The 548,571-nt window shown below is 48.7% G+C and overlaps 4 protein-coding genes and 2 long non-coding RNA genes across 27 annotated transcripts; 3 read left to right on the top strand and 3 right to left on the bottom strand.

Moving 5' to 3' along the window:
* Positions 1 to 5,408: 5,408 nt before the first annotated feature.
* LOC119953306 (sodium-coupled monocarboxylate transporter 1-like) lies at positions 5,409 to 60,731 on the bottom strand. 2 transcript variants are annotated; one of them, XM_038777440.1, is made up of 5 exons: positions 60,651 to 60,731; positions 36,804 to 37,039; positions 35,148 to 35,209; positions 18,565 to 18,704; positions 5,409 to 5,726 (listed from the first exon to the last, which is right to left on the bottom strand). In XM_038777440.1, exons 2-5 carry the CDS (start codon positions 36,947 to 36,949, stop codon positions 5,610 to 5,612), a joined length of 465 nt encoding a protein of 154 aa, XP_038633368.1. In that variant the 5' UTR covers positions 36,950 to 37,039; positions 60,651 to 60,731; the 3' UTR covers positions 5,409 to 5,609. The 2 variants fall into 2 exon arrangements, with proteins under 2 accessions (XP_038633368.1, XP_038633366.1); XM_038777438.1 differs by lacking the exon at positions 60,651 to 60,731 and adding an exon at positions 56,806 to 56,862.
* Positions 58,013 to 59,695, top strand: LOC119953307. Its single transcript, XR_005457984.1, has 3 exons — positions 58,013 to 58,235; positions 59,309 to 59,392; positions 59,476 to 59,695. It is a non-coding gene; the product is annotated as an uncharacterized LOC119953307 (long non-coding RNA).
* Positions 60,732 to 126,130: 65,399 nt separating the features above from the next.
* LOC119953471 (sodium-coupled monocarboxylate transporter 1-like) lies at positions 126,131 to 369,189 on the bottom strand. Of its 6 annotated transcripts, XM_038777786.1 has the most exons (20): positions 368,980 to 369,125; positions 368,540 to 368,601; positions 332,142 to 332,281; positions 325,601 to 325,666; positions 310,637 to 310,688; positions 306,919 to 306,986; positions 301,312 to 301,466; positions 291,364 to 291,504; positions 277,791 to 277,920; positions 260,031 to 260,119; positions 244,014 to 244,135; positions 236,416 to 236,486; positions 234,023 to 234,109; positions 223,334 to 223,536; positions 204,866 to 204,969; positions 181,056 to 181,139; positions 179,371 to 179,471; positions 152,978 to 153,027; positions 145,446 to 145,543; positions 126,131 to 126,148 (listed from the first exon to the last, which is right to left on the bottom strand). In XM_038777786.1, the coding sequence occupies exons 1-19, from the start codon at positions 369,123 to 369,125 to the stop codon at positions 145,468 to 145,470; spliced, it is 1,947 nt and encodes a 648-aa protein (XP_038633714.1). In that variant the 3' UTR covers positions 126,131 to 126,148; positions 145,446 to 145,467. The 6 variants fall into 6 exon arrangements, 5 of the variants coding, with proteins under 5 accessions (XP_038633714.1, XP_038633717.1, XP_038633713.1 ...); XM_038777785.1 differs by lacking the exon at positions 126,131 to 126,148 and having other exon boundaries at positions 145,349 to 145,543; XM_038777787.1 differs by lacking the exons at positions 126,131 to 126,148; positions 152,978 to 153,027 and having other exon boundaries at positions 145,349 to 145,543.
* A 13,930-nt stretch (positions 369,190 to 383,119) lies between these two features.
* LOC119953473 lies at positions 383,120 to 384,615 on the bottom strand. Its single transcript, XR_005458030.1, has 2 exons — positions 384,147 to 384,615; positions 383,120 to 383,854 (listed from the first exon to the last, which is right to left on the bottom strand). It is a non-coding gene; the product is annotated as an uncharacterized LOC119953473 (long non-coding RNA).
* Positions 384,616 to 384,743: 128 nt separating this feature from the next.
* rhot1a (ras homolog family member T1a) lies at positions 384,744 to 483,933 on the top strand. Of its 11 annotated transcripts, none has more exons than XR_005457898.1 (22): positions 384,744 to 385,085; positions 411,105 to 411,163; positions 413,530 to 413,611; positions 419,095 to 419,138; positions 422,075 to 422,128; positions 422,285 to 422,337; positions 422,565 to 422,673; positions 431,203 to 431,304; positions 431,832 to 431,930; positions 436,538 to 436,646; positions 440,252 to 440,372; positions 443,083 to 443,167; positions 444,279 to 444,424; positions 444,533 to 444,633; positions 447,262 to 447,392; positions 449,087 to 449,170; positions 462,023 to 462,145; positions 463,726 to 463,928; positions 466,692 to 466,814; positions 467,558 to 467,673; positions 471,972 to 472,148; positions 482,713 to 483,933. XR_005457898.1 is itself a non-coding variant. In XM_038776351.1 (22 exons), coding segments are annotated over exons 1-22 (2,037 nt in total). In that variant the 5' UTR covers positions 384,744 to 385,048; the 3' UTR covers positions 482,714 to 483,933. The 11 variants fall into 11 exon arrangements, 10 of the variants coding, with proteins under 10 accessions (XP_038632279.1, XP_038632284.1, XP_038632277.1 ...); XM_038776351.1 differs by lacking the exons at positions 467,558 to 467,673; positions 471,972 to 472,148 and adding exons at positions 480,138 to 480,284; positions 482,172 to 482,195; XM_038776356.1 differs by lacking the exons at positions 467,558 to 467,673; positions 471,972 to 472,148 and adding an exon at positions 482,172 to 482,195.
* A 6,497-nt stretch (positions 483,934 to 490,430) lies between these two features.
* On the top strand, positions 490,431 to 523,720 carry LOC119953344. 6 transcript variants are annotated; one of them, XM_038777524.1, is made up of 11 exons: positions 490,431 to 491,957; positions 492,087 to 492,164; positions 492,261 to 492,293; positions 501,776 to 501,859; positions 515,631 to 515,728; positions 517,265 to 517,452; positions 517,549 to 517,632; positions 517,916 to 517,999; positions 519,901 to 519,963; positions 521,782 to 521,899; positions 522,573 to 523,718. In XM_038777524.1, exons 1-11 carry the CDS (start codon positions 491,886 to 491,888, stop codon positions 522,592 to 522,594), a joined length of 924 nt encoding a protein of 307 aa, XP_038633452.1. In that variant the 5' UTR covers positions 490,431 to 491,885; the 3' UTR covers positions 522,595 to 523,718. The 6 variants fall into 6 exon arrangements, with proteins under 6 accessions (XP_038633452.1, XP_038633451.1, XP_038633454.1 ...); XM_038777523.1 differs by having other exon boundaries at positions 517,916 to 518,005; XM_038777526.1 differs by lacking the exon at positions 521,782 to 521,899 and having other exon boundaries at positions 517,916 to 518,005; positions 522,573 to 523,720.
* Positions 523,721 to 548,571: the final 24,851 nt, after the last annotated feature.

Genomic DNA, 548,571 nt, shown 5'->3' with positions numbered 1-548,571 from the left:
CTGCTGTAAACTACAGTAAATGGCCGACCGCCGGGCGTGCTGGGTATTTAACCTCGCCCTGGAGGCGGGGTTAACTCAGCCTCTCGACCAATCGGGGAGCCGTACATGACTGGTCTCAACCAATCGGTCGAGAGGCACATGACCGACCAGGGCCAATGGTAAGCCGGTGTTCTGCACCAATGGCAGGCAGCTATGTTAATCATACCACCACAATTGCCAACTAATTCTTTCTCATTGCACAACGCCCAGCCCAAGATGGCTTGTTCCCTTGTTGTTTCCTCAACCTATTACTCCAGAAAAGCATCCTGTACGCATTCCAGAAATTTCTATTGCACTGTGACTAATTTGACTCACCCATTCTGTATGCAGATTAAAGTCACCCATAAATACAGATGTTCCTTTTTCGATCCATACAAATCGTCTGTGCTGGTATCGTTCCTCAATATTGTATCAGTATCTCTTTTGATTAACAATGCAACTGCACCACCTTTTCCTTTCTGTCTGCCCTTCCTAAACACGTAATAACCCTCAATGTTTAGTTCCCATCCATGGTCACCTTGGAGCCAGGTCTGCTTATCATATCCGATTCATCCATTTTATTTCTTATGCTCTGAGCGCTCAAGTCAGGCTAGTCCTGTTAACATTCCTTGTCCCATTCCTACTATTCTTTACTGTGTTCCAGGTTAATCCTTATTACTGCAAAGCAAAGCCCACAATAACCTTAAAAGTGACTCGGCAGACCCTCAACTATTATAATTTTGTTCATATTTTCAGCCTAATTAAAGTTCTGTGTTACCATGTGACTATCAAATTTTGAGAGACCTGGGGCTGGATTCTTCCAAACTGAGGCCGTCAGGAAAACCGGGGAGTTTCACGACGGCGTCATCGGGCCCCCAGGTGGAGCTATTCAACGGACCACAAGGGGCTAGCACGGGCATATCGCGCAAACGCACGACGGATCGATCACCGATTCGCCAGTTCCGTCATTGACTCGACATTGCGACTTGAGTTAAATATTCTCCTCCCACACACAGCATCGGAGGCAAGATGGCGACGCGCAGAGCAGAGCCGCGTTCAGGGACAGGGACCCAGAGACCCTCATGGACTCCGTAGAGGAAAGGAGGCAGGTGTTGTAACCCGGGTCTGGACCCAAGACATCAGACGCCATCGTTCGCCGTGCCTGGGCGGAGATGGCCAGCGCTGTCGGGCCGGTGACCCGGACTGCAGACCAGTGCAGAAAAAAGCTGCACGACCTCCTCAGGTCAGCCAGGGGGAGTACCCAGCACTGTGCTCCTGGCACAAACCCCCCCCCCCCCCCCCCCCCCCACACATGTGACCCCCCACCCCCCCAGGGGAGGGTCCCACACCCACCCTGGCCCGCATGGCTGCACCCACTCATGCCAGCCAAAATGGCCGCATGCCCTGTGCACTAATGCCGTCAGAGACCCAACCCCTGGGCTGCATGCATGCGACCGTCTAACACTGTTGCTGTTTGCAGCCCCCCACCCACCCCCCACCACCTCCCCCAGCCAGGACAAGACCGCTCAGAACCGCCGGAGAAGACCAGAGGGGGACCCCAAGACCTGTGTCCCCTCACCGTGACCGAGCAGAGGGCACTCGACATTGTCGGCGGGCCGGAGGAGAGGGAGGTCACCGAGGCGGAGGTCAGAGGCGGCCACCAAGTGAGACCCACTGCCTGTTTGCAGCTCCTGACGACACATGCGTGCACATCCCTCACCCCTCACCCCACACTCTCCCCCTCACACCTCTCCCCCTCATCCTACACATCTCCACCCCTCACCCCACACCCCTCCCTCCCTCACCCCACACCCCTCCCCCCTCACCCACACCCTCCCCCCTCACCTCACCCTACACCCCTCACCACTCCACCCCTCATCCCTCACCCCTCACACCAACAGCCCTCACGCCTCACCCCCGTCTGCCTGTCTAACCATACATGCTGTCTTGAGTCTTACAGGACCAGCCGGTGTTGGGTCCGGCCCATCCGGGGCTCCCCCCCCCCCCCCCCCCCCCCCCCCCCCCCCCCCCCCCCCCCCCCCCCCACACAGCCAGTGCCAGGTCCGGTGCCCCCAAGAAACCAAGAACCATCGGGGAGAGGAGCAGCCGGAACACCAGTCCTCTGCCCGAGACGACCCAGGACACCACAATCCAGGGGACAGAAACACAGGGGACAGACATACAGGAGACAGACACACAGACTTCCACGACCCAGTGGACAAAAACACAGGACACTACGACCCAGGGCACAGACACACGGGACAAACACACATGACACCAAGGCCCAGGAGACCCGGACTTCGGGTCCAATGAGCACATTGATGTTCTGGCACAGCTATCACGTACAGCAGTCACCATCTCAGAGACTATCACCTCGGTTGGGCAATTTAGTGGAGGGGCATCTGGCACACTCATTGGTGCGCACCACACAGCCGGTACAGCAGGTGGAGTTAGGAGCAGCCGAGGGGGCCGGACGGTCGGAGGGCAGCCCAGCCTCAGCAACCAGCTGCCCCGCAGGGTCCCGAGCCCCTGGAATATCCATTCCCACCCATTGTGCAGGTGCAGTCAGAGACCCAGGGAATAGAGACGGCCGGTTTCCAGCACCTGCAGATGCAGGCGGAGGAGTCCATCCGCCTGCAGGAGCAGGGAGTAGTGACAATCATGCATGCCACCCAGGCCGAAATTACATGGGGGGCGTCCATGGTGGAGGCAATAGGGGCGACGGTGTCAGACATGGGTCAGGTTTTGCAAGACCGGGGGCATTCTGTGCAGGCGGGGGCTGTGGCCCAGGGGAAGGCTGCCCACTCACAGGCAGTAATGTGCCAGTGCCAGCTGCAGATTGCAGTGGCGCTCCTCAGCGTTGCCCTGTCACAGCAGGCCATGGCTGAGAACATCGGCGCCATTGCCCAGGTGCTGGCCGGGTCGCACAGACACAGAGGGCGATGGCCCGGTCCCAGACAGGGACTGTCTGTCGCTATGCTCCATGGCCGCAAACATACAGACCCTGGTCGATACGAGAGTGGGTATCCAGGACTGACTGCGCCAGGTGTCGGGGGAGCCTTGGGGTTTGGCTCCACTCGCACCCCCGTCCCATGGAGAAGCCCAGGGGCCACCGGGCACCCCGAGGGAGGAGGAGGTGTTGGGGCCCGTGCCGGTGACTCCTGCAGGGGAGGTCCCGGAACACCACAGCACCTTGGACTTTCCTCCTCCTGTCCCTGATGCATCAGGTAGGCAGCGGGCTGAACAGGGCGGCACCGCCCCAGGAATCGTGCGCCAATGGGGACCCTAGTCGCAGGGCAGGAGTCTCAGCAGTCCACCTCCACTCCTGCTGCACTGTCTGGGGAACAACTTAGGCGTATTGTGAGGGCCCGTAAGGCCAGAAAGCTAGACACCAATTAAGTTGGCATGGGTGCAGGGTACAGTTTAGTTATAGGGGCTGGGGCACAGACTGTATATACCTCTTCATGGTAAACACCTGTTAACACCTTTGAAAGCCACGTCTGTGCTCTGTCTGATGGGTGTGGGGGTGGGGCGTGCAGATAATGATATACAGGCAGACACAGACAGGCAGCAAATGAACACAGAACAGGAACTGTGCTACTGGTTCAATAAATCAGATCAAACTAACTTCAAGGTCGAGATTATCTTTTGGTTAAAGCTGCATCCAGTTATCATAGTTATTAAAGTTATCCCAGAGTACATAACACAACAGGGCAGTTAGTGATGGCCACTGTGGGTGAGGGGTGATGGACGAATGAGGCCCAGTGGGTGGGCCGTGCAGTCCCCCTCACCCGACCGTCCCCATCATCCAGTTCCCAGTTGGTGAAACGTGTGCCGCTAGTGCATCCCGTGCTCGCTGACCCTGCCGATGCTGTAATGAGGCTTCCCGTGCGTGACCAGCCCCCATGTCCTGCCCATTGTCCCCCTTCCCCTCACCCTCCTCGTCAGACGGGGCTTGTGGTTGCCCCTCATCCTCCTCCAGCACATTGCCCCTCTGCTGGGCTATATTGTGGAGGATGCAGCAGACCACAATAATGCGGCGGACCCTCCTTGCCTCGTACTGGAGGGACCCACCAGAGCGGTTTAGGCACCTGAAACGCATCTTCAGCACCCCAAAACACCTCTCCACCACACCCCTGGTCGCACAATGGGCATCATTGTAGCAGTTCTCCACGTCGCTCTGTGGCCTACGTATAGGCGTCATCAGCCACGACTGCAATGGGTAACCCCTGCCGCCCAGCAACCAGCCCTGCAGACGGGGGGGGCATCCCTCGAACATGCCGGGGATCAATGATTGCGCCAACACCAACGACTCATGCACACTGCCCGTGTTCCGGGCGCAGACGTGCAGGATCATCATCTGATGGTCACAGACCACCTGAATGTTCATGGAGTGGTACCCCTTTCGGTTTGAACAGCATCCTATTATCCGCAGGTGGCCGCAGGGTGGCATGCACCCCATTGATTACCTCCTGGACCTGGGGCATCCTGGCGACGGTAGCGAACCCCACTGCCCGGGCATCCTGGTGGGCGCAGTCCATGGGGAACTGGATGTACCTGTCTGCAAGGGCATACAGGGCATCAGTGATGCTGCGGATGCACCTGTGCACTGATGCCTGGGAGATGCCGGAGAGGTCCCAACACCGGCGACTGGAACAGCCCCGTCGCATAGAGCTTGACGGCCACCGGTAGCGGGTGTCCTCCCCACGCCAGGTATGCTGTCATGTGGCAGATATGTCTGACGGTTTCCAGCCTCATCCGCAGCCTCCTCCTGCATGCCCGGTCTGGGAGTTCCTCAAAGGGCATGCGGCGCCAGTACACGCAGGGCCTCATGAGGTGCCTCGTTGACACCACCACCACCTCCTCCACCTCCTTGTCTTGTTCCTCCTCATCTTGTTCCTCCTCCTCCTCGGCCTGTCGGGCAGGTGGCCCTTGATGCGACCATCAATTCACACAAAACAAGGAGTAGAAGTAAACTGTGGCTTTAAGCGACAAGAACAGTACCTGCCTGCGACTGCTCTGCTACTGAGAGCCGCCTACAGGGCTACTGCTCTTTATACCTCCCCTCAAGGGGAGGAGCCAGGGGCAGAGCCCACAAAGGCACCAACATGATACATCACAGGTAATACCTTACAATGGTCCGTAGGTGGAGCCCTCATGGGCAACAGCATGATACAGTTACATGCATGGTAAATGGTTAATGCAATACATTCACCACAGCCCTCCAGCCTCAACGGCTGGCACCTGCCCCTCTGCAGCCCGCTGCTCAGCTGCAGACTCTGCCTCCTCTCTGAGCCGCCTGCGCTGACACTGCCAAAGGGCTGCAAGCAGGGCAGCGGGAAATCCGGGCCACAGGATCGCTGAGGCCCCGGAGAATCGGTCATTGGGGCACTTGAAGCGATTCTCCGGGCCGCGCGGTGGGCGCCGCAATTTTGTTGTGTTGGGAGGTGAAACCGGTGTCAAACCCGATTTCGGCATCGGAGCCGATTCTCCGGCCGATCGCGTTTCGCAATTTCGGCACAATTTCTCGGAGAATCCAGCCCCTGATGTTCTATCTCCTTTTATTGAAAACCGCGTTTTAAGTTATTCTGTCACAAGCACGAATAAATGAAATATATTCTTAAATCTTTCTTTGAACTTACCATGTATGCCATGAAGGAACAAACGATTTGATATCTCACCACCCGTCCAAATCTCCGATTAATATACTGTGTGGGGGAAGGAAAAACAGAAACATGTCAGAATTTGAACCTTCTTAAGAGTTTCTAACTGAACTTTTAAACGACTATAAAATAGTTCTACCTCTGAACGAGCCTGTCTGTTAAGGCCCTATTGAGCTGATTGTTAACAATTCAATAGTCCGAGCACAGCATGAACCTTGAATCTGATGGTGATATTTTTTGAGTTCTAATTGGCCTTAGTTATGCTCCCCTGCCAGTGCCAATCTTTTGGAACAGGAGTAAGATTCATTTTGTGCAATGAATGAATGGGTCATTTTTAAGTAAACTGCTTTTTGATGGGTTAAAACCTGTTGAAACGTCAATTGCCTTCTGTGGAATGTCTCTCTGCCCGTCTTCACCTTTGGTTTCCTCCCTTCTTTCTTCACTTGACTTTCCCATTTCTCCATCACTCAGCTTCTCTTTCTGTCCCTCTTCCTCTCTGCGCATTTATTTTTCTTCCAAATGCTTTTTAAAAGGACTCTTTCGGGTTGCTTCAAGATATGCTTCTTATGTGAAATGGAGCAGGGACCAATACAACCTTTCCCCACCCAGATATGACCCGATAATTTTAAAATCACAGGTGACAAGGATATCGGTCCCAAGCCAGCATGGTCCACTTTAAATATGCAAATGATGTCACAGAGCCTGATCTGCTATTTTAACCTGGGGCCTGAGCAGGGGAACAGAAATGGCTTTCCTGTCATACAGATCTGTAAGAAACAGCAGCCGGGGCCATTAAGGACCGAGTCAGGTAGGTTTAGAAGGTTTATTATGGTCCAGGAGCAGTTTTAACACTTCTCTGACCTTCATGTAGAAACTTTAAATCACCCTTTAAATCCGAAATTGTTAAATTAGCTTGAATTTGTTGTTTGAATCTTGTTGTTTCAACCTTCCATTGTAAGTATTCAGTCTTGGTCATGTGTGTGCATGCGTGTTGTGTGTGTCAAAAGGCCACCCTACACCATAAGAAATGGGATGTGCAAGTCAATTAGACACCTCTCTTCCTTCTTAACTCCAGGCAATATGGGTTTAATTAACCCTCAATCTCTCCTTATTGGGTAATCCCCTGAAGCATAACAAAGATTGGTTGCTTAAGCCTTGACTAATAATAATCGCTTATTGTCACAAGTAGGCTTCAATGAAGTTACTGTGAAAAGCCCCTAGTCACCACATTCCAGCACCTGTTTGGGGAGGTCAATACGAGAATTGAACCCACGCTGCTGCCTTGTTTTGAATTTCAAGCCAGCTGGTTATCCCACTGTGCTAAACCAGCCCTACAACACTACCACTTCTAGTCTGTTTTAGTGAGGCAAATGTTTCTGAGAAAAGCATCCACCACCAGCAAAACAGTAAAGTGATGAAACAAAGGAGAGATTCTCTGACCCCTCTCGCAGCATGGTTCTTGGTGGCAGGAGACAGCCCGCCGGTGGCAGAATCTTCTGCTCCTACAGCTGTCAACGGGATTTTCCCGACGGCAGAGCTGCGCTATTGGCAGGACCAGAAGATTCCACCAGCATGAACAGCCGGAAGATTTCACCCACAGTGTTTGAAATATATCCACCCTGTTCTGCAGCAGCTCTTCAGCAAATCCATTCCGTTTCCCCTTTTTGTGAGGGCCACAAAGAATCCAGCACAAGTTGAAGGATAGAAAGAAATAACATTTATTGACAATACCATATATACGCCACACCAGCAACTCCTTTGCTGCTCACTCTCCTCCAACCAGTTCCAAACTGGCCAGCTTCATTTATGCAGGGAATCTGCTAATGGTTTCTCCGCCCCCCTCATTGGGGAAGCTCATACTCCCAAAGGATTGTGGGATTTCCATTAGTCCCCAGCCAATGGTAAGCAGGCAGGTTATAACACCCCTCTTTACCCCCTTTAAAAATTACCCCTTAAAGAATCTTATGGGTGGGATTCTCCGCGTGCTGACGGCAAAATCGCGAAACGAGATTGGGCGGAGAATAGCTTCCAACAACAAAATAAAGTAGGCGCAGGATTGACGCCAAATCGTGATGCTCTAGCACCCCACAAATGGCGTAAATTAGTGGGCCTGACACCCCATTCTCCAGGGCCTCTGAGATTCACCGCCTCCAATGGGCTGAGTTCCCGACGGCGTGATTCACTTGCGGTTTCAACAATCGTGAAGGTAGGTTCTGGCTGCTGAGCGAGAGTGAGAGAGGAGACAGGAAATGGAGTGGAGTGACGGCGGGCAGCCGGCCCGGACACCGGCCATGCTGGCTGCGCGGGGGGGGGGGGGGGGGAACAGGTCGAGTTCCCCTACCACCCCCACCACCACCTCAGGATTGGGGTGGTGCTCAGGCAACAACCGCCATTACGGCAGCCACCTTGCTGTGCACCCACTGACCACCCACCTCGGCCCCTGGTTCTACACCGTCCGTATGGGTGTGCCCACCCCCGCACTTACCATCCGCACCACAGCGCGCACCCCCCGGCCCCAAACACCCCGCTCAGCCGGCCACCACCCACCAGCGGACCATCCAGGGCCACACCCACGGCATCCCCCAATGAGGGCAGTGCCAGCCAATGGTACCACTGGCAGTAGGGATGGGCGCCAGGACCAGAGGCACCGATGGTGCCGGACACCGATGGGGCAGGGTGTGTGGCTGGGGGAGGGACATGCATGGGTGGAGCCGGTACTGCCCACCGTGTAGACCATCGAACGCAGTTGGGAATATGCGCCTTGCTAACATGTTGGCATTTCACACCCTGCAGAGAAGGGCGTTTGGTGTTCAGCCAGCAATGGTGGCCACCATGAGCAGATGCCGCTCGGAGAGGAGCGGAATGCTGCAGCAGCGGAGTGGGCAGCAGCAGAGAGGCCAGCAGAGGACCGGGCTGCAGAGGACCGGGCTGCAGAGGACCGGGCTGCAGAGGACCGGGCTGCAGAGGACCGGGCTGCAGAGGACCGGGCTGCAGAGGACCGGGTTGCAGAGGGGCAGTTGGCGGCCGCACAGGCTGGTGGGCCGCTGCCCAACAGGCCGAGGAGGAGGGGGTGCCAAGGAAGCGCCGCGTGAGGCCTCGTGTACCGGCCCCGCCTGTCATTCGAGGACCTGCCGGACCGGGCATGCCGTCGGAGACTCAGGATGAGCAGAGGCCGTGTGACATATCTGCCAGATGATAGCCCACCTAGCACCCTGGGGGAATGGGGGGAGGACACCCGCTCCCGGAGACCGTCAGGTGACCACCCTGAATGTCTACACGACGGGGTCCTTCCATTCGCCGAGTGGGAACCAGTGCGGGATCTCACAGACCTTGCACACAGGTGCATCCAAGCCATCACGCAGGTTCTATATGCCCAGGCGGAGCAGTGTATCTATGTCCATGGGGACCGAGCCTACCAGGATGCCGGGCAGCGGGGTTCGCCACCATCACCAGGATGCCCTGCATCCAGGGGATGATATACAGGATGCATGTCGCCCTATGGGCACCGGCGGATAACAGGCCGCTGTACACGAACTGAAAGGGGTACCACTCAATGAACATCCAGCTGGTCTGTGACCATCAGCTGCACAGTGTACACCTCTGTGCCCGATACCCGGACAATGTGTCATCCTGGCAAACTCGGCAGTCCTTGACATGTTCAATGGACACCCCGCCCCCCTACCGTCGGCTGAGGGGTTGGCTCCTGGGCGGCAGGGGTTATCCGCTGCGCCCGTGACATCAATCCATAGGCGACAGACTGACGTGGAGACCCGCTACAACGACGCCCATACAGCGACCAGGAGTGTAATTGAGCAGTGCTTCGGCATCCTGAAAATGCTCTTCAGGTGCCTGTACTGCTCTGGGTGGGCCCTCCAGTACGAGGCTAGGAGGGTCGCCCACATCGTGCTGGCCTGCTGCATCCTCCACAGCATCACGCAGCAGAGGGGCGATGTGCTGGAGGAGGAGAATGAGGAGGAAGGGCAGGCCTCGTCCGATGAGAACGATGTGGGAGAGGGGGGTTAGCAGAACATGAGGCCCGGGCAGTCAGGGGAGTCCGCACTACGTGTGCGCCAGAGCCAGCGCACACGGGACGCTCTGATTGACTCCAGGTTCAACAGCTAGGAGGGAGTAAGGTAGGGGAGGTTGCTGGCCAGGGGCACGGACACCACATCCCGGACCCACATCCCCCTCACTTCCCACACCGCCAGACCACCCATTTGCACACCCCTCCGTTGTAGATACCTGCAGAGCTATGGGCTGGGGGTCCTGGGTTGGTAGTAACAGCAGGTCTGGTCCATGAGATGGAGAATGATGACAACCCGCTTTGCAATGAGCTCTGGTGCTCCGCAAGTTGGGGGTGCACAGTCCTCCCACAGTGCATGCACTGGTCCCCCCCCCCCCCCCCCCACCCACTCCCCCTGGCCAGCCCGGAGTAGCCCACCCCACACCCATCAATCAGAGCACCGAGGCAGGATTTAACAGTGTTCACAGACAGAGCACAGAGGCGGCTTTCAAAGATGTTAACAGGTGTTTAATGTGAAGAAATATATACAGTCTGTGCCCTAACCGCTATAACTGAACTGTGCCTTGTACCCGTGCCAACCTAACTTTCTGGCCTTACGGGCCCTAACACTATGCCAAGGTGGTTCCCCAGACGGTACAGCAGGAGTGGAGGCAGGCTGTTGCGACTACTGCCCTGCGTCAACGGTCCCCACTGGCGCGCGTATCCTGGGGCGACCCGGCCTGGATGGGCCCGGCCGCTGCTCGGGTGTTCCAGATGGCATGGTGCCGCCCTGTCCTGCTCGCTGCCCACCAGATGCCCCAGGGACAGGAGGAGGCCGGAGGAGGGGGGGGGCGGGGGGTCCGACCCCATCATCTCCTCCTTGGGTTGCCCGATGGCCCCCGGGCTACTCCATTGGACGAGGTTACAAGCGGAGCCATCCCCTGAGGCCCCGCCGTTACCTGGTACTGCCAGTCCTGGAGGCCCACTCTGGTTTCGACAAGGGTCTGCACGCTCGCAGCCATGGAGCACAGGGAGTGAACCATCTCTGTCTGGGACAGCACCACATCACGGTGCGCGTGCCGCAGCAGCCAGGGACTGGGCCACCTCCCCCTGGGTCTGGGCCACCACTCTCTGTGTCTGCTCGACACTGGCCAGCGCCTGGGCAATTCCACCGATGTTCTCAGCCATGGCCTGCTGTGACTGGGCCATGCTGAGGAGCGCCGCTGCAAGTCCAGGTGGCTCTGGCACATGACTGCTTGTGAGAGGGTAGCTCTGTCCTGGGCTGCGGCCCTGCCTGCATACAGTGCCCCAGGCTTTGGACACACTGATCCATAGCCAAAACCGACGTCACCAATGCCTCCACCACAGACGCCACCATAACTGGTGGCACACATGGCCGGCGCCACACCCTGCTCCTGCACGCGGATCGACTCCTCCACCTGCGCCTGCAGGTGCTGGAGACTCGCCGACATCCTCTCTTGTGGTCCCTGGCTCTCTGACTACATCAGCACTGTGGCTGGGACTGGATGTTCCAGAAGCCCGGGACCTACCTTTTTTTTAAAAATAATTTTTATTGGAATTTTTTACAGAAAATATAACAAGTATAGCCAAAAGCAGTAATATGCAACTAACAGCTCCATAACACCCACAATTCCCCCCATACCGTAACCTCACATGTATCACATTCCCCCACCCCCCCCCCAAACAAGAAAACTTAACCATAAATTAAAATTAGATAAATCAAATTTAAATAAAATAAGCCAACATAATCAACGTCCCCCCCCCCCCCCCCCCACCGGGTTGCTGCTGCTACTGTCCCAGTACCCTATCGTTGAGCCAGAAAGTCGAGGAAAGGTTGCCACCGTTTAAAGAACCCTTGCACCGATCCTCTCAGGGCGAATTTAACCTTCTCAAGCTTAATGAAGCCCGCCATGTCATTGATCCAGGTCTCCACGCTTGGGGGCCTCGCGTCCTTCCACTGTAGCAAAATCCTTCGCCGGGCTACTAGGGACGCAAAGGCCAGCACACCGGCCTCTTTCGCCTCCTGCACTCCCGGCTCTACCCCAACCCCAAAGATCGCAATTCCCCATCCTGGCTTGACCCTGGATCCCACCACCCTTGACACCGTCCTCGCCACCCCCTTCCAGAACTCCTCCAATGCCGGGCATGCCCAGAACATATGGGCATGGTTCGCTGGACTCCCCGAGCACCTGGCACACCTATCTTCACCCCCAAAGAACCTACTCATCCTCGTCCCAGTCATGTGGGCCCTATGCAGCACCTTGAATTGGATGAGGCTAAGCCGCGCACACGAGGAGGAAGAATTTACCCTCTCCAGGGCATCAGCCCATGTCCCGTCTTCGATCTGTTCCCCCAGTTCCCCCTCCCACTTCGTTTTCAGCTCCTCTACTGACGCCTCTTCCACCTCCTGCATAAGCTTGTAGATATCGGATATCTTCCTCTCCCCGACCCCCGAGAGCACCCTGTCACTCACCCCCTTCGCGGGGAGCGCAGGGAATCCCTCCCCCTGCCGTCTAGCAAATGCCTTTACCTGCAGATATCTAAACATGTTTCCCGGCGGGAGCCCAAATTTCTCCTCCAACTCCCCCAGGCTCGCAAACCTTCCGTCGATAAACAGGTCCTTCAGCCCGGGACCTACCTGAATGACAGCTGGTTCCTGGGGCCGACCTGCCTTCCGACAGTTCGCCCTCAGCTGCTCCGACCTCCACCTGCTGTGCCAGATGTGAATGTGTGGTGCGCATCAGATAGTGCCCCAGGAGCCTCCTCACTAATGTGCCCAACCGAGGTGATGTGTAGGAGACAGCTGTGATGGAATGTCAGTTCCATCCTCCAATCTGAGCTCTGAAAAGGTTGTGCAGTTTCTTCTGACACTGCATGTCAGTCCAGACGACGTTCCCACGGCGCTGACCACCTCTCCCACCTGTGCCCAGGCACAGCGAACAGCGGTGCCTGCCGGCCTTCCTCTCGGGCCGGGGTATTGGGTCATCCTTCTCTCCTCCACGCATCCAGGAAGGTGTCCAGCTCAGCGACCCTGAACCGTGGTGATGAGATTTACCTTGCGGAATTAGTGAGGTCTTGCAACACTAAAACTCAGTTGAAATTTGAGTTAAACTTCTCGGATGCAAACAAGAATCTTTATTGTCTCTATTTGATTACAATTAGGAGAAACTTAAATCTATTCTCAATAAAGTCCGGCTAGCAAAAGGACTTAAAGAGAAGTAACTTGTACACAATTTAACTTTCAAAATGATACAGAAATGGTTTCTTGCTTACGGCAAAACAGCTTGGGCGCGATTCTCCACTGCCCACGACGGGTCGGAGAATAGCGGGAGGGCCTTCCCGACATTTTTCCCGACCTCCCGCTATTCTTCCCCCCCCCCCCCCCCCCACCCCCACGGCCGCCCCACGACACGAATCGCTCCTCCCCGTTTTTTACGGCGAACAGCGATTCTCCCCTGGCCGATGGGCTGAGTTCCCAGGCCTTTACGGCCGTTTTCACGAACGCAAACACACCTGCTCTAACCGTTCGTGAAAACGGCCGCAAAGTGCCGTTCCGGACAACCATGGCACCGATTGGGCCCACCGATCGCGGGCAGCGGGTCCGATACCCGGGCACTCTTTGTTCCTCCGCCGCCCCGCAGGATCAGTCCGCGGGGCGGCTGAGGGGCATGACGGCCCGCGCATATGCGTGATGACGTCATCCGCGCATGCGCGGGTTGGAGCCGTCCAATCCGTGCATGCGCGGCTGACGTCATCGTGCGCGTCAGCCGCCGTGACGCTTGGCGCGCGAGCTTAGCGACGGCCGCTAAGCCCGCGATGCCGTGCTTCGCGTGTCCGCGCTGCTAGCCCCGCCTGGGGGGGCAGAATCGGGTACCAGGAGGGGGCGCGGAGGCTGCCGTGAAACACGGCCAGTTTCACGGCAGCCTTTACAACTCTCCGCATTTGCGGAGAATCGCGCCCCTTGCATTTACTTCAAGCGTGGAAAAGTGAAAGTATGAAAAATAGAGATAGCGAACAGTTTAGATCAAAGTATAGGATGATCCCGGATAAAGATGACCTTACGGACCATCACGTCTATAGGAAATCTTATCTGTCTTGAGCCATGTATCTACACAGTGGCTGGTTTAGCACAGTGGGCTAAACAGCTGGTTTGTAATGCCAAACAAGGCCAGCAGCACGGGTTCAATTCCCGTACCAGCCTCCCCGAACAGGCGCCGGAATGTGGCGACTAGGGACTTTTCACAGTAACTTCATTTGAAGCCTACTTGTGACAATAAATGATTTTCATTTCATTTCATTTCACCTCTATGTCGTCCTAATTGGTTTGGGTTAGAATCAAATGGATTTGATTCGATGGTTAGCTGTCAATCTTTAATGTACAACATAAGTTCTGAATGTTTCATGTTTGAATATTTGTGTATGTTATGGAATGCGATTCTGTGCTATTATCAAGACTAGTTTCTACTGGTTTTCTGTTGACTTCGCTTTATCCACATTATGAACAATAGTGTCTTCATGTTGCTATGGTGCCTGCTTCATTCTTGATCTGATTACATGTACAGCTCATGTTTTAATGTCAAACTGTCTTTGAAAATATGTTTGTTAGAACAATAGCTTTTTCATCTTTTCTAAGTAAAAGTGTTGTTTTTATCTCCAATTAGTGTATGCATATGTCAGGTTTTTTGTGTCTCTGTTGAAGCTATGTTTTATCATGACCTGAGGTTATGTGTGATGAAATCCTCATTTTAAAATGGGTATTAAAACTGGGGCTTAATATTTACACTAAATAGCCTTCTTTTACCTATCAGAAAATAGTCGATTCCTATCACGGGGCACTGCTCTTCGTCCAGCCATCTTGTTGGCTAGGACGATGTGTGTGGGGAGAAGGACCGTTTCAGTGCGGCTGCGGCGTGTGAACCTCGTGAGTGCCAATCGCGGACCCGGCGAATCCAGCACCGTTTTCCATGGAATTGATTGCGTTCCACGTGGCGACGGTGCTAGCCCATTTAAAGTAGCTGATTTGATGCAGCTGTTATGCCATTTTTTCTGTCGTAAAATGCCACACCTCTTCCGCTGGTGTCAACACACAGAAACGGAGAATCCAGCCCTTTAGGTTTTGCAGCCAGAGGTGCAATTAAAGCATTGCAAAAATCTTGAGCTAATGGAATGTTGTTTGGATTAAGGAGATTCCCTGTGGAGTTAATTAGCTTGTATAATTACTGGGAGGATTATCAGGCATTTTTGAGAAATGCAGCATTAGTTGTGTGTTATTGTGAGCAGAAGTCAAGCATCTCAGTTCACGTAAAATATATATCTTGTAGTTAGATAGCAGTGTCTTACCAAACAGTTCAGAGAGTATAATCAGAAGGTGAACTGAAACAAGGGGCGTGATTTAACTAAAAGGGAACAAAGTCCCATAGCGAGCACATTTAGCCGCGAACTGCGCTCACAGCGGCGAGTATCACATGGCAATAAAATACCGCTTGCTTTAGATAAGGAGCCTCAGTGGGGAATGTACATAACCCCATTTTGTGTACTGGGAACTCCGCTCACCGAAACTGCTCCGCGTAGTGAGAGATTGTGGTGTTTCAGAGCCCCCCTTTTTTTTTCAATGTATTTTATTATAAACATGTATCAAAACAGGATCCAGCAAATAAACACCCCGTAAAACATATTTCCCAGCAATCAACTGTACAGTCTGTACAGTTTTTTTCCCTTTTTCACCCACCCCTCCCAATAACAAACAGCTCCACAAATACGGTCACAAAAAGACGTTTTCAGATCTGCTGGGCCCGCTGCTTCTAAGGACCCTGAACGAGGCGAGGGAGGGGGGGGCTCTGCCCCCGACGATGTCTAGGGCAATCATCTCTTTGATCCTGAAGCAGGACAAGGACCCCCTCCAGTGTGGGTCCTATAGGCCGATCTCTCTCCTTAACGTGGACGCAAAGTTGTTGGCAAAGGTACTGTCCAGAAGGGTGGAAAATGTGGTCCCGATGGTCATCCATGAGGACCAAACGGGGTTTGTGAAGGGGAGGCAGCTGAATGTCAACGTACGGCGGCTTCTTAATGTTCTGATGATGGCGCCGGTGGCTGGGGAGGCGCAAATAGTAGCATCGATGGATGTGTAGAAAGCTTTTGACAGGGTGGAGTGGAGTTACCTGTCGGAAGTGCTGAGGAGGTTTGGGTTTGGTGAGGGATTCACCAGCTGGGTGAGGTTGCTGTATTGCTCCCTGGTGGTGACTGTGGTGACGAACGGGAGGAGGTCGGAGGACTTCCGGCTTTCCCGGGGGACGAGGCAGGGGTGCCCCTTGTCTCCCCTGCTCTTCGCGTTGGCGATTGAGCCCTTGGCCATGGCGCTGAGGGATTTGAAGAACTGGAGGGGGATTGTGCAGGGGGGGAGAGGAGCGCCGGTTGTCGCTGTACGCAGACGATTTACTGTTGTACGTCGCGGATCCGGTTGGGGGATGCCAGAGGTGTTGAAGATACTTGGGGAGTTTGGGGACTTTTCGGGCTACAAGCTCAATGTGGGGAAAAGCGAGCTGTTTGTGTTGCACCTGGGGGACCAGGAGAGGGAGATAGGGGAGCTCCCATTGAAGAGGGCGGAGAAGAGCTTTAGATACCTTGGGGTACAGATAGCTAGGAACTGGCGAGCCCTGCACAGGCTTAACTTTTCGAGGCTGGTGGAACATATGGAGGAAGAGTTCAGAAGGTGGGACACGTTGCCGCTTTCGTTGGCGGGCAGGGTCCAGTCGGTTAAAATGACGGTGCTCCCGAGGTTTTTGTTTCTTTTCCAGTGCCTCCCCATATTGATTCCGAAAAGGGTGAATAAGAGTATTCTGGGGTTTGTGTGGGCGCGGAAGGCCCCGAGAGTAAGGAGGGTATTCCTGGAGCGAAGAAGGGAGGCAGGCAGTTTAGCGCTGCCCAATCTGTGTGGGTATTACTGGGCTGCGAATGTGGCAATGATCCGCAGGTGGGTGATGGAGGGGGAGGGTGCTGCATGGAAGAGGCTGGAGGTGGCGTCCTGTGTGGGTACGAGTTTGGGGGCATTGGTGACGGCCCCGCTTCCGCTCCCCCCGGCAAGATATTCCACGAGTCCGGTGGTGGTGGCGTCCCTCAAAATTTGGGGGCAGTGGAGGTGGCACAGGGGGGAAGTGAAGGGCTCAGTGTGGGCCCCGATACAGGGCAATCACTGGTTTGCACCAGGGAGAATGGATGGTGGGTTTATGAGTTGGCATAGGGCAGGGATCAGGCAGATGGGGGACCTTTTCCTCGACGGGAAGTTTGCGACTTTAGAGGAGTTGGAGGGGAAGTGGGGCCTCCCCCCTGGGAATGCTTTCAGGTATATGCAGATTAGACCGTTTGTTAAGCGGCAGGTGGCGGAGTTCCCGCTGCTGCCGCCTAGGGGGGTGCAGGATAGGGTGCTCTCGGGGACGTGGGTCGGTGAGGAGAGGATCTCAGCGATTTATCAGATGATGCAGGAAGAGGAGGAGGCCTCGGTGGAGGAGCTGAAAGCAAAGTGGGAGGAGGAACTAGGGGAAGAGATTGACGACAGGACGTGGGCGGATGCCCCGGGGAGGGTGAACTCGTCCTCTTCTTGCGCACGGCTCAGCTTAATTCAGCTGAAGGTGCTGCATGGGGCGCACATGACTGGGGCCAGGATGAGCCGGTTCTTTGGGGGGAAAGACAGGTGCGGGAGGTGTTCGGGAGGCCCGGCGAACCACACCCATATGTTTTGGGCATGTCCGGCGTTGGACGGGTTTTGGGAGGGGGTGGCGGGGACTTTGTCCAAGGTGGTCGGTTCCAGGGTGGAGCCGGGCTGGGGGCTCCCGATCTTTGGGGTAGCATCGGAGCCCGGTGTGCAGGAGGCGAGACAGGCCGGTACACTGGCCTTTGCGTCTCTAGTAGTCCGGCGTAGGATTCTCTTACAGTGGAGGGACGCGAAGCCCCCGAGCCCGGAGGCCTGGATCAATGACATGGCCGGATTCATCAGGCTGGAAAAGATTAAGTTTGCCCTGAGGGGGTCGGTACAAGGATTCTTCAGGCGGTGGCAGCCTTTTCTCGATTTCCTGGCGGAGAGGTAGAGGGTGGTCAGTCTCAGCAGCAACCCGGGGGGGGGGGGGGGGGGGGGAGGAAGGGCGAGGGGGGGGGGAGGAAGGGCGAGGGGGGGGGGGGAGGAAGGGCGAGGGGGGGGGGAGGAAGGGCGAGGGGGGGGGAAGGAAGGGCGAGGGGGGGGGAAGGAAGGGCGAGGGGGGGGGGGTTCGATTCCCAACTAGGGTCACTGTCTGTGCGGAGCCTGCACGTTCTCCCCATATCTGCGTGGGTTTCCTCCGGGTGCTCTGGTTTCTTCCCACAAGTCCCGAAAGACGTGCTGTTAGGTAATTTGGATATTCTGAATTCTCCCTCTGTGTACCTGAACAGGCGTTGGAATGTGGCGACAAGCGGCTTTTCACAGTAACTTCATTACAGTGTTAATGTAAGCCTACTTGTGACACTTTATGAAGATTACTTTTTTTTAAAAAATAGGTGTTAATTGCAGGTATAAGATGCTGAGATGGAGTCATAATTCGGGATTGCTAAACCAATGGGAGACAAAGGGGTGGTACCAAAACATGAATGTACAATGAAAGCTTGACCCTTTATGCGCGTGGTTCTCTCTTCTTTGTTCTCTTTCTTTTGCCCCTCTGGGCCTTTTGTTTCACTTGTTTATATTTGAAATTGTGCTAACCAAGTTTTGCAATAAATTTCAATCTCAACCTACAACTGAACCCTGACTCTTTTGAGATCCCATATGAGCTAAAGAAAGAGAAAGCACAATGGTGAAAAATTGGTAACCGAAAAAGTAACTAAAAGTAGTTTTACCTCGTAAGTACTAATAATGTTTAGTCTGTAAAAGAGTGGAATATAAATCAGGCAAGTGATTATCGATGTTAATAAAAAAGTAAAGTTGAGCAACAGAACATTCAATCCGGTGTTGTACACTTCAGCTGGATAGCCAATCACTGAAACCATAAGCAGAAATTGAAAGATTAGTCTAAATTGAAGCATCAAAAACATGGGATTTTTAAAAAACATGTCAGAATTCTTGGGTGCAATGTTTTTTAGCGCTGTACATGTGTCCCCAACTGCCCCTAGTCCCCAATGATGCAGTCCCCGCCACCCCCCACCCCCATGTCCTCTTAGTGATCCTCGAACTGCTCAGCTTTCTGTGCTCTACTGCTGCGTCGAGGTGTTTCCCAGGATGCACATCAGGGGTGAAGGCAACCTGCTGCTTAGAGCATCCCTTGGGCTTCGATGTCACTGGCAGGCATCCTCTGAGGCTAGAGCACCTGGCCCACTTGCAGCCAGCACATGCCCCACCTTGCCACCATTGTCTAGGGTCTGATTTCAAGGTGCGGCGGTTGTTGGGGAGTGGGGGGGGGGACCTCTGAAAGTTGATGGCCACAGCCACTTCATAGGGTGGCTCCAGGAGCCCGTTGGGCCCAGGGTGTCATATCGGGACGGAGAGGAAGCTGGATTGAGCTCCGGCTGCCCCCCAATTCATCTGGCAGTGCCAGCCCTGGCAGCTCCCCAATGTCTGCACCATGGTCATCCTCAGCGATGCTCGTCAGTGACTGGTACATGCACGTGGAGTATCCCACCAAAGTCAATCTGTGTCCGGGACATGCACTGGAGTGCCTTGGCAATGCTCACCTGACAGTGTTACATGCTCCGCAGCGCCTCAGAAAGGTCCACCTGGAACTGGGACAAGTCCCCCAGCGAGTCGGACATGCTTACAAGGCCCTCAGCCATGGCCATCACGGACTGAGCCACATTGAACAGCAGGCTCTCCACTGCATCGCCAGCCCAGCAGTGTTCATCTGGGTGCCACGCATTGCTGGCGCCATCTTCAGCGCCCATAGCCTCTGGGACTCCTCCAATTGGCTATGGGCCTGCTGGAATGTGGCTGACATCCCCCTCTGAATATCACAACCACACCCTGTCGACTGCATAGGTTCTGGGTAAACCTGGTGCAGAGGTTCAGCATCTTACTGGAATCCAGCTGGATCCTGAGATACTGCTGACCTCCGACTGCTGATCTCCGACTGATGTACCTGCGCTGCTGGGAGAAACATCTAGTCCAATAAAGCCTTCAATTGTCATCCAATCTCGCTTCTGGAGTTATTGATCGAGCATCAATTTATTGGACTAGATTTTAAAGAATGGAGCTCCGAATCAAGCCGGAGTGTCTGCAACTCAGCCCCCACGTGCGAAACTCAGCGGCAACCTTCAAACACTGGCTGGCATGCTTCAACGGGTACCGCAGGACGGCCACTAGAGAACCAGAAGATGCAAGTTCTTCACTCGAGGGTGAGCCCAGAGATCTACGCCCTCATCGAGGATGCGGATGATTTCGAGGCCGCAATGACACTGCTGAAAGGACACTGTGTTCGGCCAGTAAACCAGTTCTACGCCCAACATCTGCTAGCGACAAGGCGACAGATCCCGGGGGAATCGCTGGAGGAATTCTACCGTGCGCTCCTGGTGTTAGGTAGGAACTGTGACTGCCCACAGGTTTCAGCCAGCGACCACACAGAACCTTTGATCCGAGACGCATTCGTTGCAGGTATGCTGTCCTCCCAAATCCGCCAGCGGCTGCAAGACAGAGAGACACTAGGCCTCAAGGAGGCACATGGCCTTGCTAGCTCCCTGGATGTGGCCTCCTGAAACGTCCGCGCGTACGTCCCCGAACGCGCGGCAGCCCCTTGGGCAGCGTGGAACCCCCCCCCCCGCGGCCGACTCCGATGCATCGCCCATCCCCCCACAAGCCCATGCTGCGCGACCACCAGGCAACACTGGGGGGGGCCCCGCTGCTATTTTTGCGGCCAAGCCAAGCACCCCCGGCATTGCTGCCCGGCCCGCTCCTCCACCTGCAAAGGGTGCGGAGTCTCGGTCTTCCAATGGGAGATGGACCGAATGGTTGACCGGTACGGTTTGCGGGCCATGTTTCCGTACCTCGATAACGTCACCATCTGCGGCCACGACCAGCAGGACCACGACACCAACCTCCGAAATTTCCTCCATATGGCAAAAATCCTTAATCTAACCTACAACAAGGACGTGTTCAGCACTGACCGTCTAGCCATCCTCGGCTACATAGTGCATGATGGAGTTATAGGCCCAGATCCCGAAAGCATGCGCCCTCTCATGGAGTTTCCCCTCCCCCACTGCTCCAAGGCCCTGAAACGCTGCCTGGGATTTTTTTTCATATTATGCCCAGTGGGTCCCCAACTATGCGGACAAGGCCCACCCATTAATTCAATCCACGGTTTTTCCCGTCGGCAAAGGCCCGCCAGGCCTTCAGCCGCATCAAAGCGGACATTGCAAAGGCCACGATGCACGCAATCGATGAATCCCTACCCTTCCAAGTCGAGAGCGATGCGTCCGACGTAGCTCTGGCAGCCACCCTCAACCAAGCGGGCAGACCCGTGGCCTTCTCCATGCTTCAGAAATCCGCCATTCCTCCGTTGAAAAGGAGGCCCAGTCCATAGTAGAAGCTGTGCGGCTCTGGAGGCATTACCTGGCCGGCAGGAGATTCACGCTCCTCACTAACCAACGGTCAGTTGCTTTCATATTCAATAATTCACAGCAGGGCAAGATAAAGAACGATAAGATCTTACGGTGGAGGATCGAGCTCTCCACCTACAACTATGAGATCTTGTATCGTCCCGGGAAGCTAAACGAGCCTCCTGATGCCCTATCCCTCGGCACATGTGCCAACGCACAAGTGGACCGAATCCGGGAGCTCCACGAGGACCTCTGCCACCCGGGGGTCACTCGATTCGTCCATTTCATCAAGACCCGCAACCTGCCCTACTCCATCGAGGAGGTCAGGACCGCCACCAGGAACTGCCAAATCTGCGCGGAGTGCAAGCCGCACTTCTACAGGCCAGAGTAAGCGCACCTGATAAAGGCTTCCCGTCCCTTTGAATGCCTCAGTATGGACTTCAAAGGGTCCTTCCCCTCCACCGACCGCAACACATACTTCCTGAGCATGATTGACGAGTACTCCCGCTTCCCATTCGCCATCCCCTGCCCCGACATGACCGCAGCCATCATCATAAAAGCCCTCCACATTATCTTTACACTGTTCAGTTTCTCCGCCTACATACACAGCGATAGGGGGTCCTCCTTTATGAGCGACGAACTGCGTCAATTCCTGCTCAGCAAGGGCATTGCCTCGAGCAGGACGACCAGTTACAACCCCCGGGGAAACGGGCAGGTAGAGAGGGTGAACGGAACGGTCTGGAAGAACGCCCTACGGTCCAGGAATCTCCCAGTCTCCCGCTGGCAGGAGGTCCTTCCGGATGCTCTCCACTCCATCTGATCACTGCTGTGTACCATGACCAACCAAACACCTCACGACGTCTCCTTGTCTTCCCTAGGAAGTCCTCCTCCGGGACCTCGCTCCCAACCTGGCTGACAGCTCCTGGACCCATCCTGCTCTGCAAACACGTGCGGGCGCACAAATCGGACCCATTGGTCGAGGGGGTCCACCTCCTTCACACTAACCCTCAATATGCCTACGTGGCATACCCCGGCGGCCGACAGGATACGGTCTCCCTATGGGACCTGGCGCCCGCTGGAACCCCGCCCACACCCCCAACCACACCCTCCCTCCCGCACCCCACACTGCCCCCTTCCCAGGTGGATCGGCCCTCCCACCGGTCCCATCTAGAGGTGATGAAGCTGCCGAAGAAGCCGAAGCCAGGGATGCCCAAGCTAGCGCCTGCATCACCGCCGAAACTGCGACACTCGCAGAGGACGACCAGGTCCCCCGATCGACTAATTGCTTAGTTTTGAATGTAAATAAATACTGTAAATAGTTGCGACATGTAACGAGGCAAAACACTGTACTAATGTATACCGGGTACCACCATAACCTCAACCCAGGTTGATGCTGTAAGACCATTGGTGTGGGATGTACCTGAGACAGCAATATCATTGGTGAAGCCTGCCTGCTGGTTCCGCCCAGTAAGGCGGAGTATAAGAGCCTGTGTCTCCCCAGCAGCTACATTCTGTACCTTAGTTGCTGGGGGAAAACATCTAGTCCAATAAAGCCTTCAATTGTCATCCAGTCTCGCTTCTGGAGTTATTGATCAAGCATCAGCCAGCATTTATTGCCTATCTCTAGTTGCCCTCCAGGAGGTGGTAGTGAGTTGGAGTTGCCTTCCTGAAGCACTGCAGTCCTTGAGGTATATGTAGGTACACCCATCGTGCTGTTAGGGAGGGAGTTCCAAGATTTGCACCCATCAATAATGAAGGAGCGGCAATATATTTCCAAGTCAGGGTGGTGAGTGACTTGGGAGGGAAACCTCCAGGCGGTCAGGTTCCCAGATATCTGTTGCTCTTGTCCTTCTAGATGGTAGTGGATTTGGATCCTTCTAGATGGTAGTGGATTTGGAAGAAAGGAGCTGTCGAATGAGCCTTGGTGATCTGCTGCAGTGTATCTTGTAGATGGTACACACGGCTGCCACTGTTTGTCGGCGGTGGAGGGTTTGAATGTTTGTGGAACGAGGAACAATCAAGCGGGTTGCTTTGTCCTGGATGGTGTTGAGCTTCTTGAGTGTTGCTGAAGCTGCACTCATCCAGGCACGTCGATTGTATTCCATTACACTCCTAACTTGTGCCTCGTACATGTTGGACAGGGTTTGGGGGGTCAGGAGGGGAGATACTCGGCATAGGATTCCTAGCCTTTGGCCTGCCCTGTATTAATATGGCTAGTTCAGTTTCTGATCAATGATAACTCCCAGGATCCCAGGATATTGATTGTCGGAGATTCAGAGATGGTAATGCCATTAAACGTCATAGGGCAATGGTTAGATCCTCTCTTGGAAGAGATAGTCATTGCCTGGCACATGTGTGGCACAAATGTAACTTGCCACTTGTCAGCCCAAGCCTGGATATTGCCCAGGTCTTGCGACATTTGGACATGGACTGTTTCATTACCTGAGGAATCACAAATGGTGCTGAACATTGCAGTCATCCGCAAACATCCCCAGAGGACGGTTGGACCTCGGACACTACCCTGAGGAACTCCTGCAGTGATGTCCTGGAGCTGAGATGATTGACTTCCAACCACCACAACCATCTTCCTTTGTGCAGGGTATGACTCCAAACAGAGGAGAGTTTCCCCTCTCATTCCCATTGACTCCAGTTTATCTCGGGCTCCTTGATGCCATCCTCAGTCAAATGCTGCCTTGATGTCAAGGGCAGTCACTCTCACCTCACCTCTGGCATTCAGCTCCTTTATCCATGTTTGAACCAAAGCTGTAATGAGGTTAGGAGCTGATGTCCCTAGTGGAACCCAAACTGAGCGTCCGTGAGCAGGTTCTTGCTGAGCAATTTTCCACATTGCCTGTCCTGCCTGTCCTTGGCCACCCCCACGACCTCAAGGCCCCGTTCCTTGTAGGGGGGGATTATTCTGATATTTGGATCCCCGCCGCCTGTCTGGGCCCTCTCCCATCTACTGTGGACACAGAGGGCATCTTGAGCCACACGCATCATTCGTCGTGCAGGGTGAGGAGGGGGTGTCAGGCATGGGCAACACAGCTGGACATAGGTGGGCCAGGACACGGTGTGGTGCTGGGCCGGGGCAGTGCCAGGTAGCTGGTGCCAACCCACCCGTGTGGCCCGGTGGAGGTCATTGATCATCTTGCATCACTGGTCCTCCCGATGACACTCCCCGAGCTGACGGCCACTGCCACTTTTTCCCAGGCGATAATGGCTGCCCTGTGGCTGACCGTCCAAGCCCATTGGGCGAACACACCATTCCGTCTGGACTCGACCCCGTCCAACAATCTGGCCAGGTCAGCATCCCTAAATTCTAGAGCTGATCTCCTCGGGGGTATGGCTGCGAGCTGTATGTTCTTTCTCTGTTGGATTGGTTTAAGGGCAGCACGGTAACAAAATGGTTAGCACTGGTGCATCACAGCCCCAGGGTCGCAGGTTCGATTCCCGGCTTGGGTGACTGTGTGGAGTCTGCACGTTCTCCCCATGTCTGCGTGGGTTTCCTCCGGGTGCTCTGGTTTCCTCCCACAGTCCAAAGACATGCAGGTTAGCTGGATTGGTCATGCTAAATTGTCCTTAATGTCCAAAAAGGGTAGGTGGGGTTACTGGGATAGGGTGGAGGTGTGGACTTGACAGGCCGAATGGCCTCCTTCTGTAAGTCTATGTAAATCTATGCAAGTACTGCTCCCCCTTGTTGGGTGGGAGCTGGGGCGTGCGGTCCCAGCAAATCAGCCGGCGGGATCATCATTTGCGGAGTGAAGCCCATGGGGCTTCGTTAGCTTCTTTTTCCCACCTCTTAAACCCCTTTTTCAAAAATGTTTTAAAAATATATATTTTTTTTCTTGTTAAAACAAAAAAATTCTCTTTTTTTCTCTTTACAAGTTTCCTCTTCAAAAAAGTTTTTGGGGAAGTTTTTTTCCCCTCTCACTCACCCACACGCCAGGTCAGGAGGGTCGAGAGAGAGAGACAGAGAGAGAGAGGCTTCTGGCTGGGCCAGGTGTCCCCCTTTGTTCCGCTGCCTGCCTCGTGGTCGCCGCCGGGGGCGAGATCGGTCCCCGCAGCTGGCTCGGGGGGGGGGGGGGGGGTCAATCCCTGCCGCTGGCTCGGTCCTCGCTCGGTCTCGTGTTTTTTCTCCTGCCGTGCGCGGGGGGAGGGTGGGGGGCAGTCCAGGTTTGCGCGTTTTGGTTTTTTTTCTCTCCCCCGGGAACGGGATGTGACTGTCGTAGCTCCATTGCCCGCGACCACTCTCCTACCCCCCTTTAAGTTGACCAATTAACATTTGATACCGATAAAGGGTTCACAGGGTGGAGCATTGGGAAGCTCACGGCAGTTCCCATTCGCTACCATACTTGAAGTATCAGTTGAGTGGATCTTGTCAGAACTGCTTCAAACGCATCCTGCCTTAAATAAGGAGACCAATACACTCGTTGAAGTTGGGAACCGTTGGAAATCATGGGGGATCGGTGACCAGCATTTGGTGCAAGTCGGAGTTTTGGAGAGTGGGAGATATTAAGCTGATTGGAGAACATTGAAAAAGTTGTGTGGAAATACCAAAAACTCTGGGTGCAATTCTCTGTCCTCACGCCGGTTCAGAGAATAGCGGGCCGCGCCGATTTGCCGGTCCGACGCCCTCCCGCTATTCTCCGAACCCCGCACAAACTTCACGTCGGCATTCCTGACAAAGGCCTCGACAGACCCCCGACACGACCAGAAGCCCGACTTTTTGGCCCCCCGCTATTCTTCGGCCCGGACGGCCCGAAGTCCCGGCGTCATCACGCAATGTTTTCACGCCGGCCAACACACCTGCTTTTCAAGTTCGTCAACCAGTCGTGCTGACTGACGAGAGCATCGAGGAGGTGAGCGCACCGCTCAGTGCACAGCTCAGCGCACTGCTGGAGTCTGGCCGCAACGGGGAAGGTATCCCCGAGAACGGGAGGGGGGTCCAGAGCGGGGGAGTGGGGGAGACTGAGGGGGGGAGTGGGGGAGACTGAGGGAGACTGAGGGGGGAGTGGGAGACTGAGGGGGGAGTGTGGGAGACGGGGAGTGTGGGAGACGGGGGGGGGGGGAGTGGGGGATACTGAGGGGGGGAGTGGGAGACTGAGGGTGGGAGTGGGGGAGACTGAGGGGGGAGTGGGAGACTGAGGGGGGAGTGTGGGAGACTGAGGGGGGAGTGTGGGAGACTGAGGGGGGAGTGTGGGAGACTGAGGGGGGAGTGTGGGAGACGGAGGGGGGAGTGTGGGAGACTGAGGGGGGAGTGTGGGAGACTGAGGGGGGAGTGTGGGAGACTGAGGGGGGAGTGTGGGAGACTGAGGGGGGAGTGTGGGAGACTGAGGGGGGAGTGTGGGAGACTGAGGGGGAAGTGTGGGAGACTGAGGGGGAGTGTGGGAGACTGAGGGGGGAGTGTGGGAGACTGAGGGGGGAGTGGGGGAGACTGAGGGGGGAGTGGGGGAGACTGAGGGGGTGAATGGGGACGGAGGGGGGAGTGTGGGAGACGGAGGGGGAGTGGGGGAGGCTGAGGGGGGAGTGTGGGAGACGGAGGGGGGAGGGGGGAGTGGGGGAGACTGAGGAGGGGAGTGGGAGACTGAGGGGGGGAGTGTGGGAAACGGAGGGGGGGGAGTGTGGGAAACGGAGGGGGGAGTGGGGAGACTGAGGGGGGCAGTGGGGGAGACTGAGGGGGAAAGTGGGGGAGACTGAGGGGGGAGTGGTGGAGACTGAGGGGGGGAATGGTGGAGACTGAGGGGGGAGTGGGAGACTGAGGGGGATGTGTGGGAGACAGGGCCGGCTCAAGGTACCGGCAACTCGGGCAGTCGCCCGGGGCGCCATGTGCTAGGGGGCGCCATCAGTACTGAGGTTGTAAGATTCTAAGGACGATCTGCGCATTTTCAACATGTTGCCTCCGCTTGATGGCAGCTACGCATGCTCAGTAGCTGCCCACGAGCAGCCCGGAGTCACGTGGGGGGGGGAGTGGGAGTGAGGGGGTAGGGAGAGAGTGAGCGAGTGACTCATCCAACCCCGGTTACAAAATGTCTGCCACCATGCCATGGCGTGCCGGTCACGAGGACACGGCCGCTGTTTGCCCTGTGGCTTACGGCCACAGGCCACTGACGCACGGGTGAGGAGGACGTAGTTAACTGCCCGTTGAATGCAGAAAATGACCAGGGGTTAGGCTGCCCGCGTGTCAGCAGCGCGGCCAGGCCACCGGGACACACAGGTATCCCGTGGCAGGCGGCTGCCGAGGTGTCGTCTAACCTCCGTCTAACATGTCCCGTTTCTCTGCCCCCACCACCCTTCTGTAGGTTAGCACAATGTCTGCAAACAGAACGGCTATGTTCTGCGCAGTGGTTGGGGCCGCTGCACTGCATTTGGCGATGCAGCAGCATCCACACCCACAACCCGCAGTGGCTGCAGGGCCAGCTGCAGCAGCAGAGGGAAGGGCCGAGGATTGCCAGTCGTCGAGCAGCATGGGGGGGGAGGAGTAAGAGGGGGAGGAGGAGAGAGTGAGGGTGCAGCCACGGCGCCAGAGGCGACAACCAATGCTGAGGGTGTACCGTGCCCGGATCTCTTTCCTAACAATGACGGACATCACCTGCAGGAGGAGACTGCGGCTGAGTAGGGGGACGGTGACACATATCTGTCATCTCGTGGCGCACCTCGCCCCACGTGGAACGGGGGGAGGACACGCGATCCCGGTTGCCGTCAGGGTGACGGTCGCTCTTAACTTCTATGCGACCGGCTCCTTCCAGCCTCCGAGCGGGGACCTCCCAGGATCTCCCAGTCATCGGTCCACAGGTGCATCCGTGATATGACCGACGCCCTCTATGTCATCGCCGATCGCTACGTCACCTTTCCCGAGGACCGAGCAAGTCAAAATTCACGAGTTCGAGGATTTGCCAGCGTGGCCGGGATACCGATGGTGCAGGGTGCAATCGATTGTGTTCACATCCCCATGCGCCCGCCTGCAGGGGACAGGGAGGTCTTCACAAACAGGAGGGGGTCATACTCCATGAATATCCAGGTGGTATGCGAGCCCCACATGAGGTTCATGAACGTCTGTGCAAGGTTCCCAGGGAGTGTGCATGACTCCTACATACTGGCGCAGTCGTACATCGCTGCGATGTTTGAGGGACGTCCCCCCCGGCTGAGGGGCTGGTTGCTGGGCGACAGAGGTTATCCGCTGAGGTCTTGGCTGATGACGCCTATACGGAGGCCTCAGACCAATGTGGAAACCCGATACAACGAGGCCCATGCAGCAACCAGGGGTGTGGTGGAGCGCTGCCTTGAGCTCCTGAAGATGAGATTCAGGTGCCTGGACCGCTCCGGAGGGGCCCTGCAGTACCAGCCCGACAAGGTCGCTCGCATTGTTGTGGTCTGCTGTGCGCTGCACAACATCGCGATGCAGAGGGGAGATGACCTGCTACAGGAGGCGGAGGGAGAAGCCAGTGGCAGTGGTGCCAGCACAGAGGAGGAGGAGGAGGAGGAGGAGGAGGAGGCTGGCAGAGTGGCGGGCGCAGCACGCAGACACGACCCAGGTGCTGGTGATGCCCAGGAGGCGGCACGACGGAACCGGCGAGGACGGCGGGCACGCGACGCCTTGGTGGCAGCAGGGTTCACGCGTCGCATGCGACGTCCCCGCTGAACACCAAACCACCACCTGCATCGCCAGTCGCGCAGAGGGTCAACACACAACTGCCACCACCACCACCACCCCCCCACACCCCCTCTCCGTGTACACTGCTCCACTTCGACATCACCCTTACCACTGCGGCACAACGGTATGGCACAACATCGATGGCTGTGTCAGCGGGTGCGATCAGTGCCATGTGGAATGATGACAGCCCGCTCTCCGATGAGCTGTGAGCTCAGAATCGTTATAGAGAGAGTCTGACCCATGGCAATAGCTAAACCATCCACCTTGGTGGCCGCTAAGTTCGTCACGGACACTCCATCACGTGCCCACGTGGGCTAGATGTGGGAGGGGGTGGGGGGAAGGGACTACACACCCGGCACCGAAGTTTCACCGCTCGTCAACCCCAGTGACACTCGGTGACCATCACGATCCCTGTGGCTGTTGAACAATCACACGGTATTACAAGTAAGGTGGAACAGTGCGTTTAATGTTAACAATAATTTACAGATGCCCTAGCCCCTACAACTAAACTGTGCCCTTCACCCCCGTGCAAACTTACTCGGTGTCTCTCTTTGTTGCCTTACGGGCCCTACCACTACGTCTCAGTGATTCCCCAGATGATACAGCAGGAGTGGAGGAGGACTGCTGCGAATCGCCCCCTTCGACTTGTTTCTCCTTCGGCAAGCGTTTCCTGGGGCGACCCGGCCTTGATGGCCCAGGCTGTTCTGCGGGCGTCTCGGGTGACGTTGTGCCACCCTGCTCTGCCCGCTGCCCACCCGATGCACCAGGGATGGGACGGGGGGAGGCCGAGCATTCCGGGACGTCCTGTGATGGAGTTAATGGGACAGGCCCCGAAACCTCCTCCTCCCTCGGGGAGCCCGGTGGCCCCCGGGCCTCACTGTGGGACAGAGGTGCGAGCAGGGAGGTGCCCCGTCGCGCCACCGACACCTGGCGCTGCCAGTCCTGGAGGCCTGCAATGGTCTCCACCAGGATCCGAAGGTTTGCAGAGACGGAGTCCAGGGAGTTAGACATTCCTGCCAGGGACTGTGCGATCTCAACCCGTGAGTGCACGACGCCATCCAGCACGTGTGTCAGGCGGTTGATGCTCTCCGCGACTGACTGCTGGGACTGTGCCATTGACTGCTGTGACTGTGCCATGGCGTGCTGCAAGTGGGCCATGACCTGCTGAGACTCGGCCAAGGCCCGCAGCGCGCCGGCAATGTCGTGTTGGCTCTGGCGCATTGCTGCCTGTGAGAGGGCAACCCTGTCCAGGACCGAGGATGACGCGTGCACATTAAGCCCAACGCCTTGCATAACCTGACCCATTGCCTCCACCGCGGATGCCACCCGTGCGGTGTCGGCCTGGGTTGCTGCCATGAGCGGCACCACTCCCTGTTCCTGGACGCGATTCGACTCCTCTAACTGCCTCTGCAGCTGCTAGAAGACAGCCCTCATCCCGTCATTGTGTCCCTGGGTTTATTGATGCATCGGCTGTGCGGGTGGGTTGAGAAACTCCAGGAACTCGGAAAACGTCTGGGAGCCAGCTGGATGCTGGGCCTGGCCTGCCCTCCGCCAGTCCGGGCCCTCGGCTGCTCCGACCTCCACCTGCTGTACCTGCTCAGCTGTGATGTGCGACCCAGACTGTGACCCAGGAGCCTCATCACTAAATAGCCCAACCGGGGCGAGTGTCTCTGGGATGGTGGATGGTGTGGGAGATAGCTGTGCCGCAAGCTCGAGGTCGTCTTGGGAGCACGCCTCCTCTATTTCATCGGCCCACTGAGAGACCGCTGGGCGTTCGCGGGCCATTTGTCTCTCTCCCTCTATCGCCGCCCTCTGGGCGTCCTGCTCCACAGATTCGGTGGGGAAGGATAGGACTCCCCGCTGATCGGGCACCCTCTGTCGTGTGGCCCTGGGTGCGGTGGGGGCAGATGCCTGTCTCCGCCTGGAGGCAGACGGCCCTGGTCGTACGGCATCACGTCCTCGGGAAGAGAATGAAACGGGTTATTTAGAGATGCTCGGCCGTGCGCTGGACGGTCCCAGTGGGCAGAGTGTGAAGGGACAGAGGATGGGGGAGGTGTCCCAGTGGGAAGGGTGCGAAGGGACAGAGGATGGGGGAGGTGTCCCAGTGGGCAGGGTGTGAAGGGACAGAGGATGGGGGGGTGTCCCAGTGGGCAGAGTGTGAAGAGACAGAGGATGGGGGAGGGGGGGATGTTTGTCATGCAGGGTTGTCTCACTTGGTGCAGCTCCGCCAACCTCGCATTGCGCAACCTCCCGGGTGGCAGATCCCCCAACAAGGTCCAGTGCCCTCTGCTCGAACGTGGTAAGGGGGTGTAGAATGGGCGAACCCCCTCCAGTCTTGTTCCGCTCACGGTTGTTGTGAGCAGTCTTGTCCTGTTGGGGGAGGGGGCATTGGTAGATCATTACAATACGGCAGGTATCAGCAGGCCGTTCAGTTACTGGCACAGGTTGGGGGTCAAGTTGTAACAAGACCATTGCATCTCTCCAGGGGGGCCAGAGCGCTGGATCTGTGACTACTTAGTGACCCACCCTCCACTCACTCTGCCCCGACCCGGGGGCACCCTCTTGGCACTTACCCTGGCAGCCCTGGTGAGGTCGTGCAGCTTTTTGCGGCACTGCCCCCAGAGCGAGGGATCTGCCCCACAGCACTCACGGCAGCAGCCACCTCTCGCCAGGCCTGGCGCACCACGCTTGCAGAGTGGCGATGCCCTCTTCTCGGGCGGATGATGCCCCTCCTCTGCTCAACTTCATCGAGCAGCATCTCGACGTCAGCCTCTGTGAACCTCGGGGCTGTCCTCCGTAGCTCCGACATCTCTGGCCTCCCGTTGCTGTGCTCGCCCGCGCCTTTTTACGACATCGGGCGGCATCACGTGGGCGTGTTCGTGGCGTCGCCGCGTTCCGACGTCATCTGGAACGTAATTGCCGCGGCCCCGTTCCTAGCCCATTTCCTGGGCATGAATACCTCGGGAACGGGGCCGTGTCGGGCCGTCAGCAAAGTCGGCCGTTTTCACGGGACTTCACGATTTTCCGCGGGTGCGGAGAATCGCGCCCAAAGACTAGAACAATCATATTACTGTTAATATTAGAAAGAGGGACAAGTACTCTACTACATGAAGACGCAAAAAATAACTGAAAACAAAGGAGGCAATCGGGGCGGCATCTTCCCAAAATTTGGCTCAGTTTCATTTTTAATGGGAAAACCAGAGCGACTCCCACCAGCCCCTTTGGTGCGATCTAGACCAGAATGGATGGGGAAAAGTGCCACCATAGGTCTGAGTCTCCCGCACCGGGGTCATCTCAGCAGTTCAAACAAGTGGGTGCTGCATTTAAATGGTTCCACAGCACTACTCACAGTCAAGCCAAGAGGATGTCAGCTAAAAAGCCAGCTCCATGGTTCACAGAGCGGGCTCTGACACAAAGGTTGGATGCCGTGGAGGAGCAATGGTCGACCGTCTATCTGCAAGCGGGCAGAAGACCTTCTGGTAAGGTCACCAACTCCGCATGGGTGACTGTGGCCGTGCTGTTGAGTGCCACCACACTTCGCAAGAGAATGGGGTGAAGTGTCAAAAGAAAATGAATGATCTCCTCAGCACTGCCAGGGTGAATGCTTCTGGTCTACTCTCACCACTCTCCCTTTCAGACACCCCTCACCATGTTACATGAATGTCACTTGCTGCCACCTCACTGGGCCCAACCACCCAACCTCCCACATGCTTCATCATTCATCCCTGCTGACACTCATATGCCAGGCAGGCATCATTTCTCTCTGACCCAGCACACGGCCTGTTTACAATTGTCATGCGAGGGTACCTTTAAGGAATAGGTGTTTATAAATGGGTGTGTATATAAATATCTGTAGTGAGTGTACCTTTAAGAAATGGGTGTTTATTACTGCAGTGATGTCAGAGAGTGGGTGTAGCTGGGTTGTCCGTCAGGTTTAACTTTCGTTTTAGGCTGTTTGCTGCAGGGTGTGTTTTAGTTTCGTTTTCAGAGCTGGATAGCTGCAGTCACAGCCAGAAGTACTAGTCTCTCTCTCTGTAATCTAAAGAGTGTAAATCAATCCTTTGGTGATTTAAAACTAATAACTGCTCTCAATTGTGAATTTAAACCTGATCTTTGTGTTTTAAAGGTTTTTTAAAGTCTTATGATGTTAAAAGGACAGCTTAAGGATTACTTAGTGTTGTATTCTTTGGGGGTTGTATTTGAATTAATGGTTGCTAAGATGTTCACTGTATGTTTTAAAAAGGTTAACTTGAGTTCATAGAACAAACATCGTTTTGCTTTAAAAAATACTTTTCCTTTCTGCTGTACCACACCTGTTGAGTGGGCCGTGTGCTATTCCCCATACCACAATCTATTAAAAGTTGTGGGTCAGGTGAACTCCATAACACAATCTTCCCATCTGTCTCCCTGCAGGAAAGCTGGTTCACAACCGCTGCAAAAGAGCAAAGACGGGTGGTGGGATGGTGGAAATCTGGATCCTCACACTTGTTCGAGGAGAGAGAGCACTGAAGTTCGCAGGGGATGAATAGAGCGGGCCTGAATGGATAGCGAGGAGGGCAAAAGAGAAAAGTGGGGAACCTCTGCACTTTCATCCATCTACATAAACTCACGTGAGTTCTGCCTTTCCCAGACCTTTGCCGTTGCCATGCATTAATACCATGCCCCTTCCCTGCAGAAAAATCATCCGAACAGCCTGGCCAGTCCACCAGTAGGGATCTGCAACAAGCCTTGACACCAGTTTGGAGATGGAGGAGGAGGACACCAAAGGTGTCATAGCTGTCACCTGCACTCTCCTGACTGCAGTGGTGAGCCTGGGCTTGATATCCACTTCATGGCGGAACGTGTCCAGTGCACGGCTCAGGTCATGAGCTCCACAGTTCAGGCCATGAACTAGATGTTTGATGGCATCAACTGCATGGTGCTGACACACTGGGCACCCATGAGTTCCAGCATCAGACGAAGGCGGGGCTTCTGGATCTCACTCCAGCTGCCTCTCTGTCCCATCAGGGACACATAAGTGGGTCGGGGCCCTCCAAGTCCCAAACTTCCAGAGGGCGCCTGCCAAGGTCATCTCAGGCAACGGGGCATTGCAGAAAGCAAGCCGCCTCAAGCTCAGATGTGGATCCTGGGGAGACACCGAGATGTAGCTGGAGGGTAGGAGGGTTAAGAAATTGTAGTCGCACAGTGTGGGCACGGGTGACAGGCAGCACTTAGAGATATATAGCACGACGTTGATTTATATTTTACTTCACAATGTATAAAATCGCATGTCTGTTCACCATCTTCAGGCTGATTAGATCTCCACTGATTAGAGTCATAGAGTCAGAGTTTTACAGCACAGAAAGAGGCCCTTCAGCCCATCGTGTCTGTGCTGGCCATCAAGCACCTATCAATTCTAATCCCATTTTCCAGCACTTGGCCCCTAGCCTTGTTTGCTATGGCATTTCAAGTGTTCATCTTTCAGAAACAGGTACTAGAACCAGCATTAACTAAATCAAAACAGAAAATGCTGGAAGTCCTCAGCAGATCAGGCAACATTGGAGAGATAAAAAGAGAGTTAAAGGACACAATCTAAAAGCCTCGCAGAGCTCGACTGTTTCCATGCTGTAAACATCTATGACTCTATGACTCTATCTATGACTTGACATTGCGCTGACTGGGGGGGAAGCACAACATGGTCAAACGTTGCATCGTTACACCTGCCAATAAGATGATAATGCGTGCAAATCAGGCTCGGGCCTCTCCTGCAGGTGAATATTATTGTGTCATTGGAGGGGAGCTGGGAAGATTGCAAACCAAAATCTCTCAGTTCAGATTCGCGTTTTTGACATCTCCTGAGGTTTAGCGGCCATTATGAGAATTGCACCCGCAGCTAATGCGGCCACTAAATCGCAGCCTCAGATTCTAAGCGAAGATCAAATTCACATTTCTTTCTTAGTGAAATAAATAGTGTAAATTGGGGGCAAGGTCACTATTATAATCATAGATGGATTTGGACTTATGAAGTTTTACACATCAAATATTTTTGATACATTTCAATCCAAATATTTGATCTGCATGCAAATTGAGTGGTTGTCCAAACACAAATCGGATGCTATCTCCATGGGGTCATTAAACGGAGAACCATCTATATCCTTCAAAAACGGAAGTAAATCTGTACATTGTATGCTAATAATCAAATAATTGTAGGCAAACATTTTGCTCCTGTACAGATATTCATTTCTGTCGAGAAAGCAAATATACCTACTTGTGATGGCAGACATGAAACTGGCAGCCAATGAAAAAGCAATTGGATAGGCAGATATTTGTCTGTTTTAAACAAAACAAAATAATGCAGTCATAAGAACAAAGAACAATACAGCACAAGAACAGGCCCTTTGGCCCTCAAAGCCTGCACCGGTCATGGTACCACCCTTGGTCAAAACCCTCAGCACTTCCTTGTCCCGTTTCTCTCTATACCCATCCTATCAGTGTATTTGTCAAGATGCCTTTAGAACACCGTTAATGTATCTGCTTCCACAACCTCCCCTGGCAACGCGTTCCAGGCACTCACCACTCTCTGTGTAAATAACCTGCCTTGCACATCTCCTCTAAACATTATCCCACGAACCTTAAACCAATGCCTCCTGGTGACTGACCCTTCCACCCTGGGAAAGAGTGCCTGCCCATCAACTCTATCCATGCCACTCATAATCTTGCAGACCTCTTTATTAAGTCACCCCTCAACCTCCGTCGTTCTAATGTAAACAGTCCGAGTCTATTCAGCCTCTCCACATAGCTAACACCCTCCAGACCAGACAAACCTCATCTGCACACTCTCCAAAGCCTCCACATCCTTCTGGTAGTGTGGCGACCAGAATTGTGCGCAATGTTCCAAGTGCGGCCGTACCAAGGTTCTGTACAACTGTATCATAACTTGCCAAGGCTGTAATGAGGTTAGGAGCTGAGTGTCCCTGGTGGAACCCAAACTGAGCGTCAGTGAGCAGGTTCTTGCTGAGTAAGTGTCGCTTGATAGCTCCTGCCATCATTTTGCTGATGATGGAGAGTAGATGGATAGAGAGGTAATTGGCTGGGTTACATTTGCCCTGTTTATTATGTACAGGACACTCCTGGGCAATTTTCCACATTGCCTGTCCTGCCTGTCCTTGGCCACCCCCACGACCTCAAGGCCCCGTTCCTTGTAGGGGGGGGATTATTCTGATATTTGGATCCCCACCGCCTGTCTGGGCCCTCTCCTATCTACTGTGGACACAGAGGGCATTGTGAGCCACACACATCATTGATCGTGCAGGGTGAGGAGGGGGTGTCAGGCATGGGCAGCACAGCTGGACATAGGTGGGCCAGGACACGGTGTGGTGCTGGGCCGGGGTGGTGCCAGGTAGCTGGTGCCAACCCACCCGTGTGGCCCGGTGGAGGTCATTGATCATCTTGCATCACTGGTCCTCCTGTTGACGCTCCCCGAGCTGATGGCCACTGCCACTTTCTCCCAGGCGATCTCTCTGACTTTCTATATTCCTCTAAGAGTTTTGCCATTTACGGTATATTTCCCCTCCAAGTTAGACCTAGCAAAATGTATTACCTCACATTTGTCTGGATTAAACTCCATTTGCCATTTCTCTGCCCAAGTCTCCAACATATGTTCTGCTGTATTCTCTGACAATTTTCAACATTTTCTGTCACTCCACCAAACCCTCCTACTGCTAGCCTTTGCCTTCTGTGACACAGCCAGTTCCGTAACCATCTTGCCACCTCACCTCTGATCCCGTATGACTTCACTTTTTGTACTAGACTGTCATGAGGCACCTTGTCAAAGGTTTAAGTTTTACAGACTTGCACATTATTTTCTGTAAATGTTCAGTTCTCAAAGTTTATTCACTACTTTTAAGTTTTAAACTTTTCTTACCGGTTGCCTACCAGGAATTCTTCTGTTGTTCTTTGCCCGGTTCTGCCATGTTTTAAAGCAGAAAATATCCCAATTGCAGTAGATATTAACAGCATAGAAGCAAAAACAACATAGTCCCAGACAGTAAAGACACGATTTTCTGCCATGGTAGCTTCTTGTGCAAAAATGAAAGCTCAAAAGTGCACAATGGTTATTCCATCAGTTAGTTCAGGGCCCACGACTAAAGTGTTCCTTCCCTGCAATGAAAAAGTTACTGATTAATAATAATGTGACTTGGGTAAGACAACTGTGACTTCTTCATTGTTCTGATAATCAGACGATGTCACAACATTTCAATATTCAGCCGATTCTAATCGTTACCCTTAATCTCCCTGAATTTTACCCATAATAATGTGTAATAATTCCAGGAGGTGCAGGGTAAATGGCAAAGCGGGTTTAGTCTCCAACTGAAAGCTGGTTCCAGTCTGGAGAGGTCAATACTTTTTAAAAAAAAATAATTTTTATTCAAATTTTCACAAAATATCAATAACAAAAAATACTAAGAAAAGAAAGAACAAAACCACCCCCCCCTCGTGTATACAAAAAAGAAGAAATAAATTAACGCCCGTCATTAGCAATGCACAAATATACACGTCCCTTCAACCCAAAACAAAACAAAAAGACGACCCCCCCCTCCCCCCCCCGGGTTGCTGCTGCTGCTGGCCTTTTTCTACCGTTCCGCCAGGAAATTTAGGAATGGTTGCCACCTCCTGAAGAACCCCTGCACTGATCCCCTTAGGGCAAATTTCACCCTCTCCAATTTAATAAACCCCGCCATATCGTTGATCCAGGCCTCCACGCTTGGGAATCTCGCATCCTTCCACTGAAGAAGAATCCTCCGCCGGGCTCCGCAAAGGCCAGAATGCCGGCCTCTTTCGCCTCCTGCACTCCCGGCTCCTCTGCAACCCCAAATATTGCGAGCCCCCAGCCCGGTTTGACCCTGGATCCTACCACCCTCGACACCGTCCTTGCTACACCCTTCCAAAATTCCCCCAACGCTGGGCATGCCCAGAACATATGGGCATGCTTTGCTGGGCTCCCTGAGCACCTAATACACCTGTCCTCGCTCCCAAAGAACCGGCTGATCCTTGTCCCAGTCATGTGAGCCCTATGCAGCACCTTAAACTGTATGAGGCTAAGCCTCGCACAAGAAGAGGAGGAGTTCACCCTTCCTAGGCCATCCGCCCACGTTCCCTCCTCAATCTCCTCACCCAGCTCCTCCTCCCATTTACCCTTCAGCTCCTCCACCGAGGCCTCGCCTACCTCCTGCATCACTTGGTACGTTGCCGAGATCCTTCCCTCTCCAACCCACACCCCCGAGAGCACCCTGTCCTGGACCCCACACGGCGGCAACAGAGGGAACTCCGCCACCTGCCGCCTGACAAACGCCGTTACCTGCATGTACCTAAAGGTGTTCCCCGGGGGGAGCCCGAACTTCCCTTCCAGCTCACACAGGCCCGCAAACTTCCTGTCTACAAACAGGTCCCCCAACCTCCGAACACCTGCCCTGTGCCAACTCAGGAACCCGACGGCAATTCTCCCCGGAACAAACCGGTGGTTCCCCCGTATCGGGGACCCCATCGAGGTTCCCACGTCCCCCCTGTGCCGTCTCCATTGCCCCCAAATTTTTAGGGTAGCCGCCACCACTGGGCTCGTGGTATACCTCGTTGGGGGGAGCGGCAGCGGCGCCGTTACCAGCGCCTCCAGGCTCGTGCCCACACAGGACGCCATCTCCATCCGCTTCTATGCTGCCCCTTCCCCATCCATCACCCACTTACGCACCATCACTGCGTTGGCAGCCCAATAATACCCACAGAGGTTGGGCAGCGCCAGCCCCCCCATCCCTGCCCCGCTCCAGGAACACCCTTCTTACCCTCGGGGTCCCGTGCGCCCACACAAACCCCGTAATGCTCCTGTTAACCCGCCTGAAAAAGGCCTTCGGGGTAAGGATGCGGAGGCACTGGATCAGGAACAGAAATCTCGGGAGCACCGTCATCTTGACTGATTGCACCCTCCCCGCCAGAGACAGCGGCAACATGTCCCATCTCTTAAACTCCTCCTCCATTTGCTCCACCAGCCTTGTGAGGTTAAGCTTATGCAAGGCCCCCCAGCTCCTGGCCACCTGGACCCCCAAGTACCTGAAGCTCCTCTCCGCCCTTTTTAGTGGGAGCCTACCAATCCCTCCCTCCTGGTCCCCTGGGCATACAACGAACAGCTTGCTCTTCCCCAAGTTGAGCTTGTACACTGAGAAATCCCCAAATTCCCTGAGAACCCTCATTACCTCCGGCATTCCCCCCACCGGGTCTGCCACATACAACAATAGGTCATCCGCATAGAGCGACACTTGGTGTTTCTCCCCACATCGCACCAGCCCCCTCCAGTTCCTCGACTCCCTCAGCGCCATGGCCAGGGGTTCAATTGCCAGCGCAAAAAAGCAGGGGGGACAAGGGACACCCCTGCCTTGTCCCTTGGTATAACTGAAAATACTCCGACCTCCTCCTATTCATGGCCACGCTCGCCATCGGGGCCTCTTATAACAGCCTCACCCAATACTCCGAGGCCCCGACCGTAGAGCTCCTGGCGGAGAGAAAAGAACTACAAAGGAACTTTGACCTTCTCTCCACCAGGAAAGCAGTGCACCAACTCCGCCAGGCGCGCGGGACCCTGTACGAACACGGAGACAAAGCCAGCCGCCTGTTGGCACACCAGCTGAGAAAGCAGGCAGCCACCAGAGAAATTGCGCAAATCAGGGGTACCAGAGGCATGTTGGAAACAGAACCAGAGAGGATTAACAAAACCTTCAAGGCCTTCTACCAAGAGCTGTACACCTCAGAGCCCCCAACGGGGAAGGCTGGGATGAACCGGTTCCTTGATGGACTGGACATACCAGTCGTGGGAGAGGGCAGGAAACGGGACCTGGAAGCACCACTAGCACTGGGAGAGATCATGGACAGTATCAGCTCCATGCAGACGGGGAAGGCGCCGGGACCGGACGGATTCCCGGCGGACTTCTACAAAACTTTTGCGACAGCACTGGCCCCGCACCTGCGGGAGATGTTCACAGACTCGCTAGCTAGGGGCACACTGCCACCCACGTTAGCACAGGCCTCAATCTCGCTGATACCTAAGAAAGACAAAGACCCAACGGAATGTGGGTCATACAGACCCATATCTCTGCTGAACGCAGACGCCAAAATACTGGCCAAAACCCTAGCCAAAAGGCTAGAAGACTGTGTACCTGAGGTGGTCACAGAGGACCAGACGGGCTTCGTCAAAGGTAGACAGCTCACCTCGAACATCAGGCGCCTGCTGAACGTGATAATGACCCCCTCCGGGGAAAGAACACAAGAGGTGATCGTCTCCCTGGACGCAGAAAAGGCCTTCGACAGAGTCGAATGGAAATACCTCATAGAGGTACTGGAGCGGTTCGGGATTGGAACAGGGTTCACCGCTTGGGTAAAGCTCCTATACAACGCCCCCATGGCGAGTGTACGGACCAACAATACCAACTCCCAATACTTCCAGCTGCACAGGGGCACCAGACAAGGATGCTCACTGTCCCCGCTGCTGTCCGCACTAGCAATCGAACCGCTAGCAATCGCGCTCAGGGCAGCAAAAAATTGGAGGGGGATCCGAAGGGGAGGCAGAGAGCACAGAGTCTCAATCTATGCAGATGATCTGCTCCTCTACATCTCGGACCCACAAAGCAGCATGGACGGAATCATCGCGCTCCTGAAAGAGTTTGGAGCCTTCTCGGGCTAATAGCCCATGACTGGAAAGGGATCCACAAATGGAACCTCACCAGCCTGGCGGAGGAAGTAAAAAAGGACCTGCAAAGATGAAACACACTCCCACTCTCCCTCGCGGGGAGAGTCCAGACGATCAAAATGAACGTATTGCCCAGGTTCCTCTTCCTGTTTAGATCCATTCCGATCTACATCCCCAAGGCCTTCTTCAAAGCGCTGGACAAACTTATCATGGCTTTCGTATGGGGGGGTAAAAATGCTAGGATCCCAAAGAAGGTCCTACAAAAAACAAAATCCAGGGGGAATCTACAATTCTACCACTGGGCAGCAACAGCCGAGCGAGTAAGGGGATGGATCCAGGAGCCAGAAGCCGAGTGGGTGCGTGCGGAGGAGGCCTCCTGCATGGGGACCTCCCTCCGGGCCCTCGCCACGGCAGCACTCCCATCCCCACCCAAAAAACACTCCAGCAGCCCAGTGGTGACAGCCACCCTCCAATCCTGGAACCAACTGCGGCAGCAATTTGGCCTGAACAAAATGTCGGACAAGGCTCCCATCTGCAACAACCATAGGTTCACACCAGCACTGACTAACGCCACCTTCAAAAGGTGGAGGCAGGACGGGGGGACACTGACAGTCAGGGACCTATACACGGACGACAGGATCGCAACACTGGACGAACTGACAGAGAAATTTTGGCTAGCTGGGGGTACCTGCTACGGTACCTGCAGCTCAAAAACTTCCTACGAAAGGAGACAAGGACGTACCCACAACCGCCACGACAGACACTACTGGAAGATCTACTGGACGCAAGTATCCTAGAGAAAGGGAACTGTAGCGACATGTATGACCGACTGGTAGAAAGGGACGACACCGTACTGGACGCAACAAGAAGGAAATGGGAGGACGACTTGGGGATGGAGATAGGGTGGGGACTCTGGAGCGAAGCACTGCATAGGGTCAACTCCACCTCCACGTGCGCAAGGCTCAGCCTGACGCAACTAAAAGTGGTACATAGAGCCCACTTAACGAGAAACCGTATGAGTAGGTTCTTCCCGGAGGTGGAGGACAGATGTGAACGGTGCCAAAGAGGCCCGGCCAACCACGCCCACATGTTCTGGTCTTGCCCCAGACTTGTGGAGTACTGGACAGCCTTCTTCGAGGCTATGTCCAAAGTGGTGGGGGTGAGGGTGGAGCCATGCCCGATAGTGGCGGTCTTCGGGGTTTCAGACCAGCCAGATCTATTCCTGGGGAGGAGGGCGGACGCCCTTGCCTTTGCCTCCCTGATCGCCCGCCGTAGAATCCTGTTTGGCTGGCGGTCAGCAGCACCGCCCAGAGCTGCAGACTGGCTGGCCGACCTCTCGGAATCTCTCCAAATGGAGAAAATCAAATTCGCCATCCGAGGGTCGGACAACGGCTTCCACAGAACGTGGGAGCCATTCATGCAACTGTTCCGGGACCTGTTTGTGGCCAACGTACAAGAGGAAGAATAGTCGGGTGGCCAAGAATCAGGGGAAAATGGACGGGAATCGGGGGAAGGTAGCCGGTGGGGTGGGGGGGGTGGGGGGCTACGGGTTCGCTACGGGGGTTTGATGGCTAGCTAAGGCCCAAAACCAAACTAAATAAATGCCAATAAACATGTGCCTCGGCCATATTGGGGAATGTAAAATATGTATGCCGGCTAAAGGGGGGAGGCCACAGTTATTATTACGAAGATGCTTACCTGTAAATATATATGTTATTTTTTGCGTGTTTTTTTTTCTCTCTCCCTAACAATTTGTAATTTGTTCAATATAAAACATGAAAACTGAATAAAAAACATTTATGAAAAAAAAATAACAGCCTCACCCTCCTGACAAACCCCTCCCCAAACCCGAACCTTTCCAGCACTCCCACAAGTACCCCCACTCAACCCTATCAAAGGCCTTCTCCGCGTCCAACGCCACCACTATCTCCGCCTCCCCTTCTACCGCCGGCATCATTATAACATTCAAAAGCCCCCGTATGTTAGTGTTCAGCTGCCTCCCCTTCACGAACCCCGTTTGATCCTCATGGATAACCTGCGGCACACAGTCCTCTATCCTCGTGGCTAAAATCTTCGGCAACAGCTTGGCATCTACATTTAAGAGTTAGATCGGCCTGTATGACCCACACTGCAGGGGTTCCTTGTCCCGCTTAAGGATCAAGGAAATCAGCGCCCGAGACATCGTCGGAGGCAGAGCCCCCCCCCTTCCCTTGCCTCGTTGAAGGTCCTAACCAACAGGGGGCCCAACAGGTCTGCATACATCTTATAGAATTCGACCGGGAACCCATCCGGCCCCGGCACCTTCCCCGACTGCATGCTCCCTATCCCTTTGACCAGCTCCTCCAGCTCAACCGGCATCCCCAGTCCCTCCACCTGTCCCTCCTCCACCCTCGGGAATCTCAGCCGGTCCAAAAAGCGCCCCATCCCCCCTCCTCCGCTGGAGGTTCGGACCGATACAGTTCCTCATAAAAGTCCCTGAAGACCCCATTAATGTCTATCCCCCTTCGCACCACATTCCCTCCCCTATCCTTAACTCCACCGATCTCCCTGGCCACATCCCGCTTACGGAGCTGGTGCGCCAGCATCCTGCTCGCCTTCTCCCCATATTCATACACCGCTCCCTGTGCCTTCCTCCATTGAGCTTCCGCCTTTCTGGTGGTCAACAAGTCGAACTCAGCCTGGAGACTACGCTGCTCCCGCAGCAATCCCTCCTCCGGAGCCTCCGCGTCTCTCCTGTCCACCCTCACCATCTCCCCCACCAGTCTCTCCTTCTCTCTCTGCTCTCTCCTCTCCCTGTGGGCTCGAATGGAGATCAACTCCCCCTAACCACCGCCTAAAGCGCCTCCCAGACCGTCCCCACTCGGACCTCCCCATTGTCATTGGCCTCTCGATACATCCTCGAACCCGCCCGACCACCTCCTCGTCCGCCAGCAACCCCACCTCCAAGCGCCAAAGCGGGCGCTGATCTCTCTCCTCCCCCAACTCGAGGTCCACCCAATGCGGGGCATGGTCAGAAATAGCTATCGCCGAATACTCAGTATCCTCCACCCTCGCAATCAGCGCCCTACTTATAACGAAAAAATCAATCCGGGAATAGGCCTTATGCACATGGGAGAAGTATGAAAATTCCCTGGCCCTCGGCCTCGCAAACCTCCATGGATCCACCCCTCCCATCTGGTCCATAAACCCCTACCCGTCCTGGATCTGGATCGATCCAGTGCCGGATCCATCACTGTGTTAAAATCCCGCCCCCATTATCAGGCCCCCCGCCTCCAAATCTGGAATCCAGCCCAACATGCGCCGCATGAAACCCGCATCGTCCCAATTCTGGGCGTATACATTGACCAGCACCACCCACTACCCCTGCAGCTTGCTGCTTACCATCACATACCTCCCGCCACTGTCTGTCACAACATTCAACGCCTCAAACGACACCCTCTTCCCCACCAGGATCGCCACCCCCCGATTTTTTGCATCCAGCCCCGAATGAAACACCTGGCCTACCCATCCCTTCCTCAATCTGACCTGATCCGCCACCTTCAGGTTCATCTCCTGAAGTATGGCCACATCCGTCTTCAGCACCTTCAGTTGCGCAAACACGCGGGCCCGTTTGACCGGCCCAGTCAGTCCCCTCACATTCCAGGTTATCAGCCGGATCAGGGGGCTACCTGCCCACCGACTAGCCATTACCCTTCCTCAGCCCGCCACGTGCCCGCGCCCCTCGCTCAGCCCGTTCCCCACGGCGGCAGACCCCCATACCGACCCCCTCTACATACTCCAGCTCCTTCTTGGCCATTCCAGGCGCAACCCGGTAACCCCCCCCCCCTCCCCCCAGCTAGGAACCCACCTAGCTGCGTTGCTCCCTCCATTGCACTCCCGCAAGTCAGCTGACTCCTGCTGACCCCAGCCACTCCGGCCACTCCTCCGACCCCTCCCAGCGTGGGGCTTCCCCTCCTCCCCAGTCCACCAGCAGGCTTTCCTCCTCCCCCTCCCGCTCTCAAGCGGGAAAAAGCCCGCGCTTCCCAGCTCCGGCCCCGCCCCCTTCAGCCCTCAGCGCGGGAAAAAGCCCGCGCTTTCCACCTGCCCGACCCCACCTCCTCTAAAGCAGCTCCCTTTACCGGCCCAGTCCCCTCGCGGGCCCCAACCCCCTTCACACCATCAGCCCCCCACAATGCAGGTCCACCCCCCTCCTCAAGCCCATCCAACAAACCCAAGCAGAAAACAGTGCCCCACCCGCCCTGAAAACAACAAAGAACCAACATTAAACAGAGAATCCCCCCCCCTCAAAATATAACACAGTTACATGCAGACCCCCGCACCCAACCCTCAGTTTGAGTCCAACTTCTCGGCCTGCACAAAGGCCCACGCCTCCTCCGGGGACTCAAAGTAAAAGTGCCGGTCCTTGTATGTGACCCACAAATGCGCCGGCTGCAGCATGCCGAACTTCACTCCCTTCCTATGCAGCACCGCCTTTGTCCGATTGTACCCGGCCCTCTTCTTTGCCACCTCCGCACTCCAGTCCTGGTAGATCCGTACCACCGCGTTCTCCCACCTGCTGCTCCGCTCCTTCTTGGCCCACACTCCTGGTCAGCAAACCAGTGGAACCGCACCAGCACCGCCCGTGGCCGCTCATTCGGCTTGGGCCTTCTTGCCAGTATTCTGTGGGCCCCCTCCAGCTCCAGGGGCCCCTGAAAGGAACCAGCTCCCATCAGCGAATTTAGCATGATGACCACATAGGCCCCCATGTCTGACCTCTCCAGCCCTTCCGGCAGGCCCAGGATCCGCAGCTTTTTCCGCCTCGACAGGTTCTCCATCTCCTCGAACCTTTCCTGCCATTTTGTATAGAGCGCCTCGTGCATCTCCACCTTCACTGCGAGGCCTAAGGTCTCATCCTCTCTTTCGGAGGCCTTTTGTCGGATCTCTTGGATCGCCACCCCCTGGGCCGTCTGGGTCTCCAGCAGCTTGTCAATTGAAGCCTTCAACGGCTCCAGCAGCTCCGCTTTAAGCTCCCTGAAGCAGCGCTGGAGAGTCTCCTGCTGCTCCTCCACCCGCCGCCATCTTGTGCTTCTTCCCCTGCTTCTGCTTTGGCGCTGCAACCACTTTCTTACTCGCCCCACTCCTGGTCCAGGCCATATACTGTTGGGGAAATGTTGCTGACTCCTTCCCACGTCAGGAAACGTCAAAAAAGTACCGCTGGGGGCCCTAAAAAGAGCCCAAAAGTCCGTTCCTGGCGGGAGCTGCCGAAAGTGCGGCTTAGCTCCGCATAGCCGCAACCGTAGGTCCGGAGAGGTCAATACTTAAGGCTCCGCTGGTGAGCCCCTTTTGGCTGGCCTCCACTCACTCAATACTGGAACTCGTTTTCTACAAAATCCACAGGGAGATTTCACCCTTGGTCTTCATGAGGGTTATAACATTATCTTTTCAAATTTTTGCAACTGCCTGTTCACAATGACTCCTTAACTTTTTGCAGTTTCAAGGTGAATTGTGGATAACTTGTGATTTTTGTTCTGCCGGTTTTGTATTGGCTACAAGATACATAAATACAGATAAGTAAACTCATAAAACAAGAAGTTACGGTGGCCTTGACTCATCGTGTCTGTCCTAGCTGTGGTGATCACAAGTTAACTAGATGCAATACAACTGAGCAAACACTAGAGGGGGCACGGGAGAGCCATATAAATAGACGGTGACAGGAAGTGAGGACATACTTCACAGAGGGCAGAACTTGGAGCAGGACACACACACACACACGCCAGCTAGGAGCACTGAAGGTAGCCATAGGTAACAGCTCTGAAGAGAGAACGAACTCACAATAAAGCATCTTCTCCACATTTGAGACTACGAGCTTTATTAAGACACAAGGAACAACACACTAGCAGTTAACCAATTAATCTCACTTACATGCTCTCCTCCTCAGCTCTGCAAAAGGTCCCCCCTGCAAATATTGTGAAAGGGAGATTTGCTAATTTTGTAGGCAGGGGAATTAGCCCCCAAGTACAGATTCAGAAGAGAGAGAAACAAAGCTCAGAATTTTATCCATCGGCGATCACTCGCTAACGAATATGACCATCCACCTAAGAAACTCTGCATTACTGGCCATGCATTCTGAGAGTCCTTGCTGATAAGTCCGATCCCAGCATGTTTTGAGAAGGCGGGATCCGTCACGGGACTGATTGCTGATATTCCTTTTTCAGGCTTCTTTTCCGGATCTCCTCAAAGAATTGTTCCTTCAATCAGGAGGTTCCTCCAAGTAGGTCTCTTCTGAGCAAGGGTCTCCTTGGCATTGACAGCTATGTTGCATTTCTTGAGGCAAGCCTTCAGGGTGTCTTTGAAGTGCTTCCTTTGTCCTCTTTCTAACGTTCCTTCCTATTTATTCCCTGTATAAAACCATAAGATCATAAGACATAGGAGTAGAATTAGGCCACTTGGCCCATCAAGTCTGCTCCACCATTCAATCATGGCTGATAGTTTCTCATCCCCATTCGCCTGCCTTTTGCCCATAATCCCTGATCCCCTTATTAATCAAGAACCTATCTATCTCTATCTTAAAGACACTCAGTGATTTCACCTCCACAGACTTCTGCGGCAAAGAGTTCCACAAATTCACCGCTCACTGGCTAAAGAAATTCTCCCTTATTTCCCCTTTTGTTTTTGCCATTACATTTTTGATGCATGGATGATTTATGGACATGTATCTTTCAGGTAGCCTGTACCTTTAATTCAAGCAGAAGAAAGCAGTGGCCTGTACCTTTAATTCAAGCAGAAGATTTCAGCAGCAGGAGAGATCACTGTTAGTCTGTGTTGGACTCACCTGATGAAGGAGCTACGTTCCGAAAGCTAGTGATTCCAAATAAACTTGTTGGACTTTAACCTGGTGTTGTAAAACTTCTTACTGAGTCCAAATATGTGCAGCTTTGACAAAGGGTCATTGAATTCGAAACATTAGCTCTTTCCTCTCCTTACAGAGGCTGCCAGACCTGCTGAGATTTTCAAACATTTTCTCTTTGGTTTCAGATTCCAGCATCCAAAGTAATTTGCTTTTAACAAATATGTGCAGGTTAGGTGGATAGGACAACCCCTTAGTGACCTAGGGATAGGGTGGGGAAGTGGACTTGGGAGAGTGCTCTTTCAGAGGGTTGGTGCAGACTCGAAGGGTCGAATGGCCTCCTTCTGCACTGTAGGGATTCTATAATATTTCTTGGTATAACTAAACAGTAATTGTGTTTAAACTTACAAATCTGGTGACTGTAATTATTGGGCAGCCAAAGGCCAAAGACATAAGAATTATTGGTTTATTCACTTGTGTTGTGACTCGGGGACGAGTGGGATTGACCGTGCGCTTACCCAGGGCGTGTAACATCTTGTTCGGGAGCTTTCCTTGAGCTGGGCGAAGAAAATTTTGCTATGCCAGTCGGGTCTGAGTTGTTGAGGAGTCTAGGAGCTGTGGGGAAGAAGCTGTTCTTATGTCTGGATGTGCGGGTCTTCTGACTTTTGTATCTTCTGCCTGATGGAAGGGTCTGGAAGAAGGCAAAGCCTGGGTGGGAGGGGTCTCTGATAATGCTATCTGCCTTCCTGAGGCAGGTGTAGACAGAATCAATGTGGGGATGGCAAGCTTCTGTGATGCATTGGGCTGAGTTCACCACACTCTGCAGTTTCTTGCAATCTAGGGCCAAGCAGTATGGGAATTGAACCCACGTTGCTGGCCTTGTTCTGCTTTACAAGCCAGCTGTTTAGCCCACTGTGCTAAACCGGCCCCTTTGAATGTCGTTGCAGACATGCTGAATTTCTTTAGCTTCCGTAGGACGTAGAGATGCTGTTGGGCTTTCTTGACTGTTGTATCAATGCGAGTGGACCAGGACAGACTGTTGGTGATGGTGACCCCCAGGAACATAAAGCTATTGACCATCTCCACTTCGGAGCCATTGATGCAGACGGCGGGGGGGGGGGAGGTTGTTTTCGGTACACCATGTGACCAAGTGATTTATCTCCCTCCTGTAGTCTGATTCATTGTTGTTTGAGATACGACCCACCACAGTCGTATCATCCGCAAACTTATAGATTGAGTTGGAGTTAAATCTTGCCACACAGTTGTGTGTGTACAGGGAGTACAGTAGAGGACTGAGCACACATCCGTGCGGGGCCCGGTGTTGAGGACTATTGTGGAGGAGGTGCTGTTGCCTATCCTGACAGATTGCGGTCTGTTGGTGACAAAGTCAAGGATCCAGCTGCACAGGGAGGGGTCAAGTCCAAGATTGCAGAGTTTGGTTATAAGTATTATCGGGTTAATGGTGTTGAAGGCGAAGCTGAGGGGCAGGATTCTCCCGCAATTGGCGGGGCGGCCCGTACCGGCGACAAGAGCAGCGAGAGCCACTCCGGCGTCGGGCCGCCCGAAAGTTGCGGAATCCTCCACACTTCCAGGGGCTAGGTCGGCGCTGGAGGGATTGGCCAACCGGCACCAAAGGGCCCCCGTGGGCCGGCACGAGTTGGTGCATACGCAGGACTCCGGTGTGTTCTGGCACATACGCAGAACCGCCGGCCTGTTTCTTCTCCGCGTCGGCCATGGCGGAGCTTTACAGAGGCCAGCGCGGAGGGAAAGAGTGCCCCCACGGCACAGCCCCCCCCCCCCCCCCCCCCCGGCTGATCGGTGGGCCCCGATCGCGGGCCAGGCCACCGTGGGGACCCCCCTCGGGCCGGATCTCCCCACGCCCCCGAAGACTCCGCTAGCCGCCCTCGAAGCCAGGTCCCACCGGGATGGACCATGTCCAATCCACGCCGGCAGGACTGGCCGAAAACGGGTGGCTCGGCCCATCGGGCCCGGAGAATTGCCGGTGGGGGCCGTTGCCAAGGGCCCCCGACCGGCCCGATGCAATCCCCGCCCCCGCCCGAAAACCAGCGCCGGAGAATTCGGCAGCTGGCATCGGAGCGGCGGGGCAGGATTCATGCCGCCCCCCCGGCGATTCTCCGATCTGGCGGGGGTCGGAGAATCCCGCCTGTAGTCTATGAACAGCACTCTTACATAGGTGTCCTTGTCGATGTGTTCGAGTGTTGATTGCAGAGCCAGTGAGATAGCGTCCGCTGTGGACCGGTTGCAGTGATAGGCAAACTGCAGCGGATCGAGACCGTCTGGGAGGCTGGCAGTGATCAGTCTCATGACTAGTCGCGCGAGGCTGTATTAGTGGGTATGGATGTGTCCAGGCTGTCCAGGCTGTTGGGGCGAGTGGCACCGATACATTGGCTGACTGTTCAAAGTGGGCCTAGAACTTTGCACGGTAGCATTGTGGATAGCTCAATCGCTTCACAGCTCCAGGGTCCCAGGTTCGATTCCGGCTTGGGTCACTGTCTGTGCGGAGTCTGCACATCCTCCCCGTGTGTGCGTGGGTTTCCTCCGGGTGCTCCGGTTTCCTCCCACAGTCCAAAGATGTGCAGGTTAGGTGGATTGGCCATGATAAATAGCCCTTAGTGTCCAAAATTGCCCTTAGTGTTGGGTGGGGTTACTGGGTTATGGGGATAGGGTGGAGGTGTTAACCTTGGGTAGGGTGCTCTTTCCAGGAGCCGGTGCAGACTCGATGGGCCGAATGGCCTCCTTCTGCACTGTAAATTCTATGTAAATTGTTCACTTCATCGGGGAGGGATGCTCCAGCCCCAGATATTCCACCTGGCCTTACTTTGTAGCCTGTGATCTCGTGTAAGCCCTGCAATAGTCGTCGTGGGTTTGTGTCGTTGGCCTGGGACTCTAGTTTGATGCAGTACTGTCTTGGCTTTCCGTACGTCGTACCTGGATTTCTTATATAGGTCAGGGTCATCAGACTTGAACGCCTCCAACCGGAACTTCAGCAGGGAGTGAACCCTTTGGTTGAGCCAGGGTTTCCGATTGGGGAACACCCGTATTGTCTTCTTTGGTACACAGTCCTCGACACACTTACTGATGAAGGTGGTTGCGTACGTCCAGGTTAGCTGCCGTGGCCTTGAATATGGACCATTCCACAGACTCCAAGCACTCGTGGAGGATGTCCTCACATTCCTCGGACCAGCACTGCACGGTTTTCTTGACTGGCTCAGCACGCTGGAGTTGCTGTTTGTAAGCCGGAAGTAGGAATACCAACTTGTGGTCAGGGAATGGAGCGGTAGGCACCTTTGATGCTCATGTAGCAGTGGTCCAGGGTGCTAGCACCTCTGGTGGGGCAGGAGGTATGTTGATGGAGTTTGGGTAAAACCTTCCTGAGGTTTGCCTAGTTGAAGTCTCCAGTCACGATTGTCAGGGCTTTAGGGCGATTTGTTTCTTGGTTGTTGATGGTGGAGCGTAGTTCATCAAATGCTTTCTTCACTTCCGCCTGTGGTGGGATGTAGACTGCTGTGATGAATACCGAGGTGAATTCACGTGGGAGGTAGAAAGGACGACACTTCACGGTCAGGTATTCTAGGTCTGGGGAGCATTGGCACGCTGGGGACACCACATCCGAGCACCAGGAGGTGTTGATGAGGAGGCAAACACCCCGCCCTTCGATTTGCCTGAGGCCATCGTGCGGTCGATCCGGTGGATTGAAAAGCCTTCGGGTTGGATGGCGCAGTCTGGTATGGCTGGAGTTGGACTTTGGGGTTGGACTCGAAGACTACGGAGGTTGCGATCCTGATGAATAAGCGGGTGTCATGTCTCGATAAAGCAGAGCACACAGCTGGGACTGTGGTCAACGGAGCAGCTGGTGAAATTCCTACAGGAGAGCTTCGTCAAGCAAAGACAGGATTATTTAGACCCGAGTAAGATGGGGATTGATCGGGTAGAACACAGATTGGAAGCCCAGGGACTGGCGATTCATAAGGTGAAAGAGACGGTGGCTGAGCAAGAGGACCAGTTAACCGTGATGAAGGTGGAGATGGGGCTGATGAGGGACCATCAGAAAAGGCTGCAGGAGAAAGTAGAGAATCTGGAGAACAGGTCGCGCAGGCAGATTCTGAGGATCGTTGGCCTCCCGGAGGGCATCGAGGGATCGGACACAGGGCATATGTGGTGCGTATGCTTGAGAAGCTGCTGGGCGAAGGGGCAATTGCTTGACCCTTGGAAGTCGACAGGGCGCATAGAGTGCTTGCGAGGAAGCCATGGATGAATGAGCCGCCGAGGGCGATGGTGGTGTGAATGCACCGGGCAGCAGGGTAGCATGGTGGTTAGCATAAATGCTTCACAGCTCCAGGGTCCCAGGTTCGATTCCCGGCTGGGTCACTGTCTGTGTGGAGTCTGCACGTCCTCCCCCTGTGTGCGTGGGTTTCCTCCGGGTGCTCCGGTTTCCTCCCACAGTCCAAAGATGTGCGGGTTAGGTGGATTGGCCATGCTAAATTGCCCGTAGTGTCCTAATAAATGTAAGGTTAAGGGGGGGGGTTGTTTGGGTTACGGGTATAGGGTGGATATGTGGGTTTGAGTAGGGTGATCATGGCTCGGCACAACATGGAGGGCCGAAGGGCCTGTTCTGTGCTGTACTGTTCTATATAAGGAGCAGATTTTGAGGTGGGCCAGGCAGACACGGAGCTACAAATGGAAGGCAACAAGCTGCGCATTTATCAGGACTTTGGTGTGGAACTGGCCAAGAGAAGAGTGAGCTTTAATAAGGTCAAATCAGCCCTCTTCAAGAAGGGGGTGAAGTTCAGCATGTTGCACACAGCTTGTTTGTGGGTCACCTACAAGGGTCAAGAACTTTACTTTGGATCGCCAGATGAGGCGATGGACTTTGTTAAGGACAAGAGACTGGCAGGTGATTGAGGACATTGAACTTGGGGGCGAGTAATGTCGTGCCTGTGTTGCTAAATTTCTTTTCTTTTTGGGCTGTGCTTGGAGTGTTTCTTGTATCAATTTTTTGGGCTGTTGCTCAGTTTTGTTTGCAAGTTAACTTTGTTCTTGTGGGGGAATAGTGGGCAAAGTTTTCTTCTTGGTATTTGTTGGGGATTGTGATGTTTTGCATGTGTATGTTCGAGCGGGAGGGAGAACAATGGGGGTTAGGAATGTTTGCCGCCATGGGCGGGGGCTACCAGTCTAGCTGGGCAGGCTAGCTCACGGAAACGCAGTGGGGGACGAGCAGATGATAAATTGGTTGAGGGGGGTTGGGATTGTTCTTTTGTTAATGGGGGGAGGGGGTGGGAGCAGGGGAATTGTTCTGCTGACAGGGGAGGGACTGCTGTTGTGAGACAACATGGAGGTAGATGACAGTGGGCGCTCGAGGGCAGGCCTGAGGAGCGCGGGACGCAAACTGGAGGCTGGCCTAAGAAGGGTGATGGTTGATCGGCAGGGGCGGAGGGGCAGGGGCGGGGTTTCCCCGACCAGGCTGATCACATGGAATGTTAAGAGGGCTGAATGGGCAAGAGGGCTCGCATGTTCGTCCATTTGCGGAGGTTGAAGGCGGACGTGGCAATGCTACAAGGGACACACCTGAGGGTGATGGATCAGACTAGACTGAGGAAGGAGTGGGTCAGGCAAGTATTTCATTCGGGGCTGGACTCGAAGACTACGGAGGTTGCGATCCTGATGAATAAGCGGGTGTCATTTGAGGTAGGGAATATAGTTGCGGACTCGGGGGTAGGTATATCATGGTGAGCGGAAAGCTGGAGGGGATGCTGGTGGTGTTAGTAAATATTTACACACCAAACTGGGACGACGCGAAGTTTATGAGGTGGGTGTTAGGAATAATTCCAGACCTGGACACACATAAGCTGATCATTGTGGGGGGCTTCAATACGGTCATTGATCTGAGGTTCGATCGGTCGAGTTCAATGACAGGTTGGGTGCCAACCACGGCAAAGGAACTAAAGGGGTTTATGGAGCAGAGGGGGGTGGGGTGGTAGACCCGTGGAGGTTCGGACGGCCAAGAGCGAAGGAGTTTTTTTTTTTTTCCATATTCACAAAGTGTACTCCCGGATTGATTTTTTCATTTTGAACAGGGCTTTACTGGCAGGGGTGGTGGATACTGAGTATTCGGCGATTGTTGTGTTGGACCATGCCCCACAGTGGGTGGATCTACGGGTGAGCAAGGAGGGGGGTCAGTGCGCACAATGAAGATTGGAAGGGGGTGTGCAGACGGGTGGAGGAGGCCATCCAGAATTATTTTGAAATAAATGATACGGGAAAAGTCTCGGCAGCAACGGTGTGGGAAGCGCAGGGATGTCCACTTTCCTCACTATTGTTTGCCTTGGCTATAGAGCCGTTGGCATTGACACGGAGAACATCAAGGGTCTGACAGCGGAAAGCATGATGGGGGGGTGGAACACAGGGTCTCGCTCTACGCGGACGATCTGCTTCTGTACATATCAGACCCACTGGGGGGAATTGGAGGGATTATGGGGATATTAGATGAATTCAGCCGGTTTACGGGATAGAAATTGAATATGAGCAAGAGCGATCCAGGCGAGGGGTCAGAAGAAGGGATTGGTTGAGATGCCGTTCAAGGTGGAGGGAGGGAGCTTTCGATATTTGTGTATCCAAGTGTCGCGGGAGTGGGAGCAGCTACATAAACTGAATTTAGGTCAGTTGGTTGATCAGATGAGGGTGGACTTTCGGAGGTGGGATGCGCTCCCGTTGTCATTGGCGGGGTGGGTACAGACAGTTAAAATGTCCATCCTTCCGAGGTTTCTGTTTGTTTTCCAGGCCCTCCCAATTTTTATTCCCAAGGCGTACTTAAAAGGGTGAATGCAGAGACCTCTGGCGCGATTCTCCGACGGAGCCCCCCCCGGGGACAGAGACCCCCCCACCCGGGACAGAGACCGCCTCCCCCCCCGGGACATGGAGACCCCCCTTCCCGGGACGGAGCCCCCCCCCCCCCGGGGACAGAGACCATCTCCCCCCCCCCCCCCGGGGACAGAGACCATCTCCCCCCCCCCCCCCCCCCGGGACAGAGACCATCTCCCCCCCCCCGCCCCCCCCCCCCGGGACACGGAGACCCCCCCTTCCCGGGACGGAGACCCCCTCCGGGCGAATCGGTGGCCTGGCATCGTAAAGCGGCCCGCGACAGGCGCCGCGCCAACGCAAATGCCGCTGATTCTCCGCACCTCGGAGAATCGCGCGCCGGCGCCGGGGCGGCGTGGCGCAGTAGCGGCAATTCTCCACTGTGGGGCTGGGAGAATGGCGCCCCAGCATCTTACTGACCATACTCTTTGTCACCTCTCCATTTCTACTACTGCTTATTTCAATCACTCATAAGTGTTTTGAGATTACTTTGAAAGTGCTGTACAAAGACAAGTCTGTTTTATTTTAATTGTATTATAACTAACAGGAAAATATTTATCTACAGCATCGATCCATTTTCCCCCTGGACCATTAGCTCATACCCTATTCTGTAATGCACTGAAAACAACACTTATATCATTGGGAACTCCATATCTCTTTTAACAATTTTGTTTCTCCGATCCCACATCCAAGCATTCTTACCTTAAATTACAACTTTTATAGCACAGATCACATTCTATATGCACTGAATACCAATGAGATGTGTTAATGTTTCAGTTCTAAATATCAGATATTTCAATTCAGTTCTTAATTCTAATAAGCATTCCTTGGAATACATGAGATATAATTTTTTTATGCCTTTTGGGCTTTGTGTTTGCACTCGATCATCATAAAAGGGCTTTCATATTTTTCAGTGGCTCTCTGTCCAGATAATGGTCAAAACAGCACTAATGGTGTCAATATTACTGGTAAACAACCAACTCAGTAAAATTTGAGGCTGCCTGGAGGTGATATTTAAAACGCTGTATCTTCAGAAGCCAATTTGATGAAAACAATTACTCATACTGGTTTCAAACAAGGAAATGAATAAAATGTTACAAGTTGGAACATGGTTAATCATAGAATTTACAGTGCAGAAGGAGGCCATTCAGCCCATCGAGTCTGCACCGGCTCTTGGAAAGAGCACCCTACCCAAGGTCAACAACTCCACCCTATCCCCATAACCCAGTAACCCCACCCAACACGAAGGGTTAATAATGGCAGTGCACTTTCATATACAAGCAACCAAACTGTGGTCCCCGGGTCCTGTGGACATGTTTCTGAAAGCCAGGCAACTTGGATTCATTTGTACTTATATTTGATTTTTACTCGTCTGTTCTGACTGAATTTTGTCGATTTGGTGATTGGGAAAGGGCTGTTGTAATACTGTCACTGATGAAGAAATCTGGGGCGAAATTCTCCCACCGGGAGACTAAGTGCTGACGCCCGAGTGAAAACCAGAGTGTTTCACTCTGGCGTCGGAGGCCGCCCCTCGCCCCCTATTCTCCCACCCCCAGGGGGCTAGGAGCGGTGCCGTGTCAATTACGCGCGCCGGGCCTTGGCGCCGCGTGAAAGCGGCGCCGCGTAAATTACGCAGCCTGCGTCACGTAAGTGACGTCACCCAAGCATGTGCAGGTTGGCCGGCGCCAACCCGCGCATGCGCAGTTGCCGTCCTCCCCGCGGGCGCCCCGCAAGACATGGAGGATTGATCTTGCGGGGCAGCGGAGGAAAAGAGTGCGTCCTTTAGAGACGCCGGCCCGCCGATCAGTGGGCACCAATCGCGGGCCAGACCCCTACTGAGCACCCCCCTGATGCTCGATCCTCCCTTCCCCCACCCCCCCCCCCCCACAGGCTGCACATGCAGCGTTCGCGCGTTGTTCACGTCAGCAGCGACCAGCTGTGGTTGGCGCCGGTGTGAACCCATTGGATTGGGCAGGTCGCTCGGCTCATCCTGGCCAGAAAATCGCTGCTCGCCTGCTACAAACGGCGAGCGGCGATTCTCCAAGCGGCCTGTCGTGAAACGCGGCACGGTGTTTTGGGGGGTGGGTGGGAGAATGCCAGGGCAGCGTGGCGGGAACCGCCCGGCACTCCCGCGATTCTCCCACCCGACGTGGGGGTCGGAAAATTGCGCCCCTGAAATCAGAACAGCGACTTGAAATATTTACAACTTGTGGGAGCATGAATGAAATCTGTGCCTCCTGATACTGCAGTCCACGGTACTGGGGATTCGAGGCTTCCCTCAAAGACAGATTTAAGTGAAGAATCAGCACAAAGTTTTAAATCATATGCAGGAAGCAAGTCAAAGAAGCGTTCCTAATTCAACATTATATACATTAAGAATGACAAATGCTTATTGAATGGTTACAAGAGCAGATTCAAATGGGAACACGCAGCAAAAGAGAATCCTAATCATTGGAGATCATTCTCTATTTTTAAAAAGAACAAAAGCCATACCGCCCGTTCTGCAGCTCGTCCTGAACGCGTTGAGTTACTGGGCAGGTCTCCAGGTTGCTGAATGAGTTCTTCCTCTTCCCTCTTGAACATTCTTAATCTCTCATTGGCTCAGCTCACATCAGCACCCCCCCCCCCCCCCCTCCTCCTCCTCTCCTCCCCCCCCCCCCCCCCCCCGAAAAGCCTATTATCCAATGGGTAGGTGGCTTTAACTTTGTTTTTCCAATGTACCACGACATAACGCAACAGCCCATATAAAGCCCCTTCCCTCCCTCAACGCAACACAACCCCAACAAAACTCCACCCCAAACAAAAAAAACTTATAAAACTCCAACCCCATACACAAAACCTTATAAAACTCCAACCCCATACACAATAGATCATAAAACTCCACCCCAACACAAAAACATTATAGAACTTCACCCCAACTCAAAACACTTATACAATTCCAACCCCAAACACAACACAACCCTTATAAAACTCCACCCCATACACAACAAAACCTTATAAAACGCCAGCCCCATATATAGCACAACCCTGATAAAACTCCACCCCATACACAAAACCTTATGAAACTCCAACCCCACACACACGTCATAAAACTCCACCCAACACACAAAAACATTATAGGACTCCATCCCCATACACAAAACCTTACAAAACTCTACCCCATACACATCACCTTTCTAAAACTCCACCCTACTCCCAAAACACAACCTTATAAACCTCCACCCCAAAACTTCCTTCCCCCAAATGCAAGACACCAGTTATAAAACTGTACCCACACCTACAGAATGTCATCCCCAAAACACCGCCCACCCCCCACCCCCGCCCCCGCAATCCCTACCATCATTAAGAGGAGTTAGTGAATTAACAAAGAAAAACAACAGGTCAGACTTTGGATATGATAAAAATCACATGGGGGCGGTATCACTTTTCTATAAACTGCGTTTTGGGATGAACAGCTTCAGCTTGATTTTCATTTTAAAGCTCTGGTAAAAGTAAAACAGACGCTGAAAGCTTCGGTGGGGGTGTTTTATTGAGCTGTGAGGAGGGGGTGTTTTATTGAGCTGTGAGGAGGGGGTGTTTTATTGAGCTGTGAGGAGGGGGTATGTGTGGGGAAGCGCCTGGCAGGTTCCCCCCTGCCCACCCAGCTGCACTGTGCGGCCAACACGTGCCACTTGTCAGGTTGGCAATGTGGCTGCTGTGAAGGACTGTCCTGCTGCAGCCTGAGTCACAGCGGAGGCGGTGTCGGAGACAGTGACACTACACTCGGGGATACTCACGCACTGAAAGATGGCATTAACAGCAAACGCTTCTTCATGACGTGTCGGTGAAATCTTTCATTCATGGCGTTGACCCGCAATCGGTGTATATAATAAGCTCACTCGCTCAGCTTGTCAGCATTCGGAAGTCCCCTAAAGAAAACTAAGGTGATTTATTTGTGTATTTATGATCCAGCACTAGCTTGTCATAGAACCTCGGACTGCTTTTAAACTGTGCTTTTGTCTGCCTTGGAGGATTTTCAGGGATAACCGGGTGTGTTTGCTGCGATTTGTGAAGGTGGACTCCGGTCATTTGGAGATGTAAGCAGCAGCCTCGGGTCTCCATGCTGTTAAATATCCGCGGGCGCTGTGTGTGTGAACTGCCCGCCAAGTGCGCGCTCCCTCAACTTCAAAGCTGTCTCTTTGTACCCCCACAGCCTTGTGGACACTGTCGTGATAGGCACGTTGAGATAACACGGGCTGCAACTGGATGCAGCTAGAACTCAAGTAGACTCCAGACCTTGAGTTTAGTTCAACTTGATTTATTGAACCTGTCACACAGTTAGCACAGTTCTATGTGAGTTCCGCACTCTGCTAACCTCCCTGTAATTTCTCTATCTAGACTGAACCAGACTAGCTCTATGCTACACCACACCTGCTGTATGCGTTACATGATATGTACACTGGGCTCACTCTGTAGATGTCCCTATTGGAAAAAGAGGGAGTGTGCGTGCCTTATGCCTTGATAGTGCCTGGTGCCTTTGATAGTGGGGAATCACCTCCCACGTGTTCTGCCTGCTGATTGGTTATGTCCTGTTCCCTGTGCTCATTAGCTGCCTGTCTGTATCTCATTAAGTGCCTGTCAGCATATCATGACAACCACGACCGTTGAACGACTGCCATGGAGGCCAGATCCGCACCGTGGAGGAAGAGAAACCAGCGGTGGGAGGGGGGGGGGGGGGAGGGGGGGGGAGGGGGGGAGGGGGGGGGGGGGGGAGGGGGGGGGGGGGGAGGGGGGGGGGAGGGGGGGAGGCCCTTCGGTACACATGAAGTGCGATAAATGCACGAAAGATGTGAGGAAAAATTCCTTTATCCTTGATTATTTACCTTCCTCTTTTTTTTCTTGCTCTTTGCCTTCGACTTGTGACAATGCTGAGATGAGCCTGTTTAAGGGATTTTTGTTATTGTCGTACAACACCTGTCTATGACGAGCTGGATGAGTATTTTGTGTTTGAATTTAGAAATGCACCAAAAAGCAGAAAAATAATGAAAACGAAAGTCTGGTCATCGTCACGAAGAAAGCTACCACCAGCGAAATAGACGAGGTGAGGCACCTAGAGAGAGGCTAATATTTTGAATTTTTAAAAAAAGTTATGTCTTGTTCCTGAATTACACTTTATTTTGACAGGAAAGTGAATTTCATCAACTAGCAAATGCCAAAATATTTCTGAGTGATTGCCTGGCTTGTGATAACTGCGTGACCCCAACAGCGAGCCGGCAGAGCCAATTGTGTCAAGAGGAGTTTTTCACGGTTCCAGGCCTCAACCAGTGATGCACTATCAATTACCACAAAGACGAGAATAGTGGAACAATCAAGGCTTTATTGAGCAAAGATGTTGTTCCTCCTGTAGCTGGAACCAGAATGGCTGCAGCATCGGCGAGCGCACACATTTATACGCCACCTACTGGGCGAAGACAGCAGACAGGGATTTACCCATGTACCTCTACTATACGGGACTTACCATAATACATGTAATACTACTTAGTGGTGACTACCACATTCACCCCCTGTTAAAAAAAAAAAAGAGTCCGGCGGGGGTGGTGGAAAACATTACAATTCCAGTCTGTCGGGGACCTTGACCCTCCTCTGCGATCACCTCAGTCCTGGTGGTGATGTGGGCGCTGACTTGGTCACCTGTGACTCCGGGAGCATGTTGTCCTCATCTTCGTCACCCCTGAGTGGAACTAGTAGGAGGACGGAACCCGCTGGGGTGGGGGCTGCGTTGAGGTTCGCTGGGGGGGGAGGGTGAGTGTTGCAGGGGTGAAGGGGCAGCCGGGGGGGGGACGGGGGACGGTGTCAGTTCAGCAGCCGTAGATGGGGATCCAGCAGATGCCAGGTCCCGAAGGGAGACTGTATCCTGGCGCCCATCGGGGTGTGCCACGTAGGCGTACTGCGGGTTCGCGTGTAGTAGGTGGACTCTTTCGACCAAGGGGTCCGACTTATAGATCTGCACATGCTTGCGAAGGAGGACGGGTCCAGGAACTGTCAGCCATGTTGGGAGCGAGACCCTGGAGGTGGACTTCCCGGGGAAGGCAAACACACGTTCGTGAGGGGTCTCGTTCGCCGCGGTGCAGTGGAGCGATCGGATGGAGTGGAGCACGTCGGACAGGACCTCCTGCCAGAAAATGATGGGAGTACTTAACAGATCCAAAAGCATCAATATAGGGAGAATGAATATTTTGGCCATTATCCTAATATTTAACCATCTCATGTTATTCACCAAACCACATTACATCTCACTCCTTACCATGTTCACACAATTTCCTGATCAAACTTCCAAAAATCTGTTGTAGTAATGTTACCTGAAGTTAATACACAGTTGACGCCCTGGATCTGGTGTACACTGCTGTGAAAGTCTTCACCAAGTGCCTCCAATTTTTTATCGTAACAAGGCGTTATAACCACATGGAAGATCTTCTCAGGGGAGATTTGCTGGGGGTGGGCTGGGGGAAGAAAAGAGCCCAAAAAAGGTCAAAACAAGTCGGTGCTTAAATCTGCTAACATATTGAATGCTAAAATGTCCTTACACTTCTTAAATATTTACAAGTCACAGGTGGAATTATTTGTCTCAATACTGTACATAGGCAGAACAGAAAGTTAAAAACGATGAACTTTTCATCACTTCTAATCTGTGATATTTTCTATCCTGTTTACCGTTAAGGATTGTATTAAAAGGAACATTATTCAGAAAAAAAAACAGCATTTGAATAGTGTAGTCACAACATCCGCACATGGAATCTACAACAGTTACAGCATAGGAAGCAGCCATTTATAGCATCGTCTGTGTGCTAGTACCCCTGAAGTAGCAATTAATCCAGTGTCACTCCCTTGCTGTTTGCCTATAATCTTGTGAATGTTTTCTTTTCAGATAATGTTCCAATTCCCTATAAAAAGTCTGAATTGACGCTGCCTCCACCACATTCTCAGGCAGTGCATTCCACACATGCTGCGGGAAAATCTGTTTCCTCAGGGTTGCTTGTGCTTCTTCTGCCAATTCATCTGCGCCCTCGGACTCTCGTTCCTTCCACCAGCAGGAACAGTGTCTCCCCATTTTCTATTCTTTTCTATCACAGATCTATCACAGCCCCTTCTATCACAGGGGCTGGTTTAGCTCACTCAGCTAAATCGCTGGCTTTTAAAGCAGACCAAGCAGGCCAGCAGCACGGTTCGATTCCCGTACCAGCCTCCCCGGACAGGCGCCGGAATGTGGCGACTAGGGGCTTTTCACAATAACTTCATTGAAGCCTACTCGTGACAATAAGCGATTTTCATTTTCATTTCAGATGTAAACCATTTCTTTTGGGTTTTGATTGCATTTAGACTCTTATTTTTAAACAGCCAATCCCAGAATTTATGACCAATGGTCGATGCGAGCCATTTTCAAAGTCGGGATTGTGACCCGCAGGTGGGTGTCGGGGGTTCGCGGAGCCATCTGATCGTGGGAATTAATGCGCAACGGCCGCAGCAGCTGGCTTTTAAAAATGCAGGCTGCAGACAGCACGGTGGCGCAGTGATTAGCATTGCTGCCTGTGATAGTCGAGGAGTATTCTATCTAAGATCTTCCTGATTAGTCGAGGTTGTAAGCTACCAGACAAGGTCATGTGAATATCTAAAGTAAGGCTCACTATTTGGGAGTTCTAGTTATAGTATTCACAATGTGCCTTGCTTTCACTACCTTCAGTGTACAGGATAGACTATGACTTAGATGGCGATCGTTTCCTTAACTTCAACTAAATATTTCTAATTCTTGAGAACTGGGCATGGGTAAAAGACCCTTCCAATAGCCTCAAAGGGTGAGAATATGATGAGCCTTAGTTAAATGTCACTCTTATTTATTAAAATAGACACGGATCTGTATGGTAAAATATATACGCAATTTATTTAAAGAAAAAGGGTAATACAAGTATTTTTGGTAAATGATACAGTTTGACAAATACAGGATATATGATGAGTTAGCCTGTGAGCTTCTTAACTACATATTTGCGTAACCTATAAACATCTCATACTTACATCGACTAGGAGCCTCGGAATTCAATACTCAATCAGTGAGCAGAACTCTACGAGTCGAGATACCAATTTGATCAGATAAACACCCAGCAATCTCTTGAACAGCTCTCCAAGCGAAACTCTAACTTTCACAGCCTGTGCTTAAACACATTTATATAGGGTTTTCTTACTTAGAGAGTTCTCGGGAGTCTTTAGCTGAGCACCTGCTTCTGAAAAATAGAATGACTCCCCAGTTATTTTGAGACAAAGAACAGTCTCTCTTGGTTGGCAAGGCCTTGGTTTCAAGGAGGTCTAGCAGGGCACCTGTTCCTAAAAATACTAGGTTGATCCCTCCAGTACCTATCTCCAGAAAAACACCAGCCTCCTTTCTTGGCAAGGCCCCTTGCCAAGCAGTAGCCTCCCTTAGTGGCAAGGCCACTAGACAAGCAATAGCCTCCCTTAGTTGGCAAAGCTTATTTCCAGACAAGGCCACTGGACTTAATCAGCTCACTGCATCTAGAGTCTTACAAAGATAATGTCTTTAATACTTGTTGAAAAATATTATTGCGATAAGTAATGGTTTACAAGAGATAAATGACTTCATCAGTCATCAATTTTTAATATAGGGTTAATACATGATTTAATATGAAATCAATTCTGATCAGCTTTTAATACGAGTGGAGACCGCCACATGCCTCACGGCACCGAAGTCCCAGGTTCGATCCCGGCTCTGGGTCACTGTCCATGAGGAGTTTGCACATTCTCCCAGTGTTTGCGTGGGTTTCACCCCGACAACCTAAAGGTGTGTAGGGTAGGTGGATTGACCACACTAAATTGCCCCTTAATTGGAAAAAAAATAATTGGATACTCAAATTTATATGAAAACATTTTTTTTTTAAAATGCCGGCTGCGACTGGCTTTCAGAATGCGGGCGCCCTGTGCATGCGTATGAGTTCATAAGTGTGCATGCCCGGAGCCCGGCAAGAAACACCGCTTCCTCCTGATGTTAGCTCGCTGACCCAGCAGAAGATTTTTTAAAAAATTCAATGCAGTCTTCCTGCCTGAAGCGACGGCTGAAAACAGGTCATGCACCCTAAACACTAATGTCACGTGCTCTGGATGCGATTGCGATTCCTCCATTTTGTCGGCAGCAAAGAAGCAACAGGACTGTAACATTTAAAACGGATCATTTTGTACTAAGGAAGAGAGGTCCAGAGACACAAACAGGCCAGGATCTCAGAACCAAACCTGCTGAGAGTGTGGCTCAGGAGAACCCACAATAGGACAAAGCAATGGTGGTGTGAGCTGTTCAGCAGAGTCCACAATAGGACAAAGCTGTGCTGGTGTGAGCTCCAACACCTCTGATGAACAACCCATACAGAAATGCAACATTGAATGCCAAAGCAAGTGAGATAGTGAGGACCAAAGCAGGCTCACCTGTCGCATTAAAGGTTCCCGTACCAGCCTTCCCGAACAGGCGCCGGAATGTGGCGACTAGGGGCTTTTCACAGTAACTTCATTTAAAGCCTTCTTGCGACAATAAGCGATTTTCATTTCCATTTCATTTCATTTCATTTTCAAGCAAAAATGGTGGGTCGCGACGGTCGGTCAGCAGAGGTCGGTCGGCAGTTTTTTCGGTCCTTTTCCCCAGTTGCCGGGCGGATGTTTTGGAGGAAAAGGGTGCAGAGGTGTTGTAGGAAAGTTATACTCCACTGGGGAGGTCGGTAGATGGATTAGTGGAACAGAAGTGGGGTTAGAAGAAAGGAACTGCAAGAGCAAGAAATTCTTCGTGCAACACAGGGAAAGATGGTTGAGAGCAAGAGGCCAAATGGTCAATGGAGCAGTTAGTGGTATTTCTGAACAGAAAGTTCATTCAACAGAGGAGGGGTGCTCAGGAGGACCTGGCAAAGGTGGTACACCTGCTGAAAGCAGGGATTGGCCGGGTGGAGTGGAGGCTGGAGACCCAGAGCCAGGCGATCCAAAAAGTGGAGGAGACGGTGGGGAAGCACGAGAAGCAGCCTACCTCGTTGGTGGATGAAATTGGGGTGTTGAAGGAGACCCAGAAGAGGCTCAAGGAGAAAGTGGAGATTTGAAGAATCACGCCCGAAGATAAAATGAGAATTGTTGGGATGCCAGAGGGCATCGAGGGAGCGGACGCTGGCTTTTATGTAGCCAAGGAAATGTAATGTTTGACCGGCCCCTGAAGTTCGATTGGGGATGTTGAGTCTGGAGAAGGGTGTGTAGATAGCCTGGGTCACATTGAGATCCAAAAAGATGAGGTGTTGGGCGTTTTGAAAAATATTAAGGTAGATAAATCCCCAGGGCCTGATGGGATCTACCCCAGAATACTGAAGGAGGCTAGAGAGGAAATTGCTGAGGCCTTGACAGAAATGTTTGGATCCTCACTGTCTTCAGGTGATGTCCCGGAGGACGGGAGAATAGCCAATGTTGTTCCTTTGTTTAAGAAGGGTAGCAAGGATAATCCAGGGAACTACAGGCCGGTGAGCCTTACGTCAGTGGTAGGGAAATTACTGGAGAGAATTCAAGACAGGATCTACTCCCATTTGGAAGCAAATGGACGTATTAGAGAGGGGCAGCATGGTTTTGTGAAGGGGAGGTCGTGTCTTACTAACTTGATAAGAGTTTTTCGAAGCGGTCACAAAGATGATTGATGCAGGTAGAGCAGTGGATGTTGTCTATATGGACTTCAGTAAGGCCTTTGACAAGGTCCCTCATGGTAGACTGGTACAAAAGGTGAAGTCACACGGGATCAGGGGTGAGCTGGCAAGGTGGATACAGAACTGGCTAGGTCATAGAAGACAGAGAGTAGCAACGGAAGGGTGCTTTTCTAATTGGAGGGCTGTGACTAGTGGTGTTCCGCAGGGATCAGTGCTAGGACCTTTGCTGTTTGTAGTATATATAAATGATTTGGAGGAATGTAACTGGTCTGATTAGTAAGTTTGCAGACGACACAAAGGTTGGTGGAATAGCGGATAGCGATGAGGACTGTCAGAGGATACAGCAGGATTTAGATTGCTTGGAGACTTGGGCGGAGAGATGGCAGATGGAGTTTTATCCGGACATATGTGAGGTGATACATTTTGGAAGGTCTAATGCAGGTAGGGAATATACAGTGAATGGTAGAACCCTCAAGAGTATTGAAAGTCAGAGAGTCTAGGTGTACAGGTCCACAGGTCACTGAAAGGAGCAACACAGGTGGAGAAGGTAGTCAAGAAGGCATACGGCATGCTTGCCTTCATTAACCTTTATTGCCTTCATCAATGCCCCGGCATTGAGTATAAGAATTGGCAAGTCATGTTGCAGCTGTATAGAACCTTAGTTAGGCCACACTTATAGTGTTCAATTCTGGTCGCCACATTACCAGAAGGATGTGGAGGCTTTAGAGAGGGTGCAGAAGAGATTTACCAAGATGTTGCCTGGTATGGAGGGCATTAGCTATGAGGAGCGGTTGAATAAACTCTGTTTGTTCTCACTGGAACGGTGGAGGTTGAGGGGCGACCTGATGGAGGTCTACAAAATTATGAGGGGCATAGACAGAGTGGATACTCAGTGGCTTTTCCCCAGGGTTGAGGGGTCAATTACTAGGGGGCATAGGTGTAAGGTGCGAGGGGCAAGGTTTAGAGGAGATGTACGAGGCAAGTTTTTTTACATGGAGGGTAGTGGGTGCCTGGAACTCGCTGCCAGAGGAGGTGGTCGAAGCAGGGACGATAGTGACATTTAAGGGGCATCTGGACAAATACATGAATAGGATGGGAATAGAGGGATACGGACCCAGAAAGTGTAGAAGATTTTAGTTTAGACGGGCAGCATGGTCGGCACGGGTCTGTTCCTGTGCTGTACTTTTCTTTGTTCTTTGACGAGGGAGGGTGAGTGCACCTTTTTTCTTATTGTTATTTGCACTATGGAAGTACGAGAATGGTGGCTGGGGTAGGTAGGACATTTGGCGTCATGGGTGAGGGCTGCCAGGCTAGCTAGTCCACGGGAGCACAGTGGGGGGTGAGCAGGTGGATAGAGTGTTCGAGGGGGATCGGATTGTTGTTCTGTTTAGGGGAGGGGGGAGACTGCTGATGGGGGTGGGGCTGTTGGAAGTGCAATAAGAAGGGAGTTGGTGACGGTGGACATTTGAGGGCGAGCCTGGGGGTGGGGGGGGGGGGGGGGGGGGGGGGGGGGCTGGTTTGCATGATGCAGGCTTTTCCAAGAAGGGCTATGGTTGATCGGCAGGGGAGGGGGGCAGGGTGCGCCCTGACCAGGCTGGTCACATAGAATGTGAGAGGGGTGAATGGGCCAGTCACAATTGCGCGTGTTCGTGCACTTGAGGAATTTAAAGGCTGATGTGGCATTTTTACTGGAAATGCATTTGAAGATTGGGCACCAGATTAGGCTCAGGAAAGGGTGGGTAGGGCAAGTCTTTCATTCAGGATTAGATATAAAGATGTGGGGGCTGACAGTGTTGATAAATAAGCGGGAAGCATTTGAGGTGGGGAATATAGTGGCATATTCGGTTGGGGAGGTGGAAGGTTTGTGATGATGACCTAATTCAGTGTTAATTGCCAAAATAGCGACCCATTAGCAGTTCTAACATCTGGCTTTTCTCAACAGAGTTCTTCAGATGAAATCATTAATCTGGTAGAAAATACCTTGGGTATGTCCTTCAGCCCACAATGACTGTGTAAATAGATTGCCATAGGTGGGAGCACAGAACAGTGCCATGAGCCTTGCAAATGAAGAAGGCTATTAGTTTTATTCAGAATATTCTTGGCTGTCAGAAGGTGCACAGCAACGAGTAGTTCCATGAGAGAATGATGGAGCACTTTTCATATTCAATGTCATGTTGACCAACACACCAGTAATTCTGTGCCAGCAAAGTTCCGCCAACAGTAGATGCGAGATGATGGAAATCAATTTGTTTTTTTTAAAGCTTTGCTCAAATGCGGGGTGTTAGCCAGGACATCATGAACGCCCATGTTGACAGTCAAAGTCCTTTTGCGGTGGAGGAAGGCGGTGATATTGTGGTAATGACATTGAACTAGTATTCCAGAGGCTTTGACGAATGCTCTGGGACACACGCTGTCAGCATTTAAACTAAATTAATAAATCTAGAACATAAAGTTAGTCTCAGTAATGTGACCATAACAAATATTGTGAATAGACCCATCTGGCTTATTAATATCTGCGGCATTTGTCTGGTCCACATAAGACTCCAGACCCACAATAATTCCATCTTAACTCTTAACTTCCTTCTGAAATGGTCTAGCAAGCCACTCTGTTCAAGGGCATTTAAATAGGGAATCACAACAAATGCTGGCCTTGCCAGGTGTGACCACATCCCATGAAAGAATAAAGAAAAAAAATGGAACCGTGATCGAGGTAAATTAATCACACCTTATTCCCTTCTTTTTGGCAAATTAGTCTTTTTATCAGAGACCCCATGACCTGCTGGAGGGATTTAGCAGTGCAGATGTGGGGAAGGACAAGGCTGCCAAGGGCTTTTTCAGCATACCGAATCTAACCTGCAAAAGATTAACATTGCACTTTTTAAATCAATGGCCACAAGAGTTTGTTGTACCACTTTCCAGGAATACATAACGATCACAATGTCTAGGATATAGAGAATCTGTAGAAGAATCCACAGAAACCCTGCAGTGCAGAAGGAGGTCAATCTGCCCATCAATTCTGCAACGGCCCTCCGAAAGCACATCTTATCGAGGCCCGCTCCCCGACCTATCCTCGTAACCCTGTAATCCCACTTAACCTGCACAACATCCCTGGACATTAAGGGGCAATTTTAGCATGGCCATCCCACCTAACCTCCACATCTTTGGACTGTGGGAGGACTGTGGAAGGAAACCGGAGCACCCAGAGAGAACTCAAGCAGACACGGGGAGAAAGTGCAAACTCCACACAGACAGTGACCCAAGGCCGGAATTGAACCCGGGTCACTGGTGCTGTGAGGCAGCAGTGCTAACCACTGTGTTGCCCCCATATAATAGTGAAGGGCTCTTCTGTTGTTCATTTGACTATTCTTTTAGCCATTGACATAGGGATGTGTCACCACATGCCAAGTATTACATTCCTGTCGTTAAATAACCTACTTAGTTTAATTGGAATAATTTTAGATTGGAATTATTATGAGAGCTGGGAGATGCCTGGAACTATCACTCCACTCCCCTCGCATGTACATTACGTCTCCTCCAGAATGGGATTGCCCAATCCTCCATAAAACCTCAATAAGCGACCAACACCATGTCAGCTTCAGGAGAAAACATAAACCAGTGTAACTCACATTGGCCGAAATTCTCCGACCCCCAGCAGGGTCGGAGAATCGCCTGGGGCCGCCGAAAATCCCGCCCCCGCCGTGGCAGAGATTCTCCTCCACCCGGGAAGTGTCGGCGGCAGGAATCTCGCCACTCCAAACGGAGAGGAACCTGCGGTGATTCTCCAGCCCGGATGGGCCGAAGTCCCGCCGCTGGGAGGCCTCTCCCGCCGCCGAGGTTTAAACCACCTCTGGAACGGCGGGATCTGCGGCGCGAGCGGGCCCCGGGGTCCTGGGGGGGGGGGGCGGGAGCGATCGAACCCCGGGGGGTGCCCCCACGGTGGCCTGGCCCGCGATCGGGGCCCCCCGCTCAGACTCCGGGCCAGTGCCCTGGGTGCACTATTTTCCTCCGCGTCCGCCACGGCCTCCGCCATGGCGGAAGCGGAAGAAAACCCCACATCGCGCATGCGCCAGCAGTGACGTCTGCCGGCGCATGCGCCGACCGGCGAAAGCCTTTCGGCCAGCCCCGCTGCCGGGGGCACCGGTTTTTTGCGCCAGTCTTCTGGTGCAAACCGCTCCGGCGCGGGGCTGGCCCCCAAAGGTGGGGAGAATTCCCCACCTTTGGGGAGGCCCGACCCCTGAGTGGTTGGCGCTACTCCCCTACGCCGGCACCCTCCGTCACGCCGGGTAGGGGAGAATGCCGCCCATTGAATCTAAAAGAAGACAATACCAATGTAATATTTGACAATTTGTACGAAGAACTGAACAATTCAGATCTTGCTTTCTCTCAGTAAAGAGTTCTGACTCCACCAAAACACAATGAGAGTACAAGTGCAAGACATGCAGTTCACATCACAAACAGGTTATTGGTATACCCTTTGGATAGGTTATACGATTAGTTATCGTGCAGTAGAGGTACACTTCTCACCCTGTGATGTTTAGAGCTCTCAGGGAAGCAAGCAGTGATGCTGAACTCCAGAAGAATATTTAAAGCAGAACTGAAATTTGTAATGCCCGCAAACTTATGTACAAGTTGACTGTTATCTCAATCTCAATCTCTTAGGCAGTCCCTTGGGATCAAGGATGGACTTGCTTCCACTTGGGTTCCAAGATGGCTGATCAAGTTCAATGCACAATCTGCAGGCTCTGTGACATACAGGGCAGGTAATGAGGGAAGGATTAGATAGATGAGGGGGGTGATTCTCCAAAATGGAGACAAAGTGTTCGCGCTGTCGTGAAAAGCGACGGCGCGAAACGGGCACGGAGACGACCGAATCTGTCCCCCACAGGGGGCCAGCACGGCGCTGGAGCAGTTCACGCCACTCCAGCCTCCCTTCCCGGTGCCAAATGGGCGCCGCGTCAACCCGCGCATGCGCAGTTGGTCCGCGCCAAACTGCGCATGCGTGGGGACTTTGGAGGTTTCTGTGCCCTATTCAACACCTCAACTTCACATTTGCATGCTCCCAACAAAGTCTCTCGGAGTGTTTGATGCCTTCCCAAATCAACCTTCTCCATTTGGTCGGTCACAAGCCAATGGCTCTAACAAGTTGGCGGGGATATTTGCCCTCATCGGGCATGCTGTAAAGAAAGTGTTTCTATTGTCTTCCTCCGAGTTTCCTGCTGTGATTGTGTTCCGAAAAGAGCAGCTATTTTAGGAGTCTACAGCCAGGCGTGTGAGTAACATGTCCTGTCCATTGGGACTGGTTCTGAGTGATTAGCACTGGAGATCCCGGTACTCAAATCCTCTTTTTCTCAGTCAGCCGAAGGCAGAGCTGGGACATTGGAGGTGATGAAGAACTTCAAAGATTGCAACTGCTTCTAGTCAGAGGTGGCTCCTAAGATATGAAAAACTATCCTCATTTTCCAGGATCTTGTCATGATCTTAACAGATGGGGGTGGGGGCAGGGGCATGGAAATGTTGTGCTTTGGGATCAGATTGAAAGAGGAACTTCATTTTCCATTTTAGGGAATGAATCATTTTCTCATACAATTTTAGAGGAGTCACCCACAATGACCCGGAGCTCATTTTCTCTGAGCAAGTGTACACACGCATCATCTGGATTCTGTTTACTTTGATGCAGTACCCCTTTAAGAAACTGCATTTTAATATTTATCCCACAGTTGGTTGTTTTAGTTTATCTCATTAACGAAAAGAAGAACATGAATCACCTGCATGCTGAGGCTCGATGGCAGAAAAGAGTTATTTTGGTTTTGGACTGAAGACAGGATATGTTTTTTGTGAGGGCCACGGGGTAGGGGCCCCGTGAAAAGCGACGGCGCGAAACGGGCACGGGGATGACCGAATCTGTCCCCCACAGGGGGCCAGCACGGCGCTGGAGCAGTTCACGCCGCTCCAGCCTCCCTTCCCAGTGCCAAATGGGCGCCGCGTCAACCCGCGCATGCGCAGTTGGTCTGCACCAAAATGCGCATGCGCAGGGGACTTCTTCAACGCGCCCCTACACAACATGGCATGGGGGTTCAGGGGCCGGCCACGCAGCAAAGTAGGCCCGTGGCCGTGGAGCAGCACGGTAGCATTGTGGATAGCACAATCGCTTCACAGCTCCAGGGTCCCAAGTTCGATTCCGGCTTGGGTCACTGTCTGTGCGGAGACTGCACATCCTCCCCGTGTGTGCGTGGGTTTCCTCCGGGTGCTCCGGTTTCCTCCCACAGTCCAAAGATGTACAGGTTAGGTGGATTGGCCATGATAAATTGCCCTTAGTGTCCAAAATTGCCCTTAGTGTTGGGTGGGGTTACTGGGTTATGGGGCTAGGGTGGAGGTGTTAACCTTGGGTAGGGTGCTCTTTCCAGGAGCCGGTGCAGACTCGATGGGCCGAATGGCCTCCTTCTGCACTGTAAATTCTTTGTAATCTATGTAATCCAGCACGAGTTGAAAGATAAAAAGAAATAACATTTCTTTACTATAACATATATATGTATATAGTATACACAACAGCAGCAGCAACTTCCCTTGCTGCTGAGTCCTCTCTCTCCCTCTCCGGTTCCAAACTGGCCAGCTTTATTTATGCAGGGAATCTGCTAATGATTTCTCCGCCCCCCCTCATTGGGGAAGCTCATACTCCCAAAGGACTGTGGGAATGCCATTAGTGCCCAGCCAGTGGGAAGTAGGCAGGTTATAGCATCCCTCCCCCACAAAGTCCAAGGAATCCACCGAAGACCCTGGCAAAGGAGGGCGTCGGACTCGTTATGCCGCAGGCCGGACACCATTTGCACGAGGTGCTGGATCAGGCGGCGTGTAACGTGACGGAGAACGGCGCTTCCGTGATGAACAGCGTAATGGTTGTACATCCACGGCTCGTATGCCTGAGGATTCCCCCTCTGAGGCTTCCTATGTCTCCATCTCGGAGTCGGAGTCTGCTGCCTCCGTCATCTCGGCGTCTCTATCTCCACGCAGTTCTGCAACAACCTGCGCAGGCTTTGAGTGCGGCACCAGAGGAAGATTGTGAGAAATACTCTCCACTGTGTCTGGTCTCTGTGGCTGTAGAAATGAGCTCCGGGGCCGGGGAACCTTTGGAAGGGATGGTCTTCTGGACGGAACGTAGTCTACATGCTTGCGCTGGAGACGACCCTGGGCTTGCACCTGGTAAGAGATAGGGCCCATTTGGCGAAAGATTACCCCAGGGACCAACTGGGCACCACCAGCAAAATTCCAAACGAACACCTGGTCACTGGGCGCAAACTGCCGAATCGGCCGATGCCGAGAAAAATCATGTCCCTGCCATTCTTGTGCGTGGCGTACTTTTGTGTCAATGTCCGGGAAGATCATGCTAAGGCGGGTGCAAAGTTTCCGGCCCATTAGGAGTTCGGCAGGAGCTACCCCAGTCACCGCATGTGGGGTGGTCCTATATGAAAACAAAAAACGAGCCAGTCTCGTGTCCATCGACCCGGAAGACTGCTTCTTTCGGCCTCGTTTGAATGTCTGCACCGCGCGCTCTGCCAACCTATTTGAAGCCGGGTGGTATGGGGCAGTGCGGATATGGCGTATGCCGTTCATCTTAATGAACCTCGCAAACTCCTCACTTGTGAATGGAGTGCCGTTGTCCGTGACCAGCACCTCGGGGAGGTCATGCGTACTGAAAGACAAAACGCATCTTCACGATTGTTGCGCAGGATGTTGTGCCTGCCATCTTATGCACCTCTAGCCATTTAGACTGGGCATCGATTAATAGAAGGAACATGGATCCTTGAAAAGGGCCGGCGAAATCCGCATGCAAGCGCGCCCAAGGCCGCCCTGGCCATTCCCAGTGATGTAGGGGCGCGGCCGGCAGAAGTTTCTGATGCTCCTGGCAAATGGAGCAGTTTTGGGCCACCTTCTCAATGTTGGTGTCGAGGTCTGGCCACCAGACATAACTCCGCGCCAACATTTTCATTTTGGTCACACCTGGATGCCCATTGTGCAAGTCTCTTAGTATCAGCTCCCGTCCTTTTTCCGGGACAATCACACGCGTCCCCCACAAGAGGATGCCGTCTTCCACGCTAAATTCTGACAGCTTGGAGGAAAATGCCCGCAACTCGCCTGGGAGCTGTCTATGCTGCCCACCATACAGGACTATGTGCCGAACCTTTGACAGCATTGGCTCCGCCTGGGTCCACTCACGGATCTGTGATGCCGTGACAGGCAGGGTGTCCATAAAATTTAGGGTTACAACCACCTCACCGGTCGTGGGGGTCGACATGGGGCCGGTCGATAAAGGCAATCGGCTCAGTGCACCGGCATTCACTATCTGGGTTCCTGGTTTGTGCTCTAGAGAATACTCATAGGTAACAAGCAACAAAGCCCAGCGCTGGATCCGTGCGGAAGCAATGGGCGGTATTGGCTTATCCTCTCTGAAAAGTCCCAGCAGAGGCTTATGATCAGTCACGATAGTGAAGTGGCGGCCATACACGTACTGGTGGAAGTGTTTCACCGCAATGACCACCGCCAGGTCGTCCTTCTAGATCTGCGCGTACTTTTTTTCTGCTGCAGTCAATGTGCGGGAGGCGAAAGCTATCGGCCGCTCTGCCCCGTTCTCTATCTTGTGGGACAGGACGGTCCCAATACCATACGGAGATGCATCTCGTGATGAGCAAAGGCTTTCCAGGATCATTGTGGGTTAGTAACCCAGATGATGACAATTGTTGTTTTACCCACCGGAAAGCGGTTTCTTGCGGCTGACCCCAAACCCAGGTGTGATTCTTCTTTAGCAGAAGGTGCAACGGGGCCAGCGTAGTTGCCAGATTGGGGAGGAACTTCCCATAATAGTTTATGAGGCCGAGAAAAGAACGAAGATGCAAAGTGTCGGTCCGGGCGGAAACCTTCGCGGTCCACCCGATAACCCAGGTAGACTACTTCCTTCGCCTGAAAGCTGCACTTTGTGCAACATAAACAGACTCCAGCCTCCGTAAAGCATCCAAGGACAGCCTCCAAATTTTCCTGGTCCGACGTCCCTGTAATCAAAACGTCATCTAAGTAGACAGCAACACGCGGTAAAACTCTCAAAATGCTCTCCATGACGCGTTGAAAAATAGCGCAGGCAGAGGATACTCCAAAGGGCAACTGTGTATATTCATACAGGCCCTGGTGCGTATTTATCATTACATATGGCCGGGAGGCAGGGTCCAGCTCCAACTGTAGGTAGGCATGACTCATATCTAATTTCGTGAACGAGAGTCCACCTGCAAGCTTCGCATAGAGATCCTCTATGCAAGGCATTGGATATCGGTCGAGTCGGGTAGCCGTATTCACTGTAAGTTTATAGTCGCCGCACAAGCGAACTGTGGCATCTGGCTTCATTACAGGTACAACTGGTGCTGCCCAGTCAGCGAAACGGACGGGCCTGATAATACCCAAAGTCTCCAAACGAGTGAGCTCCCCTTCTCCTTCTCGGGCAAGGCTTAAGGCATCGGGTGCGCCCGGAAATAGCGCGGCGTGGCTCCTGGTTCGACTTGGATATTGGCTACGGCCCCTTTCATTTTCCCCAAACCGGGCTGGAATACATCTGGGTTTCGTCCTAGCACCTCAGTCAACCCTCCAGAAACTGTCTGGAGGATGTGCTGCCATTGCAGCCGCAAATGGCGCAACCAGTCCCGACCCAACAAGCTGGACCCGTGGCCGCGCACCACGATAAGTGAGAAACACCCCTCCTGGCATCCATAAACAACAGGGGTCATTGGAGTTCCTGCAATGTCCAATGGTTCCCCCGTGTAGGTGGCCAACCTGGCCTGTGTGTCGGTTAATGTAAAGGTCTGTATACCCTGCTTGATACGGTCGAATGTCCTCTGGGCGATCACGGAGACCGCTACGCCAGTGTCCAACTCCATCTCAAGCGGGTGACCATTGACCTGTACTGTCACCTTAATGGGGGCCACATGGGGAGCTGCCACACAATGCAGCTACAAGCAGTCGGCCTCCGTCTCCACGTCCTTGGGAGTAGTTGCCACAGGTTCATCCAAATGGAAGGTACGGCCCCTGGGCTGGCCCCAATTACTATTGGAACGACGGTGCCTTTGGCGCCCCCAGGACCGGCGTCTGCGACAGGGTCGGCGGCCACAAGTCTGACATGGACATGGCTCCTCATCCATTGGGTCTGGAGAAGGCTCCCTTCGAGGAGGAATGTCCGACGGCCACTGGCGTCGATCTGGACGTCGCCTCGTCCAAGGTACCGCAGGGGTGCGGGGGGCGCTTTCGGACGGAAGGGGTTGGCCCCAAGGCATGCACCTCCATTCCCTGTAGCTCCTGCACTCACCGTTCTGCGCTCTCTCGGGACAATACTATTTGAATGGCTTGTTGAAAAGTCAATGTTGGCTCAGCTAACAACTTTCTCTGGGTGGCGGCATTGTTAATACCGCAAACCAGATGGTGGCGTAACATTTCTGACAAGGTCTCACAATAGTCACAGTACTCCGCAATCCTGCGTAGCCTGGATAGAGACTCGGCAAGGGATTCTCCTGGGGTCCTCTCAGCGGTATTAAACCAGTAACGTTGGACTATCGTGGATGGGGTTGGGTTAAAATGTTGCCCCACTAAGTTCACAAGTTCATCAAACATTTTGGTGTCCAGCGCAGCTGGGTACGTAAGGCTCCTAATCACCCCAAACGTATGCGGGCCGCAGGCGGTGAGCAATATGACCACCTGGCGCTCGTTTTCCATGATGTTGTTTGCCCGGAAATAGTAACGCATCCGTTGTGTGTACTGGTTCCAGCTTTCCAGCACAGCGTCAAAAACATCCAAACGTCCATACAGAGGCATGGTGTAATAGAAAACAACTTCCAACCTGTATCCAACAGAAATCCAGGGAGGTGGCTTCAGCAGTGTAGACAGCTATTCACTTTAACCCTCACCGCCACTTTTGTGAGGGCCACGAAGAATCCAGCACGAGTTGAAGGATAGAAAGAAATAACATTTATTTACGATAACATATATATATAAGCAGCAGCAGCAACTTCCCTTGCTGCTCACTCTCCTCTAGCCAGTTCCAAACTGGCCAGCTTTATTTATGCAGGGAGTCTGCTAATGATTCCTCCGCCCCCCTTATTGGGAAGCTCATACTCCCAAAGGATTGTGGGAGTGCCATTAGTCCCCAGCCAGTGGTCAGCAGGCAGGTTATAACAATGTTAAAGAGTTTCCCATCTGGTCTATAGATTATTTCCAGGTCTGTGGGTAATTTGCTGGAGATTTGGTGCAGTACATGGGGGACACTGTTTAGCTGTGTTTGGCCCAGTCTTCTCCGACTGGTAATTCCACTGGTGAGGATCACAGCTCACATTTCATAGGGTAGAAGGAGGATGGTGTCAAATTTCTAAAGGCAGTCAAATTTGAGGAGGATCGTCCATAAACTTCTCAAGATTAACAGAGTCAAAGATTTTTGTGAGATTGAAAAAGGCCATGTACAGGAGTTATGGCTGTGCCTTGCATTTTTCTTGGTTTTGTTGTGCAGTGAAGATTATGTCCACAATGGTTAAAAACTGCACAGTGAATACGGAAGGAGCTTTGGCCAGTGGGAGGCGGTGATGGAGGCGGATAGTTACAAAAGATCTTCCCCATAGTTACCACAATGAGATTTGTCTTCCTTCTTGAATGTAGCCATGTTCACCAGCCTGGAATTCTCCGGCATGCATGCCTCTTCCCAGATGAGGGATACAAGGTTTTGCTGTTGCATCTCTGACATCTTTCAGAATTTTGGCAGGAATTCCAAATGCTTCAGAGGCTTTTTTCACTTTTCAGTTGTCTTAATGGCTTTTACCGCTCGCTCCAGACTAGGTATTCAACTTTAAGAAAGAGTCTCAGTTGAGGAGCTCTTTAAAATGTTCTGTCCAGCAAGCACTGACTGCCTCCCTGATTTTGCTGAGCAGTGTACACGTTTGGCGCTCAGCAAGGTGGGCCCTCGAGTGATTGGGACCTAGATCACCCTGACAGTGCTGAATAAACCATGTATATCATTGGTGTCCACAAGTTGCTGGATGTCCCATTCTTTATATCCACAATGTTTTCTTTATGTTGAAAGGTTTATGCTGTACTGTTGCCTACAGATGCCTGAAGGGCTGCTGATTTTCACTTGGAATGTGACGAAGCTTCCAGTCAATGAAAGCTTTGCATTTACATTCAATTAGATCCTGTATCTCTTGATCGCTTTCATCAAATCACTCACAATGTTTCCTGATAGAGGGGCTGAGGTGTGTGTTCTGGTGAATTATAGGGTTGACCAGGCAATATGGGGCACACTGTCGTCCTGGTGGGTGGAGGTTGAGAGGTTGGCAATGAGGCTCTGACTGAGAAGGGCCACCTTGGTGGAATCTTTGATGGCTTTGATAATCTTCTCGTTATATTGTTTCTGTTGTCTCTGTTGTTTGGGAGTGAGGCTGTTGAGAGTTGGTAGATTCGATAAGGCGATGTCCTCTCCCCTCGGAGGAGAATCAATTTGTTGTCTGCTGAGACTTGGGCCAGGGGTTGCTCAAGGTTTATGTAGAATCCCTCTCTGGTCTCACTTGTTGCCTCAAATGTAGGAGCATATGCGCTGATGACAGGGGCACACTGTTTCCTTGTTAGGGTGTGAACTGGGTAGTGATGAGGCACGTTCTTATCCCACGGGTGGAGTCATTGAGGCACCAAACAAACTCATTTAGGTTTGTGACAGCGTTGTTCCACTGCTGGAAGGCCCTTTCTGAAAAAGGTGCATCTGCTGCCATGCTCCTTTAGTTAGTCTTCTGGTGCACACTATGTTTCACCAAGGGTGGCAATGTCAAGGCAGTCAAATTCTTGAGCTATGACGGCAGTGCAACTCTTGGTCTGTCACAGTTGGGGATGCCCACGACGGTCCTGATGTTCCAAGACCCATGTGTCATTTTGATGTACGTCAATCACCATACAGGCTTGACAGTGACTTTGCCCCAATGCAGGGATGTGCCAAGATAATAGAAGGCTGGGGTTTGCTGCAAAACATTCAAACAGTCTTTGCTTATGTGGTTGCAGGATCATACGTTACTTATGATCCTCCTCCACCTCTGTCCACTACTGTAGTGAGTCCCCACCAGACATCCCCATCACAATGTCCCCTCAGTCTTCCAGGTTCTTGCTGCAATACCCTCTACTTGCATCTGAAAGTGAAACCTCTGAAGGCGACGGGTCCGAACGGGATCCCTGGTCGTGCACTCGGAGCCTGTGTGGACCAGCTGGCAGAGGTATTCACAGACATCTTTAACCTGTCCCTACTCCACTCCAAGATCCCCACCTACTTCAAGAAGACCACCATCATAAGAACCAGGCAATGTGCCTCAATGACTACCATCCGGTGGCCCTGACTTCAGTCGTAATGAAGTGCTTCGAGAGGTTGATGATGAAGCGCATCACCTCCATACTCCCAGAACGCCTTGATCCACTGCAATTCGCATACCGTTGCAACCGGACCACATCAGACGCCATTTCCCTGGCCCTACACTCATCCCTAGAGCATCTCGAAAACAAGGACTCCTACATCAGACTCCTATTTATTGACTACAGCTCCGCCTTCAACACCATAATCCCAGCCAAACTCATATCAAAGCTCCAAAACCTAGGACTTGGCTCTCCACTCTGCAACTGGATCCTCGATTTTCTGACCAACAGACCACAATCAGTAAGAATGAACAACAACACCTCCTCCACAATAGTCCTCAATACCGGGGCCCCGCAAGGCTGCGTACTTAGCCCCCTACTCTACTCCCTGTACACACACGACTGCGTGACAAAACTTGGTTCCAACTCCATCTACACCACTCCACTAGAGAACCTAGTGGAGTGGTGTAGCGACAACAATCTCTCCCTCAATGCCAGCAAATCTAAAGAGCTGGTCATTGACTTCAGGAAGCAAAGTACTGTACACACCCCTGTCAGCATCAATGGGGCCGAGGTGGAGATGGTTAGCAGTTTCAAATTCCTAGGGGTGCACATCTCCATAAATCTGTCCTGGTCCACCCACGTCGACGCTACCACCAAGAAAGCACAACAGCACCTATACTTCCTCAGGAAACTAAGGAAAGAAATTCGGCATGTCCACATTAACCCGTACCAACTTTTACAGATGCACCATATGGCAACTGTTCGGCCCAGGACCGCAAGAAACTTCAGAGAGTCGTGAACACTGCCCAGTCCATCACACAAACCTGCCTCCCATCCATTGACTCCATCTACACCTCCCGCTGCCGGGGGAAAGCAGGCAGCATAATCAAAGATCCCTCCCACCCGGCTTACTCACTCTTCCAACTTCTTCCATCGGCCAGGATATACAGAAGTCTAAGAACACGCACAAACAGACTCAAAAACAGCTTCTTCCCCACTGTATCCAGACTCCTAAATGTCCCTCTTATGGGCTGACCTCATTAACACTACACCCTGTATGCTTCATCCAATGCCAGTGCTTATGTAGTTACACTGCATATCTTGTGTTGCCCTATTTTGTAATTTCTTTTATTCCCTTTGCTTCCCATGTACTTAATGATCTGTTGAGCTGCTCGCAGAAAAATACTTTTCACTGTACCTCGGTACACGTGACAATAAACAAATCCAATCCAATCTAATACATCTAGCGAACTTCACATCCAGCCTCCACCCCTCCACTAAAACTCTCTCCCCCTCGTACAGGATCCCCCCCCCCCACCCCCCCCCCCCCCCCCCCCCCCCCCCCCCCCGATTTCTTTGCACCAGCCCCCTCGAGAGTCTTTCTTCCTTCTTGCCCCAGCCTTTTCCTCTTGGTAGAGTGACCCTGGCTACTGTTCTCCAGCTCACCTCTTCTCACCGCTCCCCCCAGCATAGCCCTATTTCCGCTCCCAGCCTCTCCCCTACACATCTCAATATATGCATCATGAAACATCACTCCTTTATACTAGGGTCACATTAATGATGATTTTGTGCACATTTTGTAAAAGTGGCACAAAGAGGGGCTATTTCAACACTGAATCAACCCTTGGTGATACTTGCTTCACGTTAGTAAGAGATTTTTTAAAAATCCTTTCTTAATTGAAAGCTACTCTGGTTTAACCAGTTTCGCTCAGCTGGCTGCACAACAGGTTTGTGGTGCAGAGCAAAGCTAACAGCATGGGTTCAATCCCCGTACCAGCTGAGGTTTTCCATGAAGGCCCCGCCTCTCAACCTTGCCCCTCACCTGAGGGGTTGTGACCCTCAGGATAAATCACCACCCATCAGCTCTCCCCCTCAAAAGGAGAAAGTAATCTATGGTCATCTGGGACTACAGCAACTTTACTCTCTAATGTCCATAACAAGCTCCATTGGATCCCATGGATCCCATTGGATTCTAGCATGCCAAATGATACCTTGGGGTATCACCTTGGGGTATTCTCTGATATTGAGGCCAAGTGTTCGTGCGTCGTGAACGCCGTCACGTTTCATGATGGCGCGAACAGGGCCCAGGCACGACCTGTGGGGCCAGCACCGTGCTGGAGCGGTTCACGCCGAATGGCGAGAGAGCCAAATGGGCACCGTGCCAACCCGCGAATGCGCAGTTGGGGCAGCTCAGTCCTGCGCAGGCGCAGTTGGGCCACGCCACCCTGCGCATGCACAGGGAACTTCTTACACGGGCCAGCCCCGACCCAACATGGGGTCGGTGTTCAGGGGCCGGCCGCGGCAGGAAGTAGGCCTGGGGGGGAGATGCCGGCCTGCCGATAGATGGGATCCGATTGCGGGCCAGATCCCATCGGAGGCCCTCCCGGTGAAGGAGCCCCCTCCACAGGCCGCCCCCCGAGCATTCCCGCAGAGTTCCCGCCGGCAGCGACCAGGGGAGAATGGTGCAGGCGGGACTCTGTCGTGTCGGAGCGGCCACTCAGCCCATCCGGGCTCGAGAATTGGCGGCCCCGCCGATTCCAGCGGCCTGCCGCTGGCGCCACATCAAACGCGCCAGCGCAAATGGCGCCGATTCGCCGCACCTCGGAAAATTACACGCCGGCGTTGGGGCATTGTGGCGCGGTTGCAGCAATTCTCCAGCCCGGCGTGGGGCTCGGAGAATCGCCCCCGCTCATGTATCTACAAAATGTTGTTTCTGTCAAGAAGAGGGAATTGGAAGAAAGGTAAAAACCTACAAAAGCTACTAGCTGGCAAATATTTTCCTCCAAAGTTGTAGACTGCTTCATCAGAAAGCAATCGAGGATGAACAACTCAAAGAATTTGGTACCATTTAGAACTTCAACAGAGATATATCTAATCTATAATTGGTCTAATGGCTATAGCACTTTACAAATTTGGATTTTTACACAAGCTGCTTACGTTGATCTGCAGACCAATTTAGGGACAATAATATTAGTGATGTAGGATTTCCTGTGTAATCAGAACTTACCAGTTGTACTGCAGTCGTGTTATATTATTTTCAAATTTACTTGTTTTTCTTTCCCTTGTTGAGATTTGCAAACATTTCATGACAGGAAACATAATGATTGCCATTTGACTTGCACAGTTGCATAACAGTTGACTGATGAACATGGTCACTATCATAGTCTAACAAATACAATAATAATTTCTGCTGAGTGACGGTTAGGTGTATGAGCAAGAAAACAAACTCCCTACTGGTCGATTTAAAAATAACACAACAGAATTGACTTCTCCAATTTATGAAGGGAATAAGGCTGTTGCACACAATTAAAAAAAAAACATTCCTTCGCACGTTGGAAAATATTTATTTTTCAGTAAAGGTGTCCTCCATTTGAAGTGTGTTCTAATAATGCATTCTTGTTTTAATGGATTAGGGATGTTCCCCAATAGTGCTGGTGCCATTTTCATTTGGGCATGGTTACTGAGAAGCTCAATTTCTTTAAAGGATCACACTACCACCTGCCGACCCGCTGCTTCCCCCTTCGACCCTCCAGAATCCCTTTCTGACCTCCCGACTCGCCAACCCACCCTGTTTGCAGTATCTCACCGATTCCCCTCCCTCTCAATCACAGCTCCTCTTGCTCCTTCACTTGCTCCCTCCCTTTTGCTGCCCTTCTCATGAGCCCTCACTCACAGCAAGGGGGGAAAATGGCAGGGGGGACGGTCCTGCGAGCGGGAGGGAAGAGGCAAGTCAGGAGAGGCAGCAAGGCGGAGCAGCGAGTCAGTGAAGGCAGTGAGTGGGAGATGCAATGAGCTGGAGCCATGAGGTGGTGAGCAGCAAGCAAGTTGACAGAGTTAATAAGAGTTTGTGAAATATTTTTTTTTTTTTTTTTTTTTATAAATGTTTTTATTCAGTTTTCGTATTTTATATTGAACAAATTACAAATTGTTAGGAGAGAGAAAAAAAAAACAAACAAAAACAAACACGCAAAAATTAACACACATATTTACAGGTAAGCATCTTCGTAGTAGTAACTGCGCCCCCCCCCCCCCTCCCCCCCTCAACATGTTTATTTAGCTTGGTTTTGGGCCTTAGCTAGCCATCGAACCCCCGTAACGAACCTGTAGCCCCCCCCCCCCTCCCGCTACCTTCCCCCGACTATTCTTCCTCTTGTACATTGGCCACAAATAGGTCCCGGAACAGTCGCATGAATGGCTCCCACGTTCTGTGGAAGCCGTCGTCCGACCCTCGGATGGCAAATTTGATTTTCTCCATTTGGAGAGATTCCGAGAGGTCGGACAGCCAGTCCGCAGCTCTGGGCGGTGCTGCTGACCGCCAGCCAAACAGGATTCTACGGCGGGCGATCAGGGAGGCAAAGGCAAGGGCATCCGCCCTCCTCCCCAGGAATAGATCTGGCTGTTCTGAAACCCCGAAGACCGCCACTATCGGGCATGGCTCCACCCTCACTCCCACCACTTTGGACATTACCTCGAAGAAGGCTGTCCAGTACTCCACGAGTCTGGGGCAGGACCAGAACATGTGGGCGTGGTTGGCCGGGCCTCTTTGGCACCGTTCACATCTGTCTTCCACCTCCGGGAAGAACCTACCCATACGGGTTCTTGTTAAGTGGGCTCTATGTACCACTTTTAGTTGCGTCAGGCTGAGCCTTGCGCACGTGGAGGTGGAGTTGACCCTATGCAGTGCTTCGCTCCAGAGTCCCCACCCGATCTCCATCCCCAGGTCGTCCTCCCATTTCCTCCTTGTTGCGTCCAGTACGGTGTCGTCCCTATCTACCAGTCGGTCATACATGTCACTACAGTTCCCTTTCTCTAGGATACTTGCGTCCAGTAGGTCTTCCAGTAGTGTCTGTCGTGGCGGTTGTGGGTACGTCCTTGTCTCCTTTCGTAGGAAGTTTTTGAGCTGCAGGTACCGTAGCTCGTTCCCCCCAGCTAGCTGAAATTTCTCTGTCAGTTCGTCCAGTGTTGCGATCCTGTCGTCCGTGTATAGGTCCCTGACTGTCAGTGTCCCCCCGTCCTGCCTCCACCTTTTGAAGGTGGCGTCGGTCAGTGCTGGTTTGAACCTATGGTTGTTGCAGATGGGAGCCCTGTTCGACATTTTGGTCAGGCCAAGTTGCTGCCGCAGTTGGTTCCAGGATTGGAGGGTGGCTGTCACCACTGGGCTGCTGGAGTGTTTTTTGGGTGGGGATGGGAGTGCTGCCGTGGCGAGGGCCCGGAGGGAGGTTCCCATGCAGGAGGCCTCCTCCGCACGCACCCACTCAGCTTCTGGCTCCTGGATCCATCCCCTTACTCGCTCGGCTGTTGCTGCCCAGTGGTAGAATTGTAGATTCGGGAGGGCTAACCCTCCCCTGGTTGTTGTTTTTTGTAAGACCTTCTTTGGGATCCTAGCATTTTTACCCCCCCATACGAACGCCATGATGAGTTTGTCCAGCGCTTTGAAAAAGGCCTTGGGGATGTAGATCGGAATGGATCTAAACAGGAAGAGGAACCTGGGCAGTACGTTCATTTTGATCGTCTGAACTCTCCCCGCGAGGGAGAGCGGGAGTGTGTTCCATCTTTGCAGGTCCTTTTTAACTTCCTCCGTCAGGCTGGTGAGGTTCCATTTGTGGATCCCTTTCCAGTCATGGGCTATTTGGATCCCCAGGTAGCGGAATTTATGTCGGGCTTGTTTGAACGGCAGCCCCTTTAGTGCTGCCCCCCCCCCCCCTTGCGGGTGTAATGGGAAGATCTCACTTTTGCTCATGTTGAGTTTGTAGCCCGAGAAGGCTCCAAACTCTTTCAGGAGCGCGATGATTCCGTCCATGCTGCTTTGTGGGTCCGAGATATAGAGGAGCAGATCATCCGCATAGAGTGAGACTCTGTGCTCTCTACCTCCCCTTCGGATCCCCCTCCAATTTTTTGCTGCCCTGAGCGCGATTGCTAGCGGTTCGATTGCTAGTGCGAACAGCAGCGGGGACAGTGGGCATCCTTGTCTGGTGCCCCTGTGCAGCTGGAAGTATTGGGAGTTGGTATTGTTGGTCTGTACACTCGCCATGGGAGCGTTGTACAGGAGCTTTACCCAAGCGGTGAACCCTGTTCCAAGCCCGAACCGCTCCAGTACCTCTATGAGGTATTTCCATTCGACTCTGTCGAAGGCCTTTTCTGCGTCCAGGGAGACGATCACCTCTTGTGTTCTCTCCCCGGAGGGGGTCATTATCACGTTCAGCAGGCGCCTGATGTTCGCGGTCAGCTGTCTACCTTTGACAAAGCCCGTCTGGTCCTCTGTGACCACCTCAGGTACACAGTCTTCTAGCCTTTTGGCTAGGATTTTGGCCAGTATTTTGGCGTCTGCATTCAGCAGAGATATGGGTCTGTATGACCCACATTCCGTTGGGTCTTTGTCTTTCTTAGGTATCAGCGAGATTGAGGCCTGTGCTAACGTGGGTGGCAACGTGCCCCTAGCTAGCGAGTCTGTGAACATCTCCCGCATGTGCGGGGCCAGCGCTGTCGCAAATTTTTTGTAGAAGTCCGCCGGGAATCCGTCCGGTCCCGGCGCCTTCCCCGCCTGCATGGAGCTAATGCTGTCCATGATCTCTCCCAGTGCTAGTGGTGCTTCCAGATCCCGTTTTCTGCCCTCTCCCACAACTGGTATGTTCAGTCCGTCAAGAAACCGGTTCATCCCAGCCTTCCCCGTTGGGGGCTCTGAGGTGTACAGCTCTTGGTAGAAGGCCTTGAAGGTTTTGTTAATCTTCTCTGGTTCTGTTTCCAACGTGCCTCTGGTATCTCTGATTTGCGCGATTTCTCTGCTGGCTGCCTGCTTTCTCAGCTGGTGGGCCAACAGGCGGCTGGCTTTGTCTCCGTGTTCGTATAGGGCCCCGCGTGCCTGGCGGAGTTGGTGTACTGCTTTCCTGGTGGAGAGCAGGTCAAAGTTCCTTTGTAATTCTTTTCTCTCCGCCAGGAGTTCTACAGTCGGGGCCTCGGAGTATTTATGGTCTACCTCCAGTATGGAGTCGACCAGCTTCTGCCTAGCCACCCTTTCCTCCCTATCTCTTTGCGCTTTGTAGGCTATGATTTCCCCTCTTAGTACGGCCTTAAGCGCTTCCCAGAACGTGGAGGGTGAGACCTCCCCGTTTTGGTTGATCTCAGTGTACTCCGCTATGGCCTGCGCTATCCTTTCGCTGAAGGCCTTGTCAGCTAGTAAGGCACCGTCCAACCTCCATTTGGGGCGCTGGGCCCTTCCCGTCTCTAGCCGCACATCCATGTAGTGTGGAGCGTGGTCTGATATCACAATTGCGGAGTATTCCACCTTGTCTATCTCTGGAAGCACCGTTTCCCCACCACAAAGAAGTCAATTCTGGTGTACACGTTGTGTACTGGGGAGAAGAAAGAGAATTCTTTCTCCCCCGGGTGGGCGAATCTCCAGGGGTCTACTGCTCCCATCTGCTCCATATAGTGGCTGAGTTCCCTTGCCATGTTTGAGGTTTTCCCCGTTCTGGGGTTTGATCTGTGCGTCGTTGGGTCCTGTACACAGTTGAAGTCCCCCCCATGATTAGTCGGTGCGTCGCTATGTCCGGGATTTCTGCCATGGTCTTTTGGATGAAGCTCGTGTCGTCCCAGTTGGGCGCGTACACGTTAACTAGAACTACCGGCGCCCCATCCAGGGCCCCGCTGACCATGACATACCGTCCCCCTGGGTCCGTAACCGTCTTTGTCGCCCTAAACATTGTCCTCTTGCCAATCAGGATCGCCACCCCCCTGGCCCTTGCCCCATAACAGGAATGATAGGTTTGTCCCACCCAGCCCTTTCTTACCCGCAGTTGGTCCCGCTCCCTCAAGTGCGTCTCTTGGAGGAAGGACTATGTCGGCCCTCATGTTTCTAAGGTGGGTGAGGACTCTAGATCTCTTCACTGGGCCGTTAAGTCCCCTTACGTTCCAGGTGACTATTCTGGTGGGGGGCTTCTGCCCCCTTGCTCCTGTGGGGTTAACCATATTTGTCCGGTGGACGCGCCCCTGCCCTCTGGGGTTTCCCTATGTTAGGGGGCCGTCCAGGATGTCCACTATCACTGCTCTCCCCATGCGGTCGGGTCCCTGCGCTCCGGGGTTCCCCCTTGTCCCGGGGACACCCGCCATGGCCGTCCACTTTGTGTCCGCCACGCGGGTAGTCCCCTGCACTCCGGGGGGCCCCTTCACCCACAGACCGTACTGGGTGGGTGCTTGCAGCAGTTCCCTGTTTCGAGCCCTTGTCTGTGGCACTTTGTGGCCCTATTCCCTTACTGGCCTCTTTTGTCCCTTCGTCCCTGCGTTTCCCCTCCCTGGTCTCTCGCCCCCCGGGTGCCCCCCCCCCCCCGCTCTATCCCTTTCGGGGATACCCCTGTGTACCCCTCCATTGCCCCTCTCTCCCCCATTCCTGTCCCCATTTGCTCTCCCACCTTTGATGGGTGATCCCCCCCCTCCCCTGCCTGGCGCCTTCCCCCCTGTTGGGGGTGCGCTGCGGCCCTGCTCTGTTGCGCGCCCCCTTCGCTAGCTTTCCTGCTAGCACGGTGGCTCCCCTCTCGGAGGTTGCTGTCCCGCTTCCCCTCTCCCCTCTCCAGTACTCCCGTTCCCTCGTGCCGGGGCCTGGCCTCCCACCTGGAGCGGGCCCTAGGGCATTGGGTTGTTTTCCGTTCTGGGTGTTTCTGCCAGGGGGGAGGGGGCTGGCTTTGCCTCGCCCCTCCCCACCCCCCCGTCGGCATGACGTGTCTCCTTGCCATGGGCCCCTCGTCCCTACTTCCATGGCGTTTTTCCAGCCCGTGCTCCTCGACGAATCTATTCGCCTCGGCAGGGGCTGTAAAGAAATATTCCTTGTGTTGGTATGTGACCCAGAGTTTTGCTGGGTACAGCATACCAAAACGTACTTTGTTCTTATAGAGAGCTGCTTTCGCTCTGTTGAACTCCGCCCGTCTCTTAGCTATGTCCGCTCCAAAATCCTCGTAGATTCGGATGGCGTGCCCGTCCCAATTGCAGGCTCTATTCTCCTTGGCCCAGCGCAGGATTGTCTCCCTATCCCGGTACCGGTGCAGTCTGGCTATAACTGCTCTCGGTTTTTCCCCTTCCTTGGGCTTCGGGCGCAGTGACCGATGAGCTCTGTCCATTTCCGGTGGGGTGGGAAAAGTTTCCCGCCCCACTAAGGAGCCCAGCATCGCAGCCACGAATGTTGTGGGATTTCTACCCTCTATCCCCTCTGGCAGGCCCACTATCTTGATATTTTGCCTTCTCGAGCTGATCTCCTGGTCGTCTACCCTGCCCTTCAGGCTCCCCTGTGTTGCACTCAGTTTCACCATTCCCCTCTCCAGGGATATGACCCGGTCGCTCGCGTCAGTCGCTGCCTTCTCCAGCTCTTTAATGGTTGCCCCCTGGGCTTCCAGTATCTTCCCTTGGGCTTCCAGTATCTTCCCTTGGGCATCCACTTTCTTCTCCAATCTGGTCAGAACCTGCTGCACCCCTGACATGGCCCTGGTCGCTGCTGCCTGTGCTGCGGCCTCTGCGTCTGCTTTTAACTCTGCCTTGAATGCCTGCAGCTGCTCCCTCACCACCTCGGCAAAGGCTTCCTTCCAATTCACGCCCCCCTCTAACCCCAGGGGAGAGGTTGCCCGCCCGTCCAGCTCTTCTGGATGCGGCGAAGCATCCTTCCCGCCGCTTCGCGTGTTGACTCGTTCGCCCGAGCTGGCTTTCCCTTTGCCCAGTCTACTTCCGGTGCCCCCTTTCTCTTGGCTCCTTTCTGGCACTTTTTTCTCCCCCTTCCCCTTCATCTTTTCTTCTCTCCTTGTTCTTCTTTTTCCCCCTTTTCCGCACCCTATTTTTATTTTATTTATTATTATATATCTATATATGTATATATATATATATATATATTTTTTTTTTTTTTTTTTTAATTTATTTCCCCTACCCCTTTTCTCTTTACCAGTTTTCTTTTGGGAAGAACAGAAATACAAGTCTCTTTTTTCTTTTTTCCCCACTCAACCAGGAGAGAGAGTCCCTTTGTCTTTGCCACGTGGTGGTCATAGCAGTTGGGGGGGGGGGGGGGAGGGGCGAGTGGGCCGGTGGTCGCTGCTGGTTGGGGGGGGGGGGGGGGGTCCCCGCTGCTGGTTGGGGGGGGGGTCCCCGCTGCTGGCTGGGGGGGGGGGGTTGTGTCCCCGCTGCTGGCTGGGGGGGGGGGGGGGGGTTGTGTCCCCGCTGCTGGCTGGGGGGGGGGGGGGTTGTGTCCCCGCTGCTGGCTGGGGGGGGGGGGGTTGTGTCCCCGCTGCTGGCTGGGGGGGGGGGGTTGTGTCCCCGCTGCTGGCTGGGGGGGGGGGGGGTCCCCGCTGCTGGCTGGGGGGGGGGGGGTCCCCGCTGCTGGCTGGGGGGGGGGGGGGAAAGAGAAGAGGGGCCGCCGCCGCCGCACCGCTCCTGGCCCGCGTGGGGGGGGGGGGGGAGAAGAGGGGCCGCCGCCGCCGCACCGCCCCTGGCCCGCGTGGGGGGGGGGGGGGGGGGGGGAGAGAGAAGAGGGGCCGCCGCCGCCGCACCGCTCCTGGCCCGCGTGGGGGGGGGGGGGGGAAGAGAAGAGGGGCCGCCGCCGCCGCACCGCTCCTGGCCCGCGTGGGGGGGGGGGGGGAGAGAAGAGGGGCCGCCGCCGCCGCACCGCTCCTGGGTCGCGTGGGGGGGGGGGAGAGAAGAGGGGCCGCCGCCGCACCGCTCCTGGCCCGCGTGGGGGGGGGGAGAGAAGAGGGGCCGCCGCCGCACCGCTCCTGGCCCGCGTGGGGGGGGGGGGGGGGAGGGAGAGGGGATGGACCTGCTGCTGTTGGGCCCCCCTGTCGCCGCTCCGGCTCCTCCGCTCCGGCTCCTCCGCTCCCGCTCCGGCTCCTCGGCTCCGGCTCCTCGGCTCCCGCTCCGGCTCCTCGGCTCCTCGGCTCCTCCGCCCCGGCTCCTCGGCTCCTCGGCTCCCCGGCTCCTCGGCTCCTCCGCTCCGGCTCCTCGGCTCCTCGGCTCCTCGGCTCCCCGGCTCCTCGGCTCCTCGGCTCCCCGGCTCCTCGGCTCCCCGGCTCCCCGGCTCCTCGGCTCCTCCGCTCCGGCTCCTCGGCTCCTCGGCTCCTCGGCTCCCCAGCTCCTCGGCTCCTCGGCTCCCCGGCTCCTCGGCTCCCCGGCTCCTCGGCTCCCCGGCTCCCCGGCTCCTCGGCTCCTCCGCTCCGGCTCCTCGGCTCCGTCTCCTCGGCTCCCGCTCCGGCTCCTCCGCCGTCCGGCCTGTCGGGGGGGGGGGGGGGGGGGGGGCTGTTCCTCCTGCTGTCCACCGCTTGCGGGAGCCCCTCTCCCTGCGACCTCCTCGCTCGCCGCCCGGAAGTCAAGTCAAATATTTTTTTTTTTAACAATTTAGGTTCAAAGCAGCCAATGTGTTACAGACCAGGGAAAGTAACGCACACCTATTACATATTTTCTTACGGGAAAGTGACTTTAATTTAGAATGATATTTTTTTGAAACTCTAAGGAATGTTTAATGAGGAATTTCCTCTCCTTCAGGCAAAGTCCATTCTTTTGGTCTATGAGAAGATCAATAACACTCCTTGTTTAATCCAGTATTTATACTGTTTACAAGAGCCCTCAAATTTATCAGGCAAGCGACAACATAAATGTCAAAGCAGACAGGGAACACAAGCAGGTTCTCGTAGGTCAAAAATCAACATAAGCTTTTGGTTTCTCAGTAAATTTAATTCTGTCTTTCCGTAAATACATGTCAAGACCAAGTCTTTCAGCTGCTCTCAAGGCTCAGGCATTCAAACTAAAGGGAGTACAAAACATGGATTCAACTGGAAATTACCTGGGATCAGAGAGTATTATAGAGAAAAGGTTTGTGACAGACACTATTTCCCTGGAGCAGTGAAAGGCAAAATGATTTAATTGAAGGTTTTTTAAAAATGAAGCATTTTAAAAGGGGAAGATTATTTATCTGGAGAATCAGTGACAAGGGGATATCAATTTAAAATACCAATAACAGAGCACAAGGAAGGGGTTTGAATAAATTTACTTATGCAGTGAGTTGTTAAAGTGTAAAATGATTTGCCGCAAGGAAGTCACCGAAGTAGAGACAACTGTACTTTTGAGGAAAATTAATTGGTTTCACATTTGTAGTAGAGAAAAATATAGGCCTATGGGAGGTGAGCAGGACATCAAGATTAGTTTTGGTTTGGAACAAAGGAATTAGGAGCAAAAGTAGACCCTTCGAGCCTGCTCCGCCATTCAATCAGATCATGGTTGGTCTCTTCCTGGTCTCAAATCCACCTGTTCCTAATATTCCCAATCCGTTTTTTAAATCATAAATATATCTTTTTCCTTCTTGAAACATTTAAGATTCAGACTACATCACACTATGGGGCAGCGAGTTCCACAAATTCACTACCCTTTGCGAGAAGTAGTTCCCCCTAATCTCAGTTTTAAATCTACCGCCTCTCAACATATCCGTGACCTCTCGTTCTAAATTGCCCGACAAGTGGAAACATTTGGTCTATGTTTACTTTATTGATCCCTCTTAGTATTTTATATACCATTTTATATACCTCGATCAGACCCCCTCTCATTCTTCTAAACTCCAGCGAGCACATGCCCAAACTGTTCAATCTCTCCTCATACGTTAACCCTTTCATTCCCGGAATCAATCTGGTGAACTTCCTCTGAACTGCCTTCAGTGCCACCACATCCTTCCACAAATAAGGAAACCAAAACTGGACACAATTCTTCAGGTCTCACCAACACCATGTACAATTACAACAACATTTCTCTACTTTTATATTGCCATGGATAAGAACTGACAGACAGACCTTTGGCTTTGATTTTTAGGTCATCATTGGCTACAGGAATAGTGCCAGAGGACTGGAGGATAGCAAATGTGGTCCCTTTGTTCAAGAAGGGGAGTAGAGATAACCCCGGTAACTATAGGCCGGTGAGCCTAACGTCTGTGGTGGGTAAAGTCTTGGAGAGGATTATAAAAGAAACGATTTATAATCATCTAGATAGGAATAATATGATTAGGGACAGTCAGCATGGTTTTGTGAAGGGTAGGTCATGCCTCACAAACCTTATCGAGTTCTTTGAGAAGGTGACTAAACAGGTAGACGAGGGTAGAGCAGTTGATGTGGTGTATATGGATTTCAGTAAAGCGTTTGATAAGGTTCCCCACGGTCGTCTATTGCAGAAAATACGGAGGCTGGGGATTGAGGGTGATTTAGAGATGTGGATCAGAAATTGGCTAATTGAAAGAAGACAGAGAGTGGTAGTTGATGGGAAATGTTCAGAATGGAGTTCAGTTACGAGTGGCGTACCACAAGGATCTGTTCTGGGGCCGTTGCTGTTTGTCATTTTTATAAATGACCTAGAGGAGGGCGCAGAAGGATGGGTGAGTAAATTTGCAGACGACACTAAAGTCGGTGGAGTTGTAGACAGTGCGGAAGGATGTTGCAGGTTACAGAGGGACATAGATAAGCTGCAGAGCTGGGCTGAGAGGTGGCAAATGGAGTTTAATGTGGAGAAGTGTGAGGTGATTCACTTTGGAAAGAATAACAGGAATGCGGAATATTTGGCTAATGGTAAAATTCTTGGTAGTGTGGATGAGCAGAGGGATCTCGGTGTCCATGTACATAGATCCCTGAAAGTTGCCACCCAGGTTGATAGGGTTGTGAAGAAGGCCTATGGTGTGTTGGCCTTTATTGGTAGAGGGATTGAGTTCCGGAGCCATGAGGTCATGTTGCAGTTGTACAAAACTCTAGTACGGCCGCATTTGGAGTATTGCGTACAGTTCTGGTCGCCTCATTATAGGAAGGACGTGGAAGCTTTGGAACGGGTGCAGAGGAGATTTACCAGGATGTTGCCTGGTATGGAGGGAAAATCTTATGAGGAAAGGCTGATGGACTTGAGGTTGTTTTCGTTAGAGAGAAGGTTAAGAGGTGACTTAATAGAGGCATACAAAATGATCAGAGGGTTAGATAGGGTGGACAGCGAGAGCCTTCTCCCGCGGATGGAGGTGGCTAGCACGAGGGGACATAGCCTTAAATTGAGGGGTAATAGATATAGGACAGAGGTCAGAGGTGGGTTTTTTACGCAAAGAGTGGTGAGGCCGTGGAATGCCCTACCTGCAATAGTAGTGAACATGCCAACATTGAGGGCATTTAAAAATTTATTGGATAAGCATATGGATGATAAGGGCATAGTGTAGGTTAGATGGCCTTTAGATTTTTTCCATGTCGGTGCAACATCGAGGGCCGAAGGGCCTGTACTGCGCTGTATCGTTCTATGTTCTATGTTCTAGACGCAAGGGGCTGAATAACCGCCTTGTTTGCTCTTAGTTTAATATTTTGTGGACTACGCTTCAAGAATCATTCAACATACAGGTATTTTCCTAAGGGATTGATTCTGCGTCATCTGATCTTGGTGTGTGTCTGGATCAAAAACAAAGCTCAAAATTAAACCCTTGTCTTTGGGGCAGCAGACTGCCACTCCATCAATAAAAGATGTCAACTTATAAGATGTACTGTCAAATTTTAAAACGTAGCTTGCCTTAAAATGTTCTCAACAAAGTCTTTGGAATTATCTTCCTCGAGGGAACAGTGGAGGCTGGATCATTGAATATATTCAAGGCTGATTTAGACAGATTTTTGATTGACAAGGGAGTCAAGTATTATGAGGCAGGAAGGAAAATGGGAATTAAGGCTGCGATCAGATCAGCCACAATCCTATAGGCTCGAGGGGACGAATGGCATCAGCACAATCCTAGAATGGCAGAGCGGGCTCGAGGGGATGAATGGCATTTTCTTATGTTCTTAAGTATGCTACATCAACTACTGGACCTGTATTTTGTGAGAAAAAAGTACAGAAGTTATGGAGTGTATGTGTGTGTGTGTGTGTGTAGGGTGTGGGGGGGGGGGGGGGGGGGCGAAGCAGAGAATGCTTATATATAGAAATGAGACTGATGACCATTATTTCACGCTGGTGGTGTCAACCGAGAAGATCACTTCAGGAATTACATTTTTATCCTATCCTTGTGACAGTGTATGCTATGGGTCTACTTCTCTTAACTACATAGTTACATACATTATGGGATATGTTGTAGTCCTACTGTAAAACCAAACCTTAGTAACAATATTTATTAGTGTCATAAGTAGGATTACATTAACACTGCAATGAAGTTGCAGCACGGTAGCATAATCATTAGCATTGTGGCTTCACAGCGCCAGAGTTCCCGGTTTGACATTCAAAACAGCGCGGGAGGAGAGACAGCCAGGACATTGAAAGGAGCGCGAGAGGAGAGACAGCCAGGACATTGAAAAGAGCGCGAGAGGAGAGACAGCCAGGACATTGAAAATAGCGCGAGAGGTAAGACAGCCGGGACATTGAAAAGAGCGCGAGAGGTAAGACAGCCGGGACATTGAAAACAGCGCGGGAGGAGAGACAGCCAGGACATTGAAAACAGCGCGAGAGGAGAGACAGCCGGGACATTGAAAAGAGCGCGAGAGGTAAGACAACCGGGACATTGAAAACAGCGCGGGAGGAGAGACAGCCAGGACATTGAAAAGAGCGCGAGAGGTAAGACAGCCGGGACATTGAAAAGAGCGGGAGGGGACACATTGAGAGCGGCGGGGTGCCAGTGGGAGCAAAGATAATATAAGGCGGGAACCGGAAGTACGACCCGCGGACTTCTGGGAAGGATTTTCTCCTAGCCAATAAATTGTGGTGTAGAGGATACCCGAGACACTACACGTATAGTGTCTCCAACCCGCCCTCCTCCTCTAACCTAATAATAAGACCCATTGGGGTGAGCAGGTAAGTGCTATATTATATTATTATTTTTTTATTTGTTTTATAACAGAACTTGGTTGAAATTAAGTGGGATGGCAGGGAAGGTAGTGCAATGTTCCTCCTGCAGGATGTTTGAGGTGAGGGATGCCGTTAGTGTCCCTGCTGATTTTACCTGCAGGAAGTGCAGCCAGCTCCAGCTCCTACAAGACCGAGTTATGGTACTGGAGCTGGAGTTGGATGAACTTCGGATCATTCGGGAGGCAGAGGTGGTCATAGATAGGAGCTTCAGGGAAGTAGTTACACCAAAGACTGGAGATAGATGGGTAACTGTAAGAGGGACTGGGAAGAAGCAGACAGTGCAGGGACCCCCTGCGGTCGTTCCCCTGAGTAACAAGTATACCGTTTTGGATACTTGTGGGGGGGACGACTTACCAGGGGTAAGCCATGGGGTGCGGAACTCTAGCACGGAGTCTGTCCCTGTTGCTCAGAAGGGAAGGGGGGAGAGGAGCAGAGCATTAGTAATTGGGGACTCAATAGTCAGGGGCACAGATAGGAGATTTTGTGGGAGCGAGAGAGACTCACGTTTGGTATGTTGCCTCCCAGGTGCAAGGGTAAGTGATGTCTCGGATCGTGTTTTTCGGGTCCTTAAGGGGGAGGGGGAGCAGCCCCAAGTCGTAGTCCACATTGGCACTAACGACATAGGTAGGAAAGGGGACAAGGATGTCAGGCAGGCCTTTAGGGAGCTAGGATGGAAGCTCAGAGCGAGAACAAACAGAGTTGTTATCTCTGGGTTGTTGCCCGTGCCACGTGATAGTGAGACGAGGAATAGGGAGAGAGAGCAATTAAACACGTGGCTACAGGGATGGTGCAGGCGGGAGGGATTCAGATTTCTGGATAACTGGGGCTCTTTCTGGGGAAGGTGGGACCTCTATAGACAGGATGGTCTACATCTGAACCTAAGGGGCACCAATATCCTGGGGGGGAGATTTGTTAGTACTCTTTGGGGGGGTTTAAACTAATTCAGCAGGGGCATGGGAACCTGGATTGTAGTTTTGGGGTGCGAGAGATTGAGAGTAGAGAGGTCAGGAGCACAGATTTGACTTCGCAGGAAAGCGGCAGTGTTCAGGTAGGTGGTTTGAAGTGTGTCTATTTCAATGCCAGGAGTATACGAAATAAGGTAGGGGAACTGGCAGCATGGGTTGGTACCTGGGACTTCGATGTTGTGGCCATTTCAGAGACATGGATAGAGCAGGGACAGGAATGGTTGTTGCAGGTTCCGGGGTTTAGGTGCTTTAGTAAAGTCAGAGAAGGGGGCAAAAGAGGGGGAGGTGTGGCGCTGCTAGTCAAGGACAGTATTACGGTGGCAGAAAGGGTGCAAGATGGGGACTCTTCTTCCGAGGTAGTATGGGCTGAGGTTAGAAACAGGAAAGGAGAGGTCACCCTGCTGGGAGTTTTCTATAGGCCACCTAATAGTTCTAGAGATGTAGAGGAAAGGATGGCGAAGATGATTCTGGAAAAGAGCGAAAGTAACAGGGTAGTTGTTATGGGAGACTTTAACTTTCCTAATATTGACTGGAAAAGATATAGTTCGAGTACATTGGATGGGTCGTTCTTTGTACAATGTGTGCAGGAGGGTTTTCTGACACAATATGTTGACAGGCCAACAAGAGGTGAGGCCACTTTGGATTTGGTTTTGGGTAATGAACCAGGCCAGGTGTTAGATCTGGAGGTAAGTGAACACTTTGGAGACAGTGACCACAATTCGGTGACCTTTACATTAGTGATGGAAAGGGATAAGTATACCCCCCAGGGCAAGAGTTATAGCTGGGGGAAGGGCAATTATGATGCCATTAGACATGACTTAGGATGTGTAGGTTGGAGAAGTAGGCTGCAAGGGTTGGGCACACTGGATATGTGGAGCTTGTTCAAGGGACAGCTATTGCGTGTTCTTGATCAGTACGTACCAGTCAGGCAGGGAGGAAAGGGTAGAGCGAGGGAACCGTGGTTTACCAAAGAAGTGGAATCTCTTGTTAAGAGGAAAAAGGAGGCCTATGTGAAGATGAGGCGTGAAGTTTCAGTTGGGGCGCTTGATAGTTACAGGGAAGCGAGGAAGGATCTAAAGAGAGAGCTAAGACGAGCAAGGAGGGGACATGAGAAGTCTTTGGCAGGTAGGATCAAGGAAAACCCAAAAGCTTTCTATAGGTATGTCAGGAATAAAAGAATGACTAGGGTAAGAGTAGGGCCAGTCAAGGACAGTGGTGGGAAGTTGTGTGTGGAGGCTGAGGAGATAAGCGAGATACTAAATGAATACTTTTTGTCAGTATTCACTCAGGAAAAAGATAATATTGTGGAGGAGAATGCTGAGACCCAGGCTATTAGAATAGATGGCATTGAGGTGAGTAGGGAAGAAGTGTTGGCAATTCTGGACAAGGTGAAAATAGATAAGTCCCCGGGGCCTGATGGGATTTATCCTAGGATTCTCTGGGAAGCCAGGGAAGAGATTGCTGAGCCTTTGGCTTTGATTTTTAGGTCATCATTGGCTACAGGAATAGTGCCAGAGGACTGGAGGATAGCAAATGTGGTCCCTTTGTTCAAGGAGGGGAGTAGAGATAACCCCGGTAACTATAGGCCGGTGAGCCTAACATCTGTGGTGGGTAAAGTCTTGGAGAGGATTATAAAAGATACGATTTATAATCATCTAGATAGGAATAATATGATTAGGGATAGTCAGCATGGTTTTGTGAAGGGTAGGTCATGCCTCACAAACCTTATCGAGTTCTTTGAGAAGGTGACTGAACAGGTGGACGAGGGTAAAGCAGTTGATGTGGTGTATATGGATTTCAGTAAAGCGTTTGATAAGGTTCCCCACGGTCGGCTATTGCAGAAAATACGGAGGCTGGGGATTGAGGGTGATTTAGAGATGTGGATCAGAAATTGGCTAGTTGAAAGAAGACAGAGAGTGGTGGTTGATGGGAAATGTTCAGAATGGAGTTCAGTTACGAGTGGCGTACCACAAGGATCTGTTCTGGGGCCGTTGCTGTTTGTCATTTTTATAAATGACCTAGAGGAGGGAGCAGAAGGATGGGTAAGTAAATTTGCAGACGACACTAAAGTCGGTGGAGTTGTAGACAGTGCGGAAGGATGTTGCAGGTTACAGAGGGACATAGATAAGCTGCAGAACTGGGCTGAGAGGTGGCAAATGGAGTTTAATGTGGAGAAGTGTGAGGTGATTCACTTTGGAAAGAATAACAGGAATGCGGAATATTTGGCTAATGGTAAAATTCTTGGTAGTGTGGATGAGCAGAGGGATCTCGGTGTCCATGTACATAGATCCCTGAAAGTTGCCACCCAGGTTGATAGGGTTGTGAAGAAGGCCTATGGTGTGATGGCCTTTATTGGTAGAGGGATTGAGTTCCGGAGCCATGAGGTCATGTTGCAGTTGTACAAAACTCTAGTACGGCCGCATTTGGAGTATTGCGTACAGTTCTGGTCGCCCCATTATAGGAAGGGCGTAGAAGCTTTGGAACGGGTGCAGAGGAGATTTACCAGGATGTTGCCTGGTATGGAGGGAAAATCTTATGAGGAAAGGCTGATGGACTTGAGGTTGTTTTCGTTAGAGAGAAGAAGGTTAAGAGGTGACCTAATAGAGGCATACAAAATGATCAGAGGGTTAGATAGGGTGGACAGCGAGAGCCTTCTCCCGCGGATGGAGGTGGCTATCACGAGGGGACATAGCCTTAAATTGAAGGGTAATAGATATAGGACAGAGGTCAGAGGTGGGTTTTTTACGCAAAGAGTGGTGAGGCCGTGGAATGCCCTACCTGCAACAGTAGTGAACTCGCCAACATTGAGGGCATTTAAAAGTTTATTGGATAAGCATATGGATGATAAGGGCATAGTGTAGGTTAGATGGCCTTTAGTTTTTTTTCCATGTCGGTGCAACATTGAGGGCCGAAGGGCCTGTACTGCGCTGTATCGTTCTATGATTCCCTGCTGGGTCACTGTCTGTGTGGAGTCTGCACGTTCTCACCGTGTCTGCGTGGGTTTCCTCCGGGTGCGCCGGTTTCCTCCCACAGTCCAAAGATGTGCAGGTTAGGTGGATTGGCCATGTTAAATTGCCCTTAGTATCCAAAAGGGTTAGGAGGGGTTATTGGGGTAAGTGTTGAAGTGAGGGCTGAAGTCGGTCGATGCAGACTCGATGGGCCGAATGGTCTCCTTCTGCACTGTATGTTCCACGTTCTACTTGTGACAACTTACTGTGAAAATCCCCTGGTCGCCACACTCCGGCACCTGTTCGGGTACACAGAGGGAGAATTCAGAATGTCCAATTCACCCAACAAACACGTCTTTCGGGACTTGTGGGAGGAAACCGGTGCTGCTGGAGGAAACCCATGCAGACACGGGAAGAACGTGCAGAATCCGCATGGACAGTGACCCAGTGGCGTGCAGAGGTCTGGTGATGCCCGGGGCAAATCTTGATTGAATGCCCCAAAGACTCAAGTATAAGGCCTAATATACTGAGAAATATTATGAGAAAGGAAAACATTTTGAATATATAAACACAGATGAAACATGAAATAAACGCTTTATTCGATTTTAATATAAATCAATCAAATTTACATAGATTTACATAGAATTTACAGTGCAGAAGGAGGCCATTCAGCCCATCAAGTCTGCACCGGCTCCTGGCAAGAGCACCCTACCCAAGGTTAACACCTCCACCCTAGCCCCATAACCCAGTAACCCCACCCAACACTAAGGGCAATTTTGGACACTAAGGGCAATTTATCATGGCCAATCCACCTAACCCGCACATCTTTGGACTGTGGGAGGAAACCGGAGCACCCGGAGGAAACCCACGCAGACATGGGGAGACATTGCAGACTCCGCACAGACAGTGACCCAAGCCGGAATCGAACCTGGGACCCTGGAGCTGTGAAGCGATTGTGCTATCCGCAATGCTACCGTGCTGCCCCATTTACTAAGTTATTTTCCCCAAATGATACCTCCTGTCACAAAACACCTGAATTACTTCACTTTTTACATCAGCTGTGAGAAATTCTTTTTCAATGCTTATTAAAGCCAGGTAGGTCAGTCGCTCCTGTGACATAGAAGACCTCAGATATGTTTTTATTAATTTCAGTTTTGAAAATGACCTTTCACAGCTTGCGACTGAAAATGCAATTGTAAGCAGTAATCTGTATGAAACACACAGCGTTGGAAAGACATCCCTCCCATACTGCAGTAAAGACTCCAGAGCATCTTTAGGATCAGGGGGAACTCTATTCCCTCCAGCTCGAAGGAGCATCACAAAATCAATAATTTCGTCATATAACTGAATTGCAACCACATCATTGTCATAATAATTTGCAAAGTCTGAACATTCCTTTTTTAATTTCTCTTTTTCTTGTTCATCTTCAATCACTACTGAATTCAAGTTCAGAAGAAAAGAAAATCGGTCACTGAGTCTTTGAAGACGGACACTGCGGTCTTCAATTTCATTTTTTTATCTGTTCACAATCTCTACCATTACTCTATTCATTTCTTCTTGTGTCGTCAGTCCACTATCTCTTGCTGACTCTCCAGGCATTCTTCTTCTTCTCCTTGTTCATGCAATTGGTATTCCCCAATTTTCACAATATTCATTGGCTAAATCTATTGCATTGTGGATAATTTCATCATTCTTCAAATTCAAGATATGAATAAGTCCTCTCAGATCACAAGAAGCTTCATGGAACCCCATTTTCGGATCCTGCAAACGTTTTGAGACTTTCTCCACTGATGATAAAACTGAGTACCAAAAATTTAATAAAGCTATAAACGGGAACTGTTGAATAGAGTTAAGTAGCGATCCTGCATCAGATTTAGTTTCCCTTGAAAATTCTCCTTCCAGCAGGTGTTGAAGGCTTGCAATAACGTTGTCACACTCTTCGTGGATTACTTTCACAGCATCATGGCTGGAACTCCACCTTGTGTCACACTGTCTTTTCACAGTCCGAGTGACAAATGATTTTAACACTTCCCAACGAGAAGTAGATGAAGAAAAAAAAGTAAAGAGTTTTTCTAGAATGCCAAAAAATGTAACAACAACAGGTTGCACCTCACTTGCATGGACACAGGCCAAATTGAGGCTGTGGTTCTCGCAGTTCACAAACACAGCTTTTGGGTTAACTTCAAGAATTTTTTGTTGAACACCTCCTCTCACTCCAGCCATAACTGCTGCATTATCATATGCTTGACCACGACAGTCATTCATGGAAATTTTGTCTTCTTCCAATTTTTCCTGAATTTTATTTACCAGGCTGACTGCATCTTTCTTGTTGACTTGAAAAAATCCCAGAAATGTCTCCTTTATTTCTACTTTTCTGTTTTCATCAATATGAACGTAACGCAGAATTTCAGAAACCTGATCTTCGTGGGAAATATCTGGAGTTGAATCCAGCATTATGCTAAAATATTTTGCGTCCTTAATTTCGGAAATTATATTTTTCTTGACAGTTTCACCAAGAAGATTGATTATTTCGTTTTGAATTCTGTTGAACAAGTAGGTGACACTTTTTGGTTTCTCTTTCCCTCTCTGCAAGTGTTTTGCTAAGATGTCATCATATTTGGCCAAAAGTCTGATTGTTGCTAGAAAGTTTCCTGTATTTTCACTGACTGTCTCCTCTGGCTCTGATAACCCAGATATTCCTTCTCCTCGATGTCCACGATAGGCCAGATTCTGTTTTGCCAAAAAGGATATAACCTCGACAATCCGTTCAGTTATAGCTTTCCATCTTTTCTTTTCAGCAGACATTTGCTGTTGAAGTTCAGTATCTATCGTAGTTGAATGATGGAGTCGAACTACGAGGTTCAGGTATTCCCTCATGTGAGCTCTATGAGAAGGGCTTTTCTCGTGGTCAGGTATCCTTGGATTTAATTTTCTCCAAGTGGAGAAACCGTCTTCCTTTCCAAAGTTTGACACAGGCGACAAATGCTCCTTTGAAAACAAAAAGCAAACAGAACAGTAGCATGCTTCCCGATATGGAGAGTATAACAACCATTTTCTCTCCACAATTTCTCCGTTTGTGGAAACTTTATCAAACCACTGTTTGGAAAATGATCTCCCATCCTTCTCAGCAAATGGACCACTTTTATTCTGATATCTTTCAGGGCCATGTTGTAATATTGTCATCTTCAAATGATCTGGAATCGGTTTCTTCAAACAGCCAAAATCGCTTCTTTGCAAAAATATGCTAAAATCTTCTTTATTTTCTTCACATGGATCATCATCCTGACAACGAGACTGAGGAGCGAGAGTATTATGTTCTGACCGAGCTGAATCCGTATCAGAAAAATCCTTCTCTGCACCCACATCATCTTTTACTTCTCCAGGTTCTCCCACTTCTTCTTTACTTCTTTTTATCCATGCATCTAATGCCCCTCTTTGATGGGACTCTTCTTCGACTCTGGCCCTCTTTTTTTTCCTGTTCTGTGCTCCACTCGGTTGTACACGAAATGCTCTTAACATTTCATTTTCTATCTCAAAAAAATGGGAAGAAAATGGTAAACAATCGGTCAGTTGCAGACGGATAAACCATATTTCATTTCTTTGTTCCTTCGTATCAAATTATTTCACACTGATTCTCCACTGATAATTTTGTGCAATTTATATCATAGACTTGCAAATTAGTGGTATCTGTATTCGAATATTAGCATGTTAAGGAATAAATGTCTCCTATTCCGAAATTAAATGCCATAGCAGTCCTCTGATCATCCAGGCTTCACTCTTACTACATCCCACGTAAATATTTCATTAAATATCACCAAAAAACCTATAAAAAACGTAGTTGCACCCGTTCTAGAGCTATTCACTGACCTCTTTATTTTTGTCATCTCTAAGGTATAGGACGCCTGCCTGAGGTTAAATTGCGCTGTAAGAGTTAGTCAATTTCCCCTTAGCGCTGGGATTCTAGGGATATTGTTCTCTTCTTCAGTCATTTTGCTTTGCAGCAATGGGTGAGATGTTATGTCTCGAAAGTTGTGCCTCCCTCCTCTGCAACCCCCATGGAGAAGGATAAGAGCAGCAACGTCATGGAAATACTGTTATGACCCTTGTGGAAACAAACTACAAACAACCCAACTAAGACCAATATACAAGACTTCACTTTTATATTAGCAATCACACCAAAATCAACGTAAATTAAACATGAATTAACAGGAAAATTGCAATAATATGACCGATAAATTACACATAGCAGATACAAAGACATATCTCACACATTTCTCAGTCAGCCCATTCAGCACGTATCGCATTCATTTCAGCCACAATATCCTTCAAAACGTTGAACTTCTTCAAATCAAATTCCATCTTCATTTCTCTGAAGCTTTAGCACCAAGTCTCATCAAACACTGGCATTACTTCACCCAATTTCCACAAATATAATTTTCACAGTCGACACATTTCCAGAGAGAGGGTGCAAAGAAGAGTTTTAAAATGCATCAAAAGATAAAGATAAAGAATAAATAAAACGCACCCATGGTGGTATTGCCGTCGATTCGGGAGAATCCGCGCCCTTTCTGTTCCTGCTCCAGCCGGCCAGTGCAAAGCCGCCTCTTCACCAGCGGCGACCGCGGTGCGCAGGCGCGCTCCGGCCGACCGCGGTGCGCAGGCGCGCTCCGGCCGACCGCGATGCGCAGGCGCGCTCCGGCCGACCGCGGTGCGCAGGCGCGATCCATTCTCGGCACGCTGCTGCCCCCATCCAATGGATGCCCCCCCCCTTGCAGTGACCCAAGCTGGGAATCGAACCCAGGTCCCTGGCGCTGTGAAGCAACAGTGCTAACCACTGTGCTACCTACATCTCAACGCTATTTTCTGATTCAAAATGTTTCATGACAGTTTCAGGTGGATGGAAGAATCATAAAAGGCAAAGAAATACATATTTGAATACACAAAACAAGGTAAAACTAAAATAATGCATGGAAATAAATTCATTAAATCTTTTCTTTTTAAAAAATCCCAAGAGGAAATGTGCATCGCCCATCTGCCCCGCAGAAATTGTACTAACGATCAGAACTATACAATTTATAGTTCATTCACATTTATGAAAGAAACACACTTACTGATACCAAAGTCATTGATATATGGAAGATATTGGGTGGCACCAGCAGTTTTAAATGTTACTTCAGCAACTCGCACTTTAAAATTTAGTTTAAAGAAAATTACCAAGTGGATTACCTCGGCAAGCAGAGGCAAACATTGGTAAAGCACGTTGGTCTTGGCTTCTCTGGTGAGAGCCAAATTCCCGTTGGCTCTCAAGAAGGCTGAAATCAGCGGCCAATGTCATATTAAAGACATAATGTACGCCTGAAAAACAAAGCATATAACATTAATTGCGAGCAACATAGAACACTACAGCGCAGTACGGGCCCTTCGGCTCTCGATGTTGCGCCGACCTGTGAAACCATCTGAAGCCTATCTGACCTACACTTAGTTTATTTTACTGCACGAAAGCAGTCTGTAGAATATAACTTTAATTGAACTACTTCTCTATTGTACTGAAACAATTATTATACAGAATCTGATGTAACAGTAATTAAATTTTACGTCTGGATAGCCTCAGACAGGGAGGCCAGTGATTGCACATTTGCTTTCAATGCGAGATTAAAGTACTAATGAAAAAACATTTAACTTTAAAATTGGTTTTAGTACAGAAGCTCAAATTCAGGATGGGTACCAAATAGCACTGCTAGAACATAGAACATAGGAGACTTCCGGTGGCGGCGATGTCCGAGTGAGCCGCACATTCGGTGGGCTCTCACTCCGGCCGGGCTGAACAGCTGATTCCCCGCGATAGCGGGACCACGGGGCCGGCAGAAAGGCTGCTGTGAAAGAAGAGGAGTGCGGGCTGCAGCAGATGGAAGTGTGGGAGGCCAGCAGGTGAGGAAGAAAGAGAGAGAGACGGAGGCAAGGAGGAAACTGACCTGAAGGGTAAGATGGCGGACCCACGGACCTTCCTTCCTCCAGGACAAAGGGAAAAAAAAGTTTGGAGTTGCTGAGGAGGGACAGCTTGGACCCACTTCAGATGCCCAGGAGGTAAAATTTAAGGAGCTGGGCGAAGGAAAGCGGCAGCGAAGGCGCTGAGGAGCGGGCTGCGGCACATGGAACAGCGGGATTCCAGAAGGCAGAAGAAGAAGGAGAAAAAGGGACAGAGACAAGGACCTGAAGAAAATTACCTGGGACCTAAGATGGCGGACACACGGACCCCGGACTCAGCAATCCAGCTGGCGCTGGATAACATGCTCCAGGTAATGAAGTCCAGTTTTGAAGCGCTGAAGCGGGACAGCTTGGACCCAATCCAGAAAGCGGTGGATCAGCTGAACCAGAGGCTGGACGCCCAGGATGTTAAAGTTAAGGAGCTGGGAGAGGCGGTGGAGGAGCAGGCGGATGCGCAAAAGGTTGCAGCGCTAGAAGTGGACGGCCTGAAAGAGCGGCAGAGAAGACTGCTGGACAGAGTGGAGGAGCTGGAGAATAGAGTCCGCAGGAACAATCTGAGGATGGTCGGCCTCCCGGAGGGGGCGGAGGGAGCTGATGCTGCAGCGTTTGTAGCAGACCTGCTGAAGCAGCTGATGGGGGCCGAAGCCTTTCCGCGACCGCTGGAGCTGGAGGGGGCACACAGAGTGCAGGCAAGGCAGGGGCGGCCGGGCGGACCCCCCCCGCCCGATGGTGATTAGGGTCCACAGGTTCGTGGACAAGGAGCGGGTGCTGCAGTGGGCAAAGAGCGCCAGGAGCAGCACGTGGAACAACAGTGTTCTCCGCATTTATCAGGACCTAAGCCAGGAAGTGGCTCGGCGGCGAGCAGCCTTTAAGAATGTCAAGGAGGTGCTGTTCAAGAAGCACGTGAAGGTTGGTCTGCTGTTCCCAGCTCGGCTATGGGTCACGCACCAGGGTCAACACCACTACTTCTCCGAGCCCGAAGAAGCGATGGATTTTGTGAGGGACCTGGGGCTGGTCCCGAAAGGAGGCCCCAAGGACGCGAGTTAGGGCCCGAGGATTTTTGTGGGAAGGAACGCCAAATGTGCCTGGACTGCTGCACAGCGGTTTGCTGGGCCAAAGGGGCCAAGCGGAACATTTGAGACTCTTTCCTTTGTTCATGGACATTTATGTGCTTTTTCTCTTTTTTCTGTGGTTTTTTCTTTTTTTTTTCCTGTTTGGGCTTTTTGTGCAGCTCGCGGAAGACACTGGAGCCGGCTTGCCCCAGTGGGTGGGGAGGAGGACTGGGAAACAAGGGAAATGGGACAGGAAGGCGCCGGAGTGTTGAGTCACCGGGCTAGCAGATTGGCTAGTGAAGGAAGTCAGATGGGGGGGGAAGTTACAGCCAGTAGATGGCAGGGGTGGGGGTATCGGGGGATGGGGTTAGGGGAGGGGGGGGTTGTTCTGCTGACGGGAGAGGGACTTGAAATAGGCACTGGAAAGGAGGTCGAGGGTGGAGGCAGCCAAAGGGCGGGCCAGGAATGGCGCGACGCACGGGTCAGGGGCCGGCCCGAGAAAGGCTATGGCTGACCGGCGGGGTGGGGGGGGGTGGGATGTGCCCCCCGACCAGGCTGATCACCTGGAACGTCAAGGGACTGAATGGGCCGGTTAAGAGGTGTTCGCACACTTGCGGGCCCTGAGGGCGGACGTAATTATGTTGCAGGAGACACATCTGAAAGTGTCAGACCAGACCAGGCTAAGGAAGGGCTGGATTAGCCAGGTCTTCCACTCGGACTTGGACTCGAAGTCCAGAGGGGTGGCAATCATGATCAACAAGCGCGTGCAATTTGAGGCAGAGGGCATATCCGCAGACAGGGGGGGCAGATACCTGATGGTACGGGGCAGACTGGAGGGGAGAAGAGTGGTGCTGGTGAATATATATGCCCCGAACTGGGATGACGTGGACTTCATTAAAAGAGTGCTGGGGAAGATCCCGGACTTGGATTCTTGCAGGCTAATAATGGGAGGGGACTTTAACATGGTCCTTGACCCGACTTTGGATCGGTCGTGTCCCAGAACGGGTAGACTCTCAGCAATGGCAAGGGAGTTGAAAGGGTTTATGGAGCAAATGGGGGCAGTGGACCCCTGGAGAGAGGGACAGCCAACAGGAAGGGCCTACTCGTTTTACTCGCACGTCCATAAAGTATATTCCAGGATAGATTTCTTTGTACTAAGCAGGGACTGTATGGGGGAGGTAAAGAACACGGAATACTCAGCAATTACCATTTCAGACCATGCCCCGCATTGGGTGGACCTGCAGTTCGGGGGAGCGAGTTATCAACGCCCGCAATGGAGGCTAGATGTGGGACTGCTGTCGGAGGAGGGGATCTGCGAGAGGCTTCGGAAATGTATAAAAAATTACCTGCAGGTGAATGATACTGGGGAGGTCTCAGCGGCGACCGTGTGGGAGGCGCTAAAGGCAGTAGTGTGGGGGGAGCTGATTTCAATTGGGGCCCACAGAGCCAAGGCAGACCGGGCAGAGATGGATAGATTGGTCAGGGAAATGGGTCGGATAGATGAAGAGCACGCGGAGTCCCCGGGGGAGGTTTTACTCAGGGAGAGGCAGAGGCTACAGGCGGAACTGGGGGCACTATCCACGAGCAGGGCCGTGGAACAGCTTAGGAAGGCGAGGGGAGTGGTGTACGAGTATGGGGAAAAGGCTAGCAGACTGTTAGCGCAGCAACTCAGGAGGAGGGAGGCGGCCAGGGAAATAGGTAGAGTGAGGGACGAGGGGGGGGGGGCGCAAAGTGGAGGATCCGGCAGAATTGAATAGGGTATTCCGGGACTTCTATCGTAAGCTGTATACTTCGGAGCCGCCGGAAGAACCGGAGGGGATGAAAAGGTTTCTGGACGGGTTAACATTCCCAACAGTTGGGGGGGGGCGAGTGGAAGAGCTGGGGGCCCCGATTAGAGTAGAGGAGGTATTGGGGGGCCTAAAGGACATGCAGTCGGGGAAGTCCCCGGGGCCGGATGGATACCCAGTAGAGTTTTATAGGAAGTTCTCTGAGCTGGTGGGCCCGGTCTTGGCGAGGGTTTTCAATGAGGCAAGGGACAGAGGGACCCTGCCGCCGACAATGTCACAAGCCACCATATCTCTGATATTGAAGCGGGGTAAAGACCCGGAGGTGTGCGGGTCCTACAGGCCAATCTCCCTGATTAATGTAGACGCCAAGCTCCTGGCAAAGGTACTGGCGGATAGAATGGAGGACTGTGTACCGGAGGTGATTGGGGAGGATCAAACGGGGTTCGTGAAAGGTAGGCAGCTGGCGGCCAATCTGAGGAGATTGCTCAATGTGATAATGATGCCCCCAGCAGGTAGAGAGGTGGAGGTAGTGGTGGCAATGGACCTTTGATCGGGTGGAGTGGGACTATCTATGGGAGGTGCTCGGACGGTTTGGGTTCGGGGAGGGATTGGTGGATTGGATCAAATTATTATATCAGGCCCCGAGGGCCAGCGTCAGGACCAACAGAGAAGTGTCGGAGTACTTTAGGTTGTACCGAGGGACCAGGCAGGGCTGCCCGCTCTCCCCGCTGCTGTTTGCGCTGGCCATAGAGCCGCTGGTGATGGCGCTGAGAGCCGCAGAGGGTTGGAAGGGGATGGTGAGGGGCGGGGTTGAACACAGTGTTTCTCTTTATGCAGACGACCTGCTCCTGTACGTGTCGGACCCAGTGGCCGGGATGGGAACTATACTGGGAATGCTGAGGGAGTTCGGCCAGTTCTCAGGATACAAATTAAATACGGTCAAAAGTGAAATGTTTGTGGTCCAGGCAAGGGGCCAGGAGAACAGATTGAGAGGGCTACCGTTTAGGCTAGTTGAGGAAAATTTCCGGTATTTGGGAATCCAGGTGCACGAGACTGGGTATAAGTTAAATTTGGCCAGGGTGGTGGAGCAAATGAAGGGAGAGTTTCGGAGATGGGATGCACTCCCGCTGTCGCTGGCAGGGAGGGTGCAGACTGTAAAGATGACAATCCTCCCTCGATTTTTGTTTATTTTTCAGTGCCTCCCAATCTTTATCCCACAGTCCTTCTTCAAAAGAGTTAACGGGCTGATCATGAGCTTTGTCTGGGTGGGAAAGTCTCCGCGGGTGAAGAAGGCGATGTTGGCCAAACAAGATCTCATGTTGATGGTGAGACTGAGGAAATCTTTGTCGAGGACAGGTGCTAACTGTTTGGAAGTAGTACACTTGCTTGATTTCTTACAAAAGAAATTATTTGCTCAAGAAAAGATTCTTGAAAATAGAAAAATAAATTGATAATTTCCACTTGATAATTGAATATCTTAGGTCTACTGTCGCTTCCATTTAGATGTTGCATATTTCAATCAATCGGATTGATGCCAAAAGGAATATTAAAAACAATATTACTTACCAAGGCCTTTCAAGAATCCAGAAAGTCTTTGGATTACTTCAGTAACGTTTATACCAGGGGTGGGCAAACTACGGCCCGCGGGCCGCCAAAGGTCTTTGTGCGGCCCACCAAGTCATTAAAAAAAAAAATTTTTTTTAAAAATTTTTTTTAAGGTTAATGGGGGGGGTTACTTACTGGTATAGGGTGGATACGTTGACTTGAGTAGGGTGATCATTGCTTGGCACAACGTCGAGGGCCGAAGGGCCTGTTCTGTGCTGTACTGTTCTATGTTCCATATGAGGCGCCCAGAACCATAACCGGGTGAAGTAATTATTTTGCTTAATATACTATGCGGCCCTTTAAAATTGTGAATTTCTGAATGTGGCCCTTGCACGGAAAAGTTTGCCCACCCCTGGTTTATACAATGCTTTGCAGCAAAATAGGGCACAGACTGAGGGGAAATTGAAACTACCAGCACTTTGTGTTTGGATACATCACATATTTACATAAAAAGGAAAGGACACATCCATTAGCCAAACCCATTAATCAATAAGTAGTTACTTTATACTTAAAGAGCTGCTAGAATTGCATCCCACAGGCTTCAAACCTAGATTGGGTGGAGGCCTAGGAACTGCTATGTACAGTATTGAAGCAGAGTCTGAGGAGGAGGAGGAAGACTGCTGGGACAGGATGAGAGAAGAAAAGGTTCAAGAGTGCTCCGAGTTATACAGGCTCATTGAAAGTATAGTTGTGTGATCTGATAATTAGGCTCAACTATGGTATCCTCTATGGACAAACAATAATTGCTGATTCTGTATAACCCCACATATGGATGATGTAAAGGAGTTGGCACACAAAAGTCATCATCTTCTGGAGGGATGGAGAGAAAATTGAATAACAATAACAAGTTGCTACATTTGATGCCTGCACTCAGACGATTTCCATATTTGCAGTTTGAGATATTGCCAATAAACCAACATGACTCTCAAATGGGGGCCTCACGGTAGCATGGTGGTTAGCATCAATGCTTCACAGCTCCAGGGTCCCAGGTTCGATTCCCGGCTGGGTCACTGTCTGTGTGGAGTCTGCACGTCCTCCCCGTGTGTGCGTGGGTTTCCTCCGGGTGCTCCGGTTTCCTCCCACAGTCCAAAGATGTGCGGGTTAGGTGGATTGGCCATGCTAAATTGCCCGTAGTGTAAGGTTAATGGGGGAATTGTTGGTTTATGGGTATACGGGACAACATCGAGGGCCGAAGGGCCTGTTCTGTGCTGTACTGTTCTATGTTCTATGTTCTAAATCACAGATTGAATGCAAAAATAAATGTTGGACAATAATAATCACAAAGCAATCGCAACTCATTCAAGTGTTTAAGAGCTTTACCCCATGGAAACACTTGCACCTATAATAGGCTATACAGTACAATATTCCAGCTTTACCTGTAATTATTGAGTGACACCCACCCAAGAGCAATCCATTTCAATGACAATTTAAAATCATTCCTAGCCACTGAAACAATTCTTATTATAGCTATTCCGTTCATGTCATCACAAGTCAGCCAATTGTACTGCAATGACATTTCATAAATGCAACCATGAATATGCTAGAATACGAATAGCTTGGATCTTTGTATGAATAAATGAATCATTTGAATGTGACTTAGGAAAAAAAAAGGGCATTCTTTAAACCTCTGAATTATAATTGCTACTTTTCACTACTTTTACAAACAATTAAAATTTGTTTGGCAAATGAGGTACAGTAAATGCCCGACTTAAAATTTAAGAACTTATGTATTTCATTCAGATGTATTAAACTTAGTTGACTACTTAGATAGGTTTTTGATTCTTGATGCAAGCACATCATGGCTACGGCCAGCATTTCAGCGTCCATCCGGAGATATCCTCGGCACGGCGATGGCCTTCACTCCATGGACTGAAGTGTTATTAGGTAGTGTGTTCCGGGATTTTCATTAACCAATGAAGGAAGAGAAATATATAATATATAAACAGGAAAGTGCTGGAAATACTCAGCTGTTGTGGCAGCATTGATGGAGAGAAAACAGTTAACGCTTGGAATCAAATGACTCTTCTTCAGAACTGGAGGACAATAGCGACGTTGGGGTGGATAGAAAGAACAAAAGGGAAGCTCTAGGAAAGGGAAAGGAGTGATTACTTGACAAAGCTGCCATGGAACAAAAGGCAAATGGAGTGGCAATGGTTGTAGTAAAGAAACAAAGCATTGGTCTAGATCGAGAGTCAATGGCGGAATGAGTAGCTTGGTCTGCAAGCAAAAACAAATAACAAGATTAGGATGGTTACATGGCAGAAAAAAAATGAATCAAAATTGGGAACTGGGTTCACAGTCCTAAGTTCAGCAATTCTAATCTCAATGTTAAGTACAGAAAAGTGTTTAAATGAAAGATGAAGTGGTGTTCCTATAGTGTATGTTGAGCTTCACTGGAACACTGCAGTAGGCCGAGGACAGAAATGGGAGTGTGAGAGTACGGCGGTGAATGAAATGGTAAACAACCAGAAGCTCGGGATAATGACTACGGCCTGTCTGGAGGTTTTCAGTAAAACGATGCACCCCAATCCCTATTTGGTCTTCTCAATGTAGATTAGAGTCCATTGTGGGCAGTGAATAACGCTTGCTGAATTAAAAGTATATGTAAATCACTGCTACACCTGTAAGAGTGTTGGGGACCCTGAATGGGGAGAAGATGTAAAAGGGCAGGTGTCACAACTCGTGATTGCATGGGAAAGGGACGAGGTATTGGGGGTGATTGAGGAATGGACCAACGTGTCACAGGGAGAACCGTCCCTTTGGAATGCTGACAGGGGAGTGAAGGGAAGATGTGTTTGTTGGTGGCATCATGCCAGAAATGGAGGAAGGTGATACTTTGAATATGCAGCCTGGTGGGGTGGAAAGTGAAGAAAAAGGGAACATTATTGCAGTCCTGGGAGGAAGGGGTAAGAACAGAAGGGCGAGAAATGGATCTGACACGATTGAGGGCCCTGTCAACTACAGTGGGTGGGGAAGAGTGGTATCCTCACATGTATCAGAAGAGCTGTTGTAGATTACATCATAACAGAGATGGTGAAACTGAGAGAATGGGAGTGGAGTCCTGACAGGAGGTAGGGTATGATGAAGTGTTGTTGAGGTAGTCAATGTAGCTGGTGGGCTTACTATGAATATTAGTAGACAGTCTACCCCAGAAATGGAGACAGAGAAGTCAAGGAAGGAAGGGAACTGTCGGAGATGGACCATGTGAAAGGAGAGAAGGGTGAAAATTGGAAGCAAAGTTAATGAAATTTTCCGGTTCTGGAGTAAGAGCGGGATATGGCACCTGTACGGTCGCAATATACCAGTAAAAGAATTGGGGGAGGGCCAGAGTAGCAGAGGAACAATTAATGCTCCACATACCCCACAGAAGGAGGCATAACTAGGACCCATTCAAGTCTATTCCCCACATCATCTGGAAAGCAGACAAATCTGGATGCAACGACAGGAAAATACCTGAGCAAGGGAGCAGATGTGTGGGAACACCACCACATCGAAGTTTCTTTTCAAAGTCACACACCATCTATCTTGAAATTCTATCAGTGTCCTTTCACAGGGTCAAAATCCTGGAACACTCTTCCAAACAGCACTGTGAATGTACCTACACCAAAGGTGGCTCACCACTACCTTCTCAAAGGCAACTAGGAATGGGCAACAGATAGAGGCCTTGACAGCAATGCTCACATCCCGTGAAAGAATAAAAAACATTCAAACTGACATAAATTAAAATACTCATTGCATCAAAAAACCTCAGGGCACATGTTCTGATGTGATATTACTGTACCCAGCAGGTATAGCATAAAATATTACAACATGAGGTTTATTCTGAAGTGATGCACTGCAGCATAAAAGATCTACCTAACTAAAAGAGGCTTTTCATCAGTCACCAACTTGACATGGAACTAAAACTACTCCACTTATTTCATGCTGAAGATTCAGCAAGTTCTAAATAACATCAATGTATTCTGCTTTTCAAATATTACCCTCGATCAGGGTAAAAATTAGTACAATCCAAGTCTTTATAGAATACATTTACCCAAAATGATACAACTGGTTTGTAACCAAGAAAGTGAAATCGCTATAATTACAGGCTATATCTAACATTCAAACTCTCTGTTGTGCACGTTAAGGAGAATCAAATCAATTAATTCAATCCTTGCCCACAAGTGTTATCCTCACAGAGGTTCGGCCCAACTTGTCCATGCCACTCTGATTTTACCACTAAGCTAGTGCCAATTGCCCGCATTTGGCCCATATCCCTCTATACCCATCTTTCCCATATAACTGTCTAAATGCTTTTTAAAAGACCAAATTGTACCCGCCTCTACCACTGCCTCTGGCAGCTCATTCTAGACACTCACCACCCTCTGTGTGAAAAAATTGCCTCTTTGAACCTTTTTGTATCTCTCCCCGTAAACCTACGCCCTCTAGTTTTAGAAATCCCTACCTTTGGGAAAAGATGTTTACTATCTACTTTATCTATCCCCCTCATTATTTTATAGACTGCTATAAGATCACCCCTAAGCCTCCTACGCTCCAGGGAAAAGTCCCAGTCTATCCAGCCTCTTCTTATATCTCAAACCATCAAGTCCTGGCAGCATCTCAGTAAATCTTTTCTGCATTCTTTCTACCTTAATAATATCCTTTCTATAATAGGGTGAGCAGAACTGTACACAGTATTCCAAGTGTGGCCTTACTAATGTCTTGTGCAGTTTCAGCAAGACGTCCCAATTCCTGTATTCAATATTCTGACCAATGAAACCATGCATGCCGAATGCCTTCTTCACCATCCTGTCCACCTGTGACTCCACTTTCAAGGAGCTCTGAACCTGTATTCCAAGATCTCTTTGTTCTATAATTCTACCAACATCCTATCATTAACTGAGTAGATCGTGCCCCTATTTGTACTACCAAAATGCATCACCTCACATTTAGCTAAATTAAACTCCATCTGCCATTCATTGGCCCACTGGCCTAATTAATCAAGATCCCGTTGTAACCCTAGATAACCTTCTTCTCTGTCCACTATGCCACCAATCTTGGTGTCATCTGCAAGCTTACTAACCATGCCTCCTAAATTCTCATTCAAATCATTAATATAAATAACAAACCCAGCACAACAAACCAAAAAATCTCCGTGGCACACAGCTGGTCACAGGTCTCCAGAAAAACAATTCTCTACACCCACCCTTTATCTTCTGTCGTCAAGCCAATTTTGTATCCAATTGGCTACCTCACCCTGAATCTTGAGATTTAACCTTATGCAACAACCTACCATGCGGTACCTTGTCAAAGGCCTTGCTAAAGTCCATGTAGACAATATCAACTGCACTGCCCTCATCTACCTTCTTGGTGACCCCTTCAAAAAACTCAATCAAATTTGTGAGACATGTAAAAATATTTAATCTCAAAAGGGATTTAAGTTCCACTCTGTTAAAACCCCAACTGGATATTATAGCTTGTTAATTTTCTAAATTAAAATTCTCCATGAAACCAGCAACCATAAGCAGAGGAAATTAAATTCCAGTAGAAATTAAAGTTAGAATAGAATAGAATCCTACAGTGCAGAAGGAGGCCATTCAGCCCATTGAGTCTGCACCGACCATTTGAAAGCCCACCCTACACAGACCCAATCCCCACCCTATCCCTGTAATCCCACCTAATGTTTGGACATTTAGGGACAATTTAGCATAGCCAATCCACCAATCCTGCACATTTTTGGACTGTGGGAAGAAACTGAAGCACCCAGAGAAAACCCACGCAGGCAAGGAGAGAATGTGCAAACTCTACAGTCACCCGAGGTTGGAATCGAACCCAGGTCCCGAGTACTGTGAGGCAACAATGCTAACCACCGTGCCGCCTCAAACTCAAACCTTAACTTTTTGATTCAGGTGGTGTCCTGTATAGTTGAGTCCTGCCTTTTGAAGATTTCTGTGTTAATTCCTTCTATCCCTGTTTAAGTAAATAATACAAAGAAACACCCATTTCTATGGGCACAAATAAATCATTTTCAATGTTGCTCCCATTAGCCTTTGAACACATCCCATAATCCATGTACAATACTCACTTGTGAAAGAACCTGAATTGTAATCTGTATCTTTACGCAAGACAAAACTTGCCAGGTTCTTAAATAAAGGTGTGGAGATATGAAATGAGTGATATGTCAATCACCTTTGCCTCAACACTTCTTAAAAGAAAGATTGGGTTAACAGAACATGCTGCAGATGGTGCCAGGCTGTTCCACATATACTTGTGCAGACCTGTGTATATCACACCTACGTCAAGCATTGAAGTCGGAAATAAAACATGCCTAGGAAAAAGAAACTATACTGGCTGTATTTTGTTGCACAGTCACTACATACATAAGTTCACGGGCATTCAAGTGGGCATTCTGTGGTAGACCTGAATTTAGAACTGTACTACTGCCTGCTAATTCAGGCACTTTTGAAACCACCAACTGTTGAAGGATAGACTAACAATGATTCATTTGGACAAAATGGAAACAGGTCACACTGTAGATTCGCTTGTCTTTTCATCATATGGACATTGGTCTCTTTACCGAACGAAAGATCGCCTGCTATTCAAAACGGTGCCAATTTCTCAAACTTGCCAATTAGATTGCAATTAAGGAGTTACCTTTATTATAAACCACCTGAAACCAATCATCACAAATTCTTATTGCAGAAAGTCCACAAAGGTCACTTCTGTCTGACACAGTGTACTTCAATGGTACTTTGATACTTCTTAGTTTTCAGTTGCTATTGACACAAATTTGAAGTTGCTGTGGTCGAGAATCTGTTGGGGAATGGCACCTTTGTTAAACAACATGAGCTGGATTCCCCCATCCCATCCTCGCCTCGCCTCAAGTCAATAAAGTTTGGAAGTGCAAACTGACAATAGCATGACAGGGCAAGAGGGCATCTGGGACCTCGGTGAAGGATTAGAACTAGTCTATCAACCACAGTAGAGGAAAGTGAAACAAAATGAAAACCATAGAGGAAATGGAGGAATTCAAATTAAGCAGAGAGGGTGAGATTGGAAGAAACAACATGAGACAAAGGGAGATTTTGGAAGACATATTAAAAATGTTATAACCTCTCCAGACCATTTACTACCTATGGAGTCAGACTCCGCAGTTCAACTCTTCCTTTTCTGGGTCTCCAGGAACTCTGGCACAGTAGGAACAGAAATCTGGGGCAGGATTCTCCGAACCCCCGCCGGGTCGGAGAATCGCCGGGGGGCAGCGTAAATCCTGTCCCCAGCGGCCGCCGAATTCTCCGGCACCAGTCGGGCCCCCCCTGGTGATTCTCAGTCCCGCGATGGGCCGAAGTCCCGCTGGTTCTATGCCAGTCCCGCCGGCATAAGTTGAACTATCACAGTGAGACTACTGGTGACCCCGGTGACACCACGTTACTTCAATCCTCATCCTCTTGAACCTCTCCACAGGCAAATGCATTCCTGAATGTTTTGACTCTGGACGTGGAGCATCAAGAAACCTCAGCTGACTCAAGTGAACCTGCAATGACTCCGGCTGGGGAGCGTCAAGAAAACAAAGCTGATTCAGAAAGGGCTCCAGACGGGGAGCAAGCACAAGCCAAAACTGACTCAGGGGAGCATCGACAAGCCAAAGCTGATTCAAGTAAGCCGGATATGACTCCAGACGGGGAGCGCCGCATACTCAGTGACGGCACGCTCAAGGAAACAGCAGATGCCACAGAGGATGCTGACACGAGTAACTGTGTGAAGGACTCGTATTATCCACAGAGTGTGGTCCTTGAGCGCAACAAACACGACAACAAAACCAACCAACACAACAACAACATCAAAGACAATAGCAAGAAGCGTACCAAAGGCAACAACATCGACAACAAGCACGACAAAGCAACAACAATGGAACTACGACTGGTACGACATGGTACAACTCTGCAAATGAGGGACACTGTTGCTGCTCAGCTCAGTACAATGACATACCATGTCAGGACGATGCATCTTACCAATTCACGTTTGCTGCACTACCAACAGGCAACCTGGCGTTCAGGACAGATGGCATCAAGAATTGCTACCATAAGCATCGAAAAAAAAAGACACAGACTCCAAATCAGTCAATGAAGTGATTTGAACACCTCCTGATGACCAAACGCCAGGTCACTGATGACGTTCACAAGGGAATGACAACGTCACCATTGACACTTCTATACCAGACCATATAAATTCATGAACTATTGGACTCATAACTTTTATTTTGTTTTGTCTTATCCTCAAAGTCATTGCAACTATTGTTTGGTCTTGTGTACTATTGTATAGTCATCACAGTCATCATAACTTGTACATAGGATCACTTATATACCTGTTTTTGTTCAATTTTCTTTAATACTGTACAGAAAATATACAACACGAATAAAGGAGAGATGAAAGGGGGAATGTGGTGATATGCATCACTGTAAATACACAAAGGGTTAATGTAAATACACGTAGACTAGATAGACACTAGAGGGAGCACCAGAGACATGACACACAGACATTCAACCAATAGGCCAGTAAGATAAGACACGACCAATGGGCATTCAAGACACACACAGAAGTGACACTACCACAGGAGGGCATTACACCAACCCATATAAAAGGACACAGCACACATGCTCAGCCTCTTTCCAGGGGAGACACTCAGTGAGTACACAGGGTTGATTCAACATATCACACCCACCACGTGGATTGTAGCAGACTGGTTAGTCTGAGTAGCTATAGCAGGATTAACAGGAGAGTCGAACCCAAGTAGGAGAATTGTTAACAGTAATAAATGTGTTAAAGCTATCTCCAAGTCTGAACCTTCCTTTGTCAGAGTGCACATCAAGGAAGCAGCTTATGCTACGTCAAGAGCATAACAAAACACCAGCCAGGCTTGATGCCACCTTTAAGAGGTAGACACAGGGACTTCCGGTGGCGGCATGTAGGCGGAAGTCGCAGCTGCTCGAGGCTTGATTTTTTAGAATTTAATGCCCGGTCCCAGGGATAATTTTCCATTTAATAAATGCAGGAAGACATAAGGAAGAAACATGTCCAAAACCCAAAGGAAAGCTGCCGTGAAGAAGGGGGAGAGTGATGGTTCGCCGTTCAGTGGAAGGGTCGGCTCGGCAACTGGAAAGATGACGGAGGTGGGGTCGCTGGGTGGGGCCGCACTGTTCACGCAGAAAGGATGACAGATGTGATGGCTTTGGAACTCGAAAATCTGTTCGTAAAACACATAGAGGTGATGAGCAAGGAGATGGTGGCAGTATTGAAGGTATTGGTGGAGGAGGTGATTGCCCCGGTGAAGGCGGTGGTGTCGAGGACATCGGCCGAGGTGCGGGAGCAGGGTGAGAAATTGAAGGGAGTGGAAGAGGCCTTGTCGCAACACAGTGATCAGCTCACCTCAATGGGTGAGGAGCTGCAGAAGGTGGTGGAGGCCAACAAGGGTCTGTGAGCCAAAGTGGAGGACCTGGAAAACAGATCTAGGAGGCAATATCTGAGGATCGTGGGCCTGCCCGAAGGGGTGGAGGGCCCGAGGCCGACGGAGTATTTTGCCAGGATGTTGGCGACGCTGTTGGGGGAGGGGGAAGATCCCTCCTGGTATCAACTGGATCGGGCTCATAGGGCGTCCAGGCCTAAACCAAAGGCAAATGAACTGCCAGGAGCTGTGAGTACTTGTTTCCGTAGGTACTGCGTAAAGGAGAAGGTCCTGAGTTGGGTGAAGCAAAAGCAGGAGGTGCTGTGTGTTAAGTAATGGGTTAAGAGACATTGCAATTAGTTGTCTCATTTATGTTAAGTGTTCAATGATTGTCTCATTTATGTTAAGTGTTCAATGATTGACACTGATATGTAAAGGGGCTTCAGGTGGCCTCTGGATCTGCTGATGTGTAGAGTTCTGTGCAGAGTCAGTTGCACCAAATAAAAGTGTGTTTGTGAAAAAGGAGCAGAACTTTTGCCTCTTCATACCACAGCATTTAATATGTCTAACAATTGGTAACAGAGGATGGTTGCTGTGTAAATGTGAAGGGTTAAAAGATACGATTTTTCCAGATCAAACTAAGGAGTGAAAAAAACAAAAACAAAAAGGGGAGATATGGCTGAACCCAGGACGAAGATGGCTGGATATGACTCCTCCCTTATTTTCTGAAAGGGAATCATACGACCAATGGAGAAGTGCAGTAGTTATGTGGACTAAGGTGACTGCTTTAGGAAAGAGAAAACAAGGTATGGCATTGGCTCTTTCTTTACCATATGGCAGTAAAATCCGAAACAAAGTGCTTTCTGAGCTGGAGTTGGAAGAATTAGACTCAGAAGAAGGTCTGGCGACTTTATTACTTTATATGGATAAGATTTATAAGAAATGTGACTTGTTAAGTGCGTATGAAGCATGGTCGGATTTTGATAAGTTCCGGAAAATGGAGGATTTATCTATGGAAGACTATATAATGGAATTTGGCAGAGAATACAAAAGGCTGCAGAAACACAGGCTGGAATTTCCAGTCTGTGTTGGCCTTTAAATTACTTGACTGTGCTAGAGTGAGCAACATGGATAGGCTCCTGGTTTTGACAGTAGTTCAGTTTACGGATAACGATACCTTATTCGAACAGATGACAACAGCTTTTTTTAAATTTCTGGGGAAATATTCGATTCCAATGGCTCTGATGACCCAAATAGGTCAGCCTGCAATAAGGCAGAATATGGAAGATACACTACTAACAGGATGGCAAAATCATATGGCTACGAACAGGCCTCAAGACTATAAAAGGAGACCGAGACAAGAAAATTATGAAGACAGAAACCCAGTTAGAACCTACAATAGGAGGATAAACCCCAGAAATGCACGGGGCATGATAAATCGATGTTTTCGATATGACTCTCATTATGCTTTCAACTGTCCAACTCGTTATGATAGAGTATTTGAAGCGACACATGACACGGAAGAGTCAGAAGAGGAAAAAGATAGTGACCAGAAAGAAGGCATTGTCCTATTAACAAGCTGTTTTATGCCAGTAATGAGGGTGTTGGTTGCAGAATCCTTTAACTGTGCTGTATTGGACAGTGGCTGCACATCTACTGTGTGTGGGATTGACTGGTTAAAATGTTATCTGGACTCCTTGGATGCTGAAAATTGTAACAAGATTAAGGAATTTAAAAGTTCCACAAGTTTCAGGTTTGGGGATGATAATACTCTGAAGTCACTGAAAAGAGTGGTGATCCCTTGCAATATTGCTGGAGTGAATCATTTCATTAGCACGGATGTTGTATCAAGTGAGATACCTTTGCTTCTGAGCAGACCGTCGATGAAGAAAGCACACATGAAGCTGGATATGGAACAGGATGTGGGCAGCACGGTAGCATGGTGGTTAGCATAAATGCTTCACAGCTCCAGGGTCCCAGGTTCGATTCCCGGCTGAGTCAATGTCTGTGCGGAGTCTGCACGTCCTCCCCGTGTGTGCGTGGGTTTCCTCCGGGTGCTCCGGTTTCCTCCCACAGTCCAAAGATGTGCGGGTTAGGTGGATTGGCCATGCTAAATTGCCCGTAGTGTCCTAAAAAGTAAGGTTAAGGGGGGGGTTGTTGGGTTACGGGTATAGGGTGGCTACGTGGGTTTGAGTAGGGTGATCATTGCTCGGCACAACATCGAGGGCCGAAGGGCCTGTTCTGTGCTGTACTGTTCTATGTTCTATGTTCTATGTTCTAGGATAAGGCAACAGTTTTTGGAAAGACGGTGGACTTACAATTTACACAGTCGGGACACTATTGTATTCCATTACTGACAAATAATATTTCAAGTAGAGTGGTTAAGGATGTGTTAATGGCAGTTGATAATGCGACTTTAGCTGATAAAAAGCTTGTTGTAGTAAAACTGCATAGGCAATTTGCACATCCGTCTCCTAGGAGGCTGAAAAATGTATTAAAGGATGCAGGGGTAAGGGATGACGACTATACTAAACTGATAGAACAGGTTAGTGATCGCTGTGAAGTTTGCAGGAAGTACAGAAGGACACCAGCACAACCGATAGAATCTCTACCTTTGGCCAGGGATTTTAATGACATTGTGGCCATGGACCTTAAGATCTGGGATAAAGCAAATCATATATTTATTTTGCATTTTGTAGATTTAGCAACCAGATTTAGTCAATCAACGATTGTACGAAGTAAAGAAAAGAGAACAATTTTGGATCAAATCCTGGAAAAATGGATCGGGACAGGAATGGGTCCACCGGCAAAATTCTTTACAGACAATGGGGGAGAATTTGCTAATGATGAGTTTAGGGATATGTGTGAAAACATGAATATCAGAGTTATGAACATGGCTGCAGAAAGCCCATTCAGTAATGGTGTCTGCAAAAGAAATCATGCTGATATAGATGACATGCTTCGGAAAATTTTGGGAGATCGACCAAACTGCATGCTAAATTCAGCTTTAGCATGGGCGGTACATGCGAATAATTCATTGCAGATGGTTGGGGGCTATAGTCCTTATCAGTTAGTGTTTGGTAGAAATCCTAAACTTCCCTCCATTTTGGATGACCAGCCCCCAGCTTGGGAAGGGACTACAATTAGCTCAGGTTTTACTGAACATTTAAACGCATTACATAGCAGTAGAAAAGCTTTTTTGGAAGCAGAAGTCTCTGAAAGAATTCACAGAGCTTAAGACATAATGTACGGCCATCAGATGCCGTTTGTCAGCAAGGAGACATGGTATACTATAAGAGAGACAATTCTAATGAATGGAAAGGCCCAGGGAAGATCATAGGCATAGATGGCAAAACATTTATTTTGCAACATGGTAATCAAACTGTTAGGGTACATTCATCAAGGATAATGGGTACCGATTACAAATTTTCAAGTTTAGACAGAGCAGACAGACATGACGAGGAGCCAGAGTCATCTGGTACGCATGTGTTACAGAACTATGAGGACCAGTTAACTGATATAGACAGGGTTTCTGTAGAGGAACACAACACTTCTGATAAATTAGATCAGGCCATTTTTCCGAAAGGGCAACTGCCAAAGTTTGGTACGAAAGTGACATACTTGCCTGAAGGGTCTAGTCAATGGAAGGATGCAACTGTTATTAGTAGAGCAGGGAAGGCTACTGTAAAGTATAAACATTGGTTGAATGTACAGCATTCAGGGGAGGAAGTTAAGACAATGGATTGGGAAAACGAAGTTCAAAAATGGAGGGCACAAAAACGTAGTGCCAGTTCAGATAGTACATCAGATAGTGAACAGGTTCGCAGGAAAAGGTCGAGAACAATTGAGAGGACATCCCGCTACAGAAGAGAAAGATCAAGCAGTAGCAGTACAGAACGAGATACCAGGCAGGATAGGGGGCGTAGTTTATCAAGATCTCGGAACAGGAGTAAGACTACGAATACTAATAGAAGTAGAAGCCCACATGCACGTGAGATTTTGGTGGCTTCAAATAAATTAGATGAAAAAGTTATCAGAGATGCTAAACAGCAAGAATTGCATAGTTGGAGTGAATTTGGGGTATACACGGAAGTACCGGATAGGGGACAAAAAGCTCTATCCCACAGATGGATTTGTTCTTCCAGATGGAACTTATAAGGCAAAGGCCAGGCTCGTGGCAAGGGGATTTAAAGAAAACTTAGAAGATCAGGACTTAAGGGTAGATTCACGTACAGCAGGAAAGGTTATTTTAAAGATCTTCTTGGCTCTATTAGCCACAAAGGCATGGGAATGCAAATCTATAGATATAAAAGCTGCCTTTTTGCAGGGGCATCAGCTCCAGAGAGACATTTTTCTCCATCCTCCTAAAGAAGCAGCTAACACAGAAGGGGTACTCTGGAAGTTGAACAAATATGTATATGGATTAAATGATGCATCTAGAGTGTGGTACTTTTCGGTAAGGTCAGTCTTGTTAAAGTTAGGCTGTTGCCAGTTGAAAGCAGATCCTACAATGTTTTACTGGCACTATAAATGAAATCTTGCTCGCATCTTTATGATGCATGTCGATGATTTTTTGTGGGGTGGGACTAGTGATTTTGAAGCTATTGTAATCTCTGGTTTGAGGAAAGAATTCAGGGTTGGAAGTCAGGCTTCCGGTGCATTTAAATATATTGGACTGGAAATCGGACAGACTAAGTTAGGGGTAACTTTACGTCAGCAATCTTATTTGGAAAGCATCAGCCCAATAGCAATTAGTCGTGGCCTGGTTTCACAAAAAGACGCAATGGTTTTGAAGATAGAAAAAGAGCAACTGCGGAGTTTAATTGGGCAACTGAACTGGTTGGGTAGACAGACTAGACCGGACGTGAGTTTTGATGTCTTAGAGTTAAGTACAAAAATTAATGAGCCCAAAGTGGAAGACCTAATAAGAGCAAATAAAGTGTTGGCCAAACTAAAAATGCAGGAGTGTGTTTTGAAGTTCCCGGTTTTAAGTGATCTTAAGGCATTTGAAACTCATAGTTTATAGTGATGCGTCCTATGCAAATTTATGTGATGGAGTTTCAAACGCAGGAGGTTTTATAATTTTCCTTTTGGGGAACAATGGTAAATGTTGCCCTCTCGTGTAGGAAACAAAGAAAATAAGGAGTGGTCAAAAGCACTTTGGCTGCTGAGATGTTAAGCTTAGTGGAAGAGCTGGATGTGGCTTTTTATATAACTCAGATATTAACAGAAATTTTGGGATTAGGGGATTATGGGTAATATACCTATTGACTGTCACATTGACAATAAATCCCTGTGGGAAAATGTGCACTCTACAAAAAGTGTAAATGAAAAGAGGTTACGGATAGACATCGCAAGTTTGAAACAGATGTTGGACAGGGTGCTATGTCTTTTCGTCCAACGTCATTTCGTCCAACGACACTTCGTCCACGTCTTTTGGTCCAACGTCTTTTTGTCCGCCCGTCTTTTGGTCCAACGTCACTTCGTCCAATTATCCAATTACAAATAGTTTAATTTAGTTTTTCAATGTTACTGCTCAAGGATCCTCTCCACCTATTTCGCCTCTTGAAGTTGAGTTCTGCATTTGTGCTGCTTGATCTCCAGACATTATTAAGATAAGCTGCAGGATATTCACCCATGTATGCTCCAGCGTGATGAGAGCCATTGTATCTGATGGAATATTTGATCATTTCAGACCTGTAATGTCAGAACCCACTGTCAACCAGAGGTTTTAATCACTCGACGAAAATCGAGTTTAAACCTGCTTCTTTCAGAACTGCACTCATTGTCTAAATCCAATTAGACTCCCACTTATATCTGTGTCTGTCGGAATTGTAGAATATCAAATCATCTTGTCCTCTCCCCATTATTCTCTCTCGGGTACAGTTCTGGAAATCTAACTTTTAGGGAATTTCGGGAATTTACAATTTACATCAATTTTAAGTAATTTCGGGAATTTTAAGTAATTAGTAAACTTTTAGATTTTATAACTGCATTTTTAGATTTTTTAACTTTTTAACTACATTTTTCAACTTGCATTTTACTTGCATTTTATCAATTACTTGCATTTTAGCAATTAAATTCACTTGCTGTATTGTACTTGCATTTTATCAATTAAATGGTTTTATACGGAGTTAATTTGTAATTGGATAATTGGACGAAGTGACGTTGGACCAAAAGACGGGCGGACAAAAAGACGTTGGACCAAAAGACGTGGACGAAGTGTCGTTGGACGAAATGACGTCGGACGAAAAGACGCGACACGGTTGGACAGAGGGGAAATAACAAAAATTAAATGGGTTGACAGTAGCTATCAACTATCAGACTGTTTTACGAAAGAAAGGGCTAGTTCACAGAAACTTTTGGATATTGTGAATGAAGGGCGCCTGTTTCTGTGAATGTTGTTTTTCTTTTACTCAAAAAAAAGGGGGGAATCACATGTGTGTTTTAGTTTCTTGAAATTTTAGTTTCTTGAAATTTTGTTTTCGCCTAATTGTTTTTTTTTCTCCAAGGAAGGGGAGACTGTTAGGTAATGGGTTAAGAGACTTTGCAATTAGATGTCTCATTTATGTTAAGTGTTCAATGATTTTTTTTTTTTTTTTTATAAATTTAGAGTACCCAATTATTTTTTCCAATTAAGGGGCAATTTAGTGTGGCCAATCCACCTAACCTGCACATCTTTGGGTTGTGGGGGTGAAACCCACGCAGACACGGGGAGAATGTGCAAACTCCTCACAGACAGTGACCCAGGGCCAGGATTCGAACCCGGGTCCTCAGCGCCGTAGGCAGCAATGCTAACCACTGTGCCACCGTGCTGCCCCAAGTGTTCAATGATTGACACTGATATGTAAAGGGGCTTCAGGTGGCCTCTGGATCTGGTGATGTGTAGAGTTCTGTGCAGAGTCAGTTGCAACAAATAAAAGTGTGTTGGTGAAAAAGGAGCAGAACTTTTGCCTCTTCATACCACAGCATTTAATACGTCTAACACTGTGGGCTGGAGCTGGTATACATATATACCAGGACTTTACTGTGGAGTTGGCGAGGAGGCGGACTGCCTTCGGCCGAGGGAAGACGGCACTGTGTAACAACAGTGTGCGATTCGGCATAGTGTACTCAGTTAAGTTGAATGTGACGTACAACTCCAAAGACTTTTATTTTGAGATGTTGGAGGTGGCGGAGGCATTTGTGAAGGCAGAAGAACTGGACCAGAAGTGAGAAATGAGACTGAGGGTTTGTCTTGGAATGAGGGGAGGGGAGGGTGGAGGAGTGTATGTAGCTCTATTTTTCACTGCATGTCATTATATGTGCTAAATGAGTTGAGGTTGCCTATTTGGACAAGGTAGGAGTCGGGATTTTCTTTTACAATGATGGTTCTTTGGGATTCGTGTGTTTACACTGGGGTTGTGTTGAAGGGGATTTCTTTGTTTTCCTGGAACCGGGAGGGAGATTGGGGGAGGGGGATTGGGGCCTGGGCAAGGGCCTCCAAACTGGCTAGGTCAATCTGGCCAGTGGACGGGAGTGTGGTGGGGTGGACTGCAGCCATTGGAGCCTGGTAGAACAGGTTTCAATGGGCCTAGGTGTGAAAAGTCAGAGGAGGGGATCAATACTGGGTGAGATGTTTTCGACAGGAAGTGGATGGGAGGGTAGCTTCTGCATCGTGTGACACGGCTTGGTGGAGTGACTGTTATGGGCCAGGTTTTAGAGAACCCCAAAGTGTATCATGGAGTTCACCTGACCCACAACTTTTAATAGATTGTGGTATGGGGGGCACATGGCCCACTCTACAGGTGTGGTACAGCAGAAATTGAAAAGTATGTTTTAAAGCAAAACAATGTTTATTCTATGAACTCAAGTTAACCTTTTTAAAACATACAGTCAACATCTTAGCAACCATCAATTCAAATACAACCCCCAAAGAATACAACACTAAGTAATCCTTAATAACTTCACAAACAACATCCAGAAGACAAAAGAAACACCTTTAACAGAAGCACATTAGGTTTACATTCACTACTGAGAACATTTATAATTCTGAATTCACCAAATGATCAAGAGATAGTCTTTTCATGGCAGAGAGAACAGCAGTACACCTGCTTTGTCTGGCTTCAGCTCCAACCCTGAAAACGAAAACCAAAAACTCACTCTATAACAGCCTGCTCAAAAACAAAAGTAAAAAGCTGACAGACAGCCCAGCTCCACCCACACTCTGACATCACTGATAAACTATCATTTCTTAAAGGTACATTTCTTAAACACCCATTTCTTAAAGGTACTCTCACATGACAGTGACCTACTTGAATTTCTTTGACTCTCGGGAAGGTGAAGTCTCAGCTGAAGGGGATGAAGGAAGGGTTTCACAATTCATGGGGGATGTTTATTATGCACGTGCAAGAATTGGTTGCCATTGAACATTCGGGGCGAGAAGTGGGGTCGGCGGTATTGTTGTCTTTGGTTATACTATTTACGGATTTATTTTTAATTTGTGTTTTTTACCTGGAATGTACGGTTGGATGTTTTGGTCTGTGTATTGAACGGGGTTGTGTGTGGGGGATTGTTATTGTATTTGTTTTGGTTTGTTTTTTCTTTGGTTGTTTATTGATGAAAATATGGAAAATGAGGGGAATAAAAAGATTTTTTTAAAAAGAGCTGATGAATTGGGAGGGCGCCCCGATAGGAGGAGTTAAGCGTAAGTGGGAGGAAGAGCTGGGAAGGGAGTTGGAGGCTGGGCTATGGGAGGAGGCTCTGAGGAGGGTGAATGCATCCATGGGGAAGGAGAGGCCGATGTTTTGGCCTTTGCCTCCCTGGTAGTCCGGAAATGGATATTATTGGAGTGGAGGGACTCAGGGCTGCCGAAACCGGGGGGTATGGGTTAGTGACATAGCAGGATTTCTCAGGCTCGAGAAAATCAAGTTCGCCTTAAGAGGATCAACATTAGGGTTCGTCCGGAGGTGGCAGCCGTTTATTGACTTCTTCGGGGAAAATTAAACTGTTAGCAGATATAATAAAGGGTGGGGGGTTGGGGAATAAGTGGGGTAGGGGGAGATAGTTTAGTTCAGTTTAGTTTAGTTTAGTTTAGGCGAGGTCATCGAGTGGAGGAGGAGGGGCTAGGGAACTGTGTGTGTAAGCCACGTTGGCTGGGTATGGTTGTTGGTTGGGGGAATGTTATTTGCTGAATTATGTATACATTTGTAATTGTTGTTATGGAATCATAAATGCCTATTTGTATTCCTGTTTGCTTTCTTTTTGGTATGGTTGTGTTTGATGTACACATATAATGCTCCAATGAAAATATTTTTTGAAAAAAGAGGTGGAGACAGGGTGGGGGACACTGACAGACCCCGAGAAGCACAATGCTAGAGGAGATACTGTTCGCGGACAGCGGGGGGGGGAGGAGAAGCTGCGGGGACTTGTGCGGACAACTATTAGAAAGGACGCGTTCTCACTGGACGAAACAAAGGAAAAATGGGAGGAAGAGCTAGGGACGGAAATAGGGTGGGGCGCTGGAGCAAAGCACAGCCAACTCCATCACCTCATGCACAAGGCTAAGCCTCATGCAGTTGAAACAGGTGCACAGAGCACACCTGACAAGAAGACATGTTCTCGGCCTGCCCCAGACTTGTCGGGGTCTGACAGCCTTCTTTGAGGCAATGGCCAAGGTGGTGAGGGTGGAGCCATGCCCAACAGTGGCAGTCTTCAGGGTATCGAACCAGTCAGATCTATTCATTAGGATGAAGGCCAACGCCCTTGCCTTTGCTTCTCTAATCGCCCACCGGAGAATCCTGCTCGACTGATGATCAGCAGCACCTCCCACAGCTGCAGACTAGCTGGTAGACCTGTCAGAATTTCTCCACCTGGAGAAGATCAAGTTCGCTATCTGAGGGTCAGAGGAGGGATTCCACAAAATGTGGAGGCCATTCACCAACTTGTTCCAGGACCTGTTCGAGGCCAACAGCCAATACAGAGGGAGAGAGGGGGAGGGGGGAATGCGCAGCAGCAACGGGTCCAACAGACAGGAAAGGGAGGTGGGGGAGCTTAGGCCAAATAAAAAAAAGGATGAAGCTGGAAAACGGCCGATACAGAGATCAGGGGGCCGAGAACAAGGCCACAGGAAACGGAACCCCCAAAGAAACGCCGGAAGCAGGATAGGGGAAGGGGAGGAGAAGGGGGTGAAGCCAATCGACAGAAGGGCGGGAAGGGAAGGAGAAGACACCGAACACATGTAAATCGGAGAAAACTGCCCATTGTACAATAAGCGTCCCAGGAAAGGACCCTGAATCAACAAATGGAGGGGGGTGGGGACCAAGGGGGGAGGGAAGGGGGATCGGTAAAAAGGAAAAAGACTTGTATATTGTAACTGACGCATATACCCTTACCGAATGTACAATGTATAAAATGTAAAACCTCAATAAAAACATTTGGAAAGAAACAATCTTAAAGCAATTCTGTCAACTTTTCAATTTGATTGCTGCCTCGAGGCTCGTTCTCATCTATGCAAACCAGTATTTCAAGCCTGCTAGGTTAGATGTGAAGTTTAGGGAGTGGAAGGAAAAGGGGTTGGAAAAGGTGAGAGATTTGTTTTTAGAGGGTTGGTTCGCTAGCCTGGGGGAACTGAAGGAAAAATATGGTTTCTGAGGTTATGGGTTGACTCGAGCAGAGGATGTGTGCCGTTTTACAACAGAAATATCGGCGCAACAACTGCACCGATTCAGCTACTTTAAATGGGCTAGCACCGTCGCCACGTAGAACGCATTCAAATCCATATAAAACGGTGCCTGATTGGCACTTATGAGGCTCACACACCGCACTCACACTTACACAGTCCTTCACACACACACTGTCCCAGCGAACAAGATTGAAAAGGGATGTCGCCGGAGAGGAGTGCGGAAAAGGCGAGCAAGTGAGACCCCATTGAGTTGCGGTTGCCCATGACACATATGTCAAGACCCCCTCACTCAGCCCCGTGCACCTCCCACCCATGCCCCCTGGCCCACTGTCTAATCATATATGTCGTCTTGCAGGACCTGCCGGAGATGGGGCCAGTCCATCCAGACTCCGCCCCCAGCCACTGCCAGAGCAGCCGATAACTGGCGGGGAAAGCAACTCGGCCACCAGCTCTCCGCCCGAGACTCCGGGAACCCCAGAGCTCGGGTCAGAGGTTGACACTGACTTTCCGCCCACAGCTATCTCCAACACTGTCTACCATCCCAAAGACTATCACCTCGGTTGGGCACTTTAGCGAAGAGGCTCCTGGGACACTATCCGGTGCGCACTACACATCTCAGCCAGTACAGCAGAATAGGGGCAGCCTAAGATCAGAGGGTTAGATAGGGTGGACAGCGAGAGCCTTCTCCCGCGGATGGAGGTGGCTAGCACGAGGGGACATAGCCTTAAATTGAGGGGTAATAGATATAGGACAGAGGTCAGAGGTGGGTTTTTTACGCAAAGAGTGGTGAGGCCGTGGAATGCCCTACCTGCAACAGTAGTGAACACGCCAACATTGAGGGCATTTAAAAATTTATTGGATAAGCATATGGATGATAAGGGCATAGTGTAGGTTAGATGGCCTTTAGATTTTTTCCATGTCGGTGCAACATTGAGGGCCGAAGGGCCTGTACTGCGCTGTATCGTTCTATGTTCTATGTTCTATGTTCTAAGGGCCGGACAATCGGAAGGCAGGCCGGCCCCTGGAACCAGCTGCCGTCCAGATGGGTCCAGGGCTTCTGGAACATCCAATCCCAGCCACAGTGCTGATGCTGTTAGAGAGCCAGGGACTACAAGAGGAGATGACAGCGAGCATCCACATCTGCAAGTGCAGGTGGAGGAGTCCATCCGCGTGAGGAGCAGGGTGTGGTACCGACCATGCATGCCACCCAGGCCGAAACCGCCAGACGTCCATGGTGGAGGCATTGGGAGCAACGGTTTTGGCTATGGATCAGCGAGTCCAAGGCCTGGGGCATTCTGTGGAGGCGCTGGCCGAGGCCCAGGACAGGGCTGTCCTCTCACAGGTAGTTATGTGCCAGAGCCACCTGGACATTGCAGCGGCGCTCCTCAGCATGGCCCAGTCACAGCAGGCCATGGCTGGGAACGTCGGTGGCATTGCCCAAGCGCTGGGCGGCGTGGCGCAGACCCAGAGGGAGATAGCCCAGACCCTGAGGGATGTGGCCCCGTCACTGACTGATGTGGCACAGACCCACAGGGTGGTGGCAGTCGCAGGGTGATGTGGTGCAGTCCCAGATGGAGATGATCCACTCCCTGTGCTCCATGGCGCGAGCGTGCGCACACTGATCGAGACCAGAGCGGGCCTCCAGGACTGGCAGCGCCAGGTGGCAGGGACACCTCAGGAGATGGCTCCGTTCGCACACCCGTCCCATGGGGTAGCCCAGGGGCCATCGGGTGCCCCGAGGGAGGAGGAGGTGAAGGGGCCCATGCCGGTGATTCCCACAGGGGAAGTGCCGGAACACCGCACCTCGGACTCCCCTCCTCTTCTCCCTGGTGGGCAGAACAGTGTGACACCATGCCACCCGGGACACTCGAGCAGTGGCGGGCCCATCCAGGCCGGTTCGCCCCAGGAGACGTGCGCCAACAGGGACCCTGTCGCAGGTAGAGTCACAGCAAGCTGCCTCCACTCCTGCTGTACCGCCTGGGGAACCACCTAGGCGTAGTGTTAGGGCCCGTAAGTCCCGAAAGCTGGACACCAGTTAGGTTGGCAAGGATGCAGGGCACGGTTTAGTTGGAGAGGCTAGGGCACAGACTGTATGTTTTTCTTCACAATAAACGCCTGCCTTCTTCACTGCTAAAACATGCCTCGGTGCTATGTTCAATAAAGATCCCGGAGAGAGAGAGGGCGAGACTTCAATAAAGAGGAAAAAGTCTTTGACTGTCTACTCCATCTATTCCCCTGATCATCTTATAAACCTCTATCAAGTCGCCCCTCATCCTTCTCCGTTCTAATGAGAAAAGGCCTAGCACCTTCAACCTTTCCTCGTAAGACCTACTCTCGATTCCAGGCAACATCCTGGTAAATCTCCTTTGCCCCTTTTCCAAAGCTTCCACATCCTTTCTAAAATGAGGTGACCAGAACTGTACACAGTACTCCAAATGTGGCCTTACCAAGGTTTTTTACAACTGCATCATCACCTCACGGCTCTTAAATTCAATCCCTCTGCGAATGAACGCTAGCACACCATAGGCCTTCTTCACAGCTCTATCCACTTGAGTGGAAACTTTCAAAGATCTATGAACATAGACCCAAAGATCTCTCTGCTCCTCCACATTGCCAAGAACCCTACCGTTAACCCTGTATTCCACCTTCATATTTGTCCTTCCAAAATGGACTTCACACTTTTCAGGGTTAAACTCAATCTGCCACTTCTCAGCCCAGCTCTGCATCCTATCCTAACTCCCTATCTGCATCCTATCTCCTGTAACCTGATTGGCTGAAATTCAGACTGGGCTAAATTTGAATATCTGGAGTTAGTGATTTAAATAATAGTTTTGATTTGATTTAGATAACCATTTTTAAGTTGATTTGAATTACTATTTAAAAAATTTTTAATTTGACTTAAATAACTATTTTGGGTTGATTTAAATTAATATTTTTAATTTGATTTAAATAACTTTTTAAATTTCAATTAAATAATTATTTTTAATTTGTGTCAGATCCAGAGGGATAAATACTCAGTTTTTAAAAAAAAATCTAATTAAATAGTACACAGGGATTGGATTTAATCTGCTACAAAAACTTCTTTCTAAAGTTTAATTTCAAAGGTACAATTGAAATGATTAATTCATGGCAGGACAGCTCCAAGGCGTGCTCTGCTCCTTTTGCTCCATGTGGCAGGCTGGGAACAGTTCCAGTCCCCAGGGTCAGCATGTGTGCAGGAAGTGTCTCCAGTTGCAGCTCCAGGAAGCTCGAGTTTCTGAGCTGGAGCGGCGGCTGGAGACACTGTGGAGCATCCGCGAGTCGGAGAGTATCATGGACAGCACATATAGTGAGGTGGTCACACCACAGGCAGGAAGGGAATGGGTGACCACCAGACAGAGCAAGAGAGCGAGGCAGGTAGTGCAGGAATTTCCTGTGGCCATTCCCCTGCAGAACAGATATACCGTATTGGATACTGTTGAGGGGAATGGCCTCTAAGGGGAAAGCAGCAACAGGCAAACTCGTGGCACCACGGTTGGTTCTGCTGCAGAGTGGAGGCGTGATAAGTGTGACAGTGCAATAGTTATAGGGGATTCAATGGTAAGGGGAATAGACAGGCATTTCTGTAGCCGCAAACGGGACTCCAGGATGGTATGTTGCCGCCCTGGTGCTAGGGTCAAGGATGTCTCGGAGCAGATACAGGACATTCTGGAGGGGGAGGGTGAACAGCCAGTGGTCGTGGTACACATTGGTACAAACGACATAGGTAAAAAAAGGGATGAGGTCCTAAAAGCAGAATACAGGGAGCTGGTTAGGAAGTTAAGAAATCGGACCTCGAAGGTAGTGATCTCAGGATTACTACCGGTGCCACGTGCTAGTCAGAGTATTAATGACAGGATATATAGGATGAATACGTGGCTGAAGGAATGGTGTCAGGGCGAGGGTTTCAGATTCCTGGGGCATTGGGACCGGTTCTTGGGGAGGTGGGACCTGTACAAACTGGACGGGTTACAACTGGGCAGGACTGGAACTGATGTCCTCGGTGGGCTATTTGCTAGAGCGGTTGGGGAGTGTTTAAACTAATGCGGCAGGGGGATGGGAACCGACGCAGGAAGTCGGAAGGTAGTAAAACACGGGCAGAAACAAAACGCAGTAAGGGGGAAAGTGTAAGGCAGAGAGGCCATGGTCAAAAATCAAAAAGGGCGACAATACAAGGTACAGTGACTGAGGGGAGCTGAGTGAAAAGGCCCAGTAATACTAAAAGGAATAAAACAGGAAGTAAAAACATAAATGGAAAGCGACGCGGCAGGTTGTTACATGAAGATATAGGTTCAACGATAAGGAAAATTAGGAGAAACGTTAAGAGGAAAAGTAACTTACGAGACGTTACTGATCAAGGTGTTAAGATTCAAAACAGAGGTATAAAAGCCAACATAAGTGTACTTTACCTGAATGCTCGTAATATTCGTAATAAGGTAAATGAGTTGATGGCGCAAATCATCAACTTGGTGGCCATTACTGAAACATGGTTAAAGGATGGTCACGACTGGGAGTTAAATATCCAAGGGTATCAAACTATACGGAAGGACAGAGTGGATGGTAAGGGAGGTGGTGTAGCTCTGTTATTTAAGGATGACATCCAGGCAATAGTAAGGGATGACATCGGTGCTATGGAGGATAAGGTTGAATCCATTTGGGTGGAAATCAGGAATAGTAAGGCGAAAAAGTCACTGATAGGAGTAGTCTATCGGCCACCAAATAGTAACGTTATGGTGGAACAGGCAATAAACAAAGAAATAACGGATGCATGTAGAAATGGTACAGCAGTTATCATGGGGATTTTAATCTACATGTCTATTGGTTTAACCAGGTCTGTCAAGGCAGCCTTGAGGAAGAGTTTATAGAATGTATCCGCGATAATTTCCTAGAACAGTATGTAATGGAACCTACAAGGGAACAAACGGTCCCAGATCTGGTCCTGTGTAATAAGACAGGATTGATTAATGATCTCATAGTTAGGGATCCTCTCGGAAGGAGCGATCACAATATGGTGGAATTTAAAATACAGATAGAGGGTGAGAAGGTAAATTCAAACATGAGTGTTTTGTGTTTAACAAAGGAGATTACAATGAGATGAGAGAAGAGCTAGCTCAGGTAGACTGGGAGCAAAGACTTTACGGTGAAACAGTTGAGGAACAGTGGAGAACCTTCCAAGTGATTTTTCACAGTGCTCAGCAAAGGTTTATACCAACAAAAAGGAAGGACGGTAGAAAGAGGGAAAATCAACCATGGATATCTATGGAAATAAGGGAGAGTATCAAATTGAAGGAAAGAGCATACAAAGTGGCAAAGATTAGTGGGAGGCTAGAGGACTGGGAAACCTTTAGGGGGCAACAGAAAGCTACTAAAAAAGCTATAAAGAAGAGTAAGATAGATTATGAGAGTAAACTTGCTCAGAATATAAAAACAGATAGTAAAAGTTTCTACAAACATATATAACAAAAAAGAGTAGCTAAGCTAAATATTGGTCCTTTAGAGGATGAGAAGGGAGATTTAATAATGGGAGATGAGGTATTGCTTGAGGAACTGAACAGGTTTTTTGGGTCGGTCTTCACAGTGGAAGACACAAATAACATGCAAGTGACTGATGGAAATGAGGCTATGACAGGTGAGGACCTGATGGGCAAGCTAATGGGGCTAAAGGTAGACAATTCTCCTGGCCCTGATGGAATGCATCCCAGAGTGCTAAAAGAGATGGCTAGGGAAATCGCAAATGCATTAGTGATAATTTACCAAAATTCACTAGACCCGGGGGTGGTCACGACGGATTGGAAATTAGCAAACGTGACACCACTGTTCAAAAAAGGAAGTTGGCAGAAAGTGGGTAATTATAGGCCAGTTAGCTTAACTTCGATAGTCGGTAAGATGCTGGAATCTATCATCAAGGAAGAAATAGCGAGGCATCTGGATGGAAATTGTCCCATTGGGCAGATGCAGCATGGGCTCATAAAGGGCAGGTCGTGCCTAACTAATTTAGTTGAATTTTTTGAGGACATTACCAGTGCGGTAGATAATAGGGAGCCAATGGATGTGGTATATCTGGACTTCCAGAAAACTTTTGACAAGGTGCCACACAAAAGGTTGCTGCATAAGCTAAAGATGCATGGCATTAAAGGTAAAGTAGTAGCATGGATAGAGGATTGGGTAATTATTAGAAAGCAAAGAGTGGGGATTAATGGGTGTTTCTCTGGTTGGCAATCAATAGCTAGTGGTGTCCCTCAGGGATCAGTGTTGGGCCCACAATTGTTCACAATTTACATAGTTGATGTGGAGTTGGGGACCAAGTGCAATGTGTCCAAGTTTGCAGACGACACTAAAATGAGTGTTGAAGCAAAAAGTACAGAGGGATTTGGATAGGTTCAGTGAATGGGCTAGGGTCTGGCAGATGGAATACAATGTTGACAAATGTGTTATTATCCATTTTGGTAGGAATAACAGCAAAAGGGATTATTATTTAAATGATAAAATATTAAAACATGCTGCTGTGCAGAGAGACCTGGGTGTGCTAGTGCAGGAGTCGCAAGAAGTTGGTTTACAGGTGCAACAGGTGATTAAGAAGGCAAATGGAGTTTTGTCCTTCATTGCTAGAGGGATGGAATTTAAGACTAGGGAGGTTATGCTGCAATTGTATAAGGTGTTAGTGAGGCCACGCCTGGAGTATTGTGTTCAGTTTTGGTCTCCTTACCTGAGAAAGGACGTACTGGCGCTGGAGGGTGTGTAGAGGAGATTTATGAGGTTAATCCCAGAGTTGAGGGGGTTGGATTACGAGGATAAATTGAGTAGACTGGGACTGTACTCGTTGGAATTTAGAAAAATGCGGGGGATCTTATAGAAACATATAATGTTATGAAGTGAATGGATAGGATCGATGCGGGCAGGTTGTTTCCACTGGCGGGTGAAAGCAGAACTCGGGGGCATAGCCTCAAAATAAGGAGAAGTAGATTTGGGACTGAGCTTAGGAGGAACTTCTTCACCCAACGGGTTGTGAATCTATGGAATTCCTTGCCCAGTGAAGCAGTTGATGTTCCTTCATTAAATGGTTTTAAGATAAAGATAGGTATGTTTTTGAAGAATAAAGGGATTAAGGGTTATGGTGTTCAGGCCGGAAAGTGGAGCTGAGTCCACAAAAGATCAGCCATGATCTCATTGAATGGCGGAGCAGGCTCGAGGGGCCAAATGGCCTACTCCTGCTCCTAGTTCTTATGTCTGATAGGTGTGGGGCTGGGCTGGTACGGGCTTGCCAGGTGTGGGGGCAGTGAGGAGGGGACCAGTGCATGCACTGTTGGAGGACCATGCTCCCCACATCCCCTCCCCACACCCCACCCCAGCGTCCAGGCCGTCCCCAACACCTCTACCCCAGGGATTCAACGGGACCGTGTGATGGACTGGCTAGCTCGCATGCAGGCATCACCCAGGTGGAAGGAGCTACCGTAGGCATGGATCAGACAATGCCATACGATGTGGAGCACCAGGGCTCATCGCAGAGCAGGTTGTGATCATAGCCCTGCAGGGATGTATAACAGAGGGGTGTGCAAGTGAGCAGATTCCCGGTGTGGGAAGTGTGGGGGTGTGGGTTTGGGATGTGGGATCCATGCCCATGGCCAGCCTTCCCCCTCCACCCCCTCCCTCTTAGTCGGTGAACCGGGCGCACACGTCGTGCGGCCTCCCCTGCCTACCTGGGCCCCATGTCCTCCTCATCATCCCCTTCCCCCACATCCTCCTCGACGGACAAGGCCTGCCCTCTGCCTCCTGGACTCGGGGCGGTGAACCCTGCTGCCCGGGCATCCTGGTGGGCTCCATCCACATGGAAATGGGTGTATTACTCCGACTGTGCATGTCGGGCCGCCGTGACAGCGTGGATGCACCTGTGCACCGAGGTCTGTGAGAACCCGGACAGGTCCCCACTCAGTGACAGGAAGGACCCCGTCACATAGGAGTTCAGGGCGACCATCCCCTTGACAGTCTCCGGCAGCGTGTGTCCTCCCCCATACCCCCGCGGTGCCAGGTGTGTAATCATCTGGCAGATGTGTTGCACTGTCTCTCTGTTGATCCGGAGTCTCTGATGGTATGTCAGGTCCGGCAGGTCCTCAACTGAGAGGCAGTGCCGTTACACACAAGGCCTCATGCGGCGCTTCCTTGGCATCTCCTCCTCCTTGGCCTGTTGGCCGGTCAGCCCTCCAGCCTGTGCGGCTGCCACCTGCACCTCAGCCCGTTCAACTGCAGACCGGTCTGCTGCTGGCCGCTCTACTGCTGGCCACTCCGCTGCTGCAGCTTCCCCCTCCTCTACGAGCAGCTCACGCTCATCAGCCACAGGGCATCTCGCAGAGCTGCGACCATCACCAGGGCGGCCACCATTGCTGGTTGAACTTCAAACGGCGTTGTCTGCAGGGGGTGAAAGGCCAAGATTGGATTGGATTGGATTGGATTTGTTATTGTCACGTGTACCGAGGTACAGTGAAAAGTATTTTTCTGCGAGCAGCTCAACAGATCATTAAGTACATGGGAAGAAAAGGTAATAAAAGAAAATGCATAATAGGGCAACACAAGATATACAATGTACCTACATAAGCACTGGCAGGGTGTAGTGTTAATGAGGTCAGTCCATAAGAGGGTCATTTAGGAGTCTGGTGACAGTGGGGAAGAAGCTGTTTTTGAGTCTGTTCGTAGACTTCTGAATCTCCTGCCCGTTAGCATGTTAGATGCTTGCATGCTAGCCCGTTAGATGTTAGCATGGCGCATTCTCCCGGCCCCAACCAGGTTTCATGGGCTACATGGTGGCCCCAGTTGGCAGTGCAGGCTCCACCCCCGAATGTCCCTCCCCCACCCCCTCATCCCTGCCCCGTCAGTGTCCGGCATCGTCGGTCACACTGGTCCTAGCAACCGTCCCTGCTGCCAGGGGAACCATTGGCAGGCACTGCCCTCACTAGGGGCTACCGTGGTGTGGCCCTGGGTGGTCCCCCGGTGAGTGGCGATCGGTTGGGCGGGGTGGGGCGCTGTGGCAGGGGGCTGGGGTGTGGAGGTGGGCGCATCCATATAGCCAGTGTCACTGTGTCGAACCAGGGGCCGGGGTGGGGGGTCAGTGTGTGCGCCTCAAGATGGCCGTCGTAATGATGGTCGTTGCCTGGGCACTGCCCCAGTCCTGGGGGAGGGGGGCACCCCTGCTGATTGGCCTATTCGCCCCCTCCCCCGGCCCTGGCAAGGCCCCTCCCCAGCCCTGGCAGCCACCCCCCCCCCCTCACCCCGCCAGCCAGCATGGCCAGTGTGCAGGCCGGCAGCCGCAGTCACTGCACTCCCCGTCCTACCTCTGCTGTCTCTCGCTCAGAAGCCACAATGCCTGATTCACGATTTTTGAGACCACAAGCGAACCACGCCATCGGGAACAAGGTCCATCGGAGGCGGTGAATCTTCAAGGCCCTGGAGAATAGGGTGTCAGGGCCACTATGATATGTATTTTACTTGATGATATGTAACCTACTGTATTTTACCACCGCGTGGCGAGCGCTGCATTTCTGCCATTTTTGGGGTGCCGCAGCATCCCAATTTGGCCTCAAACGGCGCCTACTGCGATTTTGGCTTTGGAGGCTATTCTCCGCCTTATTGCGTTTTGCGATTTTGGTGTCGGCAAGCGGAGAATCCTTACATGGGCTTACAGATGCTGATGGATTCAGGTATATCCAGGTCCATAGCTGAGTCAAAAGGCACTTTCCAGCCTTCTACCTTGCTCGAGCAGATTTTATCCTGGTGTGGCCAGTACGTCTGGTATATACCAGCGGATAGTGGGGAGTAGACGTGCTCGGTTGAGGGTGTGGAGGCAAAGTGGGCAGAGGAGCTAGGCTGATCTTAGAAGAGGAGGTTTGGAGCGAGGCATCAAGGAGGGTGAACACGACCTCGTCTTGTGCGAGGCTGAGTCTAATCCAGCTAAAGGTAATGTTTTGAGCACACCTCACGAAGGCTGGAATGAGTCAGTTTCTCGATGGGGTGGAGGATAGATGTGTTCGGTATTCGAGGGAGCCGGCACACCATGCCCTCAGATGGAGGTCCTTTTTTGATACTATGTCAGGAATCCTGGGCTTTGGGTTGGTGCCTTGCCCACTGCTGGGGCTTTAGTTGTGGGGTTTCAGATGTGCTTGAGCTCCAGATGGGGGAGGGGGCAAATGACCTGGCCTTTGCCTTGCTTGTGACAAGGAGGTGGATCCTGACATGGCGGGCATGATTCAGTGATTGCGTTGCACCCAGCTTGGATCGGGGCGCACCATGTGAATAGTGGGAGGAGGCAAAATCGAGATTCACGCCAGGCGCGAATCATTTTGTAATTCATCCGGCCTGCTACCGATGATAATTTCTCGATCACAACCAAAAATGGCGAGCATATCATTAACGCTCATTTGTATTTATTTCAATCCCATGAAATGCAGAGGCATCCCAGAAATTACCCGACTCCCAAGCGGGGCGTCACGCAGGCGTCATTTAGTACTCCTTTTCATAAACGGGAACCTGGCGCAATGGTTACTGGGAAGTGAGGAGGTGAGTAGCCATTTCCATTTGTTCAATGGCATGCAGTTCAAGGGCACTGGAGCTGCTGCCCCCATATTGGAGAGGGAGGGGTGCGGTCACTCCTCAGGGAGGGTGGCTTGGTTGGGAGGCTGAAGCGTTCCAGGTCAGGGGTCGCCACTGGGCAGGAAGGGTGAGGGGCTTTGCATCTGTGAGGCCTACAAGTCATCTTTAAATATTGTGGAGACCCATAACAGGGGCAACCACACCTTAGCTTGTCTATCCCACCAAATTCTTCCAGGACAGAGCACTGCTGCAGCTTCTCTCCTGAAATTCAATTTAATTCCCTTTGACTGTGAGCAGCCTCTTAGCTTCACAGCTGAAGACTATGGTAATTGAGATTTTAGCTTTGTTAGTAGTGAGAGCACTTCACAGCTGCAGGTTGTGTTTGCTGTTTGCTCCTGCTAGTGACTGCAAATGCCTGTAGGCTGCTGTTGCTGTGTCTTCCTTTTCTGTAGCCGGAAAGAAGGAAAATTTTTCTAAGATACCTGGGTCCTGGAACACCGGGCTCAGTGGGACGTTTGAGTCCAGAAGGCAATCCGGTTTGAAGAAAGAAGATGCTGCGGGGCCTTGTGCACGACATTGTTCCAAATGTGCCACCAGATGACGCCGTTGAAGAAATGCTTTCACAGATTGCTCTTGCTTTTCTTGCTGGTGCGGTTAGTGCTGCATGTAACTGGCAAATCACTGCTGGTTAAACATGCTGGAAGTCACAGATGTTCGACTGTACCTTGAGCGCCAGTGGAAGTGGAATATGTGGATGTCAAGATTTGGTTGTGGTGAAATTGGGCCTGGAGAAGAATGGTACTGATTCATGGAACAAGTCACACATTGATGGACAGATCATTTCTATAACAATATTCTGGACATGATACAGGCTTCTCCTCCATTTCTGTTGAGAAACCTGCAAGAGGTGATACCATGTGTTTGTTTTTTTTGTGTGAAAATGAACTGATATAACTTTGTCTTGGTAACAATCTGGAACAGCGACGTTTCCTTGTTTAATGGGAAATGTGATATGTGGAATGTTATGTAGTTGATGTTCAAATCTTTGTTACTGTTGACCGTTTAATAAACAAAATACTCTCAACTCTCAAGTGCCCCTTCGAGGGCACATGTGCCATGTCTCAGAGGATAATTAGTTCATTACAGTCCAGCAACCTTTGATGTATGAACAGTGTACCCGAACTCTAGGAGTGTCAGCACCATGGAGACAGCTGCCAACAATCAAACACTAAAGAGTGGGGCTTCACCACTGTGAATCTTCTCGCGGCTATATTAACTCAGAAGGAAACTTTCATTATTGATGATGAATTTATTTACATATTTACAATAGTCTGCGTAATGCAGCATCTCACTCTCAGTGCAATCCTAGCTGGGAGGATTTGTTTTATCAGGCCCTGAGCTAGGCCTACTTTTGCTCATAACATGCCCCAGCTGGTTAGCCTCCGCCCCCTCCACAAGTTCCGCAGGGAGATCAATGATGTATCCCCATGGCCCTCATGGGGGTGATGACACCCCTCCCCCCCAGAGTCCATCAGCTGTCACTGGCGGAGGCCTTCTGCGCCACTAAGCCCGTGGCTGTTCCACTTGCAGTGGTTCTGAGTGGAGTGGAGTGTAATAGGTTGCTGAACGCTACTTCCTGCAAGACAGCCGAAGAGGAACCGTAGGGACCTCGGTGCCAGACACACTGCTGTCTGTTGGCGCGGATACCCCGGTGTCCATGTCAGAATCCGAGTCGCAGCATTATTGCTGAGCCTGACGTGACAAGCCTGACGGCTGGGCCCTCAATTCAAAGGGTGGCTCATGCTGCGACGACAGGCGTACAACCGCCGGTGGGACATCCTGACAGGCAACCTCATGCCTGGTTAATGGTCCACATGCTTTTTTCTCTGGACTAGGAATCTATATGAGACCGGGCCAAACTGACCCAGTACCACTCCCAGGCCACAACAGCCATCGCCAAAACCCCGTGGATAAATGGCCCCGGCGCTGAACATTTACTCCGCGGTCCTTAACCATGGTGATTCTTCTACGATTCCTGATGCCACTCGACCTTGGCCCCAAGGTTTGGAAGAGTAAGATTCAACCGAGTCCTCAGTCGTCATCCCATCAAATGTTCTGCTAGTGCAATCCCAGTGGTCACGTGCGGCTTAGTATGATAATTGAATAAGAAGCACGCCAACCGCATGTCCATAGACCCAGTCAACTGCTTGTTCAATCCATATTTAAACGTTTGGTCTGTCAGCTCCGCCAGTCCATTAGATGAAGGATGATATGGCACAGTGCGGAGGTGCCGAATGCCAGAATGCTGTATAAAAACGGCAAATTCATCGCTGGTAAAAGCAGTTCCATTATCCGTCACCAGCACTTCCAGAAGTCCATAGGTGAAACCCCCGGATGGCCAGTGTGCAAATTCTGAAACAGGGTTACCTGTCTCAATGGCGGAAATACAACTTGAGTGGCTCACAATATTACGCCATCCTCCAAACTCAGTTTGGTGAACTTCTGAGCAAAGGGTCGCAGAGTCGATGGAAATATTTCCTTTTTACCACCCTTGAGTAACATAAGGTGAAGCTTTGCCAACGCTGGGTCCCTCAGTGCTCATGCATGCACTCAAGCTGCCGTCACCGGTAAGGTGTCCATAACATTCAACGTCGCAATCACTTCATCCGCAACACGTGGGGTTGGGGCGCTCACGGGCAACACCTGACGGCGTCCGCATGGGTAATGCTGATACCCGAATGGTGTTGAAAAGTGTACTCGTAACCGGCAAGCAGGAGCCCCCACTGCTGGATCCTGGCCCACGCAATAGGCAGGATGCTCCTGTCCTCCTGGAATAGGCAGAGCAATGGCTTGTGGTCTGTTATTTTAACAAAATGTCATCTACACACATATTGATGGAATTTCTTAATTCCAAAGATGACAGCAAGACCTTTCTTATTAATTTGTGCATTCTGGCGCTCTGCGCCCACCGGTGATACGATCATCATCTAAGAAGAGGGCCACTTTTGGCAAGCCCTTTTGAATGTTTTCCAACACTCTCTGAAATATCGCGGGTGCCGAAATTCAAATGGATGCGGTATTCGAACAATTCCCGATGTGTATTTATTGTGGCAAATTTTCTGACTCCGGGTCGAACTCCACCTGTCGGTATGCCTGGCTCATGTCTAACTTTGTAAATGAATAGCCCCCTTCCAACCAATCATATAGATCCTCGGCCAGGGCATTGGTTAGCGGTCGAATCGCAAAGCCTTGTTTACGCTAAGCATTTTAAAAATAAATTTACAGTACCTAATTATTTTTTTTCCAATTAAGCGGCTAGTTAGCATGGCCTATCTACCTAACTGCACATCTTTGGGTTGTGGGGGTGAAACCCACGCAGACACGGGGAGAATGTGCAAACTCCACACAGACAGTGACCCAGGGCTGGGATTCAAACCCGGATCCTCAGCGCCGTAGTCCCAGTGCTAACCACTGCATCATGTTTATGCTAAGCTTGAAGTCCCCATACAGCCGGATGGTTTTATCAGGTTTCATCACTGGCACCACAATTGCAGCCCATTCGGCAAACTGATCAGGTCAAATGATGCCCAAGTTTGTAAACTTTGCAGCATAATAATAATCTTTTATTATTGTCACATTAACGTTGCAATGAAATTACTATGAAAATCCCTGGCATCCACTTTAGGAAGTAGCGCATACAGAATCAGCCCCACCCGGAAGTACCAGGCTGAGCAGTAGGATCGACATAGATGTGTGCTCTGGCACCCTTATTTCGGCCCAGACCTACCTGGAAAATCTATGCATATTTATTCAACACATCGTAAAGATTGCCAGAGCCCATTCAGAAGATTTATTGCCAGTCTCTTCCTAGTAAATTTGCACCCGGACCATGTACAACCACCAGGGGCAGGCGGGCTTCCTGCTGTCCATACGTCACCGGCATCACGGTGGTCCCCAGAATTTTCAACAGTTCCCCCGTACAGGTGGCCAATTGGGCTCCTGTGTCCATCTCCATCGATACTGGTTGCCCATTGACCTGCAAAGTAATCCGAATAGGCACGTTCCTTGGAGTTGAAAAACAGTTCAACTGCATCAAGCAGTCGTTGCATACGCCTGGAAGTCAATGCGCAAAACCTCGTCCTGGGCAACCTCAGTTGCTGTCATGGACAGCCCTGACCCTCACGAGCCCCTCGACCACAACGGCGGCATGGTGGCTGGCTCTCACCATCAATCTCGGGTAAAGTATCCCTCCGAGCAATGGTGACACCCAAAAACCGAACTCTGCCACAAACTTGTTGTGACCGATGGAGTCCGAATGGAAAGGTGGCCCAAGCTATGCACACTATAATCAACGGGCCCTTGCAGTTCCTGTAAACCCTTCTCCCCGTGTTCATGAGAGAGGGAAAGTTCAATGGTTCGCTTTAAATCCAGCGTAGTTTCCGCTAACAGCTTCCATTGTGCAGCCAAATTATTGATACCACACACAAATCTGTCCCTTTACATTTCTGAGAGGGACTGCTCAAACTTCAGTGCTCAGCCAAGAGCTACATTTGAGTTAAATCCGACTCATCGTGAGAACGCGTCGCCGTGTTAAAATGGTACCTATGCATAATTGCAGACGGCTTGGGGTCGTAGTGGTCCGAACCCATTGCCATGAGTTCATTGAACGACCTGGAATCTGGTGCAACTGGGTAGATGAAACTTTTGATGATCACAAATGTAGGAGCCAAAGGGTAAGTGTGTGGATGAGTGGATCGTGACTCACGAGAGGTTTCGCATCGGCATGGAGCTCAATTTGGGGCTCTTACGTGATTCACACATTGCGCCCGAATCTGCGCTAGGCGCAACAGAGTGGATGAATCGCCCCCTAAAAGTTTTAGCATTCAGTACTGTACTATAAAGAGAGACATTTTAAACAGTTGGAGAAAATTTCAAAGATAAGACAAATACCTCCATCGACATCCTGATCTGACATCACAACTGACCTCAGCCACTTGTCATTACTACCATTTAGCACAAATTGTTCAACAAATGTAGGTTAACGGAGCGATTCTCCCAAAAAGTAATTGTGTTATTTTGGGCCCGGTTTCACAGGGTGATTCCGGCATGATCCAGACTGGTATTCATCCACATTTAGTCATTTTTTTGGAGCTTGGGACGTTTTTCACTGGAAAATCCCACACTTAGAATTTTTTTCTGCAGTGGGGACTTTAAGACGCAGGAAAGACCGCTCCTCAGAGATCAGGGTGCCATTTTTAAAGGGTGTCCAGATGTAAAAGTGAGGTTGAGTATCCCACACCCGATGCCAATGGATATCGCAACCCCCGCAGACATGGGCAACAACTGGGGGGAGGGCCTTATGGGAGGCCGGGGGACAGATGGGCCGGTCGAATGCAAGGACGTACGGCCGATTGGGGGGGCCTACATTTCGAAGCTGCCTCTGCAGTCCGAGTCCGCCATGGCACTCGGCGCGGCCGCTGGAGGCCGCCAGCGTGCGCATGCGCGGACTCCAGACCGGAAGTGCAGGGGCCCATATCCGCAGTTAAAGCTGTGTGAATCACTCTGGGTTCATGCTAGCCCCCTGCAGGTATGTGAACCGACTGTTCTTTTTTATTGGAAACTCGGGAGTGAAACGCCAGCGTTTTTACGCTGGCGTGGGGACATAGTCCCATTTTGGGAGAACCCAGTCTCCATTTTTGGAGACCAGCGCTAATTCGTGCCGGCGTGAGTCCTGGCCGGTGCTGCTGGTGACTGCCAGGAACCGGGAAAATGCGGCCTCAAATGGGCTGTGCATATTCAAATGAACATTCCGGCTCATTTGAATATGATTATCTGTTTGACGCCCAGCGAGGGCGTGACCCAGATCGCACCGGACGCCACAGATCGGGTGCATCGTGCGCAGCTCGGAAACCGGCGTGAAACCCGTTTTTGGCCTATGTCGCTGTGTACCTGGCAGAACAAAGTGGGAAAAATGCGTCCAAAGAATATAAATGCTGCGGTAATGGGACAGATTAAACAGAACTTGTTTACATAGCAATGAACATAAAGATAATAGCGATCGACTTTCTGGAATCTGATTGCTTTATTCACTCAATTTGTAGGAACGCAGTGGTACTTCAACAAAGAGCTAATTTCCCACAAATTCAATATCTTACATCCGAGTAGATTTCATAGGGTTTAGAGCTCGCATGGTATTGTCACAGCTTTCAGGACTTTTCTTGAGTTGTGGTAATGGATTCTGCAACTTGTTGATCTGTAAAATGAAAAGAAAATGGAATAATTAAACTTGATTAATTCTAAATATGACCTTCAATTTCCTAACAAAGCACTTGATTAGACAAAATAAGCATATTTATATCTGATAAGATTCTCAAACTAGCCAAAATCTTGGGATGCTGGCAGCTCCGCCAAAACTCTCTTGGTTTCAATCCAGAGAGGATGGCTAAGAAAGCCCAAAAAGGTTTACACTTTGGGCCTTTGAAAGTGATGGCAGGAAAGGTTTCACTTTGGATGCAACGGCACCCTGTGCAGAGCCAGTTTAGATATTCCAACTATTCTCCTAACTAATTTAGTGGAATCTTTTGAGGACATTACCAGTGCGGTAGACAACGGGGAGTCAATGGATGTGGTACATCTGGATTTCCAGAAAGCTTTTGACCAGGTGCCACACAAAACGTTGCTGCATAAGATAAAGATGCATGGCATTAAGTGTAAAGTAGTAGCATGGATAGAGGATTGGTTAATTAATAGAAAGCAAAGAGTGGGGATTAATGGGTGTTTCTCTGGTTGGCAATCAGTAGCTCGTGGTGTCCCTCAGAGATCAGTGTTGGGCCCACAATTGTTCACAATTTACAAAGATCATTTGGAGTTGGGGACCAAGTACAATGTGTCCAAGTTTGCAAATGACACTAAGATGAGTGGTAAAGCAAAAAGTGCAGAGGATACTGGAAGTCTGCAAAGGGATTTGGATAATTTAAGTAAATGGGTAGGGTCTGGCAGATGGAATACAATGTTGACAAATGTGAGGTTATCCATTTTGGTCGGAATAACAGCAAAAGGGATTATTACTTAAATGATAAAATTTTAAAACATGCTGCTATGCAGAGAGACCTGGGTGTGCTAGTGCATGAGTTGCAAAACGTTGGTTAACAGGTACAACAGGTGATTAAAAAGACAAATGGAGTTTCGTCCTTCATTGCTAGAGGGATAGAATTTAAGACTAGGGAGGTTGTGCTGCAACTGTATAAGGTGTTAGTGAGGCCACACCTGGAGTATTGTGTTCAGTTTTGGTCTCCTTACCTGAGAAAGGACGTACTGGCTCTGGAGGGTGTGCAGATGAGATTCACTAGGTTAGTCCCAGGGTTGAAGGGGTTGGATTACGAGTAGACTGGGACTGTACTCGTTGGAATTTAGAAGGATGCGGGGGGGATCTTATAGAAACATATAAAATTATGAAGGGAATAGATAGGATAGATGCGGGCAGGTTGTTTCCACTGGCGGGTGAAAGCAGAACTCGGGGGCATAGCCTCAAAATAAGGGGGAGTAGATTTAGGACTGACTTAGGAGGATCTTCTTCACCCAAAGGGTTGTGAATCTATGGCATTCCTTGCCCAGTGAAGCAGTTGAGGCTCCTTCATTGAATGTTTTCAAGATAAAGGGTTATGGGTGTTCCGACGGGAAAGTGGAGCTGAGTCCACAAAAGATCACCCATGATCTCATTAAATGGCGGAGCAGGCTCGAAGGGCCAGATGGCCTACTCCTGCTCCTAGTTCTTATGTTATGTAACATTTGGATATGTCACTGAATTAAATATTATTGTAGCTCAGCACCAGATTTTGAGCAGGCGGCCTGGTAGTGGAATTTGCGAGGGAACCCCTTGCAATCCCCGCCATGCATGAATTTGCAAGGGAAGGGACATGAATCGCCTCTGGGCACCACTCCGAGTGCAAGCACAAATCAGAGGCGATTCATCTCCAACGGGAGTCTGCCAAAGAGAAAATCCATCCCGTAATTTATCTTTTTCTAGCGCATGTGCTATAACGTTCTGTGTTTAGTTAATAACTGTTGGTTTGGGTTAAATTGGGAGTATTAAGGTTAGGTAACCTGTTAATGTATGAAAATTAGAATTTTATTATTGACCATAGTGACATGGCGTACGTGAGAGTGTTTAATTCCAGATCATGAGTCACACACATTTGAAGCTCGGCAGTTTTAAATTTTAAATCTTCAATTGGGAATTTATTGTGTTTTCTAAATTTGCCTAGTTGCACCAGTAAAGTAAATTTGGGTGAGAAACCTCGTGCAGAAGATGTTTGGGATGATTTGGAGTTCAATCGAAAACACTGTCTTCTCCAACCACACATTTTCCCCTCAATATTTCTAATAATCTTCCAATTAGGCACGTTACAGCCTCAACATTGAATTCAACAACTTCCCTTCTTAGCCTTAATCACAGCCATTTACATTCATAGAACATACAGTGCAGAAGGAGGCCATTCGGCCCATCGTGTCTGCACCGACCCACTTAAGCCCTCACTTCCACCCTATCCCCATAACCCAATAGCCCCTCCTCACCTTTTTGGACACTAAGAACAATTTAGCATGGCCAGTCCACCTAACCTGCACGTCTTTGGGCTGTGGGAGGAAACCGGAGCACCCAGAGGAAACCCACGTAGACACAGGGAGAACGTGCAGACTCCGCACAGACAGTGACCCAGCGGGGAATCGAACCTGGGACCCTGGCGCTGTGAAGCCATAGTGTTATCCACTTGTGTTACCATGCTGCCCTTTTGCTTTTGTCTTCTGTCCTCAACATCTTTGTCTAACTCTGCCAATTGCTGGCCCTCTATCCAACCTCACCGCAACCAACCCCCCCCCCCCCCTCCCCCCCCCCCGCCACAATATAAATCTGACCCCATTTTTAGTTCTCTCTAGTTTTGACAAAGTCATCCAGACTCAAAACGTTCACCCCCCTCTCTCACCACAGATACTGTCAGACCTGCTGAGATTGTCCAGCGATTTTTGTTTTTGTTTCAGATTCTAGCATCCGCAGTAATTTGCTTTTACTAATGATTTTAGTTGTTTTAAATCCCTAAGGATAACATTTATAGTATGCTGAAGAAGATAGCAAAGAATAAGAGGGGAAAAAGTTTTAAATGGGGTTTGGGTCGTGTGGTGAATGTATCGCTACTGCAATTCACCACTGTATTGTACTGTATTATGTTTTTGCCCCTGTGGACTCCGCCTGTGGCTCCGCCCCCTCGAGGGTGGTATATAAACCTGCAGCCTGTAGGCGGCACTCAGTACAGAGCAGTCGCAGGCAGGCACAGATCTAGCTTATTAAAACCACTGTTCACTTCTGCTAATCGTCTCGTGTAAATTGATGGTCGCATCAGGTCGAAATAGTGGCGCAGATTGTTCTCCTTTTTGGTTCGAACTACCTCTTGCACTGTTGTGCAGCACTGTCTATGATTTATGAGGTGCATGGATAGAGTGGATGGACAGGCACTCTTTCCCAGGGTGGAGGGGTCAGTCACCAGGGGGCATAGGTGAAGGTCCGTGGGGCAAGGTTTAGAGGAGATGTGCGAGTTAGGTTTTTGACACAGAGGATGGTGAGTGCCAGGAACGCGTTGCCAAGGGAGGTTGTGGAAGCAGATACATTAATGGTGTTCAAAAGGCATCTTGACAAATACACGGATAGGATGGATATAGAGAGAAACGGGACAAGGAAGTGCTGAGGGTTTTGGCTAAGATTGGTGTCATGACCGGCACAGGCTTGGAGGGCCGAAGGGCCTGTACCTGTGCTGTATTGTTCTTTGTTCTATTTTTGGCCCTCTCCCCATCGTGTGTCTAGGTGCACCTATTCCCCGGAGTCCATCGCCACACCCCTCAATGATTATGCCACCCCTGCTGCCCCATTAGGGGCCTTTACCTTCCGGCTCCTTCTTTTGCCTCTGACTTGTCTCACCCACCTCCCCACCGTTAATCCTTTGCTGTCCAGCCTGTTTCTAGACATAGAATTTACAGTGCAGAAGGAGGCCATTCGGCCCATCGAGCCTGCACCGGCTCTTGGAAAGAGCACCCCACCCAAGGTCCACACCTCCATCCTATCCCCATAACCCAGTAACCCCACCCAACACTAAGGGCAATTTTGGACATTAAGGGCAATTTAGCATGGCCAATCCACCTAACCTGCACATCTTTGGACTGGGGTTCCCTTGCCTCTCTCGTCTCCTCCCCATCAAGCACTCAAACGATAGCCCTCCAACACCCCACCTCACCCTCACATCTCCCTGCCTTTCCATTGGTCCCACAGGAGAAGGCTTGGCTCTGACCCCCTTGCCTTTATACTGGTCTTGCCTGACCAGCCTTGGCCTAAGGTGGAGCAGCAGCAACATCACCATAGTGAAAGGTAGGCAAGAACTATGCACACACACCTTGAGATCACGAGAGAAGTGCAGTTCACCAGGTGAATGTCACTTATTTGTGGTGGTGAATCATTAAGTAGCCACTGGCTTGGCGACTTGATCTGTGGTGCGGGCGTAATTACAGCAAGCTGAGATTTTAATGAATTTCCATGATATTCAAATGCAGAGTCCGACATGGTGCGTCAGGCTGCATCACCCACCATGAAAATAGAGTGAAAAATTTGAAACCATTTTCATCTTGGTGGAAAACTGATTTTTGGGGCATCCATATTTTCGCGTCCCACCGCTCATTACACCTGCCGCTGCCGGAACTGGAAATTGCCACCCTAAGGGCAGAACTTTCTTGCCGTGGAAACTATAGAGCTCCAAAGGTGGCTTCCTCCACCGCGTTGTTAGGCACTTATAAACAAAAGATCAAGGGGGTGGTTCCATGATGTCATGTTGGGCCCTAGGTACAGAAAAATAAAAGTACGACCCCCCCCCCCCCCCGCCCAAGGCCTGGGCAGTAACAGATGGCAGTGCCAGGGTGCTACCCAGGCATGACCCGCATCTCCTTGAGGGGAGATGTACTTACCTGCGTGCTTCCGGAGGGTTCTATTCACTTAAGCCTACTCACCCGGGATCTACCAGCCTCCTGGCATCTAACGGGATCCCCAGGGAGACCCCAGCCGGGCGTTGTACAGTACTGATCCACACAAATGTGGAGCATGTGGAACGGCACCCGCAGGGTCCCCGGACCATCGGAGGCTCCTGGAGTCAGGAATAGGGCAGGGTGGCCCACTGGCCCTCTTCTAGAACGTAGGCAGCTTGGCACTGCCAGAATTGTCCCTTGGCACTGCCACCTTGGCATTGCCAGGGTAACCAGGAGGCACCACAACGTCAGCAGAAGCACTGCCATGGTGGCAGTGCCAAGGGTCAGGGCCTTACAGAGGCCTTGCCCATGAAAGGAGGGTGGAGAAGGGTTTGAAGGGTGGGAGGATGCAGGGTATGTATGAAGGGGCCACTGGAATGTTGGGGGAGGGATGGGGTGAAGGTGTGGGGGTCCTGGAAGGGGGGGCCAAAAGGGCGTGTGGGAAGACTTGAAAAGGGGGTCACAGAAACACCTCCTCTGTGTGGGGGCTGACATTGCTCATGGGTGGAGGACCCACAAGCCCACTGAGAGATCGGGGAACCCTCCCAAAATGGCAGCCCGATCTTTGGGGAGCCAAGCTGGCCAGTGAGCTCAGTTCCCCAGTGATGAAAATAATTCTAAGTGGGCTAAACCAGTGAGAAACTCCCCAGGGCCCAAGAAAGTGACTAAAGTGTGGTTAGATAGCAGTGGGAACTTGCTGACAGAGCCAGGACGAAACTCTCAACAAAGCCCCCCACAAATGACACTTAGGGCGCAATCTACCGGCTGTTCAAGTTGATGGGAAATTCCGGTCCCACATTGATGTATGAGTTTCCCAGCAACAAGGGGTGCAGTCACAGCGGGAAATCCCGTTCACAGCGGCAGGGTCGGTAAATCCCGCTGGTGGGCTGCTTCCGCTGTCGAAAAACACGCGGTGGGTTGGTCAGTAAATCCTGCCCTTAGAAACCTTTCCATTAGACGTGCCCTCTGTGTCTTCCAAAGTTGCTGTTCCAACTCCTTCAATCATGGATACATAAAGAGATCATTTTATGTGAGGGCAGGTGTGGTTAGTTGCCTTTTCGTGAGCTCTGGTTCTACCCATCTTTTAATCCGTCTTTTCATCCTTGTGCATAATTCTTTTTTGCCCTTTCTTGGTTAACTTGATTTGAACTACGTCCTGAGGATTGTTGATCGGTATTTCTGCATGATGGAGCCAAGTTAGAATTTTTAAATCCTCGGTCATGGTGGCTGGAAGGAGTTAGCCCTGCCGTTGTGACACAGTTGCTTTTGAGTGAACTCATAGAATCGCTACATTGCAGAAGGAGGCCATTTGGCCCATCAAGACTGCACTGACCCTCTGAAAGAGCACGTTACCTAGGCCCATTCCCCCTGCACTATCGCCGTAGCCCCACCTAACCTATACATCCCTGGACACTAGGGGCAATTTTATCACAGCCAATCCACCTAATAAAGATTATTATTATTAACCTCCATATCTTTGGACTGTGGAGGAAACTGAAGCACCTGGAGAAAACCCACGCAGACACTGGGAGAACGTGCAGACAGGTACCCAAAGCCTGAACTGAATCCAGATCCCTGACGCTGTGACGCAGCAATGCTAACCACTGTGCCACCATGCCACTGCCGCCCTGGTGGTGTGGTATGCATTGACGAATGATGCCTGCCAATGAAGATGCTGTTCTGGCTCAAAGTCATGGGCCCAATTGTCATGGGTCATCGAGGCCCAATTCCAAGAGTTGTGGGTGTTTTTATGGAGGCAATGGCGGCGCATGAGGAGTTTCTTGCAATAGAAAGAGCACCATCCTTGGTGGGAGCCAACAATCAAATTCATGTTACATGGCCTGTCGTCCATCCTGTTCTCAGGGGGAAAGGGGGAACAGGAGATGAATGCTGCTAAGCCTGGTCCCAGTGTTGAGGCGGTGGAGATATTACCAGCTGAGTTTAGAATTGTGTGCCATATTTCGGGAATCTCGATCTGGAGACAAGGCAAATTAAATTCAATGGAGCACATCTTTTTTCTTTCTTTTCTTTTTTTCGGTAGGCGAGATCCAGGCAAGCATGTTTACATGAGCCATTGGGCTCATTTAAATATGCGCTTGCCCAATTCACCCAGGACCCAGAATTCACGAGCCTCACCAGCAAGGTCTCAACCAGGCGCCGGTTGTTACTGGTTCACAAAGTCGTGGCACCTCAGGGGGGGCAGCATGGCACCTTGGCACTGCCAGCTTGCAATGCCCAGGTTGCCAGGTTGCCATATGCGGCAGCAGATTCCCCAGAGCTTGATAATCTTTAAACAATTCCTTAGAGAAGTTTGGCAGGACAATGTCAACAGCCTAGCTTCTGGAGAAAACTTCCTGACTTCCTGCAAGTTTAATATGCAGCAGCGGATTCCCCAGAGTTTGATAATCTTTAAACAATTCATTAGAGAAGTGATCTGGTGCCATACTGATTCACTGGAGGAGTTATGTTCCACTTTAAACGGCTGCTTTTGCAACTTGTTCGAATATCCGGCACCTCCGACTGAAACCGCTGGTGATCCTGCACTCACACACAATTTTATCTCACGATTTGCATTGAACTTTTCACTCCATTCAAGAAGTTGCACTCTTTTAATCTCATTATTTTCTACCTTCCAGCAGTCGGGGTTATCGACAAACACGACACGGAGAATTTTTCCACCTGTAAAATTAATTAAAAATTGAGCTGTTTTGATTCTTTCATAACTCTAGCAACATTAAGCGTGTAGCTAATGTTCTTTGGATGGGTGTGATGGTGCAGTGTTTAGTTTTTGTTCAGTTCTGGATACTAATTCCTCAAAAAGCCCAGGATCTTCAACAAACTGCCCACATCCAACAACTTCTCTTTTGCTGTCTTTGACACCAATGAATAAAACTCCTCCATTTGTGTTTGCAAAGGCAGAGATGTACTTTGGCAGTGCCTCTTTCATCCTTTCTAAGACCTTTCCCCCTGAAAAATCCTTAAATTCGACACACTTAGATTCATTGAAACCCAATATTTCACCGTGCTGAAATCGTGTTCTCTTTAACATACGGTGCACTGATTGACAAGCCTTAGATTTATGAGATAAGCAGCATTTTATCTTTGTTAGATCAGCGCTGTGACTTGTTCCTGCGGCTCTGGTTTTAACTGTAAGAAAATTCTCTGGCTCAAATGGAATTATTTGATTTGTCTGACTTGCTTGTCACTTGTACGTAATGCATGCTATAGTACAAAGTGGTGGCACCCGATTGGTAATTTCACTGGTCCAGGGCCGCACAAAGATTTGCATGTTCCCATCTTTATACTCAAAATCGAAGAACTCAGGGAGGCATGTGGCGCAGTGGTCAGCACTGAGACTGCAGCGCTGAGGACCCGGGTTCGAATCCCGGTCCTGGGTCACTGTCCGTGTGGAATTTGCACATTCTCCCCGTGTCTGCGTAGGTTTCACCCCCACAACCCAAAGATGGATTGGCCACGCTAAATTGCCCCTTAATTGAAAACAAAAAATAATTGGCTACTCTAAATTTATAGAAAAAAAAATCGAAGAATTCTTGATTTACTGATCCTTTAACAAGATCAAACATCTCACTTTCTATGTCTGACCCAATTTCATGTTCATCCCGGTTATAATTTTCGTTGTCCACTGCCACTGTGAAACTCCCACCCCAGAGTTTAACAGGGCACATGTATGTTTAACTATTTTTTTGCATTGGCTCCTTTTTAAATTTTTGTTTTTCATTTTTTTCCTCTGCTGCTTCCCAAGGGTTGCTAGCCTACATCCAGCACCAAGTGAGAGTACATCTCTTGAATGCTTGCTTGTGTAATCCTGTAAGTAGCTGGTCCCTTTAAATAGTGCTGGTGTTTGGGGCCGGCGGTGTCCCTCATTCTGCGTAATAATGTGTTCAGGGGCTTGATGCTGGTAGAATAGAGGATCGCTGTGCTGCATCTTTTGTACATTCCAGGTGCTTTCATCCTGCGTTCTCCACCTTTCTTTATTTGACTTTCCACCTGCACAAACTTCTAAGTTAAACATCATTTGCAAAGCTAAGCCATTTGAGGACTGTTTTCAGTAGTTGAGCATCTACGAACAGCCTTAACAGAGAGCTCGCTTATCTGTAAATCCAATTTACTCAGAGGAACCCAATGGAGCACATCTAATCCTGTCTTCAAGGCCTGGGATTGGTGTGGATTTGTTTTGTCCTGTTCTGGATGTCAGTTGTCAATCGTTGAAATCCTTGGGAGATCCTGAAGAGTACTCATTGATCTTGATCCTTCCTCATCCTGGATTTTGGTTTTTCTCATGCGCCACTGAAGAAAACTTTATCCTGAGGACTGCCTTGGTTATTATCCTGCACTTTGCTTCCAGTTGGTCATGTTTGAGGTTGTCAATTTTTTCCGTTTACAGGGAAGTGAATAATGTGGGTGTGATGGCCTGTACCATTGGTTATCCTGATTTAACAAGTTCATATCACTTTAAGCCGAAAGTTGAATACGGAATTTGTGCAGAGTTCTTTTATTTTGTCTTTATCCAAAATGCATTTGGGCCTTATTTTATCGGACAATCCTTGTGGTGGAGGGAGAAGTGCGCATTTTGTGTCCTTAAGACAGTAGTTTCCATGATTTGTCTGGGTGCCCTTTCTCGGGGGGTCTAGTTCTTTCTGAGTATGGCTGGGTTAGTACTATCTTGATGGGGTGCAAAGGTTGGGGCTGTGCGGCAGTTTCTGGGTTTGAGCTCTCCTGAGTTTCCTTTTGTGATGATGCTGGGCTACGCCAGGCTCACCACTGTGGTCGGTATCCTGTTGCCACCCCAAGGGATAGGGTGCTCTCTCTCAGGACGCTCGTAATGTGAACCCGGTGTGGCTACTTTTGGCACTCAAGTGAGAAATTACTTAAATGTTGGACCCAAGAGTTATCCTTTTAATTTCCCCCAGGGTAGGAGTGAGGTCCCCCTGTGGTTCAGTTAGGAGGCTCTCGAATGTCTTGGGCAGTAGCTCGGGTAGTTCTGCTTTCCGAGTGATTAGTTCTAATAGTTCTTGCTCTTTCTCTTTATCCTTTTTCTTCCCCTGAGAGACCCCAGAAATATGGCTTCCGCTGTGTCTCTCACTTTGTTTTTGGTTTCCTCCTGAACTACTTGTGGTGGTACCAAGTTGATAGGTGCAATGGTTAAATGAGCGGGTCTATTTGCCAAGAGGTCTTATGGTAGCCTTACCCCTTTTTCCTGAGTGGTCCTGGTTGTTGGGGTAGGGTCCCTGGTGCTGGGGAAAGGTGGGCTGGCCCTCCCTCCCACCCCCTTCACCAATCTGACAGCCCCCTCCTCTCTGCTGTAAGGTTCCCGCTTTCCGGCTGAGCTCTGAGGATGTCCTTTGTAAGGGTCCTTCCTGTTTGTTCCTATTTATTCCCATATTTCCCTTTCTTTTATTTTTGCTGTTACATTTTTGATCCATTAGTGCTTTATGGACATGTGCCTTTAAAATGGCCAGAGCCTTTAATTCGAGCAGAAAGCTGTGCTGTTTTAGACTGACATCAGTGATCCTCGGATTGATTGATATGGCTGGTGCCAATGAAGGGCCCAGGCGGCTGTGCCCTGCCCAGTAACAGATGGTGATTCGATATTACCTCACTGAATTGTTTCTCCATTGTAGTTTCAATTTTGGTACTGCAGTCTGGGTGGAGGATTTCAACTAATTGTTTCCCAAAAGACCCAGCTAAACTCTCTTCATAAGGCCACTGCGAGGGCTGATTTTCACTCCAGCAAGACTGGGTATCATTCTCTCATGATTGCAAAGGATTGAAGTCAAACCATGAGCTGGAAGTAAGGTTCGATGTGAGATAAAACGTCTCCATCATCAGCAAAATGATGGAAGGAGTCATCAACAGTGCTATCAAGGCGGCACTTACTCAGCAATAACCTGCTCATGGATGCTCAGTTTGGGTTCTGCCAGGGTCACTCAGCTCCTGACCTCATTACAGCCTTGGTTCAAACATGGACAAAAAAGTTGAATGCCAGAGGTGAGGTGAGAGTGACTGCCCTTGACATCAAGGCAACATTTGGCTGAGTATGGTATTAAGGGTTATGGTAACCCTAACCTTTAGCTAAACTGGAGTCAATGAGAATCAGGGGGAAAACTCTCCATTGGTTGGAATCATACCTGACACAAAGGAAGATGGTTGTGGTGGTTGGAGATCAGTCATCTCAGCTCCAGGACATCACTGCAGGAGTTCCTCAGTGTAGTGTCCGAGGCACAACCATCTTCAACTGCTTCATCGATGACCTCCCTTCCATCATAAGATCAGAAGTGGGAATGTTTGCAGATGACCGCACAATGGTCAGCACCATTCACGACTCCTCAGATAATGAAGCAGTATGTCCAAATGCAGCAAGGCCTGGACAATATCCAGGCATGGGCTGACAAATGGCAAGTTATATTTGCAACACACAAATGCCAGGCAATGACCATCTCCTACAAGAGAGGATCTAACCACCGTCCCTTGACAGTCAATGGCATTACCATCGCTGAATCCCTCACTATCAACATCCTGAGGGTTACCATTGATCAGAAACTGAGCTGGACTAGGCAAATTAATACTGTGGCTACCAGAGCAGGTCAAAGACTAGGAATCCTACGGCGAGTAACTCACATCCTGACCCCCCCACCCCCCCTCCCCCCCCAAAGCCTTTCCACCATCTACAAGGCACAAGTCAGGAGTGTAATGGTATACTCTCCACTTGCCTGGATGAGTATAGCTCTAACAACACTCAAGAAGCTCAACACCATCCCAGGACAAAGCTGCCCACTTGATTGCTTTCCCTTCCACAAATATTCAAATCATCCACCATCGATGAACAGTGGCAGCCGTGTGTACCATCTACAAGATTCACTACAGTAACTCACCAAGGTGAACACCTTCCAAACCCATGACCACAACATCTAGAGGACAAGAGCAGCAGATACCTTGGAACTCCACCACCTGTAGGTTTCCCTCAAAGTCACTCACCACCCTAACGTGCAAATATATCGCTGGGGCAACATCCTGAAACTCCCTCCCTAACAGCACAGTGGGTGCACCTACACCTCAAGGACTGCAGCGGTTCAAGAAGGCAACTCACCGCCACCTTCTGAGGAGCAACTAGGGATGGGCAATAAATGCTGACCAAACCAGCGACGCCCACATCCCATAAATCGTGGGGGTGGTGGTGGCGGAGTGCATGGGAATCATGATCTCGGTTCATGCGCCACACTGGTTGGAGGTTTAAGGGGGTTCTGTGAGAAGGTATGGTCGATGATCAGAGATTATGTGGAGTTGAATCAGAACGCATTACTACTGGCGGACTTGAAGAAGGTGAGATGGTGATGGGAGGAAGAGGGGTTAGGCTGGAGGAGGATTCAGAGGGTTCAGCCTGAGGGCCATGGTGACAGCGTCGGTTCTGCCGGCACCAGGGAGGTACACGGTGAGCCCAGTGGTACAGCACACGATTAGGGTTTGGAACAGTTGAGGAGGCTCTTTAGGATGGAGGGGATGTTTTTGCTAACACCGCTGTGTGGGAATCACGGGATTAAGCCGGGGGAGATGGATGGCATGTATAGGAGTGGGGCTGGTGAGGGCAAGGGATTTATCTCTGGAGGAGAGGTTTGCAAGTTTGGAAGAGCTGCGGGAGAGGGTGGAGCTGCCAAAGGAAAGCAAATTCAGATATATGCAAGTGAGGAACTTGACACAGAAGGAATGTAGAGGGTTTCGCAAGCTGCCAGAATATACCCTGCTGGAGCGGTTGCTGCGCCCATATGTGGAGGGGGAGAGCAGAATTGGTGATATATATGGTTGGCTGGAGGATCAAGGGAAGCGCAGGTGGTGAGGATCAAGAATAAATAGGAGGCGGAGCAGGGTGGGGACGGATATAGGATGGGGAGTGTGGAGTGAGGCGATGCGTAGGGTAAATTCAACCTCCATGTGCGCAAGGATGAGCTTGATTCAGTTTAAGGTGGTGCACATGACTCAGGCGAGGATGAATGGGATCTTCCAGGGTGTGGCAGATGAGTGTGAGAAATGTGGGCGAGGGCCAGCGAATCATGCGCAAATGTTCTGGGGCTGTGAGAGGTTGGAGAGATACTGGGAGGCGGTATTCGCTTCTACGAAGATTATGGGGATAGAGGTCAGGCCGGACCCAATGGTGGCGATCTTTGGGGTATCAGAAATGCCGGAGCTGATGGAGACGAGGAGGGCCAAAGTGTGGCCTTCGCCTCTTTAATCGGCTGGCGAAGGATATTGTTGGATTGGTGATCGGCAACGCCACCAGGGGTGGTGGCCTGGCTGGGGGACCTGTGTTACTTGCTTTGGCTGGAAAAGATTAAGTTCAAGTTGAGGGGATCATTGGAAGGCTTTGAGACACAGTGGGGACTGTTCATGACAATGTTTGTGGAATTTTCTGTCGCGGGGGGAGGAGGGGTTGAAAAGAGGGGAAAATTTCACAAACTGAACTGTGGAGTGTTGACAATGTTACTGATTTGTGTTTTTGTACATTAATGTCATGAGAATGTCACTTTAAGAAATGTTTGGCTGCTCATGTTACTGCAGTGATGTCAGAGTGTGGGTGGAGCTGAGCTCTGGTTCTGCTTTTTAGTTTCACTTTGAGAAAAGCTTGGGTGTGTCTGTGTTTTTTTGGTTTCATTTTAATGTTGTAGCTGAAGCCAGACAAAGCAGGTGTACTGTTGTTCTCTGCCATGAAAAGACTGTGGGCGTGATTCTCCCGAGTTACGAAAAATCGGGAAGCTGGCGTCAAAAACGGGCGCGTTTGGCGCAAGGCCTCCGCCCCCCCAACCAGGAATCGATTCTGCTCCCCGGTCGGGGCTAGAATCGCGCGGCCGTGAACTCCGGCATCGCAGGCTTAACGAATTTCGTTAAGCCCGCTAGCCAAAGTTAGCGACGGCTGACGCGTCAGATGACGTCAGCCGCGCATGCGCGGATTGGACGACTCCATCCCGCGTATGCACGGATGACGTCATCACGCATATGCGTGAAACCCGTGCATGCGCGGGCCGGTATGCCCCTCAGCCGCCCCGCGAATGGATCCAGCGGGACGGCGGAGGGAGAAAGAGTGCGCGGGTTAAATACCCGCTGCCCGCGATCGGTGCCCACGGTGCCCATGGCACCCTTGGCCGTACCACGGCCGTGCCAATCGGTGCCATGGTTCCCCAGATCGGGGCTTTACGGCCGTTTTTACGAACGGTCAGACCAGGTGTGTTTTACGTTCATAAAAACGGCCGTAAAGGCCTTGGAAATCGGCCCATCGGCCAGGGGAGAATCGCAGCTCGCCGTAAAAAAACGGCGAGCAGCAATTCGTGTCGGGGAGCGGGCGTGGGGGGGGGGGAGAATAGCGGGAGGGCGTTGGACCAGCGTGTCCGTAAAAATTTACGCCGCCCTCTATTCTCCGATTTTTCGTAAGTCCGGAGAATTACGTCCTATCTCTTGATCATTTGGTAAATTCAGAATTATAAATGTTCTCAGTAATGAATGTAAACCTGATGTGCTTCTGTTAAAAGGTGTTTCTTTTGTCTTCTGGATGTTTGGGAAGTTATTAAGGATTACTCAGTGTTGTATTCTTTGGGGGTTGTATTTGAATTGATGGTTACTAAGCTGTTCACTGTATGTTTTAAAAAGGCTAACTTGAGTTCATAGAATAAACATCGCTTTGCTTTAAAAAACACTTTTCCATTTCTGCTGTACCACACCTGTAGAGTGGGCCGTGTGCTCCCCATACCACAATCTATTAAAAGTTGTGGGTCAGGTGAACTCCATGATACACTTTGGGGTTCTCTAAACTCTGGCCCACAACATAAAAAAAAAATAATATACACCAAAGTTAAGACACAATGAAAGTTAACGTATTTTTTTTGCTGTGTATTTTTATACTTGAGAGTGAATCTCGTGTCATTTCTTAGTGATGGGCAGCTGTTATAGAAACATTCGGCCCTTTGGGTCTGTTCCGCAATTTAGTATGATTATGGCTGATCATCCAACTCAATAGCCTAATCCCGCTTTGTCCCGTGTCCTTTGTTCCACTTCGCACTAAGTGCTATATCTAACTGCTTCTTGAAAACATTGGGCGGGATTCTCCGCTTTCCGACGCCAAAATCACATAACGCGATTGGGTGGAGAATAGCCTCTGACTCCAAAATCGGGGTAGACGCTGGTTTGACGCCAAATCGGGATGCACCCTGAAAATGGCGTAAATGTGTCTCTCGCTGCGGGGGGTTAAACTACAGTAGGCAAATAATTTGCGGGTCTGATACCCTATTCTCTGAGGCTTCCAAGATTCACCGCCTCCAATGGGCTGAGTTCCCGACGGCGTGGTACACTTGTGGTCTCAGAAATCATGAACCTGGCGTTGTGGCTGCTGAGCAAGAGACGAGGTAGGAAATTGATGGCACAAATCATCGTAAATGACTATGATTTAGTGGCCATTACTGAAACATGGTTAAAGGATGGTCACGACTGGGAGTTAAATATCCGAGGGTATCAAACTATTCGGAAGGACAGAGTGGATGATAAGGGAGGTGGTGTTGCTCTGTTATTTAAGGATGACATCAGGGCAATAGTAAGGGATGACATCGGTGCTATGGAGGATAAGGTTGAATCCATTTGGGTGGAAATCAGGAATAGTAAGGCGAAAAAGTCACTGATAGGAGTAGTCTATCGGCCACCAAATAGTAACGATATGGTGGGGCAGGCAATAAACAAAGAAATAACTGATGCATGTAGAAATGGTACAGCAGTTATCATGGGGGATTTTAATCTACATGTCGATTGGTTTAACCAGGTCGGTCAAGGCAACCTTGAGGAGGAGTTTATAGAATGTATCCGCGATAGTTTCCTAGAACAGTATGTAATGGAACCTACGAGGGAACAAGCGGTCCTAGATCTTGTCCTGTGTAATGAAACAGGATTGATTCATGATCTCATAGTTAGGGATCCTCTCGGAAGGAGCGATCACAATATGGTGGAATTTAAAATACAGATGGAGGGTGAGAAAGTAAAATCAAATACTAGTGTTCTGTGTTTAAACAAAGGAGATTACAAGGGGATGAGAGAAGAACTAGCTAAGGTAGACTGGGAGCTAAGACTTTATGGTGGAACAGTTGAGGAACAGTGGAGAACCTTCCAAGCGATTTTTCACAGTGCTCAGCAAAGGTTTATACCAACAAAAAGGAAGGACGGAAGAAAGAGGGAAAATCGACCGTGGATATCTAAGGAAATAAGGGAGAGTATCAAATTGAAGGAAAAAGCATATAAAGTGGCAAAGATTGTTGGGAGATTAGAGGACTGGGAAATCTTTAGGGGGCAACAGAAAGCTACTAAAAAAGCTATAAAGAAGAGTAAGATAGAGTATGAGAGTAAACTTGCTCAGAATATAAAAACAGACAGTAAAGGTTTTTACAAATATATAAGACAAAAAAGAGTGGCTAAGGTAAATATTGGTCCTTTAGAGGATGAGAAGGGAGTTTTAATAATGGGAAATGAGGAAATGGCTGAGGAACTGAACAGGTTTTTTGGGTCGGTCTTCACAGTGGAAGACACAAATAACATGCCAGCGACTGATAGAAATGAGGCTATGACAGGTGAGGACCTTGAGAGGATTGTTATCACTAAGGAGGGAGTGATGGGCAAGCTAATGGGGCTAAAGGTAGACAAGTCTCCTGGCCCTGATGGAATGCATCCCAGAGTGCTAAAAGAGATGGCTAGGGAAATTGCAGATGCACTAGTGATAATTTACCGAAATTCACTAGACTCTGGGGTGGTCCCGGTGGATTGGAAATTAGCAAACGTGACGCCACTGTTTAAAAAAGGAGGTAGGCAGAAAGCAGGAAATTATAGGCCAGTGAGCTTAACTTCGGTAGTAGGGAAGATGCTGGAATCTATCATCAAGGAAGAAATTGCGAGGCATCTGGATAGAAATTGTCCCATTGGGCAGACGCAGCATGGGTTCGTAAAGGGCAGGTCATGCCTAACTAATTTAGTGGAATTTTTTGAGGACATTACCAGTGCAGTAGATAACGGGGAGCCGATGGATGTGGTATATCTGGATTTCCAGAAAGCCTTTGACAAGGTGCCACACAAAAGGTTGCTGCATAAGATAAAGATGCATGGCATTAAGGGTAAAGTAGTAGCATGGATAGAGGATTGGTTAATTAATAGAAAGCAAAGAGTTGGGATAAATGGGTGTTTCTCTGGTTGGCAATCAGTAGCTAGTGGTGTCCCTCAGGGATCCGTGTTGGGCCCACAATTGTTCACAATTTACATAGATGATTTGGAGTTGGGGACCAAGGGCAATGTGTCCAAGTTTGCAGATGACACTAAGATGAGTGGTAAAGCAAAAAGTGCAGAGGATACTGGAAGTCTGCAGAGGGATTTGGATAGGTTAAGTGAATGGGCTAGGGTCTGGCAGATGGAATACAATGTTGACAAATGTGAGGTTATCCATTTTGGTAGGAATAACAGCAAACGGGATTATTATTTAAACGATAAAATATTAAAGCATGCCGCTGTTCAGAGAGACTTGGGTGTGCTAGTGCATGAGTCACAGAGGTTGGTTTACAAGTGCAACAGGTGATTAAGAAGGCAAATGGAATTTTGTCCTTCATTGCTAGAGGGATGGAGTTTAAGACTAGGGAGGTTATGTTGCAATTGTATAAGGTGTTAGTGCGGCCACACCTGGAGTATTGTGTTCAGTTTTGGTCTCCTTACTTGAGAAAGGACGTACTGGCGCTGGAGGGTGTGCAGAGGAGATTCACTAGGTTAATCCCAGAGCTGAAGGGGTTGGATTATGAGGAGAGGTTGAGTAGACTGGGACTGTACTCGTTGTAATTTAGAAGGATGAGGGGGGATCTTATAGAAACATTTAAATTATGAAGGGAATAGATAGGATAGATGCGGGCAGGTTGTTTCCACTGGCAGGTGACAGCAGAACTAGGGGACATAGCCTCAAAATAAGGGGAAGTAGATTTAGGACTGAGTTTAGGAGGAACTTCTTCACCCAAAGGGTTGTGAATCTATGGAATTCCTTGCCCAGTGAAGCAGTTGAGGCTCCTTCATTACATGTTTTTAAGGTAAAGATAGATAGTTTTTTGAAGAATAAAGGGATTAAGGGTTATGGTGTTCCGGCCGGAAAGTGGAGCTGAGTCCACAAAAGATCAGCCATGACCTAATTGAATGGCGGAGCAGGCTCGAGGGGCCAGATGGCCTACTCCTGCTCCTAGTTCTTATGTTCTTATAAATGGCGTGGAGTGACTGCGGGCTACTGGACCGGACATCGGTCGTGCTGGCTGCGGTGGGGGGCCCCTGCCAGGGGCTGGGAGGGGAGGGGGAGGGCGGGACAAGCCAAGCAGCCAGGGTGCGCCCCCCTCCCCTCAGGACTGGGACGGTGCCTAGGCACGGACCTCCATTCCGGAGGCCACCTTGCTGCACACTAACTGACCACCCACCTCGGCCCCTGGTTCTACACAGTGACACCGGCTCTATGGGTGCGCCCACCCCGCACCCCACCCCCTACACAGCCCCCAAACACCCAATCCAACCTGGATTGACTGGAGGGCCAGCCACCCAACAGGCCAAGGAGGAGGAGGTGCCAAGGAGACGCCATATGAGGCCTGGTGTATACTGGCACCCTCTGTCATTCGAGGACTTGCCGGACCGGGCATGCCATCGGAGACTCCAGCTGAGCAGAGACAGTGCGACACATCTGCCAGATGATGGCACACCTGGCACCGTAGGGGTATGGGGGAGGACACCCGCTCCCGGTGACGGTCAAGGTGATGGTCATCCTGAACTTCTATGCAGCATCCTTCCAGTGAGGAACTGGCAGAGATCTCTCACACCTCGGTGCACATGTGCATCCGCGCCGTCGTGGAGGCCCTATATGCCCAGGCGGATCATTACATCCATTTCCATGTGGACCCAGCCCACCAGGATGCCCGGGCAGTGGGGTTCGCTGCCATCGCCTGGATGCCCCAGGTCCAAGGGGCGAAAGACGGGTTGCATATCGCCCTACAGATAACAGGCCGCTCTACACTAACCGAAGGGGGTATCACTCAATGAACATCCGGCTGATCTTTGACTATCAGCTGCGCATCGTGCACCTCTGCGCCCGATACCCAGGCAGTGTGCACAACTCCTTCATGCTGGCATACTTGGTGATTCCTTTTTTTTTAAATTTAGATTACCCAATTATTTTTTCCAATTAAGGGGCAATTTAGCGTGGCCAATCCACCTACTCTGCACATTTTTGGGTTGTGGGGGCGAAACCCACGCAGACATGGGGAGAATGTGCAAACTCCACACGGACAGTGACCCAGAGCCGGGATCGAACCTGGGACCTCAGCGCCGTGAGGCGGTTGTGCTAACCACTAGTTCCACCGTGCTGCCCTACTTGGTGATTCCTGACATGTTCGAGGGGCACCCCACCCGGCTGAGAAGTTGGCTCCTGGGTGACAGGGGTTACCCGATGCAGTCGTGGCTGATGACACCTATCCAAAGGTCACAGAACGACGCGGAGACCCGCTGCAACGACGCCCATACAGTGATCAGGAGTGTGATCGAGCGGCGCTTCGGTATCCTGAAGATGCGGTTCAGGTGCCTGGACCGCTCTGGAGGGGCCCTCCAGTATGATGCTGAGGGCCGCCCGCATCCTCCACAACATCACGCAGCAGAGGGGCGATGTGCTGGAGGAGGAGGATAAGGAGGATGGACAGGCCTCATCCGCCGAGGAGGGTGTGGGGTGGGGGCGTGGGGGAATGATGAGCAGGACATGGGGCCTTCAGGTTCACCGACTAGGAGGGAGGGGGTGGAGGAGGTGCTGGTCAAGGGCACGGACACCTCATCCCAGCCCGACACACCCTCACCTCCAACACCACCAAACTGCCCACTTGCACACCCCTCCGTTATACATACCTACGGCGCCACGAGCTGGGGGCCTGGGTTGGTCGTGACAGCGGGTCTGGTCCAGGGGATGGAGGATGATGACAACCCGCTCTGTGATGAGCTCTGGTGCTCCACATCGTATGACAAAGTCTGACCCATGGCCATGATAGCACCTTCCACCTGGCAGATCTCTGCATGCGAGCTGGCCAGTCCATCACACTGTGCCGTCGAATCCCCAGGGGTGCTGGGGACGGTCGGGGCAAGCCCCCACAGGGCTTGCATTAGTTTCCCCCCCCCCACCCCGGCAAGCCCGGACCAGCCCACCCCCGCACTCATCAGACAGAACACCGAAACAGAGCACAGGTTTTAACGGTGTTAACAGGTGTTTATTGTACGGAAATATAAACGCAGTCTGTGCCCTAGCCCCTATAACTGAACAGTGTCCTGCACCCGTGCTAACTTAACTGGTGTCTAACTTTTTGGCCTTGCGGGCCCTAACACTATGCCTCGGTGGTTCCCCAGACGGTAGAGCAGGGGTGGAGGCGGCTTGTTGTGACTCCTGCTCTGCGACAAGGGCGACCAGGCCTGAATGGGCCCCGCCGCTGCTCAGGTGTCCCGGGTGGCGTGGTGCTGCCCTGTACATCCCGCTGCCCAACAGATACACCAGAGACAGGAGGTGGTGGTGGTGGTGGGGTGGGGGGGGGGAGTCCGAGATGCTGCAGTGTTCCAGCATTTCCCCTGCAGGAGTCACCAGCTCGGGCCCCTTCACCTCCTCCTCTCTCGGGGTGCCTAATGGCCCCCGGGCTACTCCATTGGATGGGGGTGCGAACAGAGCCATCCTCTGAAGCTCCCCTGCCACCTGGAGGCCCACTCTGGTCTCGACCAGGGTCTACGCGCTCGCGGCCATGAAGCACAGGGAGTGGGACATCGCTGTCAGGTACTGCACCACATCACACTGCGACTGTGCCACATCAGCCAGTGACTGGGCCACCCTGCCCAGTGTCTGCACAACGCCGGCCAGTGCCTGGGCAATGCCGACGATGTACTGAGCCATGGCCTGCTGGGACTGGACCATGCTGAGGAGCGCCATTGCAATGTCCAGGGGCTCTGGCACATGGCTGCCTGTGAGAGGGCAGCCCTGTCCTAGGCTTCGGCCCCGGCCTGCACAGCATGCCCCAGGCCTTAGACACTCTGATCCATAGCCGAAACCGCGGATGCCACCCGTGCGGTGTCGGCTGGGTGGCACGCATAACCGGCATCACCCTCTACTCCTGCACGTGAATGGACTCCTCCATCTGCGCCTGTCATCTCCTTTTGTGGTCCCTGGCTATCTGACTGCATCTGCACTGTGGCTGGGACTGGATGTTCCAGGAACCCGGGACCCGTCTGGACAGCAGCTGGTTCCTGGGGCCGGCCTGCCCTCCGACCATCCGGCCCCTCGACTGCTCCTACCTCCATCTGCTGAACCGGATGCGATGTGTGGCGCACACCAGATGGCGTCCCAGGAGCCTCTTCATTAATGTGACCAACCGAGGTGATAGTCTCTGGGATGGTGGAGGATGCAGGAAACAGCTGTGACGGAAAGTCAGTGTCATCCTCAGACCCGAGCTCCGGGGGTGTCCCGAGTCTCGGGCAGAAGGCTGGTGTTCGGGCTGTTCACCCCGTCAGTGCTCAGCTCTCTGGGGAGCACCAGCTCTAGCACGGGCTAGGGTCGGGAGACTCCGGATAGACCGGCACCATCTCCGCCAGGTCCTGTAAGACACAAGACAAAATGCACGATTAGACAGCAGGCCGGGGGGGGGGGGGGGGCGGTGGAGTGAGGGGTGAGGGGTGTGTGGGCTAAGGGGTGTCAGGTGGATGTACCTTTAAGGAATGGATGTTTATCAAATACTGCAGTGATGTCAATGTGTGGGTGGAGCTGGGCCGTCTTTCTGTCTTTTACTTTCATTTTGAGCTGTAAAGCTGCTTTGTGGCTGTTTTTGATTTTGATTTCAGAGTTGGAGAGCTGTATTCAAAGCAAGCAGATGTGTAATGATCTCTCTCTCTACAAGCGAAAGAATGTCTTCAGCTCACTTGATGATTTCAAAGTAATATCTGTTTCTGTAGACAATTTAAACCTGCTGCCTTTGTTGAAAAAGGGTTTAACTTGGGGCAGCACGGTGGCCTAGTGGTTAGCACAACTGCCTCACGGCGCTGAGGTCCCAGGTTCGATCCCGGCTCTGGGTCACTGTCCGTGTGGAGTTTGTACATTCTCCCCGTGTCTGCGTGGGTTTCGCCCCCACAACCCAAAAATGTGCAGAATAGGTGGATTGGCCACACTAAATTGCCCACTTAATTGGAAAAAATAATTGGGTACTCTAAATTTATTTTTTAAAAAGGGTTTAACTTATGGATGTTGCTGGGAAAGGTATTAAGGGTTACCTGTAGAGTATTGTATCTGTGGGGTATGTGTGTTGGTAGTTGATAAGATGTTTACTGTGTGTTTATAAAATATTAACTGGGTTCATAGAATAAACATTGTTTTGTATTAAAAATACTTAAGGTCTCTGTTGCATAACACATGGAGAGTGGAGCCTTGTGCACCCCATAGCACAAATCTATCAAAAGTTGTGAGTCAGGTGAACTCCATGATATACTTTGGGGTTTTCTAAACCCTAGCCCATAACAGGAGGGTGAGGGGAATATGGGCTGAGGGGGGTGAGGTATGAGGTGGGGGTGGGCGGTCTGTGTGTGTAGGGGGGGGGGGGGGGGTCCACACATGTGTCATGGGGAATGGGGATCCTCAACTAACCAGTATCTCAATTCCTCACCCGCCGCTGAACTCCACCTCGGTGACCTCCCTTTCATCCGAGTTGCCGACCACGTCCAGTACCCTCTGCTCATGCATGGTGAGCAGCTGCAGTTCTGATGGACCCCTCCAGTCTTCTCCTGCTCCCGCCAGTTGTGCGTGGTCGTCTCTTGGGGAGAGAGGGAAACACATACAACAACAACGTTAGACGGTCCGACGCATGCAGCCCAGGGGTTGGGTAGATGGTGGCCTCAGTGGCATGGGCACCCGGCCATGGCAGCTGACATGGATGCTGTCATGTGGGGCAGGGTGGGGATTCGGCTGTCCCCCGGGGGGGAGGGGCCGGGATTTGTACCAGCGGCACGGAGCAGTCAACTCACCTGGTGCCCTGAGGAGGTTGTGGAGTTTCTTCCTGACGAAGTTGCCCACGGCACTGACTGCCTCTGTCATCTGCGCCAAGGCACAGCAAACGGCGGCGCCTGGCAGCCTTCCTCCTGAGCCGGGGTATAGGGTCATTCTTCTCTCCTCCACAGTATCCATGAAGGCGCCCAGCTCAGCGTCCCTGAACCATAGCACTACTCTCTTTCCAACCATCATGTTGACTGGGACGTGTATGTGGGGGGATGGGTCGTTTAAGTGCGGCTTCAGCGTGTGAGCCTCATGTACGCCAATCACAGACCCGGCGAATCAGCACCGTTTTCCATGGAATTGATTGCGTTCCACGTGGCAATTGGTGCTAGCTCATTTAAAGTAGTTGAATCGATGCAGCTGTTGCGCTATTTCTTTCTGTTGTAAAATGCCACGGTTCCCACACCAGCTTTGGCACTTTGTCTCAAAATCAGAGAATCCAGCCCATTATGCTTTGCCGCAAAGATTCCTATGGTAATTCCACTGGCTCACCAGACCCTGGTGAAGAAATCTCTCCTCATCTTCATCCTAAATAGTCTACCTTGTACCCTCAGACTGTGACCCCTGGTTCTGACACACCCACCATCAGGATCATCCTTCCTGCATCTACCCCGTCTTGTCCCATTAGAATTTTATAGGTTTCTGTGAGATCCCCTCTTTCTTCTGAACGCCTGCGAATACAATCCTAACCAATTCAATCTCTCCTCATACGTCAGTACCGCCATCCCAGAAATCAGTCTGGTAAGCCTTCGCTGCACTCCGTCTAGAGCAAGAACATCCTTCCTCAGATAAGGAGACCAAAGCTGCTCACAATATTCCAGGTGTGGCCTCACCAAGGCCCTGTATCATTGCAGCAAGACACCCCTGCTCCTGTACTCTCATTCCCTCGAATGAAGCCCAGCATACCATTTGCCTTTTTTAGCGCCGACTGTACCTGCATGACTGCAGTGACTGGTGTACAAGGACATTCAGGTCTTGTTGCACATTTATGCCCCTTTCCTAATTTATGGCCATTCAGATAATAGTCAGCCTTCTCGTTTTTGCTACCAAAATGTATAACTTTGCATTTATCCCAATTATACTGCATCTGCCATTCATTTGCCAACTTGTCCAAATTACACTGAAGGATCTCTGCTTCCTCCTCATAAATCACCCTCCCACCCAACTTGGTGGCATCTGCAAATTTGGAGATATTACATTTTGTTCCCTCATCTGAATCATTAATGCATATTGTAAATAGCTGGGGTACGAGCACAGATCCCTGCAGTACACCACTAGTCACTGCCTGCCAAGTTGAAAAAGACCCATTAATTCCTACTCTGTTTCCTGTCTGCCATCCAGTTTTCTATCCACCTCAATACGCTTCCCCCAATCCCATGCGGTTTAATCTTGCACAATAATCTCTTATGCCGGACTTTGTCAAAAGCCTTCTGAAAGTCCAAATATACCACATCCACTGACTCCCCTTCATCAACTCTACTAGTTACATTATCGAAGAATTCCAGTAGATTTGCCAAGCATGATTTCTTCTTCATAAATCCATGCTGCTCTGTCCAATCTTACCATTGTTTTCTAAGTGCTCAGCTATAAAATATTTGATAATGGATTCTAGAATTTTCCCCACTGACATCAAGCTGACTGGTGTATAATTCCCTGTTTTTTCTCTACCTCCCTTTTTAAATAGTGGGCGCGATTCTCCCAAAACGGCAGCGCGCCCCTTCCCGACCGGGAACCGATTCTGGTCCCCGGTCGGGGCTAGCAGCCCGACGCCGTAAGCTCCGGCATCACGGGCATAACGAATTTCGTTAAGCCCGCTTGCCGGAGTTAGCGCCGGCTGACGCGTCATATGATGTCAGCCGCGCATGCGCGGATTGGAAGACTCCAACCCGCGCATGCGCGGATGACGTCATCGCGTATTTGCGCGAAACCCACGCATGCGCGGGCCGGGATGCCCCTCAGCCGCCCCGCGAATGGATACTGCGGGGCGGCGGAAGGAGAAATAGTGCGCGGGCATCGGGCCCGCTGCCCGCGATCGGTGCCCACCGATCGCGGGCCCATGGCACCCTTGGCACGGCCGTGGTACTGCCGTGCCAATCGGTGCCATGGTTATAAAAAGCGAGTTGTTCCCGTCGTTTTTACGAACGGCCAGACCAGGTGTGTTTGCCGTTCGTAAAAACAGCGTAAAGGGCTGGGACTTCGGCCCATCTATCAGCTGTGAATCGCTGCCGGCCGTAAAAAAACGGCGGCAGCGATTCGTGTCGGGAGTTGGGCGGGGGGGGGGGGGGGGGAGAATAGTGGGAGGGCGGGAAAAATGTCGGGAAGGCCCTCCCGCTATTCTCCGACCTGTCGTGGGGGGCGGAGAATCGCGCCCAGTGAGTTTACATTAGCTATCCTCCAATCCGTATGTACTGTTCCAGAGTCTATATAGTCTTGGAAGAAGACCACCTAATGCATCCACTATTCCTTGGGCCACTTCTTTAAGTACTCTGGAATGTAGATTATCAGGCCCTGGGGATATATTGACCTTCAATCCCATCAATTTCCCCAACATCATTTCCCTACTAATACTGATTCCTTCAGTTCCTCCCAGCATGGTAGCACAATGGGTCGCACTGTTGCTTCACAGCTCCAGGGTCCCAGTGTCATGGCAGTGTCCCTTTAAGAAATGATTTTGTCTTATCACATGGCTTCAATGATGTCACTGTGAGGGTGGAGCTGGGCTGTGGCTCTGTGAGTTTTTATTTTCGCTTTGAGTTTTGGACTGGTTTTGAACTGAACAGGTTGAAACAAGCGTTTCTCTATCTTGATTTTTAAAAGCTGTTTCCAGACTACTTGGTAACTTAAAAGAGATAATTTCTTTCTGGAAGGAATTCAAACCTGCTGTTTGAAAAGGGGAAAAGCGTATCAATAACAAGTCTTATACCAGTAAGAATGCCGTGTGCTGGGCTACACCTTTGAAAAGGAGTATCTGGTTTTACTCAGATTTTGTTAGCGAATTGGAACAGTTAAGGAGGAATTCATTGAGGGGTATACATAAGATTACAGTATCTGTGTGGGGTCTTTGTGTTTGTAGTTGATAAAAAATTTTAGTGTGTGTATACAAATGTTAACTAAATTTTTAGAATAAAGCTTGTTTTTTGTATTAAAAGTGCCTAAGAACAGGGCGGTATGTGGCACAGTGGTTAACACTGAGACTGCAGCCATGAGGACCTGGGTTCAAATCCTGGTCCTGGATCACTGTCCGTGTGGAATTTACATATTCTCCCCATGCCTGCGTGGGTTTCACCTCCACAACCCAAAGATGTGCTGGTTAAGTGGATTGGCCACGCTAAATTGCCCCATAATTGGAAAATAAAAATAAAATGGCTACTCTAAATTTATATATTTTTTTTAAAAGTGCCTAAGAACTCTGTTGAATAACACCTGAAAGGCAGACTCTTGTGCTCATCCTAGCCAAATTCAATAAACAGTTATAGGTTAGGTGAACTCCACAATATACTTTGGAGTTTTCTAAACCCTGGCCCATAACACCAGGTTTGATTCCCGGCTTGGGTCACTGTCTGTGTGGATTCTACACGTTCTCCTTGTGTCTGTGTGGGTTTCTTCCGGGTGCTCCGGTTTCCTCCCACAAGTCCCAAAAGACCTGCTGTTAGGTAATTTGGACATTCTGAATTCTCCCTCTGTATACCCGAACAGGCGCCGGAACGTGGGACTAGGGGCTTTTTCACAGTAACTTCATTGCAGTGTTAATGTAAGCCTACTTTTGACAATAAAGATGATTGTTATTATTATCCCTGTGTTCCCCAACATTTCTGGTACATTATTTGTGTCCCCCTTTGTGAAGACAGAACCAAAGTATGTATTTAGTTGGGTGAGTCATTTCTTTGCTCCCCATTATAAATTCTCCTGTTTCTGACTGTATTTGAGCTACATTTGTCTTCACCAATCTTTTTATCTTCACGTAATTACAGAAACTTTTACAATCACTTTTTCTATTTCCCGTTCTTAATCAATCCCTTTGTCCTCCTTACAAAAGAAAAAAATGCTAGAAAATCTCAGCAGGTCTAGCAGCATCTATCGGGAGAGAAAAGAGCTAATGTTTTGAGTCCAGATGACCCTCTGTCAAAGCCCCTGGTGCTAGACCTGCTGAGATTTTCCGGCATTTTCTCTTTTGGTTTCAGATTCCAGCGTACACTGGGGCAGCATGGTAGCACAAGTGGATAGCACTGTGGCTTCACAGCGCCAGGTCCCAGGTTCGATTCCCCGCTGGGTCACTGTCTGTGCGGTGTCTGCAGGTTCTCCCCGTGTCTGCGTGGGTTTCCTCCGGGTGCTCCGGTTTCCTCCCACAGTCCAAAGACGTGCAGGTTAGGTGGATTGGCCATGATAAATTACCCTTACTGGCCAAAAAAAGGTTAGGAGGGGTTATTGGGTTATGGGGATAGGGTGGAAGTGAGGGCTTAAGTGGCTTGGTGCACTCGATGGGCCGAATGGCCTCCTTCTGCATTGTATGTTCTATGTTCTACGCAGTAATTTTCTTTTATCCTTTGTCCTCCTTTGCTGAATTCTACTGCTCCCAATTCTCTGGTCTGCTGTTTTTTTCTTGTATGCCTCTTCCTTGGATCTAATACTATCTCTAATTTCCCCTGGAAGCCATAGTTTGGCCACCTTTCCCATTTTATTTTGCGCCAAGCAGGAATGAATTTTTTGCCTTTCACCTGGGTGCTCTTTGAATGTTTGCCTATCCACCGTCATATCTTTAAGTAACGTTCCCCAATCCATCCTAGCCTCAAACAATTGTAGTTACCATTATTTAGATTAAAGACCTTAGTCTCAGAATCCAGACTCCCATTGAAGCTCATAACTGTCGAAGGAAGGAACATCAAAATGCAAAGCGCTGGGTATTGAAATAATGGCTACTGCAGACAGACCCATCAAAACTTCTCATTAATACACAATGGGTGAAGTATTTCAAGGCAAGGCTGCAAGCCACTGGAGAGCTTGCAAGTGACGCAGGCAGTTTCAAGAAAGTTTTCAGCAGAGGAAATAAACTGAGTTATTTGTCTCTCCCTCTCTCTGTTTTGGAATAAACATGTCACCCAGTTTGAGAAGCCAATTCTACCACAAATCTACCAGTGAACCAAGATCTTGTCTTGCAACATATTCTACAAATGACATCGTCCAAGAAACCAGCTTGCCTAAATCAACTGCAACATTTAAAATCTACGCTTCAAGGACAATGAAAGAACATTTAACCATCCATTCTTTTACTCTCTTTTATTGGATTGTAACTCTCTTTATTTCTGATTCCTGTGTGTTTGTGTGGAACCCTAATGACTGCATGAGGGCTGAATGCTTGACATTGCACTTTTGTTATTTTTCTCAGGTTTAGCTGTTAATAGATTTGCTTGTTATTTGACTCGAGCACCTTGTTTGATTTATTCCTTATTGCTCACAGATTAAATCGTAAAATACATTCTGATTTGTAAAAAGCATATCCTCATCAAAATAAATTAAACCTTTGTTGTAACCAACCATGGAGGTTGAAAAGAGGGGAACTAGTTCATCCCTTGTCACCTGGTCATTACATGAATTATCCAACGGCACATTTCTCTCTCTCTCCCAAACTCATATCGAGCACAGGCTTTAGACTGTATAGAATAGGATATTATGAATTTGGCTACTTCAATGTAGTGATGCTTGATGAAATCCCTAGTGCCCTGGGTGGCAGCAGAGCCGAGCTCTGACACAGGTAAATTGGCCGAAGATTAGTAAAAGACACCAAAGGATGGTAACCTTTGTAATCTTAAGATGAAATTCCTCAGGTAGCAGAGGGTGCATATTATACAATTGTTGTAATTACCTGCACCAAGCAAATATAGTAGAAAGAGTTCTGAGCTAGCGATGTTTGAAACATAGAAAATTAATGCTAGAGTAGGCCATTTGGCACTTCGAGCCTGCACCACCATTCAATATGATCATGGCTGATCATACAAATTCAGTACCCCACTCCCGCTTTCTCTCCATGTTTTAGGATAGAATTTTACGGCAAAATGAAGAAACACGCCCAATCGGGAAGTGCACAAAATTGCACAGTAACATGTCGAGTGCGGATCCCGATGCCATCGTGCACTCTTACGATATCTTGATCAGCAGGCGCGAACACACCACCACTCCCATATACCCATATACCCCTGCTCCACCATCACTCCCACCCCCATACCCTCCTCCATCACCACCACCCTACCACCATCACCACACTCCCCCTGCACCATCACAAACCCCCACACCTCCATCACCCCACACCCCCCCCCCCCACCACCACCACCCCACACCTCCCCCTCCACCCCTCCCCCACTCCCCCCACCCCAAGTAGCAATACACAGGGCATGAGGAACCCCAACTCAACGGGATATCACTTTCTCGTCCTATGCTGACCTCCGGCTTGGTGACTGCCCTCTCTCTGGGCCCACTGACCAGGTCCAGTGCCTGCAGCTCTGCTGCTGTGAGGGGCCGCCTTCTCCCAGTGGTTGTGCGCCCAGACCCAGTGCACTGTGGTGGGTGGCAACCTTCGTCCCACCCCGGGGTACAGGGTGGCCCGCCTTTCCACCACAACGTCCATTAGGGTCTCGAGTTCAGCATCAGTGAACCAGGGTGCCGCTCTTTGTGCTGCCATCTTTTTGGCTGGAATGAGTATATGTGGGGAGTGAAGTGCTTATATGCGGCTGCAGCTTGACAGCCTCTCGAGAGTCAATCCCAACCCACGCAGATATGCGGAGAAAGTGCAAACACCACACAGACAGTGACCCAAGGCTGGAATTGAACCCGGATCTCTGGAGCTGTGAGGAAACAGAGCTAAACACTGTGCACCGAGAATGCCTGCTGACCTTCTGCTTTAATGTCTCAAAACATGTTGGCCAGGCAATTATTAATCCAATCACTTCCAACGCCAGTTGGGAGAAAAAACATGTGGGATTCTCCGTTTCAGAAACTAAGTGTTGAAGCTCGGATAAATCAATGGACTCCTATGAAAGCAAAATTGGCACCGCTCCCGGATCAATTCATCAACCTTCAATGGGCTAGCACCATCGCCAGGTGGAAAACAATGGATTCCAATGAAAAACAGTGTCTGATTCGCCGGATAAAAGAGAGCACAGCCATGTGTTCTGTATCTCTTGGATCCGGCCTGTGCCTAACCCAATTGCAGCAGGAACAGCCAGCTGAGTTCAAGACCAACGATCGCTATCTGACGGATGGGCCCAGCAGAGACAGAGCCACTTTCTTCGAACCAGCCAAGTGAAATCCAGATGAAGACCTTTATCCATTTGCACAGTGCCGGTCGCCCTGAAGTTAAGTATCAGTTATTGTAGCTGAGTGTAAGTTAACTCGTAGTAGATATTGTGTTTGCATGTTAAGATAACTATTGTGTAGGTAACTAAACCATCTTTTGAACTAACTAACTGGTTGTGTGGTCATTTGATCAATATAACGTGACGCCACTGTTTAAAAAAGGAGGTAGGCAGAAAGCAGGAAATTATAGGCCAGTGAGTTTAACTTCGGTAATAGGGAAGATGCTGGAATCTATCATCAAGGAAGAAATTGCGAGGCATCTGGATAGAAATTGTCCCATTGGGCAGACGCAGCATGGGTTCGTAAAAGGCAGGTCGTGCCTAACTAATTTAGTGGAATTTTTTGAGGACATTACCAGTGCAGTAGATAACGGGGAGCCGATGGATGTGGTATATCTGGATTTCCAGAAAGCCTTTGACAAGGTGCCACACAAAAGGTTGCTGCATAAGATAAAGATGCATGGCATTAAGGGTAAAGTAGTAGCATGGATAGAGGATTGATTAATTAATAGAAAGCAAAGAGTGGGGATTAATGGGTGTTTCTCTGGTTGGCAATCAGTAGCTAGTGGTGTCCCTCAGGGATCCGTGTTGGGCCCACAATTGTTCACAATTTACATTGATGATTTGGAGTTGGGGACCAAGGGCAATGCGTCCAAGTTTGCAGATGACACTAAGATGAGTGGTAAAGCGAAAAGTGCAGACGATACTGGAAGTCTGCAGAGGGATTTGGATAGGTTAAGTGAATGGGCTCGGGTCTGGCAGATGGAATACAATGTTGACAAATGTGAGGTTATCCATTTTGGTAGGAATAACAGCAAACGGGATTATTATTTAAACGATAAAATATTAAAGCATGCCGCTGTTCAGAGAGACTTGGGTGTGCTAGTGCATGAGTCACAGAAGGTTGGTTTACAAGTGCAACAGGTGATTAAGAAGGCAAATGGAATTTTGTCCTTCATTGCTAGAGGGATGGAGTTTAAGACTAGGGAGGTTATGTTGCAATTGTATAAGGTGTTAGTGCGGCCACACCTGGAGTATTGTGTTCAGTTTTGGTCTCCTTACTTGAGAAAGGACGTACTGGCGCTGGAGGGTGTGCAGAGGAGATTCACTAGGTTAATCCCAGAGCTGAAGGGGTTGGATTATGAGGAGAGGTTGAGTAGACTGGGACTGTACTCGTTGGAATTTAGAAGGATGAGGGGGGATCTTATAGAAACATCTAAAATTATGAAGGGAATAGATAGGATAGATGCGGGCAGGTTGTTTCCACTGGCGGGTGACAGCAGAACTAGGGGGCATAGCCTCAAAATAAGGGGAAGTAGATTTAGAACTGAGTTTAGGAGGAACTTCTTCACCCAAAGGGTTGTGAATCTATGGAATTCCTTGCCCAGTGAAGCAGTTGAGGCTCCTTCATTACATGTTTTTAAGGTAAAGATAGATAGTTTTTTGAAGAATAAAGGGATTAAGGGTTATGGTGTTCGGGCCGGAAAGTGGAGCTGAGTCCACAAAAGATCAGCCATGATCTCATTGAATGGCGGAGCTGGCTCGAGGGGCCAGATGGCCTACTCCTGCTCCTAGTTCTTATGTTCTTATGTTCTTATAAGGGAAAGGCTTGTGGTTCACCGAGATAAAAAAATAGAGCAACAATCCACAAGTTGAAAAATATTACCGAGTCACAACAAAAAAAGTAGAGGGTACACTGATCCAGTCCTCTTCCACTGTTCATCATGTGGGCCATAATTCTACACCTGTTAAGGAATGGGTTAAGAAACATTCCAATTAGATGTCTCATTGATCCAATAATTGGCACTGATACGTAAAGAGGCTACACATGGCCTTTGGAGCATGTGATGTGATGTGATGTGCATTTAAATATGTTGGACTGGAAATCGGACAGACTACGTTAGGGGCCATCTTCTAAAGCATCAGCCCAATAGCAATTAGCCGTGGCCGGGTTTCACAAAAAGACGCAATGGTTTCAAAGATGGAAAAAGAGAAACTGCGAAGTTTAATTGGGCAATTGAATTGGTTAGGTAGGCAGACTAGACCGGATGTTAGTTTTGATGTCTTAGAGTTCAATACAAAAATGTCTTCCTAAAGTGGAAGACATAATGAGAGCAAATAAAGCATTGGTCAAACTAAAAATGCAGGAGTGTGTTTTGAGGTTCCCGGTTTTAGGTGATCTTAGGCACTTGAAGCTCATTGTTTATAATGATGTGTCCTATACAAATTTATGTGATGGGGTTTCAAGCGCAGGAAGTTTCATAATTTTCCTTTTGGGGAACAATGGTAAATGTTGCCCTCTTGGGGAACAAAGAAAATAAGGAGAGTGGTCAAAAGCACTTTGGCTGTTGAGACCTCAAGCCTTGTAGAGGCGGTGGAATGGCCTTTTATTTATCTCAGATATTGACAGGCATTTTGGGATTAGGGGATTTGGGTAACATACCCATTGAGTGTCACATTGACAATAAATCCCTGTGGGAAAATGTGCACTCTACAAAAAGTGTCAATAAAAAAACGTTAAGGATAGACATCACAAGTTTGAAGCAGATATTGGACAGAGGGGAGATAGTAAAAATTAAATGGGTCGACAGTAGCTATCAATTGTCTGGCTGTTTATCGAAAAGAAATGAAATGAAATGAAAATCGCTTATTGTCATGAGTAGGCTTCAATTAAGTTACTGTGAAAAGCCCCTAGTCGCCACATTCCGGCGCCTGTCCGGGGAGGCTGGTACAGGAATCGAACCGTGCTGCTGGCCTGTTTGGTCTGCTTTAAAAGCCAGCGATTTAGCCCAGTGAGCTAAACCACAGAAACTTTTGGATATTGTTAATGAAGGGCGCCTGTTTCTGTGACTTTTTTCTCCTTCAAAAAAAAAGAAGGGGGGAATTGCATGTGTTTTTGAGTTTCTTGAAATTTTGTTTTCACCAAATTATTTTTTTTCTCCAAGGGGAGACTGTTAAGGAATGGGTTAAAAAAAATTCCAATTAGATGTCTCATTAGTCCAATAATTGGCACTGATATGTAAAGAGGCTACAGGTAGCCTTTGGAGCATGTGATATGATGATAAGGTTTTGGTACAGTGTGTGTTAAAGGAAAAATAAAGGTGTTTGGGAAAAGGAGCCGATCTCTTGACTCTACAGCAACCAGAGGCTAACATCCCCTACCTACAGGTTTTTTGAGGGGGAGGGTGAAATTGAAGGGACAGGATTCCCTCCGGGTTCCCGCCCATGCTGGAATTATGCCATGTAAAGGCCTCAGACGGGAAGCCCGCCTTTGCCCCATTTAAGGCCCAATTCAACACACCTCCCTTGGCCATCAAGTCTTGAGGTGGGACTCAAACTGGAGCTTCTGGCCCAGAGACATGACTCGCTGCACTGCAACCCCACCTTGCTAATAGGTACATGCATGAAAAATGTGAATCGAAAATCTCTTACCAATTAGATAGAGAACATCTGTGCTAAATCTCAGCAAGATCCGAATGCTCAGCTTCTCATTAACGTCAACTAATCAATAAAATGAGCTGAGATAATATCACTTTCAGTACATTTATGAGTGAGATATAATTATCTTACTGTTTCTGGTATTGGCCAGGCTTGTTCATTCTTAAACATGAAGTTGTGAATAGTGTGTACTATTGGAGCAATTAGGGTAGGATCCAGATTTTTGGTTCCACCTGTATCAAAGACATCAGAGTTAATAAGACAATACCACAAAGGGTTCATTCCAATATTCCGTGAAAATTAAAACTTAAATCTAAGCTTTGAACCAAGGATTAATCTTTACCAACTACACAAAATAAATATTGGCCCCAAGTGAGTGTCTGGAATTTTGGTATGAGTTTATCAAAAAGTCAAAAACTCTTCTGGAAACGAGATACATGTTCCCTTTAATTTCGCAGCTGCATGCCCAAAGATTCCCATGTAAGTCAAGCACCAATCATCTTCTTTGGTGGAAAACCAGCTAGAGTTAAGTAGCAGGGGATGGAGAGAGGCTGGGTGACAGGAATTTGAAGGTTGTGGAGGATTGTCAGGGATCATGGACAATGGTGCTAGTGGAGATTGTCAGTGTGGGCGAGAGTCAGAGATCACAAATATGGGGAGAGCTGGAATTTTCAGGGGTAACAAATGCACATCTATTTATCTTTTGCGATACAAGGACCATGGACTAATTGGTTGCCATCTCAGGATTCTAACACATGTACATAGAACAGAACTAAGTTAGGGCGGCACGTGGCACAGTGGTTAGCACTGCAGCCTACGGCGCTGAGGACCCGGGTTCAAAACCCGGCCCTGGGTCACTGTCCGTGTGGGGTTTGCACATTCTCCCTGTGCCTGCGTGAGTTTCACCCCCACAACCCAAAGATGTGTAGGTTAGGTGGATTGGTCACGCTAAATTGCTCCTTTATTTGGAAAAAAAAATAATTGGGTAATCTAAATTTATTTTAAGAAATGAAATGAAAATGAAATGAAAATTGCTTATTGTCACAAGTCAGCTTCAAATGAAGTTACTGTAAAAAGCCCCTAGTCGCCATATTCCGGCGCCTGTTCGGGGAGGCTGGTACGGGAATTGAACCGTACTGCTGGCCTGCTTTGGTCTGCTTTCAAAGCCAGCTGTGCTAAACCAGCCCCTGATTGGTAATAATAAAGTTGAATTTATTATGAATCATAAGATGTTAATCGATATTGTATTAGTAGTACCCATTGTACCCAAGTGAACACCTGGCAGGGTTTTCTAAAGAGTAGAGAATGTTGGGATAATTAGAGGAAGTCATTATGTTAAATACGATAACATTCCATTGTATACTGTAGAAATAGAGGGAAATATTATCAGCACAGCTTTAGATGGGTGTAGAGTAGAAGCTATCTCAGTAGTGTGTGCACAGCCGATATCCAAAACTGAAGAGGTAAGGTGTGGGTTTAATGCTACAGTAAATTGTACAATGGAGGCTATGTGGGTGGGCTTCAAAAGAGCAACCCACATTGCATACCTGGGTAAAAGGAGATATTATCTTACACATGGAAGCAGCACCTTTGATATGAAACAATCGGTTTATTAGCCCACAACTAATCATAGTGTGTTTCACCCACAAGTACCTGCAAGGGTAGGGAAAGTGGAGCTAGTGGGAATATACAGGAGAGGAACAGAGGAAGAGTGAAGGACAATCCGGCACAGTAATCAGTACTCCTATGCAATTTCCTTTCTGCTGGGACGTCTGACAATGATTTGAAAAAAGGCTCAGAGAATGTATGGAACGTACAACACACTTCAACAAGTCTGAGCCTTAGCGGACAGTTGATCAGATCGACACTTCCACATGGTGGGAAGACTTGTGGGATTGGGGCTGAAAGATACAAATACACACATTAATTCGTATTATCTCCCAGGTTCCTGGCCTTAATCCAAACGATACTGATTTTGTACCTGACTTGCCCCATTTTCTGTACTAGAAAGACACACAAGAAATGACGATGGGGAATTAGACTGAACAATTGGGGTAATAAGCTAAGGGATCATATGCTTCAATAAAGGGTCGGATAATACAGATTGTCTTACCACATACCTTTACAGACCTAAACTGGATATCTAGTCAATATCAATGTGGCAGATAGTAAAGGAAACATTTGACATCTGAGAGGTGGCTAACTTGGGCTCAGCCAAAGGCCAAAAGGGGGTCTGTAGCAGGGAAATGATGAATATGGTTTATTATAATAACTTATTAGGGCAGATGACTTCCGGGGGCAACCATGCTGCGAGTGGTCGCACATTTGGTGACTCCCACTCATGGTGGACGTTTTGGATCATTTTCCCGATTTACGGTGGATCTGATCGACAAAACAAGGTGTCAGTGAAGTAGACGAGGAGGATTCCCCACCAGTGTATGGATTTGTGGACCAGAAGTGGTCTGAAAAGAAGAGAACGATGGTCGAGGAGTGGAGCCTGCGACAGGGAAATATGGCGGAAGGTCAGGGACCGAAACTGCCTGCCTATTGGTCGACGGAGCAACTTGTGGCCTTTCTCCATTAGAAATCTGCACAGCAGAGAAAGGAATATCTGTCCAAGGTGATGGATCCGATAAAGGCGGGGATTGATCGCATGGAGCAGAGATTAGAAACCCAGAGATGGGCGATCCCGATGGTGGAAGAGGCGGTGGCTGAGCACAAAAATCAGCTAGCCTCGATGGCGATGGAGAAAGTGGAGGACAAAGTGGAGGATCTGGAGAACAGATCATGCAGACAGATTCTGAGGATTATCGGCCTGCCGGAGGGCAGCAAGGGAACGGACGCCGGTGCATATGTGGCGCGTATGATTGAGAAGTTGCTGGGAGAAGGGGCGTTGAAGGGACGTTTGCTCGGCCTTTGGAGGTGGACAGGGCGCACAGGGCACTTATGAGGAAGCCACAGAGGAACAAACCACCGAGAGCGATGGCGGTACGAATGCAACGGTTCCTGGACAAGGAACAGATGTTGAGGTGGGCCAGGCAAACGAGGCACTGCTTATGGGAAGGCAGCGAGCTGCGTGTCTATCAGGACCTGGGTGAGGAACTGGCCAAAAGAAGGGCGAGTTTCAATAAAGCGAAATCGGCCCTTTTTAAGAAGGCCGTGATGTTCAGCATGCTGTACCCAGCGCGTTTGTGGGTCACGTATAAGGGCGAGAAACTTAAGAGGCCAAGAACTTTATCAGGGACAAGGGACTAGCAGGAGAACTTGGGGCATTGAACTTGGGGACGAGTAGTTGTGTTTTAGAACTTCTGTTAAACGTCTTTTCTTGTATGTATTGTTTTGTATGTATTGTTTTGTACTAAGTTTGGGGCCTTTGCTCAGTTTTGTTTGCGGGTCAACTTTGTTCTTAATGGTGGGTGGAATTTTCTTCTTTGTGTTTGTTGTGGATTTTAATATTTGCATATGTAAGTTGGTCAAGTGGTGGGAGGCGAATCAGTGGGGGGTAGGATGCTTGGCGCCATGGGCGGGGCCTACCGGGCTAGCTCACAGAAGTGCAGTGGGGGGCACGCAGGTGAGGAAGTGAACAAACGCAGGGGGTGGACCGCAGGACCCTGAGGGTACTGTGTTCACAGACAGAGAACAAAGGGATGGAGGGGAGCTTTGCCTCGTGGTGAGCATGGTGAAAAGGATGCTGGGGTTACAATGCAAAGTGACCAATTAGGATATAGGGCCAGGTCAGGAGGTGTATAGAATGACCAATGGGAAGCTTATATGTGAATCTTACTGTGATTTTGAATATATCAGCAGAAGTTTCTTTGTATACTCTCTCTTTACTCCTGGCTGCTACAGAAGACAGTGTGTGTGTCCTGTAGCTCTATGGATTGATGCAGCCTTGCAAGTTAGTTATTATTAAATGACATGATACCTGCAAATCCATCTCAGATTTTATTGAATCTAGACTGACAGCAAATTAACCAGGAATCAACATTTGGTGCCGAAATCCGGATTTCTCGACTATCTTGCCTTTCATCTGCGAAATCAGAATTGGAATGCCCGCAGACGGCGAGAGAGGATAATGGGCCCACGGTATTTTTATATCGATTTTCCTCTGTCTCGTATTCTGCTAACAGTCTAATCACTCGCATTTGATCAGGTCCGATTGCCTTGACGAAATCAAAGGTCAGTCTGATGGATTCAAAGATTTTATTTCAGTCATTGCAGGTATGGTTAAGTTTTGGAATGAGGCGAACAGTTCAGTTGGTGTCTGATGGGATGTTGCCTGGTTACTCAGTTGCATGAGGCGAACAGTTCAGTTGGTGTCTGATGGGATGTTGCCTGGTTACTCAGTTGCATGTGAGTAGCAAATTAAAAATTGGCTCTATTAAATTATACTTTAATTCGGTTAAGGTCTTTAACGGATTGATGTGACGTCGCGCAACAGTTCAGTAAGAGACCGCTGATGGAATGTTGGGGCGCAGTTCAATTCCGTTCAATTCTAATTTGATTAAAAATTGGTTAAGGTCCGTACCGGGTTGATGTGATGTCGCGAAACAGTTCAGTGAGGAAGGACCGCTGATGGAATGTTTGCGGACAGTTCAATTCCGTTCAACTATAGCTTCGCGAAGATATGGGTTGTTTGAATGAAACAGAATTGGGTTATAAATGACTTGTGTGTTGATGAATGAACGTATAAGGATGTGAATTCCTTTTGTCTGAATGGAGATCTCTAATGAATGAATGAGTCTGTTTGATAAGAATGTGATAACCTCTGTTCCTAGTTTTGTGAAATGTTGTGTTTTAGGAGGTATTAAAGTGAGAGTTAAAACGGAGTAAGTATTTGAAAGTTCTTCAGAACCTTAGTAATAATGATGTTAATTAAACATAATTCTCAGGAAGAAAACAAAAAGTGAAATCAAACTGTATAAATTGGCTGAAAAATAAAAAAAAATAAATAAATAAATAAAATAGTTTCACATCAATTAGAAGTTATAAATGGCCGGTGGGCAATGTGCTCAGCACTAAATGGACACAAAGAGATTTCCAAGCAGACAGCTTTGTGTAAGCTGTACTGCATGGCTCCGCAGGGTCCTAGTGCCCGATGAGCACGAAAAGTCACTTGCAGAAATAATGATGTTTAGCATGTTATAGACATTGAAGAAGGAGATTTGGAGAATAAAGATATTGGACCAGAAGTTAGATTAAGAGAATTAATTGCAGTATCAGGAAATGAGAATCTGATTGCAGGGAAATATTTAATAAAAAAATTGATGCAGAAAAATTAAGATATTAAAACCAATTGCTAATTTAGAGGAAGTTTGGGTGAAGCTACCAACTAAGACTGCAGGGACCATCATCCGTGAAGCTGTAAAATGTGAAGACAAGATTAGTTCAGATTCTGAGTACACATACAGTTGAATTAGAGCAGCATGGTGTCTGGAGTAAATGAAATTGTATCACAATTAAAACACATGATCCAATGGGGGAGAAGACAGTGAATTAAAACCTGTTAGCAGAATTGATTGGACAGCTGGTGAAGTTCAAATGTCATATTTGGATCTTACTTTCATAAAAATCCGGTCGTCATCAAAATAACATAATTAAAGTAAATGCAGTAGCACTATTAGGAATGTATCAGGGGAAGGTTTTGACCAGATTGGATCACTGGGTGAGCAAAAGAGGAGGAGTTTGAGATTCTTCGCATCTCACTCAGGGGTGCAATAACAGAAGGAGGAGGCTTAACAGGCCTTAATTGTATGATGTACATCAAGGATAAGGAAAATAAAAAGGTTCAAAAAGACGTTATGTCAGAATTTAAATAAAAAGGTTCAAAAAGAAGTTATGTCAGAATTTAGAAATCTGGTCACATTGATCAAATACAGAGGAATTATGACACTCGATCGGCAACCTACGGGCAATGAGCGTAGGAATGTAATCAGTAAAGATGGAATGATAAAACAAGGACGGTGCTTAATGGCCCTCAGTTTAAAATGGTTCACAGTGAGTATTGGGAAACCACAAGTCAGGATTGTGGGGCATTCTGTAGCCGATTGTTTGGACTGGTAGTAGTCATATGAAACCCAGGAGACGGTCAGATACTGAGTATTCAGGAGAATGGATAATGCATTTGCAAAGACAGCGATGGGATGCTGCAGCCCCCAGGGAGATTTGGGGCATTCAGGTTTGTCCTGATTGTTTTGTGGAATATCAGGCAACTTTAATGATTGAGGTTTGTGACCACAGGGGGGATTTTGAATCCAAGAGCATGGAGCAGTGCAGCACAGGGCAGGCCCTTCGGCCCTCGATGTTGTGCCGAGCAATGATCGCCCCACTCAGACCCACGTATCCACCCTATACCCGTAACCCAACAACTTCCCCCCCCCCCCTTAGCCTTGCTATTGGGGCACTACGGGCAGTTTGGCATGGCCAATCCACCTAACCCCGTACATCTTTGGACTGTAGGAGGAAACCCACGCACACACGGGGAGGACGTGCAGACTCCGCACAGACAGTGACCCAGCCGGGAGTCGAGCCTGGGATCCTGGAGCTGTGAAGCATTTATGTTAACCACCATGCTACACAAGTGTCAGTGTAAGTGGGATAGATTAATGACAACGTGCAATTACTGAAAGGATAATTTGGCCGACAACAATGTGACTCTAAAAGGCTGTGCAATCTTGTAGACAAGTGACAGACTTATGGTATCGATTTGTGAGGCAGTACGTGGGCTATGCTAGATGGTATTTCTGGAATATCCAAGCACGGATAGGAAGATACAAATTAAGAAATAGGGCCCTCTCCGCCTTTGACCTGTTCGTTTTAGTTTCAGATGAAGCAACGATCATACAGATGAAGAACCTGAACAACACTCTACAGAAGAATGTTTCAGACAGTATGGGAAAAAACTAATGATACAATTGGCGACATGTTTGAGGGAATTGAATGATAGAGCCCGGAAGAAAAACCTTACGGGTTAGCAACAAATCAAAATATCAAATTATTACTGAATACTGAAACCTCCAGTCAGACATCTCTAACGGGACGTTAGCTGATGGGTGATCTGTGGTCTCCAGGAGGGACGTATTACGCGGAGGAGTTATTAAGGGTCTCGGCAGACAGCAGTGACTGACGAGGAACCCCCGTATTTTAAATGACAGTAGTCTGGAACAGTGCATCTCAAACTATCTGATGTGGCGTACCGGCAGTTTTTTTCCAATGTGCCAGGGATCGGTGAGCGAAACAAGCCAATCCAAGATTACTGTCTCTTTCTTTTCTGGAAACACTCCAAGTACCAGTACGTACGCGTACCACACTTTGAGAGGCACTGGTCTAGAATATTGGCAGCTTGCGGCCGCGAGGGGAAATTTGTAACCAATATAGCATTGGAGAGTATAACAGTTATTACAGACTAAATGTCCTGTAAGTTGTTTGGGAATGTTATGTATAAATTCAATTGGGTTGTAACCACAAGAAGTTAACTGTACTAAGTGCGTGCGTGGTGTTTAAGAAAAACCAAATAATGGCAAGTATACACTCCATGCGGTAAGGAAAATGATAACAGACAACAGGGGGTTGAAGAAAACGGAGCTATTGTCTCAAGTAAGCCAGGGCTGGTGGGCTACATGATTCAGTACAATGTTCGACGTCAGAGTCAGGAAGTCAGAAATAGAAACAGGATTGGTTGACGCTCCTGCAATTAATAAAGCAAGATAATCAGTGCATGATACAAAATATCAATTACCATTCCTATGGGAAACGGAAAGCACTTCCTACAAAAAAAAATCCCAGTGAGGGATAAGGACCTTTTGGTCGCTGATGGACTGAGTTGTGGGCTGCTTCTAAGGGACATGAGGATGCTTTTATGGTGCTACTACCCCGAGGTAGTCAGATGCCTTGGAGGTAGTGGAACAACCGGAATGGCTATTGTGTTACCTTCCTGAGCGGCGCCAGCTATGGTTCACGGTGATTGGACTTGAGGAAAGCACATCACAAAGGGTCTATCGACACTGGTCTGCGAGATGGATGCATTTACCATTGATTCTCCTGCACAGTTTACAAATCATGACATGTAAATACGAATGACAAGGCTGAGGGATAGTTGCTAGTCAGTATAACTATAAGAAGGATATAAATCCTAAGGGCAACACAGTAGCATTGAGGATGGCTATCTATCTAGTCGGATTCAGCTCGGGGTTATCTCTCATAGCTTGGTCATGGGGTTTTACCTGATGCATGGATTGCTAATACTTGTTATTATAATTGTATACTGCATAATCATTGGATGCTTTAATATGTGTTGTACGCTGGCTAGGGCTCGGATGCTGCCGATAGGCTTGGCCCATCATTATTCACCAAAGAGGACATCTCGTTACTGGTGACCATCACACCAGACGGAAGAGGACGGAGAGCCAAAGGCTGTAAAAATGTGATGAGGTGTTTATGTACGGAATAACGGCTCAGTTAAGTTCTGATAACGGGCCTCATTTTATTGGATAGATTAACAAGGAGTTCTGCTCCCAGTTGGGCATACGCCAGCAGTTAGACTGTGCGGACAGACCGCAGTCAGCCGGGTTGGTTGAGAGACATAATCAGACCCTCAAAACTAAATTGGCTAAATTAAGAGCGGACACGGGGCCGACATGGCTTAAGTTGCTCTCCGGTGTCCTCATTCAGCTGTAGGTCACACCTGCAGGATCGGCCTGGCTCTCTCCTGCCGAGTCTTTTCCGGCAGGCCCATTAGAACACCCTGGAACCTGCCTGTTCCCAGATTGGTCCAGGTTCACCATCTGACTAAAGAAAGGACTAACTATGTTCTAGCCCTCACTAACGCCCTCGAGGAGCTCCATGGCCAGGTCCGCGCAGCTCACTCGTCACCGTCCCTATCACATAGCTCGCTCTCAGTGCAGCCTGGTCGTTATGTCATGGTCAAAAATTGGACTCGGAAAGGGTCAGAGCCATGATGGGAGGGGCCTTTCCAAGTTCTCCTTACCACCCCCACTGCAGTTAAAGTGGAGGGGTGGAGTGTTTGGGTCCACCTCCACCACTGTAAAAGGTCGGTCACTAACCTGCCTCCCTTCCCCAGCGCTATTTTACAGGTGTGAAGCATGATGGGGTGGCTACACACCACCTGTGTGATCTTCGGCATCGCCTCGCTTGGAGTGACATCGGCGGCGGAAATGGAACAGGGGAATATCATCTACATCTGTAACCCCAACCGAAGTACCCGGACATTCCACCTCTGCAAAGATGACGTTCTTCGCTGCCCCCATATACGAGGACGTGGTATCGACTCATGGAAGGTCATCCGGTTAACGGACCATGCAGGACTTATGACGCAATGGCACCGGTCCCAACGATTGGAAGGGAAGACTGCATGGACATTGCCTTGTTTTTGGAGCATATGTAAATTTGATTTTGGATGTGTTAACCTTGATGCCTTACAGGTAAAATCAGACTGTGAGGAGGGGGTAGGGAGAGGTTGTGAGAGAGAAAGAGGGACTAGACAGAGGAAGGGCTGTGTAAGAGGGGAGGTACAACCAGACGTAGGTTATCAGGAGATGTACTTAATTTATTTAGGACCCAGAATGAGGGAAACCTGGACGGTATGAATCTCTTCTAGATTTACCACCGCATGTATGGCCAGGGGAGGGTTGTCTGCTACCCAAACCCCACATCTGTGTCTAGGTTATTTTCTGTTTCACCGCTTTGGGGCACTCCCCAAACTGTGGTTCATTGTCAGAGTTCCGAGCCACCGCCCGCGCAAGTTACTCTTCCTTACGATCCAGGTTCGGCCCCACCGGCTATTTGCCTTCCCCTTCCTCGGGATAATTCCCACTCTCACTAGGATAAGCTTCAACGGTGGAGAGCATATATACCTAGCCCCTTCACTCCCAATAGAGACTCCCGGTCATACGAGAATTGTTTCAGCAGTGAGAGGTACGGCTGTTGCTGGTAGAGATGAACTGATCCAAAGTGTTGCATAATTGCATAACCCTGACATCAGGTCAATGTGCCTGTTACAATGCCACTTGTGTCCCGTTGACGCTAGGCATCCAGCTCCTTTGTAGCTGGGCGAATGTCTCTCATATCACTGTTGGGTCTAGGGCGTTCCGCATTGCTATGAGGCCCGAATGGGCGTTCCGAAGCTGGATGAAATGGGCTACTGGGGGTTCCCTGCTCAATCTATATACTGATTGTGATGCTAGCCTGTACACGGAGCAGGGATACTACTTTTTCTTTAATGGTACAGCGACCAATGTTTTGTCACCCCCATTTCCCCGCCAAATTGCTATCGGGACTCTCGTCCCCACCACAGTCCCCTGCCCCACTGAGTGGATACTGCACCATAAATTGGCGCGTCGGTCAGTCTCAGCCGAATTCTGCGAAGGTTGGAAGAAACCTCAGGTTCCAGCACCCAACCGGGGCCACTCAGCCGGATGGGGAATTCTGAGCGCCTAGACACTGGGGGGTATGGGGGGGTTCCTTGGCGGTCAACGAGAGGAAGTATTTTATTTGCGGCCTTACCATCCTGGGAAACGAGACCTTAGGGGCCCTCGGGGCAATAACCAGGGAATTATCTCAACTCAGGTTGTTTGTCATGCAGAACCGTTATGCTCTTGACTATCTCGCCTGCATCTTTGTGGGCACGATCATCCTTAAATGCGTGATGGGTAAAATGCAGGGTGCCGTGGAACAGATAGCCGCCCCTAGAGTCTTGACTGTTAGGATCTACGAGCATGCAGCGGCCGATGAGGTGCTGCAGTAGGATTTAGAAGTGCAGCAACAAGTTTTCTTAGTTGAGGGGCCATAACTACAGGTAGGAATGATGGGTTATCATGAAATGATAAAAGGAGGGAATGAGGAAGTGAACAAACGCAGGGGGTGGACCGCAGGACCCTGAGGGTACTGTGTTCACAGACAGAGAACAAAGGGATGGAGGGGAGCTTTGCCTCGTGGTGAGCATGGTGAAAAGGATGCTGGGGTTACAATGCAAAGTGACCAATTAGGATATAGGGCCAGGTCAGGGGGTGTATAGAATGACCAATGGGAAGCTTATATGTAAATCTTACTGTGATTTTGAATATATCAGCAGAAGTTTCTTTGTATACTCTCTCTTTACTCCTGGCTGCTACAGAAGGCAGTGTGTGTGTCCTGTAGCTCTATGGATTGATGCAGCCTTGCAAGTTAGTTATTATTAAATGATATGATACCTGCAAATCCATCTCAGATTTTATTGAATCTAGACTGACAGCAAATTAACCAGGAATCAACACAGGCGATAAGTTTGTTGTTGGGGGTTGGGATTGTTATTTTGTTATGGGGTGGGGGGAGGGAGAGGGTGGGGGGAGATCTGCTGACAGGGGAAGGATTGACGAATGGCGATAGGGCAGGGGTCGGTGACGGTGGGCGCCTGAAGGCGGGCCTGAAGAGGCGTGGGACACGGGCTGGAGGCTGGCCTAAGAAGGGATGTGGTTGATTGGCCCGGGGAGGGGGGGGGGGGGGGGGGGGGGTGTTCCCCCTGACCAGGCTGATCACATGGTGTGTGAGAGGGCTGAATGGGGCGGTCAAGAGAGCTTACGTGTTCGTGCATGTGAAGAGTTTAAAGGCGGATGTTGCAATGTTACAAGAGACACACCTGAGGGTGGCGGATCAGACTAGGCTGAGGAAGAGATGGGTGGGGCAAGTACTTCATTTGGGGCGAGACTCTAAAACTAGGGGGGTAGCGATTTCAATTAATGAGCGGGTGTCATTTGACGTGGGAAGTATAGTGGAGGACTCGGGGGGGCAGATACATTATGGTGAGTGGGAAGTTGGAGGGGATGCTGGTGTGCTGATGAACATTTATGCACCAAACTGTGACGTCGCGGAGTTTATGAGGCGGGTGTTGGGGAAGATTCCGGATCTGGACTCTCATCAGCTGATCATGGGGGGGGGGGGGGGGGGGGACGACTTTAATACGGTTATAGATCCGAGGCTGGATCGGTCGAGTTCAAGGACGGGGAGGGTGCCAGTGGCTGCGAAGTAACTAAAGGGGTTTATGGAACAGATGGGAGGGGTAATTTCGTGGAGGTTTGGATGGCCGAGATCAAAGAAATTTTCTTTTTTCTCCCATGTACACAAAGTGTACTCCCGGATCGATTTTTTTCGTTTTGGATAGGGGTTTCCTGGCGGGGGTGGTAGACACCTAGTACTCGGTGATTGTAGTGTCGGACCATGCCCCACAATGGGTGGATTTATGTGTGTGCAAGAGGGAGGCCAGTGCCAATACTGGAGATTAGATGTAGGACTATTAGCAGATGAGGAGGTGTGTGGGCGGGTGAGGGAGGCCATGCAGAATTATGTGGAGATAAATGACACCGGGGAGGTTTCGGCAGCAATCGTATGGGAGGCATTGAAGGCAGTAGTGATAATCGGTGCATAGAGAGAATGCGGAGCGGGCGGAAATGGACAGGCTGGTTAGGGAGATTCTCCAGGCGTACAGGAGTCATCGGAGGCCCCAGAGGCAGGGCTGTTGAAGGAACGGCAAAAGCTACAGATTGAGTTTGGTTTGTTATCTACAGGGAAGGCAGTGGGGCAGTGAGGAAGGCGAGAGGGGCGGTGTATGAGTATGGGGAGAAGACTAGCAGGATGTTAGCACACCAGCTCATGAAACGGGAGACAGCTAGGAGATAGGAAGAGTGAAGGATAGAGGGGGGAACACGATCTTGGACCCAGCGGGGGTGAATGGGGTGTTCAAGGAATTTTATAGTAGGCTGTATGAGTCGGAACCCCCAGCTGGGGTGGAGGGAATGAGGTGGTTTTTGGAATGGCTGGGGTTTACGAGGGTGGAGGATCTGAGAGCCCCGATCGGGCTCTTTGAAGTAGTGGAGAGATTGGAGGCTATGCAGTCTGGCAAGGCCCCGGGGCCGAACGGATGTCCAGTGGAATTCTACAAGAGGTTTACTGGGGTGCTGGGGCCCTTGCTGGTTAGGGGTCCTTCCCCCTACAATGTCACAAGCTTCGATCTCTTTGATTCTGAAGCTAAGGGTATTGTGGATAGCACAATCGCTTCACAGCTCCAGAATCCCAGGTTCAATTCCGGCTTGGGTCACTGTCTGTGCGGAGTCTGCACATCCTCCCCGTGTGTGCGTGTGTTTCCTCCGGGTGCTCCGATTTCCTCCCACAGTCCAAAGATGTGCAGGTTAGGTGGATTGGCCATGATAAATTGCCCTTAGTGTCCAAAATTGCCCTTCGTGTTGGGTGGAGTTACTGAGTTATGGGGATAGGGTGGAGGAGTTGACCTTAGGTAGGGTGCTCTTTCCAAGAGCCGGTGCAGACTCAATGGGCCGAATGGCCTCCTTCTGCACTGTAAAATCTATGTAAAAAAAAAAGAAGGACCCGGAACAATGTGGGTCATAGAGGCCAATCTCCCTTTTGAATGTAGACGCCAAATTGCTGGCCAAGATCTTGGCCTCGAGAATAGAAGACTGTGTCCCAGTGTGATAGGGGAGGACCAGACAGGATTTGTCAAAGGAAGGCAGTTAACGGCTAACGTTAGAAGGCTCTTGAATGTTATCATGATGCCCTCTGAGGGTAGGGAGGTGGAGGTATATCATAAAATTTACAGTGCAGAAGGACGCCATTTGGCCCATCAAGTCTGCACCAGCTCTTGGAAAGAGCACCCTACCCAAGGTCAACACCTCCCCCTATCCCAATAACCCAGTAACCCCACCCAACACTAAGGGCAATTTTGGACACTAAGGGCAATTTAGCATGGCCAATCCACCTAACCTGCACATCTTTGGACTGTGGGAGGAAACCGGAGCACCCGGAGGAAACCCACGCACACACGGGGAGGATGTGTGCAGACTCCGCACAGACAGTGACCCAAGCCGGAATTGAACCTGGGACCCTGGAGCTGTGAAGCCATTGTGCTTTCCACAATGCTACCGTGCTGCCCTATGGACACGGAAAAGGCCTTCGACCAGGTGGAGTGGAATTATTTGTGGGAGGTGCTTGGGGCGGTTTGGGTTTGGGCAGGGTTTTGTAGACTGGGTCTGGTTGTTGTACCAGGCACCGGTGGCGAGTGTGCGGACGAACCAAGTGAGCTCCGAGTATTTTAGACTGTACCAGGGGACAAGACACAGATGTCGACTCTCTCCATTGCTGTTTACCTTGGCTATAAAGCCATTGGCAATAGCGCTGAGAGTGTCAAAGGACTGGAAGGGATTAGTCCGGGGGTGGGGAACACGTGGTCTTGGTATATGCAGACAACCTACTCCTGTATATTTCTGACCTGTTCGGGGGGATGGAAGAGATTATGTGGATCCTAGGGGAATTTGGCCGTTTCTCAGGGTATAAATTGAATATGGGTAAGAGTGAAGTCTTTGTGATCCAGGTGAGGGGGTAGGAGAGGAGGTGGGGAAGATGCCGTTTAAAGTAGTTGGAGGGAGTTTTCGATACTTGGGAATTCAGGTGGCACGAGGATGGGAGCAGTTACATAAATTAAATCAGGCCCGGTTGGTTGAGCAAATGAAGGAGGACTTTCGGATGTGGGACATGCTCCCTTTCCCCCGGCAGCGGGAGGTGTAGATGGAGTCCATGGATGGGAGGCAGGTTTACGTGATTGACTGGGCGGTATTCACGACTCTCTGAAGTTCCTTGCGGTCCTGGGCCGAGCAGTTGCCATATCACGCTGTGATGCAGCCAGATAGGATGCTCTCTATAGTGCATCTGTAAAAGTTGGTACGGGTTAATGTGGACATGCCGAATTTCCTTAGTTTCCTGAGGAAGTATAGGCGCTGTTGTGCTTTCTTGGTGATAGCGTCGACGTGAGTGGACCAGGACAGATTTTTGGTGATGTGCACCCCTCGGAATTTGAAACTGCTAACCATCTCCACCTCGGCCCCGTTGATGCTGACAGGGGTGTGTACAGTACTTTGCTTCCTGAAGTTGATGACCAGCTCTTTAGTTTTGCTGGCATTGAGGGAGAGATTGTTGTAGTTACACCACTCCACTAGGTTCTCTATCTCCCTCCTGTATTCGGACTCATCGTTATTCGAGATCCGGCCCACTATGGTCGTATCGTCAGCAAACTTGTAGATGAAGTTGGAACCCAGTTTTGCCACGCGGTCGTGTGTGCACAGGGAGTAGAGTAGGGGGCTAAGTACGCAGCCTTGCGGGGCACCGTTATTGAGGACTATTGTGGAGGAGGTGTTGGTGTTCATTCTTACTGATTGTGGTCTGTTGGTCAGAAAGTCAAGGGTCCTGTTGATGAGGGACTTTGTACGAAGGCAGGTTTCAACCTTTCCGCTTCTACTACCCAGGGGATACAGGACAAGGTGGTTTCAAAAACGGGAGATGGGGAGGGAAGGTCTCGGAAATTTATAAAGAGCTCATTGAGTGGGAGGGAACCCAGAGAGGGGAGATTAAGCATAAGTGGGAGGATGAGCTGGGTAAGGAGCTAGAGGTGGGTCTGTGGGAGGATGCTCTGAGCAGAGTCAACGCATCCTCATCATGTGCCAGGCTCAGCCTGATAACAATTCAAGGTGGTTCACCAGGCACACATGACGGTGGCCCGGATTAGCAGGATTTTTAAAGGGATGGAGGACAGGTGTGGGTGGTGTGCGGGAGGGACCGCAAATCATGTCCATATGTTTTGGGAATGTCTGAAGCTTGGGGGATTTTTGCAGGGATTTGCCGATGTCATGTCCACAGTATTAAAGACAAGGGTGGCACCGAGTCCAGAGGTGGCAATTTTTGGAGTGTCGAAAGACCCGGGATGCCTTGGAGGCGAGAGAGGTTGGCGTTTTGGCCTTTGCCTCCTTGGTAGCCCAGAGACGGATCTGATTAGCGTGGAGGGACTCGGAGCCCCCGAAATCAAGGGGTTCGGTTAGCTACATGGCAGGATTTCTCAGGCTTGAGAAAATCAATTTCGCCTTAAGAGGATCAACGTTAGAGTTCGTCCGGAGGTGGCAGCCGTTTATCGACTTCTTCGGGTAAAATTAAACTGTTAGCAGATACAATAAAGGGTGGAGGCTGTGGTGATAACCACTGTAGATATGCATACTTGCAGTAGGGGGATGTATGGCTGCACCTGTAATACAGGTTCCTCCGATTTACGGATGGGGAGCTGGTGGTAGGCGGATTTCAGGTCAATAGTAGAGAAGACCCGGTACTGTGCAATCTGATTGACCATATCAGAAATGCGGGGGAGGGGGTACGCATCGAGCTGCGTGTACCGGTTGATGGTCTGGCTGTAGTTCATGACCATCCTGTGATTCTCCCCGGTCTTAACCACTACCACCTGGGCTCTCCAAGGGCTGTTGCTGGCCTCGATGATACCCTCCCGAAGCAGCCGCTGGACTTCGGACCTGATGAAGGCCTTGTCCTGGGTGCTGTACCGTCTGCTCCTGGTGGCGACAGGCTTGCAATCTGCGGTCAGATTGGCAAAGAGTGAGGGAGGCTCGACCTTGAGGGTCGTGAGGCCGCAAACGGTGAGGGGAGGTAGGGGTCCGCCGAATTTGAGGGTGAGTCTCTGGAGATTGCACTGGAAATCGCCATCCCATGCCGGGATATGACGTCTGCCACCGTCATCAAGACCCTGGATTTCATTTTTGCCCTGTTCGGTTTCCCCGACTACATCCACAGTGACAGGGGATCCTCGTTCATGAGTGATGAGCTGCGTCATTTCCTGCTCAGCAGGGATATCGCCTCCAGCAGGACGACCAGCTACAACCCCCGGGGAAACGGGCAGGTAGAAAGGGAGAACGGGACACTATGGAGGGCCATCCAGCTGGCCCTACGGTCCAGGAACCTCCCAGCCGCTCGCTGGCAGCAGGTCCTCCCTGACGCGCTCCATTCCATTCGGTCACTACTGTGCACCGCAACTAACAGTACACCCCATGAACGTGTTTTTGCCTTCCCTAGGAAGTCTACATCCGGGGTGTCGCTCCTGATGTGGCTCACGACTCCGGGCCCAGTCCTTCTCCGTAGGCATGTCCGGCACCACAAGGCAGAACCCCTGGTGGACAAATTACGCCTTCTCCACGCCAACCCTCAGTATGCCTACGTGGAATTCCCCGACGGCCGCCACGACACAGTCTCGCTCCGGGACCTGGCTCCCTCAGGTGCCGATCCCATGCCCACGTCCCTTTTCCCCCCCGTGCCACCCTCCTTTTCCCCAGCACCCCCCTATTCGTCCCCACCAGGTCCATCCCTCGTCCCCCTGCCCACACTGGAGGACACGGAAGATTTCGGCTCACTCTCGGAGTCATCCCGCCAGCAGCCAGCACCAACACCGCCAGCACCTGCACCGACGTCGCCACCACAGCTACGCCGATCACAGTGGAACATTCGACAGCCGGTTCGGCTCAACCTGTAATCTGCTGACCGGATGGACTCTTGGTTTTCTTTGTTTGGACCCTTTTGTAAATATTTCATCCTTTGTATCATAGTTATACGTCACCCCCGCCGGACTCATTTTTTTACAGGGGGTGAATGTGGTGATAACCACTGCAGATATGCATACTTGCAGTAGGGAGATGTATGGCTGTACCTGTAATACAGGTTCTTTCGGTAAGCCCGTGCCGGCTAGCCCCGCCCACAGGGAGCTTGTGTATAAATATGCGTGTGAGTCACTCAGACTCTAGTCTTCAGTTGCAGCCAGAGGAATAGCATCACACAGCAATAAAGCCTCGATTGAACTTGTCTCTCGCCTTTGACTGTAATTGTTAGCGCCACAGAGGGGTTAGGGAATGAGGGAGATCAGCGAGTGGAGGAGGAGGGGCTAGGGAACTGTGTGTGTAAGCCACGTTGGCTGGGTATGGTTGTTGGTTGGGGGTGTGTTATTTACTGAGTTATGTTTACATTTGTAATTGTTGTTATAGAATCATAAATGCCGACTTCCGGTTGCAGTGATGCGGAGCTAAGCCGCACGTTCGGCAGTTCCCGCTATCAAAGGACTTTCGGGCCTGTTTTAGGGCCCAAACGGCACTGTTTCGACGATTCCCGGTGGAGGAAGGTGTTTGGAGGAACATTCCCCAAAATTTATGGTGCGCACCCGGAGTGGGGCAAAGAAAAACGCTACAGCAGCCCCCCAGAAAAAGCGGGGAAGGAGGACAAAATGGCGGCCGGCGGAGCACCCGAGAATTGGTGGCAGCGGGCGCAGGAGCAGCAAGTTGCTCTTCTGCGCTGTTTTGCGGAGCTGAAGGCTGAGTTGCTAGACTCCCTGAATGCGACTACCAGCAAGCTGCTTGAGACCCAGGCAGCCCAGGGGGCGGCCATTCAGGAGTTGCAGCAGCAGGCCGCTGATCGGGAGGAGGAGGCCGTGGTCCTCGTGGGGAAGGTGGAGATGCACAAGGCACTTCACAAAAAATGGCAAGACCGCTTGGAGGAGCTGGACTTTCGCACAAGGCGGAAGAATTTGAGGATCCTGGGCCTGGCGGAGGGGTCGGATCTTCCGTCCTATGTGGCCACGATGCTGAATTCGTTGATGGGTGCGGGGTCCTTCCATCTACCCCTGGAGCTTGAGGGAGCCCACAAACTGCTGGCCAGGAGGCCCAAGGCGAATGAACCCCCGCGGGCGGTGCCGGTGCGGTTCCATCGGTTCAGTGACCGGGAGTGTGTGCTGCGCTGGGCCAAGAAGGAGAGGAGCAGCAAGTGGGAGAACTCGGTAGTGCGAATCTACCAGGACTGGAGTGCGGAGGTGGCTAAGCGGCGGGCCGGGTTTAACCGGACGAAGGCGGTGCTGCATAACAAGCAGGTTAAATTTGGAATGCTGCAGCCTGCGCGTCTGTGGGTAACATATAAGGACTGGCATTACTACTTCGAGTCCCCGGAGGAGGCGTGGGCCTTTGTGCAGGCGGAGAAGCTGGACTCGAACTAGGGTTTGGGGGCTGCGGGGTCTTGTGTACTACGGTTGTTGCTGTTTTTGCTGTTGCTGTTTTTGTAATTTTGACATGTGTTTTTTATGCTGGTTCTTGCTCTGTTTCCGGGTGGTACTGTTGGGTATGGTTTTGTGTTATGTGGGGAATGTTGGGGGTTTGTTTTTTTTTCTGTATGGGGCTGGGGGATGGGGTGGAGCTGGAATTTGGGAGCTGCGTCAAAAAGGTGGGGTGGGGCAGTGTGAAAGCGCGGGCTTTCCTCTGGTTTCCCGTGCTGCGGGGCAGGAGGGGTGGAGCTGGCAGTGGGGGCGTGGCCTCTACTGTTTTTTTCCCGCGCTGAAGCGGTGCCAAGGAGGAGTGGCAGGAGGGGGGATGACCCCATGTCGGGAGGGGCCGGGTTTTGGCGGGAGTTGCCGGGGTCAGCAGAAGTCAGCTGACACACGGAAGTACCATGGAGGGTGCGTCGCGGCTAGGAGGGGTCCTAGCCTGGGGGGGGGGGGGGGGATACCGGGTTGCTGCTGGACTGGCCAGGAAGGTTCATGGGGAACGGGTCGGGTGGGTGTGCTGGCCTGGGGCGAGCAGTCGATGAGCTATGGCTAGTCGGCGGGGGAGGGAGGCGGGGTGCCCTCTGATCCGGCTGATCACCTGGAGGGGGCTGAATGGCTAGGGTATTTTCTCATTTGAAGGGGCTGAAAGCGGATGTGGCTATGCTCCAGGAGACCCACTTGAAGGTGGCGGACCAGGTTCGTCTGAGGAAGGGGCGGGTGGGGCAGGTTTTCCACTCAGGATTAGATGCGAAGAACCGGGGGGTGGCGATTCTGGTGGGGAAGAGGGTGGCGTTCGAGGCGTCTGAGGTGGTGGCGGACAAGGAGGGCAGGTTTGTTATGGTGAAGGGTAGGCTGCAGGGAGAGAAGGTGGTGCTGGTAAACGTGTATGCCCCGAATTGGGTTGACGCTGGCTTTATGAGGCGTATGTTGGGCCGCATTCCGGACCTGGAGGCAGGAGGCCTGATCATGGGGGGAGACTTTAATATGGTGCTGGATCCCCCACTAGACCGGTCCAGTTCAAGGACAGGTAGGAGGCCGGTGGTGGCCAAGGTGCTGAGGGGGTTTATGGACCAGATGGGAGGGGTGGATCCCTGGAGGTTTGGGAGGCCGAGGGCGCGGGAGTATTCCTTTTTCTCCCATGTGCATAGGGTTTACTCCCGAATAGATTTTTTTCGTCCTGAGCAGGGGATTGATCCCGAGGGTGGAGGATGCCGAGTATTCGGCCATAGCAATTTCAGACCATGCTCCGCACTGGGTCGATCTGGAGATGGGGGAGGTGTGGGACCAGCGCCCGCTGTGGCGTCTGGACGTGGGGTTGCTGGCTGATGAGGAGGTGTGTAGGAGGGTCCGGGGAAGTATTGAGGGTTACCTTGATGCCAACGATACGGGGGAGGTCCGGGTGGGGATGGTTTGGGAGGCTCTGAAGGCAGTGATCCGGGGGGAGCTGATTTCCATCCGGGCCCAGAGGGAGAGGAGGGAGAGGGAGAGACTGGTGGGGGAGGTCCTAGATGTGGATAGGAGGTACGCGGAAGCCCCGGAGGAGGGATTGTTGGGGGAACAGCGTAGCTTGCAGGTCAAGTTCGACTTGCTGACCACCAGAAAGGCGGAGACACAGTGGAGGAAGGCGCAAGGTGCGGTTTATGAGTATGGGGAGAAGGCGAGCAGAATGCTGGCGCATCAGCTCCGTAGGCGGGATGCAGCTTGGGAAATTGGTGGAGTGGTGGATAAGGGTGGGAATGTGGTGCGGAAGGGGGCAGAGGTGAAAGGGGTCTTTAGGGACTTTTACAAGGAACTGTACCGGTCGGAGCCACCGGTGGGGTGGGGGGGATGGAAAGCTTTATGAACAGGCTACGTTTCCCAAAGATGCAGGAGGAGCTGGTGGAGGGGCTGGGGGCGCCGATTGAGTTGGAGGAGCTAGTCAGGGGGATTGGTCAAATGCAGTCAGGGAAGGCGCCGGGGTCGGTTGGGTTCCCGGTGGAATTTTATAAAAAGTATGCGGACCTGGTGGGCCCCCTGTTGGTGCGGGCCTTCAATGAGGCATGGGAGGGGGGGCTTTGCCCCCGACAATGTCACGGGCACTGATTTCTTTGATCCTGAAGCGGGATAAGGACCCCCTGCAGTGTGGATCATACAGGCCAATCTCGCTCCTCAATGTGGATGCTAAGTTGCTGGCGAAGATCCTGGCCACCAGGATAGAGGACTATGTGCCAGGGGTGATACACGAAGGTCAGACAGGATTTGTCAAGGGAAGACAGCTTAACACGAATGTGCGGAGGTTGTTAAATGTTATTATGATGCCGGTGGTTGAGGGGGAGGCGGAGATAGTGGTGGCGCTAGATGCAGAGAAGGCCTTTGATAGAGTTGAGTGGGGGTACATGTGGGAGGTGCTGGAGAGGTTTGGATTTGGGGAGGGGTTCATCAAATGGGTGAGGTTGCTTTATGAGGCCCCGATGGCGAGTGTAGTTACTAATGGAAGGAGGTCAGAGTACTTCAGGCTCTACCGTGAGACCAGGCAGGGGTGCCCCCTGTCCCCCTTGCTTTTTGCACTGGCAATTGAACCTCTGGCTATGGCGTTGAGGGAGTCGGGGAGGTGGAGGGGTCTGGTGCGGAGTGGGGAGGAACATCGGGTATCGCTGTATGCGGACGACCTGCTGCTGTATGTGGCGGACCCAGTGGGAAGAATGCCGGGGGTGATGGAGCTGTTGGCTGAGTTTGGAGGCTTCTCGGGCTATAAGCTGAATCTGGGCAAGAGCGAGGTATTTGTAGTGCACCCGGGTGATCAGGAGGAGGGAATTGGGAGGCTCCCGTTTAAGAAGGCAGTGAAGAGTTTTAGGTACCTGGGGATGCAGGTGGCCAGGAGTTGGGGGACTCTCCACAAGCTTAATTTTACCAGGCTTGTGGAGCAGATGGAGGAGGAATTTAAAAGGTGGGACATGGTGCCGCTATCGCTGGCGGGTAGAGTGCAGTCCGTCAAAATGACGGTGCTCCCGAGGTTCTTGTTCCTTTTTCAGTGTTTGCCCATCTTTATCCCTCGGGCCTTTTTTAGGAGGGTGACTAGCAGCATCATGAGCTTTGTTTGGGCGCATGGGACCCCGAGGGTGAAGAGGGTCTTCTTGGAGCGGAACAGAGATGGTGGGGGGCTGGCATTACCCAATCTCTTGGGGTATTATTGGGCGGCCAATGTGTCGATGGTGCGCAAGTGGGTGATGGAGGGGCAGCGGGCAACATGGAAAAGGTTGGGGATGGCATCCTGTGGAGGCACAAGCCTGGGGGCCCTGGTAACGGCGCCGTTGCCGCTCCCTCCTACGAGGTATACCACGAGTCCGGTGGTGGTGGCTACCCTCACGATCTGGGGGCAGTGGAGGCGACATAGGGGGAAGTGGGGGGCTCGATGGAGGCCCCGCTAAGGGGGAACCATCGGTTTGTCCCGGGGAACATTGATGGGGGGTTCCAGGGTTGGCACAGAGCGGGCATCAGAAAGTTGAGGGACCTGTTCATTGATGGGAGGTTTGCGAGCCTGGGAGAGTTGGAGGAGAAATTTGATCTCCCCTCGGGGAACATGTTCAGGTACCTGCAGGTAAATGCGTTTGCTAGGCGGCAGGTGGAGGGATTCCCTTTGCTTCCCGCGAGGGGGATGAGGGACAGGGTGCTTTCGGGGGTCTGGGTCGGGGATGGGAAGATATCTGATATCTACAAGGTAATGCAGGAGGTGGAGGAGGCGTCAGTAGAGGAGCTAAAGGCTAAGTGGGAGGGGGAACTGGGGGAGCAGATCGAGGATAGGACATGGGCGGATGCCCTGGAGAGGGTTAACTCTTCCTCCTCATGTGCGCGGTTTAGCCTAATCCAATTCAAGGTGCTGCACCGGGCCCATATGTCCGGGACTAGGATGAGTAGGTTCTTTGGGGGCGAAGGCAGGTGTGTCAGGTGTTCGGGGAGTCCAGCGAACCATGCCCATATGTTCTGGGCATGCCCGGCACTGGAGGAGTTCTGGAAGGGGGTGGCGTTGACTATGTTTATTTAATTTTAATTTATTTTCTCTTGTTGTTTACTGGGTTTGGGGGGGGGGGGGGGGGGGGGGTTCGATATAAGCGTTGCTACGGTCTTGGGGGTGTTATGCTTATTATGTTGTTTTATTGTTGCTTGTTACTGTTTGTTGTTATATATTTTGTAAAAAAATTTCAATAAAAATTATTTTTTTTAAAAATCAGAAATGCCTTTCAAAACTGTTTTTTTTAAAAAACTTATCAGGGCTGAAAACGAGTATGGTTTGTTAAGGGATCTTTCTGGAGATTAAATGATTAAAGGGGCTAGAGAATCTAAGTAATTTACTAAAGGGACTTTTAGAGAGAATTGAAAACTTAATTGTATTAGGAAAGGCAAATTAAAATCCCACTTTCAGGGTAAAAGATACCTGTGCGCCGGGCCTTTCGACAGTTTCGCTTGTGGATGCGTGCAGGCGCCAACCTCGCAGCATCAGGAGACGTACATTGGACCAAGGAGTGGTATTTACGTGATGAGCGTTTGAGCGGCAGTGGCAATGCCACCGTGTCCACGAGTGTTGGTAAGAGGAGCTCCAGCGGTGGTAGAATATCCAGCTCAGTTTCTGAGTCGGAGCTAGGCGGTTGTTTGTCTGGCATCTCGGGCATCCTCAAAAATTACCACTGAATCCTCGGCAACCAATGCAACAGGGGTGGCCAGGCAGCGGTGAAGATGAGACGTCTGAATCAATGGCCAGTATGGTGGGAGTATTTGGCACACAGCTTTGGAGATGGTCCGCTTGGCGACTCGCGGCCCTTTGCCCGTATTTGGTGAGAAACCGGACTCGTTTTTGCCAACACAATACCCGGGATCCAAGTGGCCCCTCCGATGAAAGGCCGGACATGTACAGTGTCTCCCGGTACGGACCCTTGCAGTGGTCTGCGGCGAACTGTGTCTGCCTCAGTTTGGTCCTGAGTGCAATGGACCTTTCCGCCAATATCCGGAAGGACGAGACTCAAAATGCGCGTGGAGGCGACGACTCATCAATATCTCACTGGCACAATGCACATTATCAAACAGCCCCTCTTCACCCATGAGCCCGCATGCAAATCCAACAGGATTTGTCGTGTGGTCTCCAGGAGGCATGGAACTGCCATACAATTTCAAATGAATCCCTGAGCTACTGCTAAATTCTAGTGATTCATTCATGAACTCCATCCTGTGGCCAGCAGACAGGAATCCCACATTGGGTCCTTCCGACCCCCAACTTATTTAAGGACAGTTTTCCTGCTGTAGGGAATCCAAAGCGAGTATGCCCACCCGATTCTCCTGCTCCCCAGACGCCATTATGCCTGCTCCAGTTGGCTCCAATAAATCCAGCCCGTGTTCTTTACAAAGATATCTGCTGTGCTTCAGTAAATACAGTACAGCTTTGCCATCTTGTGGTGAATGAATAGTACAACATAGAGAATTCGGATATAAAGCTCAATACTAAGGGCGGCACGGTGGTGCAGTGGTTAGCACTTCTGCCTTACAGCACCGAGGACCCAGGTTCGATCCCGGCCCCAGGTCACTGTCCATGTGGAGTTTGCACATTCTTCCCATGTCTGCGTGGGTCTCACCCCCACAACTCAAAGATGTGCAGGGTAGGTGGATTGGCCACGCTAAATTGCCCCTCAATTGAAAAAAAAACTCAATATTCATTCACGATCATGTAACTGTGTAAAATTCTTTCCCGAAATGTGGGCATTTATTATCTAGACCAGGGGTGGGCAAACTTTTCCGTGCAAGGGCCACATTCAGAAATTCACAATTTTAAAGGGCCGCATAGTATATTAAGTAAAATAATTAATATTTAAAATAGCCAAAATAAAAGGTTTTTAAAGAAAAAAAAGCAATTAATTATTAATTAATATTTTAAAGTAGAAACTTTACATGAAACACATTTATTTGAAAAACAAAGTAACTCAGTTTAAAGAAAAAAAAGCAATTACTTTTTATTAATTAATATTTTAAAGTAGAAACTTCACATGAAACACGTGTTGTGCCGAGCAATGATCACCCTACTCAAGTCAATGTATCCACCCTATACTAGTAACCCAACAGCCCCCCCCCCCCCCATTAACCTTAAAATTAAAACAAATATATTTTTTTAAATTATAAATTTTTTTTTAATGACTTGATCTTGGTGGGCCGCATAAAGACCTTTGGCGGGCCGCATGCGGCCCGCGGGCCGTAGTTTGCCCACCCCTGATCTAGACTATCATTTATTGTCCATCCCTAATTACCCTTGGTGATGAGCCCCTGCAGTCCAGGTGGTGTAGGTGCACAGGTGTAGCGTCATTATATGTAATGCATCTGGTACCACCTGTAGATGTATTACCTTTAGAAGCCACTTCCATTTTGAATATGATAGGCACCACCTTTATTGCAGTTTGCAGAATGGTTACAACCATAAACATGAATACAAAGGCAGATTTATAGAATATACACTGAGCTGCCAAAAGCAAAGCAGAGAAAAGGGGACAAGCTATGAAATAGGTTTCCTCTCTTTGTTGGTGCCCTGGGTTTCCAAAGGTGTTCAAAGGCTTTAACACAACATCTGTAATAACATTTCCCAAAATAAAAACATTTTTGTAATTAATCTAACCAATGTTTTGTATAAAATGTGTTTTTATGTTGATACCATTTGGCCAGACTTGTGTCCTGACTTGTCACAATTTACATTTTAATTTTACTTACCAGTGAACGTACTAACTATTAATCCAACTAAAACTGTGCTCAGACAAGCAACTGGGCTGTAATAGAGATATGATAAAGAGTAGAAATTTTCTGCAATGCTGGGCCTGAAAGATGTGGGGAAAAAAATTAATCTGAATGAGGAAATAGCATCACATGCAGAATTGCTTTAAATTATTTCAATATTTTAATTAAACAAATGGATTTTGTTTTGTACATTATGTAAAACTGTCAGTCTCAACTCAAAAGTGATGACATCATTTCACAGACAAGCCCTAATTTTTACTGGCCGTAGAATTTGGGCAGAGCAAAGCATCCCACTCTTATTCCCCCCACCATCCCACCTCCAACTCAGAACTGTGAAGCCTAGATGATTTTAACACACTTATAGCCTTGATTCCTCTTCCTACTGACTTCACCTAGTGGGAAATCCACTAATGCTTCATGGATCAGCAAACTCTGATCTGCATATTTAAAGTAGATGCTCTCTGGCTTCAGGCAGATGTGTCTTTGTCAACCACTCAGAAATATAGATAAAACAGAAAACAATGAGAATCAAGAAGGGCATTGGCAGGCAAGTTACTGTAATAAGTCCATGGAGGCAGAAGTCCCGTCACCAGAATTCCTTTTATTTACAAACCCAACAGCTGAACAACCATGACCCATTCAGTCTGTCTGCTGTCTACACCGGGAGTGCAGAGGATCTGACACTCCCTGTTATATACACAGAAAGGGGTTCCCTGATTGGGCCACTAATCAGGGAACTCGTATTCTAATTGGCCAATCTCAAAGGCCTGGCCTAAGTCATTACACCCCTCCCCCCCCCCCCCCCCCCCCAAATTCCGAGGAGCCCCCATGGTCCTCATGGTTGCGCCGGGTCTGGCTCCCCCACTTCGGTCTCCGACGTAGGGGGGGGGGTTTAACAACTAGACACCCGTCTTTTCGGATGTGAGCTCCTGAGGGGTGAATCGCCCCTTTCCTCCGGCAGCAGGGGTCCAGCTGTGGCATCATCCATGGTGTCCATATCCGAGGCCGATGTCCTCACCAGTGGTATCGGAGTGGTATGAATAGTTTGTCAGGGACTCCTCTCCACGATCCTTGGTATGCTGGTCTGAGTCAGCTCCAGAGGAGGATACAAATCTGAGGCCCGCACCTGGTCCAAGTGTTTCTTTATTACATGTTTTCCTACACGTATCTCATACGACACAGGTCCTGTTCTGACCTTGACTGTTCCTGCTACCCATGTGGGGCCATTCGCATAATTTCTGACCCATCCATTTTCACCCATGTTGAACTGTCTTTCTCGGTGAGTGTTGTCGTGGACCCTGCATTGTGCCTCTTGGTGTCGCTCTATTCTGCCACCTAAATTCGGGGATAGTAGACTCAGCCGGGTTCGGAGTCGTCTGCCCATGAGTAGCTCCGCCGGTGCTATTCCCGTTGTGGCGTGTGGGGTTGTTCTGTCATCAAACAGCAGCGTGACAGTTTGGTATCCAATGATGCTGCTGACTGTTTCTTCAACCTGACTTTTAAGGTCTGAGCGGCTCTCCGCCAAACCATTCGATGCCGGGTGGTATGGTGCCGTCCTTATGTGCCGAATGTCATTCAACTTCATAAATTTTGTGAAGCCCTGGCTGGTGAAAACCGATCCAGGATACCATGAGTTGTGAACGATTTTGTAGACGTCCAGCCATTTGGAATGGCGTCTACTATTATAAAAAACATTGAACCCACAAACGGGCCTGCAAAATCGACATGAAGTCGAGACCATGGTCTACCTGACCATTCCCATGCGTGCAGCGGGACGGCACCTTCTGCCCTATTTGGCATTCTTGGCACCGACTTACCAATGCCGCTATGTCTGTGTGCAGGCCCGGCCACCAGACACAGCTTCTGGCCAGCATCTTCATTTTTGAGACTCCATGGTGCCCATGATGTAGTTCAGCCAGTATGGCTCGACGGCCTTGACTTGGAACTATTACTCGGGCCCCCGATAGCAGGATCCCATCCTTCACGATGATCTGCTCTCTTCTGCTCTAGGAAGGGTGGAATTCCGCCTGGACCGGTCGTTCCATTTCCTCAGTCAGGCTGGCGATCTATGTTCAGGGCGGGGATCAGGGTGGCGTTCTATGTTCAGGGCAGAGATCAGGCTGGCGATCTATGTTCAGGGCGGGGATCAGGCTGGCGATCGATGTTCAGGGCGGGGATCAGGCTGGCGATCTATGTTCAGGGCGGGGATCAGGCTGGCGATCTATGTACAGGGCGGGGATCAGGCAGGCGATCTATGTTCAGGGCGGGGATCAGGCAGGCGATCTATGTTCAGGGCGGGGATCAGGATGGCGATCTATGTTCAGGGCGGGGATCAGTCTGGCGATCTATGTTCAGGGCGGGGATCAGGCTGGCGATCTATGTTCAGGGCGGGGATCAGGCTGGCGATCGATGTTCAGGGCGGGGATCAGGCTGGCGATCTATGTTCAGGGCGGGGATCAGGCTGGCGATCTATGTTCAGGGCGGGGATCAGGCTGGCGATCGATGTTCAGGGCGGGGATCAGGCTGGCGATCTATGTTCAGGGCGGGGATCAGGCTGGCGATCTATGTTCAGGGCGGGGATCAGGCTGGCGATCTATGTTCAGGGCGGGGATCAGGCTGGCGATCGATGTTCAGAGCTGGGATCAGGCTGGCGATCTATGTTCAGGGCAGGGATCAGGCTGGCGATCGATGTTCAGGGCAGGGATCAGGCTGGCGATCGATGATCAGGGCAGGGATCAGGCTGGCGATCTATGTTCAGGGCGGGGATCAGGCTGGCGATCTATGTTCAGGGCGGGGATCAGGCTGGCGATCTATGTTCAGGGCGGGAATCAGGCTGGCGATTTATGTTGAGGGCGGGGAGCAACCTGATGATCTATGTTCAAGGCGGGGATCAGGCTGGCGATCGATGTTCAGGGCGGGGATCAGGCTGGCGATCTATGTTCAGGGCGGGGATCAGGCTGGCAATCGATGTTCAGGGCGGGGATCAGGCTGGCGATCTATGTTCAGGGCGGGGATCAGGCTGGCGATCTATGTTCAGGGTGGTGAGCAGGCTGGCGATCTATGTTCAGGGCAGGGATCAGGCTGGCGATCGATGTTCAGAGCTGGGATCAGGCTGGCGATCGATGTTCAGGGCGGGGATCAGGCTGGCGATCTATGTTGAAGGCGGGGATCAGGCTGGCGATCTATGTTGAGGGCGGGGATCAGGCTGGCGATCTATGTTGAGGGCGGGGATCAGGCTGGCGATCTATGTTCAGGGTGGGGAGCAGGCTGGCGATCTATGTTCAGGGTGGGGATCAGGCTGGCGATCTATGTTCAGGGCGGGGATCAGGCTGGCGATCTATGTTCAGGGTGGTGAGCAGGCTGGCGATCTATGTTCAGGGCAGGGATCAGGCTGGCGATCGATGTTGAGGGCAGGGATCAGGCTGGCGATCGATGTTGAGGGCAGGGATCAGGCTGGCGATCTATGTTGAGGGCGGGGATCAGGCTGGCGATCGAAGTTGAGGGCAGGGATCAGGCTGGCGATCTACGTTCAGAGCTGGGATCAGGCTGGCGATCGATGTTCAGGGCGGGGATCAGGCTGGCGATCTATGTTCAGGGCGGGGATCAGGCTGGCGATCTATGTTCAGGGCGGGGATCAGGCTGGCGATCTATGTTCAGGGCGGGGATCAGGCTGGCGATCTATGTTCAGGGCAGGGATCAGGCTGGCGATCGATGTTCAGGGCGGGGATCAGGCTGGCGATCGATGTTCAGAGCTGGGATCAGGCTGGCGATCTATGTTCAGGGCGGGGATCAGGCTGGCGATCTATGTTCAGGGCGGGGATCAGGCTGGCGATCTATGTTCAGGGCGGGGATCAGGCTGGCGATCTATGTTCAGGGCGGGGATCAGGCTGGCGATCTATGTTCAGGGCGGGGATCAGGCTGGCGATCGATGTTCAGGGCGGGGATCAGGCTGGCGATCTATGTTCAGGGCGGGGATCAGGCTGGCGATCTATGTTCAGGGCGGGGATCAGGCTGGCGATCTATGTTCAGGGCGGGGATCAGGCTGGCGATCGATGTTCAGGGCGGGGATCAGGCTGGCGATCGAAGTTGAGGGCAGAGATCAGGCTGGCGATCTATGTTCAGGGCAGGGATCAGGCTGGCGATCGATGTTCAGGGCAGGGATCAGGCTGGCGATCGATGATCAGGGCAGGGATCAGGCTGGCGATCTATGTTCAGGGCGGGGATCAGGCTGGCGATCTATGTTCAGGGCGGGGATCAGGCTGGCGATCTATGTTCAGGGCGGGAATCAGGCTGGCGATTTATGTTGAGGGCGGGGAGCAACCTGATGATCTATGTTCAAGGCGGGGATCAGGCTGGCGATCGATGTTCAGGGCGGGGATCAGGCTGGCGATCTATGTTCAGGGCGGGGATCAGGCTGGCGATCGATGTTCAGGGCGGGGATCAGGCTGGCGATTTATGTTGAGGGCGGGGAGCAACCTGATGATCTTTGTTCAGGGCGGGGATCAGGCTGGCGATCGATGTTCAGGGCGGGGATCAGGCTGGCGATCGATGTTCAGGGCACGGATCAGTCAGGCGATCTATGTTCAGGGCGGGGATCAGGCTGGCGATCTATATTCAGAGCTGGGATCAGGCTGGCGATCGATGTTCAGGGCGGGGATCAGGCTGGCGATCTATGTTGAAGGCGGGGATCAGGCTGGCGATCTATGTTCAGGGCGGGGATCAGGCTGGCGATCTATGTTGAGGGCGGGGATCAGGCTGGCGATCTATGTTCAAGGTGGGGAGCAGGCTGGCGATCTATGTTCAGGGCGGGGATCAGGCTGGCTATCTATGTTGAGGCCGGGGATCAGGCTGGCGATCTATGTTCAGGGTGGGGAGCAGGCTGGCGATCTATGTTCAGGGTGGGGATCAGGCTGGCGATCTATGTTCAGGGCGGGGATCAGGCTGGCGATCTATGTTCAGGGTGGTGAGCAGGCTGGCGATCTATGTTCAGGGCAGGGATCAGGCTGGCGATCGATGTTGAGGGCAGGGATCAGGCTGGCGATCGATGTTGAGGGCAGGGATCAGGCTGGCGATCTATGTTGAGGGCGGGGATCAGGCTGGCGATCGAAGTTGAGGGCAGGAATCAGGCTGGCGATCTATGTTCAGAGCTGGGAACAGACTGGCGATCGATGTTGAGGGCGGGGATCAGGCTGGCGATCTATGTTGAGGGCGGGGATCAGGCTGGCGATCTATGTTGAGGGCGGGGATCAGGCTGGCGATCTATGTTCAGGGCGGGGATCAGGCTGGCGATCTATGTTCAGGGCGGGGATCAGGCTGGCGATCTATGTTCAGGGCGGGGATCAGGCTGGCGATCTATGTTCAGGGCGGGAATCAGGCTGGCGATATATGTTGAGGGCGGGGAGCAACCTGATGATCTATGTTCAGGGCGGGGATCAGGCTGGCGATCGATGTTCAGGGCGGGGATCAGGCTGGCGATCTATGTTCAGGGCGGGGATCAGGCTGGCGATCTATGTTCAGGGCGGGGATCAGGCTGGCGATCTATGTTCAGGGCGGGGATCAGGCTGGCGATCTATGTTGAGGGCGGGGATCAGGCTGGCGATCTATGTTGAGGGCGGGGATCAGGCTGGCGATCTATGTTCAGGGCGGGGATCAGGCTGGCGATCTATGTTCAGGGCGGGGATCAGGCTGGCGATCTATGTTCAGGGCGGGGATCAGGCTGGCGATCTATGTTCAGGGCGGGGGTCAGGCTGGCGATCTATGTTGAGGGCGGGGATCAGGCTGGCGATCTATGTTGAGGGCAGGGATCAGGCTGGCGATCTATGTTGAGGGCGGGGATCAGGCTGGCGATCGATGTTCAGGGCAGGGATCAGGCTGGCGATCTATGTTCAGGGCGGGGATCAGGCTGGCGATCTATGTTCAGGGCGGGGATCAGGCTGGCGATCTATGTTCAGGGCGGGGATCAGGCTGGCGATATATGTTGAGGGCGGGGAGCAACCTGATGATCTATGTTCAGGGCGGGGATCAGGCTGGCGATCGATGTTCAGGGCGGGGATCAGGCTGGCGATCTATGTTCAGGGCGGGAATCAGGCTGGCGATCTATGTTGAGGGCGGGGATCAGGCTGGCGATCTATGTTGAGGGCGGGGATCAGGCTGGCGATCTATGTTCAGGGCGGGGATCAGGCTGGCGATCTATGTTCAGGGCGGGGATCAGGCTGGCGATCTATGTTGAGGGCGGGGATCAGGCTGGCGATCTATGTTGAGGGCGGGGGTCAGGCTGGCGATCTATGTTGAGGGCGGGGATCAGGCTGGCAATCGATGTTCAGGACGGGGATCAGGCTGGCGATCGATGTTCAGGGCAGGGATCAGGCTGGCGATCTATGTTCAGGGCGGGGAGCAGGCTGGCGATCGATGTTCAGAGCGGGGATCAGGCTGGCGATCTATGTTCAGGGCGGGGATCAGGCTGGCGATCTATGTTCAGGGCGGGGATCAGGCTGGCGATCTATGTTCAGGGCGGGGATCAGGCTGGCGATCTATGTTCAGGGCGGGGATTAGGCTGGCGATCTATGTTGAGGGCGGGGATCAGGCTGGCGATCTATGTTCAGGGTGGGGAGCAGGCTGGCGATCTATGTTGAGGGCGGGGATCAGGCTGGCGATCTATGTTCAGGGTGGGGAGCAGGCTGGCGATCTATGTTCAGGGTGGGGATCAGGCTGGCGATCTATGTTCAGGGCGGGGATCAGGCTGGCGATCTATGTTCAGGGTGGGGAGCAGGCTGGCGATCTATGTTCAGGGCAGGGATCAGGCTGGCGATCGATGTTGATCGCAGGGATCAGGCTGGCGATCGATGTTGAGGGCAGGGATCAGGCTGGCGATCTATGTTGAGGGCGGGGATCAGGCTGGTGATCGAAGTTGAGGGCAGGGATCAGGCTGGCGATCTATGTTGAGGGCGGGGATCAGGCTGGCGATCTATGTTGAGGGCAGGGATCAGGCTGGCGATCTTTGTTGAGGGCGGGGATCAGGCTGGCGATCGATGTTCAGGGCGGGGATCAGGCTGGCGATCTAAGTTCAGGGCGGGGATCAGGCTGGCGATCTATGTTGAGGGCAGGGATCAGGCTGGCGATCGATGTTCAGGGCGGGGATCAGGCTGGCGATCTATGTTCAGGGCGGGGATCAGGCTGGCGATCTATGTTCAGAGCTGGGATCAGGCTGGCGATCGATGTTCAGGGCGGGGATCAGGCTGGCGATCCATGTTCAGGGCAGGGATCAGGCTGGCGATCGATGTTCAGGGCGGGGATCAGGCTGGCGATCTATGTTCAGAGCTGGGATCAGGCTGGCGATCGATGTTCAGGGCGGGGATCAGGCTGGCGATCTATGATCAGGGCGGGGATCAGGCTGGCGATCTATGTTCAGGGCGGGGATCAGGCTGGCGATCTATGTTCAGGGCGGGGATCAGGCTGGCGATCTATGTTCAGGGCGGGGATCAAGCTGGCGATCTATGTTGAGGGCGGGGAGCAACCTGATGATCTATGTTCGGGGTAGCAGCCTGATGATCTATGTTCGTGGGGGGGGGGGGATCAGCCTGATGATCTACGTTCGGAACGGGGGAGGGGGCCTGCCTGATGATCTATGTTCGGACGGACGGGCGGAAGGGGGGGGGGTGGTGGTCAGCCTGATGATCTACGTTCGGACCGGGGGAGGGGTGAGGGGGGTCAGCCTGATGATTTATGTTCGGACGGCGGGGGGGGGGGGGGTGTCAGCCTGGTGATCTATGTTTGGCTGCAGGGCAGAATACGCCATCAATGGGGGCGAGGGGGTCTTTAATTTCACTTTGAGTTCAGGGCCCCCTTTAGAAAAGTCACCCCGATCTCTGTGAAGCCGGGCTTACCGGTGTGTTTAGGCCCCACCCCTCATAATTGTGGCACAAAACACACCCCCCATTCAAAAAAATGGCAAAGTGTCTGAAGATCTCACCTGGCTGTTTCCCAGATTTCTGACTAATCTTCACACTTTGCGATTTGCTGAGAAAATTTAGCCCTCTGCTCAATCAATATTGGCATGTTAATCTTCCGCTTTTAAACACAGAGCAAAACTTAACTACATATTAGTGTCCTCAGCTGAAATTTTTAATCCTTTTATCTTTCATAAACAGGAACCAGAACCAGCATTAACTAAATCAAAACAGAAAATGCTGGTAGTCCTCAGCAGATCAGGCAACATTGGAGAGATAAAACGAGAGTTAAAGGACACAATCTAATAGCCTCACAGAGGCCGACGCGGGACGTGACAAGGCTAGTAAATCTCGTGAAAGGTTTCTCACAAGACTTACGGAGCTTGTCACATTGGGGCTGGTTTAGCACAGCTAGTTTATAGTGCAGAACAAGGCAGCAGTGTGGGTTCAATTCCCATACCGGCCTCCCCGAACAGGCGCCAGAATGTGGCGACTAGGGGCTTTTCATAGTAACTTCATTGAAGCCTACTTGTGATAATAAGCTATTATTATCATTATTGTTATTACAATGCGCGAGATCTAATGAGATCTTGCGAGGCATCGCAATCTGGATTCCACCCACAATGGACTTGGACGCTGAGGGACCGTTTAAATACAGCTCCCTCAGAGGTAAGCAGCTGAGGAGCTAGTCGTGCAAATCAGCTGGCTGGGGACTCGGCATGGCGGGTTTCACATGGAGGCTCGGTTTTTACATTAAGTGCGGATTAATACAGATCACAATCATGTCATGACAACCAATGCAAAACACTGCACCAAACACACCCAAAAGACATTCAGCCACTTTTGGGGTGAATCGCACCCACAACATTTTGGCCTCAACTGAAATGAAATGAAATAAAAATCGCTTATTGTCACAAGGGGCTGGTTTAGCACAGGGCTAAAGAGCTGGCTTTTAAAGCAGACCAAGGCAGGCCAGCAGCACGGTTCAATTCCCGTACCAGCCTCCCCAAACAGGCGCCGGAATGTGGCGACTAGGGGCTTTTCGCAGTAACTTCATTTGAAGCCTACTTGTGACAATAAGCGATTTTCATTTTCAAGTAGGCTTCAAATGAAGTTACTGTGAAAAGCCCCTAGTTGTCACATTCCGGCGCCTGTTCGGGGAGGCTGGTACGGGAATTGAACCTTGCTGCTGGCCTGCCTTGGTCTGCTTTAAAAGCCAGTTCTTTAGCCCTGTGCTAAACCAGCCCCTGCGACAGTGAATTCCACAGGCTGACCACTCTCTGGGTGAAGAAATTTCTCATCTCAGTCCTAAATAGTTTAACCCTTATCCTTCGACTGTGATCCCTGGTTCCGGACTCCCCCACCATGGGGAGCATGCTTTCTGCATCTACCCTGTCTAGTCCTGTTACAATTTTATAGGTTTCTATGTGATCTCCCTCATGCTACTAAACTCCGGCAAATATAATCCTAATCGACTCAATCCCTCTTCATACGTCAGTCCTGCCAACCCAGGAATCAGTCTGGTAAGCCTTCACCGCCCTCCCGCTAGAGCAAGAACATCCTTCCTCAGATACGGAGACCAAAACTACACACAATCTTCCAGATGTGAAAGTTTTCCCAAAGGTCAATAACCTTCAAACTGTGTGTGTCGGGCTGGGAAGAGCTGAATAATTAAAGCTTAAAGTGGGAGCAGTTGTGATAAAACCGCCAGTCTGGACAGGAAGCAGGCAACTAAAAACTACTGTACTAACTTCCAGGATCAGAGCTGTACTGTTTCCACAGGGAGGCGAAAGCGCCATCTAGTGGTAGAAAGGCAGAAGTGCATCGATCTGAGCTTCCTGTGTACAGCACCATCTGGTGGCCAGCGAGAAGAACGGCACTGACCTGGAATTCTTAGATGAAACTCCATCTGGTGGTCAAAGGACAGAATTGTGCCAACTTGAGCCTCTCGAGTAAACCTATTTTCCAGAGACTGTAACAACAGACTGAAGACTCATCTCAGACCTACCCCTTTAATCCCTGTTTTATTTTATTCCTTGCCAACTCTTACCTGGTGTTTATCTTGTGTGTGTCTGGGCTGAGGGTGGGACGGGACCTTGGGATTAGGTAGTCTGGTAAACGGTTATCCTGTTATGTCCTAGTACAGGCATTGTCAAACTCGGGGCGGGACCCGCGGGTGGGTCGTGGGCAGGAGTCAGGAGGGTCGCGGAGCCGTCCGTCACGGCACTCCCGATCGCGCAAAACTATGCACATGCGCGCCGATGATCAGGCACGCATGCACAGTGTAGTCCCTGCCCAATGCGTGGAACAGGTCGATGCCCACCTTGGTCCAGGGCGATGTGACTCGCTTATGGGGCATCAGGGTCTCCCTTGGTTGGGCGGGTTGAAAACGCTGGCAGGTGGGGCAGTTGAGTACCGTATTGGCGATGTCATCGTTAATGCCCGGCCAGTAGAAGGCTTCCCTGGCCCTGCGGCAACATTTTTCCACTCCTAGATGGCCTTCATGCAGTTGCTCAAGGACCAGCTGGCGCATGCTGTGCGGGATCACTGTGCGGTCTAACTTTAGGAGCACCCCGTCAACAACCGGCCGGTCGTCACGAACATTGTAAAATTGTGGGCATCGGCCCTTGAGCCACCGTCTGTCATTAAGCGCATTACACGCTGCAGAAGGGGGTCAGCCGCTGTCTCGTGGCGAATTTGTACCAGGCGTGCATCCGATGCTGGCAAGTGGGGGGCTGTGAATTGAACTTGAGCGTCGACTTGGCAGACGAACCCTTCGTGATCGCATGGAGTGGTGACCGACCTAGAGAGGGCGTCAGCAACGACAAGGTCTTTGCCAGGGGTATAAACGAATTGGAAGTCATACCTCCGTAGCTTGAGTAGGATGCGTTGGAGGTGAGGCGTCATATCATTCAAGTCCTTTTGTATTATGTTGACAAGTGGACGATGGTTGGTTTCAACAGTGAACTGCGGAAGTCCATATACATAGTCGTGGAACTTCACGACACCAGTCAGAAGGCCAAGACACTCCGTCTCAATTTGCGCGTAGCGCTGTTCCGTGGGGGTCATTGCCCGTGATGCATACACAACGGGGGCCCATGACGAGGCCTCATCTCATTGCAGGAGCACGGCTCTAACCCCAGACTGACTGGCATCAGTAGAGATTTTAGTCTCTTTGTTCGGGTCGAGAAAAGCCAGCACTGGGGCCGGGAAAGCTTGGCCTTCAGTTCCCTCCACTCGAGCTCGTGGGCAGGGAGCCACTGGAAGTCCGTTGTTTTGCGAACCAGGTTTCTGAGGGCCGTGGTGTGCGAAGCGAGATTCGGAATGAACTTCCCGAGGAAATTCACCATGCCCAGGAACCGGAGGACCGCTTTCTTGTCCTCGGGCGTTTTCATGGACGTGATTGCAGCAATCTTGGCCTCATCCGGACGCACCCCTAGGTGGGAGATGTGATCACCCAGGAATCTGATGTCTGACTGACCAAAAGAGCATTTAGCTCTATTGAGGCGGAGGCCATGCTCGTGTATGCGTTTGAAAACACGCTTGAGGCGACTGATGTGCTCCTGTGGGGTGGTGGACCAGATTATTGTGTCGTCAACGTAGCCACGAACACCTTTGATTCCCTCCATCATCTGTTCCATGATTCTGTGAAATACCTTGGACGCCGAGATGATGCCGAATAGCATTCGGTTGTAGCAGTATCTGCCAAAGGGTGTGTTGAATGTGCACAGCTTTCTGTTCGATTCATCCAGCTGGATTTGCCAGAAACCTTTTGAGGTGTCGGGTTTTGTGAAGAGTTTGGCGTGGGCCATCTCGCACGTAAATTCCTCACGTTTTGGAATCGGGTAGTGCTCCCGCATGATGTTCCGATAAGATCCTTAGCTCGCCAGACGGTTTCTTAACGCAGACCATGGAGCTTACCCAGTCGGTCGGTTCCGTGACTCTGGATATAACCCCTTGGTCCTGGAGGTCCTGGAGCTGTTGCTTGAGGCAGTCCTGAAGGGGCGCTGGGACTCTGCGAGGTGCGTGTACCACAGGCGTGGCGTTGGCCTTGAGTAGAATGTATACAGGAGCGTGCCCATGCCCTCGAAGATGTTGTGGTATTGCTGGATGATGGAGTCGAGTTGCGCCCTGAAGTCTATGTCAGAAGATACAGACACGTCGCTGGGAGAGAGAGAGTGAACCCTCTGCACTAAATGGAGCAGCTTGCATGCCTGCGCACCAAGCAAGGAGGCTTTTGAGGCATCAACGATTTCAAACGAGAGAACAGCTGTGTGAGCACGACGTGTCACCTCGAGTTGGCAAGATCCACTGGCAGCGATGGCATTCCCATTGTAGTCAAGCAGTTGACACACAGAAGGCAGGGTGGCAGGCTGGACACAGAGTTTGCGGAGGTCAGATGACGCAATGAGATTGGCGGAGGCGCCAGTGTCCAGGCGGAACCTCACAGGAGACCGGTTGACCGTAAGGGTGGCGAACCACTCATCATCCGGATCGATGCTGTGAATTTCGATGGGTTTGGTGCCGCGCTTAGGAGACATCCTGTTCGTGGTTATGATGCCAACATGGAAGGGGGCTTGCATGGTCAAGAGAGTTGAAACAATGAAACAAGAGTGGAAAAGCTTAACAGAGGAAAAAAAAACTCCTGCAGAAGTGAAACTTGTCAGCATGGAGGGGTCTCAATTTTTGTTAAGAGTAACTGAAACCCTACTGAATAGAGGTCCAAGATCTCAGTGGATAAGTGAGTGTGTGTTTAATAAGGATTTGTGAAATCCTACAAAGTAGAGATCCAAGATCTGAGTGGATGAATGAGTGTGTGTATGTCTAATAAGGAATTGTGAATTTCTTTTAATGTTTGTATTTTAAAAAAATGTTGTGTTTTACAAAACCAATTTTCACATAAATTGGAAGTTCTAAATGGCAGGTAGAAATGTGATCAGTATTATGGGATAGTGAATCGGTATGTTCAGAACTAAATTGGTCTCAGATTAAACAGATAAAGAGTTTGTGCTGGGCAGCAGTCAGCTGTTCCAGACTTTGAAACTGCTGCGTTGAAATTGACACTGCATGGCTCCGCAGGGTCCTAGTGCCCGCTGGACACAAAAAGTCACTTGCAACAATAATGATGTTTTGAATGTTAAAATACATTGAAGAAGGAGCTTTAGAGAATAAAAATATTGGACCAGAAGTTAGATTAGGAGAATTAATTGCAGTATCAGGAAATGAGTATCTGATTGCAGGAAAAGATTTAATACACATTGATGCAGAAAAATTAAGATATTAAAACCAATTGATAATAGAGACAAAGTTTGGGTGAAGCTACCAACTTAGACTGCAGAGAAAATCATCCGTGAAGCTGTAAAATGTAAAGACAAGGTTGTTCAGATTCTGGGTACACATACAGGTGAATTAGAGAAGCATGGTGTCTGGAGCAAAAGAAATTGTATCACAATTAAAACACATGATCCAATTGGTGGGAAGACAGTGAATTAAAACCTGTTAGCAGCATTGATTGGACAGATGATAAAGTTAAAATATCATGTTCGGATCTTACTTTCATAAAAATCCGGTCGTAATCAAAATAAAGTAATTAAAGTAAATGCAGTAGCAATATCAGGAATGTATCAGGGTGAGGTTTTGACCAGATTGGATCACAGGGTGAGCAAAAGAGGAGGAGTTTGAGATTCTTCGAATCTCACTCAGGGGTGCAATCACAGAGTGAGGCTTAACAGGCTTTAATTGCATGATGTACATCAATGATAAGGAAAATAAACCAGTTCAAAAAGAAATGGTGGCAAAAGAAATCCGGAAGTCCTGGAGAGGGCACTTCTGGGATAATCCAAATGAAAATAGAAAGTACAAATTAAAGAATAGGGCCCTCTCCACCCTTGATCTGTTCATTTGATTTTTCAGATGGAAAAAATAAATAACAAACCAGTTCACAAGAAGGAAGAGAACTACACTCCAGAGAAGAATCTTTTAGACAGGATTGGGGGGAAACTAATGATACAATTGGCTACATATTTGAGGGAATTAAATGACAGAACCCGGAGGAAAACGTTACGGGTTAGAAACAAATCAAAATATCAAATTATTACTGGACAGTGAGACAGTCAGACATCTCTAACTGGACATTAGCTGATGGGTGATCTGTGATCTCCATGGGGTATGTACTACACGGTGGAGTTATTAAGGGTCTCGGCAGACAGCAGCGACTGACGAGGAACCCCAACATGATAAATGACAATCATTTAAGAATTTTTGTAGCTTGATACCACGGCGGGAAAATTGTTACCAATGCAGCAAAACAATATTGCATTGAAGAGCTGTAATCGTTATTAAAGAAAGAAATATCATGTAAATTGGTAGGGACTGATACATATATGTATGTGTGCCGTTAAAGAACTTGATCCGCATTTCTAAACTGTGTGAATGTTTTAATAGAGGGGTAGTTTAGTGTGTTTTCTTGATTTAACTACATAGAACATTACAAATAATATTGATGTTGTTTATATGCCATATTTAGTATGTAATGACTATTGGTCCCAAAGCCACGAAGGGAGTTTTTGATATTGTAATTTATTTCTAGTATTTAAATTGTGATAACAGTTGCAAATATGTAAAGTTGTAGCACACAGTCTATTTGTGTGGTTAGGTAATGAGTAATATGTTAAGATAAGACTTAATTTTTTTTACTATGTATATAACAATAGGGAGAATCTATTTGGAAAAGTGATAGTTCAATGTGGTTTTACAAATGCTGTAATGGAAAATATACACTTTCATGGTGTAAGGGAAATGATGACAGATGAAAGGGATTTGAAGGAAATTTGTCAGAAAGATATTCTCTCATGTAAACCAGGGGTTGGCAGACTTACATGCTTCACGACAATGTTAGACATTAATGGGGAAGTTAGGAATACAAGCAGGATCAATTGAACCTTTTAAATTAATGAAACAAGGGAATCAGTGGGTGGTACATGATATCATAATTTACCATTCCAATCAGCAATGGAAAAGCAATTTGGATGACGGAAAAATGGGACACGTAACAGCCAGTGATGGACAAAAGACCTTTGTGGTTACTGATGGACTGAGTTGTGTGCTGTTTCTAAGGGACATGAGGAAGCTTCTACGGTGCTGCTATCCCAAGGAAGTAAAATGCTTTGGAGGTAGTGGAACACACGGAAAGCGATTATGTTACCTTCCTGAGCAACAACGGCTATGGTTCACGGTAATTGGACTTGAGGGGAAAAAAAGACTCTTATCGACACTGGTCTGAGATATGGATGCATTTACGTGTTGATTTTGGTGCACAATTTGAAATTCCAACACACGCATACAAATGACAAAGATCGGGGATATATGTTAGTTAGTACAATTGGATGGGGGGACAATTAACCAAATTATATAGTTATGTTTCAAATGTCAAGACGGGGTGTTCTTGAAAATACAGAAAATGTGTCATTTGAAACATGGAAGTCTGGCAATATCTGGTTTGAGAGGATACAGGGAAAGATCCCACAAAAGTTTCATAGCAGCTTCAAAGAGCAGGGTTGTAAAATGCAGATTCTTGCTCACAAGCAGGTTTAGCAAACACACATGTTTCATGTGGTAAGCTAAAACAATGGCTCACACCTTCATGGAATGTAACTATCTCAGGAAGCATCTGGAAAAGCATGGATGAGAGTTTCAATTGCATTAAGTGACGAATGTTTAAAACAGGCAAGTCTTTCAAGTCATAACCAAGTTAAATTTTAGCATACAGCTAAAAGCAAAGTTTCACACCTTAATTGAAATAAACTCTCTTAGTAAACAGCTGGAAAGGATGGATGATGCTCAGTCGAATTTGGTGTCAATTCTAAAGTGTAAAATTCTATGAACATCAAGTCAATTAAAAGAAAATTTGGAGACGACCTGTCTACGAGAAACATAATTTAAGTCAAAATCAAAGACAAAGTTATGAGCTGGGGACAATTGGAAAATTAAACGATTCGAAATCACAGAAATAAAAGTAACACCTATTGAAACCAAAGCATTTTTAAATCAGATCTGAGAGGAGACGATATGCCCAAAATGAATAATTAGTTGTAGTAAAATGTTTACATCAAAGATACTTTTAACTATCAAAGTGAAACAAGCTCATTTACAATAAAGTCGTTAAAACTTAATAACTCCCAGAAAGAGAATATAAACCCAGGGAGCAGCAGCAACAAGGACAGAGGACAGGACAGAGGAAACCAGCAACAGGAGAGAAGGGGAGGAGAACTCAGAGAGAGAGAGAGAGAGAGAGCTCGGTCATGGGAAAGACAAGGCAAGCAGCCGAGTTTAAACAGTTATACATCTAAGGAAGACTAGAATTTAAACAGGAGCAGAGCCAGAGCCAGCTCTCACAGCTCGGTGCATGGGAAGGACAGGACACAGCAACCGAGTTCACCAGCGAATACAACTCAAGAAGACCAGATTTTAAGAAGATCGATTGTCAAGGTGGGCCTGAAGGTCTGTACAACCAACCAGCAGCAGCCAGAAGCAAGATCTTTTTTCCTTTCTGTAAAGAAAGTGTTTGCAGCTTTTAAAAGAAAAAATATAATAATAAAAATAACTTAACCTGAAAAAGTGGTTATTAGCTTACTTCACTTCCTCAATAACGCAGGACCCAGGACATCGATGCTATTAAGGGGTAAGTAGGTAAAATTCTTCGGTGAAGGTATGGGTTATACCGGGGGATAACTTGAAAAGATAGTTTGACCTGAATAGCACCCACAGAAGCCTGCATCGGAGTCAGGGAGTGAGAATCCCTGTTCACCATTTAGAATATCGACCTTTTTTTTGGTATAGGGGGAATTCTAAGGATAGTGGTGAGTTTTAACTTCACTGCACAGAACGGTCCTCGACGTCACCACGTTCGTTGCGTGCCAGCACAGGAGTCCGCGAAAAGCACGCGAAATGGCCATTGTCCAGACCCAGGCCCTGGAGAGACTTTATAATTTTGACCCGTTCTGCCTCGTGGGGAGCTTGCCGCTCCGTTTCAGCGGCCTGGATGCGGGAATATCACATGGAGGAGTGTTCATGGAGCACGCAGGTCTCAATGGCCGTGGACAGGGTGAGCTGTTTCACTTTGAGTAGCTGCTGGCGCAGGGGCTCAGACTAGACACCAAAAACTACCTGGTCACGGATCATGGAGTCAGAGGTGGACCTGTAGTTGCAGGACTGCGCAAGGACACGGAGGTGGGTGATAAAGGACTGGAAAGGTTCGTCCTTACCCTGAATTCGCTGTTGAAAAACGTATCGCTCGAAGCTCTCATTTACCTTGACCTCGCAGTGGCTGTCGAACTTTGAGAGGACTGTTTTGAACTTCGATTTATGCTCCCCATCAGCGAAGGTGAGCGAGTTGAAGATGTGGAGGGCATGGTCCCCGGCTGTGGAGAGGAAGAGAGCAATCTTCCATGCGTCCGAGGCAACTTCCAGGTCCATGGCCTCGAGGTACAGCTGGAAGCGCTGTTTAAAAATCTTCCAATTGGAGCCCAGGTTCCCGGCAATGCGGAAGGGCGGCGGCGGGCGAACGGTGTCCATGGTTTAGCTCACTGGGCTAAATCGCTGGCTTTTAAAGCAGACCAAACAGGCCAGCAGCACGGTTCGATTCCCGTACCAGCCTCCCCGGTCAGGCGCCGGAATGTGGCGACTAGGGGCTTTTCACAGTAACTTCATTGAAGCCTACTTGTGACAATAAAGCGATTTTCATTTCTGCAGGATGGCGTGAGACTGGCGGAAGGCTGATCACTTGTAGGTAGGTCTCAGAAGTACTAACATCCCTCAACTACTGGTACCATGAAGTGTTGGACAATGTAGACATGCGAGATTAACATATGCCACCAACACTGAGGAAGGTTCAACTCTATTATATTAACTAACTATTAACTAATCGACATACGAGAACTGTGGGTTTAAACAATGCTAGTTTAACTAGAGACCTAAGCCTGTCCGAACCAGTTGAATCTCTCAGCACGTGGTGTGAGTCTGCTAAACTTGATGAGCTCTTGTTCTACTGAGAGGCAGCATCCAGAATGAGCGGGAACCATGATGCCCTCTGCCTTTATAGTGTGTGTATTCTAACTGGTGATTGGCTGCGGTGTTTGTGCATGTTGATTGGTCCCAGTGTATGTCCATCAGTATGTGTCTGCACCATGATATACTGGTGTATATAATGACACACCCCTCAACCTTCGAACTCTAGGAAATGCAAACCAGCTTTAAGCAGCTTGTATTCATAATTTATGTCTTTGAGCCCTGGAGTTGGTGAATACACACTGTTTACTGAATACATTATTGAGGTTTGTGAAATTTTCTGATTTATATTCCAGCACAGCTTCCAGATGACACGTTTGTAATGTCAGAGGGATAAACTATCCTGAATTAGGTGGCTAGCAAACACATGGGCAACTGCAAAATTACAGGTGTAATTGCAATAACACAGTTCAATGTCAATTTAATGACTTACCTTTCTTCCTGCTTTGCTGATGTTATGATGGTTAGCAGTGATGTTACATTCATGGGGGTTGAGGTGGTGGAATTTAACTCCAGACAACCTGATGTTGATGTTGCAAGTAACCTTGTAAATTTATCACTGGGGGGATAGATTTGAGCAGCAATCCCTACCCACATGGCAAGGGCCAATCCAACAAAGAAACCTACAAATGCACCCTGGCAGAGATTAAATAAGTAAGAAAACAATTAATACTTGTCTGATAAATTGCATAGCAGAGCTGAAACAAGAGAATTTTAACCCATTCAAAACCCATCCACCAACATGGAGTTAAAAATTCCTGGACTTCTAAGTGTGGTAGAATGGGACTGCTCCCATCCTTATTCACAGTTGGAGGTTATATCCCAAATCCTTGGGCCGGGGTTGTCCACTAGGGGTGTTAGAAGCTGCATGCGGGGGGTGGGCGGGAGATCCTCCCATGTTGTGTTTGCGCTGGGGCAAGGTCGGGGTTTTTACTTGTGGGCCTCGGAGATCGGGACGCCATTTCTCTCGCTACAATGGGGAGTTCCGGCAAGCAGAGCTCCTCATTGTAAAAAAAAACGGGGCTATGTGCTGCCTCAGCCGCGCGTTCCCCATTCAGGCCCTTTATTCAACACGAGTAGCGTTGTATAGCAACGTATTTCTCAGCATTGCGAGTACCGGGAAACACTCGGCTAAACACGCTCGCTAGGGAACTTTGTTTCCTTTTGGGAAGATCACACCCATAGTACTTTTTTCAGTAAAGTGTTCAGCTCCCAAAGGAGCCACTTTGAATAGACTAGGCAATCAATAAGGGATAATCATAATATGAGAGTAAACTGAGCAAAATATAAAAACAGATTGTAAGAACTTTAAAATTGAGGCGATGAGCTAAGGAAAAAGGGCCAGGAGAAATTATCATGGGGAACCACAAAATAGTAGACATATTGAACAAATATTTTGGGTCTGTTTCACAATAGAAGACACAAATTACATACCAGAAATAAAAAGTAACCAGAGGCTAATGACAGTGTAGTTGCAAATAAGCGTTGCTCATGTCGAGCGTGTGAACCTCAATCCATCAGCTACCATAGCCTATAGATCCTCTACCCTGGGCAGCAGGTAATGGTCTAATCAAAAAGTTGTGTTCACTGTTAATTTGTAATTGCCACAAAGGCGACTCGTCCGATCTGGCTTCAGCATCAGGACTACGGGCGCCGCCCAGTCGGTGAAGCGCATCAGCCAGATGTATCCCAAACATTCCAACCGCCGAAGCTCAGTCTTGACCTTCCCGATGATGGCTTAAGGGGCTGGGTGAGCCCAAAATATATCGGGGTTGGGCCTCCGGATACCGAGGCCTGGCCAGAAAACTTTGGGGAATTTGAACACCGAACATAAGCCTCGTCCCCACTTAAAGGACAAATTGCCAATCAATCTTCAAATGCGCAGCCAATCACGGCCCAACAAGCTAAAACCATCACCCTGCACCACGATGAGGAGAAGGTGCAGTTATGGACTGTCATAATCCACTGGAGCGAGTGTAGTTGAATATAGCACACTATATTCAAATGTCCACCCATATACGTGGCCAACCAAGCTGCCGTGCTGGGGTGCTCACACCTTGCTTGATCTAGTCAAAGGTTCATTGCGTCACTACCGAAACAGCTGCTCTTGTGTCCAACTCCATCCGGAGTAAATGTCCATTGACCTGCACAGGAATCCGGATCGGGGCTATACGGGCCATCGACACACAATTGAGATGCATCTCGGCCTTATCCTCAGCACTTCTGGGTCACCCAAACGCAAGGTTTTACCACAGGGTCGACGACTACCACAACCAGGACTTTGGATATTTGGATTTGTTTATTGTCACGTGCACCGAGGTACAGTGAAAAGTATTTTTCTGAGAGAGGCTCAAACAGATCATTTAGTATATGAAAAGAAAAGAATACATAATAGGCAACACAAGCACAAGGATACCTGGAGCGCAGGCTCTCTTGTTGCCGGTGGTTACGTCTGGTCCGACATCTGCCCGTTATGCAGGGAGCGGAATCAATGTAAGCAGAGTCCGGGAACGGTGTGTGGCGTGGGGACTGGCCCTTGGACCAAAGGAATCACGTGCGGCACTCCATTCGAGCCATAGAGGAACCGCATGGGGGGCAGTGTCAGACAACTTTCACCTCCATACCCTGTAACTTCTGAAGTCCCTTGCCTCACTCTGTTGGGAAAGGGAGATTTGCAGCGCCTTTTGAAACGTGAAGAAACTTTCGCCCAGAAGTTTTGAGTTTCATTGTTGTTTACACTGCAGACCAGATGGCCACAGAGCATATCTGCTAAACAGTACCATACTCACAGTATTTGGCTGAAAGAAACTCTGCAACAAACACCCCTGTGGGCTTCTCCGCCGTATTGAACCTGTATCGCTGAACGATGATAGACGGGGTTGGGTTGAAATGCTGACCAACCAAGATTTGTGTAGAGCTGATTTGCGAGCTTTGGGGAGATGGTGGTGAAATTTGGGCTTTTGCGAGCGGACACATTTAGATATTTTCAGGTGTGTGACTTTGCAAAGAAGATTTTTCTGTCTTTTCAGGCGATGCCCCCTTCTTCGTTGTTGAAGAGGGTTGTCATTGGCAGGAATGGAGGATGGGCGCACATCAAAGGTTTATGGGAGGCTTATAGCAGAGGAGATGCCATCCTTGGTTGGCGTCAAAACCAAGTGGGAAGTGGAGCTGTGTCCGAGCTAGATGATGGGGCGCGATGTGAGGTTCTGCGAAGGGTGAATGCGAAGTCACCATGTGCAAAAGTGGGGCTGATACAGTGGAAGGTTGTGCACAGACCAAATCCAGGATGAGTAGATTGTTTGTGGGAGTGGAGGATGAGTGTGAGTGGTGTAGGAGGGGCCTAGCCAATCATGTACATATGTTCTGGACATATGTTCTAGACATGTCCTGAGTTTGTGGGGTGTTGGATCTCTTCCTTCAGTACCATGTCAGCAATTCTACAAATTAATCTGAAGCCCTGTACCCTAGTGGCCATATTTGGGGTGTTGGACCAGCTGGAGCTGCAGATGGGAGTGGAAGCCAATATTCTGGCCTTCGTCTCGCTGATTGCTTGTAGGCAGCTGCTCATGGGGTGGAGGTCAGCTTCTCCACTCAGTGCCTCAGTGTGGCTGGTAGATCCTATGAAATTATTGTATCTCAAAAAAGTTAAGTACACTGTTAAGGGCGGAATTGAGGGGTTCTACCGAAGGCGGCGGCCGATCATTTTGTACTTCAAAGAATTGGTCATCGTTTGCTGTTAGCGGGAGGGGAGAGGGGATGGGGGATTGTTGCTGTGTGGTGGTATGCCTAGGAGGTTTACGGTACCTCAGAGTAGTGCTGCCATTGGTGCAGAGGACTCGCTGCCCATTGGCTCAGGCAGGTCATGTGTCTCTCCCATTTGGCTGAGGCTAGTCATGTGACTGCTCGCCGATTGGCCGAGAGGCCGGTAGCCCCTCCTACGAGGCGGGGTATAAGAACCCGTACCATGCGGCAGTCGGCCATTCTCTGTAAGTCGACTGCCAGGCACACAACTAGTTCATGAAAGCCTGTTATTTGGAACTTCTTCACGGCTCGAGTCCAATTGATGGTGCATCAATTTAATGAACTAGAATTTTGAAATGGAGCTACGGATCAAGCCAGACTGCCTCCGCATCAGCCCGCATGCTACAAACGATTCAGCAACTTTTAAACATTGGCTGGCGTGCTTCAACAGCTACCTCACCACTACAGACAATCAACCCACAAAGGAGCAGAAACGCCACATCCTCCACTCGTGCGTGGGCACCGCCGTTTATTCGATGATAGAGGATGAACAGGACTATGACGCAGCCATGGATCTTCTAAAAGGACATTTTCTCAGGCCAGTAAACCAAGTCTACGCGCGGCACCTCCTGGCAACAAGGCAACAATTCCCCGGTGAGTCCCTTGACGAATTCTATCGGGCCCTCATTGTCCTAGGGAGAAATTGCGCCTGCCCGCAAGTTACTGCGGCGGAGCACACTGAACTGCTAATCAGGGATGCCTTTGTCGCGGGGATGCAATCCTCTCAGATACGCCAACGACTCCTAGAAAAGGACACTTTGAGCCTCACTGAGGCATGGACCCTCGCATCCTCCCTGGAGGTTGCCGACTGCAACGCCCGCGCTTATGTCCCTGGCCGCGCGGCGGCCCCTTGGGCAACATGGCACGCGACTCCCCTCACCCCCGCTGATTCCGACCCCCCCCCAGGCCTGCGCTGCGGAACGCCCCGATAAGCCCACGGGGCCCCGCTGTTATTTCTGTGGCCAGGCCAAGCACCCCGGCCCGCGCTGTCCAGACCATTCCGCAGTCTGCAAAAGCTGCGGCAAAAAGGGCCATTACTCCGTGGTCTGCCAGTCAAAGTCGGTCGCTGCCATTCCACGCAGCGACCGCGGATCGCCCCCCCCGTGCTCCCCCAGGGCCCCGTGCAGCCCGCGGACCTCCCTCCCACTGCTCCCAGCCACCACGAGTGACCCCCGGATGCTGCCATTTTGGGGCCTTATCGCCACGTGTGGGCCCCGGGCGCCGCCATTTTGGGGCCCCAACTCCACGTGCGGCCGACGGACGCTGCCATCTTGGGCCGGCATGGAGGACCCCACCAGGGATCACTCCATGGAAGACGACTCAGAACCCCTGCCACGACTCGCTGCAGTGACGCTGGACCAATCGCGGCTCCGCACACTCTCCACGGCGACCACGCAAATCCTCCTCAATGGACACGAGACGAGCTGCCTACTAGACTCCGGGAGCACAGAGAGTTTTGTCCACCCTGACACGGTAAGACGCTGCGCACTCCCTGTTCACCCGGTTAAGCACAAAATCGCTCTGGCTTCAGGTTCGCACTCTGTCCAGATCACCGGGTGCTGCATAGCGGACCTCACGGTCCAGGGGAGGCTTTTTAAAAATTACAAACTCCTCGTCCTTCCCCATCTCTGCGCACCGGCACTTTTAGGACTGGACTTCAAGTGCAACCTGCAGAGCTTAACCTTCAAATTTGGCGGCCCTATCCCCCCCCTTACTGTCTGCAGCCTCACGTCCCTCAAAGTGGACCCCCCTTCCTTGTTTGCGAACCTAACCCCGGATTGCAAACCCGTCGCCACTAGCAGCAGACGATACAGTGCCCAGGACCGGACCTTCATCAGGTCCGAGGTCCAAAGGCCGCTGAAGGAAGAAATCATTGAGGCCAGCAATAGTCCCTGGCGAGCCCAAGTGCTGGTGGTTAGGACTGGGGAGAAAAACCGGATGGTCATTGACTACAGTCAGACCATCAACAGGTTTACGCAGCTGGATGCGTATCCTCTCCCCCGTATCTCCAACCTGGTTAACAGGATCGCGAAGTACAAAGTCTTCTCCACGGTGGACCTTAAGTCCGCCTATCACCAGCTGCCCATCCGCACGAGTGACCGAAAGTACACTGCGTTCGAGGCGGATGGGCGACTCTACCACTTCCTAAGGGTTCCATTCGGTGTCACGAATGGGGTCTCGGTCCTCCAACGGGAGATGGACTGAATGGTTAACCAATATGGTTTACGGGCAACCTTCCCGTATCTCGACAATGTCACCATCTGCGGCCACGACCAGCAGGACCACGACATCAACCTCCAAAAATTCCTCCGTACCGCAAAACTCCTTAACCTCACATACAATAAGGATAAGTGCGTGTTCAGCACCGACCGTCTAGCCATCCTCGGCTACGTTGTGCGTAACGGAGTGATAGGCCCCGATCCCGAACGCATGCGCCCCCTTATGGAACTTCCCCTTCCCAACTCCCTCAAAGCCCTCAAACGCTGTCTGGGCTTCGTTTCCTATTATGCCCAATGGGTCCCGAACTACGCCGTCAAAGCCCGCCCCCTCATCCAATCCACCACGTTCCCCCTGTCGATGGAGGCCTGCTAGGCCTTTAGCCACATCAAAGCGGATATCGCAAAGGCCACCAACAGTCAGACCATCAACAGGTTTACGCAGCTGGACGCGTATCGACGAGTCCCTCCCATTCCAGGTTGAGAGTGACGCATCCGATGTAGCTCTGGCGGCCACCCTGAACCAAGCGGGCAGACCCGTGGCCTTCTTCTCCCGGACACTCCACGCCTCCGAACTCCGCCATTCCTCGGTGGAAAAGGAGACACAGGCAATAGTTGAAGCTGTGCGATACTGGAGGCATTATCTGGCCGGCAGGAGGTTCACCCTCCTCACAGACCAACGGTCAGTGGCCTTTATGTTTGATAATGCACAGAAGGGCAAGATCAAAAACGACAAGATCTTGCGGTGGCGGATCGAGTTGTCCACGTACGACTACGATATCTTGTATCGTCCTGGGAAGCTCAACGAGCCTCCTGATGCCCTGTCCCGCGGTACCTGCGCCAGCATGCAGATTGACCGCCTCCGCACCCTCCACGCGGACCTCTGCCATCCAGGGGTAACCCGCTTCTACCATTTCATCAAGACCCACAACTCCATCGAGGAGGTCAGGGCCGTGACCAGGGACTGCCACATTTGCGTGGAATGCAAGCCGCACTTCTACCGCCCCAAGCAAGCGCATCTGGTAAAGGAGTCCCGCCCCTTTGAACGTCTCAGCATGGACTTCAAGGGTCCCCTCCCCTCCAACAACCGCAACATATACTTTCTAAGTGTGATTGACGAGTACTCCCGCTTCCCTTTTGCCATCCCCTGCCCCGACATGACCACAACAACCATCATCAAGGCCCTCCTCTCCATTTTCTCCCTGTTCGTTTACCCCGCATACATCCACAGCGACCGGGGGTCCTCCTTCATGAGTGACGAGCTGTGTCAATTCCTGCTTAGCAGGGGCATCGCCTCTTGCAAGACGACCAACTATAACCCCCGGGGAACGGTCAGGTCGAGCGGGAGAACGGTACGATCTGGAAGACCGTCCTATTGGCCCTACGGTCCAGAAATCTCCCTGTCTCCCACTGGCAAGAGGTCCTCCCAGACGCCCTACACTCGATTCGGTCTCTCCTCTGTACTGCCACGAACCAAACACCTCATGAACGGCTTCTAGTTTTCCCCAGGAAGTCGTCCTCAGGATCCCCGCTCCCGACCTGGCTGGCCACCCCCTGGCCCATCTTGCTCCGGAAGCATGTGCGGGTGCACAAGTCCGACCCGTTAGTTGAACAAGTCCAGTTACTCCACGCGAACCTGCAGTACGTGTACGTGGGGTATCCCGACGGACGACAGGACACGGTCTCCCTTCGGGACCTGGCACCCGCCGGCGTGCGGCCATAGCCCCCAGCACCCCCCCTCCAGTCCCAACCTCCCCCCGCGCCCCCAGCTCCCCCGCAACCCAGCGCACAGGACCCCCCTCCCCCGGCCAGAGCTTTGTTAGCACCGACCAGGGGTACGGACACAGGACCACGACCGCCACTCCCGGAGTCACGGACAACCACCGATCCTACGTCACCGGCACCGCTGCGACGATCCAGCAGGACATCGAAGGCGCCCGACAGACTGATCGAGTCGATTTGATGTTCGACTGGACCTTATCGGACTCTTTGTGTTGTTCAGTGTTCCCTTGTGCAATGTTGCTTGTTCCTTTTCGGTTTTTTTTGGTTTTGCTTTGTTCCTCGTTGTTCTTAAGTGCATTGTGTGCGGTATTGTTGTTCTCTTTTGCACATTCGTCGCGGGCCAGTGGGTAGCCACCAGATATCTCAGTACACCTCGTTCTCTCTAGTCATACTACCAGTTCGACGGCCCCCCCCCCTTTTTCCTCCTCTCTTCTCTCCCCCCCCCCCCCCCCCCCCCCCCCCCCCCCCCCCGGGCTTCTTTCTCCACAAGGGGTGAATATGGTGGTATGATACCTCAGAGTAGTGCTGCCATTGGTGCAGAGGACTCGCTGCCCATTGGCTCAGGCAGGTCATGTGTCTCTCTGCCAATTGGCTGAGGCTAGTCGTGTGACTGCTCGCCGATTGGCCGAGAGGCCGGTAGCCCCTCCTACGAGGCGGAGTATGAGAACCCGTACCATGCGGCAGTCGGCCATTCTCTGTAAGTCGACTGCCGGGCACACAACTACTTCATTAAAGCCTATTATTTGGAACTTCTTCACAACTCGAGTCCAATTGATGGTGCATCATGCTGTTGTTGTTATTTTTTGTGTTATTTATAAAATTGGAAAAACTGAATGAAAATATATTTTTAAACAGCTCCTATTTGTAGTCAGCTCCACCAGTTTTCCTTTATCCACAGCACGTGACTCCTTCAAGCTGTGATAAATTGGTTAAAGATGATTTTCCTTTCACAAAGCCATGTTAACACTATCTAATTGCCTTGAACTTTTCCGAGTGCTTTGGTATAATATCTTTAATAATGACTCCTGACATTATTTCTATGACAAATGTTAGGCTAATTGGCCTATAGTTTCCTACTTTCTGTCTCCCTCCCTTACAAAATGAGTCACATTTTCTATTTTCCAATCAAATGGAACTTTCCTCGAATCCAGGGAATTATGGAAAATTAAAACCAATGAATTAACTATCTCATTTGCCACTTCTCTCAAGACGTTTGAGCTATGTCCATCCGGAGCAGGAGGTTTGTTAGCCCGGAGCCCCAACAATTTGCTCAATACCACTGCCCTGGTAATTGTAATTTTCCTGAGATTCTCTTTCTGAGATGTTACTGGTGTCCTCTATAGTGAAGACAGGTGCGAAATAGGTGTTTAATTAGCCACCATAGCCCAACCAATTTCCCAGACATTCTTTCAATAGGACCAATGCTCACTTCAAATATCTATAGAAAGTCTTGCTGTCCACCTTCATATTACTGGCTAGCTTTCACTCGTACTCTAGTTTTTCCCTCCTTTTCAATCTTTTGTTATTCTTTGATATTCTTTATATTGTTTCCAATCTTCTGACCTGCCATCAGTCTTTGAGCAAATATATGCTTTTTCTTTACGTTTAATACAGTCTTTAACCTTTTTAGTTAACCACAGATGATGGGCCCTGACCTTACAATTTCTCATTGGAATGTATCTATTCTGAAGTATCCCTTTAAACGGCTGCTCCTGAACATAGAATCCATAGTGTAGCCATCTGAGATGGCCACTTACAACAAGAAACATGGACGTTCGCAAAGCCTAAAGGGAAATGTGGACAATGTAAGATTCAGGCAGGCACAGAGCCTGCATGTATATTCATGAGCAGAGAATCCAGACAGCATCAAAACTCCCAACCGATTAGCATTTTAATGGCCCATCTCTGTGAGACAAAGGATTGATACTCAGGTAACCGATACAAGTCCAGACATTTTGGCGCCACTCCCTTTACTCAGGAAGCATAAACAGCAAGGTCAATGACCGCTTAGGACACGCCCAGCCATCAAGGCACCCGCCCCTTTATTGGCTCAGATCGAAGGCGGTGATCGAGAACTGCCCAATTAATTGGGTCCAAACCTAAGGACCACCCAAAAGAGCCCAAAACCCCCAAGGATAAAGAGAGACACTGCCATGTGTTCGATCTCTTTTGGACCTGGCACTCCGTTAGCGTTCATCTCCAATCGCAGCACCATGGCCAGAAGCAAGTTCAAGTTCAACACTCGCTACCAGACGGATGAGCCGAGCTGAACAGCAGTCACTTGTCCAAACCCAGCAGATCCAGATTCGAACAAAGGCCACTGTTCCTCTGACCTGACCCGGGTGCCTGAAGTTAAGTACAGGTTGTCATAGTTGTTAGGTGTAGTTTAGCACGTAGTATTTATGTTGCATGTGTAAGTTAATCTTGTGTGTAAATAAAGTACCATTGATCTTGAACTAACTGGTTGTTTGGCTCTTTGATCAATATCCGGTTGAACCTTGTGGTGGTATCATTTGATACCTGGCGACTCTGAAAGCAATAATGTATCGATATCTGAAGAAAGAAGGGCAACCTTATTGACTGCCATATTTATAGCAGGCAAAAATGACAACAATAGAATCTCTACAGTACAGAAGGAGGCCATTCAGACCATCTAGTCTGCACTGACCTTCCAAAAGAGCACTCCACCCCAAGCCCACTCCCCGCCCCCATCCCCGCAACACTGTGCATCAATCATGGCTAATCCACCTAACCTGCACACCCTGCACATCAGGGGGCAATTTAGCATGGCCAATCCATCTAACCTGAACATCTTTGGACTATGGAGGAAACCAGAGCACTCGGAGAAAACCCACCCCAACATGGAGAGAATGTGAAAACCCCACACACACAGTCACCCAAGTCATCTGGCGCTGTGAGGCAGCAGTGATAACCACTGTGTGCTAACCACTGTGCCACCATGCCACCTGTCTGCAAATTTGCTCTCTCGAACATCAGGCCAATCAGATTTTGAACTCTACACGTTTTCTTTGCTCACTATTAACATTTGAATAATAGAACTACTTTAAAGACACTTATTAAGGCAATATTAGTTAATATTTCTGAATCATATCCGAGAATCAAAACTTACAAATTCACCTGGCCAAGGCAACCCATTGATTTCTGAGTTCCGATAAAGGGCTAAAAAGAATGCTGACAATAATTGGCACCTATAGCACAGTCTATATTTAACCCTAGTGCTTGCTTCCCAATATGCTTTCAATAGTGAACTAATTTCCTTTTAAAACTTGTTTATACAAGGTTTTCTGAATATATGATCCTACCTTGCCATTGCTCTTTGGAAACAATGCTGCTAAAGTGAATACACCCAGTATTGGTCCTTGAATTATTCCTGCAATACTTAGTGAAGCCTGAGGAGAATGGTAAAAGAAAGTACAATTACATTCAGCATTACACTTGCTATATTCATAGATAAGTTTTTTTATTATTCATTTATAGGGTGTGGGCATCGCTGGTTAGGCCAACATTTATTGCCCATCCCTAGTTGCCCTTCAGAAGGTGGTGGTGAGTTGCCTTCTTAAACAACTGCAATCCTTGAGGTGTAGGTACACCCACTGTGCTGGTAGGGAGGGAGTTCCAGGATGTTGCACCAGGGACAGTGAAGGAACGGCGTTACATTTCCAAGTCAGGGTGGTGAGAGACTTGGGGGGGAACCTCCAAGGGGTGGGGTTCCCAGGAATCTGCTGCTCTTGTCCTTCTAGATGGCAGTGGTCATGGGTTTGGAAGGTGTTGTCTAAGGTACCTTGGTGAATTACTGCAATGCATCTTGTAGATGGTGCACATGGCTGCCACTGTTCGTCAGTGGTGGAGGGTTTGAATGTTTGTGGAAGGGGGAGCAATCAAGCAAGCTTCTTTATCCTGGATGGTGTTGAGCTTCTTGAGTGTTGTTGGAGCTGCACTCATCCAAGCAAGTGGAGAGTACTCCATTACACTCCAGACTTGTGCCTTGTAGACGGTGGACAGGCTTTGGGGGGGTCAGGAAGTGAGGTACTCACCGTGGGACTCCTAGCTTTTGACTTGCCCTCGCAGCCACAGTATTAATGTGGCTAGTCCAGTTCAGTTTCTGATAAATGTTAACCCCCAGGATATTGATTGTGGCGGATTTAGCAATGGTAATGCCATTGAATATCAAGGGGTGGTGTTTAGATCCTCTCTTGTAGGAGGTGGTCATTGCCTGGCACTTGTTTGGTGCGAATGTAACTTGCCACTTGTCAGCCCATGCCTGGATATTATCCAGGTTTTGCTGCATCTGGACATGGACTGCTTCATTATCTGAAGAGTCGCGAATGATGCTGAACATTGTGCAGTTATCCGCAAACATTCCCACTTCTGATCTTATGATGGAAGGCAGGTTATTGATGAAGCAGCTGAAGGTGGTTGGGCCTAGGACCTGAGGAGCACTTGCAGTAATGACCTGGAGTTGAAATGATTGACCACCAACCACCACAATCATCTTCCTTTGTGCCAGGTATGACTCCAACCAGTGGAGAGTTTTCCTCCTGATTCCCATTGACTCCAGCTTAGCTAGGGCTCCTTGATGCCATATTCGGTCAAATGCTGCCTTGAATTTCAGCTCTTTTGTCCATGTTTGAACCAAGGTCAGGAACTGAGTGACCCTGGCGGAACCCAAACTGAGCGTCCGTGAACAGATTACAGATTATTGCTGAGTAAGTGCCGCTTTATAGCACTGTTATTGACTCCTGCCATCACTTTGCTGATGATGGAGAATAGACTAATAGGGCGGTAATTGGCTGGGTTGGATTTGTCCTGTTTCCTGTGTACAGGACCCATCTGGGCAATTTTCCACATTGCCGGGTAAACGCCAGTGTTGTAGCTGTACTGGAACAACTGGTTAGGGGGCGGCAGGTTCTGGAGCACAAGTCTTCAGTACAATTGCCGGGATTTTGTCAGGGCCCAAAGCCTTTGCAGTATCCAGTGCCTTCAGCCGTTTCTTGAATCGTATTGGATGAAGACTGACATCTGTAATGCTGGGGATCTCTGGAGGAGACTGTGATGGATCATCCACTCGGCACTTCTGGCTGAAGGTTGTTGCGAATGCCTCAGCCTTGTCTTTTGCACATATGTCCTGGGCTCCTCCATCATTGAGGATGGGGATATTTGTGGGGCCTCCTCCTTCAGTGAGTTGCTTAATTTTCAACCACCATTCACGATTAGATGTGGCAGGACCTCAGAGCTTAGGTCTGGTGGGTTCATTATGGAATCGCTTAGTTTCATTCCTTTTTAGTGTTTTTGTAGCGGCTGAATACAACTGAATGGCATGCTAGGCTATTTCAGAGGGCCTTTAAGAGTCAACCACATTGCTGTGAGTCTGGAGTCACATGCCGTCCAGACCAGGTAAGGACGGCAGATTTCCTTCCCAAAGGACATTAGTAAACCAGATGGGTTTTTACAACAATCGACAATGGTTTCATGGTCACCTTTAGACTTTTCATTCCAGATATTTTATTGAGTTTAAATTCCATCACCTGCCCTGGTGGGATTCGAACCTGGGTTCACAGATCATTATCCCATCTCTGGATTACTAGTTTAGTGACAATATCACTGCCTCCCCATGAAACAAAACACATTTTCATTGCTAAAATACACTTTCAGAACTCTACAAACATTAATTGAAATAAGTATCAAATACATTTACCTGAATTATATTTCCTTGTAAGAGAGAGGCTACCCCAGCCAGGCCTATTGTAGCAAGTCCAAATATCATAGCTATATATGACCAGAGAATAATAGATTAATCAAAGCAAATATAACTTTTTAAAATTGCATCTATACAACACCTATTTAAAATATTTTAAAGAACATAAGAAATAGAAAAAGGAGTAGGCCATTTGTCTCCTTGAAGCCTGCTGCACCATTCAATAATATTGTGGCTGATCTTCTACTTCTGCTACACATTCCTGCACTATTCCCAGATCCGGATTCCCATAAGTTCCAAAATTCTGTCGCTTTCTGATTTAAGGACAATAAATGATGGAGTTCAACAACTCTCTGGTAGAAAAATCCAAAGGTTCACAAACATTTGAGTGAAGAAATTTCTCCGTAAATTCTTAGACAATGGCACTTAGTTCCAGGATACCTAGCCATCTTCCTAGTATCAAACTGTCATTGCACATAGTGATATTGGCAAGCGCATGTGGGAGTCAGACAATTAAAGGGGCAATTAAGGTCATTAAGAAGTTCTTTCCAAGGATCAGTGGGGGATCTGTGTGGTGTGTCTCACTCAGCTACACACAGTTGCATCAAGCTCATCACTGACACTGTCTTCAGACACGTCCTCACCATTCATCCATTACCGGACAGAGGAGGCCAGCCAGGAGGAGAGAGCCAAAGGCTTTGCAGTGACTGCTGGGTTCCCCTTCAGCCAGGGTGTAATAGACTGCATTCATGTAACCATCAAGAAGCCAAAAGTTAAGTCAGGAGCATTCCTGAAAGGAAAGCACTTTCGCTCAATGAATGTGCAGATCATCTGCAACCACAGGACACATGTTCTGCATATTCTGCAACTCTGTGCCCGTTACTCTGGCAGTTCAGGTGATAATTATATCTTGTGGGTCTGGGGTACCAAGGTTGTTTGTGGCTCCTGAGCAATTACATGAATAGCTCCTGTGTGACAAGGGCTATCCTGAGAAAAGATAGTTCATGACTCCATTTCAGCACCCAAGAACAGAAGAGAGACAACAGGAGCCAGGATCCCACAAGTGTGGTGATTGGGAGGACCACCAAGCTAATCATGATGCGCTTTAGATGCTTGAACCAATCAGGGGGAGCATTACTGTATCATCCAGAGGCTGTCATGGTTATAGTTGTGGCATGCTGCACTATGCACAACCTCGCGCTGGCACCCACTCGATGCTGAGGAGAGTGAGGCAACTCCATAGGATGACTCCAGTGATGGGTCCTATGAGGAGTCTGGGGAGGCTCAGGATGAGGACATGGAGGCAGACAAGTGGAACCTTTTTATAAACCTATATTTTCAGCATTTATTATTTTATTTCAGATTTCCTGAATTCCCTTTTTATGTTAACATAAGGGACGTGATTCTCCCAAAAAAATGACCGAGGGCACGATTTACCGGCCTTGTCCCACCCAAATTGGTGATGTAACGAGGCCGTTGAATCTCACGAAAGGCCACTCGCACGATTTGTGATGCTTGATACGTCTCGTGAATTTCAACCGAACCGCCAGCCATGGCACTGCCAGAGTGCCCTTGTGGCACTGCCAGTCTGGCAGGGGCCTGATGGGGGAGCCATTCCCATGAAGGGGGGATGAGGGTGGTTATGAGGGTTGAGGGAGTTAAGGGTGGGCATTCTGAAAAGGGAAACACCCGGCTAAAAGTGCCCGACAGAGGCCTGTTTCATTTTCAATAAATCGCTCGCTAAGTCATTTTTTGCAGGGAGTTTTCTCCCCGGTCAAGCCCACACTTAAAAATTCTTTCATCAGTAGGGGGCTGAACTCACCAGCCAGGTCGGCTCCACAGAAATCAGGGTGCCCTTTTGAAATGGTGCCCCGATCTCTAAGTGGGTTTGATGGTCCCCCACACTCCCCACCTATGGACAATGCCACCCTTCGCAGACTTGGGCATTACCCCTCAATCCCTCCCCAAGTAAGTACACTCCACTCTGGGGGTTGCTGAAGGCACTTCCCTTTCAGGCCCCCATACCCCCCTTTCAGGACACCCCCAACCTTTATGATGTCCCTTCATACCCCCCCCCCTTCACCCTCCCCAACCCTTCAGTCTTCTCCTTACCCTCCTTACATGGGCATGGCCCCCCTCAGTCCCAGACCCTTGGCAGTGCCAACCTGGCCCCCAGGCAAAGCCCCTGGCACCTAGGCAAACTAGCCAGGGTGCTTGGTTGCACTGCCAGGCTGCCTTGGGCACTGCTCGGGTGCTAGGCTGGCAGTGCCAGGGTGCCCGGGTCAAGTTGCAGTGCCAGGGTACTGCCCTGCCTTGAGCTAGACCACCCGGGGGGTTCCAATGGTCTCCCGAGATCTCTGGAGTAGCCATCACGCCTTGTTTCTGCTTGTGGAGACCAGAACTAATCGGTACCCAGGTGATGCCTCGCCGGTGCGGCTTGTGAATCCTGGGCGCCGGGAGAATGCGGCCTCAAATAGGCCATGCATATATAAAAATGCCTAATGGATCATTTAGATATGATTGTCTGGATCAGGGACTTCCGGTTGCGGCTATGCGGAGCTAAGCCGCATGTTCGGCAGCTCCCGCTTTAAAAGGACTTGTGGGCTCTTTTAAGGGCCCCTAACGGCGCTGATTCGACGATTCCCGGTGGATAAAGGGGTCTGGAGCAAAACCCCCCGGGATTTATGGTTTGGACTCGAAGTGGGGCGAGGAGAAAAACGGCAGGCGGGGGAAGGTGGACAGAATGGCGGCCGGTGGAGCCCCTGAGGAGTGGAGGCAGTGGGCTGAGGAGCAGCAGGCGGCCCTTCGGCGCTATTTCACAGAGCTGAAAGGGGAGTTGTTGGAATCCCTGAAGGTGACGACGAGTAAGCTGCTGGAGACCCAGACAACCCAGGGTGCAGCGATACTTGAGTTGCAGCAGCAGGCCTCTGAGCGCGAGGAGGAGATTTCGGCCCTCGTGGGGAAGGTGGAGATACACGAGGCACTTCATAAAAAGTGGCAAGATCGGTTCGAGGAGATGGAGCTTCGGTCACGGAGGAAGAACCTGCGGATCCTGGGCCTCGAGGAGGGGCTGGATGGGTCGGACCTGCCGGCCTATGTGGCCGTGATGTTGAACTCGCTGGTGGGGGCAGGATCCTTCCATCTGCCCCTAGAGCTGGAGGGGGCCCATAGAGTACTGGCCAGGCGGCCTAAGGCGAATGAACCCCTGCAGTGCTGGTGCGGTTCCATCGGTTCAGTGACCGGGAGTGTGTTCTCCGATGGGCCAAGAAGGTGAGTAGTAAGTGGCAGAATTCGGTAGTGCGTATCTACCAGGACTGGAGTGCGGAGGTGGCCAAGCGGAGAGCCGGGTTTAACCGGACGAAGGCGGTGCTCCATGGAAAGCAAGTGAAGTTCGGCATGTTGCCGCCTGCGCGCCTGTGGGTCACCTACAAGGACCGGCATCACTACTTTGAGGCCCCGGAGGAAGCGTGGGCCTTTGTGCAGGCTGAAAAGCTGGACTCGAACTAGAGATTGGGGGCTGTGGGAGTTTTTCTTTACATGTATCATTGTTTATGCTGTAGCTGGTTATTCTGTTTGTTTTTGTTCTTTCTCTCGCTTTCGGACGATGTGGGTTATGGTTCTGTGTTCTAAGGGGGGTACTGGGGTTTGTGGTTGATCTGTGTCTTTGTTTGTACGGAGTTGGTGGTTGGGTTGGGACTGCGGTTTGGGAGCTGCATTGGTGGGGTGGGGCAGTGTGAAAACGCGGGCTTTACTCTGGTTTCCCGCACTGCGGGACGAGGGGGTGGAGCTGGTGGTGAGGGGCGTGGTTATTAGACCGGGTTTCCCACGCTGAAGCGGTGCCCAGGAGCTGATGCAGGGGAGGAGGGGGGACCTCATATCGGGAGGGGTCGGAGTTAGAGCGGGAGCTGCCGGGGTCAGCAGAAGTCAACTGGCTCACGGGAGTACAGTGGAGGGAGAGTCGCGGCTAGGAGGGGTCCTAGGAGGGGGGGCTGGTTTCATGAGGCGTATGTTGGGCCGTATGTTGGAGGTGGGGGGCTTGATCATGGGGGGGACTTCAATACGGTGCTGGATCCCCTACTGGATCGTTCTAGTTCAAGGACAGGCAGGAGGCCAGCGGCGGCCAAGGTATTGAGGGGTATTTGAGGGCTCGGGAGTACTCTTTTTTCTCCCATGTGCACAGGGTTTATTCCCGCATTGATTTCTTTGTTTTGAGCAGGGGACTGGTCCCGAGGGTGGAGGAGGCCGAATATTCGGCTATCGCGATTTCGGACCATGCTCCGCATTGGGTGGATCTGGAGATGGGGGAGGGGCGGGACCAGCGCCCGCTTTGGCGTCTGGACGTGGGGTTGTTGGCTGATGAGGTGTGTAGGAGGGTTCAGGGATATATCGAGAGGTACCTCGAGGTCAATGATACTGGGGAGGTCCAGGTGGGGATGGTGTGGGAGGCTCTGAAGGCAGTGATTAGGGGGGAGCTGATCTCCATCCGAGCCCATAGGGAGAGGAGGGAGAGGGAGAGACTGGTGGAGGAGCTGTTGAGTGTGGATAGGAGGTACGCGGAGGCCCCGGAAGAGGGATTGCTGGGGGAACGGTGTAGCTTGCAGGCCAAGTTTGATTTATTGACCACCAGAAAGGCGGAGACACAGTGGAGGAAGGCGCAGGGAGCAGTCTATGAGTATGGAGAGAAGGCGAGCAGGATGCTGGTGCACCAGCTGCGTAAGGGGGACGCGGCTAGAGAGATTGGTGGAGTGAAGGATAGAGATGGGAATGTAGTGCGGCAGGGGGCAGAGGTCAATGAGGTCTTATGGGACTTCTATAGGGAACTGTACTGGTCGGAGCCGCCGGCGGTGGGAGGGGGAATGGAGAATTTTTTGGACAGGCTTCGATTTCCAAGGGTGCAGGAGGAGCACGTGGAGGGACTGGGGGCGCCGATCGAGTTGGAGGAGCTGGTCAGTGGGATTGGCCACATGCAGTCAGGGAAGGCGCCGGGACCGGATGGGTTCCCGGTTGAATTTTATAAGAAATATGCGGACCTGCTGGGTCCCCTGTTGGTCAGGACCTTTAATGGGGCATGGGAGGGGGGTGTTCTGCCCACGACGATGTCTCGGGCACTAATCTCCAAGATCCTGAAGCATGATAAGGACCCCTTGCAGTGCGGTTCATACAGGCCGATTTCACTGCTGAATGTAGACGCCAAGTTGCTGGCGAAGATCTTGGCCACTACAATAGAGGACTGTGTGCCGGGGGTGATACATGAAGATCAGACGGGTTTTGTGAAGGGGAGGCAGCTGAACACTAACATGCAAAGGCTGCTAAATGTGATAATGATGCCGGCAGCAGAAGGAGGCGGAGATTGTGGTGGCATTGGATGCGGAGAAGGCCTTTGACAGGGTTGAGTGGGGGTACTTGTGGGAGGTGTTGGAGAGGTTCGGGTTGTATGTAGCAGACCCGGTGGGGGGAATGCCGGAGGTGATGGAGATTCTTGCTGAGTTCGGGAGTTTCTCGGGATATAAATTGAACCTGGGCAAGAGTGAGCTGTTTGTCGTACACCCGGGAGATCAGGAGGAGGGGATTGGTAGGCTCCCGCTAAAGAGGGCAGTGAGGAGTTTTAGGTACCTGGGGGTTCAGGTGGCTAGGAGCTTGGGGACTCTGCACAAGCTCAATTTTACTAGGTTGGTGGAGCAGATGGAGGAGGAATTTAAAAGGTGGGACATGCTGCCGTTGTCGTTGGCGGGTAGAATACAGTCCGTTAAAATGACGGTGCTCCCGAGGTTTTTGTTTTTGTCTCAGTGCCTCCCCATTTTCGTTCCGAGGGCCTTTTTTAGGAGGGTGAACAGCAGCATTCTGGGATTTGTTTGGGCGCACGGGACTCCGAGGGTAAGGAGGGTCTTTTTGGAGCGGGGCAGGGATAGAGGGGGGTTGGCGCTGCCCAACCTCTCTGGGTACTATTGGGCGGCTAATGTCTCAATGGTACGCAAGTGGGTAATGGAAGTGGAGGGGACAGCATGGAAAAGGATGGAGATCCTGTCCTGCGGAGGCACGAGCCTGAAGGCACAGGTAACGGCTCCGTTGCCGCTCCTTCCAACGAGGTACACCACGAGCCCGATGGTGGCGGCCACCCTCAAAATTTGGGGCAGTGGAGGCGACACAGGGGGAAGCGGGGGGCTCGGTGGAGGCCCTGCTGCGGGGGAACCACCGGTTTGTCCCAGGGAACATGGATGGCGGGTTCCTGGGGTGGCACAGGGCGGGCATTAGGAAGTTGGGAGACCTGTTTATTGACGGGAGGTTCGCGAGCCTTGGTGAACTGGAGGAGAAGTTTGAGCTCACCCCGGGGAATATGTTCAGGTACCTTCAGGTCAAGGCGTTTGCTAGGCGACAGGTGGAGGGGTTCCCTTTGCTGCCCCCACGGGGGCTATGGGATAGGGTGCTTTCGGGGGTGTGGGTCGGGGATGGGAAGGTGTCTGACATCTACCAGGTAATGCAGGAGGTGGGGGAGGCATCGGTAGAGGAGCTGAAGGCTAAGTGGGAGGTGGAGCTGGGGGAGCAGATTGAGGAGGGGACATGGGCGGACGCCCTGGAGAGGGTGAACTCCTCCTCTTCATGTGCGAGGCTTAGTCTCATCCAGTTCAAGGTGCTGCACCGGGCCCACATGTCCGGATCTAGGATGAGTAGGTTCTTTGGGGGCGAAGACAGGTGCGTCAGGTGTTCGGGGAGTCCAGCGAACCATGCCCATATGTTCTAGGCATGCCCGGCACTGGAGGAGTTCTGGAAGGGGGTGGCGGGGACGGTGTCGAGGGTGGTGGGATCCAGAGTCAAGCCAGGCTGGGGACTCGCGATATTTGGGGTTGGGGTAGAGCCGGGAGTGCAGGAGGCGAAAGAGGCCAATGTCTTGGCCTTTGCGTCCCTAGTAGCCCGGCGGAGGATCTTGCTGCAGTGAAAAGATGCGAGACCTCCGAGTGTGGAGACCTGGATTAATGACATGGCGGGATTCATTAAGTTGGAGAGGGTCAAGTTCGCCCTGAGGGGGTCGGTACAAGGGTTCTTTAGGAGGTGGCAGCCTTTCCTCGACTTTCTGGCTCAACGATAAGGTACTAGGTCAGCAGCAGCAGCAACCCGGAGGGGAGGGGGGGTTTAGGGGGATAGTGTTTAAGTTAATTTGCTTATTGTTAATTTATTCTGTTGTTTATTGGGGTTGGGGGGTGGGGGGGTTTGTTATATGCGTTGTTACGGGTGCCGGGGGGTGTTTATTATTATTATTGTTATTGTTATTATTGTTTTGTTGATATATATTTTTCAAAAAATTCCAATAAACATTTTTTTTTTTTTAAATGATTGTCTGGATCATACCCAACAAGGGCGTGATCCCGATCGCGGTGATGCAATTGAAGTTTTGCGTCTGATGTGAAGACCAATTTGGGCCAATCCCGCAATGCTCCCGGCGCTCCACGATCAGCGTGGGTGCAACGCGGTGGAAAAATCACACCCTAGATTTTCTTTGGGATTCTCACTAAATCTTCAATTGCAACTGGCTGGATAAAAAATATCTGAACGATTATTTAAGTATGAAAAAGAACTGAAAGGTTTACTCGTCAAAAGACAACCTAGGAGCTTTGAGATCAGAGTCTTCTTTCCATTAGAAAGCTGTCCCCAAGGTTTCCAGATTGGCTTTATAAAATCTTCCACAAGGACTGCAGCCATAGCACTGATGCCAGAAGAGATTGTGCTGAGGAAAATAAAAATAAAAATAAGGGTTGCATATCTTGATGATAACCTTTTAATTTTACATAGTTCCACATAGAATTTAATCAGTTAACTTTGCAAAGGTTGTTACTTGGCATATTTTTACTAAAGTTGTGAGTTTCAGAATGGCAGTCTTAGAGAATTTAAAATATTCATTAGAATACATTGGGCGAGGGCAGCACGGTGACGCAGTGGGTTAGCCCTGTTGTCTCACGGCGCCGAGGTCCCAGGTTCGATCCCGGCTCTGGGTCACTGTCCGTGTGGAGTTTGCACATTCTCCCCGTGTTTGCGTGGGTTTCGCCCCCACAACCCAAAGATGTGCAGGCTAGGTGGATTGGCCACACTAAATTGCCCCTTAATTGGAAAAAAAATGAATTGGGTACTCTAAATTTATTTTTAAAAAAGAATACATTGGGCACGATTCCCGGCAAAATTTCAAAGTCCGGTTTTGGGCGTGTTTCGCGACAGCTGCAATGCCAAGATCGATACCACTATTCAATGTCACTTAGCCATTTTTATAGAGTTTCCCCCAATCGATGTCACACTTTTAAAGTTTCCGGCATTGGGGAACTGAGCTCGCCAGCAAGACAGCCCCTCACAGGTCGGGGCGCCATTTTGAAAGGCTGCCACGATCTCTACAACCCCCCCCTCCCCATTCAGGACCACACCCCACTTTCAAGACCCCTCCTTTCATCCTCCAACCTTTCTGCACCCACTCACATCCCCTTTAATGGGCATGACCCCCCAGGCCCTGAACTTTGGCAGTGCCAACCTGGCACCAAGGCACCTTGAACTGGCAGCCTGGCAGTGTCCCAGGAACTCTGGCAGTGCCAACCAGGCATGTTTGCACTTCCAGGTGCCCGGCTGGCACTGCCAGGGTGCTAGACCGACAGTGCCAATGTGCCCCAGTGTCACGGGACTACTCTGCCCTATCCCCAACCACCCAAGTGGCTATAATGGCCTGTGAGACACACCGAGGTGCAATCATGCCTGGTCCACGATTGTAGAAACCTGCACTAAATAGCGGCAGGGGTATTTAAGTGAACTTAAAGACTCATTTAGGTATCTTCATATGGATCATGCCCAGCGAGGGTGTGATCCAGATTGGGCCAGTCACTGCGAGTCAGGTGACTAGTGTGAGGTTTCCCCCTCGGCGAGAAGCCCAATTTGGGCATCCCCCACGATTCACCCAGGCGCCAGGTGGTGGGAAAATCACACTGATGCACCATCAATGGACACAAGACGAAGATGAGATCCAAACGATAGGCTTTAATGCACATGATGTGTGCCCGGCAGTAGACGTACAGAAGGATGGCCGACTGCCGGGAAGCATGGGTTCTTATATCCCGCCTTGCAGGCGGAGCTACCTACCTCTCAGCCAATCGGCTGAGAGGCACATGACTTACCCGGGCCAATGGGAAGCGAGTCCTCTGCACCAATAGCAGCTCATTTCCAAGGTACCGTAATACCCCTAGTCATACTACCACACACACCAATTAATTCTCTGTCAGTTTTGCCAAGTGTTCTCTGCACTCTTTTCCCTGCAATTATCCGTTTTATCACACTGCTTCCTTGTTTGCTTTCCTCCTCTGGGGCATCCATAAGGATGCCTCTTTATAAGACATGTTTCCTAAATTCCTGACTGAACCATATTGTAGCTTACTGTCTCCTCCCCCCACACCATCACCCCCCCCCCCCCCCCTCCAATCTTCCTTATCACCACAGTTGGCCAACACTGCTGAATTTTGTAAGGGAAATTCCTCCCAAAGCTATGTTAAAGGTATTGACAGATGAGTTACAATTAGGATTACTTGAGGTAAGGAAAGCAGACATAATTGAAGGAAAAGCACAGCAGTTAACATTGGAAGGGATACCTGAGAGACCGAATTCTCAAAAGAGGGTGTCAGTGAAATGGGTTCAAATTCAGCTGCAAATGAAAAAACCTGAATTGGAAGAAAAAGGAAAAGAAAGGGCAAGAGAGGAAAGAGTCAAAGACTGAGAAAGATAAATGAGGAAACAGAGGAAACGGGAAGAGAATTGGTATTTCAAAGGAACAGCAGACGGACAAGAGAGAAGAAAGACAAAAACAAAGGAATTGGAAATGGCACCGTCAGAAAAGGAGGAAAGAGAAATGGATAGAGACAGAGAATTTCAGCTTAGAAAACTGACATGTAAGGAGAAACACCAGAAGGTGAAAAAACTTCTTTCTAGATTAGAAGCCCGTGGGGAGATGCCCATGGGAAGATGTTTAAATGTGTACAAACCCATCCCAGGTTTGGAGAAAAAGATGTTGGAGCATTCTTTAATTCCTTTGAGAAACTAGCTAAACAGATGAAGTGGCTGAAATAATTCTGGACATTACTATTGCAAAGTAGATTAACAGGGAGAACTAATGAGATGTTTGCATCTCTGTCAGAAGAAATATCTGGGAAATATGTAGTGAATATAGCTATCCTCAGTGCATTAGTTAATGAGGCACACAGGCAGAAATTTCAAAACGTGAGATGATTGGGTAAGCATATATTGAATGAAAGAGTCAAACAAAGCAATTTTGACAGGTGGATAGTGTATTAAAATTGAGGGAACCTATGAAGAACTGAAGCAATTGTTTTAGAAGAATTTAAAGATTCACTGCCTTCAATGATAAGAACTCATGTGGAGAAACTAAAGTTTAAAACTAATAAGCAGGCAACAGAGTTAGCAGATGATTATGAGCTGGTCCATACATCAAAATCTTTTTTGTGACACACTTAAATGTGAGAAGGATAGAAATGGAAAGGTGAAAATTCTAAGGAGATTTCATCTCAGACTAGGAAAGAAGATGCACAGAGTGCAAGAGACGTAAAAAAGGCTGAGATGTTGCGATGAATGTGGAATTTCCTATATATATATTGTATTTTATATCTGTCGCAGTAATATTTTTTTTTAAACTACCAAAACAAATCTAATCAGATCAAGGATCCAATTTTATGTCAAAGTAATTCAGGGAAGTTATGGTTAGCTTAGGAGTAAAGCAATTTAAACTCACTGTATATCATCCAGAATTGCAGGGAGTGTTAGAAAGGTGGCATCAAACTTGAAAGACCATGTTGAGGGCCTATAGTCAGGATTACCCAGAGGATTGGGATAAATGAATTCCATTTGTATTATTTACAATTAGGGATGCACCTAATGATTCAACTAAATTCAGTCCATTTGAACTTATTTTTGGTCATGAGATAAGGGGACAACTAAAATAAATTATGGAGAAATTGGTGAGTCAGCATTCGGAGACTACATTGTTGGTCTATGTGTCAAACTTTAGCGAGAGATTAAATAGGGCTGGTGAGTTGGCTAGAAATCATTTACAATTGTTAAATGGAGTTTATTGCTACAACCATTTAACTTGAAGATTATACATGTGGCATGAAGAGAAAACATGATTGTAGATGCTTTATCACAATTTTGAGGTGTGAGAAGGATGGAACATTCAATGTTAGAAACAAAAGATTGAAATGTACAATACCAGTATTTTTCAAACTTTTTTTGCCCGGGAACCATTTTTACCTACTGGCCATCCTTCAGGACCCACGCCGACCAGCGGACCTTCGTGACCTACGCCGGCCGACCTTTGCGACCAATGCCGCCTGAACTTCACGACCACACCGGCCAACCGTCGCAACCCACGCCACCCGAACTTCATTTTTGTTTACTTTTAATGCAAAAGATGAGGCAGCTTTGTCCTCACAATTTCACTTGCTTTGTCATTCACTGATACATTTCTGATAATGACTTCAGCTGATGATTTCAGTTCTCGTGTATTCTTTGAAAAAAATCAAGAGGTTTGTCCTCGAATGCGCCATGGTTAGTCTTCAATTGTCTTTGAAGTTTTGAGGGTTTTAACCTTTCATTTTTCAGGACTTCCCTGCGTATAACACACATGGGCTTTGCATTCGGATTTGCATTGGCACAATTACTGAAGTAATATCTCAAGAAATCATCTTTATACTGCTTTGTTTTTGTTTTCAGCATCTTCTTAATGGGTTGTTCATTAGAGGCCCTGGAGCTCACACCAGCACTGTTTTGTCCTGCCATGGACTCTCTTGTGAAGCTCTCTCCAGCAGAATCAATTGTGAGAACCTGGCCTGTTTCTGTCTCTGGCCCTCTCTTCCATATTACAAACTGATCCATCTTCAGTTCTTCACACACTCCTGTTGCTTGCTTTCTGGCAGCTATAAAATAGAGGAATCTCTCCTCTCTGATTTCGTGGCCAAAACACGGATCGCGTGACATCAGTGTATGTGTGAGCAGCTCTCTGTTGCCACTTCTGGTGGGGACTCTGCCATTTTTAAAAATAAATTTGGTCCTGGACAACGCGCTGACGTCAGGAGAAGACTATACTGGAACAGCGAGCTGACATCAGGAAGTGGCGCTGCCGGAATCGCCTGAGGGGGCATGCATGCGGACGGCATTCTTTTTTCTTTTGAACAGCACTTGGAATCCCATGAGTTTTATTTGTGAAGACTGATAACTTATAATACACCATTATAGTGACAAGATTGCAAAGGTTTCAAACATTCACATCAATTTCACATGGTGGTCCTTAAATTCCACTTGCCCTGCCCAAGAGGAGAACCAAAAGTCATTTATTTTCTGTGATTGCTGTTGGGGCCTTCTTATTGGATCTCAGTTTGAAGAACAAACAATCCCGTTATATGCAACTATCACATAATTCCTCCTCCCTGTGAAGGCATTCAAGCACTTGTGGAAGCCAGTGAACTGGTGCTGACTGCCAGCATCGTGTTCCGCCATTCTCACCCCTCACACAAACCTCACTCGGCTGTTCTCCATGTCCTTCACAGGCCCCGAGTTCCAACAGTCCCTTGCCGGAATTACAACCCCCGCCTCCTCCTATTGGTCAGCCGAACAACGGGGTGCCAGATGTGACGTTAGGAAAGCTAATCACCCATTGAATCATCTAGGCGCCAATCGGATTTTCTTTTTAATTTGTTCATGGGACGTAGGCATCGCAGGCTGGGCCAGCATTTATTGCCCATCCCTAATTGCCCTTGAGGGGATAGTTAAGAATAAACTACGTTGCTGTAGATCTGGAGTCAGATGTAGGCTGACCAGGTACAGATGGTAGATTTCCTTCCCTAAATGACATTAGTGAACCAAATGAGTATTTACGACAATCGACAATGGTTTCATCGTCGTCCTTAGACTTTTAATTCCAGTTTTTTATTGAATTCAAATTTCACCGGCTGCAGTGGTGGGATTTAAAACTGGGTCCCCAAAGCATTACTCTGGATCTCTGGTTTACTTGTCCAGTGACAATACCACTATGCCACCGATTCCTGGAACAAAGCAAAATGCTGGGGTTGCTGGCAGTTGCGGTCAGCATTCTCAACCTAAAAGCCAGTCACGGTTGATAGGCATTTGTCCCACGATTGGGAACGCCACGACCGATCGCTCTGCAACCCTCTCAACACCCGCCTGCGACCCACCCATTTGAAAAATTCTGGACTATACGAATGTTCAAATTTGCATGCCTAAATATAAGATACGTATCTTATCCAATATCAGTAGTGTTTAGTAATGAAAGTTTAAAGTTGTAAAGGCTTTGGAAAAATGAAGCCATCTTTACATATTACTGGTTCATTTTCTTAAGTGGGGCGATGTGGTGAATGTAGGAATTTCTTATGTATTGTCATGAGAATGTCCCTTTAAGAAATGTTTGGCTGCTCATGTTACTGCAGTGATGATAGAATGTGGGTGGAGCTGAGCTCTGGCTCTGCTTTTTAGTTTCACTTTGAGAAAAGCTTGGGTGTGTCTGTGTTTTTACGGGTTTCGTTTTTAGTGTTGGAGCTGAAGCCAAACAAAGCAGGTGTACTGCTGTTCTCTCTGCCATGAAAATACTATCTCTTGATTATTTGGTGAATTCAGAATTATAACAGTTTTCAATAGTGAATTTAAACCGGATGTGCTTCTGTTAAAAGGTGTTTCTTTTGTCTTCTGGATGTTGTTTGTGAATTTATTAAGGATTACTTAGTGTTGTATTCTTTGGGGGTTATATTGGAATTAATGGTTGCTAAGATGTTCACTGCATGCTTTAAAAGGTTAACTTGAGTTCATAGAATAAACATTGTTTTGCTTTAAAAAATACTTTTCCATTTCTGCTGTATCATACCTATAGAGTGGGCCGTGTGCTCCCTTTACCAGTCCAGTAAATGTTGTGGGTCAGGTGAACTCCATGATACACTTTGGGGTTCTCTAAACCCTGGCCCATAACAATCTATTGTATTTTTTTAACTGTTGTAGGAATGTTTTTAAAAGCCTGAGGTGAGCAATATATATATATGTACATATCTGTTGCAGTAATATTATTAAAGAATCTTGGTTCAGATACCCAGACTCTGTGGCTGAAAAACCTGCAATTAAGATGTCATAAAGGTGAGATCCTCATTCATTTCAACTTTATATACTGTTTACCTAATGGGCTAATGGAATTTTGTTTGTAAAAAGATGGTTTCTTGGGGTTTAAATATCTGAGGGGTTGTGTCAGCCTTAGTCATAGCCCAGTTAGTAGGATATATAGAACATAGAACAGTACAGCACAATACAGGCCCTTCGGCCCATTATGTTATGCCGACCAAGATTATGCAATTAATGGGAGGGGCCAGGTCTGTAGTACGCAGTTTAGCTTTTAGGTTTGCTCGGAGCTTGAAACTGAGCAGGGGCTTTTGTTAAAGGCTGTCAGGTTTAACTTTTAGACTTCAAAAAGAAAGCAGCTGGTGTATGAAATGGTTTCTCTCTCTCTCTCTCTCTCTCCTACCAGTCTTTCCAAGAAATCTCTATCCAGAGGAAAGCCCTGTGTTTGCTAATTTTATTTCTAAGTGGCTTTTTTTATCTGTGATGGGCTTTGCTTAATTGGCGATAGAGACGGTGCGAGTTAGAAGTTAAAGTGTTTCCTTTTATTGTTAATAATTGTTTAACTGTTAATTGTAAGTTATTTTCTGTGATGTTAATGTGTTTAATCTTGTGTTAAGAATAGTTTGTTTCAATATAAAAGATACATAATAGTCGGTGGAATCATTCCTGGAGCGAAGTATCCTTTCCTTACATTATTGTAATTTTTTTTTTAACTGTTTGGGATTCTGTCTGTTATCCTAACATATGTTGGGGTCTAGTCCGGGATCTTACCAATGGTTTAATTGCAATAAGATTGGCCAAACAAAGTCAATGCGTGGGAGAATATTTGACAAACCTGTTAGTATAGTATGGACCAAGAGGCATGTTGAGAATTCAGAGACTTTATAACAAGATAAGCTGATAGGATTTATTCAAATAGAAAAGCAAACAACAATATTATTTGGAGGGCAGCACGGTGGCGCAGTGCTGCCTCACGGCTCCACGGTCCCAGGTTCGATCCCGGCTCTGGGTCACTGTCGGTGTGGAGTTAGCACATTCTCCCCATGTTTGCGTGGGTTTCGCCTCCACAATCCAAAGATGTGCAGGGTAGGTGGATTGGCAACTCTAAATTGCCCCTCAATTGTAAAAAATGACTTGGTTACTCTAAATTTAAAAAAAAACGTTATTAGTTGGAGGTGTGAAAATGTGTTCACGACGTATTCACATTAAGGCGCAGTAGCAGGTTATAGTTATATTCAAAGATTATTTATCTGTGAAGGAAAAGTATTTTCATGCGGACAAGATAGAAATTGCAAAGATATTCAAATCTTAAAAGATATCAGAGTGCGTCAATCCATAATGTTATGTGACAACATTTGTTGTCCAAAGAGAATTTTGTAAGAGGTTTTAATAAGTGGAATTCACGGAGAAGCATAGAAAATTGCATATCGTCAGGTAAATTTAAAAGTAGCTTGAAGGGAGATTAAGTAATTAAGGGAGTAGTGGATAAATTGTCCACTGCAAGGGTTCAATTTATCATAGGATATAACATAGCTGGGTCACATATGGTGGTGATGCCTAATGTAGTTGAACAACCTACGGAAAGGCAATCCACAGAAGTGTTGCAGTTAGAACATCCTGGTGTGTTTCCTGACTGTGTTTTAGCAAAAGGAGTATGGAAGACAGGGCAAAGAGATTCAAGTGCAATTAGCTGATACTGGGTAAGATTCTCTGGCCTTCCAGCTGCATATTTATTGGCGTTGGAAGGCAGTGTGCCATTCACTGGCGGCACGATTCTCTGTTCCCGCCGCTGTCAATGGGAATTCCCATTGAAGCCACCCCATGCCACCAGGAAACCCATGGGCGAGGGTGCACTGCCGGCAGGACCAGAGAATCCCTTTGCCAGCGAATCGTAAGAATTCCAGCCACTATCTTTGAGAGAATTGAGGAGAATGAAGCTGAAGTGATTGGCTGAGGGGAATTGATAGAGTTGTAGCAGAGGTATCCAAAATTAAAACAAATGTACCAAACAACTTTCTCAGAATCAGAGGCGCAGTGTATTCCAGAATGCTATTATCTGAAAGATATTGGGCGAAATTCTCCCAAAACGGGAGAAATCGTCAAACCGCCGTAAAACCCGGGCGGGTTTTACGGCATCGCGCCCCTTCCCGACGGGGGACCGATTCTGGTCCCCCGTCGGGGCTAGCAGCCCGACGTCGGAGGCTCCGACAAGTCGGGCTTAACGAAAATCGTTAAGCCCGCTTGTCGGACTTAGCGCCGGCTGACGCGTCATATGACGTCAGCCGCGCATGCGCAGGTGGGAAGACGCCACCCGCGCGTGCGCGGGTGACGTCATCGCGTTTTTGCGCGAAACCCGCGCATGCGCGGTCCGGGTTGCCCCTCAGCCGCCCCGCGTATTGATACTGCGGGGCGGCGGAAGGACAAATAGTGCGCGGGCATCGGGCCCGCTGCCCGCGATCGGTGGGCACCGATCGCGGGCCCATGGCACCCTTGGCACGGCCGTGGTACTGCCGTGCCAATCGGTGCCATGGTTATTTTTTTCCAGGTAGTCACGACGTTTTTACGAACGGCAGGACCAGGTGTGTTTGCCGTTCGTAAAAAGGTTGTAAAGGGCTGGGACTTCGGCCCTTCTAACAGCTGAGAATCGCTGCCGGCCGTAAAAAAACGGCGGCAGCGATTCGTGTCGGGATTTCGGCGGGGGGGTGGGAGAATAGCGGGAGGGCGTCAAAAAAGTCGGGAAGGCCCTCCCGCTATTCTCCCACCCGTCGTGGGGGGCGGAGAATTTCGCCCATTGTTTTAGTGAGGAAATGGAGACCGTCTCATGTTCCGGCGAATGACAGTTGGGCAGAAATGGATCAAGTGGTACCTTCTGGACAAAGGAAGGACATTTTGCAAGTACCTCATGAAGTTCCATTAGGAGGGTATTTAGCAATTCAGAAAATTCAGGCTAAAATACAGACACAGTTTTACTGGTCTGGATTGCATGAAGATGTAGTAAGGTTCTACCAGGCATGCCACACATCAACAAAACTCAGGTCCTAATTGATCGTATAGGACCTCTTTCTGAGACATAAGTAAAAATCAGTACATACTGACAAGCATGGATGTATCTCCCAGATTCCCAGAAGCCATGCCATTGAGAAATATTACAGCAGAAAGGGTTGTAGAGAAATTGAACAAATTATTTACCAGATAAGGTTTACCAAAATAAATACTGTTGGATTCGTGTTCAAATTTCATGTCACAGTTGTTTCAGGAAGTTATAAACAGCCCAGAGATAAAGCAGTTTAAATCATCAGCCTTTCATCCAGAATCACAAGATTTTGGGGAATGGCATCAGTCCGTAAAGACTATGATGAGGGCATATTGTCAGGTTTACCTACAAGACTGGTTTCAGCTTTTGTAATTGCCTTTATCAATAGAACCCCTACAGTACAGAAGGAGGCCATTCAGCCCATTGAGTCTGCACCGGTCCTCCGAAAGAACTTCCTGTCTATGTCCACGCTCCCTGTCCTATCCCCATAACCCCACCTAACCTGCACATCTTTGAAAACTAAAGGGCAATTTTTAGCATGGCCAATCCATTATCAGTTCCATGTCATGTCATTTGGAATGAAAAATTCTCCAGCAACTTTCCAGAGGTTGACAAATAGGACTTTAATGAAACTGAATCACTGCACTGTGTACATCAATATTTTGGTAGTATTAAATCAAAGTTGAGAGGAACACTTAACAGCATCTAAAAGAACTATTTGACTGCCTGCAAGGAGCTAATTTAGTTGTAAACTTGGCTGAAAGAGAATTTGCAAAATCAAATATCTAGGCCATACTGTTGGACACGGTCAGATGGTCCCACGAGATGCAAAAATAAGGGCAATTACAAAATTATCAGTGCCTTCAACAAAAAGGGAAGTTTTATGATTTCTGAGTATGATTGATTCAATTGGAAGTTCGTGTTGAATTTTAACAGTGTGGTTACTCGATTAACTGAACCCTTGGGGCGGAGCGGTGGCTCAGTGGTTAGCAGTGCTGCCTCACAGCGTCTAGGACCCGAGTTCAATCCCGACCCCGGGTCACTGTCCGTGTGGAGTTTGCACATTCTCCCCATGTCTGCGTGGGGCTCACCCCCAAAACCCGAAGAAGTGCAGGGCAGATGGATTGACCACGCTAAATTGTCCCTTAAAATAATTGGGTACTCCAAATTTTCTAAAAAAGTAAAAAACGGAACACCTAAAAAATAACAAGAATTTTAACTGGACATTAGAGTACCAACATGCAGTCATGTGAAATCTAAAATCTGTGATGAGACCAGCTCACGGTTGAGTGACACCTAATTATACCAAACAGTTTAAATTGGCTTTTGATGTAAGTGATCTTGGGCGGGATTCCCCGACCTCCCGCCAGGTCGGAGAACCGCCGGGGCCCGCGTCAATCCCGCCCCCGCCGTATCCTGAAGTCTCCGACGAGGCGAGGCGTCAATCCCGTCGCCCGCCTCGGAGAATGCCGGGGGCCGGCAAGAGGCTATGGGCCCTGGTGCTGCCCATATTCTCCCGGCTGGATGGGCCGAAGTTAAAACACCTATTTAACGGCATCAACCAGTACTGATGGTTGACACCGTTCAGCGTGGAGGTAGGTCACGGCGTGGGGGTGGCCGCAGGAGAAGTGACGGTGTGGCCTCAGCCTGTGGGGGGGGAGGTCGTCAGCCTGGCCATGTGCCATCCTCCCACAGTCGCACCCATGCAGCCCATGGCACCTGGCTGCCTGGGGGGGGGTTACGGGCAATGATGACATGTTGTCGTCCCCCCCCACCACAGGCCATCATGTTTTCTGATCAGCCAGCGATGTTGGCCACCGTGGCGGCAGCTGCTATTCTACATGTTGCCCTGGAGGAGGAGGAGGAGGAGCGTGGCAGAGAGGCGGCGCAGGCTGCCGCAGAGGAGCATGCTGCAGAGGGGCAGTCGGCAGGCGCCCAGGCTGGAGGGCCACCCACCCGACAGGACGAGGAGGAGCACGAGGAGAGGGTGGAGGACGTTGTGGCACCACAACGATGGAGACGCCCGAGGAGGTCCCATGTGTACCGGCCCCGTTCGTCGTACCAGGACCTCACGGACCGGGAATGCAGGAGGAGACTCCGGGAAACCGTGGCACACATCTGCCACCTGCTGACACACCTGGCCCCGCGTGGCACTGGGGGAGGAAACCCTCTCCCCGTGTCCGTCAAGGTCACGGTGGCCCTGACTTTTTATGCCACGGGGTCATTCCAGGTACCGAGTGGGGACCTGTCCGGCATCTCGCAGACATCGGTGCACCGGTGCATCCGGGCAATGACAGATGCCCTTTATGCCATTGCGGACCGCTACATCCGGTTCCCTGTGGACCGGGCAAGCCAGGATGCCCGGGCCGTGGGCTTCTCTGCCGTGGCTGGTTTTCCCATGGTCCAGGGGGCGATCGATGGGATGCACGTCGCCGTGCGGCCACCTGCAGATAACAGGGCTATGTTCACCAATAGGAAGGGGACGTATTCCATGAACATCCAGATGGTCTGCGACCACCGCATGATGATCCTGCATGTCTGCGCCTGGTACCCGGGAAGTGTTCACAACTCATACATGTCGCGGTCTTACATCCCCAGCATGTTCAAGGGAAGCCACCCCCGGCTGAGGGGCTGGTTGCTGGGCGACAGGGGTTACCCGTTGCAGTCGTAACTGATGACGCCTATACGGAGGCCACAGTGTGTCGCGGAGAACAGCTACAATGATGCCCATGCAGCTGTGATAGAGAGGTGCTTTGGGCTGCTGAAGATGCGTTCAAGGTGCCTGGACATCTCTGGGGGGGCCCTCCAGTACCCGCCAGATAGGGTTGGCCACATCATTGTGGTGTGCTGTGTCCTGCACAACATAGTCCAGCAGAGGGGCGATGTGCCGCAGGCAGAGGAGGGGGGAGTGGAGGAGCAGGAGGAAGAGGCACAGACCTCCCCAGATGAGGGAGTTGGGGGCAATGGTCAGGGCAGACGGGTTTGACATGGACGGGTGGCTGCCCACCGTTACCGGCTGGGCCAGCGAGCACGGGACAGGCTGATAGCCGCCCGGTTCACTGACTAGGGGGCGTGCGAATCGGCGAGTATGGCCACATACCGCACACCATGGTAACATCCGACCAGCCTCACACCCCCCCCGACCCACCCAGCACCAACACCCTAACCCCCTCCCCCGACCCACCCAGCAACACCCTGACCCCCCTTGATCCACCCAGCACCAACACCATGACCCCCCCCCCCCCCCCCCCCCCCCCCCACCCACCACCAACCACCCCCACCCCACCCGCATGCACACCACCCCTCCATTGCAGATCCACCTGCGGCATGACGGGCCGGGCTCACACGGTCGCCGGTGGAAGTGTGTCTATTGCAGGCCATGGAGGATGATGACGACCCGCTCTACGATGAGCTCCTCGCTCCACATCGTTGGACAATATCTGACCCATGGCCACAGTACCACCATCCACCCGGACCATTCCTGCATGCGGCCGTGATACTGCAGCTCACGGTCCCATCCTCTGCCCGGGGGGATGGAGATGGCGGCCTAGGTGGAGAGGGACCACCCCCCTCACACACACACACTGGCGCTCAACGTACATGACACCCCCACACGCTTCGGACAGAACACAAAGGCAGCTTCTGTAGGTGTGAAAGTGATTTTAATTACAAACTGTCCATACACGTGCCCTAGCCCCTAAAATTCGTCTGTGCCCTTCACCAGTGCCAACTTACTCCGTGCCTAATTATTTGGCTTTACGGGCCCTTTGACTACGCCTAGGTGGTTCCCCAGATGGTACCGCAGAACTGGAGGTGGACTACTGTGATTCCTGCCCTGTGATTCGGGATCCCTTTGGCGGCCGTTTCCTGGGGCAGCCCGGCCTAGATGGGCAGGCTGCGGCTCGGGCGACTGGGGTGGCAAGCTGCCAGCCTGTCCTGCCCGCTGTCCACCAGAAGCACCTGGGACGGACGGAAGGGAGGGAGTCCCAGGTGCCGCGGTGTTCCGGGACCTCCCCTACAGCACCTTCTCCTACCCAGGGTGTCGTGGGTAGGGGGTGTCACCCAGCACCTTCGCCTCCCCCGGGGTGCCCGATGGCCCACGAATTTTTTTTGGTCATATTTTTAAACTCTTGGGGTATGCAAATGGTAATTAAAGCAAGGGACAGAATGACTTGTGAATTTAAACTATTAATGTGATATGTTAATGAGCCTCATTAGAGTTCAAACAGATGTTTACCCAACGTAATTTAGCAAGGATGGTTCTCAGATACGAATAGATTTGAACGGGTGTTGTGGTTCAAAGGATAACATAAGCAAAGAGGTGAAAGAAAGGTGTTGTAAATAGGGAGTTTACTTTACTTTTAAATTCTAAAAGCTAAAGGAAAGAGATTGAGTTCATAGAATTTACAGTACAGAAGGAGACCATTCGGCCCATCGAGTCTGCACAGGCTCATGGAAAGATTACCCTACCTAAGCCCACACCTCCACTTTATCCCTGTAACCCAGTAACCCCACCTAACCTTTTTGGACATTAAGGGCAAATTAGCATGGCCAATTCACCTTACCTTCACACCTTTGGACTGTGGGAGGAAACCGGAGCACCCGGAGGAAACCCACGCAGACACAGGGAGAATGTGCAGACTCCGCACAGTGACCCAAGCCAGGAATCGAACCTGGGACCCTGGAGCTGTGAAGCAACTTTCTAAGCACTATGCTACTGTGAGTTAATCAATTCTGGAAGAGCAGTTCTGAAGAAACTGGGTGAACATAGAACATACAGTGCAGAAGGAGGCCATTCGGCCTCTCGAGTCTGCACTGACCCACTTAAGCCCTCACTTCCACCCTATCCACGTGCAGACTCTGCACAGACAGTGACCCAGTGAGTAATCGAACCTGGGACCCTGGCGCTGTGAAGCCACAGTGCTAGCCACTTGTGCTACTGTGCTGCCCCTGTGAGATAATGAGAGCTCAAAAGGGGAAGAACTGATTCTACATCTAGATTTTCTGAGCTCATTCTTAACTAACAGCGCCACCCCACTTTCCTTTTCCTCTTTTTTTTTATAAATTTAGATTACCCAATTATTTTTTCTATTAAGGGGCAATTTAGAGTGGCCAATCCACCTACTCTGCACATTTTTGGGTTGTGGGGGCGAAACCCACGCAGACACGGGGAGAATGAGCAAACTCCACACAGACAGTGACCCAGAACCGGGATCGAACCTGGGACCTCAGCGCCGTGAGGCGGTTGTGCTAACCACTAGGCCACCGTGCTGCCCTCTTTCCTTTTCCTCTTTGCCTGTCCATCCTAAATGTTCCCCTTGGATATTCAGTTTCCAGCCTTGTAATTGCAATCATAGATTATCATAGAATTTACAGTGTAGGAGGCCACTAGGCCCATCGAGCCCGCACCGGCTCCCGGAAAGAGCACCCCACCCAAGGTCAACACCTCCACCCTATCCTCATAACCCAGTAACCCCACCCAACACTAAGGGCAATTTTGACACTAAGGGCAATTTATCATGGCCAATCCATCTAACCTGCACATCTTTGGACTGTGGGAGGAAACCGGAGCACCCGGAGGAAACCCACGCACACACGGGGAGGATGTGCAGACTCCGCACAGACAGTGACCCAAGACGGAATTGAACCTGGGACCCTGGAGCCGTGAAGCAATTGTGCTATCCACAATGCTACCGTGCTGCCCACATATCGTACCTCTTCATATCAATTTGCGCTGTTAATTCATCCATCTTATTGTGAATGCTCCATCCATTCAGATACAGTGGTTGGAATCTTCTAATACTTTTTAAGAGTGTCAGTTCGAATAAGAAAACCGCAGTGTAGCTCTCCAGTTGCGCAGCCAAGTTTTCTCTCCAGATTCTCTGGCCCACATTGAATCTTGGGGCGTGGTTTCTGCCACGACTATAGCGGGGCAGGTACTGATAAGAGTCAGCAACGGCGATTCCACAGAGATCAGCGTCCTGATCTACGGTAAGAAGAAACTCTACCCCCCAACTCCCACCCCCCCACCCAGACACAGGGTCCCCTCCACAAGCATCGGGACAACCCTGCCCCAACACGAGCACTGGCACAATCTCCCCTGACGCACACAGGGAGAGCCTCACCAATGGGGCTTCCCAAAAAGCTCACCCCTCACCAGCCCCTGGCACTACCTGGGTAGTTGTTGAGCTACAATTAAATAAATAGCTTAAAAACACAATCGCACAGAAACGAGCATCATTACTTGTACTGGCACTGCAAAGATGAAGTTAAGTGAAACAGCATATGTGACGTATGAGTTCACGGTTTACAGAAGTCCAAGCAAATTTTGTTAAAAAATCCAAAGAAACTTATTTTCTTCTTTGCTCAGCATTGTTATTCTGTCAATGGCCCATGAAATTGATAAATGACTACCTCCTGACATGTTACATACCTCAATGTGCCACTGTATGCACCGGCAACGAAGAGTCCAGCAACTCCAGGCGTCTGATTCAAAATTTCTACTACCAGTAATGGCATCAACTTTGAAAAATGGAAAATTAAAAATGAATTATTTTAAAAGAATCATGACATTTATTTTATAGCTTGTGGTTACTTCTGTGAATCTGTCCAAAATTGGTTAGCATTAATTTATAAAAAACATTATTAAGAAAAAATGGATGGCAGGAGAAAATGTTTACTTCAGCACTCCTGGCACATACTAGGAGCATACATCAATACAGGCTGGATTGTCTGATTTTGAGGCTATGTCCGGAGTAAGTGTCTAGTTTTACAATGAAAAAGTCGGCACCGCCCCCGCACCGATGCTCCGCCTGGTGGGGTCTAACAGCGCGCCACTTAAAGCCTTTATCTGCAGATATGGATAGAGAATTGCCGGGTCCAAGGCTACGTGCGCACTCGGCAGCTGCGCACAAACCCAGCCTGTCAGATAGTGCCCCCCTGTAACCCCCCCAGACCAACCCCCACCAGCCCCCGCTGAAGCCCCCCTCCGGCCCGTGGAACACCCCCCCACCGACTGTGGTGGCGCTGGACACAGTCCACAGCCGCAACGCGAGGTCCCCGAAAACTGTGAAAACACGCGACCGACGCCGTCGGGAAGTCGGCCCATTGGGGGCGGAGCATCGGGGGAGGGCCTCAGGTGACGTGCTGAGGCCGTCCCAACAGCATACGGTGTACTCAGCGATTACGCCGTTTTAGAGGGGGCAAAGAATCCGAAAAAGAGCGCCGCCCCTGACTTCGGCGTAAAAACACATTCTCCGGCCAATCGCTGAACATGATTTTTCCGTCGGCAATCGGAGAATCCCGCCCTACATGTATCAGCTCATGATTTTCTGTTCATTAAATTTAATGAAATTGGGCTATGCATTTTTTCAATCTCTTCTATTTCCATTTCCTAATGCTATTGGAAAAGAGTGCATCAATATCATGTGGTTTTCCAGTTATTCTGGGACTAAAAAAACTCCAATTTTGGAGTGCTGGTTGGCAAAGTTGCAAATAAGAAAAATAATTAGCAGCTGCTGGTGTCCTTGATGCAGACCATTCACCAAATGTTAACTTAATTTTCCCTGATAGCTTTATCAGCAGTAACAGTAAACCCTCCCCATGCAAAACCTTTTGTGCCTGTTTAAGTACCATAACATTCCCCTTAATACCTGAAATAAAAGTAGCTGTACTGTAAACAACCATACACATGAAATGTTTCAGACTACAATGGCAGTTTCTCATACAAATACAGATTGCTGCAATTACAACATTAGTCCTATTTCTGTGGGAGAAATATACAGCTGCAAGCAATGTTCACATGGAGTGCAGATTGGACTCCTATATTGTGTCCTATCGCCAGCCACATACTCCATTTGAAAAGCTCCCCGCTGAAATCATACAATCACTTCAAATAAATAAGGGCTGCTAATTTCAAGGATTGAAATATGTGAGGATGTGGCACAAAATCTGAGGAAGTCTGCTTTGTCCTGAGGTAGACGTCTGGTGAAGCTGAGGCTTAGGCACCTGTATTTGGTGTGAAACTCCACAAAATTTCTGCAAATCCAACAAGATGGGGTGGAAGCAGGTAAAGTTGTCATGCTGGGCCACATGTAGATCCAAGCAAGCATGATATTCATAATAGAATCATTGCAGACCCTCCAAAAGAGCACCCTACCTATGCCAACGCCACCAGGGGCAATTTAGCATGGCCAATCCACCTATCTGCACATCTTTTGGACTGTGGGAGGAAACTGGAGCACCCGGGGGGAACCCACGCAGATACGGGGACAATGTACAAACTCCACACAATCACCCAAGGTCGGAATCCGAACCTCGGTCCCTGACGCTGTGAGGTATTAGTGCTAACCACTGTGCCACCATGCTGATAATAATTAATCTCATTCACTTTTGAACCTGTCAAAGGAGAGAACATCACAAGAAATGTAATTAATTAGAACTTCAGCCTGACCTGGTTTCAAGGGGACAGGATGCTGCTCGAAGTTCTATTTGGATTGGATATGTTTATTGTCACGGGTACCGAGGTACAATGAAAAGTATTTTTCTCCGAGCAGCTCAAACAGATCATTTAGTACATGAAAAGAAGATAAAATTAAAAGAAAATACATAATAGGGCAACACAAGGTACACAATGTAAATACATAAACACCGGCATTGGGTGAAGCATTCAGGAGTGTAGTATTAATCAGGTCAGTCCATAAGAGGGTCGTTTAGGAGTCTGGTAACAGCAGGGAAGAAGCTGTTTTTTAATCTGTTTGTGCGTGTTCTCAGACTTTTGTATCTCCTGATGGAAGAAGTTGGAAGAGTGAGTAAGCCGGGTGGGAGGGGTCTTTGATTATGCTGCCCACTTTCCCAAGGCAGCGGGAGGTGTATATAGAGTCAATGGATGGGAGGCAGGTTCGTGTGATGGACTGGTCTGTGTTCACGATTCTCTGAAGTTTCTTGCGGTCTTGGGCCGAGCAGTTGCCATACAAGGCTGTGATGCAGCCAGATACGATGCTTTCTATGGTGTATCTATAAAAGGTGGTTAGAGTCAGGGTGGACATGCTGAATTTCCTTAGTTTCCTGAGGAAGTACAGGCGCTGTTGTGCTTTCTTGGTGGTAGCATTGATGTGGGTGGACCAGGACAGATTTTTGGTGATGTGCACACCTAGGAATTTGAAGTTGTCAACCATCTCCACCTTGGCCCCATTGATGCAGACAGGGATGTGGACAGTACTTTGGTTCCTGAAGTCAATGACCAGCTCTTTAGTTTTTCTGGCATTGAGGGACAGATTGTTGTCATTGCACCACTCCACTCGGTTCTCTATCTCCCTCCTGTATTCTGACTCGTCGTTGTTCGAGATCCAACCCACTGTGGTCATATTGTCAGCAAACTTGTAGATGGAGTTGCAACCACATTTTGCCACACAGTCGTGTAGTAGGGGGCTAAGTATGCAACATTGAGGGCCCCGGTATTGAGAACTATCATGGAGGAGGTGTTGTTGTTTATTCTTACTGATTGTAGTCTATAGTCAGAAAGTCGAGGATCCAGTTATAGAGTGAGCAGCCAAAAGCTAAGTTTTGGAGCTTTGATATGAGCTTGGCTGGGATTATGATGTTGAAGGCGGAGCTGTAGTCAATAAATAGGAGTCTGATGTAGGAATCCTAGTTGTCGAGATGCTCTAGGGATGAATGGAGATGGCGTCTATTGTGGACCAGTTGCAGCGGTATGTGAATTGCAGTGGGTCTAGGAGCTCTGGGAGTATGGCGTTGATGCGCTTCATGACCAATCTCTCGAAGCACTTCATTATGATTGATGTCAGGGTCACCGGACAGTAGTCATTGAGGTATGTTGCCTGGTTCTTCTTTGGCACCAGTATGATGGTGGTCTTCTTGAAGCAGGTGGGGACCTCAGAGCGGAGCAGGGACAGGTTGAAGATGTCCGCTAACACATCTGCCAGCTGGTACACACAGGCTCTGAGTGCACAACCAGGGATCCTGAACGGACCCGACGCTTTCCGAGGGTTCACTTTCAGGAAGGCCGATCTGACTTTGAAAGATGTGATGGTGGGTATAGGTTCCATCACTGAACAAAGGTAACTATTATGTTGCTATGGGACTGCAAGATGGTACTTCACAACACACTCCTGGCTGCTCTCCCACATTATCTCCTTAAAGATATGATTCTGAATATGACTATGTCGACTAGTCTGTGAGAGAACTCTTCAAATTTTGGCATAAGACCCCAGATATTAGTGAGGGGGATATTACAAGGTCTAACAAGTAGTGTCCGCGGCCTAGGTTGTACCGGATGGTTCATTCAGTTTTAATGTTATTTACCTTTTCTGAAACCTTATCATATAACAACGTTGTTTGCTAAGACACTGCAGAGAATCAACCACATTGCTAGAATACGGAGTCACATAAGGTGAGGCAATGGCATATATTGTCATTGGACTAGTAAGCCAGGGATCCAGTGTAACGCTCCAGATGTTAACTAATGGGTTAAGAGACATTGCAATTAGTTGTCTCATTTCTGTTAAGTATCCAATAATTGACACTGATATGTAAAGGGTCTTCAGGTGGCTTCTGTATCTGGTGATGTGTAGTTAGAGTTTTGTGCAGAGTCTGTTGGAATGAAATAAATGTCTGTTGGTGAAAAAGGAACAGAACTTTTGACACTTCATACCACAGGCTTTTTACCCGTATATAAAAAGCAAGAGGGTAGCCAGGGAAAGGGTTGGCCCGCTGAAGGATAGGCTAGGGAATCTATGTGTGGAGCCAGAGGAAATGGGCGAGGTACTAAATGAATACTTTGCATCAGTATTCACCAAAGAGAAGGAATTGGTGGATGTGGAGTCTGGAGAAGGGTGTGCAGATAGCCTGGGTCACATTGAGATCCAAAAAGACGAGGTGTTGGGTGTCTTGAAAAATATTAAGATAGATAGAGGCAGCACAGTAGCATTGTGAGGCAGCACGGTAGCATTGTGGATAGCACAAATGCTTCACAGCTCCAGGATCCCAGGTTCGAATCCCGGCTTGGGTCACTGTCTGTGTGGAGTCTGCACATCCTCCCCGTGTGTGCGTGGGTTTCCTCCGGGTGCTCCGGTTTCCTCCCACAGTCCAAAGATGTGCAGGTTAGGTGGATTGGCCGTGATAAATTGCCCTTAGGGTCCAAATTGCCTTAGTGTTAGGTGGGGTTACTGGGTTATGGGGATAGGGTGGAGGTATGGGCTTGGGTAGGGTGCTATTTCCAGGAGTCGGTGCAGACTCGATGGGCCAAATGGCCTCCTTCTGCACTGTAAATTCTATGAAATAAGTCCCCAAGGGCTGATGGGATCTACCCCAGAATACTGAAGGAGGCTAGAGAGGAAATTGCTGAGGCCTTGACAAAAATCTTTGGATCCTCACTGTCTTCAGGTGATGTCCCAGAGGACTGGAGAATAGCCAATGTCGTTCCTTTGTTTAAGAAGTGTAGCAAGGATAATACAGGGAACTACAGGCCGGTGAGCCTTACGTCAGTGGTAGGGAAATTACTGGAGAGAATTCTTCGAGACAGGATCGACTCTCATTTGGAAGCAAATGGACGTATTAGTGAGAGGCAGCATGGTTGGGGAGGTCGTGTCTCACTAACTTGATAGAGTTTTTCGAAGAGGTCACAAAGATGATTGATGCAGGTAGGGCAATGGATGTTGTCTATATGGACTTCAGTAAGGCCTTTGACAAGGTCCCTCATGGTAGACTGGTACAAAATGTGAAGTCACACGGGATCAGGGGTGAGCTGGCAAGGTGGATACAGAACTGGCTAGGTCATAGAAGGCAGAGAGTAGCAATGGAAGGGTGCTTTTTGAATTGGAGGGCTGTGTTCCGCAGGGATCAATGCTGGGACCTTTGCTGTTCGTAGTATATATAAATGATTTGGAGGAAAATGTAACTGGTCTGATTAGTAAGTTTGCAGACGACACAAAGGTTGGTGGAACTACGGATAGCGATGAGGACTGTCAGAGGATACAGCAGGATTTAGATCGTTTGGAGACTTGGGCAGAGAGCTGGCAGATGGAGTTTAATCCGGACAAATGTGAGATAATGCATTTTGGAAGGTCTAATGCAGGTAGGGAATATACAGTGAATGGTAGAACCCAGTATTGAAAGTCAGAGAGATCTAGGTGTACAGGTCCACAGGTCACTGAAAGGGGCAACACAGGTGGAGAAGGTAGTCAAGAAGGCATACGGCATGCTTGCCTTCATTGGCCGGGGCATTGAGTATAAGAATTGGCAAGTCATGTTGCAGCTGTATAGAACCTTAGTTCGGCCACAATTGGAGTATAGTGTTCAATTCTGGTCGCCACACTACCAGAAGGATGTGGAGCCTTTAGAGAGGGTGCAGAAGAGATTTACCAGGATGTAGCCTGGTATGGAGGGCATTAGCTATGAGGAGCGGTTGAATAAACTCGGTTTGTTCTCACTGGAACGACGGAGGTTGAGGGGCGACCTGGTAGAGGTCCACCAAATTGAGGGGCATAGACAGAGTGGATACTCAGAGGCTTTTCCCCAGGGTAGAGGGGTTAATTACTAGGGGGCATAGGTTGAAGATGCGAGGGGCAAGATTTAGAGATGTACGAGGCAAGGTTTTTACACAGAGGGTAGTGGGTGCCTGGAACTCGCTGCCGGAGGAGGTGGTGGAAGCAGGGACGATAGTGACATTTAAGGGGCATCTTGACAAATACATGAATAGGATGGGAATAGAGGGATACAGACCCAGGAACTGTAGAAGATTGTAGTTTAGTCGGGCAGCATGGTCGGCACGGGCTTCGAGGGCCGAAGGGCCTGTTCCTGTGCTGTAATTTTCTTTGTTCTTTGTTCTTTTGTATTTGGTAGCAGAGAATGGTTGCTGTGTAAATGTGAAGGGTTGAAAGATACAACTTTTCCAGATCAAACCAAGGAGTGAGTGAGAAAAAGAAAGGAATATATGGCTGGACCTAGGATAAAGATGGCTGGATATGACTATCCCCCATTATCTTCTGAAAGGGAATCATATGACCAATGGAGAAGTGCAGTAGTTATGTGGACTAAGGTAACTGCTTTGGGAAAGAGAAAACAAGGTATGACATTGGCTCTTTCTCTACCATATGGCAATAAAATCCAAAACAAAGTGCTTTCTGAGCTGGAATTGGAAGAGTTAGACTCAGAAGTAGGTCTGGCGACTTTATTACATGATATGGATAAGATTTATAAGAAAGATGACTTGTTAAGTGCGAATGAAGCATGGTCGGATTTTGATAAGTTCCGGAAAATGGAGGATTTCTCCATGGAAGACTATATAATGGAATTTGGCAGACTATATAAAAGGCTTCAGAAACACAACCTGAAATTTCCACAATCTGTGTTGGCATTTAAATTACTTGACTGTGCTAGAGTGAGCAACATGGTTCCTGGTTTTGACAGGAGTTCAGTTTACGGATAAGGATACCTTATTCGAACAGATGACAAAAGCTTTACAAAAGTTTCTGGGGAAACATTCGATTCCGTGGCTCTGATTACCCAAATAGGTCAGCCTGCAATAAGGCAGAATATGGAAGATACACTACTAACAGGATGGCGTCAAGGCCCGGCGCGCCGAGAATGATGCGGCCGGCGCACCTAATGACATCAGCCGCGCATGCGCAGGTTGGCCGGCTCAAACCCGCGCATGCGCAGTTGCCGTCTTACCTCCGCTGCCCCGCAAGACGTGGCAGCTTGATCTTGTGGGGCGACGGAGGGGAAAGAGTGCGTCCCTTTGAGACGCCGGCCCGACGATTGGTGGGCACCGATCGCGGGCCAGTCCCCTCCCGAGCACGGTCGTGGTGCTCACTCCCCTCTCCGCCCCCCACAAGCCACAAACCAGGTATTGGCGCCATGTTCACGCCAGCAGCGACCAGGTGTGGTTGCCGCCGGCGTGAACCGGTCGGGAACGGCAGGCCGCTTGGCCCATTTGGGTCGGAGAATCGCGGGCCGCCGTGAAAAATGGCGGCCCGCGATTCTCCGAGCGACGTGTTGCAAAACGCGACACGCCATTTTGGGGTGGGTGCGAGAATCGCGGGGGGTGCCAGAGCGGCCCTCCCGCGATTCTCCCACCCGGCGTGGGAGCGGAGAATCGCTCCCAGAGTGTAATATACCAAAATTTGCGGATGATACTAAAATAGGTGGGAAGCAGGAGTGAAGAGGAGATAAAAACTTTACAGACGGATATAGATAGGCTAGGAAATTAGGCCAACATTTGGCAGATGGAGTTTAATGTGGATAAGTGTGAGGTTATCCATTTTCGCCGATAAATAGAAAGGCAAATTATTATCTAAATGGAAAGCAGATTCAAATGCGTCTGGGCAGAAGGATTTGGGTGTCTTTGTGCATGAATCGCAGAAAGTCGGTATGCAGGTACAGCATGTAATTAAAAAGGCAAATGGAATGTTCTCATTTATTGCAAACGGATTGAGTATAAAAGTAGAGAATTGATGTTGCAATTGTATAGGGTCTTGGTGAGACCACATTTGGAGTATTGTGTCCAGTTTTGGTCTCCCTATTTGAGGAAGGATGTGGTGGCATTGGAGGAAGTTCAGAGGAGGTTCACCAGATTGATTCCGTGGATGAAAGGGTTGATTTATGAGGGAAGATTAAATTGTTTGGGCTTATACTCGCTGGAGTTTAGAAGGATGAGAGTGGATCTGATTGAGGTGTATAAAATACTAAATGGGATTGATAAACGTGGACCAAATGTTTCCCCTGTATGAAATCTAGAACGAGGGGTCAGGGATATAGGTTGAGAGGCGGTAGATTTAGAACTGAGATGAGGAGGAACTACCTCTCGCAGAGGGTGGTGAATTTATAGAACTAGTTACCCCATAATGCAGTGGAATCTGAGTCATTAAATGTTTTCAAGAAAAGATAGATATATTTTTAATTTTAAAAACGGGTTAAAGGGATTTGGGCAATAGGTGGGGAGGTGGATTTGAGATCAGGAAGACATCAGCCATGATCTGATTGAATGGCGGAGCAAGCTCAAAGGGCTGAATTGACTACTTCTGCTCCTAATTCCTATGTTCCTAGATAGTAGTTAACCAGTTGTATTTGTTGCCTATTAAATTACAGTTACCTTTATTAATAAATCAGCCTAGTGATTGTAATTACTGGTCAGCCAAAGACATAATTTTTAAAAATTAAGAGTTAATTTCAACTGCGTTGCGACTCGGGGTGAAGAGAGGCTGGAATTGACCATGTACTAGCCCATGATGTCTTAACCTAATTTGAGGGCTCGGTACGGTGATCTTTGGAACAGTAGACAGTGACTTTTGGAATACAATATATACTAAAGAGGCACCAGGTTTGTAATAATAATATTGTCACAAGTAGGCTTCAATGAAGTTACTGTGAAAAGCCCCTAGTCGCCACATTCCGGCATATGTTCGGGGAGGCCAGTACGGGAATTGAACCCGCACTGCTGGTCTTGTTCTTCATTACAAGCCAGCTGTTTAGCCCACTGTGCTAAACTGGCCCCTTATAGTATATATATAATAGTATAATATACAATAGTAAAATAGTATAACAGGATGCCTCTGGAAGCTGCTGAGGCTTTCCAGGTGGAGGACCTGCCTTTGGTTTATTTAGAAGGGCTTCAAAATGACAAGCTAATTAAATTGACAAGTGGATTAAAATTAGAGGTGCTAGGAAGGTAGAGATAATTGAAACAATCGCTCAGCATTTAAATTTTAAAGAAATGCCAGAAACACAGCCTGTATCAGTAGATTTAGATAAGATCCAGTTACAAATGAAACAATTAGAAATGTAGCAATATGAAAGAGAATTGGAGATGCAGAAAAAGAGATAGAACTTTTTCAAATGGAAATTGAAATGAGGAACTTGGAATTAGAGAGAGAGGAAAAAGCAAGAGAGAGAGTTCCAGTTTAAAGCATTGGAAATTAAAAGAAAGCTGCCAGGAGCTAGAGTGGAGCTTAACCCTAGAACAGAACCCAGGGGGGATATGCTTAAGTTTATACACGCCCTATCAAAATTTGAAGAAAAGGAAGTAGAGGCATGTTTCATGGCATTTCAAAAACTAACAACCCAAATGGAGTGACCGAAAGAAAAGTGGATATTACCCATGCAAAGTAAATTGGCGGGGAAGGCACAGAAAGATAATGCTTCTGATGCACCATCGATTGCACGCGAGGCGAGTGATTTACCAATGTCAGGCTTTAATTAACTAGAACACAGCCTGGCGATCGTCTACAGTGGAAAGGAACGATCGTCAGGCTTCTGAGCATTTATACCTCGTTGATAGAGGCGTGGTTAACTCAGCCTCTCGGCCAATCGGTCGAGAGGCACATGACCGACCAGGGCCAATGGTAAGCCGGCGTTCTGGCCCAATGGCAGACGAGTATGCAGATCATATCATCACATTCACCCCTTACGGAGAAGGAAGGCGGGGGGGGGGGGGGGGGGGTGTGAACGAGACCCGGGGGGGGGGGGGGGGGGGGGGGGGGGGGGGGGGGGTGGGGAGAACTGATGATATGAGTAGCCGTCGGGAGAATAATTTTCTCTCCGTACCCTTGTCGAATTTGGGGGCTTGCCACTGGCCCAGACATAACAATATTTACAAAAGGAAGTCCATGGGACCGTAGAACTCTAGATGGATTCGATCAGTCGTTTGGTGGTCCTTGACGTCCTGGCCGAGCGCCGTAGTGGAGGAGGTGTTGTCGGATCGGCTGATGGTCCTGCTGATGTCCTGGAGTCCGGGAGCGATAGACCTCGAGTAGTCTCCGTCACCTGAGCTGGCCGCGGGGACGCCATGGATGAGGGATGGGGAAGCTGAGTGGGGTGCTGGGGTGAAAAAGGGGAGGGGGGGTCTGTGGTGGGGGGGGGGCTGCACGCCGGCGGGTGCCAGGTCCCGGAGGAAGACCGTGTCCTGCCGACCGTCGGGGTACTCCACATACGCATACTGCGGGTTAGCGTGGAGTAACTGGACATGCTCCACCAACGGATCGGACTTGTGCACCCGCACATGCTTCCGGAGCAAGATGGGTCCGGGGGTGACCAGCCACGTCGGGAGAGGGGATCCGGAGGACGACTTCCTGGGGAAAACAAGAAGACGCTCATGAGGCGTCTGATTAGTTGCAGTACAGAGGAGTGAGCGGATAGAGTGCAGTGCATCGGGGAGCACCTCTTGCCATCGGGAAATAGGGAGATTTCTAGACCGGAGGGCTAGTAGTATGGTCTTCCAGATGGTACCATTCTCCCGCTCGACCTGTCCGTTACCCCGGGGGTTATAGCTGGTCGTCCTGCTAGAGGCGATGCCCCTGTCGAGCAGGAATTGACGCAGCTCGTCGCTCATAAATGAGGACCCCCGATCGCTGTGAATGTACGCGGGGTAGCCGAACAGTGAGAAGATGGAGAGTAGGGCCTTAATGACGGTCGATGTGGTCATGTCGGGACAGGGAATGGCGAAGGGGAAGCGGGAGTGTTCGTCGATAACCGCCAGGAAGTAAATGTTGCGGTTGTTAGAGGGAAGGGGCCCCTTGAAGTCAATGCTAAGACGTTCGAAGGGGCGGGATGCTTTGATCAGGTGTGCGCGCTCGGGGCGGTAGACGTGCGGTTTGCACTCGGCGCAGATGTGGCAGTCACGGGTTACTGACCTGACTTCCTCGATGGAGTAGGGCAGGTTGCGGGCCTTAATGAAGTGGTGTAGGCGGGTCACCCCTGGATGGCAGAGGTCTGCGTGGAGGGAGCGGAGGCGGTCTATCTGCGCGCTGGCGCAGGTACCGCGGGACAGGGCATCAGGAGGCTCATTGAGCTTCCCAGGACGATACAAGATATCATAGTTGTACGTGGACAACTCGATCCGCCACCGTAAAATCTTGTCATTTTTGATCTTGCCCCTTTGTGCATTATCAAACATGAAGGCTACTGACCGTTGGTCTGTGAGGAGGGTAAACCTCCTGCCGGCCAAATAGTGCCTCCAATGTTGCACGGCTTCGACTATGGCCTGGGCTTCCTTTTCCACAGATGGGTGGCGGAGTTCGGAAGCCTGGAGAGTTCTGGAGAAGAAGGCCACGGGTCTGCCCGCTTGGTTCAGGGTGGCCGCCAGAGCTACTTCTGAAGCGTCGCTCTCGACCTGGAAGGGGAGGGCCTCGTCGATGGCACGCATCGTGGCCTTTGCGATGTCCGCTTTGATGCGGCTAAAGGCCTGGCAGGCCTCCGTCGACGGCGGGAAGGTCGTGGTTTGCATGAGGGGACGGGCCTTGTCCGCGTAGTTGGGAACCCATTGGGCGTAGTATGCGAAAAACCCTAGGCAGCGTCTGAGGGATTTGGGGTATTGGGGAGAGGGAGTTCCATCAGGGGGCGCATGCGTTCGGGGTCGGGGCCTATCACTCCGTTACGCACTACGTAGCCGAGGATGGCTAGGCGGTCGGTGCTAAACACGCATTTATCCTTATTGTACGTGAGGTTAAGGAGTTTTGCGGTTTGGAGGAATTTCTGGAGGTTGGCGTCATGGTCCTGCTGGTCGTGGCCGCAGATGGTGACATTATCAAGGTACGGGAAGGTAGCCTGTAATCCGTACTTGTCGACCATTCGGTCCATCTCCCGTTGGAAGACCGAGACCCCATTCGTGACACCGAATGGAACCCTAAGGAAGTGGTAGAGGCGCCCGTCAGCCTCGAACGCGGTGTACAGTCGGTCACTCGCGCGGATGGGGAGCTGGTGGTAAGCGGACTTAAGGTCCACAGTGGAGAAGACCTTGTATGTCGCGATCTCGTTTACCATTGTAGAGATACGGGGGAGAGGATACGCGTCCAGTTGCGTAAACCGATTGATGGTTTGGCTATAATCGATGACCATCCGGTTTTTCTCCCCCGTCCGGACCACCAGCACTTGGGCTCGCCAGGGACTGTTGCTGGCCTCGATGACCCCTTCCGTCAGCAACCTCTGGACCTCGGACCTGATGAAGGATCGGTCCTGGGCGCTGTACCGTCTGCTCCGTGTGGCGACGGGTTTGCAATCGGGGGTGAGGTTAGCAAACAGGGAGGGAGGGTCCACTTTGAGGGACGCGAGGCTGCAGACAGTGAGGGGGGGTATAGGGCCGCCGAATTGAAAAGTCAAGCTCTGCAGGTTGCACTGGAAGTCCAGTCCGAGGAGTGCCGGTGCGCAAAGGTCAGGGAGGACAAGGAATTTATAATTTTAAAAAACCTTCCCTTGGACCGTGAGGTCCGCGATGCAGCACCCGGTGATGTGGACGGAGTGCGAACCTGAGGCTAAACCGATTTTGCGTGTTACGGGATGGACAGGGAGCGCGCAGCGTCTTACCGTGTCAGGGTGAACGAAGCTTTCCGTGCTCCCGGAGTCCAGCAGGCAGTCCGTCTTGTGGCCGTTGAGGTGGATCAGCGTAGTCGTTTTGGCGAGCGTGCGTGGATGAGACTGGTCGAGTTGAACGGCCGCGAGCCGTGGAGAAAATCCGTCGTCGCTGTCCGATTCCATGCTGGAGGGACCTTGCGTGGCAGATGTGGAAGTCGGTGGCCAGGATCCATATGTGGGGTGAACGGCCGCGAGCCGTGGAGAAAATCCGTCGTCGCTGTCCGATTCCATGCTGGAGGGACCTTGCGTGGCAGATGTGGAAGCCGGTGGCCAGGATCCCCAGGTGAGGTCTGTTCCCCAAGATGGCGGCGCCCAGGACCCGCACGTGGGGTAGGGGCCCCAAGATGGCGGCGCCCAGGACCCGCACGTGGGGTCGGCACCCCAAGATGGCGGCGCCCAGGAAGCCCTCGTGGCCGCTGGAGGCGGAGCTAGCGTTACCGGCGCTGTGAGCGGAGAGGCGCGCAGGCCGGCTCCAAGAGGTGAGTGACCGGCATCAGCTGCGGGGATGCACAAGCCGGCTCCAGGACGCCGGCTAGGTGCATCAGCTGTGGGGATGCGGAAGCCGGCTCCAGGACGCCGGCTAGGTGCATCAGCTGTGGGGATGCGGAAGCCGGCTCCAGGACGCCGGCTAGGTGCATCAGCTGTGGGCGGAGGTAAGGCGCGCGGGCCGGGTGCGGGGGGCCGGGGGCGGGGGGGAGCCGAGTCGCGCTGCGGGCAGGCAGGGACCGGGGGGCCCGGAGAGGCGAGCCGGTCGGGCGCCGGGGCCCGGGGGTGGGGGGAGCCGGGGTCCGGGAGCGAGGGAAGCAGGGCCGCTGCGGGCAGGCAGGGACCAGGGGGGCCCGGAGAGGCGAGCCGGTCGGGCGCCGGGGCCCGGGGGCGGGGGGGAGAAAAGTGCGCGGCGGGCAGGCAGAGGCCTGGAGGGGCCGGGGAGGTGCGCATGTCGGCCGGCGGGGCGCGAGTCGGGAGCAGCTGGGGCGGCCCTGGAGGAGAGAGAGAGGCACACAGGCCGTTTGCAGAGGCCTGGGGGAGGGGGGGAAGAGTGCTGTGCAGCTTCCAGAAGCGCTGCAGCCAGCGATTTGGCCTGGCAGACCGTGGAGTAGTGGCCCTTCTTCCCGCAGCTCTTACAGAGGGCGGAGCGGGCTGGGCAGCGCGAGCGAGGGTGCTTAGCGTACCCACAAAAGTAGCAGCGGGGCCCCGCGGATTTATCGGGGCGCCCCGCAGCACAAGCCTGAGGGAGGCCGGGAGCGGTGGGTAGCTGGTGGGAAGCGTGCCAGGAGGCGGCCTGGCCAGGGTCATAAGTGCGAGCGCTTTGATCTGCGACCTCCAGGGAGGCGGAGAGAGTCAGTGTCTCCGTTAAACTGAGTTCGTCTCTTTCCAGCATCCGCTGGCGGATCACGGGGGACAGCATCCCAGCCACGTAAGCGTCTCTGACGAGTAGCTTCATGTGCTCTGTAGCGGACACCGCTTCACAGGCGCAACCTCTCCCCAGGGCACAGAGGGCCCGGGCGTATTGGTCTAGAGACTCACCGGGGACCTGCTTTCTGGTGGCCAGCAGATGTCGAGCGAATACCCTGTTGATCGGTTTGAGGAATTGTCCTTTTAGCTTCCGTATAGCGTCGTCATAATCTGTTTCGTCTTCGATTATTGAGTAAGCGGCGATACCCACGCTGGAGTGGAGGACGTGCAGCTTCTGTGCCCCGGTGGGGGGGGGGGTGGTTGTAGATGCCAGGAACCCTTCGAGGCAAGTCAGCCAGAGTTTGAAAAGTTCTGTAGAGTTCGGAGTTTGCGGGCTGATGCGGAGGCATTCGGGCTTGATGCGGAACTCCATCTTCAAAGTTGTAGTTAATTAAATTGATGCACCATCGATTGCACGCGAGGCGAGTGATTTACCAATGTCAGGCTTTAATTAACTAGAACACAGCCTGGCGATCGTCTACAGTGGAAAGGAACGATCGTCAGGCTTCTGAGCATTTATACCTCGTTGATAGAGGCGTGGTTAACTCAGCCTCTCGGCCAATCGGTCGAGAGGCACATGACTGACCAGGGCTAATGGTAAGCCGACGTTCTGGCCCAATGGCAGACGAGTATGCAGATCATATCATCACAGCTTCCCTGTCAGAGTATCTAAGGATTATGACGAGGTAAAATACGCTATTCTGGGTTCATATGAATAAGTTCCCAAAGCATATAGGTAAAGTAACTTAAGGAAACAACTGGGACAGATTTATGCTAAATTTGAAAGGGTTAGGTAGAACAGCTTTAATGGGTGGATATGAGCAATGGGAGTTGAAACTACCTGTGAGGCAGGTAGCCAAGGTAGAGAATGGATAGCTGGGAATGCTTTGAGATCTCCTCAGACCTGGAAAGAAGGTCCTGAGGGTGGAGGTGAGATTCGAAGGCCTAGGTGTCACACAAATTCTCTTACTGGAGGTGGATTTGGTTTTCCCTCCAGAGTTCAATGTGTTAGTGAATGGGAAAAGCAGAGATTATATTCCAATTCCATTGTATAAAGTACAATTGGAGTGTTATTGTCAGGTCCAGTGGTTGAGTGGTTAAGAAGTTACCAGTGGACGGAGTAGACTTTTGGAGAATTATTTGGTAGGAGTGAAGGTTGTAGCTGCACCCATAATTACAGAGAGGCTGAAGGAAGATGAGAAGACAACACAGAAACAATTTCCAGATATTTTTGCATCATGTGTGGTGACCAGAGCAATGGCTAAATAAAGTCCAGCACCAGAGATTAAAATTGTGTCGCAATCAGATGGTAGAGTAGCCAAAACTATCCTCAAGACTGAGGATTGGAGTAAGTGTTTGGTCGGACTTCATTATTTGAGGCCCAGGGACCGATCCAGAGTTACATTGATTATTAGTACAGTCAGCTCTCACAGAAGTTGAGGCTGAGGGGGTTCCAGAGTGCTATTGCATTAAGAACGGAGTTCTAATGAAGAACTGGAGACCTCCTCATTGATCTGCGAATGAGGAATGCTGAACTGGACTAGCCATACAAATAGTGTGGCTACAAGAGCAGGTTAGAGGCTAGGAACCTCTGGTGAGTAACTCACCTCCGTGGGCTTAAAGTAGGGTGTTCTGTCCTAGGGCCGGTGCAGACTCGATGGACGAATGGAATGGAACTCGCTGCCGGAGGATGTGGTGGAAGCAGGGACGATAGTGACGTTTAAGGGGCATCTTGACAAATACATGAATAGGATGGGAATAGAGGGATATGGACCCCAGAAATGTAGAAGATTTTAGTTTTGACAGGCAGCATGGGCGGCGCAGGCTTGGAGGGCTGAAGGGCCTGTTCCTGTGCTGTACTTTTCTTTGTTCTTTTCTCTTTGTTCTGCACTGCACTCTATGATTCGATGATAACGCAGCCCGCTTGACTGACACCCCATCCACAAACATTCACTCCCTCCACCACCAATGCACAGTGGCAGCAGTGTGTACCATGTACAAGATGCGCGGCAGGAACTCATCAAGGCTCCTTAAGCAGATAGCATCTTACAAACCCACAAGAAGGACAAGGACAACAGATATCTGGGAACACCACCACTTGGAGGTTCTCCTCTAAGTCACTCACCATCCTGACTTGGAAATGTATCGCCATTCCTTCACTGTTGCGGGTCAAAATCCTGGAACTCCCTCCCCAACAGACTGTGGGTGTACCCCCACCACATGGACTGCAGCTCAACGCCACCTTCTCAAGTGCAATTAGGAATAGGCAACAAATACTGGCCGAGCCAATGAAGCCCACATCACGTAAAAAAAATGTTTTTTTAAGTTGCTAATTATATGCCCATTCAGCAAGTTTATTAAGGACTTTCTACATTTTGTCACTGTCCTACTTTGTAGTAACTGCATCCCCAAATTTGGTGTCATCAGCAAATTTCAAAATTCTAATTCCAGTTCCCAAGTCCAAATCATTTATGTAAATGATGAACAGTTCCAGCACCACTTCCAAGAAGTTGCCATTATGAGAAACCACTGTTGATCCATATTACATGTTTTCTGTCTTGTAGCCATCTTGCTGTCAATTTTGCTACTTGTCCACTGGTTCCATAATGTTCTGGCGATAAGTCAAAAGTTTGCTGTGTAGTACCTCAAAGGTTTTCTTTCAAATCCAAATATATTACATTATCTATGTTATTCATATCTACCATTTTTGTCACTTCTTCAAAGAATTCAACAGGATTGGGGTCAAGCATGTTCTTCCTTATGAATCTGTGCAGAACACTCTGCTTTATATTTTTGGTTTCCAGATGTTTTCCTATTACATATTTTATGAAGAATTTCATTAATCTTTCCAAAGGTGGCATTAAGCTAATTGATCTAGAATTCTCTCAGTTTGTTTTTTCTACCTTTTATGTAAAGGAATCCAGTTGTTTCCTAGTTTTCTGGCACAATTCCCTTTGCTAATTAAATTTTATGTTGGCGTAATAATGCTTCTGCTATCTCTTCCCGAACTTCTTTTAATATGTGCAGGCACAATCAATTCTGACCGGGATTTTATGGTATCTGTGTTTGATTAGTTTATCAATATCTCTCCCCATTACCGATCTTATTGTCTTTATATCCTTTTGGTCTTGTCTTAGAATGTCATATCCAAGTTTTTGTCCTCATAAATCTACATAGTTGATACTTGAACTAAACCTGTCTTAGATGAAGAATGATACATGAGAACGCGCTTTTGGTAATTTAGATTTGAAATGTTATTAATAGGATTGTGTAATTAGAGGTCAATACCAGATACTTATAGAAAGGGAACTAATGCTACAGAGAATGCTACTGCATATTAAGTTCATTTCAAATGGAATGAAATATTGCTTACCTGATTGGAGTTACTAATTTTATTTGTCTTTATTGGATCACAGGTCTCATAAACAGCATACATAACTAAACCACACAGGCAGGCTATTGTGAGCACAATAATCATACCAATCCAGTTCAGAAATACAGCCCTGTGAAATCAGAAACAATTGTTACTATTATGTAATGGAGGACAATTCATTTTTGCAAGGAAATTTATGGAATATAATTGCAAACCTGGCCTTTGCGTCCCTAGTAGCCCGGCGAAGGATTCTGCTACAATGGAAGGATGCGAGGCCCCCAAGCGTGGAGACCTGGATCAATGACATGGCGGGCTTTATTAAGCTAGAGAAGGTCAAATTCGCCCTGAGAGGATCGGTGCAAGGGTTCTTTAAGCGGTGGCAACCTTTCCTCGACTTTCTGGCTCAACGATAGGGTACTGGGACAGTAGCAGCAGCAACCCGGGGGTGGGGGGGGGGGGGGGGGGGGGGGGGGGGGACACGATGACTATGTTTGTTTATTTTACTTAAATTTGATTTATTTAATTTTAATTTATGGTTACGTTTTCTTGTTGGGGTGGGGGGTGGGATACATGTGATGTTACGGTTTGGGGGGAGTTGCGGGGGTTATGGGGCAGTTTGTTGCATATTATTACTTGTTATTTTTTTATATTTTCTGTAAAAAATTCCAAAAAAAAATTTTTTTTTTTTTTAAAAGCCTCTTTCGCCTCCTGCACTCCCGGCTCTACCCCAACCCCAAAGATCGCGAGTCCCCATCCTGGCTTGACCCTGGATCCCACCACCCTTGACACCGTCCTCGCCACCCCCTTCCAGAACATATGGTCATGGTTCACTGGACTCCCCGAGCACCTGACACACCTATCTTCACCCCCAAAGAACCTACTCATCCTCGTCCCAGTCATGTGGGCCCTATGCAGCACCTTGAATTGAATGAGGCTAAACCGCGCCCACGAGGAGGAAGAATTAACCCTCTCCAGGGCATCAGCCCATGTCCCGTCTTCGATCTGTTCCCCCAGTTCCCCCTCCCACTTCGCTTTCAGCTCCTCTACTGACGCCTCTTCCACCTCCTGCATAAGCTTGTAGATATCGGATATCTTCCCCCCCCCCCGACCCAGACCCCCGAAAGCACCCTGTCACTCACACCCCTCGCGGGGAGCACAGGGAATCCCTCCACCTGCCGTCTAGCAAATGCCTTTACCTGCAGATACCTAAACATGTTTCCCGGGGGGAGCCCAAATTTCTCCTCCAACTCCCCCAGGCTCGCAAACCTCCCGTCGATAAACAGGTCCCTCAGCAGTCTAATGCCCGCTCTGTACCATCCCTGAAATCCTCCATCCATGTTCCCCGGGACAAACCTATGGTTTCCTTTAACGGAGCCTCCATCGAGCCCCCCACTTCTCCCCTATGTCGCCTCCACTGCCCCCAAATCTTGAGGGTAGCCGCCACCACCGGACTCGTGGTATACCTCGTGAGAGGGAGCGGCCACGGCGCCGTTACCAGGGCCCCCAGGCTTGTATCCCCACAGGACGCTCTCTCCATCCGTTTCCATGCTGCCCCCTCCCCCTCCATCACCCACTTGCGCACCATCGACACGTTGGCCGCCCAGTAGTACCCCGAGAGGTTGGGCAACGCCAGCACACCCCCATCTCTACCCCGCTCCAAGAAGACCCTCTTCACCCTCGGGGTGCCATGCGCCCAAACAAATCCCATGATGCTGCTGGTTACCCTTTTAAAAAAGGCCCTAGGGATAAAGATGGGCAAGCACTGGAAGAGGAACAAGAACCTCGGGAGAACCGTCATTTTGACGGATTGCACTCTGCCCGCCAGCGATAACGGCACCATGTCCCACCTTTTAAATTCCTCCTCCATCTGTTCCACAAGTCTGGTGAAGTTAAGCTTATGGAGAGTCCTCCAACTCCTGGCCACTTGCACCCCCAGGTACCTGAAACTCTTCACTGCCCTCCTGAAAGGGAGCCTCCCAATTCCCTCCTCTTGATTCCCCCGGGTGCACTACAAATACCTTGCTCTTTCCTAAATTTAGCTTATAGCCCGAAAAGCCCCCAAATTCCGCTAACAGCTCCATCACCCCCGGCATTCCCCCCTCTAGGTCCGCCACATATAACAGAAGGTCGTCCGCATACAGCGATACCCGGTGCTCCTCCCCACCCCGCACCAGACCCCTCCATCTCCCTGACTCCCTCAACGCCATAGCCAGCGGTTCAATCGGCAGTGCAAAGAGCAGGGGGTCAGGGGGCACCCCGCCTGGTCCCACGATAGAGCCTATCGGACTACACTCGCCATCGGAGCCGCGTAAAGCAGCCTCACCCATTTGATGAATCCCTCCCCAAATCCAAACCTCTCCAGCATCTCCCACAGGTACCCCCACTCAACTCTATCAAACGCTTTCTCTGCGTCCAGCGCCACCACTATCTCCGCCTCCCCCTCCACTGCCGGCATCATGATAACATTGAGCAGTCTCCGCACATTCGTGTTGAGCTGCCGCCCCTTGACAAATCCTGTCTGATCTTCGTGAATCACCTCTGGCACACAATCCTCTATCCTGGTAACCAGGATCTTCGCCAGCAACTTAGCGTCTACGTTAAGGAGCGAGATAGGCCTGTATGATCCACACTGCAAGGGGTCCTTATCCCGCTTTAGGATCAAAGAGATCAGTGCCCGCGACATCGTCGGGGGCAAAGCCCCCCCCCCCTCCCATGCCTCATTGAAGGTTCGCACCAGCAGGGGACCCACCAGGTCCGCATACTTTTTGTAAATTCCGCTGGGAACCCGTCCGGCCCCGGGGCCTTACCTGACTGCATTTGTCCGATCCCCCTGACTAGCTCCTCCAACTCTATCGGCGCCCCCAGCCCCTCTACCAGCCTCTCTTGAACCCTTGGGAAACATAGTCTGTTCATGAAGCTCTCCATCCCCTCTCTCCCCCTCGGAGGTTCCGACTGGTACAGTTCCTCGTAAAAGTCCCTAAAGACCCCGTTTACTTCTGTCCCCTTCTGCACTACATTTCCACCCCCATCCTTCACTCCACCAATTTCCCTAGCCGCATCTCGCCTACGGAGCTGATGCGCCAACATCCTGCTCGCCTTCTCTCCATACTCATATACCGCGCCCTGCACCCTCCTCCACTGTGTCTCCGCCTTTCTGGTGGTTAACAAGTCAAATTTGACCTGCAAACTGCGCCGTTCTCCCAGCAACCCTTCCTCCGGTGCCTCCGCATATCTCCTGTCCACATCCAGGAGCTCTCCCACCAGTCTCTCCCTCTCCTTCCTCTCCCTCCTTTCCCTGTGGGCCCGGATGGAGATCAGCTCCCCCTGGATCACTGCTTTCAGAGCCTCCCAGACCATCCCCACCCGGACCTCCCCCGTATCATTGGTATCCAGATACCCCTCAATGCTTCTCCGAACCCTCTTACACACCTCCTCCTCCGCCAGCAAAACCCATGGACATGTTTTGACCTCATAATTGGAACAATAAAATTACAAAAGCAACAGCACAGGGCTGGGCAGCAAGGGGTTGATTCGGACATCTGGCAAAAACAGTGACTCAAAAGGGTTTGGACATAGACTGATTGCTAGCGGAACAATGGTAAAAGGGATATGCCATTACCTGCTACTGACTAATACGATCAAGAGTTTAATTACCCAATACAATGGCACAAAGGACATTTCAACAACATACTACATTCAAGCAATTATGCTTTTTTATCTATTAATTTACAGCACTGTTTTTCAAAGTGTGGGTTGCGACCCATGGGTGGGTCCCAATCGCAGGAGAAGTGCTCAACAGCTGCTACTGCCATTTAAATTGAGAATGGCAGGAGCCACTGGCTTTTAAATGAGAACAAAATGGAACTGTGTGCAGTCTTCTGACCATAAGCGGCAGCAGTGAGCAGGTCACACTTCCTGCACATACACTTAGTGTTAAGCACCCCATACGTATGTGCTTTTGGTGCCAAATCACGGAGGAGAGCTTCTTCCATTTTCTAGCTACTACCAAGCAAGGCACGAGGACTGTGAAGATGAATCATTTTGTTACAAGAAGCCAGAGTCACAAATAGACAGTGTACCTACAGGCCAGGATCTCACATCTGAATCTGCTGGGGAGAACTGCCCAGGAGAATCCACAGCAGGACAGAGCAGTGCTAGTGTTCACTCTGTACAGAACTCCAGAGCCTCCACAGCCTACAAAGAAGAAACTTAACTTGGGAACAAAGCAATATAAAGATGATTTCTTGAGGTATGATGTTCTCAATTGTGCCAATGCAAATCAGGTGCAAAGCCCATGTGTGTTATATGTAGTGAAGTACTGTCAAATGAAAGGAGAAGTTTCAGATTTTGAAAGAGAAGTGGTCGGTGAAAAATTCCTTTCGAAGTTGAGACCCAGAGTCAGTTGTGAACTTACAGCTGACTCCAAATGAAATGACAAACAAGGCAGATGAATTGACGGCACAAATTAAAACATGGGGGTATGATGTCCTTGCTGTAACTGAGACATGGTTGAGAGGGGCAGGATTGGCAGCTCAATATTCCAGGATACATAATCTTCAGGTGGGATAGGGAAGGAGGTAAAAGAGGGGGTGTCACAATTTTGATCAGAGAATCAATTTAAGCAGTAAGGAGGGACGACATCTTAGAAGGTTCTTCAACTGAGGCCATATGGGTAGAACTTAAAAACTAAAAGGAAGCAATCACATTGATGTGACTGTTCTATAGTTGTTTTACAGGTATATTAAGGGTAAAAGGATAACTAGGGAAAGAGGGCCCATTGAGGACCACAGCGGTAATTTGTGTGTGGAGCTGGAGGATGTAGGTAGGGTTCTAAATAAATACTTTGTGTCAGTGTTCACTCGTGAGAGGGACAGTGGGTATAGAAATCAGGGAGAAGGACTGTAATAAAATTAAAAATAGATTAACGTAGACAGAGAGGAGATTCTGAGTTGTCTGGCAGGCTTAAAGGTAGACAAATATTCAGGGCCAGATGAAATGTATCCCAAGCTGCTGAGTGAGGCAAGGGAGGAAATAGCAGGAACGTTGGCAATAATTTTCAATTCCTCTCTGGTCACAGGAGAGGTGCCGGAGGACTGGAGGATAGCCAATGTGGTGCCATTATTCAAGAAGGGAGGAAGAGATAAACCAGGAAACTACAGGCCAATCAGTCTAACCTCAGAGGTGGGGGAACTTTTGGAAGCAATTCTGAGCGTCAGAATAAATCTGCATTTGAAGAGGCAGGGATTAAACAAGAACAGTCAGCATGGTTTTGTGAAGGGTAGGTCATGTCTGACCAACTTGATTGTATTTTTCGAAGAGGTGACCAGGTGTATAGATAAAGGCAATGCATTTGACATAATCTACTTCGACTACAGCAAGGCTTTTGATAAGGTCTCACATGGGAGACTGATAGTGAAGGTAAGAGCCCATGGGATTCAAGGAAATTTAGCAAGTTGGATCCAGAATTGGCTGAGTGGCAGGAAGCAGAAAGTGTTGGTCGAAGATCTTTCTGACTGGAAGCCTGTGTCCAGTGGGGTCCCACAGGGATCAGTGTTGGGGCCCTTGCTGTTTGTAGTTTATATGAATTATTTAAATATTAATGTAGGAGGATTGATCAGTAGGTCTCTGGATGGTATGAAAATTGGTGAGGTGGTAAATAGGGAGGAGGATAGTCTTCGATTACAGGAGGATATAGATGGGCTGGTCAGATAGGCTGATCAGTGGCAAAAGGGTGAGGTAATGCACTTGGGCAGGACAAACAAGACAAGGGAATACATGATAAACAGCAGGTCCCTGGGAAGCACCAAGGATCAGAGGGACCTTGTTGTGCATGTACACTGGTCTTTTAAGGTAGCAGGGCAGGTAGATACAGTGGTGAAGAAGGCAATTAGTATACTTGCCTTTATTAGCCGAGGCACAGAGTTTAAGAGCAGGAAGGTTATGCTGGAACAGTACAAAATGTTGGTTAGGCCACAGCTATAGTATTGTGAGCAGTTCCAGAAACCACATTACAGAAGAGATGTGATAGCACTGGAAAGGATGCAGAGCAGATTTACCAGGATGTTGCCTGGGCTAGAGACTGTTAGTTATGAAGAGAGATTGGATAAACTTGGATTGTTTTCCTTGGAGCAGAGGAGACTGAGCTGGGACATGACTGAGATGTGTAAAATTTTGAGGGACATAGATAGAGTAGACAGGAACAAACTTTTCCCCTTGGCAGAGGGGGTCAATGAAAATGAATATGAAATGAAAATGAAAATTGCTTATTGTCACAAGTAGGCTTCAATGAAGTTACTGTGAAAAGCCCCTAGTCGCCACATTCCGGCACCTGTTCGGGGAGGCTGGTACAGGAATTGAACTGTGCTGCTGGCCTGCCTTGGTCTGCTTTAAAAGCCAGCGATTTAGCCCAGTGTGCTAAACCAGCTCCTGACCAGGGGATATAGATTTAAAGTGAGAGGCAGGAGGTTTAGATTGGATGAGAAGAAAAACATTTTTCCCCAGAGGGTTGTGTGAGTCTGGAACTCATTGCCTGAAAGGGTGGTGGAGGCAGAGACTCTCATAACATTTAAGAAGTATTTAGTTATGCACTTGCGATCCCAAGCATACAAGACTGTGGACTAAGTGCTGGAACATGGGATTAGAACATGGGAATTGACTGGTGCAGAAACCTTGGGCCAAAGGGTCTTTTCTGTGCTGTATGATTCTATGATTGTACGACTATATCTCAGCTCTCTGGTGCAGGTTTTTGGTGCTCACATTGATGAACAACGGAATGCCCTTGAGAAAATAGCCAAAGAGAAACCTGTTAGTTAATGGAGCAATTTATCTGGTGAGGGCTCACCTTCTAAACCCTGCTGCATGGTATATCGCCTATCCTGACCGACTTGGGGAGTAGGGGCCAGACAGAGTTTTAGAACAGAATTCCTGCAGTGCAGAAGGAGGCCATTCGGCCCATTAAGTCTGTACCAAACCTCTGAAAGAGCACCCTAGGTCAGCCCCCACCCTATCCCCGTAGCCCCACCTAGCCTGCACATCTTTGGACACTAAGGGGCAAGTTTTGAATGGACAATCCACCTAACCTGCCCTTTTTCGGACTGTGGGAGGAAACCAGAGCACCAGGAGGAAACCCACGCAGACACAGGAAAAACATGTAAACTTCACACAGCTCCACAAGGCCGGAATTGAACCCGGGTCCCTGGTGTGTGAGGCAGTAGTGCTAGCCACCATGAACCCGGTCTCTTGTGGGGAGTCAGAGGCAAGTTCCAATCTGACTTTGAGAATTGGCTGCCAGACCTTCTCCATCTCAATTTGAAGGCTGGGAGTTTCAGGTTCGATGGAGCACTATCTGGTCTTTGAGGCCTGGGGTTGGTCGGAGGCTCCGACGCAGGTTTTATATTGTTCTGCCATCGATGCTCATCGTGAGGTGGCTGGTCATGTCGAGTTATCCTCCTGGCCAGGGCGGAGGTTCCTTGAAATCTGGATGATGGTGTGGCGGAGGTAATGATGCTTCGTTCGATGGAACATTTGAGAGATCCGACGGGTTTCTTGACAATTCTGTCATGGCCTTGGCCTTTCCATGGATGGTGTTATTATCCTGCAGTTCATCAGTAATGCTGGACTTTATTCCCTTGTGAATGTGTTGCTGATTTCATGTTGTTGTCTTTTCGTCTGACAAGGATGTGCGCTGTTTGACCACGAGGGTTAGAGTCATCTGTTATGCTGTTTTGACAAAATTATATTGAGTTGGTAATATGATATGTGGTTTATGCATAGTCTTATCCCTTTTCTTTTATGTGCTGTAAACCTTGCATTTATGAGAAGGGAGTGTATTTTATGTTGTTTATAGAGAGATGAGTACAGCCACGGCAGGGTGATAGGTGTGGTGACGGGTGGTAGGGTTAGAAACAAACAGAGAAAATAGGAGCAGGAAGCCATTCATCCCTTTAAACCTGCTCCACCATTCAGTATGATCATCCAACTCAGTAACCTGGTTCTCCCCATATCCTTTGATCCCTTGAGCCCCAGAGCTATATCTAACTCCTTCTTGAAAACATAATGTTTTTGCCTCAACTGCTTCTTGTGCCAGTGAATTCCACAGGTCGACCACACTCTGGGTGAAGAAATTTCTCCTCATCTCAGTCCTAAAAGGTTTACCCTGTATCCTTATACTATGACCTCTGGTGGACACATCCACCATCGGGAACATCCTTCCTGCATCTACCCTGTCTAGTCCCATTTGAATTTTATAGGTTTCCATGAGATATCCCCTCATTCCTCACTAGGTCCTCCTCACATGGATTGAGGAAAGCCCCCATTTAGAGCTAATCGTATCGGATTTTTATTTTGGGATTCAGTCGGGCCCTGTACTGTGGTTGATATCCTGTTGCCCCCCACCCCCCCTCCTTATGGCTGGGACGTTCGTTTGTCTGAATGTGCAGCTTTTCTCCTCTTCGTCATATGGTGGTGGATGTACACTGGAGGAATACGGTTCTGTGGCTGTATCCTGGTCTTCTTTCTCCTGAAATCCGCTGCTTCTGATAGTTCCCCTTTTTTTAAATCCTGTCTCAATTAGGAGAAGCTAACCATACTGACTATAATCCGAATCTATAGCTGCTGGTCCTCTCTGTATAAATATGTGGAATGATGATGATCATTCTGTACTGTGCCTGAGGTGGGGGTTATGTTGCGTCTTGTGGTAAATGTAAAATATCCTTTTAGAACTGGGGTTCTCGTAAATTTCCTTTGTATTTTTCTATTTTTGTTATGGTGGTGTTAAAGAATCTTTGATTGGCTCCGCAGGGGTACAGATGGATAGAAGGGTGTAATAGCGTGAGCTATCACTGAGGATGCTTCTTGTATAACGAAGAGGCTTATTGGAAACAACAAAGAGGTTTAACTATTTACAGGCAGAGGTATATCATACAGGTCTTTACTCCTTGACCCCAGGATCCACACTGTCCAGACTTCTGTTCCTATTGGTCGGGGCTCGAGCGTTCCCGCACGATAGGCCCTGAGCAGGTCACGTGGCCTGCGAAGGATCACACCCTTAACAGGACCACATTATCACATAGGGGAGGAGGTTACAGTTTGTAATTGGTGCCTCTGGTGTTGCTGACCCTGAACATGGCACCAAGAACGTGTCGTAAATTCTAGTGGTTGTTGCGCACAATTGCTGCATTGGAAGGTGTGTACCTTTTTACCATGTTTTCGCGGCATTATCCTTTTCTCCCTTGTTTTCTGACAGTGCGTATAGAGGTGTGGTGATATAAGCACTGTAGTTATGCGTACTTGCAGTAGGGGGGATGTATGCCTATACCTGTAATACAGGTTCCTCCGGTAAGCCCCTGCCGGCTAGCTCCGCCCACAGGGAGCTTGTGTATAAATATGCGTGTGAGTCACTCAGACCTTTAGTCTACAGTTGCAGATGGAGGGACAGCATCGTACAACAATAAAGCCTCTATTGTACTAGTCTCTCGGCTTTGGGTATAATTGTTAGCGCTACAAGAGGCACCAAGTTAAGTCTAATGTTTGAACTGAGTCAGCCATATTGTTGCTCTCCTGTTTTTGTATCGATGTATGTGGAGACATTTTGCTGAGCTGTAACATCCCTGTGGTTTTGTTGTTTTATTTGTTCAAATGAAAAACTTCAATGAAAATACTTTTTACAAAAACATCAATTCCATTTGGGTCGTCTGCCTATTGGGCCCATGCTTAATATTGCACAGGCAACAAAGCAAATTGATCAGTTGGGCTTTTAAATACCTCTTTAATTGCTTGCGGGCACACACCGAACCCGCGTGCGTCTGCCGAGCGAAATACTGTATCACCCGCCCGACATCATCACACTCTATTTCACATATTTCACAGAGCATGTTGCAGAATTCCTCTCAGTTCATATGGCAGTAAAACAATACTCCATTAAAACCAAAAGTGTCATACTGATGACTAAAGTGGCAGAGACACTCTTTTGCTGCCCATTCATCAGCTCTTAATTGAGTAATTAGCCATGGGAACAGGGATGGATGGAACTTAGTATCCACGTTCATCCATCAACATGATTTTCTTCCTTGAAGTGAGCAGGGGGGGGTCGAGTTCAAAGTAAGTTTGCACTCTGACAATCTGCAGTTGTTCAAGGTAGTTAGCTCACCACCACCTTCTCAAATGCAATTAGGGATGAGGTCTTGCCAGCAACATTCAATCCCATCAAATAATTTTAAAAGGTGGTTTTGATGTTAAGAAAGCTAAGTGTCACAAAGTAAAATCGGTGTTATCTATTGCACTCTGGGCCCCAGAAAAGCCAGCCACCCTGCAAAAGTTTACAGCTGCAATTTTATTGCTGTCTTGCTGTGATACTAAAATCAATTAGTGTACAATTGTCTTATAAAATGGAATTCATTATCACCTTCAAAGTGCCAGCTCAGCCTTCATTTGAGTGATGAAAAGGGTGTCTGAGGACCAGGATCTCAAACCCAAGACTAAGGTCATGGTTTAGTGGTAGCAGTGATCCTGCATTTTTATACACTTCAGAGGCTTGGAAAACCTACAGCAGGTACTCCAAAACACTAGAAATGTATCGCCTCTGGTGCCTTCATAAGATCCTCTAAATCCGATGGCAGCAAAGGCAGTCCAACAACAGCATCCTCTCCCAAGCCAACATTCACCTCATCAAATCTCTGATCACTTAACCATCTCTGCTCGATGGAACATGTCATTCATATAGCTCATATCAGGGACGGAATTCTCCGACCCCCCGCAGGGTCGGGGAATTGCCCGGGGCCGGCGTAAATCCCGCCCCCGCCGTGGCCGGAATTCTCCGCCACCCGGGAATCGGCGGGAGCGAGAATCATGCCGCGCTGATCGGCGTGCCCCCGCGGCAATTCTCCGGCCCGCGATGGACCGAAGTCCCGCCGCTGACAGGCCTCTCCCGCCGGCGGGAATTGGAGCACCGCCGGTGCCGGCGGGATTGGCCGCGCGAGCGGGCCCCCAGGGTCCTGGGGGGGGCGCGGGCCGATCGGACCCCGGGGGGTGCCCCCACGGTGGCCTGGCCCACGATCGGGGCCCACCGATCGGCGGGCGGGCCAGTGGCATGGGGGCACTCTTTTTCTTCTGCCGCTGCCACGGCCTCCACCATGGCGGAGGCGGAAGAGACCCACCCCTACCGCGCATGCGCCGGTGGTGACGTCAGCGGCCGCTGACGCACCAGCGCATGCGCGAACCGGCGAAAGCCTTTCGGCCAGCCCCGATGCCGGGCGGCGGGTGTCAAAGGCCGTTGGCACCGGTTTTGGCGCCAGTCGGTGTGGCGCCAACCACTCCGGCACGGGCCCAGCCCCTAAAGGTGCGGAGAATTCCGCACCTTTGGGGAGACCCGACGCCGGAGTGGTTGGCGCCACTCCGCTACGCCGGGACCCCCTGCCCTACCGGGTAGGGGAGAATCCCGGCCCAGGTTCCTAAGCAACTGTTCTACTCAGAATGCAATTGCACAAGGAGACTCCCAGAATCGCTCAAATGCTTTAGGGTGTTCTCAAAACATCCTCGAAGAGATAAAACATCCCCGATTGTCCCTGGCTTGTGACCGAACAAAATGAAGACGGTTAATTTGAGAAGCCACTTACCAATGGAAACAACTTAATCAGAAGGTCACACGGTGGCACAGTGGTTAGCATTGCTACCTCACAGGGCCAGGGTCCAGGGTTCAATTCCAGTCGAGTGACTGTGGAGTTTGCACAAACTCCCTGTGTGTACCTGGATTTCCTCCAGGTGCTCTGGTTTCCTCTCACATTCCAAAGATGTGCAGGTTAGGAGAATGGCCATACTAAATTGTTCCTTAGTGTCCAAAGGCTAGTTGGGGTTACAGGGATAGGGTGGGGGAATGGGGCCTGGATGAGTTGCTCTTTCAGAGGGTTGGTGCAGATCAATGGGCCAAATAGCCTTCTTCTGCACTGTGGTAATTCTATGAGAAACAAGCAAAGCTGAAGTTGAGAAACTGCCAAAATCTCAACTATCCAACTGTTCAAGCACCACCTGCCCCGCATATGACAGTCTGCAGACTGCGGAAGAAGACCTGTTAAATGTCCTTGAAGAATCATTCAAAATTTCAAAAACAAAGATGGCCATTCCATGGACGAATGTTTCATGGACTTATACAGATTGCATAAAACGTTGACGTTGATCTCAACTCCACCTTTCCACATGATCCTCATATCCTTAATATCCTTTAATCATTTAATATCCCAAAATTTATCAACCTGTCTTGAATATACTCAACAACTGAGCATCCACAGCTCACTGCCTGGAGAAGAGAAGTACAAATAAGCACGGGGGATGAATGAGGGTGGTTTTTCACTGAGCTAGTAATCCAAAGGGCGGGATTCTCTGACCCCCCAGTAATGGTATTAGTTCGAGATTGCAGTCAGAATTCTCCAGCTGTTCACACCGGTGGGACTCTCTGATCCCACAGGCATCACAACCTCTTTTGCGGGTTTCCCTCAGAGAACAATCCCAGGAACCAGTCTACCGAACCACTTGAAGGCACGCTATATTCGCCCTTAGGAAGGGAAACCAAAACTGCACACAATGTTCTAGGTGTGCCTTGTATACAATTGCAGTAAAATTTCTTTACTCTTATACTCAAGTCGTTTTGTAACAAAAGCTAATATGCCATGTGTCTTCCTAAATGCTTGCTGTACTGGATACTAGCTTTCTGTGAGACAGTTAATACAGACCTCTGTCATGTGAGAGTACCTTTAAGAAATGCGTGTATAAGAAATGTACCTTTAAGAAATGTGTGTTTATCAGTGATGTCAGAGTGTGGGTGGAGCTGGACTGTCTGTCAGCTTTTTACTTTCATTTTAGGCTGTTTGCTGCAGGGTGTGTTTTAGTTTTTTTTTTCAGTGTTGGAACTGAAGCCAGACAAAGCAGGTGTACTGCTGTTCTCTCTGCCATGAAAAGACTATCTCTTGGTCATTTGGTGAATTCAGAATTATAAATATTCTCAGTAGTGAATGTAAACCTAATGTGCTTCTGTTAAAAGGTGTTTTTTTGTCTTCTAGATGTTGTTTGGGAAGTTATTAAGGATTACTTAGTGTTGTATTCTTTGGGGGTTGTATTTTAATTGATGGTTGCTAAGATGTTCACTGTATGTTTTAAAAAGGTTAATGTGAGTTCATAGAATAAATATTGTTGTGCTTTTAAAAATACTTTTCCATTTCTGCTGTACCACACCTGTAGAGTGGGTCATGTGCTCCCCATACCACGATCTACTAAAAGTTGTGGGTCAGATGAACTCCATGATACACTTTAGGCTTCTCTAAACCCTGGCCCATAACACCTAACAGAACAAAGATTCGTGTTCTACAAATGACACTGAAAACAGATGCAATTGTCCCACATAAAAATTTAAGATATAAATTGTTGAAATATAAAAATAAATTTGCAACTGCAGTACAGTCCTTGTCAAACTATAGACCCAAAAGAAAATTGAGGCTAACTTCAAAGAGAATGCCACAGGAAATCTGCAATAGATATGCAGACATTTTGATACACATGTTTGAATTTTAATTACATGAAAACTTACTTTTTTGCTTCATTTTCACTTTTACAGGCCAGGTATCTTTGTACCTGTGCTTGATTACAACTATATGTTGCTGTCCATCCAAATGTGCCTCCTACTAATATAGTCCAAAATGTGTGTCTTCGCCTTGGATCCGGATCAAAACTGGAATAAAAATATTCTCCAATTACTTGATTAATTACAACTCCTTTTCTGGTTTTGATTTTTACCCTATCCAGCTGGGCAGCATGGTGCCGCAGTGATTAGCACTGCTATCTCATGGCGCCGAGGATCCCGGATCATTATCCGTGTGGAGTTTGCACATTCTCCCTGTGTCTGTGCTGCCACAATGACCTTAGTCTTGGGTTCTGCACTGTAAATTCTCACTCCCACAATCAAAATATGTGCATGGACCAGCCAGATCTATTCCTGGGGAGGAGGGCGGACGCCCTTGCCTTTGCCTCCCTGATCGCCCGCCGTAGAATCCTGTTTGGCTGGCGGTCAGCAGCACCGCCCAGAGCTGCAGACTGGCTGTCCGACCTCTCGGATTCTCTCCAAATGGAGAAAATCAAATTCGCCATCCGAGGGTCGGACGACGGCTTCCACAGAACGTGGGAGCCATTCATGCAATTGTTCCGGGACCTGTCTGTGGCCAACGTACAAGAGGAAGAATAGTCGGGGGAAGGTAGCCGGCGGGGAGGGGGGGGGGCTACGGGCTCGTTACGGGGGTTTGATGGCTAGCTAAGGCCCAAAACCAAACTAAATAAATGCCAATAAACATGTTGGGGAATGTAAAATATGTATGCCGGCAAAGAGGGGGAGGCCACAGTTATTACTACGAAGATGCTCACCTGTAAATATATATGTTAATTTTTGCGTGTTTTTTTTTCTCTCTCTAACAATTTGTAATTTGTTCAATATAAAACATGAAAACTGAATAAAAAACATTTATAAAAAAAAAAAATATGTGCATGGTAGGTGGATCAGCCATGCTAAATTGCCTCTTAATTGGAAAAAAAAATAATTGGAAACTCTAAATTTATTTTTTAAATGTTTTTACCCTATCCACGTGATAAATCAATTGGTTTGCAATTAAATAAGAGCAGTTTACTTGCTCAGATTCTAATTCTGATTTTACCTGCAGGATTCTAGGTGGATGAGACTCTTGACCAAGGCAGGTGGGTGTCTCATATATTTATGCAAATTGATGTCCTATTGCATCAATAGAACCATGATATAGATCAAAATCATGACTCCACTCTAGTTGTAGTAATATCAGATTATTGATTAAATTTACAAGATTTTTTTTTGACGAACATTTTATTAAGGTATTTATGGTCTTATAACAGCAAAAGATTCAAATACTAATGTAAACATAATTCAGTGCATAACGCCACCTCTGGATTCGGTGCCACCCTTGTTTTTAATACCATGGACATGACATCCGCAAATTCCCTGCCAAAATCCCCATGACCTTCGGACAAGCCCAAAACATGTGGACATTATTTTCAGGCACTCCTCACACACCTGTCCTCCATCCCAAAACACTGCTCATCCGGGCCACCGTCATGTGTGCCCGGTGAACCACCTTGAATTATATAAGGCTGAGCCTGGCACATGATGAGGACATGTTGACTCTACTCAGAGCATCCTCCGAAAGACCCCCCACTAATTCATTTCCCAACTCATCTTCCCATTTACGCTTTAACACACCTATCTGAGTTTCCTCCCACTCCATAAGTTCTTTATAGATTTCCAATACCTTCCCCTCCCCCACTCCCATTCTAGAGACTACCTTGTCCTGTATCCCCTGTAGCGGTAGAAGCAGAAAGGTCGACACCTGCCTTTGCACAAAATCCCTCACCTGTAGATAACAAAATGCACTCCCCCCCCCCCCCCCCCCCCCCCCCCCCCCCCCCTCCCGGCAATTCAAACCCCTCTTCCAGATCCTCCAAACAGGGAAATCTCCCATCAATAAACAGATCCCCCAGTCGCTCAATCCCTGCTCTCGGCCACTTCCGAATCCCCCCCATCCATCCTCCCCGGGACAAGCCGGTGATTCCCACAAATTGGAGTCCACACCAATGCTCCCTCCACTCCCATATTCTTCCTCCACTGCCCCCAAACTCTCAGGGCTGCTACTACCACTGGGCTTGTGAGTACCGGGCCAATGAGAACGGCAGAGGTGCTGTTACCAGTGCTCCTAAACTTATGCCCCTACATGATGCCACCTCTACCTGCTCCTACACCGACCCCTCCCCACTACCCACTTCCTGATCATGACTATATTTGCCGCCCAGTAGTAGTAGTTCCTAAAGTTCGGCAGTGCCAACCCTCCCCCCACTCTCCTCCACTCCAGCAGTACATTCTTTACTCGCGGGGTTTTACCCGGCCACACAGACCCAGATATCACCGCATTCACCCGCTTAAAAAAGGCCTTAGGTATAAAAATAGGGAGGCACTGGAAAACAAAAAAATATCTCGGGAGAACCGTCATTTTTACAGTCTGTACCCTCCCCACCAGTGACAACGGAAGCATGTCCTAACTCCGGAAGTCCTCCTTCATTTGCTCAACTAACCAGGCCAAATTTAACTGCTCCCATCCCCATGCCACCTGAATACCCAAGTAACAAAAACTCCCTCCCACCACTTTAAACGGCATCTCCCCCAGTTACCTCTCCTGCCCCCTCGCTAAAACCTCGCTCTCACCCATGTTCAATTTCTAACCCGAGAACCAGCCAAATTCCCCTAAAATCCGCATAATCTCTTCCATCCCCCTAACGGGTCAGAAATATACAGGAGCACATCGCTTCTCGGCCTTTTGGCTAAAATAAAGTGTAGTATCTGTTATGGGCCAGGGTGTAGAGAACCACAAAGTGTATCATGGAGTTCACATGACCCACGTTTAATAGATTGTGGTATGGGGAGCACACGGCCCACTCTACAGGTGTGCTACAGCAGAGATCGAAAAGTATTTTTTAAAGCAAAACAATGTTTATTCTATGAACTCAAGTTAACCTTTTTAAAACATATAGTGAACATCTTAGCAACCATCAATTCAAATACAGCCCTCAAAGAATACAACAGTAAGTAATTCTTACTTTCCTTTTAACATCCATAAGACTTAAAAATACCTTTTAACAGAAAGACATCAGGCTTAACTTCACTACTGAGAAGTTACCACGTTGAAATCAGCAAATAGACACTCATAAGCTTGCAGAGATTCACACACATCCTGCTGTGATTGCAGCTTCTCCAAAACTAAAATCAAACCAAACCCACCCTGCAGCAAAAAAGCCTAAAGCAAAAGCAAAAAGCTGACAGACAGCCCAGTTCCACCCACTCTCTGACATCACTGCAGTAATAAACGCCCATTTCTTGAAGACTCTCACTTCAGATATTTATGTACACACCCATTTATAAACACCCATTTCTTAAAGGTACTCTCAGATGACATATCTGCTCTGCCTTTTGGCTCAGATCTGGTATGTCTCTCTTGTGGGGATCATGAAGTGGATTCAATTTGAATTTGAATTGGTTTTTGGAGCAGCCAAGGAGCTGGATTAGGGGTTCGCCCCTGTCCACACTCTGTATCCTGGCTTTGTAACTCAGAAAAAGTAATAAAGAGGAAAAAAAATATATAGGAGTAGGTCGTCTATGTATAACGAGACCTGTGCTCCACTCCCCCCCACCCCCCAACCCCAGACTAGCTCCTTCCAGTCCTTTGACGCTCTCAGCGTTATCGGCAATGACTCTATAGCCAAGTGCAGTCCAAAATAGTCCAAACTCACCCGGTTCGTTCGCACACTCACCACGGTGTCTGATACAGCAACCAAACCCAGTCAATAAAGCCCTGCCCAAATCCAAACCATCCCAGGACCTCCCACAGATACTTCCACTCCACCCCACCTTCTCCGCGTCCATAGTAAGCACCACCTCCGCCTCCCTCCCCTCGCAGGGTATCATGATTACATTCAAGAGCCTTCTCACATTGGCCGTTAGTTGCCTGCCTTTAACAAATCCTGTCTGATCTTCCCCTATCACCCCCAGAACACAGTCCTCTATCCTTGAGGCCAGAATTTTGGCGAGACATTTGGCATCAACATTCAGTAGGGAGATTGGCCTGTATGACCCACATTGCTCTGGGTCCTTCTCCCGCTTCAGGATCAAAGAAATCGAAGCCTGTGACATTGTTGGGGGAAGAATATCCTGCTCCCTTGCCTCGTTAAATGCCCTCACCAGCAGCGGGCCCAACATCCCAGAAAACGTCTTGTAAAATTCCACTGGGTAGCCATCCGGTCCAGGCCCGACTACATGGCCTCCAATCCCTCTATTACTTCTACAATCCCAATCGGGCTCCCAACCACTCCTCCAACCCTTCCTCTACCTTCGGAAACTCCAACCCTTCCAAAAACTGTCTCAACCCCTCCACCCCAGCTGGAGGCTCCGACTCATACAGCCGACTGTAAAACTCCTTGAACACCCCATTCACCCCCGCTGGGTTCAAGACCGTGTTTCGCCCTCTATCCACTCTTCCTATCTCCCTGGTCGCCTCCCTCTTCCTGAGCTGGTGTGCTAGCATCCTAATAGCCTTCTCACCGTCCTCGTATATCGGCCCATCACCTTCCTCGACTGTCCCACTACCTTCCCTGTGGATATCAAACTAAACCCCCATCTGCAGCTTATGCCGTTCCTTCAACAGCCTCGACTCCGGAGCTTCGGAATACCTCCTGTCCACCTGAAGTATCTCTCTATCCATTTCTGCCCGCTCCACCTTCTCCCTATGAGCCCGTAACAAAATCAGCTCCCCCTAACTACTGCATTCAGTGCCTCCCATACCGTTGCTGCCGAAAGCCCCCCCGTGTCATTTATCTACAAATAATTCTGGATGTCCTCCCTCACCCACCCACACAACTCCTCATCCGCTAACAGTCCTACATCCAATCTCCATTGCAGGCGCTGATCCCCCTCCTTGTCCACCCGGAAATCACCCAGTGTGGGGCATGGTCCAACACAACAATCGCCGAATATTCAGTATCTATCACCCCCGCCAACAAAGCCCTGTTCAAAACGAAAAAAATCAATCCAGGAGTACACTTTGTGAACAAGGGACAAAAAAGAAAACCCCTATGCTCTTGGCTGTCCGAACCTCCACGGATCGACTCCTCCCATCAGCTCCATAACCCCTTTTAGTTCCTTTGCAGCGGCTGACACCCTCCCTGTCCTTGAATTCGACCGATCCAACCTCGGATCAATGACCGTATTAAAGTCCCCCCTCCATGATCAACCTATACGAGTCTAGATCCGGAATCTTCCCTAACACCCGCCTCATAAACTCCGCGTTGTCCCAGTTTGGTGCGTAAATATTCACTAATACCACCGGCATCCCCTCCAGCTTCCCACTCACCGTACCATACCTACCCCCGAATCCGCCACTATGTTCCCTACCTCAAGTGACACCAGCTTATTGATCAGGATTGCTACCCCCCTACTTTTAGAGTCTAGCCCCGAATGAAATACCTGCCCAACCCACCCCTTCCTAAGCCTGGACTGATCCACTATCATCAGGTGTGTCTCACTACGTCCGCCTTCAAGCTTTTAAAATGCGCGAACACGCGAACCCTCTTGACCGGCCCATTCAGCCCTCTCATGTTCCATGTGATCAGCCTGGTTGGGGGGCACCCCGCCCCCACCCCCTGCCGATCAGCCATCAGCCGTCTTAGGCCAGCCTCCAGCCCGCACCCCGCCCCTCCTCAGGCCCGCCCTCAAGCGCCCACCGTCAACGACCTCCAATTTGTCTCCAAACGCCAGTCCCTCCCCTGTCAGCAGAACAATTCCCCCCTCCCCCCATAACAAATTAGCAATCCCAATTCCCCCACAACAAACTTATCACGTGCTCGCCTCCCACTGCGCTTCCATGCGCTAGCCCGCCCAGCTAGCCTGGTAGCCCCCTCCCATGGTGCCAAGCATCCTTCCCCCCCCCTCCCACTGATCTCCCTATCCCCCTGCTCGAACATACATATGCAAAACATAACAATCCCCCACAAACACAAAGAAGAAAATTCCACCCACCGTCCCCCATTAAGAACAAAGTTAACCTGCATACAAAGTTGAGAAATTGCCCAAACATTGGTACAAAAATAATACACACAGAACCCAAAGGGAAAAGAAAATTAGCAGCATAGGTACAGAATTACTCGCCCCAAGTTTAACGTTCTCCATCACCTTCCAGTCCCCTGCCTTCAACAAAGTTAATCGCCTCATCCGGCGATCCAAAATAAGGTTATTAATGGTAAGTGACCCACAAATGAGCTGAGTACAACATGCCGAACTGCACCCCCTTCTTGAAGAGGGCCGATTTAACTTTATTAAAGCTCACCCTTCTTTTGGCCAGTTCCGCACCCAAGTCCTGATAAATACGCAGCTTGTTATCTTCCCTGGTTTAGCTCGAGAGGGGCTGGTTTAGCTCACTGAGCTAAATCGCTGGCTTTTAAAGCAGACCAAGCAGGCCAGCAGCACGGTTCGATTCCCGTACCAGCCTCCCCGTACAGGCGCCGGAATGTGGCGACTAGGGGCTTCTCACAGTAACTTCATTGAAGCCTACTCGTGACAATAAGCGATTTTCATTTTTCATTTTTTTCATTTGCAGCTCTCGTCTGCCTGGCCCACCTCAAGATCTGTTCCTTGTCCAGGAACCGGTGCATTCGCATCACCATCGCCCTTGGCGGCTCATTCATCCTCGGCTTCCTCATAAGTGTTCAGTGCACCCTGTCCACCTCCTTGGGCCGAGTAAACGCACCTTCCCCCAGCAGCTTCTTGAACAAATGCACTATATTTGCCCCTGCGTCCGATCCCTCACTGCCCTCAGGGAAGCCAATAATCCTCAGGTTCTGCCTGCGCAACCTGTTCTCGAAGTCTTCACTTTCTCTTGCAGCCTTTTCTGATGGTCCTTCATCATCCCCATTTCTGCTGCCATCGCGGTTAGCTGGTTCTTGTGCTCAGCCACCGCCTCTTCCACCTTCTGGATCGCCTGGCCCTAGGCTTCCAGTGTTTGCTCCGCCCGGTCAATCCTCGTCTTAATTGGGTCCAGGTACTCTTGTCTTTGCTTAGCAAAGCTCTCATGGAGGAATTCCACCAGCTGCTCCGTTAACCACTGTGCAGCAATCCCAGTCCCTGAGCCTCTGCCATATTTTCCTGTGCTGCAGACTCCACTCCCTTCTTTGCCCAACGATCTCTCCTTTTCAGACCACTTCTGGTCCACAAAACCATACACTGGTGGGAATTCTTCTGCTCTACCTCACCAATCTCCTATTTTGCCAATCAAATCCTCTATAAGTCGGGGGGAAAGGGGGAAAAGGTCTCAAAGGTCCACCATGAGCGGGATCTGCCAAATAAGCGACCACTCACTCCATGGCCGTCACCAGAAGTTCCCAAATTTACAAGATTTTAAATGGTCTATTTAGGTGTAAGAAAAACCAAATCCTCATACCAGTATAGCTATATAATACAACTGTACACCGGGTGGTGTTAAGGGGAGAGGAGAAAAGGGTTTGTAGAAAGAGGCGGCAAGATGATGGGTTGGGGGCGGGCGGAAATGTGCAGGTGACACAAGTGACTTTGTGGTTGGGTGCAGGAGAGAATTGGGGGAGGCAAACATTTTGGGTGGGCCCGGACAAGAGTGGAGCCTGGAGGCAGTGAGAGTTTTGACTTAGGTGAGGATGGTGGACCTTAATAGAGAGGGGGGGGGGGGGGGGGTTCAGAAACCCCCAGTGAGGATAGTGACTTGGAACGTGTGGGCTGAATGGTCCGGTCAAGCGGTTTTGGGTTTTCATGCATTTAAAAAGTTTAAGGGAAGATGTGGGGCAGAATTTTCCGCTGGTAGCCAAAATCGTGGAGGCCGTCGTGAACTCGGCCGAGGGTCACGACGGCCTCGGGGCCCGCTCCCCGCACCTAATTCACCCCCACCCGGGGGGGTAGGAGCGACGCTCCGTCTTTCCCGGCCGCGACCTCGTCGCGCCGGGAATGACGCGCAAACGGCGCATTTGTGAGGTCATCCGCGCATGCGCGGGTTGCCGGTTCCAACCCGCGCATGCGCGGATGACTTCATCCGCAGACGGCGCAAACCGCGTATGCGCGGTGGCCGTGTTTCTCCTCAGCCGCCCGGCAAGACGTGGCGGCTTGATCTTGCCGGGCGACGGAGGGGAGAGAGTGCATCCGTTTTGGATGCTGGCCCGATGATCGGTGGGCACCGATCGCGGGCCTGTCCCCTCCCGAGCACAGTCGTGGTGCTCCCGTGCCAATTGGGCCCCTAGATGCCCCAAACGGGCATATGGCGCCCGTTTCACGAATGCAGCGACCAGGTGTGGTTGCTGCCGTGGTGAAACGGGCGTGAAGGGCCGGCCGCTCGGCCCATAGGGCTCGGAGAATTGCTGTTCACCGTGAAAAACGGTGAGCGGCGATTTTTCCGAGCGGCGGGGGGAGAATTGCGGGGGGCGCCAGGGGGGCACAAAAAATGTCGGGAGGCCCTCCCGCGATTCTCCCAGGCCGCATAGGGAGCGGAGAATTCCACCCGTGGTCTTCCTTCAGGAGACACACCTGAGAGCGAATGACCAAACGTGCTCTGGATGGGTGAGGCTGACGTTCCATTCGGGAAAGCAGTTGCAATCCTGTTCAGTAGAAAGATGGTATTTGTGGTGACCAGTGAGACGCAGGACCCGGGAGGGAGGATCTTGATGGTGAGCAGGGGTTTGACGGGTAAATGTCTATGTGCCCAATTGGGACAACACAAATTTTGTTAAGAAGGTGTTAGCGTCCATCCCGGACTTAGATTCACATCAGTTGATAATGGTGGACGATTTCAATTGTGTGTTGGACCCTAGGACAGATAGGTCAAGCCCCAAGTATGTGGCCAGATCGGGTATGGCAAAGGTGTTGGGGGTACCTATGGACCAGATTGGGGTTTGGGGGAGGGGGTTGGATCCGTGGAGATTTAGGCATTCGGAAGAGAGGGAGTATTCCTTCTTCTCCCATGTAACATCGGGTAAGTTCCCTGTTGAACACCAACATGAAGCTGCTGGCGAAGGTACTGGCGAGGTGGCTGGCACTGGGAAGGGGTAAAGCGGGTAAGAGATATGTTCATAGAATGTAGGTTCGTGAGGCTGGAAGAGGTGCAAGGGAAGTTCCAGCTGCCATGGGGCAGTGAATTTAGGTACATGCAAGTGCAGGATTTTGTATGAAAGGAGCACTCCTCATTCCCTCAGCTGGCAAAGAATACTCTACTGGATAAGTTGCTCAGTCAGGATGAGCTGGGGGAAGGGAAGATTGTGAATATTTATGGGTAGTTGTTGGAAACTGAGAAGGCGCCAGCGGAAGAGATAAGATGGAAATGGGAGGACGAACTGGGGATAGAACGGGGTGGGGGGGTGGGGTGGTGCGCTGGGGTGAAATTATGCACCGGGTGAATCTGACATCATCCTGTACCAGGATGAGTCTGATTCAGTTTAAGGTGGTACAGAGGGTCTTATCACTCGGACAAATGCGAGAAGTGCAGAGGGGGGCCTGCGAATTACGTTCACATGTTCTGGGGGATTCTGGGCATCAGTTTTTGAGACACTGTCATAGTTTGTGGGGGTGAAGATGACGCCCTGTCCATTGGTGGTGATGTATCGAAGCTGCCAGAACTGCGAGAGGGGAAGGGGGCCATTGCTGTAGCCTTCGCCGCTTTGATTGCCCAGCGGCGAACCTTACTGGGGTGGAGATTATTTAATGATCCGTTTGTTGCCAGCGGGTGGGGGGTTCTGGAGGAGAGGACTGTTGGGTTAGTTAGAGGGAAAAAAGGGGGGAAAGGACAAACTGTATCTTGGTTGTATTCGCTTTGTTAATTGTTTGTATTATTGATTGTGTTTGGAATAAAATATATTTTAAAAAGTAAAAATGAAACTCTCCATTGCAACCACAAGTCAAAATACTTACTCTAAAAAATTAATCCGGCCACCATTCTGACCAATGTTCCAAATCTTGCCAAGCCCTCCAACATGAATTGATCCCTGAATCAGCACAGTGAGAAGACTAATCGCCATTATACAGAGTTGGAATACATCTGTCCAAACAACAGCTTTGATACCACCCTGGAAGAAATTACAAATAACAATGGACTTCAATCAATGAGCAAATGAGAGATAGATGGTAATGCTGAGTTATCACATAGTACCTCCTGATAAAATATATCAATTCATTCATATCTTATCTTAAATGTCTCCAATATGAATAAAGTATATTTCATCTTTGAACAATTAAAATCGTGAGGCTGTGCAATATACTACCAGAGCTGATTGAAGCCGAGACTGTAGCCAGAGTCTCTTCGGAGCTGATCACAAACAGATGATAAATTGCCCTTAGTGTCCAAAATTGCCCTTAGTGTTGGGTGGGGTTACTGGGTTTTGGGGATAGGGTGGAGGTGTTGACCTTGGGTAGGGTGCTCTTTCCAAGAGCCGGTGCAGACTCGATGGGCCGAATGGCCTCCTTCTGCACTGTAAATTCTATGATAATTCCAATGAAGTTAAGTGGTTTAATCATAGAATTTACAGTGCAGAAGGAGGCCATTCAGCCCATCGGGTCTGCACCGGCCCTTGGAAAGCGCACCCGACCCAAGCCCACACCTCCACCCTATCCCCGTGACCCAATCCCACCTTTTTGGACACTAAGGGCAATTTATCATGGCCAATCCACCTAACCTGCACATCTTCGGACTGTGGGAGGAAACATGAGCTCCCGGAGGAAACCCACGCAGACATGGGGAGAACGTGCAGACTCCGCACAGATTGTGAACAAACCAGGAATCGAACCCGGAACCCTGGAGCTGTGGAGCAACTGTGCTAACCACTGTGCTACCATGCTGCCCTAATGGACAATAAACCTTTTTGTTAAACTCTCTTACCCGACTTCTCTGTAACTACTAAAGGGGAAATAGAGGTGAGTTCTTGTACGGGCTCTAGCCTGGATGTTTTAGTAGCTGCCTCGCTGCCATTCTCTCCTGCAAGATTTTCTTCGAATCTGGCTGTTAGGTCTACCCTGAGAATCTGTAAGCAGTTCAGACAGAGTTTTAAATTTAGCTCCATGTCTTTGTTGACCCCTATATGTTATAATCACCTCATTTTATCAGAAGTGTGTTGGCAGCCATCCCTGACCTGCACTCACGCCAACTGATTATGGTGTAGATTTCAATGGTGTGTTAGGCCCAATGATGGACAGGTCAAGTCCCAGGTCTCTGGTTACTTCTGGGATGGCAATGCTGTTGGTTGTGTTCATGGAACAGATGGGGGGGGGGAGGAGATCCATGGAGATTTAGTCACCCAAGGGAATGGGAGTTTTCCTTCTTCACTCACGTGCACCAGGTCTATTCTAGAATAGATTTCTTCATCGTGGGAAAGGCATTACTCCAGGGATGGTGGGAGCAGGGTACTCGGTGATTGTAATATCAGACCATGCTCCACACTATGTAAATAGGCGATCGGAGACATGTCGAACCCAGCGCCACCCATAGAGGTTGGACACATAATTCCTGGCAGATAAGGGGTTTTGTGAAAGGGTGGCTTTGGCCACAGGGAATTACATAGATTCCAACCAGAATGGGGAGGTCTCACCTTCCACGTTCTGGAAAGCATTGAAGGCGGTGATCCGAGAGAAATAATATCATACAAGGCCCACATATCATGTTTGTAGGGCAGAGGTTGGTAGACTTGATTTTGGAGTTGGATGGGCAGTACTCCACGGCCCCTGCGGTGGAGTTGTTGGCAGAGAGAAAGAGGCTACAAATGATGTACAAATGATTGAATCAATGGGGAATGCAGTGAGCCAGCTTCGTCGTTTGCGAGGGACATTTAATGAGTATGGGGATGGCTCGGAGATGGAGCAATTTTGGATGAATTGGACTTCCCGGTGGTGGAAAGGGCGAAGAGGGAGGGTCTGGAGGCAACATTGGGGTTGGAGGAAGTTATGGACAGTACTGGTTCTGTGTAATCGGGGAAAGCACCGGGGACAGATGGTTTTCTGGCAGAATCTTACAAACAGCTCACGGCTTTGTTGGCGCCACACATACTGGGAATGTTTAATGACTCTCTGCCAGCCAAACTGATGCAGGCCTTGATTTCTCTAATCCTGAAAAAGGACAACGATCTCCTTGAGTGTGGGTCTCATTGGCCTATTTCACTATTAAATATTGATGCAAAAATACTAGCTACGGTTCTGGTGAACTTCTGGTTTGGAGGGGTGCTTGCCAGAAATGATCTCTGAGGACCAGACAGGGTTTATCAGGGGCTGACTGTTGTTGTCCAATGTCAGGAGGCTTTTGAATGTGGTCATGTTGCCCATTGGAGCAGGTGCAGGAGATAATCATCTCCATGGATGCAGGGAAGGCCTTTGCCGCGTGGAGTACTGTATAGCTACCTCTTCGAGGCATTGGGGTGATTTGGGTTTGGTCCTACTTTTATTTCCTGGGTGAAGCTGCTATATAATGTCCCCACGTCCAGTGTCTGGATCAGCTATGAGCTCAGGATATTTACGACTACACAGGGGCATGAGACAGGGATGCTCCCTGTCTCCACTATTGTTCGCCCTCGCGATTGAACTGTTGGCTATTGCGCTTAGATTGTCAAGAGAATGTAAAGGTATTGAGAGAGGGCCTGACGAATATAAGAGTGTCCCTTTACGAGGACAATTTGTTGTTGTACGCTTCTGATCCTCTCACAGGTATGTCAGAAATTATGGTACTGTTGAAACACTTCAGATGCTTCTCGGGGTATGGATTGAATGTGAGCAAGAGCAAAATCTTCCCAGTAAATTCCCTGGGGAAGAGGACAGATCTAGGGTGGCTCTCTTTTGAACTGGTGAAAGCACCTTGCTCACATTCAGTCGAGGAAACCACTTCTTTGGGAAATTCCTCGTGCTTGGAATCTTCTTCTCAAACCGCATTTTCTGCCTCATCAGGCCACAGCGGAGCCACAAGGGAGTCAAGACGCCGACATGGCTGAGATCATTGACTCAGACTCGGAGATGAAACACAGGAAGCCTCTGATGGGAAGCCTTCAGAGCGGCAGCCTCAGGCATTGCAGCCACAACAACATTTGTGTCGGCGTTCATCTTCTAGATACACGCTGCCCGACCCAGCACCTCGGGTGCACGGTGCCCAGCCATGCGCCAAGACAGTCAAGCGCCCTCCTGCACCATGCTCCTTGAAGGATTCTTCGGAATCTGGGGGAGGGATGTTAGAACCCGCACGTGTCCTGTGGGGTGGGAATGATTAACTACCCCGTGGACCTTCCAGAATATGAGCTCCCCCCAGTAAGGGGCCCGGCGACCTCTAACAATGGCAGATGTGAATTCCAGAGATAACAGTTGTCTTGGTATGTTCAATCCAGAGGGAGGCCCCACCCATGGTTATTCAATTTGGAACTTTCTGGAGGCTTGATAGTCTGTACTGAACAAGTAAAGGTCCACTTTAAACAAATAAAAGACTGTTCCAGATGTTTCTATCCGAGATCAGTCCATGCGTAAAGTTATGTATATGAAATGCCTTTAATGGGCATAACAGCACTTTGAAAAAAGGCATGCTCAGCAAATCATATACTCATCTACTTTAGAAGAAACTCTCATTTTGTATACCAACATTTCCAGACTGTAGAGGTGAGAATTAGAAAAAAGATGCAACAGACGTAGAAAGAAAAGGCATGAAAGGAAAACAGAAAGGTAGTGAAAAGAGAGAAAAATTACAGAGTCATAGAAAATATTCCTGTAATATTTTTTGACTGTAACACCATGAGAAAGCAATGGAATTAAATAAACTATGGCAAAATAAAGATTTGCTATTAGGCTCCATTTTCTGAACGTCTATTCTTTACAGCAAACTTAGGTCCGCCAGCCACATGTTTCTCAGCCACGCACCGTTCGCTGGCAGCGGGATCCTGGGCTAGATTCGCCGCCGGCGGGATCCTCCATTTTGTCAGAAGCCCAGGGGTTTCCTGAAGGTGTGGGGTTGTCCCACAATGGGAAACCCCATTGACCTGCCGGCGTAATGGAGCTTCCCTCCGGCGGGGTGAAACAGAAATGTGGCGCAGCTGGGCAGAGAAACCAGCCCTTCCTGCCGATTGTCAAAGGGATTCCCATTGTTACTGCCCCACGCTGCCTCGAAACCCACTGGCGGGGCTGCGCTGCTGGCGGGAAAATTGAATCACAATACCCGCAGAATTACGGCCGTTCTCTATTTGTTTGATTCAAGTGTAAAATAATGCATAGAGCAGTAAATATATCAAAACTTACAATTACAATTTGCATGTTCTTGTAGGTGAAAAGGGAGATCACTTTCAGTGTGTAAAAACAGTAGATTCAAAATTTCATGGAGCACCCAACATACTCCCACCCTAACTTCTGGATTCTCCGCCGGCGGGATGCCCCGTTCTGCCGCCAGCCCGGGGGTTTCCCGACAGCAAAGGGGGGGGGGGGGGGGGGGGGGGGGAAGAGGCCACAATGGGAAACCCCACTGACCGGCCAGCGTAACGGAGCATCCCGCTGGCTGCGTAAAACAGAAATCTGCTGCGGCGGGGCGGAGAATCCAGCCCAAAGTACTGGGACTTGGATATGCCACATCTTGGACATACTCGTAAATTTCTTGTGGCTTAGTTTGAAGGTGAAGCCTTCACCCATCCCTCAATGTGAAATGGACAGAGCCAAGGATGGGTCTTGCCAGTGGGAGTTACCATATTCTCACCCCAACAGTCGTGTGGAAGGTTGGAGGCCTGTGTATCAAAGAGAGGCAAAAGTGGGCTACATTCAAGTATATATATTATATATATTTAGTATACAAGATTGTGAATGGTATTAACAAGGTAGACATGGAAACGATGTTTCCTCTTGCAGGTGATTCCAGAACTAAGGGGCACTATTTTAAAATTAGGAGTCATTCTTTTAGGAGAGAGATGAAGGGAACCTTTTTCACAGATGGCTCTACATCTTTGGAACTCTCTGCCTCAGGTAAGGAAATCAAAGGTTATTGAGGGTTAATGGGAATGTGAAATTCAAAATACAAACAGATCATCCATGATCATATTGAATGCTGGAGCAGGTTTGAGGGGCCAAATGGCCTACTTTTGCACCTATTTCGTATATTGATATGATCACAAGGGGAGATTCAAACTGGAATTCTGGACATGATCCCCCAAAGATTCCAAAATAAGTTTTAAAATGTAATGCGGCCCTATTACAAATTCATGGAAATACATTAAATGTCTGAGAAGACGAGCCACTGGGGATGTTGTGGTTTCACGAAAGGACTAACTATCCATCCCAGAACAGACAATTCATGTCTTTGGAGCAAGGCAAACACCCAGGACGTGCCCTAATGGTGCAGACACTATCCAGCCCCTTGTAAGTTAGATGAGGATCCCACCCCTTATCCCATATACTTCAGCAGGGTCCACAGAGAAAAGCAGCAACAGGTGTTATCACGGCAGAAACACATCGATGGAATCTTGTCTCCTAATGTCATGATTACCAACACCAGTAAATATTCAAATTCAATTTTCTTACAAGTGCTGTATACAGCGTGCACACAAGCGCTGTCATTACAATGGAAATCCACAAGTTTATTCCAGTAACTGAAAAAGAGACAATTGGAATATTAAGTTAGTATTATTTAAATGCTGATTGATTAGCATTTGGTGTAATTGAAAAACTAAAAATAACAGGATACAATCATTTATGTGAATGCCAGGAACTTTCCATTAATGTACTAAAGCTAAGCTTTATTGGCAGTAATTTCTTACATGCAATCAAGACCTTTAAGAAAAATGTTTATTTTGATAACAGATATGGAGCCAACAATTATCAGCTTTTTTGGTATACTCCCACTAGCTTGGTGCCAGCAGTGGAGTGAATAGGGCTAGGATTAGCATTGGTATTAATGTCAGAGTTCCTGATTGGCCTTTTGGGAGTATACAAACTAATTATGGTCAATGGCAAAAATGATGCAGAGGACAGAACCTCTATTCTCCATATTGCTGTATCCAGAATTCTCCATGTCAGTGTTCCTGCTTTCATTGCCTTCAGAGAAACTCTTGCGGCATCAGTGTAGCTGGTACCTGCGAGATCAGGGCAGGATTATCCCTGCAGTGTCAGGAAACAGGGGTCAGACTGTTTCTGGGTCACAAACCAGTCCTCAGGGGGAAACAGTTATTTATTGTGATTTTCACGGGAATGCCCCTTTAATTGGACTGGAGATGGGCTAGACATTCAAATACGAACTGTGGCCTGTGCCTTAAAGGTGTTACAACACCCTGGGCAAGTGCAAGGTCAATTCCATCCCGACTCATCCTGGAGTCATAACACAAGTGAATTAATCAATAATTCTAATTAAAAAATACCCAAAGTCTTTGGCCCTTGCCTCTCATTTACAAATGAGAAGAGCCATATTGTTGAAGAGGACAGTGTGAAACAGACTGGTAAGCTCGAGGAGATACTTGTTAAGAAGGAAGATGTGTTGGGCATTTTGAAAAACTTGAGGATAGACAAGTCCCCCGGGCCTGACGGGATATATCCAAGGATTCTATGGGAAGCATGAGATGAAATTGCAGAGCCGTTGGCAATGATCTTTTCGTCCTCGCTGTCAACAGGGGTGGTACCAGAGGATTGGAGAGTGGCAAATGTCGTGCCCCTGTTCAAAAAAGGGAATAGGGATAACCCTGGGAATTACAGGCCAGTTAGTCTTACTTTGGTGGTCGTCAAAGTAATGGAAAGGGTACTGAGGGATAGGATTTACGAGCATCTGGAAAGACACTGCTTGATTAGGGATAGTCAGCACGGATTTGTGAGGGGTAGGTCTTGCCTTACAAGTCTCATTGAATTCTTTGAGGAGGTGACCAAGCATGTGGATGAAATAAAGCAGTGGATGTAGTGTACATGGATTTTAGTAAGGCATTTGATAAGGTTCCCCATGGTAGGCTTATGCAGAAAGTAAGGAGGCATGGGACAGTGGGAAATTTGGCCAGTTGGATAACGAACTGGCGAACCAATAGCAGTCAGAGAGTGGTGGTGGATGGCAAATATTTAGCCTGGAGCCCAGTTACCAGTGGCGTACCGCAGGAATCAGTTCTGGGTCCTCTGCTGTTTGTGATTTTCATTAATGACTTGGATGAGGGAATTGAAGGGAGGATCAGAAAATTTACAGACGATACAAAGATTGGTGGAGTTGTGGATAGTGAGGAGGGCTGTTGTCGGCTGCAAAGAGACATAGATAGGATGCAGAGCTGGGCTGAGAAGTGGCAGATGGAGTTTAACCCTGACAAGTGTGAGGTTGTCCATTTTGGAAGGACAAATATGAATGCAGAATACAGGGTTAACGGTAGGGTTCTTGGCAATGTGGAGGAGCAGAGAGATTTTGGGGTCTATGTTCATAGACCTTTGAAAGTTGCCACTCAAGTGGATAGAGCTGTGAAGAAGGCCTATGGTGTGCTGGCATTCATTAGCAGAGGGATTGAATTTAAGAACCGTGAGGTGATGATGCAGCTGTACAAAACTTTGGTAAGGCCACATTTGGAGTACTGTGTGCAGTTCTGGTCGCCTCATTTTAGGAAGGATGTGGAAGCTTTGGAAAAGGTGCAAAGGAGATTTTCCAGGATGCTGCCTGGAATGGAGATTAGGTCTTACGAGGAAAGGTTGGAATGGATCTTAAAATGGAGAAGGATGAGGGGCGATTTGATAGAGGTTTATAAGATGATCAGGGGAATAGATAGAGTAGACAGTCAGAGACTTTTTCCCTGGGTGGAACAAACCATTACAAGGGGACATAAATTTAAGGTGAATGGTGGAAGATATAGGGGGATGTCAGAGGTAGGTTTTTTACCCAGAGGGTAGTGGGGGCATGGAATGCGCTGCCTGTGGAAGTAGTTGAGTCGGAAACATTAGGGACCTTCAAGCGGCTATTGGATAGGTACATGGAATACGGTAGAACAATGGAGTGTGGATTAATTTGTTCTTAAGGGCAGCATGGTAGCATTGTAGATAGCGCAATTGCTTCACAGCTCCAGGGTCCCAGGTTCGATTCTGGCTAGGGTCACTGTCTGTGCGGAGTCTGCACGTCCTCCCCGTGAGTGCGTGGGTTTCCTCCGGGTGCTCCGGTTTCCTCCCACAGTCCAAAGATGTGCAGGTTAGGTGGATTGGCCATGATAAATTGCCCTTAGTGTCCAAAATTGCCCTTAGTGTTGGGTGGGGTTACTGGGTTATGGGGATAGGGTAGAGGTGTTGACCATGGCTGGAGTGCTCTTTCCAGGAGCCGGTGCAGACTTGATGGGCTGAATGGCCTCCTTCTGCACTGTAAATTCTATGATAATCTATGATAATAACCTTGGAGGTTGTGATGTTTAATTTACTGCCTAGCTCCTCAAACGCTCTATGTAGAACCTCTTTTTCCTCTTTCTACCTGTGTGGTCGGTACCCAGATGGACATACATTTACACATTTATGAAGTGTAAATTGCCCTGCTGGGTTAATGCAGCAAATGCTCGGAATCCCCATTGTCCCAGAGATTATAATTAGAAAAGGGGGGTATAGAACATAGAACATAGAACAGTACAGCACAGAACAGGCCCTTCGGCCCTCAATGTTGTGCCGAGCCATGATCACCCTACTCAAACCCACGTATTCACCCTATACCCGTAATCCAACAACCCCCCCCCTTTAACCTTACTTTTATTAGGCCACTACGGGCAATTTAGCATGGCCAATCCACCTAACCCGCACATCTTTGGACTGTGGGAGGAAACCGGAGCACCCGGAGGAAACCCACGCACACAGGGGGAGGACGTGCAGACTCCACACAGACAGTGACCCAGCCGGGAATCGAACCTGGGACCCTGGAGCTGTGAAGCATTTATGCTAACCACCATGCTACCCTGCTGCCCCCCATGCTACCCTGCTGCCCCCTCATTAGGGGGTATATTAATACTCTACCCTTCCTTTTGTAACATCCTTGAATAGAAGGAGACAAATTGTTGAAATATATGTTGTTGTTCAATAACGTTTATTAATGTGAAAGTTTTGTCAGTGCCTGAACATAAATACCCAATTGTAATTGAACACTTAGATTGTTAGTTACTGTAAAAACATAAACCACATTAACAATCATTGCAAAATAAAACTACCCAAATAATTATGCATTTATACACATTTTTACATTATATTCAACACAAAATATATTCATAACTGCACTGACTACTTAATAAAAACAGGTACAACAAAATGTAGAATTTACCTTGACTTAGTGCTAATGAGGGTGCGTAAGTTACGATACCAAGATAAAGAAACTGGAAAGTAATAGGAAGACATATTAACTATGATTTGAAGTAAATTATTTAGGTACAATTAATCATGAAATGAGTAGCTATTTCATACACTTGACATAAGCAATTATTTTAGGATTAAAAGCCTGATAAGAATCCATTGCCTAATGTGCTCACTCTTACAAAATCCTAGGAATTATTTGTGATATTAATTGAGCACACTTAATGCACTCATACGACAGCCCCCAGTCAGCTGTTTTCATGCAGATAGAACATAGAACATACAGTGCAGAAGGAGGCCATTCAGCCCATCAAGTCTGCACCGGCCCACTTAAGCCCTCACTTTCACCCTATCCCCATAACCCAATAACCCCTCCTAACCTTTTTTGGTCACTAAGGGCAATTTATCATGGCCAATCCACCTAACCTGCACGTCTTTGGACTGTGGGATGAAACCGGAGAACCCTGAGGAAACCCACACAGACACGGGGAGAACGTGCAGACTCCGCACAGACAGTGACCCAGCAGGGAATCAAACATGGGACCCAGGCGCTGTGAAGCCACAGTGCTAGCCACTTGTGCTACCGTGCTGCCAAAGATGTTATGATGTTTTAAATGGGTTAAGTGAGGGAATTCGTATGTGCACCCCATGATGGAGAATTGGTTAATTGGGGGAATTCTTATGCACACCCCATGACGGAGAATGGGTTAATTGGGGGAATTCTTATGCGCACCCCATGATGTAGAATGGGTTAATTGGGGAATTCTTTTTTTTTTTTTAATAATTTTTATTGAAAAATTTTGAATTTATACAACAATAACGCACCATCGTAAAATACCAAAAATAACAATAATATTAACAATCATAAACATTCGCCCCCACCTCCATGAACAACACAGCATTTTGACATCAACGCAAATTAACACAATATAAAGTTACAGAATAGACACTACAATAAGGAACACCCCCACCCCCCCCCCCCCCCCCACCCCCGCGCGCCCCCGCCCCACCCCCCCGCGCCCCCGCCCCCGCCCCCCCCCACCCCCCGCCCCCCCGGGTTGCTGCTGCTATTGACCAAGTTACCTATCTTTGAGCCAGGAAGTCCAGAAAAGGCTGCCATCATTTATAGAACCCTTGTATTGATCCTCTCAGGGCAAATTTGACCCTTTCCAATTTTATAAATCCCGCCATGTCACTGGTCCAGGTCTCCACAATTGGGGGCCTTGCATCCTTCCACTGTAGCAGAATCCTTCGTCGGGCGACTAGGGACGCAAAGGCCAGGACACCGGCCTCTTTCGCCTCCTGCACTCCCGGCTCTACTGCAACTCCAAAAATCGCGAGTCCCCACCCTGGTTTGACCCTGGATCCAACCACCCTTGACACCGTCCCCGCCACCCCCTTCCAGAATTCTTCCAGTGCTGGGCATGCCCAGAACATATGGGCGTGGTTCGCTGGACTCCCCGAACATCTGGTGCACCTGTCCTCACCCCCAAAGAACCTACTCATCCTAGTCCCGGACATGTGGGCCCGGTGCAGCACCTTAAATTGGATGAGACTAAGCCTCACACATGAGGAGGAAGAGTTGACTCTCTCCAAGGCATCCGCCCAAGTCCCGTCCTCTATCTGCTCCCCGAGTTCCTCCTCCCATTTAGCCTTCAGCTCCTCCACTGACGACTCCTCCACCTCCTGCATTACCTTATAGATGTCAGACACCTTCCCCTCTCCGACCCACACCCCCGAAAGCACTCTGTCCATCGTCCCCCGTGACGGCAGCAGAGGGAATCCCTCTACCTGTCGCCTAGCAAACGCCTTTACCTGCAAGTATCTGAACATGTTCCCTTGGGGAATGCCAAATTTATCTTCCAGTTCCCCCAGGCCCGCAAACCTCCCGCCAATAAATAGGTCCCTCAATTTGCTGATGCCCGCCCTTTGCCACCCCCTAAATCCCCCATCCTTGTTCTCCGGGATGAACCGATGGTTGCCACCCAGTGGAGCCTCCATCGAGCCCCCTGTTTCCCCCCGATGCCGTCTCCACTGTCCCCAGATTCTTAGGGTCGCCGCCACCACCGGGCTCGTGGTAAACCTCTTAGGGGAGAGCGGCAACGGTGCCGTTACCATGGCACCCAGGCTCGTACCTCTACATGACGCCATCTCCATTCTTTTCCACGCCGCTCCTCCCCCCTCCATCACCCATTTACGCACCATTGACACATTGGCTGCCCAATAGTACCCCAGAAGGTTGGGCAGCGCCAGCCCGCCTCTATCCCTCCCTCGCTCCAGGAACACCCTCTTCACTCTCAGAGTCCCATGTGCTCACACAAAGCTCAAAATACTGCTAGTCACTCTCCTAAAGAAGGCCCTGGGGATAAAGATGGGCAGGCACTGAAAGAGGAACAAGAACCTCGGAAGCACCGTCATTTTGACGGACTGTACCCTCCCCGCCAAAGATAATGGCAGCATGTCCCACCTCTTGAACTCCTCCTCCATCTGATCTACAAGTCTGGTGAAGTTATGCTTGTGAAGAGTCCCCCAGTCCCTGGCCACCTGCACCCCCAGGTACCTAAAGCTCTCCCCTGCCCGCCTAAGCGGGAGCCTACCAATTCCTTCCTCCTGGTCTCCAGGGTGCACCACAAACACCTCGCTCTTGCCTAAATTTAATTTATAACCTGAAAAGGTCCCAAACTCAGCTAGCAACTCCATCACTCCCGGCATCCCTCCCACCGGGTCCGCCACATACAGTAACAGGTCATCGGCATACAACGACACCCTATGTTCCTTTCCACCTCGCACCAGGCCTCTCCACCTCTCTGAATCCCTCAACGCCATCGCCAGCGTCTCGATTGCCAGTGCAAACAACAAGGGGGACAGGGGGCAACCCTGCTTGGTCCCTCGGTAAAGCCGGAAGTACTCCGATCTCCTCCTATTCGTGGCCACGCACGCCATTGGGGCCTCATATAGCAGCCTTACCCATCTAATGAACCCTTCACCAAATCCAAACCTCCCCAACACCTCCCATAGGTACCCCCACTCCACTCTATCGAAGGCCTTCTCCGCATCCAGTGCCACCAATATCTCTGCCTCCCCCTCAATCGCCGGCATCATGATGACATTCAACAATCTCCGCACATTCGTGTTCAGCTGCCTTCCCTTCATGAAACCTGTCTGGTCCTCGTGCACAACCCCTGGCACACAGTCCTCTATCCTGGTGGCCAGGATTTTTGCCAGGACCTTAGCATCCACGTTGAGGAGAGATATGGGCCTGTATGAACCACACTGCTGGGTGTCCTTGTCCCTCTTTAAAATTAACGAGATCACCGCCCGCGACATCGTCGGGGGCAAAGTCCCCCCTTCCCACGCTTCATTGAGTGTCTGCACCAGCAAGGGGCCCACTAGGTCCACAAACTTTTATAAAATTCCACCGCGAACCTATCCAGCCCCGGTGCCTTCACTGACTGCATCTGCCCGATCCCCTTAACTAGCTCCTCCAGCTCAATCGGCGCACCCAACCCCTCCACCTTCTCCTCCTGCACCTTCGGGAAAGAAAGCCCGTCAAGGAACCTCTCCGTTCCCCTCCTCTCCCCCGTTGGCTCCGACCGGTACAGTTCCCCGTAAAAGTCCTTGAAGACATCATTCACCTCTACCCCCTTCCGCACCACATTCCCACTCTTGTCTCTCACTCCAGCAATTTCCTTAGCCGCATCCCGCTTGCGGAGCTGATGAGCCAGCATCCTACTCGCCTTTTCACCATGTTCGTACACTGCCCCCTGTGCCTTCCTCCACTGTGCCTCCACCTTTCTCGTGGTCAGCAAATCAAATTCAGCCTGCAGGCTGCGCCTCTCCCCCAACAGTCCCTCCTCTGGTGCCTCTGCATACCTCCTGTCCACCTCCAGCATCTTTCCCACCAGTCTATCCCTCTCACTCCTCTCGCTCCTCTCCCTGTGTGCCCGGATGGATATCAGCTCCCCACGAATCACTGCCTTCAGGGCTTCCCAGACCATCCCCACCTGAACCTCCCCCGTATCATTCACCTCGAGGCACTCCTCAATACTTGCCCGGACCCTCCTACACACCTCCTCCTCCGCCAACAACCCCACATCCAACCGCCACAATGGACGTTGGTCCCGCACCTCCCCCATCTCCAACTCTATCCAATGCGGAGCGTGGTCGGAGATTGCAATGGCCGAATACTCGGCCTCCTCCACTCTCGGAATCAGTCCCCTACTCACCACGAAGAAATCTATCCGAGAGTAGACCCTATGTACGTGGGAGAAGAAAGAGTACTCGCGTGCCCTCGGCCTCACAAACCTCCATGGATCCACCCCACACATCTGATCCATAAACCCTCTCAGTACCTTGGCCGCCGCCGGCCTCCTACCCGTCCTAGAGCTGGACCGATCCAGTGAAGGATCCAACACCGTATTGAAGTCCCCCCCCCATGATCAGACCTCCCGCCTCCAGATCCGGGACCCGTCCCAACATACGCCTCATAAAGCCCGCATCGTCCCAATTTGGGGCATACACACTAGCCAGTACCACCTTCTCTCCTTGTAGCCTGCCCCTTACCATAACATACCTACCCCCCTTATCCGCCACCACCTCCGATGCCTCAAACAACACATTTTTCCCCACCAGAATCGCCACTCCCCGGTTCTTCACATCCAACCCAGAGTGGAAAACCTGCCCCACCCATCCCTTCGTCAGGCGGACCTGGTCCGCCACCTTCAGGTGGGTCTCCTGAAGCATTGCCACATCTGCCTTTAGCCCCTTCAGGTGAGCCAGTACCCTCGATCGCTTCACCGGCCCATTCAACCCTCTCGCATTCCAGGTGACCAACCGGATCAGAGGGCGTCTCGCCCCCCCTCCCCCGTTGACTAGCCATAGCCCGTCGACTGCCCGCCCCAGGCCAGCATCCCCTGCCCGACCCAGTCCCCACAGCGACAACACCTCTCCTCTGTCCCCCCAGCCCCCACCAGCTCCTTCCTGACCCTACCAGCAGAAACCCGGTATTCCCCTTTCCCCCCCTCCCTTCCCCCCCAGGCCAGGAACCCTCCCAGCCGCGAACCGTCCTTCATTGTACTTCCGTGGGTCAGTTAACTTCTGCTGACCCCGGAAACTCCCGCCAATAACCTGACCCCTCCCAAAGTGGGATCATCCCCCAATCTATCCCTCCTCCAGGCACCGCTCCAGCGCGGGGAAGAACCAGTTAAGGCCCCGCCTCCCCCGTCACCATCTCCGCCCCCCAGCCCCGCAGCGCGGGAAACCAAAGGAAAGCCCGCGCTTTCGCACTGCCCCACCACACCCTTCTGACACAGCTCCCAAATAACAGCCCCACTTCATACCCCCAACACGACATAGAATACAACAAACCCCCCCGACCCTCCCCGCAAGATACACAACTCAACCAATGCCCCACAGCAGAAAAAAACATAGCAGAACACCCCCATAAATAACCATATCAAAATTGCAAAAGTACAAAAAAAAAGAACATAGCAACAGCAGAATCCAGCGCTAAGATATTGCAACCGACCCCGCAACCCCAAACCCCTAGTACAAGTCCAGTTTCTCCGTCCGCACGAAGGCCCACGCCTCCTCCGGGGAATCGAAATAATAATGCCGGTCCGAATAAGTTACCCACAGGCGCGCGGGCTGCAACATTCCGAACTTTATCTTTGCCTGTAAAGCACCTCCTTCGTCCGATTAAATCCGGACCGCCGCTTAGCCACCTCCGCACTCCAATCCTGGTAGATCCGTACTACCCCTTTCTCCCACTTGCTGCTCTTCACCTTCTTGGCCCAGCGCAGCACACACTCCCGATCACTGAACCGGTGGAACCTCACCAGCACCGCACGCAGGGGTTCATTGCCCTTAGGCCTCCTGGCCAGTACTCTGTGTGCTCCCTCCAGCTCCAAGGGCAGATGGAAAGACCCGGCCCCCACTAGCGAGTTCAGCATTATAGCCACATAGGTTGTCAGGTCCGACCCCTCCAGCCCCTCCGCAAGGCCCAAGATCCGCAGGTTTTCCGCCTCATGCGGTGATCAAGCTCCTCGAAGCGTTCCTGCCACTTCTTGTGAAGTGCCTCGTGCCCCTCCACCTTACTCACGAGGACCACGGCCTCCTCCTCTCGTTCAGTGGCCTGCGCCTGCAACTCCTTGATGGCAGCACCCTGGGTGGTCTGAATCTCCGACAGCCTTCTGTTTGTTTCCTGCAGAGAGCTCAGTACCTCAGCCTTGAAGTCTGTGAAGCAGCGCAGGAGAGCAGCTAGTTGCTCCTGGGCCCACTGTTTCCACTCCTCTGGAGCTCTGCCGGCGGTCATCTTGGATCCCTTCCCCCGTTTTTTCTGGGGAGCTGCTGCTGCTTTTTCCCCCTTTCCACTCCAAGTTCGAGTCATGGACTGTGGGAAAAGTCGTTCAGCACACCTTCCCCCACCGGGAGACGTCGGAAAATTTCCGTTTTGGGCTCTAAAAAGAGCCGAAAAGTCCGTTTAAAATGGGAACTCCCAATGTGTGGCTTCCTACTTCATCACAGCCACCGGAAGTGATTGGGGGAATTCTTATGTGCACCCTATGATGGAAGATCAGATACTGATACTGCAGCTCAACTGCGCAGCCCAGAGGTTGCGTGAAACACTTTCATAGACCACCGTTAACATTTAATGTTCAGTAGTGATCTGCTGCTCCCGTTACGGGAGCCATGGAGGCCACTTGGTTTCCTTTTGTACTGCGTTTGGTCGATGTTTGTTGGGGGAGGGGGGTTTGTATGATAGATACCATGTATATGCTACCCCTCCTACCTCTGCAACCTGGGAGTTAGAACTGTTCGCTGCCATTGCTGGAGGGAGGGAGATGGTTTTCGCTTTCTCTTCCTCCTCCACTCTGCTCCATGTCAGTGCGAACATTCGGTAGTTGGACCACCAAGCGGCTTTCCACTGATGCAAGTTCACTGTAGGCGCTGTGGGGGGTCGTCTTTGTCTGGCAGCTGTGTGCTTGTCTTCTGCGACCCTTCTCGCTTCTATGGCCTGGTCCCCTGCCAAGGAGTTTTCGTTCCTTCCTCCACTGTGCCCCGTGTCAGCATGACCTTTCTCGGTGGTCTGTGCTGCCCGTTCTCATGCACATGTCCTCTAATAGGCATGCATACCGCATATACTCTGTATGGATGCACATTCTCAACGATATGCACTCACACACATACTTTCCTGTTCACGCAATGGCGCCTTTTCACCGATGTGGGTCTGCCACTGGGGCCGCGGGGGTGCGTTGACTCTCAGTGGGATTGTACTCTTTTTGATTTTTCGTCTCGATTTTGTCTTTGGTGTGCAGCTGGTATCATCATTCTATTCCTACCTGTTTTGTATTTTCCTTCGGTGAACGCTACTGATGCTGGTGGGCGGGAGGTGGGGTGTTCTCTCTCCTTCAGCTGTGTCCTATCTTGGCGTGATGTTTTCCAATGGTCTGTACTGCTCATTCGCACACTCATGTACTCTAACAGGCATGCATGCACAGCGATTCACGCATATGTTCACACACATACTTTCCTGTACACACATTGGCCGCTTTTCCAGCGATGTAGGTCTGCTGCGGGAGAGGGGTGGCTGCAGCTGGTGGCGTTGTTTCTTTGTTTTTAGCTTTGGCTTTTGTCCTTGGTGTACAGCTGGTGACTTTGTTGTCTCCCTGCCTGTGTTGTGTTCTTCTTTGGTGGTTACTCTGTATTTGGTTTGGTTTATAATGTACCAGATCTGTTCTGGACAGAACTCTGCCCCTCTTGGGAGTGGTGGAATGTTTTTTCCTCTCTCTCTTCCGCTGTGCTCCCGTGTTGAGGTGACCATCTCCGCTAGGCTGGACACTTGTTTTGAATTCCAGAGGCAGCAGCCAACATTAGAATACCGAAGAGCTGGGTCTCAGCACTGGGGGCTTTCCCACGACCAGAGGGTGAATGTGTGGAGTGGGGGGGGGGGAACCAGCGCCTGGTCCAGGTAACATTTCCAGCAAGTATCTGGGATACATCGTCTGGGGCCCGGTGCTCAGGGCCCAATGCTGCGGCCAGGGGTGCATGTGCAGGGTGTATTGGATGGCACCCTGAGGGATGGCAGAGGATGTGAGGGTGAGGAACGTTTGTGCGATCCGAGGGTAGGCGCTGTGGAAGTGGAAGTGGATCCGGGGTGGAAGCCATAGCCGATTGTCAGTCTGACACCCACTCCAGTTCCTTACAGATAGTACATTTTACACGCTACCTTGTACCTTGCAAAAGCTGCCCTTGCGGTGGCACTGGCAGACCAAGCGGCCAGACGCCAGAGAAGGCGGTGCCAGAGCGTCAACAGAGGTTCGAGGCAGTGGACCATGTGCAGGGCCTGCCCAACACCAGGACCGACTGGAGGACCCAGTCGCCTATCAGGCCAGGGAAGGGCCCAGAGGGGAAGGCCTGTGGCGGCCCATGGTGTACAAGCTTTGATGGTCCTTCAAATAGATAACGGACAGCATGTGCCACAGGAGTCTTCACCTCAACAAGGAGACAGTGTGGCACCAGTGCCATGTCCTTGTGGACTTGGCACCATCTGGAGGAGGAGAATACCTGCTCCCAGTGGGCATAAAGGTCACCGCAACCCTAAACTTCTATGCCTCAGGATCATTCCAGGACTCAAGCAGGGACTTGTGTGGCATATTCCAACCAACAGCCCACAAACGCATCCGTGAAGCCATGGATATCTTGTTTGCCCAGGCAGCTGACTATATAAACATTGACCTTGATCAAGCCCATCAACATGCCTGGGCAACAGGATTCTCCACCATCGCCAAGATGCCCCAGGTCCAGGGGGTAATAGATGGCTTGCACGTCGCCTTATGCACACCAGGCGGTGCGTGAATTTAGAGGAAGGGGTTCTATTCCCTAAACATCCAACTTAGTTCCGACCACCACCTAAAGATTATGCCCATGTATGCACGCTTCCCCAGGAATGTGCGCAACGCTTACATCCTGGGGCAGTTGGAGATCACTGGCATCTTCGAGAAACGCCCCATCGTGACCAGTTGGCTCTTGAAGGATAATGGGAACCCACTTAGGACCTGGCTAATGATGCCAGTACAGAGGCCGGTGACCGACACAGAGAACCAATATAATGAGGCCCATGAGGCCACCTGGGCTGACATTGGGCGGTGCATCGGACACCCGATGGTGTACTATGTTTTGTGGTGGTCTACTGTGCCCATCTGCCACAGCACCGGGTGACATGTTGGAGGAGAGGATGAACATATGGCCACCTCCGAGGAGGAGCCGGGTCAGAAGGGGCTTGAGGACAAACCAGGGAGGACCCGAGGGGCCAGGAGAGGATGGAGGACAGGCAGTGGCAGCGAGTGTCCGCCATGCCCAGAGAACAGGGAGGCCCTTATTCGCACCCGCTTTACATAGGACATGGCTTCATCAGTCATCTCTCCCCCTCTCCCCTTCCCACCCACCGTCACTGCCCCATCCGTGCCCTCTCCCACGCCTCACACTACCCCCTCCCTCACCCCGACCATCTCCCCAACCCATTACCCCAAAATCACCCGTCCCCCTCAACTGCCTGTTCCACCTTCCCAGGGTCTGAGTTACAACACTCCAGGGTGATGGGCCTGTGTTGGCACTGTCAGCGGGTCAATATTCAAGGCAGGAGGGAGGATGATGATACCCGCTTTGAGGTAAGCTTTGGTGCACCTCAATCTATGCCAAGTCTGACTCCTGTCTGACTGAGTGCACGCTCACACCCATCACCCGTATGAGGTATGACAGAGGCTTCACGTCTCGGCTGTAATGTTCTTTAATGGTGTACTATTGCAACCCCAACTGTCCCTAACCCCAATGGTGATGCCCCCACACACCCCCAGTGCCCTCTCAGTAATCCTCGACCTGCTTCGCCTTCGGTGCTCCAGTGCTATGTGAAAGAGTATCCCCAGGATGCACATCAGGGGTGGGCACAGCTTGCCCCAGTGGGCATCCTCTGGAGGGTTTGGAGTGAAGGGCGCCATCCGACTTGGCGATGGTTCATGTTTTGCCATTACACCCTGTTCTGCACGCTGACCCCGAAACGTGCCTTTGTCAGGGGGGAGAGCTGGTGACCGCCACTGTCACCCTGTGGGAAGGCTCTGGGTCGGCCTTCAGCACTCTCTCCTCCTCATCAGTGTCCAGAAGACCCTGAGGGTCACCTCGGATGAAAGGGCAGCTGTATTGGGCTCCAGATACCTCTGCGTCATATGGCTCTGTCAGCCCTGGCGACTCCCCAAATGTCTGCACCATGTTGTCCTCAGCGATGCCCCTCTGTGAGCAGGCCATGTTCTGGAGTGCCTCGTCAATGTCCACCTGCCTTTGGGTCATGGTCCTCAGTGACCAGGACGTGCTCTGGAATGCCTCAGACTGGGGCTGGGACATGGTCCGCAGCGTCCTGGAAAGGTCCACCTGAAACTGGAACACGTCCCCTAACAACTGGGACAAGCTCCACAGCACTTTGATAATGTCCATTTGAGACTGGGACAAGTTCTGCAGCACCTCAGAAAGGTCCACCTGCATCACGAACACATCCCCCAGCAAGCACTGGAGCTTTTCTACTGTGGCCCTGGATGTTGTCGAGACCATCTTGTGCACCACTCACCACTTCAAGTGGGCATTCACAATGACGGGAACATGGATCCCACAAAAGGCCCTGTGAACTCTGCATGTTGTTGTACCGATGGGCATCCAGGTATTTCCCATGGATGAAGGGAGGCTGCTGGCAGGAGCTTCTGTTGCTCCTGGCATATCAGACAGCTGCACATTACCCTTTCAATGTCCCCATCGAATCCGGGCCACCAGAATAACTGAAGGCCACCATCTTCATCTTAGAGGCACCCAGGTGCCTGTGAAGGTACTTCAGCAGGGGTTTCTGACCCTGCAGCGGGATTATCACGCGAGTTCCCCACAATGTGACACCATCCCCCAAACTGAGTTCCGAGAACATCTGGCCAAAAGGCCGGAGAGCCACCTGCACTCCGCCGCTCAAAAGCACGAGGTGAAGTTTCGCTAGTCCGGGATCCCGCTGCATCCATGAGCGTACCTGAGTAGCCATTATTGGTAAGGAATCCATAAAGTTGAGAGTTGTAACCACTTCATTTGGCACTGGTGGGGATGAGGAACTTACGGGCAATGGTACATAACTGAGAGCATCAACATGGGCAATCTTTGCACCCAGGTGGTGTCGAAATGAATATTCATACACAGCAAATGGAAGTGCCTCATGCTGAATTCTAGCTGAGGCAATGGGTGGATTCCCTTAGCCTCCCTAAAAAAGCCTGAGCAGTGGTTTATAGTCCATCACAATGGAAAAATGTTGCCCATAAACATACTGGTGGAATTTCTTGACTCCAAATATTACTGACAAATCCTCCTTCACGATTTAAGCATAATGTCACTCAGCATCTGCCAGGATCCTCACTGAGAAAGCAAGCTCCGTGCCGTCGTCCCATCCATGGCCAGCACTGCCCCAATGCCGTAGCGGTAGGCATCACATTTCATGATTAACGGCCGAGTCCGATCATAGTGCGTGAGGGGCTGCGCGGACAATAGATGCTTTTCTTCTCCGGCGGATGCTTTGTCCAGTGAAGCACCCTAGAGCCACTCCTGGTCCTTCCTCAACAATGTGTGGAGAGGAGCTAATAAAGTGACTAGGTTTGCAATGAACTTCCCATAGGGGCGGCATGGTAGCACAGTGGGTAGCACTGTTTTGTCACCGCGCTAGGGACCCGGGTTTGATTCCCGGCTTGGGTCATTGTCTGTGCAGAGTCTGCACATTCTCCCTGTGTCTGCGTGGGTTTCCTCCGGGCGCTCCGGTTTCCTCCCACAAATCCTCGAAAGACGTGCTTGTTAGGTGAATTGGGCATACTGAATTCTCCCTCAGTGCACCCGAACAGGCGCTGGAGTGTGGCATTTAGGGGATTTTCACAGTAACTTCATTGCAGTGTTAATGTAAGCCTATTTGTGACACTAAAAAAGATTATTGTCATAGTAGTTCACCAGGTTTAGGAACAATTGGAGGTCAGTGGCTTTCTTTGGGGTCGGGACCCCTTTTATGGCCCGAACCTTATCTTCCACCAGGTGTGGACCATTCCTGTCCACCATGTAACCCAATAGGTCACCGCTCTAGTGCGGAACACACACTTGCTCCTCTTTAGCTAGGTGCCTCCTTGGGAAAACTGCTGGAGTACATCTTGCAGGTTGACCATATGCTCCTTCTCCGTGGTGAGCACTTCGTCCAGATAGACGGCAACCTTCAGCAGACTCTGCAAGATATTCTCGTTTACCTGCTGGACAATCGCCGAGACCGATGAAACCCCAAATAGGAGGCGGGTGTATTCAAATAACCCCCTATGGATGTTTATGGTACCAGATTTCCAGGACTCAGGATCTTGCTCCATCTGTAAATAAGGGTGGCTCATGTCAATCTTCATGAAAGAACATTCTCCAGCCAGTTTTGCATACAAATCCTCCACTTTGGCAAGCAGGGCATAGGTGACAGACCTCGCCCTAAAATACCAGGGCTCAGCATCAGGATCCACGTGGATATGGGCCTTGGCCCCCTTTTCCTGCTCAGACCCGCCTGGAACATTTCAAAATATTTGCTCAGCCCGTCATACAGATTCCCGGTGTCCATCTGAAAAACCCGTTGCCAGTTGAAACAGAGGATTTTCAACCAGTCACGCCCCAACAAATTGGGCCCCGGTCCCTGCACCACAACCAAGGGAAGCGTACCAACTGCTGCCTATCGGTTACTGGAGTAACCATGGTCCCCACGATGTTCAAACACTCGCCAGTACAGTTCGCCAAACTTGCTTTCGTATCACGCAATGTCAGCGCCATGACGGGGTGACCATTGACTTGTAATATGACCCAGATCAGTTCTACCTTCGGGACTGCGGCGCAGTTCAATGCATTCAACAGTCCTCCTCATCCGAGGGAGCCCACGTGCAAGGTTCTGGTTCATAGCGATCTTGGCAGCTGCCATTCTCTGTGCCAAAATTGTTGGTCTGGCCATCACATGTCCTCAAACCACACATTTGGCATTGTGGCCGGCTCTCCCCTTCATCCTTGGAGGAACTATCCCGCCAGTTACCGGTAGCTCCCGAGAGCCTGACCGAGCTGCGGAATTGCCGCTGAGGCTGACCTTTCGGAGGTAATTTAGCCAGACCGGCATTAATCCGTCATGACGCAGGAGTTCTAAATTAAGGTCGGACCAAACTATGGACGCCATAGTTCATGGACCCCTGCAGCCCCTGCACTCCTTTCTCCGCTTGCTCCCAGGAAAGTGAAAGCTCTATGTCAAGTTTCAAATCCAAAGTGGGCTCCATCAAAAGCTTCCTCTGAGTGGCCATGTTGTTTATGCCACACACTAACCTATCCCTCAACATTTTGGAGAGGAACAACCCGAACTCTCAATGCTTGCCTTAGGCGGGACAAGGCGGGAAGGTCTAGAGTTATAATTTTCAGCAACCAAAGCGACCAGCTCATCAAACGATTTGGAGTCTGGTGATCCAGGTAGGTTAGACTTTTTATGACCCCAAACCCAGGGCTCCGCAGGTGGTCAACAGGATGAGTTTCTGACAGTCTTCCCCCAAAATACCATTAGCCTGGAAGGAATACTTCATGTGCTCAGCATAATGGCTCCAGTCTTCCGCACCCGCACCGAAGGCCTCCATCTTCCCAAACAGTGGCATCCAGAACAGCCATGTCCCCATGTTCTGGGATAGTAATCGACCGGGCAGCTAAGTAGTTCCATGAGCGAGTCTGGAGTTTCCTTTTGTCCTCGGCGCCAGTTTAGTAACTTGAGAAAGCCCGTGGTAATAGAACAGAGATTTATTTACTATATCCTGCTCATGGCAGTAACACGCTCCCACTTCAGTCCAAGCTTTGGGCCAGCTTTTATGTATGTTTTTAACGCGCTCCAGCTGGATAGTCTCTGCTCCCTATCTGGGAAGCTCATACTCCAGGAGACCTACAGAGGGATCAACAATGGTTTCCCCAGGATCCACGTGTGGGTTATAACACATATCTTCCTAATCTTTCAGTTCTAGTTTCTAGAAATAAGCCCTGGTGCTGTGTTTGCTTTTTTAATGGCCTTGCCACAACTTTTAATGAACGGCCTATTGGCACCGCAAGATCCCTCCCAAGTAAAACGTAACCTCCCTATTTTTCCTACCAAAATATACCACCTCCTGTTTCTCTCTGTTGGGGGAGGCAGTGGCGTAGTGGTATTGTCACTGGAATAGTAATCCAGCGACCCAGAGTCATGGTCTGGAGACCCAGGTTCGTATCCCGCCATGGCAAATTTTAAAAACCTGGAATTAAAAGTCTAATGATGACCATGAAACTATTGTTTATTAAAATAAAAACTCACCTGGGTCCTTTAGGGAACGAAATTTATCATCCTTACCTGGTCTGGCCTACATGATCTTCAGATCCACAGCAACGTGGTTGGCTCTTAAATGCTCTCAGGGATGGGAAATAAATGCTGACCCAACCAGCGACACCCGCATCCCATGAGCGAATAAAAAAAACTACATTTGCCAATTATTTTCCAAAAAGCAAGCATATTAATGTCCTTCTGTAATTCGTTACAACGCTCCTCAGCATTGCCTACCACTGCCACCCCTCATACCCACCCCCCAATATGGACTCATCCACAAATCTAAATTGTGTTTTTGACTCCAAAGTCCAAATCATTAAAGTAAATTGTGAACAGCACTGGCCCCAGCACTGTCCTTGAGGAATACCACTTCTCACCCTCTGCCACTTTACTCCCACTCTTTAGTTTCTCTCTTGAAATCCACGTCATTTCAAAAGCTCTCCCACGCCACAACAAAATTGGAAGGAAACTCTTAATATTCATCATGACAATCTCGAATAACGTGAAAGGTATTTTCAAGTTTACCTTTGAACTTACCATGTACATCAAGAAGCAACAAACAACTTGATATCTCACTAATTGTCCAAATCTTCTATTAAGATACTGTGGAGAAAACACAAAATTCTAATTTACTTTCAGCTTTATATCTCAATGCGTAAGGTTATTAACATTAATCTCGCCATATTATTAACTAGGCATGAGAATATCAGTCATCTCTTTTACAATGTTTGACACATTTTAATGCCTGCCTGTCATTACAGGGTTAAAGAGAATTTGTATATGCAAAAAAACTATTTATAAACATCGTGGAAGATGCCAGAACATCCATAATGTATGAAATTTAACAAATGAGTGAAGAACTCTATCAAACTGTCAACCGAACAGAAGCAGGAAATGAAATTTCTTATCCCTAAAAAATAAATCTGCCATGCTCATCAGAGAACAACCAAAAAGATTACACAAAATATGTTTCACTGACACTGATGAATCAGTCATTGTGGAAGAAATACAGCCTAAAAAGGTTGCAATATTAATCTATTCCCCTAATTCTTCTTGCCAAAGAGTAACATAGTTGAAAAGACAGAATGCATCTGCTCTCTAACTGTCCATAATCGGTATTTCATAGATTTTATCGAATTTACAGTGCAGAAGGAGGCCATTCGGCCCATCGAGTCTCCACCGGCTCTTGGAAACACCGCCCTACTTAATCCCACTCTCCACCCTATCCCCATAACCCTGCAACCCCATCTAACCTAATGGGCAATTTAGCATGGCCAATCTACCTAACCTGCACATCTTTGGACTGTGGGCGGAAACCAGAGCACCTGGAGAAAACCCACGCAGACACGGGGAGAATGTGCAGACTCCGCACAGACAATGACCCAAGCAGGAATCGAACCTGGAACCCTGGGGTTGTGAAGCCATAGTGCTAACCACTATGCTACCGTGCTGTATGTTTTGCATGGAAAGAGGTGTGCCTTTTCTTATCCTTGGAGATGCTTTCCAATTATATAATTCATCTGCAAGCAAGCTTTCATAAGTTTAAGGCCATAAGAAATAGGAACACGAGTAGCCTTCCAGCCCTTCGTGCCTCCTCTACCATTCAATCGGATCATGGCTGATCTGACATTCCGTACGTGCTCTTTCCCCATAACCCTTGTTTCCCTTGCTGATCAAGAATCTATCTATCTCAGCCTTAAATATACACAAGGACTCTGCCCCTACAGCTCTCCATGGCAAGGAGTTCTAAAGATTCACACTCCTCAGAGAAGAAATTCCTCATCTCGGTCTTAAATCGGCACACCTTTATTCTGAGACTATGCCCTCTGGTCCTAGACTGTCCCATAAGAATCCTGGGTGGGATTCTCCATTTCTGAGACTTTGTGTTGACTTCATCGCAGAATTTGTGGACTTTCATGACAGCAAAACTGGCAACGCACCAGGACCGATTCTGTTACTGTTAAGGGACTAGCACCGGCAGCACGTGGAACACAATTGATTCCAATGAGAAATGTGCGGGATTCGCCATTTCACAATTGATACTCAGGAGGTTGACAAGCTGCAGCTGCGTAAACATACTTCACTCTTCACACACACCATCCCAGCCAACAAGATGGCAATAAGGAGAGCGACACCAAGGTTTGCGGCGCCAAGCTGAAGATAACCCGGTAATTTTACACTGGGTGGTATGGCCTCAGATGGACTGCCCACCCTTGTCCTAATTGAAACCTTTAAGTGGCCAATTATTAATAATAATAATCTTTAATAGTGTCACAAGTAGGCTTACATTAACACTGCAATGAAGTTACTGTGAAAATCCCCTACTCGTCACACTATAGCTCCTGTTCAGGTACACTGAGGGAGAATTCAGAATGTCCAATTCACCTAACAAGCATATCTTTCGGGACTTGTGGGAGGAAACCGGAGCACCCGGAGGAAACCCACGCAGAAACAGGGAGAACATGCAGACTCCGCAGACAGTGAACCAAGCCGGGAATCGAATCGGTGTCCCTGGCACTATGAAGCAACAGTGCTAACCACTGTGCTACCATGTCGATTACTTAAGGGCCGTTTCCCACCCAGCCTCAATTTTTAGGCTGGCAGGAGTTGTTTCTGGGCATGGGGGAAGCCAGAAAATAACCTCAGGCCTCAAGCTGATGGGTAACCATCGGAAACCCAGGGTCAGATTGGCTGGTTTTCCTGGGGCGTGTTTCTCGGCGTCAGGAGATGGCCTGCTGTTGGCCGGCAGCGGGATCTTGAATCCACCTCACGCTGCTAGGAAACCCGCAGCATGGGTGAGTCATTGGCAGGAACAGCCAGAAGATCTCTCCCCTCCCTTTCTACCTGTGTGCACGCCCCATTTAAGGTCCAATTGCCTCAGGACCTGGCTGGGTGGGAATCCCCACCATTCCATAGTCATCGTACAAGGAAGCATAAAAGTAGAGGCAAAGAAATTAACACTGAATAAAAGCAAATTACTGCGGATGTTGGAATCTGAAACCAAAAGAGAAAATGCTGGAAAATCTCAGGTCTGGCAGCATCTGTAGGGAGAGAAAAGAGCTAACGTTTTGAGTCCAAGTGACCTTTTGTCAAAGCAAAAAGACATAGAAGATGGGAGATATTTATACTGTGGGGTGAGGGAATGAAAAATGAATCATAGCCACAGAAATCATGGGAAAAGAGTGCCCGTGACAGTCCCAAGAGAGAATAAAAGATGTGAAAGGCCAAACAGCAGAGAAACTAAAATCAGAGGGTAAACTGTGGCAGATATGGGGGGGGGGGGGGGGGGGGGGGGGGGGGGGGGGGGGGGGGGGGGGGGGGGGGGGGGGGGGGGGGGGGGGGGGGGGGGGGGGGGGGGGGGGGGGGGGGGGGGGGGGGGGGGGGGGGGGGGGGGGGGGGGGGGGGGGGGGGGGGGGGGGGGGTGGGGGGGAAGCCAAGGGGTGAGAAAAGGTAAGGAGAGTGGTAATAAGATAGGAGGGGGAATATATATATAAAGAAAGACAAGAAAGAAAGAAAATGTAAAAGACAGTTAAAGTGAAATGGAATTAAATCAAATGGGTCGAGGTGGGGTAGAACTAATCATCTGAAGTTGTTGAATTCGATGTTGAGACCGGAAGGCTGTAGCATGCCTAACTGAAAGATGAGATGCTGTTCCTCCAGTTTGTGTTGAGCTTCACTGGAACATTGCAGCAGGCCAAAGACAGACTTGTGGTCATGGAGCAGGGTCTTTTGTTGAAATGGCAAGTAACGGGAAGGTCAGGGTCCTGAAAGCGCACAAATAAAGGTACTCAGCAAAGTGATCACCCAGTCTACGTCTCCTTTATCCAAATCAAAGGTGTAGCAATGGGTACCCACATGGGTCCTAGCTACGCTTGCCTTTTTATGAGGTATGTGGAACATTCCTTGTTCCAGGCTACCCGGGTTTCCTGTCACAATACTTTATCAGTACATCGATCACTATTTTGGTGCCGCTTCATGCTCTAGTCCAGACCTGGAAAATTCATCAATTCGCTTCCAGTTTCCACCCCTCCATCACTTTCACCTGGTCCATCTTAGACACTTCCCTTCCCTTCCATTGACCTGCTGTCTCCATTTACAGCAATAGACTATCTACTAATATCCATTACCAAGCCCACTGACTCCCACAGCAATCTGGACTGCAGCTCTTCGCACCCTACACCTGTAGAACTCATCCATTCTCTCAGCTCTTTCACCTCCGTCGCATTTGTTCGATGATGCCACTTTCCAAAGTCGGTGCCTTCGAAATGTGTTCCTTCTTCCTCAACCATGATTTCCACCTACAGTTGTGACAGGTCCCTCAACAGCGTGTGGTCCATCTCCCGCGCCACTACCCTCACCCCCTCCCTCCCAGAACAAGGATAGAGTCCCCCACGTTCTCACATTTCACCCCACCAGCCTCTGTATGCAAAGCATAATCCTTCGCCATTTTCTTCAACTCCAGCGTGATGCCAACACATCTTCCCTTCACTCCCTCTGTCACACATCTTTCCTTCACTCCCTCTGTCAGCATTCCACAGAGATCGTTCCTTCTGAGATAATCTAGTCCACTCCTCCATCATATCCAACACCCTCCCATCACCCATGGCACCTTCCCATGCAATCGCAGAAGGTGTAACACCTGCCCCTTTACCTCTTCCATGCTTAACAATCCCAGGGCCCAAAACACTCATTTCAGATTAAGCTGCGATTCACTTTCAATTTGGTCTATTGCATTCGCAATGGGGCCTCCTCTATACCGGAGAGGACCAAACATAGACTGGGTGATCACTTTGCTGAGCACCTTCGGTCTGTGCGCATTCAGGGACCCTGACCTTCCCACTACTTGCCATTTTAACACAAGACCCTGCTCCCAAGCCCACATGTCTGTTCTTGGCCTTCTGCAATGTTCCAGTGAAGGCTCACAGCAAACTGGAGGAACAGCATCTCATCTTCCGGTTAGGCACGCTACAGCCTTCTGGTCTCAACATCAAATTCAATGACTTCAGATGATTAGCTCTACCCCACCTAGACCCCTTTGTTTTAATTTCCCTTTCATTTTAACTATATTTTACATTTTCGTTCTTTCTTGTCTTTCTTTATATATATATTCCCCTCCTATCTTATTACCCCTCTCCTTACCCTTTTCTCCCCTTTGCTTCCCCCTTCCCCCCCACATCTGTCACAGCTTACCCTCTGATTTTAGTTTCTCTGCTGTTTGGCCTTTCACATCTTTTATTCTCTCTGGGGACTGCCATTAACATATAGCCCCTGGTTTCTGTAGCCTTTTAGCACTCTTTTTCCTTGATTTCTGTGGCTATGACTCATCTTCATTCCCTCACCCCACAGTATAAATATCTCACCCATTTTCTATATCTTTTAGCTTTGACAAAGGGTCACCTGGACTCGAAACATTAGCGCTTTTCTCTTCCTACAGATGCTGCCAGGACCTGCTGAGACTTTCCAGCATTTTCTCTTTTGATTAACATTGACGACAGGCCAAGGGAATTTCACTGTGGATATCAGAGTCTATAAGAAGTCCTTGCCTCAATTTCCTCCATATGCCAGGCATATGACCATCTCCTACAAGAGTGGATCTAATGCCCCTTGCATTCAATGGCATTACCATCGCTGAATCACCCACAATCAACATCCTGGGATTACCATTTGATCAGAAACTGAACTAAAATAGCCACATTAATACGAGGCTTCCAGTGCAGGTCAAAGGACTAACATCCTAAGGCGAGTAACTGACCTCCTGACAACCCCCCAAAAAAACCCTGTGCACCATTTACAAGGCACAAGTCAGGTAGTGTAATGGAATACTCTCCAGCTTGCCTGGATGAGTGCAGTTCCAACAACACTCAAGACGCTCAACAGCACTGTACTTTTCAGTGTACTTTGGTACATGTGGCAATAAACCAAATCAAAGCATCAGGACAAAGCAGCCCACTTGATTACTATCTCCTTCACAAACATTTATTCCCTCCACTACTAAACAAATAGTAGCAGTCGTGTGTACCCATCTACAAGATGCACCACAGTAACCCATCAAGGTTCCTTCGACCACACCTTCCAAACACACGACCACTACCATCTCGAAGGTCAAATAGCAGCAAATACCTGGGAACCCCACCAGCTGGAGTTTCCACTTCAAGTCACTCACCACCCTGACTTGGAAATACATCGCCGCTCCTCACTCCTACAAGACTCCTCAACGACTTCCCCCTCGGACTGATCTGTTCCTTGTAAGAACACTATTCACAACGCCCTATGTTGCTCTTGCTCATGTATTTGCTTTGTTTGGCCCCTTGTTCCGCACTGTAACCAATCACTGTTTTGTCGATGTACCATTTGTCAATATTCCCTGTTGAATATCATAGATTATCATAGAATCTACGGTGCAGAAGGAGGCCATTCGGCCCATCGAGTCTGCATTGGCTCTTGGAAAGAGCACCCTACCCAAGGTCAACACCTCCACCTATCCCCATAACCCAGTAACCCACCCAACACTAAGGGCAATTTTGGGACACTATGGGCAATTTATCATGGCCAATCCACCTACCCTGCACAATCTTTGGACTGTGGGAGGAAACCGGAGCACCCGGAGGAAAACCCACGCACACACGAGGAGGATATGCAGACTCCGCACAGACAGTGACCCAAGCCGGAATCGAACCTGGGACCCTGGAGCTGTGAAGCATTTGTGCTATCCACAATGCTACCGTGGCATGTGTCTACTATGTACGTACTGTGTATGTTCCTCGGCCACAGAAAAATACTTTTCACTGTACTTCGGTACTTACAATAAATCAAATGAAATCACTGTCACTGGGGCAACATCCTGGAATTCCCTCCCTAACAACACCTCAAGAACTGCAGCGATTCAAGAAGGAAACTCACCACCACCTTCTGAAGGGCAACTAGGGATAGGCAATAAATGCTGGCCTAACCAGTGACACCCACATCCCGTAAATGAATTTTTAAAAAATCAGTGCAAACTTGCAAGAGTTCAATAGAGAAAATAAAAAGCAAAATGGGGAGAAAGTGGAAAGTAGAAACAGAACTTAAAATCACTTACCTCATAAGTACTGATAATGTTCAGTCTGTAGAAAAGTGGAATGTAGATTAGAGAAGTGGCTATCATTGTCAATAACCAGGTGAAGGAAAACATGAGAAACATAATCCCAAAGCTGTACACTTCTGCTGGATTTCCAATAACTGTAACAATAATTAGAAATAGCTAAACATTAGTATTTTGCACCTTTCCTATAGCAGTAAATCCATTTTCATTCTCATTGACATCAACATGAGTGTTCCTAGTTGTTATTGTCGAGTAGCCAATTCTTATTTCATTCTCGTGGTATGGGTATTGGTAGCCAGACTCACATTACTTTTTAAAAAGCCAGCATTAATTAGTTCAGTGCCACAGAGCAAAGTCCAACATGTATTTTTGTGATATCTTTCTGCAATTGTCCTTATTATCTACCACATTTTATCATCTGCAATCTTTGGGTTGTATATATTTCAGTCCAAATAATTAATATATACCACAACAAGCAAGGGACCGAGTACTGATTTCAGAGAAGCCAATAGGAAATAGCCTTGCAGTCACAAAAATACATGTTAAACTTTGCTTTGTGGCACTGAGGTAATTAATGCTTGCTTTTTTAAAAGTCATGAGATGTGAGCCTGGCTACCAATACCCATATCACGAGAATTAAATAAAGAATTGGCTACTCAACAATAACAACATGGGGGAGAGTTCCAAACCTCTATCACCCTTTGAGTGAAGTTCTTCCTAACAACTCTCCTAAATGGTCCAGCCCTAATTTTTAGACTATACCCCTTAGTTTTAGAATCTCCAACCAGTGGAAATAGTTGATCTTTATCTACCCTGTCTTTTCCTGTTAATATCTTGAATATTCTAACAAAAACAGGTCCAGTTTAAGTAATCTGGCCTTGTAACTAAATACCCGAGGAGGTATCTTTTTTGTAAAACCGACGGGTTACACTCCCTCCAAGGCCAACATATCCTTCCTAAGGTGTTCCAGAATGCTCACAGGACTCCAAGGAGGCTCTGACCAAGGTTTTGTATAGCTGCAGCATAACTCCTGTGTCTTTCTATTCCCAATCCCCTAGATATTAGGGCAGCACGTAGCAACAGTTGCTTCACGGTGCCAGGGTCCCAGGTTCGATTCCCAGCTTGGGTCACTGTCTGTGTGGAGTCTGCACGTTCTCCGTGTCTGCATGGGTTTCCTCCGGGTGCTCTGGTTTCCTCTCAAGTACCGAAAGACGTGCTGTTAGGTAATTTGGACATTCTGATTCTCCCTCCGTATACCCGAAACAGGCGCCGGAATGTAACGACTAGGGGATTTTCACAGTAACTTGGTTACAGTGATATGTAATCCTACTTGTGACAATAAAGATTATTATTATTATAAAGGCTACCATTCCATTAACCTTTTGTGACTATTTCTGCACTTGTTCCTGGCTTTAAGGACCTTTGCACCTAAACCCCCAAGTGGTCTTTGGACATCGATGCACATAACCTCTTTTCCATTTAGAAAGTACACTGCTCGATCCTTTTTGGACCAAAATGGATAATCTCACATTTGCTTACATTAAATTCCATTTGCCAGTCATTTGCTCATTCACGTAGTCGGACAATATCTCCTTGCAATTTGATGCTCCAATCTGGGTAGGCTCTCCCCGATCGACTGAAATTTTTTCAAGGTGTTAGGTAACGCCATCCCTGATTATAGATTCCAGTCATTTCCACCAGATTTAGGCTAACTGGTCGGTAATTCCCTGGTTTCTCCTTTTCACCCTTCTTAAAAGTGGAGTGACATGTGCAATTTTCCAACCACAGGGACTACTCCTGAATCTAGTGAGCTCTGCAATATTATAGTTAGGGCATCTACAATGTGCTCCCTTACGTCCTTTTAACACCCTCGGGTGGAAACCGTCAGGTCCTGGGTATTTGTCACTCTATAGCTCCTAGTTACCAATGCTGTACTTACATTAATTGTATTAAATCCTGTCGCTATCATCGATTAAAATGTTTGGAACTTCCAACAAGTTACCTCCTTTCTACTGCAAACATGGAGGCAAGTCATTGTTCGACATGTCTGCCATTTCCCATTATCGCTGAAATATCCCATTTTCAGCTTTAGTGGACCTAATTGCTATTCACCAGCCACTTTCACTTTATATAACTATAACATTTCTTATTGATTTTGAAGATGTTCCCTGCAAGTTTCCTTTCATAATCCTTTTGAGTATCTCTTATAAGCTGCTTTGTGACCCCTTTGCGTGTCCTTGTACCGATCCCATTCGTCCAGATCTATGCAATGTCTGTAAGCCCTTAGTTTTATGCTGTCCCTAAACCTCTTTAGTTCTCCATGGCTGTTTTTTTTTTGTGAAGTGGAAGATTTTCCTCTCAGGGTTATATTTGTTATGGGCCAGTGCTTAGAAACTCCAAAGTATATTCTAAGTTCACCTGACCTACAACCTTGATGTTGAATTTGCTAGGTTAGCACAAAAGCCTTCACTGCAGGTGTGAGTCTCAGACTTCCTAGACACTTTAATGAAACAAGGGGCGGAATTCTCCGCTCCCGGAAAAATCGGGAGGGCCAATCGGGAACTCAGCTGAGTTTCATGACGCCTCGGAGAAAGCTCCTCGCCCACCTATTCTCCCCTCCCGGCGGGGCTAGGAAGGCGGTGCTCCGTAACTCACGGCCGCCGGGCCGTGCGCCGAGAGTGGACGCGACGCGGAAGTGAGTGACTATGACGTCAGCCGCGCATGCGCAGGTTGGCCGGCTCCAACCGCGCATGCACGGCTGATGTCACGACGGCTGAAAGCTTAAACCCGCGCGCGGTGGCCGTCTTTCCCCTCAGCCGCCCCACAAGACGTGGCGGCTTGATCTTGCGGGGCAGCGGAGGGGAAAATGTGCGTCCCGTTGAGACGCCGGCCCGACGATCGGTGGGCACCGATCGCGGGCCTGTCCCCTCCCGAGCACAGTCGTGGTGCTCAGTCCCCACCAGGCCCCCCACAAGCCCCAAACGGGCATCTCACGGCGTTTTCACAACGGCAGCGACCAGGTGTGGTTGCCGCCGTCGTGAAACGGTCGCGAACGGCAGGCTGCTCGGCCAATCCGGGTCAGAGAATCGCCGGTCACCGTGAAAAACGGCGAGCAGCGATTCTTCCGAGCGGGGGGTGGGAGAATCACGGGGGGGGCGTCAGGGGGTCGTGAAATTAGTCGGGGGGCCCTCCCGCGATTCTCCCACCGGGGTGGGGAGCAGAGAATCGCGCCCAAGGTTTTATTCTAAAATATAGTTAACATACATATATATTTATTCAATTACAAACATAAAGGACACCACACAGCTACAGTAATCTATGTATAACACTTAATGAATCCCCCCTTAGCTGTTCCAATTCAATAACAAAATCCAGTTAAACCAAAACCCCTTTCCAAGGGTGTAGCCCATCACATTGTAGTCTCACTTGAATGGGATAGTCCTTTTCCTGAAATTCTGATCCAGTTTCAACCAGCAGATTAAAACTTCTTCCGGAAAGCAACTACATCTTTAAAATTACCAAGGCAGTTAGCTACAACCAATGGGCTTTTTACTGGAAAAGCTTTAAAATAAAAAGAGAAAAATAGGGAAAATATTTCTCTCTCCTTCTGCAGTTCAAAGCAGTCCAACTGAAACTGAAACCCAAACACTAAAAACTCCTGTCAACTGACGGCCACAGCCCAATGTGCTACAAGTCACATGATAAGAGATTAAACCTTTCTTAAAGGGACATTCACATGACAATTTGCTCTGTATCTCATTAAATGTTTCTTTAAATATTCCCTACTGAACTTCAGTTTTTTGACCCATTAACAGATCTTCCCAGTTTACCATGGATAGTCTGTGCCTGATCATGTTAAGTCAAGCCTTACCCAAGTCTAAAATTGTAGTATCTGAAATATGCTTTTCACTTCAACCCATACACTGAATTCCATAAGACCAAAAAGACATAGGGAGCAGAATTAGGCCACTCGGCCCATTCAGTCTGCTCCGCCATTCAATCATGGCTGATATTTTTCAAATCCTCATTCTCCTGCCCTTCTCTCCATAACCCCGATCCCCTTATTAATCAAGAACCTACCTATCTCTGTCTTTTTTTTAATAAACATTTTATTGTTGTGTTTTTTGGTTTACAACAATGACACAATAACAATGTACATGAGTCTCTATAACACAGTGCAAAAAGCCGCTTCCTCACTTGCAGGTCCCACCGTTATTAACCTCCAACACTAAGCTAACTAACCCACTTCTGCCTGACGATTAATTTTCTGCAAAGAGTCGACAAACGGTTGCCACCTATAGGCGAACCCTATAGTGATCCTCTCAAGGCAAACTTGATTTTCTCCAAACAAATGTCAGATAGCCAGGTCTCCGTCTTCGGGGGCTTTGAGTCCCTCCAAGCTAAGTAAATCCGTTTCCAGGTTTCCAGGGAAGCAAAGGCCAGAACGTCTGCTTCTTTCTCCTCCTGGATTCCCGGATCTTCCGCCACCCTGAAAATCGCCACCTGCTGGACTCAGTGCCCCCTTGTTTTTAACACGTGGACATGACATCTGCAACCCCTGCCAAAATCGTCTGAGCTTTGGGCATGTCCAAACATGTGGACATGGTTCGCTGATCCCCACCCCCCCCCCCCCCCACCCCGCACACCTTACGCACCTATCTTCTACCCCAAAGAACCTGCTCATCCGGGCCACGCTCATGTGAGCCCGTTAACGACCTTAAACTGTATCAGGCCTGAGCCTGGTGCATGTTGTGGCGCGTTGACCGCTACTCAATGCATCCGACCAGAGACAATCCTCTAACTCTCCTCCTAATTCCTCTTCCCACTTGCGCTTCAGCACCTCAGTCTGCGCGTCCTCTGACCCCATGAGTTGCTTATAGATGTTAGAAACCTTCCCTTCTCCCACCCCCACTCTGGAAAGTTACCCTAGTCCTGTTCCCCTTGGAGGTAGGAGCAGGAATGTTGAGGACCTGCCTACGCAGGAAGTCCCGCACCTGCAGGTACCTGAATTTTTTCCCCATGCAATCCATATTTCTCCTCCAGCTCCCCCAAACTAGGAAGTTCCCCTCTATAAACATATCCCCCATCCTCTCAATTCCTGCCCTCCTGCCATCTCCAATCCCCCCTTCCATCCTTCCCGGGGCAACCGGTGATTATTACAAATTGGGGAAAAGACCAATGCTCTCTCCGCTCCCACATTGCCCCTAGACTCTCAGGGTCGCCACCACCACATGGCTGGTGGAGTACCGTGCTGGCATGAACGGCAGAGCGCCGTTATCACAGCCCCAAGCTGGTGCCTTAACATGATGCCGCCTCCATACGCTCCCATGCCGACCCTCCCCCCACCACCCACTTCCTAATCATGGCTATATTCGCCACCCAATAATAGTTACTGAAGTTTGGCAGCGCCAGCCCGCCCTCTCCCCGCTCCGCTCAAGCACCCCCTTTTTACTTGCGGGGTCTTGCCCGCCCATACAAGCCAGTGATAACTTGTTGACCCGTTAAAAAGGACCGCGGAATAAAGAGGGGGAGACACTAGAACACAAAAGGAATCTCATAAGGACCGTCATCTTCACCATCTGACTCTCCCAGCTAATGACAACGGGAGCGCGTCCACCTTCGAAATCGTCCTTCATTTGGTCTAATAGAACATAGAACATAGAACAGTACAGCACAGAACAGGCCCTTCGGCCCTCGATGTTGTGCCGAACAATGATCACCCTACTTAAACCCACGTAACCCGTACACCCGTAACCCAACAATCCCACCATTAACCTTACACTACGGGCAATTTAGCATGGCTAATCCACCTAACCCGCACATCTTTGGACTGTGGGAGGAAACCGGAGCACCCGGAGGAAACCCACGCACACACGGGGAGGACGTGCAGACTCCACACAGACAGTGACCCAGCGAGAATCGAACCTGGGACCCTGGAGCTGTGAAGCATTGATGCTAACCACCATGCTACCGTGAGGCCCCCATGCTACCGTGAGGCCCCATAGTCGGGCCAGATTGAATTTTTGCAACCGTTCTCATTCCCGTGCCACTTGGATGCCTAGATACCTAAAGCTTCCTCCTACCATTCTAAACAGCCGTTCCCCTCATCACCTCTCCTGTCCTCTTGCCTGGATCACAAACATCTCGCTTTTCCCCATATTTAGATTGTACCCCAAAACCGGCCAAATTCTCCCAAAATCTCATGATTTCTTCCATCCTCACGACTGGGTCCGATACTGTTATGGGCCAGGGTTTAGAGAACCCCAAAGTGTATCATGGAGTTCACCTGACTCACAACTTTTAACAGATTGTGGTATGGGGAGCACACGGCCCACTCTACAGGTGTGGTACAGCAGAAGTGGAAAAGTATTTTTTAAAGCAAAACAATGTTTATTCTATGAACTCAAGTTAACCTTTTTAAAACATAGTGAACATATTAGCAACCATTAATTCAAATACAACCCTCCAAAGAATACAACACTAAGTAATCCTTAAGATGTCCTTTTAATATTCATAAGACTTTTAAAAAAAACTTTTAAACAGAAGCACACCAGGTTAAAGTGTCTACTGACAGCAGTTATTAGTTTTAAATCACCAAAGGATCGATTTACAGTCTTTAGATTACAGAGAGAGAGACTAATACCCCTTCTGGCTTGACTGCAGCTATCCAGCTCTGAAAACGAAACACCCTGCAGCAAACAACCTAAAACGAAAGTAAAAAGCTGGCAGACCGCACAGCTCCACCCACTCTCTGACATCACTGATAAACACCCATTTCTTAAAGGTATATTTCTTAAACACCCATTTCTTAAAGGTACTCTCACATGACAATACATCCAGGAGCAGGTCGCCTGCGTAAAGCGAGACTCTGTGTTCCACTCCCCCCCGGACCAGCCCCTTGAGGATCTTAGTGCAATTGCCAACAGCTCTATAGCTAACGCGAACAACAGTGGGGAGAGGGGGCATCCCTATCTCGTCCCCCGATGTAGCCTAAAATTGCCCGATGTTGTCCTATTCGTCCGTATGCTCGCCACAGGAGCCTCATATAGCAACCTGACCCAGTCAATAAAGCCCCACCCAAATCTGAACCGTCCCAGTATCTCCCACAGATATTCCAATTCTACTCGATCAAAAGCCTTCTCTGCGTCCATTGTGACCACTACCTCCACCTCCCTGCCTTCTGGGAACATCATGTTCGCATTTAGCAACCTTCTTACATTGGCCACCAACTGCCTTCCCTTAACGAACTCTGGTCCTCCCCAATCATGTCCGGAATACAGTCTTCAATCCTAGAGGACAAAATTTTGGCCAGCAGTTTGGCGTCCACATTCAATAGGGATATCGGTTTGTAGGACCCTCACAGCTCCGGATCCTTGTCCCGCTTCAGGATCAGCGAGATCGTGGCCTGTGACATCGTCGGGGGTAGCACCCGTCTCTCCCTAGCTTCATTGAATGTCTCAACAACAGCGGCCCCAATATCCCAGAGAACGTTTTTTAGAACTCCACTGGGTACCCATCCGGCCCCGGGGCTTTACCCGACTGCATGGCCTTCATCTCCTCCACTATCTCTTCGATCCCAATCGGGGCACCCAGCCCTTCTACCAGCTCCCCCGTCCACCTTCGGGAAATTCAGCCCCCCTAGGAAGTGCCTCAACCCCTTCGGCCCAGGTGGGGGTTCCAATCCGTACAGCCTACTATAAAACTCCTTAAACACCTTATTCACTCCTGCTGAGTCTCCCATCAGGTTCCCATCTCCATCCTTTACTTTCCCTATATTCCTTGCTGCCTCCCTCTTTACATAGAACACAGAACATAGAACAGTACAGCACAGAACAGGCCCTTCGGCCGTCAATGTTGTGCCGAGCCATGATCACCCTACTCAAACCCACGTATCCACCCTATACCCATAACCCAACAACCCCCCCCCCCCCTTAACCTTACTTTTATTAGGACACTACGGGCAATTTAGCATGGCCAATCCACCTAACCCGCACATCTTTGGACTATGGGAGGAAACCGGAGCACCCGGAGGAAACCCACTGATCCGGCTGATGGTACGCAAGTGGGTATTGGAGGTAGAGGGGGCGGCATGGAAGAGGTTGGAGATGGCGTCCTGTGTGGGCACGAGCCTGGGGGCGCTGGGGACGGCACCGCTGCCGCTCCCTCCGATGATGTACACTACGAGCCCGGTGGTGGCGGCGACCCTCAAAATCTGGGGGCAATGGAGACGTCACAGGGGGAGGTGGTGGCCTCGATGTGGTCCCCGATACTGTGAATTGCGCTTTCACGTATCTGATCGTCAGTCCAGAAGTAAAACACTCGAACACGTCAGTAACGAATATTCGTTATTTACGGCCGGGACAAATCTCTAAGCAGTCGGGTAACCACCTTCGAGAAGTGCCAAAGTCCAAATATGGACTGTCTCTTTATACAATCACAGCTTAGAGGTGGTCCCCTTAAATTCCTAGATACACCAATGATTTGGCAAGGATCCAGAACATGTACATATATGGAATTATTCTTCGAGGTCGGGAGGTTATTTTTGACATAATCATTAGCACAAGTCACTATTAATATTAATACAAAGGTTTTTGTATCCCATGGCCATCGGGCTTATCTCATTCCAAGGCCCTTCCTTTTACATTTCAATGTTTATTTGTTCCAACTGGTCAAACGAGCTTAATTACGTTATCTCTGCAATAAAGTAATGTTTCCCATTCATTCCATTCTTTGACTTTTTGACCTCTCTGCTTTCACAGATGCGGGTCAAAACATTAAATAGTACCAAAGCCACACTCCCTATATTCCATCCCATAACCTTCTGACATCTCTGCTTTCACAGATGCCGGTCAGAACACACTCCCTTTATTTCATCCCTTGACCTGTTGACATCTCTTTCACAGAGCTTTTCAGAACTGTTATATTAACCCTATCAGCGAAGTTCCAAATGAAATCCACTTCTACAATACGAGAGAACCATCGGTTTGTCCCGGGGAAAATGGATGGGGGGTTCCGGAGCTGGTACAGGGCGGGTATTAGGAGGATTGGGGACCTGTTCATCGACGGAAAGTTTGCGAGCCTTAGGGAACTGGAGGAGAAATTCGGGCTCCCCCCAGAAATATCTTCAGATATATGCAAGTAAGGGCGTTCGTTAGGCGTCAGGTGGTGGAGTTCCCGCTGCTGCCGGCGCGCAGGGTTCAGGATAGGGTGCTGTCGGGGGTGTGGGTTGGAAAGGGTAGGATTTCGGCAATTTATCAGGTGATGCAGGAGGAGGAGGAGGCCTCGGTGGAGGAGTTAAAAGGTAAATGGGAGGAGGAACTGGGGGGGGGAGATCGATGAGGGTACGTGGGTGGCTGCCTTGGGAAGAGTAAATTCTTCCTCTTCTTGCGCTAGACTCAGCCTTATACAATTTAAGGTGACGCACAGTGCGCATATGACCGGGGCAAGGCTGAGCCGGTTCTTTGGGAGCAAGGGTAGATGTGCGAGGTGTTCGGGGGGTCCAGCAAACCATACCCACATGTTCTGGGCATGCCCAGCATTAAAAGAGTTCTGGAGGGGCGTAGCGAGGGTGGTGAATTCCAGGGTTAAGCCGGGCTGGGGGCTCGCAATATTTGGGGTGTCGGATGAGCCAGGAGTGCAGGAGGCGAAAGAGGCAGGTATTCTGGCCTTTGCGTCCCCGGTAGCCCGGCGAAGGATTCTGCTTCAGTGGAAGGATGCGAAGCCCCCAAGCGTGGAATCCTGGATTAACGACATGACATGGCAGGGTTTATTAAATTGGAGAAGGTGAAGTTTGTCTTAAGAGGATCTGTGCAAGGGTTCTTCAAGCGGTGGCAGCCGTTCCTAGACTTCCTGGCGGAGCGTTAGGAGAGGGTCAGTAGCAGCAGCAACCCGGGGGGCGAGGGTTTGTTCATGTTTGGTTGGAGATTTACTATTGTTTATTGGTTAACGGTCATTTGTTTATTTATTTTTGTTGTTTCATTTTTTCTGTAGAGGGGCGGGGGGGGGGGTTTCTATTTTCCTTTTTGATTATTTATAATATAAAAATTTTGAATAGAAATATTAAAAACAAGCCGAACACCGCCTGTAGCCTCCGCCATTCCCTTAAAATTCCACTTCTGGGGTCTCCACATACCTCCTGTCGACCTGTAGTATCTCCAGTCGGTCCATCTCTGCCCTGTCTACCTTCTCCCTATGGGCCCGTATCGAGATCAGCTCCCCTCTAACCACCGCCTCCAATGCCTCCCAAACCACCACTGCCGAAACTTCCCCTGTGTCGTTGACCTCCAAGCGATTCTGAATACATTTCCTCACCCACCCGCACACCTCCGCTAAAAGTCCCACGTCTAACCTCCAGTGCGGGTGCTGGTTACTGTCTTTACTAACCTGTAGGTCAACCCAGCGCGGAGCATGGTCTGAGATTGTGATCGCCGAGTACCCCGTGTCCACCACCCCCGTCAGTAGAGCCCTGCTCAGAATAAAGAAATCAATCCAGGAGTACACTTTATGCACGTGTAAGTAGAAGGAGAACCCCTTCACTCTTGGCTGCCCAAATCTCCATGAACCCTTTTAGCTCCTTAGCCATTGCTGGCACCCTGGCCGTTTTGGGGCTTAACCGGTCTAAACCAGCGTCAATAACTGTGTGAAGTCCCCTCCCATGACCAGCTTATGCGAATCCAGGTCCTGTATCTTCCCCAGTTTATAAACTCCACATCGTCCCAGTTTGGCGCGTATATATTTACTAGTACCACCTGCACCCCCTCCAATTTCCCACTGACCATAATGTACCGGTCTCCCACATCCAAAATTATTCTTCCCGTCTCAAACACCACTCGCTTGTTGATCAGGATCGCGACCCCTCTAGTTTTCGAGTCCAGTCCAGAGTGAAAAACCTGTCGGACCCAACCTTTCCTGAATCTAATCTGGTCAGCTACCCTCAGATGCGTCTCCTGCAGCATTACCACATCCGCCTTCAGTCCTCTCAAATGCGCGAACACACGTGAACTCTTGACTGGCCCATTGAACCCTCTTACATTCCAGATGATCAGTCTAGTTGGGGGGCTCATCTCCCGCCCCCCCCCCACCCCTCGTCGATCAGCAATCCCCTTTCTTGGGCCAGTCTCCAGCCCGCGCCCCGCGCCTCCACCAGCCCGCTCCCAAGCAGCCTCCGCCCCCGACCCCCTCTCTGTCCCTCAGCAAAAGACCCTCCCTTATTGCAGAACATTTTTCCCCCCTTCCCCCTCCAGTAACAGCACTAAATAAATCAACCCCTTTGATAAGCCTAACATCTGCTCACCCCCCCCCCACTACACTTCCGTAAGCTAGCCCGCCTAGCTAGCTTGGTGGCCCTCGCCCCTGGCGCCAGACATTCTCTCACCCCACCCCGCTCATACATACATATTCAAATGAAAAACAAAGAACAAAGAACAAAGAAAATTACTGCACAGGAACAGGCCCTTCGGCCCTCCCAGCCTGCGCCGATCCAGATCCTTTATCTAAACCTGTCTCCTATTTTCCAAGGTCTACTTCCCTCTGTTGCCGCCCGTTCATATACCTGTCTAGATGCCTCTTAAATTATGCTATCGTGCTCGCCTCTACCACCTCCACTGGTAAAGCGTTCCAGGCACCCTGCGTAAAAAACTTTCCACGCACATCTCCCTTAAACTTTCCCCCTCTCACCTTGAAATCGTGACCCCTTGTAACTGACACCCCCACTCTTGGAAAAACAATCCCAACACAATTGCCCGACAGAGAAGACACAAGTTGAACAAAGAAAAGGTCAAGCAAAAGATCCAGCATCTGAACAAACACACCTCCATCCCCCAACAGTGCAAATGCAAACTTTAACTCACTCAGCTCTGCAACTGGCCCCAAATCAATACAGCAGGCATTACAAATTATGTCTGCAAAACGAAAAACAAGAAACTTTTTTTTTTAACATAAAAGTTGCAGCAGAGTTCAACGTTCTCAGTCCAGCACCAGTCCTTTCCTTTTCACGAAGTCCTGCGTTTCCTCGGGGGACTCGAAATAGAAATGCAGCTCCTCGTATGTGACCCAGAGACAGGCCGGATACAACAGCCTGAACTTCACCTTTTTCTTGAAAAGGGTTGACCCGCTCTTCTCCTAGCCACCTCTGACCTGATAGATCCGCAGGATACTGTTGTCCATTTACAGCTCCGTGTCTGCTTGGCCCACTGTAAAACAAGCTCCTTATCTATATACTTATGGAATCTCACCACCATTGCCCTCGGGGGGTTTCCCAACCATGGCTTCCTCACAAGCGCTCTGCGAGCCCTGTCCACCTCCAAGGGTCGGGTGAATGCCCCATTCCCCAGCAGCTTCTCGAACATGGCCACTATGTATGCCTCAGTGTCCGCTCCTTCGGATCCCTCCGGGAGCCAACGATGCTCAAGCTCTGCCGGAAGGACTTGTTCTCGAGGTCCTCCACCTTCCCCAGGAGCCTTTTCTGCTGGTCTCTCATCATCCCCACCTCCAGTTCTACCGTAGTTTGATGTCCCTCCTGGTCAGCCAGCACCTTCTCTACTTTCTGGATCACCTGATCTTGGGCATCCAATCTAAGCTCCAGCCGCACAATTGCCTCTTTAATAGGGTCTAAGCAGTCCTGCTTGGCGAAGCTTTCCTGGATAACTGGCATCAGCTGCTCCGTTGACCGCTGGGTCGACAAGCTAGAGGTTCGGTCCTCCGCCATGCTGTCGCCTGCTGCAGCTTCAGCCCAAGCCTTCTCTGTCCTTCTATTTCTGCCTTTTCGAGCACTTCTACTCCTTCTCTCCATGCACCGATGTGGGAATCCAGTACACAATTGCCTCTGTCATGAAATCGGGGGGAAAGGTCCAAAAGTCCGACTCGAGCGAGAGCCACCAAATGTGCGACTTACTCCTTCATAGCCGGCACCGGAAGTCCTATCTCTGTCTTAAAGACACTCAGTGATTTGGCCTTCACAGCCTTCTGTGGCAAAGAATTCCACAGATTCACCACCCTCTGGCTGAAGAAATTCCTCCTCATCTCTGTTTTAAAGGATCGTCCCTTTAGTCAGAGATTGTGTCCTCTGCTTCTAGTTTTTCCTCCAAGTGGAAACATCCTCTCCACGTCCACTCTATCCAGGCCTTGCAGTATCCTGTAAGTTTCAAGATCCCCCCCTCATCCTTCTAAACTCTAACGAGTACAGACCCAGAGTCCTCAACCGTTCCTCATACAAGTTCTTCATTCCAAGGATCATGTTGTGATCACAATTTGATAAGTGTTCACGCACAGTTAGGCTGCTAATTAAATTTGGCTCATCACTCACAACTAAATCTAATATTGCCTGTCTCCTTGTTGCATCTAGAACATATTGCTGCAGGGAACTAACCTAGACACATTCCAGATATTCACTACCTTTCTGACAAGTGCTTGTCTGCTGCTCCCAATCTATTTGTATGTTGAAATCCCCATTAATACTACTCTGCATTTGCTACATAATTGCCTAATTTCTACCTTTTTGCAATCTAGCACTACAGAACTGTGACCAAGAGGTTGATACACAACACCCATTACAGTTTTCGATCCTTTTTTGTTCCTCAGTTCCACCCATATGGTCGCCACTGGATGCTTTCCCCTCGTGTTCGAAGGGGCTGGTTTAGCTCGCTAAATCGCTGGCTTTTAAAGCAGACCAAGCAGGCCAGCAGCACGGTTCGATTCCCGTATCAGCCTCCCCGGACAGGCACCGGAATGTGGCGACTAGGGGCTTTTCACAGTAACTTAATTGAAGCCTACTCGTGACAATAAGCGATTTTCATTTTTCATTTCATTACATTCACTCATACTATTGGAGTGACAATGCCTCTAATCAGTAAGGCTACTCCACCCTCTCTGCCATATTCCGACCCTCCTATAAATTTGCATGTGGCTGGGATAATAATCCAGAGATAACACTTGTGGACCTGTTCTTTAATTTTGTTCCTGATATTCCCCAAACAGGTCATCATTCTTAGTCTTGCCTATATAATTTGTCCCAACGTGGATCACAACAATTGGATCCTCCCCTCCCACTCCAATATCCTTTCTAGCCGGTGGGAGATATCCCTCGCCCTGGCATGGGGTAGGCAACATACCATGATGGACTCTTGGTCCTGCTTACAAAGGATGCTATCAGTTCCCCTAATTATAGAATCTCTTACCACAACCACTTGTCTTTTGCTCCCCTTGCTTGAATGGTCTCCTGTATCACAGTCGACAGCTATCATTCCCTGAGGCAGGTCATGGATGCTTTATTCCAGAGGTTGAAGGAATATATCCATTTGAGACCGACAGGCCAGCGCAGGCACACAGTGCATTAGGATTTGCCATCATCGATGGAAAACTCAAGGTTCAAAGGAACATTGATTGTGCCACATAGTCATCAAAACACCGACAAGCCAGCCAGTCAGATTCCTCAACTGAAATGGCTTTTATTCATTTTATTAAAATATTTTTATTCTCCTCCTTTTTCACATTTTCATCCAAATTTAAACCCACCAACAAACAATCAACAGTAACAAATACAGTGTCAAACCCCTGGTCAACAATCCTTTCAGGGATGGCTCCACACACCTTCACAAATCCTACATCATACCAGTTGGGACCATACACGCTTACCAGCACCACCAGCCTCCCCTCCAATGCCCCTGCCACTATCACATACCTGACTCCCTGGTCTGCAACCACTTTCTCCATCTGGAACCGTACTCTTTTGCTAACCAGAATGGCTACCCCTCAAGCCCTACCATCAAATTCCAAATGAAACACCTGGCTGACCCAGCCCTTCTTAAGCCTCACCTTGTCCTTCACCCTCAAGTGAGTCTCCTGCAGCATCGCCACATCGGTTTTCAAACCTTTCAGTAGCGCCAGCACTCTTGACCTCTATACTGGGCCACCCAACCCCCTCACGTTCCACGTAACTATCCTAACCGGGGGACTCTCCTTCCCTTCTTATCCACCATCATTGTAACTGCCCCAAGAGCCTGTCTCGCCTCTATCCATTGTTAACATCAAACCCCCCTCCCAGAATTCCCCCCTGCACTTCCTCTTGAAAACCCTCACCCAGCATTGATCCCCTCCCCCCACTTCACACCTCTTAGGCCCATCGAAACCTGCTCGCCAGGCCCCAATGACCGCAGCTCCTACCCCCACCTCACTTCAGTTCACTAGCCGACTTATGTTAGCTAACGCAGGGTTCCCACCCAAGGCTTTCCCCCCCTCCATTCCCGCACAGTCCCAGGAAAAAAACAACCAAACCCAAACATCTCAATAAAATAACATAAAACCGTCGCAATAAAGAATGACAATCAAAAAACTTAAACTCTATAGCAGTGTGAAGTAAATAAAGAATATATATCAAAAAATAAAACATTTCAAACATTTACACACTCTCCCAACTCCCCATTCGCAGTCCACAACCCCTCTTCAGTTCCATTCTTCACTTGTATCCCAGGCCTACTGCCTTCACAAACGCCTCCGCCGCCTCCACTGTCTCTGGCGTTGTAGGGCACTCTCAGCTTCGTTGGTATGGATCCACCATACCAAATCGCACCCACTGTTGGACAATGCCGTCTTAACTGGGCCGAAAGCTGCTCGCCCCTTTGCCAGCTCCACCGTCAAGTCATGGTATGTGCAAACTCCAGCAGCATCTCACTGCACCTCCGGCTTCTGCTTTGTTCAACATCTTCTCCTTCATGTGGTACTTGTGGAAGCAGATGATCTACTGCCTTGGCGGATCTTTTAATTTTGGCTTCGGCCTCAGCAACCGAGAAGGCTCCAACCCCCTCCCCCCATCAATTCCGCCAACACCTTGGCGAAGTACTCCGTCGGCTACGAGCCCTCGAACCCTTCAGGCAAGCCCACAATCCTGAAATGTTGCCGCCTAGAGCGGTTCTCCAGATTCTCCAGCTTTGCTCGAAGCCCCTTGTTGGCCTCGACGACCCTCCACAGCTCATCCCCCATCGAAGTGAGCTGATCGCTGTGTTGCGACATGGCCTCCTCCACTTCCTTCATCTTCTCGCTCTTCTCCCTCACCTCGGCCGATGTCCTCGCCACTGCTACCTCCTCCACCAACATCTTCAAAGCCACCGCCATCTCCTTCTTCAACGCCTCCATGTGCTTCGTAAACTGCTTCTCCAGCTCCAAAGACATCACCTCAGTCATCCTCTCTGCTGTAAACTGTGTTGCCCCACCCGGCAGCTCAGCCTCCTATATCTTGCTAGCTCCCTGGCTGGCCCTCTCACTCGACGGTGAACACTCAATCCCTCCCTTCTTCAAAGCTGTTTTTCTTAATCCTTTTGACATCCTTTGCCTTCCTTGTATATTCCTTCATTAAATCAGTTGCAAATTGCCCCCAGGACTGGACTTTAAAACTCCTAAAAGCATGCCTCAAGCCAGAGCCACCCAACATTCGACTTCCCCTCTACATACCGCCATCAGAAGTCAAAATGGCTTTTATTCATTAAACGTCCAGCTTGACAATAAGCGATTTTGATCATTTCATTGTCTCTGCCTACAAGAAACACATATATTGCAGATGTGTGCCCGGTTCCTAGGCAGCTGTGAGATTCCCCGTTTTCAGAGCCAATATTCTGTTTCAATGGGTGGCTACTAAGGGATAAGAGTTATCTTATCCTGTGATTAGATGTCTGGCACCCAGGCACGGAAACGGAAATGCTCTGTAACCAAGGCCATCTATTTACAAGAACCTACACGAACAGACCATTGGGATCTTGAAAATCCTTCAGTTGTCTTGATCAGTCGGGTAGTGCCCTCCAGTATGTTGTACATAGTGTCATCCTTTGTTCACTGAACAATATGACTATACAAAGATGCTTGGGGATGATTGCGAATAATACACCACTCTTTCTTGGAGAAAGACACAGATTGGACAGGAGAGAAGCCCAACGCACATACAATCGCAACACCATGCAACAGGCTGATCAGCAACTCTTCAACCGAGTGGCTCCCAGGCCTCTCAGATGACACCCATTCTGAATTTAAGCCACCAGGACAGGTTTTCCAACCTGGATAACCCACTGCCACTCACAAATATGCAGTAAGAGGATTCCAATACCAGTATCACCCCACATCACAGGTGGGTACTCGCAACAAGAACATGGCCGTTCATTGTTACAGGTGCAGCTTCAGTTACAAAGCCTTGCAACATGATAGCTGCTCAGTCAGAGAGACCAATGAGGCAAGGGACCAAGAGGAGTCGGCCTCTCATCAGCTTCTTCAATTTTCATGGCAATCTTGAATGCTGGACAAGGCCACTGGCTGGGACACAGCTGGAATCCATTCCTCACATATCTATGAGCAACGCTGAGCAATTGTACAACAAACAGTGTCACACATTTCATGTCATGAACTCCAAATTGTGCTACATATAGAATCATGAAATCATAGACATGTACAGCACAGAGAAGTCCTTTGGTCCATTGTGTCTGCACTGGTCTTTTGTGAGGGCCACGACAAATCCAGCACGAGTTGAAGGATAGAAAGAAATAACATTTATTTACAATAACATATATATACACAACAGCAGCAGCAAATCCATTGCTGCTCACTCTCCTCTAGCCAGTTCCAAACTGGCCAGTTTATTTTATGCAGGGAATCTGCTAATGTTTTCTCCGCCCCCCTCATTGGGGAAGCTCATACTCCCAAAGGATGTGGGATTGCCATTAGTCCCCAGCCAGTGGTAAGCAGGCAGGCTATAACATCCCTCCCCCCAAAGTCCAAGGAATCCACCGAAGACCCTGGTGAAGGAGGGCGTCCGACTCGTTTTGCCGCAGGCCGGACACCATTTGCACGAGGCACTGGATCGGGCAGCGTGTAACGGGATGGAGAACGGCGCTTCCATGATGAACGGCGTAACAGTTGTACATCCACGGCCCATGGGGCCCGAGGATTCCCCCCCTGAGGCGTCCTGTGTCTCGGAGTCAGAGTCCGCTGACTCCGTCATATCGGCGTCTCTACCTCCACACTGTTCTGCAACGACCTGTGCAGGCTTTGAGTGTGGTACCAGAAGAAGATTGTGAGGAATACTTTCCACTGTGTCTGGTCTCTGTGGCTGTAGAAATGAGCTCCGGGGGCGGGTAATCTTTGGAAGGGATGGTCTTCTGGACCGAACGTGGTCTACATGCTTGCGCTGGAGACGACCCTGGGCTTGCAACTGGTAAGAGATAGGGCCCGTTTGGCGAAAGATTACGCCAGGGCACCACCAGCAAAATTTTTACTTTTGCACCAATGTCCAGGAAAACCATGCTAAGTCGGGTGTGAAGTCTCCGGCGCATTAGGAGTTCTGCGGGAGCTACCGCAGTCACCGCGTGTGGGGTGGTCCTATATGAAAACAAAAAACGAGCCAGTCTCATGTCCATCGAAAGACTGTTTCTTTAGGCCTTGTTTGAATGTCTGCACTGCGTGATCCGCCAACCCATTTGAAGCCGGGTGGTATGGGGCGTGCGGATATGGCGTGTGCCGTTTATCTTAATGAACCTCGCAAACTCCTTACTTGTGAACGGAGTGCCATTGTCCGTGACCAGCACCTCGGGGAGGCCATGCGTACTGAAAGACAAACGCATCTTCTCGATTGTTGCGCAGGACGTTGTGCCGACCATTTTATGCACCTCTAGTCATTTAGACTGGGCATCGATTAATAGAAGAAACATGGATCCTTGAAAAGGGCCAGCGAAATCCGCATGCAAGCGCATCGAAGGCCGCCCTGGCCATTCTCAGTGATGTAGGGGCGCAGCCGGCGGAAGCTTCTGATGCTCCTGGCAAATGGAGCAGTTTTGGGCCACCTTCTCAATATCGGTGTTGAGGCCTGGCCACCAGACATAACTCCGGGCCAACATTTTCATTTTGGTCACACCCGGATGCCCATTGTGCAAGTCTCTTAGCGTCAGCTCTTGTCCTTTTTCCCAGGACAATCCCACGCGTCCCCCACAAGAGGACACCGTCTTCCACGCTAAATTCTGACAGCTTGGAGGAAAATGCCTGCAACTCGCCTGGGAGCTGTCTATGCTGCCCACCATACAGGACTATGTGTCGAACCTTTTACAGGAATGGCTCCATCTGGGTCCACTCAGGGATTTGTGATGCCATGACAGGCAAGGTGCCATAAAATTTAGGGTTGTGACCACCTCACCGGTCGTGGAGGTCGACATGGGGTCGGTCGATAAAGGCAATCGGCTCAGTGCGTCGGCATTCGCTATCTGGGTTCCTGGTTTGTGCTCCAGAGAATACTCGTAGGCAGCGAGCAACAAAGCCCAGCGCTGGATCCGTGCGGAAGCAATGGGCGGTATTGGCTTATCCTCTCGGAAAAATCCCAGCAGAGGCTTATGATCAGTCACGGTAGTGAAGTGGCGGCCATACACGTACTGGTGGAAGCGTTGCACCGCAAAGACCACCGCCAGGCCCTCCTTCTCGATCTGCGCATACTTCTTTTCCGCTGCAGTCAATGTGCGGGAGGTGAAAGCTGTCGGTCGCTCTGTCCCGTTCTCCATCTTGTGGGACAGGGCGGCCCCAATACCATATGGGGATGCATCAAATGTGATGAGCAAAGGCTTTCCAGGATCATAGTGGGTTAGTAACCCAGACAACGATAATTGTTGTTTTACCCGCCGGAAAGTGGTTTCTTGCGGCTGACCCCAAACCCAGGTGTGATTCTTCTTTAGCAGAAGGTGCAATGGAGCCAGGGTAGGGGCCAGATTGGGGAGGAACTTCCCGTAATAGTTTACAAGGTCGAGAAAAGAACAAAGATGCGAAGTGTCAGTCGGGGTGGGGGCCTGTTGAATTGTGCGCACCTTCTCTGCGACGGGGTGCAAATCTTCGCGGTCTACCCGATAACTCAGGTAGGCTACTTCCTTCACTGAAAGACACACTTTGTGCGACGTAAACGGACTCCAGCCTCTGAAAAGCGTCTAAGGACAGCCTCCAAATTTTCCAAATGTTCCTGCTCCAACGTCCCTGTAATCAAAAAGTCGTCTAAGTAGACAGCGACACGCGATAAACCTCTCAAAATGCCCTCCGTGACGCGTTGAAAAATAGCGCAGGCAGAGGATACCCCAAAGGGCAACCGTGTATATTCATACTAGCCCTGGTGTGAATTAATCGTTACATAAGGCCGGGAGGCAGGGTCCAGCTCCAACTGTAGGTGGCGTGACTCATATCTAATTTCATGAACGAGAGTCCGTCTGCAAGCTTCACGTAGAGATCCTCTATGCGAGGCATTGGATATCGGTCAAGCCGAGAAGCCATATTCACTGTAAGTTTAAAGTCGCTGCACAAGCGAACTGTCGCATCTGGCTTCATTACAGGTACAATTGGTGCTGCCCAGACAGCGAAACGGACGGGCCTGATCATACCCAAAGTCTCCAAACGAGGGAGCTCCCCTTCTACCTTCTCGAGCAAGGCGTAAAGCACCGGGCAAGCCTGGAAATAGCGCTGCGTGGCTCCTGGTTCGACTTGGATACGGGCTAAGGCCCCTTTTATTTTCCCTAAACCGGGCTGGAAAACATCTGGGTATCGTCCTAGCACCTCAGTCAACCCTCCAGAAACTGTTTGGAGGATGTGCTGCCACTAGCAAATGGCGCAACCAGTCCCGACCCAACAGGCTGGGCCCGTGGCCGTGCACCACGATAAGTGGGAAACGCCCCTCGTGGCGTCCATAAACAACAGGGGTCATCGTGGTTACTGCAATGTCCAATGGTTCCCCCATATTGGTGGTCAACCTGGCCTGTGTGTCGGTTAATGTAAGGGTCTGTATACCCTGATTGATGCGGTCGAATGACCTCTGGGCGATCACGGAGACCGCTCGCCAGTGTCCAACTCCATCTCAAGCATGTGACCATTGACCCGTACTGTCACCTTAATGGGGGCCACATGGGGAGCTGCCACACAATGTAGCTTCAGGAAGTCGTCCTCCGTCTCCACATCCTTGGGAGTAGTCGCCGCAGGTTTATCCAAATGGAAGGTACAGCCCCTGGGCTGGCCCCAGTTTCTGTTGGAACAACGGCGCCTTTGGCGCCCCCAGGACCGGCGTCCGTGACAGGGTCGGCAGCCACAAGTCTGGCACAGACATGGCTCCTCATCCGTTGGTTCTGGAGAAGGCTCCCTTCGGGGAGGAATGTCCGATGGCCACTGGCGTCGATCCGGACATCGCCTCGCCCAAGATACCGCAGGGGTGCGAGGGGACGCTTTTGGACGGAAGGGGTTGCGCCCCAAGGCATGCACCTCCATTCCCTATAGCTCCTGCACTCCCCGTTCTGCGCTCTCTCAGGATAATACTATTTGAATAGCCTGTTGAAAAGTCAATGTTGGCTCAGCTAACAACTTTCTCTGGGTGGCTGCATTGTTAATACCGCAAACCAAACGGTCGCATAACATTTCTGACAAGGTCTCACCATCGTCACAGTACTCCGCAATCCTGCGTAGCCTGGATAGAAGCTCAGCAAGTGATTCTCCTGGGGTCCTCTCAGCGGTATTAAACCAGTAACGCTGGACTATCGTGGACTGGGTTGGGTTAAAATGTTGCCCCACTAAGTTCACAAGTTCATCAAACGTTTTGGTGCCTGGCGCAGCTGGGTACGTAAGGCTCCTAATCACCCCCAAACGTATGCGGGCCGCAAGTGGTGAGCAATATGACGACCTGGCGCTCGTTTTCAGTGATGTTGTTTGCCCGGAAATAGTAACGCATCCGTTGTGCGTACTGGTTCCAGCTTTCCAGCGCAGCGTCAAAAACATCCAAACGTCCATACAGAGGCATGGTGTAATCGAAAACAACTTCCAACCTGTATCCAACAAAAATCCAGGGAGGTGGCTTTAGCAGTGTAGAGAGCTATTCAGTTTAACCCTCGTCGCCAGTTTTGTGAGGGCCACGAAGAATCCAGCACGAGTTGAAGGATAGAAAGAAATAACATTTATTTACAATAACATATATACACGGCGGCAGCAGCAGCAGCGGCGGCGGCGGCGGCGGCGGCGGCGGCGGCGGCAGCGGCGGCAGCGGCAGCAGCGGCAGCAGCGGCAGCAGCGGCAGCAGCGGCAGCAGCGGCAGCAGCAACTCCCTTGCTGCTCACTCTCCTCTAGCCTGCTCCAAACTGGCCAGCTTTATTTATGCAGGGAATCTGCTAATGATTTCTCCTCCCCCCTAATTGGGGAAGCACATACTCCCAAAGGATTGTGGGATTGCCATTCATCCCCAGCCAGTGGTAAGCAGGCAGGCTATAACAGGTCAAAACCAACCATCTAACTATTCTAATCCCATTTTTCAGCACTTGACCTTGTATGCCCTGGCATCGCAAGTGCATATCTATGTACTTCTTAAATGTTATGAGGGTCTCTGCCTCCACCACCCTTTCAGGCAGTGAGTTCCAGACTCCCACCACCCTCTTGGTGAAAAAGATTTTTCTCACATTCCCTCTCAACCTCTTGCCCCTTAAATCTAGGCCCCCTGGTCATTGTTTGTTCCTGTCTGCTCTATCTATGCCTCTCATAATTTCATACATCTCAATCATGTCCCCTCTCAGTCTCCTCTGCTCCAAGGGAACAGCCCCAGTCTATCCAATCCCTCTTCATAGCTAAAACTCTCCAGCCCAGGCAACATCCTGTAAATCTCCTCTGCACCTTTTCCAGTGTAATCACATCCCTCTTCTAATGTAGATTCCAGAATTGCACACAAAACCCGATTTGTGGCAAAACCAATGTGTTTTTCAGTTCCAGCATAACCTCCTGCTTTTAAACTCTATGCCTCAGATAATGAAGGCAAGTATATGTCAGTATTTTTAAGGTAAGCACGGTGGCACAGTGGTTAGCATTGCAGCCATCTGGGATGGCCACGTCCCGATTACAAAATGGACAAATGCAAAGAACGCAGGGAAAATGGACAATACTGAGAAAGCAAGCAGGTGCAAGGTTTGTCTGTTGATTGGAGCTGTAGCTCCCAGACAAGACCGATACTGCAAAGCCATTACCATACTAATGAGCCATCTCCGGGGACTAAAGAGTAACATTTAAGTAAACGATACTAAAGCAGACTAGAACAAAGCAGGTCACAGCCACCTAGGACCCGCCGAGCAATCAGGGCACCCACCCCTTTATTGGAGGAAATCGATATCGATGATCAAGATGCGGTCCAATTAATTGGAACCAAGTTCAAGGCCCGCCCAAAAGCGCGCGAAGCCCCTTTTGGGTATAAGAAGAAGCCCCCAAGAGAGAATTGCTCTCTTGGCCTTGGCTCTCAGCGAGGAGAGACCTGCCTGGCAGCTGCACCAGAACAAGTCCAAAGTCAACGCACTCTACGAGACAGACGCTCCTAGCTACTATTCCGTACCAGCTCAACCCCAGCAGCCTCAGAACTGGACAACGGCCATTATTCCTCTGACAGAGTGGGCGCCCGAAGCTAAGTATAGGCTTTAGTAGTAGTGATAGTTTAGTTGGTAGAGTTTTGTGCATGAGTATATTTGACTGTGTGTGTAAATAAATGAGCATTGATTTCGAACTTACTAACTGGTGTATCGAGTCTTTGATCAGTATTCGGTTTTGAACCTTGTGGCAGTATCAAAAGATACCTGCCGACTCTTGAGCAAACGTAATTAGAATTAAGGAAGGCGACCATATTAACCGCCATAAACAGAGCCAATTAAAGAGAGAACACAACGAGCATCAGCATTAATGCCTCACAGCGCCAGGAAACCAGCTTCAATTCCGGTCTTGGGTCACTGTCTCGGTGGAGTTTGCAAGTTCTCCCCGTATCCTCAGGGTACTCCGGTTTCCTCCCACAGTCCAAAGATGTGCACATTAGGTGCTAAATTACCCCTTAGTCTCTAGGGATGTGCAGGTTAGATTTGGAGTTACGAAATTAGGGGACCTTAAGGGACCAGTGTATATGCATACAAAGGTCCCTCTGATCCTTGGTGCTTCCCAGGGTCCTGTCGTTTATGATGTATTCCCTTGCCTTGTTTGTCCTGCCCAAGTGCAACACCTCAAACTTATCCGGATTGAATTCCATTTGCCACTGATCAGGTCCTCTGACCAGCCTGTCTATAGCCCCCTGAATTTAAGGCTAACCTTCTCACTATTTACCACCCCAGCAATTTACGTATCATCTGCGAATTTCGGATTGACCCTCCTACATTCATGTCAAAAATCATTTATATAAATTCAACAGCAACGGCCCTGCAGACACCACTGTACACAGGCTTCCAGTCAAAGAAACACTCCTTGACCATCAACCTCTTTATCCTGCCACTCAGCCAATTCTGGATCCAATTTGCCAAATTTCCTTGGATCCCATGGGCACTTACCTTCGCTATCAGACTTCCATGTGGGACCTTGCTATCAGACTTCCATGTGGGACCTTGCTAAAATCCAAGTACTTTGTCAAATGCAATTCCCTCATCTACACACCTGGTCACCTCTTCGAAAAATTCAATCAAGTTTGTCAGACATGACCTGCCTTGAACAAAACCATGCTGATTTTTCTCAGTTAATCCCTGCCTCTCCAAATGCAGATTCATTCCGTCTCTCAGAACTGCTTCCAATAGTTTTCCCACCACTGAGGCTGGACTAACTAGCCTGCAGTTTCCTGGTTCATCCCTTCTTCCCTTCTTGAATAATGATAACACATTGGCTATCCTCCAGTCCTCCAGCATCTCTCCAGGTCTGGGAAATAGTACTGCCCACAATATGATGTGAAGAGACACTTTATCTGAGTCTAGGACTGGACAGAGATCTTTGCAGAAACAAGCATGGAGCTTGGGCTTTCATACATAGTTATGTGTTATCAATAAACAGTTAATGTTCAACCACACAAGACTCAGAGCCTCTTTGTGGGACCTACTGAATTAACAATGATGACAACATCCCAGATGTTGTAATGAAGACTTGTGCTCCAGACCTAAACCGCTCCCCTGACCAAGCTACCCTAGCACAGCTCCAACTATATGGATAAGTACCCAGGCTTGCCTGACCACAAAAAGCAGGACAAACTCCAATCTAACCAATTACCACTCATCAATCTACTCTCAATTATCAGCAGTTACAGAAGGCGCCATTGACAGTGCTATCAAGTGGCACTTACTGAACAACGACCTACACACCTTCCATCAGGGCCACACCACAACTTATTACAGTCTTCATCCCAACATAGACAAAATAGCTGAATTCCAAAGGTGCAGCACACAAAGGAAGAGATTATGTTTGTTGAAGACCAATAATCATAACCCCAGGTCATTGCTGCAGAAATTCCTCAGAATAGTGTCCTAGGCACAGCCATCTTCTGTAGCTTCATCAATGATCTTCCCTCTGTCATAAGGTCAGAAGTGGCGATGTTCACTGATGATATCACAGTATTCTGCACACAGTACTCTTGAAACTCCTCAAATTTTGAAGCAGCCATGCCGAGATATAGCAACTCCTGGATAACATTCAAGATTGGGCTGATAAGTGGCAAATAACATTTTTGGTGCACAAGTGCCAGGCAATGACCATCTTCATCAAGAGAAAATCTAACCATCCCTGCTTGGCATTCAATATTATCATCACCAAATTCCCCACCATCAACATCCTGGGGTTGCCACTGACCAGAAACGGAACTGGGCAAAGCATATAAATGCTATGACTACAAGAGCAAATCAAAGGCTGGGAATTCTGCGGTGAGTAACTCACCTCCTGACTCCTCAAAGTGTGTCCACCATCTACAAGGCACAAGTCAGGAGTGTACGGAATACTTTCCACTTGCCTGGATGAGTGAAGGTCCAACAATACTCATCAGCATTCAAGACAAAGCAGCCTACTTAATCAGCACCCATCCACTACTTTTAATATTCACTCCTCCACCACCAACACAGTGGCAAAATTAACACTGATTTAAGCTGTGTTGGGTAAGGTGGTGCTTGTTTTGTAATTTGTAGCCCTGTTAATAAATCCAAGTATAAGTGTGTAAAGAATGGCCCCAATTATATCCTTCAGCAACTGGCTTTCTGGATGATAAAGTAGGAGCAGAGGACGGTTGCCTAAAGGTGAAAGTTGGAAGAAAGGAAATAAGAATTCATACAGAAAACAACTATCTTAGTAGCCATTGAGGAAAACGATAGAAAGCGTAAATTGTCAGGGTATGAGTGCTCTCTGAAGTTCTCAGAGTCTGAACCAACTGACCATTGAAAGAATGAAGTGTTTACATGGACACAGGTTATGTCTCTGCTAAAGATTGGCATTATTGTTTCCAACAAAAGGTTTGAGAGCTGGATGGACATCAGTTTGGCAGTGAGGAATGTTTGGTTCACTTCTTAAAGTACTTGATGAATTTTACAAGAAAAATTTTCTGTTAAATGCCTTTGAGTTATTGTTGGACTTCAATCGATTTCAGAAAATTAATGATAATCCCATAGAAGAGTATATCATGAACTGTAATAGATCCCTGGATCATAGAATAGAATCATAAAATGGCTACAGTGTAGAAGGAGGCCATTCAGCCCATCGGGTCTGCACCGACCCTCTGAAAGAGCACCCTACCTAGGCCCGCATCCTCTGTCCTTTCCCCATAACCCAACCTAACCTGCACATCTTTGAAAATTAAAGGGCAATTTTTAGCATGGTCAATCCACTATCAGTTCAAAGTCATGTCATTTGGAATGAAAAATGCACCAGCAACTTTCCAGAGGCTAACAAATAGGACTTTAATGAAACTCATTGTAAGCATCTTGCCAGAGTGATTGATATTTACAGATTGTGACAGGTACAGTAGATATGGTTCAGAAAAGAGGTACAAAAAAGGAAAAACAAAAAAACAAGAAAAAAAAATACGTCCCTCCCCTCTGGTCCTTCACGGCCACCACCCCCCGTTCCCATCTCTATGCCTCCCAATATCTCTATGCGAGTTCTTCTTCTCATTTTTCTCGTGTCTTGTCCAGTGGGGTCCTTGCCTATTCTAACAATCGTCCATATATGTCAGCACATTTACTGTCACCTAATTTGTCCTGCGCCGACAGTCTGTCCAGTAAGGTATGCTGGGTAGCTTGGGGAACGCTACGGTCTCCTTGCAGAAGAAGTCTCATAGTTGTAAGTCTCAGAGCTTGTCCCTTTCAGAAGCAGGAATTTCTCGGTTAATTACTGCAGGATCGCACTTCTACCATCTATGTACAGGTCCCTTACTGTCAGCACCCATTTGTCCTGTCTCCACATTTTATCTGTGAAATCTATTTTTGCTGCGATGAATCAATGGTTTCTGCAGCTGGAGGCTGCAACAGATAAATCACCAAGTTTGTAGTGGTGCCTAAGCTGGTTCCAGGTCCTTAGTGTGGTTTTTACCACCCTGCTCTTTAAGTACTTGATTGGGGTGAGTGGGAGTGGGGTGGTTTCCTCCATCTGCACCCATTCCGACTCCGGTTCTCCCAGCCACCCCCGCACCTTTTGCTGCCCAATGGTAGAGTAAGAGGTTTGGTAGCACCAGGCTCCCCATGGACCGTCCTCTTTCCAGAGCAGTTTTGCAGATTCTGGGGTTCTTTCCACACGAAGGCCTTGATTAGCTTCCCCACCTTGGTGAAGAAGGATATGGGGATGAAGATCATGAGCAATCTGACTATGAAGAGGAACCTTGGCAGTACTGTGGTGAATCACAGTAGCGTAATTCACACTGTTATTACATATGAGGTACTATGTCTGTGTAAGCTCGGCACACGAGCAGTTGCGCGGCTCTGCCCCTAGGGGGAGATGTACTGGGAGTGTACGGGAGTTTGTACTGGGCTCCACACTTGGCTCCGCCCATGGCTCCTCCCACCAACTGGTTGTATAAAGCTTGGCAGTCTGAGCCTGCCTGCCAGTTCATCTAGAGTTCATCTCGTCGCAGGCAGGCTCCGTTGTAAGATTATTAAAACCACTGTTCACTTCCAACCACGTGTCGTGTGAATTGATGGTCACGTCAATTTAATAATCTTAGGAAACAAGAAGAAATCGATAAGAAGAAATCAAAGAAACAACTCAAAGAAACGACTATGGAATCAGCCCTCAAACCTGACTAACTAGAACTCGACCCGCAGGCTGCAGATGCAAGAAAAATCTTCCAGCACTGGCTCAGATGTTTTAAGGCCTACCTGGCTGAATCAAGTACTGCTGAAACTACAGAGGAGCAGAAACTCAGTCTACTGCACGCAAGGGTGAGCCACCGTATATCTTCTCAACTAAATGGTACCAACTCGTATACGGGGGCCCTAGCCATGCTAGATCGAATGTACGTGAGGCCCATCAACGAGGTCTACGCGCACCATATTTTACGACCCGCCGCCTGCGGCCCGCGGCGTCATTAGAAGAATTCCTGCGGGAGTTAAGGACTTTAGCTCGGGACTATAATTACCAGGCTGTATCAGCCGAACAGCACATGGAACTTGCCGTTAGAGATGTGTACGTGGCAGGCCTCAGATCGAACTATGTGCGCCAGCGGTTGTTAGAAAAAGGGGCCCAGAACTTAGAGGGCACGGTAGAACTAGCTACCACTATGGAGGTCTCATTCCACAGCTTCATCTCGTTCCCCGCAGACCAAGCGACCCCATCCTGGGCCCCCAACCAGCGACTGCCCCAGACCTGCGCCACGCGGCCACCCAGCCATCACGCAGCCCCATTGTGCCACTTTTGTGGGCAGCCCTAGCACCCACGGCAGCACTGCCCGGCCCGTAACGCGACCTGCAGCAGCTGCGGTCACAAGGGACACTATGCCCGAGTCTGCCTGGCAAAGCAGGCCTCCTCTCCTAACTCCCCCGCAGGTCAGAGCACTCGTTTCCAGAATCCACAGGCCCGCAGGCCCCGAAATGCTGCGGCCTGTACTCTGACTCTGCCCCCAAATGACACGTGAGCTCATGGGGGCCGCCATCTTGGTAAACCCCCTCCCGCGGCCGGCCACGTGCGACTCATGGGGGGCGCCGTCTTGGATGCCATCTTCCTCGCCGCCCGCCACATGCGATCCACGGGGGGGGCCATCTTCTTCCAACTCAGAAATTCGACGAGAAGATTACGAACTTAGAGGGCAGTCATCACGGGGCCACTCCAGCACAGCTGATCGAGCCGTCGACTACCCGCAACTAAGTGCAGTGACACTGGACCAGTCACGTCCAAAGCACCTCCGAAACTCTATGATGACCGTTCAGATCAACGGATACAGTACACCGTGCCTCTTCGACTCCGGGAGCACAGAGAGCTTCGTCCACCCAGAACTGGTAAGACGCTGTTCGCTCCCTATTTTTCCTGCACGGCAAACTATCTCCCTCGCTTCGGGCTCTCACTCTGTTCACCTCCAAGAGCCCACCGTCGCGACCCTAACGATCCAGGGCACTAGCTACTCAAACTTTCAGCAGTACGTGCTCCCTGAACTCTGCGCCCCACTTCTACTGGGACTCGATTCCCAGTGTAACCTGAAAAGCCTCACACTCAGCTTCGACGGGCCCTTGCCCCCGCTCACTATTTGCAGCCTCGCCACACTAAAAATCGACCCCCCTCCACTCTTTGCCAATCTCACGCCGGACTGCAAACCCATAGCCACTCGCAGCAGCCGATACAGCCTGCAGGACACGGTGTTTATAAGAACCGAGGTCCATAGGCTTCTACGTGAGGGGATCATAGAGGCCAGTAATAGTCCCTGGAGAGCTCAAGTGGTGGTCGTCAAGACCGGGGAAAAATTCCGAATGGTAGTGGACTACAGTCAGACCATTAATCGGTTCACGCTCCTCAATGCGTATCCCCTCCCCAGAATTGCAGACATGGTAAATCAGATCGGCCACTATAAAGTCTTTTCCACGGTGGATCTGAAGTCTGCACACCATCAGCTCCCAATTCGCCCGGAGGACCGCCACTTCACGCCGTTTGAGGCCGACGGCCGCCTCTTCCACTTCCTCCGGGTTCCCTTTGGCATCACTATTGGGGTCTCGGTGTTCCAACGAGAAATGGACCGAATGGTGGACCAGTACTTGGATAACGTCACCATCTGCGGCCACGACCAGCAGGACCACGACGCTAACCTCGATCAATTTCTCCGGATTGCCCAGAAACTCAACCTTACCTGTAACACGGAGAAATGCGTTTTCCGCACGACCAGGCTAGCCATCCTCGGCTATGTCGTGGAAAACGGAGTCCTGGGCCCCGACCCAGACCCTTAGAACTCCCTCTCCCTCATTGTCCCAGGGCCCTCAAAAGGTGCCTGGGATTCTTCTCGTATTAAGCCCAGTGGGTCCCTCAATATGCGGACAAAGCCCGCCCACTATTTAAGGCCACATTCTTCCCTCTATCGGATGAGGCTCGTCAGGCCTTCACTCGCATCAAGGAGGACATCGCCAAAGCGGCCATGCGGGCGGTGGATGAATCTGTCCCTTTCCAGGTAGAGAGCGATGCCTCAGAGGTTGCTCTCGCAGCCTCATTAAATCAGGCAGGGAGTCCAGTCACCTTTTTCTCCCGAACCCTCTCCGCTTCGGAACTTCGACACTCCTCGGTCGAAAAGGAAGCACAAGCCATCGTGGAAGCGATACGTCACTGGAGGCACTACCTCGCAGGTAGGAGGTTCACCCTCATCATCGACCAAAGATCGGTAGCCTTTATGTTCGACAACTCTCAAAGGGGCAAAATCAAAAATGATAAGATCCTACGGTGGAGGATCGAACTCTCCACCTACAAGTACGATATTATGTACCGACCGGGGAAGCTCAACGAGCCCCCAGATGCCCTGTCCCGCGGCACGTGCGCCAGCGTGCAAGACAACCGCCTAAAAGCTATCCACGATGACCTCTGCCACCCGGGGGTCACCCGGCTCGCCCACTATGTCAAAGCCCAAAATCTGCCTTTCTCCACCGAGAAGGTAAAGGCCATCACCAGGGACTGCCTGATCTGCGCGGACTGCAAACCGCACTTCTATAGACCAGACAGGGCCCACCTGGTCAAGGCCTCCCGGCCCTTTGAACACCTCGCGATCGATTTCAAAGGGCCACTTCCCTCGACCAATAGGAATGCGTACTTCCTGAATGTCATCGACGAGTTTTCTCGCTTCCCCTTTGCTATCCCGTGCCCCAACATGACTTCCCACACAGTCATTAGGGCCCTGCATAGTATCTTCACCCTGTTTGGTTTCCCCAGCTATGTACACAGCGACAGGGGTTCGTCCTTTATGAGTGACGAGCTGCGTCAGTACCTGCTCGAAAAGGGCATTGCCTCGAGCAGGACTACCAGCTACAACCCCAGGGGGAACGGGCAGGTGGAGAGGGAGAACGCAACGGTCTGGAATACCGTCCTACTGACCCTCCGGTCCAGGAAGCACCCGACCTCCCAGTGGCAGGAAGTCCTCCCTGACGCGCTCCACGCTATTAGGTCCCTCCTATGTACGGCCACCCCCTCACGAGCGGCTATTTGTTTTTTCCGGGGCACTACCACGGGGGTTTCACTCCCAGCATGGTTAAAGACACCGGGCCCGGTTCTCCTCCGGAAGCACGTCCGGACTCACAAGACTGATCCACTCGTAAAAAGAGTGCTCCTGCTCCATTCAAACCCACACTACACATTTATAGAGTACCTGACGGCCGTCAGGACACTGTTTCTCTCCGGGACTGGCACCAGCAGGATCCTATTCCGACACTACATCCACTGAGATACCTCTCACACTATACCCCTCCCACCCACCAGCGCCCGGCGCCCCCACGTGTCAGTTCCGCTGCCCGTGCTCCGCGCCCCATTCGGTTTCCGGCCCTCCCGTCACTAGCCGAACCAGTTGGATACGAAGCTCTGGACGAATCACCCCCGGAGTCCGTCATGGTTCCCTCGCTGACCTCCACCGCCCAGCCACCAGAAGAGTCTGCAACCCCGGTGCTTCGTCGATCCCAGAGGACGACTCGACCTCCGGATCGACTTAACCTGTAAATTGTAAATTATAACTGTAACCCGCAATCGGGAAAATTGTAGACACATCACCCCCGCTGGACTCAAATTTTTACAGGGGGTGAATGTGATGAATCACGGTAGCGTAATTCACACTGTTATTACATATGTGGTACTATTTCTGTGTAAGCTCGGCACACAAGCAGTTGCGCAGCTCTGCCCCTAGAGGGAGATGTACTGGGAGCGTACGGGAGTTTGTACTGGGCTCCACCCTTGGCTCCGCCCATGGCTCCTCCCCCAACTGGTTGTATAAAGCTTGGCAGTCTGAGCCTGCCTGCCAGTTCATCTAGAGTTTATCTCATCGCAGGCAGGCTCCGTTGTAAGATTATTAAAACCACTGTTCACTTCCAACCACGTGTCGTGTGAATTGATGGTCACATCAAGTACATTCATTTTAATTGTCTGCACTCTTCCCATCAGAGAGCGTGGGAGCGAGTCCCACCTCCGCAGGTCTCTCTTCACCTCCTCCACCAGGCTAGATAGATTCCATTTGTGGAGCCGTGCTCAGTCGTAGGCTATCTGGATCCTCGGGTATTAGAACTTGGTTTGGGCAGTTTAAACGGCAGTGTCCCCAGCTCTGCTCCTCCCCCTTGGGGGTTCACCAAGAAGGTCTCGCTCGTACTCAGGTTTACTTTGTATCCCGAGAAGGCACCAAACTCTTTCAGGAGCTCCATTATCTTACCCATACCAGCTAGGGGGTTTGAGTCGTAGGGGAGCAGGTCATCCCGCATAGAGAGAAACTCTGTGCTCCCTGTCTCCCCTCTGAAGGCCTCTCCACCCCTTTGCTGATCTGAGAGTGACGGCCAGTGGTTCAATTGCCAGGGCAAACAGCAGCGGGGGCAATGGGCATCCCTGTCTCGTACCTCTGTGCAGCCAGAAATAGCCAAAGTGGTATTCATTTATATGCACGCCATGGAGGCACTGTGCAGTAATTTCACCCATGAGGTGAACGCTGGCTGAAATCAGAACTGTTCCAGTACCTCCACGAGGTACCTCCATTCTACTCTGTCGAAGGCTTTCTCTGCATCCAGGATGATGACCACTGTAGCCATCTGGGATGGCCACTTCCAGAATACAAAATGGATGATTGCAAAGACTATAGGGAACTATGAACAATGCTAAGAAAGCAAGCAGGCACAGAGCCTGGATGCGTATTGAGAAGGCAATCCCAGACAAGACTGAAATTGTAAGGCAATTAGCATATTGATGGCCCATCTCTGGGAACAAAGGAATGACATTCAAGTAACCAATACTATAGCAGACATCCCGGCGCCAGAAAGACACAAAGCAAGGCCAGCGGCCACCAAAGACACACCCAGCCATCAGGGCACCCACCCCTTTATTGGTCAAGATCAATACGAGTGATCAAGATACAGCCCAATTAATCGGGGCCAAGTTCAAGGCCCGCCCAAAAGCGCGCGAAGCCCCTTTGGGTACAAGAAGAAGCCCCCAAGAGAGAATTGCTCTCTTGGACTCGGCTCTCGAAGCGGAGAGACCCGTCCACCAGCTGCACCAGAAGCAAGTAAGTCCAAGGTCAATGCTTACCATCACATGGACGACCTTAGCTGTTCTCCTGTTACACCTTCGTACCCAACAGCCTCAGATCTGAACAACGGCCGTTGTTCCTCTGACTGAGTGGGCACCCGAAGTTAAGTATAGGCGTTAGCGTTAGAGATAGTTTAGTTTGTGGTATTTGTGCATGAGTAGATATTATTGTGTGTATAAATAAATAGTATTGACTTTGAACTAACTAACTGGTGCATTGGTTCTTTGATCAGTATTCGGGTTTGAAATTGTGGCGGTATCGAAAGATACCTGGCGACTCTAGAGCAAACATAATTAGGATTAAGGAAGGCGACCATATTGACCGCTGTATTTATAACCAGATAAATATAGCAATACCACTTCTAGTGTCTCCTCCCCGGGTGGGTCATAATCACGTTCAGCAAGCATCTGATGTTCATCGTCAGCTATCTGCCCTTGATGAACCCGGTCTGATCTTCTGTGATTACCTCTGGCAAGCAACACTCCAATCCCCTTGCCAGAGCTTTCGCCAGGACTTTGGTGTCAGTGTACAGGAGTGAGATGGATCTGTATGACCCACAGTCCATCAAAGTTTTGTCCTTCTTAGAGATCAGTGAGATCGAGGCCTTTGCTAGCGTGGGCGCCCCCTTTCCTTCTTGTCTTTGTGGGCCCTATACGCTATTATGTCTCCTCTAATCACTACCTTCAGTGTCTCCCAGAATCTGGAGATGAAATCTCCCCAATCTGGTTGCAGGTTACATATCCATTAATGGCGTGTGATATTTTTTCGCAGAATGCCTTATCAGTGAGGAGGGCATTGTTCAGCCTCCATGGGGGGTGCTGGGCCCGGCCCTTCTCTAACCTCACATCCATGTAGTGTCGTGCATGGTCCTAGATTACTATTGTGGGTTATTTCGTCCCTACCATCCTGGAAGCACTGACGTACCCACTATGAAGAACTCTATGCGGGAATAAGCTTTGTAGACATGGGAGAAGGAGAATTGCTTCTCCCACGGGTAGTTGAACCTACATGGGTCCTAACCCACCCCATCTGCTCCATGAAGATGGTTTATTCCCTTGCCATTACTAGCCCCCGATCTAGGGCTAAACCTGTCTGCCTTTGGGTCCTGCACACAATTAAAGTCACCTACTCATGATAGGATGGTGGGAGTTGAGGTCGGGGATCTATGGCAGGGTCTTTTTAATGAACTCATGTCATCCCAATTTGGGGCATATATTTACTAGGACCACTGGGGCCCCTTCTCGAACCCCGATAACCATTACATATCATCCCCCTAGGTCAGTCACCGTGTTCGTCGCTGTAAAGGCTACCTTTTTGTTGAACAGTATGGACCCTAAGGGGCAATTTAGCATGGCCAATCCACCTAACCTGCACATCTTTAGATTGTGGGAGGAAACTGGAGTACCCGGAAGAAACCCATGGGGTGAAAGTGCGAACTCCACACAGTCACCCGAGGTTTGGATTGAACCCGGGTCCCTGGCACTGTGAGGCAGTCGTGCCACCGTGCCGCCCCCCTTTTTTTTTATAAGAATTTTTTTTTGCCTCCCTCTCGCACTAAGTCCAGTTGGTTAACTATTTACAGGGCCTGAGCTTGTCTTTCTCTCTCTGCCAGAGACTAAATCCGGTTGGTTAACCATTTACAAGGCCCTAGATTTGCCTCTCTCCACAATGCAAGATTATGGATTATCAAAGTAATATTTGCTTTAGGCACCAATTAGATAAACACTTGATTAAATGAACACTTGAAATGTCATAGCATACAAGACTTCGGACCAAGTGACGGAAAATTCATTAGAATAGATTATGTTTAGTGGCTGGCACAGACATGCTGGACCAAAGGGACTCTTTTTGTGCTGTAAAACTCTGTATCTCTATGATAACACTTTAAGGTCAAACACTGGTGGAGGTCTAGAGCAGTTCATCATGGCAATTATATTGGGACCTATCCAATTTTGTTTTTTGGTCCAAACATCAATAATTTGGTCTGCAAAGTCAAGCTTTCTGATTTTTACATTTGAGTGCACCAGCAAATTAAGCAAATTCACACATTAGCATGTACGTAACGTTACTTCAAAAATGTTTTCTGACGTATGTTCATGCTGATTTGCTTAACAAATATTATAGATAGGAAACATCATTTGTATTAACCATTCTCATGGCAGGGGAAGCTGTTATTTCTGCAGGTATGAAAAAGCCAAACAGTCATCTATTATGAAGCCTTTGTGCTTTTAAACCTAACTTCGATCACAATTTTGATTAGTTGTGTCCATACATTTCCTACTTTTCTTTCTCACAATTCAGATTTAAGGGAAGATAGGTATTTATGAAGTTATTACACTTAATGACTAGAAGTTACCTCCCCTTTTTCCAATAATATTTTTATATTACAATATATTTTGTTGGAGGGCAGCACGGTAGCATTGTGGATAGCACAATCACTTCACAGCTCCAGGGTCCCAGGTTCGATTCCAGCTTGGGTCACTGTCTGTGCCGGAGTCTGCACATCCTCCCCGTGTGTGCGTGGGTTTCCTCCGGGTGCTCTGGTTTCCTCCCACAGTCCAAAGATGTGCAGGTTTGGTGGATTGGCCATGATAAATTGCCCTTAGTGTACAAAATTGCCCTTTGTGTTGGGTGGGGTTACTGGGTTATGGGGATAGGGTGGAGGTGTTAACCTTGGGTAGGGTGCTCGTTCCAGGAGCCGGTGCAGACTCGATGGGCCAAATGGCCTCCTTCTGCACTGTAAATTCTATCTATCTATTTAGCATTGACTTCAAAGTACATTTTACTGTTGAGATGATATTCCACAGTATGTACTCTTAAGTGTACAGCTAACCTCAGTTTTAATTATGCATATCAATTTGCAATGCTGTGCAACTATCTTTATTTTATATACTGATTAGATCTTTCATAGAGCAATTAAAACACAAACCTGTTATAGCAGACAGGAAACTAGAAGCCAGCGAAAGAGCAATTGGGTATGCAGAGATCTGTCTGAAAAAAAATAAAGCAATTCTTTTAATTACATTAATATAGCATTTTAATAATCTTACAAAGGATCATAGGAACATAGGTACATAAGTACTAGGAGCAGAAGTAGGCAATTCAGCCCTTTGAGCCTGCTCCGCCATTCAATCAGATCATGGATGATCTCTTCCTGGTCTCAAATCCACCTCCCTACCTGTTCCCCATATCCCTTTAACCTATTTTTAAAATCAGAAATATATCTATCGCCTTCTTGAAACCATTTAACAATTCAGATTGCACCGCACTATGAGTTCCACAAATTCATCATCCTCTGCAAGAAGCAGTTCCTCCAGTAAGAGATTCAAAATGCTTATTTGGTCCTATAAATGTTTGAATTCTACTTACCGGTTTCCTACCAGGAACTCTGCCGTTGTTTCTTGTCCAGTCCTACCACGTTTAAAAGCAAAGAAAAGTCCAATTGCAGCAGATACCAACAGCAGAAAAACAAAAACAACATAATCCCAGACTTGAAAGACATGATTCACTGCCATGCTTCTTTAGTAAAAGTAAAAGCTCAAAAAAAAGACGTCTAATAACTCTGGAGATAATCTGAAAAGGCTAAAGGTCCACTTCTCCACTTTTAAAGATAAGCACATACTTGACTGTCCTTTCATTGCTTGTAAGATAATCAATCACCATAAAATGGTTACTGAATGACTATTATCGTGGTATTTCAATATTATTGCCGAATTATACCACATTGAGAAATCCTACAGCACTTCAAGTAAACATCTGAAGGGGTTTCATAAAATTATTATTAATCCATTAGTAGTGATGATGGTGTTCCAAAAGGGATTGTCATTCTGGGCACTGAAATTCAATGGTTCACCTATTATGGAAAAATATTGAAAAATCAGTGTCATTATAGTTATAGACTCTGACCACTGGGTGGCGTCTATTATCTATTCCCAACAAATTTTTCAAAAGGTTTTCAGGAAAATATTCTCTCCTCCTAGCAACTAAGATTTCTATATCCAAATTAAACGTTTATGTTATAACCCCTGCAGAGGTCACAGGATAGGAACCATCAGGTTTCCTCTGCCCTGCGGAGAATATGAACTTCCCCGGTAAGGTAGCGGGGCTTCCTGTAACAGGAGTAGCTTGTTTCGTGAAGGAGACCCTCTGGGGAATGGTGGTGATTTGATTGTAAATAATAATAAACTTCTTTGTGCTCTAACCTATGGCTTTTGTGTGGCTGCTTACCTCAGACCTAACAGTTTACAAGTTTGAAAGCACAATATCACAATTTCACATATCAAAAAGGAATTCAATGAGCACCTTAAGAAAAGAAATTTCAGGCTTTGTGCCTTAACATTGTTTCAGTAATGTATTTATCTGACGGCAGTCCCACCCAAAAGCGTGGCTGGGATTCTCCGAAATCCCGGCCAAGTGTTGACGCCGGCATCAAAACCGGCGCAAGCGACGTCGGCGTCAACGGGCCTCCAGGCACAGGCATTCACCCCATCCTCGGGGGCTAGTACGGCGCCGGAGTGCTGTGCGCTCAAAAGCCGGCGCGACACGGCCGGCGCGGGTCCATGCATGCGCGTGGGTTGCTTTCTCCGCACCAGTCCCCAGGCAATATGGCGGAGTCCTACAGGGGCCCGGCGTGGAGGAACATAGACCCCCCCCCCCCCCCGGAATTAGCCAGCCCGCCGATCGGTAGGCCCCGATCGCAGGCCGTGGAGGCCCCCCCCCGGAGTCGGGTCCCCCCCGCCACCAGGACGGCCCCCGCAGCCAGAACTCCGAGGTCCCGCCAGGTAGGACCATACGTAACTCACGCCGGCGGGACTCGGCGGGCATTCAGCATTCGGCCCGTTGAGCGTGGAGAATCGCCAGAGGGGGGCCGCTTTCAACAAGATGACCTGCTCCTCTATGTCTTGAAGCCCGATCGGAGAATCTCGGCCCCTGTACTTGAACTTTAGATTTTCTTCCCCCCCCCCCCCCCCCCCCCCCAATCATCTGAGCTGAATCTGGATCCTGCTGTCTGAGCAGGTACAGCACATCTAATTTTCTCAGGGATTTTGGGGAGAGGGAGTTCCATCAGGGGGCGCATGCGTTCGGGATCGGGGCCTATCACTCCTTTACGCACTACGTAGCCGAGGATGGCTAGACGGTCGGTGCTAAACACGCACTTATCCTTATTGTATGTGAGGTTAAGGAGTTTTGCGGTTTGGAGGAATTTCTGGAGGTTGGCGTCATGGTCCTGCTGGTCGTGGCCGCAGATGGTGACATTATCAAGATACGGGAAGGTAGCCTGTAATCCGTACTTGTCGACCATTCGGTCCATCTCCCGTTGGAAGACCGAGACCCCATTTGTGACACCAAACGGAACCCTAAGGAAGTGGTAGAGGCGCCCATCAGCCTCGAACGCGGTGTACATGCGGTCACTCGCGCGGATGGGGAGCTGGCGATAAGCGGACTTAAGGTCCACAGTGGAGAAGACCTTGTATTTCGCGATCTCGTTTACCATGGTGGAAATACGGGGGAGAGGATACGCGTCCAGTTGCGTAAACCGGTTGATGGTCTGGCTATAGTCGATGACCATCCGGTTTTTCTCCCCAGTCCGGACCACCAGCACTTGGGCTCGCCAGGGACTGTTGCTGGCCTCGATGACCCCTTCCGTCAGCAGCCTCTGGACCTCGGACCTGATGAAGGACCGGTCCTGAGCGCTGTACCGTCTGCTCCATGTCGCGACGGGTTTACAATCGGGGGTGAGATTAGCAAACAAGGAGGGGGGGTCCACTTTGAGGGACGCGAGGCTGCAGACAGTGAGGGGGGGTATAGGACCGCCGAATTGGAAGGTCAAGCTCTGCAGGTTGCACTGGAAGTCCAGTCCTAGGAGTGCCGGTGCGCAAAGGTCAGGGAGGACAAGAAATTTATAATTTTTAAAAACCTTCCCCTGGACCGTGAGGTCCGCGATGCAGCACGCGGTGATGTGGACGGAGTGCGAACCTGAGGCTAACCCGATTTTGTGTGTTACCGGATGGACAGGGAGCGCGCAGCGTCTTACCGTGTCAGGGTGAACGAAGCTTTCCGTGCTCCCGGAGTCCAGCAGGCAGCCCGTCTCGTGGCCGTTGAGGTGGATCAGCGTTGTCGTTTTGGCGAGCGTGCGTGGACGTGACTGGTCGAGTTGAACGGCCGCGAGCCGTGGAGAAAATCCGTGTCCGTCGTCGCCGTCCGAGTAGATGCTGGAGGAACCTTGCATGCAAATCCTGGAAGGCGGTGGCCAGGATCCGCACATGGAGTCGGGATCCCAAGATGGCGGCGTCCAGGACCCTCACGTGGAGTCGGGGTCCCAAGATGGCGGCGCCCAGGACCCGCACATGGAGTCGGCGCCCCAAGATGCCGGCGCCCAGGACCCGCACGTGGTGTCGGCGCCTCAAGATGCCGGCGCCCAGGACCCGCACGTGGGGTCGCCCCCCCAAGATAGCGGCGCCCAGGAGGCCCTCGTGGTCGCTGGGGGCGGAGCTAGCGGTGCCGGCGAGCCGAGTGGAGCGGCTGCGAACGGGGGAGGTGAGGCGCGCAGGCCAGGCGCAGGAGCCAGGGGGCGGGGGGAGAAGACTCGCGCGACGGGCAGGTAGGGACCGGGAGGGCCCGGAGAGGCGAGCATGTCGGGTGCCGGGGCCCGGGGGGGGGGGGGGGGGGGGGGGGGAGACTCGCGCGGCGGGCAGGTAGGGACCGGGAGGGCCCGGAGAGGCGAGCATGTCGGGTGCCGGGGCCCGGGGGCGGGGGAGACTCGCGCGGCGGGCAGGTAGGGACCGGGAGGGCCCGGAGAGGCGAGCATGTCGGGTGCCGGGGCCCAGGGGCGGGGGGGGGGGGGGGAGACTCGCGCGGCGGGCAGGTAGGGACCGGGAGGGCCCGGAGAGGCGAGCATGTCGGGTGCCGGGGCCCGGGGGCGGGGGGGAGAGGCTCGCGAGGCGGGCAGACAGGGACCGGGAGGGCCCGGAGAGGCGCGCTGGTCGGGCGTCGGGGCCCGGGGGCGGGGGGGGGGGAGAGGCTCGCGCGGCGGGCAGACCGGGACCGGGAGGGCCTGGAGAGGCGCGCTGGTCGGCCGGCGGGGCGCGAGTCGGGAGGAGCTCGGTGCGCTGGAGCGGCCACGGAGGAGAGAGAGAGGCGCGCTGGTCGGGCGTCGGGGCCCGGGGGCGGGGGGGGGGGGGGGGGGGGAGACTCGCGCGGCGGGCAGGTAAGGACCGGGAGGGCCCGGAGAGGCGAGCATGTCGGGTGCCGGGGCCCGGGGGCGGGGGGGGAGAGGCTCGCGAGGCGGGCAGACAGGGACCGGGAGGGCCCGGAGAGGCGCGCTGGTCGGGCGTCGGGGCCCGGGGGCGGGGGGGAGAGGCTCGCGCGGCGGGCAGACCGGGACCGGGAGGGCCTAGAGAGGCGCGCTGGTCGGCCGGCGGGGCGCGAGTCGGGAGGAGCTCGGTGCGCTGGAGCGGCCCCGGAGGAGAGAGAGAGGCGCACAGACCGGTCGCAGAGGCCTGGGGGGAGAGTGCTGCGTGGCGTCCAGAAACGCCGCAGCCAGCGTTTTGGCCTGCCAGACTGTGGAGTAGTGGCCCTTCTTCCCGCAGCTCTTACAGAGGGCGGAACGGGCTGGGCTGCGCACACAAGGGTGTTTCTCGAGCCCGCAAAAGTAGCAGCGGGGCCCCGTGGACTTGAAATGAAAATCGCTTATTGTCACGAGTAGGCTTCAATGAAGTTACTGTGAAAAGCCCCTAGTCGCCACATTCCGGCGCCTGTTCGGGGAGGCTGTTACGGGACTTGTCGGGGCGTCCCGCGGCACAGGCCTGAGGGAGGTGGGGAGCAGCGGGTGGCGGTTGTGAAGCGTGCCAGGAGGCCAGGCTGGGGTCATAGAAGTGGCCGTTTTGATCTGCGACCTCCAGAGAGGAGGAGAGAGTCAGTGTCTCAGTTAAGCTGAGGTCGTCTCTTTCCAGCATCCGCTGGCGGATAGCGGGGGACAGCATCCCAGCCACGTAAGCGTCTCTGATCAGTAGTTCCATGTGCTCCGTAGCCGAGACTGCTACGCAGGAGCAACTCCTCCCCAGGGTATGGAGGGCCCGGTAATATTGGTTTTGTGACTCACGGGGGACCTGCTTTCTGGTGGCCAGCAGATGTCGGGCGAATACCCTGTTGACTGGTTTGATGAATTGTCCTTTTAGCTTTTGTATTGCATCATCATAATCCGTTTCCTCTTTGATTATTGCGTAGGCGTCGATACCCACGCTGGAGTGGAGGACGTGCAGTTTCTGTGCCCCGGTGGGGGGTTGGTTGTAGATGCTAGGAACCGTTCGAGGCATGTCAGCCAGAGTTGTAAAAGTTCTGCAGAGTTCGGAGTTTGCGGGCTGATGCGGAGGCATTCGGGCTTGATCCGGAACTCCATCTTAAAAGTCTTAGTCTATTAAATTGATGTGCCATCAATTGTACGCGAGACGAGTGCTTTACAAAAGTCAGGCTTTAATAGACTAGAACATAGCTCTCCGATCGTCTTCAATGGAATGGACGATCGCCGGGCGTTTGTCCATTTATACCTCGTTAATGGAGGCGTGGTTAACTCAGCCTCTCGGCCAATCGGTCAAGAGCCACATGACCGACCAGGGCCAATGGTAAGCCGGTGTTCTGCCCCAATGGCAGACAGGTATGCAGATCATATCACCACACCCGTCCAGAGAGGGAATCTCCGCTGACAGAATCACTTCACCTTGTTCTGTTGTCTGGTCAATATGTTTGTTGTTGTTGCAGATTTCTTACAACAACAGAATTAGTATTTCCCCGAGCCAAGGCTGTTGATTCAGGCGACTGGAACTCTTAACCTTTTTTTTTTGGTGGGGGGTCACACAAAGTGGAGAGAGAACCTCGGAGCTAAGGTTTGGAGTCTGGATCATTCTTCGTCCAGTGAACGGGAAGCAGAACTGCAAATACAAAGCTAATCCCATCTCCACAGAGGCTGTCAGACCTGCTGAGATTGTTCTGTCTGTTCTGGGTGGGGTGGGGGGATGGGAGGGGGGATTGTCTCCGTCTCCGGCATCCTCAGTGATTTGCTTTGATCTAAGAGGTGGTGGAGTGCTGCAGGTATTTGATTCTAACAAGACGTTATTGACATTTATAGGCGGCGGGGCAGCCCTGTGGCCCCAGCAGCAGGCCCGCTGGTTGTGTTTACCAATGCCACCCCCCCCTCCATATGTGAACCCAAATGTAGAACCGGGCTTGCTTCACTATCTCGGCAGACATCAAAGCAAGTATGCGTCTTCCCTTCCCGTTGAGGACTTGATCAAAAGTCACTAAAGAAATCTCACTGTACCAGCAATTCACAGCAATGACTGAACATTTGTAAAGGGTTCCTAGCGCCCCCTAGCACATGGCGCCCCGGGCGACTGCCCGAGTTGCCGGTACCTTGAGCCGGCCCTGGCCAGAGGTAATCGTCTCCCTGGACGCAGAGAGTCGAATGGAAATACCTCCTCGAGGTACTGGAACGGTTTGGGCTAGAAGCGGGATTCACCGCCTGGGTGAGGCTCCTGTACAACACTCCCAAAGCGAGTGTCCGAACTAACACCACCAGCTCTGAATACTTCCAGCTGCAGAGGGGAACAAGGCAGGGCTGCCTCCTGTCTCCACTCTTGTTCGCGCCAGCGATCGGACCCCTGGCAATAGCGCTGCCAGATGCGAAAAGCTGGAAGGGAATCCGGAGAGGAGACAGAGAGCACAGAGCTCTGCTCCTCTATGTCTCAAAGCCACAGGAGGGACTGAAGGCAATACTGCAAATACTGAAAGAGTTTGGAACCTTCTCGGGCTACAAACTTAACATGGGCAAAAGCGAGGCATTCCCAATAAACCCAAACGGGGAAGGGAGAGAGCTGGAGGGGCCCCGGTTCAAAACAGCCCAGAACAGATTCCGTTACCGGGGGTTCCAGATAGCCAGAGACTGGACACAGATACACAAGTGGAACCTGAGCAGCCTGGTGTAGGAAGTAAGAAGATGGGGCTCACTCCCACTCTCCCTGGCGGGGAGAGTGCTGACGATCAAGATGAACGTACTGCCAAGGTACCTCTTCCTGTTTAGGCTTCCACGCTGAGAACGTGGACCCAGCTGAGACAACACTTCGGGATAACCAAAATGTCCCCTATGGCTCCCATATGCAGCAATCACAGATTCCCCCCAGCCATGCTGGATACCACCTTCAACAGATGGAGGCGGGACGGGGGCACACTGACGGTCCGGGGGTCCTACGTAGGGCACAGACTGGCGACACTAGACGAACTGACGAGGAAGTGGAAGCTAGCAAAAGGACAGGAAATGAGACACCTCCAAATAAAACACTTCCTCCGCAAAAAGACAGTGGGGTACCCCGGGGCCCCAGAAACCACACTACTAGAGGACCTGATAGGCACAAGCAACGAGGGACAAGCAACAAGCAACCTGATAGGCACAAGCAATGTGGGAAAATATACAGACAGCTACTGGACCGAGCCCGGATCCACTGGACGAGACCAGACAAAAATGGGAGGATGAACTGTGGACAGAGGTAGAATGGGGACTCTGGAGCGAAGCGCTGAGCAGGGTGAACTCCACCTCCTCCTGCGCAAGTCTAAGCCTAATGCAGCTCAAAGTGGTGCACAGAGCGCACCTGACCAGAAACCGAATGAGTAAGTTCTTGCCGGAGATGGAGGACAAATGTGAGGCAATCGGGCACGCATGCGCAATGCGGCCGATTTTTTTTTACATGTTCGCAGAATGCGCATGCGCGCCGGTCATTGTGTGCGCATGCGCAATTTGGCCGACTTTTTTTTAACATGATTGCGGCCCCTTGCAGCCGGCGTTATTAAAAACTGGCTGCTGCGCAGGATTTGCGCGATCGGGAGCACCGCGGACAACAGCTCCGTGACCCTCCCGACACCCGTCCGCGACCCACCCGCGGGTCACGCTCCCGACTTTGAAGAACACTGATTTAAGGCTCATTTGAGTGTTGATTGGCAGTGATGGGAACTTCCATTGGCAGAGGTCGGAACTTCCATCCAGCCTTGGAAGGAAGTCCTATCCGTGAGAGATGTCAGCCAGTTTAATTATCTATAGCAGGCAAGGTCAGAAAGGATAGAGTAGGAGCAAACTGGAAAATGTAAATGACAAGTGACAGAAAACTCAGGATCATGCTTGCAGACTGAAGAGATGTTCTACAAGAGATGTCACCGAGCCTGTAACTGATTTTGCCCAAAGTAGAAAGACCACATAGTGAGCACGAACACAGTATAAAATATTGAAAGTACAAGTTGTTACAATTCGGTTAGGGGCAAGTGTAGCCATCTGGGATGGCAACTTTCAGTACATAAAATGGACACTCAGAGCCTACAGAGAAATATGAACAATACTAAGCAACAAGCAGGCACAGAGCCTGAATGTATATTTGGAAGGCAGTTTGCAGACGGAATCGAAACTCTGGGTCAATTTACATATTGAAGGCCCATCTCCGAGAAACAAAGGACTAATGCTCAGGTGGCCGATACTGTCTCAGACATTCCGGCGCCACTACCCCAACCAAAAGACACAAACAAAGCAAGGCCAACGGCCACCTAGGACACACCCAGCCATCAAGGCACCCGCCCCTTTATTAGTTTAGATCGATGACAATGATCAAGAAGCTAAGTGGGCACCCGAAGTTAAGTATAGGTGTTAGTGATAGATATAGTTTAGCCTGTAGTGTTATTGTGCATGAGTAGATCTTACTGTGTGTAAATAAAGTAGTATTGACTTTAAACTAATTAACTGGTATATTGGCTCTTTGATCGGTATTCGGGTTGAACCTTGTGGCGGTATCAAGAGATACCTGGCGACTCTGAACGTATACTCATAATTAGGATTAAGAAAGGCGACCTTATTAACCGCCATATTTATAGCAAGTAAACAGAGCAACACAATTACATTTTTGTTTCAGAGTAGACAAAATTGTAATCCCTGGTACTCAGAGAATAAAGCCACAAGATTCTACTGGTTTAAACAAACAAAAAAATTACACGAGTTAAAAAAGCAATCAACGCTGTCTATCATGAGGTAAACATGAATTAATAGGCAAACTCTGGTAAAACACAAACTTCACACTAAATGGTGGACACTACAAAACCAGATCCCACAAATATTCTGATCAGCCCACCCAGAAGTCAGTGATCACTGAGTTACAAATTAAATCATCTAAATTCTAATTTCCTCACAATGGATTTGCGCTCCTCTCCTTCAAGGATTTTGCCACTGATTTCCTTTCAGCACCAGCTCCAAATCAGCCTAGACACCTTCTCGCTTCTTCTGCCTGAACCTGGTTGTCAGGCAACAGGGCTGCAACTCAGACTGCCCAATGACTGCTCGCCTCCCAGTTGCTTAATCTTTTCTCCCAAAGCTGTGTCCCACTGGGTTACCAAACGTCCTTAGATTTGGGAATGGTGCTATCCGATTGGAAGTTAACAAATGTTTCACCACTTATCAGGGAAGGAGGGAGTGAGAAAACAGTGAACTACAAGCCAGTTAGCCTAACATTGGTTGTTGGGAAAATGCCGAACTCCATTATTAAGAAAGTTTTAACAATCCACTTAGAAAAGCATAGTATAATTATTCTAGAACCCCCACGGAGGTCACAGTACATCCGATTCCCTGTGATCTCCATGGAATATGAACTTCCCCAGTAATGGGGGAGGGGCATTCCCTTAACTCAGGAAACCCTCGCTTTTATCTTAACCCCATCCCGAGTGCAGGTTGAGGAGGGAGACCCTTCGGGGAATGGAGATTGATTGTATTGTTTTCTACCGGCTGGTTCATTTGTGCTACTTTGGCTGTATCTACAGTAGCGACGAGAATAAAGTGGAGCTGCCTTCAGCACCAAAACTACGCGCCGAAGAAACTTTGTCTAGGCCTCAGGAAGTCTCTCATTAAACGGCCTAAATGCTGCACATTGGAAAACTTGAACCATTTCAGGCAGGTATGGATAACTTGGGACAGTATGTGGAAGGCATGTAACATTTGTTTCAGACTAACGGGATCTTCAGGGATGAATGGCAAACACTGGCACTATAGGCGGCTTGCAGGGAGCCCACTTACAGCCCCATAAAATGCCTCACCTCATAACGGATGCTCAGTTATTCACCGCTTTGGTGACCGTGGTAAGGGAACACTTAGACCCAAAGCCACCATTGATGATCTGGTGCTTCTGTTTTCATACTGCCGTCGAGGCGCAGTTCGAATCCATCAGCGACTTCCTGGCCTGCCTCAGAAAATTGGCCGAAACATGTGAGTTTGGTGCTGCGCTCAACAAGTCCTTGCGAGACCGGTTTGTATGTGGAATCCGCAACACCAATACACAACAAAAACCTTTGGCTGTGACTGACCTAACCTTGCAGCGCACAGTTGAAATTGCCATTTCCGTCAAAATGACGGTGCTCCCGAGGTTTCTGTTCCTGTTCCAGTGCCTCCCCATCCATATCCTGAAGGCCTTTTTCAGGCGGGTTAATAAGAGCATTACGGGGTTTGTGTGGGCACACGGGACCCCGAGGGTGAGAAGGGTGTTCTTGGAGCGGGGCAGGGACAGGGGGCTGGCACTGCCCAACCACTGTGGGTACTACTGGGCTCCCAATGCAGCGATGGTGCGTAAATGGGTGATAGAGGGGGAGGGGGCAGCATGGAAGAGAATGGAGATGGCATCCTGTGTGGGCACGAGCCTAGAGGCGCTGGTAATGGCGTCGCTGCCGCTCCCTCCAACGAGGTATACCACGAGCCCGGTGGTTGCGGCTACCCTCAAAATTTGGGGGCAATGGAGACGGCACAGGGGGGAGGTGGGGGCCTCAATGGGGACCCCGATACGGGGCAACCACCGGTTTGTCCCAGGGAGAATTGATGGCGGGTTCCTGAGTTGGCACAGAGCAGGTATCAGGAGGTTGAGGGACCTGTTTGTAGACGGGAAGTTTGCGAGTCTGGGTGCGCTGGAGGGGAAGTTCGGGCTCCCCCGGGGAGCGCCTTCAGGTACATGCAGGTAAGGGCATTTGTCAGGCGGCAGGTGGCGGAGTTTCCTCTGCTGCTGCCACGTGGGATCCAGGACAGGGTGCGCTCGGGGGTGTGGGTTGGTAAGGGGAGGATCTCGGCAGCGTACCAGGTGATGCAGGAGATGGATGAGGCCTCGGTCGAGGAGCTGAAGGGTAAGTGGGAGGAGGAGCTGGGTGAGGAGATAGAGGAGGGGACGTGGGCGGACGCCCTGAGGAGGGTGAACTCCTCCTCTTCTTGTGCGAGGCTTGGCCTCAAACAGTTTAAGGTGCTGCATAGGGCTCACATGACGGGGACAAGGATGAGTCGGTTCTTCAGGAGTGAGGACAGGCGTATCAGGTGCTCAGGGAGCCCAGCAAATCATGCCCATATGTTCTGGGCATGCCCAGTGCTGGGGGAATTTTGGAAGGGCGTAGCGAGGACGGTGTCGAGGGTGGTAGGATCCAGGGTCAATCCGGGCTGGGGGCTCGCAATTTTTGGGGTTGTAGTGGAGCCGGGAGTGCAGGAGGCGAAAGAGGCCGGTGTTCTGGCCTTTGCGTCCCTCGTAGCCCGGTGGGGTTTTGGGCCGGAGGGACGGGCATAGTTGCTCTATGCTAATGACGGGAGCTGATTTATTTCTTTCTCTACGTATACACGGGGGGGGGGGGGGGGTTTGTCGAAGGGGCGGGCGCGTGTTTTGTGCGAATGGCGGGTGTTAATTTACCTCTTCCTTTGTGTATGCGCGGGGGGGGGGTACTGTTTTTTCTTTTTTCTGTTCTTTGTAAAAAAAAATTACTTTTTGTTGTTCATATTTTATGAAAATTTTGAATAAAAATTATTTTTTAAAAAAGAAATTGCCATTTCCTGCGAGTGCACGAAACAAGGGGTCCAGAAACCATGAGCCTCAACTGCCAAACCATACGCCGCTCAAATCCCACCTGCGACACAGGCCCCCAGTAGTGGGACGCCTTCCACGGAGACGTTGGCCACCAGGCCCAGAGCACCACCAAGCGTTATCCCAACCGCAACAACCCGGAATACGGGTACCGCCCAGCGGCCACTGGCCGCAGAGCCCAGGAGGGTAGTCAGCCACGCAAGGAACTGACCGCCCCGCCAGTCGCAACAGCCGTCCTCAGGATCAGACCCACTACATGGAGGGAGACGACATTTCCTATCATCAGCTACACTGCATTGTCTCACCATGGGTCACTCCTATAGTTTTTGCAGCAGGTAAACGGGCATTCTATTCACATGGAGTTAGACACCAGAGTTGTGGTATCCGTAGTCAGCTACCATACCTTCAATCGGATCCGGTCCGGCTTCCAAACGCTGACCTTTCAGGACACCAACGCACACCTCACCACGTATATGGGGGAACTTCTGGCAATTACGGGTACCTGATGGTCCCAGTCGAGTATGGACAACAAGTGACAAATCTACCTTTGGTAGTTGTCCATGGAAGCGGACCACGTCTGTTGGGGCGGGATTGGTTGTGCCACCTCCGTTTGGACTGACAGTAGGTTTGCCAGATTTCAGGAGGGTTTGGGCACCATAAGAGTGGCAAAGGCCTCCATTAGTGTCGACCTAATAGCACAACCGTGATACTTTTGTGCCTGGCCAGTCCCATATGCCTTGCGGTCAAAGGTGGGCGCAGAACTGGACCGTCTGGATGGCTTGAAAATCATGTGCCCCGTTCAATTCTCCGACTGGGCGGACCTTGTCGTGCCTGTTATTAAACCCGATGGCTACATCTGCCTCTGTGGCAACTATAAACTGACGGTCAACTGTCTCCCGATTGGATCACTACCCAGTCCCTCGTATAGAGGATCCATATGCCAAGCGAAGTGGCGGATGCTCCTTTTCAAGACTAACTCTTGACTCCATCGCATTTGTATCTCGGACATTGGTCGATGCTGAGAAAAACTATGTGCAGATCGGAAAAGAGGGTTTGGCCGTAGTTTTTGGAGTAAACAAATTCCATCAATATGTCTACCGGCATCCTTTCACTGTTTTCACAGTGGAACAGTCGCTGAATGCTGGCATGCAGGTACAGCAGGCGGTGAGGAAAGCTAATGGCATTCTGGCCTTCATGGCAAGGATTTGAGTAAGGATGTCTTGCTGCAGTTATACAGGGCCTTGGTGAGACCACACCTTGAGTATTGTGTGCAGTTTTGGTCTCCTAGTTTGAGGAAAGACATTCTTGATATTGAGGGTGTCCAGCGAAGGTTCACCAGACTAATTCCTGGGATGGCAGGACTGGATAGGAAGACAGATTGGATCGACTGGGCTTGTACTCACTGGAGTTAAGAAGAATGAGAGGGGATCTCATTGAAACATATAAAATCTTGATGGGACTGGACAGGTTAGACTGGACTGGCAGGAAGAATGTTCCCAATGTTGGGGACGTCCAGAACTAGGGGTCACAGCCTAAGAATAAGGGGTAAGCCATTCAGGACTCTCCAACAGGAGTTTGCACATTCTCCCCGTGTCTGCATGGGTTTCATCCCCACAACCCAAAAGATGTGCAGGATAGGTGGATTGGCCACGCTAAATTGCCCCTTAATTGGAAAAAAAATAATTGGGTACTCTAAATTTATTTTAAAAAAGAAAGCCATTGAATCTGTTTGGCCGCATCTGTCATTTATCGTGAAGAGTGGTGTGTTGAACCTGTTTGCTTGTACCTCATGCTTATCCTGCATGTTAAAAGTATCAGATATTGTAAACTGATTTATCTTCCTGACCTTGTAAACTAAAGTTTCCCAAAGTGTGGTAAACGTTTGAAATGTTCTCCAACAAAAAGCAGGCGTGAGCTCAATTGATCATTTTAAATCTCAGCGACAGTAATCAAAGTTTGTTCCAGTATTTCCTCGACTGTCTGAACAATGTGTTGGCAGTTCACATTACCGCAAAATTACCAGGAAATGTTTTTGTTTTGTTTACGGAATGTGAGTGATGGTGAAGAAGCCACATTTATTTCTCAGCCCTAATTGCCCTGAAAACACATTTGTGGATGGATCTGCTATTTGATTGCGTTCTTCCTGATCTTGCTCACAGAACATAGGGGTGTGTTTTTTACCATCAATTATTGGGCAATAATCTGATGCAGTTGATCTCCCACATTAGTGGTTTGCACTGTGGCTTCATAGCACCAGGTTTGATTCCCGGCTGGGTCACTGTCTATGTGGAGTCTGCACATTCTCCCCGTGTCTGCGTGGGTTTCCTCCGGGTGCTCCGGTTTCCTCCCACTAGTCCCAAAAGACGTGCTGTTAGGTAATTTGGGCATTCTAAATTCTCCCTCCGTGTACCCGAACAGGAGCTGGAATGTGGCGACTTGGGGCTTTTCACAGTAACTTCATTGCAATGTAAGCCTACTTGTGACAATAAAGATTATTGTTATTTTACAATGCCCTCCTAATTTGTATTTCTAATGAAAATTGAATGAGTTGCATAACAGATAGATCCATTCCAACAGTTATATAACAGATTGATCCATTCTACCAGTTAGGAGATAGTGGCAATTATTTATCTGGTATTAGTTCCACACACTTGTTTTCTTGAGTCCTTTTGTCTTTACATAAGCAAAGGTACATGCACAAATTGTTCTGTTTTTACTTCCAGGTCTTGCACCATAGTATTTAATTGTCTTCTGCAGATATTTTTAACTAATGGTTGCAATAATGGTTCCTTGTTTGCTCAGTGGGTAAGGGTTATTCAGACTGTTATAAATCTTTGGGTATCTCCACCCCAGCGGGCTGTGGGTGTTCAGTTATTGAGTTCAAGGCCGACACTATGGACTCTAAGGCAGTCATTTTCGAACTCAGGGTCGTGAGCGGGTGTCGGGAGAGTCACGGGCCATGCATCACGGCGTTCCCAATTGAGGGGCCATGTGATTTCCGATCCTGGGAAATGGTGCCCAACGGCATGACCAGCTTTTTAAAATGCTGGTTGCGACCGGTTTTCAGAATGCCGACCATTCTGCGCATACGTGCCCCCTCAGCAGCGTGCAGACCCGCAGCCCAGTGGGACAGAACGCCTCCAGAAGTCAGCGCGCTGACCCAGCAGATTTTATTTTGAATTGCTGGAGTCTTCCTGCCTGGAGTGGCGGCAGAGAGCAGGTCATGCGCCCCTTATGCCGACGTTACGTGATCTGGGCGTGAGATTTTCCTCCATTTTACAGCTGCCAGCAGTGTTGGTGTGAACTCCAGGGCCTCTGGTGAATAATCCATGAAGAAGGAGCTCAGAACAGGAACAAAGCAGCATAAAGATGATTACCTGAGGTGTGGGTTTATTAATTGTGCCGACGGAAATCAGGATTCAAAGCTCATGTGTGTTATATGCAGGGAATCACTTGCAAATGAAAGTTTAAAACCCTCACAACTGCAGACATTTGAAGACCAATTCGAGGACAAACCTCTTGATTTTTTTTTAATGGATGCAGCGAGATCTTAAATCATCAAAGGAAGTCATTATCAGAAATGTAACATTGAATGACAAAGCCAGTGAGATGGTGAGGACAGAGCAGGCTCACCTGTCACATTTAAAGTCAGTGAAAATGGTGGGTGGCGAAGATTGCCCGGCGTTGATCCCAAAGGTGGGCCGGTTGGTAAAAATGGGTTCCGGGTGAAAAACTGAGGGGATCAAACGTGGGGATCCAGTGAGGGAGCGGGAATTGAGATCGGCGACCTGCCATTGATCTGACTGGACAGCAGGGCAGGCTCCAAAGACCGATCGGCTCCTCTTCCTGGCGTTCCAAGTTGACCTAAATCGGGCGTCAAGTCGGAGGAGGTTGACCACGACGAGATAGACGAGCGAGCGGGCGAGCTGCCTCGCACCTCAGGAGTCTGACAGGGCGAACGGCCGTTGGTGGGGTTGTGGCGCGCGGAAAACGGCCGTTGGTGGGGGCTCGCGCGTGCGTGGGGAGCGGCAGGGCGCGCGGGGAACGGCCATTGGTGGGGGCTCGCGCGTGCGTGGGAAGCGGCAGGGCGCGCGGGGAACGGCCGTTGGTGGGGGCTCGCGCGTGCGTAGGAAGTGGCAGGGCGCGCGCCGGCGTCTGGAGCGCGCGTGTGTGCAGGGGACAGGAGCCGGGGGCGCGCACGCTGGGGGGGGGAGCGGCAGGGCGGCGGGGAGAGGCGCGCGTGCGCGCTAGTGGTGGGAGCGCATGTGCGGCGCGGCTGACAGCCGCGTCTCTGAGGCTGGAGTATGGCGTGAAGAGGAGCCGGGCCGCTCGGGGGGGGGGGACGTTTCATCCGTGAGGGAGGCCCGACAGTCATCCCGAAATACCGCCGTCAGCAGGAGACCTTCCCTCGCCCCGGAAGGTGGAGGAGCAGCGCGGCCTGTGCCGTCCTGACGCCCTGGGCCTAACCGCCTGGAGACCACCCCCCATCCGCAGCTCCGCTCTCTCCCTCACTCGGGCCGGGACCGGAGGCAACGATGAGGAAAGATGTGAGGATCCTGCTCGTCGGAGAACGTAAGCCTGGCTGCGCCGGGGAGGGAAGGAGGGGAATGTGCAGCCGGGTCCCGCCCGCCGGCCGGCTGCACTTGTCGGGGGGGTGAGCAGCCTGAGGCCTAGGCACAAACTGGAGAGAGTGAGTGCGGCCCGGGGCTAGGGTCAAGGAGACAGGCCGCCCACACTCTCTGTAACTCTGCTGCTTCCTGAGTTGTCTGTCCGAGAATAGTGGGCCTATTGGCACTTCATTGAGGCTTGGGGCGACCGTGAATGAAATGTACCCGCTGCCGTGACCTTCCCACTGGAGGCAAAGGACCTGGGCTGGACTGCAGCTGGGTTAGCGTCTGAAAGGGGAAAAAAACATCTGCTTCCATTGGGATTCTCCAGAATTTACAGATGCTTCTCGCGTTGTGGCCGTCTCCTTGTAGTGGTTGTGCCTGACTTTCTCTCTCCCAAATTTCTGTTGATCTCGTTTTGTTTTTCCCACCGAGTGCCTTCTGCTTGCTCGGTGTCTTCCACTGTGTGTGCCGCACTTTCTCTGCCATCCCAGTACTTTCCTCTTGCCAACTTGAATGATCACGCGTTGAAAAGGTAAATGGTGTGGTGGTACTCGAGGCTGCCCTCTCTTGAATCCTCTACTATCCCAAGTAAGAAGTCTTACAACACCCTACCCCAAGTAACTGCACGGCTGCACAGTCCAGCTCTGAACCCTCCAATGTTGCAAGCCAGCCCAACTGGGATAGTTGGCAAGGCTTTCCACTTCTCTATCCACTTTAATGGTTGGAAAACTGACAAATGTCTGGCTCTGTGAGGAAGGACATTCATACATATTTACAGCACAGAATTCGGCCTATGCTGTCCTCGCCAGTCAACAAAGATCTGTGTTTGGCTGATGCCCTGGAAATCACAACAGTGCAAGTGAATATCAAATATAGAGCATTATAGAAGCCACTGCATGGAGACAGGCCCTTCTCTTAAATGTTACAAGAGTTTCTGACTCGATCAATCTTTCAGGCAGTGAAGTCCAGATCCCACCACCCTCTGGGTGAAAAGATTTCTCCTCAACGCCCCTCTGAGCCTTCTACCTCTTACATTTACATTTATGTCCCTGGCTATTGACCTCTCTACTAATGGAAAACATGCCTTCCTATCCACCCTATCTATGCTCCTCGTTATCTAAGACTAGGTCCCCCTTCAACCTTCTCTGCTCCAAAAAAATACAGCCCCAGCCTTTCCAATCTTTCCCCATAATTCAGACTCTCAAGCCCAGGCAACACGAAATGAAATGAAAATCGCTTATTGTCACAAGTAAGCTTCAAATGAAGTTACTGTGCAAAGCCCTTAGCCACCACATTCCGGCGCCTGTTCGGGGAGGCTGGTACGGGAATTGAACCGTGCTGCTGGTTTGCCTTGGTCTGCTTTCAAAGACAGCGATTTAGCCCTGTGCTAAACCAACATGCTGGTAAATCTCCTCTACACTCTCTCCAGTGCAATCATATTCTTCCAATAATCTGGTGACCAGAACTACACACACTGCTCCAGTTGTGGCCTAAACAGCCAATTCAAGCATGACCTCCCTGTGCTTATATTCTATGTCTCGGCTAATAAAGGCAAGTATCCACTAGACCTTAGCCACCTTATCTGCCAGCCTAGCCACATTCCAAGGTCCTTCTGATCTTTACAGAGTCCTACCATTCATAATGTAACTTTTTGCCTTGTTAAACCTCCCAAATACATTACCTCACACTCGGGGTTGAATTCCATTTGCCACGCTCTGCCCACCTGACCAGTCTGATTATATCCTCCTGGCAGTCTATGACTATCCTCACTATTTACCACCCTACCAATTTTTGAGACATCCACAAACTTCTTGATCATACCCCTGATTTTCAAGTCCAAATCATTAATGCACACCACAAATAGCCCTGATGGAAACAGACTTCCAGTAACAGAAACGTTCCCTCTACCATCACCTTCTGCTTCCTGCCCCTCAGCCAATTTTGGATCCAATGTGCCACTTTGCCTTGGATCCCATGGGCCCTTACTTTCTAGACCAGTTTGTCATGTGGAACCTTACGAAAAGCATTGCTAAAAGTCCATGTCGACCAGATCAAATGCATTACACTGCTCTATATTACTGGTTACCTGCTCAAAGAAAATTTGATTAAATTTGTCAAACACGGCCTTCATATTTTTTTTTAACGGACAATTTTAATGAGGTATTTTTGGCATTTCAGACAGCAACAGTATAAAAATAATGTACAAAGAACAATAAACATAGTGCAAACACCGACTCCCATCTCTCCAAGACCCGCCTATTTGACCCCCTATTCTACGCTGTCCTAACCCCACCCCCTGCTGACGATTAATTCTCCGTGAAGAAGTCGATGAATGGTTGCCACCTCCGGGCGAACCCTAACAATGACCTTCTTAAGACGAACTTAATCTTCTCTCGGCCGAGAAAGCTCGCCATGTCGGTTAACCAGGCCTCCGACTTCGGGGGCTTTGAGTCCCTCCAAGCTGGCAGTATCCGTCTCCGGGCTACCAGGGAAGCAAAGGCCAGAACATCTGCCTCTTTCTTTTCCTGGATTCCCGGGTCTTCCGACACCCCAAAAATCGCCACCTCTGGACCCATTGCCACCCTTGTTTTCAATACTCTGGGCATGACGTCTGCAAACCCCTGCCAATATCCCCTAAGTTTTGGACACGCCCAGAACATGTGGACATGGTTCGCTGGTCCTCCCGCACATTTTACATACCTGTCCTCCACCCCAAAGAATCTACTCATCCGGGCCACTGTCATGTGGGCCCGGTGGACCACCTTGAATTGGATCAAGCTGAGCCTGACACATGTTGCGATCATGTTGACTCTGCTCAATGCATCCGCCCAAAAGCCTCCATCTCACCACCAAGCTCCACCTCCCACTTACGCTTCTCTCCTCGGTCTGCATCTCCTCCGCCCCCCATAAGTTCCTTCATGTTCATTTTTATTTAGAAAATATTTTATTGCGGCATTTATAATTTCAACATTTTTAAACAAGGAGACCCAACAAACACAAAAAAAACATAATGCCTTGATATTCATACTGACAATTCCTGATTAATTCGTGTCTATTCAAGTGCGGATTATATTCTGTCCCTCAGAAATATTGTCACATTCACCCTCTCCTTCAGAACAGGTCTATTCCTCTTGTTCCAACAGATGTAACGCTCTTCATCCACACACACACACAAAAATGCATTTGCTGCATCCACCTTCTGTTTGCCTTGTTGGTTCAGCTAAGGTGTCAGTTGTAGTGCATGCACTTGAAGGTCACAGGTTCACACCCCACTCCAATGACTTGAGTACACAAACTAACTGGCATTTCTTTCGGGAGTCCTGGACAGAGTTCTGGTCTGCCCTCTTGGGCTAACACAAGATATCCCATGGCACTGTTCAAGGATGAGCAGGACGTTCACTTTTTTTTTTCAGAGTACCCAATTATTTTTTCCCAGTTAAGGGGCAATTTAGCATGGCCAATCCACCTACCTGCACATCTTTGTGGGGGTGAGACCCACGCAGACACGGGGAGAATGTGCAAACTCCACACGGACAGGGGGCCAGGATTGAACGCGGTCCTCGGTGGCGTGAGGCAGCAGTGCCAACCACTGCGCCACCGTGCAGCCGCCACTCAGTGTTCCAGCCAGTATTTATCCCCAAGGATCTTTTAAAATTCTTTATTATTGTCACAAGTAGGCTTACATTAACACTGTAATGAAGTTACTGTGAAAATCCCCCAGTTGTCTCACTCAGGCGCCTGTTCGGAGGGAGAATTCAGAATGTCCAAATTACCTAACAGCACGTCTTTCGTGATTCATGGGAGGAAACTCATGCAGACAGTGACCCAAACCGGGAGTCGAACCTGGTACCCCGGGGGTGTGAAGCAACAGTGCTGACCACTGTGTTACCGCCTGCCCTCGACCAACTCCAGTGGAAAAACAGTATAAATTCTCTGAACCTTCTTCCCTTTTCCTGGATTTGGGTTTGATTCATTATCATGTGTACTGAGGTATAGTATTGTTCTGCGTACAGTCCAGATATTGTTCCATGCATGAAACAACATAGGACATACATAAAAACACGATGTAAATACATAGACACAGGCATTGGGTGAAACATACGGAGTCTGGTACTACTCAGTAGAGACGATGTGTGAAGAGATCAGTTCAGTCCTTAACAAGGTCATTCAGGAGTCTGGTAATAGTGGGAAAGAAGCTATTTTTGAACCTGTTAGTGAATGTTCTCAGACTTTTGTACCTCCTGCCCAATGGAAGAAGTTGGAAGAGAGAATAACCCTGGTGGGAGGGGTCTTTGATTATGCTGCCCGCTTTCCCAAGGCAGCGGGAGGTGTAGACAAAGTCAATGGATGGGAGGCGGTTTTGAGTGATGGACTGGACTGTGTTCACAACTCTCTGTAGATTCTTACGGTCTTGGACTGAGCAGTTGCCATACCAAGCTGTTTGCAGCCAGATAGGATGCTTTCTATGGTGCATCTGTAAAAATTGGCAAGAGTCAATGTGGACATTGTGGGGGAGAATTTTAAACAGGACTCCAGCATACTGGAGGCACAACCTTATGTTTGCTTTCTTCAACATTTTTTTTCTCAGCACTTGGCAGCGCGAGCTGTGTCCTCAACTTAATGGGCTGGAATTTGCTGCAATATCAATGAGCACCATATATTTTACTATGAATTGCGCTCTTCAATTCTCTAATGGCAAATCTGTGCCATTTTGCTGGATAATTAATTGGAATATGCATAGTGGTGAATCAGGAGTGGCACAGCCAATGACCGATACACATTCAAGGGATTGGTGTCCAATAGAAAATGGAACAGCAGGTTATTCAATAGCTATGCAGTTGGAAGCAATGGCTCCCATCTGATAATGTTGGGAATGAGTCACTGTGTACAGGCAGAAAGCCCAGGTTGGACTTAATTTGATTGTATTTGTAGTAATACGAATCTTTATCATCACAAGTAGGCTTATGTTAACACATGCAATGAAGTTACTGTGAAAAGTCCCGAGTCGCCACATTCTGGAACCTGTTCGGGTACGCGGAGGGAGAATTCTTCGTAATATAAGTAATAATCTTTATTAATGTCACAAGTAGGCTTACATTGACACTGAAATGAAGTTACTGTGAAAATCCCCAGTCGCCGCATTACTGCGCCTGTCCGAGTACACTGAGGGAGAATTCAGAATGTCCAATTCACCTAATAAGCACGTCTTTCGGGACTTGTGGGAGTAAACCAGAGCACCCAGAGGAATCCCACACAGACACGGGGAGAATGTGCAGACTCCACACAGACAGTGACCCAAGCCGGGAATCGAACCTGGGACCCTGGTGCTGTGAAGCAACAGTGCTAACCACCGTGCTACCTACCGTATAAATTATTGTTGCACAGGAACCTGAGTGCGTAGGGCCGTCTCCGGAACTGCAGCGGATACCTGGACACATTTCATTACCAGTTGCAATTCTTGCAAGTACTTGAAATTGTTATGGATTAGCCGTTAATTATTTATTTTGGCTTCGCTGGAACTTCATGATTCACTTAGTTGACTGCCTCATCAGCTTTCCTGTGATCTTATTTGCCCATTAGGTGAGACCTACCAATCAGACTATAAAAACATCAGTGGAGACTGAAAATGTGGTCTCTATAGACAACAAGCTTGTATAAATCTGAAAAATTCACTTAATGCCAACTCCACAAGCCTTTTGTGTCCCACTTTTACACTAAATATGCAGGCTGTGTATTGTATTTGCATGTTAACTATTGTTCAATTGCAGGAGAGGGCAGCATGGTGGCGCAGTGGGTTAGCCCTGCTGCCTCACGGCGGCAAGGTCCCAAGTTCGATCCTGGCTCTGGGTCACTGTTCGTGTGGAGTTTGCACATTCTCCCCGTGTTTGCGTGGGTTTTTGAGTAGGTTCTTTGGGGGTGAAGACAGGTGTGTCAGGTGTTCGGGGAGTCCAGCGAACCATGCCCATATGTTCTGGGCATGCCCGGCACTGGAGGAGTTCTGGAAGGGGGTGGCGAGGACGGTGTCGAGGGTGGTAGGATCCAGGGTCAAGCCAGGCTGGGGACTCGCGGTTTTTGGGGTTGGGGTGAAGCCGGGAGTGCAGGAGGCGAAAGAGGCCGGTGTGTTGGCCTTTGCGTCCCTAGTAGCCCGGCGGAGGATCTTGCTACAGTGGAAGGATGCGAGACCCCAAGCGTGGAGACCTGGATCAATGACATGGCGGGTTTTATCAAGCTAGAGAAGGTCAAATTCGCCCTGAGAGGATCGGTACAAGGGTTCTTTAGGCGGTGGCAACCTTTCCTCGACTTTCTGGCTCAACGATAGGGTACTGCAGCAGCAAACCGGGGGGGAAAGGGGGGGGACGTTGACTATGTTTGCTTATTTAATTTTAATTTATTTTCAAGTTCTCTTGTCTACTGGGGGTGGGGGGAATGTGTGATACATGCGTTGATACGGTCTTGGGGGTGTTACAGTTATTATGGTGTTTTATTGTTGCTTTTCAGTGTTATATTTTCTGTAAAAAAATTCCAATAAAAATTATTTAAAAAAAAAAAAGAAAGTGTTTGCATGGGTTCTGCCCCCACAACCCAAAGATGCGCAGGGTAGGTGGATTGGCCACACTAATTTACCCCTCAATTGGATAAAAATGAATTGGGTACTCTAAATTTATTTTAAAAAACAATTGCAGGAGGATAATTGTCTGATATTTGTCAAGTGCTTGGGTAACACTATTATGATTACAAAAAACTCGATTTTGATCGATTTTTTGAGTCACCTGAGTGTCCGATATTGCAATGTTTCTAACATTTTCCATTTGTTCCTTGGTTCTGTAGTTGCTGAAACAGGCTTTAAATATGTGACACTGAACTGCCATCTCCATTTTTATGCTGGTGCTGTTCTATGATTTAAATTGATAAATTAGTCTTAGTTAGAGACTCGAGTCTTGAAATGGGACTTGAAGTTTGGTGAAAGTTTTTGTAGCAATAGTGAGGAGGTAGGTAATGTATGGTCAATATTCAATTCTTTCATATTTTGAAGCTCTGCAGTTTAAATGGTCACATTAAATTGGATAGGAATGTACAGAATGATCTGTCTGAGCTGCATGCAGAACAATACTTTTCACAGTATCTCGGTACACGTGACAATAATCTAATCCAAGGTAGGTAGTAATACTTAAGAGGGATGTAGTTCAAAGTTTTTTTTGGGCTTGTTTGGAAAATTGATGTTTAAAGAATATCAACCATGGACAGGTTTTGGTGGAACTGTTGACAAGTAAAATGGCTGTCTGCATTTGCTGCAAAATAAACATTCCAGTACAGTAGATGCACTCTCGTAGACAACACCTTTTTGTTCAATGCCAAAATGCATGTTTCGGTCAATACATGGCAATAAGTTGATCTTTTCTCTCTTTCTCCATCTCTTTCCCCCCCCCCCGCATTTCTTCAGCTAATGTATGTGTGGTTAGGGCTATTAGGAATTGGCCTCAATTTGTTAGTTCAGGAAGTATATTGATTAGGATTATATTGACCTGTTGGTGTGTGGGATCAAGCAGGCAACATAGGCTATGTTGCCAAGAAGATACGCGGACATTTAAGATGTGCCCACATGGCAGATGGCCGGTGGCAATTGAAAAAAAAAATTGGTTTTCCTGCAAAAAGAAAGACGGGCGAAGCTGGTTTCAAGCTAAAAGTCACAACGCTAGTGGAGCAGATTCGTTGGCCCGAATGTCTGTTGTTGTGCCAGTAGACAACCAAAAAACCACTGCCAACTTTTGCAGTTTCCCGAGAATCATCAGTTGCAAAAACAGAAATATCCATTGCGTCAAATCATAGAATCCCTACAATGCACCATTCCATTGAATGGAGACCATTCGGTCTATCGAGTCTGCACCGACCCTCTGAAAGAACACCCTACCTAGGGCCAATTTAGGATAGCCAATTCACCTAACCTGCACATCTTTGGACTGTGGGAGGAAACCCACACAGACATGGGGAGAACGTGCAAACTCCACACAGGCACCCAAGGTTGGAATCGAACCCTGGTCCCTGGCACTGAGGTAGTGCTAATCACTAAGTGACTCCGTGGCGCCCCAATCAGCAATATGAACAAAACTCCCATGAGTTTCACTATGACCAGCAACCAAACTGCAGTGAAAAGGTTCAAAAACAGTTCCATTGAAAATCACAGGACATGAGAAGACCAGGTTCATTGTGGTACTAGCTTGTATAGTCAATGAAACAAAGCCTCTGGTAATGTTCAAGCGTACAACCATGCCAAAAATCAAGAACTTTGCAGGGGTTTTTGTACATATCCATGACAACAGTTTGATGGATGAGAATGAAGTTGTGGCGTGATGATGATTCGAAAAAGCATCCTGGTGACCTACACAAAGTTTGCAGTTTATTATAGGACAAGTTTAGATCCCATACAACGAGATCAAAAGGCACCTACAAATATTTACCCCAAATTGCAGTTATACTAGGGGTCTAATGTCCTTAGCTCATCCTTTGGGTGGGTTTCAACAAGCCTTCCAAGGATCATATTTGTACCAAATGGAATAAGTGGTTGATCGATGGAAGAAAGACCTTCACAGAGTGGAAATGTATGTGCTGCCTTTGATGTTTTGTGTGGTTTCATCATCAAATCGTGGAATGCACAAACAGTCATCAGATCATTAAAAAAATGAGAATATCAAATTTAAAGGATGGAGAGGAAGATGATTTGCTGTGGAGAGAATGACTGAAAGTCAAAGCACCGCATCTCATGAATGGGGTTCTTACGATGATGCCATACCCAAAGTGACTCGGCGAATTCAATCGGGTGCCGAAGACTATGGATTTGGCTGTTAAAACATTACAATTATGATTCGCGTTATCTTTGTAGAATTATTTCATTAAATAAAACGTGGTACTTCGATTTAATTTGAATTACCAGTGTTAGATTTTTTTCCATTTTTCAGAATAGAGACTGTATGTACCACCACCAGCAGTTCGTGTTTTATACTTGGGTGAATAGGTTGACCCCTGTTATTGGAAGGATTTTTCATAGGTGGACTTGTAAGCTGCAATCTACAGTAATTTTCCTCAAGTGTTTTGTTTGAAAAGTATGGTGGGGTGGAAATACCAGCAACGTTGTAAGCAGTGGTATCAAGGAGAGTATTTGTAGTTCAAAGTGATGCAGTTTAAGCTGCCTTGATTTCTCACACTCTACCCATCTGTAAGCATGTGTTTCTTGTTTTTGATTTTCCTCTTAAATTTGGAATGTCCCTATGTTAACCTACACAGCAAATATGAGGTACGGTGAATGAAAGGGGTTGGTTTATTTTCATACACACGGACTTGAGAAGAGTTTTGTTTTGTCCACCCCTTTTGCGCACCGGCAATAAATAGGGGATAAGGAAGAGGGTTCAGGGCACGTCCACCATAAGATAAATGCTGGGGTTTTACATGTGTCTAGAGTCCAGAATCAAAGTCGACTAGAATGTTCCTTCCGAGGAGAGGTTGACTGATTGTAGAGCGATCTATCTTTCGGGTGGCACGTTAGCACAGTGGTTAGCACTGCTTTACAGTGCCAGGGACCCGTGTTCGGTTCCCAGCTTGCGTGACTGTCTGTGCGGAGTCTACACGTTCTCCCTGTGTCTGCATGGGTTTCCTCCGGGTGCTCTGGTTTCCTCCCACAAGTCCCGAAAGACATACTGTTGATGAATTGGACATTCTGAATTCTCCCTCCGTATACCCGAACAGGCGCCGGAGTGTGGTCACTAGGGGTTTTTAACAGTAACTTCATTGCAGTGTTACTGTAAGCCTACTTGTGACACTAATAAAGATTATCATGAACGAGACTTCCACAATGGGAAGAGCCGTGTGGAGTGAGGTGGTCTGGAGGCACGAGTTCCAAGGATCCAGCAGTTGGCAGATCTCTGATTAGGGCCATAGCTTCTACTGCCACCGGCTTGATGGTAAACAGCACAAGCTGTCAACTTATTAATGAGCACTGTGGTTCCCCTTGTCTTCGTGTCAAAGCTCAAATGGAACACCTGTCCCACCCACCCCTTCCTCAACCTAATTTGATCCAGAACTATCAGATGTGTCTCCTGCAAGAAAACTACATGCACCTTCAAGCTTTTTAAATGGCGAACACCCGAGATCTCTTAACCGGCCTATTTAACCCCCTTAAACTCTGTGTGACCAGTCCGGTCTGGGGCCTCGCCCCCCCCCCACACCCCGAATCAGCCATACCTTATCCGCAAGAAAGTCCCAACAAGGCCCTACCTTGTCCAGATTCCAGGCCTGCCACTCCCCTCCACCCAGTAGCTCAACAAGGAAACCTTCATTGACAGCAGCCCACTTCTCCCCACTAACCCCCCAACCAAACCAACTGTTCATCACCCTCCCCTCCCCTTACCAAGCAAAGAAAAGCCAACCGCTACCCCAAAAGACAAAATACCCCCCCCCCCCCCCCCCCCCCCTCCTCAAGATAACCAGCCACGACTTTCTCCCTCACTTCTCTCTGTTAACTAGCGTCTCTGCTAGCAGGGTTAACCCCACCTGGGAGAAACTCAAATTATATACTCAAAAATCCCATACACAGCCCCCCTACCCGGCCCAAAATTTAATCTTGAATCATACAAATCCATCTCGTATTCATTTCCAACCATGCTTTAAAATACTGAAAAGCCCTTATCCCAAATGTAGGGTTACAAATATAACAGAAACATGCAAATTACATGGGGAAAACCTAGAGAAGAAAAAAACGAAAAGCAAATCCAAAACTTCACCACGCAGGTGAAATCATCCATTACATTCAAATGTCCCCCGATCTATGCTCCTTGGCAAAGTTGTTCGCCTCCTCCGGCATGTCAAAATAATGGTCTCCCTCCATGACCCACAGGCAAGTTGGATTTGCCACTCCAAATTTCACTTCGTTCTTATAGAGAGCCAACTTGGCCTTATTAAATCCCGCTCGCATTTTCACTCGTTCCACTCTCAAGTCATGCTAAATTGTAACGTTGTGGCCTTTCCATCTGCACACTCATAGAACATACAGTGCAGAAGGAGGCCATTCGGCCCATCGAGGCTGCACCGACCCACTTAAGCTCTCATTTCCACTCTATCCCCGTAACCCAATAATCCCTCCTCACCTTTTTGGTCACTAGGGGCAAATTATCATGGCCAATCCACCTAACCTGCACGTCTTTGGACTGTGGGAGGAAACCGGAGCACCCGGAGGAAACCCACGCAGACACGGGGAGAATGTGCAGACTCCACACAGACAGTGACCCAAGCTGGGAATCTAACCTGGGACCCTGGAACTGTGAAGCCACAGTGCTATCCACTTGTGCTGCCATGCTTCCCACTTGTGTTACCATGCTACCCTCGTGTTTCCTTCACCCACCTCAGGATCGTTTCTTTGTCTAAGTACATGTGGAATCGACTGTGATCTCCTGTTGCGGCTCCCCAAAGCTGGGCTTCCTTCTCAACGATCAGTGGGCCCAGTTCATCTCGGGAAGGTGTGCAAATACCCTCTCCCCCCACCAGCTGCCTGAATAGCTTTGCCACACACTCCCTGTGGCTGTCGCACCTTCTATGCCCTCCAGCAACCCAACGATCCTCAAATTTTGGCGTCTGGAGCAAGTCTATAGGTGGTCGATCTTGGCCTTCGTTTTTTTGCCCCTCCGCCAACATCGTTACTTCTGCCTCCCAAGGAGGCAATCGGATGATCATCATGATCCAAGATCGTCATCTCCACCTTCTGGATTGGCGACTTGTGCGCCTCTAACCGCTGTTCCACGTTTTCCAGATTGCCCGAATTGCCTCAGTCACTTTTGCCAGATTGTCCATTACCGTCTGTCGTGCCTTCTGCATTTCTCTGTCAAAACTCCACCGACCTCTGTTGTCCACTCAGCGGGCAACAACAACACTGATTGATTTGCCATGTTTTCCCTCCTGCGCCACACATGTCTTTTGAGTTCGATGAGGGCCCTTTACTTGACACACTCCTCGTATGGTAACTTTAGACATGTCACACCAGAGGAGAACTACAAACTCTTCACCTATATCACTTTTCACCCGCACAGTACCCATTAAACAGGCAAAAGGGGCCAAGAACCAAATCCCCAGGCAGGAGCTACCTTATGTCCCACTGTTCACTTCATGGCGTTTTCAAAAGAAGTAGCCTTAGAAGCTTTTATTTGTCCAGTTTTTTGGTGAAGTGGGCATTGTATTTAGTACTTTGTGGGTGAGGCTGCATGGTTGACAATATATTGCCTTGCCTGTGATTGTTTCAGTTGTGCTTGTGTGCGAAACAAAAGAACATGCAATCCAGAACACGAAAGGTCATTCAGTTTATTACTTGGACCTGGTCTAGAATCTATGATAGTTGTATAACGGACTTCCCTTGTTTTAAGGAATAAGATTTCTTGATTTGATTTATTATCATGTGTACTGAGGTACAGTGAAAAGTATTCTGTGTACAGTCCAGACAGATCATTCAATTCATGAAAAAACATAGGACATGCAAAAATGCACAATGTAAATACATAGACACAGGCATCGGATGAAGCATACGGAGTGTAGTAGTACTCAGTAGAGAAGATGTGTGAAGACATCAATTCAGTCCGTAAGAGGGTCTTCAGGAGTTTGGTAACAATGGGGAAGAAGCTGTTTTTGAATCTGGCTCGTGTATGTTCTCAGACTTTTGTGTCTCCTGCCAATGGAAGAGAGAATAACCCGGGTGCGAGCTGTTTATGATTATGCTGCCCACTTTCCCATGGCAACGGGAGGTGTAGACAGAGTCAATGGATGGGAGGCGGGTTTGTGTGATGAGCTGGGTTGTGTTCACAACTCTAGTTTCTTACGGTCTTGGGCCGTGCAGTTGTCATACCAGGCTTTGATGCAGCCAGATAGGATGCTTTCTATGGTGCATCCGTAAAAATTGGTAAGAGTCAATGTGGACATGTCAAATTTCCTTTGTTTCCTGAGGACGTATAGGCACTGTTACACATTCTTCATCGTATCATTGACTTCGCTTGACCAGAATTGTTGGTGATGTGCACACCACGGAATTTGGAGCCATCAACCATCTCCACCTCGTCACCATTGATGCAGACAGGGATGTGTACGACACTTCGCTTCCTAAAGTCAATTACCAGCCCCTTAGTTTAGCTGACGTTGGGGGAGAGATTGTTGTCATTATGCCACACGACTGGGTTATCTATCTTCCTCCTGTACTCTGACTCATCGTTGTTCAGGATCCAACCCACTTCGGTCGTGTCATCAGCAAACTATTCAGTCATCTACGTAACCTATCTCAAATAATGATCTAGTTCCTTCTCAAAGCTGCCAATTGGCTTCACAATAAGTGCATTCTCCAGGGGTTTGTACCACAAATAACCATGAACTGTAGTTGGGGATTTCTAATTTCCAACCTTGCTCAAACTTTGTGAATTTTAGATTTGCGTCCTCTAGTCTAGGGCAGCAGGGTAGCATGGTGGTTAGCATAAATGCTTCACAGCTCCAGCGTCCCAGGTTCGATTCCTGGCTGAGTCACTGTCTGTGTGGAGTCTGCACGTCCTCCCCCTGTGTGCGTGGGTTTCCTCCGGGTGCTCCGGTTTCCTCCCACAGTCCAAAGATGTGCGGGTTAGGTGGATTGGCCATGCTAAATTGCCCGTAATGTCCTAATAAAAGTAAGGTTAGGGGGGGGGGGGGGTTGTTGGGTTACGGGTATAGGGTGGATACGTGGGTTTGAGTAGGGTGATCATGGCTCGGCACAACATTGAGGGCCGAAGGGCCTGTTCTGTGCTGTACTGTTCTATATCTATACCTATTGTCAAAGAAGTTCAGCTCATATACATAATGAGTTGAAATCCAGCTGCTCAATAATTACCTGCTCACAGTGGTTTGTTGTCAGCAAGTTTAATACTACTACTACAGAGTAGAATCCTCTAACTGCCTCATCCACAGATGTTGCAAATAGCAAAGGGCGCAGTAAAGATTCCAATGCTACGTCACTGGTTGCCTCCTTAGTATTTGGGCAATTTATTTGGTCACCGCCCACTGTATCCTGTTGCAAAGCCACGTCTTTACCAACATTAAACTTCCTTACTAGCCCCACATTAGGAACTTGAGTTTGGAAAATATCCTCATCTATTAACTGAGAAAAAATCCAGTAAGTTTCTAACTCTTAAGTGTGTTACTTCTGAAACTTGTGCTGACTGCCCCCACCAACTAAATGTCCACTTATCGCATTCCCTAGTATTCCCTTCAGGCAGTGTTAACACCCCAGATGTTCACCAACTGGCTCATAATGGGCAGTCTCTTGCCATACTCTTTGTATCTTGATTGACATTTCCATCCTTCTGTCTGTACTTTCTGTAGCATTTTTAGAATCCTGAAAAATATCAAGCAACGCACAAGTTAATTCTGCAAGTGTCCCAGGATGTTTGTTCGAACTTTTTGTCGACCATTCTTTCAAGCGTGGTTTCCTCTTTGCTCGGTCACTGATACATTCCCAATTTATATAGGAACAGCAATATTTCATTCCCAATTTATATATGAACAGCAATATTTCATTCCCAATTTATATAGGAACAGCAATATTTCATAAGTGTTTATTCACAACAGTGTGTAATATTTTACTTGTTTATATCAACTTTAGAGTCTAAAACTATGGATACATTTGCTTGAAGCAGTTTTAGACGTGTTTTATCATTTTGTTGATATTCGGTCTTTCAAGGTCAATTCAATGCAAACACAAATGGATGAAGCATATCAGTTATTCTGGTAAGATTGCGAGGGAGCATAACAGCTCCTGGACTGAATTGAAAACCTTTTTCCAGGGGTCACAGGACAGAACTGTGTCACATAGTTGTTGTACCGTTTAAAGCCTTTTCTTGTTAGAAATTGAAAATTGCTGACCCTGTGGATTTTTGTTAGAACTTGTTAAACATTGATACCAAATAATTGATATTTGCATACCATCAACAGCAGTGGCAGGCTTGTGGCAGCCCCTTAGTGATATATTTTAGAAATTTGTGTAGGAGATTCATTGAATATTTAGCATACCAGCCTGTGAATCAAGGGAATGTAAAGAAGCTAGATTTTTATGGAAGTACAGTATTTCTGTTCTACTGAGTGACTGAGGTTTCACAAATCCTGGAATGGCTTAAATATAGGCTGTGTTGTATACTGACAGACAATATAGATATGGGTTGTGTGGAAACTATTTAAAGTCTTATAAAGCCTGCATTAAGCTACCACTTATGGTGCCAAAGTGGTTCTGGATCCGCAATATAATTCAAAGACTACTGGGCTCACCTGGGAGATTCTCATACTGGTTTGAATGTCAAAAAGTTCAGTATCAATCTGGTCTCCAGAAAGAGAGAATTATTTTGCCCACAAATTAGGAATGGCCTTGTAATTCTTTTCTTTGCAGTTCTTTGACTACTGGACGGCACAGTAGCACAATGGTTAGCACTGTTGCTCCACAGCTCCAGGGTCCCAGGTTCAATTCCTGGTTTAGGTCACTGTCTGTGCGCAGTCTGCACGTTCTCCCCGCGTCTGAGTGGGTTTCCTCCCACAGTCCAAAGATGCACAGGTTAGGTGGATTGGCCATGCTAAATTGCGCCCTTATAGTGTCCAAAAAGGTTAGGTGGGGTTACGGGGATAGGGTGGAGGTGTGGGCTTAAGTAAGGTGTTTTTTCCAAAGGCCAGTGCAGACTTGCTGGGCCGAATGGCCTGAGCTGAAAATTAAGATTCTGTGAAATTAGCATCAATTCACTAACAGAAGTTCGTAATTTTCAAGTTGGCAATTCATGCTACAAGAGAGATTTGTGGGAGTTTTCTATAGGCCCCCCAATAGCAGCAGAGATGTGGAGGAACAGATTGGGAAACAGATTTTTGAAAGGTGCAGAAGTCACAGGGTAGTAGTCATGGGTGACTTCAACTTCCCAAACATTGAGTGGAAACTCTTTAGATCAAATAGTTTGGATGGGGTAGTGTTTGTGCAGTGTGTCCAGGAAGCTTTTCTAACACAGTATGTAGATTGTCCGACTAGAGGGGAGGCCATATTGGATTTAGTACTTGGTAATGAACCAGGGCAGGTGATAGATTTGTTAGTGGGGGAGCATTTTGGAGGTAGTGACCACAATTCTGTGACTTACACTTTAGTTATGGAGAGGGATAGGTGCGTGCAACAGGGCACGGTTTACAATTGGGGGAAGGGTAAATACAATGCTGTCAGACAAGAATTGAAGTGCACTATAGGCTGTCAGGGAAGGACACAAGTGAAATGTGGAACTTGTTCAAGGAACAGGTACTGCGTGTCTTTGATACGTATGTCGCTGTCAGGCAGGGAAGAGATGGTCGAGTGAGGGAACCATGGTTGACAAGAGAGGTTGAATGTCTTGTTAAGAGGAAGAAGGAGACTTATGTAAGGCTGAAGAAACAAGGTTCAGACAGGGCGCTGGAGGGATACAAGATAGCCAGGAGGGAACTGAAGAAAGGGATTAGGAGAGCTAAGAGACGGCATGAAAAATCTTTGGCGGGTAGGTTCAAGGAAAACCCCAAGGCCTTTTACACATATGTGTGAAATATGAGAATGACTAGAGCGAGGGTAAGTCCGATCAAGGACAGTAGCGGGAGATTGTGTATTGAGTCTGAAGAGATAGGCGAGGTCTTGAACAAGTATTTTTCTTCAGTATTTACGAACGAGAGGGGCCATATTGTTGGAGAGGAACGTGTGAAACAGACTGATAAGCTCGAGGAGATACTTATTGGGAAGGAAGATGTGTTGGGCATTTTGAAAAACTTGAGGATAGACAAGTCCCCCGGGCCTGACGGGATATATCCAAGGATTCTATGGGAAGCAAGAAATGAAATTGCAGAGCCGTTGGCAATGATCTTTTCGTCCTCGCTGTCAACAGGGGTGGTACCAGGGGATTGGATAGTGGCAAATGTCGTGCCCCTGTTCAAAAAAGGGAATAGGGATAACCCTGGGAATTACAGGCCAGTTAGTCTTACTTCGGTGGCAGGCAAAGTAATGGAAAAGGGTACTGAGGGATAGGATTTCTGAGCATCTGGAAAGACACTGCTTGATTAGGGATAGTCAGCACGGATTTGTGAGGGGTAGGTCTTGCCTTACAAGTCTTATTGACTTCTTTGAGGAGGTGACCAAGCATGTGGATGAAGGTAAAGCAGTGGATGTAGTGCACATGGATTTTAGTAAGGCATTTGATAAGGTTCCCCATTGTAGGCTTGTGCAGAAAGTAAGGAGGCATGGGATAGTGGGAAATTTGGCCAGTTGGATAACAAACTGGCTAACCGATGGAAGACAGAGAGTGGTGGTGGATGGCAAATATTCAGCCTGGAGCCCAGTTATCAGTGGCGTACCGCAGGGATCAGTTCTGGGTCCTCTGCTGTTTGTGATTTTCATTAACGACTTGGATGAGGGAGTTGAAGGGTGGGTCAGTAAATTTGCAGATGATACGAAGATTGGTGGAGTTGTGGATAGTGAGGAGGGCTGTTGTCGGCTTCAAAGAGACATAGATAGGATGCAGAGCTGGGCTGAGAAGTGGCAGATGGAGTTTAACCGTGACAAGTGGGAGGTTGTCCATTTTGGAAGGACAAATATGAATGCGGAATACAGGGTTAACGGTAGGGTTCTTGGCAATGTGGAGGAGCAGAGAGATCTTGGGGTCTATGTTCATAGATCTTTGAAAGTTGCCACTCAAGTGGATAGAGCTGTGAAGAAGGCCTATGGTGTGCTAGCGTTCATTAGCAGAGGGATTGAATTGAAGAGCCGTGAGGTGATGATGCAGCTGTACAAAACCTTGGTCAGGCCACATTTGGAGTACTGTGTGCCGTTCTGGTCGCCTCATTTTAGGAAGATTGTGGAAGCTTTGGAAAATGTGCAAAGGAGATTTACCAGGATGTTGCCTGGAATGGAGTGTAGGTCATACGAGTAAAGGTTGAGGGTGCTAGGCCTTTTCTCATTAGAACGGAGAAGGATGAGGGGCGACTTGATAGAGGTTTATAAGATGATCAGGGGAATAGATAGAGTAGACAGTCAGAGACTTTTTGCCCGGGTGGAACACACCATTACAAGGGGACATAAATTTAAGATAAATGGTGGAAGATATAGAGGGGATGTCAGAGGTAGGTTCTTTACCCAGAGAGTAGTGGGGGCATGGAATGCACTGCCTGTGGAAGTAGTTGAGTCGGAAACATTAGGGACCTTCAAGCGGCTGTTGGATAGGTACATGGATTAGAGTAGAATAATTGAGTGTAGATTAACTTCTTCTTAAGGGCAGCACGGTAGCATTGTGGATAGCACAATTGCTTCACAGCTCCAGGGTCCCAAGTTTGATTTTGACTTGGGTCACTGTCTGTGTGGAGTCTGCACATCCTCCCCGTGTGTGCGTGGGTTTCCTCCGGGTACTCCGGTTTCCTCCCACAGTCCAAAGATGTGCAGGTTGGGCGGATTGGCCATAGAAAATTGCCCTTAGTGTCCAAAATTCTATGATTAACTTAGGACAAAAGTTCGGCACAACATCGTGGGCCGAAGGGCCTGTTCTGTGCTGTATTTCTCTATCTATCTATTAGTTCACTGTCGTGGTAAAAATTAATTCAGAATTTAATCCATAATTTTGCGAGCTGCCAGAGTCAAATTAATTAGATTCGGCAGATGCAAGGGAAAAGGAGTAGGTTTCTGGGCCACCTGAGGAATCACCAAGGAAATTGAAGATAGATTGTGTAATGGATAGTGTCTTGCAGAATGAAGAATTAAGCCATATCCTGCTTTAGACAGAGCAGTAATTTATATATCTCCCATTTGGAGTTGGGATAATGCTGAGTGAAAATTGAAAGCCTTGTTTTACTGCAATCATTTTGAGGGAATGCATTCTTGCATTCATACAATTAGGGGCAGGAGTAGCCATTCAGCCCCTCAAGCCTGCTCGACCATTCAGTATGATCATAGAATCATCATTGAACAATGTTCAGCACCATTCATGACTCCTTGGATACTGAAGCAGCCCATGTCCATATGCAGCAAGACCTGGACAACATCCAGCTTGGGCTGACAAGTGGCAAGTTACACTCGCACCACAAATGTACCAGGCAATGACCATCTTTAACAAGTGTTATGGACCAGGGTTTAGAGAACCCCAAAGTGCATTGTGGAATTCACCTGACCCACAACTTTTAATAAATTGTGGTATGGGGAGCACACGGCCTATTCTATAGGTGTGGTACAGCAGAAATGGAAAAGTATTTTTAAAATAAAAACAATGTTTATTCTATGAACTCGCGTTAACCTTTTTAAAACATACAGTGAACATCTTAGCAACCATCAATTCAAATACAACCCCCAAAGAATACAACACTAAGTAATCCTTAATAACTTCCCAAATAACATCCAGACGACAAAAGAAACACCTTTTAACAGAAGCACATTAGGTTTACATTCACTACTGAAAACATTTATGATTCTGAATTCACCAAATGATCAAGAGATAGTATTTTTTTTTTTTAAATAATTTTTATTAAGAAATTTTGATTTTATACAACATTGACGCACCTTAGTAAAATACCGAAAATGACAATAATATTAACAATCATATACATTCGCCCCATCCCCATGAACAACCCAGCATTTTAACAACAACGCAAATTAACACACTATAAAGTTACAGAATAAATACTACAATAATGCAACCCCCCCCCCCCGGGTTGCTGCTGCTATTGACCCAGTTACCTATCTCTGAGCCAGGAAGTCCAGAAAAGGCTGCCATCGTTTATAGAACCCTTGTATTGATCCTCTCAGGGCAAATTTGACCTTTTCCAATTTTATAAATCCCGCCATGTCACTGATCCAGGTCTCCACGCTTGGGGGCCTTGCATCCTTCCATTGTAACAGAATCCTTCGACGGGCTACTAGGGACGCAAAGGCCAGGACACCGGCCTCTTTCGCCTCCTGCACTCCCGGCTCTCCCGCAACTCCAAAAATCGCGAGTCCCCACCCTGGTTTGACCCTGGATCCAACCACCCTCGACACCGTCCCCGCCACCCCCTTCCAGAATTCTTCCAGTGCTGGGCATGCCCAGAACATATGGGCGTGGTTCGCAGGACTCCCTGAACATCTGGTGCACCTGTCCGCACCCCCGAAGAACCTACTCATCCTAGTCCCGGACATGTGGGCCCGGTGCAGCACCTTAAATTGGATGAGACTAAGCCTCGCACATGAGGAGGAAGAGTTGACTCTCTCCAAGGCATCCGCCCAAGTCCCGTCCTCTATCTGCTCCCCGAGTTCCTCCTCCCATTTAGCCTTCAGCTCCTCCACTGACGACTCCTCCACCTCCTGCATGACCTTATAGATGTCAGACACCTTCCCCTCTCCTACCCACACCCCCGAAAGCACTCTGTCCATCGTCCCCTGCGAGGGCAGCAAAGGGAATCGCTCTACCTGTCGCCTAGCAAACGCCTTTACCTGCAGGTATCTGAACATGTTCCCCTGGGGAAGGCCAAATTTATCTTCCAGTTCCCCCAGGCCCGCAAACCTCCCGCCAATAAACAGGTCCCTCAATTTGCTGATGCCCGCCCTTTGCCACCCCCTGAATCCCCCATCCGTGTTCCCCGGGATGAACCGATGGTTGCCACCCAGTGGAGCCTCCATCGAGCCCCCTGTTTCCCCCCGATGCCGTCTCCATTGTTCCCAGATTCTTAGGGTCGCTGCCACCACCGGGCTCGTGGTAAACCTCTTAGGGGAGAGCGGCAACGGTGCCGTTACCATGGCACCCAGGCTCGTACCTCTACATGATGCCATCTCCATTCTTTTCCACGCCGCCCCTCCCCCCTCCATCACCATTTACGCACCATTGACACATTGGCTGCCCAATAGTACCCCAGAAGGTTGGGCAAAGAGATAGTATTTTGATGGCAGAGAGATCAACAGTACACCTGCTCTGTCTGGCTTCAGCTCCAACACTGAAAACAAAACTAAAACACACCCTGCAGCAAACAGCCTAAAACGAAAGTAAAAAGCTGACAGCCCAGCTCCACCCACACTCTGACATCACTGATAAATACTCATTTCTTAAAGGTACATTTCTTAAACACCCATTTCTTAAAGGTACATTACGTAAACATCCATTTCTTAAAGGTACTCTCACATGACACAAGAGAGAATCTAACTATCGCGCCTTCCCATTCAAGGCATTACCACTGCTGAATCCCTCACCATCAACATCCTACAGGTTACTATTGACTAGAAACTGAACTGGACTAGCCATTTAGATATTGTGACTAGGGCAGAGGCTAGGAATCCTGTGACTAGAAAGTCACCCCTGACTCCACAGAGCCTGTCCTGTCTACAGTTTACAAGGCACAAGTCAGGAGTGCAATGGAGTACTCTCCACTTGCCTGGAGTGTTGTTAGAGTGCAGGACAAAGCAGCCCGCTTGATTGCTATGTCTTTTACCAACATTCAATCCCTACACCACTGATGAAAAGTGGCAGCTGTGTATACCATCTCCAAGATTCACTGCAGGAACTTATCAAGGCTCCTTGGGCAGCACCTTCAAAACTCTCAACTGCTACTACCTGGAACAACAAAGGGCAGCAGACACGTGGGAACACCACCACCTGGGAACACCCTTACAGGTCACACACCATCTTGACTTGGAAATAGAGTGTTGTTTCCTCACTGTCGCTGGGTCAAAATCTTGGAACTCCCTCCCGAACAGCATTTTAGGTGTACCTACACCACAGGGACTGGAGTGATTCAAGAAGGCAGCTCACCAACACCTTCTAAAGGGCAGTTACGGATGAGCAATAAATGCTGGCCTAGCCAGCGACACCCACATCCCGCAAAATGAATATTCAAGAAAGTAACCTTTGATGTGGCATCTTGCCAAATTTTTTCTGAAGATTTTAGTACAGCACATCCAATGGTTCCCTGTTATACAAGTTGCTCGGTACTGCCTCAAAAATCGATAATTAATCAAACCTGTTTGCTCTGTCTGATTGCAGGTTGACTATTCTAAATTACAATTAAGTGCCATTCTTTAGATTTTAGAATGGTTCAGATTGGCCATTATGACCAGAAAATATTTAAGGAATGAAAAAAATTGAATGCTTAAAATAAAGACAAAATTGTTTAATACATAAAAGTGGCCTCCCAGCATCTGAGATAGAAAACTATGTGAATGCCTTGATTTTAGTCCCTTGTCAGAACTAGGGGAAAACATTTTATTTTATAATTGAAAGTGACAATTTAATGAGGTCTGTGGATTTATTTCAATATTGATATATTTTAAAACTTGCATCCAGTATATTTTCTACATTCTAATCAATCTCTTGTGGTGCTGTTGAAGTAAAATCAGAAGATATATTTTGGAAGAACACCAGGTAGAATATAAATGTATGCCCCTTTCAGGCTAAAAGGTTCAATGATTCTGTGCACTTATGAATAGCCAGGTCACATTGTTGTCAAGTTGCAGGTGATGTTGGTTTGTTTGGCAAATCAGGTAGCAAGCTGGATACAGTGTGGAAGTAGATTGGAAAGAGGGAGCTGAAACATGAGATGTTTGTGCACTTGTCAGAAAGTCAAGTATTGGAGGTAGAAAGTATAAATAATCCTATCGTAAGGACAGGGCTAAAACAATAATCTATTTGTACCTAGCTTGACTGCACTATAGCTTTTTGTTTATCTTTGGACTTCTATGAAGTCTGCTTAGCTCTTGAAAGTGATTGTCAAGTTTCACATGGGTAAACCGACTGAATCATGGGTGATTGGATAAATTCACCAGTGGTTATTGTTACAACACAAAAGGTTCTGCATCAAGTGCATGATGACCCACTCAGACTTCACACTTTACTAATACAAAATAAGTTCATGCTTGGTATTTTGGATCTTGAACCACAAGCAGCTACAACAGCTCAAATTGACTCTCGCGTACATGTGTGTGTTTGTGCGTATAATTGCCCACGTGTCAAGTTGCTACTTCCTGGCCAATCACTGGATAATATTGAAATCAAATCTAAAATGTTCATGCGAAGGGGAGAGAAACTGGGGTTAGTCATGCAGCTACATTTAGGTTCAGATACCGCTAGTTCTATTCTCAGTAACCTGATGACCGAATGACAATGTGTCTAAACCATCAGTATTTTTCACCTATGACATTGCATATGGGGGTAAAGACCAAATATAGTTTCATGGTGAAGCTAGTGTGGGGAGAATGTGCAAACTTCAGATGGACAGAGACACAGAGCCTGGATCGAACCTGGGACCTCGGCGCCATGAGGCAGCAGTGCTAACCACTGCGCCACCAGAACAGAATTCATTATAGAAACATAGAAAGCAGGAGTAGCCCATTTGGCCCATCGATCTTGTTCCACCATGCAATATGATCATGGCTAATCCTCTATCTCAATGCCACACTCCGGCTGTCTCCTCATACCCTTGTCCCCTCTAGAGTCCAATGGAAAAATTGAGAGATTTTGAATATATTTGATTTTAATGACAACTGTTACTATCCCAATTGATAACTGGACGGGAAGATCCAACTCTAACTCAAAAATCATACCTTTTATTTATTTAGAAAATACGAAGGAACAGAGTAACTGGACCGCTAATTAGCGTTTTAACTAGAAAAAAAAACATTTATTAAACAAGAAAGATTGGATTATGATACTATACTCCTTTACTACTCCCGCGCAGTACTACTCCCAGCTTCACAAATGTATACAGATTTTACGGCTAACATGGATGACAAAGCATATCTTAGAATGGTCTCAGTAACACAGTCCCTTTAAACACACACTGGCTGTGTCAAAACACATACTCCACTCTAAACCTAAGTTAGTATCTGTGGATTTCTCCTCCAAATCTCTCTTTCCCCCCCCCCCCCCCCCCCCCCCCCCCCCCGGAGATGATGGTGACATGAGAGTTTCAAAACTCCGTTCCCAGAAAAACTAACTTTAAAGTACTCTTTCACAGCACTGCTTTCCATCAACGGTTTGCATTTCAAAATCTAGTCCAGGTTTTCCAAATGACTTCTTTGCTCCACTTTTTTTTTAGGGGCAATTGAGCGTGACCAATCTACCTGGCACATTTATGGGTTGTGGGGGTGAGACCCATGCAGACTTGGGGAGAATGTGCAAACTTAATAGGGGCCGGGATCGCACCCGAGTTCTCAGCTCCGTGAGGCAGCAGTGCTAACCGCTACGCCACTGTGCTGTCCTGCCTTTCCACTTTTTTTTGAAAATCTTTTTATTGGCTTTTCTATTCTGGTCCACTTTTAGCAATGAACCTAGCATCCAGGATATTAAACTCTCCCTTTAGGATTTTTTTGTTCTAATTGTTTTAACTTTAGATTCCCAGACTCTATTAAAATGCATCAAACCTTTGATTTATCTCTGAAGGCTGCTTTCCCACTTTAATTCCGGTAACTGCAACTGCCTCTTTAACTCAGAACACTTTGTTTACTTCTCCCCTTAAATCCTCCTGACCAATACCTTGTTTTCTGTTCTCTGGACTTCAGTCTTTGTGAGACATTCTTTCTGTCCCAATCCCTGATATCTGGGTCTTTGGGATGTCTGTCCCTTGTCCTGTCCAGTCTGTCGTCTCCTGGCAGAGTTGAGAGATGTTAACTCTTTGGTGTACTATCTTCAACCACAAACAAATTCAGCCAAACTAAGAACAAAAAAACCCTCCTACCTTAAAAGGCCCCCACTTGCTAAGCAACACTGCTACTTCAACCAGCCTCTATTTCCTCTTCATGCCATAACCCTCTCTGTACACCTCAAATTGAGGTATTCAAGATGAAAAAAGGTATGGATAAAGTAGACATGGAGAGTGGATGCTTCCTCTTGTGGTGCATTCTAGAACGAGAGGTAAGAAATTGAAAATTGAGTTGAGGAGAAACTACTTCTTCCAAAGGGTTCTGAATCTGTGGAATTCACTACCCCAGAATGTGGTGAATGCTGGGACAGTGAGTAAATTTAAGGAGGAGTCACAGATTTTTAATTGGTGACGGGTTTAAGGGTGATTGAGAACTGGCAGGACGATGGAATTAAGACCAGGATGAGATCAGCCATGATCTAATGGTGGAGCAGACACGATGGGCCAAATGACCTAATTCTGCTCCAATATCTTATAAACTTTGTCCAGTATGAATCTAACTATAGGTTCTGCCCTTCCAGGCACACAAACAAATTAAATCTACTTAAAACTATACTTTATTTCTAATGTTTAGCAATGCAAATATAAATCCCTTAAAACTGCCTGTGATAGGGCAGCACGGTGGCGCAGTGGGTTAGCCCTGCTGCCTCACGGCGCCGAGGTCCCAGGTTCGATCCCGGCTCTGGGTCACTGTCTGTGTGGAGTTTGCACATTCTCCCCGTGTTTGCGTGGGTTTCGCCCCCACAACCCAAAGATGTGCAAGGTAGGTGGATTGAACATGCTAAATTGCCCCTTAATTGGAGAAAAATGAATTGGGTACACTAAATTTTTTTAAAAAACAACTGCCTGTGTTTTCTGAACTGGATTGCCTGAAACAAATGTGGATAGTTCCCTGGTGCTTGAGACACAAATATCTATTATGTTATTTGCATGTTGGTTAAGACTTCTTCACTAAGCTCATGCCTAACTCCTTGTGCCTAATTTTGGACACTGTCATTCCAGACGTGCCAGTGGTTCTTCATTTTGACAACACCTCATTTGGGGGGGGGGGGGGGGGGGGGGGGGGGGGGGTGGGGAATATATTTACAAAATAACTTACTTCAAATCCGCAATTATAATATTGTCTACTAAAAAATTCTTCACACTTTTGAATGTTGACTATGATTTCTTATCTAATGTATATTGAAATTGTATGGTTCTTATCCAGCATGTTGGGTAATAACAAATTAAAGAGCTGCTGGGGAACACCCTTATGTGTTAAAAGATGGTCATGAATCTGTAATAAAGCTGTTTGTTTTCTTTTCTACAGCTAAGGTTGGGAAGACATCTTTGATTATGTCTCTAGTCAGTGAAGAGTTTCCTGACGAGGTAGGTCATTTCTTTTTATCAGATATGTGTTGTTTGTCTTAGTTTTCTTTTGCCAAGATTGATTTCAAAGGAGAAAAGGTGCTCGCAATTTTGGTATTCTGTAGAATTTACTTTAGATTTCACCATCCGAACACCTAACTATCTCACCATAAACCCGGGATGGGGAGGGGCGGGTAGTAGGTTTGCAACTGAACAACTCTTGCTCATTGTGTTTCTCTTTAAGTTGGACTAGTTAATTCTCTGACTCTTCTTTCAAAATCTCCATGGTTTCACTTATTTCTATGTTTCCCTCTTCTGCATCACTTCTAATTGACCTGCTTCCAGGTCTCTACCACTTTATTTCTGTGACACCTTAAACACAAGATGGGAGCAGCTCAATGTCCTCGCACCCCCAATCCACTGGCGTATTTATGTTTAGAACGCACCAAGCTGGAATATTGTGGCAGATATTTTAGTGAATTATCATGTTGCTGAAATGTGATATTGACAATAAAGATGTGATATTTATTCAGAGTGTACATTGGAACAAAATGGCAAGCAGCAGGCCAGAAGAGGGACAGTCTTATCTGTTTCAAGTAAAGAGCAGAGTATGATGAAGCTGTGTACTGACGCCAAAATTATTCAATCTATACAGAACATGTATTTAGAGTTAGATGTACTTCCAGAAGTCTTCCAGGGGAATTCAGGACTTTGTCTCCATAACGGCTGGTGATCATTCTTACCAATACGGTCATGGATAAATGCATCTGTGACAGGTGGGTTGGTGAACAGTGGTTAGCAGTTGCTTCACAGCTCCAGGGTCCTAGGTTCAATTCCCAGCTTGGGTCACTGTCTGTGCGGAGTCTGCAAGTTCTCCCCGTGTCTGAGTGGGTTTCCTCCGGGTGCTCCGGTTTCCTCCCACAGTCCAAAGATGTGCGGGTTAGGTGGATTGGCCATGCTAAATTGCCCATAGTGTCCAAACGATTGGGTGGGGTTACTAGGTTACGGGGATAGGGTGGAGGTGTGGGCTTGGGTAGGGTGCTCTTTCCAAGAGCCGGTGCATACTCGATGGGCCAAATGGCCTCCTTCTGCACTGTAAATTCTATGATATAAATATTAGAGACAACTTGTGGTATGCTGACAACACCATTACTTGCAGAATCAGAGAGACCCTGCAAAATATCGTAGATCAAGCAAAATCAAGAAGTTTAGTGTATGAATGATAATGAACACCAAAAAAATGAAAACAGTGGTAGTTAGAATTAATGCATTGGAAGAAACCAGAGTGAAGATTGAAATGGATAGTGTTACTACTGAGTGAGCAGAAGGGACATTGGTTGAGCATCTCATCTGAAAGACAACTCCTCAGACACTGCAGCATTCCCTCAGTGCTGCAATGAAGTCTCAGTCTAAACTCATGAACTTAAATTTATGCCTTTGGGACTTTAACCCATGGCCTTTGACTTAGACGAGAAGTGTATCAGCTTAACTCTGAACTGACACAAAAATAACTTGAAAATATAATACCTCTCAGTGGATGGGAATTTCAATGTTTTCCAGCGTTGGGTCTGCCTAATTTTTTTCTTTCAACCTACTCGCCTCCAAAATTAATCTGTATTTATGACAATTTTCTGCATAAAATCTGTGTGAAAATACAACATCCTAGAATTGCAAATGTTAGTTTTACTGTTTTACCTACAATTTTTACAATCTTAGGAACATGCATTCCTGCAAATGAAGTATTTTGGAAATATATTTATTGTTCTAATGTGGCAAGCATTTATTAACTAAGTTACATTAGGTTCGATCCTTGCCCTGGGTCACTGACCATGTGGAGTTTGCACATTCTCCCCGTATCCACGTGGGTCTCGCTCCCACAGCTTAAATATGTGCCTGGTAGGTAGATTGGGCATGATAAATTGCCCCTTAATTGGAAAAAAAAAATTGGGTACTCTAAATTTTAAAAAAGAAACTAATTTACATTGTTGTTTTATCTGTGCAGTGCTTAAATGTCTGCTGAAAACTACTGGTCAGTGGCTCCAATGAAAGATCATAGACCTAAAATGTTACCGGCCTGACTGGTCAAGTGGCAGAGGAATTTTTTTCTCTTATCAATTTAGAGTACCCAATTCTTTTTTTTTCAAATTAAGGGGCAATTTAATATGACCAGTTCACCTACCCTACACATCTTTGGGTTGTGGAGGTGAGATTCACACTGACATGGGGAGAATGTGCATACTCCACACGGACAGTGACCAGGTGCCGGGATCGAACCGGGTTCTCGGCTCCGTGAAGCAGAAGGAATAAATTTCGATGTGTGGAGTATGTGAATTAATCATTACCTCCGTCTGCATCTCATTATGCAATTGTGCTTTGTTATGTTAAAGGTTCCTCTGCGTGCAGAAGAAATCACTATCCCCGCAGATGTCACTCCAGAGAAGGTCCCCACGCACATAGTAGACTATTCAGGTAAAGAATAGTGCATCTTCAGAGTTGGTTTTAATCCAAACGAATGAAGTGTTATCTGAAGCTAAATTCCTTTGAGGAAAAAGCTGCTCTGATCTGTAGGTGACCATGTCTACAATATGAACAGTAGGATCTCGCTAACGCGAGTGAATTTTGTTGTCTGGTAGTCCAGAACTTGAGTATTTTTTTTAAAAAGCAACATTTTGTCAAAGCGTTTCATCTTGCACTCATCAGGACAACTCTCAAGAATACAACGTAAGGGAAAACAATAACTTTTTACCTTAGGAGAAGAGACTGCTGGTAGAGGCATTGCCGTGGCGAATGCACTAGTTGATGGTGACTGACAGTTAACTGCCAAGCATTGTTTGAAATTTAAAGCAGGCAGCTTGATTCTGATTGGTCACGGCATTGCCCAGATGAATGAACCAGCGAATGGCTGTCAGCTATTTTGTTTAGATGAAAAAGGTGCAATGTGTGTAGATGCTCTGTTTGTCTGCAAAGAACAGGATCCTATATGTATTATATACTTCTAATACAACATATTTGTTATTTTCCCTTGTATTCTTGTCAATTATCCTGATGACTGCAAAACGAAAAGCTTTGACAAAATGTCTCTTTATCAGCAATGCTCAAGTGAATCTTTTAATTGGTATAAACGTAGCCTGTGGATTTTCTTTCAGACCTCATTGCATCTTATGGGTTCCTTCTGCATCTAAATGTTGGTAATGTCAGGGAGAGAGTATTTTGAGCTATTGTTCGAAAGAACAACATTAGTGTTCACATATATACTGACTGCTGAAACGACACCCAATACGGATGAGAAGAAATTTCCCCTAATTAAATATTAGGAGGAACCAAAGTCTTGTTTTTTGGCCCGCTCTAAACTCTATTCCTCAGCTCCCAGTTTCATCCCTGTCCCTGACAACTGTCTGAGACAAAACCAAACTATTAACAACTTTGATATGTTTGCCCAACATTAAACTTCTGACCACCTATTCACGCCAACATGAAGACCACCTATTTCCATCCCTGTAATAATGGCTTACCTTTGCAGGGATGAGAGATTTCCGCTAAATAGTGAATTTTAATTATTTGCCAAGCTGGTTTTCCAGTGGCTCTGCCTGATGCTGTCTGTTCCTCTTTCCTTCATGCTGATAGATTATCTGGTAAAGTATTTTGTTTTGTGTTGAAAAAATGAACAAGATCAGCAAGTGTATGTGTACTGCTGGGGGATTTCTTTTGAAGCTGTCATGTTCTCTTCCCTTGAAGTTGCTTTATACCTGTTGAATCCAATCCATTGGGGAAACCAATGAGACATGACAATGCTATGCATTCAGTGTTGAGGTTAGTCATTGCTCTAACTTTTCCAATCACAGGTTCCCCTTTTTCCGATCTATCCACTCTTCAAGAGTCAGAATCTGTTTAGAGGGTAGCAAGGGCAGGAGAGAGGGAATGCATGTTGGAGGAGCTGGACTAGTTATTCTGGTCGGTTCGACTGCCGTCACCAATTACTCTTCGACTGAGGCTGAACCTCCCAATGAGTTTAATGGTGATGAACCTGAACCATGTAACAGGAGCAGGCTAGAAGATGGTCGCACTCGTCAAAAGAGCGAGGCTGCTAACGAGGTCTTCACTGTCAAGTTACAAAGCGGGCCTTGTGGTCTGGGTCTGGTATTAGTGAATGAACTGAGAACCCTGTCAAATGAGCAAGTGTTGCATCAAATCCCTGGCAGTGGTACTGGCTGAGAAAAAACCGCCAACCACCTACTGTCATGGCGGCAGCAATGAATGAGGAGCTGAGTCTGAGGAAGTGGGAGAAGTTCCATTTGGGTGGAGGAGGGTTGCGAAAGAGGAAGGGATGAGTGAGTCAGTCTGGGTGGAATGGGCGGAGATGAGTCAATGGGGAGGCTGTGGAGGGAGGGCATGAATAGCAGGTGGGCTGAATGGAGAGGGAGGACATGTGTAAGTGTGTGTTGAGCTGATTATAACGTGCGTCTGGGGAAGGTGATACACTTGAGTCTATTTGATTAAATAAAATTATAACATTTTTACAAAGGGGCAGCACAGTGGGTTAGCACTGCAGCCCCACGGCACTGAGGTCCCAGGTTCGATCCCGGCTCTGGGTCACTGTCCGTGTAGAGTTTGCACATTCTCCCCGTGTTTGCGTGGGTTTCACCCCCACAACCCAAAGATGTGCAGGGTAGGTGAATTGGCCACACTAAATTGCCCCTTAATTGGAAAAAATGAATTGGGTACTCTAAATTTAAAAAGAAATAATATTTTTACAACAGACTTAAACATGGATTTTCATATTTATGTTATGTTGATCTAGAATACGTAAACTTTAATAATAATACACAATGCTACTATGCTCTTTTATTGCAAGTTTGTTTTTGCTAGCATTAGAGTCAATATTATATATTTATGGGATGTGGGCATATCTATCCCTCGAAGGTGGTGGTGAATTAAAATTGGGTCACATTGAAAATAGTGTGCAGATCACTGCCAAAATCTGTTGTTTCAATTCACATATGCATAATCCAGCATTGTCATGTTCTGTTAGTATGGACTTCATCCTGTATTACATGTACTAACTGCTTTAAATACCGAAATGCTGAGGTTATTAGACAGAATCTGTTTGGAGGGTAGGAAGAGCAGGAGAGAGGGAATGTGTGATTGGAGGAGCCCCCTGGAAGAGGGGTATTTTTATTCCCATGCAATGGACATGGCCTTAACGGTAATAGATAGTAAACATAAAACAAGTGTTTCTACACGCTTAAAGACTAATAATTCCACCCATTGGAAGTGGACTAGAACTATTTGCATTTCATAAAATTACATTATTCATGGTCACAAAGAAAATTTCAAGCATTTTTTGTCCTCCGCCCCCTAATTTTCAGACTTTTTTGACCCCCCCCCCCCCCCCTTACTTTTGTCTTCTCTGAACTTTACTATTCTTCCACACTCCTGGCTGGTGTCTCATGTGCTAACCTCATCTGAAACTTCCCATTGTCTAACTCTCAAAAGTCCCATTCGCCAATCACCCCTGTGCTTGTTGATCGATGTTTTAAAATTCCCATCCTTGTCCAAACCCTTCATGGCCTCTCCCTGCCCTCCTATATCTCTGTAATCATCTCGAACACCACAACTATCTTCAGTTATCTGCACTCCTCTAATTTTGGTCTTTTGAGCATCCCTAAGTTTAATTGCTCCCTCATTGTTGGCTGTACTTCCAGATTCCTTGGCTTTGGAATTTTCTCCCTACTTCACCACTTCTACTACACTTCTCTTCTCAAAACCAACTCCTTGACTAAGCTTTAGGTCTAACCTAATATGTCCTTTTGTGTCACGTTTTGTTTTATAATACACCTGTGAAGCGACTCGGGGCACTTTATTATGTTACAGTGCTACATGAATACAAGCTGTTGTTGCTATAACACCTGACATTACTGATCTGTTAGCCTTGCTTGTAATAATTGGAGTAATTTGAACTGATTAATTTCATCACAACAGAAGAATGTTGGCTTAAGTTCATTGTGTGCTTGTTATTGAGTATTATAGAAACAATAGGGATTGCTGCTGTGGTATACTGGTAGTTGCTGCACTACATTTCTGATTTTATGATAGTAATATAATCGAACCTTTTAAGTTCACACATGAAGTTTTTTCTACAAATGTACACTGCCATCTTTGTTTTTTTTTAAATTTTAAATACCCAATTTTCTTTTCCAAATAAGGGGCAATTTAGCTTGGCCAATCTACCCTGAACGGGATGAGACCCACGCAGACATGCGGAGAATATGCAAACTCCACACGGACAGTGACCCGGGATCGAACCCGGGTCCTCAGTGCTGTGACGCAGCTGTGATGCAGCAGTGCTAACCACTGAGCCCATACCATCTCTTCATAATATCAGTAATAATCTTTATTAATGTCACAAGTAGGCTTACATTAACACAGAAATGAAGTTACTGTGAAAATCCCCAGTTGCCACGTTACTGCGCCTGTCCGACTGCGCCTCTCCGAATACATTGAGGGCGAATTCAGAATGTCCAATTCAGCTAACAAGCACGTCTTTCTGGGAGTAAACCAGACCACCGGAGGAAACCCACACAGCCATGGGGAGAATGTGCAGACTCTGCACAGACAGTAACCCAAGCGGGGAATCGGACCTAGGACCCTGGCGCAGTGAAGCAACAGTGCTACCATGCCACCCCAAAACCTCTAATTCTTTCTACCACAGTGTTTTAAAATGTTTTCATTTTATTCAATTTGGGATATTGATTTTTAATATAATACAATGGTTTGTTTCCAATGCAAATCAACCAACCAGATCTGGTTGTACTGTTAAATGAATGTGATCTGAATGTATTTACAAGCTTTCTAGTAAATAGTTTCACATAAACCATCTCTAGCCATTTTACCAATGTGGTGTGTTCAATAAGTGATTGCCTTAGTTACATTTGGGCAGTTTAGTTACTCTTGTGTGATGAGGTAGGTTGGATGTCTTCTCAAACTGGTTGATTTAACATATATGTACTTTAAGGTGGAGGTTGGGGTAAAATGGTCTTGGGCTAGATTGTATTGTATGACTGCACACAAGAGTATTTATATCTGAATGTAGATTATCAGTTTTCCCAAAATGTTTCAAATTCATTCGACTACTACAACAGTGATGGTGAACACAAACTTGTTGCATGGTTTATTGCTTAGTCCAGAAGACTGGCATAGCGATAATGTCAGTGGACTAGTGAATCCGAGACGCAGGGAAATGCTCTGGGGATTCGGGTATAAATACCACCACAGCATCTGGTGGAATTTAAATTTAATTAAGTGAAAAGTAATGGCAACCATGAAACTATCAACAATTGTCATAAAAACCCATCTGGCCCCTAATGTCCTTCAGGGAAGGAAACCTACCAACCTTGTCTGGTCTACATGTGACTTCAGATGCACAGCAATGTGGTTGATTCTTAACTGCCCTCTGAAATGGTCTAGCAAGCCACTCAGTTCAAAGAGCAATTAGGGATGGGCAATACATGCTGACCTTGTCAGTGACTCCCACATCCCATGAAATATATATTTTTTTAAATTATAGTGAACCAAAGCTTAACAAACGGCATTATGTCTATGACAACTACCTGTTGGTGGATCCATTCAGAGATGCTTGCTCTAAATACGCCTAATCAGAACTTTAACCTCACTAACTTCATTGCACTGTTAATGTAAGCCTACTTGTGATGCTAATAAAGATTATTATTTCATTTAACAATAATTTCTTCAACATTTTGGAGTATTTGTTCAGATTTTCTGGACTTTCCCCCAATATATGATCATGTAAAATATCTGCTGTTGTGTGGTTTCTCCCAATTTTTACTCCTTTCTGAAATTAGAGAAATAATTTTGAATAATCTTTAGATAAATGCCTTTCGTGCACTCATGGAAATTCTGTAGTCTTTAGCCTAACGGTCTTTTCTAACCAACAGAAGCAGAACAGACCGAGGAACAGCTTCACAATGAAATTTCCAAGGTGGGCTGGAAATCGATATACTTCGTGCAAAAGATCGCTATAGAATCCAGTGATTGTTGCACTTTCTGGTTAGGTTTGAAAAACCCTCATTCTTGAGATTTTTGTTTTTTTATAAACACATTCTAGCAGAGTAAGAGGCTTGTTACAAATTTTGACTTATTTCAGGCGTTATCTCGATTCTTTGATTCAGTGTTATGAAGGCGGAAATATTAAATAATTAAAGCATACTCGAGTGTGCCAATTTATAATTTGCTCTGATACGATGCTAAAGGTGAAATTCATACTAGTCTAATTTTTTTAAACTACACGCACACAAACTTTGTAGTTTTCAAGTTTGCCCTCTGAGTTTCCCTTTGTTTGTTTTGCATATTCATTCATGGATGTGGGCATCACTGGCAAGGTCAGTATTTATTATCTGTACCCAATTGCCTTTGGTGATAGTGAGCCAACACCTTAAACTACTGCAATCAGAGTGACAGAAGGACTTCCACATTGTTGATGGGAAAAAAGTTCTAAGAAAGTCCCCGGAGGGGGACTCTGATTAAATGATTTGTGGACGGACTGGACTTCTCAGTGGTCGAGGGGACCAGGACTGGAAGCACCGCTGGGTCTGGAGGAGGTCATGGAGTGCATCAATTCCATGCAATCAGGGAAGATGCCGGGACTGGATGGCTCCACACTCACTGGGAATGTTCAATGGCCCGCTGTCATGGGAGACTTTCTAGTTGTACATGGGGCACAAGGCAGGGATGCCCACTGGCCGCTGGCCATCGCGCTCAGGTCATCAGATGGGGGGAGAGACATTGAAAGATGAGGCAAAGAGCACAGTTACCCTCCATGCAGACGATCTGTTGCTGTGCGTCTCTGACCCCTAGCCAGCACGGAAAAGATAATGGAGCTACTGAGGGAATTTGGAGCTTTCTCAGCATACAAACTAAACTTTAGTAAGAGTGAAATCTTCCCGGTTAATCCCAGTGGAAGGGAGACGGAGATGGGAGTATTGCTGTTCAAGATGGCCCAAACTAAGTTTAGGTACCATGGGATCCAGGTTGCCCATAACTGCGCCCGGCTCCAGACATTGAACCTGGTCAGTTTGGTGGAAGGGATGAAAGGGGACCTGCGAAGGTGGGATTCACTCCCACTCTCCCTGGTGGGAAGAGGGCGGATTATGAAAATGAATGTCCTGCCGATGTTCCTGTTTGTATTTCGGTTGCTTCCGATCTTCCTCCCAAGTCGTTCTTCGCCAAGGTGGATAAATTGATCTCTGCCTTTGTATTGTTGGGGAAGAATCCTAGGATTCAGAGAACAGTCCTGCAGAGGGGATGGCGCTGGGTGGTCTGGCATTGTTAAACCTGATATATTGCTATGAGCAACGAACATGGAAAAGGTTCAGGGATGGCTTGGAGAGCCGGGATCGAAGTGGGTGCAGATGGAGATTGAGTCATGTATAAGGTCAGCCTTGCGTGCGCTGGTTGCTGTCCCTCTCCCGGTCTCCCCGGCCAGGTTTGCAACAAGCCCGGTGGTTGTGGCTTTGTTGAAATCTGGAATCAATTCAGGCACCATTTCAGGCTGAGGGGCAAGGATGGATGCTACTTAGAAAACTTGGAAGAGGAAAGGGGGGGTGCGGTTTAGCGACATGGAAGTGGATGGTAGGTTTGAGAATCTGGAGAAGCTGACCGAGAAATTTCAAGCACCGAAAGGGAGCGAGTTCAGATACCTGCAGATTCGGGACTTTCTCTGCAAGAAGGCCCCTCTGTTGCCAAAGCACACGCTGCTGGGCAGAATGCTATCACAGGATGTGTTGGGAGAAGGAAACATTTCAGACAGATACGGGCGGCTGCTGGAGGAAGTAGGGCCCCGTTGGACAAAACAAGGGAGAGGTGGAAGGAGGAATTGGGCCTTGAGATAGAGGGAGGACTCGAGTGAGATTCGGTACAGAGTGAATTCCTCCACCTGTTGCGTTAGGCTGAGCCTGATGCAACTGAAGGGGGTCAGAGGACATATCTGACCAAAGCGCACACAATGCGTGGGGACATGGAGGAAGGGGCTTTCTCGAAGGATTTGCCATTTTTGGTATATCAGAGTTAACAAACTGTTTGCACCACATTTGCCTGTTATATTGCTCGTGAGTTGTATTGTCTTTGTTTTTCTACGTTTGGAATAAAAATATATTTTGTTTAAAAAGTGAGAAATCTTGAGGCCTAATTTTTTTAGTTAAGAACTGGAAGTTCAGGGCGACATGATAGTGCAGTAGTTAGCACTGCTACCTATGGCGCTGAGGACCCAGGTTCGATCCCAGCCCCTTGCGGAATTTGCACATTCTCCCCGTGTCTGTGTGGGTTTCAGCCCGACAAGCCAAAGATGTGCAGGTTAGGTGGATTGGCCACGCTAAATTGCCCCTTAATTGGAAAAAATAATTGGATACTCTTAAATTTATTTTAAAAAATAACTGGAAGTTCATTTTTAAAATTAATGGTCTCCTTTGAAATAATTTTTCTTTGAACTTAAGAGTATCCAATTATTTTTTTCGAATTAAGGGACAATTTAGCGTGGCCAATCCATCTAACCTGCACATCTTTGGGTTGTGGGTGTGAGACCCACGCAGACACTGGGCGAAAGTGCAAACTCCGCACAGACAGTGACCTGGAGCCGGGATTGAAACCGGGTCCTCAGTGCTATAGGCAGCAGTGCTAACCACTGCACCACCGTGCCGCCCTCCCTTGAAATCATAACAGTTGTCAGCGAGGAACGTATGTAATTTACTTTAACAATCCAAACTCAATTTACTCTTTGAGATGCATCTGTAAACTATGTTGTCATAAACTGTATCATTCAGTGTAATGATAGCAATTTATATCTTAAAAACAAGCTGATCCATACTTTTTTCTGCAAGCTGATTTAAGCCTACCTGATTTGTTTTATAATTTCTCTTGCAGGCTAATGTAATCTGTATAGTGTATGCAGTCAACAGTAGAAATTCCATTGAGAAGGTGGGTGTAATTCAAATGATAAACTAATCTCAAATATCAGATTGAAAAAGTATTGTAATACATGAATTTCATAATAAACCAGTTAGTTAGATATGTTTGGTTGCTGGCCAAATTTGCACCTTAGTTGCAACAAAATTTTATATTTGCCTATTGCAGGTAACGAGCCGATGGATTCCATTAATAAATGACAGGACTGATAAGGATAGCAGGTATTGTGAAGTTAGTTAAGTACTGCAAATTGTCTTGGAAAGTGGAATGATTAAAGATATTTATTGCTATTGAACTTGTATGCAGCGAGCTGGCAAAAATTATCTTGCTGTCTTCCATTTATTAAGAAAGATTCCGCTAAATTACTGTAGAAAATCAAATTTTTTTTATCAGCGGTTAATCAGATGTGTGGGTCAAAATTAATTCCTATAAATATCCTTTATTCCAGAATGCCCCTCATACTGGTGGGAAACAAATCTGATCTTGTAGAACATAGTAGCATGGAAGCTATTCTTCCCATAATGAACCAGTACACTGAGATAGAGACCTGTGTTGAGGTAGGTCATGCTTTCTGAAGGACTCTTGATTGATTTGCAATGTTGAATTGCAGCTGTACTTGGAAGGGCATTTCAATTGTTTTAATATATAAAGTTAAGCAGGCAACCTTGAATTAGTATGCAAGTCTCTCTTTCTCTTCCTCTGACTGACGATATTTCTAATTGTTGCTGCAATATTGCCAATATTAGTGCTGCTTTTACCATAGTTCTAATGTTAGTTTCTGATGAATACACTTTTGTTTCAACGTCGGGGCTGGTTTAGCTCACTGGGCTAAATCGCTGGCTTTTAAAGCAGACCCAGGCAGGCCAGCAGCACAGTTCGATTCCCGTACCAGCCTCCCCGGACAGGCGGCGGAATGTGGCGACTAGAGGCTTTTCACAGTAACTTCATTGAAGCCTACTCGTGACAATAAGCAATTTTCATTTCAAGTGGGTACTGTTCCCGAAGTCCATGCTGCTTTTGCCATAGTCCTAATGTTAGTTTCTGATGAATACACTTTTGTTTCAATGTCAGTCTTTTTGAATCTTTTGTAATTTCATGCTTGCCTGCTTTGCGGATGTAGACAGAAAGTGTTCTTTTACTCCTGGGAATCACTTTTTTTCAATTCATTCATGGGATGTGGGTGGGTGTTGCTGGTAGTGGGGGGATATTACGTGCCATGAGGTTAAATACAATTCTGATGGCCCAAAGAGCCTCAGGGTTGCCTAGCCTTGCATTGCTAGATCTGTTTTAAATCTTGCATGATGGCAGTGCCACTCAAAACAATGAAGGTCATCTGCAATGGGAATTCGGGACTTTGTCTCCATAACACCTGGTGATCACTCTTATTAATACAGTCATGGATAAATGCATCTGTGACAGGTAGGTTGGTGAAAATGAGGTCAAGTATTGGTGAAAATGGGGGCAGCACAGTGGTTAGCACAGTAGTTTCACAGCTCCAGGGTCCCAGGTTCAATTCCCGGCTTGGGTCACTGTGCGGAGTCTACACGTTCTCCTTGTGTCTGCATGGGTTTCCTTTGGGTGCTCCGGTTTCCTCCCACAGTCCAACGATATGTGGGTTAGGTGGATTGGCCATGCTAAATTGCCCTTAGTGTCCAAAAAGGTTAAGTGGGATTACGGGGATGGGGTGGAGGCATGGGCTTGAGTAGAGTACTCTTTCGAAGGGCCGGTGCAGACTCAATGGGCCAAATAGCCTCCTGCATTGTAAATTCTATGACAACCTCTTGTCTCCCTTGCCACCTGCCACAGACCCAGTCGAGCAGCTTTGTCCTTTAAGACTCATCCAACTGGGTTTGTACTGGTGCTACGGAGCCACTCTTGGTGATGCACATACTCAGAGTACATTCTACACCCTTTGCACCCTCAGTGCTCCCTCCAAGTGTGTTCAAATGGAAGAGTGCTGACTCATCAGCTGAGTGGGTGCGCACGTGGTAATCAACTGGATGTTTTCTTGACCTGATGCCATGAGGCATCGCGGTGTCCGGAGCCAATGTTGAGGACTCCCAGGGAAACTCGCCCATGACTGTATACTACTGTGTCATGACCTTTGCTGGATCTGTCCTGCTGCTGGAAAGGACCTACCCAGGAACGGTGGTGGTGGTGCCTGGGACATTATCTGTAAGATGTTGTTTGTTCCGTGAGTATGACTATATCAGACTGTTGCTTGACTAGTCTGAGAGACAGCTCTCCAAAATTTTCACAAAAATCCCCAGATGTTAGTAAAGGGACTTCACAGGATCATTTCCAGTGCCTAGGTTGATGCTGTGTGGTCTGTCCAGTTTCATTTTTTAAAAACTAATAAACTTTAACTGCTGCATTGATTTAAATCAAGTTTGAACTATGTTATGGGTTCGGGTTTACAGAAGCTCAAAGTGTTTCACGGAGTTCAACCAAATATGATCAGTTCCGTTTCTTAAAGTTACATTGCTTAAACATCCATTTCTTAAACATCCATTTCTTAAAGGTACTCTCACATGACAACTAAAATTCAAACTATTTGATTCAACTAGTGTATTTTGGAGTGAGCTGTTCATATCTGTTAATGGTCATGAAAGCAGAGGGCGGACTTCCGGTTGCGGTGATGCGGAGCTAAGCCGCACGTTCGGCAGCTCCCGCTATCAAAGGACTTTCGGGCCTGTTTCAGAGCCCCAAACGGCACTGTTTCGACGATTCCCGGTGGGGGAAGGTGCTTGGAGGAACATTCCCCGGAATTTATGGTGCGCACCCGGAGTGGGGCAAAGAGAAAGGCTGCAGCAGCTCCCCAGAAAAAGCGGGAGAAGGAGGACAAAATGGCGGCCGGCAGAGCACCCGAGAATTGGTGGCAGTGGGCGCAGGAGCAGCAAGCTGCTCTTCTGCGCTGTTTGCGGAGCTGAAGGCTGAGTTGCTGGACTCCCTGAGGGCGACTACCAGCAAGCTGCTTGAGACCCAGACAGCCCAGGGGGCAGCCATTCAGGAGTTGCAGCAGCAGGCCGCTGATCGGGAGGAGGCGGCCGTGGTCCTCGTGGGGAAGGTGGAGATGCACGAGGCACTTCACAAAAAGTGGCAAGACCGCTTGGAGGAGCTGGACTTTCGCACGAGGCAGAAGAATTTGAGGATCCTGGGCCTTGCGGAGGGGCTGGAGGGGTCGGATCTACCGTCCTATGTTGCCACGATGCTGAATTCGTTGATGGGGGCGGGTCCTTCCATCTGCCCCTGGAGCTTGAGGGAGCCCACAGAGTGCTGGCCAGGAGGCCCAAGGCAAATGAACCCCCTCGGGCGGTGCTGGTGCGGTTCCATCAGTTCAGTGACCGGGAGTGTGTGCTGCGCTGGGCCAAGAAGGAGAGGAGCAGCAAGTGGGAGAACTCGGTAGTGCGAATCTACCAGGACTGGAGTGCGGAGGTGGCTAAGCGGCGGGCAGTGTTTAACCGGACGAAGGCGGTGCTGCATAATAAGCAGGTTAAATTTGGAATGCTGCAGCCTGCGCGTCTGTGGGTGACATATAAGGACCGGCATTACTACTTCGAGTTCCCGGAGGAGGCGTGGGCCTTTGTGCAGGCGGAGAAGCTGGACTCGAACTAGGGTTTGGGGGATGCGGGGTCTTGTATATTACAGTTGTTGCTGTTTTTGCTGTTGCTGTTTTTGTACTTTTGATATGTTTTTTTCTATGCTGGTTCTTGCACTGTTTCCGGGTGGTTCTGTTGGGTATGGTTTGTGTTGTGTGGGGGGTGTTGGGGGTTTGTTTTTTTTTCTGTACGGGGCTGGGGAATGGGGTGGAGCTGGAATTTGGGAGCTGCGTCAGAAGGGTGGGGTGGGGCAATGTGAAAGCGCGGGCTTTCCTCTGGTTTCCCGCACTGCGGGGCAGGAGGGGTGGAGCTGGCGGTGGGGACGTGGCCTCTACTGGTTTTTTTCCCCGCTCTGGAGCGGTGCCAAGGAGGAGTGGCAGGAGGGGGGATGACCCCATGTCGGGATGGATCAGGTTTTGGCGGGAGTTGCCGGGGTCAGCAGAAGTCAGCTGACTCATGGAAGTACCATGGAGGGTGCATCGTGGCTAGGAGGGGTCCTAGCCTTTGGGGGGGGGGGGGGGGGGGGGGGGGGATACCGGGTTGCTGCTGGAATGGCCAGGAAGGAGCTGGTGTGGGCCGGGGGGTAGAGGAGAGGCGCTATCGTCATGTGGAACGGGTCGGGCAGGGTGTGCTGGCCTGGGGCGAGCAGTCGATGAGCTATGGCTAGCCGGCGGGGGAGGGGGGCGGGATGCCCTCTGATCTGGCTGATCACCTGGAACGTGAGGGGGGCTGAATGGGCCGGTTAAGCGGGCTAGGGTATTTTCTCATTTGAAGGGGCTGTGGCGGACGTGGCTAAGCTCCAGGAGACCCACCTGAAGGTGGCAGACCAGGTTCGTCTGAGGAAGAGGTGGGTGGGGCAGGTTTTCCATTCAGGATTAGATGCGAAGAACCGGGGGGTGGCGATTCTGGTGGGGAAGAGGGTGGCGTTCGAGGCGTCTGAGGTGGTGGCGGACAAGGAGGGCAGGTTTGTTATGGTGAAGGGTAGGCTGCAGGGAGAGAAGGTGGTGCTGGTAAATGTGTGTGCCCCGAGTTGGGATGACGCTGGCTTTATGAGGCGTTTGTTGGGCCGCATTCCTGACCTGGAGGCGGGGGGCCTGATCATGGGGGGAGACTTTAACACGGTGCTGGATCCCCCACTAGACCGGTCCAGTTCAAGGACGGGTAGAAGGCCGGCGGCAGCTAAGGTGCTGAGGGGGTTTATGGACCAGATGGGAGGGGTGGATCCCTGGAGGTTTGCGAGGGCGCGGGAGTATTCCTTTTTCTCCCATGTGCATAGGGTTTACTCCCGAATAGATTTTTTCGTTCTGAGCAGGGGATTGATCCCAAGGTGGAGGATGCCGAGTATTCGGCCATAGCAATTTCAGACCATGCTCCGCACTGGGTCGATCTGGAGATGGGGAGGTGCGGGACCAGCGCCCGCTGTGGCGTCTGGACATGGGGTTGCTGGCTGATGAAGAGGTGTGTAGGAGGGTCCGGGGAAGTATTGAGGGGTATCTTGAGGCCAACGATACGGGGGAGGTCCGGGTGGGGATGGTTTGGGAGGCTCTGAAGGCAGTGATCCAGGGGGAGCTGATTTCCATCCAGGCCCATAGGGAAAGGAGGGAGAGGGAGAGACTGGTGGGGGAACTCCTAGATGTGGATAGGAGGTACGCGGAGGCCCTGGAGGAGGGATTGTTGGGGGAACGGCGTAGCTTGCAGGCCAAGTTCGACTTGCTGACCACCAGAAAGGCAGAGACACAATGGAGGAATGCGCAAGGCGCGGTTTATGAGTATGGGGAGAAGGCGAGCAGGATGCTGGCGCATCAGCTCCGCAGGCGGGATGCAGCTTGGGAAATTGGTGGAGTGGTGGATAAGGGTGGGAATGTGGTGCGGAAGGGGGCAGAGGTGAAAGGGGTCTTTAGGGACTTTTACAAGGAACTGTACCGGTCGGAGCCACCGGTGGGGTGGGGGGGATGGAAAGCTTTATGAACAGGCTACGTTTCCCAAAGACGCAGGAGGAGCTGGTGGAGGGGCTGGGGGCGCCAATTGAGTTGGAGGAGCTAGTCAGGGGGATTGGTCAAATGCAGTCAGGGAAGGCGCCGGGGCCGGATGGGTTCCCGGTGGAATTTTATAAAAAGTATGCGGACCTGGTGGGCCCCCTGTTGGTGCGTGCCTTCAATGAGGGGGGGGGGCTTTGCACCCGACGATGTCACGGGCGCTGATTTCTTTGATCCTGAAGCAGGATAAGGACCCCCTGCAGTGTGGATCATACAGGCCAATTTCGCTCCTCAATGTGGATGCTAAGTTGCTGGCGAAGATCCTGGCCACCAGGATAGAGGACTGTGTGCCAGGGGTGATACATGAGGATCAGACAGGATTTGTCAAGGGAAGACAGCTTAACACGAATGTGCGGAGGTTGTTAAATCTTACAATGATGCCGGCGGTTGAGGGGGAGGCGGAGATAGTGGTGGCGCTAGATGCAGAGAAGGCCTTTGATAGAGTTGAGTGGGGGTCCTGTGGGAGGTGCTAGAGAGGTTTGGATTTGGGGAGGGGTTCATCAAATGGGTACGGTTGCTTTATGAGGCCCCGATGGCGAGTGTAACTACTAATGGAAGGAGGTCAGAGTACTTCAGGCTCTACCGTGGGACCAGGCAGGGGTGTCCCCTGTCCCCCTTGCTTTTTGCACTGGCAATTGAACCACTGGCTATGGCGTTGAGGGAGTCGGGGAGGTGGAGGGGTCTGGTGCGGGGTGGGGAGGAACATCGGGTATCGCTGTATGCGGACGACCTGCTGCTGTTTGTGGCGGACCCAGTTGGGGGAATGCCGGGGGTGATGGAGCTGTTGGCTGAGTTTGGGGGCTTCTCGGGCTATAAGCTGAATCTGGGTAAGAGCGAGGTGTTTGTAGTGCACCCGGGTGATCAGGAGGAGGGAATTGGTAGGCTCCCGTTTAAGAAGGCAGTGAAGAGTTTTAGGTACCTGGGGGTGCAGGTGGCCAGGAGTTGGGGGACTCTCCACAAGCTTAATTTTACCAGGCTTGTGGAGCAGATGGAGGAGGAATTTAAAAAATGGGACATGGTGCCGCTATTGCTGGCGGGTAGAGTGCAGTCCGTCAAAATGACGGTGCTCCCGAGGTTCTTGTTCCTTTTTCAGTGCCTGCCCATCCTTATCCCTAGGGCCTTTTTTAGGAGGGTGACTAGCAGCATCATGAGCTTCGTTTGGGCGCATGGGACCCAGAGGGTGAAGAGGGTCTTCTTGGAGCGGGGCAGAGATGGTGGGGGGCTGGCGTTACCCAACCTCTTGGGGTATTATTGGGCAGCCAATGTGTCGATGGTGCGCAAGTGGGTGATGGAGGGGGAGGGGGCAGCATGGAAAAGGTTGGAGATGGCGCCCTGTGGATGCACAAGCCTGGGTGCCCTGGTAACGGCACCGTGGCCGCTCCCTCCTACGAGGTATACCACGAGTCCGGTGGTGGCGGCTACCCTCAAGATTTGGGGGCAGTGGAGGCGACATAGGGCGGAAGTGGGGAGCTCGATGGAGGCTCCGCTAAGGGGGAACCATCGGTTTGTCCCGGGGAGAATTGATGGGGGGTTCCTGGGGTGGCACAGAGCGGGCATCAGAAAGCTGAGGGACCTGTTTATTGACGGGAGGTTTGCGAGCCTGGGAGAGTTGGAGGAGAAATTTGAGCTCCCCTCGGGGAACATGTTCAGGTACCTGCAGGTAAAGGCGTTTGCTAGGCGGCAGGTGGAGGGATTTCCTTTGCTGCCCGCGAGGGTGTGAGGGACAAGGTGCTTTCGGGGGTCTGGGTCGGGGATGGGAAGATATCTGATATCTACAAGGTAATGCAGGAGGTGGAGGAGGCATCAGTAGAGGAGCTAAAGGCTAAGTGGGAGGGGGAGCTGGGGGAGCAGATCGAGGATGGGACATGGGCAGATGCCCTGGAGAGGGTTAACTATTCCTCCTCATGTGCGCGGCTTAGCCTCATCCAATTCAAGGTGCTGCACCGGGCCCATATGTCCGGGACTAGGATGAGTAGGTTCTTTGGGGGCGAAGACAGGTGTGTTAGGTGTTCGGGGAGTTCAGCGAACCATGCCCATATGTTCTGGGCATGCCCGGCACTGGAGGAGTTCTGGAAGGGGGTGACGAGGACGGTGTCAAGGGTGGTAGGATCCAGGGTCAAGCCAGGCTGGGGACTCACGATTTTTGGGGTTGCGGTGCAGCCGGGAGTGCAGGAGGCGAGAGAGGCCGGTGTTTTGGCCTTTGCGTCCCTAGTAGCCCGGCGGAGGATCTTGCTACAGTGGACTATGTTTATTTCATTTAATTTATTTACAAGTTCTCTTGTTGTTTACTGGGTTTGGGGGGGTGGGGGGGGCTCGATATATGCGTTGCTACGGTCTTGGGGGTGTTATGCTTATTATGTTGTTTTATTGCTGTTTGTTACTGTTTGCGGTTATATATTTTGTACAAAATTTTTCAATAAAACTTATTATTTTTTTTAATGAAAGCAGAGGGCAATATTCACTTGACAGAAAGTACCTTCTTGCTCTTCAGCTTGTAGCACTGAAGTTATGGAAAGCCTCATCTCCAGACTGTTGTAATAAATCTGAAAGCTTTCAATCCTCTTATTTATCCATTTTAATGGTTCTTGATATGAGGTGCTTGTGCCCATGTCACTTGTTAGTTTGAGGCCTTACTGAAACAAATGTCTTACAATTGTCAATCTTCACCATATGGACTACAGTGGTCAAGAAGGTGGCCTACCACCAACTTCTCAAGGGCCACTTAAGGTGTGCAATAAATGACTGTCTTGCCAGCAACGTCCAAAACTCCTAAACAATTTTTCAAATAACTAATCAATCGTGTCTCATACTCAATTCCCTTTTGTCCAGCATGTTTGCATTGTTATTTTAACTTTATGTAGGCTTCAAATATATTTTGGCGTAACAATCGTGACTTGTTTGCCATAAATAAATGATCGAACAGCATCAATAGTCTGTCTTTAAAGAAATACTTCAGTTTCAGTGGGGTGCTCTTTCCTAAGAGCCGGTGCAGTCTCGATGGGACAAATGGCCTCCTTCTGCGCTGTAAATTCTGTGATTATTCTATGACCATGTGGCAAAGTGAGAGGTTGTGCACTTTGGTTGGAAGAATAGAGGCATAGACTATTTTCTAAATAGGGAAGGCTTTGGAAATCTGAATCACATAGGAACTTGGGAGTCTTAGTTCAGGATTCTCTTGAGGTTAACACGCAAGTTCAGTTGCCATTTAGGAAGCCAAATGCAATGTTAGCATTCATTTCGAGAGGGCCAGAATACAAGAGCAGGGGTTGTATAAGGCTCTGCTCAGACCTCCCCCCCCCCCCCCCCCCCCCCCCCCCCCCCCCCCTCCCCCCTCCTAGATGGGCCGAATTACCTAATTCTATCTCTGTATCCTATGGTCTAACATCTACTGTATCCATTGAATTATTTTTAAATATATGCAAAATATGAATATTAATGTTTATTTTTCTAGTGCTCAGCAAAAAACTTGAAGAATATCTCGGAGTTATTTTACTATGCACAGAAAGCTGTTCTGCACCCAACAGGTCCACTGTACTGCCCAGAAGAGAAAGAGGTAATGGGGTAAAGACACTGAATAAAAGAATATCTATGCACTAGTATCTTAGCCCTCATACGCACTGTCTCTATTTGCATTGTCTTGAACGTACATCAGTCCCTGAACAATTTTGTGCAGGGTAACCTGTTCTGTGGGGTCTGTCAGGGCCACTATTGAGTCATCTGTTAAACGGGTGCACAAAAGCAGCTAAATTATAACAATGACTATCTTTTAAACTAAATTCCATAGATTGTCAAAAGTTCTTTTTGCCCAACGTGCAAGTTGCTGTGTAAAAGCTTTCTCACAGTCTCTTTTGACCTGATCTTAACTTTCATTTCTGGCCCTGTAGAGATTGGGAAGTTGTGCAAAAAGAATTTGGGAATCAATTTGGAGCCTGGCAGTCAGACGAGCACTGGCATTGTTTCAACTGGGTCTTAAAGCCTTAATTTGAATAATTTTGTCATTCTTGTTTTGCTTCTTGATTTGACGTTAAGTAGGAAAGACTGACCTGTAGAACCTAACTTAGCTTGTTTGTATACTTACAGATGAAACCTGCCTGTGTCAAAGCCCTCACTCGCATTTTTAAGATATCAGACCAGGATAATGATGGGATTCTCAACGATGCAGAACTCAACTTTTTCCAGGTAGAAACCTAGTCTGTGCACATACCTCAAAATAGTATTTCTAGTTAGAATGGCCAGTTATATGAACTCATTAAGGAATGTCATGGCTGACTAACTTATTAAAAGTATATATATATTTTATTCCAAACATAATAATACAAACAAATATCACCAAATTTCAGTTTGTCATTTTCCCTTTTTTCTCCCCGGAACTACACCAATATGTCCCTCCCCACACCCACTGGCGGCAAACAGATCTCCAAATAGAGACAGCAAGAGCCTCCATCATGCAGAGAAGCCCTCTTATGACCAGTGAGAGCGAACTTAACCTTTTCAGAAATTCCGCCATATTCCCCCAATCACACCGATACCTTCGGCGGCACAGCCGACCTCCACTCCAGTAAGATTCACCGCTGGGCAATCAGTAGTAAAAGCTACAACATTGGCCCTCTTCCCCGTTATGGTTAAGCTCCACATAGTTCTTTGTCACCAAGGCAACCTTCTCACCGACCTTGTTATCCGTCAGGAACACTGAATCAAACCTCCACGCGGGTCTCTGAGCCCGCATCTGGTCCATAAGCAGCCCCAGCTCCTTCGCCATACCCGAACTGGCCACTGACCTGGGACTTGACCTATTCATCCCAGGATCTAACATGCAATTGAAATTGTCCCCCATTATCAGCTGATGCAAATCCAAGTCCGGGTTGGAAGCTAACATCTTAACAAAATCCACATTGTGCCAGTTGGATGCGTACAAATTTACCCCCAAGTGAAACGTCTGCCTAATGCACCCCTTTCTTTAGCCGCCTTTGGTCCTTCACCCGTAGGTGTGTCTCCTGAACGATGACCACATCTGCCCTCAAACCTTGTCAGAGCACGAACACACAAGACCGTTTAACTGGACTGTTCAACCCCTACAAACTCCATGTTACTACCCTCACCGGGGGTTTCTGAATCCCCTCTCTATTTAGGCCCAGCATCCCCGCCGAACCCAAATCTTGCCACCAAGCTCCCCACTAGTCCGCCCCACACAAAATTGCCTCCCTTTCCATCCTCTCTTGCACCCAACCACAAAATCACCTGCGTCGCCAGCACATTTCCTCCCCCTCGCTACCTAACTGCCCCCACCCCTGGTACCCACTGCAGACCTCTCCCCCACACTGCTTCCGTTTACTAGCAACTACTGCTCGCATGGCAGCTCCCACCTGGAGATCACAAGAACCCCGTCCAAACTACCCCTCACCCCAACTCTACGTTCCCCTATCTCCATCCTTCGAAAACCTCCTACCCAGTAATGTTCTTTGCCCTTGAAAGTCACCCGGATAGAACACCCCAAACCGTGCCTTGCTCCGATAGAAACTTCCAACTGAAGTTTCCAAGCAAGAGCCACCTTGTGTGTGACTGATTAGCTCATGGACGCCACCGGTGTCATGGCTGACTAACTTGATTTCATTTTTTAAGGAGTTAAGAAGAGTGGGTAGCACATTCGATATAGTCTACATGGATTTTGACAAGGACCCACCTTTCAACTGGTCAGTAGATTAAAAGCTCATGACATTCAAGGGAAAGTGGCAACCTGGATCCGAAATTGGGTAATTGACGGGAAGCAAAGAGTTACGGTCAACGGGTATTTTTGTGACTGGTTGGCTGTTTCTAGTGGGGTTCCTCAGGGCTCAACACTGGGTCCCTTACTGCACATGGTATATATTGTTATGACTAAATGAGATGGGGTGCAATGACTCCCCTGTTCTTCTGTACAAGGTCTGAGCATGACGTGTTTTATTTTGCGAATTTATAAGGATGAAGGTGTAACTCAGTGTCTGTGCTTAACCATTTAAGCGCTGATTTCAAAGAAAGCAGTCTGGCAGACGTCCTTGACTTTAAAAGGGTTGTTTATTTGAGTTAAAACCCACCTAGGTAAAGATAGAAAAATATTTAAAAAGGTAAATCCATGTCCTGACCTTCGCAACGCGCACGCACACATGCAACATTCCAAGTTGTACAGTTGGAAGTTACTTTCTGGCCCGATTACAGCTATGTGTTATAAGATTTTTTTAAATGAAATGAAAATCGCTTATTGTCACGAGTAGGCTTCAAATGAAGTTACTGTGAAAAGCCTCTAGTCGCCACATTCCGGCGCCTGTTCGGGGAGGCTGTTCCGGGAATCGAACCGTGCTGCTGGCCTGCTTGTTTTGCTTTCAAAGCCAGCGATTTAGCCCTGTGCTAAACAGCAAATCAGCGAGCGTTCACTGTTTGAGTTCTCTGGTATCTGTGGCAGAAGCTGAATTTTCCACTGTCGTCTTCAAAATTCAGTTTAGTTGAAGCCCACGTAAACTGCAGTTACTGGAGATGAGTCTCTTTTTTTAAATTGAATCAGTCCTTTTCAAAAATCAATTATTTTTGTTCCTGATCCTTTTTGAAAATTCTCTATCTCTTTTCTGTATTTAATAGAGACATTAGAGATAGGGTCTTGAACTTGGGAGAGAAATTGTTACTGCTCCACTGGCAGCTTTCTTCCACATTCCTGCTTAGCTTGCATGTTGTGATAAAAGACATTCAGAAATGGTCATTCTAGTCAAATGACCTCTCTCTATAACTATTTCAGATGACAATTAATTGGCTCATGCTTTGATAGACCATTACTGTTGTTTTGTGGCCTAGGCGATTAGACTCTGTAATGCCTCAGCCATTAATTCCTGAGTGATCCATCCACTACTTGAGAAGTAGCTTAATAGAGATGAAAATTCAGAGGTCCAGTACAGTTTCAGTGAATCTTATGAAGTAGTTCTTGGCCTCTGCAGTTATGAACTTCCACAGGTTGTCTTAATGTGTCTTTATCAGAACCTTGCAGAAACTGGCCAACTTGTATTGCCAGATGCCTGGTGACTTGTGCCAGCCATGATAAGCTGAAGAAATTAAAGATTAATACCACACATGCACAAGTCATTTAATTATGAAAATATAAATGAAATGCGCTTGCATGTAGGGGGCATGATTAAGAATGTTGGGCGGCACAGTGGTTAGCACTTCTGCCTCACTCGCCGAGGACCCGGGTTCGATCTCGGCCCTGGGTCACTGTCCGTGTGGAGTTTGCACATTCTCCCCGTGTCTGCGTGGGTCTCGCCCCCACAACCCAAGGTGTGCTCGGTAGGTGGATTGGCCACGCTAAATTGCCCCTTAATTGGGGGGGAAAAATTTGGTCATGGATTGAAGAATGTAATAGGAACACTGCATGTAGCTCTGGACCACCTTAGTGAACTGTTACAAGAGAGCAGCACTTGAATTTTAATTTTATACAGCTTGGTGTCTTCAGCTTTAGGCTGTATAAACATAAATTGAAGGCTGTCGTGTCGGTGTGTTGTCAGTCACTAACATGAGTCATCCTGATCGGACTGTATAAGAATCCCAACAATTTGCAATTTGTAAGACTGTGAGGGAAGACTACCAAGTCACAGGAGTGATAGCACTGACCAATAGGTATCTTTTATGGTGAAACAAATTTAAATTTAAACACAGAATTAACCATATTAACGACTAGAAACAGATTTACAATTGACAGTTAAAACAGTTCTTATCGCTTGAAAGCAGACCAAGGCAGGCCAGCAGCACGGTTCAATTCCTGTACCAGCCTCCCTGAACAGGCGCCAGAATGTGGCGACTAGGGGCTTTTCACAGTAACTTCATTTGAAGCCTATTTGTGACAATAAGTGATTTTTATTTCATTTCATTTAGATAAAAGGGGGGGAAACTTTAACTCACCATCTACACCTGCCACTAAATATTCAAATTAAGCCACTTATAAAGTTAACACACAAAGTTAACAATCAATCTACTTCTCTGTGCAGCCTTTAGAGAGAGACCCTTTCAGCAACAACCTGAAAATCCTTCTGTGTGGTCATTCTAAAGGCCAATGGCAAACTTCTGTTCGACTTAAACTCTTACACCATATTTCACAACTACAGAGAGACCTGGCCCGTCCCATTAATTATATTATATTGTATGTATTCTAAACACGTGGCCTCTAGTCTCCTCCCACTAAGTTGTCCCATGACCTTCTTAGCTATGCCTATACACAATCCCCTACAAATGATCTACACCCCAGGGAACATCCAAACATAAACTATATTCCATTATCTATCCATATGTAAACAAGTGAGTGGTTAAAATCCATGATTACCTGGCTTTTACAACTCTTTAATCACAGCTTTAGCAGACATACTGCTTGTATGTATTTCAACCCTTGGCTTTTAATAACATTGTTACAGTAAAATATAATGTATAACAATTTCTTGCATTCATCACAACCCTGCCATAATTCTTTCAACATATTAGAGTCAAAAATCCAGTATCCGACCGTTTCACAGACCTAGTAAATCTCATGATACATAAAATCTTCCCTTGCAATCTTCACTTGAAGGTGCTGTTTTCTGATCAGTTGAAGAAAAGATAAATAGAAAGGAAGATAATTCTGAGAAGAGCAGATGGAGGTCATGGGTCTTATTTGAATGGAGATAACCCTGCACATTGTGAAATTATCCTTCCAACCCCCTACTGTTAATCATCACCCAACTGTCTCAGTTAGTGGACTTGCTCCAGTATGTAAACTTTATGATCTTTATTTCATTCAGAGAACCTGTTTCAACACCCCACTGGCACCTCAAGCCCTAGAAGATGTGAAGAATGTAGTACGGAAGAACATGAGTGATGGTGTTTCTGATAACGGGCTGACGTTGAAAGGTAAACTTTTACATTTGTAAAATTCTCAGTTGGTTCTTGGAAAATTGATGTTTCTCCTCCAGTAAATGTAATTCCTTTCAGAAAGCTGATGTGTTTAACCCAAATCTAGTATTGCCTCAACAACAGTGTGCCTTCTAGTCCCATGGCAGACAACTGTGCCAAAACTTGGACACTAGAATGTTTTACTTATGGAGTTATGAGCTCTGTGTTTTACCAAGCAGCAAAATGTGAAAAAGCTGAAACTTTTTAATTAAAAAAAAAAAGGCTGTAACTATGTTAGAGGCAGTAACCTGCTTTTGGGATCTGGATGAGTGACAGCCACTTGACTTTCACTCCGACTTTAATTCTCTGGCGAGTGTAAGCACAGCCATCTCTTTCAAAGCTATGGAGAAATTGCAAGTTTTAATTCTTGTCAGCATGAGCTTTTGCTAGCCTAGCCACAAGAGGGAGTGCTTCAATGAGGAGGCTTCTGCCTGACCTTGCCACAAGAGGGGAGTGTATTCACGTATATGTATTCGTAAATTGTCTCCGGTAAATGCATATACTATCTTTACTGTTAGAATTCTCCTTTGACTGAGCAATGAAAGTATTTCTTTTTTTTAAATAAATTTAGAGTACCCAATTAATTTTTCCAATTAAGGGGCAATTTAGCGTGGCCAGTCCACCTACCCTGCACATCTTTGGGTTGTGGGGGGTGAGATCCACGCAGACACGGGGAGAATGTGCAAACTCCACACGGACAGTGACCCAGAGCCGGCATCGAACCTGGGACCTCAGCGCCGTGAGGCTGCAGGGCTAACCCACTGCGCCACCGTGCTGCCCCCAATTAAAGTATTTCAACTTTAAATTTTACTGGCGTTCTCTTTCCTTTCAACTGTTGTTCCTCTGTGGCACTATATGCAGCTGCTGGGGCAACAGAGTGACCTGCTCCTCGGTATCTATGTATGTGATCGCAAGAAGTGTTACAGCACGAAGGAGGCCATTCAGCTCATCAAGCCAACACTAGTTCTCCAAATGCACAATTTATCTAGCGCTATTCCCCTGCCCTCTCCCGCTAATCCTGCACATACGTCCTTTTCAGGTAACAGTCTAATTCTCTTTTGAATACCTTGATTGAACCTGACTCCACCATACTCCAGACGTTTACCACTGGCTGAGTGGAAAAGGTTTTTTCTCATGCCACATTTTTGCTTCTTTTACCAGTTAGTTTAAACCTGTGCCCCCTTATTCTTGATGCTTTGGCGAGTGGGAACAGTTTCTCTATCCTCCCTATTTAGGCCCCTCGTTACTTTGAACACTTTTATCAAACCTCTGCTCGGCTGCCTTTTCCCAAAGGAAAAACAGTCCTAACTTCCCCAATCTATCTTCATAACTGAAGTTACTGGATTCCGGATCCACACTCGTGATTTTTTTTTTCCTGCACACTGCAGTGCCTTCACATTTTTCCTAAAATGTGGCTCCCAGATAGGATTCTATATACCAGCTGAGGCCTAACTAGTGTCTTATACAAATTCAGCGTAACATCCTTTCTCTTGTACTCTTGTGATGATTCCTATCTCCCGCTGTGTTTGGTGCCTTGTTTGCAACACTAGCAAGTGCAGTTTATACTGTCTCTGCCTGTTTCAGATGTAGCAAATGTGTGCAGGTATGGGTTCAGATCTGTGGTTTGTTGTATTTCTAACAGACTTTGAGAGGAAGAGAACAAAGGGCATTTTTCTGACTGGAGATGTGAGGTCACAATTGCCAATTGAGTAGTCCTTGCGAGGTTTACTGCTAACTCCCTTCAATGGGCCAGTTTCATAGAAGAAAATGTATAAAATAGCCACAATATGGCATTAATAACAATTCCACAGGAAGACTCCACTAGATTGAGCTGATCACTATCCTATCCATCTTCCATGGTGCACAATTCCCAATGAAATGGAGATTTCCTTTTCTTATTGTTGGTTCATAAACAAAGTGCTGAAAGAATTAAATTACTCGAATTATTGCATTCATTTAATGAATCCAGCAATTGAAAGTGGGGTTTACTTTGAATGTTTACTTAGTAAAGTACCACCCAGAAAGTCCCTTAAATCAGTAGTATCAGAAGAAACTGGCCAGGCTAAAACATGTATTGGGAAGCAATTCATTATTCAATAGTGTGCTGTGCTTTTGGCTAAGATGAGCTTGAGGTCCGGTGTAATGACTGGATCTGGTATGTCTCTTATGGGGGCCATGAATTTAATTCAATTTGAATTAGTTTTTGGAGCAGGCAAGGAGTTCGATTCGGGGTTTGCCCCTGTCCACACTCTGAAATCTGGCTTTGTAACTTTGATAAAGTAATTTAAAAAAGGAACATCTAGCTGTGGACTGGTTCACAACTTGAGCTGTGACATCCAATGGCTGAGACCACAAGTTGAGACTACAATCAAATGATTGTTAATCATAACTGTTTGTGACTTTTTTTTAAGTTTCTATATCTACGTAAAATTATGCATTGTATTGCTCTCTCCTGCTCCTTGCATGCACCCTGATTCCTCAAAGGGTAACAGTTCATTTGCACTTCAACCACAATAGCAATTCTTCATTTATGAGCTCAGATAACATGTGGATATACTGTTCAATGGTGGGAGGGCATCACTTTAATCTATAAACATAATAATTAGAATCCTTACAAGTGCAGAAGGCGGCCATTTGGCACATCGAGTCTGCACAGACCCTCTGAAAGAGCACCCTACCTAGACCCAATCCCCACCCTATCCCTACAACCCCACCTAACCTGTACCACATTGGACACTAAGGGGCAATTTAGCAGGTCGATCCACCTAACCTGAACATCTTTGGACTGTGACAGGAAACTGGACACCCGGAGGAAATCCACACAGACACTGGAAGAATGTGCAAACTCCACACAGTCACCCAAGCCAGAATTGACCCGGGATCCCTGGCAGCAACGCTAACCACCATGCCACTTTAGTTACTTTAGGGACTATGTTTAGTTACATAATCTTATATCCGGCAAACCTGCAAAGACGTGAACAATGATGTCCCTTTGTAAGGTTCATCAAAGGCCTATGATTAGCAGTGAAAACTGACTTTTTTATCTCCTTGACCAGGGGCGAAAGTCATAGCTTGTATACATTTATGCCTCTCAAATTAGAATGAATTGGTGTGAAGATTTATGAAGGCAAATACAGTGGCCACTTTACTATTTCTATTTTATGGTTGTTGTACTCAATGAGACAAAAAGACAGTCAATCTCTTGGTGGTGATGTTCCTCAAGAGCTGATTATTGGCCAGGGCACTAGGAGAATCCATGCGTCAAATAGTGCCATAGACTGTAGGGTAATCCGAGTCAGTTTCGAGTCTCATCCAAAGATTGACAGCTTCAGCAATGCAGCACTTAGTGTCAGTACTGTGCTGGCATATCAGCAGAGATTGTTCACTCTAGAGTGTCACTAAGACTCAGAATTCTCCTCGCTTACCAGATGGAATTGTTTTGCTGTTGGAACTGATTTGATGGAAGTTTCCATTTGCAGATCCATTTGCTGTAGATAGGTGAATTTAGGCTCTTGAAAAGGAGATAATTTCTTAGGTATTGATTGTTCTGCTCTGTGTTGCAGGTTTTTTATTTTTGCATACCTTATTTATTCAAAGAGGGCGACATGAAACGACGTGGACAGTTTTGCGTCGGTTTGGATACGATGATGACCTGGAACTCACGCATGAATATCTATTCCCGGTGTAGGTGTTGGACCTAAGTATTCTCTGTGGCACTTCAGAATAGTGATTTATAAATGCTGCATATATGTGCGAAGTAAAAGATAAATATAGTGCTAAGTTACACGGGACTAAAGTGAACAAAAATAATTTGTTCTTCATCCGTGGACGGCACGGTAGCACAGTGGTTATCACTGTTGCTTCGCAGCGCCAGGGTCCCAGGTTCTATTCACGGCTTGGGTCACTGTCTGTGCGGAGTCTCCCCGTGTTTACATGGCTTTCCTCCGTGTGCTCCAGTTTCCTCCCACAGTCCAAAGATGTGGATTGGCCATGCTAAATTGCCCCCGAGTGTCAAAAAAGGTTAGATGGGGTTACTGGGTTATGGGGATAGGGTGGCGGTGTGGGCTTAAGTAGGGTGTTCTTTCCAAGGGCCGGTGCAGACTCGATGGGCCGAATGGACTCCATTCTGCACTTGTACGTTCTATGATCTTATATTAAACAGCAAGGAAGATATTCTAAAATTGGGGCTGGTTTTGCTCAGTTGGCTGGACAGCTGGTTTGTGATGCATAACAAGGCCAGCAGCGTGGGTTCAATTCCTGTACTGGCTGAGGTTATTCATGAAAGCCCGCCTTCCCAACCTTGCCCCTCACCTGAGTTGTGGTGATCCTCAGGTTAAACCACCACCTGTCAGCTCTCCCCCTCACAGAGGAAAGCAGCCTGTGGTCATCTGGGATTATGGCGACTTTACCGTTATGTTCAAAAATTACTACTCTGGCGAAGAGTCATCCAGACTCTAAATGTTAGCTCTGTTCTCTCTCCCCACAGAGGCTGTCAGACCCGCTAAGATTTCCCAGCATTTTCTGTTTTTGTTTCAGATTCCAGCATCCACAGTAATTTGTTTTTATTCTAAAATCACTTCTGGATGAACCATCCCTCTTGCCTTCAGTTTCTGGGTCTACAATAAAGAGTGCAGTTATAAGAAAGAAAAGCGATAACTTGAATCAAAAGTTGAAATACAATTTATCTGAAGATGGGTTTGGGGTTGAAGAATAAATATGCATTTGTCGCAATTATTTTTAAACCTCATATTTAAATACGATCTTGTCTGTTTATTTTTCGAACATCTATCTCAAAGCACTTCATCTACAATGAATTACTTTGATTTGTAGTGACTGTTTATTTTGTGCAAAAAAAATGTTTTTCTTAAAAATGCATATTTTAAGTTCAATCTTCAGTGAAAAGTATCCATTGCACAATATCCCCAAAAAAAATGTTTGTAAACCCTAATAGATCATATGTTAAGTGGATGGTCAAAACCTAGACCATGTGTGAAATTTGTTCTCTCGGGGATCTAAAATTGCTTTTTGACTTTAAGTTGCTGCACCCTCTTGCTCCAGAATTTGCACAGCAGTTCAAAATAGTTTGAGTAACTGACTGGAGTTTCTCCAAGTGAATCCAATATCCTTGATACTCCTATTCCTTTTTTTTAAATGAACTTGCGAGTGGTATAGGAACGTATAAAATTGATGGATAGGAAAAGATCAGCTATCACCATGCACCATGCAGGCTAAACAATCATGACTAAAGACTTCATTCTCTCTCTTCCCCCCCCCCCCCCCCCCTTCAGCCATGTAACCTTTGTACTTTTTCAACTCCAATTTTGTTTAAACATAAAGAACTGATCACTTTAACACCAAACTCTGACGATTCATTGGTTATGAATTGTTGAGAGTGAGACAGAGCTAATTTCTCAAAGCCAGTTCCGCTATTGAAGCATTTTGTTTTAAGTATGGAGGTCTATTTTGAAAACACTATTTTAGACATTTGATTGCAATTTTTTTCAAAGTTACAATCTAAAATAGAAGTTGTACCACATTGTATGATTTTGACCTCTGTACATTTAATGGTATAATTTATTTCTGTAGATAACCAAAATATCGACTATCCAAAAATTAGTTTTAGTTAACATTCACAATATGTAATCTGCTGGCAGTACTGGGTGCACAGGAGTACAATGGGCTGAAACTGAGGGAAACCAGGTTAGCTATGGTCCTTTACTTATTCAGTGTGCCTGTGTCCCCAAATTGTTCATTGCCGCCCATTGATAGCTAAAATTGGTTGCTGGATGCCGCTCAATTTCAGCTAGATACATTGAAATACAATACTTGAAATTGTGGGTAAACGTATGCTGGTTTCATCCAGAACCATTTTTTATTTAGTTGGGAGGGGAGAATCGTTTTTTTTTAAATAACTTTGCTACTGCTGCAATATGCTAAAGCATGGAAGGATGTAGGATTCCTACCCATGCTTTTCAAACTGATGAAAGGGGGAGACAGTGAGATAGAGCAAAAGTGATTCAGGAAGTGCTTTTTTTTCACCCTATCTGGAATGAAAATGGCCAATAGAAATCAGATGCTAGGGAATTAAAAATAATTGATTAAATTACTCACTCCCCTGCGAGAGCAAACAAAAATCAGCCAGATTGATTAATGGTGCTGCTTGATCCTTTAAATTAAGCACAATCTTACTGCTGCTACTCAGCTCAATTTTTAAAAATTATGATGAAAATTGAGGGTATTTAGTCGTATTGTTCAAAGTCACAAGATTTGCAGTAATGGAATATTGGGTTTGCTTTGCAGTTCTGAGGGAACATTATACGGTAATAATCCTGTTACATTGTATGACTTTATTGTGATCAAAAGACTGATTAATTTTTCTCCCTCCTATTCACAGATTTAAAATTCCTCCGGACTGCACAACTGAACTGAATCATCATGCATACCTATTCCTACAAAGTATCTTTGACAAACATGACTTGGTGAGCTGCATCTGCAAACATTTTGATAATTTATAGTTTTTTGCTGATTTTGTTTTTTCTTTGCTTCTGCAGCTTTTAAAGTACTCAACCGCGCCTTTGTCCCCAGTAAAACCCTTACTTTTTACTTCCTCGTCTTTATTCTTGCCTGTCTGCTTGAGCATAGGCCTTTTCATTCAGCTGCTGCACCTTGGCAACCATCAAAAAGAATATGGCATCAATTTCCCCACATGCACAGTGATGCCCAGTTCTATTCTCTCCACCACCTATGTTGATTCTTTCCATCCCAACTGTGTTGTCAGTCTGCTTGTCTACTAACATTCATTCTTGGATGGCCTTCAGTTGTCTTCAGTTAAACATTGGGAGATTCAAAGCCATTACATTATCCACTCTTACAAAATCCATTCCCTCACATTAACTTAATCAACCTTCTTGGCCACTGTCTTACACCGAAGCTGACTTCATGCTGTAGCATCCTAGTAACCTCAAACCGAGCTTCTAGCTCCATAGCCTCTTTATCACAGAGGCCACCTACTTCTGCTCCCACAACAAAGTTTGTCCACATCACTGCCTCAGCTCATTAACTTCTAAAAACCCTCCTCTGTAGTTTTTTTCATCATCAGACGGGCATTCCATCCTGCACAAATTTGTACTCATCCAAACTCTGCAGATGGATCCAAGCCCATGTCAAATCCCTGTGCTCACAAGTATATAACATTTTGAAATTCTCATCCTCATTTTCAGGTTCTTCTTGTCCCTCACTCTCTCTGTAACTGCCTTTAGTCCTACAAATCGCCCCACAAATCTGTGCTTTCTGAGCTTTAGTCTTTTACATATACTCAAATCCCTTTTCCCCTCCAGTGACAGTGATGCCTTTAGCTCTCTAGGCCTCCCAAGTTCTTCCCTCCCTCAATTTCTCTAAAACTCCAGTTACCTTAAGACCCATTTTAAAACATACCTCTTCAAATCCAGCTTTTAATCATCTCTTCCAGTTTCTCCTCTGACTCTGTGATCATTTTGTTTGATTATACACCTTGGAACAAAATATTCTGTTGAGGGCACTGTATAAAAGCCAAATTGTTGTTTAACTAGATTCGTCTGGGTTGTTTTTCAGGACCGGGATTGTGCATTGTCACCTGATGAATTAAAAGACCTATTTAAAGTGTTTCCTTACATGCCTTGGGGTCCAGACGTCAACAATACTGTTTGTATCAATGACAAGGGATGGGTCACTTATCAGGGATATATTTGCCAATGGACGTGAGTAATTTTCCTTTGTGATTTTCGAATAATATTTTCTATTTATCTGTTTTCTATTTAAAGTCTTAAAAGTTTTTTGAACTGTTGAATATTTGTGTTTTGAATTAGGCTGACCACTTACCTAGATGTTCAGCGGTGTTTAGAATATTTAGGTTACCTAGGATACTCCATTCTAAGGGAACAGGAGTCTCAGGCAGCAGCTGTCACTGGTAAGCAGTGGACTTTTATTGACCTTTTATGGGGAAACTTTGATCTGAATCTCCATATTGCTCTTTTTGGCTCGGTCCCAACATTAGCAGAGCAGTCCACCATGAGGGGTAATAATAGCAACAAACCTATCCCACTTGTGACCACCATGAATTTAGCTGAGATCCAAAACACTATGATATATTACACACCAGGAAACCATAGTAACGCTGTTTGTCGCATCCATTTTGTGTCTGAATAATTCAAACAAGCTTAGAAGACCAGTTTAAATTGCTTTGCCCCCCAGTGAATTTATCAAGTTATTAAATGAGCCATACACACCAAGAATCTGCAACATTCAATCTTCAGTCTCTGATGCGTTAACTGATCTGCACTGGGTGGCAGGATTCTTCAGTTGGTTTCCATGCCTCTAGGTTAGGCAGCGGAGAATCACTTGTCACGTTTCCACCCCATGGTGCTGTAACAGCCCATATGCAAACTTTTGGTGAGGACAAGATCAGCTATGATACCCCTGCAGTTGTATCGGCTACTGACCCTTACGATGCTTGTTTATTGATAATGTACTTTGGGGCAGCTGGCTCCCACAACCAATTAAAAGTGAGCAATGAGCACTGTCCGTGTGAAGTTTGCATATTATCCCCGTGTCTGCGTGGATCTCACCCCCACAACCCAAAAGATGTGCAGAGTAGTTGGATTGGCCCTTAATTTGGAAAAAAAAATGGGATACTCTAAATTTATTTTTAAAAAGTGAGCAATGAGGTAATGGCTTTCAGTGGAATAATAAGTAGAAAATTGGTGTAGGTAAAAGTTTTTTTGTAAAAAGAGATGCCATTAGAAATGTATAAAATAGCATTACATTTCACTTCAGTACAAAAACATATTGGCCCAATAGTTCCATGCCTGTGTTTATACTCCGCCTGAGGGACTGTACACCTTCTCCATCTGACCCAATCAATATATTCCATTCTTTCCTCCTTCATGTTTATTTAGCATCCTCTTAAATGCCTCTTGTGTTCTTCACCTCAGCCACTCCTTGTGATAGTGAGTTGAATGTTCTTACCACTCTCGGGGTAAAGTAAGTTTCTTCCAAATTCTCTGTTGGATTCACAGGTGACAGATATTTGTGGCCCATAGCTCTTGCCTACACCCTGCAAGTGGAAACATAATTTCTACATCTACCCTGCAGCCGCCTCTTTTCTCCAGAAAATAGGGGAAAATTAAGAGTACGAGAAAAAGCTAATCAGAAATATAAAAACAGACAAAAAGGGTTTCTTTGAATATTTTAAAAAGCAACAAGTTCAAAAAAGGAGTGTTGGTCCTATTGAAAGCGAGTCTGGAGAATGGAAAACAAGGCAATGGCAGATGAACTGAACAGATATTTTGCATCAGTCTTCACTGAGGGGGAAAACATCTGGCAAATGGAGTATAATGTGGGAAAATGAAATGGTCCATTTTAGCAAGAAGAATAAACGGTGCATATTATCTAAATGGTGAGAGATTACGGAGTTCTGAGACGCAGAGGAATCCGGGTGTCTCAGTGCATGAATCACAAAAGGCTAGAATGCAGATACAGCAAGTAATCAGGAAAGCTAATGGAATGTTATCATATAATGCTAACATTAGGGGAATTGAAAATGTGGAGGTTATGCTTCAGGTACATAGAGCATAGCTGGAGTACTATTTACAGTATTGACGCCATATTTCAAGAAAGATGAAAATGTATTTGAAGCAGAAGATATTTACCAGACTAATACTTGGAATGGGCGGCCTGTGTTATAAGGAAAGGTTGGACAAGCTGTGCCTGTATCCGCTGGATTTCAGAAGAGACTTAATTGAAACATATATAAGACCCTGAGGGGCCTTGGCAGGCTAAACGTGGAGAGGATGTTTCCTCTTGTGGTAGAATCTAGAACTAGGGAGGGTCACTGTTTAGAAGTAAAAGGTTGCCCTTTAAAGCTGAGAGGAGTGACATTTTTTTTTGAGGGTCGTGAGTCTTTGGGCTCACTCCTGAAAACCCTCTTCCTGAAAAGACAGTGGAAGCAGAGTCTTTGAATATTTTACGGCAAACGTGGATAGATTCTCGGTAAGCAAAGGTTATCGGGGGTAGGTTTGCAGATTTGAGGTTACTATCCGATCAGCCATTATCCTATTAAATTGCAGAACAAGTTCAAGGGACTGAATGGTCTATTACTCTTCGTATGTCCCAACCGGTTGAATCTATCATGATTAGTATAACCCCTCAATTATGATATCCCAGTAAATCTTCTCTAGTGCCTTAATATAATTTGCATGATATGGAGACCAAAGCACTTCGTAGTAACCACAACAATCTATACAAGTTTCTCATAACTTCTCTGTTTTATGCTCTATCAAGAAGTAAACCCAGTTCTTAGTTTACTTTTTTTATTGCCTTACTACCACTAACTACTACTAGTGTGTAGCCCCAGATATTCTGCTCCTCCATTTAGACACCTGCTTTCCAAGGCGTATGTGGCTTCCACATTCAACCTCAATTGTAAACATAATGCTACATTAGCAAAGCATTTATATTCAGTGCGAAAGAAGCTGGAATTGCATTTACTTTGAGCATCTGATAAGTGATTCATAAACCATGCTTTATGCTCCTTCAGTAACGAGAGATAAAAAACTAGATCTGCAGAAAAAACAAACGCAAAGAAATGTTTTTCAATGCAATGTTATTGGCATGAGAAATTGTGGCAAGACTGGAATTCTGCAAGGCTTTCTGGGCCGAAACCTAATGGTGAGTACCTCAGAGGTTTTTTTAAATGTTGCACTGCTCTTGTTTTGTATTTTAGTACACGCAGGACTTAAAAACCATTAAACAATTGCCTAGTTTACTGTGTCATAAAGAATTAGAATAAAGTAATGTGTTCTATCAATTATTACAGAGAACACTAAAAATAAACAGTGGGAATTAAATGCTTACGTAAAATTACTATTTTCTGTAACATTGTAATGTTCTTGCCCCATGGATCACTTTACCAGTCAATATAGTGATGTACAAATAGTGTAGTTTTTGTTAACATGTGCAGATTTTTGTACTCTTCTATATTGAGAAAGGGATAAACTATTTATGACATGTTGGGGTGTTGAGAAGGGTAGCTATAAATGCCTGTACTCTGAATGGTGGATGTCTTAATTATAGATTTTCTACCCATTAGATCACTTTTGTTTTCTCCTATTCACATAAACTGATCTTGCAACTTTTGGTCAAATGTTAAATGGAGATTGAACCTCCTCTAATTTCTTATCCCTCTGCCTTTGATAATTTTTAATCTGAATCTGTGCATTCTGCAAGTTAAAGGTGTAAGCCACTGCTGGGGCGGAATGCTGAAGGAGATTTTTTTCCCTTATGAACCCGGAGTTACAAGTTTCCTGTACCCTACCCCCAATCTAATCTTCAGCAAAGCACAATCAATGTGACATTTGTACTACACGCATCAGTTACTTGGTCTGCGAATAATTTAGTTCAGTCGATTTCTGGACACTTTTTAAAATATAAATTGGATTTTCTAAGTTTCTGGCAGTGTTGGAAGTATCCTTTTAAACCCACAGATTTAACACCAGGTCCCAGAGTTTAAACATCTGGGACATCATTGTTCACTCCTTTGAAGGTGTGCCTGATGTAAGATTATGTAACTAAACATAGTCACTAAAGTAAATAACATGGCACGGTGGTTAACACTGCTGCCTTACAGCGCTAGGGACCTGGGTTTGATTCCAGCCTTGGGTGACTGTGTGGAGTTTGCACGTTCTTCCCGTGTCTGCGAGTGTTTCCTCACACAATTCAAAGATGTCCAGGTTAGGTGGGGTTACAGGGATATAGTGGGGGGTGTGCCTAGCCTGTGTTCTTTCAGAGGGCTGGTGCAGATTTGATGGGCTGTATTTGCCTTCTGCAGTGTAAGGATTCATTGAACACATACATAGATAACAAGCCTCAAAGGAGACATAAGTTGAAGATTTCTTCCACTTGTTATTAAATATTGTAAAATAATTTTATTTGTTTATATAAACTTTGACTTGGGAACAGAATTGGATCTTTGAACGACAGAAACTGGCTAATTAGATACAGAATATTATCCCTGTGCTGGGACCAAAGAAATGACACTGAAATGCAATTAGTTTAAGTTGAATTGGGTAGATTGTAATGTTCATTTTATACTCTGGAGTTGCCACGTTTGGTGTGGAGCTCTTTTTAATACTTCACCTTCCTGAATATTTGCTGTGAGCTTTTCACTTCCTTCAGGAGACCTGAAGTACTCAATAAAAATGATCATGGTCTGCTTGATTTGTTGAGTAATTAATCTTTCATATTTGGTTCTGTACACTCTAGTTTTTAATTGGTGTGTTTCATAATTGGTTTTGTGTCCTTATTTCAGAAATTGTAAATATAGTCATGCTGTGTAAATGACTGTTTTGTTTCCCACCCCACAGAAACAAAGACAAATAAAAGAGGAACATAAATCACTTTATGCCATAAACACAACCTATGTGTATGGACAAGAAAAATATTTACTGGTAGGTACCGCAAATGTGCAGCACATTTATGCCTTTTACCTTCTGCGATCCATATTTGACCTGTATGATCTTTCTTCATGCGCAAAGTTATCATTCTTAACTCCTATCTTCGGTCCCTGCAGTCATTTTTGGCAAGAAACATTTTGGGAAGAGAATATTAAACATATTAAACTATGAATTTTCCTCATCGGTTTCAAAATGAAAATGGTCTCATTCATTTTTTTTGATTGTAATGCTGGTTGTAAGACTTGAATGCCTAAAAAATCTTTCAAAAGGAGAATAATGTCATAGTTCTAATGTTCACTACCTTTTGAATAAATGTTCCTGTGGAGGGAGTAGATTGGAATTAAATTGCCATGGTTTGAACCAAGTTTGACTAAGTAACTTCCGTCTTAAGGTTTGTGACCATTTGTTGCAGAAGTACTTACTTTCGGGCCAGAAATTATCGAAGATGATAACCTCATCCATTTTTGGATTTGTATATTTGAGAACAGTTTGCAAAGCCATATCTTCACAAACTGAAATTAGCCAAATACTGTAGAATCTGAAACAAGAACAGGGGATGCTGTAAAACCTCAGCAGGCCTGGCAGCATCTGTAAGGAGAGAAAGTAAAGTTGGCGTTTCAGGCCTGCGGCAATGCTCAAGTGATGCACAGCGCAAACTGGAGGAGCAGCATCTCATCTTCATTAAATGTTGCAAACAGATTGGAGGTCAACGTGAAAGACCACCTGGGGGATTTTACAGCATGCCCCACCTCCGATTATACCAGCGAGGATAGTGTTGAATTCTGCCCCATGCATCAGTGCGTTGCAGCCCTCTGGACTCGACATTGAGTTTGGCAGCTTTAGACTGTGACCTTTCTCCTTCCTTCTTCTTTAAATCCCTTTTTAAAAATTTCCCATGCATTTATTGCCTCAGTGCAACCCCCCTCTTCGCCCTCTCACACCAGGCCATCTGTCTTTTGTTCTTAAAATTTGCAATCTTTCACAGCTACACTTAATATCTAACATATCATGGGATGCACAGTGGTTATCACTGTTGCTTCACAGCGCCAGAGACACTGGTTCGATTCCCGGCTTTGGTCACTGGCTATGCGAAGTCTGCACATTCTCCCCGTGTCTGCGTGGGTTTCCTCCGGTTTCCTCCCACAAGCCCCGATCATGCTTGTTAGGTGAATTGGACATTCGGAATTCTCCCTCTGTGTACCCGAACAGGCACCGGATGGCGATTAAGGGCTTTTCACAGTACTTCACGCAGACACAGGAAGAACATGCAGAGTCCACACAGACAGTGACCCAAGCTGGGAATCGAACCCAAGACCCTGGAGCTGTAAAACAACAGTGCTACCCACTGTGCTACAGTGCCATCCTCTTTTAAAATCTGGAGGATGTTGTATTAGTTTGACACTTGAATTTTTTTTTAGAGAAGGTCATAAGTTCACCGTGGGCTGTCAACAGGCATGCCTCGTCTAGGAAATTGCATGATTTCAGCTACCTGATCAGTATGGTCCTGGAATGGAGTGTGCTGTTTGTTTGAACTGCAAGTATTTTAATTGTTATGGGAGGTAAAAACTGGTTTAAAGGCAGAGGCCTGATGGTCAACTGGAAACTACCTGACAGAGGAGCTTTAAATTTGAACCTGTTGTTTTTGAACTGGGTTTTGGTGAATAGGTTGCGAAGAAAGACTGCCCTAACTCGCTCTCTCCATGCCTTGCCTGAAATTCCATGTATCTTTATCAACCTGCAGCCAGAGAATCCTCATCTGAGTTTAACTTGTCTGTATTTGGAAACCTGCAAAGCTGAGACAAGAAGCATTGATCCAACTCTATATTCTCCTCCACGCTAAAGCTCCGTTCGCGGGAACTTCCTGACATCTGGAAGTTTAAAATTCCCATCAGGGGCTGGTTTAGCACAAGGCTAAAGATCTGGCTTTTAAAGCAGACCAAGGCAGACCAGCAGCACGGTTCAATTCCCGTACCAGCCTCTGCGAACAGGTGCTGGAATGTGGTAACGATGGGCTTTTCACAGTAACTTCATTTGAAGCCTACTTGTGACCATAAGCGATTTTCATTTCATTTCATCTACTCGGACAAGCTTCACACAAGGGAGCTCTAATCGACAGCGCCGAAACCTTGTGAATTTATCCTTTATTTTATTAAGCCTATCCTCCAAAACCCATCTCTGCAAAGATTGGCTGTGTGTGTTGAATTGTGTTATCCAGTTCTTGCAACTTGTTTTAATTGTTTTATAATAAATGAATCTTTGAGTTTATTGAAATCTCTCTCATTCTGGGTCGAACAGCAGCGACGGTAAATAATTGACCATTTTGGTGGGTAAATTAAACTTTTTTAAAAAATAATTTTTGTTGAAAAATTTTGAATTTATACAACAACATCGAACCACAACAAAATACCAACAATAACAATAATGACAGGACTCATAAACATTCGCCCCTCCTCAATGAACAACACAACATATTAACAACAACTTAAATTAACACAATGTTAAGTTACATAACCGTAGAGAAAAAAAATAGAAACTGTAATAAGGAACACCCCCCCCCCCCCCCACCCTGTGCTATTGACCAAGATACCTATCTTTGAGCCAGGAAGTCCAGAAAAGGCTGCCACCGTTTATAGAACCCTTGTACTGATCCTCTCAGGGCAAATTTGACCCTTTCCAATTTTATAAATCCCGCCATGTCACTGATCCAGGTCTCCACACTTGGGGGCCTCGCATCCTTCCACTGCAGCAAGATCCTCCGCCGGGCTACTAGGGACGCAAAGGCCAGGACACCGGCCTCTTTCGCCTCCTGCACTCCCGGCTCCACCGCAACTCCAAAAATCGCGAGTCCCCACCCTGGTTTGACCCTGGATCCGACCACCCTCGACACCGTCCCCGCCACCCCCTTCCAGAATTCTTCCAGTGCCGGGTATGCCCAGAACATATGGGCATGATTCGCTGGACTCCCCGAACACCTGGTGCACCTGTCCTCACCCCCAAAGAATCTACTCATCCTAGATCCAGACATGTGGGCCCGGTGCAGCACCTTAAATTGGATGAGACTGAGCCTCGCACATGAAGAGGAAGAGTAGACTCTCCAAGGCATCCACCCAAGTCCCGTCCTCTATCTGCTCCCCAAGTTCCCCCTCCCATTTAGCCTTCAGCTCCTCCACTGACGACTCCTCCACCTCCTGCATTACCTTATAAATGTCAGACACCTTCCCCTCTCCGACCCACACCCCCGAAAGCACTCTGTCCATCGCCCCCTGCGAGGGCAGCAAAGGGAACTCCTCTACCTGTCGCCTAGCAAACGCCTTTATCTGCAAGTATCTGAACATGTTCCCTTGGGGAAGCCCAAATTTATCTTCCAGTTCCCCCAGGCCCGCAAACCTCCCGCCAATAAACAGGTCCCTCAATTTAGTGATGCCCACCCTTTGCCACCCCCTAAATCCCCCATCATTGTTCCCCGGGATGAACTGATGATTTCCACCCAGTGGAGCCTCCATCGAGCCCCCTGTTTCTCCCCTATGCCGTCTCCACTGTCCCCAGATTCTTAGGGTCGCCGCCACCGCCGGGCACGTGGTATACCTCTTAGGAGACCCTCAAGGCACCCAGGCTCGTACCTCTACATGGCGCCATCTCCATTCTTTTCCACGCCCCCCCCTCCATCACCCATTTACGCACCATTGACATATTGGCCGCCCAATAGTACCCCAAAAGGTTGGGCAGCGCCAGCCCACCTCCATCCCTCCCTCACTCCAGGAAAACCCTCTTCACTCTCGGAGTCCCATGTGCTCACACAAAGCTCAAAATACTGTTAGTCACTCTCCTAAAGAAGGCCCTGGGGATGAAGATGGGCAGGCACTGAAAGAGGAACAAGAACCTCGGAAGCACCGTCATTTTGACGGACTGCACCATCCCCGCCAACGACAATGGCAGCATGTCCCACCTCTTGAACTCCTCCTCCATCTGATCCACAAGCCTGGTGAAATTATGCTTGTGAAGAGTCCCCCAGTCCCTGGCCACCTGCACCCCCAGGTACCTAAAACTCTCCCCTGCCCTCCTAAGCGGGAGCCTACCAATTCCTTCCTCCTGGTCTCCAGGGTGCACCACAAACACCTCACTCTTGCCTAAATTTAGTTTATAGCCTGAAAAGGTCCCAAACTCAGCTAGCAGCTCCATCACCCCCGGCATCCCTCCCACCGGGTCCGCCACATACAGTAACAGGTCATCGGCATACAACGACACCCTATGTTCCTCCCCACCTCGCACCAAACCTCTCCACCTCCCTGAATCCCTCAACGCCATCGCCAACGGCTCCATTGCCAATGCAAACAACAAGGGGGACAGGGGGCAACCTTGCCTGGTCCCTCGGTAAAGCCGGAAGTACTCCGACCTCCTCCCATTCGTGACCACACACGCCATCGGGGCCTCATATAGCAGCCTCACCCATCTAACAAACCCTTCACCAAATCCAAACCTCCCCAACACCTCCCATAAGTACCCCCACTCCACTCATTCGAAGGCCTTCTCTGCATCCAGCGCCACCACTATCTCAGCCTCCCCCCTCAATTGCCGGCATCATGATGACATTCAACAATCTCCGCACATTCGTGTTCAGCTGCCTTCCCTTCACAAATCCTGTCTGGTCCTTGTGTACAACCCCTGGCACACAGTCCTCTATCCTGGTGGCCAGGATTTTTGCCAGCACCTTGGCATCCACATTGAGGAGAGATATGGGCCTGTATGAACCACACTGCTGGGGGTCCTTGTCCCTCTTTAAGATGAACAAAATCAGCGCCCGCGACATCGTCGGGGGCAAAGTCCCCCCCTTCCCACGCTTCATTAAGTGTCCGCACCAGCAAGGGGCCCACTAGGTCCACAAACATTTTATAAAATTCCACCGGGCACCCATCCGGCACCGGCGCCTTCCCTGACTGCATCTGCCCGATCCCCTTAACTAGCTCCTCCAGCTCAATCGGCGTCCCAACCCCTTCACCTGCTCCTCCTGCACCTTCGGGAAAGAAAGCCCGTCGAGGAACCTCTCCATTCCCCTCCTCTCCACCGTTGGCTCCGACCGGTACAGTTCCCCGTAAAAGTCCTTGAAGACCTCATTCACCTCTACCCCCTTCCACACCACATTCCCACTCTTGTCTCTCACTCCAGCAATTTCCTTAGCCGCATCCCGCTTGCGGAGCTGATGAGCCAGCATCCTACTCGCCTTTTCACCATGTTCGTACACTGCCCCTTGTGCCTTCCTCCACTGTGCCTCCGCCTTTCTAGTGGTCAGCAAATCAAATTTAGCCTGTAGGCTGCGCCTCTCCCCCAACAGTCCCTCCTCTGGTGCCTCTGCGTACCTCCTTCTACCTCCAGCATCTTTCCCACCAGTCTATCCCTCTCACTCCTCTCGCTCCTCTCCCTGTGTGCCCGGATGGATATCAGCTCCCCACGAATCACTGCCTTCAGGGCTTCCCAGACCATCCCCACCTGGACCTCCCCCGTATCATTCACCTCGAGGTACCCCTCAATACTTGCCCGGACCCTCCTACACACCTCCTCCTCCGCCAACAACCCCACATCCAACCGTCACAACGGGCGCTGGTCCCGCACCTCCCCCATCTCCAACTCTATCCAATGCGGAGCGTGGTCGGAGATTGCAATGGCCGAATATTCTGCCTCCTCCACTCTCGGAATCAGTCACCTACTCACCACGAAGAAGTCTATCCGAGAATAGACCCTATGTGCGTGGGAGAAGAAAGAGTACTCCCGTGCCCTCGGCCTCAAACCTCCATGGATCCACCCCTCCCATCTGGTCCATAAACCCTCTCAGTACCTTGGCCGCCGCCGGCCTCCTACCCGTCCTAGAGCTGGACCGATCCAGCGAAGGATCCAACACCGTATTGAAGCCCCCCCCCCCCCCCCCCCCCCCCCCCCCCATAATCAGACCTCCCGCCTCCAGATCCGGGACCCGTCCCAGCATATGCCTCATAAAGCCCGCATCGTCCCAATTTGGGGCATACACACTAGCAAGTACCACCTTCTCTCCCTGTAGCCTGCCCCTAACCATAACATACGTACCCCCCTTATCCGCCACCACCTCAGATGCCTCAAACGACACATTTTTACCCACCAGAATCGCCACTCCCCGGTTCTTCACATCCAACCCGGAGTGGAAAACCTGCCCCACCCACCCCTTCCTCAGACGGACCTGGTCCGCCACCGTCAGGTGGGTCTCCTGAAGCATTGCCACATCTGCCTTTAGCCCCCTCAGATGAGCAAGTACCCTCGACCGCTTCACCGGCCCATTCAATCCTCTCGCATTCTAGGTGACCAACCGGATCAGAGGGCGTCCCGCCCCCCACCCCCGTCGACTAGCCATAGCCTGTCGACTGCCCGGCCCAGGCCAGCACCCCCCGCCCGACCCAGTCCCCACAGCGACAACACCTCACCTCTGTCCCCCCCGGCCCCCACCTGCTCCTTCCTGACCCTGCCAGCAGCAACCCGGTATTCCCCTTCCCCCCCCCCCCCCCCCCCCAGGCTAGGAACCCTCCTAGCCGCGAACCGTCCTCCATTGTACTTCCGTGGGTCAGCTAACTTCTGCTGACCCCGGAAACTCCCGCCAAAAACCCGACCCCTCCCAAAATGGGATCATCCCCCATCCTATCCCTCCTCCAGGCACCGCTCCAGCACGGGGTAGAACCAGTTAAGCCCCCCCCCCCCCGTCATCGTCTCCACCCCCCAGCCCCGCAACGCGGGAAACCAGAGGAAAGCCCGTGCTTTCGCACTGCCCCACCACACCCTTCTGTCGCAGCTCCCAAATACCAGCCCCGCTCCATACCCGCAACCCGATATAGAATACAACAAACCCCCCCCCCCCCAACCCTCCCTGCAAGATACAAAACTCAAACAATGCCCCACAACAAAAAACAGAACAACACCCCAATAAATAACCATATAAAAATTATAAAAGTACAGAAAAAGAGACACAGCAACAGCAGAAACCAGCAATAAAGTATTACAACCGACCCCGCAACCCCAAACCCCTAGAGTGAGTTCAGTTTCTCCGTCCGCACGAAGGCCCACGCCTCCTCCGGGGAATCAAAATAATGATGCCGGTCCAAATAAGTTACCCACAGGCGCGCGGGCTGCAACATTCCGAACTTTATCTTCTTCTTGTAGAGCACCTCTTTCGTCCGATTAAACCCGGACCGCCGCTTAGCCACCTCCGCACTCCAATCCTGGTAGATCCGTACTACCCCATTCTACCAGTTGCTGCTCTTCACCTTCTTAGCGCAGCACACATTCCCGATCACTGAACCGGTGGAACCTCACCAGCACCGCACGCGGGGGTTCATTCTCCTTAGGCCTCCTGGCCAGTACCCTGTGGGCTCCCTCCAGCTCCAGGGGCAGATGGAAAGATCCGGCCCCCACTAGCGAGTTCAGCATCGTAGCCACGTAGGTTGTCAGATCCGACCCCTCCAGCCCCTCCGCAAGGCCCAAGATCCTCAGATTTTTCTGCCTCATGCGGTGATCAAGCTCCTCGAAGCGGTCCTGCCACTTCTTGTGGAGTGCCTCGTGCCCCTCCACCTTACTCACGAGGACCACAGCCTCCTCCTCTCGTTCAGTGGTCTGCGTCTGCAACGCCTTGATGGCAGCACCCTGGGTCGTCTGAATCTCCGACAGCCTTCTGTTCGTTTCCTGCAGAGAGCTCAGTACCTCAGCCTTGAAATCTGCAAAACAGCGCAGGAGAGCAGCTTGCTACTCCTGGGCCCACTGCTTCCACTCCTCTGGTGCTCCGTCGGCTGCCATCTTGGATTCCTTCCCCCATTTTTTTTCTGGGGAGTTGCTGCCGTTTTTTCCCCCTTTCCACTCCGAGTTCGAGTCATGAAATGCGGAGAAAGTCGATCAGCACACCTTCTCCCACCGGGAGATGTCAAAAAAATTCCGTTTTGGGCTCTAAAAAGAGCCGAAAAGTCCGTTTGAAACGGGAGCTCCCAAATGTGCGGCTTCCTACGTCATCGCCGCCACCGGAAGTCGGTAAATTAAACTTTAAAGTATTGGTGCAACCTGTGCTGTAGTGGGGCTGGATAAACTGCGCGCTCCTCCCATCCAGGTCATAACACCTCCAAAACATTACCATCAGATTATTGTTCTGAAAACAGATGTTGCTATCTGAATTTGTCAGTTTAGGTCAATGGTAGAATTTTGATCTCCAAAGCAGATGATTGTGGTTTTAAGCCCCACTCTAGGCTTTGAGCAGTTAACCTGCACGGAAGTTCGAGTGCCTATTTCAGATGGCAGAATAAAGCAAGATTTAGGTGGGTGTAAAATTGTGGCACTTTTCCGAGAAGTTCTTTTCCATTGCAACGTACTTCTCCATCTTATTTTCTATTTGTGGAACTTTCACAAATTGACAGCATGTGCAATTTGATTCCATCTATATGCTATCAAGAAACAACTCTTCTACTTGAAACTGCCACAGATATGGGTGTCAACAATATTCCAGCTTCACTGCCATCAACCTGCATTTCAAAACTAGTTGCACCCTTAGTTTAAACTGTGCAGTTACAGCAGCAACGCCAGCATTTACGCAACAAGGTGGACAGTATGCATGGCCAAGGCCCAGCAATCAACTTGGTCGCCATCTCACCCACTTTCTTGGGCATCATCTTCCTCTGCCATCAATGTACTGTGGTTACAGTGTGTACTATCCACATGAGACATTGCAGTCATTTGCCAAGGCTTCTGCAAAACTTCAAATCCACCACCAAGGACAACCAGGCTGGCATGTTCATTGGCACATCATCATCTCCAAGTCGCACACTACTCTGACTTTGAAATATATATATTCTGCTAGTCCTTCATTGCCACTGAGGCAAAATCCTGGAATTCCCTATCTAACAACATTGTGGAGCACCTTCACCACGTGGACTGCAGTTTTTTAAGAAGGCTCACCACCACCTTCTCAAAGACATCTAGAGAGAGAAAATAAAACTTGCCTTACCAGTATCCTGCCTCCCCATAACCAAATAGGCCACCGATATTCACTATGAAGTTATCACCCTAGGATGGTCACTCTAGTAATCTACCAGAAGACAGTAGGTGACAGTGAAACCCCAATTTGCATCATCAAAGGAAAACACAGGTTGGGGAACGTGGCTACTAGGAGGAGCGTGAGGAGTATTTCAATATTATGAGCTCCACATTATCATTTACTGTAAGGTGCTTGTATTTGAGCATGTTACAGTTGCAGATAACTTTGTTCAATTTACCTATTGTATTGAAAAGTGTCTATGATGTTGCATTAAGATAAGTAATTGTTTGCAGAAGGAAAATTCTGCTTACTTTTGTTAGTGTGGAGGAGGTTCCAGTTCAGAAGAGGATTGTAAGGGTCCTTCCCGTTGATTCCTGTATTTCCTATTTCTTTTAATTTGTGATTATCGGTTTTGGTCCATGGGTCTTTAATGAAGACCTACCTTTGAGTCGAGCAGAGGAAGTGAAGAACTCAAAAGTTGCAAAATAATACACTGCTATGAAGATTTAGATTGTGAACAGAAAAACTCAGACTTTATGGCACCCAAGAGATTGGAGGGGTTCGGTTTGATTGGTTAGCTGGTAGCCGATGGATTGGCCAGGGACTGTATCTGCCTGGCAACAGACAGCGATCAGGTCCTTCCAGGTGCAGATTTGAGAGAATTTATTAGAAGCAGCTTCTCCTTTCGCTTCCAAATGGTTCCTGCCTGTTGTTTCTGAGTCTGCAGAGAAATCTCGAGACCCTGATGAGTCTACAATGAAAACTGTCACAGACTGAAAGCACAGACATCATCCAATGGGAGGCTGAGACTGAAGAAAAATCTAACTGCAAGACATTACTGTGTGTGTGTGTGTGTGTGTGTGTGTGTGTGCATGCGTGTGTTTTTGCATTTGCAATTACATACCTGGTGACTGTAATTATTGGGCAGCCAAAGACCAAATGCATTTCAAGTATTTTTTAAATTAAGGGTTCATTTCAATTGTGTTGTGAATTCGGGTCAAGTGGGGCTGGAATTGATTGTGCACTAGCCCAGGATGTCTTAACAATATTAAATGGTGCTAACCTAGTATTGAAATGGCATTTCTCTTTTTGTTACGTGTAAGGTATATTCCCCAGTTAGAAGTTAACCAAGACATTTATGTCAAAACGGTCATGATATAATGGGTTTATGCAAGAGGTGTATGAATTTTCCATTAAACCTATTTTGTTTCAAAACTAAGCAGGACATTGTTGTGCTGTAATACTTCAGGAATGTGGTTGAGAAATTCATATACCCGTTGGGCAGCACGGTAGAATAGTGGATAGCATTGTGGCTTCACAGCTTCAGGGTCCCAGGTTCAATTCCACGCTGGGTCACTGTCTGTGCAGAGTCTGCACGTTCTCCCCGTGTCTGCGTGGGTTTCCTCCGGGTGCTCCGGTTTCCTCCCACAGTCCAGACGTACGTAACCTGTGAAGGTTAGGTGGATTGGCCATGTTAAATTACCCTTAGTATCCAAAAAGGTTGGGAGGGGTTATTGGGGTAGGGGGATGGGGTTGACGTGAGGGTTTAAGTGGGTCGGTGCGGACTCGATGGGCCGGGTGGCCTTCTTCTGCACTGTATGTTCTATGTATGTCTATGTATATATTCTGTACCACTGATTCCTTTTTGTGTCTATCTCACCTTGCTGGGACAGCACACATGCACTTTCGTCATTGCAGATCTTGAACAGCAATTGCTAAGCATCAAGAATTTCTGATTTCTAATGCTACCCTGGTAGGAGACAATGTACCTTAAGTTCTATTCTTCTCTTATTGGTTGCCCTACCCACACCTACACAAAAATATTCTTGAAACAGTTTTGTTCAAAACTCCTAGCCTGACTTCTATTTCTAAGTGTAAAAACAACTGAGAAGGAAGTATTCGCCTAAAGGCCTCTATTTACTGCCTAAATAAGAAACTGCAGTCATTCATTGTCAATTTTCACTGTTCCAAATTAAATCTCCGGATTCAGTATCACTTGGAGGCAGTGGTGTTTGTAACTGGTGGGCAGCACGGTGGCCTAGTGGTTAGCACAGCTGCCTCACGGCACTGAGGTCCCAGGTTCGATCCCAGCTCTGGGTCACTGTCCATGTGGAGTTTGCACATTCATAAGAACATAAGAACTAGGAGCAGGAGTAGGCCATCTGGCCCCTCGAGCCTGCTCCGCCATTCAATTAGATCATGGCTGATCTTTTGTGGACTCAGCTCCACTTTCCGGCCCGAACACCAATTGTTCGGAGACACGTTCTCCCCGTGTCTGCGTGGGTCTTGCCCCCACAATCCAAAAATGTGCAGGGTAGGTGGATTGACCACGCTAATTTGCCCCTTTAATTGCAAAAAATAATTGGGTAATTTAAATTTTTTTTTTTTTTTTTTAAGTGTTTTTAACTGGAAGGCAGCTTTGGAGAAAGTAGAGTCCAGGAAGGAGAAAGGGTCGTTCCAGCTGTCCTCATTTCTGTGATATTATAGATTCTTTATTCCAGCATTCAACTGCATTTCCGGTCTTCCTTTGACTCTGTTAACCAAACCAGCATTTAAGGGAAAGTTAGGGCAGCACGGTGGCACAGTGGTTAGCATTGCTGCCTACGGCGCTGAGGACGTGGGTTCGAATCCCGGCCCTGGGTCACTGTCTGTGTGGAGTTTGCACGTTTTCCCCGTGTCTGCGTGGGTTTGACCCCCACAACCCAAAAGATATACAGGACAGGTGGATTGGCCATGCTAAATTGCCCCTTAATTGGAAAAAATAATTGGGTGCTCTAAATTTTTTTTAAAAGAAGAAAAGAAAAGGAAAAGTTAGATAAACCTTTGATCGTAAAAGGAATAGAAGGGTAATTGATGGGGTTAGTTGAAGAAAGATGGGAGGAGGTGGAACTGTTCGGTCAAATGATTCCAGTGCTGTAAATACTTAGCAATTTTATATGTGTTGGATTATTCCAAGTGCTTAGTGAAGTTTTATTTTGAGCTTGCAAATATCTTTAATTTACTTTTAATTTAAGCTCATGTCCTATGGCCCTATGAACCTAACTTACCTTGAAATATTCTGATTTCATTTACTATGGAGACCTGTGAAGACGGTAAAGTACTTTAGCCTTAGGGTAGACTTCTCTTACATTTTGAGTCATTTTGTTATCATCAATATACAAAAATCGGTTTGAAGCATGATGACCAACTTTGGTCAGACAGTAAGGTAAACAGTTAATTAGATATGCCTTGATACCAAAGCACTGAAATACTACGTGTTCACTAACCTCGTGCCTGAAAAGTATTTCTCACACCCACAAATGTTAAACCTTGGTGTTGTGTAATAAAGGTCTCACTATTTAACTGTCATTTTGTCAGATGTACCAATAAATGGCATCAGACTTGCCTATCAGTAAAAACGCACAAACACTGTTTATTGTTAATCCTTTATTTGACAGGTGCCCTGGAATTCTAATTTTGGCAGCTGTACCACTGATGTACAATTTTTTTAAATCCTTTTCAATTTTCCATTTTGGGACTTAAACTTTTATTCTGTTTGAACAATCTTTTTTTTTTTTTTAATTTAGATTACCCAATTATTTTTTTCTATTAAGGGGCAATTTAGTGTGGCCAATCCACCTACTCTGCACATTTTTGGGTTGTGGGGGCGAAACCCACGCAGACACGGGGAGAATGTGCAAACTCCACACGGACAGTGACCCAGAGCCGGGATCAAACCTGGGACCTCAGCGCCGTGAGGCGGTTGTGCTAACCACTGTTTGAACAATCTTTAAATATAAGGAACAACTCTAAATTTGTTTTTTTCTTCTTTCAAGCTATATGAAGTTTTGTCTGACTCTGAATTTATTACTGCCTCTGATACCACTTGTGATGTTGTTTGCTTGGTGTATGATGTCAGCAATCCCAAATCATTCGATTATTGTACAAGAATCTTCAAGGTATTTGTGACCTTTTAGTATAATAATTTGCGCAGTGTTTTCTTTTACTCAATTTATTTTATGATTATGACAACGTTTTCCTATTTACAAAACCTTTACCAGTGTTTTTTGTTTTTAATTGTGAAAGAATGTTGTGAAATTTAATGATTATCAGACTTTGAGAATGTTTGGCCTGTTCAGTAAGCTTGCTGGTTGATGCAACTCTCACTTAATCTTGCAAATGGATACCCTGCTCAGTGCAAAAGACCCACCCTCATTTGTCCTTTCTAACTAGCACCCCATCTCCAAAGTTCTAGAACATGCCACCACCCAAATCAGTCCTCCACGCCTTGTTCAAATTCTGTTAGTCCAGCTCACGACTCGACCTAGTCAAAGTCACTTAATGAAATTCTGTGACAGAAACCATGGTGCATCATCATCTCCCCTTGGAAAAAATGAAATGAAATGAAAATCGTTTATTGTTGCAAGTAGGCTTCAAATGAAGTTACTGTGAAAAGCCCCTAGTCACCATATTGCGGCACCTGTTCGGGGAGGCTGGTACAGGAATTGAACCGTGCTGCTGGTCTGCTTGGTGGCATGGTGACGCAATGGTTAGCACTGCTGCTTCACAGTGACGCGGTGGTTAGCACTGCTACTTCACAGTGGCACAATGGTTAGCACTGCTGCATCATGCACCGAGGACCTGAGTTCGATTCCGGCCCCTGAACACCTGTAGCAAATAAATTGTGGAAAATATGACTACCGTTATGCATTTGAACAACCTTTAGGGAAGTGTTATGCTATTTCAGTGTCCAGTATGTGGAGTCTTCGGGCACATTTTATATCTTATCTCAGTATCTGATTTCCACTGTGCTGTTGGAAAGCACTAAGTGGAATTGTGCACTTCTTGTCCAGTAACCCTCATTGGAAAATGTACATATATGGTCATCAAATGAGGAGAAATTGGGCTCAGCTGTGACCACAGAATCAAAAGTTTGCTGAGACTTGCTGTCTAGTTTCCTCCTAAGTATTGACGACTGTCTTTGGCAATGCTCCATGGAATCATATCCCAGCATATGTCAAGAGAGAAGCAGAAAGGAAAATTGGCAACGTAATATTGAAACACGGTAGCATTGTGGATAGCACAATTGCTTCACAGCTCCAGGGTCCCAGGTTCGATTCCGGCTTGGGTCACTATCTGTGCGGAGTCTGCACATCCTCCCCGTGTGTGCGTGGGTTTCCTCCGGGTGCTCCAGTTTCCTCCCACAGTCCAAAGATGTGCAGGTTAGGTGGATTGGCCATGATAAATTGCCCTTAGTGTCCAGAATTGCCCTTAGTGTTGGGTGGGGTTACTGGGTTATGGGGATAGGGTGGAGGTGTTGACCTTGGGTAGGGTGCTGTTTCCAAGAGCCGGTGCGGACTCGATGGGCCGAATGGCCTCCTTCTGCACTGTAAATTCTATGAAACCATTTTTGAAACTTTAATCCAGTTCAATTTGAAAGCCATTTCTAAACTTAGCATAAAGATTGGTGACAAATATTAATTAATTCCTATCGTTATAGCTGATACTGCAACTGATGATTTTTCTTTCATGATTATAGCAACACTTCATTGATGGCAAAACACCATGTATTATTGTAGCTGCAAAGTCTGACCTGCACGAAGCTAAACAAGACCACAGCATTTCTCCCGCTGAGTTCTGCAATAAACATAAAATGCCACCACCTCAAAGTTATACCTGCAACAGTATCGGCACACCAAGCAAAGACTTCTTTGTCAAAGTGACAACCATAGCCATGTATCCGTAAGTATGGGACATCAAGTCACCGCAGTGCTGCACGAGTCATGTTGAGATTTGCATGGATCAACATCGTTAGCTACAAATTGAAGCAATGTTTTAGAGGTTGATCTGAAATAATAGGGAGAAATTCTGCAAATCTGAAAGAAAAATGAACATAAATGAATAAATTGCAGATATGTAATCATCGAACGCTTGCAGTACAGAAGGAGGTCATTCGGCCTGTCTGTCTGTGACGACTCTCTGGAAGAGGAACTCAATTGGTCTACTCCCCTGCATTTTCCCTTGGCCTGCAAATGTTTTCATTTCCGATAATCATCTCAGAAAATGTTCTTTTGGGGCAGCACGGTGGCGCAGTGGTTAGCATTGCTGCCACACAGACCGAGGACCAGGTTCGATCCCAGCCCTGGGTCACTGTCCGTGTAGAGTTTGCATATTCTCCCCGTGTCAATGTGGGTCACCCCCACAAACCAAAAAGATAATTTTAGTTTTTTTAAATAAATTTAGAGTACCCAATTAATTTTTTTCCAATTAAGGGGCAATTTAGTGTGGCCAATCCACCTAGTCTGCACATCTTTAGGTTGTGGGGGCGAAACCCACGCAAACACAGGCAGAATGGGTAAACTCCACACGGACAGTGACCCAGAGCCGGGATCGAACCTGGGACCTCGGCGCCGTGAGGCAACAGGGCTAACCCACTGCGCCACCGTGCTGCCCAAGATAATTTTATTTTGAAGGCCTCAATTTAATCTTTCTCACCACCCTTGTAGTCAGAACCTAACCATTCTCTGCGTAAAAATGTTTTTCATCATGTCACTTTCTTCTGCATTGATTTGTGCCACTTTATCTAGGTGGAATTTTAGTGTGTACCAACTTTTTCTTGAAATTTTAGAGAGCCCAATTTTCTTTCCCAATTAAGGGGCAATTTAGCGTGGCCAATCCATCTATTCTGCACGTCTTTGGGTTGTGGGGATGTGTGTGCACCATCTTTTAACAAGTTTAGAAGAATCACATTCTAGAAGAATATTAATTACTTTTTGTCTTATTTTTAACACCTGAAGGGAAATTGGAATGGACAAGCATTAGCACAAGGCCAAAGGGATGGTATTGATTTTACACCTCCAAGTTGCACTCATCTCCTTGTTGCAGTGACTGTTTTAATGGTGGAGTGATTGTTAGTTGGAATATTGTTCTTTCAGTTGGGCTGTTCAGCTCATCACAATGTCAGGCTCGTGCCTCTTCCCATGTACCTCTTGGTACTTGCTGCTTAAACATTTGCAGAGGAAGTCAGACAGACTGTCTTTTGAAGTCTCGCTTTTTAGCTCTGTTGTCCATAGCTCAATTCTGTATTTTTCTGTTCATGCTTTGCCTTAAAGTGCAAGGTCCTAGAATGAAGAGAAACTGCCTTATTATATTTGCAATTATTATTTCTGGTGGTTTCAGTTAAGCGGGGGAAAGCTAATCCTCCTTTCATGGAGGAGAGTTAGCTTTTTAGTGCTCATGCATTCTACAATTTATGGGGATGTGGACTAATTTTTAGAGAACTAGAATGGTAGCTGCAAAATTGTTCTTATTTACACATTACAAAAAAATGTTTCATTTCAAGTCGGGTGTATGTGAAGAACAAATCATCTTTTCACTGTCGGTACTTCCTGAAGTCTGTCTCAGAACTGAACTTTCTCTAATGTTGTCCTTACTTTTGGTATTTACTCAAAGGGAAATTTTAGACCCTTTATTATTGCAACAAAGGGGCGGCATGGTGACACAGTGGGTTAGCCCTGCTGCCTCACGGCGCTGAGGTCCCAGGTTCGATCCCGGCTCTGGGTCACTGTCCGTGTGGAGTTAGCACATTCTCCCAGTATTTGCGTGGGTTTCGCCCCCACAACCCAAAGATGTGTAGGCTTAGGTGGATTCCCCCTTAATTGGAAAAAAATTAATTGGGTGCTCTTAAGTTTATTAAAAATAAAATAAAAATTATTGCACCAAAGGTAATTGTAAATGAGCCTGAGGTACAGATCTGTATCAGTCAAAACACACCAACCTAATGGACTACACACTGCGTTGTACATAAACAAAATTCATGAATCTTAGCGATATGAAGCAGAATATGCTGGCATGGACGTTCCGTTGTCCTGGAAGATTTTCTCACAATCCAGTTGATTTGCAGAATGCCTGTATTATTAGGATAATCTAAAACATTACTTCCTTTAAGAATTAAGAGCATGCAAGGTGACTTCTGAAATGTGTAATAACTGCAGGCTGTTGACAGTATGACAGCTAGCATCCAGTTTCAATCAGAATTGATTAACTTGGATTCATCCGTGATGCAAATTTTTCATTTATTAAACAAGGCAATTTATTAAACTCAGCAAAACTTTGTAAAATAACTCTTGACTTCAACTGAGGAATGCAGTAGATTATTACAAAGGCTTGGTATTATTTTGTTTTGTATCCAGGATATCTGGAACTGCTGCAGTTGCATATCATCTTTTAAACACAACAAAAAACAATGTTGTATGAGCGAGTGCTTTTATTTGTATTGTTTTGTCATCATTATATCCATCCTTACTTGTAAGATTTGTTTCCTCCGTTCATGTAGGATTGTCGCATGTTGTGTGTTCTTCCTATGGGGACTTGCTGAGATGTGTTCAGAAGTGACATTGGACCTTTGATACCTTTGCAATTGATTTACGAGAATGGTGTGAATCTGCATTTTTTATTACTTTGTAAGCAGAGACTCAACTGCCTTACTTCTGTGTGTTTTCGCAGCCATGCCCGGTTACGCTGTTTATGCACCTGCAACAGGTGTACATTTTGCATCTGTCAGAACCTCCTCAACTCAGACTTGCTGCAATCTGTAAAGGCCAAATTCTTCACTGCAGTACTTAACAGGTTCTTCATTTTATTTACTGGGTTTCAGAAGGTTTTTAAAATTGTTTTTCAAGGGTGGGTGGAGAGTAATCTTCAAAAGTCAGCTTCACACCGCATATCCACTGAATTATTTAAATTTTCACAGTTTTAATTTTGTGGGATTTTTTTTTTAATTATTCATTTTGGGGGGGAAAAAAACCTTTGAAGCCCTTGACTTCACATGCAATAATAATGTCGGCCGTTGAAATGATGCATTTCAACAATGCATTTAAACTTGACTAAGTGTGGTCCAGTCATTATCTGATTATTTTACCAATAATTGGCTGGCAAGTCTGAAAACATATCGGTTGAAGGAAGGATATTAAATATATTGGGTAACGACCATGTCAGTTGGAAGTTAGTTGAATGGATTCTGTCATCACAATAGACATCGATGAAATAAGATATTTCATACCTCATTTATGTGTGCAAAATAATGTTCCTTTCTCATAAGTTGGTAGGTAGACAACCTTGAGATGCTCTTTCTCTGGCAGTATATTGACCAAAATAATGCGCAGTTAAGTTTTTAAAGATTAAAAAACTCTGCTCCACTGCCGTCCTTCAAGTCTCTCATGATCCAAGTGTCATGAGTAGGCATTACTTAACTTTGTGTGGTGCATTATTCTCCTCAGTTCAGGAGTGCTGAGTTTTAGTTATCATTTAAAAGATTGTAAATGATGAATCTGTATCATTATCTTGGTCAAAATGTATTACTTGCTTTATAGAGATTCCACTTCGAAGCAGAATGCCATTCCAAAATCTGAGGTGCTAATTGTCAATTTAAAGGAAGTTTTGATCGATAATCCTTTTCCTGAGTCGTACCTCAAGAAATGTATCCAAGGTATTCCCTTATCAGGCATTTTTAAATCTCCCAAGTGTTTGATCCATAGGGAACTCTGTAGATGAGAATATTTGTAAATTAAGTATTGGTGATGTGTCTAGTGGTCTTTATCACATCTCATTATGTCAAAGTGCTTCATAAAAAGTAAATTACTTTGAAGTGCATTAATTGCTGTATAACAAACTTAATCATTTTGCAAGATCTCATAGACAACAATAAGATAAATAACTAGTTGATCAGTTTGGTGGTGTTGATTGAGGGTGAAAGGTTGGCCAATTTTGCTCTTAAAATATTGTGGTGGGATCTTCAATGTCTTCCAAAACCACAGTGACCGGCCCTCGGCCTTGAATCCCTTCTGAAGTTCTAGACTTGAATATGAGCCTATAGCATGTGCTGATGTATTGGAGTGGAATTTGAACCCAACCCTTCTGACTTGGTACTTCCAACACAACACCTTCAAACTGGAGTAGAGGGTAAAAGACTTGAGTAAAATTTCTCCTTTGTTCCATTTACTCATTAGTTTTATAGCTTAAAACCACCTATCAGATACATTTTTCTTCTTTTGTAACTCTTGAGATTATTTGTTACATCAGAACAGAATTAAATTTGGTGTATTGAATATTATTTGTCTCCAATAATGCACTAGTCATCATATTCATTTGGAGAGGCGTTGCAGACAGGATGGCTGAATGACCTCCTTCTGTGCCGTATCTTGTCTGTCATACGGAAAAACAGCTTTTCAGTGACTGCTGCATATATTGAGGCTGATCAAATGTAATCTTTTATATAACCAAATTCTGAATACGCACTTTAATTTGACACTAGACTTTTATTTGGTACCATATAGTTCTTGTACATAAATGCAAATTAGATAAAGTGATGGTCCACTGAAACACAAGGTGCAGTGTACTAGTGATAAAGGAGGTGGCATTTACTTGTCTAGCATTTTATTTGGTACAGGAACCATATAAAAGGCATATTTCCAGTATGAAGAAAAAGTACAATTGAAAAGATGTGCTGGCGCGATGCATGTACCTTCAGTTTTTTTTGTGTGGGGGGGCGTGTGTAGGCGGCAGGGATGTGTGTAGGGCGATTGGGTGGGCTGTGGGGAGCTCCGTGTATGTGTTTATATGGGGGGGGGGAGAGGTTTCTTGGGGTGTATGTGTGTGTGTGTGTTTATAGGGTGTATGTGTTTATGGGGGATATTTATAGGCTGTGTGTAAGGGGTGGGTGTGTTTATAGAGGGCGTTGTTTATAGGCGTGTGTGTATAGAGGAGGGTGTGTAACAGGTGTGTGCGTGTGGAGTTAAGATGAGTGTGCGGGCAGGTTGTGTGTGGGCGGGATCTGTACGTAGGATACTTGCGTGTGTGTAGAGTATGTGTGTGGATGTGTAGGGGGGTGTGCGTATAGGGTGTGTTTGTGTGAATTGATAAACTGACCAGGGCTGTCTAACAATCCTACTCATTAAATCTACAACCCAGCATCCACCCCTATCCCCATCCCAAAGACTAATCAAGTCTTGAGGGGAAAATCCCAAATGTGCCATTTAATCCTGTCTCACCCATTATGCACAATAAAGAGGTGGGTTGGCTGGATGGGTGGACAATGGATAAAATTATTCTAAAGTTGTCTATTTGTGAATTTAATGGATACCAACCAGTTCGTCTCCTGTGGAATTACAGGAACTAAGGATGGTCTGCAGGTGAAGTGGGATTATAACTCAGGGAAATAATTAGGCCAAATGCACAGATATCATTTAGTTATTTTGTTCAAGTCCTACATTGTCATTTTTATACAATACTTTGATTTGATTTTTATTTAACTAGCAAAGCTTTGGGACATTTTGGGATTTTGAGTGTTAAATTTAGTTAGAGCATTGGGATTTATCTGCCAAGAGCTGAGATACCATAACATTGCCATTGGATGGGTGTAATTACGAGTATATGCAAGCTTACCTGTGGGGGGGGGGGGGGTTGATACACGATTGTGACAATCGCTAGAAAGAGACCATTTGGCCCATCGAGTCTTCACTGACCCTCTGAAAGAGCCCCCTATCTAGGCCTAATCCCCATCCTATCCCAATCTGACAAGTTGTTTTTAGTTACAAACATGCAAGAACACACCTTGAGCTCGAAATCTGATTTAGAGCATTTACTCTCTTTTCTCTAGTGCTCAATTAAATTAAAAGCATATCCGTTATAAATTATGACCTTGCCAGGTTCACACTATACCAAGAACTAATATACAGAAGACTTCTTTTCTCTACACTACGACATCCTCGTAAATTTATACAACAAAAATCAAGTTCTGTGAATGTTGGAAATCTTGAAATCAAAACTGAAAATGCTGAAATACTCAGGTCAGGTTGCATCAGTGACAGAAAAACAATGTTAATGTTCAGGCCTGGGACCTTGCATCAGAACTAAGGAAGGACCCCAGACGTGAAATATTAATTCTGTTTCTCTCTCCATAGACCCTGTTGACCTGCTGAGTATTTTCTGTCTTTATTACAGGTCGTGTAACCTTTACCCGAAACCCTCAGGGCCGATTGCATTTCGGATTTTAGATCATTTTGCAGATATTGCATATAAACTTACATATAACTGGCCTACACCTAGGCCAGTTATAGTCGAAAGTAAATAAAATGGTTGGAGAAGTAAGATGTATCACTGCTTAATAAATACAGTTCATGTGATTTCTTTTTGACGTGTTCACCAGAATAATCGCAAGATAAACAGCGCAGACAAACAACTAGACTTCCTGCACTAAAGCAATGATGTAATTTTTTTAAAAGATGCGGTTTTTTGATGTGTTCAGATTTACAGAGAGAGAAAACTCAACTTGTACCTTTATAAACACTTCTCCCCGACTCCTCCACCCTCGCCATCCAATCAACTGCCTCTGCCACTTCCCTCCTTGCCCTTCTCCAATCAGCTACCTCTGCCACTTCCCTCCTTGCCCTTCTCCAATCAGCTGCCTCTGCCACTTCCCTCCTTGCCCTTCTCCACCGTCTGCTGCCCTTTACGGTGGAGACAGCACCATCTGTTCCAAAACTTCCTACTGTTTTCGTTGGGTGGGACTACACTCGCCTGGTTCTAATCCTATCTCCCTAATCATAGCCAGAATATGACCAAGAGTAGCTTTTCTTACTACTCCCACATAGTTACCTCTATATTCACCAAAGAATCTGTCCTTGGGACCATCCTATTTCCTATGTATAAGATGCCCCTCAGCAACATCATCTAAAAACACATTATTTTCCATATGTATGCTGATGACAGTGAGCTTTACCTTTGTCACCACCTCTCTTGACCTTTCCACTGTCTCTAAATTGTCAGACTGTTTGTCTGAAATCTAGTACTGAATGTCCTCCAATTAAATATTAGACCAAAGCCATTGTCTTTGATCCCTACCGTTCTGTAGCCACTGACCCGTGCCTTGCCTGACAGCTGTCTGAGACCATGGTGTCATGTTTGACCCCATAATGAGCTTCTGACTACACAGCCACACCATCAAGAATACTGCTCATTTCCACCTTCATAACATTTCCTGACTGCTCCATGCCTAACTCATCTGCTCTTGACTGCTCATCTGTATACTTGACTATTCCAACTCTCCTGATCAGTCTCTCATTTGCTACCTTTTGTGAACTTGAGGCCATCCAATACTCTGCCTATATCCTAACTTGCATCATCCTGTTATACTTGCTGACCTATGTTGGCTCCCATGTCTGGCAATACCTTTATTTTAAATTAACCCTGGTTTTTGCATATTTCCATGGCTTCACCCACTTCACCACCCTCTGTGATGCATGCACTTCGCTAATTCAGGCCTCTTAAACATCCCTGATTTTAATGGCTCCACTATTGGCCGTGCCTTCAGCTGCTTGGGCCCTAAGCTATGGAATTCCCGCCCTAAATCTCTCCATTTCTTTACCTCATTTAAATTACTTTGTGTCACATTTTGTTCAATGGCGCTTCGATGAAATGCCATGGGACATTTTGTGACGTTAAAGGTGCTATATAAATACAAGTTGTGTAATAAATCCAAGCCCCAGCTAGTGTAAAATGCTTAACATTTCTGATGGCTCTTCCTCAGTTCTGCTTTGAAGTCTCAAGTCAAGCTCGTGCTTAAGGCTGGAACTTGAATATTACATTGATTCTGAAGAGAATGCTACTAACACTGAAACTGATTATTGTGGCCAGTAGGATTGTTTGATCAAATCTTTGCGCATCTGTGATCAGCTGAGACCAATCTGATTATTTCTGTTCATTTGAATTTTGTTTCTCGTTTTGTAGCAAATTTGTCAGCCAGTTTGCAGCACCCTGAGCTTTCACTGAAAACCTAGACTGTAGGAGGAAGGGCAGAAGCTAAAGAGTTGAGTTTTAAGGAACTAAGACCATGAGTTAAAGATGCTACAATGAGTCTTGACATCAACAGAGGGAGAAGGAAGCCAGGAGGAAGAATAAAATATGGTATGGGATATGTGGACCTGTTCAGAAAGTTGAGAGATGTCAACCATGTTTATAAACCTTCAATATTAAAAGATTTGACTGCTTTTACACACTGACTATATTCCCACGAGCTTGGGTCCAGATCCTCGCGTCGAATAGATATGCTTCAATACTTGCACTATAAGATTAAATTAATAGCCATATAATTTCTATGGTAATGTTTCTTGCATTATTTAAAGCTTAGAATAGTGTCAACTATTTTATTCTGTTAAAAGTCATAGCTTCCCACAAGAGCCCTTTCCTTTCATTTTATACTCACTTGAAATAACAGCAACAACTCTTAATTTGTTACTCCAGTTGCTCTTCTTTCTAAGTTTGTCTTAGTGCATTGCAGATTTTCACCATTGGTCCCAGCCCTTGGCCCACATTCACCCTCAATTTCATACTCCACTTTGCCATTTTGTCTAAGAGACATCTAGCTTTAAATAATGAAGCTATCAATTCATTACATACAACCTGTTAATCTATGGTGAATAGGAGATAATTCACTTGTGACCTGTCTGAAAAGCTGGCTTACAGCTTTGGTACGTTGCGAGTCAGTCGTGGGCATTTATCTTTTGATGGCGGGTGCCCTGAAGATATTTATCCTCAATTCACAACACTTTTAATAGCAGCCTTTGCCCACAGGATCAATGATCGACTGCTGCTCTACTGTAGAGCTGGCTCATGTTCAGGGAAAAATGAGAGCAGTGACTCATTTAGCCCACAGTCTTTCTGCAAAATCATGTAACTAAAGTTAGGATCTCAAACCCATGAAAGTGTCTGTATTTTGGAGTTCGATGCAGTATCCAGTATGTACCTTTCTAAACTATATTCCGAGATCATGTACAACCACTTGGGCTTGCAGGCTAATTTAAAATATGTGGAATAACTTATCCTTCCTTCAGGTAAGTGTGTAAATTGGAGCCATAAAAACAGTGGATATGCCGTGAATAAGGCTGCTATTGAAGAATCTTGAATCAAATGCTGGACTCCAGGGTACAACCAACTTGTTCAGGAATGCTGAATCTTGATCAGTCCCATTACAAAGATTATGCATCTTTAAGGTATTCAGTTTATCAATATCTTCCATCCGAAATTACATTTATGCATTTACAAACTTAGAAACAGACTCAGGGATGTGTTGTGGGGAAAAAAGGATTCTTATGAAAATACTGTAGTTCAGCAAGTGCAGAGTAATTTTTCAGTTAGCTGACCTTACTGAAGTGCAGTGGAATTACTGCTGCACATCAGTTAAAAAATATAATAAATCAATGCCAATCAATTTTCAGTATCGGAAAAAATAGTATTGATTTTATTGCAAGTAGGGATGCTTAATATTTTGTTAAAAACGTATTAATTTACATTGGTCCAATGGAAGTTGTCCTTGGTATTTCTGAAAATTACCTCTAGTTCAGTTGGTTGTACTGCTTAATTTCTGTCAGCGATGCCTTTTGCTATTAATAACTAGGGGTAGTAAGCTTTTCTCAGCTCTGGACATGTTTTAGGAGTTCAAACCTTCATGCGAACAGTAATAAAAGGAATCCTCTTTGTCGTAGAAACATAAGGAATCAGGCAAACTATCTGTTTTCATTTGAAGCTTGCATTCAAATTAGTCGCCTTCAAAATTTGGCATTCTCATTTCTTCCAATCTTTTCTATCCTCCACCTCAGGTCTGTCCTATCTAAAGACTTGTTAATGGAGCATAGGATTTTCTTTTAAAACTTTTTTGTAGAATTGTAAAGTCAGTGTATAATATGTGTTGATGTGCACCATGTTAAGCAAATTTTAAATTTGCACTAAATATATTAAACTGGGGAAAATAGCTAATTTACTGACTCAATTGACAGAACATAGAGCATACAGTGCAGAAGGAGGTCATTCGGCCCATCAAGTCTGCACCAACCCACTTAAGCCTTCACTTCCATCCTATCCCAGTAACCCTTCCTAACCTTTTTTGGGCACTACGGGCAATTTAGCATGGCCAATCCACCTAACCTGCACATCTTTGGAATGTGGGAGGAAACCAGAGCACCCGGAGGAAACCCACACAGACACGGGGAGAACGTGCAGACTCTGCACAGAAAGTGACCCAGCGGGGAATCAAACCTGGGACCCTGGCGCTGTGAAGTCAAAGTGCTAGCCACTTGTACTATTGTGCTGTCCAGAGCCTGTATGTAACATACAGAGCCTGTATGTAACAAGCTCATGCTAACAGATGCTGGGTTCAGTTCCTAGTCTATGCTGAGTTAACTGAATTCAGCCATGAGGGTAGCACGGTAGCTAAATTGCTTCTTTTTTTTAAATATAATTTTTATTGGAATTTTTTACAGAAAATATAAAACGTAACGACAAACAATGAAATGCAACAAAATAACCCATAATAACTGTAACACCCCCAGACCGTATCGACGCATGTATCCCATCCCCCAACCCCAATGAACAACAGAAGAACTTAAAAATAAATTTAAATTAAATAAACAAACATAGTCATCGTCTGCCCCCCCCCCCCCCCCCCAACACCTTTTCCCTCCCCCTTCCCCCCCCCACCCCCCCGGGTTGCTGCTGCTACTGTCCCGGTACCCTATCGTTGAGCCAGAAAGTCGAGAAAAGGTTGCCACCGCCTAAAGAACCCTTGTACCGACCCTCTCAGGGCGAATTTGATCTTCTCTAGCTTAATGAAACCCGCCATGTCATTGATCCAGGTCTCCACGCTTGGGGGCCTCGCATCCTTCCATTGTAGCAAGATCCTTCGCCGGGCTACTAGGGACGCAAAGGCCAGCACACTTTCGCCTCCTGCACTCCCGGCTCCACCCCAACCCCAAAAATCGCGAGTCCCCATCCTGGCTTGACCCTGGATCCCACCACCCTCGACACCGTCCTCGCCACCCCCTTCCAGAACTCCTCCAGTGCCCGGCATGCCCAGAACATATGGGCATGGTTCGCTGGACTCCCCGAGCACCTGACACACCTGTCTTCACCCCCAAAGAACCTACTCATCCTCGTCCCAGTCATGTGGGCCCGGTGCAGCACCTTGAATTGGATGAGGCTAAGCCGCGCACACGAGGAGGAAGAATGAACCCTCTCCAGGGCATCAGCCCATGTCCCGTCTTCGATCTGTTCCCCCAGTTCCCCCTCCCACTTAGCTTTCAGCTCCTCTACTGACGCCTCCTCCGCCTTCTGCATAACCTTGTAGGTATCAGATATCTTCCCCTCTCCGACCCAGACCCCCGAAAGCACCCTGTCGCTCACCCCCCTTGCGGGAAGCGAAGGGAATCCCTCCACCTGCCGCCTAGTAAATGCCTTTACCTGCAGATACCTGAACATGTTCCCCGGGGGAGCCCAAATTTCTCCTCCAACTCCCCCAGGCTCGCAAACCTCCCATCAATTAACAGGTCCCTCAGCTGTCTGATGCCTGCTCTGTACCAACCCTGAAATCCCCCATCAATGTTCCCCGGGACGAACCTATGGTTCCCCCTTAACGGAGCCTCCATCGAGCCCCCCACTTCTCCCCTATGTCGCCTCCACTGCCCCCAAATCTTGAGGGTAGCCGCCACCACCGGACTCGTGGTATACCTCGTAGGAGGGAGCGGCCACGGCGCCGTTACCAGGGCCCCCAGGCTTGTATCTCCACAGGACGCCCTCTCCATCCGTTTCCATGCTGGCCCCTCCCCCTCCATTACCCACTTGCGCACCATCGACACATTGGCCGCCCAATAATACCCCGAGAGATTGGGTAACGCCAGCCCCCCCCCCCTCCCCCCCCCATCTCTACCCCGCTCCAAGAAGACCCTCTTCACCCTCGGGGTCCCATGCGCCCAAACAAAGCTCATGATGCTGCTAGTCACCCTTCTAAAAAAGGCCCTAGGGATAAAGATGGGCAAACACTGAAAAAGGAACAAGAACCTCGGGAGAACTGTCATTTTGACGGACTGCACTCTACCCGCCAACGATAGCGGCACCATGTCCCACCTTTTAAATTCCTCCTCCATCTGCTCCACAAGCCTGGTAAAATTAAGCTTATGGACAGTCCCCCAACTCCTGGCCACCTGCACCCCCAGATATCTGAATGCTAAATTTCTTCTTAATTGAAAAAATAATAATTGGGTAGTCTAAATTATTTTTTAATGAATTCAACTGGAGTAATGCAGAGCCACTACAATTGTCCGAAGTGTCGACTGGCTAAAGAGAGAAAAATCAGCCAGATCTCACACTCCTGATCAGTTAGTTCTAGAAGTGCAGTTTTCTGGATATCAATAATAGCACTATTGGAAATTATTTTGAAATTTAAAAAAAATTTTTAATATAAATTTAAGAGTATCCAATTTTTTTTTCCAATTAAGGGGCAATTTAGAGTGGCCAATCCATCTACCCTGCACGTCTTTTGGGATGTGAGAGTGGGATCCAAGCAGACACGGGAGAATGTGCAAATTCCACACTGACAGTGACCCAGGGCTGGGATCGAACCTGAGACCTCGGCGCCCTGAGACAGCAGTGCTAACAACCGCCACCGTGCCACCCTGATACTTCTTTGATGGACAGTCCAGTATTTCTAAATTGCTAAACTAGACTGTATGCAGAATAATACTTTTCACTGTACCTCGGTACACATGACAATAAATCTATCTAGACATTTTTACTTTGCTTTTTGATAATATGTCCTGCCCTGTGGAATAAACAACTGCTCAAATAATACATCAAATTAATTACCAAATCAGGGCGGCACGGTGACTCAGTGATTAGCACTGCTGCCTCAGGGCGACGTGCAGCCAGGTTCGATCCCAGCCCGGGTCACTGTCCGTGTGGAGTTTGCACATTCTCCCTGTGTCTGCGTGGGTCTCACCCCCACAACCCAAAGATGTGCAGGGTATGTTGCCCCTAAATTGCCCCTTAATTGGAAAATAAATAATTGGGTACTCTAAATTTAAATATTTTTTAATTAATTAATTATTAACTTATGAGATTATAAAGTGTGAAATCTTTTCAGTTTTTCAAATTGCCAGTTTGTATTCCTTATTAAAACTAAAATTAAAATTTCATAATGTTGAATCTTTTTCCTTTTCATATTGCTGGAGTTGTTAGCTTATCTTATTTCATAAAGACGCTGACTGGATAACATAATTGAATCGACAGCTTTGCAAAAAAAGCAAATGATCTTAACTCCAATTATTTGAATTGGCTGTTACAATGGGAGGCAGAATATAAACTTATAGCTTCGGTACAAGTTTACAGTTTTGATTTAAAACGTTTTCTATTGAGGGCTTTATTATCAGAATTTTAATTGTAATTTTAGATTTTCAGGTGAATGTGAATAATTTGCCTTGTACTGTACATGTCAAAAAGTTAGCTACTCCCAGCCCAACATTCCATTTCAGTTTTTTTAATCGCAAAGCTTGATGGTTTGAACTACTGTTATTACCTTCCCATTGTTGCATGCACAAGTGAATACAAACTGTGGATAATTTAGTGTATCATAACATGTACTTTTTCTTTTCTAATTTTCTGTCTTTTAGGTGTCCATTTTCATTTTGTGTTTGCATGTAGGCACTGTCAATTCATCTTGTGTCATATCACTCTTATTAACTATATTGCATCTTCTATGTTTACCCATCCTTCCTTCTCTCCTCACCTCCAGTGTTAACTTTAGAAAGATTTGACTTTATTCTTGGAGATGGAAAACAATAGTTCATCTACTTTGGATGTGTGTGTTATGTACAGCTAATGGCTTCTGTTTAATTTGTCTTGGCTCTCATTAGCAGGATTTCACTTTGGTGGTACTTGAGCAATATTGATGACTTTCAGGTTATTAATACAGCAGATCTCATGACAGTTCTGAATATGTCTTAACTAATTTCGATCTAATGGTATGAGGATTTATTATTGGAAGGGTCACTTGTTTAATTGCTAATGACCCATTCAGTCTTGTTTGTGTTTATTGAATACAAATGCTGCAATATATTATTTTAATCTCATACAAATATTTTTGTGACCAATTCTTCCTCCATGTTCAAAAGCCATTTTCATCAACATGTTCCTTATTTACATACTAGAAGACCTGTTAAAGCAGTGTACAAAGAGATTGATGTTTTTCCTATTTCATCTCTCTTTATGTTCCTACATCCCAATCCCTCCCCCTTACCGTCTGCCAGGAGTATTACAGTTGTTGTCTCATGTGAAAATCTGAATATAAATTGCTGTTGAGATTGATATTCGGGCTTGTGTGTCCTGGTTGAGACCTCCAACCTGTTGGTCATCTATTGTCCATGTTCAATGTAACTGCCCTCAAAGTGAAATATTGGTGTAACTACCTTAAATATGCTGCCGTTGAGTCTGAATTTTTACTATCCTTAACTTGGAGCTGTTGCTTACTGTGAAAAAATTCTTCACTAATGTGGTTTACCAGATAGACATAGAGTCTCTGCATTCGCATTTGCAATTTCTTACTCTTGCTGCTCTGCCCTCAGGTGGCCAGTTTTTTCCCGAATGTCTTTGTTGCTGCTATTCACATCGTTGTCTGCTGGTGTTTGAGGCCCACTGCGCCAATAACCTCGAAGCCGTAACCAGGATACTTGTTAACGCAAGATGATATCTCTAATTTGTACTGATATTTCCTAACTTGAATTAACTAGGCATGAGCATGCTCAGTTAGCAAGTGACTACAGCCACTTAGTCCCCGAGAGACCAGTGTATTGATGTAAGCCTCCATTTTCATTAGTCATTTGATACAACAGAGAAAAGATTACTTGTGATCAAAATAGCAGGTGACTGAAAAATGTGGTATTGAACTACTGTCTAAATAGTTTTGGCATCTTGATAAAGGGGCAGTCCTGTTAAACAAAATCTGTTTAAATTTAGTAATATTAATCATACGTTTATGCTTTAATCTTTAAAGCAGAGCAAAGTCTACTAGCTGTTTTTTTTAAAACATTGCTAGTCAATTTTTTATTCAAAGTATCTTCATGAAAATTAAATTTGTGTACTTTTAATATCAAATCTTTACTTAAACTGGCAAGCTGGGTCTGCCCAGTTGCTTCTAAGCTGCAACAGTTATTTAGGTAATTTTTGCTTGACTCCAGAACAGAATGAAATAGGAATTATGGATTTAAATATTTTTCTTAGTTTATTAGTTCCGCTGCTTATAATCTTGCATGATCTTCCCAGCATAATCCAGTGATGACTCAGTCCCTGCGTTCTCACTGACCCTACCTAGCTTGCGGCTGGTTTCTCTTGTCTGACAGCAGCAATTTCACTTACCTTTGGGCCTTTTGAACCCACCCTGCGACTTGCCAGTTTTCTTCCTTTTGCTAGTTTTAACCATCCTTAAGGCCTCTTTCGCTTATTCCCTTTCAACTATCAGCTGTTTGTAAACTCATCGCCCTGTTACAACAACAAAGCATTTACCTTCTAATTGGGATGAATATTCTGAGCTAGCCGAGATTAGAAAAGAATACTGACTCTGCAACCAGAGGAATTGGTTTTCTGCTACCCATGCTACCACTCCTTTTGAAGTCTCAAAAACCTCAATTAAGTCATGTCCTCGTTCTCTGCTACACAAAAAGTAAAGCTCTGTGTAACTACGGCTTCTCCATTCCTAGTCAGTTTGTCCTGTATGCTGTCTGGCGGTAATATTCTTTCTATAAATCTGGCGGTAATATTCTTTCTATAAATCTGGCACTTGCTTCTGAATCGACTCTTCCATTACTTCTCCCCCTCCCCCTCCCAATCCTGTCTTCCAAAACATCTTCTTGAAATTAAACAGATGTCTCTATGGCAAAGATTTAAACATTATGATTAAGGATTCAAATACTCTGGTTTACTTAATAAATCCTTGCTTTATACAGGACTGCTCCTTGAATCAAACCATTAACCAATCAATTTGAGATTTTTACTAATATACTGTTCGGTTGCCATTCACCCTGTTTTGTGCCATATTATGAACTGCATACTTGTATGCATATGTGTATATATAAGGTTAAAAGACCAAGTAGACGAGGTGGGTGCTATGCTGTTGGCGAATGATGAAGGCAGTCTCGTTCATCAAGTACACGCCGTGAGCTTTGTTGAAGATTCTATCTTCATGGAGTCTTCTGGTGCTCGCAGTTTACAGCATGAAGACAGGTAACTGTGCACATAGTAAATTCTCCTCCTCCAGACTCTGGCTGTCATTTGAAAACACTTCCTGATGGGAGTGGTAATATTGGTGAACACTTTTTCCACATTCCAGTGACTTTATTTGAATTGGCTGTTCGTAATCTTCTGACTATATCAAATTTTATTACAATTCACTCTTTCAAGTTTTTGTTTCTTACATTTTATATTTTTGTCTCCACACACATCATATCCAGAATATGGAAGCTGAAAATGTCCTGTTAAAGGCATGTAACGGAGAGGAGACATGTACATTTTTGAGTTTTAATGTCTGTGGAACATAAGTTGAGACTAAAAGAATGAGTTTTTATTTAATGTGGGAAGCTGAGCTTTGTAAAAATACTATTATGTTTGTTTTTAATGTAATGTCAGAGGTTTGTGACCATATTGCTTGAGTGTAATGTATCCAGAAAGTTTTTACATCTCCTATAAACTAGTGAGGTTTAAAGATGGCTATAGAGTGTGCTTCCTGGGCTGTGTAAGTGTTGGGAAGAGCTTGTCTGTAAAGTAAATGGCAAAATCTGAATACCTCTGATTGTGTGAAATGGACAACCACTAAGAGCAAGCCAAGAGTTGCCCGATTAGGAGTGTTCATGCACTATCTAATCCACAATCTACGTAGCAAAGCCAATTTAGTAAGTACATTTTAATAGAAATATTAGCTCTTATGATTTTTGCACCAAACTACAGCATGTGTTTGTATAAAAAATACTTTAGAATGTTCTTTACGGTAAGAATAATTAGACCGTCTTCAAAGAGGAAAGTCTGGAAGCTTTCTATTAAAGGTGTAGTCTGACACCTTTTGTTTTAGGACAGTTTCTATTTATCTTTAGGTATGATGCACATAATTTGCTTTTAATTCAATCAAAGAAAATCTTACTTGAACTTGTGAAAATGCAACAATAGTTTTTAGCTGTGTTAGTGCGCTGATTGACTTTTTCTGGGTTATTTAATCATCTTGTCCTCCATTAAGTACATTGTCTGCAAATTAAAACAGCTGCTGTAGTTGATTTGAATTAAGCCTGGAGGTTTTGTGCTAATTGCAAGCGCTTTCATGTACAGTCAGAACTTAAATTGGACCTGGTCCCCTTACTGCTAAGAAAGAGAAAATGCTGGAAAATCTCAGTAGGTCTGGCAGCATCTGTAGGGAGAGAAAAGAGCTAATGTTTCGAGTCCGATGACTCTTTGTCAAAGCTCACCCCTTACTGCTAAAATTTGCTCAATTATAGAGAATGAAGGTGGAAAGGAATAGGGCAACATATTTTTACCAAATGTAGCTGATTTACTGCATCACTCAAATGCCTTCTCTGTGAAATTGAGCTGGGGGACTTTTCACATGTAGTTTTAATGAAATGAATGGTTGTAATGTAGGCAGTTGTTGTCCAGAATGTGGACATTCAACTAAAGAAGATAGAAAGGTGGAAGCAAAAGGAACCAAATGCAGGATTTAGTGCCAGATCTTTTACCATGTAAATGGTGTCATAATGTTCGATGAATGCAACAAATACACTTGGATTGCTGAGGTTAATGCTACATCAAGATAGTAGCACGTGTCCCTGAGTGGCTAACATAGAAGTGGATGATGAGTAGAGAGAGAAACCAAAGATGATGTAAAAAATAAAAAATGCTCGATGCACAACACCACTCTCAGCACATGTAAAAGCACGTTGTATTTCAGTCTGTACTCTAAATACTAACCTATCCTTTCTCTGCATAACTATTTATTCAGTATATTTCCAGTATTTTCCGACTATACTGCACAAATATTACTTCCGCATGTTCTAATTTAGCCTTTATTGTAATCTTGTATCACTAACTTATTCTGTGTTTAACCCTGACTTGCGTCCTGTGGAACAGACAAGATAAAGTTTTTAAAAACTGGTATTTAAAGATATTTAAATATATTTTGATAGATCACAATTTTTACAGCCAAGTTTATTAAATTATATTTTCTACAAGCAACTAACTTGGGAATATTAAACCTACTTTAACTAATGTGCTCAGCTGTCGTACTGTGAGGAGTCTGGCTCAGTGCTTAATTGAGCATGCTCAGTAACCACCTATTGTCTCATTTTACAGTGTGGACTCATTTGGCTTTATTGTGGCCCACACCCTATGTCATTACAAGTGCACAGTATGGCCTCAAGTGCAAAGAGCATGTTCGCCATACTTGTCATATCACTGCTTTGTTTTATCCTGATTTGTTGTTGTGTATTTGCATATTCAAAATCAACCCATTCATCCAAAAGGCCATACCCACTAATATGCCTTTTTTAAATATAGCTTTGTATTTGAACTTGTGCACATGTTCAAAACAAGTGCTGACCCTTTACTTTGATGTCAAACTGTGTTGCTTTAATATTTCAACTCTCTCACAATAAACGTTTCTTCCTTTTAGACACACAGCGCAGGCAGACCTGAAGACCTCAACCTTCTGGCTTCGAGCAAGTCTTGGGGCCACAGTGTTTGCTGTCCTAGGATTTGCTGTGTACAAAGCATTATTGAAACAACGATGATCAGAACAGGAGTGAACCATTTGCTCACACAATTTAAGTTTTATATACAATTTCAAGAAGCTGCAATGAATATTGAGTGTTTTTATTTTAATATGCAAACTTATTTCTTCAACGGATAACGGTGCAGAAGAACAGAAAAATATTTAAGGGTCAAGCTGACTAACAGCTCCCATGTCATATGAAAGGACGATGCAAATCTGTTACAACGCTATTGCAATTTCAGAACCTGTTTCTGTTTTGCCATGGGTACCAGTAGTGTTGCTATCTTTAGGTATCCTGTAAAGCAAGAATAATTCAAAGCTGCCAACATCAAAGACCCAAAAGGGACATAATTTTGTAAATAATGTATATATCTGCACAATCAGCAGAATGGCATTGTTGCCCTAGGATGCCTGATACAGTTATGAAGTCTGCTCTCAGTTTATCGTGCAGCAAGTTACATGTTGGAGTGATTGTTTCATGTGGATATTTCGAACATTATCCCACAGCCAGACTTGCCTGGTGTTTAAAACATTTGAGGGTGTTTTATTTATTGTTTAGGTTATATTTTAATTTCAAGGAAGCACGTCTGCACAAAGTGGAGTCATCGAGAGAGTTAGTTCTCAGGGTATCAGTGTACACAGAATAGCAATCATTTTTATCTCGCAGTATAAAATTCCTTATATAACCAGTGAACTATCAGAAGAAATATACATTATTTGTCGTCTCCTTCCCCTCCTCCAGCCCCCAGTTTATTTTAGTTTTTCAAACCAGGCAAGAAGTCAAAGGTTGTTTTACAGTCTTTGAAGGATGCAAATCTATAGATTCCCATGATTTTAACACTCACAAGTAAATAATGTAAGAGACTTCTTACTCCTATAACCTGTACTGTGTTGCAATGCAAATACAGTACAGTTATCGCTTTGTTAGAGTGTAGTAATTGCATGGTTCACAGTATCTCTTCTACAGTTAGCTCTAAAATACCACATCGAGCATCCTTGCAATTTTCTGTTACAATGAATTTGCATTCTTCCTGTATATTGAACCAATAACTGTTGCATCACATTGATTTCATCCTTGACTTTTTCAAACAATTTCAATAAATATCTACGTGCTGTATCGTACGTCCTTGTAGTTAATTTCTTTGTGTCCAAAAAAAATGTTTTTTTTAAAAAGACTTCCAGAATTTTTTTTGTCAAACATCCTGTGCTTGTTTATAAAGTTCAAGGTTTGAGAACGGGAATCCGGTGTTTTTACTTCTGGTACTAGAGTTTAATCCCATTAACCAAGAATGAAATTAGGGAGTGTTCTCGCAGGCTGTAAAATCCTATAAAGAATAAATTCAGATAGTCTCAGACCAGTTTTTGAAGGTTGTGGTATTCAGTACAAACTCCTGCAATCTATAATTACATTTTCAAATTCTGTAATAAGACTAGTATATAAAATGGAAAATTTAAACTAGCTACAGCCGCAGCCTCAATAAAGAATCATAAAATATAGGCCTTGCTGCCCTTATGCCACTGGTTTTGTAGTACTCAACCAACTGACCTAACATTTCAACTTGGTGTGTCAACGGGCAGGTGCAAAGATTCCATGGCATTCAATGAAGAGTAAGGGAGTTCTCCCTAATGTGCTGTTAAATACCTGTTCCTCAACGAGCCTCACTATTAACAGATAATCCGGTCATTATTTCATTGCCGTTTTCGGGATCTTGTTTGCAAATTGACTTCCACCTTCCTGCATTATTTTTTTTTTTTAATTTAGAGTACCCAATTCATTTTTTCCAATTAGGGGGCAATTCAGCATCGCCAATCCACCTACCCTGCACATCTTTGGGTTGTGGGGGGTAAAGACTACGCAAACACTGGGAGAATGTGCAAACTCCACACGGACAGTGACCCAGAGCCGGGATGGAACCTGGGACCTCGGCGATGTGAAGCAGCAGTGCTAACCACTGCGCCACCGTGCTGCCACAACCTTCCTCACGTTATAATAGCCAACTACATTTTAAAAGTGCTTCATTGGCTTTGAAGCACTTTGAGATGTCCTAGCATTGTGAAAGGTGCTTTATAAATACAAGCTCTTACTTTCTTTGTGGAATGGCAAGATGACTATGTTGGGGGGGGGGGGGGAATCTTTCACCAGTATCTTATTACGCAGCACGGTAGCACAATGATTAGCACTGCTGCATCACAACACCAGGATTCCGGGCTTGGGTCACTCTCTGTGCGGAATCTGCACGTTCTCCCCGTGTCTGCGTGGGTTTCCTCCGGGTGCTCCGATTTCCTCCCACAGTGCAAAGATGTGCAGGCTAGGTGGATTGGCCATGCTAAAATTTCCTGTAGTGTCCAAAAAAGGTTAGGTGGAGTTACGGGGATAGGGTGGAGATGTGGGCTTAAGTAGGGTGCTTTTTCCAAGGGCTGGTGCAAACTTGATGGGCTGAATGGCCTCCTGCATGTAAATTCTATGATTTACTTGATTTGCTATTGCCGTGGCTTCCAGCTAGCAGTGACAGATAGTTCTGACCACCAGGACAGGCTAGACCTAAAAAAAGAAAGTGCTGGAATTACTGTATTTTACAGATCGGACAGCATCTGTGGAGAGAGAAGTTGTTAGCATTTCAACTTGAAGACTTATTGCCATTTTGCCTTGAAACAACTTTTTCCGTCTGCACAGATGCTGTGGTATTTTTTGATACTATGAGTATTTCCAGCATTTTTTTTGTTTATATTTCAAATTTCCAGCACCTGCAGTATTTTTGCTTCCATTCCAGACCCAACATAGTTATGGAAGTGGAAACAGAGTCTTGGAATCTTTTTAAGGCAGAACTGGAAGAACAAGAGGGTGAAAGGGTTATCGGAGGTCGGCAGGAATATGGGGTTGACGTTTCAATCAGATCAGCCACGCAGGTCCGAGTGGCAGACCCCTGCTCCTAATTCGTATGTTATTCCCAGCTCAGTTTCAGCTTTCTCCTCCCAGATGATGCAACAGTGAATTAATTTGTTAATGAGCCAAACACACAAGATCTTTTGTTTATAGAGACAGTAGGAGACTTTTCATGGACAAAGTAGAGGAAATCTTCCAGAAGGAATCAGAAAAAGAGTAGCAGGGTCAATGTACTATTTTCTCAAGCTTCCTTGCAAATAACTATAACTCTATACCAAGTTCAGGAGAACTGTTTTAGAACAGTACAGCACAGAACAGGCCCTTCGGCCCTCGATGTTGTGCCGAGCTTTGTCCAAAGCCAAGATCAAGCTATCCCACTCCCTGTCATTCTGGTGTGCTCCATGTGCCTATCCAATAACCACTTTTTTTTTTTTAAATTTAGAGCACCCAATTCATTTTTTCCAATTAAGGGGCAATTTAGTGTGGCCAATCCACCTACCCTGCATATCTTTGGATTGTGGGGGCGAAACCCACACAAACACGGGGAGAATGTGCAAACTCCACACGGACAGTGACCCAGAGCCGGGTTCGAACTTGGGACCTCGGCGCCGTGAGGCAGCAGTGCTACCCACTGCACCACCGTGCTGCCCTATCCAATAACCACTTGAAAGTTCCTAAAGTGTCCAACTCCACTATCACAGCAGGCAGTCCATTCCACACTCTAACCACTCTCTGAGTAAAGAAAAATCTATTTAGATTTCCCGAAGGCCTTTGACAAGGTGCCGCATAAGAACTAGGAGTAGGCCATCTGGCCCCTCGAGCCTGCTCCGCCATTCAATGAGATCATGGCTGATCTTTTGTGGACTCAGCTCCACTTTCCGGCCCGAACACCATAACCCTTAATCCCTTTATTCTTCAAAAAACTATCTATCTTTACCTTAAAAACCTCTTTCTACCGTCCTTCCTTTTTGTTGGTATAAACCTTTGCTGAGCACTGTGAAAAATCGCTTGGAAGGTTCTCCACTGCTCCTCAACTGTTCCACCATAAAGTCTTAGCTTCCAGTCTACCTTAGCTAGTTCTTCTCTCATCCCCTTGTAATCTCCTTTGTTTAAACTCAAAACACTAGTATTTGATTTTACTTTCTCACCCTCCATCTGTATTTTAAATTCCACCATATTGTGATCGCTCCTTCCGAGAGGATCCCTAACTATGAGATCATGAATCAATCCTGTCTCGTTACACAGGACAAGATCTAGGACCGCTTGTTCCCTCGTAGGTTCCATTACATACTGTTCTAGGAAACTATCGCGGATACATTCTATAAACTCCTCCTCAAGGTTGCCTTGACCGACCTGGTTAAACCAATCGACATGTAGATTAAAATCCCCCATGATAACTGCTGTACCATTTCTACATGCATCAGTTATTTCTTTGTTTATTGCCTGCCCCACCATAACGTTACTATTTGGTGGCCGATAGACTACTCCTATCAGTGACTTTTTCACCTTACTATTCCTGATTTCCACCCAAATGGATTCAACCTTATCCTCCATAGCACCGATGTCATCCCTTACTATTGCCCGGATGTCATCCTTAAATAACAGAGCAACACCACCTCCCTTGCCATCCACTCTGTCCTTCCGAATAGTTTGATACCCTCGGATATTTAACTCCCAGTCGTGACCATCCTTTAACCATGTTTCAGTAATGGCCACTAAATCATAGTCATTTACGATGATTTGTGCCATCAACTCATTTACTTTATTCCGAATACTACGAGCATTCAGGTAAAGTACAGTACACTTATGTTGGTTTTTTTACCTCTGTTTTGAATCTGAACATCTCCAGTTTTATTCCTTTTGTTATTACTGGGCCTATTCACTGAGCTCCCCTCAGTCACTGTACCTTGTACTGTCGCCCTTTTAGATTTTTGACTATGTCTTCTCTGCCTTGCACTTGCCTTGCACTTTTCCCCTTACTTCCTTTTGCTTCTGTCCCTGTTTTACTACCTTCCAACTTCCTGCATCGGTTCCCATCCCCCTGCCACATTAGTTTAAACCCTCCCCAACAGCTCTAGACATCGGTTCCTATCGTAAGGGGTTGTTAAATAAGTTAAGAGCCAATGGTGTTAAGGGTAAGATACTGGCATGGATAGAGGATTGGCTGACTGGCAGAAGGCTGAGAATAGGGATAAAGGGGTATTTTTCAGGATGGCAGCCGGTGACTAGTGGTGTGCTTCAGGGTTCGGTGCTGGGACCACAACTTTTCACAATATACATTAACAATCTGGAAGAAGGAACAGAAGGCACTGTTGCTGAGTTTGCAGATGATACAAAGATGTGCAGAGGGACAGGTATTGAGGAAGCAGGTGGACAGGCTAGGAGAGTAGTAGGCAAAGAAGTGGCAGAAGGAATAAATGTGTGAGCTTATGCACTTTGAAAGCAAGAATGGAGGCACAGACTATTTTCTAAATGGGGAAATGCTTAGGAAATCAGAAGCACAAAGGGACTGAGGAGTCCTTGTTCAAGATCCTCTGTTTTCTTTGTTTAAAAAACATTGTGCAAATTCTGGCACTCGTGAAGTACCTAATACATTGTTAATACAGCCCAAGGCTTTGGACCGTTACAACATTCCAAATCGCATCGCTTTGATGGCAGGGGAAGCATCTAAAACCTGATGGAATCAATTCTTTAGTACTCAGATTATCACATTTCTACACCCTGTCCAGACCTCAACATCCTTCATCTGTGCTCAGAATTAAACACCGTACTCTTTCCATCCAGGAACATACTTGGGAGACTGCTGACCCAAGCCCTGCTGGTCGCTCCAATAAAACAAAGTCACCTGATGTCTTTTGAGCAGGACTGTAGTCAATACTTCACAGCATTCCTTCCCCCACCCATCCTGTCCCTTTTTTCCTAAGATGTGGTCAAAATGTAGATCAGGTATTTGCTGCCTAAAAGCACAGAAACTAATACGTGCTCTCAAAAGTGTTCTTTCAGACTGGGCAAGTGAACCAATGCCTCTAATTCCTGTTACTTTGTGATCCCAAAAGTACCAAAGAGTCTGTGACCCCCCACTCTGACCTTAGGCACACAAGCAGGTACCTGATGAAGTCAATTCTTGTGTTTTACATAGAAAGGGATTTTAAAGTTTGATGCCACTGCAGCACATCACTTCCTTCTGCCTCTACTAAGCAGGTGTTTACTGGACTGTTGACAACTCTGTAAAGGAGCATTTTTAAAATAAAAGTGACACCAGAAATTACTTCGTAACTGATCGTCAATTATAGTGTTTACCTATAGTTATACTTTAAATGTTTGTTCTTGGGATGATTAGTACTAAACAAATTAAATAGCAATTGAGAAGTACCTTTTGCCAGTACAATGGAAGCAATTCTGGCTTAATCTTGCCTCAGTTGAAACGCGGTTGCTTAATTATTTTAGTTTTTAAATTCTGTACAATGGAAGCCATTTTTATTCCATATACTTCCCCATTGAAACTAAATTGCCAGTTTACAGGAAATAGCTTTTCCCTGTGGGGTTTTACCCATATTAAGATTCCCCATCTACAAATCTGTACAACTAACTTCTCTCTTTATTGTTCCCCTTATCCTTCTCGTCTGAAATAACAGCACTAGGCTGTTTGCAGTAAAAGGATTTAATTGGAGAATGGGATTTTCAACGTTCCACCATTGATACCTGCCTTCGGTTTCCTGGATCGTAAACCAAAGAATCCCCCCCCCCCCCCCCCCAATCCCCCCGCAACCTCTCTTCTCTTTGATCATCTGCCCTGCTATTTCCTTGCATATTGCTCTATTGAATTTTGTTTCATGTTGCTGTGAAGCACCTGAGGACATTTTACCACATTAAAGGTGTTTTATAAATGTATGTTGTTGTGTTGATCTGTGCTATAAAAAAAATAGAGTAAATAGGGGTGAGAAAGTAACAATTACCCTGGACAGGTGCCAGTTTCCCTACACCTTCAAACTATACTAGGTGTGTTTGCCAAAACTAGCTCAAAGTTGGATTTAATTTTCTGCGTGTTTAAGTTAGACAGACAGAAATGAGAGTAACTTCACCCTTGAGTGAGAATTTGATATGTGAGCAATTATTGTTTTGAACAGAAATTGCTGCCACAGAATACATCTACTCATTGGAATCAGTTCTTTCTTGCAATTGATGTTACTTTATGGGCCTGTAGTGGCTTGCGTCTATGTCGGACAAGATTTCTTCTGCTGGGCAGCACGGTGGCGCAGTAGTAGCACTACAGTCTCACGGCGCCGAGGTCCCAGGTTCGATCCCGGCTCTGGGTCACTGTCCGTGTGGACTTTGCACATTCTCCCCTTGTTTGCATGGGTTTCGCCCCCACAATCAAAAGATGTGCAAGGTAGGTGGATTGAACACGCTAAATTACCCCTTAATTGGAAAAAATGAATTGGGTACTCTAAAAAAATTTTAAATAATTTTTAATTCTTCTGCTGAGCAGGAACATTTGACTTCTTCCAATCAACAGGTTAGGTTTCAATGAAAAAACTGATGAGCAGCACAGTTGCTTCACAGCTCCAGGGTCCCAGGTTCGATTCCAGCTTGGGTCACTGTGTAGAGTTTGCACGTTCTCTCCGTGTGGGATTCTTCTGGGTTCTCCGGTTTTCTCCCACAGTCCAAAGATATGCAGGTTAGGTGGATTGGCCATACAAAATTTTCCTCCGTGTCCAAAAAGGTTGGGTGGGGTTGCTGAGTTACGGGGACAGGGTGGATGTGTGAGCTTGGGTAGGGTGCTCTTTCCAATGGCCGGTGCAGACTCGATGGGCTGAATGGCCTATTTCTCCACTGTAAATTCTATGAAAGCAACCTGTTGGATCAACCCCCAAACCTAGTACCACTCTCCTGTTTGTGACCTTATTATCTTTCAAGAAACCATTAACACAGTCATGGACTCTCCAAATGTCATTTCTGAACGTTATAAGTGGTTGATGTAATCTTCAATTGTAACTGCTCCCCAGGTAAAACCATGCCCCACCCTCTTGGCTTTCTATTGCTTTGTTATTCTCAAACCTTTGATTATTGGACCTCATTACCTTTTGGCTTATAAAATAACTCCTAAATTTCATGTTTATTTTTAACTTCTGTAACCCATAGTTGTAATTATGTTCCCTTTTCCTATGGAGGTATAATTCCTTTGCACTTCCTTTAAAGCTACCTTTTTCCATTTCTTTGTAATTCACTTCTTCCCATCCCAATCATATCTGCTATTCATCTTTCACTGGCCAAGAGGATAGGCAGGCACTTAAGAGCTTCTACTGACCCCTCTGGACAGCACCTGCTGGGAGGTCTTGGAATGATTGGTTTCTCCCATCCCCTGAATGCAAGGAAGAAACAAAGTCTAGTCTGTTTCTCCCCACAGATGTGTAGCGGAACTTGGGTATTGATAATAATCTGGTTGTTTATTAAGTATCAAAACATGAACCAGCTTCATTGTGATATGATCTGTGCAACTTAAAACAGCCCTGGAATATTTCCAGTTTTCATTCAGTATTCGGTCTTCCTGCTTAGCCCTCCCAGTACGTCCTTAATGGTTCCAAAGTTAACTTTATTCAATGTGTTATGCACCAGTGTTTGTGACTTTGACCTTAGCCTGAGTTCACAATATCCCTGTGGATTGACCAATGTAAGTTTTCACCCAAAATACTCAAGAGGTCTTGTAGAGCATGGTTCTTGGGCGCAAAACATTAATCTAGTCAGAATGTTATTCTGCAGCTAGCAAGAGAATAACAGTTGTATTTATTTTTCCTTCCACGAGGTGAAAGGCTGCAACATTTTGTCCAAGGTGAATTATGTCAGAGACCAATAACAGTGCAATATGGCACCTAATCCGAAAAGATTGGAACAGAATATTGTATGTTTGAAAGTGCGCAGCTGTAGCATTTTACATGTAAAGGGTTAAATGTTTTTGAAATGATGCCTGTAGCAAAGTACAAGGAAGTGTTTTGGCAAGCTAACCTTGATTGTCTAGTTCTATTGGGGGTGGTGCTATCACACCATACACCTGTACTAGGTCACAAAAAAGCTGATCCTTTGTAAGAAAAGCAGAAGTGTCGAGAAGAGAGGAACTTCAACTCCAGATTGCAGTCTCACCAGCGGTAAATATTTGTTAGCCAGCGATTCAACAACAAGCTAAACACTCGTTATGATGGCTTCTGAGGAGAATGTCAAAGACCTGGTTTTTGAAGGATATTTGAAAAAGCGAAAAGATAAAATGGTAAGCCGTTTTCTTTTCAATTACTTTTCCTGTTTTTGTAAGTCCATTTATAAGTAAGGTGGAAGAAAACTGGACGAATGCAGTATTCTAAAGTGAATGACTGTAATTTCTCTTTCTTTTCCATTGCAGAAGTTTGCTTGGTCAAAATACTGGTTTAGGCTCCAAAATACCACCTTGTTTTTCTACACCGAAAAGGATTGTGCGGCAGTAAGTATTCCTTTAAAAAAAGCCCATCTACTGCTGTGGCATAATTTCCTAGCTCACTGTACGCCCAAAATAACACTCATTTTTATTTTTTCATAGTGTCACCTCCGGGGTCAATACTACATCTACACGGTGAGTCATGTTTAGAATGTCTCTAATGAAAATAAGGAGTGTATTATGACCAGGGGTAGAAAGTTGTGTTTGGGTAATGCAGAGCGGGTGATGTTAGATTATCGCCCTTCATAGGCAGTATGAACTGCAAAGGAACTGCATGCACTGCGTACAATGAGCAGTGATCCAATTTCACATGTCTTACGTCACCTCACAAGATACATTTCTACCCCCAAAGTGTCTTGGTGTTGCTGTGTGTCATGATTAGCTGGTTTCTCAACAAATTCTGCCACAGAATGGTAGGAGCAGCTTAGTCTTGAAGTTCCCCATGCACTGATTTCCCAATTTTAGCCATTGTCAAAAGAAACTCGGTCTGTTTCTCTGCCTTAGGAGAGCTACATCTACCTTTGGCTTTTTAAATAATAAGACCATAAGACATAGGAGCAGAATTAGGCCACTCGGCCCATCGAGTCTGCTCCGCCATTCAATCGTGGTGATATTTTCTCATCCCCATTCTCCTGCCTTCTCTCCATAACCCCTGATCCCCTTATTAATCAAGAACCTATCTATCTCTGTCTTAAACACACTCAGTGATTTGGCCTCTGCAGCCTTCTGCGGCAAAGAGTTCCACAGATTTACCACCCTCTGGCTGAAGAAGTTCCTCCTCATCTCTGTTTTAAAAGATCGTCCCTTTAGTCTGAGATGGTGTCCTCTGGTTCTAGTTTTTCCTACAAGTTGGAACATCCTCTCCACGTACACTCTATCCAGGCCTTGCAGTATCCTGTAAGTTTCAATAAGACACCCCCCCCCCCCCCCCCCCCCCCCCCCTCGTCCTTCTAAACTCCAACGAGTACAGACCCAGAATCCTCAACCGTTCCTCATACGACAAGTTCTTCATTCCGGGGATCATTCTTGTGAACCTCCTCTGGACCCTTTCCAAGGCCAGCACATCCTTCCTTAGATACAGGGTCCAAAACTGCTCACAATACTCCAAATGGGGTCTGACCAGAGCTGTATACGGCCTCAGAAGTACATCCCTGGTCTTGTATTCTAGCCCTCTTGACATGAATGCTAATGGGCGCCATCAGGGCTCCTCTGAGACGAGTGTGGCATTTAATTTCAGCATGTGAAGCATGGCGGGATTGTTTTCATGAGGGGAAATCTTCAATCCAGTCTTCTCCGCGCTCCAGCATTGCAGAGTGCACTAAAGCTTTAAAAGTCTTCCTCTGTTTTCTAAACCGTAGGATTATTTACCCAAGTAGAGTTGTTTGGACACCACACAACTGGAGGGGCTAGAAACCCACAGGTGAAACTTTGCGCTTTGCTGTAACAGGATGTCCTGAAGTTGCCAAAGATATGTTTGTCGAATTACACTTGTGCTGCCCATAGTCCCTTGCAAGTATTTGCTGCGCACAAATTAACTGCTGCATTTCCTACATTACATCATTGACTACGTTGCAAAAATACTTAATTGGCTGTGAAGTGTTTCAGGACATCCCGAGGTCATGAAAGGAGTTATAGATATTTTGTGCTTTGTAGAGAGAATGGGAGGAGCTGTTTTTGATGTCATAGCCATTGTGGGAAAGTACTTTAGAAAAGAGATTTGTCACTGGCACCAAGTGTGGGAAATTTAGAGAGTAAACTACCCTGAGGCAATTTCACACATGATTCAAGCAGAAACATTGACACCCAAAGAACAGGTCTCCAGCGCATCTGCCAGTCACTGAATGACTCATAGCACAGGTGCAATCTAGATAGATCAGCAATACATGGAAAAAGGATATCAGAAAATACTGAAGTATCATTTTCCTTTGCTCTTTGTGTATTTTGGGTGAAGATGTTACTCAAGCTGCTCTTAGTCCTTGAACAACTTGTTCTGTAACAGTTAGGAACATGGGTCATCTGGCCTCTTGAGCCTCTCCTGCAGTTCAACAAGATAATGACTAATCTGTATTGTAGCTCCACATACTCACACAGGTTCCATATCCTTATGGTGTCTTAACTCTGAAATAAGAACAGAAAATGCTGGAAAATCACACCAGATCTGGCAACATCTGTGGAGAGAGAAACTGAGTTAACATTTAGAGTCTGTATGACTCCTCTTGAGTCGTACGGACTCAAAACATTAACTTTGTTTCTCTCTCCTTTTATAGTCCCGTTTGATCTATTGATTTCAGATCTGGAATTATTGATCGAGACAGCATCTATTATTCTTTGTGGGAGTGAATTTCCACGCTTGTGTTTCCTAAATTCTCTTCCAAATGACTTGGCTCTGGTTTTTAAAATTATGTCCCCTTGCCCGAAACTTCCTCACCAGCAGAAGAACGATATTTCTATCCAATCCATTTATCTACTTTTTAAGGTGACAGGACCATGTGACTTTCTCATCCATTTTGACCATGTCCTGTTTGCAGCAAGTAAGTAAAGTGGCCATCGTCTCAAATGACCACAGGCTGCTTTCCCCTTTGAGGGGGAGAGCTGACTGGTGGTGATTTAACCTGAGGCTCAGCACACCTCAGACAAGGGGCAAGGTTGGGAAGGCAGGGCCTTCATGAATAACTTCAGCCGGAGCAGGAATTGAACCCGCGCTGCTGGCCTTGTTCTGCATCCCTCCTTTTTTTTGGACAGTCCATCAGGGTCGCGGGTGACTTGCTTCCACTCCGGGGGGTGGGTTCTGTGGTTGCTGAACAGTCCGATCCTGATTCCACAGACTCTGTCACCGGTTTGACAGGTGGTGTTTTGATGAGGTGGGTGGGTGGGACACTCTGGATTCTGCGCTCTCTTTCTGCTATTTATGCTTGGCCTCCCCGTGCTCCACCCTGTGAAACTCGGTGATTGGCGCCTTCGCAGATACTTTTTCTCCAGCTTGTGGGTTCTAAGGCAAGCAATTCCCACGTGTCGATGGGGTGTTACATTTATTTAGGGAGGCTTTCAGAGTGTCTTTGTAGTGTATCCTCTGCCCCCCCCAACGATCACTTGTCATTGCGGAGCTCGGAGTAGAGCACTTGTTCCATAAGTCTTGTGTTGGGCATGCGGGCAATGTTGCCCACCCATCGAGCTAGTCAAGTGTGACCAGTGCCTCGATATGGGGATATTGGCCTGGGCAAGGATGCTCACATTGGTACGCCTAGCCTGCCTCCCGTACCAGCTTCCCCAAACAGGCGCCGGAATGTGACGACTCGGGGCTTTTCACAGTAACTTCATTAGAAGCCTACTTGTGACAATAAGCGATTTTCATTTCATTTCCAGTGGAGCTGCAGGGTTTTGTGGAGGCAGCAATGGTGATATCTCGCCAAAGATTTGAGGTGTCTGTTGTGCATTGTCGATGTTTCTGATGCAGACAGGAGGGCGGAGACTACGGCTGCTCTGTACACCATGAGCCTGGTGCTGGATTTGAGGTCTTGGTCTTCGAACACTCTTCCTCAGTTGTCCAAAGGTGACACTGGTGCATTGGAGTGTCTGCTGGATATAGAACATAGAACAGTACACCACAGAACAGGCCCTTCGGCCCTCGATGTTGTGCCGAGCATTGTCTGAAACCGATCAAGCTATCCCACTCCCTGTCATTCTGGTGTGCTCCATGTGCCTATCCAGTAACCGCTTGAAAGTTCCTAATGTGTTTGACTCCACTATCACAGCAGGCAGTCCATTCCACACCCTAACCACTCTCTGAGTAAAGATCCTACCTCGGATATCCCTCCTATATCTCCCACCCTGAATCTTATAGTTATGCCCCCTTGTAACAGCTACATCCACCCGAGAAAATAGTCTCTGAACGTCCACTCTATTCCCCTCATCATCTTATAAACCTCTATTAAGTCGGCTCTCCTCCTCCGCTCCAAAGAGAAAAGCCCTAGCTCCCTCACCCTTTCCTCATAAGACCTATCCTGAGGGCAGCACGGTGGCGCAGTGAGTAGCACTGCTGCCTCACGGCGCCGAGGTCCCAGGTTCGATCCCGGCTCTGGGTCACTGTCCGTGTGGAGTTTGCACATTCTCCCCGTGTTTGCGTGGGTTTCGCCCTCACAACCCAAAAAGGTGCAAGCTAGGTGGATTGGCCACTCTAAATTGCCCCTTAATTGGAAAAATGATTGGGTACACTGAATTTATAAAAAAAAAAAAAAAAAAATAAGACCTATCCTGCAAACAAGGCAGCATCCTGGTAAATCTCCTTTGCACCCTTTCCAATGCTTCCACATCCTTCCTATAATGAGGTGACCAGAACTGCACACAATACTCCAAATGTGGTCTACGCGGCTCTTAAACTCAAGCCCCCTGTTAATAAACGCTAATAAACGGATATCATCGATGTCTGATCATACCGTGAGGAGGCTTCCGAGGTATGGGAAATGATCCACATTGTCAGGGGCTCACCATGGATCCTGATTGTTGGAGGACAGTTTTGTGTGGCAGGAGCAGGCTGGTAGAGAATCTTTGTTTTCCAGGTGTTTACTCTGAGGCCCAATCACTCATATGCCTTGGTGAATGCGTCAATGATATTTTGTAGCTCGGTCTCAGAATGTGCGCACACCCTGGCGGCATCTGTGTACTGCAGCTTGATGACAGAGGTTGTGGTGGTGTTAGCTCTGGCCTGGAGGCATGAGGTTGAACAGTTTCCCGCTTGTCTGGTAGGTTAGCCCCATTCCAGCGGGAAGCTTCAGGGTGATGGGATGTAGTGTTGCTGCAAGGAATATGGAGAAGATCGTTGGTACGATGACGCAGCCCTGCTTGACTCCAGTTTGCACACCTATTGGGTCTGTAGTGATTCCATTGGTGAGAATCACGGCTTGCATGTTATTGTGGAGAATTATGCCGAATTTCTGAGGGCAGCCGAATGTGAGGAGGATGTTCCACAATCCCTCACGGTTCGAGGGCCTTTGAGAGATTGAAGAAGGCCATCGACAGAGGTTGCTACTGCTCCCTGCACTTTTCCTGGATTTGTCACCTGCTGAAGATCTTGTCCATTGAGCCTCTTGATGGGAGGACCTCTTCAACGACTGGGAATAGGCAGTTGAAGAAGATTCTTATGATGACCTTTCACGTGGCGGAGAGCAGGTCAGTCCCTCTGTAATTTCCGCAGTTGGACCTGTCTCCTTTCTTGAAGGTGGTCACAATTAAGACATCTCTGAGATCATCCAGCATGCTCGCTCCCTTCCAGACAAGGTTGATGCAGTTGTGGATTCTTGTCAAGAGTGCATCTCGGCTGCATTTTAGTACTATTGCGGGGATTCCATCTGCACCAGAGGCCTTGTTGTTCTTCAGCTGTCGGATGGCCTTTTCCACCTCGTGGTGAGCTGGGCTTGCACTGAGACGATGGCGGGTAGCAGGTTGCGGGATGGTGTCAAGGGCGCTTGCGCGAAGGCCGTGTCTGAGTTGAGGAGGTCCTCAGAGTTTTCTCTCCAGTGGGTGTTGACTGCCTCTCTGCCTTTGATTAGCACTGAAGGAGTCCCGCACATCGTGGTTGTCGGCAAGTTGCTGAGTCTCCTGCGCTCTTTCTACCCACCATCTGTTACTTAGGTCGTGGTTCTTTGCTGCACCCCAGACTTCAGTTGCCTGCAGTCTTTTTTCCTCTCACTCGAGCTTTGGTGTAGTTGCCAGTTCAGGATTGGCTTGCACTTGTGCTCAAGAAGATCCTGGATCTCCACATCGTTCACGTCAAACTAGTCTTGGTGTTTTCTGGTTGAGAGCCAGAGCATCTCCCCGCGGGTGCTGACTATGGTGGCTTTTAAGGTGGACCAGGCGCTGTGAGTGTCCTGCAGCTCTAGCACGTTCTCGTCGCCAGGTCAGCTGTGAGGTGCTGACTGAGCAGCTCTTTCTTCTCGGGGTCTTTGAGTCCAGTGATATTGAATCTTCTGCGACAGAGTTTCGTCTGTCTCTTTTGGTTTGGGACCAGGGTGATGGAGATGATAGAGCGGATTAGTTGGTGGTCAGTCCAACAGTCGTCCGTTCCGGTCGGTCGTGGTCGTGATGCTGACATCTTTGCGGTCCCTTGCCCGGATGATGATGTAGTCCAGTCGGTGCCGGTGCTTGGAGCGAGGGTGTTACCATGAGGCCCTTTGCTTGTCCCTCTGGCAGAACAGGCTTTGTATGATGACATGGTCATGTTCTAAACATTTTATCAGGAGGAAGACTCCGTTGGCATTTGTTTTCCCCTCGCCTTCCCTGTCTAACACGTCTTTCCAAAGGTATGCGTCCTTCCTGACACTGGCATTGAAGTCGCTGAGAAGAATCCGCTTGTCTCCCTTTGGGATGTGGGACAGCGATTGGTCGAGGCTGGAGTACAATGCCTTTTTTTAAATATAAATTTCAAGTACCCGATTAATTTTTTCCAATTAAGGGGCAATTTAGCGTGGCCAATCCACCTAACCTGCACATCTTTGGATTGTGGGGGCGAATCCCACGCAAACACGGGGAGTATGTCGTCGTGTCTCCCCCTCCCCCCGGCACGGGAGTTCGTTGAGACGTCCGACGGACTCTTTTACAGCGAAGCCGACCCCGTAGAGACAGCGTTCTGCTTCTGGGTTGCCTTTCCAGAACAAGGTACACCTGCCAACATGTTCTATAAGCTGGCCGTCTCCTACCACCCATGTCTCACTCAAGGCAGCAATGTCAACGTCAGCTATCTAGCCAACTGAGCTAATCCAGCCCTACTTTTAAAATCTAACCTCTAAACAAATTGTTACCTGTATCAGAGAGACTGTAAAATAAACTCAGCACTCGGAACTAAAAATAGAAGCTACTGGATAAGTTCTTCAGAAAGTTCATGCAAGAATCACCTGACGGTAATGTAAGTATATCCCTACTAGGATCAAGTGATTTACTGAACTGTATAAATGTGAATATTTTAGTCGATGATTCACTAAAGGGTATTTTCCCTTTCACAAAGAAGGATTGCAGATTACAGAGAATGTCACTAGATTGCAGTGGGGCTAAAATCCGGAATCTAATCGTGGGATTCAAAGGGTTATGAAGGTGCAGGAACAATGAGAGGCAGTAAAGTTTTCAAGGGTGTGCAGGTCAGAGAGATCTGGGGGGTGACACATACACACCTTTGAAGTTGGCAGGACGAGCTGATAAACCTGTTTAAAAATGCACGCAAGCTTTATAAAAAGAGGCATAGAGTACAAAAGCAAGGAAGTAACGCTGACCCTTTATGTATGACTGGTTAGAGCTCAGCTATTGTGTCCAAATCTGGGAACCACGCTTCAGTCAGGTTGTCCAAAGTATTTGTGAGAGGCAATATAGCTTTGTTGGAACAAATAGAGAGAAACTGCTTGCATGATCAGGAATAAACTGTCTGAAAGGGCGGTGAAGTCAAATTCAATAACTATTTTCAATATTTGAGAATGAAAAATTTTCAAGGCTATGGAGAATGAACAGGGGACTAATTGACACAATGGCTGGAAGGGTTCCTTCTAAGCTGCATATGTTATAGTTCAGAAGTGAGTTACAGGCTGGAATCTATCTGAGCACTTTATATGGCTCGTAGCTAATAGATACCATGGAATCTATTGGATAGCGGGTAGCACAAGTGGCTAGCACTGTGGCTTCACAGCACCAAGGTCCCAGGTTCGATTCCCTGCCGGGTCACTGTCTGTGCGGAGTCTGCACGTTCTCCCCGTGTCTGCGTGGGTTTCCTCCGGGTGCTCCGGTTTCCTCCCACTGTCCAAAGATGTCCAGGTTAGGCGCATTGGCCATGCTAAATTGCCCTTAGTGTCCAAAAGGTTAGGAGGGTTTATTGGGTTACGGGGATAGGGTGGAAGTGAGGGCTTAAGTGGGTCGGTGTAGACTCAATGGGCCGAATGGCCTCCTTCTGCAGTGTATGTTCAATGAATGAGTTATTAGCTGGAACTGATTGAGAGGTTCAAAGATTTTTTTAAATATAGAATAACTGATACCAGGAGTGACTTGTGGGCTAGAATCGAATTGAGAGAGTTAGGTGGTCTAAAAAAGAATAACAGATACCTGGGACTGTTACAATCTATAAAGATTAACTAGTGTGTAGAATGTGTGTAATACAGCAATGAGTTAGGTGCTGTCATTTAAGTTTGGATCGTTTGCATTCACAATGGATACCTGAAGTGAGCTACAAACTAATCTCATTGAAGGACTCAAACGGTTAATATTTTATTTCTTTATAAATTTAGAGTATCCAATTATTTTTTTTCCAATTAAGGGGCAATTTTAGCTTGGCCAATTCACCTACCCTGCGCATCTTTTTGGGTTGTGGGGGTGAGACCCATGCAGGCACGGAGAGAACGGACAGTAACCCGGGTCCACTGCGCCACTGTGCCGCCCATCAAACGATTAATATATTGAATGTTAGTTTCCCAAAATTGGAATATAAGCTGGAATCCGAAACTAGAAAGACAAAAAGAAGAATTTAACATTTCTAAAGAGACTTTCGTGACCTCTGAACTTCCCAAAGTCTGTGACGGTTTTAAAATGTAGTCACTCAGATAATGTAGGTGCATGGCAGCCAACTTGTGCACAGCAAGGTCCCACAAATGGGATGAATGGCAGGATCATCTGTTTTAATGACTTATGGTTGAGTGATAAATTTGGCCAGGATATCTGGGAGATCTAGCCAACGCCTCTGCAAAGATCAATAGTATCTTTTACATCAACTTGAGTGAGAAGCTGATGCCCCCGTATAAAACCACATCTGAAAGATTTTTTTTTATAAATTTAGAGTACCCAATTATTTTTTCTAATTAAGGGGCAATTTAGCGTGGCCAGTCCGGCTATCCTGCACATCTTTGGGTTGTGGGGGTGAAACCCACGCAGACAAGGGGAGAACGTGCAAACTCCGCACGGACAGTGACCCAGGGCCGGGATTCGAACCCAGGTCCTCAGCGCCGTAGGCAGCAATGCTAACCACTGTGCCACCGTGCTGCCCACCACATCTGAAAGATGATGGAGCAATGCTGTCTCAGCTCTCACTGCTGCGTTAGCCTGGATTATGTGCTCAACTCTGGAATGGCATGCGGAGTAGAGAGTGCATTTTCATGGTTTCTACTTTAGGGCGAGTTGGAAATTGGAATCAAATTCAACTGCTCCTTTTGGTTTGTATTCAAATGTACACCAGTTGCTTAAGCCTGTTGGCTAGACTTGACATAAAAAATGGCTGCTTTAGTAAGGTGGTGACCAATTCTTTTTTTTTATAAATTTAGATTACCCAATTAGTTTTTCCAATTAAGGGGGCAATTTAGTGTGGCCAATCCACCTACTCTGCACATTTTTTTGGGTTGTGGGGGCGAAACCCATGCAGACACGGGGAGAATGTGCAAACTCCACACAGACAGTGACCCAGAGCCGGGATCAAACCTGGGACCTGAGCGCCGTGAGGCAGCTGTGCTAACCACTAGGCTACCGTGCTGCCCTGTGACCAATTCTTTTGGGGTTGTATTGCAGCAAGAGTTGAGGCCTTCAGGAGAAGAAGGAAAAACTGCAAATAAATATAATTGCACTAAAATGCACTAATCTCAGAATTTATCCAATGACAGGTTCAATCAGTGAGAGAAATCAAAGCCACGAACCACGAGTATCCATTTGAAATAGTCATGAAAAGCGGGAAAAGGAAATTGCTGGTAAGTAAGACAGCAAGTTCAGCCAATGTCTGTGGAGATTAGATTTGGTTATTGCACTTATGCACTCCTTGCTGATTATATTTCACAGCCAATGGCTTAAACAAAGGTTTCCATGTTCTCAACTGTCGAGTTTGCCTCTGTGACCTTTACATTTTAGTTCACTAAAATAAAAACACTCATAAAATATCTTCTCCTGTTGAAGCAATTGGCTATTAAAGCAATCAGTTGAGGAATTTCATTCATGAGTGTAAGGATCCTCCTGTCAATCCCTGTTTGTCCCTTGTTTTTTACTTTCTCTTCTGCTATTTCAATTTTTATACATGGACAATTAATGTGCCTATGCCTTTAAGATGGACTTCACCGTTAATTCGAGTGGCTGGTAAACTGAGGATTGACTTCTGACCTCTGGCAAGGCATGTTGCAAAGAGCTGTTTATATTTCAGATCAGATTCAAGGGAAATAAGTGCTGGCACATCTTAATGGACTCTGTTCTTATCTCAGTAAAGCTGTTGGTCATTTTGATGGAGTTGAAAACAAGAAAGAATTAAACAGGCCTGGGGCTCTTGAAGGCCCAGGTTAATAAAAGTGAAAGTGCCTCTCCAGAGGAAACCCTATTATCTGAGAGTCCTGGCTGAATGCTCCTGCCAGAAGATGGTCTTTAGCCACAAACCCGTAGCTTTAATCCCTAAGCATCCTGGGAAGACAGCTTGCTGCAACAACCTTGACATCAGAAGCAAGCACATTCATCTTTCATTTAATTTTGATTCCTATTATTTTGCCCCTCCCCCTTGTGTGTGTTTGGTACAGTGTGGGACGGTAGAAGGGTGGGGTGATAAATTAGCTGGCCATTATTCCAGTATAATTTTTTAAAATATAAATTTAGAGTACCCAATTCTTTTTTTTCCAACTAAGAGGCAATTTAGCGTGGCCAATCCACCTACCCTGCACATCTTTGGGTTGTGGGGGTGAAACCCACGCAGACAAGGGGAGAATGTGCAAACTCCACACGGACAGTGACCCAGGGCCGGGATTCGAACATTTTTAAAATGTTTAGGAAAATGGTGATTTTTGAAAGATCCGAAGCTTTGCTTCAACTGTTTTGCTTTTGGTTTCAAATCCCTCCATGGCCTCAACTCCTCCAGCCGACAACCCTCTGCACTCTTTGCACTCCTGTGACGCCGGCCTCTTGAGCATCCCTGGCTTTAATCACTGCTATCTTTGGCAGGACTTTCAGCTCCAAGGTCCTAACCTCTGACATTTTCTGCCGAAACTTCTCTACCCACCACCTTCCTCCTCCTTTTAAGACACTCTTTAAAGCCTACTTCCCTGTGATCATCTGTCTTATATTTCAGTGTGTGGCTTGTTGTCGATTTACCTATGCTCAAGGTGCTATAGAAGTTATTATTGTTTCAGTGAATGCAAGAGCTCAGTTCCTTGCACGTTACGATTAATTTTTATTTGTAAGCAAACTTTCAAAGCATTGAAGTGGCTTTATCTATTCCTTTGTTTTGCATAACTCCAAGGTGTCACTACCATAGGGAGTATGTGTGGTAAATAGAATAGATAGATTTAAAGGAGGCTAGATAAACACACAAGGGAGAAAGGAATGGAAGAATATGTTGATGGGGTGATGAAGAAGGTTGGTGCTTTGATCCAGCGGGTGGTAAGTGCCATGCAAACTAAATTCCAAAACAAAACTTGGCAAGGCATCACTATTTCCTATTTGTGTTTTACGATGAGAAGATCTACTCAAGTCGGATACCACAAATTCCAGTAACACTTCTGGAGATTTAAAATATTAAATTTAAACATTCATTAACAAAAGAAAACTTGGCACAAGATTACAATTACACTGTTAAAATTTGTCACACAGAACATTCCTACTTGGTCTCATAATAACAAAAACAAGACTTCCAGTGGCAGCGATGTCTGAGTGAGCCGCACATTCGGCGGGCTCTCACTCCGGCGGGCGTTTAGGGGCTGATTCCCCGCGATAGCACGACCACGGAGCTGAAGGAAGGCGGCGGTGAAAGTGCGGAGGAGCGGGCTGCGGCACATGGAACAGCGGGAGTCCAGGAGGCAAAAGAAGAGAGAGAAAAAGAGACAGAGACAAGGAGCTGAAGAAACTTACCTGGAATCTAAGATGGTGGACACACGGACCCTGGACTCAGCAATCCAGCAGGCCCTGGATAACATGCTCCAGGTAATGAAATCCAGTTTTGAAGCACCTAAGCGGGACAGCTTGGACCCAATCCAGAAGGCAGTGGATCAGCTGAACCAGAGGCTGGATGCACAAGATGTTAAAGTTAAGGAGCTGGGAGAGGTGGTGGAGGAGTAGGCGAATGCGCAGACAGTTGCGATGCTAGAAGCTGACGGGCTGAAGGAGCAGCAGAGAAGACTGCTAGACAGAGTGGAGGAGCTGGAGAATAGAGCCCGCAGGAACAACCTGAGGATGGTCGGCCTCCCGGAGGGGGCTGAGGGAGCTGATGCCGCAGCGTTTGTAGCAGACCTGCTGAAGCAGCTGATGGGAGCCGAAGCCTTTCCGCGACCGCCGGAGCTGGAGGGGACATACAGGGTGCAGGCGAGGCAGGGGCGGCCGGGCGGACCCCCCCCCCGCCCGATGGTGATTAGGTTCCACAGGTTCGTGGACAAGGAGCGGGTGCTGCAGTGGACAAAGAGCGCCAGGAGCAGCACGTGGAACAGTGTCCTCGGCATTTATCAGGACCTAAGCCAGGAGGTGGCTCGGCGGCGAGCAGCCTTTAAGAATGTCAAGGAGGTGCTGTTCAAGAAGCACGTGAAGTTTGGTCTGCTGTTCCCAGCCCGGCTATGGGTCACGCACCAGGGTCAACACCACTACTTCTCCGAGCCTGAAGAAGCAATGGACTTTGCGAGGGATCAGAGGCTGGTCCCGAAAAGAGGCCCCATGGGTGCGAATTAGGGCCCGAGGACTACCGTGGGAAGGTACGCCGAATGGGCCTGGACTGCTGTTCAACGGTTTGCTGGGTCAAAGGTGCCAAGCGGAACATTTGGGACTCTTTGCTTTGTTCATGGACATTGGTTTGTTTTTGTGGGGGTTTTTTTCTCTTATGTTTTTGTTTTTTCCTCTTTTTTCTGTTTTTTCCTTTTCGGACGGATTTTTATTTTTGTGCGGCTCGCGGAGGACACTGGAGCCGGCACGGTAACGAAGGGGGGGCCATCAGCAAGGGGGGCCAAGGACGTGGGTTGGGGGTTTTTTGCTTTGTTGATGTCCATGCCTTCCTGTGCCAGTGAGTTTGCTCCAGTGGGTTGGAGAGGGGGATGGGGTGCCGGGGAGTGGGGAGGAGGACGGGGAAACAATAGGAATGAGACAGGACGGCGCCGGAGTGATGAGTCACCGGGCTAGCAGATTGGCTAGTCAAGGGAGTCAGGTGGGGGGGGGAGGGAGATCACAGCCAGTGGATGGCAGGGGTGGGGGTATCGGGGGATGTTGTCCGGGGGGGGGGGGGGGGGGGGGGGGGGGGGGGTTGTTCTGCTGACGTGGGAGGGACTTGAAATAGGCACTGGAAAGGAGGTCGAGGGTGGAGGCAGCCAACAGGCGGGCCAGGAATGGCGCGACGCACGGGCCGGGGTCCGGCCCGAGAAAGGCTATGGCTGACCAGCATGGTGGGGGGTGGTGGGTTATGCCCCCCGACCAGGCTGATCACCTGGAACATCAGTGGACTGAATGGGCCGGTTAAGAGGGCGCAGGTGTTCGCGCACTTGCGGGCTCTGAGGGCGGACGTAATTATGTTGCAGGAGACACATCTGAAAGTGTCAGGCCAGGCTAAGGAAGGGCTGGATTAGCCAGGTCTTCCACTCGGACTTGGACTCAAAGACCAGGGGGGTGGCAATCATGATCAACAAGCGGATGCAATTTGAAGCGGAGGGCATAGACGCAGACAGGGGGGGGCAGATACCTGATGGTACAGGGCAGACTGGAGGGGAGAAGAGTGGTGCTGGTGAATATATATGCCCCGAACTGGGATGGCGTGGACTTCATTAAAAGAGTGCTGGGGAAGATCCCGGACCTGGACTCTCGCAGGCTAATAATGGGGGAAACTTTGACATGGTCCTTGACCCAGCTTTGGATCGGTCGTGTCCCAGAACGGGTAGACTCCCAGCAATGGCAAGGGAGCTGAAAGGGTTTATGGAGCAAATGGGGGCAGTGGACCCCTGGAGAGCCAGACAGCCAACAGGGAGGGGCTACTCGTTTTACTTGCACGTCCATAAAGTATATTCTAGGATAGATTTCTTTGTACTAAGCAGGGATTGTACAGGGGAGGTAAAGTACACGGAATATTCGGCAATTACTATCTCAGACCATGCCCCTGGGTAGACCTGCAGATCGGGGGGGGCGAACTACCAACGCCCGCAATGGAGGCTAGACGTGGGGCTGCTGTCGGAGGAGGGGATCTGTGAGAGGCTTCGGAGGTGTATGCAAAATTACTTGCAGGTGAATGACACGGGGGAGGTCTCAGCGGCGACCGTGTGGGAGGCGCTAAAGGCAGTAGTGCGGGGGGAGCTGATTTCAATTGGGGCCCACAGAGCCAAGGCAGACAGGGCAGAGATGGATAGATTGGTCAGGGAAATGGGTTGGATAGATGAAGAGCACGCGGAGTCCCCGGGGGAGGTTTTACTCAGGGAGAGGCAGAGACTACAGGCGGAACTGGGGGCACTATCCACGAGTAGGGCCGTGGAACAGCTTAGGAAGGCGAGGGGCGTGGTGTACGAGCATGGGGAAAAGGCGAGCAGACTGTTAGCGCAGCAACTCAGGAAGAGGGAGACGGCCAGGGAAATAAGTAGAGTGATGGATGGGGAGGGGCGCAAAGTGGAGGACCCGGCAGGATTGAATAAGGTATTCCGGGACTTCTATCGCAAGCTGTATACTTCGGAGCCGCCGGAAGAACCGGAGGTGATGAAAAGGTTTCTGGACGGGTTAACATTCCCAACAGTAGGTGGGGGGCGAGTGGATGACCTGGGGGCCACGATTAGAGTGGAGGAGGTATTGGGGGGCCTAAAGGCCATGCAGTCGTGGAAAGCCCCAGGGCCGGATGGATACCCAGTAGAGTTCTATAGGAAGTTCTCTGAGCTGGTGGGCCCGGTCTTGGCGAGGGTTTTCAATAAGGCAAGAGACAAAGGGACCCTGCCGCCGACAATGTCGCAAGCCACTATATCACTGATATTGAAGCGGGGTAAAGACCCGGAGGCGTGCGGGTCGTACAGGCCAATCTCCCTGATTAATGTTGACGCCAAGCTCCTGGCAAAGGTACTGGCGGTTAGAATGGAGGTCTGCGTACTTGAGGTGATTGGGGAGGACCAAACTGGGTTCGTGAAAGGTAGGCAGCTGGCGGCCAACCTGAGAAGATTACTTAATGTGATAATGATGCCCCCGGCGGGCCGGGAGGTGGAGGTAGTTGTGGCGATGGACGCCGAGAAGGCCTTTGACCGGGTGGAGTGGGTCTATCTATGGGAGGTGCTCGGACAGTTTGGGTTCGGGGAGGGACTGGTGAATTGTATCAAATTATTATATCAGGCCCTAAAGGCCAGCGTCAGGACTAACAGAGGTGTCGGAGTACTTTAGGCTGTACCGAGGGACCAGACAGGGCTGCCCGCTCTCCCCGCTGCTGTTTGCACTGGCCATAGAGCCGCTGGCGATTGCGCTGAGAGCCGCAGAGGGATGGAAGGGGATGGTGAGGGGCGGGGTAGAACATAGGGTCTCTCTTTATGCAGACGACCTGCTCCTGTACGTGTCGGACCCAGTGGCCGGGACGGGAAGTATACTGGGAATGTTGAGGAAGTTCGGCCAGTTTTCAGGATACAAATTAAATACGGCCAAGAGTGAAATGTTTGTGGTACAGGCAAGGGGCCAGGAGAACAGATTGAGAGGGCTACCGTTTAGGCTGGTTGAGGAAAATTTCCGGTATTTGGGAATCCAGGTGGCGCGAGACTGGGGCAGGCTGCACAAGTTAAATTTGGCCAGGGTGGTGGAGCAAATGAAGGGAGAGTTTCGGAGATCGGATGCACTCCCGCTGTCGCTGGCAGGGAGGGTGCCGACTGTAAAGATAACAATCCTCCCTAGATTTCTGTTTGTTTTTCAGTGCCTCCCGATCTTTGTCCCACAGTCCTTCTTCAAAAGAGTTAACGGGCTGATCATGAGCTTTGTCTGGGCGGGAAAGTCTCCGCGGGTGAAGAAGGCGATGCTGGAGAGCAACCACAGCGAGGGAGGGCTGGCTTTGCTGAGTCTGATTAATTATTACTGGGCGGCCAACATCGCTATGATAAGGAAGTGGATGGTGGGTACGGGGTCTATCTGGGAGCGGGTGGAGGCGGCTTCGTGCAGGGGCTCCAGCCTGGCAGCCCTGGTCACGGCTCCTCGACCGCTGCCGCCGGCCAAGTACACCACCAGCCCGGTAGTGGTGGCGACCCTGCGGATATGGGGCCAGTGGAGGAGGCATGTAGGGGAGACGGGGGCGTCGGTTTGGGCGCCAATCTGCGACAACCATCGGTTTGCCCCCGGGAGTATGGATGGGGGGTTTCGAGCATGGCGGTGGGCGGGGGTGGGAAGGGTGGGCGATATGTTCCTGGAAGGGAGCTTTGCGAGTTTCCGGAGCTTGGAGAAGAAATTTGGGCTGGTAAGGGGAAATGATTTTAGGTACCGACTGTTGCGGGACTTTGTCTGTAGACAGGTCCCATCTTTCCCACACCTCCCGCCAATGGGGATCCAAGACAGAATATTCTCTAAAGGGGAAGAAGGGGAGGGTAGAGTCTCTGATATTTATAAGGTGCTCATGAGGGAGGAAGGGTCCCAGACGGAGTAACTGGAACTTAAATGGGAGGAGGAGCTAGGCGGGGAAACGGAGGACGAGCTGTGGGCAGAGGCCCTGAGTAGGGTAAATTCGACCGCAACATGTGCCAGGCTCGGGCTGATTCAATTTAAGGTCGTTCACCGGGCCCACATGACGGTGGCTCAGATTAGCAAATTCTTTGGGATAGAGGACAAATGCACTAGTGGCGCGGGAGGACCAGCGAACCACGTTCACATGTTTTGTGCATGCCCTAAGCTTAGGGGGTACTGGGAGGGATTTGCGGGCGTCATGTCCCGGGTGCTAAAAACAAGGGTGGCGATGGGTCCAGGGGTGGCAATTTTTGCGGTTTCGGAAGACCCGGGAGTCCAGGGGGAGAAAGAGGCCAATGTTTTGGCCTTTGCTTCCCTGATAGCCCGGCGACGAATACTATTGGCGTGGAGGGACTCAAAGCCCCCGAAGACTGAGTTGTGGCTTGCGGACATGTCGAGTTTCCTGGGTATGGAAAAAATTAAGTTTGCCTTGAGGGGATCTGTACAGGGGTTCGCCCGACGGTGGCAACCATTTATTGACTTCTTTGCGGGAGAGTGAGCGTCAGTGGGGGTGGGGGGAGGGTAGAGTAGAGTAGGAGGGACAAAATGGCGGGTAGTACCGGTGGGAGAGGAGCGGGCTTGTGCAGTATGTTACGATTGAAGTATTGAATGTACGTGGATGTTTGCACATTTTTGCCTTTTTTGCTTTCTTTCTGTTGATGTCTGTAACTGTTTACAAAGCCAAAAACTACCTCAATAAAATTGTTTATTAAAAAAAATAAAAACAAAAACACTGAATTACGTGTGGAAATATTAAACTTTAGATAAGACCGATTTGAATAGATGTGAGTACGGTCTACATTGAACCACCCGGCTAACCAATACAGAAATGCTGGACAATTTAAATGACCTGTTCTCCCACCGAGGTGCAGAACAGCAGGCATATCTGACTAGAACATAGAACGATACAGCGCAGTACAGGCCCTTCGGCCCTCGATGTTGCACCGACATGGAAAAAAATCTAAAGGCCATCTAACCTACACTATGCCCTTATCATCCATATGCTTATCCAATAAATTTTTAAATGCCCTCAATGTTGGCGAGTTCACTACTGTTGCAGGTAGGGCATTCCACGGCCTCACCACTCTTTGCGTAAAAAACCCACCTCTGACCTCTGTCCTATATCTATTACCCCTCAATTTAAGGCTATGTCCCCTCGTGCTAGCCACCTCCATCCGCGGGAGAAGGCTCTCGCTGTCCACCCTATCTAACCCTCTGATCATTTTGTATGCCTCTATTAAGTCACCTCTTAACCTTCTTCTCTCTAACGAAAACAACCTCAAGTCCATCAGCCTTTCCTCATAAGATTTTCCCTCCATACCAGGCAACATCCTGGTAAATCTCCTCTGCACCCGTTCCAAAGCTTCCACGTCCTTCCTATAATGAGGCGACCAGAACTGTACGCAATACTCCAAATGCGGCCGTACTAGAGTTTTGTACAACTGCAACATGACCTCATGGCTCCGGAACTCAATCCCTCTACCAATAAAGGCCAACACACCATAGGCCTTCTTCACAACCCTATCAACCTGGGTGGCAACTTTCAGGGATCTATGTACATGGACACCGAGATCCCTCTGCTCATCCACACTACCAAGAATTTTACCATTAGCCAAATATTCCGCATTTCTGTTATTCTTTCCAAAGTGAATCACCTCACACTTCTCCACATTAAACTCCATTTGCCACCTCTCAGCCCAGCTCTGCAGCTTATCTATGTCCCTCTGTAACCTGCAACATCCTTCCGCACTGTCCACAACTCCACCGACTTTAGTGTCGTCTGCAAATTTACTCACCCATCCTTCTGCGCCCTCCTCTAGGTCATTTATAAAAATGACAAACAGCAACGGCCCCAGAACAGATCCTTGTGGTACGCCACTCGTAACTGAACTCCATTCTGAACATTTCCCATCAACTACCACTCTCTGTCTTCTTTCAACTAGCCAATTTCTGATCCACATCTCTAAATCACCCTCAATCCCCAGCCTCCGTATTTTCTGCAATAGACGACCGTGGGGAACCTTATCAAACGCTTTACTGAAATCCATATACACCACATCAACTGCTCTACCCTCGTCTACCTGTTCAGTCACCTTCTCAAAGAACTCGATAAGGTTTGTGAGGCATGACCTACCCTTCACAAAACCATGCTGACTGTCCCTAATCATATTATTCCTATCTAGATGATTATAAATCGTATCTTTTATAATCCTCTCCAAGACTTTACCCACCACAGACGTTAGGCTCACCGGCCTATAGTTACCGGGGTTATCTCTACTCCCCTTCTTGAACAAAGGGACCACATTTGCTATCCTCCAGTCCTCTGGCACTATTCCTGTAGCCAATGATGACCTAAAAATCAAAGCCAAAGGCTCAGCAATCTCTTCCCTGGCTTCCCAGAGAATCCTAGGATAAATCCCATCCGGCCCCGGGGACTTATCTATTTTCACCTTGTCCAGAATTGCCAACACTTCTTCCCTACGCACCTCAATGCCATCTATTCTAATAGCCTGGGTCTCAGCATTCTCCTCCACAATATTATCTTTTTCTTGAGTGAATACTGACGAAAAGTATTCATTTAGTATCTCGCTTATCTCCTCAGCCTCCACACACAACTTCCCACCACTGTCCTTGACTGGCCCTACTCTTACCCTAGTCATTCTTTTATTCCTGACATACCTATAGAAAGCTTTTGGGTTTTCCTTGATCCTACCTGCCAAAGACTTCTCATGTCCCCTCCTTGCTCGTCTCAGCTCTCTCTTTAGATCCTTCCTCGCTTCCTTGTAAATATCAAGCGCCCCAACTGAAACTTCACGCCTCATCTTCACATAGGCCTCCTTCTTCCTCTTAACAAGAGATTCCACTTCTTTGGTAAACCACGGTTCCCTCGCTCGACCCCTTCCTCCCTGCCTGACTGGTACGTACTTATCAAGAACATGCAATAGCTGTTCCTTGAACAAGCTCCACATATCCAGTGTGCCCAACCCTTGCAGCCTACTTCTCCAACTAACACATCCTAAGTCATGTCTAATGGCATCATAATTGCCCTTCCCCCAGCTATAACTCTTGCCCTGCGGGGTATACTTATCCCTTTCCATCACTAACGTAAAGGTCACCGAATTGTGGTCACTGTTTCCAAAGTGCTCACCTACCTCCAGATCTAACACCTGGCCTGGTTCATTACCCAAAACCAAATCCAATGTGGCCTCGCCTCTTGTTGGCCTGTCAACATATTGTGTCAGGAAACCCTCCTGCACACATTGTACAAAGAATGACCCATCTAATGTACTCGAACTATATCTTTTCCAGTCAATATTTGGAAAGTTAAAGTCTCCCATAACAACTACCCTGTTACTTTCGCTCTTTTCCAGAATCATCTTCGCCATCCTTTCCTCTACATCCCTAGAACTATTAGGTGGCCTATAGAAAACTCCCAACAGGGTGACCTCTCCTTTCCTGTTTCTAACCTCAGCCCATACTACCTCAGAAGAAGAGTCCCCATCTAGCATCCTTTCCGCCACCGTAATACTGTCCTTGACTAGCAGCGCCACACCTCCCCCTCTTTTGCCCCCTTCTCTGAACTTACTAAAACACCTAAACCCCGGAACCTGCAACAACCATTCCTGTCCCTGCTCTATCCATGTCTCTGAAATGGCCACAACATCGAAGTCCCAGGTACCAACCCATGCTGCCAGTTCCCCTACCTTATTTCGTATACTCCTGGCATTGAAGTAGACACACTTCAAACCACCTACCTGAACACTGGCACCCTCCTGCGAAGTCAAATCTGTGCTCCTGACCTCTATACTCTCAATCTCCCGTACCCTAAAAATACAATCCAGGTTCCCATGCCCCTGCTGAATTAGTTTAAACCCCCCCCAAAGAGCACTAACAAATCTCCCCCCCAGGATATTGGTGCCCCTCAGGTTCAGATGTAGACCATCCTGTCTATAGAGGTCCCACCTTCCCCAGAAAGAGCCCCAGTTATCCAGAAATCTGAATCCCTCCCGCCTGCACCATCCCTGTAGCCACGTGTTTAATTGCTCTCTCTCCCTATTCCTCATCTCACTATCACGTGGCACGGGCAACAACCCAGAGATAACAACTCTGTTTGTTCTCGCTCTGAGCTTCCATCCTAGCTCCCTAAAGGCCTGCCTGACATCCTTGTCCCCTTTCCTACCTATGTCGTTAGTGCCAATGTGGACTACGACTTGGGGCTGCTCCCCCTCCCCCTTAAGGACCCGGAAAACACGATCCGAGACATCACGTACCCTTGCACCTGGGAGGCAACATACCAAACGTGAGTCTCTCTCGCTCCCACAAAATCTCCTATCTGTGCCCCTGACTATTGAGTCCCCAATTACTAATGTTCTACTCCTTTCCCCCCTTCCCTTCTGAGCAACAGGGACAGACTCCGTGCCAGAGGCCCGTACCCCATGGCTTACCCCTGGTAAGTCGTCCCCCCCACAAGTATCCAAAACGGTATACTTGTTACTCAGGGGAACGACCGCAGGGGGTCCCTGCACTGACTGCTTCTTCCCAGTCCCTCTTACAGTTACCCATCTATCTCCAGTCTTTGGTGTAACTATTTCCCTGAAGCTCCTATCTATGACCCCCTCTGCCTCCCGAATGATCCGAAGTTCATCCAGCTCAAGCTCCAGGTCCCTAACACGGTTTTTGAGGAGCTGGAGTTGGGTGCACTTCCCACAGATGAAATCAGCAGGGACACTGACGGCGTCCCTCACCTCAAACATTCTGCAGGAGGAGCATTGTACTGCCTTCCCTGACATCACCTCTAGATTTAAAAAATAACAAGAAAAAGAAAAAGAAAGGAAGAGCTTACCTGATATTACCTCAAACCCTGCTCCCGCTCAAAGGTAAGCAAATTTAAAGGCACTCACTCACCTTCACGACAGGCCCCTGCTCCCGCTTCCCAACCACCGTGGGGTGGGGGGGTTGGTTAGAGGAGGAGGTAGGGTGGGAAACACTCACAAAGTGTTTCGGGTTTAACTGTCACTTGCCAACAGCCTCTCCACAAACCACCTTCAACTTAGGCTGACCGCTCTGCACGTATGCAAATTTCCCCAGAACAGCTGATCAGTAGCTCTGCTCTGCTGCCCTCTGCTGGATGATTGCCTTCACTCAAACTCCTCGGGTCCCCTTCGCAGATTCACCTTCAACTTAGGCTGACCGCACTGCACGTATGCAAATTTCCCCAGAACAGCTGATCAGTAGCTCTGCTCTGCTGCCCTCTGCTGGATCTAGGCTGCTCACTACATTTAAAGGCTACTGCAGAGATGAGCCAGGCTGCACCATCGTAGCCCTACATGATGTGGACATGGGAACAGCTCCTACCATAAAGCAACATCCCCCTTGTATAGGCCCATTAAAGCTGGCTCAAGTCTGGGAGATTAATTGCATGCTGGAGCACCAACTAACTGAGCCTAGCAACAGTAACTGGAGCTCTCTGGTTGTGCTCATGCCCAAGCTAAATGGCTCCACAACGTTCTTCATTGACTACCAGAAGGTAATGCAATGGCCCGAGCTGACTCCTACCCAATGCCCCAGCTGAAAGACTACATAGGCGGGGTAGGTAAAGCAGCCTGTATCAGAAAGTTGGGTTTACTTGAGGAATACTGGCCGGTTCTCCTGACAGCCCTCGCAAAGGAAATCTCAACCTTCGTAACTCCAAACTGGTTATACCAGTGTCAAGTTACGCTCTTTGGACCTGCTGTCTCTCTTCCAAAGGCTGATGAACCAAGTAGTCCAATTGCATAGTGTACCTCTACTTCCTCCTAGTCTACAACGACATGTAGGAAAACCACTGTCATAACCTGCACGGGTCTTGAGGAGCAGGGATTTTTTTTTTACTGCAATTTATTACAAACATGTATCAAAATCGGTTACAGCGAATAAACACCCCGGGAAGCATGTTTCCCTACAATCAACTATGCAGTCCGTGCAGATTTTCCCCTTTTTCACCGCCCCCCCTCGACAAACAGCCCCTCAAACAAGGTCACAAACATCCCCCACCTTTCCTTAAACCGCCCTGAAGAGCCCATTAACTCATACTTTATCTTCTCTAATCGCAGGAAGTCGTACAGGTCACCCACCAAGCCGCTACCCCCGGTGGCGATGCCGACCGCCACTCCAGCAAAATTTGCCACTGTGCGATCAGAGAGACGAAGGCCAAGACATTGGCCTTCCTCCTCGCTATGAGCTGCAGCTTCTCTGAAACCCCAAATACCACCACTAAAGGTTTCCGGGGCCACCTCCTCCTCCACTATCCTGGCTAAGACTGCGAATACTCATGCCCAGAATCTTCCCAATTTTTACCAACCCCAAAAGATGTGCGTTTGATTCGCTGGCCCCCGCCCACACCTCTCGCACTCATCTGCTACCCCCTGAAAGAACCCACACATTCTCGCCCGAGTCATATGCACCCTGTGCACCACCTTAAACTGTATCAGGCTCATCCTTGCACAAAAGGAGATCCCGTTTACTCTATGCAGTGTGTCACTCCATACTCCCGAATAGATCTCCCCTCCCAACTCCGTTTCCCATTTCCCCTTGATCTTCGCCACATGCTCAGCTCCCTGCTCCCCCAGCCACTTGTATACATCCCCAGAGGAGTATGGATGATTAACTACCCCAGAACAACACAAACCCCAAAATATGAAAATAGCATTTTCTTCACAGGTGAGAAAGGTGGATTGTTTCTGTGCTGTAAATAGAGCTCTGATCCAGACTTGCACTGCTCAATCCCCACTTTCAATTACTCTGCTTCATTACATGGATTAAGAACGCTGACGTTCTTCTGCTCCTTCTTCACTCCAGTCTCCTTGTTTTGTGTGTCAGGCTGCAGAAAGGTCGGACCTGCGTGCCGTGTGGATGGAGTTTCTGTGGAAAGCCATGCAGCTTCCTGGACCTGGGAAGAAAAATTCTGCCTGTACATGGTGAGCCTTTCCAGTATCAGGCACACATTTCCTGATATCCAGAATATTACTTCAGAATAATAATAATCCTTATTGTCACAAGTAGGCTTACATTGACACTGCAATGAAGTTACTGTGAAAAGTCCCTAGTCACCACACTGGCGCCTGTTCAGGTACACAGAGGGAGAATTCAGTTTGTCCAATTCACCTAACAAGCACGTCTTTCGGGACTTGTGGGAGGAAACAGGAGCACCCGGAGGAAACCCACGCAGACGCTGGGAGCACGTGCAGACTCAGCACAGTGACCCAAGCCGGGGAGCAAACCGGGGACTCTGGGCACTGTGAAGGAACAGTGCTAACCACTGTGCTACCGTGCCGCCCATTAGCCAGAAAGGATCAGACTTTTCAAGAGTTATAGAATCTTACAGCACAGAAAGAAGCCTTGCCTCTGCTGGCTCTTTAAAAGAACTGTCCAATTCAGTCCCACAATGTAGCTTTTTCCCTGTAACCCTATTCAGGTACATGTCCTATTGCCACCACACTTCCTGGTAGTGTGCTCCAGATCATCATAACTGCCTGTGTAAAACATTTATTTTCCTCAACCCCGCTCTGCTTTTTTTTTAACCAATTACCTCAGTGCAGAGAAACTTCCCCTCTAGTTTATATGCCCATTATATAAAATCTGTGGCCCCTGGTTACTGATCCAGTGGCCAGAAGAAATAATCCCCACTCACCGAGTCCAGAGTGAATTCAAAATTGATTTTAAAAAATCATTTATTTGAAATGTTGAATTCTTGGAATAATCCTACATACCGAGCAATAGAGGCAAAGTTTAAAATATTGTTGCTTGCTGTGATGGGACGCTTGGGCACCAGAGGAACCACTGATACTTTATAACGTACCACCAGCACACACGGAAATGGAATGTTGACAGAATACATCAAAGATATTTCATTAAAAATAAATTATTTGTTTGAATTGAAAATGCACATGGGAGTAGAAACATTGCATAGGATCTGTTGTATGCTCCCAGAATGAAAGTCTAATGATATCGGAATTGACGGGGCAGCAATAAAGTGTTTGCAAAAGGGTAGGTACAGGAACCAGCTTACCTGTAACTTGTATTATGTGCACTTTTCATCGTGCATTTATCCTCCGAGGATCAGGGAATATTTGTGAGCCTTGGAGATTGGTACAGAGTTTGTACCCATGTGAAAGAAACGTGTGTGCGATAGAATATTTGTATGAAAGTGAGACGTTGATTGAAAGCAGCTCGAGTGTTATAAAAACGCAGGTTATGTTTGAGAACAAGAAAATTCTCGGCAGAGTTGGAGTGTAAGAATGTTTAAAAGAGTGTTTCAAACTACCTGCTATCTGTGTGCCTCCAAATGCTGAGGGAGCAAGCACGTGAGACAGGTTGTGTATATGAGGAGTGAGATACCCGATGAGTTGTACTGTACTGGGCTGTCCTTTATTTTCCCGATAGTGGAAAGATGTCCTGGTGAATCGATTACTCTGAAAATGCCTTCACTTTGTAACTCAGAATTCCTTCCCCAGGCACGACATTCCCTGCCTGATTGAACGAGCAGCATCACTGCGTCAGGATATGGCCAAGCAGGAACGTTCCTCCCTATTGTTCAGATCCTCCGATACACAGAGTCAGGACTTCACCTCAGATGCAGCACATCTCCACAAATCTCCTGTTGCATCTCGGGAGACTTTGTTCAAGTCTTTCAACAGTTTAGGTCAGTAGCAAAGTTCTAATGGCGGAATTGAGTACTTTTATTGGCGGTCTGATTTGCTCAGTGCTACATTGACTATGGTCTGATGTCTAATTGCAGTTGAACCTTACTATGTGAGCTCCAGTAGCGTAACATCATCCAGCACAGGGGAGGAGGATGCGGATAATGAAACCCTTTTTAAAGGTAACATTGTGAATTTCTGGACTATAGTCTAAACAGTATTTGTTTATTTAATTCAATTAATTTATCATTTTAGTTTCAATTTCTTTAATTTAATTTTGCTTGCGGTCATCCTACTCTCGAGTATTCTTGAGATGCCACAAACCCGGCCTTCAAAACCTTACACCTTGAACCCAACAGATGAAGGAGATAGAGCCGCATGTGGCAGCAAGGAGAAGCTCGTGCTTATCCCGCTATGTGGCTACTTCATTTATTGTTGATTTGCTTTGATCTTTCTCACTTCCAGATATTGCATGTAACCAGCTCCCAAATAAACAAGGGGCAAAGACAGATGTTGCTCAGAGTCCATGGCCTGAGGTTGCTGGCAGAGGTACAGGTATTAACATATCTCTGTAAAGGGTTAAATGTTTGTTGCAGCCTTATTACAGGTGTAGGATTGAACCCTACAAATGCAGTTCCAGCAATCTGAGTAGGCAATGAAGACCTATACCCGTTGTAGAGCCTGTACCAGTCTCAAATATGATGTATCATCATTCAGTGTATTGTCTTGAACATTCAAAGGCCCTGTGCATCATAATTAAACGCAGTACAGATCTTTGTAAAAGTACATGTGAATTTCTGTGCATCTTGCCTAAATGTACACATTTGATTTGATTTTTTGTCACATGTACCAAAGTACAGTGAAAAGTATTTTTCTGCAGCCAAAGGAACATACACAGTACGTACATAGTAGACAAAAAAAGAATAATCGGGAGCAGCACAGTGGCGCAGTGGTTAGCACTGCTCTCTCACAGGTTCGATCCTGTCTCTGGGTCACTGTCCGTGTGGAGTTTGCACATTCTCCGTGTTTGCGTGGGTTTCGCCCCCACAACCCAAAGATATGCAGTGTAGGTGGATTGAACACGCTAAATTGCCTCTTAATTAGAAAAAATGAATTGGGTACTCTAAATTTAAAAAAAGAATAATTGACAGAGTACATTGGCAATTGGTACATCGACAAACCGTGATTGGTTACAGTGCAGAACAAGGGGCCATGAGTCTCTGTATATCTTATTCAAGTGTACACTCAGATCTCTGGATATCTATTCGAAATATATGCAATGGTATCTGGGCAACTCCTCTGAATGTCACATGAACATACATACGAATTAGGAGCAGGATTACCATTTGGCTTCTTGAGCCTGCTCTGCCATTTGATAGGATGATGGCTAACCTGATTGTGGCCTCAATCCCACTTCCTGTCTGTCCCCCCCCCCCCCCCCCGTCCCCCCCCAATACCCTTTCACTCCCTTGTCCATCAAGAAACTCCAGAATCAAAAGTCTCTGATATTCCATCTAAATTTGCATATGGAGCTTTGTGTATCTGATCTAAATGTGCATATAGATCTCTCTCTTAAATAAATTGAGTAGTCAATTCTTTTTTTTTCCCAATTAAGGGGCAATTTAGCGTGCACATCTTTTTGGATTGAGAGACACGGGAGAATGTGCAAACTCCACATGGACAGTGACCCGGGGCCGAAACCGGGTTCGCAGCGGTGTGAGGGGGCATATAGTACTCTGTGTTGTATTTAAATTCTGATGCACAGTTCTGTTCATGAAGCTCTACTGTTTCCCAAGTCTCGAACATTGCTATTTAGTCTCAGCTACCAAAGGACATGTACAAAGTCAGACCTTCTCAGCTGTTCATCCATTCTCTCCTTCATCGTGTCTTTCCCACAGCAAGATGGTTGAGATCAGCAACTTGGCAGAATCGACGATGAAATAATTGGGTTTCCACAGCAATGTCAGTCACTGCTTTTGTTGCTGGTTCATGTTTGGACAGGCTGTGTGTAATAAGCAGTGCTGCCTCAGAGAGAGAGAAAGGGTTCTGATATGCCTGGGCAAGAGAGAGAAAGAAGATTCTGATATCCATGGGCAACTCAAATGCCTTCCTCAGCAGAACTTTGCAGAGTGATATTGCCTTTGGCAGGGAATAGGGAAGGGGCTGGTTTAGCACAGGGCTAAATCGCTGGCTTTGAAAGCAGACCAAGGCAGGCCAGCAGCATGGTTCAATTCCCGTACCAGCCTCCCAGAACAGGTGCCGGAATGTGGCGACTAGGGGCTTTTCACAGTAACTTCATGTGAAGTCTACTTGTGACAATAAGCAATTTTCATTTCAGTGTGGCTGGGAAAAGTTTGGTGGTGGGGAGAGGAAGAACGAGAGAAACGATGGGATCTGCAGTTAAGATTTTCAGTCTCTGATGAATATCAATTATTGTTTTTTCTTGTTAGTAAACTGTCAGAGTGGGCTCTATGATGTTCCCAAATCCATTGAGAAGTTAAAGATCGATTCAAGTAAGTAGTTGTGTTTTTCCCACCTCCTTAGTTATATCTTAAAGGCAGTGATTTCTCATTTTGTTACAGTCCCAGCATATTCTTTGTCTGTGAACCTCGACAGTGAATGTGGGTAAGCTGTTCCAACATGGAAGTCTTCACAGCTGAGGCAGATCCCATCCATGTGCACTTGTTTTACATTGACCTCTTGGCACTGCGACATCAAGGTAATGCTAGTCGCCTGGCAGGATGGGTCTGGCGCAGCGGATCCGGCATGGTGCTGCCAACTGATGAAATGTTGACCTTTATCTCAAAAGGGCTGTATCATGGGGTCAGCAGGGTGACTCAGTGATTAGCACCGCTGCCTCACAGCGCCAAGGACCCAGATTTGATCCCGGCCCCGGGTCACTTTCCGTCTGGAGTTTGAACATTGTGTGATCCAGTGTCTGGGTGGGTCTCACCCCCACAACCCAAAGATTGGAAAGATAGGTGGATTGGCCATTAATCAGGGGGGAAAAAAGAATTGGGGACTTTAAATTTTTTTTAAAGGCTGGATTTCAATATTGAGGAGGCGATGGGGAATATTGCTTCAGTTGGTCGAACCCCACCAGGAGTAAATGCGCCAGTTTTGGATAACCAGACCTCAAGAAGGATTTATTGGCCATGGGGAGGTTGCAGCACAGATTAACCAGAATATTACCGGGGCCTCAACATCCACGTACAGCTCTGCAGAGATGCACTGAGTGAACGATGGATGAACTGCATTCTAGAGCCAAACACATTGTGTCCTGTTGAATTCCCTATCTCAGCTGTGTTGGTGGAAGGGAAAGATTGATTCAGAATTAATTTACACAGATCACGCTCACGTGCCACCAGCAGTCAGATCAATATCATCATCAGTGTTGACCCAGGAGGAGACTGCCCACTCTCTGCCTTGAGGCTCTGGGTTTGGGGGTGCACGTACATGGAGCAGGAGAAAACAAGGGAAAATTTTGATGAGGTAACGGAGAGGGTTGATAAGAGCAGATTGGTGTCCAAGGACTTGCAAAATGCATTTGATAAAATGCTACAAAATCTCCAGCAAAGTTGAAACCCAAACAATAAAAGGGGAACAGCAGCATAGACATGAAGTATGTAGAGTGACAGGAAACAGAGTATTGATGAGCAGTTGATTTTGCTCAGTCTTGCTCGGGAGGCTGTGGCTGATTGCAATGTCACTGTTGCCACCTGGTGGATCTCAGGTTAACTTGACACCCAACATGCTACAGTGAAAGCAAAATGCTACAGCTTCTAAAATACAAACAAAGTGTTGAGGATACACATCAGGTCTGTGGAAAGAAAAACATAGTTAACATTTCATGTTGATTATGACTTGAATATGAGTCATATTCAACTCAAAGCATTAATGGGCAGCACGGTGGCTCAGTAGGTTAGCACTACAGTCTCACGGCGCTGAGGTCATAGGTTCGATCCCGGCTCTGGGTCACTGTCCGTGTGGAGTTTGCACATTCTCCCCATGTCTGCGTGGGTTTCGCCCCCACAACCCAAAGATGTGCAAGCTAGGTGGATTGAACATGCTAAATTGCCCCTTAATTGGAAGAAAATAATTGGGTACTCTAAAAAAATTTTTAAAACTCAAAGCATTAACTGTTTCTCTCTCCCCACACGCTGTAAGACCGCCTCCGTATTTCCAGCATTTTCTGTTTTTATACCAACATGATATTTCCTGGGCTAGATTCCTCAGTGCAGTTCCCAACTGAATCTCATGGAGGAGCATCTTTCCTATTCCATTTGCCTCTCAGTCAGAGTGGTTGGGTAAACACCATCTCTTTATTTCAGACATTCAGTCTTGCCCTGCTGAACTGTTCACCTCCAGCTCCAACGCAGGATTATTGGGTGAAATAATTTCAGACTGCAGAGTTTCTGCATACCACTGGCTGGATTCCACTGACACACAGTGAGTACACAAGTTTAGAAACTCCTATTCATTACCCAGTGCAGGTTAGCAATTAACTAGAAAGTTACCTGCATTGGTCAGTACCGATTGACAGGCTGTTACTCTGCTAATAAAAGTAATACTATATGAGCAGGAAACATCCATCTGTTATTCTCTGCCCTCTCAATCTGTCCTTTGTTCAAACATTTATACAGTCTATTTTAAATTTTCTCCCAGCTATAATGGTATTGGTCCCAATAACGTCTCTCATACCAGTGTTTCTTATCACCGGCATGACCCCTGTGCTCACTGACCTGCATTAACTCCCAATCCAGCAATGCCTCCATTTTAAAACTCTTATCTTTGTTTTCAAATCCCTCCCTCTCACTGTCATCTCCCCCAGCCTCACAACCCTCTGAGATATCTGCACTACACTAATTCAGACCTTTTAAGCATCCCCTATGTTAATCATACCACCATTGGTGGCCGTGCCTTCAATTACCTGGGCCCTAACTTTCCTGTAATGGGCATTGCGATATTTCACTATGTCCACAGCACTAGAACTAGCAGAGGTCGACTGAACTTGGGAACTTCCTAACTGTGTCTCAGCTACAGAGAAAGCTCCCTGTGGCACTGTAACTTTAAGTAATGATTGTTATAACCAGCCTACTGTGCTTGTGTTTTTCCCTGTCAGGAATGCATCTATTCCATCCTAACACCAGCTACAGAACACTGGCTTGAAAGGAGCTCTCGGCAAAGCACTAAAGCAATTACACGAAAGTACCTTCCATATCATTTGATTGCATTCCTGCTTGGTTACACACAGTCGTGTGTTTTTTTTATCATCTTTGTTACAATACTGAAATGGCAGAAAATGTCACCACTTGAGTGCTATGTCACGCCAGCAGACATGGAAACGCTGTAAATCGGGAACATTTAAATAAAGAATATTTAACACAATTTGAGACTGCCATCATTTTGGCACACAATTGATTGTGAAACTTGAAGTGAGCATGGCAAAATACTAAAATATAATGGAGAATGTACATTAATGTGACTGTGAACCTTCTGGTTTATGATGTGGAACTCATTGTTTTGTGTTCTCATGCAACAGGGTGCTATTTCAACCAGGTGTAAAGGAGAACTGTGTCTGTCTTACACAAAGTACCATAAAATTCAAACAATCTGTTGCATCTATGTATACACTGATTCCTCTTTAAAAGAACTTCAGATTGAAGCCAGGCTGGTGTGCAAGTCACTGCCCTTTGTAATCTGCAGCATACAAAGGATTTCACTAATGCACGGAATTCTCACCATTCTCACGTACTCTCCGAAAGTCGCTGGTCCCAGCCTGAAAACAGTTCTGTCTGACTCCTAACTCCCATGTTGAATGACTGACCTTTCACTCCCTCAATCCAAGTTCAAGTTCAGCCCAGACAGGTAGAATCCAAATATTGTTTTACCTTCTAACAGTAGGGGGTCCAATGTAAAAGATCTTTCTCAATCGCAGGTCAGACGCAATTGCCCAAGTCACCAGAGTGTGGCAAATGTTGTCTGTGCAGTGGAAGCAGTTGCTCTGAGGTTAAGAGTTGAACAGCTTGGAGCAAAGTAGAGTGAGATTTACTCTGCATCTGACCACAAAAATTCCAGACCTGGGGGATATTGATACATATGGGCACCTAAAATGGCCATATGTTTCATTCCCAGTACAAACTGCACAAATAAAATAAGCTATCTAGGTGTCTGAAATGAGATCTACCCTTGATTGTACTGTAACGTTATTCATGCTTTGTATATGAATCTTACTGTCCTGTGAAATTTGTCTTAACAGATTTTGTTTAATTGGTTATGTATTGTGCAGTATATTCATAATAAACATATTTCAGAACTATCTACTTCAATGCTGCAAACTGCAGATGGATTTCTTGCAACACCAGCAGTTTAATAACTGAACTGTTCAGGATATAATCTACCATTTATAATGCATTGAATGTTCACCTCTATCTGTGCCTCTTCTCTTTGTCTATCTCTGTCTCTGTTTCTCTTTTTTCTATCTGTCTCACTCCGTCTTTCTCTTTCTCACCGTATATCTCTCTCTAAACTTGTTCTCTGCCTTCTGCCCCTGCTCTCTGCCTTATTTCTTGGTCGCTCCCCCTCTCGCTCACACACTCAACCCATGTTTCTTCGCGACGCAGTCCCATACCAACTGGTTACAAATCACATCTAGCATTGTAACCAGTACAGGTAATTTACCATTGTTCAGTTCTGTCCAGAAGCCAGTACTTCAATGACCCCTCCTGACCTTTTAATGAAAACCTATGACGAAGCAGTAAATCTCCCAACATATGTGAAGTGTTGACATTCATGGAATTGTTTACAATATATCCAACACCCCTAACTATAGACTTCCAAATTCAAACCAATCACCACAGCATGTAATAGTGAAAGGAATTCTACTATCTGTGCCATTGTAAAATGGAAACAGCCCTCGAAACAAGGAAAATGCACAAGAAAGGCAATGCACAAGAAAGGCAATTGCCCAAAACATTGGAAAGCAAAATACTGTTGATGTTGGAAACCTGGAATAACACAAATGCTAGGAATACTGATCGGGCCAGGCAGCATCTGTGAAGAGAAAGAGAGTCACCAGCAGTGAAGATAGAAACCCAGTTAGGGGAGGTAAACCGGAAGTGGGAAGATAAATTGGGTAAGGAACTAGAGGCGGGGTTGTGGGAGGATGCTCTTGAGTATAGTTAACATGTCCTCATCATGTGCCGGGGTCAGCCTGATGCAATTTAAGGTCCACTGGGTGCACATGATGGTGGCCCGGATAAGCGGGTTTTCTGAAGGGGTGGAAGACAGGTGTGTGGGAGGGCTCGCAAACCATGACCACATGTTTTGTGCATGCCCGAAGCTTGGGGGATTCTGGCAAGGATTTGCTGATGTCATGTCCACGGTATTAAAGACAAGGGTGGCACCGAGTCCAGAGGTGGCGGTTTTTGGAGTTTCGGAAGACCGGGAGTCCAGGGGGCGAGAGAGGCTGATGTTTTGGTCTTTGCCTCCTTGGTAGCCCGGAGACGGATCTGATTAGCGTGGAGGGACTCTGAGCACCCAAAATCAGGGGGTTTGGGTTAGCGACATGGCTGGGTTTCTCAGGCGTGAGAAAGTCAAGTTCGCCCAAGAGGATCAACGTTAGGGTCGTCCGGAGGTGGCAGACGTTTATCGACTTCTTCGGGGAAAACTATACTGTTAGCAGATACAATGGGGGGGGGGGGGGGGGGGGGGGGGGAGGGTTATGGGAACGAGGGGGGTGGGGGGGGGATAGATTAGTATAGACGGGATCACCAAGAGGAGGAGGGATTGGGGAATTGTGTGCATAGGCTATTTTGGCCGGGTATTATTTACTGAGTTATGTTTACATTTGTATTTGTTATAAAATCATAACCTTAATAAAATGTTTGTTTGTTTTAAATAAGGAGTGAAGATAGAAAGGTTAATAGGCTTTCAGCCAGTGAAAGGAGGGAGGGGGCAAGAACAAAAGGAAAGATCGGTATTGGGATGGAAGGCAGGAGAGATTAAATTCTAAAAGATTTCATGGTGCAAAGACCGAAGAGAGTGGTAGTGGATATAGTAATGAAACAAAACACGTCCAGATGAGGCGGGAATAACTACATAGAAGCCAGCTCAATGCAACACGAAAGATTAAAAAAGAAACGAGAAGACCAAGAGCAAAAACAAACAGGTAAAATAAGATGGGAACCCAGGAGTAGGGTCAGATAGGTGAAATTCGGATCAGGGAAATTGAGAATATTAGCTAGAGATGTAGAAGATATAGTGACAGACTTGGAATTACAGGAGAAGCAAAGTTTATAAAGTGTCCAGCAAGAGAAAATGATGGTGCTAAACTGTTTATACTTCAATGCAAGGAGTATCACAAACAAGGTAGATGAGTTAAGGCAGGGTGGGCAAACTTTTCTGTGCAAGGGCCACATTCAGAAATTCACAATTTTAAAGGGCCGCATAGTATTAATAGTCCCGGTTGTAACCAATTAGCGTGCGGCATATACCTCAGCGCTTCCCCCGGTGGCATCCTGCCTTTAGCCCTCTTTTTCTCTACTTTTCAAAAATGGCGCTTCACCCGGTTATGATTCTGGGCGCCTCATATAGAACATAGAACAGTACAGCACAGAACAGGCCCTTCGGCCCTCGATGTTGTGCCGAGCAATGATCACCCTACTCAAGTCAACGTATCCACCCTATACCAGTAACCCAACAGCCCCCCCACATTAATCTTGTTAAAAAAAAAATTTTTTTTTTTTAATTTTAATTTTTTTTTTAATGACTTGATCTTGGTGGGCCGCGGCCGTAGTTTGCCCACCCCTGAGTTAAGGGCACAGGTAGACACATGGCAGCAGGATGTCATTGCTGTAACGCAAACCTGGCTAAAGGTGGGGGGGCAAAATTGGCAGCTCAATATTCCTGGTTATAAAGCCTTCAGGCATGATAGAGTGGGAGATAAAAAAGGAGGGAGGAGTAGCACTAATGATTCCAGTTGTGAGAAAGGATGATATACTAAACGGGTCAATAAACAAGGCTTCATGGGTTGAGCTTATAAATAAAAAAGGGGCAGTCACACTACTGGGAGTATACTGCAGACCCTCAAATAGTGAAAGGGAGATAGAAAATCTAAAATGTCAAATTTCTGCCTGTAAGAACAAGAGGACAAGAATGATAGACTTGTGGGCAGCACCGTGGCGCAGTGGTTAACACTGCTGTCTCATAGCACCAAGGACCCATGTTCGATTCGGGCCCGGATCATTGTCCATGTGGAGTTTCCACATTCTCCCCGTGTCTGCGTGGGTCTCACCCCCACAACCCAGGGTGGGTGGATTGGCCATGCTAAATTGTCCTTTAATTGGAAAAGAATTGGTTACTGTAAATTTATTTTTAAGAAAGAATAGTAGGAGACTTAATATCAAATGAGAATCAAACAATGCAAGGGGAATTGAGGAAGGAAAATTAATGCAATGCGTCCAGGAAATATTTTTCAACCAATTATTGACAAACCCAATGACAGGAGATACAATTCTCGATATAGTCTTGGGAACGAGGAAGGGCAATTGGGTGAAGTGACAGTTGCGACCATAACGGGGATAGTGATCACAATTCAGTTAGATTCGGTGTTATCATGGAAAAGGACAGAGTAAAGTAGGAGCAACAATTTTGAACTGGGGAAGGCAAATTTTGCAGAAATGCGAAGGGACGTGCCTGAGGTGGACTGGCCAACACTGCTAGAGGATCGATCTGTGGGAAACCAGTGGGCAGCACTAAAAGGCGAGATCCTAACAGTACAAAGTAGACGTATCCCCTCCAAAAATAAGTGGTACAGCCAAATCTACCCCCCACCTCCCCGGTTGTCTGGAGATTGCAGGAGAAGATCAAACAGTAAAAGCGTACGATAGGCACAAAGAACTAAGCCGATGGCCTCGATTAGTATTGGAAGTGCAGGGATGCAATAAATAGGTAAATCAAAGAGAGGCCATAAAAAATATAAGCAAGTAAAGTTAAAGAACCCAAAGATGTTTTACCAATATATTAATGATAAACGGTCAGTTAAGGAAAAAGTAGGACCTATCAGAGGTAAAGAAGGGAACTTATGTGCAGATGCAAAGGCTGTGGGAAGGGTTTTAAATAATATTTTGTCTCTTGTGTTTACAAAGGAAATTGATCATGCAGATATAGTAGCCCAGGAGGAACACAGATATTGTTGGGATAATTATAAAGAGGGGAAATACTCAATGGGTTGGAATCTTTAAAGTTGATAAGTCGCCAGGGCCAGATGCATTGTTTCCAAGGCTTATGACGGTGGTCAAGGGGGCAGCACGGTGGCACAGTGGTTAGCACTGCTGCCTCACAGCGCCAAGGTCCCAGGTTCGATCCCGGCTCTGGGTCACTGTCGGTGTGGAGTTTGCACATTCTCCCCGTGTTTGCGTGGGTTTCGCCCCCTCAACCCAAAGATGTGCAGGTTAGATGGATTGGCCATGCTAAATTGCCCCTTAATTGAAAAAATGAATTGGCTACTCTAAATTTATTTATTTTTTAAATGAGGGTGGTCAAGGAGGAGATAGCAGATGCTCTGAGCATGATTTTCCAATCCTCACTAGAATTCCGTACCGGCTTCCCCAAATAAGCACCAGATTGTGCTGACTAGGGGCTTTTCACAATAACTTCATTGAAGCCTACTTGTGACAATAAGCTATTATTATCATTATAAGGCGAGGTATCAGAGGACTGGAGAAATGTAAACGTGGTTCCATTATTTAAAAAGAGATCGAAGGAAATGCCGAACAAGTTTAGGCCAGTTAGTCTTACGCCAGTGGTGGGCAAATTGATAAAGTCAATCCTGAGAGATAGGATTAACTGTCGCATAGAAAAGCATGGATTTTCCGAGAACAGCATAGATTTGTTAAAAGAAGGTCTTGCTTCGCAAATTTGATTGAATTCTTTGAGGAAGTGACAAGAAGGGTTGATGAAGGTAGTGCAGTGGATGTTGTGTACATGGATTTTAGCAAGCCATTTGACAAGATCCCACATAACAGATTGGTCAAAAAAATAAAAACCCATGTAATACAGGGAAATGTGGCAAACTGGATAAAAAGTTGGCATGGTAACAGGAGACAAAAGGTAATGGTCAATGGCTGCCCTTGCAAATGGAAAGTTGTTTCAAGTGATGCTCCATAGGGCTCGGTGTTGGGACCCTTATTGTTTGTGATATATATTAACGATTTGGATATAAGCATGGGGGTACAACTGGGAAATTTACAGACAACACAAAGATTGGCAGAGTGGTGGGCAGTGTAGAGGCTAGCTATAATCTCCAAAATTATATAGATGGGTTGTTGGAATGGGAGATAAAGTGGCAGATGGAATTTAACACGGACAAGTATGAGGTCATGCATTTAGATAGGTTAAATAGTTATAGGGAGTAAACAGTAAATGGGAATATACTAAAAGGGATAAATGAAGTGAGACATCTTGGTGTGCGAGTACACAGGTCCTTAAAGTCAGCAGTTCAAGTAGACAAGGTTGTAAAGAACGCATATGGAATGTTCTCCTTCATTGGCAGAGGTATAGAATATAAAAGTAAGGATATAATGTTATAATTTTATAAAACACTGGTGAGGCCATAACTGGAGTATTGTGGGCAGTTCTGGTCACCATTATAAGAAAAACCTTAGTTGCTCTGGAGAAATGAAATGAAAATTGGTTATTGTCACAAGTAGGCTTCAAATGAAATTACTGTGAAAAGCCCCTAGTCGGCACATTCCGGCGCCTGTTCAGGGAGGCTGGTACGGGAATTGAACCGTGCTGCTGGCCTGCTTGGTCTGCTTTAAAAGCCAGCTCTTTAGCCCTATGCTAACCCAGCCCCAGAGAGTGCAGAAGAAGTTTACAAGAATGTTGCCAGGGTTAGAATATTGTAGCCACAAGGAGAGATTGGATAGGTTGGGGTTACGTTGCTTGGGCCAAAGAAGGCTGAGGGTGACTTAATTGGACTGGTAAAATGAGGGAAAGAGACACAGTGGAAAGAATAAAATTATCCTCCCTTGGAGAATTCTAGAACCAGGGGTAATAGATTCAAGGTAAGTGGCAGAGGCGACATGAGGAAGCACATGTTCTGGGGGGTTTTCAATAAAGTCCCTCATAAAAGACTTACTTAAAGTTGACATTAATGAATTAAAAGCAAATTGTTGACCTGGTTAGGAAATGGCCAGCTATTCTAACTGACAGAATGTGAATAGTGGTATCCAACAAGCCTCCATGTGGGGATCCCAGTTATTTACTGTATCCATTAATGATCTGGATGAGGGGAGAGAAATTCACTTATTTAAACGTGTCAATGTATTGTAAGTAGTGGAGGTAAAAATGCAAAATTCAAAAAATATATTGGTAGGCTAAGTCAATTAGAAAAACTGTGACAAATTGATTTAATTTAGGCAGATTTGAGGGCAGGCACTTTGAGGATAGAAAAGAGTATTTTCAAGTGGATGAAAACTGAAAACAGTGATAGTCCAAAGGGATTCTGGGCTGAAACTTTCAGCCCTTCCAACCTGCTTTATCTTCTGATCCTGCCCATGGAGGGTTCCCCAGCGGCACAGCTGGCAAACAATGCAAAAGGCCATGGGCATCAAAGGGACCGGAAGGTTCTGGCACCAGCCAAGGGTGAGCCGCGTACGCGGTGGGGAAACACACCCTGGGGAGGCAGACAATCCCGCGCTTGGGGTCCAGATCCATAATCCTTTAAAATGTCTGCACAGGAAATAATCAAAAGTGTTAATCAAATGCTGCCTTTCTTGCTAAAGGACTGGAATACAAAGGGGTAGAAGACAAGTTTCCATTATGCAAAGCCCTGGGCACCACATCTTAGGAAGGATAGTATTGACCTTGGAGGGTATAGTGTAGTTTTGGCAGAATGATATGAACATACAAATAGGATCAGGACTAGGCCACTTGGCCTGACACGCAGAGTCTCACCCCATCTGCACGTTGCCCTCAATGTGACCATGGCGGGGAAGAGACGTGTCCACCTCTTTGTGGAATGTGCCTTTGCAAAGATGGTCTGGAGAGAGTTCAAGTGGTTTTTGTCTAGGTACATCCCAAGCAGCTCTGTGAGGAGGCTCTGCTCCAGTGGTTGTTCTCAGGGACAGACACCAAGACTAACATCAACTGTTGCTGGAGGATCATCAACTTAGTGAAAGATGCTCTTTGATCTGCATGAAACCTGTTGGTCTTTAAGTTCACAGAATTGTCCACGGCCGAGTGTTGTAGATGGGCACATGCCAAAGGCCAGGACAACGTGCTGAGGGACACACTAAGCTTGGGGCAGCAACTCTGGCGTCAACGGGCCCCCAAGGTGAGGAATTCTCACCTGTCTCGGGGCTAAGAGGACGCCACAGTTGTAGGCGCCGCTCCAGCCGACACCGAGGGGACTGCGCGAGTTCGCACATACGCGGAACGGCTATTGTGATCTCGCGCATGCGCGGAACCACCGTCGTGGTTCCATGCATGCGCAGCCCGGCCGTCGTATTTTTGGCGCATGTAAAGGGGGTTCTCTTCTCGGTGCTGCCCCTTGTAGGGCTCTGCCATGGCCGGCAGAAGTGCCCCCCCCCCCCCCCCCCCCCCCCGAGGACCGCCCACGCCGACTTACGTGCCAGGTCCTGCCATGTCGGACCACGTGTAAATCACATCGACGGGACTGGCCAAAATGGATGGCCGCTCGGCCCATCGGTGCCCGGAGAATCACTGGGAGGACTGCTGCCAACAGCCCCCGACCAGCGTGGAGTGAGACCCGCCCCCCCCCCCCCCCCCCCCCCCCGGAAAACAGCGCCGGAGAATACGGCAGCCGGCGTCTGGGCGGCGGGGTGGGCTTCGCGCTGCCTGCCGAGGATTCTCCGACCCAGCAGGGGATTGGAGAATCCCACCGAATGTGTGTAGAAAACTTGAATTTCAACGCACTTTGTGTGATGGCCATTTTGAAATGTTTGGAATGTTCCTCCAGCTATTTTACAAATAAAATATATTTTTGCAAAACAAAAACCCACTCAGCCCATCGAACCTGCTCTGCCATTTAATGAGTCCGGCGGATTTGATTGTAACCTCAACTCTGCAGTCCCACCTACCCCTGATAACGTTTCACCTCCTTGCCAATAAGGAATCTATATTCCAATGTCTTAAAATTATTGAAATACTTTGCTTCCACAGTCTTTGATGAAGATTGTTCCAAAGACACTCAACCCTCTAAGAGAAAGAATTCTCCTCATCCGTGTCCTAAATGGGTGCCCTCTTATTTTTAAACAGTGGTACTAGATTCTTCCACAAGAGGAAATATCCTTTCCACGTCGACCCTGTCAAGACCCCTCAGGATCTTGTTTGTTTCAATCAAGTCGCCTCTTCTAAACTCCAGTGGATACATTTCTGGCCTATCTGACCGTTCCTCATATTCCAGATATTAGTCTGGTAATCCTTCTCTGAGCAGCTTTAACGCATTTACATCTTTCCTTAAATCAAGTGACCAATGTCATGATATGCAAACATGCAGCTAATGAACACATAGAATAGTACACGACCAATGAGCAGTCAGGACACTCAGGGGTGGTATCTCACTATAAAAGGGATTTGGCACTCATATCCCGCCTCTTTCCACAGACCAACATCGACAGAATGAGACAGGGTGTATCCTCAGCCTCACACCCCAGCACGTGGCTTAGAGCAAGGCTGGTTCAGTTAGTCTGAGTTGCTACATTTAGATTAGCAGAGAGTCGAACTCATTGAGAACTGTGCTAATAGTTCAATAAAATACATTGAACAAAATTCAAAGTCTGGAGCACCTTTTACTCAAAACTGCACCAAGTGGCAGCTTGTGTTAAGCGAAAGGGACAATGCTGGAAAATCTCAGCAGGCCTGGCAGCATCTGTAGGGAGAGAAAGGAGCTAACGTTTCGAGTCCGATGACTCTTTGTCAAAGCTAACATACAGAGAGAGTGGGAAATATTTATACTGTGGAGTGAGAATGAAATGGTATACCCAGTACCTCTCCCATCACCCGTGGCACCTTCCCATGCAATCGCAGAAGGTGTAACACCTGCCTCTTTACCTCTTCCATGCTTAACATTCCAGGCCAAAAACACACATTCCAGGTTAAGCAGCGTTTCACTTGCACCTCTTTCAATCTGGTCTATTGCATTCGCTGCTCCCAATGTGGTCTCCTCTATATCGGAGAGGCCAAACGCAGACTGGGTGATCGCTTTGCTGAGCATCTTCGGTCTGTGCGCATATGCAGGATCCTGACCTTCCTGTTGCTTGCCATTTTAACAAAAGACCTTGCTCCCATGCCCACATGTCTGTTCTTGGCCTGCTGCAATGTTCCAGTGAAGCTCAACGCAAACTGGAGGAACAACATCTCATCTTCCGGTTAGGCACGCTACAGCCTTCCGGTGTGAACATCAAATTCAACAACTTCAGATGATCAGCCCCACCTCGACCCATTTGTTTTCATTTCATTTTAACTGTCTTTTACCATTTCTTTCTTTCCTGCACCTTTCTCCTCTTTGCCTCCCCCCACACCTACAGTTCATCCTCTGATGTTAGTTTCTCTGCTGTTTGACCTTTCACATCTTTTGTCCTCTCTGGGGACTGCCATTAACACTCTTTCCCCTTGGTTTCTGTAGCCATTAGCACCAAGTTTCCCTGGGTTTCTGTGGCTATGACTCATCTTTCATTCTCACTCCACAGTATTAATATTTCCCACTCTCTCTGTCTGTTAGCTTTAACAAAGAGTCATCGGACTCGAAACGTTAGCTCTTTTCTCTCCCTACAGATGCTGCCAGACCTGCTGAGATTTTCCAGCATTTTCCCTTTCGTTTCAGATTCCAGCATCCGCAGTAATTTTCTTTTATCCGATGATACTAGGAGTCTGTTCAATCTAGTTAGTTCAACTCAGCAAGATCCGTGATGACCAGTGAACGTATTCCGGCACAATGGAAAAGATTCAGGCTCCTCACCAGCTCAGGACCTCCGGCAATCTCAGTGCCAACTGGCCGACATTCAAGCAGGAATTTCAGCTTTATGTTGAAGCATCCGACCTCAATGGTGCGTCTGATGCATAACCTCCCTACTTTTGTATTAAATTTCCCTCTCAATAAATTATAACATTCTATTAGCTTTCCGAATAACATGCTGGACCAGCATACTAGCCTTTTGCAAATCATGCACAAGAACTCTAGATCCCTCTGCATCTAAGAGCTCTGCAATCTCACCATTTAGATATTTTCTTTTTACTTTTCCTGCCAAAATGTACAGTTTCACACTTCCATCCATTAAACTCAATGTGCCAGATCTTTGTCCACTCACTTATCCTATCTATAATCCCCATGATGCCTCCTCTGGTTCTCTTCACATCTTACTATCCTACCTAGCTTTCTGTCATCAGAAAATTTAGCAGCCAGACCTTCAGCCCCTACATCCAAGTCATTTATATAAATTGTAAAATATTGAGGCCCCAGCATTGATCCCTGTGGCACACCACTCATCACATCCTGCCAACCAGAAAAATGACCCATTTATGCCATCTGTTTCCTGTTAACTAACCAACCTTCAATGCATGTTAATATGTTTGCTACCCCGTACACAATGAGCTTTTATTTTTCGCACTAGCTTTTGATGTGGCACCTGATCAAATACCTTCTGGAAATCTAAATACAGAACATCCACTGGTTCCCCTTTATCCACAGCATATGTTACTTCTTCAACTCACTCCAATAAATTGATGTTACAATCCTGGACCAGACCCCAACAATGGCTAGGATACTGGACAGAAACCCAATATTTTATTTTAATTTTGTAAGACTGTGAGGAAAGGATGCTCACTCCAGGAGTGATTTCACCCAAAATAGGGATATAATATATTAAAACACACTTTATTACTAACACAGTTTTAAAATACCTTTAACATCACACAAGAATCAATGTGAAGTTTGTACATTTTTCCAGTGTCCGCGTGCATCTCACACACAGAACCCAAAGATGTGCAGGGTAGGTGGATTGGCCACGCTAAATTGCCCCTTAATTGGAATTTTATTTTTTAAATCACACAAGAAAATAATTTACAATTACAGCTTAAACATTACTAATCAGTGACAGAATAACCCTTAACTGCTATCTTTATTCCCACTCAAACAACTTATTGTGTTGTGACTCTGGGTCAGGTAGGGCTGAAATTAATCGTGCTCTCGTCCAGGGTGTCATAGAATAATCTGTCCTGCCTCACATCGCCAGGGACCTGGGTTCATTTCCAGCCTTGAGTCATTGTCTGTGTGGAGTTTGAATATTCTCTCCGTGTGTGCGTGGGTTTCCTCTGGATGCTCCGGTTTCCTCCCACAGTCCAAAGATATGCAGGTTAAGTGGATTGGACATGCTAGGGGCAGCAGGGTAGCATGGTGGTTAGCATAAATGCTTCACAGCTCCAGGATCCCAGGTTCGATTCCCGGCTGGGTCACTGTCTGTGTGGAGTCTGCACGTCCTCCCCCTGTGTGCGTGGGTTTCCTCCGGGTGCTCCGGTTTCCTCCCACAGTCCAAAGATGTGCGGGTTAGGTGGATTGGCCATGCTAAATTGCCCGTAGTGTCCTAATAAAAGTAGGGTTAAGGGGGAGGTTGTTGGGTTACGGGTGTAGGGTGGATACGTGGGTTTGAGTAGGGTGATCATGGCTCGGCACAACATTGAGGGCCGAAGGGCCTGTTCTGTGCTGTACTGTTCTATGTTCTATGTTCTATATTTATTGATATAAGGGCTAATAGATATTTATTGATATAACTACCCTGCCGAGTAGTTAATTAGAGACAGTATGTTCAGTTCATTAAGATAAGGTATTTAATGGGAGCAGCAGGGATTTGATGTTAAAGGTTTTCAGAGAGTTTTAGTTTGTGGCTGGAAGGTGGGCTGAGAAGGTTTCTGAAGAAATACTGCCAGAGATTTTGCATTATTCTGACAGCGAGTCAGGTCTCTTTTTTTAAAGCAGTCTCAAAAGATATCTCTTTCTCAAAGCGAGTATTTAAGTCATCTCCATACAGCAAGAATTCCGGAGTGCTAACTGTATTCAAAAGTGGATTGGGATCGGAGATGGTTTCGATTGAGCCTGATTGAGGGAGACCTCAATCAGGTTCCCCTCAACCTCCGTCTTTCCAATGAAAACAATCCTAATCTACTCAACCTTTCTTCATAGCTAGCACCCTCCATACCAGGCAACATCCTGGTGAACCTCCTCTGCACCCTCTCCAAAGCATCCACATCCTTCTGGTAATGTGGCGACCAGAATTGCACGCAGTATTCCAAATGTGGCCTAACCAAAGTCCTATACAACTGTACCATGACCTGCCTACTCTTGTACTCAATACCCCGTCCGATGAAGGCAAGCATGCTGTATGCCTTCTTGACCACTCTATCAACCTGCATTGCCACCTTCAGTGTACAATGGACCTGAACTCCCAGATCTCTCTGTACATCAATTTTCCCCAGGACCCTTCCATTGACCATATAGTCCGCTCTTGAATTTGATCTTCCAAAATGCATCACCTCGCATTTGCCTGGATTGAACTCCATCTGCCATTTCTCTGCCAACTCGCCAATCTATCTATATTTTGTTGTATTCTCTGACAGTCCTCCTCGCTATCTGCAACTCCACCAATCTTAGTATCATCTGCAAACCTGCTAATCAGACCACCTATACCTTCCTCCAGGTCATTTATGTAGATCACAAACAACAGTGGTCCGAGCACGGATCCCTGTGGAACACCACTAATCACCCTTCTCCATTTTGAGACACTCCCTTCCACCACTACTCTCTGTCTCCTGTTGCCCAGCCAGTTCTTTATCCATCTAGCTAGTACACCCTGAACCCCATACGACTTCACTTTTGCCATCAACCTGCCATGGGAAACCTTATCAAACGCCTTACTAAAGTCCATGTATATGACATCTACAGCCCTTCCCTCATCAATTAACTTTGTCACTTCCTCAAAGAATTCTATTAGGTTTGTAAGACATGACCTTCCCTGCACAAAACCATGCTGCCTATCACTGATAAGTCTATTTTATTCTAGATGTGAATAGATCCTATCCCTCAGTATCTTCTCCAACAGTTTGCCTACCACTGACGTCAAGCTCACAGGTCTGTAATTCCCTGGATTTTCCCTGCTACCCTTCTTAAACAAAGGGACAACATTAGCAATTCTCCAGTCCTCCGGGACCTCACCCGTGCTCAAGGATGCTGCAAAGATATCTGTTAAGGCCCCAGCTATTTCGACCCTCGCTTCCCTCAGTAACCTGGGATAGATCCCATCCGGTCCTGGGGACTTGTCCACCTTAATGTCTTTTAGAATACCCAAAACTTCCCCTTTCCGTATGACAACTTGACCTAGAGTATTTAAACATCCATCCCTAGCCTCAACATCCGCCTTGTCCCTCTCCTTTGTGAATACCGATGCAAAGTACTCATTAAGAATCTCACCCATTTCCTCTGAGTCCACGCATAAATTCCCTCTCTTGTCTTTGAGTGGGCCAATCCTTTCCCTAGTTAACCTCTTGCTCCTTACATACGAATAAAAGGCTTTGGGATTTTCCTTAACCCTGTTAGCCAAAGATATTTCATGACCCCTTTTAGCCCTCTTTATTGCGCGTTTGAGATTCGTCCTACTTTCCCGATATTCCTCCAGAGCTTCATCAGTTTTGAGTCGCCTCGATCTTACATATGCTTCCTTTTTCATCTTAGCTAGTCTCACAATTCCATCCGTCATCCATTGTTCCCTAATCTTGCCATTTCTATCCCTCATTTTCACAGGAACATGTCTGTCCTGCACTCTCATCAACCTTTCCTTAAAAGACTCCCACATTTCAAATGTGGATTTACCCTTAAACAGCTGCTCCCAATCCACATTCCCTAGCTCCTTCCGAATTTTGTTATACTCTGCCTTTCCCCAATTTAGCACTCTTCCTTTCGGACCACTCTTGTCCTTGTCCATGAGTATTCTAAAACTTACGGAATTGTGATCGCTATTCCCAAAGTAATCACCGACTGAAACATCAACCACCTGGCCGGGATCATTCCCCAATACCAGGTCCAGTATGGCCCCTTCCCGAGTTGGACTATTTACATACTGCTCTTAAAAACTCTCCTGGATGCTCCTTACAAACTCTGCTCCATCTACGCCTCCAACACTACACGAATCCCATTCAATGTTGGGGAAGTTAAAATCTCCCATCACAACCACCCTATTGCTCCTACATTTGTCTATAATCTGTCTGCATATTTGTACCTCTACTTCATGCTCACTTTTGGGAGGCCTGTAGTAAAGTCACAACAATGTTACTGCACCCTTCCTATTTCTTAACTCTACCCAAATTGCCTCAGTGCTCGAATCCTCTATCGTGCCCTCCTTAATCACAGCTATTTAGAAGGTTTAATATCCTGGAATTTATTTATTTTTTTTTTTATAAATTTAGATTACCCAATTATTTTTTCCAATTAAGGGACAATTTAGTGTGGCCAATCCACCTACTCTACACATTTTGGGTTGTGGGGGCGAAACCCACGCAGACACGGGGAGAATGTACAAACTCCACACGGACAGTGACCCAGAGCCGGGATCGAACCTGGGACCTCAGCGCCGTGAGGCGGTTGTGCTAACCACTAGGCCACCGTGCTGCCCCTATCCTGGAATTTAGAAGGTTAATCATTGATTTCATTGACGTTCACAAGATAGGAAGAAAAACAGATAAAGTAAATGAAGAAATGTTGTCTCCACTAGTTGGAGAGGGAGTCTAGCACAAGGGAGCAAAGATAAAAGACGAGTCAAGCAGGTGGAGTCATTCACCCTGGCCTAGACCTAGCCGGTGGGTTGCTAGGGTACCGGAGCGGCAGCGTGGTGGAAGTGAAGGTGAGTTGTTCGTTGGAATTCTTGAGAGATCTTGAAGAGTGTTTGTTGATCCCACCTTGGAGTCGGCTTTCTCGAGGAAGATGGATGGTGTCATTATCCTGCAATTCTTCTCTAATCATGGACGTCATTCCCTTGTGTTTATGTTGCTGATTATTTATTGTTTTCTTTTCTCCTGCAAGGGCATGCGAGGTGTGAGGACGAGGGTGAGAGCCGTCTGTTATCCTGTTCTAGCAAAATCATATTGAGACAATTATGTGGAATGTGTGCAGTTTTACCCCGTTTTGTTGCTATTTGTTATAAACCTTGTGGTTCTGGGAGGGGAGTGTTCTTTTAATAATCTTTATTAGTGTCACAAGTAGGCTTACATTAACACTGCAATGAACACAGTGGTTAGCATTGCTGCTTCACAGCGCCAGGGTCCCAGGTTCGATTCCCGGCTTGGGCCACTGTCTGTGTGGAGTCTGCACGTTCTCCCCGTGTCTGCGTGGGTTTCCTCCGGGTGCTCCGGTTTCCTCCCACAAGTTCCGAAAGACGTGCTGTTAAGTAATTTGGACATTCTGAATTCTCCCTCTGTGTACCTGAGCAGGTGCTGGAGTGTGGCAACTAGGGGCTTTTCACAGTAACTTCATCGTAGTGTTAATGTAAGCCTACGTGTGATACTAATAAAGATTATTATTATTAAGTTACTGTGAAAATCCCCTCGTGCTCACCACTATGCTGCCCCATTTTTTCTTCTCTTCATCTGGGTAAGCAGTGTTTTGTGGTCTACGGGGACTCCCCTTACTGGGAGAAGGGAGTCGGCCCTCCCTCACCAGGGCACCTAATTATTGGGTGTCTTGGCAATTCACCTTCTCTTTGCTGATGCAGTCTCCCTGATTGGGGCTGGCATAATCTTTTATTTTAGTAACAGTAGGGGAGGTGCACTGCCCTGGATGTGGTTGAGGGGGTGCAGGATCGGCTCAGGTATACATTTGGGGTGCTGATTTATTTTCACAGTAATTTCATTGCAGTGTTAATGTAAACTTACTTGTGACACTAATAAAGATTATTATTATTTTGTGTGTCAGAGTGTGCTGGGCTGGGCCAGGTCCGGTTCTGTGGCTGTTCTCCTGTTGCCCTGGAGCTTGGGATGTCCCTCCTCGAAGGCATTTATTTATTTTTTTATAAATTTAGATTAGCCAATTATTTTTTCCAATTAAGGGGCAATTTAGCATGGCCAATCCACCTACTCTGCACATTTTTGGGTTGTGGGGGTGAAACCCACACAGACACGGGGAGAATGTGCAAACTCCTCACAGACAGTGACCCAGAGCCGGGATCGAACCTGGGACCTCAGCGCCGTGAGGCGGTTGTGCTAACCACTAGGCCACCGTGCTGCCCTTCCCGAAGGCACTTATTAGGGACATCCTGAGAGGGCTTTTCCTTGCGGAGTCTGCATGTTCTCCCCGTGTCTGCGTGGGTTTCCTCCGGGTACTCCGGTTTCCTCCCAAAGTCCAAAGATGTGCAGGTTGGGTGGATTGGCCAGGATAAATTCCCCTCAGTGTCCAAAAGGGTTAGGTGGGGTTACTGGGTTACGGGGATAGGGTGGAGGTGTGGGCTTGAGTTGGGTGCTCTTCCAACTGCACTGTAAATTCTATGAATCTATTCTATGCGCAGGGGCCTGGGGTTGGGCCGGGTTCTGTACTTTGGTCGGTATCCTGTTGCCCCCTTGTGGTCAGAATGCTTCTTATTTGATTGAGCAGTTTTTTTCCCTTTTACATCAACGATAGTGGCCGTGCGCAGCCGTGCGCAGGGCTGGGGGAGGGGGGATATAGCCCCACGGTCGGGTCCTGACCCTTTGTTATCCTGTGATCCGATCTGCCATTATTGTTGGGAGGCATTGATAGCACTGATCATAATCCGAATATCCAGCTGCCGGTCCTCGGTATAATTGTGTGCAATGATGGTTCTGTACTGGGCCTAAGACTGGGGTTATGTGGTGTAACATCCTGTTAGAACAGGGGTGCTCCCAAATTGTCTTAGTTTTGTTTTATAATAATAATCTTTATTATTGTCACAAGTAGGCTTACATTAACACTGCAGTGAAGCCCCTAGTCGCCACATTCTGGTGCCTGTTCAGGTACACAGAGGGATAATTCAGAATGTCCAAATTACCCAACATGCACAGGGGATGGGACTTTCCACATCACATATAACACCCCCTCCCCTTTACTTCTAAGGTTCAATGCAGCAAATAACTATATAGTATTTTTCTTTATATGGGTGGAGATAATGAATCTGTGATTGGATCCTGTGAGGTGCAGACCTGATATCTGAGGGAAGGAGGTGGGGGTGAGTCAGTGGTGCCTCTTACGCTGGAGTTGAGGGTGATGTATATTGTATGATGTATATTTTATATTGTATGATGTATGTTGTATAATGTATGTTGTATGATGTATATTGTAGGATGTACATTGTATGATGTATATTGTATGATGTATATTTTATATTGTATGATGTATGTTGTATGGTGTATGTTGTATGGTGTATGTTGTATGATGTATGTTGTATGATGTATATTGTATGATGTATATTGTATGATGTACATTGGACTCAGATCTCCTGTTCTCATCTGTATTCATGTATGTACAGCCTTTACTTTTTCGCGTGAAGCTATATAATTTCTGTGGTTTTGTTGTGTTTTTTGTTAAAATGTAAAATGTATACAAAATATAATTTTAAAACCCAACAGCCAAATCTTTCATGAATAAAATTAGGAAACATTTCTCCACAGAAAAACGTGGTAGAAGTTGGAGATTCCCTTCTGCAAACTGCAAACTACACTAGATCGATTGTTAAAAATCAAATCGAGGTGGATGGATTTTTGGACAGCACGGTGGCACAGTGGTTAGCACTGCTGCCTCACGGTGACGAGGTCACGGGTTCGATCGGGGTCACGGTCCGTGTGGAGTTTGCACATTCTCCCCGTGTCTGCGTGGGTCTCACCCCCACAACACAAAGATGTGCAGGTTGGGTGCATTGGCCACCCTAAATTGCCCCTTAATAGGGGAAAAAAGGTTGATGGATTTCTGTGAGTTAAAGATATTAAGGGCTATGGGGCAAAAAGGTGAGTGTGGAGTTATATCACAGAGAAGCCGTGATCCCATTGCCTGTTGCACATTCTACCCCCACACACGAAATTTCAGGTCAGCCAGAATCCAGCTCGATGATGAACACAGGCTGTCATTTTCATTGAGAGGACGCGTGAAATGGACAGTGACCAAACTCAAAGCTGTCACAGCCTGAAGTCAGCCTATCATCTGCTTCCAGAAATGGAGCGTGATGTGGAGAGACAGTCCCTCCCTCAACATCCCAGCTATAAACAAATAAACAAGTTCATTTCTCTGTTGCTGATAACCTGTTGTATATTTCCTGTTTCCATTCAGAGCTGCTTTCATGAGAGTTCATCGACCTCAAAGTTTAACGATGTTTCTCTCAGTTGCTGTTTCCAGCATTCGCTGCTTTTATTCCAGGTTTCCGGAGGATTTTTTTCTTCAGTTTTATCATCTTTACTGTGCACAGCTCTGATTATAAATAAGGAAAGTTAAACAGAATAGAATGCATCGTACCGTTCTCTTGCAGATTACAGACAGATAAGCAGATTGTTTCCCCTGTGTACAGGGTGACCTCACTCTCAGTTGGAGAGTTTATCTGTGTTAATGTGGACACAGCCTTTGTTAATTCAATGGGCTTCAATCTGTGAGTTGGTGATTGTACAATCTCAACGTTGTCAGTGATTTGACCTTTGTGGGAGGGCAGGGAGGAGGAGAGCGATTTGCTGCTGTAAATCACAGCTTTTCACAGCTGATAATGCTCCAACAACCCCAGCAAGAGTTTGTCCATTTCCCTCTTCCCTGACCGCACGTGGCGCGATTGAGCTGAGAAGCTGAATCTGGGAATAGAGGACGTGGAGGAGTCACAGGCAGAGCTGAGCTGGGAGGGACCGAGCTGGGACAGGCTGAGCTGAGCTGGGAGGGACCGAGCTGGGGCAGGCTGAGCTGGGAGAGGCTGGGCTGAGCTGGGACAGGCTGAGCTGAGCTGGGAGGGACAGGCTGAGCTGAGCTGGGACAGGCTGAGCTGAACTGGGACAGGCTGAGCTGGGACAGGCTGGGCTGGGACAGGCTGAGCTGGGACAGGCTGGGCTGGGCTGGGACAGGCTGGGCTGGGCTGGGACAGACTGGGCTGGGCTGGGACAGGCTGGGCTGGGACAGGCTGAGCTGGGCTGGGACAGGCTGGGCTGGGACAGGCTGGGCTGGGACAGGCTGAGCTGGGACAGGCTGGGCTGGGCTGGGACAGGCTGGGCTGGGCTGGGACAGACTGGGCTGGGCTGGGACAGGCTGGGCTGGGACAGGCTGAGCTGGGCTGGGACAGGCTGGGCTGGGCTGGGACAGGCTGGGCTGGGACAGGCTGAGCTGGGCTGGGACAGGCTGGGCTGAGCTGGGACAGGCTGGGCTGGGACAGGCTGAGCTGGGCTGGGACAGGCTGGGCTGGGCTGGGACAGACTGGGCTGGGCTGGGACAGGCTGGGCTGAGCTGGGACAGGCTGGGCTGGGACAGGCTGAGCTGGGACAGGCTGAGCTGAGCTGGGACAGGCCGAGCTGGGACAGGCTGGGCTGAGCTGGGACAGGCTGGGCTGGGACAGGCTGAGCTGGGACAGGCTGGGCTGAGCTGGGACAGGCTGGGCTGGGACAGGCTGAGCTGGGAGAGGCTGGGCTGAGCTGGGACAGGCTGAGCTGAGCTGGGACAGGCTGAGCTGAGCTGAGACAGGCTGAGCTGGGACAGGCTGGGCTGAGCTGGGACAGGCTGAGCTGGGCTGGGGCAGGCTGAGCTGGGACAGGCTGAGCTGGGACAGGCTGAGCTGAGCTGGGAGGGACCGAGCTGGGGCAGGCTGAGCTGGGAGAGGCTGAGCTGGGAGAGGCTGGGCTGGGACAGGCTGAGCTGAGCTGGGAGGGACAGGCTGAGCTGGGACAGGCTGAGCTGGGACAGGCTGAGCTGAGCTGAGACAGGCTGAGCTGGGACAGGCTGAGCTGAGCTGGGACAGGCTGAGCTGAGCTGGGACAGGCTGGGCTGGGACAGGCTGGGCTGGGCTGGACAGGCTGGGCTGGGACAGGCTGAGCTGGGCTGGGACAGGCTGGGCTGAGCTGGGACAGGCTGGGCTGGGACAGGCTGAGCTGGGAGAGGCTGAGCTGGGACAGGCTGAGCTGAGCTGGGACAGGCTGAGCTGAGCTGGGACAGGCTGGGCTGGGCTGGGACAGGCCGAGCAGGGACAGGCTGAGCTGGGACAGGCCGGGCTGGGACAGGCTGGGCTGGGACAGGCTGGGCTGGGACAGGCTGAGCTGGGACAGGCTGAGCTGAGCTGGGACAGGCTGAGCTGGGCTGGGACAGGCTGGGCTGGGACAGGCTGGGCTGGGACAGGCTGGGCTGGGACAGGCTGAGCTGAGCTGGGACAGGCCGAGCTGGGCTGGGACAGGCTGGGCTGGGACAGGCTGGGCTGGGACAGGCTGAGCTGGGACAGACCAGGCTGGGCTGGGACAGGCTGGGCTGAGCTGGGACAGGCTGAGCTGGGACAGGCTGGGCTGGGCTGGGACAGGCTGAGCTGGGACAGGCTGAGCTGGGCTGGGACAGGCTGAGCTGGGACAGGCTGAGCTGGGACAGGCTGGGCTGGGACAGGCTGAGCTGGGACAGACCAGGCTGGGCTGGGACAGACTGAGCTGGGACAGGCTGGGCTGAGCTGGGACAGGCTGAGCTGGGACAGGCTGGGCTGGGCTGGGGCAGGCTGGGCTGGGACAGGCTGGGCTGGGACAGGCTGAGCTGGGACAGGCTGGGCTGGGACAGGCTGAGCTGGGACAGGCCGGGCTGGGACAAGCTGAGCTGGGACAGTCTGGGCTGGGACAGGCTGGGCTGGGACAGGCTGGGCAGGGCTGGGACAGGCTGGGCAGGGCTGGGACAGGCTGAGCTGGGGCAGGCTGGGCTGGGACAGGCTGAGCTGGGACAGGCTGGGCTGGGACAGGCTGGGCTGGGACAGGCTGAGCTGGGACAGGCTGGGCTGGGCTGGGACAGGCTGAGCTGGGACAGGCTGGGCTGGGCTGGGACAGGCTGAGCTGGGACAGGCTGGGCTGGGCTGGGACAGGCTGGGCTGGGGCAGGCTGAGCTGGGACAGGCTGAGCTGGGACAGTCTGGGCTGGGACAGGCTGGGCTGGGACAAGCTGAGCTGGGACAGACCGACCTGGGGTGGCACAGGCTGGGCTGGGACAGGCTGAGCTGGGACAGGCTGAGCTGGGCTGGGACAGGCTGGGCTGAGACAGGCTGAGCTGGGACAGACCGACCTGGGGTGGCACAGGCTGGGCTGGGACAGGCTGAGCTGGGACAGGCTGAGCTGGGCTGGGACAGGCTGGGCTGGGACAGGCTGAGCTGGGACAGACCGAGCTGGGACAGGCTGGGCTGGGACAGGCTGGGCTGGGCTGGGACAGGCTGGGCTGGGCTGGGACAGGCTGGCCTGGGACAGGCTGAGCTGGGCTGGGACAGGCTGGGCTGGGACAGGCTGAGCTGGGCTGGGACAGGCCGAGCTGGGACAGGCCGAGCTGGGACAGGCCGGGCTGGGACAGGCCGGGCTGGGACAGGCTGAGCTGGGACAGGCTGAGCTGGGACAGGCTGGGCTGGGACAGGCTAGGCTGGGACAGGCTGGGCTGGGACAGGCTGGGCTGCGACAGGCTGAGCTGGGACAGGCTGAGCTGGGACAGGCTGAGCTGGGACAGGCTGAGCTGGGACAGGCTGGGGTGGGACAGGCTGAGCTGGGCTGGGACAGGCTGGGGTGGGACAGGCTGAGCTGGGCTGGGACAGGCTAGGCTGGGACAGGCTGGGCTGGGACAGGCTGGGCTGGGACAGGCTGGGCTGGGACAGGCTGAGCTGGGACAGGCTGAGCTGGGACAGGCTGAGCTGGGACAGGCTGGGCTGGGATAGGCTGGGCTGGGACAGGCTGAGCTGCGACAGGCTGAGCTGGGACAGGCTGGGCTGGGACAGGCTGAGCTGGGCTGGGACAGGCTGAGCTGGGCTGGGACAGGCTGGGCTGGGACAGGCTGGGCTGGGCTGGGACAGGCTGAGCTGGGACAGGCTGAGCTGGGACAGGCTGAGCTGGGACAGGCTGGGCTGGGACAGGCTGGGCTGGGCTGGGACAGGCTGAGCTGGGCTGGGACAGGCTGAGCTGGGCTGGGACAGGCTGGGCTGGGCTGGGACAGGCTGGATTCCCGCTCTGCCCCCCCAGCGGGATTCCCGCTCTGCCCCCCAGCGGGATTCCAGCTCTGCCCCCCGGGCGGGATTCCCATTCTGCCCCCCGGGCGCGATTCCCGCTCTGCCCCACCGGGGGAATTCCCGCTCTGCCCACCGGGGCGATTCCTGTTCTGCCCCCGGCAGGATTCCCGCTCTGCCCCCCCAGCGGGATTCCCGCTCTGCCCCCCCAGCGGGATTCCTGCTCTGCCCCCCCGGCAGGATTACCACTCTAACCCACCCCCCCGCCGGGATTCCCGCTCTGCCCACCGGGTGGGATTCCCGATCTGGCCCCGACGGCATTCCCGCTCTGCCCCCCCGGCGGGATTCCCGCTCTGCCCCCCCACGGGATTCCCGCTCTGCCCCCAGGCGGGATTCCCGCTCTGCCCCCCCACGGGATTCCCGCTCTGCCCCTGGGCGGGATTCCCGCTCTGCCCCCGGGCGGGATTCCCGCTCTGCCCCCCCACGGGATTCCCGCTCTGCCCCCAGGTGGGATTCCCGCTCTGCCCCCCCACGGGATTCCCGCTCTGCCACCGGGCGGGATTCCCGCTCTGCCACCGGGCGGGATTCCTGCTCTGCCCCCCGGCAGGATTACCACTCTAACCCACCCCCCCGGCGGGATTCCCGCTCTGCCCACCGGGTGGGATTCCCGATCTGGCCCCGACGGCATTCCCGCTCTGCTCCCCCGACGGGATTCCCGCTCTGCCCCCCCACGGGATTCCCGCTCTGCCCCCAGGCAGGATTCCCGCTCTGCCCCCCAACGGGATTCCCGCTCTGCCCCCGGGCGGGATTCCCGCTCTGCCCCCGGGCGGGATTCCCGCTCTGCCCCCCCACGGGATTCCCGCTCTGCCCCCAGGCGGGATTCCCGCTCTGCCCCCCCACGGGATTCCCGCTCTGCCCCCGGGCGGGATTCCCGCTCTGCCACCGGGCGGGATTCCCGCTCTGCCCCCCCACGGGATTCCCGCTCTGCCCCCGGGCGGGATTCCCGCTCTGCCCCCCCACGGGATTCCCACTCTGCCCCCGGGCGGGATTCCCGCTCTGCCCCCGGGCGGGATTCCCGCTCTGCCCCCCCACGGGATTCCCGCTCTGCCCCCAGGCGGGATTCCCGCTCTGCCCCCCCACGGGATTCCCGCTCTGCACACCAGGGCGATTCTCGCTCTGCACCCCCCCCCCCCCCCCCGGCGGGATTCCCGCTCTGCCGCCCGGGCGGGATTCCCGCTCTGCCCCCCCGGCAGGATTCCCGCTCTGCCCACCGGGGGGATTCCTGCTCTGCCCCCCCGGCGGGATTCCCGCTCTGCCGCCCGGGCAGGATTCCCGCTGTAGCCCCCCAGGCAGGATTCCCGCTCTGCCCACCGGGGGGATTCCCGCTCTGCCCCCCCCGGCGGGATTCCCGCTCTGCCCCCCGGGCGGGATTCCCGCTCTGAACCCGGTCGGGATCCCGGCTCTGCCCCCCGGGCGGGCGGAACCTGTGGGCTTGGGGGTGGGTCACTGGGGGGCTCACTGGGGGCGCTCACTGGGGGGGGGGGGTGTTTGGGGGAGGCTCACTGGGCGGGGGCTCACTGGGGGGGGGGTCGCTCACTGGGCGGGGGATGGCTCACTGGGGGGGCGCTCACTGGGGGGGTCATTTGGGGGGGCTCACTGCGGGGGCTCACTGGGGGGTCTCACTGGGGAAGTGGGGCTCACTGAGGGGGGCTCACTGGGGGGGGGCTCACTGGGGGGGGAGGCATTGGGGGGGGCTCACTGGGGGGGGGGCTCACGGGGGGGGGCTCACTGGGGGGGGCTCACTGGGGAAGTGGGGCTCACTGAGGGGGGGCTCACTGGGGGGTGGGCTCACTGGGGGGTGGGCTCACTGGGGGGGGGCTCACTGGGGAAGTGGGGCTCACTGAGGGGGGGCTGAGCTGGGACAGGCTGGGCTGGGCTGGGACAGGCTGGGCTGGGCTGGGACAGACTGGGCTGGGCTGGGACAGGCTGGGCTGGGACAGGCTGAGCTGGGCTGGGACAGGCTGGGCTGGGCTGGGACAGGCTGGGCTGGGACAGGCTGAGCTGGGCTGGGACAGGCTGGGCTGAGCTGGGACAGGCTGGGCTGGGACAGGCTGAGCTGGGCTGGGACAGGCTGGGCTGGGCTGGGACAGACTGGGCTGGGCTGGGACAGGCTGGGCTGGGACAGGCTGAGCTGGGCTGGGACAGGCTGGGCTGAGCTGGGACAGGCTGGGCTGGGACAGGCTGAGCTGGGACAGGCTGAGCTGAGCTGGGACAGGCCGAGCTGGGACAGGCTGGGCTGAGCTGGGACAGGCTGGGCTGGGACAGGCTGAGCTGGGACAGGCTGGGCTGAGCTGGGACAGGCTGGGCTGGGACAGGCTGAGCTGGGAGAGGCTGGGCTGAGCTGGGACAGGCTGAGCTGAGCTGGGACAGGCTGAGCTGAGCTGAGACAGGCTGAGCTGGGACAGGCTGGGCTGAGCTGGGACAGGCTGAGCTGGGCTGGGGCAGGCTGAGCTGGGACAGGCTGAGCTGGGACAGGCTGAGCTGGGAGAGGCTGGGCTGAGCTGGGACAGGCTGAGCTGAGCTGGGAGGGACCGAGCTGGGGCAGGCTGAGCTGGGAGAGGCTGAGCTGGGAGAGGCTGGGCTGGGACAGGCTGAGCTGAGCTGGGAGGGACAGGCTGAGCTGGGACAGGCTGAGCTGGGACAGGCTGAGCTGAGCTGAGACAGGCTGAGCTGGGACAGGCTGAGCTGAGCTGGGACAGGCTGAGCTGAGCTGGGACAGGCTGGGCTGGGCTGGGACAGGCTGGGCTGGGACAGGCTGAGCTGGGCTGGGACAGGCTGGGCTGAGCTGGGACAGGCTGGGCTGGGACAGGCTGAGCTGGGAGAGGCTGAGCTGGGACAGGCTGAGCTGAGCTGGGACAGGCTGAGC

Source organism: Scyliorhinus canicula, chromosome 18 (genome assembly GCF_902713615.1).
Source record: "Scyliorhinus canicula chromosome 18, sScyCan1.1, whole genome shotgun sequence".
Classification (NCBI taxonomy): domain Eukaryota; kingdom Metazoa; phylum Chordata; class Chondrichthyes; order Carcharhiniformes; family Scyliorhinidae; genus Scyliorhinus; species Scyliorhinus canicula.
This window is presented reverse-complemented; position numbering and strand designations above follow the sequence as displayed.

What these genes read in the sequence shown, in the direction of transcription:
- LOC119953471 (XM_038777786.1), bottom strand. Translation starts at nt 369,125, where the DNA reads ATGGCAGTGAATCATGTCTTTCAAGTCTGGGATTATGTTGTTTTTGTT. An exon ending in AATAGTTAGTACGTTCACTG is followed by an intron (nt 181,140 to 204,865) that starts GTAAGTAAAATT and finishes TGTATCTTTCAG; the next exon opens with CCCCAATCCCACAAGTCTTC. An exon ending in CAGACTTGTTGAAGTGTGTT is followed by an intron (nt 179,472 to 181,055) that starts GTACGTTCCATA and finishes TCTTTGATACAG; the next exon opens with GTGGAACCAAAAATCTGGAT.
- LOC119953306 (XM_038777440.1), bottom strand. Translation starts at nt 36,949, where the DNA reads ATGGCAGAAAATCGTGTCTTTACTGTCTGGGACTATGTTGTTTTTGCT. An exon ending in GAATTCCTGGTAGGCAACCG is followed by an intron (nt 35,210 to 36,803) that starts GTAAGAAAAGTT and finishes TGTTTAAAACAG; the next exon opens with ACAAATATCTGCCTATCCAA. An exon ending in ACATTATTAGTACTTACGAG is followed by an intron (nt 5,727 to 18,564) that starts GTAAAACTACTT and finishes TCCCCCACACAG; the next exon opens with TATATTAATCGGAGATTTGG.
- LOC119953344 (XM_038777523.1), top strand. Translation starts at nt 491,886, where the DNA reads ATGATGGCTTCTGAGGAGAATGTCAAAGACCTGGTTTTTGAAGGATAT. An exon ending in AAAAGCGAAAAGATAAAATG is followed by an intron (nt 491,958 to 492,086) that starts GTAAGCCGTTTT and finishes TTTCCATTGCAG; the next exon opens with AAGTTTGCTTGGTCAAAATA. An exon ending in GAAGTTAAAGATCGATTCAA is followed by an intron (nt 519,964 to 521,781) that starts GTAAGTAGTTGT and finishes TCTTTATTTCAG; the next exon opens with ACATTCAGTCTTGCCCTGCT.
- rhot1a (XM_038776349.1), top strand. Translation starts at nt 385,049, where the DNA reads ATGAGGAAAGATGTGAGGATCCTGCTCGTCGGAGAAC. An exon ending in AGGACTGATAAGGATAGCAG is followed by an intron (nt 422,338 to 422,564) that starts GTATTGTGAAGT and finishes CCTTTATTCCAG; the next exon opens with AATGCCCCTCATACTGGTGG. An exon ending in GACAAGAAAAATATTTACTG is followed by an intron (nt 449,171 to 462,022) that starts GTAGGTACCGCA and finishes TCTTCTTTCAAG; the next exon opens with CTATATGAAGTTTTGTCTGA.